Source organism: Manis pentadactyla, chromosome 3 (genome assembly GCF_030020395.1).
Source record: "Manis pentadactyla isolate mManPen7 chromosome 3, mManPen7.hap1, whole genome shotgun sequence".
NCBI lineage: Eukaryota > Metazoa > Chordata > Mammalia > Pholidota > Manidae > Manis > Manis pentadactyla.
This window is the reverse complement of record NC_080021.1, coordinates 109,048,238-109,624,953: the sequence shown is the minus strand read 5'-3', so window position 1 is coordinate 109,624,953 and position 576,716 is coordinate 109,048,238. Positions and strand designations below refer to the sequence as shown.

Genomic DNA, 576,716 nt, shown 5'->3' with positions numbered 1-576,716 from the left:
AATTTCTATTTTGGTAGGTCAAATGGTATTTCTATTTTTGGTTTTTTGAGGAACCTCCATACTGCTTTCCACAATGGTTGGACTAATTTACATTCCCACCAGCAGTGTAGGAGGGTTCCCTTTTCTCTGCATCCTTGCCACCACTTGTTGTTCCTTGTCTTTTGGGTGATGGTCATCCTAACTGGTGTGAGATGATATCTCACTGTGGTTTTAATTTGCAGTTCCCTGATGATTAGCGATGTGGAGCATCTTTTCATGTGCTTATTGGCCATCTGAATTTTCTTTGGTGAAGTGTCTGTTCAGATCATCTCTAGTGTGGCAGATTATTGTATTTGTTACTTTAATGCGCCCTGCCCTGCATGTCCACACTCCTTTTGCAATGTAGCTTTTCAACTCCCTTCATCAATAGCAGAGCCTGTGTGGGGTGAATGGAAGTTTTCACTCAGAATTTTCAGAATTTCCCACCTGGCCTTAGTCCATTTACATGCCAATGGATGTTTACCACAGCAGATCCTTTGGTCCATCCAGGGCAAGGGGTGGAAATAAAATGGCTATTCTCTCCTCCCCTCCATTCCTGGTACCTAACTGGTCTGTTGTTTGCCAGTCACCAGGGACCTGCCCATGGAGTTCCTCCCAGAAGGGGTGGGCAGGGGAGGAGAGCACCCTCCAGGGCTGCAAGGGATGGTGGCAGCTGATTTTGCCAGCAGGGACCAGAGAGGAAGGCCTTGGGAGCGTGCCAGGGGAAGCTGAGTGAGAGACTGAGCTATGAGAAATAAAACTCTTTAACCCAACGTGCCCTTTCCCTTTCCCTCTTTCGGTTTCAGCAGATTCATAGGGAACTTGCCCCAGACCAGGAAACCCCTTTACTCCCAGACCTACAGCCCGCTATCCCATTCTTGTGTCCAGGCTGCTCTATGACTTGCTTTGACTAACAGACTGTGGTGGAAGTGACATTGTATGGCCTTGAGGCTAGGCCTTAAGGGGTCTAAACACCTGTTGATATGGAGATGCACTAAGGCCGGGTGAGAGATTCTGGAAATATTGCAATTTTACCCACAAGGCATTTTTGGATTTTCAGAATACTTGGCTATATTCTGATTAGCTAAGGTTGCTTGATAACTGATGCCTTCAGACAAATAGTTTTCCATGTAAAAAGCATCTTTTTAAAGTTAGCATTCTTGTGTTCTTGCCACTCCATGCTGGAGAGTTAAGTTGAACGAGATTTCATCACTTGCATAACTACAGAAAATGGCTTCCTCCGATAGACCTTGTATGCTCTTGTTTGAGAGTGGGAATAAAGGCATACATCTAATAAAAATCATGTGAATTTTAACCTCTTGTTTACTGTCATACTTGTAAATCTGCTACCAAAATAGAGGGAATGACATAACTGCAACTAATAACAAAACAAAAAGTTTCTTTTTTTTTATTATTGGGATGGTAATAAAAGAGTGTGAAGGTCATTTTAAAATACAAATAGGAAACTACTTTAGAAAGGAAATGAAAATCACTCAATCTTACTTGCAGAGATAGCTATTGTTAATTTTTTACCACTTTTTCAAAAACACATTTTAATATTTTTTAAGGTATAAGAACAGTTTTCTAAGTAAAAAAAAAATAATGTTCTTAAATATATTCTTGCAGACTTTTTTGGATGCCCACACTTACTTATGAAGGGTGCCCTCAAAAGATGGATGCAAACCTTTTTGCTCCCTCCACCCTGAATTTTACTCCAAATATTAGATTTAAAGGTCACTGGGGCAGGAACTATTTAATTTTAGACAATTCAGTAACTTTTATGGTGATTCAGTCATCATGCTTTGGGGACAAGGATAAAATATGATCTGTAAGACTAGTGAATTTCACTGTCTGGGCTTTCTCATTCTGTGATGATGTTTGCACACCAAGGAAACACTTGTAAACTCATTTAAGCCGGGGGGACATAATAAGACAGACCTGTTGGTAGCCATCAAATCAACAAAACAGCCTGTCAGTTGGTTGTACTTCCATCCCTCCAATTCTAGGCCATGTGGGTATTGGTTAAGGTTCTCAAGGAGGTGACTATGGCTTCCAATGAATTATGTTTCTCAGCTGGGCTCAAATATGCTTGAAGGCATTCACAATTTATTGGAATCCAAAATGAAATGAAGCAAACAAGCAAGCTGCTTTCACAAACAGATGGCTTTCATTAAATATAACCGTTAATCTTGTCCTGATTATTTACTGGAATGTGTTAGATTGCAATATTTCCTTATCTACTGATGAACTATCACCACAAAATATGTCACTGAAGTAAAATAATCGTGGATGTGTTAATGGAAGTAAAATAATTGTTGATGTGCTAATGAAAACCATTGGAAAGACCAAAATCCTCCCCTCCACAGAATTAAGGCAATGAAGAATCCATTTAAGAAGAAAGAAGAGGGGTGGCGGGGGTTGTAATAGCAGATTGAACTACCTGTTTGAACCATTTTTCAGGTTGTGGAATAAAAGAACAGGCTGTGTAGATGACCTGTTGAATTATAGGAACACTTCTAATTAAGCCCATCATAGTGGAAATCTGAGTTTTACAATAGCAGTTCTAAATGGATAATTCCCCATTTCACAAATGATTCACAATATTGTTAACAATACTGTATTGAATATTTATAAATTTGCTATGAGGGTAAATCCTATGTGAAGTGTTCTTGTCGCTAATAATAATAATAATAATAATAATAATAATAAAGAATGGAGGGAGCTTTTAGAAATGATGGTAGGTTTATGACAGATTGTGTGATGATGGTTTCATGAGTGTATACTTATCTCCAAACTCATCAAGTTGTGCACGTTAAATATATACAGACTTTTTATGTCAATCACACTTCAATAAAGTGGTTTAAAAATAATAAAACTTAAGAACAACACACAAAAGAGATTCACAATAGAATCTTTTTAAAGAATTAATCATTGGTAAATTTTATATAGCATTTAGATTTTAAAATTTTCTCTGACATACTGGGAACATATCTAAAGTATAAAGTAAAATAAACTGATACACAAAGTTTAAAATGGAGGAAACAGTGGGATTATGAAGCCATCTCAGTTTCATCTGTTGTGTTCAGAGCACCTTTTACATACTGATCAGTAATGAGAGGTTGCATTTCAAGTGTATTTATTCTCTTATTCCTGTATTTCATATAGGAATATTTTATATACATTTCCATGTATATATAAAATATCCCTTAAAAAATACAGGTGGAATTGGAAGGGGCTTAGTGAAACCCCTTTTACCAAATAATCAAGGAAATGGTACCCAGAGAGACAAAGAGATTGCCTGAATCAGTCAAACAGTGAGCGGCAGGTTATCACAAAAGTCAGGAAGACAAGTTCTGGTGTTTGACCACAAAGTTCAAGTCCTGGCATCTCACCTTATCAGCTACATATCCTTAGGCAACTTCATTTTTCTGGGTCTGGGTTTTCCTATCAGTAAAGTAGAAGCTAAGATCTACTGCCCAGGGTGGTTGTAAGAATTAAAAGAGATTCTCCACTTGGCACACTTAGCAAAATGCCTTATTCATAACACACTGTGAGTGTTAGCAATGGCTGCAATATTCTTAATAATAAAAACAAACTCAACTTTCCTGACCCCTATCCAGTGTATTTTTCTCTACCCAAGTCATGACACATGATAGTCAAATATTTATCATGGATGAGCACCACCTGGTCAGAATGAACCTGCACAGTGGGATGGCAGTACTGGTGTTCCCCTCCCAAGCAGGAAATTCCCACATAAAATCTCCCTGTGATACAATACAATCAGTATCTCCAAAGTTCTTGGCATGCATGGGCAGAACTTTGTGTTATTTTAATTAATTAATTGATTGATTGATTCATTAATTTATTAGGTATCATTCGTATACAATCTTTTTTTTTATTAAGGTATTATTGATACACACTTTATGAAGGTTTCACATGAAAAAACGATGTGGTTACTACATTCACCTGTATTATCAAGTCCTCCACCCCACACCCTACCAGTCACTGTCCATCAGTGTAGTAAGATGCCACAGAGTTACAACTTGTCTTCTTTCTGCTGCACTGTCTTCCCAATGAGCACCCCACCACACCATGTGTGCCAATCATAATACCCCTCAGTCCCCTTTTCCCTCACTCCCCACCTGCCCTCTCCACCCCTTTTCCTTTGGTAACTGCTAGTCCCTTCTTGGAGTCTGTGAGTTGGCTGCTGCTTTGTTCCTTCAGTTTTGTTTTGTTGTTATACTCCACAAAAGAGGGAAATCATTTGGTACTTGTCTTTCTCCGCCTGGCTTATATCACTGAGCATAATACCCTCTAGCTCCATCCATGTTGTTGCAAATGGTAGGATTTGTTTTCTTCTTATGGCTGAATAATAGTCCACTGTATTGTACACTGTATATGTACCACATATAGACGCTGTATATGTACCACATCTTCTTTATCCATTCATGTACTGATGGACACTTAGGTTGCTTCCATATCTTGGCTATTGTAAACAAGTCTGTGATAAAAATAGGGGTGCATATGTCTTTTCAAATCTGGGATCTTGATTTTTTTGGGTAAACTCCTGGGAGTGGAATTCCTACTTTGGTAGGTCAAATGGTATTTCTATTTTTAGTTTTTTGAGGAAACCCCATATTGCTTTCCACAATGGTTAAACCATTTACATTCCCACCAGCAGTGTAGGAGGGTTCCCCTTTCTACACATCCATGCCAGCATTTGTTGTTTTTAGTCTTTTCGATGTTGGCCATCCTAACTGGTGTGAGGTGATATCTCATTGTGGTTTTAATTTGCATTTCTCTGATGATAAGTGATGTGGAGCATCTTGTCATGTGTCTGTTGGCCATCTGAATTTCTTTTTTGTAGAAGTGCCTGTTCATATCCTACACCCATTTTTAAATAGGGTTATTTGCTTTTTGGGTGTTGAGGTGTGTGAGTTCTTTATACATTTTGGATGTTAACCCCTTATTGTATAAGTTGTTTACAAATATATTCTCCCATATTGTAGGATGCCTTTTTGTTCTGTTGATAGTGTCCTTTGCTGTACAGAAGCTTTTCAGTTTGATGTAGTCCCATTTGTTCATTTTTGCTTTCATTTTCCTTGCCCAAGGAGATGTGTTCAGGAAAAAGTTACTCATGTTTATATTTAAGAGATTTTTATCTATGTTTTCTTCTATGAGTTTTATGGTCTCATGACTTACATTCAGGCCTTTCCCATTTTGAGTTTACTTTTATGTATGGAGTTGGAAAATAATCCAATTTCATTCTCTTACATGTAGCTGTCCAGTTTTGTCAGCACCAGTTGTTGAGGAGGCTGTCATTTCCCCATTGTATATCCATGGCTCTGTTATCGTATATTCATTGACCATATATGCTTGGGATTACATCTGGGCTCTCTATTCTATTCCATTCATCTATGGATCTGCTCTTGTGGGTAGTTGTGGCTTTGTAGTAGAGCTTGAATCAAAGAGTGTGATGCTCCCAGCTTTATTCTTCCTTCTCAGGATTGCTTTGGCTATTCATGGTCTTTTGTGGTTCCATATGAATTTTAGAAGTATTTGGTCCAGTTCATTGAAGAATGCTGTTGATATTTTGATAGGGATTGCATTGAATCTGTAGACTGCTTTAGGCAGGATGACCATTTTGACATTAGTTCTTCCTACCCAAGAGCATTGGATGTATTCCCATTTATTGGTGTCTTTTTCAATTTGTCTTAAGAGTGTGTCTTGTACTTTTCAGGGAATAGGTCTTTCACCTCCTTGGTTAGGTTTATTCCTAGGTATTTTATTCTTTTGGATGCAATTGTAAATGGAGTTGTTTTCCTGATTGCTCTTTCTGCCAGTTCATCATTAGAATATAGAAATGCAACAGAGTTCTGTCTATTAATTTTGCATGCTGCAACTTTGCTGAATTCAGTTATTAGGTCTAATAGTTTTGGGGTGGATAAAAACCTAAAGGGATTTTTATGTACAATATCACTTCATCTGCAAATAGTGACTGTTTAACTTCTTCCTTACCAATCTGGATGCCTTTTATTTCTTTGTGTTGTCTGATTGCCCTGGCTAGAACCTCTAGTATTATATTGAATAAGAGTGGGGAGAGTGGGTGTCCTTATTCCTGATCTTAGAGGAAAAATCTTTCAGCTTTTCACTATTAAGTATAATGTTGGCTGTGGGTTTGTCATATATGGCCTTTATTATGTTAAGGTACTTGCTCTCTATACCCATCTTATTGAGAGTTTTTATCATGATTGGATGTTGAATTTTGTTGAAAGCTTTTAGAGCATCTATGAATATGATCATGTGATTTTTGTCTTTTTTTGTTGATGTGGTATATGATGTTGATGGATTTTTGAATATTGTATCATCTTGCATCCCTGTAATAAATTCTACTTCATCATGATGTATGATCTTTTTGATGTATTTTTGAATTCGGTTTGCTAATATTTTGTTGAGTATTTTTGCATCTATGTTCATCAGGGATATTGGTTTATAATATCCTTTTTTTTTCTGGTGTCAGCCTGGTTTTGATATTAGAGTCATGCTGGCCTCATAGAATGAGTTTGGAAGTATTCCCTCTTCTTATGCTTTTTGGAAAACTTTAAGGAGAATGGGTATTAGGTCTTCACTAAATGTTTGATAAAATTCAGCAGTGCAGCCATCTGATCCAGGTGTTTTGTTCTTGGGTAGTTTTTTGATTACTAATTCAATTTCATTGTTGGTAATTGGTCGGTTCAGATTTTCTGTTTCTTTCTGGGTCAGTCTTGGAAGGTTGTAATTTTCTAGAAAGCGGTCCATTTCTACTAGGTTATCCAATTTATTAGCTTATAATTTTTCATAATGTTCTCCCATAATTCTTTGTATTTTTGTGGTGTCTGTAGTGATTTTTTCCTTTCTCATTTCTGATTTGGTGTTTGTGTGTAGACTCTTTTTTTCTTGATAAGTCTGGCTAGGGGTTTATCCATTTTGTTTATTTTCTTGAATGATTCTTTATATTGTTTTATTCTTCTCAATTTTATTTATTTCTGCTTTAATCTTTATTATGTCCCTCCTTCTACTGACTTTGGGCCTCATTTGTTCTTCCTTTTCTAGTTTTGTTAACTGTGAGTTTAGACTGTTCATATGGGATTGTTCTTCTTTCCTGAGGTAGGCCTGTATTGCAATATATTTCCCTCTTCGCACAGCCTTTGCTGCATCCCACAGATTTTGTGTTGTTGAATTATTGTTGTTATTTGTTTCCATACATTGCTTGTCTCTGTTTTTATTTGATCATTGTTCCATTGATTATTTAGGAGCATGTTATTAAGCCTCCATGTGTTTGTGGGCTTTTTTATTTCCTTTGAGTAATTTATTTCTAGTTTCATACCTTTGTGATCTGTGAAGCTGGTTGGTACAATTTCAATCTTTTTTAATTTACCAAGGCTCTTTTTGTGGCCTAGTATATGATCTATTCTTGAAAATGTTCCATGTACAGTTGAGAAGAATGTGTATTCTGTTGCTTTTTGGGGTAGAATTCTGTAGATGTCTGTTAGGTCCATCTGTTCTAATACATTGTTCAGTGCCTCTGTCTCTTTACTTATTTTCTGTCTGGTTGATCTGTCCTTTGGAGTGAGAGGTGTGTTGAAGTCTCCTAGAATGAATGCATTGCCTTCTATTTCCCCTTTTAATTCTGTTAGTATTTGTTTCACATATGTAGGTGCTCCTGTTTTGGAAGCATAGATATTTATAATAGTTATATCCTCTTGTTGGACTGACCCCTTTATCATTATGTGATGTCCTTTTTGTCTTGTGACGTTCTTTGTTTTGAAGTCTACTTTATCTGATACAAGTACTGCAACTCCTGCTTTTTTCTCCTTGTTAGTTGCATGAAATATCTTTTTTCCATCCCTTTACTTTCAGTCTGTGTATGTCTTTGGGTTTGAAGTGAGTCTCCTGTAGGCAGCATATAGATCTGGGTCTTGTTTTTTAATCCATTCAGTGACTCTATGTCTTTGGATTGGTGCATTCAGAGCATTTACATTTAGGGTGATTATTGATTGGTATGTACTTATTGCCATTGCAGGCTTTAGATTCATGGTTACCAAAGGTTCAAGGATAATTCCCTTAGTATCTAACAGTCTAATTTAACTCACTTTATGTACTATTACAAACATACCCTAAAGGTTCTTTTTTATCCCCTCCTTTTTCTTCCTCCTCCATTCTTTGTATGTTATGAATTATATTCTGTAGTCTTTGTCTATCCCTTGGGTGACATCTATTTAGCCTTAGGAATTCTTTCATCTATAGGAGTCCTTCCAAAATGCACTGTAGAGGTGGTTTGTGGGAAGTAAATTCTCTCAACTTTTTCTTATCTGAAAATTGTTTAATCCCTCCTTCAAATTTAAATGATAACCTTGCTGGGTATAGTATTCTTGGTTCAAGGCTCTTCTGCTTCATTGCATTAAATACATCATGCCACTCCCTTCTGGCCTGTAAGGTTTCTGTTGAGAAGTCTGATGATAGCCTGATAGGTTTTCCTTTGTATGTGATCTTTCTTCTCTCTCTGGTTGCTTTTAAAAGTCTTTCTTTATCCTTGATCTTTGCCATTTTAATTATTATATGTCTTGATGTTGTCTTCCTTGGGTCCCTTGTGTTGGGGGATCTGTGTGCCTCCATGGCTTCAGAGACTACCTCCTTCCCAAGACTGGGGAAGTTTTCAGCAATTACTTCCTCAATGACACTTTCTAACCCTTTTTCTCTTTCTTCTTCTTCTGGTACCCCTATAATACAAATATTGTTCTGTTTGGATTGGTCACACAATTCTCTCAATATTCTTTCATTCTTAGAGATTCTTTTTTCTCTCTGTTCCTCAGCTTCTTTTATTCCTCTTCTGTAATTTCTATTCCATTTACCATCTCTTCTACTACATCTAATCTGCTTTTAAATCCCTCCATTGTATGTTTCATTTCAGAAATGGAATTTCTTAATGATTAAATCTCCAACTTAAATTTGTTTCTGAGTTCTTGAATATTTTCCTGTACCTCCATAAGCATGTTTATATTTTTATTTTGAACTCTCTTTCAGGAAGATTGGTGAGTTCAGTTTCATTTGACCCTTTTTCTGGGGTTTGTGAGATTTTGGTCTGAACCATGTTCTTTTGATGTTTCATATTTCTGTGTGGTGCCCACTAGTGCCCAGAAGCTCCAGTCTCTGGAGCTGCTCAGCCCTTAGAGTGAAGTTGGGGGTCATAGGGGATCGGTGTTTTTGCCTGGGGGGAGGAAAGATCTGTTTCCTGATTCCTGTCTGCGGTCCCTGTCTCCAGTGTCAGAGCCAGTGGACCAAGCACACCAGTGTAAGCCTCTGTGCTTTGTGTCTCTAACTGTTGAAGGTGGGTCCTCCCTCTTCCTGGCCTGATGTCAACACAGTGACTGCAGGTTTGAAAACCGGCACTGGCAGGCTAGGAGGAAGTTGCAGCAGGCTGTGTATCACAGTGGGGGGGCCTAGGAGCTGAGTAGGCAGCCAGGGGAATGGAGTGCCTTAAGCTCCTCAAAGGTCCTAACCAGCTGGGCAGAGTGCACCCCAACAGCCTTGTCCAGCTCTCCCCTCCCCCGTGCAGCAAACTCCATGCAAACACTGCCCCTTCAGCAGCCCTCTTTCTGCCAGGAAGCCTCTCAGACCGCCTGCCTTTCCATTGTCCCAGAGCGGCCAGGTGTGGATCCCTATCCTCCACAAACGGCCGGAGTCTGTCTCTCAAGCACTCCGCCTGTCCCAGCTCCCCAGCATTCAGAGCACCACACAGTGTAGGTTTCTGTTCCCAAAGCAGACCTCCAGGGCTGGGTGTTCAGCAGTTCTAGGCTTCCACTCCCTTCCCCGCTCCGTGTCTCTTCCTCCCGCTGGTGAGCTGGGGTGGGGGAAGAGCTTGGGTCTCACCAGATTAAGGCTTTCATACATTAGCCTGTTTAGTGAAGTCCGCTCTTTTCATGAGGTCTGTATGCAGTCTGGTTCAGCCTTCTTTCTTGTTGCTGTTTTAGGGTTAGTTGTATCAATTAACTATATTTTTATAATATTTGTGATTTTGGGAGGAATTCTCCATCTCACCTCTCATGCCACCATCTTGATCTTTGCCATTTTAATTATTATATGTCTTGGTGTTGTTTTCCTTGGGTCCCTTGTGTTGGGAAAATTGTGGACTTTTGTGTCCTGAGAGACTCTTTCCTTCCCCAGATTGGTGAAGTTTTCAGCAATTATTTCCTCAAAGACAGTTTATGTCCCTTTTTCTCTGCCTTCTTTTTCTGGTACCCCTATAATGTGAATATTGTTCTGCTTGGATTGGTCACACAATTCTCTTAATATTCTTTCATTCCTAGAGATCCCTTTTTCTCTCTGTGCTTCAACTTCTTGTATTCCTGTTCTCTAATTTCTATTTCATTTACCATCTCCTGTACCTCATCAAATCTGTTTTTAAATACCTCCATTGTATGTTTCATTTCACATACTGTATTTTTCAGTTTCTGTCTCTTTCTTGAAGTCCTCCCTAAGGTCTTGAATATTTTTCAGTAGCTCCATGAGCATGTTTATGATTTTTACTTTGGAATCTTTATCAGGAAGGTTGGTGATTTCAGTTTCACTTGGCCCTCTTTCTGGTGTTTGTGGGATTTTGCTTTCTATCAAGTTCTTTTGCCATTTAATATTTGCAACAATTACTATGGAATAATAACTTTGTGTAGGCAGAACCCTCTAATGCCCAGAATCTCTACTTTCTGTAGCTTCCCAGCTCCTGGAGCTACAGTGGTCGTCACAGGCGAGCAGTACCAGTGCCTGCTGGGAGGAAAAGCTCTTTCCTGCTTCTCACCCACAGTGCCTGTCTCAATGTGTAGGGAGGAACCTCTGCATTATGCCCCTGTAGCTGCTGTAGGTGGGGCCATCCTCTGGCTGGCCAGGCACAATGGCTGGCATAGCAGGTTTGCAAATGGATCCTGGCTAGGAGGAAGGAGTGGCAGGCTGTGTATAGCGGTGGGGTGCCCAGCATGTGTGGTCAGCCATGAGGATGGTGCACCTGAAGCTTCTGAAAGTTCCCAATGCCCTGGGCTGAGTGTGCCAGAAAGATTTTTTCCACCTGTCCTTTCTCCTGAGCAGTAAGCGCTGTATAATCCTTGTCCCTTTAGCAGCCCTCTCACTGTTGGGACATATTTCAAATTGCCTGCCTTTCTTTTTTCCCAGAGTGGCCGGTTGTGGGTACCTGTTCTTCACAAGTGGCTGGAATCTCAGTCTCTCTGAGTATTCTGCCTTTCTTTGGTTTCCAGTCCCACTGATCTTCATGTAATGTGGGTTCGTGCTCCAGAGCATATCAGAACACCAGGGCTTGGTGTTCAGCAGTCCTAGGCTTCTACTCCCTTCCTGCTCTGTTTCTCTTCCTCCCAAAAGGAGCTGGGGTTGGGGGAGGGCTTGGGTCATCAGATTGTTTCTTTGCTACTTTACCCTTTTCTGTGAAGTCTTCTGTTTTTCCCAGATGTAGACAGTCTGTCACAGTCTTCTTTCTGGTCACTCTTTCAGGATTAGTAGTATTTGCCGTATTTTTGTATTATATGTGGTTCTGGGAGGAGGTTTCTATCTCACTTCTCACACTGCCATCTTTAAGCCTCAGCCTGCTGACTTTGTGTTATTTTAGGGAGGCATTGTGACTGGTGGGAGGAGAATAAGACTTATTATAGGGGGGCTGTCACTGTGACATCTAGAATAAACCAGGTAGCCTCTTTGGAGCTCACTTCACTTACACTATAACTCAAACTCAGCTCAAAGTTCTTATGGGTATCAATAAGGATCAGAAATGTAAAAGCCCTTGGCAAAAGGGACAACCATTCCACAAATGCAGGAGATTTGCAAAACACCTAAACCTTCAAAAAAAAATAAGGTTCCTGGGGAAGAAATCAGCTAAGAACTGCCCAACTCTTCTACTTTACAGTAATATTTTATACTAAAGCTGTCTATGAGATTTAAAACATCACATTATATTTCTTAGTTTTTACATTGGCAAAGTCAATCATAATGAAAGGTTTTCTGTACTTCTCTTCAGAAGATAGAATTAACTTCTTCCCATTAACAAGAAATGATAAACTGGTAATTATTTCTCTGGGTTTTTGCTCCTTTCTTTAATGTAATGCACTATTTTATCATAGCAGAGTTAATGAATATATAAAAAGTTATGTCTATAAAGTAGTTCCTCAGGAAGTGTTTTCTTATGCCTCCCCTAAATGTGAATGTGAATGAGTGTTTAACTCCATTCAGAGCTGGTAAACATGGGTTTAAACCAAGCTGTGGAGTTGGAAAGTTTTAAATGTCACAGCAGCTGCAAATGTTTGTGACTAGTGGTATACCTCTATTTTCTTTTCTTTAAAAAATTAATTAAGTAATTAATTAATTTTTATTAAGCTATCATTTATATACACTCTTATAAAAGTTTCACATGAAAAATATTGTGGTTACTATAGTCACGCTTATTATCAAATTCCCCCCACACCCCATTGTAGTCACTGTCAGCATAGTAAGATTCCACAGTCACTACCTGTCTTCTCTGTGCTACACTGTCTTCCCCGTGACCCCTCCATACCATGTGTGCCAATCATAATGCCCTTCAATCCCCTTCTCACTCCCTCTCCACCCACCCTTCCCCAACCCTTCCCTTTGTTAACTATTTCTTTCTTGGGGTCTGTGAGTCTGCTGCTGTTTTGTTTCTTCGGTTTTGCTTCGTTGTTATACCCCACAAATGAGGGAAATAATTTGGTACTTGTCTTTCTCCACCTGGCTTATTTCACCGAGCATAATACACTCCAGCTCCATCCATGTTGTTGTAAATGGTAGGATTTGTTTTCTTTTTATGGCTGAATAGTATTCCATTGTGTATATGTACCACCTCTTCTTTATCCATTCATCTACCGATGGGCACTTAGGTTGCTTCCATATCTTGGCTGTTGTAAATAGTGCTGTGATAAACATAGGAGTGTATCTGTCTTTTAGAATCTGGGATCTTGTTTTCTTCAGGTAAATTCCTAGGAGTGGAATTCCTGGGTCAAACGGTATTTCTATTTTTAATTTTTTGAGGAACCTCCATATTGCTTTCCACAATGGTTGAACTAATTTACATTTCCACCAGCAGTGTAGGAGGGTTCCCCTTTCTCTGCATCCTCTCCAGCATTTGTTGTTCCTCATCTTTTGGATGGCAGCTATCCTAACTGGTGTGAGGTGATATTTCATTGGTGTTTTAATTTGCATTTCCCTGATAATTAGTGATGTGGAACAACTTTTCATGTGCCTGTTGGCCATCTGAATTTCTTCTTTGGAGAATTGTCTGTTCATATCTTCCACCCATTTTTTAAATAGGGTTATTTGCTTTTTGGGTGTTGAGGCATGTGAGTTATTTATATGTTTTGGATGGTAAACCTCTATTTTCAATTTAAGGCATTTATGTCTCTTCAATAGGATGTGGGCCTTTTTCCTCTTCTGACTCAATTTCCTTTCTGTTTCTTATTCTTTTTTTGTTGTTGTTATTATTAATCTACAATTACATGAAGAAGATTATGTTTACTAGGCTCCCCCCCTCACCAAGTTCTTCACACATACCCCACCACAGTCACTTCGTATTCTTTTTATAGATTGCTTCAATCTGTCTCACTTCTGAGCCAACATTTTTGAGATTGGGACAACATTTGAGAGCCTTACTTACCCACTTCTTGTGCACACATGCTTCTAGAGATGTTTACATGGACACACATACACTCACAACTAATTACACAAGGTCTCAGCACAAGCTTTTCATCTCACATGTACTCACAAACAGCAAGAGTGCCATGAGGAAATAACAAGTCAGATGTCATAAGCTGCTCACCATGGTCTGTTTCTTTACTTTATTGTGACATCTCATGTGCTCTGTTATTTTGATTCCTGCAGGTGCAAAAGTTGTTTCTGATAATATATGTAATTGTAGAGTAGATCAAGACTTTTAGAGGCCTTGACCCTGAAGAGATGGTGGCATTCCATGTACTGTGTAAAAACAACATAAAACAGTAAAATAATAATTTTGTAATTTTCCCAAGGAATCCTCAGTTTTGAGACTCTCTCTCTCTCTTTAGTGCTACTGCTTTGGTGATGCCAAGGCGAGTACTTAGTCCTCCTTTGGTGTCACCAAAGCCCACCCATGCATCCATGAACCATGCAGTGCCATCAGCCGACTCCAGCCTCTCTCCAGGCACCAGGCCTCATATTTTCTGCCAGCTTTTGCTAGCCTTGGGAAGTGTTTATCCTCTGCACTTTCCCCTGTCTCCATTTTTCCTTCTTCTCACTGCTTGAGCTCTTAGCTCAGATACTTTTTCATACTGTGAGTTCTATCTCTTTGCTAGTGGGAGGTAAGGCTGACAGGATTCAGGAAAGGTTACTCTCAAGTATGGTACTTTGGCATATTGAGTGTTTTGGGTTGGAAGAATTGCAGACATGGCAGGTGCAGGAAGGACTCTCTGACCTTCCCCTGGAGGGGTAGCTGGTCATGAGACCCTCATTTGAAAGGTGGCTTTCTTGTACCTGGAGGGCAGGGGCTTCCTCATCTCCACACACAGAAGGACGACCAGAGGAATCTGAAAAGTTGCTGAATTTCCCCCAGTTACTCCCATTACTCATACCCTTTTATCCTACCACATTTTTTCACGACTTCCCACTCTTCATTAAACCTAGCATAAAAATGCTCAGGTTTAACTACTTCTTGTCATTTCCTTATGAAGCTTCCCATGTCACATAAAACTCATATCAAATACATTTCTATGTTTTTCTCTTGTTGATCTGTCTTTTGTTTCTTGGACCCCAGTCAGGGAAACTAAGGTAGGTAGAGGAAGAGATTTTTTTCCTCCCCTCCAAGGCTGCCTGATTTGCACAGAACGGGTACTTATTCTGCACTGGTGCACAGCAGAGAGAGACACCTAGGCTATCATTTCTTCTGTGCTGCTCACCCTGCCCTTGGATTGTGGGGTGGGCAGACAGTTTATTCATGCTTTTATTCATTAACACATACACTTATTTGTCTTGTCCATCATTCAGTAAACACAGTTTTTGAGTGAGGACTATTTCCCAGGTACTGTGCTATTATCAAAGGAGACCAGGGCCAGACTATAGTCAAAGCTATAAAAACAGATTTTATTCAGGATATATTGCAATAGGGAAAAGGAAACATCAGAACAGAATAGGCTTCAACTTTGAATACAACAAGGAAAAGTGGGGACTTATAACCAAGGAGCAGAATGGGGGGCAGTGGATCGAAATTACTAAGAGGAGACATCAAGGGTAGGAGAGATCCTTGTTAAACAAACTGAACAGGGCTATTGCTGAGGGGGGACCATTGTGGGCAGATACTGAAAGGAAAGGAGCGACACACAGCAGCAATTCACTGGAGAATTCCACTTTATTAGGGAAAGGTGCTGGGTTATATAGGAAGGGGCATGGGGTGATTGTGGTGTTACTTCTACGGGGCTGGTGGCTATTGGCTAGGTGCTGCGATTGGGAGGGGGTAGAGAGGTGATTGGGCTTCAGGTGGCGCCGGTGGGAACCGAGGACCCTGAAGAGAAGCAGGAGGTTCGCCATCTTATGGGTGGGGGCCCTTCATTCCCCCCTTTCTCCTCTGTGGGGTTGTGGACATTGCTTTCTCTCTGACTGCTTCCTGCTGAATGGGGGCGGAGAAGGGAGTGAGGGCTTGAGGACCGGGAGGAAAGGGTTGATAGGACTCCCCACAGTAAGGACGAGTAGATGTGGACTTCTTCAGGTTGGAAATCAATGAAGGCTCCCTGTAACCATAGGTTGAGGACTTGTTGATTATAATGGTGCCAAGAGGATACGGGTGCCAGAAGCCAGGCGTCTGCGGCCATTGTTTCCAGGAACAGTTTCCAGCGGAGAGAGGGGTCCATCTCAGCGTGTGGTGAGGAGGTTACATGAGGGTGAGGGATCTTCTGTGGCTAAAAGCTGGTAGTTCCTGAGTAAAAGCTGGTTGAAAGTTTGATTAGAGATTTTACCGATTTAGGATTTGATAAACTTTACTATACAAGGTAAGAAGAGACAAGCGAGAAGAATGATTATTATAGGGCCTGCAATGGGCCAAAGCCAGGTCAGGAAGGGGTTTGTTAGTATTGAAGAGAATGGGTTAGAGGAGTAATACTGTGGGTACCGGGAGTTACCCATGTAGTGAATGATGCAAGACTTGTAGGGACATCTCTGTAGGTGTCTGTCCATCGCCTGCAACAGGCTTGTTTTTGGTCATAGAGGAAGCAGAGGTAGGGAGAATAAAGGTAGCTGCTAGTGAACACTTGGGTGGAGGGAGGAAAGTGGAGGTATAAAGGCTCGGAGCAGCCTTTCAGAGGGCAGTCTGATGTGGCAATGAGGGCAGTAATTTTTGTTTGATGCTGTGTGTAAGTCTGTCTGACTTTGAATCGCCATACAAAGGAGGCTGGGGTGGTGGGGAAGACAATAGGAATGAGGAAAAAAAGCGAGAGAGAGTGAGGGAGCAGAAGAGGAGGAAAAAGTCATGATTTGGGTATGGATGGCAAAGGGGGTGAACGGGATTTTGGAAGAAAGAGGACAGTAAGGTCAGGAGTCTGGAGGGAGGGAGAGTCTGTAAACTTTTGTAGGTTAAGAGTTCTTTTAGGTGATGTGGGGACAGAATGGTAAGGGGAGCCCTGAATGTCAGTTTATGAGCTTCCTTCTGCAAGAGCTGTCCAGCGGCTAATGCCCGTAGGCAGGGGGCCCATCCCCGAACTGTGGGGTCTAATTGCTTGGAAAGATAAGCTACTGGGGCAAAGGATGGGCCATAATATTGGCCTAGGACTCCTAGAGCTTGACTGGACCTCTCATGAATGTATAATGAGAAGGGCTTCGACAAATCAGGAAGATGGAGAGCTGGGGCTTCCACAAGGGCTCGACGGAGCTTAATGAAGGAGTGTCAGGGTGAGGAGGATAATGATTCTTCAGGGGGGCCCTTGCTGAGGTCGTATAGGGGTCTTGCCAACAGGGAGAAGTTAGGGATCCACGCTCTAAAATACCCAGCCAGGCCTAGAAAGGAAAGGATTTCTGTCTTGGTTTTGGGAACGGGCATGTCAGAGAGGAGCCGTTTTCTGTCTAAGGTAATGGACTTTCTTTGTTGAGATAGAAGAAATCTGAGGTAAGTGACAGAAGGGGAAGAGATTTGAGCTTTGACAGGGGATACTTGGTAACCTCTGGAAGCTAGAAGGTTAAGTAGGGAGGCAGTGTCAAGTTGAGACTGTTCCCACGAGGGACTGCAGAGTAGAAGATCATCCACGTATTGTAATAAGGTGGACTTGGAAGCCTTGTGGCAAAACTGTCCAAGTGAGTTGTTCAGAATGTCTTGTGTATGGGTCTGTCCAGGTGAAGGCGAAAAAATCTTGGGAGGAGGGGTCCAGAGGGATAGAAAAAAATGCGTCCATGAGATCTAGGACTGAGAAGTGGGAGGCCGAGGCAGGGATCTGTGATAAAAGGGTGTATGGATTTGGGACTAAGGGATGGATAGGGACGATGGCCATGTTAATGAGGCAAAGCTCTTGGACGAGGCAGAAAGATCCGTTGGTTTTTTTTTAACAGCTAATATGGGGGTATTAAACGGGGAGTGAGTGGGTCTGAGGTAATTTTTGTTTAAAAGATCTTGAATGATGGGTTGGAGGCCTATGAGGGCTGAAGTGGTTAGGGGGTATTGGGCCTGACAGATATACTGAGAGGGGTCACGTAATTTGATAGAGGCAGGAGGACATAGAGCCACGGATGGGCTTGTAATGTCCCAAACTTTGGGATTTACAGGATGTATGAGGGCGGAACTGGAGCTTTCATTGGGTAGAGGGGGGTCGTCGGCTATGAGGGCCATTAGAAAGGGAGTACTAGGGGCTGTGGGAGTGGATATAGTCATGGAAACATGGAGGAGAGAAAGGATGTCCCGTCCTAGTAAGGGGATGGGACACTGGGGCATAACCAGGAAGGAGTGGGAGAAAGGTATGGGATTGTTCTGGATTGTGCATAAAAGGGGGGGGGCGGTTAATGGGAAAATCTGTTTACCTCCTACCCCGACTATAGGAGTAATGGCAGGCGTGATAGGGCCCTGGTATTCCCGCAAGACTGAGAAGGTGGCTTTTGTATCTAGGAGGAAGGAGATGGGGTGACTGTCTACTATTAAAGTAACCCTGGGCTCCTGTTTGGTGATGGAAATGGTCGGGCAAGAAGCCCCCGGGCCCTGTCAATCTTCTTCTGCCAGCCCCACTGTGGCAGGCTTAGGATGGGGGTTGTTCGTCCAGCCTCCCCTTCGGGTGGCTGGGCAATCAGACCCCCAGTGGCCCTTTTTGTGTCATCTGGGGCATGGGGTGGTAGCCCTTGACTAATGTCCTTCTTGTCCGCACTTGAAACAAGCTCCTGGGGGGCCTTGTTTGTAGAAGAGTGCCCAGGTTGTGGTTTTATCAGCTGGGCCAACATTTGGAAATTGGCCTGATCAGCCTTTTGTTTATGGTGTTCCTTCTCCTCCTTCCGGTTATGGAAGACTTTAAAGGCCACTGTTAGGATCTCAGTCTGTGGGGTAGCGGGGCCCTGTTCTAACTTTTTGAGTTTAGCTTTAATGTCGGGGTAGCTTTGAGCTAGGAAGTATGTCATAAGGACATGTCTCCCTCAGGCGTTTCTGGGTCCAGGCTGGTATACTGTAATAGGGCTTGAGTGAGTCTGTCTAAGAACTCGGAGGGAGCTTTTGAAAATTGACTACTTTACGAGTTGCCTTTTTCAGACCTGCTATTGAGCAGGAGGCAAAAATATCTCGAGAGCAGAGACCCATGGCGGTGTTATAATCCCAGTGTGGGTCTTGTTAAGGGACAGCAGTGGGGCCAGGGGGATAGGTGGGGTCAGTCCTGTGGGTTTCGGTGGCGTGCGTTTAGGTGAAGTCCCAAACTCATCTGCTCTTTTCAGGAAGGAGGTATTGGCCAGGAGCATGAAAATGTCATGATGTGTGAGGCTGTATGACTGGAGGGTCCATTGAAACTCCTTGATATATGTTGTGGGATCAGTGGAAAAGGAACCTAGGCGTTTCTCCAGTTGGGCTAAATCTCCTAAGGAGAAAGGGACGTGAACGCGCACGATGCCTTCGGATCCTGCTACTTCTCGAAGGGGGGCAATAATTTTGGGAGGCCCTCGGGACTGAGTCTGAGGAGGACTGAAGGGTTCTGGCTCAGTCTGTGGGGGAGAAACAGGTGATGGGGGCAAAGACGTGATAATTTTGGGAGGCTTTCGGGACCGAGTCTGAGGGGGACTGAAGGGTTCAGGCTCAGTCTGTGGGGGAGAAACAGGTGATGGGGGCAAAGACAGAGGAGGCTCCTGGAAATTAGCTGGAGGGGGGCTGAAAGGCTCAGGCTTGAACTGCAAGGGGGGTGAGGTGGGGGAGGAGATGGTGGTGGAGGAAGGAGGAAGGGCTGTTGTGGGAGAGGAGGGGGAGGCGGCAGCCTCGGCGGAAGAGGGCAGAGGGGTTGTAGGAGGGGGAAGGGAGTGAAAGGGAGGCTTTTGTGGGGGAGACAGCTTGCAGGCTAGGAGAACTTGGGGGGAGGCGGGGGGAGGAGGCGGAAAGCTTTGATATAGGGAATCTCCTTCCATTTTTTCAGGCGCTAGCAGTAGTTAAAGAGATCGCGAGTGATGTTAGGATCAAGAGTTCCCCCTGTGGGCCATTGGTTGTCATTGTCTAGGGTGTATGTCGGCCAATCTTGGGGGCAGTATTTACGGAGAAGTTTTGGTTTTATATCAGGCGTCAGGGAGAGGGTGGCTAGATACTTGAGCAGGCATTCAAGAGGTGAACTTTCAGGGAGGGATGAGGAGGCTCCCATGGCTAAAGGACAGAGAAGGAGACAAACAGGGGAAGATGAACGGAGACCCTCGGACTGGGAGCAGACCGCAAGGAGACAAAGGGCGTCCCCGATGATCCTTGGGGGTCTGCGGAAACTCGTATACGAGTCGGTTTCTTAGGAAGTGTGGGTTGTCACCCAGACTTCTCTAAGAAGGCAGAGTGCCAGAGTCCGAGGTACCTAGTACTAGGAGTTTTCGGCAGAAGGAATTTTCTGCAGAAGAAACAGAAGGAGGAGGGGGGAGAAAGGGAGCGTTCTCATCCGCAAAGGAGTCACCTCGTTTATGGCTGTTGGAGGAGGGGCCTGAGGGTCCGCCGCAGCTGTGAAGGCCTAAGGCGGGGAGAATTCCCTCCTCGTCCCCAAGCGTCAGGGCCTTGCCCGACGATCACGGTCAATGGCGCTTCGATAGCTCGGGGATGAGTGGCCCGCTCCGGGGGAAAACTTACCCAAAGGCCAAAGAGGAGTGGTGAGTGTGAGGAGCCAGCACCGGAAAAAGAGGACGAGGGCAAGCTGCTGCTGGTGTTGGGGGAAGACAGGGCCCAGTTGGGGTGTCCCGTCTCCTGGGTTTTGGCACCAATGAAAGGAAAGGAGCGACACACAGCAGCAATTCACCGGAGAATTCCGCTTTATTAGGGAAAGGTGCTGGGTTATATAGGAAGGGGCATGGGGTGATTGCGGTGTTACTTCTACGGGGCTGGTGGCTATTGGCTAGGTGCTGGGATTGGGAGGGGGCGAGGGGTGATTGGGCTTCAGGTGGCGCCGGTGGGAACCGAGGACCCTGAAGAGAAGCAGGAGGTTCGCCATCTTATGGGTGGGGGCCCTTCAGATAGCATGTGGGGAAGGCAGGGGATGAGAAAATTGCTCAGATATTGGGGGTGAGGGATTTCCTCTAACTCAACCTTGCAAGATTTTTGCTATAACCGGATATTGCTTGGGTAACATCTGGCATGCATGGGCACTGAAGCCCACTGTCAGGGCCTTGTTGAGAAAGGCCTTAGAGGAAGCTGCCTTGAGTTTGGTCAAGGATCTTTATCATGGGTGCTGGGGGATGAGTGAGGGGAGAAGTCCAGGACATTGTCCTTCCCCTCAAGGAACAAACAGATGTACACAAAGAACCACATCCTAAGCTGGAGCCAGGGTGAATGAGAGGTGCTAATGAAAGAGGTAGGTATCCTTGCTTAGAAGACTAGCACCATCTTGTCCTTCATCCAAGAACAGCAGCTGGAAAGACTGGTCCATGGAGCCCTGAGGGGTTCTTCCTGTGACAGAGTCCTGCATAAGGGGTGTGGGGACTGCTCAGGGAAATGCCAGGCTTAGTGGAGTGTCTTTGAAGTAAGGATAAATTCACATCTTTCTAGCCAGTTGAGTTTCTGACCTTTTCAAGTTTTTAAAACAGGAAGATTTCTAAATGTGAAAAACAGCTTGCTCATTGTTATCTTCTCTCCGTGAATGGGCATTTTTCATTTAAATGTTATACAAATGACTGGAACATTCCCCTGTGAGGGTCAGTGAGAGGGTGCACGTCATAGTTCTAGATGCGCCTGATGTGGAGACTCGTTTTTGGATACTTGGCCTCATGGGCTTATATGTATGTATATCCAGGGCCTCCTAAATGAGAAACCCATCATTAACAAGGAAAAGGGAAAATCCCCAGGCTGAGAGGAAGTGTAGGCACTGTACTTAGTCTCCTTTATTGTTCTATGGATGGCATGAAAAGATTTTCTTTACAAACTACATTTATTGTGGTGAGCATTTTGTGCTGTATATAATTGTTGAATCACTAGGCTGTATACCTGAAACCAATATAATATCTGTCAATTATACTTCTATTAAGGAGAAAGAAATCAGGAAATTAGAATAAGAATCTGATTCTGCTACCTCTGGTCAGGAAAATAGCTTTTTAAAAAGTCTTTTTCAACACAGATCAGATTTGCGTGGTGTGTCTTCAGTGTCTCCTGTGAGCCAGATGAGTGGTCTGTGAGGCACTCGCTGGAAACCGTTTCAACTGTCATTTGCTTTGTTGCATCTCTAGGATGGAGAGTTAGAAAAATGAAGCTGGATCAAAAAATAAAAGCAGACTTTAGGGCTTATAGTTGTTTGGTTGGGTGTTCTTTTGCATATGTACAGGCCCCTCAGTGGGAGGCAGGGTGCTCAATCCTCACGGTTAAGTAGTAAAGAACGTTTCTTTCTGATTATAACGAACCATTTGGCAGAGTATTTGGAAATGCTAATAGCCTTTGACTTACTCCTTCCAGATAAATCCTTTTGTCCAGTTGCAGTTCCTCCTTTCTCGCCAGGTGCTGGGGGCCCAGTGGACCATCTCTGTGTGCTGGGAGGTTCTTACTGGGAAAGAATCTCTCTCTTTGCTACACCCAGTGCCAATAACGCAGTGTGTTGTTTTTACAGTGAAGACATAGTCTCAGTTGGGGAAAAAAATACGTAAAGGAATACTCTAAAAACAGTGCACAACTGGAAGGTCTTTTTTGAAAATACACGTAGAATCATGTCATCTTTATAGTAAGAGAACAGCCTTAAGTGTAACTTAGCTTTTATCGTTATACTGCTGAGAAATGCACCTAAAAAAGGCATTTGTCTCTTTCTTTCTGCATCGTCTAGCCCTCCGAGAAAATAAACCCTGAAAACAGGTGCGTTTATTGTTAGTTATTCTGATTTTGTTGGGTTAAATCTTGAGGAAAATGTTTTATGATTTAGAGCTAAGCGAACATACGAATTATTTTCCTGCAGATAATGGAGGCCTACAAAATCAAACAAAGACCGTTTAGTAAAGATGACCTATTCCATGAAATTTCTTTGAGGTTTACCACTTTTTTCTTTTCCCTTTTTTTTTTTTTTTTTTTTGGTTTGTTTTAGGGCTAAATGACAGATCTTTATCATACCTTACCATCAAGTGCTTATTTTCTTGGTTGCAATTCCATCACCTAAAATGGCCTTTGTATACATGCACACTACTCTTCTTTAATAGAAACCTGATGAACTTCCGAATGTATTTGAAATATGTATTCAATATAGACCACTGTTCATTTTTTACAAAAGTAGTGTAGCACTGCAGACTCCATTTGTTTTCAAAATTTTTTTCTGTTCTCTCATCTCATTCCTCAGAGCAGCTCTGCTCACAGGCTGAATGGAAATATTGATAAACATGAAGCCATGCTCCACCTCCCTGATAATCAAAGAAATGCATATGAAAATGAGATAGTATCATTTCCCCTACCATTATGACAGAAATGAAGGATATTAATCATATCCATTGTTGGTGCGGGGGTGGGGCCGGGAGAGCTCAGAACACTGCCTCCCTCCTTGGTGGGCCAGCCCAGCTCTTGCTGAGGTCCCTGCTCAGTTCCTGCCCCTGCAGTCTGTAAATCACCCATATTCTTGCAATAAATCCCTTATTATTATTATTATTTTTTAACCTTTCATTTTCACCTTTTTTTTTTGGTCTTTTGGGGTTTTTGCCAGCAATGCATATTAACTAACACAATGAATGCCTTTGCCCTCATTTCAACCTGTTTTTTCTGTATGGTATTTATTACTTTAACAAATTATCATGTGCATCTTCTTGCCTTTCTAGGTCCTACATAGGGTTCAGTTTTCAGTTGGAGGCTTTTTCTGTGAGCTTTCCGGGCATTTTTCCTTTTTAAGTTGTTTAAGTGTGATTTCATAGACCTCAAGATCCCCCCCAATCCCTTTGCTGAACTTCAAACAAGAACTATGCACGCTTGCTGACTGCTACTAATTGCATTTGGCTGTACTCACTCTGCATTTCCCCTTCTCAGATCCAGAGCTGTAGGACAGGTTGGCGTGCTCAGCTCTTCACCGGCGTCCCCAAAGAGTCATCTCCTGGGGCTTCTGAGGTACTCAGGTATGAGGCCTTCCTAACCCCCCTTGACATGTCCTTTGACTCTTTGAACCACTGGAACATGGGAATACCAATCATATGCCCAGGGTGAGCATGCCCTCTGGCAGGGACTGCAATCCCCAAGGACTGCAGTCCAGATTCTTCTCCGACTCAACCTACAGAATTTTACTCATGGGGTTATGCCTCCCAGGATGCAATGCACCACTTATCAGCTCTCCTTTCTTGCCTGGCACTTTCTGGCGGAGAGACAGTGTGCCTTTGGAGTCCTCCTCTGGCTTGCCTTGCAGCTCATTATTCAGTCTCTGGTAGCCACAGACCCTCAGTCTCTGAGACAGGAAGTTGATGCTGAGGGAGACACAGTATGTCATACTGCTTTTCTCAGTCTGGCTCTGGTTAGATCTTTCTCAACGCAGCTCCACTGGCAATAACAGTGGGTGGAAATTTCTAATGGGTTTTGGCAGTAGATAGTCTCTCAGTGTGAGTGTTCACTAGAGGGGAAGAAAGCTGATGAGGAATCCAGTTATCCTTTGTACAGGACCTCGCAGTGTCTTCCTGCTGCCCAGCAGATGAAGTCTGCCCTGCTTGCTGTGGGCTCCGTAGTCTGCACACCCTGGCCTAATCCTGGAATTCATACCCTCTGCTGCAAACAGCTGGGCTCCTTCTCCTGTTTATTGATGTCTCTCTTCCTCCTGGCAGGGTCCCTTTCTCTGTTCAGATAAATTGTTTCCTGTAATGCTGAGACCAGGTTCTGTCTCCTTCATGAAGCTTTTAATGATCCCAGCCTACATCGAAGTCCTCCATATTCACTCAGTCATTCATTCACTCATTCACTGGACAAGTATTTGTTAGATGTTCATGCTCTGCCAGTCACTATGCTTAAATGGAGATCCCATGGTAAAGAAGGCAGACATATCCCTTTCATGGGGCTGAAAGTTTAGGCATCACATATGCAAAAATCACACAATAGTAGATTCTTTGTCTTCCTTATAATTCCTATTCATTAATCTGAGTAATTTTTTTTTTTGCTAATGAAATGCAGTTCTGGAATGCAGGCTGAACATTGATTCTTGGGAACGGTCTTGAGGACCTCACAGAACTGAAGGGAAGGCTGAAACCCTGGCTTCCAGGTGGCAGGAAGAGGGACTCCCTAGGGATTTCAGCCCCAGAAATGTACAGACTCTGTAGGGCACTTCAGTACCTGCTTCTTCCTGCATGTAAGCCAGGTTTCAAGTCCCAGGAGGAAACAGGGAAGTTCAAGCTTGAGTCAGGTGATTTTGATCATTCAGCCAGGTGGTGCTGGGTAAAGAAGCCAGGGCCACTATGACGCTCCCTTGTGAGTGGGGACCTTTTCCAGAGCAGAGGCAACTGTGACCTGGAGCCATCCTCCTGTGGATGCTGAACTGCACACATTCCCTTACAAGGTGGCAGAGCTCACTTTCCAGCTGCAGAAGAGCAGCTGGCCAGGCAGGACCACCCACTGTCAGCACATCCTGGGGATTGCTTCTGCTTCGGGAGCCACTTGCTCTAGGGCACGCTTCCACCTGGGCACCCCATACCCAATGACTGGTAGGAATGCGTGGGGGCATCTAAGGGCTCAGTGTGACAATTTTGAAGGGATATCTCAGCTTTGGTGCTTCCCACACAGGACCTGTGCCACAGACTTGCGTCTCCATCTACCCAGTCTGAGTCCTTCCCTTCCTCATGGGGTGGCCCCCAGAGCACTCCCCAAGATCTTCCTGCACCCCAATCTCTACTTGAGTCTGCCTCCTGAGGAACCCAATCTGCATAACACCTGACGGTCACACACTGCTTCACCTCATAAACATTATCTGGCATAGTTTGTTGATATTTCATGTGTTACCCATGCCTTCTAAACTAGGCTACAGACTTCCTCTGAGTGAAACTTTAACTTTGCTGATATCCAGCCCTCAACCCCATTGCAGCACAAGGCATAGCTATCACCCCAAATTATGTGTTCACTGATGGTTTGTCTGCAGCTGAGGACAAAGCCAAGCTGAGTCTAACTTGTCAAAATGTTGCTGTTTTAGACGGAAGAGATTCAACACTTCAGAGGGACTTCTTTTAAAAAGATTTCAAGCTGTGGTCAAGAGGTTTTGTTTTTGTCTGTTTTCATTTGTATAACCAATCCATTGATTTTAGAGAGTGGAAAACTCTGATTAGGGAGAAAAAACTTTCTGCAAAACATCTTTTTTCTTTCTGTGGTCTAGATTTTACTTTCCTTTCTTTTCTGGGGGATGCCATAGCCTTACAAAACATGCCAATGTACAAGATTTTAAGAGCTGTTCCCATTCTTTATCAGTGTGTGTGTGTGTGTGTGTGTTGGGGGAAGAGCAGAGAGGAATGTGCATCCTAGACCATGACATCAAATGTTGCCATGACCTTATTTGGGAGCTGGCTGCGTCCACAATAGCCATGTGCCAAGAAGACTGGAAAGCTGGGGTGGGGCTCCCAGGCTTTGAGCTTGAAAATACTTATCTTTTCAAGAAGAGGGGACTCAAGAACAAGCCATCTCCACAAACACTTTTGTAATCATTCCAATTCTGTGACAAATAAAGTGAGATTCCTTTTACCTAGAGAGTATTCACTTTTAAGAATGGAATAAAGACATGATTTTCTAGCCCTTTTCCCATCTCTTAAACACTCTCAACCCATTTGGAGCTGACACCTGGCAAAGGGAAGTTATTACTTCTGCCCGTCCATTTCTGCCTGATTCTGGTAATGGAATGATATTTCACAGAGCTGTCCCATGATGAAGGCGCATTTTCTACACTCAGTACACACGTGAGCTTCCATTTTAGAAAAATTGTGCTGTGTGAATAGCAAGGAGAGTAGTGCCTATGTTTTTGCTCTTTTAAGGAATGTGCTTTTATGATGTATTTTTTAATTGATTAAAAGGTGAGGGTAATAAATGAATATCTGATCCAAGTTTCAGCAAAGGACTCTTTATTGACATACGGACTCTAAAAAGTTATTTTAGGCAAGTTCCCAGGAGCAGTTTTTAAAACCATAGGACTGGATGAGGAGACTGTGATTCTAATGAACTCTGCCACTCTTTAGAAATAAATTAGGAGTTTCCTTCCAAGTGGAGTGGCTAGTGGGTTGAGAGGTCATATTTTAAAATAGCTGAATCCAAACATAAGCTGGATTTGCATTTTTAAAAGTCTATAGTTTGCTTTTCACATTTTCTCTCTTCACCCATGAATCTGGCATCATATGGTCCAAGCTGCTTTCTTGCAAAGGTAACTTGTGCTCATTTTATGAGGTGTGGAACAGAGAGCCAGCCTGGTGCTTTGACTGGCTGAACTTTCCATCCTGCCTTAAACAACCTGGGAAAAGTCGGTGTGATTTATGACAATAGTTACTGATACTCTTTTACATAGCCAGGAACACTCTCATGCTATCAAAAAAAAAAAAACAGACCCAGAAAAAAATACCCATGAAACTGGTACATTTTGAACTATTGTCATTGCTGTATGTCGACTAGTCATCTAAATGACTCATTAATTAACTTACCTTATGCAGCTAAGGAGCTGTCCTTGTAAGTGAGGGTAAGGTGAAAATAGAAGAGATCACTTTTTCTTCTAACTGTATTCGATACAATCTTAAAGACAGGGAGGGTCTACTGAACAGATCTGTGGTATGAGACTTTCTGGTTATTTTCATGAAATATTCCTATGTGTCAGGCTGAAAAGCCCAAAAGCACGCAGTAGGGGCTGGTGTCTGTAACACCCATTGGGGTCTTTTCATATTAGTGTTTTAGGTTGTGTGAATCCATGCAGTAGAAATGAAAACAGATACCCCCCTACATCCCTCTACCACTCGAAAGAAACCCCCCACCAGTGATTCTGAATGATCAGGATATCAGTCATGGGTTTGCAAAAAGTCACTTAGAGATGTTTATTACTACTAATACCTTTTCAGTTGTGTGGTGTCCTAAACTTATAGTAGCTTACAGAACTTCCTTTATGACTACTTCGTGTTTGGGAATAAAAAAACTCCCATTTTGCATAGTGGTTAAGGCCACATGCATATGGGGCTTCCCAAAAGCTTTCTATGGCAGTGACACATATGAGAATGACACTCACCATCAGCTGTGCTTACTGCTACACACAGAAGATCAGCTGCCCATTATGTGTAATTCCTTGCTGTAGCTGTAATTTCCTGCATTTTTCAGACTCCAAAGAAAGCTTGTGGTGGTGCAAGTAAATGAGATAAGAGCAAAGTTAGTTGGGTTCTTCTCTCTTTTTTTTTCACTTTTTAAAGTGGTTCATTTTTACTTTTCCAAATTTTTTTTTGTGTTAAAGCTCATATAACATAAAATTTGATATCTTAACCACTTTTAAGTGTATAATTCAGTGTTATTAAATACACTCATAACCTTGTACATCCATCACCACTATCCATCTTGGTAACTTTTCCTCTTGTAAAACTGAAACTGTACCCATCAAACAATAATGTTCAGTTCTCTCTTCTTCTCAGCCCCTGGCAAATACCATTCAACTTTCTGCCTCTATGATCTTAATTACTCTAAGTACCTCATATAATTGAGATCATAATGTATTTGTCTTTTTGTGAGTGATTTATTGAACTTTGCAAATATCCTCAGGGATTGTCCGTGTTGTAGTATATGTCAGAATATTTTCTTTTTAAGATCGAATAGTATTCCACTGTACGTATAGAACACATTTTGCTTATCCATTCATCCACTGATGGGCACTTGGGTTGTTTCTGTATTGTAGTTAATGTGAATAATCAAAACAGTGTTGTACTGTACTGGCATAAAGACATATAGACCAATGAAATAGAACACAGAGCCCAGAAATAAACTCTCACATTCATAGTCAAATGATTTTTCACAGGGTGCCATGACCATTCAATAGGTAAGGGTCCAGCTTCTTTCATTTGCATGTGGATATCCAGTTGGTTTCTTTTTAGGTTTTCTAACTCTTTATTGATAATTTCATTTTGTTCATTCTCATATTCTTGAACTTCTCTGCCTTATGCAGCCAATAAAAAAAGCAACTACCAAAAAATTAAAATTTTTTTCCCTCCTCTGAACTTCTGTGGCCCTTAGGCACTTGTATTTTAAACACTTTTTTGTTTTATCTCCTCTACTAGATCCTAGTTTTTTTGAGCGTAAGGACTGTCATCTGTGTGTATTTCTGTTGGTTCACAACCTCCTAGGGAGTTTCCTAGTGTAATTTGAAACCAGCCCACTTATGTGGAGGCCAAGGAGAGACCAAAGAACAAGGCAGGCCACTCCAGATAGGCAGGTGGCAGGTTTAATAAGCAAGGCAACTTACTTACAAGGCTTGTCTTGAGTGGCCACATGATGAATAAGTTTCTGCACCTGTCTGCTGGAACCTTAACTGGGTTCAGTCAGGTACCCAGTCCAGACAGCTTCCATGGATTTGTGTCTCAGGCTGTATCTTTGGAACAGCTTTTGGGAGTGGGGAAGGCAACACACACTCCAAGGACAGAGGAGGTGGTAGGGCGCTTCTGACTGTTCAGGTCCAGCTCTCAGACCACGTGGTCATGCCTTTTTGATGACCTCCTCCAACAATTCCCTATGGGGTAGAATGTAGGTAACCAATAAATAGTTGCTTAATGAATGAATGATTCTCTTGCTGTATTTTGCCCTGGATTTACTAAGCCACCAGATAATGTATTTTATGTAGGAGAAATCTGGCCCGGTTTCTTACTGACTGTTCCTACTATCAGAAAGGCCTCCCTATCTTTCCTGAGATAAAAATCTGCCCTTAAAAAGAAGCCATTAGTGGAGACAGAAATGGAATTTAGGAGTCCAGGCCAATAGTTATAAACATTTAACCACACTCTTTATGAGTGTGGATTGCTGAGGGCATTGCATAAGACATAGACAACCTCAAACTGTGGTAGTAGGGAGTGTGTGGGATCAGATCTGAAATTAGTGATGGAAAAGGTATGGAAAGTTAGCTAGCCTCTATCCCTTCTGGTTCAACTACAGGGCCTGAGGGTTAGGGTGCTTGTTCTTTTTGTGTTGCAAAATGAGAATGGAATGAGAAAGCAGAGGACTTATAGGGTAGATTTACATGACAATAGGGGATTGGAGAGCTGAGTAGTGTCAGGGAAATTTGTATGACTCTAAAGGCCACTCAGGCCTGTGAGAAGTTCCTTAAGCAGAAACAGGGGCACAAAGAGAAGACCAAAGTAACTGTAAGCCTGTGATATCCCCTCCTCTTCCCCCCATTTTTTTCTGATCTAGAAAATGACAGATTCTTCTTAAATAGTTGGCAGCACTGGAAACCTTTGGTTTAATCTATCTTCTTTTTCTTCAAGAGTTCTAGTTAGGAAGTATTTCTAAGAAATTTTAACAGGCTGCACACTCAAGTAGCTTATTAAGGGAATGTTCTGTAGGGTAAAGGACATTGCTTACCTGGCCCATCCTTTGGGACCAGGAACATCACTGTCACTTAGGGTTTTCTCTGAAAATGACTGTAACAATACCTGGAGGGTACACTGGCTAGGCATCTTACAGAGCTTATAATAAAGGCCTTACTTAAGAATGCCAAACGCACACATGGAAGGAGACCTAGATCTGATTTACTGGGCCTTGAATGCAGGCCCCATTTTATATATAATAACTACAAATACCTTACAGTGTGGTTCTGCTATTAATTTATAATCCTGTCCTGCTGGGGACTTGGTGAAACCTTTAACTGAGTGTGCCTAAGGGAAGGGTCTCTGCTGTGTGCCTATTTTCCTCTTTGTCAGCCAGCTTCTGTGTTTTGTCTGCTGACCTTTCAGAATGTCCCATGCCACTCTTATCCTGCACCAGTTTGCACCGGCATGGTTGCTTCATCTTTTCAGAGGCCTTTTCTTTTTCTACTACTAATTGAACATCTCATACTGCAAAAACACTCAGTTTAGAGCCCAAATAACAGAGTCCTTGTTAACTGAGTAACAGCTGTCAGGCAGGCTCCAGTGTGCATGGTTAAGTGCCTGCTGTCTACTAACATAGGCAGTGCAGCTCAGGAAAAGAGCCAGGGCCTGGGCAAGTCAAGAAAAGCTTGAGGCCAGTTCGTGAGGGCAGCTGGCAGAACAGGTTAAACAAGAACAAACCAGCTAGGTTCTAGGAAAAATAATTGATGGCGAAATAGAATGAGGTTTCTATTTGTTTCACACCAACTAGAGAGGGATGGGGGAACAAAAATAACCTACATTACCCCAAAGCTCATTATACACTCATTAACATACTAAAAATCACACCCCTTGGCTCCATGACAGTTCCAAGGCTGACCATATCAGGGCAAAAAGAGGGTGTAGCCTCCTCTCCCCTGAAACTCTCTCCCTATTTTAAGAAAACCCCACCTATTCCAATGAATATTCCATCCCCCTCTTAATTCCAGCTATTACTACCCAACCTGAACTTCACCTCGCTGCTCACCTCTGGAGCATGACTGCACTCCTTTCTTGAGTGTGTACTTTCATTTTATTAAACTATTCTTTGCTTGTACCTGCTTGACCTGCTCATTAATTCTTTCTTCACCAGAGTCAAGAACCCTCCCCTGGGTTGAGGTCTCACCTGGAGCACAGGGAGATCTCCCTAGATGGGAACTGGCTGACAACAGTACTTTCTGCCAGCAAAGGCTTTTCTTTGTGTCTTTTAAATTTTGAAAACGACATGAGAGTTCTATATTCTAGGCAGATGCAATCTCCCACCTTCTGGCACTGGTTTCTGGTTTTCCCGTGTGTAACTCTGGGGAGGGAAAATCCTGGGACAAAATATCGTTGAAGCCAAAATCAGTCAAAGGGAGAAATAAAGTTTAAGAAACCCATTTATTGCTTACAAGCAGTCATACCACATCTCTCTTGACTTGGCTGCAGCAGCAGAGCCAAAAACTCTACCCAACCTCTCCGGTCCCTTGCTGGCCCTTGTAATTACCTATTGCTGTGGAGATGGACTAATGCCAGGTGAGAGATTCTGGAAATACTGCAATTTTACTCACAGGCCACCCCTCCAGAAATCTTGCCTCACAATCTGTTCATGCCCCATCTTCTACAATGGCCCTTGTGGGAGAAAACTGAAACATTGTAACCAGGCTAACAACATAAAATCATGATAATCCTCAAGCCAGAGGATTCAGCTGGGTTCAAAGTCCTTAAGTCCATAGCTCACCCATTCCACAGGCAGTCAATAGCTGAACAGGTAGGGAGTTCAGAGCAATCATCATGTGGCTGGCAGCTGCAGCCATGGGGTGCATTCAGGCCACAGGGAATGTAGAAGAAAATAACCATAAGGGTGATAAGATACATATTTTAATGACACCAGCATAGGCAAATCTTGTCCATCAGGTAGGATACATGCAAGAGAGTGGTTCTGGGATAGGACAGTGGCAGGAATGGGATCTTTTCCTGGTCTAGTACACCAGACTTTCACCCCGCATCCCTGTAGGAGTTCCAGATGGGTCAATATATAGGGCTACAGGAGGTACATTCACTGGCCATAAAGATAAAACAAAACTTCCCTGCAAGATGCTCTTACCTCCTGGATGTTTTGGGTACACTACTGTGATCTTTGGGGGCCACTCTGCTGTTACTCCAGAAATACACAGGAGGCCAGCTTCCAGGTCTTTTCTCCAAGGTTCCAGAAGGGCCAGCCATTGCTAGTCCATGTGTGGAAATGTCCAGGGCCATGTCCACTCAACAGAGTCTCCAGGGTTTAAAGTAGTAGGGGCTGGCAGCAGGATGTTGCTCTGCTGGCCATATCCTGGCTTCAATAACTCCTCTTTGGTTTGCACATATGGTTGTATAGGAGAGGCAACAATGTGAGTTAGCATATCCACAGGGCTCAAGGCTCCTTTTAGGGGCTTCTCATTCAAATGCTGTAGCACTGTCCATAAGCGAACTGACCAGCCATGAAGACTGTTGGTGTCTAACTTCAGGCCAGATTTCAACAAACCATTGTACCTCATGCCTGCCCAGGTAGGGTTATATGGTACATGAAACTTCCACTTTATTTCTGATTATTTGTAATGCATGTCCAATAAAGTGGGTGCCTTGATCGCTCTCAATCACCTGCAGCCGGCCATAGGCTGCAAAGAGATGCTCTAGGCCTTTCTTTGTGGTTTGATGATCTGCATGACATGCAGGAAAAGCAACCAATAGTCCAGTAGCTGTGTCCATACAAGTCATGGCATACTGATATCCTTCTGATATGGGCAGAGGCCCAATATAATCTATCTGCCACCTGACAAGGGGTATTGGCCCCCTTACTATTGTCCCATGTTGCTGTGGGACTTGGTGTAAGTCCCTCTTACAGCACACAAGGCATTCCTTCCAGGCTCTGCTGACTTCTTCAAAGGTCAACAGCAATCCCCACTGACAGGCTACAGCCCACATTATCTTTTGCCCCTCATGCAACAAACACTGGTGCAGCCATTGGGTCACATCAGAGGCAGGCTTTCCTTCTAGCCAAGGCACCTGGGCCAATATATCTGCTTCATCATTCCCTGGGGATGCCAAAGGCAAATGGTAGTCACATGATATACGGTAACAGTCTTAGTCTGACCAGAGGCCCGTAAGTCTTGTCACAACTTTTGTCTTTGGGGCCAGTGACCAACCACCCAGTTGGCATGATACCATATTGGCAGCCACAGGGTTAAGCCCTAATAGATGGCCCAGCTGTCAGTGCAGACAACTATGGGGGAAGGCTCCTGGGTGATCATGAGCCATACTGCCTGCAACTCAGTTCACTGACTGCTCTTCCCCTCTCCATCCTCCATCCATATTGTCTCAGTCTTAGGATGGAAAGCTGCAGCCCTCCACTTCTGGGGCTGCCCATGACTGGAGCCGTCTGTGTACCAAGCATCTTCAGATATAGGGGCTTTTCCCTCCTGATAAGGAGTCTGGGCTATCATGGCTCAAAATCAAGTTCTTCCTGCTTTGCCCTGGTATAGGTCACTGGCCCCAATAAGCATTAGAGTTCTCCACTTAAGGGGCTGGTAGAGAGGGCACTACACTGTTGTAAATATGTGCCCCATTTGGCCAGTGTAGACATCTGTGCCATGCCACTCCATGACCTTTGGGTCCAGTCTCGCACCCACCCTGTGATGGGATAGGTAGTTATTACCTTGGTCAGAGGTATTCCGGTGATGGGCTCCTTAGCCAGCAAGGCATGGTACACAGCAACCAGTTTCTTCTCTATCAGGGTGTACTGGACCTCTGCTCCTTTCCATAGTTGTGACCAGAATCTGATAGGTTGGCATGTCTGTTCAAGCCACTGCCAAAGACCCCATCCATAACCGTCTTTGGTTACATGAACATCTAGCTCACAGGGTCTTGAGTCCATTACACTCAAGACCTGCACAGATTTGACTCCTTGCTCATCAGCTGTAAAAGCAGATGCACATGTCTCATCCCAGTCCTACCTGATGCCCTTTCATACTAACCAGTATAAGGGCTTCAGAATATGTGCCATGTGCAGGATAAACACTCTCCAGTAGCCCAGAAGACCCAAAAACTCTTGTAAGACTGCCACAGTCATAGGGGTAGGGAAAGCCTGGACCTCGTCTATGACTGCTTCAGGAATAACTTTAGTTTTACCCGACCAGACAACCCCCAGGAATTTCATAGACAAATCAGGTCCCTGAACCTTGGTGCTGTTCACAGCCCATCCTTTCTCCTGTAGATGTTACAGCAGTCTAGGAACTGCCTCTTCCAAATCTGCAAGAGAACCAGATGTGAGCATGATATCATCAAGGTAGTGATATAGCCACACCGTTTGCAGTTTCTCCCATGTGGCCAAGTCTTGGGCTACAAGTCCATGACAGATGGTGGGAATGTGGAGGTATCCCCGTGAAAGCACAGTGAATGTCCACTGCTGGCCTTCCCATGTGAAGGTAAACTGTTCCTGACTTTCCTGTGCTGTGTCAATAGAGGAGAAAGCATTAGCAAGGTGTACTACATAATGATATGGTCCCAGCTCATGGCTGAGGGTGCCCAGAATGTGTGCTATAGAAGGGACAGCAGCAAGCAAAGGGGGTGTGACTTTATCCAGTTCCCTGGAGTGCATGGTCATACATTAGATGCCGTCTGGCTTTCTCACTGGCTGCACTGGGGAATTAAAAGGACTATGAGTGGGCTTTATGATTCCCACCTTTTCCAACTCCTGTAGTTTCTCCAATTTCCTTGTGTCCCTCAGGTAATTTATACTGCTTAGTGTTTGTCACCCACCGAGGTACAGGCAGAGCTACAGGTGGGTGCTTATCATGTCCCTTCAGAACTGCCTTTACCACACATACCCTCAGTCTGGACTCACCCATAGTGGTCTGTAACCACAGGCCCTGCAGGATATCTACACCTAAAATATATTCAGGCATGGGTGAAATGTACACAGTATATTCCTTTGGGGGCAAACGCCCTATCTCCAATGGGATTGGGCTTTCTTCACTCTAATTGCCTTACCTCCATAGCCATCTATCACAGCAGGGGTCCTGGGAATAAGCTCAGGGTTGCCATGAATCAGAGAATATTCAGCTCCTGTGTCCACCAGTGCCAGGACACATTGTACATTCACAGGGGACCAATGAATTGCTAATTCTACATGTGGCCTTCAGTCCCCACCATGTCCCCCAAGGTGGGGACCTTGACCCCCCCTCAGTCAAACCACAATGCCCAATTGTCTTTATGTGAGGGTGAGTTCCAGGTGAATCTTGAGTACTGTCCCCCAGGAAGTTTTGCAGGGACACAGGCTGGACATGAGGCTTTGACTCCAGCCTGGACCTCTGCAGCTGGAACTGCTGCTCTGGCTTGAATTGGTACCACAGTTCTAACAAGATTCTTTTGGGCTGCCCATCAAGTTTTTCTTTTACTACCCTGGCCTTTATCAAATCAACCCACATCTGGGTCCTCGAGACCTTCAAGGGGTTCTTCGCATCTCTCCTTTCATTTGTAGCCCATACTTCTTTCGGTGCTCTTACTGTTTCAGCCTCCCCCAGATTGGCTAAAGTCCGAGCAGCCTCACTTATGGGTTGCCTTTGTGGGGGGCAAGAATAGTCACTAAGAACCCAAAGAGAGATGGGGGAGCTGTATGGAGCACCAGATTTCTCATTCCTGTGGTGATGAACTCCTCATTGGAGCCCTGGGGGTCCATATTATAGATGATGTTATTCATGCCCAGCTCCTGTAACACTTGCTGGAGCTCTGCATACATTTTCTAGCTTGTGGCTAAGTATGGTAAATCACCCTGATTAGGCCAAACTGCCCTGATGGCAGCTGTCAGCCAATGAGAAGTGCCTGATTCCCTGAGGTGAGATGTGCACTTTGCAGCTGGAGGGAAGGGTGAGTCATCAGGGAAGCCAGTCCTCATCTCAGGACCCTACACGACAATCTTTTCCACCCCATATCCCAGAGACATAAAAGCCATGTAGGCAGAGATACCACGGCCTCTGCCTCTACCGGAGGCTCGTGTCCACCAGCTCCTCCTGGGTATAGGGGTGGAGCGTGGAGTGCTCCACAGGCTGGGGAGGGGGCTGCTCCTCCCCCTGAGGAGCCTGTGGTTGTTTCGTTTGTATTTTTTTAAATTACACCTGGGCGGGCCTTTAATACAGGAAAGGCTGGAGCATCTGGTGGTGGCCTTGGCAACAGATCGGGCCTCGGCCCCACCCCCTCGGCCCCTCCCAACACCTCCTCCACCATCTCGGGCTGAAGGCGCTGCCCTTTCCTCCTCCCCTCCCACGACCTTCTGCAGTGGGGTTTCTCCTGCTGTCTCCCCTCTTGCCACTACTAAGGAATCTTCCAGGAGCGTGGCACGTCTTCTAAATAACTGTCTGTCTTCTTTAAGGGCATCCCACAGGTCATTGCCCAGATCCTCCAAGCGATGCTGGAGTCTTTCATTCTCCTCAGTAAGCCTTTCCACTATCTTGATGACAAAAGGTCCTACAATGCCAGCTGCTACACGGCCACTCAGGGCCTCTAAGCAGCATTTTATCTCATGGAGGCCTAATTCAGCAGCTTCTGGTGTCTCCACTTTTCCCCAGTTATGGGGAAGGCCCCACCCCTCTAGGAGGTGCTTTACCCTAGACCAATTTCCCAATAGGGTCTCCCCAAATCAAATACCCACAAGTAGGGTCTTCCCAGGTGAAGCTGTACCCTCTCTGGCTGCAGCCACTGGGGCCTCCCCACCATCTCTATGGGCAGTCTGCCCAAGGGTTGCACCCATGTAGACAGACTTCAGGTTCTGAGGTCCAGATGTAACTCTGGGGAGGGGAAATCCCTGGGCATACACCTTTGAAACTGAAATCAGTCAAAGGGAGAAATAAAGTTTAAGAAACCCGTTTATTGCTTACAAGCAGTCGTCCCGCATCTCTCTTGACCTGGCTACAGCAGTAGAGCCAAAAACTCTGCCCAACCTCTCCAGTCCCTCACTGGCCCTTGTAATTGCCTATTGCTATGGAGATGGACTAATGCCAGGTGAGAGATTCTGGAAATATTACAATTTTACCCACACTGTGCTCTTGAACTCCGAGCTATCCTACAAAAATGCTCTCCTAGCTCAACCTAGATTATAATTAAATAATTTATCGTATGGCTAGTTGTCAACTCATTGTCATTCGTGATAAAGTGCCAGGAGGGTAGGGACTAGTCTTTCCTGTTCACTATTGAATTGCAATATCTAGGCTAACATCTTGCCCCCAGAGGGCATTCGGTCAGTGGTCACTGAAGGAGTGTTTCCTCCACACTTCAGCATGAGGGAGAAGGCTGTTGACTTGCTTATTTTGGCGGACAGAAACTTCTAGGCTGAGTTGGACTTGAAAAGATTGCCCATTAGGTAGATTCTATGCTATGATATGTTGATGTAGCTTTAACTGCAATCACTTAAGAGTTTTTCTGTTTAATTGTTTCATGCTCATTATCTTCATAGTAAATGTTAGGGTTCGGGACTCCGGGGCTTCTCCAGAGAACAAGCCATGCAGGCACGGAGATGTAAATCCAAGCAAAGTCTTTATTCAGCCAGCTAGCTGGGGCCGACAGCACCTCCCCTGACACGCAGGTCGAGTCCGAGCTGTCGACCCCCAAGCAACTTTAGGTATAGATTATATAGGATTTCCACAGCCATTACACCAACGCCCATACATTACCACAACCAATGAAGTTAAAACACACCCCATGCTTTAACCAATAAAGTTGAAACAGGGACCTGCCGCTTGTCTGACCTTCGCACAAGCATCCCTTACCGTCTTGTCACGAGTTTCGTCCCCACGAGTTTCATCCCCCTTAGGGTATGGAAACTGGGTGGCTCTCGCTCTAGGGTGTTTCCTGCATTCCTTTACAGTATTTATTATAATTTTTGAAGGAGAAGGGGCATTTAACAAGACCAAGTAGAAGCAAAGAATTTGGGAAATTATCCAGCTAATGTTTTAAGACACAGAGTGCTAATGTAAAGGGTAGTTGACAATTGCTTACCTCTTACTTTTCACTAGAAATTTAGTGTTTCTAGGATTAAAATGTTTAATATATGTAATTAAAACTACTAGAAAATAAGGGAAACATCTCCTTTATGCAAGAAAAGTAGGATGTGTGTTTTCAGTAAAAGAATGTATGAGAAATGGAGATGCATTTTTGTTGAGGGAAAGTAATTTTGTCTTAAAGTGAGGCTGTTTATTTCAGAATGGGAAAGAGAAAATGCATAAGACAAAATCTGAATGTAAAAAAGAAATTTGTAAAGGTCAGAGAAACAATCTTTGGAATGAAATTTTGATGTGTGGTCAAGCTGGCTAACATTAGAATGGATTTAATTTAGTTAAATGTATTTTAATATTAAAAGTAAGTGAATACAAAATTAGAATTTGGTTTAGGATAGGACAAAGTTTTCTTGGGTTATTGCTCTGCTTTTGATAAGAGATTGTAAAGATTTTTCTTTATCTTTTGAATAATCTTCCTAGAAATCAAAGATTTTTGTGTCTTGTCAGAATAATTTCCTGTTTCTTTATCAGGTCTTTGACTACTTCAAAAAGCTCAGTCTTCTCAACTAAAAGAGCTAAGTATTTTTATTTTTTTAACAATGATTTAACTTCCTATATTCGCCTTCAAAATCTTTAATTGTCCCTGATTAAGTGGATAACTAAACATTTCACAGTGACCTATGATCCTACTTGAACAAGTGTTTTAAATACTTTTGATATTTTTTGACAAATTTACCCAAATCAAATTCTAAAAGAAGTGTTTTTGACCTCATACTAACTTTGGGAACAACCAGGTTGTCTCTAGAACATCTCCAAAGATTTGTTCTTTTTCCTTATAAAAGAGGAGATGATAAACTAATTCAGCTTATTTGATATGTTAAATCACATGGGAAGCATTATACAATAATAAGCAATACTAAACTTTATTTATATTGTATTTATATAGCTATATGTTACAAGTAGTCAAATTGTGTGAAATTCCCAGAAATCTAATATGTCCTTGTATAATGTTTTCAGTCATAATTACAGTTATTATCTTAAAATGTTGTATACCACAGAAATAATTACATTTCGTTATCACATGAACTCTCATCAGATTTTTAACAATGGACATTTTTAAGTCTTTGTCATTTACAGAATTACTCTCTTACTCAGATGCTTTGAAAAGGTATTCATATAAAAATGTTCATCTTCATGGAGATGGATGGAAAAGACTGAGAGGTAGAGATTTCTTTTTTTTAAAAAATGTTTTCCCACAAATTTTATTAACTTTGGAGCAATCTTATAGGAAGGGATACATTTTTTTAAAAATTAAGGTTTCACATGAAAAACAATGTGTTTACTACATTCACCCACATTATTGAGTCCCCTCCCATACTCCATTGCAGTCACTGTCCATCAGCATAATAAGATGCCACATAGTCACTACTTGTCTTCTCTGTGCTACACTGTCTTCCTCCTGACCCCTCCTACACCATGTGTGTCAATCATAATATCCTTCAATCCCCTTCTCCCTCCCTCCCCATCCACCCTCCCCAACCTCTTTCCTTTGTGCCTTCTTGGAGTCTGAGTCTGCTGCTGTTTTTTTCCTTCAGTTTTGCTTCGTTGTTATACTCCACAAATGAGGGAAATCATTTGGTGACAAGTACAGATTTCTGATAACTTCAAGATCATAAAATTGAACTGGGTAAGAATTTCTAGAACTAATGGGGGAAAAAACCAATGACTGTATTCAAGCAGAACAAGAATCAACAACATGGGACTGATTGAACTAAGGATGATTATAATTTTTACGATTTCCTATTTGAAACATTGATGATTCGCTAATGATTTGTTTTTCCAGATTTAAGAAAATGTTTCCTCTTATCTATAATTTGCTGCAATTTGGTAAACTATACCTTTGTAAACAAAGATGAAATAGTTATTTCTCCTTATCTGATCTCTCCAGAATTTAGAAACTCTTAACTATTCCTTTTATGCAATATAGTTAGTTATTTACTTAAGTTCAGTGAGAATCTGTTCTCCTAGTTAACTGGACACAATTAGAAATACTGGCTATGTTATTAAGGCTTTGACTGGATCATTATATTTGAGATATGTGCATAGACTCTGATATAACCAGACAGTATAAGGAACTAGGTTCACTTTATGGAGCCAATAAAATCCCCCTTGGAAAAGCTACCCTGATACCTTGTGTAAGTCTGGGGAAAGGAAATCCCAGGGCAAAATACCTCTAAAAACTGAAATCAGTCAAAGGGAGAAATAAAGTTTAAAACCTGTTTATTGCTCACAAACTACAGTCCAGGGCCATCTTTCTCCTCTGCTCTGGAAGAAGCCAGAAAGGAACCCAGCCCCCTCTCCTTAACCTCTCAGATTCAGACATTCCCTCAGTTGCCCAGGTAAATACCCATTGATATGGAGATGGACTTCTCTCCACCCCTGAGGAATAATGCAAATGTGGTAAAGCCAGGTGAGATATCCTGGAAATGTTACAATTTTATCCACAGGCCACCCCTCCAGAAATCTCACCTTACAATTTACTCATTCCCCCTCTTCTGACCAAACTAATGACATACAGTAGCAACAGCAATAAAATCATGATAATCCTCAAGCCAGAGGATTCAGCCTATGCAGATTAAGTAAATGTACTTTACAGCACAATCTCTCACCAAGCACAAAATTTGTTTCTACACTTGTTTACTCATTCCTAACAACCATGCTAGATTACTCACAAAACTTTTACCGAACATTAGACAAAGTCAAGCCTCTCTTTAAGTATATTTTTCTTGACAACAGCAACACAATCATGATAATTCTAAAGCCAGAGGATTCAGCTAGGTTCAAAGTCCTATGCAGATTAAGTCCAAAGCTCGTCCATTCCAGCCGTAATGTGGCAGCTGCAGCCAGGGGGCTCATCCAGGACACAAGGACTGTAGAAGCAAATAACTGTGATTGTGGGGGGGCCACTTTGCTGTTATTCCAGAAATGCATAGGAGGCCAGCTTCCAGGCCTTTTCCCTAAGGTGTCAGAAGAGCCAGCCATTGCTGGTCCATGTGTTGAAATGTCCAGGGCCATGTCCATTTTATTCCTAATTGCTGCACCCATCCTTGCAAAGCACGTCCAATAAAGTGGGTGCCTTGATCGCTCTCAATCACTGGCCACTGGCCATAGGCTGCAAAGAGATGCTCTAGGCCCCTCTTCATGGTTTGCTGATCTGCACAAATGCAGGGCACTCCTTCCAGACTCGGCTTACTTCTTCAGAGGTCAATGGCAAGCCCCACGATGGGTTACAGCCCACATGGTCTTTTGCCCTGCATGCAACAAATATTGATGTAGCCACTGGGACCCATCAAAGGCATGCTCCTAGCCAGTGCACCTGGGCCAATGCGTTTGCTTCACCATTCCCTGGGGATGCCAAAAGCAAATGGCCAGTCACATGATATATAGTAGGTGTCTGTGCCACACCACTCCAGGGCCTTTGGGTCAAATCTCTCACCCACCTGACAATGGGGTAGGTGGTTATTTGGTTGGAGCTTTTCCAGCAATGGGCTCTGTAGCCAGCAAGGCATGGTACACAGCAACCAGTTGCTTTTCTATCAAGATGTACCAGACCTCTGCTCCTTTCCATAGTTGTGACCAGGCTCTGGATGGCAGCAGCAGTAGCCTTAGGCTCAGGCCATGGGCTGGGTTTGGAGCAGCCAGCAGCGGTGGTGGTGCCTCCACGACCACACAAGTGTAGACACACGTCCCTCAGCACGAGCACCACTTCTCCCCAACATTTCCAGGGGGGCCCTCCCAAAGGTCACACCTATTATGACAGATTTTGGGTTCAGAGGAATCCTACCAACTGTGCCTGATGTAAGTCCGGGAAAGGAAATCCTGGGGCAAAATACCTCTAAAAACTGAAATCAGTCAAAGGGAGAAATAAAGTTTAAAACCCGTTTATTGCTCAGAAACTGCAGTCCAGGGCCATCTTTCTCCTCTGCTCTGGAAGAAGCCAGAAAGCAAGCCAGCTCCTTCCCCTTAACCTCTCAGGTTCAGACATGCCCTCGATTGCTCAGGTAAATTACCCATTGATATGGAGATGAAATTCTCTCCACCCCTGAGGATATGATGCAAATGCACTAAAGCCAGGCGAGATATTCTGGAAATGTTACAATTTTACCCACACCTTGTTCACAAGGTTCTAGCAAAGCAGTCTTTGAAAGAGGTTATATGGTTGATCACTATTCTGTGTTTCTGTCTAAATTGAGATATATCACTTTTTGAATCCAAGAATGATGGGGGTAACTGGAAACTCTACTCTAAGTCAGAAGGAGCCACTTGTGTAATGTTTTGGCCAATGCTTTTTAAATTCTTCTGTTAGTTTCCTTACTCATCTATGCTGGCCACAGCCTAACTACTTTCTATACTGATTTAGGTGATTTTTGAAAGGCTTGATTACTATGACATCTAATACTTACAATTTTGCTTACCGCTGGGCATAATTAATGTATAAAAATATTCCCTCTAAAAAGTTAATTTCATCAGGTTATATCTATATGCACCCAAGGTTGTATTAATTAGAGTTAGGCTGTTATGTCTTCCTCAAATAATACTTTGTAGTTTAAAATGAAATGATTCATAATACAAAAAAAGACTTCATAAGACTCAAATATAAAATTTTTAAATTTTTCTGAGAGTTCATTTTGGAAACACCTGGGCTTGTATTTGACTATCTGAAGTATCTCCTGCTGGATATTTTGGGGCATTCCTTGTGATGTAGATTTGTCTCTCCATTGATTCATTTGTTGGCTCCCTCAGTTCTCAACCTCACCTTCAACAATTAACCAGCACATATTTAGTGTGTAATATTTAGTGAGTGATTTAAAAAAAACTTGTAACCTGACTTGCGAAAGATGAATCTGAAACAAGAAAGTGCTTGCATTTTCTAATTGTTGTCTTCCTACCCCTTCCTCTTTGTCTTCCCTTGCCCCTTCCTAACATGGATTTACAAAGGATTCAGTCAATGAAATATTAGACTTAGCCCTTGAACTTTGCTTCTGGGCTAAGTCTCATATTTCATTGATCTCAACACTTGCTAAATACCCCCTCTAATTTTAACATTGAGACTTACAATCACTGACATCTTACAATTATTGTTGCTCAAGTCTCTGTTGTGACGCCATTGTAAGAATCTGGTTATAACTGTTCATATTCTTGTCACTTTAATTGAGGTATATGTATTTAATTGCCATATATAATGTCTTCAAAATAATCTCAGTATGAATTGGCATTGGAACAAAAAGTTATTTTAATTGCTGAAATGCATGAAAAAGAAAAGTGTGATATATAATGTGACTAAATATATAATATAAATTATATATATATTATATACTATATACAGCATAAATCTATAAGTCAGATAATATGACTAAATAAGCCTAAATAAGTCTGCCCATGCATAAAAAATTAATGCTAAGTGATAAGAAAACATTGTTTCAAAATTTAACTTGTACTGATTTCTTTTTTTTAGTAGCATATAATGGGAAATCTAAAGCTCAATGGTATCTTGGGTTTAATGAAATGTGGTAGTATTTGCTTTGGATTGAAAATTTGAATCTCATGTCCTTATCTTGGTAAATTTCTTATTTCAATATGTTTAATGTATTCCTAGCTTTTAAGATCAAATTTAAAGGAAATTATCTGCAATCTTTTTTCTACAATCTTTGTTCATGTTCAAACTGCAGTTTTTCAGACTCCACTTCAAAGCATTGCAAAAGGCAACTGAGAAATCTGGTGAGCATGTTGTAATGACAGGAAGTACTAAAATCCACAAAGGTACAAGAGAATTTTAGATTATAGGAGCATCGTAGCTAAATAAAGCACACATTGCTGTGTGTTCTTTAAAAAGAAATTTCTATGTCTGCATAAGGAGTTGTTCAAAGCCTTATAAATAATATTGGGGCTATTCTGTTAATCATCAAGCATGCATTTGTTGTGAAACCACCATGTGTAGAACTCAGTGTTCATTCATACCTAATATTTACTGAGTCTACTATGTGCTGGGCATTGTGCTGGACTCTAAGAATAGATAGAAAAAGAGAGAGTCACAGTTCCCTTGGTGCTTATTTTCTATTGGGGAGGACAGGTCAATATCAGCAGGAGACTCATAAAATGAGCTGGGAATGTGCCCTCCCTCTCTATTTTCTGAAGGAGTTTGTATAAAACTGATACTTTCCTGTTAGTTTGATATAGTCCACTTGTTCATTTTTGCTTTTGTTTTCCTTGCCCAAGGAGATATGTTCATGAAAAAGTTGCTCATGTTTATATTGAAGAGGTTTTTGCCTATGTTTTCTTCTAAGAGTTTTATGGTTTCATGACTTACATTCAGGTCTTTGATCCAATTGGAGTTTACTTTTATGCATGGAGTTAGACAGTAATCCACATTCATTCTCTTACATGTAGCTGTCCAGTTTTGCCAACACCAGCTGTTGAAGAGGCTGTCATTTCCCCATTGTACATCCATGGCTCCTTTATCATATATTAGTTGGTTATATATGTGTGGGTTTATATCTGGGCTCTCTGTTTTGTTACATTGATCTATGGGTCTGTTCTTGTGCCAGTACCAAATTGTCTTGATTACTGTGGCTTTGTAGTAGAGCATAATCCCCTCTTCTTTGCTCTTCCTTCTCAGGATTGCTTTGGCTATTCGGGGTCTTTTGTGGTTCCATATGAATTTTAGAACTATTCGCTCTAGTTCATTGAAGAATGTTGGTCTTTTGATAGGGCTTGCATTGAATCTATAGATTGCTTTAGGCAGGATGGACATTTTGACAATATTAATTCTTTCTATCCATGAGTACGGGATATATTTCCATTTATTAGTGTCCTCTTTAATTTCTCTCAAGAGTGTCTTGTAGTTTTCAAGTATAGGTATTTCACATCCTTGGTGAGGTTTATTCCTAGGTATTTTATTCTTTTTGATGCAATTATGAGTGGAATTGTTTTCCTGATTTTTCTTTCTGCTAGTTCATCATTAGTGTACAGGAATGAAACAGATTTCTCTGTGTTAATTTTGTATCCTGCAATTTTGCTGAATTCATATATTAGGTCTAGTAGTTTTGGAGTGGATTCTTTATGATTTTTTATGTACAACATCATGTCATCTGCAAACAGTGATAGCTTGACTTCTTCCTTACCAGTCTGGATGTCTTTTATTTCTTTGTGTTATCTGATTGCTGTGGCAAGGACCTCCAGTACTATGTTGAATAAGAGTGGGGAGAGTGGGCATCCTTGTCTCATTCCCGATCTTAGAAGAAAAACTTCCAGCTTTTCACTGTTAAGTATGATGTTGGCTGGGGTTTGTCATATATGGCCTTTATATAATATCCTTCTTTGTCTCTTGTTACTTTCTTTGTTTTGAAGTCTATTTTATCTGATACAAGTATTGCAACTCTTACTTTTTTCTCCCTATTGTTTGCATTAAATGTCTTTTTCCATCCCTTCACTTTTAGTCTGTGTATGTCTTTGGGTTTGAAGTGAGTCTCTTGTAGGCAGCATATAGATGGGCCTTGCTTTTTTATCCATGTTATAACTTTATGTCTTTTAATTGGTGCATTCAGTCCATTTACATTTAGGGTGATTATCAATAGATATGTACTTATTGCTATTGCAGACTTTGGATTTGTGGTTACCAAAGGTTCAAGGGCAGCTTCTTTATTATCTAGCCATCTACCTTAACTCACTTATTCAGTTATTGTAAACACAATGTGAAGATTCTTTGTCTTTTTTCCCCTTCTTTTTCTTTCTCCTCCTCTGTCTATATCTTCAGTGTCATATTCTGTACTCTTTGTGTATCCCTCGACTGACTTTGGGGGTAGCTGATTTAATCTAGCATTTGGTTAGTATTTAATTAGTCTTCTTCCTTTGCTGTGGCTTTATTTTCTCTGGTGACAGCTATTTAGCCTTAGGAGTGCTTGCATCTAGAGCAATCCCTTTAAAATACCCTGTAGAGAAGCTTTGTGGGAGGTTAATTCCCTCAACTTTTTCTTATCTGGGAATTGTTTAATCCCTCCTTCAAATTTAAATGCTAATCCTGCTGGATAGAGTATTCTTGTTTTGAGGTCCTTCTGTTTCATTGTATTGAAAATATCATGCCACTCCCTTTTGGCCTGTAAGGTTTCTGCTGAGAAGTCTGATGATAGCCTGATGGGTTTGCCTTTGTAGGTGATCTCTTTCCTCTCTCTGGCTGCTTTTAATACTCTGTCCTTGTCCTTGATGTTTGCCATTTTAATTATTATATGTCTTGGTGTTGTACTCCTTGGGTACCTTTTGTGGTTACATCTGTGGACTTCCATGGTTTGAGAGACTATTTTCTTCCTAAGATTGGAAAGTTTTCAGCAATTATCTCTTCAAAGACACTTTCTATCCCTTTTTCTCTCTTCTTCTTCTGGTATCCCTACAATGTGAATATTGTTCCCTTTGGATTGGTCACACAGTTCTATTAATATTCTTTCATTCCTAGAGATCCTTTTTTCTCTCTGTGCCTCAGATTCTCTGCACTCCTGTTTTCTAATTTCTATTCCATTTACTGTATCCTCTATCTCATCTAATCTGCTTCTACAGTCCTCCATTGCTTGCTTCATTTCAATTATCTCCCTTGTGAATTCATCCCTTACCTCTTGAATATATTTCTGTAGCTCCATTAGCATACTTATGACTTTTATTTTGAGTTGTTTTTCAGGAAGATTGGTGATTTCAGTCTCACTGAGCCCTCTTTCTGGTGTTTGAGGGATTTTGGATTGAACAAGGTTCTTCTACCTTTTCACGGTCCTGGAGCAATGGTTGTGGTTGCAAGTGAGTGGTGTGGTGTCTACTGGGAGGCCAACGTCCCTTCCTGCTTCCCAGTTGCATTACCTGTCTCTGCTGTCTGTGCTGGTTAACCACACACAGGGAGCAGCCTCTGGGTTGATTCCCTAAGCTGCCATGTATGGGGCAGCCCTCGGGATGGCCTAGTGCAATGGCGGGGGTCACTGGTAAGTGGCATGGTTGTTTGTAGGGAGGGCAAAGCCCTTTCATGCTTCCTGGTCGCCGTGCCTGTCTCCCCTGTGTGGGCGGGTTAGCTGTGCACAGACAGAAGCCTCTTTGTTAAGCTGTGTAGTTGCTGTAGGTGGGGCTTCCTTCCGGCTGTTCTGCAGCAATGGCGCGGATAGCAGGTTTGTGCGCAGGTACCAGTGAGGAGGTAGGAGCAGCAGGCTGCTTATCATGGTGGGGGACCTCAGGGCTGCATTGCCAACCAGGGGGTTGGAGCACCTGAAGCTCCTGAAATTTCCCAGCCTGTGCCATGCCAATTATTGTCCACCTGTTCCTTCTCCTAAACCCTTGCCCCTTTAGCAGTCTTCTGACTGTTGAGAAGTCTTTCAAAGCACCTGCTTTTCTTTTGTCCCAGGGCAGCAGGTTGTGGGAACCTGTTCATAGTCTTAGTCTCAGACTTTGGTTTTCAGCCTCCCTAGTATCCAGAGCACCATGCAATGTGGATCTGTGCTCCCGGGGTAGATTTCTAGGGCTGGGTATTTAGCAGTCCTGGGCTTCTAATCCCTCCCTGCTCTGGTTCTCTTCCTCCTGCCGGTGAGCTGGGGTAGGGGCAGTGCTCAGGTCTCCCTGGGTTGTGCCTTTTTTACATTTCCCTTTTCTGTGAGATGTTCACTTCTCCCAGATGTAGACTGGCTGGTGCACTCTTACTTCTGGTCACTCTTTTAGGAATGGTTGTATTTGCTGTATTTTCAAAATATATGTAGTTTTGAGAGGAGATTTCTGCCACACTTCTCACACTGCTGTCTTTTTTCCCTTCTTTATCCTTTTTCTACTTCTTAAGGTGGAAGCATAGAGCACTGATTTAAAATTTTTCTTCTTTTCTAATAACATTTAAACCTATCAGTCTCCAAAGTATTGCTTTAGTTTGTATCCCACAACTTTTGATATGTTTTCACTATCACCCAGTTCAAAATGTTTTTGAATTTCTCTTTTAGCTTCTTTTTGAGCCATACATAATTTTTTTTTTGTAGATAATTATTTTTTATTGAAGGGTAGTTGACACACAGTATTACATTAGTTTCAGGTGTACAACACAGTGATTCAACATTTATATACATGATAATTCTAGCTACCAGCTATCACCATACAAAGTTGTTACAATATTTTGACTATATTCCTTATGCTATACATTACATCCCGGTTACTTATTTATTTTACAATTGGAAGTGTGTACTTTTTTTTTTTTTTGAGAGGGCATCTCTCATATTTATTGATCAAATGGTTGTTAACAATAATAAATTCTGTATAGGGGACTCAATGCACAATCATTAATCAACCCCAAGCCTAATTCTCAACAGTCTTCAATCTTCTGAAGCATAACGAACAATTTCTTACATGGAGAACTAATTCTTACATAGTGAATCAGTTACATGGTGAACAGTACAAGGGCAGTCATCACAGAAACTTTCGGTTTTGCTCATGCATTATGAACTATAAACAGTCAGTTCAAATATGAATATTCATTTGATTTTTATACTTGATTTATATGTGGATACCACATTTCTCTCTTTATTATTATTATTTTTAATAAAATGCTGAAGTGGTAGGTAGATACAAGATAAAGGTAGAAAACATAGTTTAGTGTTGTAAGAGAGCAAATGTAGATGATCAGGTGTGTGCCTGTAGACTATGTGTTAATCCAAGCTAGACAAGGGCAATAAAACATCCACGGATGCAGAAGATTTCTGTCAGAACAGGGGGTGTGAGGTTCTAAGCCTCACCTCTGTTGATCCCCAATTTCTCACCTGATGGCCCCCCTGCGACTGTGCCTGTCTTAGGTTGTTTCTCCCTTGAGGAATCTTACCTGTCTCTGAGCCATACATAATTTTAGAGTATGCTTCTTATAATTAAAATAACTGGATATTTCACATATTTCTTTTTGTTATCAATTTCTAATTATGATACAGGTAGAAAATATACTCTGCATGACGTTATCTTTTTAAACTTACTGAGTCTGGGAGGAATGAATAAGTCTCAAAAATTTTGACATGCTTCTTTTCCATTCATGTTTAAAACATCGCTGTAAGGTTGAGAGCTATTAGGAGCCCCCCATAGAGAGAGCAGCTGAAGTACAAAAACACAGCTGTGGTAAAGAACATAGGTAGCTTTGAACAGGTTATTATGGGCTGAATGTGTCCCCTTCAAAATCATGTTTTGAAACCCTCCCCCCTCCCCAATCTGAATGTGATGGTATTAGGAGGTGGGGCCTTTGGGAAGTGACTAGGATTGGATGAGGCCATGACGGTGGAGCCTTCACGAGTCATGAGAGAGCTTGCCTGCTTTCTCCCTTTGTGCCATGTGCAGATACAATGAGAAGTCACCAGTCTGAAACCCAGAGAGAGCTCTCATCAGAGCTCACTGAGGGTGCTGAGCAAGCATCCTGCCACCCTGATCTTAGACTTCCAGTCTCTGGAACTGTGAGTAATAAATTTCTATCGTATGAAGTCACCCAGTCTATGGTACTTTGTTACAGCAGCTGAAACTAAGACACAGGTCTGTTGGACTGGTTAAGTCTCAGTTTTTTCATCTGTAAAATGGGCCTAATAACATTTATCTTATTAGATTTTTCAGAGAGCTAGAGATAATGTACATGTAATAGTAATTACTTTGCAAAGTACTGGTACATTATTGGATACACAGTAATAGTGCAACAAAGTGTGACAATTATTGTTAGTAAACTGCTGGCTCAGGACCATTTTTCAGGGCAGCTGTAAGACTGCCTGGTGGAGGTCTTTTCTGGGGTGTCGAATGGGTGGGTTCTTCCCAGCATTCCTTTCCCCATTCCTTTGGTAGCTATACTGCCCCTCCCTTTGGCAAGCTGTCACTCCCCTACTCCATGCAGGTCTCATGGGAGCAACATCAGGCCACTAGCCACAGGGAATGGCTGAGGAGTCACACTGAATTGCACGTGAACCAATCAGAATCTTTCACTGAGGTTTGTATATATACAAGCTAGGAGAAAAAATTTGTTTTCTCTTTCCTTGTTTTTAAGCTAAGCTGATAGGAACTCTTCTGTCACAAAGAGCAAAGCTTAAAGATGGAGGAAAGGTGAGGAGGAGAAGGAACTGAAAGAACATTAGGTCTCTAAATCTGCACTTCAACTTTCCAGTTATCTGTCACTTGTAACCCTGACTAACGCAAGGACTAACAACATTCCAGACTCTCCTCTCACCGTGTTATTCTTTAGGTCAGGGCTTTTCAAAAGATACCTCCATGATTTGCTAACTAGTCAAGGTTGTTTTGGACAGATTCTGGGGTGATGTTATTTAGCCAAGAGAATAACAAATGTGGGTCCTGCCCTGTGTGAGTCTCAAACCAATCAAATGTAAAGCACTAAAAAGTTAATCGAGAAAACAGAGAAAACTGTGACAAATACCAACTGACTTGAAGCGCTGTGAGAGTCCGGAGAAGGGAGAGGAGGCCCATGATGTTTGGGGACACCAGGGGAGCCTTTGAGGAGGAGGTGGGGATTTGAGCTGGGTACTGAGGGACAGGTCAGAAAAGTGCTTTTAGAGAGACTTTCAAGAGAGTCGCAGTGGGTAAGAGTCTGTAAGGACATCTAGGCAAGGATAAGATAGCTAGGGTGGAGAATTTTTTCACAGGGTAGTGGGAGGTATGAGTGGAAAGCTAAACTGGTGTTCTATGTATTTCTGGAAAATTCTGTTATGGAGAGTAAACATGTTCAAACATGAAATAGTATCATAAATCACCTGTAGACATTCACCAGCTGCAGCAATAATTAATATCTATCATTCTTGTTTTATCTGCCCACCTTACTCTTCATCCTTCATCTCCCCTGACACCCCTCCCCACAACCTGAAATATTTGAAAGCAAACGCCAGACATTGTATCAGCTTACCCTTAAGTATTTCATTATTATCTTTAAAAAGTAAGGGATTCTTTCCTCAATATTAGCACAATAACACCGTATCTTAAAAGGAAAGAATAATTTCTTAATATCTTATCTAATTCTCAGTTATGTTCAAGTTTTCCAATTGTCCCCTTTGTACAGATGATTTGTTTGAATCAGGATCTAAAGAAGGTCCACACATGTATTTGGTTGTGTCTAAGTCTCATTACCTATGGTAATTCCCACTACTCCTTTTAAAAAGTATGTATTAAAGGAAACTGGTCATTTGTCCCATAGAATTGTCCACATTCTGGATTTGGCTGATTATGTCATGTGATGTAGCTCAAAATGCAAGGCTGTTCCTTGTGTTTACTGGAAATTGGTAATAACAAGGTCTGGAGGCTTGATTAGATTCTGACCTTGAGGCTTGATTAGATTATACTTCAGTCATTATTTTTATGGTTGTGGGGGCAGGAGTACTTTATAGGTGGTACAGAGTACTTTCTAACACATCTCATTAAGAATACCTAATGTCGGTGGGGAGGAGCCAAGATGGTGGTGTGAGTAGGGCAGTGGAAATCTCCTCCCAAAACCATATATATTTTTGAAAATACCACAAATACAACTATTCCTAAAAGAGAGACCAGAGGATACAGTACAACAGCCAGGCTACATCTATATCTGCAAGAACTCAGCGCCTCACGAAGGGGGTAAGATACAAGTTGTGGACTGGTGGGACCCGAGCGCACCCTCCACCCCAGCTCCCTGGCAGGAGGAGAGGAGTCAGAGCAGGGAGGGAGTGGGAGGCCAGGACTGCTGAATACCCAGCCCTAGTCATCCGCACCTGGAGCACAGACACACATTGTGTGGTGTGCTGGATATTAGGGAAACAGAATAGAAAAACCTGTGAGTGGGTCCCCACAGCCGGCGCCCCCAGGCCAAAAGAAAAGCGAGTGCTTTTTGAAAGTCTTAAAGGGACAGGGGCCTCACAGCTGGATGGAAGCATCCCAGCACACTCAGCCAAGCAGCTGGGAATCCTGGGGAATTTCAGGCACTCCAGCCCTCTGGGAGGCAGTGCAGCTCTGAAGCCCCTCATGGCAATAAAAAGCCTCCTGTCCATTCCCCCTCTGGTGCAGCCCTGCCAAAGCACGGGAGCAGCCTGTGAGCGGCCACACCCACAGCAACCCCCAGAGCCTTCTCTGCAGCTGCCCGGGCCAGACTCAGAGGCCCCTCCAGTGTGCACAGATAGAGGAAGCTGGGACAGGGCTCCAAGGGTCACTGTTCTCACAGGAGAGCACACCCGGTGTGCCTGCCCCTCCTCACGGGGCTCTAGGCTGCCCCGACGGCTGCCCTGCCCGCAGTGGCTCAGGAAATAAAACTGGAAGCTGCTCCAAGGACCTGCAAGGTGACCAGCAAGCAGGAAGGGACTTTGTTCTCCCAGATAACACACACGCCAACTGTCCATGACTACCACTATTGCCATGAAAAGGCAGAAGAATTTGATCCAGTCCAAAATAACACAGACAACCCCTGAGAAGGAGCCTGGGGAGATAGACTTAACCAATCTTCCTGAAAAAGTATTCAAAATAAAGGTCATAACCATGCTGATGGACCTGTAGAGAAATATGCAAGAGCTAAAGGATCAAGTTAGGAGGGAGAATACAGAAATAAAACAATCTCTGGAAGGACTTAAGAGCAGACTGGATGAGGTGCAAGAGGCCATTAATGGAATAGAAATCACAGAACAGAAACACAGAGAAGCTGAGGCAGAGAGAATTAAAAGGATCTCCAGGAATGAAAGAATACTAAGAGAACTGTGTGACCAAGCCAAATGGAACAACATTTGCATTATAAGGGTACCAGAAGAAGAAGAGAGAGAAAAAGGTATAGAAAGTGTCTTTGAAGAAATTATTGCTGAAAACTTCCCCAAACTGGGGGAGGAAATAGTCTCTCAGACGATGGAAGCCCACAGAGCTCCCAACACAAGGCACCCAAGGAGGACAACACCAAGACACATAATAATTAAAATGGCAAAGATTAAGGACAAGGACAGAGTATTAAAGGCAGCCAGAGAAAGAAAAAAGGTTGCCTACAAAGGAAAACCCATCAGGCTATCATCAGACTTCTCAACAGAAACCTTACAGGCCAGAAGAGAATGGCATGACATATATAATGCAATGAAACAGAAGGGCCTTGAACCAAGAATACTGTATCCAGCACGATTATCATTTAAATATGAAGGAGGGATTAAACAATTCCCAGACAAGCAAAAGTTGAGGGAATTTGCCTCCCAGAAACCACATCTACAGGATATTTCAAAAGGACTGCTCGAGATGGAAGCACTCCTAAGGCAAAATAGATGTTACCAGAGAAAATAAAATCACAACAAAGGAAGCAGACCAACCAAATACTGACTAAAGGTAAAAAATAAAATCAACTACTCACAAAAGCAGTCAAAGGAAACACAAAAGAGTACAGAATAAAACCCCTAGCATATAAAGAATGGAGGAGGAAGAATAAGAAGGGAGAGAAATAAAGAATCATAAGACCATGTTTATAATAGCTTAATAAGTGAGTTAAGTTAGATGGTTAGTAAAGAAGCTACCCTTGAACCTTTGGAAACCACAAATCTAAAGCCTGCAATGGCAATGAGTACATATCTTCCAATAATCACCCTAAATGTAAATGGACTGAATGCACCAATCAAAACACACAGAGTAATAGAATGAATAAAAAAACAAGACCCATCTATATGCTGCTTACAAGAGACTCACCTCAAACCCAAAGACATACATAGACTAAAAGTGAAGGGATGGAAAACAATATTTCATGCAAACAATAGGGAGAAAAAAGCAGGTGTTGCAGTACTTGTATCAGACAAAATAGACTTCAAAACAAAGAAAGTAACAAGAGATATAGAAGGACATTACATAATGATAAATGGGTCAGTTCAACAAGAGGATATAACCATTATAAATATATATGCACCCAATACAGGAGCACCAACATATGTGAAACAAATACTAACAGAATTAAAGGAGGAAATAGAATGCAATGCATTCATTTTAGGAGACTTCAACACACCACTCACTCTAAAGGACAGATCCACCAGACAGAAAATAAGTAAGGACACAGAGGTACTGAACAACACACTAGAACAGATGGACCTAATAGATATCTACGGAACTCTACACCCAAAAGCAGCAGGATACACATTCTTCTCAAGTGCACATGGAACATTTTCCAGAATAGACCACATACTAGGCCACAAAAAGAGCCTCAGTAAATTTAAAAAGATTGAAATTCTACCAACCAACTTCTCAGACCACAAAGGTATAAAACTACAAATAAATTGTACAAAGAAAGCAAAAAGGCTCACAAACACATGGAGGCTTCACAACATGCTCCTAAATAATCAAAGGATCAATGACCAAATTAAAACAGAGATCAAGCAATATATGGAGACAAATGACAACAACAGTACAAAGCCCCAACTTCTGTGGGATGCAGCAAAAGCAGTTCTAAGAGGAAAGTATATAGCAATCCAGACATATTTAAAGAAGGAAGAACAATCCCAAATGAATAGTTTAAAGTCACAATTATTGAAATTGGAAAAAGATGAACAAATGAGGTCCAAAGTCAGCAGAAGGAGGGACATAATAAAGATCAGAGAAGAAATAAATAAAAATGAGAAGAATAAAACAATAGAAAAAATCAATGAAATCAAGAGCTGGTTCTTTGAGAAAATAAAATAGATAAACCACTAGCCAGACTTATCAAGAGAAAAAGAGAATCTACACACACCAACAGAATCAGAAACGAGAAAGGAAAAATCATGGCGGACCCCACAGAAATACAAAGAATCGTTAGAGAATACTATGAGAATCTATATGCTAACAAGCTGGAAAACCTAGAAGAAATGGACAACTTCCTAGAAAAATGCAATCTTCCAAGACTGACCAAGGAAGAAACCGAAAATCTAAACAGACCAATCTCCAGCAATGAAATTGAAGTGGTAATAAAAAAAATATCCAAGAGCAAAACCCCCAGGCCAGATGGATTTACCACAGTATTTTATCAGACAAACAGAGAAGACATAATACCCATTCTCCTTAAAGTTTTCCAAAAAATAGAAGAAGAGGGAATACTTCCAGACTCATTCTATGAAGCCAGCATCACTCTAATACCAAAACCAAGCAAAGACACCACAAAAAAAGAAAATTACAGACCAATATCCCTGATGAACATAGATGCAAAAATACTCAACAAAATATTAGAAAACCGAATTCAAAAATACATCAAGAGGATCATACACCATGACCAAGTGGGATTCATCTCAGGGTTGCAAGGATGGTACAACATTCAAAAATCCATCAATATCATCCACCAAATTAACAAAAAGAAAGACAAAAACTACATGATCATCTCCATAGATGCTGAAAAAGCATTTGACAAAATTCAACATTGATTCATGATAAAAACTCTCAACAAAACGGGTATAGAGGGTAAGTACCTCAACACAATAAAGACCATATATGATAAACCCACAGCCAACATCATACTGAACACTGAGAAGCTGAAAGCTTTTCCTCTAAGATTGGGAACAAGACAGGGATGTTATTCAACATAGTACTGGAGGTCCTAGCCACGGCAATTAGACAAAACAAAGAAATACAAGGAATCCAGATTGGTAAAGAAGAAGTCAAACTGTCAATATTTGCAGATGACATGATATTGTACATAAAAAACCCTAAAGACTCCACTCCAAAACTACTAGATCTAATATCTGAATTCAGCAAAGTTGCAGGGTACAAAATTAATACACAGAAATATGTTGCTTTCCTATACACTAATGATGAACTAGCAGCAAGAGAAATCAGGAAAACAATTCCATTACAACTGCATCAAAAAAAAAATACCTAGGAATAAACCTAACCAAGGAAGTGAAAGACTTATACCCTGAAAACTACAAGACACTCTTAAGATAAATTAAAGAGGACACTAACAAATGGAAACTCATCCCATGCTCTTGGCTAGTAACAATTAATATTGTCAAAATGGCCATCCTGCCTAAAGCAATCTACAGATTCAATGCAATCCCTATCAAAATAATGACAGCATTCTTCAATGAACTGGAACAAATAGTTCATATGGAACAAAAAATTCATATGGAACAACAAAAGACCCCAAATAGCCAAAGCAATCCTGAGAAGGAAGAATAAAGTGAGGGGATCTTGCTCCCCAACTTCAAGCTCTACTACAAAGCCAAAGTAATCAGGACAATTTGGTACTGGCACAGGAACAGAGCCACAGACCAGTGGAACAGAATAGAGTCTCCAGACATTAACCCAAACATATATGGTCAATTAATATACGGTAATGGAGCCATGGACATACAATGGGGAAATGACAGCCTCTTCAACAGCTGGTTTTGGCAAAACTGGACAGCCACATGTAAGAGAATGAAACTGGATCACTGTCTAACCCCATACACAAAAGTAAAGTCGAAAAGGATCAATGACCTGAATGTAAGTCATGAAACCATAAAACTCTTAGAAAAAAACATAGGTAAAAATCTCTTGGACATAAACATGAGCGACTTCTTCATGAACATATTTCCCCGGGCAAGTGAAACAAAAGCCAAAATGAACAAGTGGGACCATATCAAGCTGAAAAGCTTCTGTACAGCAAAGGACACCACCAACAGAAAAAAAGGCAGCCTACAATATGGGAGAATATATTCATAAATGACAGATCCAATAAAGGGTTGACATCCAAAATATATAAAGAGCTCATGCACCTCAACAAACAAAAAAGCAAATAATCCAATTAAAAAAATGGGCAAAGGGGCTGAACAGACAGTTCTCCAAAGAAGAAATTCAGATGGCCAACAGGCACATGAAAAGTTGCTCCATATTGCTAATCATCAGAGAAATGCAAATTAAAACCACAAAGAGGTATCACCTCACACCAGTAAGGATGGCCACCATCCAAAAGACAAACAACAACAAATGTTGGTGAAGATGTTGTGAAAGGGGAACCCTCCTACACTGCTGGTGGGAATGTAAATTAGTTCAACCATTGTGGAAAGCACTATGGAGGTTCCTCAAAAGCTCAAAATAGAAATGCCATTTATCCCAGGCATTCCACTCCTAGGAATTTACCCTAAGAATGCAGCAGCCCAGTTTGAAAAAGACAGATGCACTCCTATGTTTACTGCAGCATTATTTACAATAGCCAAGAAATGCAACCAACCTAAGTGTCCATCAGTAGATGAATGGATAAAGAAGATGTGGTACATATACACAATGGAATATTATTCAGCCATAAGAAGAAAACAGATCCTACCATTTGCAACAACATGAATGGAGCTGGAGGGTATTATGCTCAGTGAAATAAGCCAGGCAGAGAAAGACAAGTAACAAATGATTTCACTCATATGTGGAGTACAAGAACAAAGAAAAAACTGAAGGAACAAAACAGCAGTGGGAACACAGAACCCAAGAATGGACTAACAGTTACCAAAGGAAAAGGACTGGGGAGGATGGGTGGGAAGGGAGGGATAAGGGCGGGGAAAAAGAAAGAGGGCATTACGATTAGCATGTATAATGTGTGTGGGGGCATGGGGAGGGATGTGCAACACAGAGAAGACAAGTAGTGACTCTACAGCATCTTAGTACGCTGATGGACAGTGACTGTAATGGGGTTTGTGGGGGAGACTTGGTGATGGGAGGAGTCTAGTAAACATAGTGTTCCTCATATAATTGTAGATTAATGATACTAAAAAAAAAAAAAAGAAAAAGAACTTCCTGATATCTGGCTGTCACTGTTTAATGATCAGCAAATTTTAGTAAAAAATGCTGTTGTAGTTTTTTATGTCCCTCTCTAAGAGTTTGACCTGAGTCCATGGGGGATGGGCTGGTGGACAAATAAATTCACCAGGCTGCATGCAGTCACCCTTCCTCTGGGACCAAGGAGGACCATTGTTCCTGGGCCAAGCTTATGCCTGACCTTTCAGAGCTTCCCTTGGGTGGTAGAATTTCCCAGGAAGCTATTCAGGCAAATAAGGTTCCTGCTGGCCTGCCCACCAATCTGTCAGACACTTCTGAATCTTTGAATGAAGTGAGGAGAGTCCAAAGAGATTTGTCAGGATGTGTGATATTAGATTTCTTTAGCAAGAATGATTGTCACTTTGCCACTTCCCAATGAAAAAATTCCCACTGATTGTGTCTAAAAATGCAAAGTGAAATGAGAATCAAGGCGATTTTACATGGAAATAGTAAGCTGCAGAAACTTACTGAGCAATACAGGAGGGCTTTTCTTTTCCTTTATGGTCTTGAATTATACAACTTGCCCTTCGAACTGGATAATTTGATTATGTAGTTAGCGCCCGTGGGCAATTCAGGTTTGCCCCCCAGATCACTGTGACCCCTGCCCCCAACCTCCCTACATGAAGATAATTGTGTCAGCTTCAGAATTTTTAAACCTATAGTAGAATTTAGATTATAGTAGAATTTAAATACAGCACAATTGTTTTCTGTAGATTGATGAATGTGGCAATTTAGTCGATAGTTCATTTTCGTTGGCCACTAAGGAGGGAGTTCATCTTTAGAAATTAAGAAACTCTGTACATGTTTTTGTCTTTTACATGATTTGAGATCCTTTGCATTACAGGAGGTAATAGAAAGCAAATGCCCCTGCTCTGCCTCCATTTTCCCTCATAAAATCTTGTGTTGGGGATGTTTCCTTTCTGTGTCTGCCCTGGGGCTTGTTTTTCTCGGGTGATATCCCTGCTGACCTTCTCCAGGCCTGATTTCCACCCTCAGGAACCTTCCTTTTCTCATAAAATATTTGCTCTGTTCATGGGCAGTATTAAAATGTTTGTGAGAGGTGTTATGAAGCATTTCACATCTTTTTTATAAAGCAGGCTTCTCAAATTTATTTATTCTATTTGAGGCCTTCCGTTTCTCTTTTTCACTGAAAGCTGACAACGAAGTCCCTTGGGGAACTTTATCTTCTATATCATTGTTTCCCCAATTCCGAGCACAGTGCCTGGCCCATGGCAGGTGTCCAGTGACTATTTACTGAATGAGTTAATGAGTGAAAATGAACTTTAGGAATTTTCTTCCCTCTTTCCAACCCGAAATTCCTCAAATTGGTTGTCCTGTTTATATTGGTTTTCATGAAACTCTGCATATCGATTACATCCCTCTCCATTTGCCTAGAGAGATTTAGGAGTTTATTTTTCTTAGGTAAATGCTCAGCTAAATTCAAATCGTGAACTCCAGTTTACAAGGACGGTAACTGTAGAATCAGAACATTTTTGTCAAAGGCTATGGGCCGTGCAAAAAGCTTCCAAGACTAAAGTCAGAGACAATGGCCTTGTGTTCATTTCCTGTGGCTGCTGGAAAAATGACCACAACAGGACGGCTTAAAACAACAGAAATTTGTTCCTTCACCGTTCTGGAGACCAGGAGTCTGAAATCCGTAGCCCTGCGAGGAACCCAAGGTGTTGGCAAGGTTCTGCTCCCTCCCGAGGCTTTGGGGAGAATCCGTTCCTTGCCTCTTCTTGCTTCCGGTGGCCTCCGGCACTGCTTGGCTGAAGCTACTGAAATATTTATCAATCACATTGAAGGTGGGTGGACAGAGAGAATGCAAAATTTCAAGATAGAAGTATGCCGTTAAAAATTACTCTTTGTAACAGCAACTGTAACTAATTTCTAGTGGTGACGTGCCCCTATTCTTTTGGCTGTGTGCCCCCCTCTCCTTAGCACACACAGACCCCAGGGCCCTGCCTGTTATAGCACGTGGGGCTGTCTGACTGAGTTCTCACCACTGCGGTGTGAGTGGAAGTGGTATGGGCAACGTTCTCATCACTTTCTTAGGAAGAAATTGCTTGCCATCTACTCCCCTTTCTTTTTGCTTCCTTTGGAAGGGTGCGGATGTGACAGTGAGCCAGTCTGAGCGCACAGGTGAGGACACCATCCTCCGGGCAACAAAGCACTAGGTAGATGGCCCCTTCGTGCAGGCGCCACCCATTTACCTCCTGGAAGCAAATGAGGGGAATTACCTGTATTGTTTCTTATTATTGTGGAGTCCCTTTGTTACAGCCTTTTTAGCTTATATTTGAAGTAATACGCAGACAAGATCAGGAAAGAAACCCATTTCTTGGCTTCAAAGACTGCTGTTGGTCTATTTGATAAGACCTGTTGGCTGACAGATTAATATTGCTTTGCATAGCTTGGTAATTTTTAAATAACAATTCTTCTCCTACAGACTCCAAGGGAAAATAGTTACCCCAAGCTGTGTCCAAGTAAGCTGATTATTTTCTCTCTTCTCCACTGGTTTCACTTAGGCTTTCTTAGAAAGTTCTGTTTTTCTCTGAAATTGCTCAAGTGAACTTTTCACTAATTTGTATGAACGTAAACAACACTATGTGTCTATCCTGCAGTAGCCTGTGCTTAATAGCTTTCATAGGAAATAATGTATTAATGTCTCCTGTGTTTAAATTTATAAAAATAACCTCTGGGACATTGACTAAAAAGAATCTCTCCTAAAACTTGTTGAGAACAAGTTACTTCTCTTTTATAAAATAGAAAGATTAAAACAATTTTTTTTACAAAAGCAATTCATTTCAATTATTAATGAATTAAAAAAATAGAGTGAAAGGAGAAAATAAAAAAGTTTCATATCCTGCTATCCAGTTAGCAACTTGATATATATCTTGAGTTCTTTTTCTAAGAACTGTTTACTAAATCTGAGTATATTGTACACAATTTTATAACTTCCTTAAAAGAAAAACCAAATATTTCAGTAAATATCTCAATTCGACTGACTAAGCTGACATTAGTACCTGCAGGAGCCAGACTGGGCCCCACCAAGGGAAAGTGGGTCTCATATTAGGTGAATTGGGGGTTAATATGTACCGTGTGTGTGCTCTGTGTGTTTTACAGTGGTGTGAGGCAAGGAAGCAGGCGAGGCACTGACCTATCTATTATCTGTGAAAACTTTGCTCATCATTTACAAGCATGAGAATTATGGCTCTTTCCAACTCTGGATTGCAGGCTATTTATTTTTTCTTTGTGTTGTAGTGATGAGAGAGTTGTTTGCCTCATTCATTAAGAGTAAGAATCCAACAGTGAGCATTTTGTAATGTATATAATTGTCAAATCACTATGTTGTACACCTGAAATTAATATAATATTGTATGTCAACCATACTTGAAAAACAACAATCCAATATTGGCCCTATGCTTTTTGTAGCTTTTCCTTTTGAAAAAGTAAGAGGACTGGAATGTAGTTCATACTCTCAGCATTTACCAGGTGTCAGGCATTGCTTAAGCACATCACACAATACCCTTTAAACCTCACAAAATCCTGTGGGTAGATAGTGTCAGTCCCTTTGTCCAATTTTTCACATTAGAAAATGGAGACTCAGAGAGAGTAAGCAACTTTTCCAAGTTGTTAAGAGCTACTAAGTGCCAGAGATGAAATTTAAACCCAGGCTGATTTTTAAGTCCACCTTTTCATTGCTGTGTTCCTTGTTTCCCAAAGCAAATTGAATTTACTTTTGCATTGGAGAGCTAAATTCCATCAAATCTATGATACCATGGACTATGAGACATCATTATTTCATATTCCAATGACAAATAAAAGTGTAGCTGACTCTAATTGTAAGCTGCCTTTCAGTTTCTGAGACGTTATAATGGGAAAACTATGTAAGCCTGAGAATCAGTGAAATAGATACAATTGTAGAACTGATTTTTATAGAAATAGGAGGCTAACAGTACATAGCCCACTTGCATGTACCCTCTGATGACGTGTACAGTGCAGTGTATTCTTGATGTGAGCTACAGCGGGCAGGGCCCTGCATGATTTTCAACTTGCTTGCAGAACGATCAGCTGTGTGGTTGGGTTTGTCGCTGCAGATGGCTAAGTCATTGTTATTCCTGCCGATGGTCTCAGAGCTCAGCAGCACCCCACTGCCTAGAGCTACTTGAAAATAATAATAGAAAAAGAGACAAGGGGGAATAATGGATGAGGGATGTGCAGCACTTTGTATCTGTGATTCCGAATGTGGGGACATGTACATCTAGCAGTTCTTTCCCTGCAATGACATACTGAACATCTCCAATAGCAACATTTTGTGATTTCTATCAGCCAAAAAATTAGAACAGAAGAAGGAAATTAAATCACTCCAGCAGAATTATTCTAGGTGTGTAGAACAAGACTAACAGAGGATGAATCCTGAGTGTTGAGACATGCCTGCAGTGAGGGGTGGGAGAAAGAAGGAAAGGAGAGAGGGGGCAGAGAGAGAAGGAGGAGGGAAAAACCACAGAAGGGCTGGACTGCAGAAGCCCACGAGGGACAGTTCCGAAGGCCAGAGGTGGGCATGGGGGTCAGATACTAGAGAAGGGCTCATTGACAAATGACTATTGGTTAAGGTATCTCAGGTCTATAAGGAGAATAGCAGAAGGCAATTCCTTCGCACAGAAAACCCCTTGCTCCTTTGTTGTTTTATCAGAAATGCTACAAAGGTAAGGGTGGGGTGATCATCACACACCATATCTGTACCATCCTAAGTTTATGTCTAATGGGTCTTGTCTCTGACTCCTGAGATCCTTTCTTCCATCTTCTTAAAGCCTGCCCTCACTTGACACCATGCACCTCTTCACTCTCTGCATCACCTCCTACCTCTTGGGCTGAACTTTCTTAATCACCTTGACCTGATTTTTTCTGCTCTCTGCACCATCAATATTGGCTTTTCTCTGTATCCTGAACCCGATTCTCTGCTTGTCTTCTGCACACTGTCTTTGGAAAGTCTCATTTATACCCACAGCTTCAATTACCATCTGTTTATCTTGATGCCAAAATAGACTTGCAGCCCAAGCCTCTCACTTCAGTTTTTGACTAAGCTTCCCTCTCTTCCACACTTCTTTCCCCTCTTCTTTCCTTGCTTCCTGCGTTCTTCCACTTGATAACTTTTGCAGCCTTCCACTAGCGAAGTGTACACATGTAAAGGAATGCAGGAAACACCCTAGAGCGAGAGCCACCCAGTTTCCATACCCTAAGGGGGACGAAACTCGTGACAAGACGTTAAGGAATGCTCGTGCAAAGGTCAGGCAAGCAGCGGGTCCCCGTTTCAACTTTATTGGTTAAAGTATGGGATGTGTTTTAAATTCATTGTTTGTGATAATGTGTGGGCTTTGGTGCAACGGCTGTGGAAATCCTATATAATCTATACCTAAAGTTGCTTGGGGGTCGACAGCTCGGACTCGACCTGCGTGTCAGGGGAGGTGCTGTCGGCCCCAGCTAGCTGACTGAATAAAGACTTTGCTTGGATTTACATCTCTGTGCCTGTGTGGTTTGTTCTCTGGAGAAGCCCCGGAGTCCCGAACCCTAACACACAGTCCAGGAGACTATACTTTAGGAACTGTTTTTGCCCTTAGCTTGGTCTTATTTTTTTCTGCCCTCATTTTCCCTCTCACACTCCCGAATCTCCTACTTGGACTTCAGTCGTTCTTCGCCTTTCATCTCGATTCACGTTAATTTCCCAGTGTGAGCTCTGTAACAAGCAAGTCAGAACAAACCTGATGTAAATTCTTCCGTGTAACACCATTGTCTGCAGGTTAAAACACAAACAGCTTTTCCCCGGCACACAAGTCCCTTTACAATCTGGCCTCTGACTACTTATCTGTCCTCTTCTGCACCTGTTTTCCACTCAATTTTTGATACAGGAATGCTGAGTTAATTTGCAATCGTTATTGTCACATTCCTTGACGTCTGCTTGAAATGTGCCCCTCCCTCATTGATCTGGGGACACACCCAGGCTCATTTCCCGTCTCCACGAAGCGCTTTCTCCGATTCCCAGTGCAGATGGTCCTTTCCTCTTTTCCAACTGTACTTTGACATCTTTCGGTACAGCCGCTATTGTGTTGTAACTGTCTGCTTTTCCCTTCTAGACTGTAGCAGGTTCAACATCAGGGACTCCCTTCTCATCTTTGTGCCTTTTTGCCCAGTACAGAGCCTAGAAATAAGAGATTTTTGGTGTCTCTGAGGGTCCACAGAAAAACCCATTGGGGGTTTACTTTGATTTTAAACACTATCATTAATTTAGGTTACATATCAAAAAAATCAAATTCTTTTAGGGGCAATTTATAAATATTCTATTTATATATCAGGCAAATCTGAGCACTGTACATGGAGGCTTTGATTAATATTTGGTCCCATTTACAAATCTAAACTTTTACATATTTGAAACTGAAATTATGACCAATAAGATATGTTGATTTCCTTTTAAAGTACTTCAGAGGACTGGCTGTTAAGCTTTCCTAAATATTTAATTCCTATAAACCTGATAATTAAACATATAAATATAGTCAGCCTTAATTCTAAGTGCCAATATTATATACAAACTTTATAAAATTTCAACTTAAAATCATAAGTCTAAACTAATTCTTCAAATATATATGTTAAATGGGAATTACAAGGTCAACAAAAACTCTAAAAGCCCAAAATCTCTTAAGTATTTTGAGTATTTGCACTATTATGTACAGATTCCTTAATATCAAGATATTAGTAATACAAGTTCCATTCTCTCAAGCATTTCTATACTTAATTCTAAGTCCTTCTGAAGTTAATACATACGCATCAAGGAATAATCATGGTTAGGGATTGCCTTCTCAGAACAACTTTTTTTGGGAGAATACAACAGAATTTGTATCTGCAGCATGGTAGGACACTGACTTTTGTCTGGTTGCTATGTCAGTGACCCCAAAACTTAAAGAAGGTGACACATAATTCCATATTCTTTAGACAAGTTATTACCAAATCTTCTATCTCCTTACAGTGTATATAAGCCTACATCCTCTGATTGGATTTTGCATGCTAATCTTTTCTCCTAGCTCTAAAGACCCTTGGACTTAACAGAATTCTCATTCTCCCCACATAGATCTCCTGTCTGGGAGAAGCATACAATTCTTACAGATATTAAAATGATTCCTAATTTAATTCTGAAACTGTCTCATGGGAGAGTCACAAACTTCCAGGTCATTCATTCCCCTGTTGCTTGGGACACATAGTATGTGCATAATAAATGTTGGGTCAATAAATGCCATGACTGAGTGTGTAAATAGATACTAAGTAACACAGAAGAGTTTTCATAAATGCTACTTTTTTTTCTCTCTCTTCAAAAGCATGGGCTTTGCCGGAAGACAGTCCTGGGTTCACAGTCCCTGACACTATGTGATGTTGGGCAAATTGTTAAACCTTTCTGAGCTTCAGGTGGTCAACTGTAAAATGGAACAGCAGCATTGTCCTAGGGTTGTTGAGGATTAAATTATATATTTAAATACATGCATCCTTACATATGTGTAATAACCTGAATTGTGTGCCTCCAAAATTCATATATTGAAGCCCTATCCCCCAGTTCCTCAGAATGTGACTGTGTTTGGAGACAGCCTTTAAAGACGTAATTAAATTGAAGTAAGGCTGTTAGAGTGGGCCCTAATTAAATCTGACTGGTGTCCTTATAAGAGGAGGTTAGGACACACAGAGAGACCCCAGGTGAATGCCTGTACAGGACAGCCACATGCAGAGGCAGCAAGAGGGTGGACATCCTCAAGCCAAGGAGAGAGGCCTCAGAGGGACCCAGCACTGCTGGCACTGCAATCTTGGACTTCTAGCGTCCAGAACTGTGAAAAATGCATTTCTGTTATTTAAGCCACCCAGTCTGTGGTATTTTGTTATGGCAACCCTAGCAGACTGATATTTTATATAGCTATATAGATATAGGTATGATATAGATACAGATACATGATACAGATATGGATAGAGATAGAGATATAGATAGCTTAGCAGTGCCTAGCTCAATAAATCATAGCCATTATAATAATTATTCAAGTTTTCCAATGAAGCTGCAAAAATGGAAGGTTCTCCCACAAGTCACACATGCATTGTTCATTGTTTTCTGGGTTTGACACAAGATGAGGAATTCCCTTGCTCTCTGTCAGCCTCAGCACCGGCCTCCGTGGTTAAGCCTTTCCGGTATCTTGGACCCTCCTCTGTAATTGGTCTGGAGGGTACCCATGTGCTGCCATCATCCCTCTATGTAACTCCCTCACCGGGCAGGGCCTGGTTCAGCTTTGTAGCCCAGACACCTAGCATGGTTTGTCAAGGAATTCAATTCAATAAACTGAAGTAAGTTCACAGAGACTTTAGGTGTTGAGTATTTACTTCATCTTGTTAACAACTGCGAGGATGACATTCTGGGTTAGGGAGCATCTTTCCCATCTGTTCTCAAACCTTTTCCCAAGAGTCAGCTCAGGAGGTTCCCAGTGCTGCCGCAAGCTCAGGACATTCTTAGCTGCTTCAAAGGGCAAGACGCAGCCTGTTTGATTCGCCCAAGCACGTGTAACAGAGGCCTGGTCACATCTGGGCATACAATGCAGGCTTCATTGATCTCTCAATTGCAAATACCTCTTCTCATAACGAGGACTCTGAAACAGTCCTTGTTTTTCAGAAACTCAAGCAATAAGCAGAAGTGAAAGGACCAGATATTTTATGTGCAATTGTTGCGGTTTATGACGGGGTGGGACAAATTGCAGGGGAAGAAAGATTTTAGCTGTCATGATACATTTTATTCCTTGTGTGTGACTTGGCAGGACGCTGACATCATGTTCTCCTTGGAGAGCACCTCGAACCTTGTATGTTCCCCATACTTTCCTTCTGACTGAGCAGCAAGGGCACAGTTTCTCGGTGAAATCCGACTTGTTTTTAACAACGGCAAGTGTGACCCTCCCAGAGCAGGAATAAGTGAGATGCTCGTTGCTTCTTTGGCAACTATTACATCACTCTTTGCTTTCTTTATTTGATGAGAAGGTAGTAGAGAAAAAAGATAATGATTATCTCACACAGTATGTAGGTATTTTTATGAAGCATTTTCTACTTGAAAATAATTTTAGAGTACATTACAAAAATATAAAAGAAAAATACCAGGAAAAGGGAAGAATACAATTACTGTCATAAAATGTAAAATGTTACAATTGCTGTAAGAAAAATCTTCAGTGTAACTAAATGACTCAATATTAAAGTGTTAAACTTTGTGACCACGTGACTCAGCTCTCAGCAATGGAATATGCGCAGAAATGTTGGGAACAACTCCCAATCCACTTGCCTAAGAGGAGATGTTCAGCCCTAACCTCAGCTCCTTCTCCCTTTCTGGTGGTCTGGCTTGGCCACAGCTCAGGCAACCGCAGAAGCTGTGTGCGGGAGAACCGCCACCAGCCAGCCTGCACTGCAGGCAAACCCACCTGCAGTTCCCGAACTGGACCGTTAGATGAGCCAGACATGAAAACATTAAATGCCATTGAGCCCCTTCTTTTTTACTCTTCCAAGTATGTTGCCTTCCAGTCTCTTTTTCTGTACAGTTTCCTCTAACACCATTGCCCGAGGTTAGGCCCTTCTCATTTTTTCACCCAGATTTTCGTTATGGGCTCCTATCTGGCTCTACCTCTTTGGTGCCTTTCTCTTCAAATCTACCCTCTGCTCGGCAGCTGGGTGAGCTCCCTGAAATGACAATCTGATGTGGTCACTTCCAAGCTAAGGGCCATGGCATTTGCTCAGCTTGTAGGCATGCTCTCCTCCCCCACCAGCCTGGCCAACTTTCCTTTGTTGAAGCTTTTCTAGGCAAGGAATGAATTTTAAAGCAAAGTCTTATCACCATACCATCATAGTCCAAAAAACTAAATATGTTTTCCTAATGAGCCACAATACCATTGTCACATCCAACAAAATTGGTAAGAATTTCTTAAAATTACCTGTTACCAGTCCATATTCAGATTTTTCCTGATCATTCCTAAAACATACAGTTGGTTTTTGATATCCAGATGAAGTCCCCACGTGGCACTGGATTTTTGACTTTTGTTTTCCTTTCTCCTGTATCAGTGTGATCTCACGTTTTGTACTTTTATTGATTAAAGTCAAGTCATTTGTCTTATCTAGTAAATACACCCTGGATTTGCAGGATTCCTTTGCTGTGGTGTCATTTAACTTACTCCTCTGTGTCAGACCTTGTTGTAGGCATTTTAGTTTGGTAAGAAGAAGTTGTGAGTTCTGGTTCTGAAACTGATTGTATTGCTTTGGCCAAGTCATTTATGCTCTCTGTTAATCCCCTGCCTTGCATGCTGAAAACTAAGGATGACAATTTGTCCTAATCTTTGGGATGCCATGGGAATGAAATGAAGTGCTCTATGAGGTAAGTATTAAAGTTCTTAGGAAGAAAGCTCTATGTTAGAATGGTTAGAAAAACTTCCTTAGGCTGGTGGGAATATGATGAATTTAGAAGCACAGAAGCTTTCCTGACACTGGGAAAAGGAATGAATTCATTGGATATAGAGATTGATATTGTTATTTTCCTCTCTGCATACACATCAAGGTGTCCAGATGTAAGTGGTAAAGGAGGGTGCAAAAAAGCATTACAGTTCAAGTGGAAGTGTCACATCACATTAAGCTTATTCTGTTTGTCTTCATTACTACTTCTGACAATAAGTAGTACTGGGGTAGGGATCTACTGTTTCTTTACCCTTGATGGTGTGATTACAGCAAAATAGGATGAAAAGAGCATTCTGGTGTGGAAAACTACATTGCATGGGCTGATGATATGATGTTTGAATGGGTGACAAGATACCTCTCAGCTTGCACTTGACAGACCCCAAAATCTTCCGTCATGGATTGCCACCCAATCTACTGATGTGGCTCTGTTGTCCTCCTTGCCACCTGCCTGCCCATCACCATGTTCTCTTTACAAGGCAAATTCCCGAGCTCTGTCTGATGCAAGGTTCCCTCTCTCATTCCTTTGCAGGCTTTTACTGTCAGCATCTCCTGCCCTAAGAGAACAAGTAAGCTCTTATTAACAAAATGGTTGGTTGCCTTGTGCTCAGTTGGGATTGACACCATATATAAAAGTGCAGGGCAGTCTTTTAAGTTCAAAAGGCTGAAAAATATTTAGAACATGAAAGCATTTCTGAGTTGAAGTTTTCCCTGTGTTCTGGCAGGATGGCTTGCAAACCTTAGCTGCTACATGTAGCATTGGTCACCACTCAGCACCACTTAAGCAAGAAACCTTGGATTACTCAGTCAGCATTTGCTAAGGGCCTGTCTGAATGGAACATGATATTATGTAAGTAAGCTTTTTATTTAGTAATAGTGGATTGCACGGTGTGTCCCCCAAAGACATGTTTACCTGAAATGTTAGAATGTGACTTTATTTGGAATAAGGGCTTTTGAAAATGTAATTAAGGGAAGAACTTAGAGATGAGATCACCCTGGATTAGGGTGGTCTCTAAAGCTAACGATGAGTCTCCTTAACTGAGGCAATAGAAGAGAATACAGAAAGATCTGGGAAGAAGGCCATTTGAAGACAGGGCAGAGATTGGCGTGATGTGGCCACAAGCCAAGGAATGCCTTGCACCATCAGAAGCTGGAAGAGGCAAAGAAACATTCTCCCTTAGAGCCTTCAGAGGGAAGGTGGCCTTGCTGACACTTTGATTCCAAGCTTCTGCCTTCCATAACTGTGAGAGGATAATTTCTGTTGTTTTAAGCCACCAATTGTGGTAATTTGCTCCAGCTGCCTTAGAAGACCAACACATTTGGCCTATGTGAAGACTTCACCCTTTGCCTGCCCCTTAATCACTTACAAGAGATTTAATTTTGAAATATTTCCCTGTTCAAGTAAACCCCCAAATCATACTTTTCCATGGTCAGAAGCTGATAGTTCTTTGAATGGCTGAAGTTTTAGAGAGAAATGATAGAAAGTTTATAGTGGTTGGTCATCTGGCCAGTTAGAAGGCACTTGACAGGTTTGCAGTGTCCCGGTGAGACCACTGTGGTCCAAAGTTGTGTCCTCAGGTTTACAAATTCAGAAATCTTTTTCTTATTAGTGTACCTGGAGTTGAGTAAGTTCCTAAGGGATAGGTTGCAGTAAAAGTAAAGTCATGACAGAGAGAATTATAAACTACAAAGATGATGTGTTAATTTAAGATAGGAGACATAGCTCCCTAGTGATGGAAATGCTCATATACATGCTTCCCCTTTCGAGATTTAAAGTCCAGACAACCCAGCTTCCTCACTGGGAAATGGCTTGTTGATGCTCATCTTATCCATGTCCTCCACCTTTTTTGGCATTGGGCCATTGAGCAAAAGTGAGGTCTTACCTGTGGGTCAACAGTCTTAAGAGTGTGTGTGCTTTCTCTACCCACTCCCTTCCCACAACGGACAGTTTCCAAGGACTCAGGGGAAATGGCCCCACAACATGACGTGGTCCTGAGACCCTGAATGACTGTGTGGAGCAAAGCCTACTGTGCCTCAACTATCGCTGGAATGTGAGATGACAGAGACATAAAACATTTATTGCTTTAAACCAATGTGATTTCAGGGCTATCTATTATAGCAGCAATCATAACTTACCCTAAGTCATACATTTGGTGAGCATGAAACCAGAGTGAAGGGAATGGGTGGTCATGAAGAATATTTCATCCTGATGGTAGTAATCTGGTGAACTGCTCCTTCCCCATACTGGAGACCAGCTCTATAGAAACATGCATATTTATGTTTTTATAGCTAATGGCTCTCTACCCAGACAATACTGGATAAACATTGACAATTCTTGCTCTCTGGGGTCCTGGTTTTTCTGGTCTCCATGCTGTGTATCCTTCTTCTGCTAAAACATCCTCATCACAGGGGTGTTAGATGCTGCCTCCTTGGTTAGAGTCACATCCAGCCATTCTCCCTATGTCCTGGTCAGTTGGGTTAGGTTTCAAGATTCTCAAATTTCTTCTTCTGAGCTATATTTTCAGGTAGGTGATCTTAACATTTATGTATTATCATGTATATAACTTTCTTTTTAGTTATAAAATTAATGCATGACATGGTAAAAAATAAAAGATAAAACAGAAAACCAGAAGTCTCTTCTTCTCCCCACCCATGTCCAGAAGTAAATCCTGGTAATAGTCTCTTGTTTAAACCTTCCAAAAATTTTGAATGCATATACATGCATAGATATAGATATGTATGTTATTTAAAAATACAAATAAATGCTATTTTTCTTTCTATGTTTTTTGCTTTGTTTTTTGTACTTTTAATTCAACAATACATCTTGTTCAGAGGAGGCATAATCAAGTGTACAGCCTTTCTTTGAATTCTGTCTTAATGGGGCTACTTCTTGTCTGGTACCCACCCTGAGTCAATATAACTTATTAATTAATTCTCTTAATAAAGGCATAGGCTCTTAAAGAAAGGATTAGCATTTCAGATGGTACTACACACAAGACTTATTTATTTTGTTTTGCTACTGCTCAATATTAGTAATGTTAAATTAAACAAGGAGGCCATTCCACTGAGGTGGCTCCTGACGCCTTGCCAGCCTGCAGAAGCATGCCAATATCTAAGCCTGTAAATGCCTCAGCTTAGGAAATCGAATTCTAAGGACAACCAATCACGAACACCCACCTAGCCTTTGCGATAGCCAATCGAATGCTTTCCTTTCTTTGCTTCCGCTTTTGCTCTCTCAAAGTCTCTCTCTGGCTCTTGTCAGAAGAGCACTCCTAACGCTTTCGGCTTGCTGCCCCATTTTAAACGATTTATGCTCAAACTCTTAAAATTTTTAATTTTCCTCAGTTTATCTTTTAACAGTGACCATTGGAGGCAGGTAGGAGGAAAGTGCTATTCAAAGATTGCTGACAAAACAACTAATCATTGGCTACAGGAAGTTTATCCCAGCAGAAATCTTGTTTATAGGAGGGAACAACAGTTCTGAGCTCAGAAAATATTATGCTGGTTTTGATGATGGGAAATGAATTCTAATGCTTGTCCAGGAAAAAGGGACCATTTGTTTCCCTTCAGTTGGTTGGTTCTCTGGTTCTCCCTGAATTTTCACATTCGACCAGATCTCACTGGCCACTGGGAAGGTCCTACCTTTCATTATCACGTCTCCACATAATTATGGGCAGGTCCAGGCACTGAAGGGGTTACACCTATTTTACTGACAAAGATTGCAGTTAAAACAGCCACCTGAGGATATAATGGTAAGTCCAGCCCTCAGCCAGATAATCACAGGCATGTGATCTCAGTCCCCCAGCCCACAGCCTGTTTGGACAGTTGAACTTAGAGTTAACATCAGATTGAAACCAAGTTGCATCACTAATGATGATTCTCATGGAACTTCTGTTATTTGCAAGGAAATGCAAACCCTAGAACATTGTTAAAGCTTGACTTTCGACCTCTTAAGACATGAGATTCGAGAAGGGAGAGTGAAGCATGAGCCTTAAATCTCAGGCGGAAGAATGTGATATATTGCAAGATGACTGATTTAGAAGTAAAAGAAACAGCGAATGGAGTACTATTTTTATGTTGTATTTTGTTCAGAATTAGGAGAATCAATTCCCATTAAAGTGAGTTTTCAAATGCTGATTCTAACTGTTTTTTACCTATTAGGTTTAACAGGTCCAGATTCTTCAAAGTTTATGGCCACGTTATGGATGTACACTCTTTCTGTGTATGTGGGGAAGAAGTTAGACATTGACATTTTTCCAGAACATTCCTTGGCCTGATGCCAAATTTCCTATTGCTAATCCCTTATCCTGATTCCTCTCCTAGGGAGTCTTGCTTAAAATCAAACCTATAGATCTGGGCAAAGAATGTTGGCTGACAAAACATGCAGTTTAGATTTTTAAAGTGACACAAGGAATTTTTATTTCTATCTTCTAGTGAGCTGCAAGAAGATTTTTATCAATTTGATTAATCACTGTGAAAGTGCTCTCATGGTAGATTGAGTTTCCTCTGAATTTTTAAAGTGGTAAATGGATAAATGGATCCTCTTTTTTTTTTAATAGCAGAGAAATGTTGCTGTAGTTATTTCTTGATTTTCTGCATGTAGCTTATGTATATTGTAAGCCTACTCATGGCAATTCAATTTCTTTCTTTACATTGGGGGCAGTGATACCTTCCTGATTTTGTTTGTTTAGGATAACAATACATTTATTTTTAAAGACTGTCTTAGCAATTACCATTTGTAGAGCTGCACAATGACATCATTCTCTCACTTCTGTTTTGATTTTACACGTTAGTTTCCATCTCCTGGGACCATCTTCCAACCTAAATCTTTGGAGCTACATTTTTCCTTTACCCTTTCCTTTTTTTTTTTCCTAACAGAAAGAATCTTCACTAATCATTAGGTAAATGCATATCAAAACCACAATAAGATGCCACTTTACACACATTTGGATGGCTATTATTTTTAAAAAGCCCAAATCCCAAACCAAGAAAACAACAAAGGTTGATGAAGATGTGGAGAAATTGGGACCCTTGTGCATTGTCAGAAGGAGTGCAAAACAGTGTATCTGTTCTGGAAAACACTATGATCATTCCTCAAAAAATTAAAGAATTGCCATATGATCTGACAGTTTCACTTCTGAGTATATATCCCCAAAACATTGAAAGCAGGGACTTGGACAGATATTTGCACACTCATGGTCATAGCAGTGTTATTCACAGTTATTAAAAGGTAGAAGCAACACAAGCATCTATTGATGGATGGGTGGATAAACAAAGTGTGGTATATCTGTCAACAGAACATTATTCAGCTCTAAAGAGGAAGGAAATTCCAACATATGCCATAAATGGATGAACCTTGAAAGACATTATGCTAAATAAAATAAGCCAATCACAAAAGGACAAATATTGTATACTTTCGTTTATACATGGTATCTAGAGTAGTCATATTCATAGAGCCAGAGAGCAGAATTTAGAATGGGGGGGTGCCCGGGCCTGGAGAGGGAGGACTGGAGAGCTAGTATTTAATGGGTACAGAGCTCCAGTTGGGGAAGATGAAAAAGTTCTGGAAATGGATGGTGGTGATGGTTGTGAAATAATGGGAATATACTTAATTCATAGAGTTATGTGCTTAAGAATGATAAATTTTATGTTATGAGAAAGAAAGACACTTACATTATGATTTTACAAAACAAAGGCTTTCCAGTGACTCTCCTGTACTAGTGGGCTATGGACATCACTAAGGCCACTCAGTAACACAAAGCCCATGACCATCACCTCTTCCTTTGGGCCCATTTTAGCTCATCTCCTCCAGCCCATCCAGAAAACTTAAGAGATTGGGTGATTGTGGGTAAAATTGTAACATTTCCAGGAAGAGGAAATCCCTGGGCAAAATGCTTCTAAAAACCAAAATCAGTCAAAGGAAGAAATAAAGTTTAAAACCCGTTTATTGCTTACAAACTGCAGTCCAGGGCCGTCCCCTTTGCTCTGGAAGAAGCAAGCCAGCAAGCAAGCCAGCCTCTCCCCTTAAACTCACAGGTTCAGACGTGCCCTCCGTTGCCCAGGTAATTACCCATTGACATGGAGATGAACTTCTCTCCACACCTGAGGATATGCAAATGCACTAAAGCCAGGTGATATATTCTGGAAATGTTACAATTTTACTTTTTACCCATACCATATTATTAAATCCTTACCCCCACTAGTGTGGTTACTATCTGTCAACATAGGAAGATATTAGAGAATCATTGACTATATTCTCCATCCTATACTACTATTCCAATGATCAGCTTATATTATGATTGAGAGGTTTTATGCCACTTTGTTCCCCTCCCCCCTGGTAACCACTAGTCACTTCTCAGTGTCTATGAGTCTACTGCTGTTTTGTTTATTCTCTATTGTTTTGTTTTTATATCCCACAAATAAGTGAAATCATATGATATTTATCTTTCTCTGCCTGGCTTATTTCCCTGAGCACAATACCCTCTAGATCCATCCATGTTGTTGTAAATGGGAGGATTTGTTTTCTTCTTATGGCTGAATAGTATTCCATTGTGTATATGTACCACATCTTCTTTATCCATTCATCTACTGATGGACACTTAGGTTGCTTCCATACCTTGGCTATTGTGAATAATGTGGCGATAAACTTAGGGGTGCATACATCTTTCTGAATCAGAGATTTTGTTTTCTTCTGGTAAATTCCCAGAAGTTGAATTACTGGGTTGAATGGTATTTCTATTTTTAGTTTTTTGAGGAACCCTCTTAGTGCTTTTCACAGTGACTGCACCAATTGACATTCCCACCAACAGTGGAGGAGGGCTCCCTTTTGTCCACATCCTCACCAGTAGAGCTTGATTACCTTACAAAAGAGCACAAACCCAGAAAACTCAAGGCTTATTCTTTTCAGATGTGGGTTCTGTTGCTACTTCACAGAGTCCCTGTTGGAAAGCAGTAACCATGAGGGGCTGCTTGCTCCAGTGGCTTTGAAGCAAAGCTCTATGAAATGCAGGTGCTGGTGACTGACTGCAAGTACCCTCATTTATGAGGAAGGATGGGGTTCCTTTCCAAGCTGTTGTGCTTCTGGTGACTTCTGGAAGGTGATTCTTTGAAGGGGCTGCTTATGCTTAGGATGTCCCCTGCTTCACCAGCGCTAAGGCACATCAGTTAGGTGAAGCACAGTGGTTTTGTTAATATCTGTAATATAAAAAGTATTTTGATAGGTATGGGAAGGTCCTGAGATAGAAAACCACATGAACTTCGAGAAACTTAAAAATAACAACTCTCATCTTAGTTTTAAATTTGCAGAATTAAAATGTCTTATGTTTGTAGGATATATTTTGTACTTATCAAGGTAATTACGTGCAATTAAAAGCTCCTAAATTTCTAGGAACTGGCAGCCATTTTGTTTCTGAAAATTGAGAGAATGGAGAAATATTAAGCTTTTATTTTTCCATTTTGGCTAAGCCTTAAAATTTTATTATCTTTGCAAAGAGGCTCAGATACTGATTTTCTAAGGCTTTTTGGGTTGTCTTATATGCAGATCTTGCTGGTCCTGTTGGATCTGGATATTTGAGTCTATACTAGTTATTTTTTTAGGCTCATTTTTTCTACTATTTCTTAATATTCAGAAGTTGCCATTGTGGAAGAACTGTTTTCTATCGAAGACTTAGAAAAGTCATTCAGGCTAAGCCAAATTTATCTTCAGAAAATTTCCTATTCAAAGTGATTTTTTTTCTCACTTGGTATGCATACCTTCTTGGGTATTAAATGCATGATTTTTTGCAAGATCAGGTGAGTAAATGAATACATTCTTTAGAATAAAAAATGTTTGCTTCCAGGGCTTTTGTAACCAGGCAGTTCAGATTTGTACCTGAATATGCATTATTATTATTAAAAAAATAATAAAACATTTTTCCTATCTCCAAATGCAGTCCTTCAAAATGCACATCCTTCAAAAATTAGGAATTTTATAGTCTGGTCCTTGACCAGGAATGTTCTTAGAGGTGATACAGATTAAAAAAATATATGTGCTTTTGGGGGATTCTTTTGGAAAATGAGGCAAAATTTCATAAATTTTCATTCTTAAGTTCACCTTGTAGAGCTACTTACCATTAACTTACTGAATAATTAAGAGTAGTTTTATGTAACATTAAATGTATTTCATTTCCAGCATTTACTGGTGATACTACATCAGTATCTAAGATGTTGGCTGCTGTGCTGATAATGTTGGAAACATTATTAGGTAAATATTGCACAACATTCAAGGAATTCTTGCAAATTGGAGAAGGATGTCTCACATCACTTGTGTACCTGTGGGGGTGATTTCAAATGGTGAAATTTGAAATATTCATGCTTTTAAATAATGAACTCCTGTTATTGAGTGATGTTTGGTGATGGTGACAGTGTTTATGGTGCATATTTTCATAAACACTATTTTTGGCCTATTATTTTCCAGTAACTTGTCTTTATTCCACATATGAATGTGCTGTATATCAGTGCTATTCATTCATATGCCTATTGCTGAGGCCAATGAATATATAATCCCCTTAATATTTTCTTGCACAGCGATAGTGATATGTACCATTATGATATGTATCATTAGTGATATGTACCAAGGAGTTTGTGTTCTTTGAACAATTTGTGTTCTTTAAATAACTTAAAAAAAAACTAGCAAGTTATAACACTTCTGGGTTACCTTCAAGGGACACATGGCGTCGTTTCAGAATGTGAAATCATGGGTTTGCTGCCTTTTAATTCTTTATCACGGGATTCTTTCCTGCTGGTATTTGGGAATGCGTGGGTGTAGTGTGGGCTTTAAGATCTTTTTGCCTTGCCTCAAAAGGATGTGGCTAGGAGAGCCACTGCTTTAAACCAACACTTCCAGGAAACTACTATTTGAATATGCATTTATCATGAGTGATTTTCCTATAAATCAGTGCACCTCAAGTCTGGTTGAGTATTAGTGTCTCTTGGGAAGTATGCTTAAAATACTGATGCAGAGCCCAACTTCAGACCAATTGAACTGAAATATCGGAAGGTGGAGGCCAGGAATTGTTTTTTTTAAAAAGCATCCCAAATAATTATGAAGCATAGTGAAGGTTGCGAATTCCTATTAATAAATATTCTCTGACTCTTTAGATCTATAAAAGAAGTAGCAACTGCCATTATTGTCAAGTAACAGAAATCTTAGAGAGATGAAAACATTAAAAGGGAATTGTTTAAGAAAAAAGAGCATTGTTTTAGGAGAAATCATTGGTTAAAAGGACAACAAATTGTATGGCAGTAATAATAAATAAAGAAGACATGGAGTCATTTGTACATAAAATCCTCTAAGTGTGTGCTTTCATTTTAGGATTGCATTATCAAGGCTCCCTTTAGAGAGAGAATAAGGTGGTGGGGTGGAGGAATGGTAGATGGATAGATCGATAGTAGGAAATAAAGTAAACGGAGTCTGCTGTCAGGAGATGGGCAGCAGGGGGAGTGACATTTCTAAGGGTAGGTGGCCAGGTTATGGAGAGCCAGGAAGAGGCAACAGATGGGGTGGTGGCGAGTGGGGAGAACAGCCTCACTAGCTGTGGATTAAGGGCTCTGAGGGACAGGGACTAGGATGCAGGGCAGGAGAGGGGCAGGAGAAGCCAAACAGGGAACTGGAGTTGGGACAGAGGTCAAAGCAATACCTTCACAGAGAGATGCAGTCTCAGGCCCATGAGGTCCTTAGACGGGAGTTTACGCACAAGGGCTGCAGCTCCGGGTGAACAGGCACTGGAGAGGCAACACTGAGAGCAAACCCCAGAATTCTTAAATGCCCCTCACCTGGAGCTTGGGACCAAAGCCCGTGGGCGCAGTTTGAAGAGCCTGACTTTTCAGGCTCTGATTGAGCCTTGTCCTCCAGGAACACAGTCCCAAGGAGCTGTGGCTTTCCCAGCATCATCTCTCCTGCAACCTCAGCCATTTACATGCCAGCTTCCCACCACAATGCTCAACCTCTGAGACTAAGCAGTGTGGTTCACTCACCTTTGCTACCTGCCTCCAAGATAGACAGGGTGCTAGGATTTCTTTCGTTGAATAAGTAGATACGTGCACTTAACTTTCATCACCTAATTCAGAGGAAAAGTCAAGGTCACATCAGTTACTCAGTGGAGATTCTTCTTTGGGATGTCCACTCACATGTGACTCAGGAGCACAGATTCGGACTCCTTCTAGAAACTATAGAAAAGGCTCGATGATGCTCACAGTCAATTGATGTTGCTCAATGAGCCAAATTCCTTCCCAATGGGGGAAAAAGAGTTGTGGAAAAAGGGAGAAAATGTAGGTACACCAGCTTGAAGGGCAGTTTTCTCCCTCTGGGCTGCACATCGGAATTACTTGCAGTGTTTTAAAAACCACAGGTTCTGGGGTACCCTCTGGGATTCTGACACACTTAGTTGATCTGGGCCAGGGCACAGCAGATTTGCTTTTCAGAAGTTCTCAGCAGGCTCTGGGGCACACGTGGTCAGGTTTAGAAGCTGGAAGTGCCCCCAGCTGATTGCTCTTGCTCTGTGTTTCACCTCAGTGCAGACTCGGGGGCACAGCCTGGTTCCTTGGGTGGTGGCTTGCTGGCCGCTGGGGGTGGAGGTGATGGTAGGCCTCCCTGTGTATCACTCTTCTTGCTTCCTACCTCTTGTGAGAGCTAGCCTGTGCTCCCTCTACTTGGGAAAGGCTATTAAGCACAGGTTCCCCAGGCAGCCAGCAGAATCCATCCTTGGCAGATTTGCGAAAGTCTAATCTCAAATGGTTCTGCTCCAACTGGCTGTTGGTTGGCCTCAACTCAGAAATTCCAGCACTAGGGAGGAGGCGGCTTTCTCCTCTGAATCTGGGGATGGGTGCCCACTGCCCGGCAGGGGAGGGGCTGGTGAATGAGGGTCCAGGGCAGGTCAGCCTCAGGCCTAGAGTCCGAGAGAGAGAAAGAGAGAGAGAAAACACATACATTAACCCATTGGTACCCATTAATATTTTAGCATGGACTAATTCATCAGAAAGGTATTTATTTCTGGTGGTGAGGAAATGAGGCAGTGCAAATAGGTCTTCAAGGGTTATGTCAAGTCTGGCAAAGGCCTTGGGCAGAACTCCCTCTGTCTGGAATGAGGGGTGGGGATGGATGGTCTCCAAGGCCAGTTCCTGCTCAGGCATCTGCTTGTTCAGTCAGTGAATATTAATATTGATTGCTCTCCTGCCATGTGCCAGGTGCTATTCTGGGCACCAGGGAGGCACATGGCGAATGGGACAGAGAAGGCCTGGCTCTAGTGGGGTTCATAGCCGGGCACATGCACGTGCAGCTGCCTGAGGAAGGTGGTCTGGAGGGAGGTGAAGTGGGCTGCTGGACGGTGGATGAAACTCAGGGACAGGTGTCCCTTCCTTCCTGTCATCCTGTGGGCCCACTCTGAGTGGGAGCAGTTGGCAGAGTCAGACACAGTCACTCCCACACCGTGAGTGCAGCTGCTGCTGCCAGTGCCTAGTGGCCCTGCTGTCCATGGCGAGGAGGCATTTCAGCCCCGCAGGCATCCCTGGATGCCTCTCTGATTCAAAGACACAGGCTCTGGGGACATAGGAGTCAGCCTTTAGTGTTGGGCTTAATGAGGAAGCCTGAAGTCTGGAGAGACACCCCAAGGTCTAAAGAATTAAAACAACAACAAAAATCTAAGAACTAGGTGCTATGTAGCATCATACGAAAGATTCTGGCTTCAGATTTGTAATGTGTTGGATTCCATAGTAGGCATCTTTGTCTTTGGCTTTTATTGTGCACGAAATTGCAACAGGCCAATACTGAAGGTGTAAAGGGAACACACAAAGGGATGCCAGGAAACCTGGGAAGAAGGGAAAAGAATGAACAGTTTATATGGAAGCTGATTTTCATATGAAAAAGTGAGATTCTTACTTTAGAAATTGACAGTTCCTAAGGGCCTAGTTTAGTGATTTGCAGTTTCTCCTTCCCTCTTCAATGGAAAATGAATCAATTTCTCTTCCCCTTTCTCATTCCTTGCATGCCTTCTCTTTTACCACTCCCTGACTCAATTCTGCAAATGCCCAGAGTCTGAAGAACTATTATGTTGCTGTGGGGACAAAAGCTCTTTGTCAAATGAAGCCATAGACTCATATGGCTGGGAAGACGCCGGACACTGTTTGGTCCTCTCTCTCTCTCTCTGCCTGCTGACAGGATGGCACCTGCTCTGCCCTGGAAAACGGGCCCCTTTGCTTTTTGAAGAACTCCAGAGGAGAGGCCTGATCTCCCTTGATAACTTAGCCCAAGTGCGATATCCTCGCCGGCAGGGATTATTTTCCAGCTTAAATCGCTCATGTGGAAGCTGAGGCGCATTTCCTTTTGTTCTGGCCTCGCTGGAGACAGTGAACAGCTGTCTCCAGCCTCTGAGGAATATCTCTTTAAACCTTGCAGGCCATTGTTAAATGGCCTCTAGGCGTTCTCTTCCTCAGACTGAGAATCAAAACTTCTTTCCTCATTCCTCATGGGTCCTATTTTCCAGCCCTTTTCTCATCTTTGTTCTTTGAATGCTCTCAGATTTTTCTAAGATATTCCCCTTTGGAAGTTATTTGAAGGAAAACAACAGAAGGGTTTTAGATGTACTCAGTACTGGCAGCCTTCTCCCCTTACCACAAACCTGGCTGCTCCCACTGGCTGGGTGGCTTCTGCGGCCTAGACTCTTGGGTCCCGAGGGCTGAGCAGCTTGTCAAGAGCCCAGCAAGCTTGTAGGCTGGACCACAGGCCATGAGCATGAGGCTCCATCCCAGCATGGGGGAGGTTTATAGCAGAGAAGCAGGGTGGGATTCTGTGGATGGAAAATGACTAAAGAAAGGCATTGGGATCATAGGGGATTCTGGCTAAACCAACTTCATAGGATTCTTGTTGAAGGCAGGCCAAGGAGATCAGATACCAAGGGTTGGGAATGAGGAATTTGATCAGGTTATTAAGGGTGGTGATTTTTGGAGATTTAGGAGGAGTTTTGCTAAAACTGGACGATGCAAAGATAGGTATGACATCCAAAGGTTGAGTTCAGCCCACAAGAAGGTTCAGAGGAGCCTGATTAAAATTTGGTCAAGGAGGGTGCCTTGTCAGTTTTCTTTTTTGAAATAAAAAGTACTTAACAGAGGAAGTTTGGGTTAGAACCTTGAGCTAGATAGAAAAAATCTATCAAATGCTTTGGAATTTTTACGTAAGTTTTAATGGACTGTTTTGACCTTGGAAAATGAATTTTGCATGAACAATGCCCCTGATGTCAAAGAAACCACTCAACACTGTCATTGGTTGTGATTTTGATACATTAGCTTTATGGATGCTTCCAGGCTTTGGAGAATCCACTGCTGACACTGACACTTGCTTTCCAGCTCATATTGGAAAATGCGTGGTTTACTGCCACTTACTCTGTTCCAAGAACATACCATTGTTCTGTTTCCCTATAAGATAAGGACAAAAGATGTGTACATCTTTTCTATTTCTAAGACTCAAAAATATGTGGTACAATCTTTATGTTCAAGCTTTCTGTAAGGAAGGTCTGTGTCTTTATCTAAATTTAACTCTTGAATCTTCCTTCTCCCAGTCTATCACCCAAGTGAAGTAGCCAAATCGTCGACCACATAGACATCTTTATCGATCCTATGGTCTGCTGCTTATCCATCTGAGACGCCTTTCTTGCCATTTGAGACTTTTGTTTTTGTTTAAGATGATTGTTCTGGAATGAGCTCCATCTTTTTTCCAAGTGTATCATTTGCAGATTAATTTCATTTATGATGTAGTATGCTTTGGACTCAGGGATTCCTATATATAGTTTATGCAGAAATAAAATGTGTTTCTTGCTCATAATTTCTTAATGCTTACTGACTGAGCTTGAGAGGAGAATGGGTTGGAAGTGTGTCAGAGCCATAATTATCTCATTTAAACTTTACAAAAACCTATGTGATAGATATTATTATTCTCATTTGGCAGAAAAGAAAACTGAGACTTTTGAAAGATTAATTACTTGCCCAGAGTCACACATTACTTGCCTAGTTAGTGGTAGAGCCAAAATTCTAACTCAGGGCTTCTAAATCTTAGGAGTTTTACATACCAAGAATCCAGTTGTCAGTGTACTATAGTGTTATAAAAGTAATCTGTTATGTTGCATAGGGAAGCTGTCTCCTTCTGTCTTCTGCACACACTGTTTATCTAAAATGGCATCTACTTGTAATTCTAAAGGGAGGCATTTGGTTATGTGCTGGTCTTGTCTTCCAATCATTACAACTTTCCTTCATAGGATTGATTTTTCATACTTTTAATAATTTATAGTATACTTTTGGGGAATCTCCCTAATACATGTACAATTTTTTTGAAAAACAAATAAAAAAAACCCAGAAAAACAAAATATCAGTGACCACAATGGGATGAAATACAGACAAAAATCATCTGGTTACTTCCTGCATGAGGGTCTCATGTCGCTATTGGAATACACTGATTTCGTATAGACACTGCCTCTAGTTCCTATATCTACATATGTCTGTTGGGCATATGCATACAAAAACATACTTACATACTCTGTGGTGCATTTTGTGTGTGTGTGTGTGTGTGTGTGTAGTCAGCTTTGGCTCCTGTATCTTTTTCTGCTATTCCTGCCCTGACAACATGTGAAGAATGAATAAGCAGCCAGAGACAGAGTGTTTTGTGAGAGAAAATGCATGTGGAAAGCTTTAGGGGAAGGAAAAGAAGGGCATACCTGGCTAGGGATTAGAGGGGGGAGGGTGGCCCAAGATGGCTGATGCCGCAGCTGCCAGAGCTGGTCTCAGTATTTTACATGCAATAACTCACTTTGTCCTCACAATAATTTTATAAAACAGCTATTATTATTATTTACTTTTTTACTAATGTGGAAACTATTTTACTATTAAGTAACTTTCTCAAGGTAGTTCACTTAATAAATGTTTGTTGGATGAAGTAATAGGCATTAACGTCATGGTGTTGGTTTGAACTTGGGAGAGTTTTTATCCCTCAGCATACAATTGGGTTGATTTCTGCATTTGGCTTTAAATACCTCAAAGTGCCTTCAAATACCTTGAAAAAAAAAAAAATTTCTGATGAAGTGTTAATATACCTCATCTTTTTCCTTCAACGGTGATTCACTGGCATACCAGTGAATTTTCATTTGAATGCTGTTTTGCTTCCCTGTAAACTGATATATGATATTAACTTTTATATTCTGGAAGTAGCAATGCCCTCATTTCCTCAGTCACAATATCTCAATTCCTACGTAGTTGTGTCTTTAGTAGTTAATCACGGCTCCATCACCACTTTGAGCCAGTTATGTAAACACTCAGAGCATTAAAGAACCAATCAGGTCTGATACAAGTTATGCTTCAGGATGAGCAAGATACTGGAGGGTAACAGACATTTCAAAAACTGTCAAAACCTGTTGGAGCGCTTCACAGATGCCGACTCTCAGAACTCCCGCTAAGGTGCCCAGAAGTAGCCTCAGACAACTTGCATTTGGGAGCATTAGTCATGAAAGGAAACACCTATTTTATATATATATGACTATCATCAAAGTACAAAACTTAGAAATTAAAATTCTTTTAAAAACTTAAAAATTCACTATCTTACATGAATATCATTAAAGTACAAAATATTCTTCTAAAAATGACGCGTTGACATCCCCCTCTTCCTCCTTCCCTATATTTGATCCATCTTTAATGCCTACTGGTTTCACCTACTGTTTCTGGAATCCTCCCACTTCTCTCCTTCCTTCATCCTACCTCTTGGGCCTTGGCTCTCATGATCTCTCAGGTGAATTGCTTCAGTAGCATTTGAACTGGTTTACCTTTCCCTGCTCTTGATTCCTTCCTTCTCAAAATCCCGTAGCAAAATATTTTAAAATACCTATCTACGACACTCCTCTTCAGTGGCTTCCTGTTACCTTAAGGTTAAGGACTATTAACCTTAAAAATAGAACAGTCAGTTATTTTATAAACAAAAATGGGGTTTATTTGGGAATAGCAGAAAATTGCAGTCTAGGACATATACGTTACGGCAAAACCGTAGGCAAGCCAGAACAGGGAAAATGGAAAGACAGAGTTGGGAGGGCTGTTCCAAGCAGCAAGTCCATTGGAGGAAACCGGGAGTCTCATATGTCGTGGCTCTTCATTGGCTGAGTTGTGAGTCTTTCATTGGCTGGGCTGCTGCCAGAGGTGGGAGGGGGAAACCTTTCTTCCTCCTATTGGGGAGTAGAGTAGCTAAATTGGTATGGTGCCCCCTCTTCCTCTGTGTCTGAGATTTACGAGGAGTGGTGGGTGTGAGAGTATCCCCTGCAGGCCTCCTGAGGCCATGGCCGTGAGGTTTCCCTTTACTAATTTTCAGGGGACTTAGCTCGGAAACCATCCTACAAATCCCTACCTGCAGGTGGCCCCTTCCCGCTCCCGCTTGCCCCGGGTTTCCCGCGCCCTTTGTCACCCCATGCTGGCCTTCTGGGGGCACGTTTACCATCCACGCTCTGCCTATCACAGCGCTTTTGCAGACGGCCCCTCTTTTTATAGTATTGTTCCCCATCTTTCCTCTTCCAAAGCTTCCAGTCCTCCATGCCTCAGCTCAGCGGTCTCTTACTTCTGCTCTCCTTGACTAAGTCAGCATCCTGTGTCTTTAGAAGTTACAACTGTACATTTACTTTGTGACTGCAGATTAGTGTGTATCTTTTCCAGTAGAATTTAAGGGGAAGATGCCTTTTATTAAATGTTTCTTCTCGACAGTCTCCTCAGTGCCTAGCCAGAGGCTGACATATGGTAGCAGCTTGATAAATATTTGTTGAATAAAGTGTGCAAACTCAAAAGTAGCTATGCATTTTGTTCAGTTTTGTTAGAATGAGACTTAGCTAATTCTGAGTACTCTTGAAATTCTCCTGTTATAGCCACATGCCATTGTGTAAAGGCTACTACTGTACAAGCAGCTAGAAGCCCTGCTAAAACCAGGGTCGCTTAAGGCTGTTTCTGCAAAGAGAGCAGCTGCCCTGACTTTGGAGAAGCCAGAGATCAATCCTTGTATCGGGTAGGGGCGTCAACTGGGGTGGGTGGAAGAGGAACAGAAAGACAGGATAGAATGCCACCAGATGCCTTTGCCTCAGGTAAGGGTTTCATTCTTTGATTGTTGCATTTAATAACATTGACAGTTTTAATGGCAGGGAAAAGGAGGGTGGGGGCTTGGCTGGGTGACTGAGTTTTCTCTTTACTTCTGCCATAGTGGGGTACTGGGCTATTTTCTGCAAGGCTGCATGAATACAAAGCCTTCTTCAGGGATGATGTCAGAAACTTAATTAAAGTAAGTAAGAAATAAGACACTTATAGCAAGAGGGTGGAGGTGGGGCAGGGGTGGAGAAATCCTATTTCTTGGTGACCACAATGCCCTGAGGAATTACCCATTTATGAGTTGGTTAGGGAAGCCCTTTTCTTGGGATGCCTGGCTTTCCTCTTATTTGTGTTGTTCTCCAGGTTCTTTGGAATTCAGGGAGAACTGGCTCTGGATTCCGGCCACTGAACTTTAAATCTAGGTAAGTCAGATATAATTAAGACATCAAAGGACCCAGTAGATAAATAAATATTGTAAAGATTATGACCAAGAGAGTGTGCAGCTTTACTTGACAAAGTTACACAGATGCTAAGAACGTAACAGACCAAGATGAAGTGTCTGTGGTTGACAGAAACCAGGCTCCCTGAATTGTCTTCTATGATCCATTTCCGTGTCAGCGGCTGACCTTCTGGGTATCTCAGTTAAGTATTTAACCTCTCTGAGTTTCCACCCACGTACCTTCCCAAATGAGACTACAATGCAGTGTGTTTCTGGAAAAGTGTTTCAGTATTCTCTTAAGAGAGTATAAGCATTATTACAGGGATTTTTTCTGGTATGGAATGTGACAGTGATTATGTGTTGATGCAGGAATAAAGAACATTCTAGCCAGAGGCAATTCATTATGAGGAGAAAAAAAACCCTGAACCACTCCATTGGCCCCCTGGCCTTTTCTCATTTATCACTGTGCTATCCCTTCACTGCCCCCCATAGCTGTAACCAGCAAGGGCCTGGGTTCCCCTATCTTTGAGGAAAGAGGAATAGTCTGAGAGAGTGAAATTCAGCAGTTCTGTGGATAGAACCCAGGTTGGCCCCTGGAAAAAGTGTCTCCATACGTAAGATAAGTTGGGAAGGAGGTAGAGATTCTGGGTACCAAAGCTTCCGAATAAACTTACAAAATAAAAAAAAAAAAGACATTTGTAAGATACTTTTTGAGGAATTAAACTATTATTACATATTCATTATTTTTAGGTGGGAATTTATATACTTTAACATGCCATCTCACAAATTCTGAGAACAACCTGTGTTTTCATATATTCAGCCTAAGTAGAATGGGCCAGTGTTGGAACAGAATGCATCTAAAGAGGAGAAGGCAGTGTCAGGGAGAAAAAAACTTTTCCTCAATTCTTTAAAGTCCTGATTGGGGCCTGCAAATTAATTTGACAAAAAACAAATTAGCAAGAAAAAAAAGATTTAATTGCCTACTTAGGCCTGGGAATTCACAAAGAAATATGATACAAGGAGGTGGTTAGATTTTGAGACTTCTATACCATCATAATAGGAAATTGAGAGGGGCAGAGGGGCACTTCTGGAAGAGCAAGTCACTTTTTTGAAAGATAAATGGGACCTTAGTGGAACAGAAGGGAGATATGATAGTTTTGTGATGATGTCTGTTTGGGTGTGGGGCTTCTGTCTCCCAGAAGAGATTAGAATTGCTCTCTGCTCTCTGGAAAGGGATTTAAGACAGTTGAGTTCTTGTGGGAGGAGGTGCTTTTAGGCAGATAAGGGATTTCAGGAACTCAAATGACTACAGCACAAAATAATTCTTATGCCAAATCGGTATACTTGGGGGTGGCATATCCTGTTCCTCCTCATTAATGTCCTGAACCCAAAACTCAAAACTGTCCAAAATTCTCCAAAGGCTTCTCATTGTACTTAACATAAAACCCAAGTCTTTACCTTGGCCTCTCCCCTCTAACCTCACCCCCACCCAGTGCTGCTCCTTAAACAGTCCGTGGGGCTCCTGCCTTGGACATCAGCATCTTCTTCACTGGGCCCACTCCTCCCCACAGCATCCCAGAGCTCCTCTAGGGAAGGCAAGACAAGGCTTCCCCAGTGTCCAACTGAAGGATCCTCTTCCAGTGTTTTCACTTTCTTCTTGGCACCTCTCACGACTGCTTATATATTGACCTGTTTGTAGGCGCTGGAATGCAAGCCGCCTGAGAAAGAGGACCTTGTCGTTTTCATGTCTCTGGCCTTACTTGGCACATAAACTGTTAGCAGGGCAGACTCCTTTGTGTCCCTCCCAGAGCTTCCCCTTTGGAGGGAGAGCTAGCCAGGGAGAAGACACCTGATCTATGGCACAGCGAGTGTCAGGCGGGGCAGCTGTTGTCTGGAAGCAGGGGCCTGGAGGAGAAAGAACCTGGCCCAGTGTTGGCAAAATTGGAGGTGGAAGGAGAGTCTTCATTCTTCCACTTCTCTGTCCATTCACACGTACTAGGTTTTCTAGAATTAGGCTGAATGGATGCATTGTTCCCTATGGAAATCTTTGGTGTGAATGTTTGTACGTTTTGATTTAATTCCCTGAAGAGTCAAGGGTCACCATTTTATCAACTTAAAAAAGAGTTTCTTGTTTGTGTGCTATTTTCATTGAACTCCTGGCATGGTTTATATGCACAAGATGATGATGGCGTTCTTTGCTGGGAGGCATGGGGGACTGTAATCCCTGCACTGACACTTGGCTTCTTTGCTTTCTAGATGGCTTCCTTTCTCCTTCAGCGAACCTCTCTGTCACTCCATGGGGTACACAGCTAATAAATTATTCTCAAGTCAGTCTCAGTTGGGATTCTGTCACTTGCAAATGACAGACTGGTACAGGGACTGTATTATGGTGACAGTGGGTTTGTAAGTAAATTCAATTAAGGTAGCTTTTCCTAACATTTTTCTGTGTCCTTCTCACATTTAGTATGGCATTTTACACAGAGTAGGAGCTCAAAAAATTAGATGACTTCATGTCCTTAGTACACAAACACACACACAAAGAGAATAGAAGATTTTTTTTTGACAAAAGCTACCATCTTGGATGAGTATTAATTAGGGGTGTTCTACTTTCCAGTGTGGTATTGTTATTAAAATCCAATAAGGCACGGTATGTATTCCTAGAAGAATCTTTTCTCATTTTATATCAGCTAACACTCTCCTTTAGTTGCTGGCAAATAAGTTCCTTACAAAAATGACAAGGAGATATGACCTCAAAAAGATTTCCCAGAGTGAAGGGGATGAGGCAGTTTGATGGAGTAATAATAACAGTAACAGTAATTACAGCACAAACCGACAGCAAAGCCCTACTCTAAATGCTGCACATGATCTTCTCACTGTGTCTTCACCAGAACTGCCATGCAGGAATTACCATTCCCATTTTATGAAGAGGAAACAGAGGCTTAGAGAAATTGTGTGATTCAAATGAAAATTGGAGCCGGAGCTGGCCGACTAGCTTGGAGTTCCTACAGGGCTCCCCTGGGAGATATCCCTATGGCTGAGGGCAGATCATTAACCGCTCAGGGCCTTCTCTGCCGATTTGGGATAGTTTTGCCATCCAGAGGGAGGCTGCCTGGCTGAAGGAGAATTATCATTTTTAATTGTTTTCTAACTTTCTAGGCTCAAGGAGCCCATGCAGAAAGTCGGGGGGCCTTGATTTGTTCCAACTCCATGTGGCCCAGAAACAGCTTTACAAACCCAAATCCAAAATGCTTTACGTATAAGGTGCAGCTGGAATCTCCTGGCTGTGGAAACGCAGTGAATGGCACTAAAGTGATTGCTTAGCCAGTAAAGAGCCTTTTATCTGAAGGTGTAAACTTTTCTGCAAGAAGGTGGAGGGACATGAGAGCCAGACATACCCTGTCCTGGACATCGTGGAGAAGCAGCTCCAGCCTGAAACCATGGCAAACTGACCAGGCGCCTGTAGGGATCTTTTTTTAAAAACCAGTTGCTTTTGGATGCACTGGAGCTGCATCCAAAGCCTGTGGTGATGTGACCACTAGGCTGGTGTGGCTGTGCAAAGGCACTGGGGCAGGACCTATGCATGGCATCTACATTAAGGTTGAGCCCACTGCTGAGATTCACTCTGTCTGGTTGCTTGCCACAGCTGCCATTTGAGTGAAAACCTGCCCTACTAGTTCCTTGGAAGAGGAGGAAAGGAGAGAGGGAGGAAAGGGTAGAGAACAGGAAAGGGGGAGATACAGGGAGGAAAGGGCCCTATCTCCTGTTACTGTTAGCATCCTGGTACCCTGATACAGCTTGTCTTTCCTTCTTTCTGCCACTCTCATTTTTACTCTCTCTCCTCTTTGCTGCATAGAAATATTTGATCTTGGAAATACAGGATTATAGAACTGCCACTGTAGGGGAGGAAATATGATTTTCCCTCCACCCTCTGAGTTCTTGGCTGAGATCTCTGTAATAAAAGAATTATAAGAGAGAAGCAAACAGGAGTTTATTATAAACATGTAGACCTCATGTGTACATGGGAGACACTCAGAGAAAGATGAGTAACTCCCTAGGTGGTTAGAATTCAGGCTTAAATACCATCTTAATAGGGAAAGGGGAGAGGATACATAGGTCTCTCAACCAGGAAGGGGATGGCCCTTAGAAGAATAGACAGAAGGTACGACAGTCTGTGGCAAAGTCTGTCTGGGTGTGGTGTCCACTTCTAATCTCTTCCCCTGTGATAAGAGTCAGCTTTCCCTGGTTGATGAAACTGCCTGGCAGGGGATCTAAGACAAGAGTTCCTTCTGGCAGATCTGTCTGTAGGCAGATAAGGAGAGTTTGGAGAAAGCCTCTCCCTGCATTCACTGTTTTTCTGGTGCCTACAGCTCAAAATAATCCCTATTCCAAAGTGGCATCTTTGGAGGTGGCAGGTCCTGAACTTCTACAGTCATATTTTGGGGTGACATATTCTGCTGCCCTTCACCATTGAAAACTTAATCAGTGAAGGTGTTTGTGTCAATGGATCTGATGGGGAAAAGCTCACTTACATTTTTGCCTCTAAGTTCTGTGCCATTTGATCTGAGCAGAACATGAATGTATATCTTGGAAAGGATGGATTTGTGAAAATAAATGTAACATGTTGGCATCAATTTTAGGAAATGATCTTTTTTTCCAAAAATGCAAGCCATGATTAAAATTAAAAAAAGCCAACATTAAACAATATTCCACATGCAGAGAGAACATTCTAAGAGCATGGCTGCTGATGGGGTATGTTTATTACTGGAGGGATCACTGCTTCCCGGAAGCTGAATTGCTCTGGAGAAGAGGCCCCACCTCTAGCCTCCCTTTAAGTCCTGGCCTCACCCAGTCACAGTTGGGAGAGCAAAGCTCTGAGTCTTGTAACAGTGGCTCATTTCTGCTCTGGAAAGAGGGAAGCAGGCATTCAGCCCCATGTCTGCCAGGTAACAGATCTCAGAACAGGCACAGCTAAACTAGTGTTACAGATGCCCTGATAAATTGTCATTCATCAGAAAATTCACCAAGTTTTCTTTTCTCCATCTTATGTCTTCGAAGATCCTTAAAGCAGTGAATCCATAAACTCCACGTGGACTTTTAATAATGTTCTGCCACTGGAACCTGCCCAGGTTGATGTGGCAGTCCTTGGACACTTCCTGACACTCTTTGATTTCTTTTCTTTTTCTCATTTAATTTTTTATTAAGCCATTATTGATATACACTCTTATGAAGGTTTCACATGAAAAAACAATGTGGTACTTCATTCACCCATATTATCGAGTCCCCCCTCATATCCCATGCAGTCACTGCCCATCAGTGTAGCAAGATGCCACAGAGTCACTACTTGCCTTCTCTGTGCTACACTGTCTTCCCTGTGACCCCCCCACACCATGTGTGCCAATCATAATACCCCTCAATCCCCTTCTCCCTCCCTTCCCACCCCTCCCCTTTGGTAACTGCTAGTCCCTTCTTGGAGTCTGTGAGTCTGTTGCTGTTTTGTTCCTTCAGTTTTGCTTCCTTGTTATACTCCACAAATGAGGGAAATCATTTGGCACTTTTCTTTCTCCACCTGGCTTATTTCACTGAGCATAATATCCTCCAGATCCATCCATGTTGTTGCAAATGGAAGGATTTGTTTCTTTCTTATGGCTGAATAGTATTCCATTGTGTATATATACCACCTCTTCTTTATCCATTCATCTACTGATGGACACTTAGGTTGCTTTCATATCTTGGCTATTGTAAATAGTGCTGCAATAAACATAGGGGTGCATATGTCTTTTTGAATTTGATAAATTACATTCTTTGGGTAAATTCCTAGGAGTGGAATTCCTGGGTCAAGTGGTATTTCTATCTTTAGTTTTTGAGAAACCTCCATATTGCTTTCCACAATGGTTGAACTAGCTTACATTCCCACCAGCAGTGTAGGAGGGTGCCCCCTTTTCCACAACCTCACCAGCATTTGTTGTTCTTAGTCTTTTCGATGTTGGCCATCCTAACTGGTGTGAGGTGATATCTCATTGTGGTTTTTATTTGCATTTCCCTGATAATTAGTGATGTGGAGCATCTTTTCACGTACCTGTTGGCCATCTGAATTTCTTCTTTGGAGAAGTGTCTGTTCATATCCTCCACCCATTTTTTAATTGGGTTATTTGCTTTTTGGTTGTTGAGGTGTGTGTTCTTTATGTATTTTGTATGTTAACCCCTTTTCAGATATGTTATTTACAAATATATTCTCCCATACTGTTGGATGCCTTTTGTTCTGCTGATGGTGTCTTTTGCTGTACAGAAGCTTTTTAGCTTGATGTAAACCCATGTGTTCATTTCTGCTTTTGTTTCCCTTGCCCAAGGAGATGAGTTCAGGAAAAAGTTGCCTATGTTTTCTTCTAAGAGTTTTATGGTTTCATGATTTACATTCAGGTCTTTGATCCATTTTGTGTTTACTTTTGTGTATGAGGTTAGACAATAATCCAGTTTCATTGTCTTGAATGTAGCTGTCCAGTTTTGCCAACACCAGTTGTTAAAGAGGCTGTCATTTCCCCATTGTATGTCCATGGCTCATTTATTGTATATTAATTGACCATATATGCTTCAGTTTATACCTGGGCTCTGTACTCTGTTCAATTGGTCTGTGGTTCTGTTCTTGTGCCACTACCAAATTGTCTTGATTACTGTGGCTTTGTAGTAGAGCTTGAAGTCGGGAAGCATAATCCCCCCTGCTTTATTCTTCCTTCTCAGGATTGCTTTGGCTATTCGGGGTCTCTTGTGGTTCCATATGAATTTGAGAACTATTTGCTCTTGTTCATTGAAGAATGCTGTTTGTATTTTGTTAGGGATTGCATTGAATCTGTAGATTGCTTTAGTCAGGATGGTCATTTTGACAATATTAATTCTTTTTATTAATGAGCGCGGGATGTGTTTCAATTTATTTGCATCTTCTTTAATTTCCCTCATGAGTGTCTTGTAGTTTTCAGAATATAAGTCTTTCACTTCCTTTGTTAGGTTTATTCCTAGGTATTTAATTCTTTTTGATGCAATTGTGAATGGAATTGTTTTCCTGATTTCTCTTTCTGCTAATTCACCATTAGTGTATAGGAATACAACAGATTTCTGTGTATTAATTTTGTACCCTACAACTTTGCTAAATTGAGATATTAGATCTAGTAGTTTTAGAGTGGATTCTTTAGGGTTCTTTATGTACAATATCATGTCATCTGAAAACAGGGACAGTTTAACTTCTTCCTTGCCAATCTGTAGTTTTGGTACAGTCTGTAGTTTTCTTTTTTTATGGTATCTTTGCCTGGTTTTGGTATTAGAGTGAGACTGGCCTCGTAGAATGAGTTTGGGAGTACTCCCTCCTCTTCCATTTTTTGGAAAACTTTAAGGAGGATAGCTATTAGGTCTTCAACAAATGTTTGATAAAGTTCAGTGGTGAAGCTATCTGGTCCGGGGTTTTGTTCTTAGGTAGTTTTTTGATTACCAATTTAATTTCATTGCTGGTAATTGGTCTGTTCAGATTTTCTGTTTCTTCCTTGGTCAGTCTTGGAAGGTTGTATTTTTCTAGAAAGTTGTTCATTTCTTCTAGGTTATTCAGTTAGTTAGCATATAATTTTTTATAGTATTCTCTCATAATTCTTTGTATTTCTGTGGTGTCTATAGTGATTTTTCCTTTCTCGTTTCTGATTCTGTGTATGTATGTAAACTCTCTTTTTTTCTTGGTAAGTCTGGCTAGGGGTTTATCTGTTTTGTTTATTTATCTCCAAGAATCAGCTCCTGCTTTCATTGATTCTTTCTATTGTTTTATTTTTCTCAATTTTATTTATTGCTGCTCTAATCTTTATTATGTCCCTCCTTCTACTGACTTTGGGCCTTATTTGTTCTTCTTTTTCTAGTTTCATTAATTGTGAGTTTAGACTGCTCATATGAGATTGTTCTTCTTTCCTGAGGTAGGCCTGTATTGCAATATACTTTCCTCTTAGTACAGCCTTTGCTGTGTCCCACCGATTTTGCGGTGTTGAATTATTGTTGTCATTTGTCTCCATATATTGCTTGATCTCTGTTTTTATTTGATCATTGATCCATTGGTTATTTAGGAGCATGTTGTGAAGCCTCCATGTGTTTGTGGGATTTTTCATTTTCTTTGCATGATTATTTCTAGTTTCATACCTTTGTGATCTGCGAAGCTGATTGAATCATTGGTACAATTTTAATCTTTTTGAATTTACTGAGGCTCTTTTTGTGGCCTAGTATATGATCTATTCTTGAAAATGTTCCATGTGCTTTAGAGAAGAATGTGTATTCTGCTGCTTTTGGGTGTAGAGTTCTGTAGGTGTCGGTAGGTCCATCTGTTCTAGTGTGTTGTTCAATGCCTCTGTCTCCTTATTTATTTTCTGTTTGGTTGATCTGTCCTTTGGAGTGAATGGTGTGTTGAAGTCTCCTAGAATGAATGCATTGCATTCTATTTCCCCTTTAAGTTCTGTTAAAGCTCTACTTACTGAAGCTGCTCAGCCCCTGGAGTGATGTCAGGGTTGCAGGAGAGGGGTGCTGGTTCCTGAGGGGATGAAAGAGCTGTTTCCTGCTTCCCGCCTGCTATGCCTGTCTCCATTGCCAGAACCACTGGGCTGAACACACAGGTGTAAGCCTCTATGCTTTGCATTTGTATCTGCTATAGGTGGGGCTTTCCTTTAGCTGGCCTGATGCCAGGGCAGGGGTTGCTGGTTTGTGAGCCAGGTGAGGGTTGGCTGGGCTGGCCGGAAGGAAGGTGCAGCAGGCTGTGTATCATGGTGGGGGCCTTGGAGCTGCATAGCCAGCCAGGGGGATGGAATGCCTAAAGATCCTGAAAGTTCCCAACCTGCTGGGTAGAGTGCACCCAGACAATTTTGTCTACCTGTCCTTTTTCCTGAGCAGTAAGCTCTGTGCAATCCTTGCTCCTTTAGCAGCCTTCTTGCTGATAGGAAGTCTATCAGACTGCCCACCCAGATCAGCCAGATATGAATCCCTGTTTTCCACAAACAGCTGGAATCTCAGTCTCTCCAGGTATTCCACCTGTCCTAGCTTTCCAACCCCACTGATCACCAGAGCACCATGCAGTGTAGGTTTGTGCTCCCTGAGAAAATCTCCAGGGCTAGTTGTTCAGCAGTCCCAGGCCTCCACTCCCTCCCTGCTCCATTTCTCTTCCTTTCACAGATGAGCTGGGGTGGGGGAAGGGCTTGGGTCCTGCTGGGTCAAAGCCTTGGTACATTACCCTGTTCAATGAGGTCTGTTCTTTTTTCCAGGTGTATGCAGTCTGGTGCAACCTTCTTTCCTGTTGCTCTTTCAGGATTAGTTGTGTTAATTATATTTTCGTATTATATGTAGTTTTAAGAGGAGGTCTCTGTCTAAGCTTTACGCTGCCATCTTTAATCCCTCTGTCTCTTTGATTTCTGCAAGTACTTTTCTAAAATCAGCTAGGCTGTTTTCCTATATTACCTGATACCCTGAATAAAACACCATGATCAGCAAATTTCACATTTCTCACCCTCAACTTGGAAATAATCTAATGTTGCATCAGTGTGTCAGTCTGTGGAAAGCTACCCTGATTTGGTGCTTGGTTGATACTGAGATGAACCAGGTTAACCTTCTTTCCTCTAGTAACTGAGAGTTTTTGGAAAATGGACATGTGAATCTTCAGATAGTGTTATTGGAAAGAGACTTTCTCTGTCCTGCTAGGAAATGCATAGTCCTTTTCTTCTGAGGTGGACTCAGAGTCATGAAGATTACAGGGACATACACACGTGGTTATTATTGAGTTCTTGAACATACTGGCCTGTGCAGCACCAAAGAAATCCCAATTCTAAACACAACTGGAGACGCTGTGGGAGTACCGAGTGTGTGGCAGACTGGGTGTCCATCAGCATTAATGGGCGGTGTCTGAAGGGAACTTTCTGCCTCTTTCATCTTCACCCTGAAGGGTGTTTTTTTTTTTTTTCCTAATGAAAATGTGTTAGGAGGGAAAGGGGCTGGGATAATAATTTCTTTTCTTTCCCTCCTTTTGGCTTCAGCAGGCAAGTTCTCCTTGAACAAAAAGCATGGGCAAGGATGAGAGCGTCCAGCTTGAAGTTTGAGGCAGAACCTATCCTGTCTGAGAAAACCAGGTGTCCACAGAAGAGACTGCAAACAGATTTCCTCCCCACCCAAGCAGGCAGCACCGCTCTGCTGTACCCCTGGTCCCAGCCCAGGCCCTCAAAGCTAAGGATACTCTGAGAAGCAGGGTGGGACACCACAGCTGCTGCTTCAAACAAAAGCAAACAGATTAAATTAATTTAGGCTTAAAAATCAGTCCCATTCTCTAATTCATAAAATACTTCAAATGGGGAGAAATGTCATCTCCCAGATGATTGAGGCTAATCCACTTTATCTCTTTTTCCTCTTGCATCTGAATGCAAACTATCAAGACATACCTCTCCAGTCAAAATAAACTCCTCATTCCAAATGCTTCAGTCAGCTTTTAATAAGTCTTCTCTGCTCTGTACACACAACAAACTCAGTTTCTAAGGCCTGGTGGAGCTGTGTGCAAAAAGGAGGGACAATGTAGTCATTACAGTCTGTTAAGTTGCCAGCACTCAGCAATTAGAAGGTATGGCCTGTGGAAACAAGGCAAAACAGCAGTTAGTTTCATTGTATTCTCATTAACAAGATGGTTTTGTTAGCTCTCCAGGTACCATGCCGGAGAAACAAAACAATTCTTGGCTCCCAAGGCACTGTAGGAAAATCAGTTGACAGAAAGGCCTTGTGGAAAAGACTGTTTATACTACAAATAAATTTGCACATCCTTGTGGTTGCAATAAATACACTTCCACACCCATTGTATTGGACTAGATGCAGAAACTATTTAAAGGGACATCAAAGTCCTGTCTGTACAAATGGCCCTTTCCTACTTAGGATGTCAAAACGGGTACTACTGAGTAATGATTGCCTCCCTTCTTATAACTGCCTCCCCTTGGGACACAGAAATTGGGATTTTTTTTCCTGCAACATTTCCTGCAACCACTTCTGCATGTGGGCTTAATTATGAAAAAAATCAAGGTTTTTATTTTTCATTGTTAACAGCACAGAAAATTGCTGGAGGACCACGGAGGCTTGTGCATGCCTGGCCCAGCATCTCACTGCTTGGCAATCACTTAAAAATGATGACCCAAATCTTTGCCATTTGCCAAGTGTGTGTACTTTGTGGCAGAGAGGAATGCGGCCCTTTGATTCCCACATTCCTCCTGGTTTCTCTGTGTGGGTGGAAAAACCGCCAAGAATGTGATTCAAACTCTCTCATGTTCTAAAGAAACAAATGAAGCAATGTATCTGTCTGAATCTGTCAATATACAATTTTACATTTGCTGCCAGTGGGCTTTTTCACAAGATAGATACCTTCATAGTTTTTCTTATAACTGCGCGAGGTAATGTAAAACACTGATTTCCTTTTTAGGTAAATGGGGGGACTCTTTTTAAAAGAGAAGGCACAAGGGATGTTTTCCTTAATTATAAAGACAGAATTTACTGTAAAACTAGAAGTATGAAGGCAGTTGCTTAAGTCTTGAACAATTTTCAGAAAAAGTCCCTAAAGTTACTTTCTCAGTAAATTTCCCAGGGCCCTACTGCTTATTCTAACCTGAGCCATAAATTTCTTCCTAAATGCAGTCTTCTGCATTGACATGAGGCCAAGTGAGAGACTAAGAGAATCACTGCCCAACTTGAATAATATGCTCTACTTAAATGGCCAACCTGCATTTTTGGGGTTTTGCTAGCTAAGATTATACAATGCTTTGTTAATTAAAACTTGATCCAGGAGAACATGTAAATCTTGTACAAAACAAACACATGCCCTTAAACTGGTTGTTTTTAATGAAAGAATTCCTAGAAATATCCTATGTGGAGAGAAAAATAAAACCACGTTCAGCTAGAGAGAACCAAACACCAAACACCCTGGAAATCAGATGTTTTTCTCCCGCTCCTTATTAAATCAGCGTCAAGAACATTATTAAGTTATAGCCTGACTGAATTTTCACTTTTTTGGAAGAGAGAAACAAGTCTGGGCATCAAACTCATAACAGCAATTATCATCTGCATGTGGGCTTAATTATGAAAAAAAATTAAGGTTTTTGTTTTTCATAATTGTCATCATGATGATCCAATTTCCATGTCAAACCTGGTGCTGAGCAGGAAGGGTTATAAGCCAGTCTGGCTCTCCAGACCTCTTACTCTCCTGTGGCATGTCTTTCTTCTCTTCACCCCGGTATTTCTTCTTTTAGCTTCTGGGAGGACCTGCTGAAAACTGATTATTGGGAGGGACTTTGTAAAGCTCTTAAGGAGAAAAAGTGTAATGCAGTCTAGGAGAGAGAAATCCTCAAGATCCAGGGCTGAAATGTGGTATGGAGAAGTGTGGTGATTCCTTTCTTATTTTTTATTTTTATTTATTTTGGTATCATTAATATAAAATCACATGGGCAACATTGTAGTTGCTAGGTTCCCCCCCATTATCAAATCCCCACTACATACCCCATTACAGTCACTGTCCATCAGCGTAGTAAGATGCTATAGAGTCACTACTTGTCTTTTCTGTGCTGTACTGCCTTCCCAGTGCCCACCCCCTACATTATGTGTGCTAATCATAATGCCCCTTATTACCCTTCTCCCTCCCTTCCCAACCCCCCCTACAAGGCCCCACCCCACTCCCTTTCTCTTTGGCAACTGTTAGTCCATTCTTGGGTTCGGTGAGTTTGCTGCTGTTTTGTTCCTTCAGTTTTTGCTTTGTTCTTATGCTCCACAGATGAGTGAAATCATTTCGTACTTGTCTTTCTCCACCTGGCTTATTTCACTGAGTATAATACCCTCTAGCTCCATCCATCTTGTTGCAAATGGTAGGATTTCTTTCTTTCTTATGGCTGAATAGTATTCCATTGTGTGTATGTATCACATCTTCTTTATCCATTCATCTACTGATGGACACTTAGGTTGCTTCCATATCTTGGCTATTGTAAATAGTGCTGCAATAAACATAGGGGTGCCTATGTCTTTTTGAAACTGGGATCCTACATTCTTAGAGTAAATTCCTAGAAGCGGAATTCCTGGGTCAAATGGAATTTCTATTTTTAGTTTATTGAGGAATCTCCATAATGCTTTCCACAATGGTTGAATTAGTTTACATTCCCCCCAGCAGTCTAGGAAATTCCCCTTTCTCTGCATCTTCGCTAGCATTTGTTGTTTCTAAGTCTTTTCTATGTCGGCCATCCTAACTGGTGTGGAGCATCTTTTCATGTGCCTGTTGGCCATCTGAATTTCTTCTTTGGTGAAGTGTCTGTTCATATCCTCCACCCATTTTTTAATAGGGCTATTTGCTTTTTGGGTGTTGAGGTGTGTGAGTTCTTTACATATTTTGGATGTTAACCCCTTGTTGGAGATGTCATTTACAAATATATTCTCCCATACTGTAGGAGGCCTTTTTGTTCTACTGATGGTGTCCTTTGCTGTACAGAAGCTTTTTAGCACAATGTAGTCCCATTTGTTCATTTTTTATTTTGTTTCCCTTGCCCAAGGAGATGCATTCAGGAAAAAGTTGCTTATGTTTATATTCAAGAGATTTCTGCTTATGTTTTCTTCTAAGAGTTTTATGGTTTCATGATTTACATTCAGGTCTTTGATCCATTTTGTGTTTACTTTTGTGTATGGGGTTAGACAATAATCCAGTTTTATTCTCTTGCATGTAGCTGTCCAGTTTTGCCAACACCAGCTGTTGAAGAGGCTGTCATTTCCTTATTGTATGTCCATGACTCCTTTATCGTATATTAATTGACAACATATGCTTGGGTTTGTATCTGGTCTTTCTAGTCTGTTCCATTGGTCTATGAGTCTGTGTTCCTGTGCCAGTACCAAATTGTCTTGATTACTGTGGCTTTGTAGTAGAGCTTGAAGTTGGGGAGTGTAATTCCCCTTGCTTTATTCTTCCTTCTCAGGATTGCTTTGACTATTTGGGGTCTTTTGTGGTTCCATATGAATTTTAGAACTATTTGCTCTAGTTTATTGAAGAATGCTGTTTGTATTTTGATAGGGATTGTATTGAATCTGTAAATTGCTTTAGTCAGGATGGCCATTTTGACAATATTAATTCTTTCTATTAATGAGCACAGGATGTGTTTCAATTTATTTGTATCTTCTTTAATTTTTCTCATGAGTGTCTTGTAGTTTTCAGAATATAAGTCTTTCACTTCCTTTGTTAGGTTTATTCCTAGGTATTTAATTCTTTTTGATGCAATTGTGAATGGAATTGTTTTCCTGATTTCTCTTTCTGCTAGTTCACCATTAGTGTATAGGAATACAACAGAGTTCTGTGTATTAATTTTGTATCTTGCAACTTTGCTAAATTCAGATATTAGGTCTAATAGTTTTGGAGCAGATTCTTTAGGGTTTTTTTGTTTTTAACAGCAGAAAAACATACAAATTTATTTGATATAGCTTACATGACATGGGAACATTCATAAGGAAATGAAGACCCAAAGTGGTGGCAAACCTAAATGCTTATATACTGGGTTGGATGAAGAGAGTCTATTGTGGAAAAGTAACTAAAATAAATGAGAAGACTAAGGGAAGTTAAGAGTTATTTTAACAAGGTCTGTACAGAATTCTTTTTGCCTTGATTCCTATTTCTGTTGATAAGAATGTGTCTTTCCTCCTAGCAAAGGGAGGGCAGATCTAATATGGGAGTTTTAACCCATGCTTTCAGGGGGAAAAGGGGAATCAAGTACCATTTTTGCACCTGCTGTATTTTAAGTGCCTTTAGCTCAAAAAAATCAACATGCCAAGTTGATATATTTTGGGGTGGCATGTCCTAAATACTTTCACTTTTCTTCCTTTTATGGTCACACTATCTTGGATTTTTAAAAATTAATTTTGGTATCATTAATCTACAATTACATGAGGAACATTATGTTTACTAGGTTCCCTCCTTCACCAAGTCCCCCCCCAAAAACCCATTACAGTCACTGTCCATCAGCACAGTAAAATGCTGTAAAGTCACTAATTGTCTTCTCTGTGTTGCACAGCCCTCCCTGTGCCCCCCCATTATACATACTAATAGTAGAGTTCCCTTTCCTTTTCCACCCCCCTTATTCCTCCCTTCCCACCCATCCTCCCCAGTCCCTTTCCCTTTGGTAACTGTTAGTCCATTCTTGGGTTCTGTGACTCTGCTGCTATTTTGTTCCTTCAGTGTTTTCTTTGTTCTTCCACATATGAGTGAAATTATTTGATACTTGTCTTTCTCCGCCTGGCTTATTTCCCCTAGCATAATACCCTCTAGCTTCATCCATGTTGTTGCAAATGGTAGAATTTGTTTTCTTCTTATGGCTGAATATTACTCCATTGTGTATATGTACCACATATTCTTTATCTATTCATCTACTGATGGACACTTGGGTTGCTTCCCTTCCTTGCCTATTGTAAATAGTGCTGCGATAAACATAGGGGTGCATCTGTCTTTTTCAAACTGGGCTGCTGCATTCTTAGGGTAAATTCCTAGAAGTGGAATTCCTGGGTCAAATGGTATTTCTATTTTGAGTTTTTTGAGGAACCTCCATATTGCTTTCCACAATGGTTGAACTAATTTACATTCTCACCACCAGTGTAGGAGGATTCCGCTTTCTCCACAACCTTGCCAACATTTGTTGTTGTTTGTCCTTTGGATGGTGGCGATCCTTACTGGTGTGAGGTAATATCTCATTGTGGTTTTAATTTGCATTTCTCTGATAACTAGCAACGTGGAGCATCTTTTCATGTGTCTGTTGGCCATCTGAATTTCTTCTTTGGAGAACTGCTGTTCAGGTCCTCTGCCCATTTTTTAATTGGATTATTTGCTTTTTGTTTGTTGAGGCACATGAGCTCTTTATATATTTTGGATGTCAACCCTTTATCGGATCTGTCATTTATGAATATATTCTCCCATACTGTAGGGTAGTTTTGTTCTATTGATGGTGTCCTTTGCTGTACAGAAGCTTTTCAGCTTGATATAGTCCCACTTGTTCATTTTTGCTTTTGTTTCCCTTGCTTGGGGAGATATGATCATGAAAAAGTTGCTCATGTTTATGTCCAAGAGATTTTTGCCTATGTTTTTTTCTAAGAGTTTTATGGTTTCATGACTTACATTCAGGTCTTTGATCCATTTCAAATTTACTTTTGTGTGTGGGTTAGACAATGATCCAGTTTCATTCTCTTACATGTGGCTGTCCAGTTTTGCCAACACCAACTGTTGAAGACACTGTCATTTCCCCCATTGTACATCCATACCTCCTTTATCATGTATTAATTGACCATATATGTTTGGGTTAATGTTTGGAGTCTCTATTCTGTTCCACTGGTCTGTGGGTCTGTTCTTTTGCTAGTACCAAATTGTCTTGATTACTATGGCTTTGTAGTAGAGCTTGAAGTTGGGGAGTGAGATCCCCCCCACTTTATTCTTCCTTCTCAGGATTGCTTTGGCTATTTGGGGTCATAAGTGGTTCCATATGAATTTTTTAACTATTTGTTCCAGTTAGTTGAAGAATGGTGTTGGTAATTTGATAGGGATTTCATTGAATCTGTAAACTGCTTTGGGCAGGATGGCCATTTTGACAATATTAATTCTTCCTAGCCAAGAGCATGGGATGAGTTTCCATTTGTTAGTGTCCTCTTTAATTTCTCTTAAGAGTGTCTCGTAGTTTTCAGGGTATAGGTCTTTCACTTCTTTGGTTAGGTTTATTCCTAGGTATTTTATTCTTTTTGATGCAATTGTGAATGGAATTGTTTTCCTGATTTCTCTTTCTATTAGTTCATTGTTAGTGTATAGGAAAGCCACTGATTTCTATGTATTAATTTTGTATCCTGCAACTTTGCTGAATTCAGATATTAGATCTAGCAGTTTTGGAGTGGAGTCTTTAGGGTTTTTTATGTACAATATCATGTCATCTGCAGATAGTGACAGTTTGAATTCTTCTTTACCCATCTGGATGACTTCTATTTCTTGGTTTTGTCTGCTTGCCATGGCTAGGACCTCCAATACTATGTTGAATAACAGTGGGGAGAGTGGGCATCCCTGTCTTGTTCCCGATCTTAGAGGAAAAGCTTTCAGCTTCTCGGTGTTCAATATGATGTTGGCTGTGGGTTTATCATAGATGGCCTTTATTATGTTGAGGTACTTGCCCTCTATACCCATTTTATTGAATTGAGAGTTTTTATCATGAGTGGATGTTGAATTTTGTCGAGTGCTTTTTCAGCGTCAATGGAAATGATCATGCTTTTTTTGTCCTCCTTTTTGTTGATGTGGTGGAGGATGTTGATGGATTTTTGAATGTTGTACCATCCTTGCATCCCTGAGATGAATCCCACTTGGTTATGGTGATGATCCTCTTGATGTATTTTTGAATTCAGTTTGCTAATATTTTGTTAAGTATTTTTGCATCTATGTTCATCAGGGATATTGGTCTGTAATTTTCTTTTTTGGTAGGGTCTTTGCCTGGTTTTGCATTAGGGTGATGAGTTTCATTCACAGAATGAGTTTGGCAGTATTCCCTCCTCTTTTATTTTTTGGAAAACTTTAAGAAGAATGGGTGTTATGTCTTCTCTGCATGTCTGATAAAATACCACGGTAAATCCATCTGGCCCAGGGGTTTTGCTCTTGGGTGGTTTTTAAATTACTGCTTCAGGTTCATTGCTGGTAATTGGTCTGTTTAGATTTTTGGTTTCTTCTTTGGTCAGTCTTGGAAGGTTGTATTTTTCTAGCAAGTTGTCCATTCCTTCTAGGTTTTCCAGCTTGTTAGCATATAGGTTTTCATAGTAGTCTTTAATAATTCTTTGTATTTCTGTGGGGTCCGTTGTGATTTCTCCTTTCTCGTTTCTCATTCTGTTGATGTGTGTTGATTCTCTTTTTCTCTTTATAAGTCTGGCTAGGGGCTTATCTATTTAGTTTATTTTCTCAAAGAACCAGCTCTTGGTTTCATTGATTTTTTCTATTGTTTTATTCTTCTCATTTTTATTTATTTCTTCTCTGATCTTTATTATGTCCCTCCTTCTGCTAACTTTAGGCCTCATTTGTCCTTCTTTTTCCAGTTTTGATAATTGTGACTTTAGACTATTTATTTGGGATTTTTCTTCATTCTTTAAAAATGCCTGAATTGCTATATACTTTCCTCTTAAAACTGCTTTTGCTGCGTCCCACAGAAGTTGGGGCTTTGTGTTGTTGTTGTCATTTGTTTCCATATATTGTTTAATCTCTATTTTGATTTGGTCGTTGATCCATTGATTATTTAGAGCATGTTGTTAAGCCTCCATGTGTTTGTGAGCCTGTTTGGTTTCTTTGTACAATTTATTTATAGTTTTATGCCTTTGTTGTCTGAGAAGTTGGTTTGTAGGATTTCAATATTTTTAAATTTACTGAGGCTCTTTTTGTGACCTAGTATGTGGTCTGTTCTGGAGAATTTTGCATGTGCACTTGAGAAGAATGTGTATCCTGCAGCTTTTGGGTGTAGAGTTCTATAGATGTCTATTAGGTCCATCTGTTCTTGTGTGTTGTTCAGTGCCTCTGTGTCCTTACTTATTTTCTGTCTGCTGGATCTGTCCTTTGGAGTGAATGGTGTGTTGAAGTCTCCTAAAATGAATGCATTGCATTCTATTTCCTCTTTTAATTCTGTTAGTATTTGTTTCACATATGTTGGTGCTCCTGTATTGGGTGCATATATATTTATAATGGTTATATCCTCTTGTTGGACTGAGCCCTTTATCATTATGTAATGTTTTTCTTTATCTCTTGTTACTTTCTTTGTTTTGAAGTCTATTTTGTCTGTTACTAGTACTGCAACACCTGCTTTTTTCATGAAATATCTTTTCCATCCCTTCACTTTTAGTCTGCGTGAAATATCTTTCCATCTCTTCACTTTTAGTCTGTGCATGCCTTACTTACTCCATTTGTGAGGTGCTGGGTTCTCGCAGGTGTAGATGTAGCATGGCTGTTGTACTGTATCTTCTGGTCTCTTTTAGGAATAGTTGTATTTGTTGTATTTTCAAAAATATATATGGTTTTGGGAGGAATTTGTGCTGCCCTATTCACGCCTTCATCTTGGCTCCTCCTCTTTTTGTACTTTTTTTGTTTTACTTTGGGTTCAGTTTGGTTTGTAATTTTTAAATTGGGAAATTTTAGATAATATATTGTGGCAACTTTGGATTCTGATGCCTTCCAGGGGTAATTGTTGCCATTTTTTTTTTAATGACTTGCCTGGATTAACAATGTAGAGTCTGTCTTCCCACTAGTGTGCAGCAATGGATGTCTCTGCTCAGGTTTTTATTTTTGCTATTATTAATGTACAATTACATGAGCAATATTATGGTTACTAGACTCCCCCTATTATCAAGTCCCCACCACATAACCCATGCAGTCATTGTCCAGCACCATAGTAAGATGCTATAGAATCACTACTTGTCTTCTCTGTGTTATACTGCCTTTCCCATGACTGCCCCTTACATTATACATGCTAATCATAATATCTCCTTTTCCCCGTTATCCCTCCCTTCCCATGCATCTTCCCCAGTTCCTTTCCCTTTGGTAACTGTTAGTCCATTCTTGGATTCTGTGAGTCTGCTGCTGTATTGTTCCTTCAGTTTTTTTCTTTGTTCTTATACTCCACAGATGAGTGAAATCATCTGATACTTGTCTTTCTCCACCTGGCTTATTTCACTGAGCATAATACCCTCTAGCTCCATCCATGTTGTTGCAAATAGTAGGATTTGTTTTCTTATTATGGCTGAATAATACTCAATTGTGTATATGTACCAAATCTTCCTTATCCATCTTCCTGATGGGCACTTAGGTTGCTTCCATTTCTTGGCTATTGTAAATAGTGCTGTGATAAACATAGGGATGCATATGTCTTTTTCAAACTGGGCTGCTGCATTCTTAGGGTAAATTCCTAGGAGTGGAATTCCTGGGTCAAATGGTATTTCTATTTTGAGTTTTTTGAGCAACCTCCATATTGCTTTCCACAATGGTTGAACTAATTTACATTCCCACCAGCAGTATAGGAGGGTTCCCCTTTCTCCACATCCTCGCCAACATTTGTTGTTGTTTGTCTTTTGGCTGTTGGCCATCCTAACTGGTGTAAGGTGATATCTCATTGTGGTTTTAATTTGCATTTCACTGATGATTAGTGACATGGAGCATCTTTTCAAGTGTCTGTTGGCCATCTGAATTTCTTCTTTGGAGAAGTGTCGGTACAGCTCCTCTGCACATTTTTTAATTGGTTTATTTTCTTTTTGTTTGTGAGGTCTGTGAGCTCTTTATATAATTTGGATGTCAATCCTTTATTGGATATGTCATTTATGAATATATTCTCCCATAATGTGGGTTGTCTTTTTGTTGTATTGCTGTTGTCCTTTGCTCTATAGAAGCTTTTAAGTTTGATTTAGTCCCAGTTGTTCATTTTTGCCTTTGTTTCCCTTATACAGGGAGATATGTTCATGAAGGAGTTGCTTATGTTTATGTCCAAGAGATTTTTGCCTGTTTTTTTCTAGGAGATTTATGGTTTCATGACTTACATTCAGGTTTTTGATCTATTTTGAGTTTACTTTTGTGTATGGGGTTAGACAGTGATCCAGTTTTGTTCTCTTACATGTAGCTGTCCAGTTTTGCCAACACCAGCTGTTGAAGAGGTTGCCATTTCCCCAATGTATATCCTTGGCTCCTTTATTGTATATTAATTGATGATATGTGCTTGGGTTTAAATCTGGGCTCTCTAGTCTGTTCCATTGGTTTATGGGTCTATTATTGTGCCAGTACCAAATTGTCTTGATTACTTTAGCATTGTAGTAGAGCTTGAAGTCAGGGAGTGTAGTTACCCCCACTTTAATCTTCCTTCTCAGGATTGTTTTGGCTATTTGGGGTCTTTTGTGGTTCCATATGAATTTTAGGACTATTTGCTCTAGTTCATTGAAGAATGTTGTTTGTATTTTGATAGGGATTGCATTGAATCTGTAGATTGCTTTAGGCAGGATGGCCATTTTCACAATATTAATTCTTCCTTTCCATGAGCATGGGATCTGTTTCCATTTATTGGTGTGTTCTTTAATTTCTCTCATGAGTGTGTTGTAGTTTTCAGGGTATAGGTCTTTCATTTCCTTTGTTAGGTTTATTCCTAGATATTTAATTCTTTTTGATGCAATCTTGAATGAAATTGTTTTCCTGATTTCTCTTTCTGCTAGTTCACTGTTAGTGTATGGAAATGCAACAGATTTCTGTGTATTAATTTTGTATCCTGCAACTTTGCTGAATTCAGATATTAGATCTAGTAGTTTTGAAGTGGATTCTTTAGGGTTTTTTATGTATAATATCATGTCATCTGCAAACAGGGACAGTTTAACTTCTTCCTTACCAATGTGGATGCCTTTTATTTCTTTGTGTTGTCTGATTGCCATGGCTAGGATCTCCAGTACCATGTTGAAAAGAAGTGGGGAGAGTGGGCATCCTGGTCTTGTTCCCGTTCTTCAAGGAAAAGCTTTCAGCTTCTCACTGTTAAGTATATTGTTGGCTATGGGTTTATTATATATGGCCTTTATTATGTTGAGGTACTTGCCCTCTATACCCATATCTTAAGAGTTTTATCATGAATGTATGTTGAATTTTGTCGAATGCTTTTTTGACAACTATGAAGATTATCATGTAGTTTTTGTCTTTCTTTTTGTTGATGTGGTGGATGGTGGATGATGTTGATGGATTTTTGAATGTTGCTCCATTCTTGCATCCCTGGGATGAATTCCACTTGATCTTTAAGGATGATCCTTTTGATGTATTTTTGAATTTGGTTTGCTAATATTTTGTTCAGTATTTTTGCATCTATGTTCATCAGAGATATTGGTCTGTAATTTTCTTTTTTTTTTTTTTTTTTTCTTTTGTGGTGTCTTTGCCTGGTTTTGGTATTTGAGTGATGCTCGCCTTATAGAATGAGATTAGGAGTTTTCCTCCCTGTTCTACTTTTCGGAAAACTTTAAGGAGAATGGATATTAGGTCTTCACATAATACTTGATATAATTCAATTTTGAAGCCATCTGGTCCAGGATTTTGTTCTTAGATAGTTTTTTGATTACCAGTTCAATTTTCTTGCTGGTAATTGGTCTGTTCAGGTTTTCTGTTTCTTTCTGGGTCAGCCTTGGAAGGTTGTATTTTTCTAGAAACTTGTTCATTTCTTCTAGGTTATTCAGTTAGTTAGCATATAATTTTTTATAGTATGCTCTCATAATTTGTATTTCTGTGTCCATAGCGGCTTTTCCTTTGTCAATTATGATTCTGTTAATGTGTGTAGACTCTCCTTTTTTCTTGATAAATCTGGCTAGGGGTTTATCTATTTTGTTTATTTTCTTGAAGAAGCAGCTGCTGCTTTCTTTGATTCTTTCTATTGTTTTATTTTTCTCGATTTTATTTATTGCTGCTGTAATCTTTATTATGTCCCTCCTTCTGCTGACTGTGGGCCTCATTTGGTCTTCTTTTTCTAGTTTCATTAATTGTGAGTTTAGACTGTCCTTTCCTGAGGCAGGCCGTTATTCCAATATACTTCCCTCTTAGCACAGCCTTTGCTGTGTCCCATCGATTTTGTGGTGCTGAATTATTGTTGTCATTTATCTCCATATATTGCTTGATCTCTTTTTTTGTTTGCTCATTGATCCATTGATTGTTTGGGAGCATGTTATTAAGCCTCTATGTGTTTGCGGGCTTTGTCGTTTTCTTTGTGTAAGTTATTTCTAGTTTCATACCTTTGTGATCTGCGAAGCTGGTTGGTACAGTTTCAATCTTTTTGAATTTACTGAGGCTCTTTTTGTGGCCTTGTGTATGATCTATTCTTGAAAATGTGCCATGTGCCCTTGAGAAGAATATGTGTCTTGTTGGTTTTGGATGGAGTGTTCTGTAGATGTTTTTCAGTGCCTCTGTCTCCTTACTTATTTTCTGTTTGGTTGATCTGTCCTTTCAAGTAAGTGGTGTGTTGTAGTCTCCTAAAATGAATTGATTGCATTCTCTTTTCCCCTTTAATTCTGTTCGTATTTGTTTCACATATGTAGGTGATCCTGTGTTGGGTGCGTAGATATATATAATGTTTATAATCTCTTGTTGGACTCACCCCTTTATCATTATGTAATGTCCTTCTTTGTCTCTTGTTACTTTCTTTGTTTTGAAGTCTATTTGGTCTCAAGTACTGCAACTTTTGCTTTTTTCTCTCTATTGCACGAAATATCTTTTTCCATCCCTTTACTTTCAGTCTGTGTATGTCTTTGGGTTTAAAGTAAGTCTCTTGTAGGCAGCATATAGATGGGTCTTGAATTTTTATCCATTTAGTTACTCTATGTCTTTTGATTGGTGCATTCATACCATTTACATTTAGGGTGATCATTGATAGGTATGTACTGATTGCCATTGTAGGCTTTATATTCATGGTTACCAAAGGTTCAACGGTAATTCCCTTACTATCTAACACTCTAATTTAACTCACTTAGTATGCTATTACAAACAACCTAAAGGTTTTGTTTTTCCTCCTTTTTCTTCCTCCTCCATTCTTTATATGTTAGGTATCATATTCTGTACTTTTTGTTCTTTGACTGACTTTGGGGGTAGTTGATTTGATTTTGCAATATGCTTAGCAATTGATTGTTTTACTTTGCTGATGTTTTGTTTCCCCTACTGACAGCTATCTCGCCTTAAGAATACTTTCATCTATAGCAGTCCCTCTAAAATTCACCGTAGAGGTGGTTTGTGGGAGGTAAATTTTCTCAGCTTTTGCTTATCTGAAAAATGTTTAATCCCTCCTTCAAATTTAAATGATAACCTAGGTAGAGTATTCTTGGTTTGAGGCCCTTCTGTTTATTGCATTAAATATATCATGCCTCTCCCTTCTGGCCTGTAAGGTTTCTGTTGAGAAATATGATGATAGCCTGATGGGTTGCATGTGATCTTTTATATCTCTCTACCTGCTTTTAAAAGTTTGTCCTTATCCTTGATCTTTGCCATTTTAATTATTGTATTTCTTGGTGTTGTTTTCCTTGGGTCCCTTGTGTTGGGAGATCTGTGCACCTCCACAGCTTGCAAGACTATCTCCTTCCCCAGGTTGGGGATGTTTTCAGCAATTACCTCCTTAATGACACTTTCTAACCCTTTTTCTCTCTCTTCTTCTTCTTCTGGTACCCCTATAATGCAAATATTGTTCCGTTTGGATTGGTCACACAGTTCTCTCAATATTCTTTCATTCTTAGAGATCCCTTTTTCTCTCTGTGCCTCAGCTTCTTTGTATTCCTCTTCTGTAATTTCTGTTCCATTTACTGTCTCTTCTACTATATCTAATATGCTTTCAAATCCCTCCATTGTATGTTTCATTTCAGATATGGAATTTCTTAAAGATTGAATCTCCATCCTAAATTTGTCCCTCAGTTCTTGAATATTTTTCTGTACTTCCATGAGCATGTTTATGATTTTTGTTTTGAACTCTTTCAGGAATATTGGTGAATTCAGTTTCATTTGGGCCTTTTTCTGGTGTTGGTGATTTTTGGTCTGTACCAGATTTCTTTGACGTTTCATATTTCTATGTGTCGCCCTCTAGTGCCCAGAAGCTCTAGTATCTGGAACTGCTCACCCTCTGGAGTGAGGTCGGGGGTCACAGGGGAGCGGAGCTTGTGCCTGGGGGGAGGAAAGAGCTGATTCCTTTTTCCTGGCTGCAGTGCCGTTCTCCATTGTCAGAGCCTGTGAGCTGAGAGCACAGGTTTAAGTCTCTGTGTTTTGCATCTGTAGCCAGGGTAGGCAGGGCCTCCTGCTGACTGGCTTGATGCCAAGGCAGTGATTGCTGGTTTGCAAGCCAGTGCCAGCAGGCCAGGAGGAAGGTGCAGCAGGCTGTGAGTCATTGTGGGGGCCCTTGGAGCTGAGTAGCCAGCTGATGAAGCCCCTGAAGCTCCTGAAAGTTCCTAACCTTCTGGGAAGAGCACTCCCAGACAACCTTGTCCACCTATCCCTTCTCCTGCACAGCAAGCTCCATGCAAACCTCTGCCCTTCAGCTGCCTTCATGCTGCTAGGTAGCCTCTCAGATTGCCCACCTTTCCTTTGTCCCAGAGTGGCCAATGTGGATTCCTGTCCTCCACAAACAGCTGGAATCTCAGTCTCTCAAGTATTCCGCCTGTCTTAGTTTTCCAACCCCACTAATCTCTAGAGCACCATGCAGTGTAGGTTTGTGCTTGCAAAACAGACCTCCACGGCTGGGTGTTCAGCAGTCCTAGGCTTCCACCCCCAATCCACTCCATTTCTCTTCCTCCTGCTGGTGAGCTAGGGTGGGGGAAGGGCTTGGGTCCCGCCCATCAAGGCTTTGGTACGTTACCCTGTTTCGTGAGGTCTGCTCTGTTCTCCAAGTGTACGCAGTCTGGTGCAGCCTTCTTTCCTGTTGCCCTTTTAGGATTAGTTGTATTAACTATATTTTTGTATTATATGTGGTTTGGGGAGGAGCGCTCTGTCTCACCTCTCCCTCCACCATCTTGAATTCCAGGTACTCCCTACTCTGTGGTGATTCCTTTTCTCTGACTGTAACTCCATGCACTGGGGTATAATATCTACGCAAACACCAGGGAACTTGCTCCAGTTTCCCATGGATAGTCTTGTGCATGTATGTGTGTGTATGTTACTGTTAACTACACTAAATTGGGTGGCTCCCTTAGCATCTCTTTATGTTAGATTGTTTATAGCCTGCTGTCTTCCAAAATGGATTTGAGGCAGCTTACAAAACACACAAGGTGTTTAAAATCAAGAACACCAGTTTGGGAGATAAGTTGAGAGCGAACTCTTTTTGTAAAGGGTCAGATAGTACCTACTTTTGGTTTCTCTGGCTACACAGTTTCTTTTGCAAATATCAATTCTACTGTGGTTTTTTAAAAGCAGCCATAGAAAACAGTCAAATGGGCCAGCATGCTCACTGGAACAGTAAACAGGCAGCAAGTTGGATTTGCCCATGGGCTGTAGTTTTCCAACCCCTGATCTAGACTCAGACTATTAAAATTAAGCTAATGAAAACACAGTGTATGGAAACATATTAATGAAAGCATTACAATGAACTGTATAGCTGAAGGGACAGTGTAATTGCAGACAGGTCTAAATTTAGTCATGAGTTTCCTGAGGGTTTAAGCAAAGAGGAAATCTAGGCTCACATTTAAAAATCATGCTTTTCATGAGATTAACACACCCCAGTTGCCTTGGAAAAGTTCTGGCAGAGTGGCTTTGATGATCTCCTTAAGGTCCTGAGAAAGGGGCAGTATGTGGTATAAGGGAGAAAGTCTACAGCATCCTATTTTCAACAGCCAGTTTCATAGAGCTTTTGTTAAGCATCCCTCTCTGTGAGCCAAGGGCATGATTCCAAAGTACAGTTCAGAAAAACAAATTGGAGGACATACAGAACTTCAGTCGTGTTACTGGTGGTCTGGGCTTGAGTGAACGGGAAATGGAGAGCATTTAACTGAAGGAATGAGGAGCATGCCTGTCTTCCAGACAATCCTTGAATACTGAGTTTTTCTCCCACCCAGCTTCAGGCAGGTGTCAAGATTCTCCTGTAGCTACAAGGCCCTCATTCAACAAGGGGCAATTACGTTCCTGCTCATTCTTCCAGATTCAGAATCTATTTGGCTTAGCTCTAGTTTCCTGCTCTATTGTAAAACATAAAAAGAAGTCATGTGACAATTAGTTTCATGTCTTGGTATGACTTCACCCCCTTGATGACTAGTGTCATACTGATTACCGTGTATCTAGTGACTCCTAGGTACCAAGCACTTTGCTAAGCACTCTATACATTATTTCATTTCATTCTCACCACTCTGGGGAAACATGCTACTATTAGGATTCCTTGTTTTCAGATGAGAAAATTGATGCTCAGAGAGATTAGTACCTTGTCCAACATCCCTCATATAGTATAAAGACGTCAACATAGGCTTTACTGGGCTCTTAACCCTTTACTTCTCTCAACCACTATCTCTCTCCATGGAGTTCTTGTGACTTCCTGGACTCTCGGCCTTGACCTGCCTTTGCTGACTTCCTGGTCATTTCCACAGTTTCCTGGATCCAGGGCTTGCTTATTTATTGCTGGTTGTAGCTCTTCAGCTTCTAGAACCCCTAGGCCTTGGTGTCTCATCATAGAATCCTCCTCAGCTTTTCATCTTAATCACTCAGATCTTGTCCCTTTACCTGATTTCTGCTCCCAGGATTCATTTGGCTTCCCCACTTCCCTTTCTTGGTCATATTTGTCATTTCTGCTACCTCTGCTCCATTGTGAAAAAAGATGGATCTTTTAGTTCTCATACAATCTTTATAGCTGTGCTCTCTAGGTGATTTTCTAAAGGCCAGCAATAGTAAAGGCATATTCAACCTCAAGGTGACACCTACAAGGTAACATATAGAAAACAGACTCTTTTTTACTATGGCAATTGTCTTCTGATATAATACCAATGGAGACTTCCTAATAATATTGGTAGCATTTCATTGACCTGGTCATGCCCCACAAATGGAAAAATGTTAGTAATTTTCTATGACCAGCTCTGGGCTACAAAGAATGTTAGTAAATAAACTACTAAAAAATATAAGGATTCCTGAAATGGCAGCTATTTTCTGATCCCAGTGATGAAAAACCAAATATGCTTTTCACATTGCAGATACATATAACCCATTGGACTGTTTCAAGAATACAGTGAGATGGAATTCGTGGCCAAAGGACAATAGAAAATAAAATCCATTTGTTCATTCCGTTGTAGACAGGCTGAGGGAAAGCCAAGTTCATAATGGGGGAGACAATCTGAGGGCCAAATATAAAATGGGGGAAACCAGAAATGGAAGAATGAGCAATTATGTAAAAATCCATGAGTGTAGATGGAATGTGGCCTGAGGAATGGGTCAAGGCGAGAAGTTCAAGATTAAGTCACTGGACAGTGGAAGCACTAAACTCTTATGTGACATGGGGGCAGCTTGGCTGCCAAGAGCACAGAAACAAAGTGTGGTGACTCAGTGACCCTGGAATGGGATGACTCACAAGGCACAAGAGTTACTCTTTGCTATGTTGATTGATGCCCTACGGGATCTGAAATCGTATTAAAATAACTTCAGATACTTCCTGAAAGTGGAATAGCTTATCTGAAAACATTTCAGTGGAGCCTTATAATTGTACCAATTATCTACTGGTTACTGGGACATTTTTGTAATGATGTATCTATTCTTCAAAAGGCAGAAAATTAAAATATTCCTTTTCACTTTGCAAACTTAAACTAAATAAGGTCCTACTGACCCAATTAGGAGGGTGCTCCTTACCGCAAAATGCTTAATCCATTCACAAAAGTGGAATAAAACATGTCATAACCTCGTGTGAGATTTGTTTATTTTATGCAAAACTCAGTAGGATTTCCAAGCCCTTAGTGTTGGTGGACCAGTTGGTGAGATGTTGGTTTGTATGTGATGGATATTCAGTCTCTTTATTTGCCCAGTTTTGAGGAGGAGGCTGTGTTAGGGAGAGGAAACCTCCCTGGGCCCTTGAGGGGAAAACTTGAGAGCAGAACCAAGTTTGGGAAGTCTCTGAGGTCTGGAGTGAAATACAATAAAATTTGCATTTATATAGCTCTCCTTATGCTCTTGGTTTTTATGTGCTATCCATATTAAATAAAAACACAATTAAGAGTTAGTTCTAAAATGCCAGGTCAAACATATCAAACAAAATCAGGAATGGCAATTAGTGAGAGAATACCAGAACAAACAGATGGCTATTGAGTTTGGATTTAAGGAGAGAAATAGGATGTGCCAGTTGCATATCAATACAGGAGTCCTTCTGGAGCGAGTGTGACGGGCTGGAGTTAGGCTACCGGAAAGGCCAAATCGGACAGTCATCAGGCCTGCGCAGAGGAATTATTACAAGTGGTGAAAATTCAGTGCAGCTAAAATCATTGGGCATGTACCCTGTGCCAGGTTCTATCCCCTACACTGAAGACCCAAAGATAATTGGACTTGAATTCTGTCTCCAAGTCACTTATAGTCAGTTTAGAGGAAGAACACATGTGTGAAACCCCTTGGGGGACCTTCACTATTTATGGCAACATAAGATTTTATTCCAGCTATAAAAATAAGCCAGTGCTGTTCCACCTAAATGCTGAGAAGAAACTCAGCTCAGGTCCCTTTCTATGTTTTATTGCTCTGAACCCCAAAAAGCTCTGGACACTGAAAAGATTTTCTTAAGATGGAGCTGAAACTTTATGATTTTGATTTCTCTCTCTTGGTGGGCATATTCATATGATTCACTGCAAAAATATTATTTGATTCTGGGGTCTTATCCCAGACTCTGCTGGGTGTGTGACATCTAGTCTCATATAGGAAGTGCACGTGTTACCTTTCTGGAACCCAGAGACACGGATTCTGAAATACTTCAGATGCCAAAGTTTTCCGATACAATGTCACCACCTGTTGTACAATGTTTCTTCCTAGCCTCCCTTCCTTCACTAGCATTCCCTGTGAATTTGATGTCTGCCTTAGTTTCCCTGGGCTCCAGCAGGAATTGCTCTTGCCCCTGCCTCTTTGGGCCAGATTCCCCAGCTTATTGCTTGTCTTCTAGATGTGGAGGCAAAGGAATGACATCCCCTTTTGATCTGGCTCTTTCCTTGACTTCGTCACATGATGTCCTTATATTTACGCTTCCTTGCAGCCTCTTGACCAAACCCCTGTTTTGTTGCACCTTTCCTTAGGCCTCACGCATTGCGTGTTCTGAGAAGTAACTGGAATGAAGGAATTCCCCAAGGCCTGGCTGTGTTATCTTCCTTCTCACTGCTCTTCCCGGGAGAGCTCATCCAGAGCTGTCACTTGGGCCCAGGCTCCTGACTATGTACTCAGGTCTGGCCTGTCACCAGAATTCCTTTTCCATTGCTGCAGGTATCTATTGATCTCTTCACCTGAATGTTTTGCTAGCACCTCATTTTCACTGCGTCCCCTCAAAAGTCATTCACACCTTTGCATATAAGTGAACTGGTAGAAACTTGGTTCTATGCAGCTGTTGGACAGAAAACTGGAGACTGTCTTCATTTATTTATTTTTTGTTATTTCTACTGTATCTTTTGATTGTTGTATCTCTGTGTGTATTAAAAATAAAATAATTTCTTTTTCAAGAAAGAGAAGGGTTATATGACATTCTAGAAAGGCGAAACTGTAAAGACAGTAAGATCAGTAGTTAGTAGGGGGCTGGGGACAGGGAGGGATGAGCAGGTGGAGTGCAGAGGATTTTTAGCGCAGTAAAATGATACTGTCTAATAGTGTAAATGGGGGATCCATGTCATTATACATTTGTCAGAGCCCATAGAATGCACAACACCTATGGTGAACCCTAATGTCAGCTCTGAACTTTGAACGCTAATGGCATTTCAGTGTAGGGTCACTGATTGTAACGACTGTCCCATTCTGGTGAAGGATGCTGGGGGTGGAGGAGAGGGTATATGTGTGTGTGGAGATGGGGGTATACAGTAACTTTCTGTACTTTCTCCTCAATTTTGCTGTGAACATAAAACTAAAAAATAAAGTTTATTAATTGAAATAAGGAAAAAGAAAAGGGCTTGTACTGAACTTCAGTGCTCAGGGTTTTGTATGGGAGACTTACTACATTTGTACTAATTATAGTCAGTGTGGATGTAATGATTATTCATAGGAGGAAGAGACAGTCCACTTCTTCCCATATCCCTTCTCTGTCCACCCACCCAGGCTGGATCTGTGGGTGCCCATGTGGACTCCGCTTTGTTCTACAGGCCTAGGGAATCCCAGGCTTCCTCATCTTTCCTTTGGAAGAACATTTGTTTTGACCTTCTGGTTGACTTTGGCCATGTCTGCGGGTCAGGCTCCCTGACTAGCTTATCCCTGGAACGGTCTAACAGCCTCCCGAATTAGACATTGCTCCTGGGCATTTCTGCCTCTTTTCCTGGCATCCTATCCAATATGCCTCATTAAAATGCATTTCCCTGCTTTATTCACATAATGTCTTTCCTCAAAAAAACCCATGATGCTTCTTACATTAAGCCTGGGTCTTTTCTGGACCCTGGGAGATCCCAATTCATCACTCATACTTCCCACCAACTGTCTTTCTCACCTGCTCCACCCCTGTGTGTCTCATGCATCGCTCCAGGCAGGAAACCCTAGAATCTTCCTCCCCAGCCATTGCTCCCCATCCCAAATCCAACTCCTGTGTGGACTTAGATTGAATGTGTTCTTCTAGTGCCTAGGGCTATGCTGTAAACTGCATGTTGAACTCTGGTCTTTCTGATTTGGTGTCTATGGGAGTGTGTGGATGATCAGTTTTATACATGGAAAATGAGAACTGCACACCTGGAAGAGGCAGTGTGACTACCTCCCATGCCTTCTAGAGCTCAGGCTGCTTTCAGTTGGGTGGCAGGCACTGTGGGGATTCATGTTAGCTGGAACAAGCCCCAGAAGGGACTCTGGTGACCATAGCTTGCCAGTTTGGCTTCAGTTTCAGGAAGCCTCAAGCAGAAGGTCATTTCAACACCAGCTCCTAGGGCCCTTAGGGGACTTTGTGGCTTCTCCAGAGAGGCAGAGGCATTTTAGAGGTTGGGTGATATGGTATAAAATTAACTTCTCTGAGTTTTGGTCCATATATGTAGGATGTGGGTTTTATACTTACCCTCCTACAAAGCTCAAGAGAGACAAGAATATGGATGAATCATATGAACCAGGGGTCAACAAATTATGGCTCATGGGTCAATCTGGCCTGCCGCTGGTTTTTGTATAGCCCGCAAACAAAGAATGGTTTTTACATTTTTAAACTGTTGAAAAAAAATTTTTTTGTGACATATAACATTTGATAAGATTCACATTTCAGTGTCCATAAATAAAGTTTTATTGAAACACAGCCATGCCAGTTCCTTTACTCAGCATCTGTGGCTGCTGTGCACTCCCCTGGATGACTTCAGAAGGTGCAACAGACACTGTATGGCCTGTACAGGGGAATAGTAGCTTTCTGGCTTTCACAGAAAAAATTTACTGACTTCTGATATGAGCACTCTACAGAATACACGCAGAAGACATTCTTATCAGTGCCGTGGGCTTTCTGAATGTTGCTGGGACTTTGAGCTTTCTGATTGCAGGGCTCCAGGGAGGTGCCCTTCACATCAACTACAATGGGAATAGTGCCCCCTGGAGGAGGCCCCACCTGAAGCAGCCCAGCGTGGCGGAAAGGCCCCAGTGAGAAAGCCTGATCCTAATCATGGCACCACTAAGAACTCCCCGCTGTGGGACTTGGGGCAGATCACCTAACTGCTCTAGGCCTCAGATCCTCAAATCTGTAAAAGGGTGAGGGGGGGTGGTTGTAGTTTCAGTGGTTCTTAAACCTCCTGCCTTCCTACCTGACTCCCTCGATGCCTTCATAGCAGAATCCTTTATTCCAGTGAATTCTTACATAGACAGATCCCTAACACAGAAAGCAGCTAAAAGCAGAGCATCTCAGCTACAAGTGGGGTCCCAGCCTGAGTCCCTCAGTTGAGGGACAGCACAGAAGAAGTTCACAAACTCCCCAGAACTCTGCCAGTTAAGCATTCTTTGGGTCCAGGTCCCCTCACCAAGAGCCACCCAGAATTCACAACTGGATTAGACTAGTTCTTTTCAGAGAGCTTGTTGTGCCTCCTCCCCATTCCCCAGACCTTCCACACCCTCTGAGGCTGCATATTCTGGCCTGATAAACCAGAATATTCTGTGGTGCTGGCTCTTCCCCGCAGGGAATCAGTCATCATCCAGATGCCCTTAATCATAATAACAGCTAAAATTTACTGAGCACTTACCACCTGCCAGACCCTGGGCTAAGCCCTCAATGATGTGCCTTTTGTCATTTAATAGAGACAGCAACCCACTGAAGCAGGTGCTATAATTGCTCCCATTTTACAAGCAGGAAAAGAGTGCTGGAGAGCATCTTGCACTGGGACATGCAGAGGTGGGTGCAAACCCCAGCGGTCTGGTGTTGAAGTCCATCCCCTCAGAAGGAGTGTGCCTGCCTCTTTACACTGGGCTGCTTTTTAATCAACAGGTGTGAGGATTTATTTACAACTCACTGCTGTGGGCTTTGGGCACACACTTAACCTTCCTGAGCTTCAGTTTCCTCACTGGTTAAATGTGAATAATAATAATAATAATAATGTTAGTGTCTGGCATTACTCAGTGCCCAAGTTATGCCTAGAGAGATGCAGAATGCCAGTATATTCATTGAAAGCTTAAAATGGCTTAAAACAACCCACAATTACCATCTCATAGTTTCATAGATTCATTGGTTTCATAGATCACACAATGCCACATAGCTGTCAGATGGGAGATCTGGCCCCAGAACCCTGGTATTTGACCTCTAAATTCTGTACACTTTCCTCTACACAGTTCTTCTATCCACGTAGATACTTTCATCTTGTGAAATTATTCAGTCCTTAGCAAGTCCTCACTGAGAACGTACTAAGGTAGTAGGAAGCATAAGGTATGTAAAATAGTTCAAAGACTTGCCCTCAAGGAGTTCATGACCTTTTGGGTTGAGCTAAGATCTATACATCAAACTATTCAAAAAAGCATGGAAAACAGGTTCAGACTATCTGGTCGTAGGCTTGTGTAACAGTTTGTCAGTGCTATACTAACTTGGAGCTATGCCGCTTATTTGAAGATGCTTAATAGAGGGAATTTGAATAGCTTACGATAATTCCTGACAATTAGCATCATTGAGAAATTAATATTTACAAGAGGGATGACAAAACTTGTAGGGGAGTTGCAGTATCACTTATGTCCACCAGATGATGCCACCATTCAGTGGAATTCTAGGGAGTTTTGCTTTGGGGATACACGGACAGTTGTGGCAAGTTTGAGATAATGGCTAGAAAGGTATTTTAACCTGTTTCAGACCCAAGTAATTTTCCTATTATAATTTTACATGGTGACCATGAACATTAGCACTTGGAGTCTGAAAACAAGCAAAGAACTACTCAAATTTTTCTTCAGTAAGTTCTGTACTTTGCCTCAGCTGGGTCGCACCACTTTCAGCATTTGCTGTGAGTCAAGTGACCATGAGGTTAATAAGAAGACAAGCATTCCTGGAGACCAAGGCTAGGTGGGAGGGCCACCACAGAGGTGAACTTTTTACTTTATTAGGCATTTGCTCCACTCTATATGCAAATATATTCCCTACAGCAGATCTGGATAAACAAAAGCAGCCCAGAGGCAAAGCCAGTAGGACAGCCTGATACAATTGCACTCAGCATCCATGAGCTGTGGGCTCCATCCTAATGTGTTGATATTTTGTAATATTTGATAATGAAAAAGAATAGAGCCTTTGAAGTCAAAATGTTCTGGTGTTGTCTGAATATTTTTAACCAAGAACATTTATTATTTTGTTTGACAAATTGGCTTGCTGTGGAATATTAAGCACCCAGTTTTGAAGGGGTGCCGGAGATGAAAGCAAAGATATCTATTGAGCTCACTGAGAGTATTTCCCAAGAAGCCCAAAGCCCTTGCAGGTTTTATCTGGGAGGTCCCATCTCCGTGAACCCAGCGCTCTCTCTGGAGGTGGCTGTGACAAGCCTGTTTGTTTACATTCTCATGTGGCAGGAGGGGGGCGGGATTGCTGGGGTCCAGCCTACGTGAGCCAGCTCCTGGGGCTTTGTGTCTGTCACTGTTCCACCCCCCCAGCCCCACCCATAGGGGGGGTGCTGGGAGCCAGAGGCTAAGCTGCTCTTGGGAATGCCCTACTGGAAAGCCTCTGGGGGGAAGAGACAGCATCCCAAAGGGGTCTCGTATCAGGGAGCACAGGTCAGGTCAAACCTTCCCTCACATCTTGTAAGAACTCACAGGACTAATGCTCTGAGTGAGTCTGAGGGAGAGCTGAGGACAGTGCTTGCAGGAGGGGTCAGCTTGCTCCCTGCAGACTTTTGCTCCCACAGGTGAAAGGAAAAGAGGGGACACAAACTCCACAGTCCAAGCAGGTTTATGGCTAAACCTGAGAGGGACCCCTCTGTCCTGGCCAGCAGAACAAAGAAGGCATCTCTTACACGGTAAGAGGCTTTTTATCGCAAGGGTTTTTGGTGGACTCTTTGAGGGGAAGGGTCAGGGGAAAGGTGGGCTTGTGGCTTGCTGCTGCTGTGTCCTCTGGAGAATGCTTGTAGCCTAAGTAAGATGAAACCTAGGTCTCTCTGAGGTGGCGGGTGGGCTTATTCAGAAGGTGGTCCTCCTGTCCGGATTCTACCAGCGGGGGTGCCATGGACAGGCCGCTTCTGGGACTGACATCCAGCAAGTGTCTCTTCTCCAGCTCCTCCCCCGGTGGCCACATGCTGCCTTGGTGAGTAGCCTGTCACTGTCCCAGAACTGTCTTGGGGGCTGATGAGAGATGCCCTTTGCTCTTCCAGCCACCCGCACCTCTGCTCCCAGACTGTGTCCCTGAGGGCCCCCCTCAGCTGAGACACAGGGTAAAGTAGATGTGCCTCCAACCCCAGAGTGTAAACTTCTTATGTAATACAAGTGACAGCTTCTTCAACAGTGGTATCTAGAAAATGGGAAGATCTCAAAGAGTAAGTATCAGGATTAAATGGGTGAATACACGTAAAAGCACTTAAAATGATGCCTGGAACAGAGGATATGTTCAGTCACTGTTGCTGTTATTATTAAGAGAGCACCAGGTACAGAACTAAATCTGCATCCATTAAAGGTGCAAAGCAGATAACACATTTGTGCCTCTTAAAAAAACCCTGAGGCATGGTGGGAACAGTTTTCAGATGGCCTTTCCTGTCCCTGATTGTGGGAAGGGGCCTCTGCTCACATGTTAGATACTGCGTTTGTGTAATCTCCTGTCTGGGTGCTTGTCTCTGAACGTGCTATTTAGAATGTCTACACAGTGCATTTAAAGAGCGTCTTATAATCATGGTGGCCTGGAAATCACTACACTTGCCAGCAATTATCACAGAATCACAGGCTGGAAGGAATGACAGATGTCATTAGGTCCAGCCTCCAGCCCCCAGCTCAGGCACAAGATTGGCCTTATCTCACCAATAAAGGTTTTCTGAGGAAATTTCTTTAACAAAATATGACCTTGAATCTGATCACCTCCTGAGAACACCCAGCCCTATACTTAACTGCTCACAGCTCTGCATTAGCTAAAGCCCTTGTTTAGTTTCCTAGTCTGGATGAATTTTGCTTTTCCACGTTTTACCCCAGGTTTCCAGCTCTGGCACTATGGGCCTCTCAAGGTCAACACTCTTCAGAGCCCCTCATGAGCCACAGGCCTGGAGCCAGCTGCGCCCTGGAGTCAGCCTGGGTCCCTTGCTGGAGAGAGAGCACTATTATTTCTAAATCCCGGGGCCTGAGGGCAAATTCTTGTGTTCACTTCAGGAGGCCAAAGCACTTGTTCAATCAGGTTAACCATCCTCCCCAGCAGGTTAGATGATAGCAGATTCCTAGCCACATCCATCCATCTCCTCCAACATTTTCCCCAGGCCATGGGCCTTCATTCTTGGGGTTCATTTGAGCTGTTTCCATAGTGACAGCCACTTGTTGAGTTTTGAATCTCCCATTGAGGTCTTTGCAGTTTGCCAGCTAAGCCACCAATCACCAGGCGTGTGTGCCAGGTCAATAAGACAAAGTCTGTATTTTGTCCTTGCTTCTTTTGTCTGCTTGCTTTCAGTTGGGAGCAGCCTCACAAAGAGAGGGCCTTTTGGCTTTCAAAACTCTTTGGCTTCTGCTCATATCCCAGGTGCTATTTGGGGCTGAACCCATGTGCAGTGTGTTCTGTGGCTGGGAGCAGGCCATACTGGGTTTCTTTTTGTTGGCTGGTGGGTATGCGTTGGAGCTGAGCGCCCTGCTTGGTGTGTTAAAGTAGAGGTAGGGAGCTAAGATGAACACAGTTTTATTATGTGGCTCAGTGTCCATTACTGGAGGTTGGAATAAAATAAATTTCCTTTCATTTTAGAGAATCTTGTGACTCTATGTCAGTGACATTAAGCAGAGAGGCCTGGAGCCTTGTGAGCTGCCAGTGCCCTGATGTTTCCTGTGTGTACAGACAAGTCGCTGACCATGGCCCCAGAGTGCATTTAGAACGATAGGTGTGAGCCAGCACCCAAGAGAGCTTTGGTGATTCAAACAAATGCCTATTCCCATAAGTAGAACAATAAGTGAAAGAACGCCTAGAAGAGGGTCCCCAGATCAAAGCTCTTGTGGCTGTCAGCTGTCCCTTCTGGGTGCCTTACATGGAGCGAGTGCTCTCTGCCCTCTGGTTAATGGCTGTGCTGCTGCCCACTCCTGGGACTTCAAAGCACCAGGGCACTTCTCTCTCCTGTGGTTTGCAGTAAGGTTCCTTCTGCAAGATTTTACTGTTTGTTGCTGTTGAGATTTTGGAGAGATCTCTAAAGAAAAATTCTCTGATCAGAATGATATGCTACTTTGGTGTGGCTGGACCTGCACAGAGTACACAGCAGGGCAACGGTCTTCCTTTTTAGGAGCCACTGGGTACACGTGTGGGCTGACCGGGCTGCAGAAGGGAGGCCCTGACCTCAGAAAGATGCCTGGAAGCGCTGCCTGCCTGGCTTTGTCATGGGTTTTTGCTGAACTTGAAGAAGGAAAACAGGAACATGATAATTTGGAGCCTAAGTCTTCTTGGCTATAAACGTACCAAATACTTGAACAAATGAACACAAAAATCAAGGGCAGTTTGTAAAGCAGCATTACAGTACAGATCTATATTAAAGGCAGGCAAAAGAAACAGAGGGAAATTATCTATTTTCAAAGGAAATGTTTCAGACAAAATAGATTTCAAAACAAAGTAATGAGAGACAAAGAAGGATGTAACATAATGATAAAGGGCTCAGTCCAACAAGAGGATATAACCATTATAAATATCTATGCACCCAACACAGGAGCACCTACATATGTGAAACAAATACTAACAGAATTAAATGGGGAAATAGAATACAATGAATTCATTTTAGGAGACTTCAACACACCACTCACTCCAAAGGACAGATCAACCAGACAGAAAATAAGTAAGGAGACAGGGGCATCGAACAACACATTAGAACAGAGGGCCCTAACAGACATCTACAGAACACTCCACTTAAGAGCAGCAGGATACACATTCTTCTCAAGTGTACATGGAATGTTTTCCAGAATAGATCATATAATACGCCACAAAAAGAGCACCAATAAATTAAAAAGATTGAAAATGTATCAAGCACCTTCTCAGACCACAATAGTATGAAACTAGAAATAAATTGTACAAAGAGAATAAAAAAGTCTACAAACACATGGAGGCTAAACATCATGCTTCTAAATAATCAATGGATCAATGAACAAATTTAAACAGAAATCAAGAAATACATGGAAACAAATGAAAACAACTCAACAGCCCCAAATCTGTGGGATGCTGCAAAGGCAGTTCTAAGAGGAAAGTATATAGCAATACGGCTTACCTCAAGAAACAAGAATAATCCCAGGTAAACAGCCTAGACTCACAATTAAAGAAACTAGAAAAAGAAGAACAAAGGAAGCCCAAAGTTAGTAGAAGGAGGAACATAATAAAGATCAGAGCAGAAATAAATAAAATAAGAGAAGAATGAAGCAATACAGAAAAGAAATCAGTGAAACCAGGAGCTAGTTGTTTGAGAAAATAAACAAAATACCCAGACTTATCAAGAAAAAAAGAGAGAGTACACACATAAACAAAACCAGAAATGAAGAAGAAATAATCACAATGGATAATACAAAAATAGAATTATTCAAGAATACTATGAAAAACTATATGCCAATAAATTGGACAACCTAGAAGAAATGGACAACTTCCTAGAAAAATACAACCTTCCAAGATTGACTCAGGAAGAAACAGAAAATCTGAACAGACCAATTACCATCAATGAAATTGAACTGGTAATCAAAAAACAACCAAAAACAAAATTCCAGGACCTAATGGCTTTACAGCTGAATTCTGCAAAACATATAAAGAAGAGCTAATACCCATCCTTCTTAAAATATTCCAAAAAAGTAGAGAGGATGTGTAACTCCAGGGGGAAAAATCCCGGGGCAAAATACCTTTGAAACTGAGATCAGTCAAAGGGAGAAATAAAGTGGGAGAAACCCATTTATTTCTTACAAGTAGTTGTCCACTCCTGCTCTCCTCTGTCTATTGCGACCCAGCTGCAGAAGAAGTGGCCCCACTCAACCTCTCCAGTCCAGATAAGCCCTCCTTTGCCCTTGTAATTACCTATTGATACAGAGATGGACTACTTCTCTCCACCCCTTGGAAACACCTATTGATATGGAGATGCACTGAGGCCAGGCAAAGGATTCTGGAAATATTGCAATTTTACCCACAGGAGGGAATACTTCCAAGCTCATTCTATGAGGCCAGCATCACTCTAATACAAAACCAGACAAAGCCACCACAAAAAAAGAAAATTACAGACCAATATCCCTTATGAACATAGAGGCAAAAATACTCAACAAAATATTAGCGAATTGAATTCAGATGTACACCAAAAAGATCATCCATCATGACCAAATGAGATTTATTCCAGGGGTGCAAGGATGGTAGAACCTTTGTAAATTGATCAATATCATACACCATTAACAAAAAGAAGGATAAAAACTACATGATGGTCTCAATAGATGCTGAAAAAGCATTTGGCAAAATTCAACATCCATTCATGATAAAAACTCTCAATTAAATGGGTTTGGGGGTATGTATCTCAACATTATAAAGGCCATATGTGACAGACCCATAACCAACATCATACTTAAAGTAGTGAGAAGCTGAAAGCTTTTCCTCTAAGATCAGGAACAAGACAAGGATGCCCACTTTCACCACTTTCATTCAACATAGTACTGGAGGTCCTAACCACAGCAATCAGACAACACAAAGAGTTAAAAGGCATCCAAAGTGGTAAGGAAGAAGTTAAACTGTCACTTTTTGCAGATGACATATTATACATAGAAAACCCTAAAGACTCCAGCAAAAAACTATTAGCACTAATAACTGGATTCAGAAAAGTTGCAGGATACAAAATTAATACACAGAAATCTGTCACAATTCTATATACTAACAAGTAATATACTAGCAGAAAGAGAAATCAGGAAAACAACTCCATTTACAATTGCATCAAAAAGAAAAAAATACCTAGCAATAAACCTAACCAAGGAAGTGCAAGACCTATACTCTGAAAATTATAAGATATTCATGAGAGAAATTGAAGAAGACACCAATATATGGAAATCTATCCTGTGTTCATGGATAAGAAGAATTGATATTTTCAAAATGGCCATTCTGCCCAAAGCAATTTACAGATTCAAAGCAATCCCTATAAAAACACCAAGAACATTTTTCAATGAACTAGAACAAACAGTTCTAAAATTCATGTGGAACCACAAAAGACCCCGAATAGCCAAAGCAATCCTGAGAAGGAAGAACAAAGCTGGGGGGATTTGCTCCCTGACTTCAAGTTCTACTACAAAGCCACAGTAATCAAAACAGTTTGGTACTGGCACAAGAACAGACCCACAGGTCAATGGAACAGAATAGAGGGCCCTGATATAAACCAATGGATATATGGTCAATTACTATGTGGAAAAGGAGACATGAATATACAATGAGGAAAAGACAACCTCTTTAAGAACTGGTGTTGGCAAAGCTGGACAGCTACATGTAAGAGACTGAAACTGTGTTATTGTCTAACTCCATACATAAAGGTAAACTCGAAATGGGTCAAAGACCTGAATGTAAGTCATGAAACTATAAAACTCTCATACTTATGTTCAAGAGATTTTTGCCTGTTTTCTTGTAAGAGCATGGGAGGGGAATGGATGTTGGCAAAGAAATGACCATGTATCCTCTCCTGGTCATGATCTTTTAAGTAAAGAAAGGCTGGAGGAGAGGGTAGAGTTGCATCCTGACACTAAAAAGCTTCTCTACAGCAAAGGACATCATCAGTAGAACAAAAAGGCATCCTGCAGTATGGGAGAATATAATTGTAAATGACTAATGTGATAAGAGGTTAACACCCAAAATACATAAAGAATTCATATGCCTCAACACTCAAAAAACAAGTAACCTGATTAAAAAATGGGTGGAGGACCTGTATTTCTCCAAAGAAGAAATACAAATGTCCAAAAGGCATATGAAAAGATCGCTAATCACCAGGGAAATGCAAATTTAAACCACAATGAGATATCATCTCGTACCAGTTAGGATGACCACTATTCAAAAGACAAGAAATAACAAATGTTGGTGAAGATGCAGAGAAAGGGGAACCCTCCTACACTGTTGGTGGGAATGTAAATTGGTACAACCACTGTGGAAAGCTGTATGGAGGTTCTGCAAAAAACTAAAAATAGAAATACATTTAACCCAGTAATTTCACTTCCAGGAATTCACCTGGAGAAAACAAAATCCCTGATATGAAAAGATATATGCACCCCTATGTTTATCGCTGAAGTATTTACAGTAGTCAAGATATGGGAGAAACCTAAGTGTCCATCAGTAGATGAATGGATAAAGATGTGGTACATATTCACAATGGAATATTATTCATCCATAAAAAGAAAAGAAATCCTGTCATTTGTAACAACATGGATGGAGTTAGAGGGTATTATGCCCAGTGAAACAGGCCATGTGGAAAGATAAACACCATATGATTTCAATTGTGGACTATAAATACAAAGCAAAAGGGAAGGAACAAAACAGCAGTAGACTTATAGACACTGAGAAGTGACTAGTGGTTACAAAGGGGCAGGAGTTGGGGTGGGTGGGGAGTGAAGGGGATAAAAGGGGCACAATAATTTGCAATCATAATATAAGTTGGTCATAGGGATGGTAGTATAGTATGGAGAATATAATCAATGATTCTGTAAGATTTTCCTATATTGACAGAAAGTAACTGCACTAGAGGGGTGAGAATGTGATAATGTGGGTAACTGTTGAACCACTGTGTTGTACATTTAACCAATATAAGATTGTATATCAATTATACTTCAATAAAAATATTATTTAAAAAAAAGGAAACATTTCTGATTGCAAACGAGAAAATGGGAATTGTAATGATAGAATCCAGAAGCCATCAGACTGTGTCTGGGTCCAGCAGGCCCTGTTGTCTGGTTTGGCACAGGACAGGCCTTGGGTTCTCTCCAGAACCTCTGGGTCTTTGGGAAAGCGGTTCTTAAGCAGACTGGGTTGGATGATCCACCCACCCACTCCTGGCTGGAGTTGTCCTTCAGTGGCCAGTGGCTGCAGAATTCCGGACTGCATTTTCAGATGGAATACATAGTTCTAGGGCTTCCTGCAGATCTTGATCATGAAGGAATCCTTCTGTTTCAACATAACCCAGTTCAAAGTGGTTCAAGCAATCAGGAAATACCGATTTGCCTAATAGGAAGCCCAGACATGAGACAGGACTAGGCTGGTTGGGTCCAGTGGTTCAGTGATATTGCCAAGGATGGGGTTTCTTTCTCCCTTCCTGTTTTGCCTCCAGGAGTATCAGATGTATTCCAGGACTGGCTTCTGTCCAGGTTGCAAGGTGGTTGCTGGCTGCCTTCAGGACAATGTGCTTGCTCACTGGTGGTCAGAGAGAGTGAGAGCCTGTTTCTCCTTCAGACATCATCTTCCCAGTCCACTGTAGGTCACCCCCTACTCCCTAGGTGTACATTTGCAGTCACTGAGGCCCTGGAAATGCCAGGGCTGGTTGGTTGAGGCCTGGATGACTACCCATCCCTGTGGCCATCAGTACAGAAAGGGGGTGGAATGCCGCTGACTGGTTTTGGCCTCTCAGGGCCTCCCCTGAAGCTGGGGTTGGGCATCACACCCCAAACCCAGGGCTTTGCCCCCAGGAAGATGGTGTTCCCTACAGGGAAAATCTGGCTGCTGTTAGAGAAAGGGAGGTGTGGGAGGGGGATGGGTGCCAGCGAAGCAGTGACCATGTGTCCTCTCCACGTCCTGATCTTTTAGGTAGAGAGAGGCTGGAGCAGAGGGTAGAGTTGCATCCTGAGCACTGGGCAGTGAGGGCAAGCTAGGAGCCTGCTTCACAGATAGCGCTCCGTCCATGTGCTCTCTTCCCCACCTTCCCCAGAGAGGCACCAGCACAGCTTGTTGAATAAGGCCCTGATACAGTCATCACTGCCTGCCCATCAGCTGTATGGCTTGGGCAAGTTACTTTACATCTCTGGCCTTCAATTGCCTTATCTGTAAAATGGGGCTTTGGTGGTACCACTCATAGGATCCTTTGGAGGTTTAGAAGAGTTTAAACATGTAAAGCCCTTAGAATAGCACCTGGCACAAAGTAGGTCCTCAATAAGTGTCAGCTATTATTATTCCATTAAAAATTAAGTTTCTAGTCATCTCCAGCAGTAGACAAAGGCAGCTATCTGACTTTGCACACTCTGCTCTCAGCCGGGCACCTGCCACACTGAAGGCTCCATGGGTCTAGGCTGAATGAATGAATGACAGCTAGCCAGTGCTTTAGGAGATCCTAAAATTGAGCTAGTGAGGTTGGGCTGTGAGGCTGGCTCTGTGGAAGTGCTCTCTGGTGTGGAAGGGGACTTGTGGTTTCTCCAGTCCAGCTGGACTGTCAGAAGGCAGTTTGGCCCCTGGCCCCTCATACCCATTCTTATTTCCCACCCGTCCCTTTGACAAGGCCCTCCTCCCTGCTCACTGTCCTCTGCCATGCTCATGCCCACTTTCCAGCCTTTGATCACACTATTTCTCTGCTCACAATGTCCTCTGGCTTCTTGCCACCCCAATTCCACCATCTTATAAGACCCAGATCATGCCCAGCTTCCACTACTCAAGTTGATTTTTGGGGGGGCCTTTGGTGGGTACCTAGGGAGTAGCAGAGGCTGACAACTACCCCAGGGGCCCTTAGGCAGAGGGCTCTGGTGACATCAGCTTTCCACAGATCCAATACCTCACCCTGTGTGGCTAATGAGGTACTTCACCACCAGGCCTCTGACCTCAGAGCGGGTCACTGCCTTCTGGGGACAGGTGGGCGTCATGTGTCCAGTTCACGTTCTAGGCCCCCAGGATGTATGACAAGCCCAAGGGGTGGGCCATCAAGGGTATGGCGTGAGGAGTCCAGAGGCTCCTCGTAGGTTCAGCTGTGGGATTGGGGGGCTCCTAAATCTTCCTCCTCACATAGTTCAGCTACTTCTGCTCATTCATGGCTGGTAGGACCTTGTGGTGATGTCCAAGCTAGCTGCTGGTTAATTGCCTCAAAACACATGCACATTCTGCAAATTAAGAATTCCATTCTTTTTTGAAATTTTCTATACAAAAAGGTCCTACTGAGTTAGAAATGCACCCATATTATCATATGACATTTAAGTGTTATATTTATCAGTAAATAATATGAACCCCTAACAGTCTTTAAATTTAAGTTCAACTGCTATACTCTTTTGATAGTTGTAAAAATAGTTTTAAGTTCTTCAGCACATATTTGTGCAAAGTTCCTCACTGGTGGTGATTTTCAAGAATTTGAAGGTCTCATCTTTTTAAAGCTGGCATTTTTGCCATCACTGGCATAACTTGGTATATAAAGGTTATATTCCTGCAAGTAAGCTCAATTTTCTCATTTAAAAATTTCAAAAATATATATTTGGAACTCATTCAACTTTACATTTAATATTTTCCCTAATAATTGGCATATTTCTTCTTATAATTATATAAGGTTAAAAAGTAATGATTTTTCTCCACTAAGGGCTAAGTAAATGGCCCGCTCTCAGTGTCTTCTAGTTTATCCCAGCATGCCCAGCCAATTTTTCTTGAAAAAGGTTGGGCAGTGGTGCCTGGATTATCTTCTCCCTGTCCACTCTGTCTCTCTAAAGCTGCTTCTGTTTGTGACTCATACCCTTCCTGCTCCTGGATACCCCACAGCCATCAGTCTCTGGTCTCTGTCTTGCTTTGGTAGGTGGGACACACTATTTGTATGTGTTTAATGCAGCCTTAGTGTAGCTCTTTTATTGTTTTGTACATTAATATCTTTTCTTCCCATTGAGCTTGTATATTCTTTAAGTATAGTGTCTATGGACTTACTACTCTTGGATAACTCAGTTCCTTAAAAGTTCTCGGGTAGAATTATAAGATCCAGAACTAAATCCTCTAAAATTAAGGAGTACAATTTATTTTTTATCTCCCTGTAAGAAGGCTAATATAAAATCTCTATCATCTATCTATCTATATGTCTATGTACCTGTCTATCTATCTGTCTTATAATCATCTACCAACATAGTTTGGCTTTTCGCATCTGCTTTTCGTGTTTGTGTGAATTTCCACCTATCCTGCCAGGGGCATTTACTTGCCTTGGGGAGGACTAGGATTACTACACAGAAATGCAAAAAGAAAGAACAAATCAATGTTAAGTGTTTGATATCCAAAAGAGGATGTCTGAGGCCACAGCAAGACCAATGAAAACCAGACTTTAAATAGAGGATGTGTTTTCTATGTTTCTTAAGCTCCTTTTAATGCATCAAAAGCTGGGAAACTTGAACGGCAGGCTTTTCTATAAGCCACGGCTATGATGTATGTGGGAAATAGAAGAAGCTGGTGCCTTTCAGTCCCGAGGTCACAGAATGAAGAGGGAGAGGCAGCCAGCACCAGATCTGAGTCTGACTTCTCTGCTTGGATCACTGTTGTGGGACGTGAGGCTAGTTATAGTTGGGGATAGAGGGAAAGCTGAAAGCTGAGAAGCCTTAGTATATCCTGTTCCCTATTCTGAATTTTCTTGGAAAAGAAGAAGAAATAAGATTACATTCACAGCTTCCAAATGGACATGATTTTGGGAGGGAGGCACCCCACCAACTACTGTTCAATCTACTACCTGGGCAGAAGGAAAGAGAAGCTGCACATTCACCCACAAGAGATGGAGTAACAAAGTGGACTATTTTAACCTGATGAGGTGCCACGTGAGGAGCTGGTATTTTCAAATAGCCCTCCTTCCTACTGGCCACTACCTAGAGGGATGGGGCCTCACCAGGAAGTTACATGGTTTTAGCAAATGAATAAATTACATTTTCTATTTGTGTCTGAGTAGTGTTAAGGTTAAAGTTGCCACATCACTGTATATCTGGCTAGCTACTATCCCAAAAGGAAATAAAAGAAACATGCTACCAAATCACTACAATAAGGTAGAAGATCACAAACAAAAAGTGCAGTGTTTGAAGGCATAGGATGGGGAGAGAGAGAAGAAAATGGTTATACTAGAAAACTAAGCTTAAGAGGAACAGTTACAGTTCATCAAAAGGTACTTCTTAATCCTGAGCTTCTGGCAACCAAGAAAAGAAGGGGAAGATGAAAGATTACAAGGACCTTATTATTTGGTACAAGGAAGCATAGCATAATGCCAAAAGATGTTTTTTAACATTTAAAAAAATACTGGATACAAGAGGACTCTGTCATAAAGAGTATTTATGGAGGGAACAGACACTATCATGAAAAGTGACTTCTTTAAAAGGAATTCTATTGGCATTTCTTGTATCTGATATTAACATATCTAATCTTAAACTAAAGGTATGATATCAGTTTGAGATTCTGAAGGCTTTTGTGTGACAAGCTAGAATGATACAATCCAAGTATATAACTTTCTGGGAAAAAACTTAGGAAATCTAGACATTGCACTTGTCCAGTATAGTAGCCACTAGACACACAAGGCTATTGAAATTTAAATTTGAATTAAAATGAATGAAAATTAAGCCCCAATTCCCATGTTATACTAGTTATATTTTAATCACTCAATGGCCACATGTGGCTACTGAATATTGTATTGGACTGTGCAGAGAAATTTCCGTCATTACAGAAAGTTCTGTTGGACAGATCCTAGAGGTATGAATGCATGTACCTTTTGAGTAAGAACTGTTTTGCAAACAATTCAGTATTGAGATTTTTGTGAAAAGTGTGTTAAATTACAAAGTTTTTGATAGACTCAAGAAGTAAAGGGTTTTTAAAAATAAATTTAGTATTTGAATATTATAAATATGATACTAAGTAAAAGTTAAATAAAATGCTTAAATAAGATCTTCCCCTTTCCTAATACCATATGCAAAAATTAACTAAAAAATGGACCAAAAACCTAAATGTAAGGCCTAAAAGTATAAAATTCTTAGATAAAAACACAAAGCAAAATTTTCATGACCTTGGATTTGTCAGTGATTCCTTAGATATGACACCCAGAGTACAGACAGCCTAAGAAAAGAATAGGCAAATTGGGATTTATCAAAATTGAAGACTTTTGTGCATCAAAGGACACAGTAAAAAGCCAACCCACAGAATGAGAGGAAATATTTGCAAGTCACTTATATGATAAGGGAATTCTATCCAGAATACATAAAGATGGGAGAGGGATGGTGGTGACGGCTCCACAGTGTGAATGTACTTAATGCTACTGACCTGTACACTTAAAATTTTAAATGGTACATTTTATGTTACGTGTATTTTACCATAATAAGAAGAATCTTGAAAAAAAGAAAAAAGAGATTCATGGAGAAGAAACCATCTCTCTTCTGCACAAGCTTAGGCAGTCTTCTGGAGAATAGGAACCATCCTAGCCTGCAGACAAGCCAACTGGTTGAGGAGGATGAAGTGGAAAAATGGAAAAAGCCTCTGGTTGTCTCTGGTTGTGCTAGTGAGTCCCTAAACCAACCTGGAACTACCCTACCGCCACAGTCCTGTGCAGAAAACTCTCACATGCCATTCTCTTTCCAGGCCTCCAGCAAATGACATCTTAGGAACGTGACGATGAAGCGTCAGCCACTGAGCGTTTGGCAAGAGTATACAGTACGAACATTTTTCTAGCACAAAGGCAGAAATGTCAGCCATGCTCGTGTGAGTGCTGTGTTAACTCCTTTTAAAAACATCAACCACTTGTGGGGCTTGATGTAGGAGAAATGTTTCCACAGGCCGGATGAAGTGGAATGGTGTCCAGGGTGCTGTCCGAGGATGCGACCAGGAGTGGAACCCACTCCGTGCACAGGCAACTTGGTGGCCTAGCCAGGCCTCTTGCTCTTCCTCCTTTGCTGGTGTCAGACTTCTAGCTTCACTCTGTAGAGGGGGAGCTCATTCCATGTTTGAGTGATACTAACATAAAATGGGGACATCGGCTTGAACGGATGCCCAGGAATAAACACGTGAAAGGGTAGAGAAATATGTTTCAAACTGGGAAGAAATCATCTCTTCACAAATCTGTGAAGTTGATAAAAATAAAGCAACAGAAGAGGCAGGAAATGTGAGAGTGAAAACCCACAAAATGGGGCCCAATAGAAAACGCTCCACATGCCAAAAGTTTTAGACAGTTTGGGAAATGTTCTGATACTGTTTTTCTTACCCTGTTCTATTTCTGAAAATGAATGCCTTCCCCTTTTCTGGGGGACATCACAGAAGACACTAAATCCAGGAAATAAAACTTTCTTATATATGTTTTTTTTTAATTTTAAGATTTTTCTTACTTAAACTAGCTTAAACTAAGAGATGATATTTTAAATTCTGAGCTTGTAACTTCATTTATTATAAATTAAAACACACATGCACACAAAATCCAATAATAACTTGTAATGATATTAAATGTTTCTTTTATACTTAATACATCAAACATAATGATATTTTTTAAACAAAACAAGTGACTGATGTTCTTCAGACTGTATTTATATGCAATGAATCTGTACGCTCTTAAACTAACAGATTTCCAACATGTAAGGGCATTGAAAAGCTATAAAAATGGTCAAATCCAACTTAAGAGTTTGTAACTTAGCTGGTTTTCTCCCACCTTGTCTTGAGGTTGAACTTGGAAAATGTTCCTGATAGGAATGATACCAGGCATAGAGGGGTGGGTAGACCAGTCTATAAAATTCTATTTAGCTCATATTTATGGTCCAACAGGAGTACAGATATTAACTACCACTTACAACACTTTTTAACAGTGAAGTCTGCCCTGAGTTTTGACCAGGCTGGACAAGATCATGGCTCTTCTAGCAGTTCATGGGTGGGGAGTCAAGGCCCTAGCGGTTCTGGCAGGTGGGGATGGAGAGTGAGGGCTCCAGAAGGCAGAGCCCTGGAGCTTCAGGGGAGCAGCCCTACGGAGACTCTGGGCCCTGAAGTCTTACAAACAGGTCATCCCCATGAGCCTAAAGCCAGGAGTCTGAAGTGCAGGTGGGCTGGGGGGTGATGAGTGGCTGAGTCTGGGCTGCAGGCCTGGGTGGGGGTTCCCGGTGTCTGTTTCCCTTGGTACCAGCAGCAACTGGCTAGATCCTTGAGGAAGTAATTTGATCTCTTCAAATGACTGTTTCTGGGAATTTGTTTTTTCCTAATGAAGAGTCAGATACTCAGCATTTGAATATTTAGCCAAAGCTAACTGCTCTGTGCTTGTTGAAAAAATGTACAATGTACTGTGCCATTGCAGTGGGGCAAATTAGAACAGAACTGGGGCTGTCATGCCGGTCTTCGGGCAGCAGAGATAAGCAACCCCAGCAACTCAAGATAGGAGATTAGGCGTATCAGAATTATTAAAGCTCTGTAACTTTATCCATGAAGCAACACATATATTTACCTGAAAAACCATTTCTGGTTCCGTTTTAATCTCTCACAGAAACAAGAGTTTTAGGCATGTAGTTCTGATAAAATACTACTGAATCTACAAGGGCTTTGAAAGGGAATTTAGAGTCAAACATGCTGTCACCCTGGGTTTCCTGTGTTGTCAAGGTAACCAGAGCCTTCCTTTTCTTGGTAACTCGAACCTGCCAAACCAACATCAGAGGCACCTCGCACTTGAGCTAGTCAGCCACCTGCCACTGAGTTATACAGTTTTTTGTGGGTTGAGTGTGCTAAAGGGAAAGCCCAGTTTCTCTTCTTCCCTGCTCTCCAACCTTCTTTATTTCAGAGGAAAAAACACTCCATGCTCATGTGCATGAAGTTGCCAAGCTGGATTATGTCCTTAAGCTCTTAGAAAAAAGTATAGCCATTTAAGACAGGCCAGGCAATGGGGCAAGTGCCAATCCATACCATTACCCTTTGCCCTGTATGACTTAACAGAAAATGTGGAAATATTCATCTAGATTTGTCCCACCTTGTGTTGAGGTTGACACAAGTCAAGGGTATGCCATGTGATATTAGACCTGAAAGTGGAGACTCTTATTTTTGTTTTATGTCCCAGGAAAATTCAGACTGAAACAAAGAATATCCATTAACTGAACACATTTGTCCACAGTCCTCAGTGTTTCAGGGCCTCTTCTAGCTGCTGCCTGGGATACAGGGCTGTCTTGCCTGAGGGTTTTAGCCCTGGGCAAGTTCACTATAGATTTGGTGAGACTGAGAAATGACAACAGAACATTCTTGGGGTAAAAGGGTTCATACCCGGCTTTATTCTGACTGTGGTAGGTTGAGCACTAGAATCATGCCTGCATTCAGCAGTCTGTAGGCCCGTAATCCACCTCCGTCTCTGCCTCTGCCCAGAGCACCGGGCGGAACTCTTTACACAGTGACTCAGTCAATAACAGATCATTGCCTAGGGTGTGGAAGCAGTCCCCTAGCATTAGGCCAATTACATCATCAAAGTAGTTTAGGGTCAAGTGAGGATCCTGACCAGAGGACTTCCATTTTCCCCACAGGGGCTGAGGACAATTTAGTCCTTGGACTCAGCATTTACCGATGACTGGAGGGTCTGAGACAAAAAAACCCCAACAATAAATAAAGGTAGAATATAATTAAGGTCATCAGAGTGATACGAAGTTACAAAGAAACTGATTCCAAGCTCAGAGGAAAACTAGACATTAATTCAATGGGAGTAGCCAAGAAGGCTTCCTGGAAGATGTGGTATTTGAAGTGGGCCTTGACAGAATTTTTGCAGTGGCTTTTTTCAAGGAAGGCATTCAAAAAGCATGGTAGAGTAGGACCCACAAAACAGGCAAGTTCAAGGATGTAAGTGGTTGAAGTGCTTAGGCTCAGACCCCACTCTGTCTGGGTCTAAATGCAGCTCCAGTGCATTCTGCTGTGTGACCTTTGGCAAGTCACTAACCTCCCTGGGCCTCAGGCCTCATCTATAAAGGGGTAGGACAATAATCACTGGATAGTTATGAGGATTAATTTAAGATGTGTGACTCTGGGTGCTATTCCTGATTTATAGTAAGTGCATTAAAGTGGTAGCTGTTGTCATCGGACTTCAATAGGACATGCAGAGCGTATGAGACCAGAGAGTTCGGGGTTCATTTTGTGGCCTGAAATACATCAGACTTAAGTTTATATTTAATTTGATAGGCAGTGGGGGAATCTTTAAAAATTTTTTTTAAATTAAAGTAGGTCAGTAACAGCGCCACAGCAACAAAACACCAGGAAGAAGCCACATGGTAAGATTCAGTTGTCAGATGTTTGGTGTAGTGTTTTTTTGGTTATATTTCATACCATAGCCCCAAACTGCTAAGCATGCTCACTTTTCCCTTTGGTGATTGAGCCTGGGATACACTGTGAATTAATCTGATACAGAACACCTGTAGTAAGAATCACTGGATGCTAATCTGGTACAGGCGAAGAGCAAATCGATTCCGAGAGGAGTGACTTCTGTTTTCTCACATAAATAAACACTGTGGGCGTTATGAATGTCAACGCTGGTGGCCTTGACCCCTTCTCTGCTATAAAGGGCTACAAGACTGTGCAATATATCATTAAAGAAAAAAGTCATTTCTTTTTCATTTTGTAATATGTTCTGGGAGATTTGACGGATGACCTATATTTCAGGAAGCATGAATGATCTCCACATCTCAGATGAGATAGGTGAGTCATAAATCAATATGTGATGTAATAAAACACTTTTTTGCCTTGACACAGCCTTGATCCCTAATTATAGGTGAGAACAAGGTAAATATTTTTTTAACAGCTAGCAATCTGTAAGGATTTTATTGGCCCACAATGTTTTTGTTTGACTTTCTCAGTTCATAGATACCACTTAATCTATTGCCTCGAATTACTGAAGCCACCTAACATTCACTTTTTGGAGAACATTTGCTGAGTTCTTGAAACATTCCTGCTTCTGGTCTTCTGACCTCTGGCTGTATTTTTGCGACCTCTCCAGGGCCCTTCTTTGACCTCTGTAGGTCCTCGGGTGCTGGCCATAGGTTACAGCTAAGCCTGTGTCAGCCTGTTTCAGAGGAAGCCAGCTGACTGTTCCAGTCGTTTCCTTGCAGGCAAATCAACGACTTTCACGTGTTCTGAAACTTTAAGGGACTGTGTTGTTGCTGAGGGGCAGGTCTTGAGGGGACTCCTGTGGTTCAGTTGGCCTCTCTGGATTCATGAAAGCTGATTTGGTCTCTGGGAAGCTAGATCTATGATGCACGTCCCTGAGGTTATCTTGGAGATGGATGACAAGGTGGGTCAAGGAGAGAGAAGGGGATTATGAGCACATCAATACTTAATGATATAGGGGAGGAAAAAAATATTTTTCCTTCTACTCTTCTAGATTCTCAGCTGGGGCTCTGTAACAAAAGACAGATTAACAAGAGAAAAGCACACAAATTTATTTAATGCAAGTTTTATGTGACACAGGAACCTTCATAAGGAAATGAAGAAATGGTTAAGCCTGCATGTTTTTATAGTAGGTTAGATGAAGAGTGGAAAGTTGTGGAAAATATGATAGGACAAAGGATATGAGCTAAGTGTAGCAAATTGGGGGAACCTAGCAAGGCCTGTGTATTCAGATTCTTCCCAGCATCCCTCCATTCTGGATGCTCCTTCCTTCTGGTAGAGGGAGGGCACTTCTCACACGAGGCTCTTATGACCTGCTTCAGAGAAGGTCAGAAGGTCCCACTGAGCAATATGCATTAAATACCAACTCCCAGTCCTCAATCCCCCACTAGCCCAGGGCATCCACCAATCTCCTTTCTGTCTCTATGAACTTGACTGCTCTAGGTACATGATATCAATGGAATCATACGGTATTTGTCTTCTTGTGACAGGATTATCGCACTTAGCATAATGTCCTTAAGGTTCACACATGTTGTAGCAGGTACCAGAATTGCCTTCCTTTTCAAGGCCACATATTATTCCATCATATGTATGTGTCACATTTGTTTATCTCCTCGTGAACGCTTGGGTTGCTTCCTTTTAGCTATTGTGAAAAAAGCTACTAGAAACATGTGTGTACAAATGCCTTCGGTAGACATTGCTTTCAGTTGTTTTGGGTACATACTGAGAAGTGGGATTGCTGGAAGTAGGTGACTTAAAGTTTGCCCTTTGCTTGTTGCTTCTGTATCTGGAAGCTCCAAGTCGTTATAAGCTCTCTGAGGCAGCCACTCCTGAATTATTCACCATCCCCCTGCCTGCACCATGTCCCCACTTTGCTGTCTGTCATGCTTGGGTTTCTCCTCAGGGAAACCACTCTCTTGAAAGATTCTTTCAGCTCCTCTGCAGGACACCAATGCTGTTTTTACCCCACATCAGCTTCCAGCCTCTGTGCCAAATGCTCTTCTCTCCTTTGCAGACCAAACTCCTCACATGCTCTTCTTGGGGGATTCAGAGACCCCACGCTGTCCCGGGTCCTCCCACCACCCTGACTCTCTTATCTGACTTCAGGGGCTCTTTCTCTCCTTTGCCCTTTAAGGTTAAGTCCTGACTCTTCAGACTTTTCTCAGTCTACATCTTCTCTCTGGAAGGTCTTTCCTAGTGACTCCCCAATTCTGGTGAATCTACAGTTTATCTATGACTTAGACTTCTTCCTTGAACTCCAGATTATATATCCCACTGCCTGTTGGCCATCTCTTGGACATCAAATAAGCCTCTCAAACTTAATAAAATTATTGACTTTCTCACCTAAACCTGCTTTCCCTCCAGTTTCATCTTTCTCAGCAAATGGCACCCATTTTTTCACGTTGTTATTTAGGCCTAGAATATAGGAGTTGCGCTTCATTCCTGTTTTTCCTTCATATGCTGTGTTCAGTTGCTCTTTCTTCAAAATATACTCCTAGTATGACCACTTTTTACTTCCTCTACTGCTACCATTCCAGCCTGAGCTATAAGTGTGCCCCCCTTAACTACTGCAACTTCCTAATAGGTTTCCTGCTTCCACACTTGAACTCTTTTGTATCCATATTCATGTAGAAATTTAAGTGATTGCTTAAAACTGTAGGTCAAGAGTAGATCTTGACTCTCCTGATCAAAACCCTCTAAAGGCTTCCTAGAACACTGAACATCAAACCCACGTTTGTTGTATGGGTCAGAGACCTACATGGTCTGGTTGATACTTTGCTCTCTTAACCTTATTTCCTACCATTCTTTTCCCTCCCTAGTCCTGCTAGCCACACTGGCTGGTTTTCTGCTCCTTGATCTTGGCAAGTTTGTTTTGCCTCAGGTCTTTATATATTTGCTTGTCTCCTCCACTAGAATGTGAGTTCCATGAAGAAAGATATTTGTCTTTCTTACTCATCAATGCATTCATAGTGCCTGCCATAGAGTGAGTTCTTAATAAAGACAAGTGAATGAATAAATGAACCTATGTCTTTATGCCATTGGTGGTGCATTATTGTGAACCAGCTGATTTTCCTTTGTTCAATGTATCCTGCTTCATTTGGAAAGAACACATAACATAAAGTAGAATTTTAATAGTTTTCATTTTAACTGAGCGATTAACAGGAAATCAACTTGCATGGAGTTTGCTTTAGTTTCTTTTTTTTAGTAAGGTATCATTGATATACACTCTTATGAAGGTTTCACACAGAAAAATGTGGTTATTACATTCACCCTTATTATTGAGTCCCCCCGAATACCGCATTACAGTCACTGTCCATCAGTATAGTAAGATGCCACAGAGTCACTATTTGTCTACTCTGAGCTACACTGTTTTCCCCGTGACCCCGCACACACCTTGTGCACCAATCATGATGCTTTAGTTTCTTAACACTAGTGAGCATTGATTTCCAGTTTGCAGATGATCATATGCTTAAAATTCAAGTGGAGTATATCACTAATTATCAGGGAAATGCAAATAAAAACCACAATGAGATATCACCTCACACCAGTTAGGATGGCCAGCATCGAAAAGACCAAGAACAACAAATGCTGGCGAGGAAGTGGAGAAAAGGGAACCCTCCTACCCTGCTGGAGGGAATGTAATTTAGTTCAAACATTGTGGAAAGCAGTATGGAGGTTCCTCAAAAAACTCAAAATAGAAATACCATTTGACCCACAAATTCTACTCCTAGGAATTTACCCAAAGAATACAAGTTCTCAGATTCAAAAATACATATGCACCCCTATGTTTATTGCAGCACTATTTACAATAGCCAAGATATGGAAGCAACCTAAGTGTCCATCAGTAGATGAATGGATAAAGAAGAGGTGGTATATACACACAATGGAATACTATTCAGCCATAAGAAAGAAACAAATCTTACCATTTGCAACAACATGGATGGATGGAGCTAGAGGGCATTATGCTCAGTGAAATAAGCCAGGCAGAGAAAGACAAGTGCCAAATGATTTCTCTCATATGTGGAGTATAACAATGAAGCAAAACAGAAGGAACAAAACAGCAGCAGACTCAGACTCCAAGAAGGCACTAATGGTTACCAAAGGGGAGGGGCGTGGGAGGGTGGGTGGGGAGGGAGAGAGAAGGGGATTAAGGGGTATCATGATTGGTGCACATGGTGTGTGTAGGGTCATGGGGAAGACAGTGTAGTACAGAGAAAACAAGTAGGGACTCTGTGGCATCTTACTACACTGATGGACAGTGACTGCAATGGGGTATGGTGGGGACTCCATAATATGGGTGAATGTAGTAACTACATTGTTTTTCATGTGAAACCTTCTTAAAAGTGTATATCAATAACTTAATAAAAAAATTTCAAGTGGAGTAGACTGTATATCAACAATACTTTAGTACAAGAACATTTAGGTGGAGTGGAAGTGACATCTCTCCACACAAAAGGGAGCAAAAACAGAAAGCAAGATTGTTGACACCTTCAGTTTTGAAACCTCTCCTCACAGTAATTTAAATTTGCATGAACCATGGCAAAAACTCAGAAGCACAACATGGGAAAGAAAGAAACATTTTTCTTTCTTTTTTTAACTGAGCAGTTACTGTGGCCCAGCTAATGTGCTTTAACATACATACCCAGCTCGTTTTTATGACCATGTTCTATTACCCCTTACAGAGGCAAGGAAATTGATTGTATGTCGCTTTGCTGTATATCATAGTAAAAGACAGAAGTGGGACTCAGCACCTGGCCTGACTTATTCCCAAGCCCATGTTCTTTGTATCTCCCTACACTGCCTCCCATGGGGAAAACTACAGTGAGATCTCAGAGGTAATCTTTGAATTATTTTTATGGGCTAACAAAATTTCAATCTAAAAATGAAATTGAATGTTTGCATCTAAAAATGCCACAGCAGGGATCTCTAACCCAAGAGATGGAATTAGCTGGTGAACCATGAACTGGAGAAAGAAGAGTTGATTTGAATCACATTGTCTGCTAAAGGCATTTGCAGAGAATCCATCCCAGGCAGACACTGTGCTGTGCAGAGTGGGTTCAATGGAAAAGGGAAGGCTCCTGCTCTGAACAATTTCAGGTAATGCCAGGCCACCACACAAGGTTCACTAGTACTGGTTAGGTTTGCCACCCACCAGGCTCTGCGCTGGCATGGATTATCCCCATCTTACATACAAAGGTATGTGGCATGCTCAAGTTTACTAGCTGGTGTGTTATCTGGTTGTGAATGAAGTCCAGGTCTGTCTGCTCCAGTCTACACCCATATCCACCTGAATTTATCCCCTCCTACTTCCTTGGGAGACACAGAATAGAGATGAAACAACTGGGAATAAAACCATTTAAAATCACACCACTCACTCTCCAGTAATATGAGAGCTGAGAGAGTTTCTGTAGATGGTGAAATCAGGTGGGTTAACTCGATAGCAGACAGTTGTCAGAAGTAACATCTTTTTCTTAAAGACTAATTCAGAGAAATTACTAATTCATTCTACTTTTTTACATTATTCCAAATTGGTAAAATTTTATTATATAATTATTTTATAATATGGAACATCTAGAAGTCAGGATATATTGATTATATTGTGGTAACAAACAGTCCCAAATCTTAGTGCTCTAAAAGCAGTAAAAGTAGGAAGTTCAGAGAGCTAGACATATTCTATGGGCAAAATGAGCTACCTCAGGCCTGGAGTTAAAGATTTCAAGACGTGAAATTACTATATCTTGAATATAAAAATATCTAGTATGATTATATTTGAGATATTATACTTGTGGAAAATAAGAGAAGATTCGGATTAAATGTGTGGTAACTATTTAATCAGAAAAATTGTTTTTCATTGATCATTTAAAAGCGATTTAAAAAATTCAATTCTAATTTAAAAAATGTACCAGCTCTCTATTTGTAGAGAGTAACCCATGTGGAAGATAGGTCTGCAGATCAGCAAAATGGCCTGATTGTCTTTGGCTAATTCAAAGCAACAGCCATTAAAAACTTTCGATTTCTAGCTCTAACTGAAGTAAGCAGAGTAAATGCTTTTGAATGATCATTAGTGATACTCCAGTACAGTACAATGTTTCTTGGCAAAGTAAAGTGTACTTTGGAAAAACTTACAGCTTTTCTCTGACCTGGGGGAGATGGTTTATAGCCAGAGAGGATGGAAAGTCACATGCCTCCAGGAGAAATGTTTCTCTGTGCCTGGAGACAACTTACAAAGAGCCCAAGGAAAATCAATATTTTTGATAAAAAGTTGATGTTCATCTACTTTAAATTAGAAATGTGCCATATGGCTTTTTTTTTTTTTTAAAGGAGAAGGTAAATAAATAAGTAATGAACAAATGCTTAAACTCCTAAAAGTTTGGGAGTTCTTGCAGTAGATAAACAATAGCCCTAAATTGTGGAATTAGCTGAGTGGAGATAGGGAGAAGGTCCTGGAAAGGTCCCCAGGTAAGGGAGAATGCAAGGAAATGAAGGAACTGTCCCCAAAGTGGGATTTAAGAGCACAGGTCAGAACACTTCCAATTGGAAAATAAAACAAAACACTTAAATATAGCTACCTAGTGAACAGCAAAAAATTATTACTGATTTGAGATATCAGCTATTTTGTAGGAAAATGTATTAAGAATTAAATTAGCTGAAATATGATCTGTGAGATCCTGGGTTAGGGGATGTATATTTAAATAACACAGTAGCTATTTGTGAGGGTTAGAAATTTTAGGTTTAGTAGATTTCATAGGAGAAAAGGAGACTTAAAGAGTAAAAATAAAACAAACAAAATAAAGCAAAATCTGTAGCTGGAAAGAATTATTCTCCAGAATTAAAAATGGTGGGAGTGAAACTTAAACCTGGTTTTAAATCATTAAACTTTTCAAAAGCCCCTCTAAATGTTGGATAATCCACAACTTGACATTATATAAACTTCTAAATAAGATAATAGTCTAAAGCCTGTTGCAGGGAGCATGACAGGGTTTGCAGCCCAAATGGAGCTCCCCATACAACTCTCAGGGTTAGCACAGGAAAAAGCCTTCCCACCTTAGAGCCTCATCCTTCACCAGCAAAGGGCATGCAACCGTCATGAGTTTCTAGGTCTTCATGTTTACATGAAGATGTGAACAGCACAAAGATCAGTAACAGGGCACAGAACCTGGGAAATTCATAGTGGTTTGAAATAGAAATAATCAATTCTCTGATAAAACTTGCTGGAAAGTTTTTTAAGAAGTAAATAGTAATCGTACCTCTGTTCTCCCTGTAAAATAGGACCTGGAAAAAGTACTGGAAGGTTAAAAATGAGGGATGGTTGAGGCAGACATCACTGAACGATGGTTTGGCAGGCTGTGGCTGCATGGGGCTGAGTCCCAGGAGTGTAGACAAGCACATTTCTATCAGCTATTTTTTTAAATCAACTTATCATTGATATACAATCTCATGAAGGTTTCACATAAACAACACTGTGGTTTCAACATTCACCCATATTATCAAATTCTCACCCCCTGTATTGCAGTCACTATCTATCATCAGCTATTTTTTTAAATGCCAAACTGAGGGTATTTGAAGGAAAAATAAAATGATAATAGTCTTGGAGTATGTAAGTTTACATATGTTAATGATGAATCTCAATGGGTGTTTACTCCCAACAGACACATTTAGATGCAGAAATTCTAGTTTTTAAAAATGTCCTGACTGCTTTGTAGTTTACTTGGCCCTTAGTTATAAAAAATACTACTTTTATTTATTACTTGTAACTTATACCTTTTCTTTCCACTCTACTTTCACCCTCACCAAATACACCACCCCAACTCACATCCTAAGAGAATTTTTATTTTTAACAAACCACAGAGGCTGAGGCAAATATCAATGTGTAGCCTGACCACACACTTCCAGTTTTTTTACTGAAGTATAGTTGTATTGGTTTCAAGTACACAACACAGTTCAACAGTTACCCGTACTGTCAATCCTCACCCCTCTCTAGTGCAGTTACTATCTGTCAACGCAGAAAGATGTTACAGGATCACTGGCTATATTCTCCATGCTGTGCTACATCTCTATGACCGACTTATGATTGAGAGTTTTTGTGCCCCTTTATCCCTCTCACTCTTCCCACCCAGTCACCCCAATCCCTCCCCCATGGTAACCACTAGTCACTTCTCAATGTCTATATAAGTCTGCTGCTATTTTGTTCATTTTGTTTTGTTTTTATATTCCACAAATAAGTGAAATCATATGGTGTTTGTCTTTTGCCACCTGGCTTGTTTCTCCACTTAGCATAGTATCCTCTAGGTCCATCCATGTTGTTGCAAATGGCGGGATTTCTTTCTTTTTTATGGCCGAATAATATTCCATCACACTTCCAATTTTCAATTGGAATTTTAATCTCTGCTTCACACGTGAGCATTTATTTACTTGCATAGCAGGCAGGGTCACCAAACATCCAGACACCTTCTTTGTGCAGTGGCAAAATAAATGGGAAAGACACCTTTACAATAATAGCTGCTATTTGCTGAAAGTTTCATTTGTGGCAGAATTGTCACAAATATCACAAATCCTCAGCACTCCTCTAGAAAGGTATAGTAAGCCCATTGTACAGATGAGGAAACTGGGGTTATAAGCAGCCAAGTGTCTTATCTGGGACCCTGTAGCCAGTACCTAGCAGAGTCTGGGTTTGAACCCACAGTTGTGTGGTCCACCAAGCCTGCAGGTTTCCAACAGTGGGATTCTGTGGTCAGAGCACTCCTCCACAATAGCAACTATACCATGGAGCCAGAAGCGATTTACCAGGAAGCAAACGAGGCTTCATCCAGCCCCTCGGTGCACTTGCCTTCCCAGGGGCATTGTATTTGGATTGCAGTCATTTTAGTAAAATTGGCAAAAGTAAGATATTTCAAATACAGTCTGTTAGGGCCATTGTGTCTTTCTCTTCTGACTTCTTCTCAAGCTTTCCCTCACATTGGGTGGCACTGGAGCAGACACAGGCATTTTTGGGATCTGGTTAAAGAAGCTGAGCTGGGGATAGGTTTAGGTGGGCTTTCCTGGGAGATATTCATGTGGTTCAGAGTCACTGTATGGAACAAAATATTGCTGGCTGTCCTCTGTGTGAGGAATTCCCTCCTGCCCAGGGTGGCATCTTGTCTGGTATTGAGGAATGAAGGTATAGGGCCAGAGGTGAGTGTGACAGGAACCTGTCTTCTGGTACTGGCACTTCAAGGAGGGGGGGAGTGGGCGAGAAGCCAGTAGAGCCAGGAGCTAGTCTGCAGGAAAATATAGTGGTGAGCCAGTATATACATATACTTTTTAAAACTTTTTTTATATACATATTTTTTTTATTAAGGTATCTTTGATATACAATCTTATGAAGGTTTCACATGAGCATTTGAATTCCTTTTCTTGAAGAAATCTTCTCTCCAAATTGTATAAGCTTCAGGTCCCATGTAAATGAAGTCCTGTTGCTTACATTTGGCGGAAACTCTTTTCCAGAGGCAGCTGCTCCAGAGAGTCTCCTGAAGCGAATTCCACGAACACCACGAAATGCCTCTATAAGGACAATTCAATGCCAATATACATCCTTAATTTGTGAAGAGCTAACCAAATCTCATGTGAGGTAAGAACAGGGGCACTGAGACTCTATTTTAAATGTCTAGATCTGATCTTCAGTTATGGGGACTAGGACTCTGGCTGAGTGGCAAGTGACAGCTCTGTGTGGGGTTAGAGGTATCAGGGAAGGGTGGAGAGAGGGCCCGCGAGTGGCCGTGGGTGTGGGGATCACACTTTGGTGCCACTCACAGGCAGGGGAGGGAGCAGCATCTGAGGAGCCGGCCAGGGGGGCAGCAGGGTCCCCCTATATGTCCACCCCCTCCTGCTTTTTATTTAAAGAACACAGGATGTTCTCTTCAAAGAATCTAATACTAAGGGTCAACCTGAAAATGTCAACATTGGTCAGTTCTGGGAGAATGAATTTGAATGAATGAATGAAGTGATTTTCATTCCCCCCTCCCCCTTTTACGCGGATAGTTTCTGATCTTCCGGTAAGTAGAATGTATTAGCAATAAGAAAAATGAAGCATGGAAAGACCCCTTCCCGAGTGTGTGTGCCCGTGTGTGTGTGCCCATGTGTGTGTGTATGTGTGGGCACATGTGCACACATGCTGATCTTACTGGGAGGTCATTCTCCTTCCTGCCCTCCTTTCTTCCCTCCCTCCCTCCCTCCTTCCCTTTTTTCCTTAGAATAATGCATAAGACTTACTAGCATCTTAATAACTCTTTGGGAACTTTCAAGAATACTTTATTTTATACCTTTTAAAACTGTGCACAAGATACAAAATTTTAATTGAAAAAAAAACAAGATAGGAAGCAATTTTCTTTGACTTTTATGTTTAGGGTATGAATGTGAGATATATGCAAAGGGGAAATTCATGAGCAAATTGCCAATTAGTTGTTGAGAACTGAAGAACATTGAAGCAGAAATTAGGATCTAATTATCTGTCTATATTATTGTCATTCAAGACATGAAAGTGCCGAGTTTTATAATTGTGCGGAAAATCTATTCTGTCTGTGACAATTCCCTTACCAGGTTGATATTTTTATGAAAGTCCAGGAGAGGTGGCTGGCAGGCTTTTAAGGACATCTTAGCCTGTTGCCAGCCCAGGACCCGTCTTCCTCTGGGTACAGAACATCCATGACAAGCAGGCATGTAATGTGTAGATATTTCACTAGTTCTTGTAAGGACAGAAATATTTAAGTAAAAACAGCATAATTCTTTTCAAATATAAACTCCATTTATATTACAGTTAACTACAGCTCTAGAACTGTTTCTAAGGTTTTCTTTATTTACTTTCTGCTCTCCTGCCCCAGGCCTTCTTCTGTCCTGGCTCTGCGCCTCAGGACATTCTCATTGTAAGGTTCTTAGAGCCCTTGCTAAATAGATCATTAATACTGCCTGGATCCTCTTTAGTGTCTCCTCTGGTTCTCTAGGTTAGCCCTAACAACACTCAGTAGGCACTCAGAGGTGGTGTTTCAAATATGCATTTCATAGATACTGTCCTTGAGGTCGAGCAGGAGGCTGTCCCCTGTCTCCCCACCCTCCCATTCCCCCAGCCAGCCCCACCTCTCCATCTGTGTCTAGTCCTCCACAAAGCCCACTTTCTCTGGGTGCACTATGTATTGGGACCCTCCATTCTGCATCCCTATTTCTTAAAGGAGCCATATCAGTTTGCAACAAAACCAAATACAGGTTAAAGGAAATAAACCATTAAGTGAAACTTGACTGTGAAGCCTATTTTTTCTGCATCCTTTGATTTTTAGCATGTGAAAGTTATTATTCCATAATAAACTCTCACTTTCAATCCGATGCCAGGTGATGGTCATCAGGAAGAGCTCGGATTATTGTGATACATTCTAACATAGTGCCTGGCACGTAGGTGGCACCCCAGTGGTAATTCATTCCCTTCCTTTTGTCAAGGTGGTCCGGTTACATTTGTAGCTCGGTTACAGTGTGTAGCTCTGCTCCGTAAAGAATCACTAAGAACTTAATGAGCTGTATTTCCTGCAGTGCCATGGGCTGTGTCAATACAGTGCTAAACATTGTGACAATTTTTGACTGAACTGAGTTAACTGACTGAATGTTTTGAAGTATTGACACAGCAGCTAAAAGAGTGAGAAATGTAGTCAAGCCAGCTATTTGGTATGATGATTACCAGCAACTATTTCAAAAGTAAGACTGGAATAGTCACGTGAGAAGCCAGTGGTTAAGTAACCACAGGGCCATTGGAAAGCCCCCGCAGAAGGTCCCAGCTTAGGAGGCAGACAGGGCTGGAAATGTGAAGATGTCCCTGGATCACCCACCAAGCAAGGCAAAGGTGAAGCACATTGCAATTCATGCCTTTTACCAAAGTGTCCCTAACCAATGCCGAAGGAACAGAAGCAGAAAATAGAACATTTCATGTGTTCTTGAGAAATGATTTAGTGATTGTTTATTCATTCTATCCTTTCAGCCATTGGGTGCCTGAAAATGTGCTGGGGGTTCAAAATCTTTGCAAGGGAAGTTGGGGCAAGATTGTGCTACTTGGAAAAGATTTGTTCTTCAGTTTGATTTTCTTAAGGATTAAAAAAATTTTGTTTCACAGGTATATGTAAATCTATAAGTTGTTACATATGCATATTACATACAACATATAATAAATAATGTATTCAGTATTACCTCTCTCATAGAGTATACATATAATATATACAGTATTATATATATGGTACATAAACAGTATTACCTCTCAGGTGTACAGTGAGATAATACTATATGTGTACAGTATATATAATACTGTATGTGTTATGTTTTTTTAATAACAATATATGTATAATACATAATAATAGTAATGTATGTATAACAAACAATATATGGGGGTAGAGGGAGAGAGAATTGAGTAATTTTAACCCTGAATGTGTTCACTAGCATGGATAACCTTATATAGGAGCAATTGTACTTGGTGGTAATAGCATTTTTGAAGGGTTTCTGACCTAAGCATCAGTAAGAAACTCTATGATCAGGGAATGAATGAAGCCACAGCTGCATGTCAGTTTCCATCCACACAATAAACGTTAGTTTGCAGAAACATCTCCCTTGGCAATGGCCAACTTAGTTGCCACAAAGACAATGAATGCTTGACACAACAGAATTTTACCTGAACAGAAGGACTCAGACAAGTCTTGGGAGCTGCTGAACCTGGGTTTGGCATCTGTGTGAGGGGAGGCATATGTAACAACTCGTAGATTTACATATACCCCCATATTTTGTTTGTTATACATCCAGCTGGCTTTCCTTGCTAAAGAAGCAAGATGTTTAAAGGGGCTAGTCCAGGTCAGCCTGGACTAGTCAGTCAAATAACTATTTTGACCATTTTTTCATTCCAGGGCCTTCCCTTCTCACATGGCTTTGATAAGAATGATCAAATCACTTGTGCAGTCATAGGCCTGAGACGTAGTCTGTCACCTGCTTCCCCTGTGGCCTGTATTCCTAATCAATCTGGGACACATAGGTCTTGTCAAGAAAACCTCACAGAGGATATGGATCAAGGTTTTGTTTTGTTGTGGCCACAATATTTTACAGTGTTTCCAAAGAATCTAGAGGGCACACTTGAAACCGTAAGTGTGACCCAGCTAAGATGAACTCCTGCTGGCTAGGATGGCCATGAATATCTCAAGCTACAGGAGTTTACAGACTTATAGGAGCTCAGACATAGCTTGTACATTTATAAGCATTATTGAGTTGGAAGATAATGACAGTCACATGTTGAGAATAGAATATGACATCTTGACGTATGTTCTTCTTCTCTGTAAGTCCCCCGAGTCCAATTATTGAAACTTAAAAATGCAGTACTTCAGTACATGACTACGGAACCAGTGGGAATAATTAATACTAAAAGTTTTAATCTATTTACAGTCCTTACAAAACACATAGAGTAATAGGGAAAAAACATGCTTGACAAAGACATTTCATGGCACGATTTTTCACTTTGAATTTTTGTTTTTAAAAGTATATGTATTCCTACTTAAAATGCTTGCCGTATTATAGCACCTAATGTTAATTTCACATCTGTGTCTTGGTATAATGAGATAAGTGTTGTCACATCCATTAGAAGAAGTATATATATTGTGCTGAAGGATCTGGTTTTATTAGTTAGGATGTTTTTCCTACAGGAAAAAGAAAGTCCAATGCAAATGATCTTAAACAACAAGGATGTTTGTTGGCTCATGTAACTACAGGGATCTGCTGGGTTGGTGGGTCTGGTTTTGCTTGGGGAAATTCCATCAGTTGTGCCTTCTTTTGGGTGTTGGTTTAATTCTCAGGCTGCTTCCCTCATCCTGACAAAAAGGCACAGCAGCGTTCCTGGTTCCACATCTATAATCATGGAATTGAAGGAAAAAGAGATGTACCAGTTGGGAATGCATGTTTTGGAAATAAAGGAAAGAAAAAATAGGGGAAGGGGGAACAAAAGGAAAGAGAGAAAGAAACAAAGAATGAACTACATAGTAAATAGCTACAGAGATGGCCATTTGTCATGCACCTTAAGAAGTCGAGGCTGGGGCAGCCCATCAAGTTGACATAGCAGTGCAACAATCCCTTCTGGACCCAAGTTCTTTCCATCTTTCTGTTCCCCCATCCTCAGCCTGTAGGCCTCTGTCCTTGTGTTTGCTACCTCATGGTCTCAACATGGCTGCTGGTGCTCTAAGATTCACATGGATTGTTCAGAAAAAATTCAAGTCTGCCATTTGTATCTGGAGAAGGACAAGTCTTTCCTGAAAGCCACACCCAACAGACCTCCCCTGATGTGCTCCTGACAAGTGTTGGCTCACACCTAATGCCCATTCTCCCTTCTTCCTTATCATCAGAACCTTGACTTCCTTCAGAGAGGCTGTTAGAAAATACACATCTCCCTAGGCTAGATTTTCCAGATTTAGCAAAAACAAACAAAAACTGGATACCCAGCATGGGACATACAGCCTTATACCCAAGACTATTGATCTGAAATTCAAGTTTAGCAGAACATCCTGTATTTTATCTGCAGCCCTACCTTGAAGGGAGTGTGGCCATGAGAGACAGTCTGTTTGATGAGGTGTCCAAAAAAGCTTTTTAAAAAAGGGACCAAACTTGTCAGACATGTTCCTTATATTTGCACTTTGCCCTCCCTGCTTCCTCCTACTGGGACTTTGGATAGAACACAGAGAGGCATCTTGCAACCAGGAGAACATGTCATTTAAGGATTGTAGAGAAATGAGAAGCCTGGTTCCTTGAGCAGCTCTGACTTGCCTACCCCTTGATTCTTTGTTGTGTGAGAGCAAAGAAAGCCCCATTTGGTTAAAAATGTAGTTCCACTTTGGTTACTTGCTGCCAAATGCAATCCTGATACATTTACCCTTTGCTGGAGGAGTGAATAGAGGCTGGCTAGTGGCCCATCAGACAAATTTGTTTTCTTCCTTCCTAGACTACCCTTCCCACAACCCTGCAGCCGGCTGGGTGTATTACCGAGTTCTGGCCAGTGGAAAGAGAGTGGAGGTCATGGATATGGCTTCTGGCCTGACCCGATGCTCCTGTCCTTCTCATACCTGCAGCAGGAACAAGGTGCCCTAGGGGACTCTGGGGACACTGGTTAAAAGCAACCTGGCTTTGTGATGGCTTGTGGGGCAGACCCCTCCTACCTTGTGCTGACCGTCGTTGTACTGTAACGTGAGCAAAGAAACTTTTCTTGAGTTAATCCACTGAGATGTTGGGCTCCTTGGGCTCTGCCAAGTCAACATTACTAGGCATAAAAGAAACTGCTTCAGGCCTACGATTCCCAGCAAGAATCCTGAGATTCACTCTCATTGGATCACACATCTTCTGTCCACCCTTAATTGGTGGAATACAATGTGCTGATTGGCTTACAGAAACCGTGGTGCATCTTGGAGCTGGGGCTGGGGCCAACTTTTCCTGAGACGTGCAGTCAGGATGCCAGCAGAAAACAGTAATTTGAGGCAAGTTAAATCAAGCAACTGCTTAGAAACATGGGAGGGGGTATAGGGAACCCACAAAAGAGTGCAGTACCCTTTGGCTCATAATAACAGAGCCTTAGCACGTAAGCCTGAGGGTGGGCTAGGGAATGGTTTCCAGAGCAGAGAGACAGATGTACCCACAGGCACAGGTAGGCTGTGGGGGCAGGCTGCTCATCCAGTCCTATGACTTTAGCCTGAGGGAAGCAGCCAGCCTGCAGGGAGAGAGCCAGAGGGAACAATTACCCTCCCTGTACCCTTCTCCAGCTCTCTGATCTCCTTCAGGGGCTCCTGTTGGCCAGACCCAACTGGGAACGCAAGGTCATGAACACCCATGCTGTGCTTCATGTATGTCAGGCTCCCAGCACAAAGCAGGGTGGAGGAGGGGAGAACAGCAGCTTTGGAGGAGACATCCCGTGGAGGCTGTGTGGACAAGGAGTCCATACCCAGACCCAACCTGGGTTTGTTAAGGACAGCAGAAAGGGGTCAGGAATAGAGGGGAACAGTTCATAGTTTCTACCTTGCTGGTTATATCTCAGGTCCTGGGGGCTACATACATGACTATAACTTAATTTTGAGATAGAAATCTTTTGGCCATATGACAAATACATAGAAGGAATGACTTCTGAATTTTCACTAACACATGATAAAATCCAAGTTCTGTAAGAAGTTGAATAACTTATTTATCAAAGCATTAGAGTTGCTAGGACAACAGAATTTAATTTAGTAGGGTTCAATTTTAATTTATCTGCCAGACTTCCTTGTTTAATTCTGTTACTTTTGGTTTTGAAAGTGTTCCTGCTAAGAGCAATTATGATATCAGTAATATCCATGGCTTTATTAATATTTTTATATAATCCAATGTCTATTTTATTGCCAGGACTTTTTCATCTCTTTTAATTGTTTTATTCCAGGACATCCTGTTGCAACCAATGCTGGAGACAATCTTAGGTTTGTACTTTAGTACTGAATGAATTCCCACATAGATTCACACTTGATGGCTAAATGTTCATGCATAATATTAACGTTATTTTTGTGCCTGCTGATGTTCATCATAGCGCCCTAGTAATGCATTGTTAAATTATATGTTAAATTGTTTTGAAGAGTCTCATATATCTCCTACAAAAGCTTTCCTTAACTGCATGCTTATGAAATTTTTAGTAACAATATTTTTCACACAATAATATCCCTGTAAGTTAGGTTAGAGTGGGTATTATTATTTAAAATTTTGGTAAGTACTTAATGCTTATTATAGAACAGTCATAAATATATCTAAATAAAAGGTGAAAATAAAAGTAATCTTATTTCTACCACCCAAATATAATTTTGATTAATATATTGGTGTTTAGCTTTTCAGAATTTTATTGAATATTTTAATATTTTTATTCTTGTGCAAATCGAGCCCTCTGAATATACTGTTCCTTAATTTATTTTTTTACTTACATAATGAACACCTCTTCAGATTAAAAATTGTACTTCCTCGATGTCACTCATAATAGCTGTGAAGTCAATTACAGATGTAATCTATTTAAAATGCCCTTGATGTTGTTTTTTGATTTGTTTCTAATTTTTTGCTGTTATATATAGTGCCTTAAAAAATTATTAAGTATTCATCTTTGAGCTCTTGTCCAATTATTTCCTTTGGACAATTAGCTAGATATAGAACTGTTGGGCCACATAGTAACAAAATGTTAAAGCTTTTGATACATATTTTGGGCAGGTAATGTAATTTTATTTTGCAAAAAAATATCCCTGCAGAGTCATCCACTAATTTGCCTTCTTTCAGTCAGGAATTAGGTAGTTTTGTTTCTGTAATTTTGGATTGTAAGATGCAAATGACACTGATGGATTCTTGTTTTCATGTCTAGGTTTAACCTGAAGTGTGCAGTGAACAACCAAACAGAACTGACTGATTTAAGCAGAAAACTAATTTATGAAAAGGTAGCTCTGAATCCTTAGAAAGCCAGGAGACTCTGTTGCAGGCTGGGAAATCAGGAAAAGTGTTGAAAATGATGGAGCTGGCCTGGTGAAAAGTGGTGAAAAATCCACTTCTGCTGCCACAAAATGCTGAATGCCACAGTTGAGCAGCTGCCAGAGCAGCTGACCCTGTTATTGCCCCACCATAGCCCCCAGAGCTCACGGCTCTTCGTGGCAGTGCTCTGTGCACCTTACGTGGGGCGGGCTGGATGGCAGGGGGCGTTAATGACCTCAGGACAAATGAAAATGAAGGCATATTAGCCTGCTCAGGCCACCATAACCAAATATCATAGAAAGAGTGGCTTAACAGAAATTGATTTTCTTACAGTTCTGAAGGCTGGGATGTCCAAGATCAAGGTTTAGGCCGATTGATTCAGTTTTTGTTCTTGTCTTGAAAGAACAGCCTTCTTGCTGTGTCATCACTTGGCCTTTTCTCTGAGTGTGAGTGGAAATGGTCAGGAAAGGGTGCTTCTGGGGTCTCTTCTTATAAGGACACTAGTCCTACCTGATAAGGACCCCTTCTCATGACCTCATTTAACCTTAATTACTTCCTTACTACAAATATAGCCACATTGGGGGGGGTAGGGCTTCAACATACAAATTTGGGAGGAGGACACAGGCATTCAGTCCATAACAGAGGATAACCACTCCAGATTTCTCACTGCTTAAGGCACCAACTCTGAAGCTTGTTCTGTACTGTCTTCCCAGAGGACTGAACCTCTGAGTTCTCAGGGGTACCCCTGTTTGGCTTTCTTCTGTTCTTCAGCTTCCTAACCAGGGCTTTCTGATATCATGGTCCAAATAAGCTCCATGTCTTCAAACCCTTATCTCAGGGTGTGCTTCTGGGGGCATCTGACTTGACAGACAGTTTGGGCCAGTGGGCTCTTTCCTGCAGCAAGGCCACTGACAATGGGTGCGGAGCATACGGCACCTGCTCCTTGTGCCCCAGATTATGTCTGGGAGGGGGCGCGGTATCACCTGCCACACACTGGCTCCCAGGGGCCTGGAAAAGCAAATGCCTGGCATTCAGTGGCTTTCAGGCCATCAAACTCAGGAAGGAGGTTCCAACACAGGACAGTCAAGGAAATAATAGATGTTCTTTAGGAGGGGTCATCTCTATATTTTTGCTGGGTTACTGTGTTTTCCTGATACAGAAACAGATTGTGTTAGACCTGTTGTAAAAGCAATTGTTAGCATGGAAAATAATGATCTTACACTTTCTCCTTTTTTCTTCTTTACCATTCAGCTCACCCTTCTGTTTTTCAATTACAAAGGGACTAATAAGGCATTTGCTGCAGTTCTATGAAAACAGAAAATTATCTACTGACCACTCTTAGGCTAAAAAAAGAAATGAAGTGAGAAATTCTCCTACCCAGCTAAATACCCCTGGGGTTTCAGTCCACAAGTTGGAGAACTTTTTTTAGAAAAGCAATTCCCCAGTCCTTTTTACACTAACTTATATGAATGATTGTGGATCCTCCAGGGAAAAACTTAGCTCAGGGTTTTTGAAGCTCTGATGTGGGAGCTCTTGGCCAGCTGGGCCTGGCTAATGACTGCACAGAGACTGTCTTGGGAGAGATGGTTCATTGGAGATGAGGGAACAGCACAGTGGCATTCTTCTTTCTCATCGAGAATTCTTGTTGCAAGAGAACAAGCAGCATGTTAATCATGCAGATTTTTTAAAGTACCTACAATAACAAGCTAATTCAGGAATCTCCATGAGCATTGGAATTTTATTCCCAAGAACCTTATTCCCATTCTTGCAGTGCTGATTTTAAAAATGAATATGCAAATATGCTGCCAAAAAATGCATTGCCAAACCTACTAGCTCGACTGTGCCATTTCTCCTCTGTAGGGAGTTTTCTGTGGTCTGAGCAGAAATTCTTAGGAAGCTAGATAAATTGCCATAGGTATATACTCACCAAAGATACCACAACTTATTGAAGAAAACATTGTCAGTACTTTAATATGTCCTTCACAGACTAAAAAAGTTCAGTCAGTTCTATTCTGTCAAAGCGTATGCCCGTTGTTTTGTCACATGTGTATCAGTGAGTTGAGAAGAGATCATAGATAATGCAACAGAAACTCCCAGGCTATCCTTTTTACCTCACAAAAATAATAATGATAAAAATAGTTTACATTTATATGATACTTTTATAAACATAATAAAATTAACTACCATTTATAAAGTGCTGGTCACATCTGTTCTTAGAGAGGTGTGTCAGACAACTGATAAGACCACAGCTGACCCCTGAGCAATGCTGTGATTAGGGGTGCTGTCAGAAATCTGCATATACCTTCTGACTCCCCCAAACTTAACCACTCATAGCCTGCTCACAGGGACGAGGTCGTGAGGGTGGATCCTGCATACATGGGATCAGTGCCCTCGTAAAGGACACCCAGAGAGCCTTCGTCCCCTCACGCCAGGTGAGGAAGAAGCCTGTCTATGAACCAGGGAGCAGGCTCTCCCCAAATAACGAATTTGCCAAAACCTTGATCTTGGACTTCCCAGCCTCCAGAACTGTGAGAATAATCATTGTTTAAGGCACTCAGTCTGTGGTATTTTTATTGTAGGTAGGCCAAACAAACTTACACCCCAGGAACCTAGGAAAAATGAAAGATTCTACCACTTCTATTCCCCATCCCAACAAGACCTAAAGGTATGGGAAAGGTTAAAGAATGGGGTTTAAGTCAGTTTTATGAAGATCTCAGAGAACAAGGGGACCCCAGCAGGCTGAAGGACTTGGGGACATCTGGGCAGCAGACAGCTGTGTCCAGAGGAGGAAGCTGGTGTTCAGAGGAAGTTGGTGAAGGATGCAATAACTGTGACTTCAGACTCTACAGTGGAACAAGGTTCTACTCCTTGTTCTCCAAACCCTGCTTACGCAGCCCCTCTCCATTTGAGTTGTGATATAAAATGTGGGTCATTAATGAGCTGCTGCTTTCAAACTTAGGAATTATTTCATCTTTGTACTTTATTCCCTAAGAAGAAAAGCTTTTAGACATATTGTAGAACAGCAGTTCTCAATGCTGGCTGCCCATCCAAATTACCTGTAGAGCTTTTAAATATACACCTGCTAGCTTTAGATTCAGAATTTCTGGCAGCTGGTCCTTGGGCATCCGTATGTTTAAACAACCTCACAGGGATTCTGATGATCAGCCAGGGCTGGGTGCCACGGCTGTAGGAAACGGTTTGATAAAATTCACCAGAAAAGAAATAACCATTTTTCACATGTTGAAGATCAAAATTAAATATGTCATTATTTTTAGAGGAATCTATGCCAATGTGTCCTCACCATGCTTTTAGTTTGTAAGTATGAGATCCATCACAACTGCTAACTGGAAATGTGAGAAAATGAAATAACATTCTAGAAAATTGTACTTCATGGAAAATGCTGCTGTGCATTTCCTTAGCAGCAAAGCCTGGCTGTGTATTAAAGAAAAGAGGATTATAAAGAAAACTTTGAACAAAATCCTGAGCTTTTTATGCTTAATTATGTCACTCATAGAATCGGTTTCAGTTATAAGATCAGCTCAAAGTGACACCAATGAGTGGTTTAAAGAAAATAATTTTCAAATCAGTTGTTAAAAAAGAGGCCTGGTTATATAGGAGAGAAGTCAAGCAGTGTCCTTGAAGCCAGTGGAGTAGAGAGATTGGAAATATAGAGCTAGTGCCAGCATCAATAGTGTCAACATAAAGTCAGTGAAACAAATGAACAAAAAAATTCTATGGAGGATTTTGTATACGTGTATCTTCAGCTGATTGCTTTAATTTTGGTTGTGTGTAGCTATAGCCCTTGTGAAATAAAGTTTTAAAAGATCTTTGCAGAATCTTTGTGATTATCTAATATGACCAATATTTCTATTTGATGATAGCAATTTCGGTTAACAATTTACTTGGAGCTAATAGAATAATTACATGTGTATTTTAAACTCTAGGGATAGTGGGAGGGAGACAGGTATGTGGCTACATGATAAAGATGAGTTTGCTTTTCAACTCTTGGAACTGTGGCTACACAATCACATGGCTGCCACCCAATACTAAGTGAACCACTGAGAGTACGAGTCTTATGTATGTGGTGCCCTGGCAGGGTTGGGGGTCGAATATATTCAGAAGGAATAAAACTCCTTTCAGGTGACAGAATGTCAATTTAATTACTAGAATGTGTGGTATATTTGGATATGTTGTGGTTTTTGTGCTGAACATCACCCTGACAACTTGGAGATTTATGTTTTTAGAAAACCTCGTAAGTAGGGTTAATTTTATGGCTGTCACTCAAATTAAGCTGAGTGTATTTCATCGTTTATTATTATCTGCTTTTCTTCTTTGTGGTTTAATCTTGCTGAGTGATGTGTCTGCAAACTCTTCCTTTTGTAAGGATGGTGGTACCTACATGACACTTGTAGTGTGACTGTTGGGAGTGATTGGACAATAATCCTGATAGGAGAAAGAGGCAGGCGTAGGAAATTTCTAATTTTATCAGTTAATAATTTATGAAATTCTAGAAAGTTGCTTTGAAATGGGAGTCAGTGTAGATTATTCCCTTTCCCTCCTCGATATGTCCCGTCTATCAGGTCTAGCCATTGACCACCTGTTAATCTGTCCCCACCATGTTACCTCACACAGACTATGTCATTAGCTTTCTGATTTCCCTGAAGTGAACCTTGCAGATCTGATCATGTGGCTTTATAACAGCTACAGTTCTTTTGGTAGCCAGTGATTGAAAACTCGAGTCAAGTTAGCTCATGTAAAAAAGGGATTGATTGGCTTATATAACTGAATTATGCAGGGGTAGATCTCCAGAAGAATTGATGTGATCTGAAAGGATAGGACAGGATTTCTATTTCTCTCCTTTCTTGGCTCCTCTCCTAGGGCTGCTGCTGGCCCATATAATGCTTTGTGACTTAGAAAAAGGTCCCCTTCCCTTAAGCAAACATTTAAGTTAGAACATTTGATTTCTCTAATGAGCAATGATTACAAAATTATTCTGTAAAGTTATGCAAATTAAATTATTGAACACAAAATAAAAATTAACAATTGGTTGCAAATTAGTAATGAGAAAATTGATGTCTGTATGATTTGATAGTTTGTGGTAAAATAGTTACATGGCTTGCTTTGGTATCAGTGCTAACTTGCTCCAATAACTTGTTTTCTATAAAAAAAATCATTGCTGAATTTGACAGCATTTCTTGTAACTCTGTAGAATTTAAATATTTAAAAGTACATTTCAGTTTTGAGAAGCTACATTCTTCAATGGAGAGATATAATAGCTTATCATTTTATCTTTGAATCTGTAACATTTGAAAGTCATATGCATGTAAAAGTTGTTAAATTTTAACAGAAGTTAGTTTTTGTACTGAAGAAATATCTGCAACAAATGAACTGTGTTACAGTGTAAGTGACAGCTGGTAGGTAGTTCATTAGGGGTTTTATAAAGGTTTAAGGGCATAATGCAGGGAAAATGTATGATACTGTGTTTGAGTAAGCCCTCAATCAATATTGGTTATAATTACTACAAATTATAACTCAGACTTAGGTCATGGAATCTACATCTTTTTCTCTTTTTGTCTTTCTGGTTCTCAGGGGTTGCTCTAGAATTTCTATAGAGAAGGGCTTTGGACAAGCAGTCTGGTTGAAAAGAGCTTTGTAGGGCTTGGCTTAAACAGTGTTTGCACAGCAAGCTCATCCTTTCTTCAAACTTGGATTGTAGGTTGGGACGACCAGGGGGAGAGCTGAGGGAGATCGTGGTGGGGATGGGTACCGAGGCTTTCCCAGTGCCTTTCGGATGTGCCCCTGCTGGTCAGCGGTCATCTCAGCGTTTTGGCTCTGGTTCTCTGAATTCACTGCAGTCATAAAAAATCAGCTTTCTATTCACTTCCAGCTCCTGGCTGCATGTGCTCAGATCTCTGACTTCTTTGAGTCCTTAGGCTGCTGCAGCTTCTAGGCCTCCAGGTGCTGACCCACCTTGTATCTCCAGATTTCTAGCCTGTCTCCTCTTTCCCAGTTCATCCTTCCATTTGTGTCTTGGTGACTGGCTTGCTGTCTCCTGAGAGCCTGGGTGCTTCCTCTGCACATTTGGACACGTTCTTCCCTCTGTTTGGAATGCCCTGTTTTCTGTTGACTGCTAGCAAACATATCCTTAAATGGTCAACTCACCCCTGGAGTAAGCTGCACACGCTCGGGGGCTCTCATAGCATGTCAACGGTGTATTTCATGTCTCATTGTTTTTAGTCTGTGAGCACCTTGAGATCAGGAATTTTGTCCTATAACTTTTTATTCCTGGTGCTTATCACAGTGACTGGCATTTAAAAAGATACATGGTTCTTGAATCGGAAGACCAATGAAGTACCTAGAAACTGCACTGCCTGAAGAATCCACCTATTCAGAAGTAGATTTCTTGAGAACATGGGAATGATGAGTTACCCATAAGACGCTCTCTGTTGCATAAGTCATTAAAGAAACAAAAACCTCGGGACCCCTTTGAGAAGAGCAATCAATAACTCTTCTCCCCATAATGCTCCTGCTAAGTCCATGAAAGAGAAATTCTAAAGACTTGGCTTTATAGACCTTTAACTGTTGTTCTTTCAGTGCCTCCCACAGCCCCCAGATCTCCTGTGCAATTTCCAGTTTTACAGTTGGGGAAGCTTTCTATCATCAATGTTTTGTGGGAAAGTGTGTTGGGTCTACAAAGGGAGGAGCTGGGAAAATGATCTTGAAGTTGATGGGATTTATTTTTGGATAAGGATGACTCACTGTATAGAATGCCTTTGGCTAAAAACAACAATATTTTTAGAATGTACCTATTGTAAAAGGCTTTGGGCGTATGATCAACCAATTACATAATGGGATTACAAAAGCCAGTAGCAGATGCTGGGTTCATACTTTTCTTGCTTAACAGGCCACTCTGACAAATGCCAAGACAACAACAATGAAGGTTCTGATTAGTAAGCTCAGGCAATAGGATAGGATGTACTACAGATAAGAACTTTCACTGATGGGAAAAATCTTGTGTCTGACTTCCTAAATATAAGTTAGGAAATATAGTAAATATAAGCCATTCCAATATTGAACAGTGGGTAAGAATTCAAACTCCAAAATCAGACAATGCAGGTTTAAGTCCAGGTTCTTACACAAGTTACTTACTCATTTTTCCTTATTTAAAGAACGGCCTTACTTGTAATACTATGAGTATTCTTGTGAGGAGTAAATTAGCCACTGAGTGTTGAGATTAGTACCTAACATTGGGTAGTCATCCTAGAAGTGTTAGCTAATGTTATGCCGGATTTAGGAATGTTTACGGTGGGGCTTCAGGTGGGAATTGGAAATTTGTATTCCCACACAATTTATAAACATCATCTATTTCTTCTCAAAGTTTAACAAATATTATAATAGTAATATATAAAATGTAATAGTTGCAATGTTTATGAAATTAAAAAGAGAATGGAACAGAGTGAAATTTAAAGCAATAATTACTGAGAATTTCTCCCAATTAATGTTAGATACCAAACTGCAGATCCAGGAAGGTTAATGAGCACCAACTAGGATAAATACCAAATGATTACACCTAGATATATCATATTCAAACTGCAGAAAATCAAGAATGAAGAGAAACCTTGGGAAAAAAAAAACTGATGGGAAAAACTCCTTACAGAAGAGTAAAGAGAATTACATTGAACTTCTGTCCAGAAACCATGCCAGGAAGGAGAGAGTGAAGTGAAATATTTAAACTGTTGAAAGGACAACCCACCAATCAAAGATTCTGTATCTAGTTAAATAATCCTTCCAAAGTGAAGAAGAAATAAAGACTTTCCCAGACAATCAGAGATTAAGGGAATTGTTGCCAGTGGACCTGTAAAAAGAAGTTCTTTAGAGAGGAAGGAAATGATATATATGTTAGAAACTCAGACCTTCATAAGAAAAAAACAGAATAGTGTTAGAGATGGAAAAAAAGGTCAAATAAAATATTTAATTTTCTTTCTCTTAATTGATACAACAGATAACAATAATAATAGGCACAATGTATTCAGTAAGGATAGTTTATGGGTAAGTAAAATGAATGACAGTTATGTTGCAATGGATCTGAGGCAAGAATTGGTATACTGTCTTTTAAGTTTGCACTACCTGTGAAGTGGTGTAATATTATTTGAAAGAGGGCTTGGATTAGTTGTAGATGCATGTTGTAAACTCAGCACAACCATTAAAAAAGTTCAGAAAGAAGTGTAGCTGATATACTAAGAGAGGAGAAAAGAATGGAATCGTATAAAATGCTCAAAAGAGAAAGCAGGAAAAAGTGGAAGGCAAAAAAAAAAAAAAAAAGGAACTAAGAGCAAAGGCAATGAATAGGAAGCAGTTACAAATATGGAAGACAGGAGTCCAACCATATCAGAAGCCTTACTTGAATTTATATTACAAACCTCTCCCTAGTGGGAAGATTAAGAGGAAGGGTTACAGTCAGACTGCTTGGTGTCCTGGGACTTTCTCCTATTTCTTAAACTCTCTATATCTTTAATCATCATTTAAACTGGGTAGAATCGTTATACCAAACTATTAATGCTGTTGTAGGGTTTAAATGAGATAATATATAAAAAACTTCTACTACAGTGCCTGGTAGTGAATAAGCACTCAATATATGTTATCTACCAATATTTTCTGACAAAAATAAATGTTTATTAAACTTATCAAATATTTATTAAAAATGTTAATTAAATATCTACTCTGTGGTAGGCAGAGTATAGTAGTGCCCTGATACAATTTGAATTGTGTTTATGTTATTAAATAAAAATACACAATGTGTACATATAGAAAAATTAGAAAATACATCAAGGATATATGTATGTGAAAGATAGGTACAGGGAAGGATGATGTCCCACTGTTCAGCAACACCATTTTCAACACCTTGATGACAGATCTTTTAATATGTATCTATATGTGTATAGATATATATCAATTTTTACAAAGGGAATCATTATGCATGTTCCATTTAATCTGCTTTTACATTTTAACATTTGAAATATCTCTAACATCTTCCTAGGCATAAAGACATATTTTTAAGTTTTAAAAGTTTGCATGGATTTTACCTGAAGTTTTGAAATTTGAAAGTCACCTTTTGCTTTGCTGTTTTATTAAATGATAGGAATGGAGAGATATGCAAATGGAATTAACCAAACAACAGTTCTCTCATCAGAAATCGAAGCCATGGTAGACAAAATCTCTGATGCCGTTAGTGAGCTGCTTTGGGAATTCAGGCAGCAGCAAGAATATAATAGAATTTTCCATTTTCAGCTAAAATGTTGAGAAGTAAAAGAAAGACAAAATGGAAGGTCTAAAAAGGTCAGACATGAGAATTTTCCAAATGGCAAAATCGATTGCTTATACTACTGGAATTTTATGAAGGCCACGTGTGTGCCAGAAAGTGGAAAGAAAATGGAGCAGAGAGAGAAGTTGAAATTCTGTGTTATTAGCTGTGAGCTTTGAAGAGCACCACCCTCCTCCCTTCCCTGGCCAACAGGAGTGCCAGGAGAGGGCGGCGCCTGTATTTCTTTCCCATCAGCATTTGCCTGGCGGGCGGCGGTCTCTGAACCAGTGCCCTCTCCTCACCCTTGGGCTGTTGTTAGAAGCTGGAACAAAGTCTGTGGGGTGAAAAACTTGGGTGTTACCTGGCACATTCTTTAAAATGTGCATGAACCAAAACAAAAGTCCACACCCTAAAATTTGTCCTGAACACTGGTCATCACTTCCTCTTGGTTCCACCTTTCTAATGGACAAAACGAGGGACCATTTGGATGACTAGAACAGCTGCCACTCAATGGCAGTTGTTTAACCAGGGGGAGCCCGGGTCTCTGGAGAAGGTGGGGTGGGGATGATTTTAGCAAGCGGGAGAAGAAAGCACCCTTATGCTTTATAGGAGGGTTTTCTTGTTAAAATAATGATTGCTGTAGGAAATTTGGAAGGCACAGATGGAAAAATATAAGGCTACTGTGATCCCATCTCTGTTGCCAGTGTGCACCAGCCCAACATTTTCTGTGCATATTTACTTACGTAAATTTAACAAAAATGAGATCATAGCGAACATATTTTTATAACCGGTTTTTTTCACTTACCGAAATATCAGAAACATCTTTTCATGTTGTTGTTAAATGCTCTTTAACATTATGTTTTACCTTTCACTTTACTTTTTAAGGGCACTCTGTTACAACATCACATCTCTGTTTTGTTTTATTTGAACTTTAATACCCATTTTTATTGGTAAAGCTGCTGCCAGGGCAGCAGCAAGGTGCTGATTTCTTTTTTATATAATGAAGGCTGTCTTCTCCATTCCTCTCCATTTCATTTATGTTGCTCATGATGAACGCTTACTTGCTCCCTCTAGTAACTACTGCTAATGGGCACAATTTGTGCCTTGCCTGTTTGTAAAATGGTAGAGCAGATGCCATGCTTCCTTCTTTGGTGAGTCATCGCAAAGGAGGGTAAAGCCACCTTCTCATCTGTCAGTGAGATCCCAGCCCCTTTGCTGAGCAACAAGCCTTTGAAACAGGAAAACATCTGACAAGCTTGAACCCATAGCCCACTGAAAAATGATAACTAGCCAAGGAAAAATGAAAAAAATGTTGGTCACTTGAATGACTAGCTCAGTTTTCATTAGGATGAGTCTTCCCTCCTTCCCTCATAGGACACCTGTCCAGCAATTATTTTCTTGTTATGGGCGGCCTTCACATGGAACTCATTACAAGAAACCCAAGCAGATTAATCAACTGAATTAATTTGTTGATGTAAAGCAAAATATACTCCACTTTTGTCAACTATATAAATGGTATTGACTTTGATGCCATTCTGTTGATTTTTCCAGGCACTCCATTTTTATGAACTACATTTCTGGGCCTAACTGTTCTCATTGCTCAAGGAGGCTTCCCAAGTTCCGAGGGCCCCTTCCTTCTGCTCTCCTGCAGGCCCTTTCGGGTGTGCTCAGAGGCCCACTCACCAGCCCCCTTCCACCCATCACAGTGTCCTTTCTGGTGCTGTTGTTCAAACCGCCTTTGGCACGGTGGGGGCTATCCTCGCTGCGTCCCTCCCTCTCTGCACCCACACCTTTCCTTCCTTCCCTTCTTCATTTTATTTCTTCTCTCCCGTCTTTGGCCCTCTTCTTCCCTCCCTCTGATGGTGACTCATTTGGCTGCACCACCATCGTCTCTATTCCAGACCACACAGCCCCAGGTTCTGACTGCTGAGCTGAAGGTGAGCATGTCAGCAGACTGGATGTCAGCAGGAGATGACTGGTCACCTTGGTGTAATCGCTCCTACCTAGAACCCTTCAGAGCAAGCAAACACTAACACTTGCCCAGTTCTTTGACCTTACCTGTTCATGCTACGTGCTTTTCTGCCTTAGGCTGAACAGTATTCTGCTGTCCAGTGGCTGCCCGTGACTATTAAGCACGTGAAATATGCTAGTCCTCCTTGAGGGGTGCTGTAAGTGTAAAACACTCACTGGATTTTGAGGTCTTACTATGAAAAAAAAGGGAATATATGAAAAAAAGGGGATATATAAAAAAAAGGAATATAAACTCTAATAAAAAAACATTGATTGCATGTTGAAATAATATTTTGGTTCAATTAGGCCAAATAAAATATATTATTAGAGTATCTTCCACTTGTTTCTTCCTACTTTTTAAAATGTAGCTACTAGGAAATTTGAAATTGCACGTATGGCTCACATTTGCTGCTCTCACTGTATTTCTGTTGGACAGCGCATGTACAGATCTTTGAATGGTTGCTCAAAACTTGCCATTTTCCAATTGCTAAGAGCTCAGAGCTTTCATTTGAAACCATTATGAGTACTTTGTTCTTTACTTTCGCTTCTTAGATGGGAATAGTATATTTTAAAGACAAGAGCATATCGACTTTTTGCTGACTTATTTTAAATTTAATTTAAAAGGAAAAAAAGAAAACCAACCCTGCAGCCACATCTTATTTGTGGTCAGATTTTGGTCTAGAATGATACCCATCTTTAAAAGATGAGCCTAGCATTTTTCTCATCTTTGTTCTTGAGCTTCCTTTGGTATTCTTGGTGCATCAGCCGTCAGATGCCTCCCCGACTACAGCCTCTGCTGAAGGGCAGGTCACGGTGCCCGTGAAGTTGTCTAGGCTCTCTCCTCATTTCCTCTAGAGATGCTTAGACTCAGGACAATCAAGAATTGGACCAGTGACCCAGAGATGTGAAAAAAAAAAGTGAACTGGGCTGATCAGCCTGTTTTCCTGAACTGGAAAAAGGGAAAAAACAAAGCTGTTACTTGTGGGAGGTGGAGACGGAAAGATGCTGTGAGGAGCACCAGGGGCCAGGCCAGCCAAATGTATAAGAAAGGAATGGTGAGTAAGTAGGACCTGCAAACAGGGAAACCCACCTATGGAGAAGCATGTAAGATTGACAGAGGAGGCGGGGAATTAGCAAGCTGGTGGTGACAGAGCAGATATGTGGAGATCAGCTGAATTAAATGACAGGTGTCTTAGTAACAGAAATAGGTGTCTGCTGTAATGGTGTCTTCTTGCTGTGCCCTCGCATGGTGGAAGGGGTGAGGGAGCCCCTCAGGGAGCTCAGCTCCAGTAGGACCAAAACAAGGGGTTGCTTCTCCTCCTGCCTTTCTTTTCCTTCTTTACAAGTCCTGAAAGGTTTTGGGTTAAACTTACAGTCATGAGTTGACATCTACAAATATATATATATATATTTTATTAAGATATCATTGATATACAATCTTATGAAGGTTTCACATGAACATTGTGGTTACTACATTCACCCATATTATCAAGTCCTCACCACCCCCTCCATTGCAGTCACTGTCCATCAGTGTAGTAAGATGCTATAGAGTCACTGCTTGTCTTCTCTGTGCTATACTGCCTTCCCTGTGACACCCTCTACATTATGTGTGCTAATCATAATGCCCCTTAATCCCCTTCTCCCTACCTTTCCACCCCCCTCCCCCCTCCCAACCTCCTTCCCTTTGGTAATCGCTAATCCCTTCTTGGGGTCTGTGAGTCTGCTGCTGTTTTGCTCCTTCCATTTTGCTTTGTTGTTATACTTCACAGATGATGAAATCATTTGGTACTTGTCTTTCTCTGCCTGGCTTATTTCACTGAATATAATACCCTCTAGCTCCATCCATGTTGTTGTAAATGGTAGGATTTGTTTTCTTATTATGGCTGAATAATATTCCATTGTGTGTATATACCACATCTTCTTTATCCATTCACCTACTGATGGACACTTAGGTTGCTTCTGTATCTTGGTCATTGTAAATAGTGCTGCGATAAACATAGGGGTGCATATGTCTTTTTGAATCAGGGATCTTGTTTTCTTTGGGTAAATTTCTAGGAGTGGAATTCCTGGGTCAAATGGTATTTCTATTTTGAGTTTCTTGAGGAACCTCCATACTGCTTTCCACAATGGTTGAACTAATTTACATTCCCACCAGCAGTGTAGGAGGGTTCCCCTTTCTTCACATCCTCACCAACATTTGTTGTTGTTTGTCATTTGGCTGTTGTCCATCGTAACTGGTGTGAGGTGATATCTCAGTGTGGTTTTAATTTTCATTTCCCTGATGATTACTGATGTGGAGCATCTTTTCATGTGCCTCTTGGCCATCTGAATTTCTCCTTTGGAGAAGTGTCTGTTCGGATCCTCTACCCGTTTTTTAATTACAAATATTTTTGGTAAATCAGGTTTGGTGGGGCTTTCTTGATGAGATTTGTCTTCTATTAAAAAATATTTCATTATTATTTGAAGTTTGTTACTATGCTTTAAAGGGATATAAATACGTTTTCAGCATGTGTGATAGCAATATAATACCTAAAATAGGGAAAAATAGGGTAATCCCTCTACCCTTCACATCAGGGTGCCCTTTCTTTTTGTGGGTGGAGCACCAGCTAGTTCCTCCTCCTGGTAGGAAGTGTAGTGGCCACCTCCTCCAGTGGCTTTTCCATACTTCCCAGCTGAATTAGAAGTTCTTCCTTTGTTCTTCCATAGTGTCTGGGGCACAGTTTTATTTTAGGGCATTTATTACATTATATTGCAATTCACGGCTTACTTACCTGTCCTGCTAGATTTTATTATAAGCAGAGATCATGCCTTATTCCCCATATCCCCTTGTGCCTACTAACATCCTTCCCACCAATAATTTTATATTGAATGGATGAATGCAAGTAATTGTTACTATAACAGCTTCTGAATCTTGAATTTCCCTTAATGTTTTTATTTTATATTTCTCATTGGCTTGCAGGGTTACCATAATGGTAAATGAGATAATTTCTCTAAATATATAAGATCTTTGGAGAAATGCTTCATTAAGCTAAAGCATATATGCAGCTATCAAATGAAAGTGTGAGCTAACAATTCTGCTAAAATCGTTGGCTGGGAAAACTGGCCTCCATGGTGAATTAGAGACAACTGGCAAGAATGTACACAGTTTCACATAATGTCTGACACAAATAGAAGGCACCTAATAAAACTGTGTAACAAGAGAATGCATACTTAATTAATTAATAATAAAAGCTATGCTTTACTGACCACTACACTTGTAACAGCATGCCTTTCAGGAAAGTAAAAACAAAAAGCACGTACTGAATCTTGTATGTAAATCCATTAGCTCCTGTTATTGATGGAGTAGAAAGCATTTGTCTTCAGTTCTCACCACTGGTGTATCAATCAGCTTTTGATGCAGTAATGACCAACCCCCCAAATTTCAGTGGATTCAGTGCTAATTATTTCTTACTCCCATTATATGAGGGTTGTGGGCTTGCTGTGGCTGGCTCTGCTGGGCATGGCTGGGCTTACTGAACTTAGTTGGGCTCTATTAGCTAGACAGGTCTTCACATTCTTGGGCAAAAGTCAGTGAAGCAGCCACTCCCTGGGATATAGTTTTCTCATGGTTGGGCACCAGAGCTCAAGGGATAGGGGAACAGAGGCAAATTATGCAAGTAGTTTAAATCTCCTGCTCCAAAATGACATATGTCCTGTCCACTCAAATTTCACTGGCCAAAGAAGTCACATGGTCAAGCATAAAGTCACTGGGTAAATACACTCTGTCTATAGTAAATGTTGACAGGGTGGAAGGGAACAAAAAATTGTGAACAATAATACAATCCATCTCAATATGTGTTTGAGATAATGTTTGTCAAAGCCACTATTTGGCCTTATGTAATATTAGCTACTCTTCAAAGCTTGTAATTTGGAGTTCAATTTATATAGCTTAAATAATAAAGGTAATTATAAAGTCTTCACTAGGTTCTGTGTAAATAGGACCCAGAGGTAAAAGCAAACAGATCTGGGAATTTTAGCCAAAGAAAAAATGTCATAAGTTTAAACATCTTATAAAATGAAAAAATTTAAATGTCTTCATGAGGGTCATGATGGTCAATATTCTTTATATCTGTGGATGTTCAAGCCAGCAGAAAAGGATCCAATTAAAGGACAGATTTTGGGGTATAGTTACTGTAAGGAATGATTTCTTGACCAGTCAAGCAAAAAAGCCATGAAAGGGGCAAAGGTCTCCCTTGTGGAGAATTAAATCATTCATCTACTTGGGAGAGGAAGGGCTGGACCAGATGACAGGTTTCTGCTGGTTCTCTGTTTATAGTACTTTGAATTTTGAAATAAAGAAGTTCCTTTAAGACGGATGGTATTAAAATTCTTCTTACATTGGTAAAATGGCACCAAGAAACTTAGAAGCTGGCTTAATGCAGAAAATGAAGATAATAAGAGAAAGAAATATAAGAGGAAAATATAACTCTGAGGATTTATTATGTTTGAAAGAATAAAACATCATGATTCCACTTTTAATACATTCATTTGTTTTATTCATATGTTCTTTCAACAAATAGTCCCTACTATGTGTCAGACAATTGTGATAGGTGCTGGTTGGCTAAGAAATTATACAATTCATAGTTAAATGATCTAAATAATCAGCTATAAATGTCACATATCACTTCACTGTTCCTCAGAATTTTTTGCTTACCACTTAGTGAAGGGAATAGGATTTTTAAGCCATGTTTAGGGATTTAAGCTAAATTATGATCTAGAATTATGAAAATCTAAATGCTAACAAAAATCACTGCCTTTCAGGTGATCATATAAATTTTTTTTTCTCAGGCATTTCATCTTTCTCTTAAAAGGAAATACAGTGTAGGTCCTTTCTACCTCCTCAGTTTGATTGAGGTATAATTGGCCAACTTGTATTTAGAGTGTACACGGTGATGATTTGCTGTACGCATACATTGTGCAAGGCTTCCCCCCATTGAATTAATATAGCCATCACCTCACATATGTACCTTTCTCTTGATGAAAACATTTAAAAGTTCTATTCTGGCAAATTTCAATTATAAAATGCAGTGTTGGCAACTATAGTCACCATGTTGTACATTAGATTCTCAGACCTTATTCATCTAATAGCTGGCAGTTTGTACCCTTTTGCCAACCTCTCCCTATTCCCCCAGTCTCCAGGCCCTGACAACCACTTTCTTTTTATACTGTTTCTATGAGTTTGACTTTTTTTTTTTAAGGTTCCACGTATAAGTATGTAGTATTTGTCTTTCTCTGGCTTATTTCACTTAGCATAAAATCCTTCAGACTCATCCACGGTTTCAGGTATTTCTAAATAGCTCTGAGGTGTTTTAAAATGACAGTTGATCCTCTCTGTGACAGCAGATTATCGGTTTATTTGCTTTTGAGTGGACTTGTGAGCAGGGCAATGAGTGGTTCAAAGGCTGTTGCATCGGTGAATCCCTCTCAAGAAATTATCTCTTTTGAAGTCAAACAGCCCAGAACCATTATGAATGATATTTCATTAGTGCAACCTGACTAAGAAGCTCAGAAATCAATAGTTTTCTTTTTTCAGGAACGACTATAGCTATGATTAAAAAAATGACAGAAATACTTGTCACAGTAGTTGCTGTGTGGCATTACTGTGTCTTAATATGTAGGCTAGCAATGGAATGTGTTTGCTTATTTATTATAACCAGCCTATGGAATTCTGGCTGACACGAAGTGCAAACCTCGAGCCAGGCAGATTGAAGCCCTTAAAAAATGCTGACTCATTTAATCCTCACCCTTTGAGGGTAGGAGTTGTTTCGTAGCATTTTGTCATCCCCATTTTCTAGATTGGAGCCTTGAGGTGCAGAGAGGCTATTTGCACAGTCACATGACTAGTAAATGGTAGGGTTGGGCTTTGAACTCAGTCAGTGTAGCTCCATTTAGCTGCTTTTTATATAGTGATATCTTATTAAAACGAAAACCAGATTCCTGTTATGTTTGGTTCCATCCTACCCTTAGCTTTCAGCTTGATTTTCGGGCCCTTCTATCATGAGTTTGTCTTTGCTTCCCTTAATGCAGGTGAAGAACTTTTTTGTAGATCCTGTGGTGTTTAATTACCAAAATACAGTGTAAACACACACACACACACAGCAGAATGAATGGTGACAGTTTATTAATCCAGAAAGGCTTGATTCAGGCCTAAAATGACCAGCAGTTCTGCAAGAACAGAGATATAAAATATACAGGGGTTGGGAGCCCGGCAGAGACCCTCCCCCATCTAGGATCCAGGGACATCCCACCTGGCTCGCAGGGGACGCCTTTCCAGGGAAGGGGTTGGGTGGGAGCGGCCGCCGCACACCCGGCGCCGCGGGAACATGGGTCTCAGGGGTCCGTTTCTCCTCGACCGGGCCTGGGCTCTGCGCAGGGCGGCGTGCGCCGCGGCCCCCGGGACCAGGCTGGAAGAGGGCGCCCTCTGGGGCCGTGGAACTTCAGCCTGGGAGCCGGCGCCCGGGCCGGGGCGGGCGGAAGACCGCAGGGGACTGCAGGGAGGCGCCGTGGGGCCGCCGCGGTCCCGGCGCCCGCCCGGTTCTCAGCCCCGCTCCCCAGCGCCCACCCGGCCGCCCCGGCGCGGCTGCGGCACCGGGCTCGCTCCCGGCCTCACAGGCGCAGCGCGCGGCCGCCTGCCTAGCGCTCCGGGAGTCCGCCCGCCCTTTCCCCCTCTCGGCCCTCCCTCCGGTGCCCGACGTGCTCGTCCCCTGTCACTCCGGTCGGGGCGCGCCGGTGGGTTTGGCCTGCGTGGCGGCGGCGAGGCGGGGGAGCGAGTGAGCGCGAGGGGCGGGCGCGAGTGTGTGTGAGTCACCGGTACCTGGAGGGCGAGCGCCGCAGAGCGAGCGCAGCCGAGCCCGAGCCGGGAGCGCGGCCGCCCCCGGCGCCAGGCCCCGCCGCCTCCCCGCGCCCCGGCTCGCCCCGGCCCGGCGCTGAGCCCCGAGCCCCTGCGCGGCCGCCCGCCGCCCTCCCGCCTGCCCGGAGGCGGTGCGGGGCTCGCCGGGGGATGCCACAGCGGCTCCTTGGAGCCCCCAGCCGCCGCCGCCCAGCCGCCGCCCTCGGGAGCCGCGACCATGAACCCCCAGTGCGCCCGCTGCGGAAAAGTCGTGTATCCCACGGAGAAAGTCAACTGCTTGGATAAGGTGAGCGAGGCGGCGCCGGGCTGCACCTGCTTCGGGAAGTTTGGCATCGGGGCTGGAAAGAGATGAGCGGGTCTGTGCGCTCGCGTCCGTCTTAGCGCAGGGTGAGGGGACGCGAAGGAAGACACCCGCAGGAGTGTCGGGGAGCAGGATTGGCGAGGGTGACGCTGGAAGCAGGAGAGGCTTTTGCCGGGGTACAGGCGGCAGGGGCTGAGCCGGCCTGGGCAAAGCCGCTGCGGGGAGAGCCCGGCTGGTCCCAGGAGTGCGCGGGAACCGTGTCCCCCTGCCCCCGCACGTCGCCCGGGACCCGAGCATCCCCACGGCGCCCCCGCGCCAGAGCCGCCGGTGACGGGGTGAGGCGGAGAGCAAATAGTAATTAATGTGTCACAGGGCGGCCGCTGCCGCAGTACTAAGAATAATCCCGCCCGGGAGCCCGCGCTCAGTGCGGTGAGCGAGGTCCGCGGGGGCTAAGCCACCGGTGGAGGTTCCGAAGGAAACCGCGGCCCGCTCCCTGCCCTTCCTGCGGGGATGGGTTGAACAGCCTGGGTGAGAGACCCTGGCACTGTCCTGAGTGAGTGACAATTGAAACCAGCCGGAGGCGGTCCCTGTGCCATTTGCGTGTGGTGATCCAGATGCCTCCTAAGAGCATACCGTCATCTCAGACAGAGTCCATCTTCCCTGCAGTTTAGCAGAAGCTGGCCAGACACAGGGGACCAAGGACACTTCCGTGGTTCGCCACCTGCCCCCGCGGGCGGCCTGACATCCAGTGGGCGCAGTTATGGGACCTTACAAACACGGCGGTTGGGCACTTTGAACTGGTTCCTTTTCCCTTTGAAGCCCCTTCACAAGCACCATTTCTCCATTAACCAAGCTCAGAATTCCAGTCTGGCTGCCCACAGTGGTGCAGTATGGACAGAGCCTTGGCAGATCTTCAGTGAGTCTGTACACTGTGTCGGGGATTCATTTAAAACTAAGTTTAATAGCTGCCTGCTTTATTTACATAAATGAAAGTAACATATTTTCATAAATGAAAATCAACATCCACTGTTACCTACAATCATTTTGTTGTAGTATTTTCAAATACTGGGTGGGACTGTGATGCACTAAAAATGTCTCCTTTTGTACCCGTTCTGCAAAGAACTGGCATTGTACTAACATTTTCAATGTTTATATATTTCAGTACTGGCATAAAGGATGTTTCCATTGTGAAGTCTGCAAGATGGCTCTCAACATGAACAACTACAAAGGCTATGAAAAGAAGCCCTATTGTAATGCGTAAGTATTGTCAACATGGCATGCTAGGTGTGGCATGGCATCAGAGTGTAAAAGTGAGGGGATCACCCTGTCTGGAAGAATTGACTCACTGTGTCACCCAGGTGTGACAGTGGCCAATTACCTGTTTATGCCACATACTCTGGGGCCATGGACTTTGTGGAAGGTCATTGCGTTTATGCTTTTCTAACGAGTGGGGTAATTTGTGTGTGTCTTCAACCAGAAGGTTAGTTGTTGAGGTTCACAGTGTTGCAGAGTTAGGGGCGTGTGTCCGAAACTGCAGAATTTCCACGAGGAGGAAGTGCAGTCTCTGAAGTGCAGGTCAGATAGATTTCCATTCTAAATACTTGATGTTGCTGTACCCCAAGGCAGCTGAACCTAGTAGCTAGGGAAAGGAGTCTCCCTGGCTTGCTTTGAAGTCAAACCATGCCAAAGATCCTGGAGCTTAAATAGAGATCCAAAGAATTCAGACAGCGGTACTTCTGGCTGGTTAGTAAGTAGGTCCGTTCATGGGAATTAAAAAAGGTAAGCTTTCTTTGGCGGGCTCTTCTGTAGGCATGCTTTTAGCCCGTAATAACAGCAATTAGGTAGCATTTATACAGTGCTCACAATGTACCAGACCCTGTTCTAAGCACTTGACGCATACTGACTCATTTAATTTTTGCAGACTCTGTGACTTGGCAGGGGTACTACTATTATCCCCATTTGACAGATGAAGAAATTGAGGCATTGAGAGGGTAAGCCTCAGGAAGGGACTTGTATCACTCCTCAAGTCTGCAAATGGACTAAACATTGACCAGTACTTCCAAATGGTTCCCTCTCTGCCCTGGGAACATGCATTTCTCCACTCCTTGAGCATCCTCCCACCCTAGATTGTTCTTAACTGTGGGCTTTTGGCCCCAGTTTTTGAGTTCCCCTGTGAGGGCCTGTCCAGCCTGGAGGTGGCCAAGGATCCCAAGTCTTTTGGCTGGAATATTGCCAGAAATTCACGCTCCCTGGAGTTTTTGAAGCAGGTCTCCTGGAGGAGGAGGGCCCTTGGTTAATTTGTGCTTCACTCATGGGGGTGGGTTTTCATAGCACATTTTTAGTAAACAAATGTAATGTGCTCATACCATTCTGGTGAAAAACTTTTTTTTAAAAAAAACCTCTTTGTATTTCCTTTGATCCTAGCTTAGTGCTTACAGGTAGACCAGAAACGTTTCGAGGAATCAGAAAATGAGGGCATAGAATTGAATTCAGGACTTTTTTGATAAGCAAAGTCTACAGATACTGTCTAAACTCATTGGTGTTTTCAATCCTTTTATACCATACCTTTTATTGGGATAACATGAAGCAAAAATGAGATTTCAGTGTCATGGTCTCCTGCTTCTCTTAAAGAGAGGTATAAGTGACTGGTTAAAGATCAAAAGCAGACAGCAGTAACTAGAAAGGCAAGCTCCCCCCTCACCCCCACCCAACCACAAGCCATAAATAGGATAATTGTTCTTTAATTAAAGGAAAGTGAACCATGCTTCCTGTAACTATTCCATCCTGATTCGATCAGGCTTTATGGGGGCACATCAGGATTCTTTAAAGCTCATAGCCTGAAGTTTAACCTGGTGATAACAATACCTCTGGGTGACCATGGTAGGCCTAGCGGAATTGGGGAGGGAAGAGGAAAGACTGGAGAGAAAGAAAAGGAGGAGAGATGCCCGCTGAATCACTGAGCACTACAACAAAGAAATCTTCCACTTGAAGTATAAAAAGAGACCTGAGTAATGTTTTAACATTTTTAAGCTTATGATCAAAACACAATAAAGATTAATTTTAAAAAAAGAGAACAATTAATATACCATATAATGTAATACAATAGTTACATGAATATACATAATCATGTGTGTGTGTATATATGCACACACACTTATATATATATGTATATACACATATAGATAAAGAATTGAATTAAGGAGAAAAGGAAATAATTAAAATAAAAAGAGTAAAAAGGCATAACCAAAGTAGAGTCTTTGATTGCATAAGGCCATTGAAAATTCAGCACTTACTGCTTAATTTCGGTTTAGTTCAATTAAAGAATATCAGATTTTGCAGCAAGTCATGGATGGTTGGTTTGCATTCTGACTTTGTAGTGAGTCAGTGCTCAGAATTATTGAGATTTGGACCCTCAAACCTCTATTTGTAGATAGGAAACATCATGCAGGGTTATTTCATAGGTCTGAGTCTTATTTTTAATTCTTTGCATATGTCTAAATTGAATGCAGATAGATTTTCGCCTTAAAATTTCTTATATAATTCTAGTACTTTGTTATTAGGTTTAAGTCAAATTTTTGGGGTAGCATCTCAGATGGTTTGTTTAATATTGAACCTAGTAGTCCACTTTATTGAGCAGAGACAGGGGAAGACAGGAGTCCATCTTTAGTGGGTGAATGAGTAGAGTAGATGGTTTAAATTTGTTTAATTTAGCTTCAAGTTCATGTCACAGCTTAATCTGCTTTCTCCAGAAAATGGAGCCTGGAAAAGTTTCAGGTTCTGTCTACTGTGGAGGTTCCAGGGTGGAAAGCCTCTGTTCTCCACCCTTAGTTTTCCAAGGGCACAGGTTGCTGGTCAGCATGGATTACCCTCTGGGAATCCTGACGCCTCTGCTCTAATTCAGATGGTGTGTGTCAATCAGCTGTTCCCTGTGGTCTTGGCCAGAAGGGCTGCCATAATTTCTCTGGGTCAATGGTAGAAAATTGATTCTCTGAAGCACACTGTGACTGGAAAATGAAACATTCTATGTTCATGTGAAGCTGAGTTTTATCAGTACCTCATTTGGCTCAGGGGTCAACATACACCCACGCTTAAATGAAAATGACTCTTTTTCCCCACTATAACTGTTTATTGTGAAAATTTTCATACACACAAAATGGTTGTAAGAATAGCACAGTGAACATCTGCATATTCTCCTCTGAGATTCAACTCTTACTAACATTTTGCTGTATTTCCATCATATTTTTATTTAGTTATAGATACAAATTTATTTATTGTTGGGCCATTTGTCAGTCTCATTCATCAAGTTGGTTTCAACATCAAGATATTTAATCTCTAAAAAAAGCATAATGCATGTACTAAGAATAAGGATATTTTCTTAAAGAATCCATTACAGAGCCATAATCATACTCAAGAAAATAAAAAATTTTATAACATTTGAATACTGTTTATGATCACATTTCCCCCATTGTCCTAAGAATGCCTTTTTATAGCTGTGTTTTTTAAAACCAGGATCCAATCAAGGTTCATACTTTATATTTAGTTGTAAAAATGGCAACTTCTGCTGTCATTTCTGTTGATTTATATAACCTCTCAAATTTTCAGGAAGAGGACTTAAGTAGCATTTCTTGTGAAAAATAATAGACATAATTACATTAAAAATCTTTAAGTATTGAGAATATGCTTAAAAATTTGTAAGCATAACCAGAAACATTTAGGATTATTTTAAGAAAACATAAAGCTTTTTTGTTTTAATCAATCCTGGAGGGCACTTTTTTAATTGAATGAAGTAATGAGTATTTTTTGTTTGGTGTAAATATGTTGCTTATTTATATTCTGATGTATTTATAGAGAAGAAACAAGTTTTCCACTTGATTTCACCCAAGGAAGAACATAAAAATATAATTTACAGAATATTTACATTTTGATCTTTTGATAGAATGATCAAAGTATATTACACACTAGATGTAAGATGGGGCATCATACACATTTCACTCCAGATGCAGCATTGCACCCTGTTAAAATATTTAAAAACAAACTGATCTACTTGAGTACGTGCTATGTTTTCATAAGCCTTTATGTTTCATAAGCAGGCAAAGGACTCTTTGGCACATTCAGGATCATAGAGCTTGTAAAGAAAAGAGGACAAGACAATATTTTTATTGCCTAAGAGATATTGAGGAGATAACACTAGGTGATTAGGCAAAAAATACAGCTCATATTTGTATGTGAATTTATATACCAAGTTATACTACAAACATTTTGCTACCCAACAAGCAACATAATACAAACTCAAGGCCATTTGTCATATAAATTATTTAACTTATCACATGTTAAAGTCAAAATTACATTTACTATGTGTTTGTTAAAAATACATCAGTTCTTTAGATTTTTTGAGACATACTATCAGTCACAAACAGCAATGTCAGTGATTGGCCAGTTAATGTCTTGCACCAAAGATCAAGTTATTTCGGGTCAGAGGAGGGGCCAGTTAATGATGCAGTAGTTTAGTAGGACCTTGCCAATAATTCCCCCAAATCAACACTTTTGCAGAAATGCTTTGGGGGCTGAAAAATGTGTCCTGACCTGCCCATACTTACTATACCTTGATTTGTGTCAAATGTATCTTTAATTATGGGGCTGAAAGAACACAAATATATTGGTGCTGTATGGGTTTAGCTATCCTTCCAAATAAGAGTCCCTTTCACCAAATAGTTTCACTGGACAACATTTTGGAACACTTCAAAAATAAAACAGTAGGAGTGGTCCCTCCTGTCTACTTGCACTCCACCTGTCTTAGCGTCCAGTTGTGCACATTTACTGACTGACTGCAGCCTGGGAGGTGCACAGATAGGTGCTGCTCATTGTGAGCCACCCAGAACGGCCAGCGCTGTGCAGCCAACCTGCGCCTAGCGTGAGTAGGCCATCGCTGCCCAGCTCTCATTTAGGAAGGGGTGCTCAGAGGACATGCAAGGAAATTAAATTTAAACCTGAGAGTTTTTCCAGAGTGTATTTCTCTGATCTTTGCTTAAACATCCCAAACCTGGTTCTATAACACTCTGAGGACTTGAGTTATCTCAAGAGGACTTAGGAAATTCTTGCTATGAAGTTAGCCTTAATTACTTAAGAACTTTTCTTGAAAGGCACTGTGATGCAATTGGGGTTTTGAAGCAAGATGGAACTGGATTTGAATCCTGGCTCCATCGTGTCCTACTGAGCAGGTCTCTTGGTCACTAAGCCTCAGTTTCATCTATAAAACGGAGTGGCAGCACTTGGGTTCTGGCCGCGTGAAGAGGAAGGCGCAGGCTCCGTGAGGTTTCTGGCACACAGCAGACCTCAGCGATCAGAAGTGCTCTTATTTCCTCAGGGGTGAAGGAGGATAAAAGAGGGTAGAAGGGAGAAGAGAAAGTGTATCAGAGAAATGATAGATAGTCCCAGGTATTAAAAGGTTCCTACGGATGTCTTTCACATTGTGGGTTTTGCTACTACTCATAGGGGGTTGTGTCCAGAACTTAAAAAGAGAGAGAGAAGAGAGAAAATATGAGAGTGCATCTGAGTGAAAACAGTATTGTTTTGGCAAACATGTTTTTTTTTCCAGTTGTATGTGTAAAGTGTGTGCTGGACCATGATGTAAGAAATACTTTTACTGGAAGTGATGATCCAAAAAGAAAAGCCAGTTTAGTTCCAGATTCCTAATGCCCCTCACATCAGAGAGGATGGACTGTTGCCAATAAATACAGTGCTGTGCAAAGCCAGCCAGCTATTGCTTACATACTCTGCCAACAGACCCTTCAGGACTCAGCTCACCGCCAGAGCCGTCGCCAGCCTAGGAAGGGACATGTGCTGCCCTGCCTGTATCCCTTCTAGCTAGGGGTGGTGCTGAGGGCATCTGTCCTTCTCACCCACCCTGCTGCCCGAACTTGGCACTTAGCGCCAGATAAAGGTGAGTGGCGGGTCAGTGAGAGTGAAGGTCAGACTGCAGGAGAGTGTAGTCTCTGCCTTGTCCCCCAGGCCAGGAAACCGCCCAGCCTCATTTCTTCTGGGGGTCAGATGCAGAGGTCGGGTGGTCTGGAGGAGCTGCTTGAGAGTATGCTTTGAGGAGCCTGAGTGGTGGCCTGGTGGCCAGGTTTCACATGGTCTGAATGCCAAGGGCAACAGTCTCCCCACTGCTGGGACAGGCTCACCTTTGCCCATCCATAAGGAGCATGGTGGTTTCGCTCATAACTTACAGATTTGGTTTCAAAACATCTTTCCAAAAGATTCCTTGCTGGAGCTCATTTTTTTCTTCTGGGTTTAATTATAATCTGTAAAATGGGATAATAATTTCTAGCAAACAGGAACGATTCAGAAATTGAATGGGGGAAGTATTTGTAAGCCAGATGCCACTCATTAGGTACCCAAATATGAGTCCCCTCCATTATTTATAGTAAATTGAAAGTTGTCTCATATTCTCCCTGAAAGAGAGGAGAAAATGCCATATTGTTAAAAGTAACAATTCATATGGGAGGATGCTGTGATAGGTAGGAGTTCTGGTCAGCATTGATTATACTATGCCTTGCCTGACTTCTTAGTTCCATACTACATAGAAAAAAATCAGACCTCTTGCTCCTTGACATAGACTTCATATGGGAGGATGACAGGGTTTTTTGTTTTGTTTTGTTAAAACCAGATGATTGAAAGTGAGGGAAGGAGACACTTCATTTAAACCAATGAAAAGATTCCGGTGTGTATGCAAAATGATCTGATTCTCAGTTACTTTATTGAACCATGATATCTAATGAATTTTAGCATCCTTTGGAGTTAGTGTAGAAGAATATATTTACAAATCACATACTCAGGTCTGTCACATTAGAAAATGTTTCTGGAAGGTGCCTTCAATGTGTAGTTTCCGTCTCTTTATGGTGATATATTTATTATGGAACCATGTCAGATTAGAAAAGATCTGGAGATGAAGCACAGCAAATATCTTCTAAATCACAGTGAAATGCAAGGTTAATGTGAGATATAGATGTGTGAGCTTAAAGGGATATTGATTATATGTCAAGGGCCTGTGTAAGCATGCATTTTGGGATGTCTGCTTTAAACGTTTTCAGATGAGTGCTTTACAAAGGATGAGCAGTTCCTGGGAACGTCAGGAGTGAGAGAGAAGCAGATGTACCCACACACAACACCCCCATCCTCCAGAGCTTCAGGCTCCCACAGAGCTCTGTCTCCAGAGGCATGGGAAGTAGATTTCTTTTCTTTTCCTTTCTGTTTCTGTTCTATCGGTAGGGTTCCTGGGAAGATCTAGGTTTTTAGCAGTGTGAGAAGTGGGATCTAGAGTAATATTGATGAGCTGAGTACCCAAAACATTTCAAAGACTTAGCAACAGGATTATTATTGATTCTTAAGTTCTGCTAATGAATAAAACAGTTCTGTAGCCTCCTCTCTCATTGAACCTGGATATAGGGCACAGACATAAACCAGAAAACAGGAAGTTGTGTTGTGAGAAGGAGTAGGTTTGAATGGCAAGGATTGCTTATACCAGTGCTGGAAACTCTGTGTTAATTTTGTCTTTAGTCAGCCATACAGGTTTCTTAGTGGAATCCTTGAGGGGGTTGCTTTGTGTTCAGCATCTGTTAACTTTTCCATACTTGGTGTTGACTCATTCCCATTGAATCTGAGGAGCTAGAAGAAAACGAGTTCGATGTGTGTATTTTTGAGTAGCATGAGATCGATAAGTAGACTGGTGGTCTGTTATACTTCTGCTGCAGCTCAGCAGTCTAAACAGCTATTTAGACAAAAATCCTTGATTAGCTCCCCTGATGCTCATTATCCATCAAAGGCAGGTGCAAGTCAACCGCGGAGAGTGTGGAGAACTGGGATGGCTCTGTCAGCGGAGGGCCAGAGATCTGGGAGGTGGAGTTAGATGGTTGCCTGCCAGTATTCAATTTGGTCTTTAAATGTGACTTTATTATCTGTTAATTGATCAAGTGTGTGAACTCCATCAAATTCAGGCAACATCAAGAACAGCACAATAAATGCACACATCAGTACAGAAAGACATGTGGGATAAACACACATATTTCTCATCGTCTGTTTGGGTGTCCGTACCATCCCTCTCTTGGCTTCTCTTGCCACCGTGCTCACCCAGGCTCCGAATCACAAGCTTCTCGGTCATTCCACACCTCCCTTCCCCTCCTCCCATCCCCACATTCAGACTCTCTGTCCTTGCCCTTGGGCTGTCTTATATTTGGCCAGTGAACTTCCCTTTGTCCCCAGCTGGTCTCCCTGTCTGTTCTTTCTCTTTGAATGCCTTTTGTGCCTCCACAGTTATCTTTTGAAATGGTTCCAGTCATATTACCCCTTGTACACATACCTCTGATGGTTCTGCATTGCCTACAGAAAAAAAATTGAATTTTGACAGACACCGAGGGCCTTTCACAGTCTACTGATCTCTGCCCACTTCCATTTTCCTCCTCCACTCCAGCCACTCTGGACTGCTAGCTGTGATGCCTTCACCACATTTCCTAACCTGGGTCTCAGTATTCTCACCTGCAAAATGTGTGTAATAATAGTCTCTGCCTTGTAGAAGTAAAGAATATCAAAATCATAAGTTTAGTGTAATTCAGGCACATAGGCAGGAGTAAATAAAGGTTAGATATAATTTTTATTGTTATGAAATTTGACACAGCAATTTGACCCTTTACTCGTGCTGTTCCTATGCCTTCCAGTTCTCCCCTTTTTTAAAGTTACTTTCCTCTTAAAGGCACACAGTTGTGATAAGCCACTGAAGCTCTCAGTCATTAGGACTCTCTCTTTGTCTGCTCACTGTAGTTTCTGTATCTCAGGTATCTCACTTATCAAAAGCCTGCCTTGTACTGCAGTTGTCCTGTAGTGTATAGTTGTATTATACTGTAATTGTGTGTACTGTAGTTGTAGTGGAATTGTATTTTCTGCCGAGAGTGGACCATGGAGGTTCTAAGTCTGGGGGTGGAGGTGGTGGGGGTGGAGGAGGTCAAGTTAGCTGCAAAAGCTTTGCTTCTTAAAGGGATTCTTTCTGGCCAGCGTTTAGGGAATTGAGAATGGGTGTTGCAATGCTGCAATGCAATTCTGATATGAGCTACCCAGAATTAGCATCAACTCCCCAATTTAAGAGTGTAGTACCCAACAAGACAGTCCTTACTTCAGGTGCCAGCCACAAGCTCAGGAGTCCTCTGGCCAACCACACTTCTTGCCAACTGGCTATACATTCAGGGGTTCCCTCAATCCCCTCAGATGTGATAATTAGCTGAAACTGCTCATAGAACTCAGGAAAGTGCTAGACTTAAGATTATTGGGAAGATTAGCCCTCTCCCTGTGGAATCAGAGTGTGTCTCCTTTCTGGCATATATGTTCGTTCACCAACCAGGAATCTCCACAGAGTACTGGTGTCCAGAGTTTTTATTGAGGTTTCATTAGGCAGGCATGACGACTCATTGGCCATGTGATTAGTTGATCTCCAGTCCTCCTCCTCTCCCTGGCAGAGGTCCACTGAGAGCCCCAACCCTCTAAGTCCATGATTTCTGGAGTGGCCAGCCCCATCCTGAGCCATATTGTTAGCATAACTCAGGTATGGACTGAGGGACTCATTAATAAAGGTATTTCCAATTACTTGGGGAAATTACAACTGTTCAGAGTATGTCCCAGGCACCAGGGACAAATGCTAGTCAAATTCTTTATTTGCAACAGGTGTGCATCTGAGGCTCCTCATCCTTTTTTCAGTTTGAACTGTCAACACAGTGTTTATCTTTCATATCATGAACCTTCCTATCCTATTATGATAAGAATGAGCATCTAAAACCCACCATATCTATTTAGGCAATCAATAGAAGTAGAGTAAGATATATGAACTGTCCGCTGCCTGCACACATGAGGTAGGTGGGAGGACCTGTTTGTGGCAGGACCCCTGATATAAATCAGGATTTGGTTTCAATAATAAACAAGTCTTTTCTACTCACTAATTACATTCTTGAGGGCAGGAATGGTCTCAGTTGCTTTTGTGTCCCCTTGTTGGAGCACACTGCCCTCTAGTTTTGCTGGGGATGCAGCAAGCTGTCAGAATACATCTCAGCGTCACGCATCCCTAGCTTAGAGAGCAGCTCAACACAAAGCAATAGACTTTTCTTTCCATAAGGATCCGTGTAGTGATCCCGGCTGGAGTCAGCTATGCTTGGACTGATAATACACAGAAACAATAGCTACCACTTCTGTTTAGGTGAAATCTTGAAATTTACAGCTAGATTATTGGTCACTGACATGGCATTAAACCAAGGATGGCAAGAATGATGTTGTCTCCAAAGGTAGTTTGTAAAAATCACTTTGTTACAACTAGATTTTTCAAAGTCTTAGGAGTGAATCCTGTGTGTTAGACATCAGACTGTGGGCCCATTCATTTGCATATCTGTACATTTTTTTTCCTGGAAATGAGTATGATTTTTTCATTTCTTGAAACAAAATGTTGTCAGGGATTAATGTATTAAATCCCTGGTAAATGAAAAGTCTTTACATTCCCTATTGAAGAATTTAATTTCTTTGGTGACTTTCTTCAGTGTTCTGTCTTTTCTCCCAGATTTCCAGAACTTCAAAAACAACTCAGCAAGATCTGTGCTTCTTCCCTGCACCGCCCTCCCCCTTGCCAGCTCCCTCGCTCTCTGTTTAAAGTCTCTTCTGTTGCTGCTGACGTAGTTTTCTTTTTCTTAACATTAAATGAAATTCTATTTAAAAAATTCAAGATGCTTAAGGCACATAATAATTAAGGGTTATTCCTGTCAGAATAGAAGCACCATATTAGAACAGTTCTCTTCAGAGGCTGCTAAAAGAGGGAAAATCCTGTTTAGAGGGTTTGTCTCTGTGGTTTTTTTTTTTTTTTTAATGGTAGTTATGTAATGTCAGGTTTAATTGGCTGGGAGTCAAGAAACTGGTTTGTTTGTCTCTTGTGTCATATGTACCTGAGGGGCTGTGTGGTCCCTAAAAAGACCTATAATTTGTACACCAGGCTGCTGCCCAGGAGGTGTCCTGTGTAATGGCAGTTTGACATATGTTGACAGAAAAGGTATTTTTTAAAAAAATACAGTGATGGGTATGTAACAGGCACTGAATGAACACATATAGATTGACTTTAAAAGTACATTTATTGCAAATGGGATACAACAATCCTTTATTTGAGAGCAAGCCTCCTAACTTGGCATCTTTTTCTGGTGTTTATGGTGAGTCAGAAGAGACCATGGCTCAGGATTTAAAAATTAATTCCGTAGCAGAAGAAAACAGGTGGTCACATAAAAGAAGTGCCTGAATGGAGGAAGGATCAAGTGATCCTCAGAAGAGATCAACAGGGGAAGGTTTGTGCTCTCATCTGTCTGTACCAATGCATAGGCTCTAAAAAAAAGGTTCATAAGATCCAGAAATACTGCCAAGGTGTGGTGGGGACCGGCTGATAACTGAATTCTAGTAGCAGAGGTGTTGTTATGCTAAAAAACAAACCTCTCTAATAGGTGGACCCAGATATAGAAAGAAAGGAACTTGAAGGTAATAAATAATGGGGAACATTTATGTGAGAATGAGCTGAAGGAGCAGCAGCAAGGAGAAAAGGCAGCGGTGTGGCTCACCCAGATGGGAACTCTGACTGAAGCTTTCTCAGCATATTTACACTTGGGCACAGAGGCAAGATGCAGGGGTGGAGGGAGCCTTTAACGAGACAGCTGCTGGAAGTTGAATAGAGGGTGTCAATTGATTTTTTGTGCTTTCATTTACAGTTTTCACTGTTTTCAAGCTGCTTCAGACTTAATATGGAAAATAAGGAAGAATTGGTGGGTGAGATAGTGGTTGTGAGGACTTTGGGACAAGTGGTCCCTGTTATCTTGAAGTGCATCAGAGTGAAGGGAGGAGTGGCTGGTCCCACCCCATCCCAGACTGTAGGGAAGCCTGTAGTCAACAGCATGTGACCTGTGACGGTCGCGTGTGTTCAGGGAACCTGAGGTCATGAGACACACTGTGATGCAGGAGGCAGTAGAGTTTGAGTCCCCTGGTATACCTGGTGCCTGAAATGCTCCTTGGCCCACAGTCGGCCTTTCATAAAGATTTACTAAATGAACGAAAGAAGGAATAGAAAGGTGGCTCAGTGAGATAGGAGACTGAAAAATAAAGTTCTGACTGAAAATGTGTTGATTATTTCAGTGATCCAGGAGAGGGGGAAGGCCTCTTAAAACCACACCAAACCAAAACCCCCAAAAGCAGCATAATGTATTCCTTGTGAGCTTTCCAAGCCCTGATTAGTATAACACTGTCTAAAAGATGGAAAACTGAGATTTCCAAAGTGAACAAACAGAAAGGAGAGCTAACAGCCAGCATGAGCAATGGCTTGTGAAAGCCTGTAAGGAAGAAACAAGTTTTAAAAGGCACTTCTATTCCAAGAAAAAGATGAACCATGGTTTGGGCAAGGTTCTGTGATAATAAAAAATGACAAAGAAAAAAGTAGTTATTCAATTCCTAGTTAGTTTTCATCCTTTCAACTGAGAGGATATTTATAATGAGAAAAGATGTGCAAACGTCATTAAGAAATGTGGTTAGGAGAGCCGGGAATCAGAGGACATCAAGCCATTCTTCATGGAAATAAAAGAAGTTCGAATCCAGGGCCAGATGAATGGCATCTTTGGGGAAGAACCCTGGTGGCCCTGGAATTGCACCTGTGGAGCCACGGCCCTTAGCAACCAGCGACAGTGGTGCTTGGAGAGTTAAAAGAATGGCCTCTGGTGCTCAGCTGGGTTAGGTGCTTCACCTTGCTGTGCCTCAGTTTCCTCATCTGTACAGTGGTGGTGTAGTGTCAGTTATCCCATCTGCAAAATGAGGAGGCCTTATCTCAGCTGATGATAATAATGGTACTTACCACCTCTTCTGGTTCCTGTAAGGAATCAATAAGATAATCTAAGTCGATGGACAGCTCAAAGTTGATACCATGTTAAGTGTTATGCTCATTATTGCCTTTTCTCTTTGAGAAATTGTCTGCAAAAGAGATCTTTGAGAGTTTTGGAGGCAGGAAAATATTCCAGGTTTTAGAAAGGGGGAGAAGAGACAGATTGTAGAAATCACAGCCTAATAAATTTGACATTAATTCCTGGCAAGGTTTGCCAATTGGTTAAGTACAGAGATGGTTCGTGAGAATCAAAATAAAAAGTCCTCAGAGCTTCTGTATTAGTTTGCTAGACCTGCTGTACAAAGTACTACAAACTAGGTGGCTTAAATAAGAGAAATTTATTGTCTCACAGTTCTGGAGGCTGGAAGTTCCAGTTTAAGGTGTCTACAGGGTCGGTTCCTTCTGAGGGCTGTGAGGGAGGCATCCATTCCAGGCTGCTCACTGTGGCTTGCAGTTGTTGACCACCTTGTCCTCATTTCTCTCTGTCCAAATTTCCCCTTTTTATAAGGACAGAAGTTATATGCTTAGGGCCCACCCTGAAAACCTCATTTCAAACTGATTCCCTCTGTAAAAACTCTTCATCCACATAAGGTCACATTCTGAGGTGCTGGGGGTTAGGACTTCACCGTATCTTTTTTGGGGGGACACAATTCAATCTGTAACAGGTTCACTTGTAACAAAAGTCAAGCAAAGCAAACTTAGTCTTATTTTTCTGATGGTATAGAAGAAGGGAAATATATACACAGTGAACTCTGAATTTTTAAAAAGGTATTCAGTGCTACTAATTTTCATAAATGAGATTTACGGTGAGTTAATTCCCCCCATCCCAGGCACTTAGTTTAGTCTGCATTTGAAAGACATGTTAGCAGCATATATTAATGTATATTATGATTTCTCCATCGGACACATGTATTCTCAAAACCTCACTATTACTTTCAAGGTGTAATAACTTTCTGTTTCACCCAGGACCTTTACTTTGTGACACATGCATTGTAAGCTTGTGAAACGATTATGAAATTATTGTCTGATGGATTGTTCCCACTCATAGAAGTATGGTATTAAAATATTTATAGGGAAATGAATTTCAGTTTCAAATGGAAAAGGCCAGAAGAAATGTAGTTTAAAATTTTATAGAAAATGACACAGTCTTATGACTTTATTTTAAAAAAGGGGGGAAGCATCTAATGACAGTAACCTAGGTTCTAGTTCAATTGAGAGATTCTGGTATGGAGATTTGTAATCTTAATATTCCTCTAATTTAGAATTTATCTTTCAATTTTAGAGTATAGTTATTAATTTTTGTGTGTGTTCCAATAAAACTCTATTTGTTTTATTTTATTATCATTAATATACAATTATATGAGCAACATTGTGGTTACTAGATTCCCCCATTATCAAGTCCCCACCACATACCCCATTACAGTCACTGTCCATCAGCATAGTAAGATGCTATAGAGTTACTACTTGTCTTCTCTGTGCTATACTGCCTTCCCCATGCCCCACCCCTATATTATGTGTCCTAATCATAATGCCCCTTATTCCCCTTCTCCCTCCCTCCCTTCCCACCCACCCTCCCCAGTCCTTTTTCCTTTGATAACTGTTAGTCCATTCTTGGGTTCTGTGAATCTGCTGCTATTTTGTTCCTTCAGTTTTTCCCTTTGTTATTATACTCCACAGATGAGTGAAATCTTTTGGTGCTTGTCTTTCTCTGCCTGGCTTATCTCACTGAGAATAATACCCTCTAGCTACATCCATGTTGTTACAAATGGTAGGATTTGTTTTCTTCTTATGGCTGAATAATATTCCATTGTGTATATGTACCACATCTTCTTTATCCATTCATCTACTGATGGACACTTAGGTTGCTTCCATTTTTTTGGCTATTGTAAATAGTGCTGTGATAAACATAGGGGTGCACATGTCTTTTTCAAACTGGGCTGCTGCATTCTTAGTGTAAATTCCTAGGAGTGGAATTCCTGGGTGAAATGGAATTTCTATTTTGAGTTTTTTGAGGAACCTCCCTACTGCTTTCCACAGTGGTTGAACTAATTTACATTCCCACCAGCAGTGTAGGAGAGTTCCCCTTTCTCCACATCCTCACCAACATTTGTTGTTTTTGTCTTTTGGCTATTGGTCATCCTAACTGGTGTGAGGTGATATCTCATTGTGGTTTTAATTTGCATTTCTCTGATGATTAGCGATGTGGAGCATCTTATCATGTGTCTGTTGGCCATTTGAATTTCTTCTTTGGAGAAGTGTCTGTTCAGATCCTCTGCCCATTTTTTAATTGGATTATTTGCTTTTTTTTGTTGTGGCATGTGAGCTCTTTATATATTTTGGAAGTCAACCCCTTATCAGATATGTCATTTATGAATATATTCTCCCATACTATAGGGTGCCTTTTTGTTCTATTGATGGTGTCCTTTGCTGTACAAAAGCTTTTTAGTTTGATATAGTCATACTTGTTCATTTTTGCTTTTGTTTCCCTTGCCTGGGGAGATATGTTCATGAAGAAGTTGCTCATGTTTATATTCAAGAGAGTTTTGCGTATGTTTTCTTCTAAGAGTTTTATGGTTTCATTATTTACACTCAAGTCCTTGATCCACTTTGAGTTTGCTTTTGTGTATGGGGATAGATAATAATCCAGTTTCATTCTCTTGCATGTAGCTGTCCAGTTTTGCCAACACCAGCTATTGAAGAGGCTGTCATTTCCCCATTGTATATCCATGTCTATATAGTTATTAGTTTTATCATGCAACTTTCTCAGATGGCTGTAAGATAAATTCTAGCCGAAATAAGCAGGCAAAGAGAGGCAACAAAGGGCCAGGTAATTTATTTAAATACCCCCGGGTGAGGTTCTGTGGCTTTCTTGTCACAGGCCAGAGAAGTCACACCAGGTTAGGGAGGTGGGGGGCTTATAAGGGATTAGGAGGGGGAGGAGTGGGCAAGCTATCCTAGGGGGTGTGGAGAGGTATGATTGGCTAAAGGTGACATAATAGACAACTAGAAACTTTTTTCCTTCCAAGAGGGAGGAGGCTGACATCCGGGTCTTAGTTGGCACATCAGGATGGAATTCAGGGAGAGCTGTCCCCTTTCCATATACGGCACGTACTTTGGGGTCTGGTCTGTTCTCCCCCTATGGCATCTCTCTGTTCTGTTTGCATGTCCTTGTTTTTCCTTCCTCCAGCCTAACATTCCAGCCTTTTGGTCATAATGGGCGACGACTCAATCTGGCTACCTCCGGCTGACAAGGGGTGTCATGGGAATTTGAGGCTGGTATTAGGCTGAAGGTGGGGGTTCAGTGGAAAGAGGTGCGTAACGGTGAAGTAACATCTGGTTGGTGGCGACTCGGGTCATCTGGGTTAGCTGCTGTTGGAGGAACTTGAGGACACAAGGGGCAACTAAGAGTAAACTACAAACTGTTATTAAGGGGCCCTGTAAGGGCATTAGCCAGGCTATTATGGGGGACTGGAATTCTGGATCGAGTTTACATCTCAATGACTAGTATTAGGATTTAGTATAGATAAGACTGCATTATTGAAACAATACTTTTCTCTAAAATCACCCTTATTTTTATTAGAAGTAGCTAGATTAAGAAAATAAATAACAGTTGGCTTGATTATTTGCATAAGTGCAGCAAGAAGAGCAACTGATTACATAGGCTCTTTTAAATATGCTTTGCTGGAACTTTTTGTAAGGAATTTCAGATTGAACTTTTAAGAGCTTTTTGAGGCCAGAAAGCTAAGCCAGACTTGCCATCAGGTTGTGCCTGCAGTACCTGTACATTTGGGTGAATTCTTCTCTTCTCTGAGGTTCCCAAAACACTCTTGAGGTTCTTGCATCTGCCAGGCAGTGATTTTCTTCACTTACTTGGTAAGGCTGCTGGGAACTTTGTAGGCAAGGTACCAGGCCAGTTCTTTTAAGGGGCTTTGTTGGCTTTATAAAGTTAATCTTAGTTCCTTTAAGCTGTCTGTTCATATCTGAGTTTACACACGTGTCTCTCAGGTATGACATTTCAGTCAAAGCCTTGGTAGTATAACCAGTGATTTTAGTTGGTTCTCTTACAAGGAAAGCAGATTCTTATTGAACTTGTGCAAATAAATATACTGCCATGAAATATAAAAATAATTACTGAGAGTTTTTAAATTCTGGAGGGATCAGGCAGAGAGAAAGATAAAGTTTCAATTCTGCTTATAAAGGCAGTCATTTACTAAACTGTTGTCAGCTTAAGAGAAAAAGCTTAAAACACTTTATCAACAACATTTGAAACAAAAAGCCACAAAATCATCTTCTTTAGTTTACTTAATCCTATGTAACTAATATTTGTTCTGCTGTAATTTAGTTTTTTACTAGCTTAAGAGTAATAAAACAGTGACTATAAATAATAAAAGACTTACAAATGACAATGGTTAAAGATCTGATGAGAGCTTACTGTAAGACAGTTGACACAAGGAAATTCTGATATTTCTGTAACACAAAACATTCAGTAACAAAGTTTAGCATTATTCTTTGTGATAGTGCCTTCCAGGTAATTAAGCAGGTAAATAAGCCAAATTAGCCAAATATTTTCTCCAATGAGAAAAAATTCCTCTGACATGTTCCAGGGGCCCTCTGGAAAATATCAGAGTGAACTAGAGGTAAAAAAACACTTTTGAATTTGATTTTGGGAAGCTGTTAAAAGTTTTAAGGCACTTGCTTAAATACTCACATTAGACAAAGCTACACTTCACTTTAAGCATTTTTCTTTGAAAGATTTAACAGATACCATCAACTTAAATGACTTTAGGTAAACTTAGGCAGCTGATAACCATAAGGACATGTCTATTTCAGCTAAACTCAAATTAGCATTAATGCTTAATATTTTTTACTAGATTCTCTAGAAGTTCCAGAATGCTCAATCTTCACAAGCGCTTGTTTTTAAATAAAATATTTTTCACTTATACACTTAGACACACAAATGTACAAATTGAGATACAACGACTACAGTCAGCAACACTTTTTTCATAAAAACATATACACAGATAGACAAACTGATACAAAGTCTTGAGTCAGATATCCAATTGCCCTCTCTCTTCTCAGCTTCTTGTCTGTGGCTTCTGGAACTAGAGGGCGGGAGGGGCATGTTCTGGTGGGGGAAGAGGGCGGTGAAGGTGGAAGGAGAGGGGGAGGGGGTGGTGCAGCCACTGGAAGAGGAGAGCAGGACAACGGCGTGGTTGAGCATGCAGGACTTTAAGATGGAGGCGACAGGTGTGAAGACAAGGACTTAAAGATGGTGGTGGAGAGAGGGGGAGGGGATTGCGAGCTGAGGGAGGTGGGCGACTGAGGTTTTCTGGCGGATCTGAAAAGGAAGGACGGAGCAGAGTAAGAGGCTGACAATCTTTAACTGGAGATCGGGCCAGGAGAACCTGAGTCATAGAACACTTAACATAAAGGTCTTGACAGGAGTGCAAAGTCTAAAAAGCCTGCACATATGGGATTTCATTCTACTTTCTGCTCCAGTGGCAATAATTAGTTAAGTCAGTGAGGAGGCTAAAATCAAAAGTTCCCTCAGGGAGACAGCGAGATTGGTTGTCCAAGGGATACTGAGGCCCGGCCTGAGAGCAAAGGAAGACTAACTTCCATTTGCGAACTTCCCGGGACAAATATAGAGCAGCCAGATTAGAAATGAGACACCGCAGTGGGGTCTGAGCCTCTGCTTTCATGGGCTGGTTCCCCATGTCTGCGCCCACTTCCTATAAAAATCCTGCTGAGAGGAGCGCCCAGCGTCCCAAGTGCACCAAGTCAGGGGAGACGGCCTGGGAGCCTGGGTGAGGGACGTCTTCCCCACCGCAGGGCCAGGGGCGAGTATCCCGGATACTCACAATGGATGGGCTGAATGCCCAAGACCTGGACGTAGCTACGATTTCAGACGGACCAGGTGAAACGGAGTTAGGAAGGGAAGCAGACCGGGGGAAACTGAGGGACTCACCAGAAAATAGTCCATGCAGCGGAGAGCAGGCTGAGGTCCTGGGTCGGGGAAGGAAGGGGTGGGGCTGCCGGTGGCTCGTTGGGGCCCCACACTCACATTCCTTCCTGCGTTTCGGCACCATATGTAAGATAAATTCTAGCTGAAATAAGCAGGCAAAGAGAGGCAACAAAGGGCCAGGTAATTTATTTAAATACCCCCGGGTGAGGTTCTGTGGCCTTCTTGTCACAGGCCAGAGAAGTCACACCCGGTCAGGGAGGTGGGGGCTTATAAGGGATTAGGAGGGGGAGGAGTGGGCAAGCTATCCTAGGGGGCGTGGAGAGGTATGATTGGCTAAAGGTGACATAATAGACAACCAGAAACTTTTTCTCCTTCCAAGAGGGAGGAGGCTGACATCCGGGTCTTAGTTGGCACATCAGGATGGAGTTCAGGGAGAGCTGTCCCCTTTCCATATACGGCATGGACTTTGGGGTCTGGTCTGTTCTCCCCCTATGGCATCTCTCTGTTCTGTTTGCATGTCCTTGTTTTTCCTTTCTCCAGCCTAACAATGGCTTTCCTTTCTTAAAACTTCCCTTATTATTTTGTTAAGTAATGAAGAATTTTATCTGTGTTTCAAGTGTTAGTTGAGTAGACACTTTCTAGTAACATTGGCATTTAGATGTAGAAGGGCTAGGCTCCTAAAAGCAATGTGTACAATGTGGGTCCTGTGATAAGGCTCATGATGGTCTTGGTTTGGTTTCATGAGACATATTCCCAGGTGAACTTCATGAGTAGTTGGAAATCTTCTCCACCCGTTGAGTTCTTGTGGATTTTGAAACATTTCTCATTTCCCCCACTGTCTGAATTTGAAAACAAACCCGAAACACATTCCTCCTTTGTCCTCCTCATAATCAGATCTTAACTTCCAAGTGCTGCTGAAGTTTCTATCTTGAATTAATTTTTTGGGACCTGTTTATGCTGTTTATACAGGGCTGGTTTTTATTCGGTGCTTTAAACCCCACTGACAAGATTTATGATTGTAGTATGCCCAATGGAAAGATCTTTGGGCCTTGAAAAACAGGGCAAAGCTACTTCTCCCCAGTTACACTGGCATAAATCATATAATCCTACATTATAATCAAAATAAATGAACACCTCTAGATTTTTCTTTTTTCCTTATAGTTTCTACTGACCCTCTCTGTTTTTACCGCTTGAGTGGCCAGAAATTCAGCCTTGTGGTATGGTGGAAATTTTCAACTTTTCTAAAAACCTTTGTTCCCAAATAGGACTTCTGGGCCCTGCTTGAGACTCCAGAGCAGTTACCCATCTGTTTTTGTTTTCTTTTTTTTTCAGTTGAAGTATAGTTGATAGACAATCTGATATTGGAATAGTACGGTTGTTCACCAGTTACTCACATTATTAAACCCTCACCCCCTCTAGTGCAGTTACTATCTGTTAACATAGGAAGATGTTACAGAATTACCCAAAGACAGGTGGCCGTGCCTCCTCCACCTCTGCCCTCATTGTGCAGTGTGGTTAGTCTCTGCAGAGGGATCAATTGTGAGAAGAAGAGAGAAAATGAGTGTTAAAGAGCAGTGCAGAGCTCTCTGTAAACAGGGGTCGGAAGGACCAGCTGACAGCTTTTCCCAGGGATCTGTTGCCCAGTCTGTTTTCTTCTTTCTAGAACTGGGCAGTGCTGTACCTGTTCTGCTCTCCTGGTCTTCTCAAATGTAGCCCTTGTTTGAACTTTAGCAAATCGGTAATTGCCTGGCTTTTAAGTGTGAATTTTAAAGCTGAAGTGGTGCATCTTTAGAGGCACAGTACTCAAGATTTCAAAAGTGCTTGTGTGTATTTTTCCAGTTGGAATGCATTTTAAAATTATTTTAGGTTTTCTTTGAGATTTAGATTTTGATTGAGAGTTTGAGAGGGAAATTCTTTTTTTTGTCAGTTAGCTTAAAACGTCAATGAAATTTTCTGCTGGTGAACATATTAAAGAGACTCATAGCCACGCAGATTTATTTTATGATGTTGAGGAAAATGCACACACATCGTCTCTTTAACATTTTGAGTAACGTTGAGAGTTGTGCTTTCTTTTTTTTCATACTCTATTTCATATTGTGAGTTTCTAAATGTACAGATGTTGGGGAGACCCATGAGTGCAGAGGACAGAGAGGAAAATTTAATGTTAGAGCTCATTCCTGTTGTGGCTCACTTTCTAAATTTGACTTTAGTATTTGCCTTAAGGAATGTTTCTTTTGTATATAGTCTTAACAATATAAGCCATTCTCCTCTGAACTGGGGAATTGTTCTCTTCATCATTAAGTCAATTTTCAGTAAACATTTCTCAAAAACTCAGAAGGTGAAACATTTCTGAAGAACACATACCATGTATATACTCATTATGAATTTCCTCTTTTACCTATATGTGGCTTTATTACATTATGCACCATCTAACAAATACAATCTTACCTCTGAATCTTATGTTTATGCTGTACAGACTTACATTTTATTTCTTAAATACTTTTACTTCAAGAAGTTAATTGCTGTTAAAATGGCCACAATCCAAAAAACAAGAAATAACAAGGGTTGGCGAGGATGTGGAGAAAAGGGAACCCTCTTACACTGTTGGTGGGAATGTAAAAAGTCACTGTGGAAAGCAGTATTGAGGTTCCTCAAAAAACTGAAAATAAAAATACCTTATGACCCAGTAACTTCACTCCTAGGAATTTACTTGAAAAAAACAACAACAAAATCTCTGATTCAAAAGATAAATGCACCCCTGTGTTTATTGCCACGTTCTTTAAAATAGCCAAGACGTGTAAGCAACCAGAGTTTTCATCAATAAAAGAATGGATAAAGAAGATGTGGTACATATACATAATAGAATATTATTCAGCCATAAAAAAAGAAATCTTGCCATTTGTGACAACATGGATGGACCTAGAAGGTGTTATGCTAAGTGAAATAAAACAGGTAGGAAAAGACAAATACCTATGATTTCACTTATTTGTGGAATCTAAAAACATAACAGAACAAAATGAACAAAATAGCAGTAGACTTAGAGACACTAAGAAGTGAGTGGTTACCAATGTGGATGGGTTGGGGTGGGTGGGTGAGAAAGGTGAGGGGGATAAAAGGGCATAAAAATTCTCGATCATAATATAAGTTGGTCATGGGGATAGTAGTACAGCGTGGAGAGTATAGTCAGTGGTTCTGTAACATCTTCCTATGTTGACAGATAGTAACTGCACTAGTTGGGGTGAGGATTTCATAATGTGGGTAACTGTTAAACCTCTGTGTTATATGCTTGAAACCAATATAATATTGTGTATCACCTATACTTCAATAAAAAAAAAATAGTGCCATTAAGTGCCCAAGCTTTGAAGTCGGACATTTCATCTTCAGCTCTGGACTCAATTGGAAAGTCACTTCATTTCTCCAAGATGAGTTTCCTTATGTGTAAAATGAGGATGATAGTAGCATCTGCCATCTGGAGTTGTTGAGAGGTTTACATGAGGTAATGCATGCAAGTGCCTGGCCCATCATCATTGCACATTTACCAGCCAGATGATACACGATGTGGGATAAGCAATTTTGGGCTTGCAGACTGGAGATCTGGGATTTTAGAGGAAATCCACAAAGGCTGGAAGAAGAGGATGAGGCTAAGGAGACCAAGAGTAAATGTTGCATTTCTGTTGGATTTTTCTATTATTCATATTGCTACAGAATTTTTTTTTTTCCTAAAGTCACTTTTCACTTTAACAGATTAAATAGGAAAAGATTTGTGGTCGTTGGATTCCTGGACTAGAAGTTGATGTGTCTGTCTCTTTCTTTCCAAACAGGAAGTTAAATTATTGTTGTGAGCTTTGTGAGTTCAGAGTGGAGTTTGTCCTTTAAACTATGTGTCCTGATCTGTGCTCAGCCAGGCTGGTTAAATGTTTGGATGTGGTGATGTGCTTTGCTTTTTCTTTTGGGTCTTTTCTGTCTTGGATTAATGTTGGGTGTTTGTCTGGTGGATTCCTCTGTCCTTGTAGCCTCTGTCTTGAAGAATGGCCCTGGGGGCATTGTGTGGCTTTGGGAAATGGAGGTGGGCAGATGATACCAAGGTAGTTCTTGGGACAAATAGATTCAAAATGTTATACTCGAATTATAACCAGAAGCTTGTCATTGGGCTAGAGAGATGGCCAGTTGGAGAGCATGAGAGGCTCCATCCTGGACTGTGCTGTCTTGCAATCCCAGGCTCCTTAGAAGCTGACTGTGGTGGGAGTAAAATTGGGCTTGAATCTGCATGCTTTCCAATCGAGCCCAATAGGGCTCATCTGTACCCCATTTCTTGAGGGAGGGAATTCAGACACTTATTCATCAATGGTGGAATTCATTCATTTAGCTCGTGTTGACTGAGCATCTACTGTGAACCAGGCCCTGTCCTATGCACTTGAGAATGCAGAGCGAACAAAGCGGATGGATCCCTGTCTTTGTGGAGCTTTCACTTTAAAGGGATGAAGTGGACAATACACGAAGCAAAACATTAAGTGATGTATTAGAAAGTGATATATACTGTAGAGGAAAATCAAGCAGAGAAGGGAGAGAGAGCAAAACTTGGGGAAGGCAAGGGCGTGAGCCCCATGGAGGCTCAGACCAAGCAACAGCAGAGGTTTATAAACGAACCAGGGGTGGGGAGGGCAGGAGAGGCAAGCCAGCTATGGAGTCTGCAGGGAGCGCAGAAGAGGAGGGTGGCGGGTGAGATAGAAGGCAGCCATCTATTCCGGGGAGGGGGAGCAGGGCTGGGGCAGGGACCACCAAGGGCCCAGAGACGGTTATGTAGAGTTGGAGTGACTGAGCTGGCGGGGGCTGCTGGTGGTGCTGAGTTGAGGAGTGACATGTAGTGTGACTTAAGGTTTTAACAGGGCACTCTGGCTGCTGTGAAAACAATGTACTTATGGCCAAAAAAAAAGGGCTTTTTTTTTGTGTGTGTATGCCAAAGGGACAGACCCATGGTGGATGTATTTACTGTCAACGAGAGTATATTTTATTATAAAAAATTTATAATATTTTATCATGACAATGAACCCAGAGTCACTACGAGGCCCCCTTCCTCGATGGAGCTTTCTCCCCTGGAAGTTGCTGGGACATGAGGGTCCGAGGGAAGAGGCAACTCCAGGGTTTCCGTCTTCCTCAGTGACTAAATGCTACTTTTAATGGAAGGAGGGTGGACATGTGTGTGGTGTTTCATGTGCAAAAGTAGATGTTTTATTTCCTGAATACAATTTAGGCCTAGATTGCTTTAGAGGGAATTTGGAAAAATCCTGTAGAATGATTGAGTCCTGTGGATTTCCTGATAGTCCTCGTTCCTTTCCTTGCCTCCCCCAATTCCATCCTCTCTGTTCTGTCCTTCTGTGATAGAGCTGAGGCCATTGCCCTAACAAACCGTATGTATCGGAGTCGTGGCTGTTAATTCTCCTGGCCTGGCTGAAGAAATGTTCCCCTCACCTCTTTTAAGTACTGCTTTGATGTGAATGAGTTTTGACAACGGAACCTTGTTCTACAGTTAGATGTTGGCGTGGTTCCACTTCCTATTAATTTTCTTGTACAATTAAGGCACCTAGGAAAACATTTGAAGAACATTCCCATTTTATGGGTTCGTGATAAATGCCGTGAGTTGGTTTGCTGGACCGTTGGCTTCGGCTGTGATTTTCGTGCAGAAGCTGTATACCAGCAGTGGTTACCATACAGGTTAATTAGGAGCACACGAGGATTCTTGTCTTGTGAACCTTTGAAATATGGAAATTGATTTACATAGATAATTGTTCTGAAGTTTTCATATCTCCTGAACATCTCTACCGGTTTTGTTTCTTGGCAGTGCAGGTATTTGGAGACGTGTGTGTCCCCCAGCACTTGTGACCTAGGGTTTTCTCCCACAGGCTGTAATTGTGCAGGTCTCTGGGTGGAGCCAGCCTGGGAGGACTCGTAGCCCATTGTTTCAGTTTTAATTAGTTGTAGAATATTAGTAGGAAGGCAGTTATTTTACCTCAGAGTGACTTTTTTTGGGAAGCAGCAAATTAAATTTTATGGTTGCAGCTGTTCTGAGTGGAATTTGTCAGAAAGTTGATGAGAAGTGAATGCTTACAATACTCTGATGTAAATCCTCAGTTTAAAAAAGATGCACACTGCCAGTACACTGGGGTACTGAAATGTAGAAAAATACTTCTGTAAATATATGTTTTAAAACCTAGGCTCTGTTGTTTCGCATTTCAGCTTAAGTCTTTCAAAAACAACGATTGCTCTGATTTTGCAAAAGGCATCTTTGTTTGGTTTAGAAGTCAGTAATGACTTGCTACAAAAGAAATATAACATAGTAGGGAGACTCCCTCATGGTGAGCATACTAGGTAAAGAATCTGAGAAGCCACAGGACCTTTGCACATGTTGTTCCCCTTCCTGGAGTTCCCCCTTCCTCCCCACCCCCACAGCTTTGCCTCATGGGTGCATTTTCTTCTTTAGCTCTCAAATCTCAACAGCCTTTCCTGACTGGGCCAGTTCTTTCTGTTGTAAACTCTTATAGCCTCATATAGTTTTTCTTAGCACTTATTTTATATTACTTTGTGTGGGTAAGATTGTAATATTTCCAGAATATGTCACCTGGCTTTTGTACATTTGCATATCCTCAAGGGTGGAGAGAAGTTCATCTCCATATTAATGGGTAATTACCTGGGCAACCGAGCGCTTATCTGTACCAGAGAAGTTAGGGGGAGGTTCTTACTTGCTTGCTTCTGCCGGAGCAGGAGGGAGAGAGACGGTACTGGACTGAAGTTTGTAAGCAATAAACGGGTTTTAAACTTTATTTCTCCCTTTGACTGATTACAGTTTTTAGAGGTATTTTGTCCTGGGATTTCCTTTCCCCAGGTTTACACCTGGTGTTAGTGGGCAGGATTCCTCTGAACCCTAAATCTGTCATAATGAGTGAAACCTTTGGGAGGGCTGCTCCTACAGATGATGGGGAAATGCCTGGAAGCCTCCCTGTGGATGGTGGGAGGTCACAGTGGATGCAGCAGCAGACGGTGCTGCTTCAGCTGTTATTATCCCCCCAGCTGTGGAACTTCCAAGTTGGGAACCCCTAGTGGGGAATTGGTCTAGGGTAAAGTACCTCTTAAAGGGGTGGGGCCTTCCCCGGAACTGGGGAAGGGTGGAAACACTAGAAGCTGCAGAATTAGCCCTCCGAGAGTTGGAAGACTGCTTGGAGACCTTAGGGGACCATGTAGCTGCTGGCATTGTAGGGTCTCCTTTCATTGAGATAGTGGAAAATGTTATCCAGGAGAAAGAGAGGATTAACAAGAGGGTTAATGAGGAGAGAGAGGGATTAGGTGGGAGAGAGACACACTTCAGCATTGCTTGGAGGAGCTGGGCGATAACCTATGGGATGCTGTTAAAGAAGAGAGATAGTTACTGAAAAGGCAGGTCACGCTCCTAGAAGATTCCTTGCCAGTGGCAAGGGGGGAGATGGCAGGAAAAGCCGTGTTGCAGGAGGCCGTGGGGGAGGGGGAGGAAAGAGTGGTGACTTCAGCCCCAGAGATGGAGGAGCCTGGGGGAGAAGAGGAGGAGGTGGGGCCATGGGCGGGTTGCTACCCAGGCCACCGCCAGAGGTACCATCCTCTCCTGTTTTTAAGGCCCACCCAGCTGTAATTAAGAAAATAAAAATGAAACAACCGTGGGCTTCTCAGGGGGAGGAGCTGCCCCCTCCCAGGTTGTGGAGTGCTCCATGCCCCGCCCCCATACCCAGGATGAGCTGGTGGACATGAGTATCAGATATAGGCAGAGGCCATCTGCCTAGGAATATCTGCTTATGTGGCTTTTACGTCTCTGGGATATGGAGGTGGAAAACATTGTTGTGTCGGGTCCTGAGATGAGTAGAATGGCTTCCCTGAGGGCTCACCCTTCCCTCTGGCAGTGGTTGCAAAATGCCCCTCACACCTCAGGGAATCAGACACTCCTGGAATGGCTGACAGCTGCCATCAGGGTAGTCTGGCCTAATCAGGGTGATTTACCGTATTTTCCCAGTAGTTGGAAAATGTATGCAGAGCTCCAACAGGTACTGGGGGATTTGGGTATGAAAAATATCACCTATAATATGGACCCCCAGGGCCCTGATGACAAGGTGTTCATTATAGGAATGAGAAATCTGGTGCTGCATACAGCTCCCACATCTCTCTTTGGGTCCCTAGTGAATACTCTTCCCCCCCTTCAACCTAGGGCAACCCATAAGTGAGGCTGCTAGTACTTTAGCAGGTCTGGGGAGGTTGAAACAATAAGGGCACGGAGGAAAGTATGGGCCATGACTGAAAGGAGAGGTGCAAAAGGCCCCATGAAGGTCTCGAGGACCCAGATGTGGGTTGATGTGATAAAGGCCGGGGTAGTGAAAGAAAAGCTCAGTGGGGAGGCCAATATAATATTGCTAGAACTGTGGCACCAATTAAAGCCAGAGCAGCAGTTCTAGCCGCTGAGGCCCAGGACACAGAAACCAGAGTCAAGGCTTCATGCCTGACCTGTGTCCCTAAAAAACTTCATGGGAGACAGTACTCAAGATTCACCTGGGCCCTCACCCCTGCAGGAGGACGATTGGGCATAACGGTTCGACTGAGGGTGGGGTCAAAGTACCCACCTTGGGGGACATGGTGGGGACCAGATGCCACATGTAGAATTAGCAATTAATTGGTCCCCTGTGAATTACAACACGTCCTGCTGCTGGTGGACACAGGAGCTGAGTGTTCTTTGATTCATGGCAATGCTGATCACTTTCCCGGGGCCCCTGCTGTGATAGATGGGTATGGGGGTAAGGCAGTTAGAGTGAAGAAAGCCTAAATCTCATTGGGGACAGGGCATTTACCCCCAAAGGAGTATACCATGTACTTTTCTCCCATCCCTGAATATATTTTGGGGGTAGTATCCTGTAGGGTCTGTGGTTACAGACCACTGCAGATGAGTTCAGACTGAGGGTATGTGTGGTAAAGGCAGTTCTGAGAGGACATGCTAAGCACCCACCTGTAGCTCTGCCTGTACCTCGGTGAGTGTACAGCCCATCCTTTTTCCTGTAGATGTTGCGATAGTCTAGGAACTGCCCCTTCTAAATCTGAAAGAGAATCAGATGTGAGCATAATATCATAATGTCACAGACAAGGTCCAGTACAATTACAAAGCAGTATAAATTGCCTGGGAGGCACAAGGAAATTGGAGAAACTCTACAGGAGTTGGAGAGGGTGGGCATCGTAAAGCCCACTCATAGTTCTTTTAATTCCCCAGTGTGGCCAGTAGAAAGCCAGATGGCTCCTGGCGTATGACTGTAGACTACAGGGAATTGAATAAAGTCACACCCCCTTTGCATGCTGCTGTCCCCTCTATAGCACACATTCTGGGCACCCTCAGCCATGAGCTGGGAATGTATCATTATGTAGTAGACCTTGCTAATGCTTTCTTCTCAACTGGCATAGCACAGGAAAGCCAGGAACAGTTTGCCTTCACGTGGGAAGGCCAGCTATGGACATTCACTGTCCTTCCACAGGGATACCTCCACAGTCCCACCATCTGTCATGGACTTGTAGCCCAGGACTTGGCCACATGGAATAAACCACAAACGGTGTGGCTATATCACTACATTGATGATATTATGCTCACATCTGATTATCTTCAGATTTAGAAGGGGCAGTTCCTAGACTGTTGCAACATCTAGAGGAAAAAGAGTGGGCTGTGAATAGCACAAAGATTCAGGGACCTGGATTGTTTGTGAAATCTTGCAGGTTGTCTGATTGGTTAAAATTAAAGTTATCTCAGAAGCAGTCATAGACAAGGTCCAGGCTTTTCCCATCTACCACTGTGGCAGCATTACAAGAGTTCTTGGGTCTTTTGGGCTACTGAAGAGTGTTTATCCTGCACTTGGCACAAATTCTGAAGCCCTTATAATGGTTGGTATGAAAGGGCATAAGGTGGGACTGGGATGAGACATGTACAGCTGCTTTTACTTCTGCCAAGTGGGCAGTCAAGGCCTTACGGGCCTTGAATGTAATAGACTCATCAAGGTCCTGTGAGCTAGATGTTCATGTAACCGAAGATGGTTATGGATGGGGCCTTTGGCAGTGGCTTGAATGGACATGCCAACCTATTGGATTCTGGTCACAACTATGAAAAGAGCAGAGGTCCGGTACACCTTGATAGAGAAGCAACTGACTGCTGTGTACCATGCCTTGCTGGCTATGGATCCCATTGCAAGAACAGCTCCAACCAAGGTAATAACCACCTATCCTGTCATGAGGTGGGTGCGAGACTGGACCTGAAAGTTGTGAAGTGACATGACACAGACACCTACACTGGCCAAATGGGGTGCATATTTACAGCAGCGCAGCATCCTCTCTACTAGCCCCTTAAGTGGAGAACTCTAGTGCTTATTGGGGCCAGTGATCTATACCAATGGGAAGCAGGAAGAACTTGCTTTTGAGCCATTGGTAGCCGAGACTCCTTATCAGGAGGGAAAAGCCCCTATACCTGAAGATGCTTGGTACACAGATGACTTTAGTCATGAGCAGCCCCTGAAGTGGAGGGCTATGGCTTCCTATCCTAAGTCTGAGACAATGTGGAGGGATGATGGAGAGGGGAAGAGCAGTCTAGGGCTGAGTTGTGGGCAGTATGGCTCGTGATCACCCAGGAGCCTTTCCACATAGTTGTCTGCACTGACAGCTGGGCCGTCTATCGGGTCTTGACCCTGTGGCTACTGACATGGTACCATGCCAACTGGATGGCTGGTCACTGGCTCCTTTGGTGTGCAAGAGTTGTGGCAAGACCTATGGGCCTCTGGTCATACTAAGACTGTTACTGTTACATATCATGTGACTGGCCATTTGCCTTTGGCATCCCCAGGGAATGATGAAGCAGACACGTTGGCCCAGGTGCGCTGGCTAGAAGGAAAGCCTGCCTCTGATGTGGCCCAATGGCTGTACCAGTGTTTGTTGCATGAGGGGCAAAAGACAATGTGGGCTGTAGCCTGTTGGTGGGACTTGCCATTGACCTTTGAAGAAGTCAGCAGAGCCTGGAAGAAGTGCCTTGTGTGCTCTAAGAGGGACTTACACTGAGTCCCACAGCAACATGGGACAAGTAGTAAGGGGGCCAATACCCCTTGTCAGGTAGGCAGATAAACTATATTGGGCCTCTGCCCACATCAGAAGGATATCAATATGCCGTGACTTGTGTGGACATGGCTACTGGACTATTGGTTGCTTTTCCTGCATGGCAGGTGGATCAACAAACCACCAAGAGGGGCCTGGAGTGTCTCTTTGCAGCCTATGGCCGGCTGCAGGTGACTGAGAGCGATCAAGGCACCCACATTACTGGACATGCATTACAAGAATGGGTGCAGCAATTAGGAATAAAGTGGAAATTTTATGTACCATATAATCCTACTGGGGCAGGAATGACAGAGAGAGATAACGGTTTATTGAAATCTGACCTGAAGTTGGACACCAATAGTCTACGCGGCTGGTCAGTTCACCTTTGGAAAGTGCTACAGTGTTTAAATGAGAAGCCACGTGAAGGAGCTTTGAACCTTGTGGATATGCTCACACACCTTGCAGCCTCTCTTATACAACTGTATGTCCAAACCAAAGAAGAGTTATTGAAGCCAAGATGTGGCCAGTAGAGCAACATCCTGCTGCCAGCCCCTACTGCATTAAGCCCTGGAGACACTGTTGAATGGACGTGGTCCTGGACATTTCAACACATGGACCAGCAATGGCTGGTCTTTCTGGCAACTTGGGGGAAAAGCCTGGAAGCTGACCTCATGTGTATTCCTGGAATAACAGCAGAGTGACCCCCAAAGATCATGGTAGTGTATCCAGTAGGTAAGAGCATCTTGTGGGGAAGTTTTGTTTTATCTTTATGGCCAGTGCATGTACCTCCCATAGCCCTATATACTAACCCATCTGTAACTCCCACAGGGAGGGGGGTGAAAGTCTGGTATACTAGACCAGGACGAGATCCCATTCCTGCCAATATTTTATCACTGGACCACTCTCTTGCATGTATCCTACCTGGTGGACAAGATTTGCCTATGCTGGTGTCATTAAAACATGTATCTTATCACCCTTAAGGTTATTTTCTCCTACAGTCCTTGTGGCCTGAATGCACCCCCTGGCTTCAGCTTCCATATGATGACTACTCTGTACTCCCTACTTGTTCAGCTTCTGCCTGCCTGTGGAATGCGCCAGCTATGGACTTTGAACCTAGATGAATCCTCTGGCTTGAGGATTTTCATGTTTTTATTGTTGTTGCTATTATGTCATCATCTGGTCAGAATGCTCCAGTTTTCTCACCCAGGGACCATTGCGGAAGAAGGGGAATTAGTAGATTGTAAGGGGATATTTTTGGAGGGTTGGCCTGTGGGTAAAATTGTAACATTTCTAGAATATCTCGCTTGGCTTTAGTGCATTTGCATATCCTCAGGGGTGGAGAGAAGTTCATCTCCATATCAATGGGTAATTACCTGGGCAATTGAGGGCTTATCTGAACCTGATAGTTTAAGGGGAGGGGCTGGCTGGCTTGCTTCTCCCAGAGCAGGAGAGCCGGCCCCAGACTGCAGTTTGTAAGCAATAAACGGGTTTTAAACATTATTTCTCCCTTTGACTGATTTCATTTTTTAGAGACATTTTGCCCTGGAATTTCCTTTCCCCTGACTTAAACTTTGACTCATTCCTTATTCTGTGATCTCTGTGAGATAAGGGGGGGTTTCCTTCCTATTTTTTGATATTATTGTGTCATTAGTGCCTATAAACAGTGCCTGGCACATTGATGAATATTTATAATGGAGAAATATTTGTTCAGTGAAGAAATCCATGAATGAATTGAGTTTGGGTGGTTCTAGGAAGGCTGGTACAAGATCTAGGTCTCAAATTCAAATGCTGATGCAGCCAGGCGGCCAAAGTCAATGAGTCAAAGAGATTTTGGGAACAACCTGAGCTGCGCTAGGCGACCAGACAGCAGGTCCTGGCAGGATGTTCTTGTCCTTCCTTCAGTGGAGGCTAATTCTTCTCACTATAGGGATATAGGCTGGGACTGTGGTGAATTTGAAGGACTCTCTGGGTAGAGCAGGGTAGAGAAACTTAAGTAGCAGGGAAAACTGGGAGGAAACTGCTGGAAGGCATGGAGAGCCAGATGATTGCTGAGCAGAGGGGAGGGATGATCAGGTGAGGATGTGTTTAGGAAGAAGGCTTTGGCAGCATGGGGTATCCTAACGTAGACCAGGGGACCAGTAGGTTCTGAGGCTGACCTGATAGTCCACACCAGAGCTTCATGGAACAGGGCATGAGGAGAAGTGGGGTGGCAGCGCCTAGTGTTTTCATATCTGGCAGTACTTTTGAAATACAAACACAAACATGTGTCAGAAAAACAGATTTCTGGAAATTTACAACTCTTTAATCAAAAAGTCTTTCTAGAATCCACAGAAATGGTGACTGAAAAAGGAAATCAGGAGATAAAGCAGATTGCTGTGAGGTGGGGATGGAGGCGGAAGTGAGATGGGAAAGCCCATGAATGGAGACTTCTCTTTTGAGCAGTTTTTCAAAAGGAGGAAAGAGACTAGAGCAGAGGCAGTGGCAGAGGAAAGTACCAGATATGTCCAGGAGGATCCTTTCTTCTGCTATAGCGTGTGGCCAAGAAGAGCAGGTGGGGACTCCCAGCTCCTGAGGCGGAGATGGCGAGTGCCAAGGTCTTGGCAGGAGGCAGGAGGAGGTCAGCGCACACTGAGGGGCATGTGCGGGGTTTTGCCTTGGGGAAGTTATGTGTAGGACCTCTTCCTAAACTCTATTTCCATTTCCACCATCATCACAGACTGTATTAACAGGTGCTAAAGAAACACTCCTGGGAAGTTCCAGGGGAAGCTTCCCTTGCTTTTTCCTTCTGACTTGAAAGCGCAGCAGAAGCTGCCTCCATTTTCTGAAATGGTCACAAGAAGCAGGGTTCCAAACCTTTCCATCGGGGACATTCCAGACCTGTGGCCAGAAGCTGCTGCCTTTCCGTGTAGGATGCGCTTTGGCTAATAGTCGGAGGCCTGTCTCCCAGAGCTCACTGGTCCTTTAGTTAGAGAACTGCATTTGGAATGGTTCTGAAAGAATAGATGGGCAGTAAAGTAGCCTCAGCTACTCTGAAACTGCTGTAGACATTTCAGTAATCCCTTTGGAATCTGATAACACCTTAAGTTTGCAAGTACTTTGTCAGTTAAAAATTGTCTTAGAATTTTTACCAGGCTATCGGGATGTTTTTTCCATCAGTGAATTTCACTCTAAGGTCTTTTCAGAGTATCTCATACTGTCAACAAATCTATTTCAAATGCTTTTGTTACTAAGCAACGGTTTCTAAGAGCGTCTCTAATTAAGATGAAAGTTCCAAGGTAACAATGCCCAACACAGCAGCTTTCCCACCGTTTTCTAATAATGCCTGAGTAGAGTGAATGAAAGTGAGAGAAGGCTCCATTTTAGTGAGAGCGCAGCACCTGAAATTTCTGAGTATGTTGGCTGTCCTGTGGCCTCTCCGGGACAGAGGGCCTGTGTGCTGCAAATCGCCTTGTCGTTTTGTCTCCTGTCCCTGACCCGCGTCTCCCTGAGGAGACCGGGTGAGAGCAGGTGAGTGCCTGGTGGAAACGGCCGGTGGGACCGACTCCTGCCGTCTGACAGGTGCGCGGGTGGATGGGCCCACGCAGCGGGCCCGCGTGAACTCACCTTCCTCTGCAGCCCTGACTGACCTAGATTAAGCCACGATGTGGGCATATTCTGTACTTTAACAACGTGCAGAGTCTTTTTCTTTGTGGGATTTGTAAGGGAAGGCTCAGATGAATTTTTTCCTATTCATTGTGCTTGGCTCATAGCAGGCACTTCACAAATGCTCTTCTTTCCCTTCCCACTCCTTCTGTTCCAGGGGCAAGGGGAGGCGAGTGGGGTTTCCATGACAACCTGTTGTTGAATGATCTCCTTTCAGACCTGTTGTTAGATGTCCCTGGACCTGAGTAGAAGTTCATAGAGCCAAGCCTCACCTAACAGAAGACTTTGCTGGTAAAAGAGGAACCAGTCCACCCCAGTCAACCAGTAATCACGGAGTGACCCTCCAGCTGTCTGCCAACTTGGTGCTGCCCATGGGGTTTGCTTGCAGGTTGGCCCCGCTGAAGGCAGAGCAGGGTTCAGACACCAGAATGCTGACCCATACCTTAGGTTTATGATCTTGGGCAAGTCATAATGCCCTTGAACTTTAATTTCCTTGTCCTTCCTCTGGGGACTGTCATATCTACTTAGCTCACGTAGTAGGGTTGCCATAAGAATTAGATGAGGTAGAATATGAAATAGTGCTATGAGAGGTGCATATGTATTCATTCATTCAACAAGTATTTATTGAGTGGCTCTTATGTGCCAGGCATGGTTCCAGTTTCATAATATATTTCATGCCAGAACAAGTAAATAGAGCTACTTAACTATTTTTGACGGCAGTTTAATATTCCATAGTATAGGTATTTCATTATTTAACCATCTTCTAATTAATGGACACTTAAGTTAGCAGTGCCATATTGAACATCTTTGTACTAGGAGTTAGACCTTTACCTACTGGGAGATATATATTAATTTGAATGGATATTTTATTCATTTAAAATGTATTTGATTTTACATACTTTTCCATTGAGATGACTGGTCCAAGGTTTATCGCTATTATACAGAGGAAGTAAGAGGCATGTGAAGTTACATAGCTAGTTACAGGTCATATGGCCAATGAATGGTGGGACTTGGCTCCTCCTGGTTCAGTCTGCTCTTATTTGACCAGAGAGGGTTACTTGGGAGGCTCAGCAGGCCAGGGAGGGTGGGTTACCTCAGTGGGGCAATTGGATGGCTAGAAGTGGCATGAAGGAGGCATTGGGTCATAGAAAGGAAATGGGGCTTGAACACAGGCTTCTTTGTGGGCCAATGCCCCTTTCAGGCCCACTTGCAGGAGCTACCTTATCTGGGAAAAAGTGAAGGTAACTGAGGGATTGTAGACTGTTGGCTGAGTCTTTGTTCCTTAGGGGGTGGATGCCAAGGTGAAGCAGATGAAGAGTGATGCCTGGTGGCGTGGGGGGCCACCTTGCCTCCCTCCCACGGCAGTTGTCTGCAGCACCTTATTTGAGTAATCATAACCTTTTTTCTGATTGAATAATTACTATTTCCTTTTCTGTGTAAAAGAGCAAACTAGGTGGAAAATTTTCCTGAAATGCCCTTACTTTAGGCCTTTTTTCCCCTTCTTTTCCCTATCTGGCTTGTGATGTGTGTTTAGTGGGGTGTGTCCTAGGACAGAAATTCTAATCTTTTTAAGGCTGGAAGCAGCCTTAGGGGCCATCTGGTTCAATTCACTTATTGAACAGATAGGGAATCCAAGATCTCCGGAAGTGGGGTGTTTTGATTAGAAGATTATCCAACTATTTCAGATTAAGGACCAGGACTGGGGACTCTTCAATTCTATTAAGACTTTTGATATTTAATATCTTTCTGACATTTGTCTAATTTTTTCTCCTTTTCCCTCCAGATTTCTTACCTTGAAAATGAAGCTGGTATTTACTTCATTGAAATGTTGTGCTAAGTAGTTAATAAAGCACTTTTCATGCTTGAATTTTAACCTCCATGTCTGCATGGTTTTGAAAACCCTTTCTTTCCCTGCTTCCATCATGCATATGACATGTGCTTAGTCAGCACTTGTTGAATTAATGAAAGGTTACAGTAATTGTTATGTATTTTTATGCTTCAGTCACACACACGTACACACACACACACACACACACACGTTCTTAGTCTCAAATTCACCAATGTATAACCACTTCAAGGTTATGTAGTTGGTCTCTTGGTTTCAGACACAGGGATATTTGAAATATTCCGAGTAAAAAAATTATCCCATGACTTTAAGGAATTTAGACAAAGGGATCCACAACTTCCTTTAGATGTTCATTTTGATTTTTAATCATTGTTTCTGTTAGAAAATTTGTCTGCTTTAGTCTGTTTCACAGGCTTCTGTGACTTCTGTTCTTTCCTGCTCTGTCCTGAGCACTCCATTATGCCCCCTGGCTGGGTAGTTTACTCTCAGGTGAGAGGAAAGACGGGCTTGTATTGCAGACTGACTTGCCCTCGGAGTAAGGAAGCTTGGTTACAGAGTACATGAGCCTGGCACAACCCACAGTGAAACCAGATCTGGTTGGTCTTTCTGGTTATGGTCTCAGAGAGGGGCCAGAACATTTGAAATTAGACATCTGTGTGATGGGAACCCCACCAATAAAGAATGCTCAGGAATGATGGGTCATATTACCAAGGAGCATGTTAAGAGAATTGCCGTTCCTATGAGTTTCTCCACTGAATAAGGTCTTTTGTCCTGTTACAAAGAATGATTCACAGTGCTTTAGTCCCGGCCTGGCTGGAGTTGAAATGTGGATGCCAGGGGTGGGACCTGCCTTCTAATTAGAAGCATTGGTATTAGATCAAGAGGGAGATTTTCCAGAAGAGGATTTCTGTGGAAGGGATGGCAAGAGGGTAATAACCCTGAACATCAGTTCCACAGGTTTGGTTCTTGGTATTAGAACCCCCATCTGAAGGGGTATAGTAGAGGAAAGTAGAGGAAAGCCTAGCACACATTAAATAATCCTTTCTCTAATTTTCAGACTTTTCTTAAGAATTAAGAATGTGAAGTTTCTTTTTCATTTTATTCAGTCTTTTTCTACTCTCTTAGATTTACTTTCTCAGCTTTTAATTATCTTTCTGTGCTTATCTCTCAGTGGGTGATTTTTAATGTCAAAGGTAGCATTAAAAAAAAACAGTTACTATTAGTTTTTCTTTATTTAACTTTTATTTTGACATAATACTAGACATACAGGAAAGTTGCATGAATAATACAAAGAATTCTGTGTACCTTTCACCCAGATTCTCCAAGTGATGGCATTTTAATACATTTGCTTTATTCTTTTCTCTTTGTTATTTCCCCCTGAACCACTGAGATAAATACAGACAGGATATATCCCTAAATACTTCACTCTGTATTTCCTAAAATTCCTTAAAAAATTCCTAAGAGGAATTCTCTTACATAAATACCATATAGTTTTTACAATTGGGAAATTAACATTATTAATACCATAGTACTATCTCATCTACAGACTTCATTCAGATTTTACTAACTGAAACAATAGTGTCATTTTTAGTGAAAGCAAATCCCATATCATATATTTTATTGAATTGTCATGTCACTTTGGTTTCTTTAACTTGGAACAGTTCTTTATTTTCTTTGGTGATAGTGACATTTTTGAGGCACATAGACCAGTTTTCTTCCTTCCTTCCTTCCTTCCTCCCACTCTCCCCCCTGCCCTTTCTTTCTTTCTTTTTCTTTTTTGTAGACTGCTCCTTATTTTACATTTGATATCTCCTCATGGTTAGATCCTCAGGTTATGTATTTTTGGCAGGAATGAAATTAATATTAGTTTAAATTAATATTAATGTTTAGTTAATACTGATTTATTAAAGTAAAAAATGATTTATTTTTATTTACCTTTATTTTACCTGAAATACCAGTTATTCTATATACAAATCAAGTAAGTGATAAATAAAAAGAAACTGGTTTTGCGAGTTTGCTTTAAGTAATGGTCAATAAATTCAAGTTGGACAGTCTAAATTCCCATTAATCCATTTAGTTTGTATGTTAGTCACATTTTCTCAAACATTTAAATTTGCCTTTGTAAATTAATATATCTGATCTTCTTTTTAATCACTTCAAATGCCTTCTAACAATCTCAGCAAACAACACCTTAAGTCCATAAATAATCCTTAAATTTAAAAATTAAACTTCTATGTACAGTGGATTTCTCATTCTTCTAAACATTCTTAATACTGTTTGAAAAGACTCATATATTTTCACCTTTTTACTCCACCACAAGTCTAAAATCAGTTGCAATCTGGCACATTCTCAAAGATGTCAGATTTTTAAGCCCTCCATACAGTTAAATACCTAAGGTACAAAGTTATTCTGAACTTAACACAAAACTATCACTACTATGGTTTTTATTTATTTTAGTGTCTCTATGTGAAATTCCAAATCTTCCTATGTGCTCACTGTGGGGAAAGGGTCAGTCCTGGGAGGTAGGCTGAGGTTGCCATGCTGACTGTTGCCATGCCATACGGTTGTTTATCTGGCAGAAATTTGGGGTCGAGGAGGCCTAAGTCCAGGTTCTTTTGGAATTGCTGATAAGTCCATTTTATAATTGCTATGACTGCAGAAGGCTAAGCCCTGTATAGTTGCTATGACAACAGAGAGCAGTCCATACCCTTCAGATGTGATGGGTTTTCAACATTGGTCTCCTTGGTTGATATCTCTATGTCCTTCCTTCATCTCATTTGGGGAGACATACATCTGCATCCTCATCCAAGCTGCAACTAGTTTCCTGCACTGCTTGATTACATTCTGCATTTCTTTAGCTCTTGGCAGCATTATATAGTCATTTTATTCCATTTGACTGGATTTTGCATTACCTTTCAGATTTTTGGCCACAACTCTAAAGCTTCATGTTAATGAAAATGTCTTTCTCTAATTTCATTCTCCATGTTATTTGAATTATAGCCTTTGGAGCTTGGCTTAGATTTCCAGAAAGGGTTCCACTTGTGCTATGTATGTAACTTGATTATGAAAATTCCTAGGCCAGCCACTGCGCTTAACATCTGAGAGTTCTGTATATATTGTAACTAGAGATGACAAAATGTGTTTTTTGAATTTTGTCACTGAATTGCTTTTCAGCAGATTTGAAGGCATAATCACAGTTGAATATGTAGAATCAAGTAGGAATAGATCCTGTATGAGAATATCATGAAGTCATGATAGGGCCTACTATTTATTATGATGAGCTATTTACTTTTGGTAATTTAATCTCATCTTGCTTACTTATGGTGTCTGGGATAAAATTGTTTCTGGCTTCCTCTCTTGTTCTGGCCTGGTTTGGAGTAAGGGGAAAGAGGAAGAGGCCAGCAGAGAGTAACTGGTGGCCACTGAGGACTTTCACTGTTGAGAAGGGGACAGTTCCAGGCAAATGGGATGGCTGGCCCAGCTAGCAGCACAGAAGGCCCCACTGTGTAGACCCTTCAGTAACTGGGCTTAGCATGCAGAAGGGCTACGCCTTGGTGTCTCAGGCTAAGTGACTAGCCCAGCAGGCATGTTCCATAGGTCAGTCACAGCTGTCCCTTTTCCATAATGGAGAAGCCCTTTGTGGTTTAGTTTCTTTTGCTCTTCAGTCTCATTTCCTGCAGTTGCAGGAGGCTGAATGCAGGTAACCTCACCTGGCCCAAGCAGTAACTTCTCAATTCTTCATTTTGTCAAATATTATTATGCCAAGAATCATTGCCAGCTTCCCCCACCCAGTCTCCACTGTGGCTATAACGCAGGATGTGGGTTTACTGAGACTGGAGAAATTAGATCTTTAAACAGCCCCTTGGGAGGATCGGGGGTAGGGAAATGCCAGAGAAAGGGGTGTAGAGAGGATGAGCTGTCCTGTTGGCAGACATCCTGTGGCCTCACCTCACCCAGTGGTTTTGCTTTTATTAGCTTAGAGAGACCCTAGTATACTCTTTCTGAACTCAGTTTGCAAGAGGGAAATGTGTTTTCGTGAGTGAGGAATATCTTGAGGGTGGAGTTCAGGCTGCTTTCTCTCAGCTTGGGCTCTGTGGTGAGATAGGGCCTATAGACACAGCTCTTTTGAACTACAATGACTCACAAGGGTTGTCCAAGAGGAAAATGAATGATTGTGCTGGCACCTGAGCACGGCCTGTCCTCAGTTGGGGGTGGACTGGACAAATGAGCAGAACAAGCTGAATGAACCCATTTTTGATTTTTAAAAAAGAAATAAAATATGTAAGTGTATGTACGTAGATAACAGAGTCTGAAAATAATTCTCAAGAGGAATTTCGAAAACTGTTTGAAGCCAAAGTATATGGTAGAATCAGAGTAGCACACTTGCCAGGTGAAAGGGAATAACTTTCTTCCTGAATGTTATCCTGATGTTTGTTATGAACATATCCTGATGTTCGTTAAAACAGTGTCAGAACTCAGTACATGATTTGATCCCAGAAGGCTTCCCATCTAATTATATTTGCATATGCTAATAATAAAAAAAGTAATTTGCAATTGCTAAATACATACTAATTGATGGGATAGTTGTGAGTATGGAAGGAAATGTTCCAGAAGCTTTTTAATGGATGGGAAATCACCTTTTAATGGAAACTTGTTCTAACCTGGATAATTAGGGATTAAAACAGTTAAAAAGATAGCCCTTGGAAGGGAGACACTCAGCTGTTTATGATATGGATTTACATGTATTGAATGGTGTCTCCTAAAACTTATGAAATGTGTAGCGGATTCCTGGAAAAAATCCAAGACTGAAAGAATTAATCCTCTCCTCTGACTCTAGCATTAGAAAATATTTCTAACACCATTGCTAAAATGACCTGGGAACAAAAATACTATAAAGAAAGAAAATTTTGCTCTTAAAAAACCGGCTTTGCATCTAAGAGAGTAGAGCATTACTTGAGTAAATTCAAGTGTAATAGTTTTTTTGATGGCATGAAAAATTTGGCATCTGTTTAGGATTGGCTTTAGGTAAACTTGCATGTCTGTGGAAAACAAAACAGACTGGCTTGTGCACAGGACAAAGATTACCGTCAACATCAAGTGGTCCCCAGCTGGGAGCTCTGGGATGTGAGGATATCACCTGGGAAATCAGAGATGCTGTCATAGAAGTTATATCACCCATCCAGGCTCTACTCTGCCATTATTTTGAGACCTATATTTCTTCGGAAACTATAGCCCTAGGATTAATATAATTGGATCTTTACTGATAATAATAGCTAACATGTACATGATGTTCCCAGTGGACTAATATGCACTGTTTGGCATGCTTTGCCTGTATGAACTGATATAATCCTGACAACTCTTTGAAGTTGCTCTGTTTTTTTCCTCTCCTCATTTAAGATGAGGAGAATCTGAGTACAGAGAGGACCCTAACTCCACTCAAAGTCACACAGCTTTTAAGTTGTAGAATCAAGATTGAGTCTGGCTTCAGAACTTGTGCTCTTCACCACTGCCCTGTGTACTGCCTCCCCAGTAATTTCATTTTGTTAAAAATAATACTGCTTCCCTTAACTTGAAGCTGTGACTTGTACTGAGGTAAATGATATGAGGGCTGAAGCCTTATAAACAGACTGAAAGATTCACAAAAAGAAAGCTGGCAAAAGAATGAAGTAGAATTTCTACCTCATATCATATAAAATTATTAACTCAAAATGGATCAAAGACTTAGACATAAGAGCTGAAAGTTATAAAACTCTTAAAAGAAAACAGGCATAAATCTTTGTGACCTTGGATTAGGTGGTGTCTTTGTATATAACACCAAGAAGACAAGAAGCAAAAGAAAAAAATTAATTAGACTTCATCAAATTTTTAAAACTCTTGTGCTTCAAAGGACATTATCCAGAAAATGAAAGGACCACAACAGGTGAGAAAATATTTGCAAATCATGAATCTGATAAAGGCCTAGTGTCTAGAATATATAAAGACATTTTACCACTTAATATTAAAAGCCCAATTAAAAATGGGCAAAAGATTTTAGACATTTCTCCAAAGAAGATATACAAAGGGCCAATAAGCATATGAAAAGAGGCTTAGTTGTTAGGGAAATGCAAATCAAAACCATGATGATGTACCACTTCACACCCACTGGAATATGCATAGTCAAAAAGATGGACAATAACAAGTGTTGGTGAGGATATGGAGAGATTAGAGCCCTCATCCGTTGCTGGTGGGAATGTAAAATGGTGCAGCTACTTTGAAACACTGACAGTTCCTCAAAAAGTTAGATTTACCGTATGAATCAATAGTTCTGTTTCTTGGCATATACATAAGAGAATTGAAAGCATACATCCACACAAAACTTGCACATGCATGTTCATGGTAGCATTATTCATAAGAGCCAAAAAGTGGGAATAGTCCATTAAAGCAGTGGAATCCATTAAAGAAAAGTGAATCCATCAAAAAGTGGAAATGTCCATCAGCTGATGAATGGATAAACAAAAGATGGTATATCTATATAATGGAACATTATTCAGCCCTAAGAAGGAATGATACATGATGTAACATGATGAACATAAAACCATCAAGCTAAATGAAAGAAACCAGACACCAAAGGCCAATATTGTATGATTCTTTTATGTGAAATGTTCAGGACAGGTAAATCTACAGAGACAGATTAATATTTGCCAAAGGTTCTCAGGACAAGGAGAGAATGGAGTGACTGCCACTGGGCACCGGGTTTCTTTTTGGGGTGATGAAATGTTCTGGAGTTATATACTGATGATTGTTTTACTACTTTGAGAATGTACTAAAACCCGCTAAATTATACACTTAAAAAGGTGAGTATAAACATACTAAAAAACAAAATTGAGAGCTGTATCTGCCCTTCTAGAAAAAGGGAAACAAAGTTACTATTGACCATTCAAAAAACATAACAGCAGGAAATTTCACCAACCTCATCTTGAGGACAGGAACCAAGGGAAACTGGGGTCCCACTCACCAAATGAGCCACCGTTTCTTCTTCCCTGTTTCTCATTCCCTCTCTCATACCCAGCAACCGAAAGAAATGACTAGTAGTTCAGTGGGGAGAAAAAAAGATGGCATGTCCGTTTCAGTCTTGAGGTCAGCATTGTGTGTCATGACCCTTCAAACACTCCAGAGGTTCCACACATATTACAAAACAACAACATTTCACAGTGTTGACCCTCTCCACACTGTCTTTATTAATTTTGTTTTGTGCTGTGCTTTCCTCTAGTTGGATTTTTTTTTTTTTGGTTTTGTTACTTCTGCTCATTTATTTGTTTTGACAGAGAGAATCCTCATAGTGAGCAAAGCACAGCCCACTGAGACCTAATTGTGGTGGATACATGCTGTCATTGTTTTGCAAATTTTGTTGTTTCTACTTAATAGGCATGGGGCTTATCTGACATGGGGCTTTTAGTCTACTGTCAACCTTAATCCCAGTGTGTCCTTCTTTCATGCAGTTCATTAAGGATGGGGGTGTCAAGTGAGACTTTGAGGACCAGCTTATAAAAAAAATTGAGATACAATTTACATATAACACTGTATTTGTTTTAGGGATGCAATATAATGATTTGATATATATAGTAAAATGATTACCACAGCGAATTTAGTTAACATCCATCACCATACATAGTTTCACATTTTTTTTCTTGTGGTAACAACTTTTGAGATTTACTCTCTTAGCAACTTCTAATATACAATACAGTATTATTAACTATAGTCACCATGCTGTATATTACATGCCCAGAACTTACCTTATAACTGGAAGTTTGTACCTTTTGACCGCTTTCACCCATTTTGTCTACCTTTTTTATCCCTGTCTCTGGCAACCACCAATCTGTTTTCTGTATCTGTGAGTTCATTGTTTTTTTTCCTTAGGATTCCACTTACAAGTGAGATAATACAGTATTTGCCTTTATTTGTCTGACTTATTTTACTTAGCATAATGCCCTCAAGGTCTGTGCATGTTGTTGCAAATGACATGATTTCTTCCTTTTTTGAATAATATTCCATTATATATATAATATATATATATATAATTTTTTTGTTCTCTATCCATTTTCTTTATCCATTCATCCACTGATGGATACTTAAGTTGTTCCCATGTCTTGGCTATTGTAAATAATGCTGCAATGAAGTGATCATCTTTTATTTTTCTTCCCCCCTGGCCAAGTCAATGTTATGTTTCCATGCTTTGTGTACGTTCTCACTTTTGTCATACTTTTTTTTCTTTTTAGACATTACTGAGCTAAACTGAGATTAGGAAAAGGTGTTGCTGGTGCTTTTTTTTAACTTCCTTGGACCCCATTTTTGCTGCCCTGCTTCCATTCTGAGCATTCTTTTCCAGATACTTGTTCCTTTTATATTTTACTAATTAATTACTTTTACTGTAGGATTTTATCCTCCCCTCTCCTTTCAATGAGTCTTAGCTGTCCTGTGTTCATTTCTTAGGCCCTGGTTTAAAGGCTGAATTTAAGATGATAAAGTAATCCAGTTAAATGTGGTTCAATGTGCTGTTTTTGCCAAATGGGAAGTGTGTGTAGGAATTTGAAGCACTCTTGGGGTCTTGTGGGATCTTTGGTAAAGGGAACCTCTTCCTTCTCATTTCACACCTTTAAAGTGTGAAATGCACAAAACCCCACAGTAACCACCATAATCTACAAGATTTTATGTAATCTTATGTACATATTTGGTTTTTTGTTTCCACAGGGAGAAAATATGGCTTATCTGTGGTGTTCAAACATACATTGTCTTTTATTAATGGAGGGAAAAAAGAGCACAAATGATGGTTGGTGTTGCTCTTGTTTCAAGAACTTATAAAAAAGCTTATTATTTATGCTTCCTCTGAATTTGGTTATAATGAAAAGAGCATGTGCTGGGTATCATAAGAGCAAGTTCCAGTCCTGATTGAGTTATTAACTTCCTTTTAAAAAAAGATTATCATCCCAAAATATTTTAGTATGCATCTCTAATAATTAAGAACTTTTATTTTATGTGTAGTTACAACATAAATATGGCCAAAACATAACATAAACATAAAAATTGAAAAATTTTTAATAATTCCTTAATATCCTCTAACACACAGTCTGTTATCACATTTTGTTGCTTATCTCTAACAAGGTTGTTTTTTAAACAGTTGGTCAAATTAGGAGCCAAAGAGGGTACATTCACTGACTTGGCTCTTTTGTCTAGTAAGTATTTTTACATCTCTAATTGTCTCCTTTTACTCCTGTCCTACTTTATTATCCTCTTTATTAGAGAAACAAGGTCATTCACCCTATAGAATGTCTCACATTTGGATTTGGTGGATTGCTTTCTTGTAGTGTCATTTAACTTGTTCCTCTATCCTCGTATTTACTATAAACTCATAGTTAGATCAAGAGGCCTGATTATATTCTGGCTCAATTTTTATTTATTTTTATGTGAAGAACAGTTTATAGGTGGTGCTGTGTACTTCCTATTGCATCACATTAAGGGAACATAATATCTGATTGTCCCAGTTTTAGTGATGTTAAGATTGATCAGAAGATTTAGCTGTATGTCTGGTCCACCCTTTCTAAAGTTTTCCATCTACCTTTCACTTAATGGGTTTTGCAACTAATATGTTGTACCTAGGAGTTGTAAAATGGAAAATTTCTATTATTTCTTCATTTATTACTTGGGGTTCTTTTATATGCATGAATTTTCCATCATCAGTTATTTGGTTATCCTAAAATAGAGTTTGAAAAGGAAAAGCAGGATACATTCTTCAGTCTTGCCTTTTATTTTGAGAGTGGAAGTAGAAGGACATCTTATCAACTCATTATAAACCCATGGACTCTAGATTTGATGTGTGAATCAGTTGCAATCATTCTTTTTGATATTTACTTTGTCTCATCTTTAGCTGGTGGAGATACTTTCTAATTGGCTTATACTGACACTGGCCTTATATTTATCTGACCCATAAATTTCTAGGCAACAGTTTCCACTTTATGTAATTAGATTAGTTGAGCTTTAAGATTTCCTTTTAAGTTCTCGGTTCCCTTCCAGAGAAAAAAGCCTGTATTGCAATATTCTACAGTAAAATCTCTTATGCAAAAACATACTATTTTTTTTTCCTCTTCACAGTTCACACAGTGGGTGAGTTAGTGCACTGGAATATATGGAATGTTTTCATTTCTCTGACTCTGATCTTTCAGCCCCCACTTATACACTAGCTCAGGACACTTCCACACTCTAAGCTCCATATCTAGGTAGAAAACAAAACAAAACAAATGATATAAACATTTATATTCTTAAGGCTGTAATGAAGCTTAGCAAGGAGGTCCCTGATTTTGAAGATGGATTGGTTTTGAAATATACCAGTATAGTAATTGTTATTCCTAATGTGATATTTTTCTCACCTTTTAATGTGAGGCACCAGGCAGGAAGACCTGATAGATACAGTTCATCCCAAAGCCCTGGTAAGGCAGAATGGGGAGCTGTGAAGGGCCTGGGGCTCCCCAGTGAGCTGTTCAGGGAAGTCCAGAAGGCTGCAAAGCCGGCCAAGGCTTGCCAGGTGGTTGTAGAGAGTCAGCCCCAGTTCCTACAAGCCGGGAGCTGGAGCCCATCCATTTGGGCAGTGCCTGAACCAGATCCAGGCAACTGGGCCAAGTCCCCAAGGCTGTCCCAGGGACCAGAAGGCATAACCAGAGGGAAGCATGGATTTAAATTCCAGGGCATAAGACAAAAGCTCATATCTAAGAAGAAGGAGCCGACAATGACTTTTTATAAATGCTTGAAGGACACTGTCTCATACTGAACTGAATATAATAACATTTAAGAGTGGCCTGAGTCTTGTTTCTGTCTGTGCTCTGTGGAGCACATGTGATGCCAAAGGCAGCTCAGTAGGGTGCAGGGAGAGAAGAGCATGCTTTTATGTTTCATTCTGGCACAAATCCTCCAAATTATTTTTGATGGTCAGGGAACAAAACTTCCACTCCCTCTAAATTCATTTGCATTGAGCCAGTCCACCTTTATTTTTCTATGGTGACAGTTTCCACTGCTTCAACCTGTGTGTTCTCCCAGCTTTGAGGTGCTATTTCGCAGGAAAAAGCTGAGGGTGATGTTAGATGATTTCAGGTGAAGCCTCGATCAGCCCCACTCACTAATTGTCCTCTCTTGACTCTTGTTTCCTTGCCACCACAGTAAGTGTCTTCGGAATTTAAAATAGTTGGTTATAAGGCTGTTGAAAACCATGAGACACCCTTTTAACAGGAGTCTTATGCTGAAAAAAGGAGCTCCTGGCTTCATTTTAATCTGTGGGACCCCTTGGTGATAAGCAAATATAGCTTCAATCTAATGCATGTGTGCAGTGGCTCTGTGTGAGAGTGTGTGTGTGTGTGTGTGTGTGTGTGTGTGTGTGTGTGTGTGGTGTGTGTGTGTATAAGCTTCTAGAGACCCTGAGATTCCATTAATCATAGAAATTAGAAATGCCAAGGTTGTTTTCAGTGACTGCTTCTCTCCCTTAGCAAAGGCAGGACGGTTCCTTCCAGCTTGCTTTTGGGGCAAGTTTCCTTTGTGGCCCTGTGCCTGGCCTTCCCGCAGCTCCTTCACACCCGGACTTCATAGACTGATCAGACTATGCTGTTTTTATTTCTTTTGGCCTGTTTATTCCTGATCACTTTTATTATGCTTTTCCAAGCCCTATATTCCCTATCTTGTTTGAAACTTTGAATGCTGATATGGTTGGGCAGTGGTTCTGCTTGACTTAGGGGGTGATCCTAATGAGCCGAAAGTGGTTGCTTTTGTTGCCAGAAGGGTCTTGTGACTTCTCAGGACAAAACGTCCACTCTGTGAACTCATCACCACTACCAGGGGAAGGAGCGCTCTTCTGATTATTACAGGTCAGCAAATGAAGTGCAAGCTAGTGGTAGCTTTGGTAGCTTTGTATTAACTTCTTTTTATCCCTATATTCATAACCATAACTCATTGGTCTTTGCTTTAATCTTTGTTAGTGATGTCGTCAAATATAAAGGACAATGATACAGTAATGATAATAGTTATGTCAATATGCTGCAAGATTTCCCCCATCCCCCTCATCCTCCATCAGAATACAGCCTTCAGTTGGGTTATGAGTAGAAGGAATTTACGCTGGCCTAGTAAGCAATATTACAATCGAACAGTGTTTCCCAAAGGGCCAAGTATGCAAGATATTATATGAAACTGTAAGTACCCAGAAGTATTTCAGTTATTTTCATATATTGTCTACTTTCTGTATGTGCAAACTTGAATAAAATGGTGCTGGTGAACACACACACACACACACACACACATGCACACATGGATTTTCCTCAAAGGGCTTTCTAGTATATTCTAGTAGAGAGAAAAAAGAATTTACATGAGACATTTATTGAATAACAAATAAACTTAAACCTAAAGGTTAAATTGGTTGAGGCTGGCTAATCTATATCTATATCTATATCTATATCTATATCTATATCTATATCTATATCTATATCTATATCTATATCTATATCTATATCTATATCTATATCTATATCTATATCTATATCTATATCTATATATCTATATCTATATCATCGATATCTATATCTATATCTATCTATATCTGTATATCTATGTATCTATTTTAATCACTAGAATTCAGAGAATGGAGACCATAGAGTAGATGAGTTGGAGATGCCACATGAAATGGAAAACTTGAGTAGGAGGTGAGGTACGGAGGAGGAGAACTTAAGGTATGGGAAATGCCATTTCTAAGTCCAGAAAGAAGGACGAAGGGGTGAGAATTTAAGGGCTGCTGGGATGGCCAGGGTGACTTGAATTGAGGGCTTATGTGTTTGAAAGAGTGAGCTTTTTACTGATACTTTTAGTGTATGAATGAAGTTGGTAGAAAATGTCAAGAATATTAAGTTTTATTTACAGATATGAAGTAAGTAGCAATTATACTCAAATCATATTATTGCTCATTCAAGTAGTTTAGACTATTTGCCAAAGTTGAAAAAATCTATAAAATATAAGCAGTTGTTTTAACAAATACAGTGGAGTACCCTGGGATGATTCAAGGCACAAATTTATCTTTGACCTTGCACAAGATATACGAACTATATATAAGAGTGGGGATCTTATTTAGTTCTGTGTTTCCCAAGAGGTGCATCTTATCATACCTTGCACATGGCAGATTTTTAATAGTTTTCATCGAATGAATGCATGGATTTAATATAAAGACATCTTTTGGTGTTGGCCTCAAAGAGGCATTATAAATGACACTCCAGAGTACCCAGAAGGTGGGTGTCATTTTCCAGGGAATGTGTTATGCATTGGTAAGTTACACTGCTACTAAGTTTTTTGGTAAGTATTTTGGGGTGGTTATTAGAATCAGCCAAAATGATTTTGTCAAGTATCTTCTATGATTCCAGTAACACAGAAGGTATGGGAGGCTTGATTCTTTGTTCTTTTTTCTTGATGTATCATTGACATGCAATCTTAGATTGGTTTCAAGTATATAACACAGTGGTTTAACAGTTACTCATATTATTAAATCCTCACCCCCACTAGTGTAGTTACTATCCGTCAACACAAGAAGATGTTACAGAATCATTGGCTATATTCTCTATGCTGTACTACCATCCCTGTGACCAAACCTACATTATGACTGAGAATTTTTGTGCCACTTTATCCCCCTTACCCTTCCCATGCATCCCAACCCCTCCCCCATGGTAACCACCTTTCACTTCTCAGTGTCTGTGTGAGACTTGATTCTTGATATTATAGAAATCATGTTATATTGGGAAGATAAGAGTATTCAATGGGGAAAAATTAGAAAGTCAAAAGACAATATACTAGGCAGAAATACTTGAGTTGGTATCTCCACTCTTGCTCTTTTCTTCATTTCTCTTTCCCTTAGGAAATTGATCTGGTCATATTTTCAACTGCTGTCTCTACTGATGACCCAAATTGACATGTCCTAGATTTTGTACCTGGACACTGAGCACTTTTTCATAATCTCAAACTTTATATCTCTAAACCCAACCAGCTTAAGTCCCTTTTTCTTTTTCCATCCATTATAGCATTATTGTTCTAATCACTCAGGTTCAAAATTACTAGCTATTTCTGTACACCCATATTTTCTTATGTTTATCAGTTGCCATTGCTATTGTATTCTGGACTGCGAGTTGATCAAGAGAACAGAAGAGGCTTTTAACCAAGTGAGCCTAAATATGCAGAGCAAATGTGGTGGATAGAAGGAAATCAAGTGATGTATTTGGGACTCTGGTTGAAGACATAGCAGCCAAGTTTTGACTTAATGGTAGTGAGAAAGCTCTGTGTCAGGGCAAGAGTGGGAGAAATCCTCACATTCCTTGCCCTGAAACATATGTTACCTGTGAACTTGCTTAATACTAGCATATCAAATTTTGATCAATAGAATTTTGCTTTAAATGTTTTGGAAAAATTTTTGGAAGGAAGCCATTACTAAATTTGCATTTTTCTATTACTATCTTTTCCTGGTATACTGATAGGCTTACATGTAATACACACTGGTTCTTAGCTGCATGATCTCCAGTCTGTCTCATGTGTAGCTGTTGATTAGTGGAATGAACTCTCATGTGTTGTGAGCTGTCTCTCACTTGTGGTATTTAAACAGAGATGGTATTACTATTTCAGATACTGAAGATATGACCCGGGCATTGGGTAGGAGATGTATTAGCTCTCTACAACCCCTTCTAATATTAAGATTTTATCATTTTATGGTGATTCATAAGATAATTAATAATATCTTTCTACTTTTATGTAATATACTGGCAATTGGTGTGCATTGATTTTGGCTTTCTTTTTGGCACCTTGGAAGGCACAAAGTTAAACACTAACAAGTAACATCCAAGGGTGGCACCACTGTTGGTGGCAGAATGTTTGTGGATTACACTGTGGTTGTTGAAATAAAATACTCTTTTGATGTTGTCGGCATGGAACTCAGTGGTAGGATCTGAGTCTTGGAAGCACTGCATTTTGCATTATGATGGCATTAAGGAGGCCTGCAGACAGCCTGACCAAGTTTATAAAGACTAGATAGTTAAAAAGGCTCAAGGCATCTCTCTATGAGAGAGATAGAAAGGGATAGAAGGAAATACCCTTACCTTCTTTGAACTGAAGCCATGCAAGACAAGAGATAAAAGAGTGTAATTTTGGAGTGCTTGATCTGTACTGTAAAAAAATGTTTCAGAGCCAAGCATACTTTAGAAATGATCTCCTGGCTTTTTCAGCCGTGTCCAATTTTCTCGGTCTGATGCTTTCACAAGTTCTCCCTCTACTCCAGGGAGGAAGTGAGAGGTTATTGTACAAAGCTTGAAAAGTGTAGCTCCTTTAGATCCTTTGCCAGGATTCTATCATCATCTTGCAAGAAAGAACATGGTAAACATCCAGGCTTACACAATGCAAGAATTCCTTTGAACCAGATCGACCATAAAGAAAACATCTTCAGAGCAGCGAGCACAGGGCTGTGTGTATCTCACCCTGGCTCCAGAGCTCATGTGGATGTGTGCCCTTCCTCTAGAGCGCGGAGTTCTCCCCAGCCAGCTGCTTCACTCTTGTTCTAATCCACTCATATAGGTGGTCCTGGGTGGTTTTGTGCTGTCATGAAGTACTCTTAAAAAATGCTGTTTAATAGATGTAGAAGAAACGACAGAAGAGAAAACCCCTATTTTATGAAGACTGTCATAATTAATAAGAGATTCAGGCAAGAATGATCTAAAATGATGCTAAAATAATTTAGTGGAAGATTTTGGGGAACAGAATATTCTCAAAGTGTCACCTTTTGGTCTACTTAATTACAAAGGTGAGAAGGCACCTTTACAAATCGATAATTCCTTAAACATATGATCAAATTTAAGCAATTTAACATCATCAAAAGAGGAACAAATTAATGTCATGTGCCCATTGGCTTGATCCCTGCCTGTGACTTAGGCAGCCTTTCTGCCCCAAATGTTTAACCTGAATTTAATATGAGGAAATACTCAGACAAATCTGAAAATGAGGGCTTGTTTTCTTAAGCAATGCCAGTCATTATAAACCAAAAAAGCTGGAGGTGCTGTTTTTGAATGTGACATCTAAATGCAGTGTGCCATCTCAGATTGCGCTTTAGATCAGGGAAACAGCAATAAAGGACGTTTATTGGGTCATTTGGGGAAATTTGAAAATGAACTATGTCTTAGATAATACCATTGTGTCAATGTGAAATTTCCTGAGTGCAATAATTTTGTGTATGTAAGAGAATGTCTTTGTTCTTAGGAGATCTATATTGAAGTATTTATGACTTAATTGTCATGGTGCTTGCTACTAACTTTCATATGAATCTTATAAAATATGTTATATATATGATAGTATACATAAAATTTATGTAATAAATTTACATACTATATCGAATTCAAATATACATCATATTAAATATACATATTTGCTTGAATACACACATTCATGCATACATACATTTGTGTGCACGTATAAAGCAAATACGGCAAAATACTGGCAATTGGCAAAACTGGGGACCATATTCTTTGCACTACTTTTGAAAACTTTCTGAGGTTTGAAAATATTCCTAATAAAAAGTGGGGGACAAAGAACTTTTGTTTTAGGGACAAGTAATGAAGAAAAGCTGAGCTGTTAAATGGATGTTCGTGAGAAAATGGCCTTTTGCTACTGTTGAACAGAGCAAAGTGAGATGATACAGCTTATTGAAAATAAGTATTCACAAACATCAACTGTTAAGTGAGCGTGACTCTGTCTGGAATGAAGCATTTTTAGAGAAGAGAAGGGATTGGTGTTGGACATCTTAATCTTTCTCTTTTGTTGCCACAATATTGACTTTCTTCTGTTGTGAGTTCTTAGCTCATGGGATTGTTCTAGAATTAATGAAATGATGTATGGGAGAGTGGTTTGTAAACTGTGGAACAAATGTCTCTAAATTTCTTTGTGTTTAGGGTGTAACTTGTACTGGATTATAATACTCACTGCTGTATTTTATTGGTATACAGAATATGCATTCATAGGAAGACAAACTAGATCAGAGACTTTATTAAGACCCATTCCATAACATATGTAATTTAGAAAAATAAAGCTGCCTCCATTTAGGTGAGCTTAACACAGTTCTGCCTTATGGCATATCTAGACAGTGTCTAAGTACATATAGCAATTATTAGCATTTTCAGTAATGAAACAAAACTTCCCTTACTTTTTATGCTCACTTAACTAGTTGCACTTATGCAAAAATCTTTCCCCAGAGAGTATGAAAAAAGCAAACAAGAGCTTTAACTTAAGTCAGTACAACATTAAGTAGAGAAGCTCAGAATTGCTTGCCGTGCTATTATCTTGTGATAATTTCAATTTAGGTTTTTAAGTATGCTTTCAGAGTTTTATTGTTACACTAAATATAAAATTGAGTCAATGTATGTGGAGTACTTGGAATGAATATGAAAAATGAGCATTTTAGTCCTTCAGAGGGAGGCAGGCCAGAACACCTATAAAATGGTGATACTTTGGCCCTGACTGAAAGTAAGCTGTAGAGAAAGAATGATGATAAGGAGAGAATTAGGGAGATACACACATAACCCATTATTAGCTCAAAGGGGTGTTCTTGCCAGTTACTGAACTTGACAAGATTGTTCAGCAAGTGCAGACAGTTGAGGTGTACCTGTGGTGGGCACAGGTTTCACTGGTAATAGCTGTGGGGTTTTGCTAGATTAGCCAGAGAGACACTAGGTAACTGTCTTTGTCACTTGGCATAGAGGAGATATTGATGATGAATATTTTTAATGACAAGAGTCATTGAGTAATTACTACATAGCTGGAGTAGTGTTAAATGCTTTATGTGTATTTTCTCTGTTAAATTTCATGACATCCCTCTGAGATAGGTGTTAATACTCTTATTTTACAGATAAGCGAGGTCTTATCTGAACCAGGTGGTCTGAGTTCAGAGCCCGTTTATAGCCACACTGCTATAGCCAGCTGACTCTCTGGAGAGCACAGTTTAAGAAGCTGTGGAGGCTTTTTTAGAGATAAGACATGTCTTTAGCGATGATAAAGTAAGAGGGACTGGAATTATTCTCTCAATTTAAACAACTAAAACTAACTAGGGAAAATATATGGATCAACAATTTTCAGACATTAGACAAATAGCACAAAAAGTAATCTTTCAGGGAAGGGAAATAAGTGAGATTGCTCCAACTTACTGCTGCAGTATATATTACTTTTCCAGGGACAGAGTACAGGGTGTCCCCAGATGGAGAAACTAAAAAGATGGACTGTAGGAAGAATTGAAAAGGATGTGGAGAAACTAGAACTCTCACATAGTGCTGGTATGTAAAATGGTACAAACATCTTATAAAACAATTCGGTTGTTTCCTAAAAAGCTGGATCTGATATCCCCAGTGATTCCTCTCCAATATAGTTATCCAAGAGAAATAAAACATATGTGCACATCATATGACTATAAAGACTTGTACATGAATGTTCATAGCCTGTAGCTTTATTTCTAATAGCCCCAAACTGGAAACAAACCAAATGAAAGTCCATCAACATGTGAATGAACAAACTTTTATATACCCATACAATGTAGCACTACTCAGCAATGAAAAGGGCCACAGTATCTATACACTCAATAACATGGATGAATCTCAAAATAATTATACTGGGTGAGATGAATCAGGAAGTAACATACACACATTGTGTGATTCCATTTCAATATAATTCTAGAAAATACAAACTGATCTATGGCAACAGAAAGCATATTGGTGGTTCCTGGGGTTTGGGTGAGTGGGGAAGGTGGGGGGATGGAATGCAAAGGGATTTGAGGAACTGTCGGTGATAGAAATGTTCATGATCTTGACTGTTGGGATGGTTTCATGGGCATACATATGTCAAAACCCATGACATGGTACACTTTAAATATGTGCATTATATTGTGGCCAATAATACCTTATTATAGCTGGAAAAAGAATCCTAATGTGCCACTGGCAAGACGCAAGTAGCATATTAATAGCTGTGGTAGAAGCCTATTGCCCAGAGCAGATGAGACCTTAGAGATGATCTTCATTGTCACCAAGAAGTAAAATGATTTGTCTGTGATGTTCACACACCATTCCTTCAAGCCCAAACAGAATGCTGTGTCTCATGGTACCCCCATGGGAATGTTTCAGGAAGACTGGCATGTCCTGTCTCTGTGTCTTTCATTCTATGTCAGGCAGTGTTTTGTACACAGTGGTGCTTAGTAAATATATGCTGGTTAGATGAAGGCATGATGTTTCCTAAACTGAATTATAGATGAGAACTGCTTCACTTTCTTGGTTTAGTGGAAAGATGTGCTCAGTAAGTGGTAGATCTTATTACAATTTCCACTTACAAAACTTTTTGGAGTTTCCTTTGGGGACAAAGTTGTTTTACTGGCATGCTTGAGAATTCTTGAGTCTGGGAAAGCCTCTGAGGTGCAACATAAGTCATTGTGGCACACATTATTTAGGGTCTGCAAGTTGACAGAGATGCCAAATAGCAGCAGCTCCAATGAGATGGCAGTGAGTTAGTTTCTTTGTCAGTAAGTCTGAGCTGATGCAGTGGCTCTGTTCTGTGGGGCCATCAGAGACCCAGGCTCATTGCTGCTTTTCCACCATCCCAGGTCTTGCCCTTGTCCAGATGTTTCCTGGTAGCTCCCACCATGTCCATTTTCCCTCCAACAAGAAGGGGAGTGGGGGAGGAGAAAAGCAAGCTAGGTCCAGGAAGTTTCACCCACCACTTCTGTGCTGACTGTGTTGGCCAGAGCTGTTACTTGGCCGTACACAGCTACAGAAGAGCTGGGCATGAGGGCTCAACTTGGAAGAATGGAGAAGCGATACTATGGGGAGACCAGCAGTCTTAGCCACGGGGAAGGTTCTGTATATCCCAGGAGTTTTTGCCTTATAGGGGACTAGAGTTCAAAAAGTTCATGACATTGTAATGTCATCCAAACCTTCACTTCTTGCCTCAGTTCAGGAGGAAACTTGGGGGGAAGGCCTGAGAGACGGGACAGGGAGGGCAAGCTCGGGCTTGTGCCCCATCACTGGCCCACCCACCTCTGTTTCAGGCTGTGAGTGAAGGCCCCCTCTCTTCTCTAAAGTTACATTCTGGCAGTGAAGAGGTCCTCCAAAAAACTGTGAAATGTTCCCATGGAAGGTGGGTATGTGGGAGTGGAACCCCTGTAAGAAATATCACCATAAGGGACACTGATGAAGACTGGCAGGAAATGTTACTGTGTTACTGTCATTTAATAACTTGGATGGTGGGTTAGGCATTGCTGAGGACTTTATAGTACTGTTTAAAAAACCAATTTCTTACAATTTTGTGAAGCAGATGGTTTTCATTTTCATGTTTTCAAGGGGAAGAAACTGAGTCATGGCAGGGGATATAACGAGGTCATGGCAGGGGATATTGTTCAGCAAGGCAATCTGTGGCCCACGTCAACCCTGGAAACCCATCCATTTCTTTGCCCATTAGGTCTTCATTCTTTTGGAGAAAATGAGAAAAGATCTGAAGGAAAAGAATATTTAAGAACTTTCCTCCCCAAGCCCTGTATTAATAGCATCGACATTTCTCTGCTGATTGTCCTGAGGTCGGCCTCCCGGCGTTCACTGGGACCTGCACCGGCTGGTCCTCAGAGCCAGGCACGGTGCTCTTTATCTTTTACACAGGGCGCAAAAGTGTTGCTTAGCAACAGCGATCTGCCAGCTCTCACACCTGCTGCAGCCGCCCAACTGACAATAGACGGAGTTTGGAGTTAAATCCCCAGTTTTCAGCGTCTTCACTGTGGTGAAGCGGGTAAAGAAAAAAAAGGCAAATAGGATGAAAGCCTCACGGTCAACAGCACGGTGCAGAAAGCCTGGGCCTACGGTGGAGAGTGGTGGAGGGCTCCGCACCCTACACGAGATGAATAAGTGCTGGAAGGGAGAAATAAAGGGGGTAATCACGGTGGCAAAGGTTGATTAGGGAAAGTAAAGGGGCAAGAGGATGAGGTGGCCTGGCAACTGGAAATGGACATTTCTGACCACCTGGGTGTCTAGAGCATGTTCATCCTGTCTCTGTTTTTGGTGTTTTTGCTTCCTTTATTTTCTTTTGGTCCAAGTTATCATGCAAGTTTTTGAAGGGAAAGAGGGATGAGGCTTTTTGATTTTTTTCTTCCAACTCTCTTGTTGGCAATGCTAAAAATGGGTGAAACAGCTTCTAATGAGTTCCAAGTGCTTAAAGATGTTCAGGGCAGAAACTTTCCATGGTGATCTGGGATTGGCTCCTTTGTGGCCTGTGCAACAGGGCAGCACAGCCCTGGACATTCCAAAACGATGCGCAGCATTTGAGGTGATTCTAATGTTAGAAACACCCTCACTTCCCAGTTCCTATTCCTTCTCGCTCTTTCCATCATATCATGGAGAGAAAATGGAGGAGCATGTGCGTACCACTCACATGAGACATTTCAAACCTGAGAGATTACAGTCTTTCATATCAGATGCAGCTACAGCCCTTTGTAGAAAGGTTTTCTGAAGTGAATCAGATGGGTTTTTCAGAGCTGAAGGAAGTCAGAGTATGAAATAAATAAAAACGAGAGGAAATTGAAAGGGGTGTGTGAGGGGGAAACATATGTTTTCAGATGATATTTTAAAATAGACGGAGAGTTGATGAGACAGAGATACTGCAGCCCGACTCCAGATGGCAGGAATAGCAGTGGCAGGCTGGTGTGAAGGGACAGAGCGCAGGCTGGCACCAGACGGGGGAGGAAGCGAGTGCAGAGGGGAGGCCCAGCCAGGGAGGCTGCCATATGGGTGGGCGCCTACCAACAGTGTTCGGGGTTCTAGAGAAATTGAATCATACCCTTCACTTTGAGTTTAATAATTTACTTAGTATGTTCCTGTTTGTAACAGACGTTGTTTTATGATATGCTTATGAAAAGCCAAATTTGTTTCACTTTGACAGTTTACTCAGGTGATGTAGGCAAAACGGCTATTCAAATCAGCATCCATGAGGGGCCCTGGATGTAGTGGGCCAGAGGGGGACTCTATCAGATTTTGTTTTATTCTATATACATTCGAATTCTGGTGATACATATTGAAGGATATTTAGGCTTTCCTGGAACAATCTATAGAAGCCTATATGACCTGAATTCATGAATTTATCTCATGCATTGATTGGAGGGGAAGGAAACTGAGAAACAAGAAATTACTCTGCTACTAGTTTTAAGATGGCCAGAATAGCTTTTCATTGCTGAGAGGGATAGAAGAGTCCATGCACATTCCCTTTCTGTGAAACAATGCAGTTTTTTATTTGCATATTATTTACTTGACATCAGTGGGTTTCCTGAGCTCTGAATTTGGTGCTATATTTTCATTCAGTGAGCATTTGTTGACTGCCTACTATGTGCCAGGATGAATTCTAGGACTACAGAGAAGAAAAGTCATGCTTCTGCCTTTGTCTTTTGCATGAATGAAGGGAAGTGTCTCCTTTCATATCCTCACTCTGTGTGTGTTCTGCTATGTTATTACCTGAGAGGGGCCTACAGCTGGGGTCCAGTCTCTGTGGTGAATCCACACCCACCCTACACACTCTTGCATCTTTTCAGTTGACCCATCATTACTAATTTCTGCCTTTCCCGACAGCTATTTATGCTTAGATAATTGTTGGTATCAACACTTAGCTACCAGGGTTACAGAAAACATAAAGATTCAAAAAGAGATTATTATAATGTTCATTTTATGTAGGGCCATGAATTAAAACGGCAACGCTTGTCTAGTCCATTAAACAAGGCAAGGAATTTGTTTGCAGAAGGTGACTGCCCTGTGTTATTCAAGTCTTTTGCAGGGAGCTATGTGTGACTCTTGCATCAAGGAAGAAGTCCAGCGTCTTCCGTTCTTCAGTGGTTCCTGTCATGTTTCAGAGACATGATGATAATTTCAGCTGTCTAGATTAAAGCAGTTGCTTTTGGGAGGGTTGCATTCCAATTTCATCAGAGATTGACTCGGCCTTATCTTTTCTGTTTACATTTCCTTGGACTTTTCCATTTGTTCTTGTTCTTTGCCATGGAAACCTGTCTGTAAATGTTTTATTGGCGGTGATGTAACCAGAATAGTACAGGTGGAACTCCAAAAGCCTGGCTACACATAAAATGACTAGTTTAAGCAGTGCCGAAATAAAGGCAAGCCTGTTGCCATAGGGAATGGAAGAGACACACCCTAATACTGAGTGCATTTTGCTAAGAGGCAACATATATTTATTGTGAATTTTATTTCGAATTAATTAAGAATTGGCAGCGTGTGGGCCAAAGTTTTCCAACTCAGTGGAATCTGAGAAGCTAAAAGTCCTACAAGTGTATTTAACTGAAAGATAAGCTGAGAGATGCTACTTTTTTGTTTTTAAGGCCAGCTTGCTGTTTGTTGATAACCATGATTAAGAAAGGTAGAGGATCTTGTGGGGAAGCCAGGATTGACTAGATGGGCTCAGAGGAAGTTGGAAAGTAGTGGCAAGTTAAGGAAAAATTAGACGGATGTGATGAAACTACTCTTAAATCTCTGTGAAAAATGCACACTCAAAACCAACTAGCTCTAAATGCTCATGTAAATTCTCTGTTCTTTTTGGATCCTTTAAGAATGTCTAAATGTGTTCTTCAGGCTAATTGAAGATACTGTGCTCATCCAAGTTTTTTTGAGGGTAAGTTCTATGTGTGAATCACATTATGCCCCCAGCTCAAGCTGAAGGAACGAGCTAGCTGCGGGGAGGACGGGGAGGAGACAGCTGGGGGAGGCGGCGGAGGGAGGGTAAGGGAGAGAGTTTCCTGATGCTTAGAATTTCACTGGTATCTGAGGCCCAAGGTAGCTTTTCTTTTAGTCACAGTTTGTTTTGTTTTCCCAATCAAAGTCATAATACTAACAGGGCCATTTTGACACAGTACATTTCTCTTTGCGGGAAAACAAATTAAGATGCTGACGCGTTCTGTCCTCTCTAAAGCAAAAGCCCAGCACTGCTGCAAAGTCACATTTAGAGTGTTAGAGTCGGAGGGTGATGTGGTCCATCCTCTTCATTGTGCTGATGGAGAAGCTGCCACTTGCAAGGTTAAAGGACTTCCCCGATCTTGTCAGTGGATTAGTAGAGACAGCCCAGGTTTTCCCACATTCCTATGGCCCCTTCTGTATACTACAAGGAGGACCAATTAAGGAAGGAGGCATGAGAAAGCCACACTCAAGTCCTCCCCATCACTTTCGCAGAAAGCTGTCGCAGCAGACCACCTCTGAGACACGGTGAAGCTAACAGGTAGCCAGGAGGCAGACCCCAGGGAGGGGTCCTCCTGTCCTTGAGCAGAGTGCTCGCAATTCAATTCAAGGTGAGTTAATATAGAAAAAGTTCAGGACTTAAGAGAAAATTGTGATTCTGATTTGAGCCAAACTTCCGTGTACATATGTTACATAGCCTCTAGATAATCTGATTTGCTTAAAGATCCTTAAATTCAACAATTCAAATGGCAGTTTACTGGTTTGATTTCAAAAGGTAGAATTATGCTAATATCATCGTTTAACACCCTTCACTTTGTTTTCCAAAAGTTTATTGACTGAGAGTTTAAAAAGATTTCTACACCTCAGGGAACTTATAGTTGGTTTTGGCCATTTCTCTTCATCAGTTCCCTTCACTCAGACCTCGGTCCCTACAGCTCCTTCTTCCTGATTTTCTTAGGCTAGATTTTCCCCAATTCAGTCCACACCTTGGCCAAATGTCTGCACATTTTACCACCCGCTGGGTAGTTCTCTACTGGGTAAACATTTGTGAGACTCATCTTTCAGGGCTGAGGTTCTGAAACTTTAGAGGATCTGAGAACAATCTAGGGAGCTGATTCTTGGTATCGTCTCTTAGATTCCAATTCAGCTGGGCTGAGATGAGGCCCAGGAACCTGTACCTTAAACAAGTACTCCCACTGACTTTGATGCAGGTGGTCTATGAACCACAGTGCTGAATGGTGTCAGATTTTGGATGCATTAAATAAATCATAGGGACACCTATACTTTGGATCCCTTTACCTAATTATAGGGAGCGTTTTCTGTGCCACTGCAGACACTGGCTCTGTGGGCCCTCGTTTTTTCCTCATGAGCACTTAGGAGTAGTCGATGGGGAAGAATTCTAGTTTCTCATACCAGACTGTCACCTTCCAGTTGATGAAGATGGTTCAGTGAAATGCACTTTCAATGATGTGACCTTACTTTATCATCTCATGTTAACAGGAAACGGTGAAACACATGCTACCATCATAGAGGGACATTTGGGAAGAAACAGGTTTTAAACAGTAGCTGAATGGAGGCCTTCTTTAGATTCTTAAGAATGCATAAGAACAAATTGAGTTGAGTAATGATGCTTAAAGTGTCAAACCACAGATAAATGGAATTTTCTATGGAAAGCTTGGAATGGAAAACAGACTTACACAAAAATGACAAAATGTTTCCTGGTTCTAAAAAAAGAAAATGGTCTCTGTACAAAAGAAGGTCAGTGAGAACTTTGGTTTGATTCATGGAGTATGAATAACACATGCAGTGGAGGCTTAGGAAATCAGTCTGGGGCATTTAAAAAAACCCTCACAGTTTCACAACAAGTGTAGGGATTTGTGTATGAAGCAGTAGGTTTTCCAGGAAGAAATGTTTTTCTCCTCTTCTAGTGGGTGAATGTAGATATATTTGATCAAGACAGAGATTTATGGATACAGGAGCTGAAGAAACTCCACATAGTTTTTCCTTTTCTTGATTCTGCCTCTTTAACCTTGAAGAAAGCACTTAAAACATTGTGACCACATATATTTGCACATTCTTTCTCCTCTTCGCAAGAGTGGCAATTTGGAAATGCTGTTCAGTGTTCGTGGGCTTCACAGACTGGAGAAACCACACTGCTGGTGGAGGGCCGATGAGCTTGGCTCTGGGTGCCTGGTTGGTTCGAAGCACTTGTGATGGGAGGAGGAGACAAGCAAACTGCGAGAGACCAGAAGCCTGCCTTTCCTTCCAGTTTCTCCTTTCCACCTACAAAACTTTGTCTAACTCGTGGTCCTCCAGTAAAATGCCCCACATATTTTATGCTTGGCATAAGTGGTACGGCACTGCCATGCTTGGCACTGCCATACATTTCTATGTCAAATATACTCCTCTGAGTCACCAAGGTGGACACTGCCAGCTGAAAAGTCATCAAATCTTGAAGAATCTTCATTTGCCTGTGTTTAAATAAAAAAATGGATTGACATGATTTTAAATAAAAATCCTCTTAAAAAATTCTTTCCTCTCCAAAGGTGCATAAGAGGCCAGGATAAAAAAAAATATATATAATAAATTGAAAAGGCAATCTATATTCTCTTGTCATAAACTTTGCCCACATCAGAGGACGTACTGTGAGTCCACTTAGGACCTTGTCCACATGGGCTGGTTACTGCGTGTTTCAGAAGGACTTTATTGTAATATCATTTCACCAGTCACTTGGCAAGGGTCCCTGATGGAAGGGCCGGGAAAAGTGATAACAGAAGCTGTTGAAAAGGCAGAGGCTTTTAATGTCTTATTCAATTCTCTCTTCATAAGAGATATCAGATGTGAAGAGGCCTGGAACAGTTCCTAGTTTTGAAGAAAGTAGAGAGAGTCAAAATAGAAAAGGAGTTAAAAAAGTGCTTTGAAGAACTGGAACTATTTGTACTAGTCAGGCATGTTGGGTACTGAAAGAACCGGCAGGTGCCACTATGGTGGTGAGTCATTATTGTCATTATTTTTTAATTATGTTAATAAAGATAAATCCCTGAAAATTAAAATATGTTAAGTATTGTGACTAGCTTAAAAAATACACGCCAAAATAGTTTGACCATGGAGATTATAGACAAGTCAGACTACCGTCAAGTATATGAAGTGATATAAGAACAAATCATCAAATAATTTACTATCATTTCTAGAGGAACCTAGTAATCCAACTGGCAAACTAAATGGCATCAAACTAATCTATAGAGAAAAAGGACAGGTAAACAATGTGTTCATTTTAACTTGTGTAAGCTGGTAGTTGCTCTTGACTGTAGTAATGGTATATGAAAGAGTAGATGGATGTTACATCCGCAGAACATTTATCATTGTTCCCACTGTCAATGAAGTGACATGAGCAGTGACAGCACATAGGGACCAGTTCTGCCTAATATATCTGTGGGTAACTTAATGAAGAATTGGAGAACATACCAACTTTGCAGATTTCGTGGAGTTGCAAATACTCTGTAAAATATCAAAGAATTCAAATGATCCCAACAAATTGGAAAAATGACATGCTGTAGGATTAAGTTAATTATGGATAAAATATCAGTAGCAAATACAAGAAGAGGTTAAACTATGCTATGGTAGCAATCTAAGCATGTCATAGGAAGAGTCTCACTTGGAGGGACCCAGAGCATGATTGGATTTGAAAGAATTTTAGAGGAAAATTTGAAGGTATATATAGCTAACTGTGTAAAGAGGGGAAAGTGTTTATGTTTTGTATTGACACTGTTTTGTAGGCTATTAGTTTTGTACTCTATTTCTTTATAGTAGGAAGAATATAAAACCTAGCTAGGATCTTTTTTCCTTTATTTCTTTCATTTATTAACATGTCACAGCCACATTAAATACTATCAAGATTTTTTTGAGGAAAATCAAGGATCTAAGTTCAAATGTTCTGAGAGAAAAATGTCATAACTGAGACATTGTACGGGCCATCTCCCATGCCGTTCAAACACAACAGATGTCACTTATAGGCATTTCAAGTTTTCTTAGCTCATTGTGAAGTACTACCTTGTTTCTTTGCTTCCAGCTGGGGGCTGTTTTTGTAAGCCCAGGAAGAGCAGGTGGAGTCGTGTACCCAGGCAGTAGTGGTAGGAAGGGAAATATGTTGACAAATAGGAGTGAGATTTAGGAAGCGGAGTTGACCTTGAGGTATGGAGGAGAGGGAAGTTCATGCCTAGGTTCTAGTTGGGATGATTAGTTGGATGGTGGTGATAGGGTTGCAGGGGAGGAAGTAGAATTTTTTTTTTAATGTGGGGATGGGTGAAGAACTTAGTTTTGGTCATGTTGAGTCTGAAGTGTCCATAGGATATCTGTGTGATCTGTCTGCTAGCCTGCTGGGTCTCTCTATCCAAAGTTCAGTAGAGGCATGTATTCACACTGAGCTGCAGGAAGGGAACACACAGCAGGGACCAGCAGCCCTCATCTGTGTGTAAGTCTGAATCAAGTGGGAAATGGATAATGACAAACCTGGGTGGGGACAGGAAGGCTGCTCAACTTTCTAGTTCCTGAAAGCTGGCATTTGGCCCTAGGTGTCTAGGTGTGACACACGTCAGTGAGATAGATAAAGACTAAAATTAAAATGTCAAGTGGGACTAATCTGTTCATTATAAAAATACTTTTTGTAATTAAGACAAAGAGCAAAAGTGTGAATGCATACATATTGTGATTTAGAAGGTAGACATTGTCCTTGTTTACAGCAAGAATTGTGTTTGCAGTTTTACTAGGCAGAGGCTCTTGTGGTGATAAACACTGTTTTGTAAGCAGTTCACTGCAGAGACTGTGGCTCTTGAGCAACTTAAGTATCATATTTGTCTGACCAGACAGAATTCCATTTTCCCGGGGCTCACAGCGCACTTGGGGGAAGAGGCAGAGGTGAGCTGCAGCCTGGTTAGGTCTGAGTGGCCAGCGGGACATTCCAAGGGACAGCAGGGACTGGGGGTGGAGATCTGGGCTGGAAGTACGACTTTGGAAGTCCTCAACATAGAGGCAGTGTGTACGCTTTGAATCTTTGCCACACTGTAAGACATGATGTGTAATCAGTTTTTAAGTTTAAAAGAAGGCACAGTGCTGCAAGCAGTTTTTAATATTAGAACCAGAACAGTAGTTTTTAGAAAAACACATCTGTTTTCATCTTCTTACTTGAACTTGAATGGGACTTCTATCCCGAGGAGCACTTGGTTTGTGTGGGGAGGAGGGTGTGGAGGGAAGAACATGTGTTGTTGGAGCTGCTTGGTGAGTGAAGGCAGTCTTTGCCTTCCCACCTCCCATTCCCTCTTCTAGTCGCTGCAAGCAGCCACATACCTGTACCCACACCCCAGACTCTCCGCTGCTCTTCCCGGGTCACTGGAACCCCACCTTTTGGGTATATTCTGTGGCTTCTCTTCAGCCCTGTCTTTCTTGGTCTCCTGCCCTCAGCTTCCTGACCCCACACTCTGTCCTGTCTTGGTGGGGGCTCTGAGCTCTGTCCTGGCTTCTGTGTGTCTCCCTCTAATTGCCCCCTGAGCAGTCTCATCAGTCCCAGACTTCAGGTATTGTCTCTAAGCTGATGTTGCTCATCTCATTTTTTTTTTTTTGCCAGGAATTTCTTTATTTTGAAAATTACCTTAATTTATTTGGCTTACTTTTTTAGATAAGTACTCTTTAGCCATAATACAAATTCAAAAGGTTAAAAAAAATGAAATGAAAATTTTCCTCTCCTGTTATCACCATCTAGTTCCTTTTCTCAGAATCAACCAAATAGATTATTATAGATTCTTTTAGAGCTATTTTTTTTATATATATATAAACATTAATATCATTTTTAAATGTAAAACAGTACCATGCAAATTTACATTGCTCTGTTCTTTGCTGTCTCCACTTAATATATCTTGGCAACTATTCTACACTAATACACATACAATTGCTTCAGTTTTTTACTGGCACCTCTCACCTTGAGTTCTCTGGCCAGGCCCTGGGCAAGCCCCACTCACAGGTCTAAATGCATGTCGCCTAGTAACTCCCACGTCACGTGCCGAGGACTGGCCTCACGGTCCCCAAAGATGTGTCCCTCCTTCCTCTTTAGTTCCTGGGTGTCAGCCTCACCAACACTCTGCTCAAGCCAGAAACCCAAAATGTCAGCTCTGATTTCTTCTCTTACCCTACATGATCCAGTCAGTCTGAGCTCCCGGGCACCTGTCGGGTCTTAGGCCTCATGCCCGCCTGTCACTGCCCCAGGGAGTGTGGTGTAGACCTCATTTTGTGCCGCACCCCCTGGCTGTGGGAGCTGGTGGGTGCTGCTCTTTTTGCCTCATTGTCACTCCTCATCCCCAGGTTAGGGTGGGACCTTCTGCACCACAGATACTACCTACAGGAAGTGTTCCCTTATCCTGCATGGTGGGTTATTTGACTCTTTACATAAGGGTTGGCATACACTTTTTATCTTGCACCCAACCTCAGTGACTTAGCAGGGGCTGTTGGGAGCACTGAGATGAGAGAGGTTCTGAGGAAAGTTCACCCTCTATGGAAGGAGCACAGTCATTATTCTTGTCGACAAGCCCTATGCTTGATGTCTGCACTTCTTCCTTTGCAGTAACTATAGTAGATTGTATTTCTGTTTACCAACTTTCCCAGTTTCCTTCCCCACAGCTCCGTGCCCTGCAGGAGGACTGTGCCTTCTTGCTGGGCTGAGCTCAGGAAAGCCACATGACTCACCTTGGCCAGTGAAGTCAGGGCAGAGGTGGTGTGTGTCATTGCCGGGCAGAAGTTTTATGGGCCAGTTTGTGGTGCTGTACATCTCTGTCCTTCTGCCAGGAGGTAGATAATACTGTGACAGATGCTTGGGTGAGAATGTAGACCCTCAGGTGATTCGTGAGGGACACCATCATGAATGAAAATAAAGCACTGTCAGCAGGAGGCACTGAGAGGTGCAGGTGCTTTGTTTCACAGCATAATCAAATGTATCCTGACTGATACATAATATCTACATACAGTAGTTTAGTGGTGCTTTCTGATTTTTCAAATAATCTGATTCAGTACAAAAATTGATTAGTCTATTTCAGAATGTACCAAGAGCCATTTAATTCATTTCAAACTTCTAGTTTCTGAGTAATTTCCATGTGAATCTTTTCCTTCTAAGGATGGATTGTAGCAAATCCTATCTAAGATATTATATCTTATCTAATATCCTATCTAATTATTATAAAACCTCAATTTTGTGGAGGTCAGGGCTGCAAACTAAGGCAGAGAACCTGTGAGGTATTTCAAAGACCTCAAAAAAACTGAAGTAGTTGTCACACATTCCAAATAGCAGACCCCAAGATAATATTACTTGATAGGCACCAATTCAAAGCCTAGTCAGTCTTTGTTGCACAGGTTTAAGAAGCTTAGTTACCAAATTCCTCTGCCTGTAGTGGATTAAAGACTACCAATTAAGAGAAGTGGATTATGCATACTATTAGACACAGTTTTGCTAAAAACTGGAAGAAGAAAAAGTCAGCCAAAAGAGGAAGAACAGAGAAACTTAAGAAATAGCTTAGGAATTCATAAATCCCTGCCTGTGGAAGCTTTTGGGACCAGGCAGTCCTGTACATATCAGAAGCCAGAGGGCTGTAGTGGTGTTTTTATACAATGAGGATGAACTTGCCTTATCAAGAAAGAAAGTTTAATTCTGTGCTCAGTGCCCTAAAGAGGCAGAGTCTCTTTGAACGATTAACCAATAAAAAGGAAAAATGAGATTAAAAAATGGTAAGCTCTAGTTGTCAGAAAACTTATTCATTCATTCAACAAACATTGATTATTGCTACAGTAGACACTGCTAATTGTTGGGGACATTAAGAAATGTGAATTGTCTCTGTCCTCCAGGAGTTCACAGAGATAGAAAAATAAATGAATGTGACCGCTTAAGAAAACCCTAAATGAAAAAGTACAAATTTTCATTAAAAAATCCCCAATATATCCAAAATATTTAATGTTTATTCATGATGTCTGAGTGACTTGACTACTCTGCAGAGTGATATCAATCAGGAAGAAATATTTTTGCCCACTTTCATCCTGTTACCTAGTTGCCTTGAGGTTTCAATATATTCATGTTATATATATGATATAATATTACATCTATTCAAATATATTTTCATGGTTTCACATTCATATTAGAATACAAATTTTACTTTAACAAATGTAAAGTTTTTCATGTTTATGGAGAAAATAGTTTAAATGTATTAATTAAATGAGCATTTACGTGTTGTAAACTGTAGTAGCTGAAGATACACTATTGTAAAATTCAGTGTTTCTGAAACAATGAGAAGAAAGCTGATGTGACTTCATAAAATCTCTGAATTATATTGTACTCTTGGAGGAAATATAAAGGTTTCAAGAATAAATAGCACATGATGTAGCATAAGAAATAAAATGGGTCCTAACATGAAAGTCAAGTGGTTTTAGAAGGTGGTTCTTTCCAAATCTGCAGTCACTTGTCTCTCAGGTGTTCATGGTCTTGGCTCATGGTTAGGGAGAAGCTGTTTAGGCACAGTGAGTGTGACAGGCACAGCAATACCACCTTAGGACAGCAGAGACTGGGTTGGCATAACCCGTTCACATTTTTCTGCACATTTTTCTTCCACTGGTCTCTTTTCTAAAAAGTATTCATGTGCAGCAGGGCTAGTCATGCATAAACTCCCTGCCAGGCTTCCTAATGAGCTGACCAAGATCTATGACCAGAGCAGGTGGTAAAGTCGCATCCAGGCTTGGCAGCAAGCAGGCTTGCTCTGTGCTGGTGTGCAAGACCCCTGAGTTTTGGCTCAAATGTTGCTGGTGATTTAACAGGAGGGGGAAGGTGAGGTTGCTTCATTCATTCAGTGTTTTTTGGAAGTCTACCTTGAATACAGTGCTGTAATTTGTAGTGAAACTCTTCAGCTATCTTTAGTCTCATTTTTCACTCAGAGCCTTGGACTTTAACATGATCTTTTTATATTTGCTATAAATATGCAGTCATGTTTATTGAGTGTCTATTCAAGTATTTGCAGTGAGAGAGAAATGAAGTCTCAGTTCTTGCCCAGAAAGCAGTTAAAGTGTAACTGACGAGATGAGTACAAACACAGGCAACTGGGGAACAGGGTAGCTGTTACAACTGCACTCAGTACTCAGACCATAAACGGATATGTTGTGCAGAACTGGCCATTCGTCCTTAAATGAAAGGGGCAGAGAAATTTGAGGGCACCTGAAGGCCACTCCCATTCTTCAGGACTCCAGGACTTAATGTCCCAGCTGCACCATTCTGGGACCTCAGTGTCTGGTCTATCTCCCCAGCAGTCGGCTAGGGCCTGGAAACCAGAGTATGGCACTCAAGCGCATGGGATCTCGTGCCAGAAGCTCAGGTCACTGATTTACACCAGAGACTACCTTTTTCCAAGATGGCAGCTGTATTAGGACCCTCTGGGGACAAGGGAGAGAAACCCAGTCCATAGCAGCCTCGGTAAGAAAGGGACCACTGGCTCTGGAGGGATACCAGATCTGTTGGAGTCGCAGGAAGAACTAGGTGACCACAGAGCAGAGCGAGTGTTTCTCCTGTAGCGTTATGGAAATATTTCAGAAAGAACTCAGCTTGGCCTTTTATTGGGCTACATGTATGCCTTAAACAGATGACTTCTGTGAAGGGGTTGGGTGCTGTGGTGGTAGTGGAGGAGGGACGGGGTCTATGCCCAGAGAAGGGACAGGGAAACTTCCTGGACCAACACAAGGGCCACATAGTTGTTTTTGGCAGACCGTTGGTGAAACCAATTTAAATAGACTATTGCTTGTCCTGAGGTTCCTGCTACACTGCCCTGATAGGCCCTCCTAACTTTGTATTCTTATACACTAAAGAATCTTTAAAGCTTTTTTTATACCAAAGGGGCTCTAATGGCCTTTGCAAAGTATTAATGTTTCTGCTCATTACTGTGGTCATGGTCTTTCAAGTCATTAACAAAAAAAGGCATATCTCTCCTGTATTTCCCATAATTTTCCCTTTTTAGACAAATGTATTTTCAAGTCCTGAGGATAAGGACAGTATTTTTCCCACCGGTGCTCATTTGCTGGCGGGTACAGGATCAAGCAGAACAGTGGAGTAGCAGGAGGAAATGGCCTGTTTGGAGTCAAACTGTTTTTTCTACTCTCTTTACACATTCTTTTCATTAACCTTTTTTTTTTTCTTGGTGGTGGTGGGGTGGTACTTCAGGCTTACAGAATTGAAGTATAGTACAAGGAACATTTCTTTTGCCCCTCAGCCATTTGAAAGTAAGTTGCCAGCACGATGCCCTTTACCATCAAATGTTTTCCTGTGGATTTCTTACAAACAAGAGCATTCTACATAGTCATAGCGCAGCCCTCAAAATCTGGATACTCAGACTGAGTGACCACTTCATCTGATCCTCAGACCCTGTTTAAGTCTTTCCCGTTGTCCCCGTGATGCCCTTCATAGCAGAAGCATCAAGACCAGAATCATGCGCTGCATTTGCTTTTCATGTTTGTAGCTTCCTTCAACCGGGAGCAATTCCTTAGTCATCTGGGGGCTTCCGTGACACCTTTGAAGGTCAGTTACTATTTCTCAGCTTGAGTCTGGCTGATGTTTCTTCATGGTTAGATTCAGGTTAGGCATCACTGGCCAGGATTTCATGGACATGGTGCTGTATGCTTTTCATGCATCCTACCAGGTGACACCCATTTTGATTTGTTCCATTCCCAATGATGTTCACTTTGATCATCTGATTAAGGTGTCTGCCAGGCTTCTCCACTGTAAAATTACTTTTTTCCCCTTTGTTATTAATATGAATTCTGTTGAGAGTCTTGTAAGACTAGATATGTATCCTAGTCATCATCAAATTTTTAATATGTTCATTTATTTATTTATCAGAGCTATGATTTCCCATGTCATTTGTGGGTTAAAATCCATCACTGTCACTGTTTACTTTGATCCTTCAGTTGTCTCACACCTGGCTGGTGTGAAAAACCCTGTAAGTAATTTTCTGTGTCCTTTTGATACCATTCTGTTGTTCTATATATTTATTTGTTTGACTACCATTCTGTTGTTCTTCAGGCATCTCCTTACTTTCTGGCACAGTAAGATGTTCCAGCCTCATCTGATATTTTCCTTGTCCATCCCTGGAATCAACCATTTTCCCAAGGATCCCTGGTTCCTTTTAGTGAAGAATAGTATTTAGAAGCCAAACCTTAGGGCATTAGGTATACTTACTGCTATTGAGGTGTCACTGTTTTCAGGCCTTTCAGTTGTCTGAGCTGGGAAATATTTGTGTTTATATGTGTGTGCTAGGTATCATTAATTTCTGTATTTTTGAGTTCACACCATTATCTCCAGTTGCAGTTTTCTCCTTTTCCATTTTTGTAACTCCCTTTTCTGATAGTGAGAAGCCTGGCACCTGTCATCTTCTATATATTTATTTGTTTGACTACCCTCCACCCACATCCCAGGAGACCTGCCACCCTGTGCCAAGCCACGATAGCTCTCCCCTAACTTTGATGGTGGCCACATTGATTATGGGCCAGCTTAGGAAACAAAGTGGAGAGATTCCTTATCATTTGGTATCATGTCCGTGACTGCAGTTTTGTTGGGATTGGTAGATGTGACTATGAAGTAATATCGGATGGAAGGAGGAGCACACACCAGAATGTAACTGCTGGATGGGCATCCTTGGCTGGAGTAGCCCTGTTGGGAGGTGGCTCACATGTGCCCCTGAAGCTGTTATTTGTCCGTGAGCAGGTTTGGTGCACTTCCTTCTAGACTTGCTTTTCTCACTGTGTTATGGGCCAATCCAGAAACCCAGCCTTGTTACTTTCCAGTCATAGTCTTACTTAAAAGTCACCAGAGCTGCTTAAATGTCTTTAGGAAACCTGTCTCATTTTTATTATAATAATTTATTTACATGTTCATCTTGCCCTATAGAATTGGAGCCCTTACGAGTTGAGCTAATTTCATATTGTTCAGGGTCCAATGCAATATTTGTTGAATAATTCAATGAATGAAACTTTTTTTTTTTGTAGGTAATTATTTTTTATTGAAGGGTAGTTGACACACAGTATTACATTACATTAGTTTCAGGTGTACAACATAGTGATTCAACATTTATGTACATGACAATTCTAGGTACCAGCTATCACCATACCAAACTGTTACAATATCTTTTTTTTTTTTTTTTTTTTAGATAATTATTTTTTATTGAAGGGTAGTTGACACACAGTATTACATTACATTAGTTTCAGGTGTACAACACAGTGATTCAACATTTATATACATGATAATTCTAAGTACCAGCTATCACCATACCAAGTTGTTACAATATTTTGACTATATTCCTTATGCTATACATTACATCCCGGTTGCTTATTTATTTTACAATTGGAAGTGTGTACTTTTTCTTGGTTGTTGTTGTTAGGGCATCTCTCATATTTATTGATCAAATGGTTGTTAACAACAATAAAATTCTGTATAGGGGAGTCAATGCTCAATGCACAATCATTAATCCACCCCAAGCCTAATTTTCGTCAGTCTCCAATCTTCTGAAGCATAACGAACAAGTTCTTACATGGAGAACAAATTCTTACATAGTGAATAAGTTACATGGTGAACAGTACAAGGGCAGTCATCACAGAAACTTTTGGTTTTGCTCATGCATTATGAACTATAAACAGACAGTTCAAATATGAATACACATTTGATTTTTATACTTGATTTATATGTGGATACCACATTTCTCTCTTTATTATTTTTAATAAGATGCTGAAGTGGTAGGTAGATACAACATAAAGGTAGAAAACATAGTTTAGTGTTGTAAGAGAGCAAATGTAGATGTTCAGGTGTGTGCCTGTAGACTATGTGTTAATCCAAGCTAGACAAGGGCAATAAAACATCCACATATGCAGAAGATTTCTCTCAGAACAGGGGGGGTGAGGTTCTAAGCCTCACCTCTGTTGATCCCCAATTTCTCACCTGATGACCCCCCTGTGACTGTGCCTGTCTTAGGTTGTTCCTCCCTTGAGGAATCTTACCCGTCTCTGGCTAACCAGTCATCTTCCGGGGCCATACAGGGAAATGTGAAGTTGGTAAGTGAGAGAGAAGCCTTATTGTTTGAAATGGTTAGCTTTTTATTTCTTTGCATATTTATGCCCTGTGGCTTCTATGCCCAGCATTTGTCTTGAGGTATCTTTACCACTTGGAGGGGTTATGATACTCGGTAAATTTGATATGAGGCACGAATTCTATTTAAGAATTCGTTGTAATTAGGAAGGAAGAAGAAAAGCTATAGAAGTAGCAGGCGGGAGAAAACATGGGAAGATTGATTATTTCTTTGACATATCTTCTTGTAGAGTAACTTCAGCATGTATATATTTTAAGCTACTACTTAAATTGCGCACACACATTAACATAATAGGAGTATAGTTACATAACCAAAGCATACCTGTAATTACCAGCCATCTCCAGTGAAACCAAGAAAACCAGTTAGGCACCCTAGGCATTTGTGAAAACTTATCAATGATATGATGGTTATTATCTAACTGAATTTGAATAGTTTGAGAAAAATCAGACAAATTAAAACAACCCATTCCTGGGCACTGTTCACATCCCATATGTTCTTTTAACAGTAAATAGTCTGTAGTTGTAAGATTTTGGAGCGCTACAATTTGCACTTCTCCTAATTCTTGGTTGAGTTCCAACAGTATAGATCCAGTCAAATTTGTTGTTTTACTGTATGCACAGGCCAGCTTAGATATCTCCTTCATTCCCATGGCAAGTCCAGGAGCTGGTGGGATGAGTGCATCTACAGCTGTAGCAGTGCATGGATCTTTGTTGGGGTTTTTTGACGATCATCTTCTGGCATGAGTCTTCCCGAGAGTGCTGATGTTGGAAGTTCTCTTTCATATCGTTTCTTAGTTCATTTTTGGGGTAGCCAAATTAGGCTTTGATCCTCTGTATAAACACAAACAGACCCTTTGCCTACACTTTTATATGTCCTTTATATCATTGTGTAGAACTCATTAGAGGTCACCACATAGGAACTGCATTTTTTTTTTTAAATCATTAATCTACACTTACATGACGAATACTTTGTTTACTAGGCTCTCCCCTATACCAGGTCCCCCCTATATACTCCTTTACAGTCACTGTCCATCAGCGTAGCAACCTGTTGTAGAATCACTACTTGTCTTCTCTGTGTTGTACAGCCCTCCCCTTTCTCCCACCCCGCTATGGATGCTAATCTTAATACCCCCCTACTTCTCCCCCCCTTATCCCTCCCTACCCACCCATCCTCCCCAGTCCCTTTCCCTTTGGTACCTGTTAGTCCATTCTTGAGTTCTGTGATTCTGCTGCTGTTTTGTTCCTTCAGTTTTTCCTTTGTTCTTATATTCCACAGATGAGTGAAATCATTTGGTATTTCTCTTTCTCTGCTTGGCTTGTTTCACTGAGCAAAATACCCTCCAGCTCCATCCATGTTGCTGCAAATGGTTGGATTTGCCATTTTCTTATGGCTGAGTAGTATTCCATTGTGTATATGTACCACATCTTCTTTATCCATTCATCTATCGATGGACATTTAGGTTGCTTCCAATTCTTGGCTATTGTAAATAGTGCTGCGATAAACATAGGGGTGCACTGATCTTTCTCATACTTGATTGCTGCATTCTTAGGGTAAATTCCTAGGAGTGCAATTCCTGGGTCAAATGGTAAGTCTGTTTTGAGCATTTTGATGTACCTCCATACTGCTTTCCACAATGGTTGAACAAGTTTACATTCCCACCAGCAGTGTAGGAGGGTTCCCCTTTCTCCACAGCCTCGCCAACATTTGTTGTTGTTTGTCTTTTGGATGGCAGCCATCCTTACTGGTGTGAGGTGATACCTCATTGTAGTTTTAATTTGCATTTCTCTGATAATTAGTGATGTGGAGCATCTTTTCATGTGTCTGTTGGCCATCTGTATTTCTTTTTTGGAGAACCGTCTGTTCAGTTCCTTTGCCCATTTTTTAATTGGGTTATTTGTTTTTTGTTTGTTGAGGCGTGTGAGCTCTTTATATATTCTGGACGTCAAGCCTTTATCGGATGTGTCATTTTCAAAGATATTCTCCCATACTGTAGGGTTTCTTTTTGTTCTATTGATGGTGTCTTTTGCTGTACAGAAGCTTTTCAGCTTAATATAGTCCCACTTGTTCATTTTTGCTGTTGTTTTCCTTGCCCGGGGAGATATGTTCAAGAAGAGGTCACTCATGTTTATGTCTAAGAGGTTTGTGCCTATGTTTTCTTCCAAGAGTTTAATGGTTTCATGACTTACATTCAGGTCTTTGATCCATTTTGAGTTTACTTTTGTATATGGGGTTAGACGATGGTCCAGTTTCATTCTCCTACATGTAGCTGTCCAGTTTTGCCAGCACCATCTGTTGAAGAGACTGTCATTTCGCCATTGTATGTCCATGGCTCCTTTATCAAATATTAATTGACCATATATGTCTGAGTTAATGTCTGGATTCTCTAGTCTGTTCCATTGGTCTGTGGCTCTGTTCTTGTGCCAGTACCAAATTGTCTTGATTACTATGGCTTTATAATAGAGCTTGAAGTTGGGGAGTGAGATCCCCCCTACTTTATTCTTCTTTCTCAGGATTGCTTTGGCTATTCGGGGTCTTTGGTGGTTCCATATGAATTTTTGAATTATTTGATCCAGTTCATTGAAGAATGTTGCTGGTAGTTTCATAGGGATTGCATCAAATCTGTATATTGCTTTGGGCAGGATGGCCATTTTGACGATATTAATTCTTCCTAGCCATGAGCATGGGATGCGTTTCCATCTGTTAGTGTCCCCTTTAATTTCTTTTAAGAGTGACTTGTAGTTTTCAGAATATAAGTCTTTCACTTCTTTGGTTAGGTTTATTCCTAGGTATTTTATTTTTTTTGATGCAATTGTGAATGGAGTTGTTTTCCTGATTTCTCTTTCTGTTGGTTCATTGTTGGTATATAGGAAAGCCACAGATTTCTGTGTGTTGATTTTGTATCCTGCAACTTTGCTGTATTCTGATATCAGTTCTAGTAGTTCTGGGGTGGAGTCTTTAGGGTTTTTTATGTACAGTATCATGTCATCTGCAAATAGTGACAGTTTGACTTCTTCTTTGCCAATCTGGATTCCTTGTATTTTTTTGTTTTGTCTGATTGCCGTGGCTAGGACCTCTAGTACAATGTTAAATAACAGTGGGGAGAGTGGGCATCCCTGTCTAGTTCCCGATCTCAGCGGAAATGCTTTCAGCTTCTCGCTATTCAATATAATGTTGGCTGTGGGTTTTTCATAGATGGCCTTTATTATGTTGAGGTACTTGCCCTCTATTCCCATTTTGCTGAGAGTTTTTATCATGAATGGATGTTGAACTTTGTCAAATGCTTTTTCAGCATCTATGGAGATGATCATGTGGTTTTTGTCTTTCTTTTTGTTGATGTGGTGGATGATATTGATGGACTTTCGAATGTTGTGCCATCCTTGCATCCCTGGGATGAATCCCACTTGGTCATGGTGTACGATGGTTTTGATGTGTTTTTGAATTCGGTTTGCTAAAATTTTGTTGAGTATTTTTGCGTCTACGTTCATCAGGGATATTGGTCTATAGTTTTCTTTTTTGGTGGGGTCTTTGCCTGGTTTTGGTATTAGGGTGATGTTAGCTTCATAGAATGAGTTTGGGAGTATCCCCTCCTCTTCTATTTCTTGGAAAACTTTAAGGAGAATGGGTATTATGTCTTCCCTGTATGTCTGATAAAATTCCGAGGTAAATCCATCTGGCCCGGGGGTTTTGTTCTTTGGTAGTTTTTTGATTACCGCTTCAATTTCGTTGCTGGTAATTGGTCTGTTTAGATTTTCTGTTTCTTTTTGGGTCAGTCTTGGAAGGTTGTATTTTTCTAGGAAGTTGTCCATTTCTCCTAGGTTTCCCAGCTTGTTAGCATATAGGTTTTCATAGTAGTCTCTAATAATTCTTTGTATTTCTGCGGGATCTGTTGTGATTTTTCCTTTCTCATTTCTGATACTGTTGATTTGTGTTGACTCTCTTTTCCTCTTAATAAGTCTGGCTAGAGGCTTATCTATTTTGTTTATTTTCTCGAAGAACCAGCTCTTGGTTTCATTGATTTTTGCTATTGTTTTATTCTTCTCAATTTTATTTATTTCTTCTCTGATCTTTATTACGTCCCTCCTTCTGCTGACCTTAGGCCTCATTTGTTCTTCTTTTTCCAATTTTGATAGTTGTGACATTAGACCGTTCATTTGGGATTGCTCTTCCTTTTTTAAATATGCTTGGAGTGCTATATACTTTCCTCTTAAGACTGCTTTTGCTGCGTCCCACAGAAGTTGGGGCTTAGTGTTGTTGTTGTCATTTGTTTCCGTATATTGCTGGATCTCCATTTTGATTTGGTCATTGATCCATTGATTATTTAGGAGCGTGTTGTTTAGCCTCCATGTGTTTGTGAGCCTTTTTGCTTTCTTTGAACAGTTTATTTCTAGTTTAATGCCTTTGTGGTCTGAAAAGTTGGTTGGTAGGATTTCAATCTTTTGGAATTTACTGAGGCTCTTTTTGTGTCCTAGTATGTGGTCTATTCTGGAGAATGTTCCATGTGCACTTGAGAAGAACGTGTATCCTGTTGCTTTTGGATGTAGAGTTCTGTAGATGTCTATTAGGTCCATCTGTTCTAGTGTGTTGTTCAGTGCCTCTGTGTCCTTACTTATTTTCTGTCTGGTGGATCTGTCCTTTGGAGTGAGTGGTGTGTTGAAGTCTCCTAGAATGAATGCATTGCATTCTATTTCCTCCTTTAGTTCTGTTAATATTTGTTTCAGGTATGTTGGTGCTCCTGTATTGGGTGCATATATATTTATAATGGTTATATCCTCTTGATGGACTGAGCCCTTTATCATTATGTAATGTCCTTCTTTGTCTTTTGTTACTTTCTTTATTTTGAAGTCTGTTTTGTCTGATACCAGAATTGCAACACCTGCTTTCTTCTCTCTGTTGTTTGCTTGAAATATCTTTTTCCATCCCTTGACTTTAAGTCTGTGCGCGTCTTTGGGTTTGAGGTGAGTCTCTTGTAAGCAGCATATGGATGGATTTTGCTTTTTTATCGATTCTATTACTCTGTGTCTTTTGATTGGTGCATTCAGTCCATTTACATTTAGGGTGATTATTGAAAGGTATTAATTTATTGCCATTGCAGGCTTTAAGTTTGTGGTTACCAAAGGTTTAGGGTTAGCTTCTTTACTGTCTTACTGTCTAACTTAACTCACTTGTTGAGCTATTATAAACACAATCTGATGATTCTTTATTTCTCTCCCTTCTTATTCCTCCTCCTCCCTTCTTCATATGTTGGGTGTTTTGTTGTGTGCTCTTTTTAGGAGTGCTCCCATCTAGAGCAGTCCCTGTAGGATGCCCTGTAGAGGTGGTTTGTGGGAGGCAAATTCCCTCAACTTTTGCTTGTCTGGGAATTGTTTAATCCCTCCTTCATATTTAAATGATATTCGTGCTGGATACAGTAGTCTTGGTTCGAGGCCCTTCTGTTTCATTGCATTAAGTATATCATGCCATTCTCTTCTGGCCTGTAGGGTTTCTGTTGAGAAGTCTGATGATAGCCTGATGGGTTTTCCTTTGTAGGTAACCTTTTTTTTCTCTCTGGCTGCTTGTAATACTTTGTCCTTGTCTTTGATCTTTGCCATTTTAATTATTATGTGTCTTGGTGTTGCCCTCCTTGGATCCCTTGTCATGGGAGTTCTGTGTACCTCTGTGGTCTGAGAGGCCATTTCTTCCCCTAGTTTGGGGAAATTTTCAGCAATTATTTCTTCAAAGACATTTTCTATCCCCTTTTCTCTCTCTACTTCTTCTGGAATGCCTATGATTCTTATATTATTTCTTTTATATTGATCACTCAGCTCTCTTAAAATTCTTTCATTCCTGGAGATCCTTTTATCTCTCTCTGCATCAGCTTCTCTGCGTTCCTGTTCTCTGTTTTCTAGTCCATTAATGGTCTCTTGCATCTCGTCCATTCTGTTTTGAAGTCCTTCCAGAGCTTGTTTTATTTCTGAATTCTCCTTCCTTAGTTCTTGCATATTTCTCTGCAAGTCCATCAGCATGGTTATGACTTTTGTTTTGAATTCTTTTTCAGGTAGACTGGCTAAATCTATCTCCCCAGATTCCTTCTCAGGGGAAGATGTAGCAGATGCCGAAGCTGTCTGGGTTAGTCTTGTCTGAATCATATTTTTTTGCCTTTTCATGTTGACAGGTGCTATTGACTGTCAGCTGGGAGGGCCAAAATTTTCACTTACTGCTGGCCTTTCTTTACTGGGGCAACTGCGACCCCTAGTGGCTTGTGTTGGGTAATTGCGTGTAGAGTGGGTCTTTGTGTCTTGCCTGGCCGGGAGGGAGAAATTTCCCTTTCTGTGGGCGGAATTTGTCTCAGGCTGCTTCTCTGCTTTCGCAGTGCCCGGTGGGGTGATGGATGGGGGGGCTGCTTGACTGTTTGCCTCCGTGAGGGGTCTCAGAGCTGTTGCCCAGGGGGTTAGTGCACCCGGTTTTCCCTGTAATTTCCAGCTGCTGTACTGTGACCTGGGTTGTTTCCGTCAAGCTGTTAAGTCCCTGTCCCTTTAAGACTTTCAAAAAGCCCCCGCTTTTCTTTGTCACAGGGGCATCAGCTTCAGCACCCGCTCTGAGTTCTTACCCCCTGTTCTCCCAGTATCCAGGGCCCCCTGGGCATATACTGTGTCTGCGCTCTGGCCCGGATGGCTGGGGCTGGGTGTTCGGCAGTCCTGGGCTCCGTCTCCCTCCTGCTCTGCCTATTGTTCTCCCGCCGGGAGCTGGGGGGAGGGGCGCTCGGGTCCCGCAGGGCCGGGGCTTGTATCTTACCCCTTTCACCAGTCGCTGGGTTCTCGCTGGTGTAGCTGCAGTCTGGCCACTGTCCTGCGTCTTCTGGTCTCTCTTTTACGGCTAGTTGTGTTTGTTGTATTTTCAAAAGTATATATGTTTTTGGGAGGAGATTCCCACTGTCCTACTCACGCCGCCATGTTGGCTCCACCCCCTACAATATCTTGACTATATTCCTTATGCTATACATTACATCCCAGTTACTTATTTATTTTACCATTGGAAGTGTGTACTTTTTTTTTTTTGTGAGGGCATCTCTCATATTTATTGATCAAATGGTTGTTAACAACAATAAAATTCTGTATAGGGGAGTCAATGCTCAATGCACAATCATTAATCCACCCCAAGCCTGATTTTCGTCAGTCTCCAATCTTCTGAGGCATAACAAACAAGTTCTTACATGGAGAACAAATTCTTACATAGTGAATAAGTTACATGGTGAATAGTACAAGGGCAGTCATCACAGAAACTTTCGGTTTTGCTCATGCATTATGAACTATAAACAGTCAGTTCAAATATGAATACTCATTTGATTTTTATACTTGATTTATATGTGGATACCACATTTCTCTCTTTATTATTATTATTTTTAATAAAATGCTGAAGTGGTAGATAGATACAAGATAAAGGTAGAAAACATAGTTTAGTGTTGTAAGGGAGCAAATGTAGATGATCAGGTATGTGCCTGTAGACTATGTGTTAATCCAAGCTAGACAAGGGCAATAAAACATCCACGTATGCAGAAGATTTCTCTCAGAACAGGGGGGGTGAGGTTCTAAGCCTCACCTCTGTTGATCCCCAATTTCTCACCTGATGACCCCCCTGCGACTGTACCTGTCTTAGGTTGTTCCTCCCTTGAGGAACCTTACCCGTCTCTGGCTAACCAGTCATCTTCCAGGGCCGTACAGGGAAATGTAAAGTTGGTAAGTGAGAGGGAAGCCTTATTGTTTGAAATGGTTAGCTTTTTATTTCTTTGCATATTTATGCCCTGTGGCTTCTATGCCCAGCATTTGTCTTGAGGTATCTTTACCACTTGGAAGAATTATGATACTCGGTAAATTTGATATGAGGCACGAATTCTATTTAAGGGTTGTAATTAGGAAGGAAGAAGAAAAGCTATAGAAGTAGCAGGCGGAAGAAAACATGGGAAGATTGATTATTTCTTTGACATATCTTCTTGTAGAGTAACTTCAGCATGTATAGGTTTTAAGCTACTACTTAAATTGCGCACACACATTAACATAATAGGAGTATAGTTACATAACCAAAGCATATCTGTAATTACCAGCCATCTCCAGTGAAACCAAGAAAACCAGTTAGGCACCTTAGGCATTTGTGAAAACTTATCTATGATATGGTGGATATTGTCCAACTGAACTTGAACAGTCTGAGAGAAATCAGACAAATTAAAATAACCCATTCCTGGGGACTGTTCACATCCCTTATGTTCTTTTAACAGTAAATAGTCTGTAGTTGTAAGATTTTGAAGTGCTACAATTTGCACTTCTCCTAATTCTTGGTTGAGTTCCAACAGTATAGATCCAGTCAAATTTGTTGTTTTACTGTATGCACAGGCCAGCTTAGATATCTCCTTCATTCCCAGGGCAAGTCCATTAGTTGGTGGGATGAGTGCATCTACAGCTGTAGCAGTGTGTGGATCTTTGTTGGGGTTTTTTGATGATCATCTTCTGGCATGAGTCTTCCAGAGAGTGCTGATGTTGGAAGTTCTTTTTCATATCATATCTTAGTTCATTTTTGGGGCAGCCCAATTAGGCTTTGATCCTCTGTATAAACACAAACAGACCCTTTGCCTACACTTTTATATGCCCTTTATACCCTTGTGTAGAACTCATTGGAGGTTACCACACAGGAACTGCCCCTTTTTCTTTGTTTTTTTTTGTTTTGTTTTTGGTATCACTGATCTACACTTACATGACGAATATTATGTTTACTAGGCTCTCCCCTATACCAGGTCTCCCCTATAAACCCCTTTACAGTCACTGTCCATCAGCACAGCAAAATGTTGTAGAATCACTACTTGCCTTCTCTGTGTTGTACAGCCCTCCCTTTTCTCCTACCCCCCCATGCATGCTAATCTTAATACCCACCTACTTCTCCCCCCCCCGCTTATCCCTCCCTACCCACCCATCCTCCCCAGTTCAACGAATGAATCTTAACTTTTGATTCAGTTTTCTTCAGTTTATATGCCAGATTTAGTTGCAAATGACTCAGTGGTTTCCAAAAATGAAATCTACCCTCAAAATATGAATACTTACCACAATTGAGAAGAATAAAAAATGTATGTCTCAGGCATTGAAAGCAGCACCAAAAGGGGAATTTATACAGAGTTTTGAGTAGTCTCAAGAATATGTAATATTCTGAAGTGTCTATTTAGAGGTGACAGCTTTCTTTTACTGTATATATGAATTGTGGTATTTGTTAAAAGATCAGCATCATTACTTTACAGTCAGTTATATTTTATGTGCCTTGTAAACTAAATGCTGATAATAAGATTGCAGCCACTGGAAAGATCTCCCTGTGTTTCATACTTCGCTGATGATGATCTATGCTCTCAGCTAGCTGAGATATCATAACACTATTCTTGCTACTAAAGGATGTAATACATGTTGTTCAAAGCAATAACATAATAATTATTGATATAAAATATCCATATTCTGCCTCTTCGTTGAGGATTTTATATTGTCATTGTTCAAGGCTTCTGTCATCTCACTTATTATACAAAAAAGGAAAGGTCAGTGTAGAACAGAGGCAGAGCTATCCCAAGGGGTGCAGAGACGAAGACAATGATCATGTATGGCACGGTGTGTTGCTTTCTCCAAATATTTGTATATGTGGCATCTCTTAAAAATTTACCATTTTGGCAATTTTCAAGGAAGAAAAAAATGAAGGCATATGCAGCCTAGTATGTGTGTATGGGTGTGTGTCTGTGGGGTGGACAGGGAGCGGGTAAGTGAAGACAAGAGCCATCGACTTCCGTGCGAGGTGGCCTGCCCCACGTCAGCCTTTAGACTCGCATCAGAGGTGGTTGGGTCTCCGTATATATTTACTTTGGAGGCCCTTATTTATAGCCCCTGTTATGTCAAGGTAGTGTGGTGTTGGGACTTGGAGAGGATGAATTTCCAGTCCTTGACCCATAATTTCTGTGTGTCTGCCCTTGAGCAGGTGACTTAACCCCTTCAAACCTTACTCCCTGGTGCCACAGCAGGATGCTCTTGCAGGTGTGGTGGGAGCCCCTGCCACATAATGAAGTTAAAGGAAAGTACCCATCAAATACATAAATGAAAGTCTTAACAAAATGTTTTCCCTGCATTTTTTATTGTATTTTTTAAAATCTCAAGATGGTGGTACTGCTTCCTTTTCACCACTCATTTTCTTTCTCAGCCCCTGCCTCGTCATCTCTTTAGCAGGATGGCACCCCGATACTTCCCCGGATTGTCATGTCCTGTGGGGAGACTCCAGCTGGAGTTAATAGGGAGAGTTTCACAGAGGCAGGCTGAGATTGACGCCTTGAAGGGAAGGTTGGATTTCTGTATTTGGAGAAAAGCATGGGAAGGTTTTGAGAAGAGGGCATTTATTATAGAATTTGCCATTTAGATTTGGCAGTGACAAGAATATAGACAGTCCAATGTTTCTATTAAGGCTGTCAGGGCTTAATGAAGTTCCTTATGGCACCAGAGCCACGCGCGTTTATTATAGTTGGATCAATGGAGATACCCATCTTGGGATCAGGGAGCAAACTGGAATCAACAGCGCCACCAAGTGGCACCAGGCTAATCCGCAGGTGGAAACTCAAGACGGCAACTTCTCCCAGTGCTTCGCCCGGGTCTGTCTGTGTGTCTCTCTGAAAATAACGTCAAGCATGTTTTCCTTGGATGGATATTGAGAGAATAATCTGGGAAATGAACCTTCCTCTGGCATGTTGCAACGTTTGGATAGAAGATTCTTCCTTATTGAGCAATCAAAAGCACTGAAGACCTGCCCACTGAGTATGTCATGGAAGTAGATACCTCAGCGTATGTGTGTACTGATCATTTATAAGAACAGAATGATGGGGCCGTGTGTGTTGGGACCTGAGAAGTATTTCAAGGTGTACTGACTAGGAATGAAGATCCAGGTTAACAAAAACTACTGATAATTGTAAATAGTATAGAAAACATAAATGACTATGTTTAGGAAAATATTTATATTATTACAGTCTGTGATCTTTTCATTTTTTATTTAGATGCTTTGTTTTTCTGATCATAAAAGTGTTCATTGTAATAATCTGGAAGATTTATAATTTGAAAAACAATACATTTCACTTGCTGCTAAATGCTTTGTAAGTAACATGAAATGTTAAGATTTTAAAGATATGCAGACACTTACTTTATCCTTGTCCATTCTATCATGAAGACGAGAGCATATTTGTGCTTAGGTTGTTGTGTTCATTTTTAGGTCTAATTTTAGATGCAAAAAGTGAGAGAAGCTGCCAGCTTTGAATGTTGCTTCCCATTACTTTCCTTTTGTCTCTCCTGTAAAATGCATTCCCTGCGCCCACCCCCTGCTCCACTCACTACAAAACCTGGTTTTCAGAATCATACCAGTGTTGAGAGCAAATGTCCTGGAGCCAGTCTGTCACTGTCCCTTTTTTGACCCTGAGTCTGCAGGATCTATTTGTTCGACATTTTGGATGCTTGTACCATTGCTTTTCTAAAAGCTAAAGCACTGTCTTATGGTCATTAATGGTGGGGTGGTGCCAGTATCTTGGGCTGGTGAGAGGTCTGTCCATCCCATTGTGCATCAGCCCCAGAGGAGTGAGATTTCCTCCTCGTCCCTAGGTGTATGGGTGGGAGGGACTGGTGCTAGGGGTTTATGAATGGGGTGGGAGTGAGGTCTAGACAGGAAGACCAGGTAAAAAGGGGAGAAGGCCCCAACAGATCATCAGTGGGATTCTAACTCTGAAAATGGTGGTTGTTATCCATCAAAAGCAATAGAAAACTTACCTTACTGTGCAGCAAACATGAGGGGGATGGATGGGAGAAAAACTTGTATTTCTTTTTATTCCCCCCTCTTTTTTTTTTAAGAAAAGAAAAGGTAGAAGTTGATTTTTCAGTACTGTTCGGTACAAAAAGCAAGACTCTAACAGCTTGCCTTAATTTAAAAAGTAGCATTACAATGTAGATCATTTTTGGACTTGGATTTTAACATATTTTTTATTGTGGTAAAATATACGTAACATGAAAGTTACCATTTCAACAATTTAAAAAAGTACAGTTCTGTGGCATGAAGTATGTTCACGAGGCTGTGCAATCATTGCCACCATCCATCTCTAGAACGTTTTTGTCTTCCCAAAGGAAACTCTGTACTGTTAAACACCAACTCCCTGGTTGCCACTTTCTGTCTCTATGAATTTGACTATCTAGGTGCCTTATGTATGCAGAATTATACAATATTTGTCCTTTTGTGACTGGTTTAATTCACTTAGCATGGCTTCAAGGTTCATCTGTGTTTTAGCATGTGTCAGAATTTCCTTTTTAAAGGCTGAATAATATTCCATTGTATCTTTGAAACATGGTGTGTTTATTTGTTCACCTATCAATGGACATGGGTTGTTTCCACCTAGGGTTATTGTGAATAATGCTGCTATGACTATAGATATACAAATATCTGTTAGAGTTCCCATCTTCAATTCTTTTAGGGACAAATCCAGAGGCTGAATTGCTAAGTCATATGATAATTCTGTTTAACTTTTTGAGGAACTGCCATACTGTTTTCCAAAGTGGCTATACCAATTTACAGTCCTGCCAGCAATGTGTAAAGGTTCCAGTTTCTTCACATCCTTGTCAACACTTGTTGTTATTATGTTTTTGTAATAGCCATCCTCATGTGTGTCAAGTGGTATCTCATTGTGGTTTTGATATGCATTTCCCTAGTGATTAGTGATGTTGTGCATCTTTTCATGTGCTTCTTGGCCATTTGTAGATTTTCTGTGGAGAAATGTCCATTCAAGTGTTTTGCTCATTTTTAAATTAGGTTGTTTGCTTTTATGTTGTTGAGTTGCAGGAGCTCTTTGTGTGTTCTGGATATCAATCCCTCATCAGTTGCATGATTTGCAAGTATTTTTTGAAGGTAGGTTTATTTAAATGGGTGATACCTTAGGTTGAGAAAACCTACCATCCTACAATTTGAGTTAATAGAGAGCCACTGATGTTCAGGTTTGAAGGAAATGAAGGATATGCTCTGGATAGGCAGTCCACACTGCAGAGCATGGGCTGAATCTTTCACTTTTGGGCAACTTAAGACCCCAGAGGGACTGGGTCTGCCAGGGTACAGCTCCTATTATGTCTTCTCCCCAGGGTGATAGTTTGGTTGTGTGAAATCATTGCCATTGGGGGTAACATCACGGACTGCAAATGTGACTATGTGAGACCAGGCAGTTCAGTGATGGCAGAGCACGTTTTGGTCTTGTTACTTCAGGAGATGAAGAAGAAAAGCTAGCTGTCCATTTGTTATCAGCCAGTGACACAGCCCAGGCAGCCTCAAGCCATTTTAAAGAAATGAGGAAATGGGAGGGTGTTTGAGCGGTGTTTTTTGCCTTCGCGGTTATGTAAGTATCTGTCACTAGTCCCTTCGTGGATGTGTTGTTCAGATGTTATCGTTGTATTTTGACAGTGGTGTGCCACTGTCCTTTCAGAATAGAGAAACATTTCTTTCATCCTATTTTCCTCTGTCTTCTTCTTTTTTGGGTTGTAATCCTAAAAGAACTTAAATAAATAACTGAGAAACAGTGTTTTACTAGAGATGCACTAATATAATAGTCTTTCAGTTGATCACATCCTCTGTGAGGACAGTGTCAGTTTTGGGAGGAACCCATAGACGCCAATGGCAAGACCTCTGCTGGTGTTGTGCTTCCCTGGGCCTAGGTCTAAGAAGACAGGGATGCCACAAGTAAACATATTTATAAGTACAAGCAGATGCAGTTAAAATCATAAATGTTTATGCTAAAGGATGTGGACTGCAATGATCCTTAGGCCCATGTGGGGGGAGAAACCATGAGAGGGCAAGGATTTTGAGTACAGTTTTGGAAGAAAGGAACACCATAGATAGGCATAAAAACACAATTACAGTTGTAGTAAGCCCTTTATAGCATTCGTGTCTCTTTTCCTCGTTCTGTGTAACAGGAGTTCTGGAAATCCATCAGGTAGGAGAGTTTGTTTTACTCTGGGGTTGGCGGAGAGAGTAGGGAAAAGAAAGTAGTAAGATTATTGAATGTTATGGACAAAGCCCTTTTTCCAGGGCTGGGGAATGCATCATTTCCTAAGGGGTCTCAGTAGGCCTCTCCAAACTCCATGGCCCCTCTCTGTGGAGTCATACGCACACCTCCCTGTCCAGCCCATCCTGTGCAGAGGTGGCGCTGGCGAGCCCTGCCTCCAGCACTTGCTTCTCTCTTGACTCATTTCATCTGTAGCCGGAGCAGAGTGGCCTTGACAGCCGAGCCCTGAGCTGCCTGTGGAGCCGGCCTGGAGCCCCCTTGGCCTGCCCTTCGCTTGCTCCTCCTCCTGCCCCATGTCTTCTCTCTGATGGCAGCCCAGAACCTGGGGCCCGTTTGCTTCTGTGCAGTGTGCCTTTGTGCTGGCACCTATTTCAGAGGATTTTGTTATTGGCTTCTGATAAAGGTGGTGCCTCTAGTGTAGAGGTTTGAATGGTGACCCCCAAAAGCTATGTCTACACAGAACCTCAGAGTGTGACTGTGGAATAAGGGTCTTTGCTGATGTGATTAAGGTCATCTTTCTACATGACAGCATCCTGGATTAGGGTGGGCACAGAGTCCTGTGATGAGTGTCCTTACAAGAGAGAGAAAAGGAGAAGACACGCAGAGACCAAGAGGGGAATGCATGTGAAGGCAGATACCGGATGGCACAGCCCTCAGCTGAGGGGTGCCGAGGGACGCCCGGCAGGGAGAGGGGGTGAGGCAGCTTCTCCCTCAGAAAGAACCACCCCTGCTGCAGTCTTACAATGGGAAAAACCCGGCCTCCAGAACTGTGAGAGGATGAATTCCTATTGTTTTAAGCCACCAGGTTTGGGGTAACCTGTTACAGCTGCCCTGGGAAAGCAGTACCTCCGGGGTGCTGGACAGTGTTTCCTAGATGGCCTTTAAATGAGTGGATGGACCCTGGAGCTTGGCCTGCAAGAATCCTGCAGACACCAAGTTCAGTCATTTTTAGCCCTGGTTCTATACTGGAATCATCTGCAGAACTTTAGAAAATGAGAGGATCTTTTTAAAAAGGCTCTTTTGGGAGCTGGGGTAAAAGGTATTAATGTTTTAAAAAAGCATCCTAGGTGATTTTAATGCACAGCCTGGGGTCAGAGCCATGGCTATTCCAACTGTCCCATTTTACAGATGAGAAAACCAAGACTCAGCAAAGCTGCCTTGTGGGTCAAAGAAAACTTTAAAACGTCCTGTGATGCATGGGAAGGATAAAAACAACTCAAGAAGGACACAAGAGTGTGTCAAATAAAAATGTAGAGAGGAAAGGAAAATAAATTAATGAATGCATTTCATTTTGGGGTTGAGGTGCTAATGATGATGATGAGGAGGAAGGACTCATCTGCTAATAATTCCCAGTGACCGACCCCGGCCCTGGTATTTAAAGGGCATTTGCTCACAGACTTCAATTACAAGACATGGTTTCCTTCTTGGACATGTCTGCCAGTTTAAAATAGTTATGAATTTTATTACCACCTGAAATGAAGATTCTTGGTTCCGTTATTTCCCTTAGAAATGTGAATAGAGTCTATATTTCCTTATGGCAAAGGAGATGAATAATTTTGTTTGAAGTCTAATTATGGGTGAGTGTTTTTAGTAAATAACATAGAAAATTAAATGTTCAGGGTAATTGTTTAAAAAAAAAAAGAAACAGGACCTGGGTTTCAGGGATGTGGTATTAAATCTAATCATGCCACTTAGGTTATCCCTCCTTTGGAGACTCATAAAGATAAGGGCAACAGGATAATTGGGATATTATGTACTCTTTAAAACAGCATGATTTAGTCCAAGTAGGAATTGCTGGGGCTCTAAATTAATCCCCTGGGGAACAAATGAAAAAATATATATGTGATATATTATTGAGGTATACATTTTGGTGCTTTGATATCTTGGAGTGTCTCACATTAATCTGTCATTAATTTTAACAGGGCTATCTGATGGTGATTAAAGCATATCCAGATAATCAGAAGCTAAAGAAGCCCACCGAGAGATTTACTCAAATGATCTAATCAGCTTTTCTTTTCATGGAAGACACAAAACTGAGGTCCTGACAACTCGAGGGCATTAACAATCCCAGGGCACTTTTCATAAGGGTCTGGGTATTTAGCCCCAGTGTCCTGGCCAAATTCCAACTCAAGTAATGCCATTTTGCTTTCCGAAAAGTCCCCCTGCAGCTACCAGTGGATACAGTATTATTCTTCCCTTCCTGTCCCAAAGCGAGAGGCTTTGTGTGGAGGTGGCACTGTGTGTGGCAAATCCGATACTTCATTTCTATTATGAGTGCCTGCATTTTGGCTAAGCTGCCCTAAGTACATGGTGGGGGATATTTACGTGACTTGTGCTATCAGGGGACAATTGCAGAGGACTTATTCTTTGGAAAGCTCGTTTTCTTCTTTTGTAAGAATGATGTTGGGATTAGTATCATTAGGTACAATTAGGTAATGATCTGATATGAATACAAGTGTGTGTATTTTTATCTTTTTGTACCTTATTGTGTTCTGTAGCAGATTAGAAACAATTATAGCCACCAGTGAGATTTCTACCATTGCAGTGGTCCATGCCAGGTTATGTTAAAATTCATAAAATGAACCGTTTCTCAGTTTGTTAAGAAAATGTAAGTAAAGATTTAAAAATGCTCAAAGATGCAGAAAGCTTAAGTGTGGAGTGATGAGATTCAGGATACCCTGGTTAATGGGCTGTAGGATCTCTGAGAAGACCCTGGTTCAGGGAGCAGAGAGATTGGTTCTTCTGGCCTCGTCAGTGGTTTCATAATAGCAAACCTAGACAGCTTGATAAACTGTTGCTGAAATCCTGTTTTTTTGTGACAGTCTGTTCACTTAGGGAGGGGATATTTCCAGATGATGCACATGAGTGCAATGGCTCATGGAAGAGTTGGCTGCCTTTCATGAGCAAGACTGCTCATGAGACTTGGAAGTGCCCCATGTCATTTATTTCTTGGGGGATTAAGAGAAATCAAGAGTAACTCTCTTGAGGGATTAAGGGAGACCAAGACAAAAAGCTGGGAGAAAAGTGGGTTCGTTCATTCGAATTGGAAAGTAGTCATCATGAAGAGGATGAGAAAGTTCAAAGGGCACCAGAGGGGTACTTAAATATTTCAGGTTTTAAAGGTTGAAACTTATAGTGAATTAGATCATCAGCCAGTATTTAGAAATTCAAGCTTCCTTTCTCTTATTTCTTCCTTTGACATCAGTTAAGATTTTTTTGGTTGAGAGTGACAGAAACTCAACACAAACCAGTGTGAAGCAGAAAAAGAGGATGTACTGGCTTGTGTAGCTGATGTAGGTGTTGATGGGTCCTGGGGTTATCATCAGGTTTCAGCTCTTCCCCCACTTTTAACTCTTCCAGGTAGCCTGTGTCTTGTTGGTGGCAGGATGCTCTTCAGCAGCTTCAGGCTTACATTCTAGCTAGCTCAGCAGAAGCAGTGTTCTTTCCCCAAGAGTTTGAATAAAAGTTCTAGGATTACTTGGCTGGGTCTGATTTTAGTCACATGTCTTTTTCTGTGGGCAGAAGGGTGAGACAAAGAACAAGTGTGGAGGTTAGTCCAGTTGCACTCAAACCAAAGAACAGGGTGGCTTCTGAAGGGGATGGCAGGGTGATATCACCAGGAGGAAGACTGTGAATGCTGAGCTCCAACATGCAGATGTCCATGACATGTAAATTTAAAAGTGCTGACCTACACTTTTTTGACTTTTAAAAGGGTTCAACACATTTGATGCTACAAATATAAGATGTAGAATCTTGGAGCTGGCCCCCTAGTCCTGTTTTCTGCCTTGTAGAGAAATTCGCAGTTTCAGTGTCAGGCTAAGTAGTCTTTTAGTTTCTGCTTGAATTTGTCCAGGGAATTTGCACTTAATTAGGCAGGTACTCCATTTTAATAGGAAGTTCTTCTTTCTCTTATTAAGCTGAAAGTTTACCCCCTCTTCTCTTGACTTAGTGCTAATGGTCCCTTTCCTGCCCTTTGGAGTATAGAGAGAGTAAATCTACTCTTTCCAAGCCACGATCTCTCAGCTCTTTCAAATTCCATTTTCTCTCTCGGCCATATATACCTATTTCTCTTCATTGTTCCCTTCTGCCCCCACCCCTCCTCCTTCTCTTTTATCATATAAAGAAAGTATATAAGATGTTCATTATCAGAGAGAACTCTATCCAATTTTATGATAGTTGTTGGACATGTAATTCATTTTTAAAAGTTTCTCAAGTTCCCTTATGAATTACAGTTTGGGACTCAATATAAAGACTTTATCATGAAAGTGAACTTTTAAAATAGCACTCTCAAACATTTATGTATTCAATTTTATCAGTAAAGTCAAATTACTTAAGAAATATATTTCAGAAACACAGGCCTTTAAACTTTTCTTGTGTGTATTTAAAGGATTGTATAAGATGGGGTAAATGGAGCATGATGAAAATAATTCTGAAGAGTTCTTAAGTAGTCCATGAATATAAATATCCAGTTAAATGGTAAGAGGACAATGATTTTGTAGATCTGAATTAAGATTCTAATGCATACTTGACCTAATAAATGAACTCTTTAAGAAGGATGTCTCATTGTTCTCTTTTGCCTTGCTGTGTTTTTAAGCATGGAAAATCCAAGCAAAGAATGTTAAAAGGTTGGCTTTTTAAAGGAAGTTCAGAGGCTTAAAATAAAATTCCTTTATTAATAATTCTCTGCGTGTATTTGCCATTTACATTCTGAATCAGTGTCATTCCCCTTTAGCTAAAATATCTTAGACATTATTTGTCTTACAGAAGGTGTGTATCATTCCATTTTCTGGGTTTTCTATTTTAAATCAGATACCTAATCACTTAACTTTTTGGTAACTCTTACCTTTTATTTTAGCTTATAAGCATCAGCATTCATAAAACTTATTGACAATGAATTGCTATTCTTTGTAAGAAATAGAAAATCTATTCATTTATTTAGGGTGATTTTTACTGTTTTTACGGTATGTTCGCTAATAATCAGCATTTTTTTTGACAGCTTCAACATATCATATGTCTGGTCTGTAAAAGTGTGTGGAAAAGGAAATTTGGCATTTTTAGAGAGTGTGTACTTCTTGCAAGATAGGAAGGAGACACTGAGTGGTTTTGAAGTGAGTTATCCACTGCTATGGGAATGCAGGAGGTGATCCAAGCCTTAGGGGAATCGTACTTCACTTTGTCTTCCATTTCCCATACAGCTTAATGCAGATGTGGAAAGATTGATGGATCCTGAGTTGGCAGAACTGTTAGTCTAAGAGGAGGAGGAATTGAGGATGAAGGTGTGGAATGATAGAGAGGAGAGCTAATGAGTAACCAGGTAGAATAGAGGTGGGATGTTGCCTATGGAAAGGCCAGAAGGGCTGCTTGTCATATGCAATTCCTACTGAAACCCATCAGCCTGCCTTTGTTAATGTTGTTACGGAGTGCAATTTCTTTTCCAGGGACTGTTGCAGGAATAGTGCGCCAGATGGAGTGGAAGTGTTACTGGTCAGGAGGTACACTATTACTAGTCCCATCTGCTCACTGCCCCTGGGGCTTTTCAGCTGCAGGATTAAAGACGAATACGGAGAGACAGACGCAAAAGGGGCAGTCCGTATAATAGTAGGTGCTCAGTGAATGCCATGGGGTTTGAGGGAAGACACTAGTTGTATGCGGCAGCTTTTGCAGTAAGAAACATGAGTTAAGATGTTAACATGCTTTAGAACAGTTTCTACCTGCAATTCAGAAGTAAACAACTTCCGTCCTTCCCACCTTTCTTTCTTCTTCAACAAGTACTTTCTGAGAACCTGCTAAGTACTTAATTCATTTTGGGCACTGTGTGTGGAAAAGCAATTATATAATCCCTGTTTTTTATGAAGTTGAGACTGTGTACCTATTTTTTTTGCCCCTGACAGTGCTTTTTAAAAAAATCATCTCAAATCCTCCCAAAATTATTGTGAAGGCTAAAGAAAACAAAACACTTTTATTCATTTGTTTGTTAAACAGAAAATTGTGGCCAATTTCACGACTTAAATACAAAACAAACTTGCAAGAGTTCAGTGTTCCTCCAGAGCTAAAGCACAAGCTGCACGTCAGATTATTCTCTTCACTCAAAAGGGGGTTTTCTTCCTGTTCTTTAAATCCACTTTGTGTTTATGAAGGATCTTTTTCCAGTGTCTTCAAGAAGAAAACCTTTCAATTCAGCCAAAAGTCACACTGACTCACTATTGGGTGGGCTCAGACAGGTAGGGAGTACTACATACTAAATATTTATTCCAACACACATTCCTAATACCAGTTACAAGGCCTCTCTGTCCCCTGATTTCTTCCTTCCTTTTGTGTATTTCATTCTCAAAGATATTATTTTATTTTATTTTTTCTGCTTGCACAAACCACTTAATTTCCTTTTTCAGTCTACTTTTTTCATTTTAAAATTTATCTTTGTATCTCTATGGCACCTATCACCATAGCATCCAGTTAAACAATATCTGTGCTCATTATCCTATCTTGAAGACACAATGGGTTGGTTTGTTAGAACAGAATTTATATTGCATTTCTAATTACGGGCATTTACAGGTAATTGCTTAACAATGATATGGTAAAAACATGGTTTGCAGTATTTTTAGAAATAGTAATTAGAAATACATCTCCTGAAATCATTTCTTTTAAAACAGCAATAACACTTAATAAAGAAGCAGAACACATTTAATTAGGAAAAGTTAATAAAAACTTTCAGTTGCCTTAAGTGGTTAATAAAACTAGACTTGTAAAGGGAATTGTATGTATTGTTAATCTTTTCTTCCGGTTAAGTTAGAGATCTATGCACTGAAAGTGGAATCGTGAATTTGGCCATTGTGTTTACTATAATTGTGGCAATTGACCTGAATTGTTTTTCTAAGAAGGAAATGTCCTTACCAGATAAAGATCAGTGCTTATCTTGGCTTTGCAGTAAAAAAAAAACCCAAAATAGCATAAAAGTTTTTGAGGAGTGAACAAATTTGTAGAAATCAGAAAGGAAATGTGTACATACTTTTAGAAAATTCATTTGAATTCAAATTGTTTTTTGACCTCTACTATATATTTAAATACGTGCTAGTTTTCTATTTTAAGCCTCTGCCCTTGTGTGTGATTTTTAAACAATAAACAAAGCAAAACAAAATAAAACAAAATCCCCAAGAGAAAAAAAACCCTCAACTTTAACTCCAAAGATCTTTAAAAGCACTTTTGTTTTTAAAGAAACAAGTTTCTGGTCATAAGAAGAAAAAAATAACCAATATTGATAGTCTAGGTTTCAAGAGAAAACTTTGATGATCTCAGTCATGTTTCCATGGATTTCATTAAAGAGACATTTCAGCTTCATGTTTCTCATTATTACTAACTTATCACACTTAATTAAATGTTATTTTAATATTAGTCTAAACTATTAGTATCTAAGTACTATTACTGATATAATATTAATTGCAAATTGAGAGCATTCGGCACCTTGCAGGAGACACAGTCTGCGTGCTCAAGGGCACTGCCACGCATGCACCATGTGTGTGGGTGGGCATCTGAGGAGGTCAGAAAGAAGGCGGAAAGGTAGCCAGGAGCCGGATTGCAGTTGTGGCTGTGTGGTTAATGCCAGGGATTTTGCTGTGTCCTTCCTCAGTCCTCAGAGCAACTGGGCATTTATAGTAATGTCCCAGGTGCCCCCAGGTCACATCATGATGGCCCTTACAGATGTGGCCTCTTGTGCAGCTTTTAATTCTATTCCTTTATCTTCTATATAGTCAACTTCTACTTTTGGGTCTCCTCTGCTTCAAAATCTCTCTTCTAGATTCATCTCCTAGACCACAGCTTAGTCTCTCTTTCCCTTCTCTGTTTCCTTTATGTGTACACTCTTCTCAAATGCTGAAACTATTAAAAAAATGAACATCAGAACACCTCCAGAGACCCCATTTCACATCCTACTTCTTCTGTGTTGTAGTAGTAACAGGCTGTTGGGGGACTTAAGGGTTGGCCATGTAAGACACATGTCTAAACCCTTCAGCTATGGAAATAAAGGAACAGAATTTCTCACAGCACTCCTTTAAAAAATCTCATCTCTTTCTCTTTATTTCTTCCCCTCCTTGCAACTTCTGTCTCTCACCCTGACGCGTTGTGATAGTGGGTTTTCTTAGCTCAGTGGCTAAGAATTTAGCTGTATTGATTTGTCACATTGCACCTGATGAAATCCTAACAGAAAAAAACTTGGCACATGGAAGTCAGTCTGATAAAATTAAACCTTGCAAACTATGCAGCTGCCATGTACATATAGAACACTACTAGAATCTTCAGCACTGACTGCCTCAATATTCTCTTTTTACTTCTTTGTTCTTTTTCATCAGGTTTGCATTTTGCATATGGGGAAGTAGGAAAATAAATTTCAAGACGGTCCTTTTGTTCTGCCAGAGCGGACGCTTGACTCACACGGACATTTGATTGCATCTATAGCTTATGTTAATGTAAAGCGGACAGTTTACTGATTGTTGTCTCTTGAGCAGTGCTGGCAGTGCGTGCAGAGCTGACCCAGGTTCATCCCCTGCAGGTGAGAAATGGGTGCTGGAGAGTCAATTTAGGGTAACCCACCTAGTGACTGTGAGGCTGAGAAGGACCTGGCCATCTTTAGGGGCAAAAGCATCACTTAAAGGAAGAATGATGTTGGCATATGCCGCCCCCACTTTTTAGAACATCTGAAGAGTTTTTCTGCCTCCTAGACTCCTTGAGTCTCTTTCATGGCTACAGTGTTTGCAATACTGAGTTAAGGCTGTGCTTGTCCCAGCTTTGGAGAAGGTGAGGTCGATGAACTTGTGAAAATGGTGTTTATATTAAAAAAAATCAAATTTCATTTTCTCTTAGGAATTTCTATCTGTTTGTTAATTTATTCATCCACTCAAGAAATGTGTATCAGATGCCTGTAAAGTTCAAGGCCCTGTTTAGGAAATGGGGATATAGGAGTTTCCTCTTTGCTTTCAGGGACCCTCATTCCAGTGATGGGAGACAGATTAAAACAAAAAGGCAAATAGCTCATATATCACATGGTGCTGGATGCTACAGAAACAGTAAGGCAGGGGAAGAGAATTCTGGGTAGAGGGGTGGGTTACTGTTTTATGCCGGGTCCAGGAGTGGTTTCTAATGAACTGATACTTGAGCAGAGATCTGATGGAGGTGAGGGGGTAGGCTGTGAAGGTGTTTGGGGAAGATAAAACATAAAGGAGGCAAAAGTGTATAAGGTGTTGGAAAAAACAGTAAGAATAACAATGAATGGAGAGAGGACAGGGCAGATATGGTCACAGAGAGATGGGTTGGGGGAAACAGGAATCATAAAGGGTCTTTAGGCAATTTGAAGAATTTTGGATTTTACTCTGAGTGATAATATCTGATGTACGTTTTAAACGTTGTGCCTGGTTGCTATGTTGAGAATAGGATATAGGAGGCAAGGGTAGACATGGGAGACCCTTTGGGAGTCTATTACAGTAATCCAGGTAAGAAATGATGGCAGAGGCACAGGTTTTCTGGAGAGAAGGAGACAATCAAGAGTTTGGTGTAGAACTTGTTAGGTTTGAGATGTCTCCTAGACATTGAAGATGAGGTGTCAAGAAGGCTGGTGGATACCTGAGCCTGGAGATCAGGACACATTTATGGGCTGGAGTCATGAACACGGAGTAGATGTTTAAAGTCATGAGACTAGGTTAAGACCAACTAGGTGTGGCTATATATTCATAAAAGTAAAGAGGTACAGGGACTGAGCCCTGAGCTATTCCAATGTTAGGGAGATGAGACTCCATGCACAGATGCCAAGAAGGATTGGCCGGTGTATTAGTTTCCTACAGCTGCTATAACAAAGTAGCAAAACAAGGTGACTTAAGCAATAGAAATTTATTGTCTCACAGTTCTGGAGGCTTGAAGTCCAAAACCAAGGTGTCAGCAAGGCCATACTCCCTCTGATGGCTCTAGGGGAGAGTCCTTCCTTGCCTCTTCCAGCTTCTGGTGTTTGCTGTGTATCCTTGGCTTGTAGATGCTTCACTCTAGTCCCCATGGCCCTCTTCTCCCCATGTGTCTGCACATCATTTTTCCTCCGTGCTTTTCTGTGTCCACATTTCCCCTTTTCGCAAGTATACCAGTCATACCAGATTAAGGCCCACCCAAATGACCTCATCTGAACCTGGTTAAATCTGCAAAGACCCCATTTCCAAGTAAGGTCACATTCTCAGGCACTGGGGGTTAGGAATTCAACATGCCTTTTTTGTGGGACACAATTCAACCCCTAAAAGCCAGTAAGGTAGTAAGAGAACTGAGAGAGCATTGTGTTCTGGAAGCCAGGTGAATATGCTTCAGGCAGGAAGGATGGATAAACTGAGTCAGATGCTGCTGACAGAGCAAACCAGATGAGGACCAAGGACTGACCTTAGGGTGGGGCAGTGTGGGGCTCATTGGTGTCCTCGCCATGACTGACTTCATTCAGTGCTGAGGATGAGAATTGGACTGAAGTTTGAGAGAGAATGGACATAGGAGTTAGAGAAAGCCAGTGTACACAGTTTTTTGTGGTTTTTCATTTAGGCCAAAAGAAGAAAGGGGCAGTGGCAATGGAGAAATCAGAGTTCAGAGGAATTTTTTAAAACGCTGGGAGAAAAAGCAGCATGTTTATATATCAATGTGAGCAAACCTATAGAGGGGTAGATGGTTCAGGAAAGGGGACAATTTCTAGAGCAATGCCTTGGAGTGGGCAGGACGGCATGGGATCTAACAGCTGCCCTGAAGCTCTCCACAGCTGCAGGTGGTTCTTATGCATGCCCAGGTTCGAGAACCACTGTTGCACATGTCCCTAGAGCCTTCTGAAATTCTGTCCTGTGATGTATTTTATCCCATTAGATGAGTCTGAAATCTCCCTTTTGTTTAGAATGATGACTGTGGCCTAATGCGCACAAAGAATGAGTCAAGATGGAACGTGCCTGCATTTTGTAGAGGGCGTTGCGTCGTAGGGACTGGCAGCTCTCTGGCTGTGCTTTATTCTGAGGGGCTTAATAAGCTGTGCTGTCTCTTTAAACTATAGCTCCTGCCATTCAGAGACGCCCCTTCGGCATTGCCTGGGAGATCTGGCTCCATCTCCAGCTGCTATTTTTAGATGACCCTGCATCAGTCCCCAGAGGGGTGAAGAGCATGTCTTGGCAACTTGAAATATTTGTATGTGGCAGGAATCAAACACTGCATAACGAACTAATGTCCTAATACCCAAATGCTACTGTATCAAATTTTTGTATATTGAGTTTCTTAAGACATGATCTAGTGTTTTCATTAAAACCCTTCCAAAGGAAAGCCCCTGGTTTGGATGGTCTGACCACTGTACAATTTCATTTTGTTTATTATCAATGGTAGCTGTAGGTTAGTGTTGTCACCTTATGACTCTTTTGACTCAGTTTTATTCTAAAATGTAGTTTCCAATAAGATAGCCATACATTCTTTTTCAAGGCCATTGAAGTTGACTTTAATTTCCCTAATGCAAGAGAGCACAGAAAAAAGTTGAGACAATGGAAAGAGTTTTAATCAGAGCAGCAACTGACTTCAGTTTTACTAAAATAACTTGGTGTGAGTGGATGTTTGGCTAGCATCAAGAACTGTGCTTTACAACCTGTGGAACTTTGAGATATTGCCTGCATGTTATTTGATAGGAGGTACGAGATTACTGAGCTCTGTCAGTCACTCTCCTAGGTTTATATTTCTTAGGAGGATATTTCCTCCTCCCCTTTGAAGGAGTCAGGGTTTGAATCGCCTTTTGGTACTAGAAAGTTATTTTCCTAGTTTCTCTGAATGTCTCTAAGGAAATTTGGAATGAAACTTGCCTTTTAGTATTCTGGGATTCTGCTAATTTTGCTTGTGCTAATGTCAGCTGGTAGCATTTTTACTCTGGGGCATTCATTCAGCATCCCCCAGGTGAGTGTCTCTGTGCATAGGACAGGTGACAAGGGATGCGGGTCTTGCGGGGCTGACAGTCCTGCAGACAGCATTTGTAACATCTGCTGTGGTCAGAGCTGTAGGCACTCGGGTTCTGGCTGCCCAGACACAGGGGTTACTTGTCACGGCGGGGTGTGGTGGTCAGCAGTAAGCATGGCAAATGGACAGAAATGGAGCTTCTCCAATATATGGTTTTTAAAATACTTTATAATAACATTATTAACATTTCACATCTTTATATTCAATTATTTTTCTAGCTTCCATTATATCCTCATCAACACACTATATATAGACAGACCAGGAACAAAAATCAAGGCTTAGAACCTTAGACTTGCCCAGGTTCACATAATTGGCATGTGTAGGAGGCAGGCCTAAAAGTCAGAGTATCTGAGTACTGCTCCAAATGTTTTACACCCAGAGTTAAGGAAATCTTTGGTTCTGAAACAAACCAACTCATGTTCTAGAACAACTGACAGTCGGCCATCATTTAAAGGATGTTTGAACTGTCTTTAAGTTTCCTTGAAATTGTAAATCTTTAGATGCAACTCTGATGCTATAATAACTTTGCAAAATTTTAAGGAAGTTTAGTTTGAGGTAGATGACTGAGGTAATTTTGTATCTAACGTTGCCTTTGATCAGCATGCCATAAAATCTTAGTTCTTTTACAAGTTATTTTAAAAACGCATTATAAAACTTTGTGCCTGCTGTCATTGTTTCTGAAGGAAAAGTTATTGGCTCATTGTTTTCAAATATGAAATTTTATGATTGATAGCCCCGTCTCCCCATGTTTTTAAGCCTCATCTTTATAGGTGATTGAAGCTGTATTGTATGTGTTTGAAATTATTTTTGTGTGTGATTGCTTTCAAACCTGCAGTGATACTTTATCTACAGAACGATGTAATGCCAAGTTTAGCTCCAAACACCTTCCAAAAGGCGAGGTGAGCAAGAACAGATCATATGTGTTCTGCAGTGATAGAGAGGATGTGCTGTTCCCAGGATAACAGGAAAATGAAAGGAAACAGTGCTAACATATTCTAACTAACCCTGGCTCTTGGCCAGAATGGAAAGATCTTATGAATGGTGGCCCTGGTATCCAGGTGAATGTTACTCATTTTGATAGTAGCCATTCTTGGTAATTTTTTGAGAAAACACAAAACACAGTTGACTATAAACATGACTTGAAGATTGCCCCATTTTCAGTTAATTGCTGGATCTTCCAGTAAAAGTAGGTTTACAGTTAGATCTTTCACTTTTGGTGGATGAGTAAGCTGATGTTCAAGACTATCTGATTTACCAAGGAAATTTGGGGCAGCAAGATAAATCCAGTTTTAAACATTCTTTTCATATCATATTAGGTTATGAATAAATTAATAGTACAGGCATTTCAAACAGAGTTTTACTGGGAGCTCGGGCTTGGGATTTCACAGACTATTAGGAGTCATTCAAACTCTTAACAAATCTCAGATTTGGAAACTGATGCATGGTAACTTTTCTCTTTGGCTACATCTTGTTTAGACCAGCATCCAAGTAGATTATTTGACGTTTCTTGGCCATGCCCAGTGACCCTCTGCTGCCCTCTTTCAAAATGTTGAATTTCTCTCTGTCTCTACAAGATGCCTGGTTTCCCTGTAACTACTTACCCAGATGTGTTACCCCATCTTAGTGCAGGAGTCAGGTAGCAGCCCTTCAGGAAATCCTGCTCCCAACCAGGTGTCATCTCTCTTGCCTCTGAAATGCCATATAACCTTCCTGCTTCTTTTTGTGAAATTACTTATGTGAAAGCCTGGCACATAGACCCTCAGGGAACGTCAACTTTCCATCTTTTTTTGTCTTATTTTGTGGCTGTTTGTACCTATTTTGCTCTTAGCAACTAATAGAGTAAATTTAATCCTTTTTACTTGTTTTAGAAATACTTCATTTTATAAAATACATTATACGTGCAAAAGGTTATACATTAAAAACACAGTTTAAAGAATCATAAAATTAACATCTGTGTACCTGCCAGTAGAGCATGGAGACCTCTGCCTTAGTCCATCCAGGCAGCTGTCACAATAATTCTATATCCTGGGAGGCTTAAACAACAGACCTTTATTTCTTACAGTTATGAAGGCTGAAAAGTCCAAGATCAAGGTACTGGGCAGATCTGGTATCTGGTGAGGGCCCTTTCCTAGTTCATAGATGGCTGTCTTCTCACAGTGTCCTCACCTGGTGGAAGGGGTGGAGTAGCTCTCAGGGGTCTGTTTTATAAAGGCACTAAACCCATTCATGAGGGCTCCACCCTCAAGACCTAATCCCCTCCCAAAGGCCCCACCTCCTAATGCTGTCACCTTGAGGGTTAGGGTTCAACATGTGAATTTTGGGGGCACATAAACATTCAGACCATAACACTTTTCTTGACCACATTCCTCTCTCTCCTGGAGTAACTGCCGCCCTGAATTTTGTGTTTATAATTTCCTTGCTTTCTTTTATAGTCAATCCATATGTGGATGATTCCATAAACAAGGTGTTTCTTGATTTTGTATCTTCTTGGACTTAATATTAGGGGATTAAAACCATGTTTACTCTCCTACAGCTTGCTTTACTTCACTCCCTGTCATGCTTTTGGGACCTCTGTGCTGCTGCGGGTAGCTGTGCCTCGCTCATGTGATTGTCACTGCTGTGTGGAGGTCCCATGTAGACTAGGTCCAAGTTTTGGTGTAAATGTGCAAGGGTTCCAAGTCTAGAAGATGGACCTGGAAGTGGAACTGCTGAGTCTATATGCATTTTAGCATTTTGGGTGCAATGCTATTTTATTTTCTGAAGTAGTTGTGCAAATTTATTCCCTCACTAGTAACATGCATTTACTTCTGTTGCTCACAGCCTTTCCTGACTGCTTTGAAAACACCTGGACAGTCACCATCTCTGTGCAGTTCTAATTTTTAACACCAAACCTTTCACAAATCTGGGAATTACTGAATTCAGGAATCAAGCAAATTTTCCCCTCCTTTCTGAAGTATTCAATATTAGTTTTTATGAACTAAAAGAGCACTGTGTAGGAAAAAGTCCAAACTGGAATCAGGGATCCAGGTATGAGATGCAGCCTCACCCCTTAATAGCTTGATGATGACAAAATGTTCTCTACTCTGCAGAACGTGATCATCTCTCTCATAATCTGGAGGCACCTACCTTCATGGCCAGCCCATTTCAGAGTTCTGTTTGTATGCCTGTTGCTTTGTGCTTCCCATCTAACTCAGTCTGGTGTTAATGCAGGACGTTTTGAACATGGCTTGTTGGTCTGCATTGTGCTGAATTCCCCAGAGACAGCTAAGCTTCAGGACAAAGCATGCATTTGCCTGTGCAGGCGCAGGGTGGCCTGTAGCCAAGCGACTTCCGGCTGCTGTCAGTGTGTGTCAAAGAGTGCATCTGCTCTGGGTCATTGTGGGTGATTTCTTTTCATTCTCACATGGGAGCCCTCTGGACTCTCTTGCAGCCATCAAGGCTCCTTTGGGAGCTGACCAGTTTGGTTCCTCTGGACTACAGGCTGGCCACAGGGTGGGGTGGCGGAAGAGGTTGTGTGTTTATCTAACACACACTGCTTGTCACAAAGCACTTTGTAAATGTTTATTCTTATCATCCTCAGCAACTCTACGAGGTACATACTGTTGTTATTGCCATTTTAGAGATAAGGAAACAGAACTGAGAAGTAAAATCACATGTGCAAGTGGCAGAGCTGGTGGGTGGTAGAGCCAGGATACAGTGATATGCATAGGGGGCACTTTATCCTAGGGAAGCAGGTGAGCGGAGTTTCATGTATTTCACGTGTCCACTCTGTGCTGCAATGTTTGTGTGTCAATACAGTGTTTATACCAAAGTTAAAAGAGCTGTACCTTTCACACAGCATGCCCCGCCCCAGTCCTGCTTCTTTCTGGTGTGTGAATGAACAGATCTAAAGAATTACTGCCAACTGAACATCGCCCTCTTTATAATGTCTCTTACTAGCAAATATTTTTTCCTAAAATTATGGATTTAAAAAGATTTGCTTGGGCTGTCTTCCAATTTCCTAGTCTTAAAACTATAACTTGTTATAATACTTCTGATAAAATTAAGAAAGCGTATGGTTGTAAACTTTTTAATAGCAGAAGGTTAAAAAAATGCTCAGTACCTACCAGTGACTCCTCCAGATAAGAAAGAACTGTGTTGATTTAAAAATTAACTGGATACATTTTCTGCTTCAGGGCTGACATTACTCTCCTCAAAAGAAATGAAACTTCATTACTTTCTATTTTCAGTCCAGAAGTAAGAACTCTTTAAAAACAACTTTGTTTTATAAGGTTAACATTAAGACATTTAAATCTGTCTTGGTGTTTGTATAGCACTTATCTTGCTGTACCTGGGTAATGAGCTCTCAAGTTGCTTGACATTGAAATATTTGGGCATTTTTGGATACTGTAATTGTGCTCTGTGCCTTAGAGTAAATGCCAAGTCATACATTTCTCCTGATCTCGAGCTTCAATAAAATGCAATTAATTTGAATGACATTAATAGGGATGTCAGGCAGAGCCTGGCATTTTCCTAACTTTTCAAAATTCTTAGAACATTTTGGGAAAAACCCGTTTGTGCTCTGTTCCTGTCCCTTATCTATGTTAAAGAGAATTTAAACGGGAAGTGTGAATTGGAAAAGACTTACAAAAAAAGAGTTTTACAGAGATTCTTTTAATCTATCCCATTTCCAAGAAAACAGAAAAAGCTTATTCTTGGGCCAGGGAAAAAAACGACACTCTGACCAATGACCACTGTCAGGGAAGAGGTGCAGCTGCCCCGCAGAGCCATGCGTGTGACGCACTAGCGCTTGAGGCAGATGGTTGATTTGGCATTTTCGGGACAAGGCCAGAAAGTCACCTGTACAGTGTAAAACTGACTGGAAAATAGTTATTATTTGTTTTTTTGTTTTTCTTGGTAAGACTAATGACAATAAAAAGAAAACAGCATAAAAAAGAGAAACTATTGATGGATCCAAAGCCACCTTTGTACTATTTCTAGTCCATTTGTCACACATCAGAAGCCCTTTTCAAAAAATATTTTAGTAAACCTTACCATTTTTTTCTGCTTTGCCTCTTGCCCTGGCATTCTGAGTGTTTAGACGTGTTTGTTAAGTGCCACTTTGTCCTGCTCACACATGACTCTTCATACTGGTTTAGCTGAAGTCTCAGGGACACCCTTAAAGAATTGCTAAATATTCAGTTTGCATATCTCCTTGGAAATTAGTATAATGAGGAACCTCTGTATGAGGTTTATAAAGAATTTAATGGATTAGTTTATTTTTATATTTGAAAAATGAAAATAACTCTACTGTCTGTCATTTCCTTTGTTAATGCTCATTATACGTGTTTTAAACAATATAAGGATAAAAAAGAGAAAAAAACTACCCGAAATGCCCATCATCCAGAAACAATCACAGTTAAGCACAACCTCACTCGTATGTATGAGTGCTCATTACATACAGAAAACACCTAGAAAGAGCCACAATTAAGAAAAAAACAGGAAATGAGAAATAAGTCAGGTTAACACCCCATAATTTTCTTTTTTGCCTCAAAAATCTCCAAATTACAAATCTTATATTCTACGTGGTCAAGATGGTTGGGGCATCTGTAATGTGGGGCTGTCACAGTGACTGATGGGATGCCTACTCTTTCAGAACAGTGTACGAGGGAAAAACAACAGACTGAAAGTGCCCAGGTAAATGACCAGGGATGCTGTAAGAATGCAGGGCAGGGTGTTCCTCTTGGCAAAACTGCTGCAGTGGAAATTTTTGTCTTGGAAAGTTGCTCACTTTGCAGTGTGGTCACTGATTTCTTTATGTTGACCTCAGGTCCTCTAGTGGGGTCATTAGGAGGACTAGGCCAGAACAGAGGAGTCCTGAGCATTTCCTCTCTACAGTCAATGCCTAGCTCCAGCTCTCACAGTATTTGGGAAGGTGGCATTTCCATAACAGTGGACTGGAGAGGACCCATTCTGTACTCAGCTTTTGGTAACACCAGTCTAGATGTTGCTATGAAGGTATTTCTTAGATGAGATTAACATTTATATCAGTAGACTTTGAGTAAAGCAGATTGCTCTGTATCATGTGGGTGGGCTTCATCTAATCAGCTGAAGGCTTTGAGAAAGACTGGGATCTGTCATTGGAGGAGAAATTCTGCCTCCAGACTGCCTTCAGACTCCAGATGCAATACTCAATTCTTCCCGAGGTTTCCAGCCTGCTGGCCTGACCTGTAGATGTAGGACTCGGCCAGCTTCCACAATTGCATTAGCAAATTCCTTAAAATAAATCTTTCTCTTATTGTTTTATTTTTTTGGAGAACCCTGACTAATAGAGCATCTGTTTACATCTTTACCAAAGATGTGTTTTCAAAACTCATGTGGTATAAAATCTATTGTTTGCCTTCTGTTATCTGATTTTTTTTTTTGAAGAAATTTATCATGCCCAAGAGTAGGCTGGCCCTTGAAGGAAGGAGTGCACTCTAGGAGATCTTCTGAGTGGCAGCCATCAAGAGCTGTCAGGGTACATCTGTATTTACATGTTTTCCAGCCCTGTTTTCCCAGCATGTTGTGGATCCGTGACTCTCCTTGGAGGAATTTGGTATTCAGAAGTCCATAAACAAATTACACTGATCTGTAATGTGGGGCTGTCACAGTGACTGATGGGGTGCCTACTCTTTCAGAACAGTGTATGAGGGAAAAACAGACTGAAAGTGCCCAGGCAAATGACCAGGGATGCTGTAAGAATGCAGGGCAGGGTGTTCCTCTTGGCAAAGCTGCCGCAGCAGAAATTTTTGTCTTGGAAAGTTGCTCACTTTGCATTGAAATATGTTGATAGTGTGATGTACAGAAGTCTTTTGTTGAGTAGACTCCAGCTTTATCAGTTGTATAAATATTCTATGGTTCTTCTGTGCCCCACAAAGGAGGGAAACACATAAGCTATATGGCGATGTCATTGTGGGAAAGAAGTAGCCCTCTTGACAAAGTGAATAATGCTTGAAATTTATATATTCTTTCGTGATTTATTTCAGTGGAAGGCCTTTGACAACATCACTCAAGCATGCAGGAGAGTATTACGATCCTCTTTACAATATGAGGAAAAGGAGGCTCTTGAGATGAGCTGACTTGGTCAAGGTCACAGAGAATTAAGACTCGTCTCTTCTGATTCACACAATTTTTGTTTAGGGTGTTTTGGGTACTAGATTTCCATAAAACCCCTGTACATTGTTTGGTCCCTACTAGGTACTTAGCTATATTTACTTTATCTCTACCTTTATGTATTTGTGGGACAAAGTAGAGTATATTTTTAAAAAAATCTCTTTATATCTTCATTTGGGAAGGTACTAATACAAAGAGATCTGTTATTGAGTGAGCTTAGGAGAAATGTGAGTTGTATTATTGATACATCCTTCTTTCAAAATAATGAAAACATTGCTGAGTCCCATAGATACTTTTATTGCCTTCTGTCCCACTGCCTTTATCAAGGGCCTGCCTGGAGACTTTCCTAGGAAATAGAGTTCCCCCGAGCTCTTCATGTCCAGGTGTTGACAGACATTTTGACAAGGGGTGTCTCCATCATCACTTTGTTCCTGACTGTAATCAGTGTGCATAACTTGAAACAATCTTTTACTTCTGTTTCTGAGTAAATCAGCAAGACATTTAAAAAAAAGAAAATAGTGAGTGAGATGACTAAATATATGATCTGCTTTTTTCTGTGGTTTAAATTTGTGGCTTTTTCATTCCTGGGATGTCATTAGCGATCAACCTCCAGTGTGTCTGAAAAGGCTGCTTGGCAGACACATTCATAAAATTGTTATGCTGTAAATCATGCTTCCTTAAAAACATAAACTATAGGAGCTAGACTAAAACTGTATGTATACTTTGTTTTCCCATCCAAAATGGACATTTCTCCCTTTAATTTTTGAAAGACAGTGGCAAATGATAAAAGTAGTTTAATTAGGTTATAACTAGGCACTAAAGAACCTCAATTTTTTAAAAAGCTGGAAGCAAATGAGAAGTCATGTGTCTGCCTTTATTTCTTATCCAAAGAGGATTTCCTTTTTTAAGAAATTGCACATTTTTGGTGTTTTTGGTGCCTTCTGAGTTTCTGGGTGCTGAGGGCAATAGCATTTTTGCATGGGCTTTCTGTTTTCAGCACTTAATGCTTAAAGACTGGGATTAGGACACCTAAAAGAAAAGGCACATGTTTCTTTCAATGCGTTACTTGAATTTTCCAACAGATTATGATTTGCTCAATGCTTGAGTGGCCAGATTTAATCTGTGAGCATAAATTCATGGATTCTATTAATTTACTGTAATATTTCCTATGATTTAGAAACCATAAAAAGGCTACTGATTTAAAAAAATGGTTCATAATCAAAGGAATAATTTTAAAGAATTTTTAAGTATGGTTTTAATTTTAACAATTTATGGAAACCTAGATATATTGGAAGAGAACAGCTTACTTTCCATTTTAACAAAATAGTCTATAATTAGCCTTCTAATGAGAATGTCCACATTTCGAGCCAGTTACATTTTTTTATCTTCCAGTTGAGCTGTTCACTGTGTCATTCTTCCAGTTTTCAGTTACTCAGATATTCATTCACTGTTTTTTGCAAGTTCTCCTCCCCACTGCAGGAAGCATACAGAGGTCAGGGACAACTGGTGGGTGTGCACGTGTGGACGCAATGGGTTGTCACAGTGAGTCACACAAGGGCTGCTTTGAGTGTGAGGCTTGTGGATCCGGAAAGGGTTTATAGAACAGGAGAATTTGAACACAGCCCCCAAGTGGATAGGTGTTAGCTATTCAACAAGCAGACAGAGCACATTCAAGGAGAGGCAAAAGCAAATGAGGCAGGCTGGAGATCTCAGTGCTGAGCAAAGACTCTGCAGACAGTCATGTGAACTTATTTTTGATTTTTCTAAACTTTTCTTTCCAGTCTACATATTTAGGCTAACGTGCTGATAAAGGAGCATTTCTTAGGATGTGTTCTGAGGAACACCAGTTGTATAAGCTGTTATGGCTGAAAAAGGCCAAATCTGAGAAGTCTTGCTGTAAAGATCCTGTTTAAATTTGTTGCCATCATTGCCAAAACATATCTGATGGCAAAGCACCCTCCACCATTTTTTTGAACAACATTCCATGGAATTTGTGTTCCATGGAGCATTGTTTAGGGAATATTGGCCTGCAATCATATATTCCAACCTCAGCTTCCTGTTTAAAGAAATACCCCACCTTGTTTCAAAACAATTCTGTAGAAAGCAGCTTCAGGTAGTGGTACACACACTGTGATAAAGACTAGTGGGTCAGGGAGGGAATAACTCACTTTAGGATTCCCTTCCTCCCCCTGAATTTGGGCAACTATTTTTATTTTATGATATTTGATTGGTGATAATAGAAAACAAACACATAATCATATATATGATTACATAGTCTGATGCATCTATGTTGAATAATTGTAACTACATGGTTATTAGATACTTAATTACTCACTGATAGGATAAAGGTTTGAGAGAGCTCAGAGTTCTGGCTTGGCAGATATTTTACTGAGGAGTGACAGTTACAACATATGCAGCCCTCTCAGTAGGAAAGGTGATGATACTAAAATATTTCCATCTATGATATTCCCATCTACATTTCCTTTTGAGTAAAAAGAAAACCCAGTTTATAAATAAATTAATAAGATAATTCCTTTAATCATATATGTGTGTCTCTATGCACAGATATGAGTCACATGCATGTTATTTTGTTAAAGGGAAAATTAAATTTTGAAGAATGATATCTAGCAGCTGTCCCTCTTATATGGGAAAGTTAAGTATTCCAGGAAAGGAGCTAATTATCTTGTTCATTGTGCATAGAAAGCACACTTGAAGATCCTGGAGTTTTATGATTGCAGGCTTTCAAAATTCTGACAAGGCTGCTTCTAAATTAGTCAATGTTGAGTGCTGTCTTCTTGCAGACTGACAACTGGTTGGTGTTGCTCCATTTTACTGAAAGAAGAAAAGCACAAAAAATGGCCCACCATCTGTTGGATGTGAAACATGGGATGGAAGAGTGACGGATAGCACATAGTGAGGAGAGGGTATTGCTGAGCTATAATCCCAGACCCTTTTTAAGAAAGGAAATTACTTCTGTCAGATTTAAGTCTTCAGTAGAAGCAGTATAAATAAGTAGGTTAAAGGAAGATATTGGTGGGAATATATTCCTTTCTTGTTTACAGAGCAGTCCCCCCACAACTCCCCCACACCTCTCCCACATCCTTAATTTCTTCAGAAATGTTATTTTTGAACCAGAAAGGCAAAGTCTTCCTCTGAGAACTTAATTAAATGGTTCAATGGTGTGAACTGCTTTTACTTTTCATGTGGCTTAATTTTATAAGTAAAAATGAAATCTCTCTGTGAAAGCCATTTGTTTTTGTTAATCAAAATTAATGTATAATACCTCGTGGGGGAAAGAGAAAACTGCAGAAGATCTTGTGGTTTGCTGGAAGCACTGAGGGGTGTGCTGGTAAATGTTAAGCAACTGGCTTTCTGGGGAACTAGAGGTCTGATTTGCAGTGTTTGCCATTTTCTGTGGTGAAAATACTCCCCACATGTTAATTTCAGCCCACTAATGTGACATCACACAACACGGAGTGGGAGAGATACACAACAGTGTGTGTTACAGAGTGGTTTCCTTTACATATATAGTGGGTGTAAATAATGCCAAGGGCATAGACAATAATACTGTGTAATGTATTAAAGAATGTAGTAAGATACTTAGAAAGTGATGAGATTGGAGTATTTATTACTTTTGCTTGTATTATTATTATAATTAATTTAACTCTAAGTTTATATAATTTAATTTTAAACAATGGCTTATTTAGCAACTTGCCCACAAAATCCCCCAATTTAAATTGGCTCTCATAAGCCACATGAGCTGGCTCCAGTGTACACACCACTCTTGGGGTAGAGAGCTGAGTTATTAGCTTTGGGGATTTAACACTTACTAGCTGTGTGATAAGAATACCTAGCTCATAGGTTGTTGAGAGGATTAAATGAGGTATTGAATACAAGTCCTTAAGAGTAGTGCCTGGTGCTATGCTGTGTGCTCAGCAAATGTTGAGTTACGATTACTGTTTGTCCTTTCCTAGTGAAGGGAATGTGGTACAGCTCTATATGTAAGTATCCTCCTAGTTATTTTAAATTAAATGAGTTTAAGAATGGGCTGAAGGTTGGCAATAAGGAGCCATAAACTAAATTAGTATAACCCTTTTTTTCCCAAGTATCTTTCTGACCCCTTTTATTTTCTTCCTTTTTTATTGTATAGTTGATATACAATATTATATTGATTTCAAGTATGTAATAGTGATTTGACAGTTATCTACATTATTAAATGCTCACCCCCAAAGAGTACAGTTACACTCTGTCAAGGTAGAAAGATATTACAGTATTATTAACTTTATTCTGTATGTTGTACTTTCACCCCTGTGACTAATTTATGTTTTGATTGAGACTTTGTGCCTCTTTCTCCCCTTCGCCAATTTCACCCGCCTCTGCCCCTCCTCCTTGGTAGCCCTTCCACCAGTTACTTCTCAGCGTCTGTGAGTCTGTTTCTGTTTTGTTCATTTGCTTTGTTTTGTTTTTCAGAGAAAGATAAATACCATATGATTTCACTTTCATGTGGAATCTAAAATTAGTATAAACCTTTTAATTTTATCTTTTGGTTTCAGTAAAAGTAAATAGAAAATTCTCCTGTTTCTCCATGGCTTTTTCCATGCAGTCTGAATCATCTCAGTTTCACTGGCAAGGAAGGTATCACCTTTATTCAGCTTCCTCAGTGCTGCTGTGGTGTTGATGCCAGAGTGTCTCTGTAAGCTTTGGACACAGGGAGCATATGTGGCTCTAGAACGAAGCTGGCAGGTTATTCAGAGTCCCTGAAAGAAAGGCTGCAGTGAGGATATGGGGTAAGAGGGAAAAATCAGTTATTTGAAAATTGAATAATCAGTAAGATGATTTCAATCTAAATTGTTTAATAGTAACCATTAAAATAATTAAAAAATATTTAGTAAGTATCATCTCACTAAATTGAACCTTTCACTAACTTAAAATCTGAAAATTCAGACAAAAAGTCACTACAACTTTTTTTTGCATTGAGCAAAACATTCTAATTATTTTCATTATCTGAACTTTCTGGATATCACAAATAAGCAAATCTCATCTAAAGTCAGAATTCTTTAATGTGTAACTTTTATTTCAGCTCAGTAAATAATTTTGTTGATTAGGAATGTTTATGATTTCAAGTAATGAAGAGTTTCACCAACAGTGGTTTGAACCAGTTGTTCTCAATATTTTTGGTCTCAGGATCTCTTTAAGCTCTTAAAAATGATTGAGAAAAAGGTTTTGCTTTTATCTACTGATATTTACCATTTAAGCAATTGAAAGGTTTGTATTTATAATATTTACATTTATGTAGTAATTTATAGTTCTTTTGTGCTTTGATTATAGATTGATCCTACAAAATCAAATCTTATAAAAACAGCACAGAAAGTTTAGATTATGTGAATAATCTTCATTGGAAAATCATATATGTGGTTTGGCCCACTAAGAAGGAGACGTAATTGTTGTGTATCAGTCCTGAAGTGAAGTGTACCAGAAATATAATTTTATTTTCCTGTAACAACTAATTTCTGCTCAAGCCATCATTTTGGCAGGTCGATGAAAACTTAATACAGTTGACCCTTGAGCAATACAGGTTCAAACTGTGTGGTCCTCTTATACATGGATTTTTTTCAATCAATATATTGGAAACTTTTTTAGAGATTTGCAACAATTTGAAAAAAATGTTTTCTCTTCTCTAGTTTACTTTATTGTAAGGATACAGCATCTACTAGCTATAACATACACAGTATGTGTTAATCCACTGTTTATGTTATCAGTAAGGCTTCTAGTCAACAGTAGCTTATTAATAGTTAGGTTTTCAGGCAGTCAAAAGTTACATGTGGATTTTTGACTGCGTGGGTGGGTCAGTGTTCCTAAGCGTGTTGTTCAAAGGTATCAGTATCAGTTGTTCAAAGCAGTATCAGTAAATGTGGGGTTCCTTTTCCCTGGGACTGTGGCTGAATTACTGGGGTATGTGTATTGCCAGGACCTTGGTGAAGACCCCATTCTGACCTTTTGTCTGTTCTCAATCCCAGGCCCACACAGTCCCCTCCCTCTGAGATGTCCCTTGTTTCTGTGTCCGTGGCCTTTGTGGTTGTACTGGTTGTGTGTCCTGCCTAGGGGGGCACACTAGTGCCCCCCGTAGGCTGCAGTCTCCAGACCCTGCAGCTCCTGCCTTCCCGGGCTGCCTGTGGTGCTTTCTGCCTGGACATGGGTTCTGAGCTAGCCTTGGGGTGCAATTCCCCTCTTTCTCTTCTCCACCTGAGAGATGTTCTCTTAAGGGCACTTCCTCTGTGATGTGCTCCCTGCAAGGCCATCCAGGACCACTCTCGGTGGTCTCAGGCATCAGGACGCACAAAGCAGAGACTAACCGGCCATTCCTGTGGTCTTCCTGCTGTCCCCACTGAGATGGTGAACTCCCACGTCTGTGAGTGAGCGAGAGACGGGGAGATGGAAAGAGAAAATGGGAAGGGAAAAAAAAAAAAACCAGTTGGTATTTCAAAAATATTCTCCAGCCACATAATCCTAAATTTGTAAGATTAGGATGCCAGTCAATAGAGCCCCCACATGTCAAGGTTCAGGGATGCTCACGTTTTGTATGGTTATCTGTTTAGTTTTTCTTGCTTTGCTTCTGTCAGGTCTGTGCTCTTCAAGATGAGTGTTGCACCCATTACTGTGTCAGGACATTGATGCAGTGGAAATGGTTTCCCCTGAAAATTTCAAAGGCATTTCTAAAGAGAAAATTATCGATACCATAACTTCATAGGCAAATTTCTTTTTCTCTCTCAGGAACCCTTCTTCAGATTCACTTTATTTTTAGACTCTGAAATCTCACCACAGTACGTTTGATAAGGATTGTTTCACTGGATATACAGTTTGTCCTTTCCAGCTGATGGTGCAGTGGTTGTTCATTTACCCTTTCTTGTTTCTGAACCTCCTGTTAAATGGATTTGTTTACAGATTATGTTGCCTCTTTAATTTTTTGCTCTTCATTATGGGAGTTTTTCCCAGTTTATCTTGAAGATAACTAGTTTGCTCATTTATCTTGTTATTCCATCTCTCCATTGGCTACTTTATTTCAATGACCATCTATTTTAAAATTCACTTATAAAATTTTGCATAGAGTAAAACTTACTGTTTTTGGAGTATGGTCCATTATGTTGTGACAGACGTATGTAGTTGGGTGACAACCATCGTGGTCAAAATATGCAGACCTTCCATCATCCCCAAATTCTCTCCTGTTGCCTCTTTTTCAGTCGACTCACTTCCACCCTCAGCTCATGTGAACCTCTAATTTCACATATATTTATATTTTTGAATTTTCTTGTAACCCTAGTGTTTTTGATTTTCCTTTTATCCTTAGCAAATTGTTCTTTGTTGATGTAACTTGACTATGTACTATTCGGTGTAATGGGACTTAATATCCTCTCAAATGACTTTCAGGGTTTTTGTGCATGAATTGTCTCCCCTAGAGTTAGCTGTGTTTTCTCGTGTGCACACACACTCTCCCACACTCACATTTTTGTCCTTTGATATCCGCTGCCATGGGAGGGTTGGATAGTCCAGCAGGGCCTGCCTTAGCCGGGGAGTGCCGACTGTGGCATTCTGCAGGTGCTGTGCATGGCCAGGGGGGTCAGCAGGCCAGCTTCCTGAAGGTGCACTCATGGGACCAGCAAAAGTGGAGAACCCCTCAAGTTCCTGGAATAAGCAAACAAAAAAGTGAGGAGGGCTGTACTCTGTGGGTTGAGTGCTTTAGAATATTTTATTTGTCCCCTGCCATCCCTGAGTCTGATGGGTAGGTCCACACGTCCCCTCAAGGCCTACCCTCCTCATCTCCGGCCTCAAGAAGGGATTTGTCTACAGGCTGATCACTCACTTTGTTTAGAGACAGGCCAAGGTATCTACCTGAGGTAAACACCTCTCCTGCCAGTGGAATATGCTGTGTACAGGGAGTAAATGGAGAAGATTATATGGAGTTGTTTATGGAAGTGCTACAAGGAAGGTTAATGGTGCAATTATAACCACCAGGAAGAGTGGTGTGACTAGTGATTCTGCCCTGAGGTGGGAAGCAGTGCCCGGGCTAAGTATAGACCTTTCCACCAGTGGTGGTGCTTCTTTTTCTTTATTATTAGTTTCCCACAATTTATTACTTGTTTTTTGGCCATATGTTTATCTGTGAGACTATAGCATTTTTACAGAAATACCCAGCTGGGTGTAATATTATATTTTTAAGTTTGTGTAGATATTTTCTTAAACAAAGAATTATTTTATGCTTTTCCCCCCTTTTTTAGGCTTTAATTATTTTATTGATACTGAGCATTAACTCGAAGTACTATATTTTTTAGCAAAGGAACGTAATGTGATCATTCTTATGTTTCTAACATTTTGTTTTCCTGTAAACGTTTTTAGCATTTTTCAGACTGTAATAATGTCTAAGACACTAATGTCCCCAGTCTCCATGTATTCCTCTTGGCTATAATTACCAGGGCCATTTCATGTTCCTGGGCACAAATCAGAGAGCTGCTCAGCCACATGCACTTCCCTGTTTGTACATTCCCAGCCAGGCCCAGGTCAGTATCAGTAGAAGCATATGGAATTGACTCTGCTCCACTATCTCATGTTTTACTTAAATAATATCTAAGTGTATGTGTGTGGGTATTAATTTCTCACTCTTACACTGTAACTCAAAATCTAGGCGACATGTTCCGACAGCTGATAAGCACCTCACAGTGTGTAGGTCAGGTTTACCGTGTAATCCCTTTGATAATGCCTGCTTTTGTAAACACACCATAGAAGTTACAATGGAGTCCTGCTGAGGAAGTAAGTCAGAAGGTGGCAAGTTGTTTGACCCTTACCACCAGAAAGAGAATTTGGTAAATTGTCAGACAGTTTATTGACTGCCCTTTAGAGGGCCGGGGGTTTACAGTCTGTACCTCCTTTCAACTGGGGCTTGTATTTCATGTACGAGAGGCCTACATTATCATAATCCATTTTTCGCTTTTATGTGATCTACCAGGAGCTCTCATAAGCCTTCTTTCTGAAGAGCATTCCCCATTTACTTGCTCTAATTCACTACCTTTTTTATTTTTTATCATAAAAGTGATGTTTGCAACCAGTGACATTATGTGTGAGTTGTTTATAGAGGTGCTACAGGGAAGAAGATTAGTAGTAGAATTAAGAACAAGATAATGGCTGGGAAGGAAACTCATGAATAGACATCACATCAATGACACAGCAAGATGCATTTAAGCCTGAAGATCCTGAAGAATGTCAGGAGTAGAACTGGATATGTTTGGCTGATGTGCACAGTGAATAGTTGAATGGTGCTAATGGTACACCAACACATTTTGCTTAAGGGGTTCTAATAGGTGGAAAATACCAGTTTGACCCCAGCATGTAAAAAACATATTTAAAAATGCCTTTACCCATTAAATAGTGATTCCTCCAGCAGTACTCAGTCTGGAATTTCAGAAGAAATAATGTAGAATTGATCACTTACTGATATTATCATCTGAGTCTTAAAACATTTAATATAAGAATCTCTTAATTTATACAATTTTATACACCTGAAAAGAAAACCAAATTTTTGGATTATTTTTGCACATTATTAATAATTACAAAATTTCCTAGGAAGTTGTATCCAAGGGAAAAAACTCCTGGGTTTTCTCCTTCTCTCATATATGTCTTTTTCCTTTATGGCTCTTAAACTAACAAAATCTTTCCAATACAGTGAATGTGAGTTTTAAGATATTCTTTCTGAGAATGAAATAAGAAATGAGGACTGGGAACATGAGTGCATGTTGGAGAATCTAGTGAAGAAAACCCAGTGCTTGGCTTTTGGGCATTCAGACCTGCTGGAACTTGGGCTCCGGGTGGGAGTGAAAGTTGTAGGAAAAACTCCCTGACGTGTCTGGCAAAGTGTGCTCAGGCAGCAGAAGCATTTGCAGAGGACACTGTGAGGCTGTTCCCCATTCCTGCCATGCAGCCTGAGCTGGCCTTAGTTCAGATTTTCTAGGCACTGGAGGAGGTCTTCCTTAAACAAATCTGTTAACATTTTAGTTTTTTGGGGAACACAGCGCAACTTAGCTGTAAATGTACCAGCTCATCCGTCTGCCTGAGGCTGCTCTGTCTTCCCCATTCTCAGGGGCCCCCAGCTCTTCATGAGAGAGTGTGGTTTGGTTCAGCCATCACAGGTAGGCCTGGTGCCCATGCCCTCTGATTGCTCCTTTACCATCAGAAACTGTTCTGTGTGGAGCATGAGGCTCTGTGGGCCCTTCCTGCTCAACGCTTTTCTTCCTGAATGTGGGTAGCTGATAGGGCGTGTGTGATAGTTGATGAATTACTGTCTTTCTTTCTCTTTATGCTGTCACTCCACCCCCACTTTTATGCTGTTACCTTTTCTAGCCACATCTGGATTGCATACAGACATCTCAGGGAAGCTCCATCAGGCCGAGTAGGAATCCGTGTATCAAGAGTCAGTGTCACAGCAGAGAGAGCCTTTCTTTCCTTTTACTCTTTGGTTCATCCAACAGGGCACACTCTGGGAACCTGCTTTTTCCTGTTTCCCATTCCTCTGACACCAGATGAGATGGTGTCATCTTTTCCTACAAACAAACAAACAAACAAACAAACAAATAAATAAAACAATAACAATATCATACACAGCAGTAATAGTAGTATAACTCCATTTGGGTTCCCGTTGCAAGCCCCAGGCTGTTACCTGTGCTTCTGACCTAGTGGCTACAGATTGGAGGTTCCCACAACCTCCCCCTTAAGTTTGATTAATTTGCTAGAGCAGCTCACTGAACTCAGGAAAACACTTGCATTTACCAGTTTAATAAAGGATACAAGCTAACAACCAGATGAAGAGAGACACAGGGCAAGGTCCCCAATAAAGGAGCTTCTCTCCTCGTGGACCCTGGGGCCTGGCTCGGTGACACATGGAGGTGTTCTGGTACCCTAAGCATAGAAGCTCTCCCCTACTGAGAAGCAGGATCCTGCAGAGCATAAGCTCTTCTCAGAGGTCTGTGAGGGCTTCATTGCATAGTCATGATTGACTAAATTGTTTTCAGGAACTGTGGATGAAGACCGAATGTACCTGAGAAATACATATTTTGGTCATTCATATGCCTCGTTATATAACTCCCATCCCAGGAGACATTTTAGTAGTATTATCACAAATTCCATATTTCACATATATCATATATTTACTGATTTGTGTCTGCATGCTTGACCTAACAATAATTGGGAGAGGGTTGTTGAAATCTCTCACCATGTTGGTGGATATGCCAGTTGCTCCATATCAATTTTGCATAACTGTGTACACACAGGTGCTTGTTCTTCCCCTCCCTGCCCACCTCTTTCTCTCTAAATATACATATGGACACATATATTTATAATTTTTTGAGATGAATATTAGGTACATTTACATTTGAGATGATACTTTCTTTTTGGGCCCATCGAACCTTTATCACACTGTGTAATATCTCTATGCTTAATGGCACTTTCATTTTTAAGTGTCTTTTGTTTCATATTAATATAAATATTTTATTGTAGTGGAGTTACAAATATGACTATATTGGTCCCTTAGCAGGCAAATTTAACCCATTTACATTTTGTGATTATTGAATTTTCTCCCCACTGTTAAATTTCTGTTTGGTTATTTTAGGCTTCTCTTTCTATTCCTTTCCTTTCTCGTTTTGAGTTAAGAGTTTTGGAAAGTACCAAAAATTTGATTTTTTCCTTCTGTAGGATTTAAATTTACATGCTGTATTTCCATTTTTTGTTGTTGCCCTTAAAGTTTTTTCACAGTTATTTAAGCACCATCTAAAAGTCGATAATATCTTAACTTTTCTTATGAAGAATAGAGAGACCCTAGGTTTTTTAAAATTCTGATACTACTTTGTCATATTCTTGTCCAATATTGTAACCTTGTCTTTAAAAAAGACTCCAGATGATAGACATTGTTATCATTCCACACAGTGTGTGTATGTCTATTTGAGTGTGTGTACATGTGTGCACATGAGTAATTACCATTTCATCTGCTTACCATTCCTTTTTGCATTTTAGCTTGTCCTGGAATTGTTTTCTTTCTTGCTGAAGTGCATCCTTTATAAGTAGCTTCACAAAAGATTTGGTGGTTGTATTCTCTCTCAGGGTCTATTTCTTTAAAAATATTTTATTTTCATTCTTTATTAAAGACAATTTGGAATGATATGAAACAATCATTATTGCGACAAAATGGAGTTGTTCAGATGTGGGAGAAATACTCAAAATTATGTTTAAACCTTCTATCATCTCCCCACCATCCTATACAGTTATGATCTTGGCCCTTGGATAAAATTGGTTCCTTGGTTAAAATCAGAGCATGGAAAGATGATCTGAAGCAAAGCCACTGGGTCCTCAACCTCACTCAGAATGGCAGAGCTAAAAAGCCAGTTTAACAATGTGAGGTCAGGACTTTTGCCTTTTAAATGTTCTTAAGAGATGATGAAGTTGCATTTTCTTAAAGCAGGTAGTAAATGTATATATATATATTTTTATTAAGTTTTCATTGATACACACTTTTATGAAGGTTTCACATGAAAAACATTGTGGTTACTACATTTACCCATATTATCAGTCTCCCCCGTACCCCAATGCAGTCACTGTCCATCAGTGTAGTAAGATGCCACAGAGTCACTACTTGTCTTCTCTGTGCTACACTGTCTTCCCCGTGAGCCCCCCCACACCATGTGACCAATCATAACACCCCTTAATCCCTTTCTCCCTCCCTCCTTACCCACCCTCCCACACCCCTCCCCTTTGGTAACTGCTAGTCCCTTCTTGGAGTCTGTGAGTCAAAGCAGGTAGTATATTAAAAATGTTAATACACTTCTTTCATGAATGATACATTGTTAGTGCACAGGAGCCTGTGTTGGTGGTCCCCAGGACCACCCCCAGGTTTGATGATTCTCTTGAAGGTCTCCCAGCACTCAACACAGATTTGTACTCACAGCTATGATTTATTATAGCAAAAGGATAAAAAGCAAAATCAGCAAAGGGAAAGGGTGCATGGTGCAGGCTCTACAGGGCGCCAAGAACAAACTTACACAATCTTCTACTGGAAGGGTTAAGTAGGATGAATCCCCCAGCAACGAATTGTGACAACATGTGTCTGTCAACTGTTACTAACCAATAAAGCTCATTAGAGACTCAGGGTTTTTACTGGGGGTTGTCTACAGAGGCACATGGTACCTGGCAGGTACCCAAATTCCAGCCTCCCAGAAGGAGAGCAAACGCTCAGCATAAACCATATTGTTTGTACAGACAGCTTAGGCACAGTCTGCCCAGTTAATTGTGGTGTTCTTAGGCAAAGTTCAAGTTCTTAGACACTAGCCTTGTAAGCTTTCAAATGCAGCATTCAGGCCTGCTACATTGACTCTTTTCTGGACAGGGCCCGTAAGGAAATAATGTTATAATAGATTCTTCTGACATCTGAGTCCTGCTCTCCCATTTTCTAGTTTGGGTCGAACTGTAACAGTGGCCAGGTAAACAAAACGTGGGATAGGGAAGAATTAAGAGCTCATGAGTGAGAAGACTCAGACCAGAGTAATTGACCTGCAGTGGGGCGAAGGATTAGGGGGAGACAGTGGACTATTGAGGTTTGCCTGGTAGATGACAATGGAAACAAAGATTAGAGATGGTTAGAAAGAGCTAGCAGTTTCAAAATTAGCAGGCTCCTGTGATGCCAGAGATTTATATCTATTATTCAGTGTTTTTTAACCTCGGCAGTACTGACATTTTGGACAAGATGACCTTTGTTGGGCTGGGTGTGGGGGGCTGTTCTGGGCATCCTAGTGTGTTGAGCAGTATTGCTGGCCTCTGCCCACTAAAGGCCAGTAGCACCCACCTCCCCACCACCTGCCCCTGTTCGGCAACCAACTATGTTTCCAGACATTGCCTTTTGCCAAATATGCCCTGGGAACAGTGGTTGAGAACCATGGTATTAACACAGGATTTATAGCAGATAAATTCATAAAGAGCTTTATATGTCTAAGTGCTTTACTAATATCTGATATTTACAGGATTTTTCCATTTATAAAGGTCTTTCATGTGGTTTTAGCCACAGCCTCATGAGAGAGCCAGGAGTATTTCAACCTCATTATGTAGATGAAAGCAGTGAAGCACAAAGGTTGTCACTTTACAGTAGAGTGAAGAGAAAGTAGCAGTTGTGGTACTCATAGGACTAGGAATGATAATATTGTTGTTATTAATAGTATATATTTTATAGAGTGCTTACTCTGAGCCAGACATTAGTTGAAATGCTCTACAGGTGTTCATTTTACAACAAGCTTAAGAAGTGCTACCATCCTGTTGATTTTTCAAATGAGGAAATTGACACCAGAGAGGTTAAGAAACCTGGCCAAAGGCACACAGCTAGTAGGTGGAAAGGCCAGGTCCAAACTCAGGGAGTTTGGCTCCAGACCACTGGGCTCTGGATAGAAAGTGAGGTCCTGGATTCTCACATTTCCTGTTAGTGGTCTTCCCTCTAATTGTGTCTGTGGAGATCGGCATTGGCTCATATTCTTTCCTCCCTGTGACTAGCTCTAGTCTGCCGGTTTGCATATGACTTTTTCTGTATTCTTATCAACTGAATCTCATAGTGCTAAAAAACTGGAAGTCTTCTTTCTGAGCCTTACCGTTGTTGTTTCAGATGTAGTCTTCTGTTGTTATTGTGATTCTTTCTCTTTTTCTTTGGAATATAGCATATCCTTGAAATCTGGATTTGTTTCAACTGTCATCCTACTCTTGATACATACACCTAATCCAATCCCTATGTGTTCCAGCTGAGAGACTTGTATTTATGATGCTTGAACATCCCATGATATTCTTCAGATCTTCCCACCGGCTCCCAATGTGTTGCATGTCATATTTCCATAGTTGTGTTTTATTTCCTAGGAAATGTATTAATGTACCAACTCATTCACCTTTTCTTTCATATTTTTTTAAAATGCTTTTTCCTAGTTCTCTTGGAACATCCATATCCTCGTGCCACCAGGCCTTCTGTCCTCCATTCTGGCCCCAGATATGGACAAATAAAAAATATCATTCCTCCTCTAGGCCTGGTGAAGCAATCTACTTTCCTTAAGCTATTCAAGACATTTATTTTAGAAAGACCTTCTCAAACCACTTAAATGCAGTATTTAGGTAGAGCTAGAAAGAACTGTACAGCCCCATCAGTTCATTTTAAAGTGCTTTGCTTCTCTGTTCTTACCCTGGCCTCTCAGTTTGTTTCTGTGTCTGAGTATCCTCTTTTTTCTCTGGTAGGTGGGTGGTGGGCTGGTGAGAGTTGTGGCTGTGCCTGCAGAGTGGGACATTGTTGGATTAGCTTGGCTGTCACTACATGGACACGATGGTGAGAGATCTAGGATTTTCCGGTGCATCAAGTTTGGCAGAATGATCCTGCTTCTTCAGATATTGTAAATGATCATTTTTATCGTAACGCATGTGTGCTGCCCTGGCCATAATGAACACACTTCTTCTGAGTCTTACGGTTCCAGCTCATGACCTGGCCCCACTCTTGGCTGTCAGGCAGTTTTTTTCAAGGATTTCTCTTGAATTTTGCTAGCTCTGAAGAGAATTTGGATCTCCAAAGCCCCAGGTTTTAAACCTGTTGTAGTACTCATGATCCCTACTCGGTTCCCATGGGATTCCTTCTTTCCCTCAGCATTTATTACTTGATTAGTAATACTAAATTGAAGTTTTTCTCCTAGATCTAGATTTTGGATAATTTTCTTCCTGTTATGTGTCTTTAGACAAAGTTATGTTATATATTTAGATAAATCCACTATTACAAAATCTTGAACTTGTTGGAAAGGATTTTGGAAAAAGTGCAAAATGAATCATTGCTGTCTGTTATGGTATCATCAAGTTGCACAGCATGTTAGTAAGTCCGCTGATTTGGTCATGAGGTTAGCAGAGTACATCTTCTAAAAAAATTAAAAACAGAAACTTTTCAGTTTGTTCTTTTTGATGTAACCCTTGTACCACATAGAACTTGTATGGGATGCCAATATCAGACATATAAAAGAGGTGTTTTATGTATATGCATGTACTTTAAAAGTTCAAATCTATCATCTTTTCTTGTTGTAAAGTCAGATGGTGAGAATAATGGGATTATTTTCAGGAAATGATGCTTCAAATCAAGAAGTATCAGTGTCAAGTGAAGTTTTGTGAGCATCCAAATAGAAATTATTTTTGCCCGCTGTGGGGGACATTCATGTGCAGAGAGAGAAGCAGCTGCAAACTGTACGCTCTCCACCAAAGTTCACTTTTCCATCTCAGGATGTTGTCTAACTAGAAAGTTATGTTAACTTTGAAATTATGTCTACTTAAAAATTCTGTCTAATTTTTAATTGAGTGTAAATGGTAGAAGAAGGCTGTGCCCCAGCAGAAGGCTGACCATGGGGGCCTTAGGAGACAGGAGGCTGGGCTTTGTTCTCAGATGAATGGGAAGCTGTTGAGCGGTGTTACTCAGAGGAGTTATGTGATCAGATTGGCATTTTAGAGCATTGTTCTGGCAATTCAGATTGGAAGAGCAAGACTGGCTAGTGTTGTGGTTACCTGAAAGATAAATGAGGCCTATAATGAAAAATGTAGTGGAGATGGAGAGATGTAAATATAACTGAGGCATATTTAGGAGAAAGAATCAATAGACATGGTGATTGATCACTTGGGTGTGTGAGGAGTCCAGATTACTCCCCAGTTTCTGGCTTGGGAAACTGGGCACTAATAAATGAAAGAGAGAATACAGGAGGAGGAACTTGCTTTGGGGATGGTGTGGAATGCTGGACAGTTGCGTTTCAGGCGGGTTGAGTTTATGGTGGGTGTGGGATATACACAAGTGGAAATGCCAATGGATCTGAAATCCAGGAGAGAACTCTGGGCTAGAGAGATTTGAAAGTAATCAACATATATGTATAGAAGGTACCCAGAACTGTGAGGATTAGTGAGATCACCCAGGTGATCTTCCAGATACGGGCTGAGAAGAAAGCCAATGTTGGAATTCTGAAGGGGGATGGGCAGATGGAAGGGGGCCCATCGGAGATGGAAGTGGGGTAAAGGATTCTTTGGAGCACCAAGAGGGAGAGAAGCCAGGTGGGGGTATGTGGCAATGCAGAATCCAAGAAAGAGGACATTTCAAGATGGAGAGATGATAAACAAGAGGAAGACAGAAAGCTGTCTTTTGGATGTGTCCACAGGAAGTCATTATAACTTTGACCAGAGAAATTTATGGAAACAGGAGGGAAGCCAGAATGCATAGTGTTGAGGAAAGAGTTGGTGAGGAAATGAGCAGGGACAGTGAGTTAAGCCCTCTTTGTAAGGAAGTGTGGCTGTGGGAGAGAACAGATTCCAGCCCCACATGCTTGAAGAGTGGGTGGGGGGAAGGAGGGATAGAATAGTTGGGAGAGGCTTGAGTGTGCTTGGATGCTGACGGCATGCAGCTAATGGAGGAGGGAGGCTGAGGTTGGAATTTCAGAAGATAGTGGGGCCCCCTAGATGATGGAATGTCATGAGGAGGAGGGGGTGGAGTCCAGAGTAACAGCAGACAGATGGCCTTAACCAAGAGGGAGACCCCTGTTGCATTGTGATAGAAGAGAAAGATAAAACGATTGGCGTTAAAGCATTGCTTTGTAGCACAGTATTTTGACTATGTTCTTTCAAAAAATTTCTCCACAGACACTACCCAAAGCAGTCCTTCACTACTGTGGCAGATACACCTGAAAATCTTCGCTTGAAGCAGCAAAGTGAATTGCAGAGTCAGGTAATTTCTGCAAGGCCTATTTTTGTTATCTTGGTACTAAATATTACGTGTAAGGCCGCCCTTCTGAGGTGTTGTTATTGTACTACTATTTGTGCCGGGTTGCTGGCCAGTGTGGAGACTAAAGGCAGGCCTAGGTGGGCATCCGGGCGATGTGCTGAACATCTGTTCTCTTCCTTGTCTTGGATGGTCCTGGCATTCTCGGTTCTTTATTTACATGGGACTGGGGCAAGTAAATGAGTTCTGGTCCGAGTAAGTGTTTCCCAACAATATTGATTTATTTGGTCCTAAATATTTAAAAACATTTTATAAATAGCTTTTCCACACTTCATATGTAGGGGAAGAAAGAGGTGTTAACTTGACCCGATGGCAGTGCATGTGGGGCTAACACCCCGTCTGTGTATCTCACACCAGCCACTAGCTTTGTTTTCATCCTGTCACTTAATTCATATTTCTTTCATATGTCACACTGACAGCATGAACAAAGATTAGAACACCACAGTTGGCTCCCAGTCAACCATTTTGGATGGAAACTTGCCTTCAATATGGTGAGGCACACTGGTTAAGGCTAGGGATTTGAATGGCACTGTTTTTCTGCAGGGACGCCCAGGGCGCTCTCTTTCATAGAGGATGTGTTTCCTGCCATGGTGTAGGAAGATGCTGGACAACCACATTGCAGCCCCTGGGTTGCTGGTGTAATAAAACAACACTGAAGAGTGGGAGGGGAGGCTGGGTCATGGTCTCTTCTCTGCTGTTCACTGGGTGGGACCTCGAGCTAGCCACTCTGATTCTTTGTGCTTATGTGAAGCGAGACCATCTGTCCCATCTTGTCTTACCTGTCTTGAGGGTGGCTGCAAGTATCAGATAGGTAGTTAGGTGTGAAAGCATTTTGAAAAGCTAAAAAAAGATTATGTGACTGTGGAAGTTATTATTATTATGGTCCCTGGAAATCCATGATATGAAAAAAGGAGAAAAGCAGAATTTGTGAAGGAATGCAGCTTCCAGCTAATTCTCTTTGAAAATGTCAGTCGTGGCTGTTCTTAATGAAAGTAGTCAGCTCTCAGTTGAACTGGGTCTAATTATTTCTCTGCAGGTTTATCTGATCACAGGGGATGTTGTGGTCCCTCTCTTTCTGGCAGACATGGGACTATCTCTCAGCCCATTTAATTAGAGGAAATACAACTCAAGGTAGAGTCTGCTGTAGGTTAAAAATGCCATAAAGACTCAGTTGGCAGTTAGTTTTTGGTTTACGTAAAATGTTAATTTTTTGTGTGCTAAGCCATTAGTTCAAAAAATTGAGTCCTGGCCAAAGAGAGGCAGTTGTGGAGCCGGCGAGAACACCCCTCGCTCGTTCACACCATGGAGGGTGCCAGGACTTGGCTCCAGTTTGTGCAGATCCAATATGCCTTTCTTCTCAGTGACTGGGGATTAATTAGATAATTCTGGAGGAGTACTTGGAGCACACTGGAAAACAGAATGAGACCAAGCAATCAAATGTTTGTTTCTGCCTATTACATGTCCTTGTTCTATGCAAAAGAGTTCATGATTACTTAATCCTCTGTTGCACAGCTCCTAGGGTGCCTGAGGAAACAGGACTAATGCACCCCCAGAATGACTCTGATTTTTTGATAAGGACTCAGAAAGGGAGAGATGAGTGTAGGTTGATGCTGGAGGTGGGATTTGGGTGCAGCCGTGGAGGCTGAGAAGCAATCTGAGGAAAACATGGGTCTCCTTCCTTTGGAAGGCGTACTGCTCTCTTTGGGTTCAGTCGATGGTTATAGGTGCCTTCAGCTTGGTCCAGGAACAAGCATTTATAGTTTACCTACCACATCCTGACTCTGGAAATGCAAAGAAAGAAAGGAGTTCCCTGCTTACAAAAGGCTGATTTTATTCTCCCTCATGTAGCAACCTGCAATCTCAGAAGGCAGCGTACACAGTGATAGAAGAGCTTATGGAGGAATCGCACAGCTCTGCACGGTCCCCAAGCAGGGGTTAGGTGAAGGCATCAGATTTTCTTTAAGGTTTTGCTCAAATGTCCTCTCTGGAAAGAAAATGTAGGACTTCATCAGACAGACAGGGTGGGGAAATTCAATTCAATTCAAGAAATATATTAACTGGGTCCTACGCACAACGCATTGTGCTTGGCATTGGATATATAAAGATATTGTCATCATTGTCAATCTTGTTATTTTTTGGACATATGATTTTACATGTGTTATTTCACTTTATCTCAAATAGTCTTATGAGACAGGGTTCATAATATTTATTATTATCCCTGTGTAGATGAAGCACTCAATCTTTAGAGACTTCAGATACCATGTGCTTGCAAACTTAGTAAAGAGCTGAAATTGGGACAGAACCTAGATCTGTGAGCCCCCAGTGTCCACACTGTTACCTGGTATGTATTCATTGTGTGGGACCTCAAGTCAGCCACTCTGATTCTTTGTGCTTATGTTAAGCAAGACAGTCTATCCCATCTTGTCTACCTGTCTTGAGGGTGGCTGCAAGTATCAAATAGGTACTCATTTATTCAGCACCTACAAGGGAGACCTATAGGCAAATAATTGCAATATGAGGTGATGGGGCAGTAAATGCAAAGGTAGAATTTTGCATGAAGTGCAAAAGCCACACATAGGAAGATCCTTTTCCTCCTCCTCACTATTATTATTATTATTTTTCTGGGTAAGAGATAAAAATCCTTCTACAAAAGCATTTCTGTTTTTGCAAAAGCATGCAAAGATATCTGTCCTAATGATAATACTCATTAATGACAATTGATTTAATCTTAGCATATTAAATGATTTGATTCTATGGCAGAGCATTTCCTTAGCATTTTAATATCAAGAATTCTGAACAATTCAATGGTTTTGGTGGAAAATTGACTATTAATATTTTATTTACTTGTTTTGATAATTTATGATGCTAAATGAGTCCAATCTATTCATGACTGAAAGTTTTGAAATTCTGAAATCCTCTTTTAGAATTGTTTGGTGGATAAAGCTTGTCCTTTTCTTCCAGTTCATTAGCTTACCAAATGAGCCAAAATGAAGGAAAAACAAAAATTAATCTTCAGTTCAACCTAGAAGTTATTTATAGATATGCATTGTTATCTATTCTTTTCCCCCTTTCTTTTTTCTTTTTGAAAGGGTTATAAACACTACCAGCATTTTCTTTTTTTTTTGCCTTCATGTTAAATCCTCTCAAGTTTTTTTGGGATCTATATTAGGTGCCAGATTGTCATCATAAATGATATAAAATACTAGAGAATAAACAAGCAAACCATGAGCTGGTTTTCCAGAGCTGGTGGTAGGCAGTGGCTTACAGGCATTCTCCAGCTTGCACTGGCACGTGGCCACCTGGCCAACCCCTGAGCGGCAGATGCGGGGCGCCCTGGAACTTGGCAGGAGCGGGAGAGAAAGGCGTGGGAGAGGGAGGAAGCACTGCCCTGGTCACTAGTCTCCTTCTCAGCACCTATTACAAGATGAACAGCTTCAAAGAAAGGGCAGAAATGGTGGTTCGGCACCCCCGCTGGCCCACAATAGCTCACTCAACATGGAGCAGAAGTAAAACTTCCCTTCTAGTGGGACTGGTCACATCATACTTCACCTGTGGGGCATCAAGCTCTCGTTGCTTGCCTTGGGACCCCTATGAAATCATTTCTGTAGGAAAGAGAGCCCTGAGTTACAAAGCCCTGCCTTTATAAATGGCACTTTTGGAACACAAACTCTTTTTAAGTTGGGGACCCCTTAAACTAAAAATGTGAGATGAAAAGCCTCTTATGAGAGAAATTTTTGTATCATTTTATTATCACGTTGTAGCAAGTGTTTGCTTCCTCAAGCTGGGTAGCATACTCTTACTGGAAGGAAAGGTGCAGATGTTTTGAGTGCTCTGGACTGGGGGGTCTGCAGACTTCTTGCAGCTGTGGAAATGGTTCTTCAAATGGGATGTTGAGTGGTAGTCCCCAAAGAAAAGAGAGCAAAGCAAAGCTGTTGTTGTGGCAGATGCAGGGGATGGTGAAACCACTGTGCTCTCACTTTCCCCCCATCTTCCCACCCCCAGGGTCTCCGCGGCTCCCTCAGGACGCCCTGGGCTTCTACAGGGCAGAATACTGAAAAGTACTGCTGGAGAAGGTGAAATGTTAGCTACTTCCCCACATAGTTGTTTATGTGATTGGCTTAACTGTTTGCAATCATGCTGAAAATAATAGAGATCTTAGGCTCACTGTGTTCTTAAATGGAGTGTGTGTAGTTTATGAGCACTGATCAGCTGAAAGATTGAAGATGATTATGGATAGAATACAAATCATTCTGGAACCCTCAAGTCTTTGTTTGGTAATCTCTGTTGATTCTTTTTTAATCTTCCATGTTTCTATGGAGACATAAAAATATGGCTCACAGGAAATGTGGTATACACTAGTGCTAAAGTGTGAGAAGGTGACGTGAATTTGTATAGGGAACAAGATAGTTAAACATCTTTGTGCAGAAAAGGAAAACATGAGTTTAGTATAAGCCTGCAGAAGCTCAAGGAGTTTGTGTGTGTGGTGAACTTCCTCTTCTTCCAGGTTGCCCTTGGGCCCTTTCTAGGGCCACCTCATTCTAGGCTCCTTTCTGGAGGGTTTTCCCCATCACTATCCAATAAGGTGTTAAATAATTACCTAAAGCAAGTCCCCTTTCAGGTGGCAGTTGCATTTTCATAGTGTGTCACTGAAGATAACTTCCTTCAAAGCAACCATTCCCTGACTAGGGAACTTTAGTTACTGTGAAAGGCGATTGGAGAGAGTTTGGATAGCATCCTCTGTATGTTCCCAATCCCACCCATGGGCCCCCACCCAGTCATCAGTTTGACTAAATTTCTTTTGCCACTGAGCACCAGTCATAGGCCAAATTCTGGGCTAGATATTGAGGATACTATAGTGAGCAAAAATCAGATGAAGCCCTCACTCTCAGGGGATTTATAGTCTTGTGGGGGAGGGGATGGCAAAACAAAATTAACACAAGTTGGTAAAATTGCACCTGCAACAAGAACTGCAGAGAGAGCATTGTGTGTGTTTTAATTGTTGAAAATATTTTCAGGAAGTTGGAAGCCTGAGCATTTTTCCACAGGCAGATGTATACTGGGGTCTCAGAGCGTCTGCAGCAGCCTGCCAGCTATGGCTCCCATTTCTAAATGCATAGCTATTATTTTTTTCCCATTTCCTGATCTTTGCTCTTTGCTGGGTCCTCTTCTCATCCCTTATCTCATCTGACAACCTCGGACTTGTAAACGCTAATGCTGTCTCTCTAGCTAGTTTTTGTGGGTAGTTCTTCTGTTCCACTGATCTTGGACAAGAAGCCTTATCCTACTTGCCTTTTAATTCTCCATTTTCTTTGAACCTAATTTTGGCAGCTTATGGTTCCTATCTTTTGATTTTTCACCATTGGATGCTGTTTTCTGATCCTATGGTGATACTTCATATTTCCCCACAATAAGCAGTTTCTCATGTATCTCAAGGTAAAAGTTCACAGAGAGAAGCTTCAGCATGTTTCTTTTCAAGGTCTTGGGAAGTGAAAAGGCTGAGATATTATGTTTCACTTATAGGATGGGGTCAATGTGAATAAGGACTTCAAAGGAGAAATATTAATTCACTTGATGTGGCACGTTTCTTTCAGGGAATATAGCATGCTGTGCAGATGTTAATGCTAACCCCCACCGTTTCCCATGAGTCAGATTGTTTTTCGATTTTACCTCTCAATAAAATGATGTAAGAGACAAAAATGTCAGTAGTGACAGACAGCAAAATAACCAAGGTGTTTTGTTTTGCTGTGTCATGCAGGGCTTTAGAGCCTTTCAGCAGAGCACAGTGGCCCAGTCTCCTCCTCCTCAGCCCCCTGAAACAACCCGTGTTCTTCCCATGTGTTCATGGGGGCCCAGCATCAGGTCTTTCGCTGCCTGCCCGCGCATCCCATCCCCACCTTCCTGTGGCTCACGGAGGGGTGTGCATGCTGCTGGCTGTAGGCTGTTTGTTATTGTTCTCTGAGCCAGAATCTGATACTGGTCCTTTAATTAGGCATTTGAATAAATAGACTACCAATTTTGTGACTCTGGGGTCATGCATATAATAGCCCTGATGAGGAGAATGTTTTAAGAATATTAAATCAATGGGTTTTTTATCTTTCTCTTTTATAAGTCATATTCTTATGAACCCTCTTTGAGAAGGAGGGACTAGGGCCCACACGAAGGGGATTTCTTGTCCCCACTGCTGGCCATGGTAGATTGTAGGAAGAAGGAAGAACATTCAGAGACTGAAGCCTGACCTCCCCTCTCTCTCTAGCTGAGGCTCTGAGAGGGAAGGTGGGGAAGACATGCATGGGGGGTAGGTGGAAGGGAGACATGAAGCAGGCAAGACCACCCCCCGGCCCCTACCACAAGATGTACTCCCAAGCTCCCTGCCGTTCAGCAGCGAGCCTGGCACCTCCGTGGCGTAATGGGCAGGGGAGAACCTGAGTTCTGCTCCCTGCACTTAGTGTTGCATGGGGCATGGAAGGTGATGGAAATTGTGGTGTGCCTTGCTGAGGAATGCCAGGTGCGTGCTAGGGAGCAAGCGGGCACTGCCACTGTAGGGGCATCCTGACCCTGTAGTAGGGGTAGATTCCACAGACGGGAAGCAGTGGCAAGACCTCAGCGAGGAGGGTGGCAATGCCAGCAGGCCCTTTCTGAGCCAAGGGGAGAATACACCCAGAAGTCACCAGCCACAGCCCTCAGCAAGGGACACTCGCAGGGATCCCGGGGGCCAAGAGGACAAGGAGATGCCACTGAGGCCAAAGGAACTAGAGACAATGAGGAAGTGTGGTCATGAGTCCAAGATGTCCCCCTTCCTTCACTCTGAGGTCACCTTCCTGCTCACACGAACCAAGACACCATCATGGAGAGGAGCCCCCAGGGAGCAAGAGGGAATCGTAAGTTACCCAAGTTGACTTTTTAAATCATTGAATGGATTTGGTTTAATGAATGGGACTAAATTTAGTTCCTCTCACTTCTGTGTGAGGAATAGCAGAGCAGCTATAGGAAACAGAGTATTTTATTTATTTTTTGTATCTGAATACATTGTAAATGAATTGTTTTATTTAGTAAAATAGAGAACTAGACCAGCCATCAGGATGTCTCATTCAAGTCCTGCCTGTGCCCCTGAATGTGACTTTGGGTCCCATTGACCTTTTCAGGGCATGAGATAGTGGGTGCTACTAAATGATCCCTAAAGTTCCTTCCCATTGTGATGATCTTGATCGTGATAGAGAAACATTCTGCAATAACACACTTCAACTCAGCAGTAAAGAACTTGAAAGAAAGAACGATTGTTCTTTCTTTTCTGCTAAAATAACAGACCTGCCATTTCATTTGGCTATTCCTTTAAAATCTCATTCCCTAGTTTCAGGTTTTGGCTGAGGGCTGTAGATCAGAGAAGGGGACAGGCATATCAGCTTGCCACTGGGAGATGTGTCTAATTTTGCACTAAACATGTTTAAAAACAACAGAGAACAAAAGAAGACAAAAAATCTCTACATTCATACTACCTGTCTACTGATAGCACTAGTCTTGTCCATAGTCCTATTTTTCAGAGTTTCTATGTAGAAGTAACTAGAATGACTCTGCATAACAGTATACTTTTAGGAAATGCATTCAGTTATTTTAGTTCACTTTCTTTATGATTTATGATTTTTAAACTTTTTCTTGAATGACTTTGATTATGTGGTAGCTTTTGGATATTAAAAGTGGGTCTCTTCTCTCTAAAGTTCTACTATTTGCTTTTATACCACCCTGTTTTCCATTCTAGAAGTGATTCATTTTGCTGCTGCCCACACCCTTGAGTTGATTCTGTGACCCAACCAGTCTCCCGTGATAAAATGTGGCATTGCTCAGTCCAGCCATTCTCTGCTCTTTCTCACAGAAAATCGCTCACTTAAAGCAATCCAATTTCACTAAATGGCTAGATTCATGAGGGGATTGAGTCTTTCTTGGTACTCTGAATTAATTAATACTCCTAATTTTCTACTAATGTATTTTTGAGTGGAAGATGCTCTGAAATCATGGGCTCATTATGGAACCGGGTAACAAAACCAAATTTGTAGCACAAGATCGGATTCAGAGAAGGCCCCTTGGTAGCAGCCAGTGGCACACAGTAAGCCTTATTAGTGTATTGAATGTTTCAGCTCCCAGAAAGTACCTGTGTTTTCTTTTATCAGAAATTATTTGGCCTAATTAGCACTTCACCTTAACTCAGAACTTTGCTGATAGCTTCCACTGACTTCAGAAGGACATCCACTGGAATTCTGCAGGGGCCTGGTAAATGTAGAAATTCTGTGCAGAAAGATGGCTATGTTGGTTTCCTTACTTAAAAAGGCTTCCATTTGGAACAATCATTGTGTTGTGTTCTGAAACAAGATCTCTACTTGGCCTTCCAAAAATATTGGTTGCACTTTTTCAATGGAGAGTTTCCCATTACAAAGTGTTTGAGGAGAACAATTAGAACTTCCTTTCCCTCCTTCATCTCTCCCTGCATCTCTTTTGATTTTTGGTGAAATGAAGGGTCAGGATGGTGGTAAATGAAAAATTACAGTAACACAAATTAGATCCTAGCTAGTAGGGAGTTCTGGGCTCCTTTTAGCTGACACTCTGAATTCCTATTTATGCAGAATTGTTTTTATTTCAAAGGAGTCCATAATCTGCAAGTATCTTCTAAGGGAAAGCATGTTTAGCCACAGCGTTAGCTTCCTGAGACACAGTAGTCTTAGATGCCAAACAACTAAATATACCACATTTCACATTTTTAAACTGAGGAAGTGAAGAATAGTGAAACTGAGGATCCTACCTTATTTTTAATTAAACAACCTACCTTATTTTTAATTAAACAAACAATCCTCAGAGCCATTATGCAGATTTTTCTTTAACTCTAGAATGTGTATAATGCTTATAAATCATTAAAATTGAAACCAAAGTAAATCTTAGCTGCATTTCTGCTATTGGACAGAGAACATATGCTTTACAAAGTTTCTTTAGAACTGGGAGATCTCCAAGGCTCTGAGGTGTCTCATTCTGGAATATCTTATTCTCTATAGGAACACCACTTAAAGTCTTATGTATATATACTCTTATATTAGCATATGTAATACATATAAAATGCTTATATGTATGTAATATACACACATATAATACGCATATATTTGTACACATGTGTATACATATGTATGTGATATGCATACACACACATATATACACACATACATATAATAATATAATAAAGTTAACTTGGGAAGACAGTGTTCAAAAAATAATCTTGAAAACCTGAGATACTGAGAAAATCTGAATGAAGTGCTCTCTTATTATCAATGGTTAAGTATGATTTAATTCACTGCTGGGCCCTGAAACAGCTGCCCCACTGAAATCCAAGTTCCCATCATGCAAATTAGCCTTGAAGTTCCTGTGTCCTTTAGCCATTCCATATGTTTGAAGAAAGAGCTAAAGTGAAAAAGTGTAACAGAGTTTGTTTTATTTCTGAAAGTGAGGTAAATGAGATCTTCTTCAAAATATCACCTATTCCAGAGGACACAGCAGTCATTCTATAACATAATGAGCAGAGACAATTAAAGCTTTACCTGTTTTGATGGGCCTTACTCTAGCTGTAGTTTGTTAATTAAGTTAATGTTTTTTTTATAGCTCTTTTCATCATTGTCTTGTGTTTCAGATTTTAAACTGGCAGCCAGAGATATTATTAATTTAACACTTATTATTTAATAACCGTGCTAAGCAATTGTCAGGATTGCATTACACCATTTGATGATAAGGGTAATAATGTATGAAATGCAGTAGGAACAATAGAAGGTAATTCCATGAAAATCAGGATTCTTAAGAGAATGAAGAATTAGATGCTTTCTTGAGAGGTAGACAGATGCCTTTCTAATTCTTTCTTGGCATTAAATATAAATCAAGAAAAATCATGGCATTCTTGATTTTAAACCTTTACCAGTCAAGAAATCTCATTTAAGGATCCACCCATATTTCCTGCAGTTTAATTCTGTATAAAGCTGCTTCAATTATTTATTGAGTTAATTTACATTTACTGAAGACCTCCTGTGGTCAGCCACTGCCTGCCCTTGGGGTGAGGGTGTGTGGGTGAAGCCACAGCAGTGGGGAGAAAAGGAGAGTCTGGGGAGACACGTCTCCTGATGGACAGGTATTTATTGGGGACTCAAAAGATCTTTTGCCCCATTCTGTAAACAGTTGTTTTTCCTGTACCCCATATAGGTATCTCCACTCATTCTTCCCTAAAATGTTTACTCCTTCTTTGAATGGAAGCCCCAAATGACTCTTTTTCCCTTTACCTAGATCACATACCAATGGCTTGGAAACTATGCATTGGAGAAGAAATGGTCTTTTAGCTGGGTTTGGAAATAGCACTTTTTCCTCCCATCACTGATGCCCTTTTGTAAACTGTTTATAGAGCTTGCTTCTTCTTTAGTGAATCAAAAATGTTTTTGATTGCTTCATGGACATCGGAAGGCTTCTCCAACAAAACCCCCCATTTTTGGTTATCATTGGGAGAATTAAATCATGTTATCAGCAATATCCCAACCCTCTTTATCCTCCAGATTCCAGAGTGGTGACTCCTGGCCCTTTTTAGTTCATGGACCCCTTTGGAAGTTTGATGAAAGCCATTGAACTTCTCCTTTGAAAAAAGTATGAAAGCAAAAATATGCCAACTTTAGAATATAATTGCAGGGAGTTCATGGAACAGCAAAGGCCACCAGAGTCTCCATCTTTAGGGGGAAGGGCCCGGTTGGCCAACAGGAGGAACAGAGAGGGAGAACTGGCTGAGCTTGGAGGTTTAGCAGAGACGAGGATTGTCACAGAAAGACTATGCATTCCCTGCCATCTAAGCAAAATTTTATTTTATCTTGGTTAAATTATTAACTGTTTTGGAAATGTTAAATGTTACTGCCTTTAAAAAAAAGCAACCTAGCAACAGTATTAAAACCTAAAAATAACATGGACTCTTTGATCTAGCAGTTCCACTTCTGGGAATCTACTGTAGAAACAAGCAAGCCATCAGCACACAAGGATGTTTAGGACAGCACTGAATGTAGTGACAAAACACTGGAAACACAGTGAAAGCCCCTCAGTAAGGTAATAGTAGAATAAATTATGATAATCCATGCAGAATTAAAACAACCATTAAAAAGAATGGAGTAGGGGTATACCAGATGCCTTGTAGGGATGTCTATGTGGTATGTCCAGTGAGAAATACACATACAGAAAGGTGTATATAAATTACAAAATTCGCCCTGTGTGCATATCTGTATTTATATTTACATGTCTGATTAAGATTACTGTGATGGGAGAAAAATATGGACTAATATGTACTAGGTTCTTAACATTGGTTTTGGGGCTTATCCATGGTTAGCCAAACAAATGAAGGGGGAAGAAGTTGCAATAATTTAAAAAAGTGCATTTATACCCAATTATACACACACACACACATATATGTATAAATTTGTATATATGTAATGGTGGGTATATGTAAAAAGAAATAAAACAATGATGTAGAAACCTCTTTGCTTATGTGTATTTAACATTCCATTCTTTTACTTCTTTCTAGTCAGTGATACTAGCTTTTCAGGTCAGTTTGCTGGGGTTTACTTGGCCAGCCTGGGATCTCCCTGATAACCTTATTAGATGGATTTCTTGTGACTACTGCTTGAAAGTTACTTGTTTTTTAAAAAAATGTTTAGTGAATGTCTACTTTAGGTCATGCGCTAGGCTTTGTGCTGGGGAGTCAATGAGCTAAGTGTGCATGTTTGTGTGTGTGTGTATGTGTACAAGTCAGGGACTGTGCAGCCACACTGGAGCCTCCTCCCCTCCATCTGTTATGTGTCTGTGTATTGGTTGTAGGTGTGTAAAATGGACAGCATAGCTGCCACTCTCATATTAGTAAGAGCTTGTTAGGAGTGAGGTCTTGATTTTCTGTCTTTCCGTCTTTAGCTCCATAAAATAACCTGTTGCCCACTTGTCCAGCTCTTTTCCTCAGAAATGCCCAAAGGCCTTGAGAGAGGATAGTATCACAGGATTTTAGAGGAGAGAGGAACATGAGGTTCTTCCTGTAGACAACACGGTTCCTCAAAATTGTGGTTTCTTGCATTGCTGTTACCTGGTAAGCATGTTAAAAAGGCTGCTTTGTGGATCTGGCCCCAGTCCCACTGAGAGGGAGGCCCAGAAATCTGTATTATTCTTAAAGGCCCCATGAAACTCTTATACATGTTAGTATTTGAGCCAGTTCCATTAAACTGTGTTTCAAAAGCCTACTGGTATTTTTTCCCCAGAATTTTACCAAGATTTTTCCATTTCCTTGAACTCCTTTTCTACATGCTGTGTCCATCTTCACTGGTTTATCACAGGACTGACCTATGTCTGTAAGGTGGGATTTTTGGAGCTCTGTGTTACTGTGACAGGCTTATGAAAATGTATGCCATTGCTCAGATTCCCAGTCAAGGGAATACAGATAAGAGAAGGAACAATTCAATTCGATTTTAAGACATTTAAGTATTTGACTCAGCAGATCTCTTACATAAATTTATCTAATATTGAAATGGCTTTTCATTGTCATCTTTTGTTCATTAGTGATGCCTGCATTTTAGAGGAGATTTTACGAAAACTTTTTCAGACAACATTGCCCCTACTAAGCACACACCATTTCATTCTGAATGGAAATAAAACAATGTGGGTCAGAAAAACACTAAAATGGTTTGAAAAGTCAGCAATCTGATGGTCCAATTCAAGTGTCTTTAACATAGAAAAGTCAGTATATACATAAATATAAGGGAAAATTTCAGGTTGCAATACATTTTTTTGCTTATAACTACAGGAGTAAAGCTGGCATTTGCACACATGATGCAAAATATTTTTGCAATTCTTGATTCTTTGGAGTACTTTTGGTCTATTTCTCAGTAACCATAATAGACACAAGAACTAAAGTGTTTTTCAGATATCTCATATTTATCCCTTTCACATGTTTCTTCCCCAATCCTTTTATCTAAAATGTCAAAATAATCGAAGCATGGGCTAGTTCATGATAGGCAGAAATATGTGACTATTTCTCTGCATTCCTCCTGTGATTGTACCTGTGTAGACAACAACCTGAGTGCTGTTTTGATTCAAAAGGCCCTGTCTGAGAATGTTTTATCTCCACAGTGGGATATATGCAACCTAAGTTGATGCATGAAACCCATGACATCATCCCTGAATCAATAATCATTGACTGAGTAGAGTTGGCTGCAGAGATCTGTATTAGATACCCCAAGGGACACAGAAGGGAGAGTCATAGTTTCTGTCTTTGAAGTATAATCTAGCTTAGAAAGTAGTTCAAATGTGCATGTAATGACATGGCTCTGTAACAAATGTCCTTTCAACCAATACTAGGGAAACCGACATGAAGGGGTAATGGTGGGGACAGGTGGGTACTGGAGAGTAGGGACATGAGTTGGCAGAGAGGCAGTCAAACAAGAGCAAGACCTGAGGCAGGTCTGAGCATAATCCATAAAGCGTTTTCCATCCACAAGATGTCAAATGGATGGTGTGGATGGCCAGTCGGGAGAACATGCTAGGAGGGTAGTTGGAAACAAATGATGAGGGCCTCAACCAGGGTGTGAAAAAGCCATCGAGGAATCATGCTTTAGGAGTTTTGTGAAATGCAAAACTTGCAGAAATTAAAGAAGTCCAGTGTGAGGAAGTTAGGAGGGGTAGGGTGGTGGCCATGGACACTGAGAAGCAAAATTTAAAGATACTTTTGGAGAAAATTGGATACCAGGGATAAGTTGGAAAAAAAATAAAGCCATGTAGTGAAAATATTTGTGATGCTATCAAGTGCACCATGGTGGGCTCAATCTGAGACATTTTAAATTTGAGGAGAAACAGTGGCTGGTGGTATGGAACAGATCTGCTTAATTGACTTTGAGATCTTTAATTTTCTGTCCATTTGTGATTTTAGAAATTCATTTGATAATGTTATGCAAATATCATTGGACAGGTCTTTGACATGGTAAATAGCCTACAGTTTAGGATGGTTTTGTAGGCTCTCACATAGCAGGTGGTAAATAAGTGCTAGCTGACTAAATTCTGGTGTTTATCTTGCAAAGTAATTGGCAATTCTATACGACATGTTTTCCTGCATGGGACACAAAGCTCTACCACAATTATTTATGAATAATTTTTTATGACTCATGTTAGTAAGATGCTTGTAAATTAACATTTAAAAGAACAGTTTCATCAACATAAAAATGCCCCCCTCCTTCCCACATCAGAGATATTTTCTTGTCTAAAAAGCGCCCACTTCTGTTTAGATGGTGGCATTTGCTTTGAGTTTGTACTTATTTTCCTTTGGAAAGGAAAAAAAAGAAGCACACAGAAAAACCCAACTCACCAAACAAATCACCTTGATTACTACCTACAGAGAAAAAGAACTGGCTTATTTTTTTTTCTTGTGCGTGTTTTTAAATCAATCCGTGTGTGAGAAATAGTGTATTAGATAATGGAGAGAGCCTGTTTGGATATTTGGGGCAGTGGGCATATAGAACGGGTACATCAAATTAGGACCTACCAGAACAAGGAAAACTAGCTCATGTTTTCTACTGGGAAACAAAACATAAGCCTATTAAAATAAAGAAAAAAAAAAGACTTAGTTTTGAAAGAATGTGCTGATTTGCCAAGGAACCTTGAGCTGCTACAATCTGCTCACATGTGGGGTGCTAAGTTAGTCACCTCCTAATTACTAGCGCTTGAGCTTTACCAATAGTGGTACTATTTCCTGGGTTTTTATTTCCCTGGAGTATCTGTGATAACGCCCTGTATTACCCTCCCAATCATTTATTTTGGTAGACCATTGAATTCTGTGTATCTTATAATTTGGAAAAAACTTTGGGTAGGGAGAATCTTTCTGGCTGCGTTTCTTTTGTGGCTGCACCAACTCCCAGCTGCTACACAGGTTCTGAGCATGTTCGTGGAAGGTCTGTTTGCTACAGGTGCCCACTCCATACGTGGCAGCCTTCCTCTTGTCCCAAGTCCCCACTCTTCCCATGGACTGTGGCAGCCAGGCAATGTCAGCTTTTTGTCAGTTGGCTTGTTCTGGTGGGGCAGAACCTGATGTCCAGGACTGACTCTAGACTAGCTTTTTCCTGACATCCTGCGTCTGTCTCTTACATCTTGCCTGCTACTTTCTGGAGAGAAGGGAGTATCTATGGAAGCTCTTAAGGGAATCCTTTGCTGGCTCTCCACCTTTCCCCTGCACTTTCTATTCTTGTCCTCTGCCCTTGGCTCCCAATGTGGACGTTCATGACCATCTGGCCACTGCCTGCCTTTTCTTCCCTCATTGCACTTGATTTCCCATCAGTGCGTCAGCGCTCTTTCCAGTCTCCACCAGTCTCCCAAATGGCCAAGCATCCAGAGACTAGAGATGCACCCCGTGTGTCCTCTGCTCCATGCAAAGCTTTTGCTTACTTAGATCCATCTTGGGATAACTTTCTTGTTTCGAGGGCCTTACTTCAGGTTGCAATAAGTATTTAACTGGTCCATGTCCAAATGTGCAGAGTGGAGATACAAACATTCTAAACTCATGTGATTTTTTTTCTACAGATATTTCACTCCCATCTTTGCAAATGCTGGTCTCCTGTTCTCTCAGTTACCTAGGAGTGGCTTCTTTCTCTTCAAAGATCTCTGTTGTCTAGAAGGTCAGCATCCTGTAGGGGTGGAGATGGGGGAGATGAGAGGCTTTGTCTGGCCAGGAAAGTCTTTAATACTTCTGTTTAAATTGCACAGTAACTTTTGACTGAGGACATAGGAAAAGCTGAATCCCCCCATCGCCGCTGCACCTCTGGGCCCCTGTGTGGCTGCTCATGTGGGTCACTCCAGGGCTAATACTTCACAGCAGAAGGATGATAAATCTCTTGTGGTGGCCACAGGCCTCTTTGGCCCCCTGTACCTGACTTTCCTTTCCCCTCTGCCTGGTGGCCCGAGTCCCTTCTGGATTAGAGATTCACCTATGACGAGAATGGTGGGTGACACAGCCACAGGCCAGCATCCAAAATGTAACAATTCATGGCTTCAGTTAGAGCTGAATTTTTTTAAACCTTTCATCAGGGAAGGAGCACTTTGTAGAAAATGACTGTACTGCTCGAACTCATCTGCCGTGTAGTCCTCATTACGTGCCTGAGTCATTACGGTTTGCATCACGTGATCTTTTCTCAAACATCAGCCTGGTGAACCAACGATGAAATTGCATTTCTGTGAATTAGAGTACAGATTATTATGGGAAAAAAGAGACATTAAAGGGGAAATGCTCACGTTTATGTATGAATAAATGTGAAAAGCTTAATGGCTTCAGAGGCAGTTAAAGGAGAGGTTGTAAGGGAACATGAAGCCGTGGCCCCTCGCTCAGACATGTCTCCGAGCGAATGGAGGCAAACCACCTCGGCTATTCAAGCCCTGGGTGTATAAATCCTGGGCGTGTCATCAGTTTGGTGTGCTTTTCTTGTGAGGCTAGGAAAATACAGCATCGCTGAGAGTTCTTACTTTTATCTCAAGGCCCTAATACACAGCAGGCAGTCAACAAAGGATTGTTGAAATAAACTGGAAAAGTCTTTACGCACCCACGTGAAGACTTTACCCCCCGCCCCTTATATGGTAAAAGCCAAGCCTATGGCTGGGAAAATTCAGGCGTTGCAGATGGGAATAAACAGTTAAGACAAGCTCGGGAAGGAGAATTAGATCCTGCTTGGGTTCATTTACTTGGCTCTGACCTGAACGTGCAGCGTGTTCGCTGGTTCCAGACAGCTGACCTTGCCTTCCTGTCAGCTTCCAGACATTGTTGTGAGACCTGCTCCCGGGCCCGTCCTCATCCTGCAGTCTCACCTCTCCTACCATCCTTCTGATCTGTGTACTGGACAGACAGTAGCCACTCAGTGAAAAATGAAGGGATGGGATTAAGTGACTTAATTAGGGCTGATTGTGAATTCAGATTGTGGCTTTTATGGAGTGTTCGAGGCGACATGGTGCAGGGGGCTAAGAACACTTGGCTATGCAGATAGGGTAGTAGGATTGCTGTGTGCTTTCATGTAATTTCAATTTTCCTTCCCAGCCACCTTCCGGGTTATATATTTGGTTATTCAGATGTCAAGCTTGAGACGTATGTGCCACATTTTTGCTGTCTTACTGTTTCTCATACCCTCTCTCATCTGCACAGTTCTTGTAGCAGTCAGAGCCCTTGGTGTCCAAATCCTTGTGTTGTGAGGGCTCCAGCAAGGATGGAGACCTTTTGTTTTCCTCATAGACTGTAGATGAACAAATGAGCGAATGGTTGGAAACAATAACAGACATTATGTACTGGGCATTGATGATGGCCGGTCATGTGCTTTTTGTACAGTTTCTCCTTAAATTTTCACAGTAACTTTCTTAGGTAAGCATGCCTGTTCTCATTTTGTAGATGAAGAAGCTGCAGCTCAGAGAGATTCTGTAAACTACCTGGGGTCACACAGCTGTTCAGAGCTCTGGCTAGCATTTGGATACAGGGCTTTCTGACTCGGAAGATAGGACATTTCTCAACAGGCCAGGCTACCTCAGTGACAGCCATTATTACAGTGACATCTTTGTGATTTTGATACCATATTGTAGCAGTGCTATGACATTTCAGGTTTAAAGTCCTCCAGGTTCTCTTCATAAGGTAAAATTTCAAATATTTGCATTTTTGAAAGTTGTAATTGCTAGTAGACATCTTATTTTTTTATCTTATTTGTTCTTTGGGTTATTTTACCTTCAGTTGGGTTTTTATCATTCCTGGAGGTTTTTAATACTTTTGTTTAAATTGCACAGTAACATTTTGTTTGCATGTCAATGATTTTGGCCAATTTAACTATTATTTTAACAGTGCTGCTTTTCATTTGCCTTATCCATTTAAATTTATGTTGAATAAATGTTCCCAGGTTCTCTGACCTCACTAATTTTTAAATTCTCATTCTACATAGCCTCATATCTCATGTAGCTAATTTTTAAACTTTATATTTCTATACTTACTACTGCCAATCAGAGTTGCCATTTACCTTACAATAAAGCCAATGGAAGAAGGGTAAATCATTCACATTTCAAAAACATTTTTTAAAAGTAGGTCTGATCATAGAGAATACCTAGTTATATTAGAAATTTAATTTTCAGTGCAGATGTATTTTATTTGCTGAGGAATTGGTCAAACACTTTAATACATTGTGTCGGAGAATTGATTGTTAATCATAAAGTCTTCAGGTGCTAACTTTTTTTTCTGAAGATGTTTTCCATCCCATCACATCCATTGCCCTTCTCTTCTAAGACAGCTCAGCAACCCAGAGCATTCCGTTACTCCATGACTATCACACTGCTCTTTCTGGGTGCTCTGAAGCATCAGGGCAGTGTGTGCAGTGGCTTCTGGCTTTGCTCAGCACAGCTCCACAGGAGAGACGTGAATCTAGCGAGTGGCGTTGCAGTGAGCACTTGCCGTGCTCTGAGAAGATCAAGCTCACTGTCCTGGGTTGGGCAGGCTCTCTGGGGGTTTCTATGTGCGCATGCACGCACACCTATGTGATCTTTATCCTGTGCTCTGCTGGTGCCAAACAGGATTTAAGATCGCTCAGTGGAAAATGCTTAGAGGATATTTATGAATAGAATGAGAAGGAAAGCAAGGTCTTTTGAAGGAAGAAGTGCCTTAATGGAGGAGCAGGGCTTTGACAGATGGCCAGAGAGATGGCAGGGCCCCAGATACTGTGGGTGGAGCTGGAAATGTGATAGATGTGTTGATTGACCATCAGTGGACCAGGGACCCTACAGAAAATCCAGAAGGGGTCAGGCTGATTGTGGAAGACCTGAATGGCAAAGGAGGTGGGCCTTTATCTTTAGGCTGGGGGATCAGTACTTTTTCGGGCTGGGGAATGATTTGCTGAAAATGATATCAGAGCAAGAATAATCAGGCAACAAAATGGGTTGGATGGGCAGATGTGAAGTAGGGAGCCAAGTCAGGAAATGTGCGCTGAATGAAAGCTCATGATAATCAGGCAGGTACGGAGGCAGTGGAAGAGAGGGGAAGGAACTACAAAGAAGGCACATTAGGAAGAGCTGGTTGTATGTTATGGGAAAAGGTGTAGGGCCCTGGCCCTTGTGTCACAGGAGGATTCAGCTGGCAAACCTGTTGAAGTGGGGAGGGGCCGTTAGGCAATATGTCTGGGTGCTATAGTTCATGGCACATGCATGTGTTTGTCCTGAGATTGGGTGTTGATTTGGTGTGGTCTGTGGCTGTGGGGGATTGTCTGATGAAGGTTGTGGCCATGCCCCTCCCCACCCAGACCGCCTTGGCACTGCCACCAGGAGAGCTGCAGTCTGAGGTGCCTGGGGCCTTGGAGGCTCCAGGCCTGCAGCTGGGACTGTCGGCAGGCCTGTGATCAGAACTACCTCGGTCTGGGGCCCATTGTCTCTGTGGTCTCACAGGTATAATGTTTGAATGAATAAAGGGCTGAGAACAAGGGAGTGAATTTAGTATTAGTGTTGATTTGAAGAGTCTGGTGTTTACATAAGGGGAAATAACATCCATGCAGATGGACAAACAGTGGCATTTGGGAGAAAGTCAAATATTTGTGGCTTTCTAAGACTGTGTCCACTTGCAATATAGAAAGTTGAATCTTGGGAAAAAAGCCCTTATGGTGCATGGATAAATTACACAAATGTTATAGATTATACATAATGAATTGTTATCCAGTTTGAACATTTGTTTTTCAGAATGGCCAAGGTGGTGAATGATTGCCCATGATTTCAAAATTTGTTCTGGGGTTTCCAGAGAAAGGAAGAGAGCAGAGCAAAACTCTCAGCACAGAAGTAGTTAGTATTGGTGGTCAGGCTGCTCTTTAGATTTGTTTAGCTTTGTCATTAGTCTTGATGTTGAGAGAAGTAAAAAAAACCCTGTATAACTCTAAAAATGAATTGTTTTTAGGCAAAGAATACAACACTTCTGAGGGGGAACCTGGTGCAGTTTGGTGGCGTGGCTAGTAAAGCTGCCCTTCATGCATCTAACCCCTGGAGAGCCAGCAGAATGTGAAGGGGAGTGAAAGCTTTGGGGTTCATTTCAATTTGTCACCATCACTTAATATTATATGGTCTTGGACAAGTTTCTTAAACTCTCACTTTCTTCATTTTAAAATGTTGATTTTTCTCTCTCTTTGATGGTTACTGTGAGGTTCGTGATCGTGTATTGAGCAAGCAGGCCTATGACAGCTCTTGGCACATAGCAGGCACATGTTTATTACACCCACTTTTTCCAGGATACTGTATATTTTCACTTGGTTGTCCATAGAATGATACTGATTAGCTGTGAAAATGATGGCTATTATTCTTATTTAGAAGGTGGTTGAGGATTGTGAGCAAGAAAGCATTCTGGAAATGACATCCCCAAACTTTGTTAGCTGCCCTCCTGTCTAGGGAAAAGCACTATCCTGAAACATGGTAAGGAAAACTTTGAAGATCGGGTCAAAGAGCACAGATGCAGATCTGGGTGAAAATACTGGCTGTCCCTTACTAGTTGTGTGACTTTGGGAAATCTTTTAATTTTTGAATCTATTTCTGAAAAATGTGGTTACAGTACCTACAACCCATCCTGTAGGGATCACCAGGGATAAGTTGAGTAGAGCCAGGGATTGGGCTGGTGACAAAAGTGGGTGAACCAGGCAAGGGCCAGCTTATGAGGACACTGGTGAATGTGTTTACATATTCTTGGCACTATTACTTCCAAAGTTAAAAGAGAAAAAAAAGGGGGAAAACATACTACTTGTTGATCTATTTAAAGCTTAGTGAAATTCTGATTTATAAAAATAGTGAAATTACTTATTAGGTAACAGCAAGGATGCTTAAGTAATCTATTAACTTGTTATGGAAAATACCCAAGGAACAGTGGTAATCTGAGAGTTTAGAGAGTGACAGTGGAGTCTCAGGAGAGATTATGAAAGGTAAATTTATCTCTTCCCCTAATCTGGATTGTCGCTTTCAGTAAGGTGTCTCTACCCATGTGTCTTTCCTGAGGGTATCAGCTCTGGGCAAGTTCACTATGGATTCAGTGAGACTGAGAAATGACAATGGAACATTCTTGGGGTAAAAAGGTTTATACCCAGCTTTAGTCTCATGGTGGTAGGTGGAGCACTAGAATCACGTCTGCATCCAGCAGTCGGCAGGTCCATAATCCACCTCTGTCTCTGCCTCCTCCCAGAGCACTGGGTGGAGCTCTTTATATAGTGACTTAGCCAGTAATAGCTTATTGCCTATGGGTGTGGAAGCACTAGCTTAGCAGCAGGCCAGCTACATCATCAAGTAGTTTAGGGTCAGGGGAGGATCCTGGCCATAGGAACTTCCATTTTCCCCACACCATGTTTTGGTGAGTTGTTGAATTAATGGAATTTTAAGAAAGTAGTAAGACAAATAAAAACAGGTCAAATTATTTTTTAAATCCCTAGAAACCTTTGACAAATCATAAGGCATTATGGATATGATCGTTACGGCTCATGAGCTTTTCCTGGTGTATTCCATTGCCTTATACCAAAAGCAAGGTGTAAAATTATACTACTTCGATGAACAAATCAAGCAAAAAGTCCACTTGTGCCCAAAGGCATTTTGAACAGCAAATCTCAGTTTGGTTGAGATGACATAGCATTTTTGGTGTATTTTATGTCAAAAAGGCTACATTGGGAAGGAAATAACTTTAGTAGCCTTGCCATTGCCTAGTAATCCTAAAGCTCTTGGCCATGAGGATGCACCGCATGACAGTGGTGCATCAACGGAATTTGTATTGCTTCATGTAAGAGGCATTTAGAAGTCTTAAAACCTCCCAAGGTTTATGATGAGTGTGAATGGCCCCAAGATGCCCTGTTAGTATTGCCACTCTGAGTATATATTGCTTTGAGTTATGAGCCAGAGCAAGCTGTTGTTCAAACCTGCTGTCAGGGATTAGTGGTGTAAAAGAAGCTGGCCATGGAAGGGGGTGTACTCCCCTTTTAAGATTAAAAGTGGAATGCAGATTTTTTTTTTAATACACTGTAAAGGAAAAAGAATTAGTACCACAAAGAGTAAGTGGTTTGAGACAGCAGTAACGAATTGCTGTTCACAGCATCTAGCTCATAGCTAGCCTTATCCACTCAGAAATAATTATTTTCAAACTGAGCAGCATTTGCAGAGATGGCTCCCAAACAGCTGTGTCAGCTTCAGAATGTGTGAAAACTGCTCAAGAATAAACCATAAAAGTAGGTTTTGGAAATTAAAAAAAAAAATTCAAGGATGTTTTGATATGTAGGGATTATTAGCAACAGTTTACAAAAATGCAGCACAGTAAAGTTGGGGTTTCATTTCGTTTCTGCCACATCTTTCTATATATCTTCCTGATATATTTGTCTCCTCGGTTACCATAGCACTGCTCATTGGTATTCCTCAGCGTGCGGTGGTGCTGCGAATCCCTTCATAATTGTGCTGAACGAGAGAGTCTGTACTTTTTAGGCCTTGCTCAAGCTCAGGGCTCCTTTTTCTTTTGTGTGGCAGCTTTAGTTTTGTACAAAAACAGCAGCTACTGTCCCGCATCTTCGGTGTCACTAGCAGGATGGTCAAACAGCTGCCTTCACATCTGATGCAATTACTAATATGTCTCCTTCCCTAAGAGGCAGCCCTTGCTGTCCCCACCCTTGGGGACTATAAACGTCATTTGTTCTGATGTCTGTGCTGCAGGGTCTGTCAGCCCTGCACTCCTCTTCTCAGTTACTGGGGGATGCTCTGCATTTTTCAGAGGGGAAAATCCTTTGTATTACCCTCTCCTGGCTTTCAGCCTTTGCTTCGGAGATGAGGGGTTCTCAGGGCCCTCAACAGTTTCTCCAGCGCAAGTTTGTAAGTGCACTAGCTCATCACTTTTATGGGATAACTTGGTGTAACACTATCACTGTTGGCTTCTCAGATTATGGCCACTGAAACCAATTACCTTTTAGTCTGAATTTTGAAAGCAAAAAGTCATCGAATCAATTATATTTGAATCATCTTTATATCTATCAATTACTGCAGTGACTTTTGGGGCTTAGAATAATACATGTTGTAGATACAGTTACTTATTTTGGATCCCATAGATTAAATTCATTGACCATCCCTCTGGAGATGCATTAACTGTACTTTGCCTTTAGCTTCTTTTATATGGAGTCAGTTTTAAGTTCAAATACATTTTGTCTGATAAATTGGCTACACATGGAAGAACTAAAGAGAGCAATTATGTATGACATCAAATAAATGACTCAATGACAAGGTATATTCTATTTAGGTCAGTGCAATTCAAAATGCGAAAAAACATAATTTAGCTGGCTGGACTGAAAGCCAGTTTAAATTATTGGATGGGAGGAATCCCTGTGCATTCTGAGGTTTGGTAATTGGAGATAGGTAATATTTATTGTGTTTGCTGTGAGATGATCCTTTTGTGAGATGGTTGCATTTGTTTATGTGAGTATTGTTTAGTATGACAGTGCACTGGTACAATCTTTCTGTATAAATTGTGGTGCTTTTGGCTAAAGTGAGGGTGGGTGATGTGTGACTAAGGCTGTTAAACCACGATAAGCCAATGTATTTTGCTCTTTACAGAGTTATTTGGAGTGACAATGCCCTAGAGAAGGAGTAGAGAGTGGGCACCTTCTATGTTTTTGTTGCAGTGTTTTTCCCCATTTTTCATCTCCCCCTTTTAGAGTTGTGTGATCACACCTTTGCTATGTGACTTTGTAGGACCTTCCAATAGGGGAGGTAGTATTGTCCCATTGATGTGGTCATGTGACTCATGCCAGTCAATGGATTTTTAGTAGACTTGATGCTGCAGAGATCTTAGACATGCTTCTGTGGTTTGGCTCGGCCCCTGGTGCCATTATGGGAAGAACATGTTCTGGTGGCTGCTGGTCTAAGGAGAACATGGAGACACATGGGGCAGAAGTGAACCCGACCTGAAACCTGGAATTAAGCAGACTTGACAATTGACTTGCAGACCTGTGAGCAAGAAAAATAAGTGCTTATGATTGTGAGCCACTGACTTTGGGGATTTTGTTATGCAGCACAAATGTGGAAAAAGCTAATAGGTACATATATTAAAAAAAAAATCCCTGCCTTTGTAAGAATTTTATGTGGGTCAACAGGCTCCCTTGAACCAGCAGGAAATCAATGCTCTGTCCTTCATAGCTTGGTGGCACCCTCTGGCTGCCATGCACAGTTGTCCCTTGCTGGCAAGGTAGCTTAACCAGAGGTTCTATCAATATAACCTCTTAAGTATTAGTACAATTAGACATGCCTACTTAATCAAGTATTTAGAAGATTTTACATATTTTAAAACTTTATATAGGTTTAAAAAGAAAATGTAAATGACTTAAAACAGTCCTGTGGAAGAGCTCGTAGTTGCACATAACCAATTTCTTTGCAATTTCGGGAGAAAACAAGTCTAGTAGAGGATGTTAGGTAGTTGAAGGAAGGTAGTTCAAAGTGAGGGCAGGAGGCTCTGCTCCCAGAGATGGTGCTCCCAGGTGGCACCATGATGGCGTCAGCAAGGACCCTCTGTGCTGGGGGGAGTTCAAGGCTTCTGCTGCCCTAAGGTGTCATTGGGCCCCAGCCCTCTGCCACCGATGTCCTGTGCTCCATGCCCAGCAACCTTTGCCATCATGCTTATCAGAAAGAAGGTTCTGCAGCTTCAGGTTCTCTTCTGAATTAAAGGCTATGGTGGGTACACTGAGTTGGTGGTGGCGGTGCCTACGTCCCATGTGGATATCCTAGCTGCCGGGGTGAGAAAGTGAGTTTATAACTTCTTCCTTGGGGAAGCAAGACTTCAAATGTGGAAAATCACTGAAACTTAGAAAGGTTGTTCAAAAGATATGAGATAGTCATAAAACATGAAAACTGTCCATGTAAATTCATAATACCTATTTTAAAACCAACCTTTAGTTGCTATTAATTAGTATGGTAACTTATTTTCCACTATGGACAATTTATTTTTATTTTATTTAAAAACTTTTATATTGATGTACCTACAGTAAAATGTACAAATCATAGAGTACAACTTGATGAAGTTTGACATGTGTCTACATTTATGTAACCATCACCCAGATAAAGATAATCAAACATTCACAACATGGCTGTGTTTATAACAGTAAGTTAAAAAAATTCTCAAAGTTTAGAACCACCTATTTATGGTTAATTCTACTTAATTCAGCATTCTTTTTCATCAAGCTGGTAGCATTGCTTGATTTCCTTTAGGGCTTGACAGTCATAAATCTACTTTTATAAGTCTACTGTATAAACTCTTCATTAAGACAGAGACCCAATTTCTCATTTAGTAATAGGAATGAAGTCTAGAACATTTCATTTGCTGCAGAGAAAATTGTTAAATGAACCTGTGAGGAAATATCCTACACTTCTCTATATGTCTCAGATGTTAAATTATAGCCCCTGAGTCCTGTAGAGAAAAGCTGTCAAATGTAAGAGTTTGTGTTAGGGATGCTAATTTGTTGTATGGAGCAGAGTGTAATTGATGGATGGCATGGCTGGGGCGAGTCTTCAGTGTCCAGACGTGTGGCAGGGAGCAGGGCTGCTGAGGGAGAGGAGAGAGCTGTTTGGAGGAGGCCAGCAGAATCTGGGAAGGATGGAGCAGTCAGGTCGGTAATCAGAAAACAAGAGGAGATGAAAAATCTGAGACGACCATGTAGTGATGTGCACGCAGTGATGTGATGAGCAGTGGCACGTAGAGTCAGGGCAGAGGTCAGTGAGCCCATCCCAGTGGGGATGGGACAGAGAGAACACTCATTTTGTGAGGCTGGCTAGCTGGATTCGGTTCATTATTTAACATGCATAAATTCTTTACATAGTGTCTGTACTCTGAGATTTCTTTGGCCTGAAGATCACTATCTTAGTTTAGCGATACCATAGATGGGGTGGTTTGTCAACAAACATATTTTTCACAGTTCTGGGGGCAGAGCTGGTGTCTGGTGAGTGCCCCCTTCCTGGCTCATAGACGGCTGTCTTCTCGGTGGTGGAGAAAGTGAGCTAGCTCCCTGGTACCTTCTTATGAGCACACTGATCCCATCCAAGAGGGCTCCACTCTCATGCCCGCCAAAGAGGCCCCACCTCCAAATGCTGTCCCCCCGGGGATGAGGCTCCAGCCCAGGGATCTGGGGCACGCAGACACTGAGTCTGTAGCGGTAGGTGCTGCTGCGTCCTAGAGCAAGAGCCTTCAGCTTTTTGTGTGCCAGTGGACGCCTTTGACAGTTGGGTGAAGCTAATTGTCTCCTTATCAGAAAGTTTTTAATTGCATAAAACACAATGGAATTACAAGGGAAGAAAGTATTAAAATAGAATTGTTGAAATACTGAAAAACGAATTTGTAATAGAATAAAATAGGGCACTAAGTAACATCATCTCAAAGTAATGCTGAGTGTAAGTGGTACTTCAGGGGTATCTGCAGCAACTCCAGTGTGATATGAAAAACGTCCCTGATTTTTATCAAGGTTAAAGTCACAGGTTCTGGTAGCACTTCCTTAATAATTGCTGTAAATGCTACATTTCAGTTGGAAACAAGTGAAAATAAGGATGTCTCTTCCCCATCCACGTTTGCTGACTCCCTGAGCTCTATCCACAGGCGTCACCCAAGCCCTTGCTAACCTCAGGGTAAAAAGCCCATGCTCCAAAGGGTTGCCTGAATGTTCACTGAGCAGGTGTGCCTTCATAGAAGGGAATCCCTCACATGTAAAGGTCGTAAATCAACTGTCTCTGTAAAGTGTGGTTCTGTTGCCTGGCCTGTTTTGTTCCATGGATCAATTTATCTGTCCCCGGGCCAGCCCAGCACTGTGACTGTGATATTCGCACTGTCCAGGCAGATGTGCGGTCCCCTTTCCGCTGCAGTCCCCTTTCCGCCGCAGTCTCACCCTTAAGCAGTATTTGCCTTCTTTTGGTTCTTTGTTCTTCCATATAACTGGTCATATTCTGAAAAATAATCTGCTGGGATTTTGATTGCAGTTACATTGGATCCATTTATCAGTTTGAAGAAGAATTGACATATTTATTGAATTTTCCAGTCCTTGAATATGGTACATCATTTCATTTATATGGGTTTTCACATATTGCCAGTTCACATGAAGACTTGTTTTGAATGATTGTTTTGGAAATTGTCTCCTACAAAAAAAAGGGTAAAGTAATTAAATGTACATTTTTTAACTAGATAAATTGGGGAAAATAGTTGCTTTGAGAAGATTTTGACTGTCTCAATAGACAAATACTTATTATGTGCATACCTCTCAAGATCACAAACTTTTCTTTGTTTTAAAGGCGCCACTTTACAAAATAGACCATGTATTTAAATAAATAATGAACTAAATGTGGCAGCTAAAGTTCTTAAAGCAATCATGCCCTTGACATTTACTATAACCTCATACTGAGAATATTGGTATCAAATACCTAAGCAGCCTAAATTTAAGTGGACTAGTTCATTCATTCACACAATGTGTATTAATTGAGTACCTAATGTGTACCAGGCAACTTTTCTAGCTGCTGGGGATGTAGCCAAGTGAAGAAGGGGCTCAAAGAGATAGACGATATCTCTGTCAAAATGTTTCTGAGAGATTGATGACTGAGTATTGCCCACTGGATTTAGCAACATGGACCTTACTGGTGGCTTTGCCAAGAGTAGTTTCTTTGGTGTAGTGGGACAAAAGTCTGCTTGGAATGGAATTGTGACCAAATAATAGGAGACAAGTAAGAACTCTGAGTTTATATAGCTATCTGAAGACTTGCTGCTATAAAAACAAGCAGAAAAATGAAGTTCTAGGTGATACACTATATTTGTACACTAATGGCAATGGTTTACTAGAGAGGAAGATTTGATGGTGTTGAAGAAGGGAGCTCATTTTTGGAGTGAAGTCCTTGACTGGACAAGAGGTGATCAGAACCACTGCACAAGTGGAGGTTTTGGGCTTATCTTGGAGCCAGTCTGGTTAGTCCTGCTGTATCCCCCAAGGCAAGGCACATGGGCACAGATACAGAAAGGTTTTTTGATGGGAAAATGGTGAAGCTTTATTCTGAGTAGTTCCATTTCCACAATGAAATAAAAACTAAACCTATGAACTGCAAATAACTGGCACAGGGACAGGTTGATTGATCAATGGGACAAAACAGAAGGTTCCCAGTGAGGGAACAAGCACAGAATGTTGGGGAGATGGAAGAGTGTGGAAATGGTTTTTCTGACTAGTGAGAAAGTGATGGACTTGGGGCAAGACATGAGGTTGCCAGACAGAGCTGCAGGCCTGCTGAAATGATCATTAATTAAATGGAGATCAGATAACAGTTGTGTGTTACCCTCCACCACACTGGGCCTTTTGGGAGCAGTGCAGAGCAGGCAGAGAGTTGGGTTTCCACCAGGGCTGGGTTATGCTAGGAGAGTACAACAGACGGAGAGAGGGGTGAAGCATTTGAGGGTGGTTTCTGGAACGTGATCGTGATAGACTGTAGCTTCTCAGTTATATGTGGAGGGAATGAAGACATGCGGAGTGATGGACAATAAGCAGTAGGATTGGAAGTCCAGGTTGGAGCTGTAAAAGTGTGTGAGCTGAGAAATAACTGTGCTGGTCATTGATCGGGAGGCTTGAAACAGCCGTTGGAGGTAGCACAGCTGCTGGCCACAGGCTCTGGGCTCTGGCTTTGGCAGTGAGGGGCTGAGATGAGTGGACAGAGGAGCGGTGGTGAAGGACTGAGGGGCCAGGATGTTGAATGAATTGCATGAGTCATGGCTACTAAGACATTTAAAAAAAATAAATTTGATGTGTACAACATTGTGATTCAACATCTGCTTTCATTACAAAGTGATCATCTCTAAAAGTCTAGTTACCATCCATCACCATCCATTTTGCTGACCCTCCAAACCCCTTCCCTTCTGGTTACCACCAATCTGTTCTTTTTGTGTATGAGCTTGTTTTTGTTTTGTTTTGTTTGTAGAGTCCACAAATGAGTAAAGTCATACTCTTTTTGTCTTTCTTGTTCTGATTTATTTCACTTAATGCCCTCAAATTCCATCCATGTTGCTGTAAGTGGCACTCTTTCCTTCTTTCTAGTGGCCAAGTAATATTCCATGGGTGTGTGTACCATGTCTTTTTTATCCACTCATCCATCGATGCAAAAATAAAGTGGATCCTTGGATTTATTCTCTTGCTTCTTCATTTTAGTATTTGAAAAACATAGGTTTTCATTTCTTTATTCTCATTTGTTTCATTTAAAATTCTCACGTAATTTTGGCTAAGATATATCATAGAAATTAATACTCTAGAGAGAACAAGGTTCTAGGTCATTCATCTAAACATACGCAGTGAAGTTACGAAACTTTGAGTTGTTCATTATAATTTGATGCTTTAGTTTATTTAAGAACCTATAAGTCCTGTTTGTGTGTCTGTGTTTTAATTTAGTAACTAGAGAGCTGCAGAATTTATTTTTGAAAGAGATTTTAGATGTCATTTGGGTTGATCTTCCTTAAGCCATCATTTAGGCTACTTAACACCATTCCAATGCTGGCACGCTTTGGAAGATGACTGGCTGGGCTAACTGTGACATTAATGCCTGTGTGAGGATCTAACCCCAATGTAGAAATTTTGCATTTTGAAAGGAAGCGAATAGTTACTGAATTACTTTCAGCTTAATTATTTTGGTTAGGTTGATGAGATATGTGACATTTCCATTACTGTTAGCCTTATTTTAAAATTTATATTTATTTTATTTAGCTAATCTGGTTATTACAATAGCTGAACCAGCATTTGAGCTGTTGGGTTGATTGCATTAATTCTATATACTGTATTATTCATATTATCATATGGATTATATATACAAACCATAATTATACACATGGATTGCTTTGCATGCACTATATATATGGTAGATATTATATGATCATATTTTGTTTATTTGGAAAAGCAAATATACACAGCTACATACATATGTATTAGAACTTTGCATACATTTGTATTAGACGATGCACTGTGATATGTGACTGCCTCTGCTGGGGAGTCCTCATTTAACACTGGCCCACTGTGTTGCTGCCCATTTCCGCCTTGTACAGCAGGGTGCATTTCCCATGCTTGTAAAGCCACTGGGTCCAGAATATCCCAGTGCTCTTAATCTGCAGAGATGTGTATTTACACTCTTAATTTACTGCACAAATAATTTTATAACAGCAATAATAGAAATACAGCTCTGAAATCATTTAGAAGTCCATTTGCTAAGAAGCTAATGCATCAGCACTTTTATTTTCCTTTCAGCCCTTTTATGCATGGATGCATGCTTTTTTTAAAACATAATTTTAGTCATAGCTTCTATATACCTTTTATTCAGTGCTGCTCCCATTGTGAATATTGTACGTTTGACATGAACGTGGAGTGTAAGTAATTGTGGAAGGTGTTTGGGAGGGGTTTTGTTTTGCTTTGGTTTTTGGTTAGTAGAAGAGGTTTGTTTGTTTGTTTATTTATACTACTATGGGCATTTCTGGCTAACTGATGTGAGTAGGTGGTTTCAAACAGAACTTTTGCTGAAGTTAGCCTGATATTTAATTGGCAATTTAGATTGAGATTTCATGGTTATAAAGCTGATCCCTGTTCTGGTGTTTTATGTGGCGATAATCTTCCTAGAATGTTACAGAGCCTGATTAAAGAATAATATTTTTGAATACAATTTTCCATGGGTGAAGGCACCGTCTTGATTACCTTGCCCATGGGGATGGTACTTCCAGGATCCAGGGGAAATTGAGGGCACTGTAGAAATGTATTTTCTTCAGAGCATAAAATCAAGACCAACTTCTGCAGGGGTAAGGAGGAAGGACTGCAGTGGGCAGGAGCTCAGGAATGCCTGGGAGGAGGTTTGCCAGGGATCCTTGTAAAGCATCGACTAAAAGGACTGACCTCGGTTTATTAGAATGCCCCCAATTCCTCTCTCTTCTAGCTTAAAAAAAGTTGAATTCAAAGTTTTGTGGGGTAAAAATCTCTCATTGCCCAAACCGGATGAAACAAAGATGTTCTGTGTCAGGTTGAAAATTTTTAGCAGTTTGCCATCTCTGTAGAAGTAATAGTTTTAGTTCAATATTTTATTATGTTCTATATGAAAAGCACAAATAACATTCCATTCCACTAGATTATTAGTTTTGTCCCTTAGACCCTGTCAAATAAACTGACAACTACATTGTTCAGATAGCTTGGAAACAAATAATTTTGTTATTAAGTTGAAATAACATCATGATAACATTGTGATAGTTTGATTTAAAATGATGGTGGAAATCAATGTAGCTTACATAACTTTGATATTAGATTTTTACTCTGTGTTCTCTGTGTACTTGTTTTTAATACAATCTTTACTTTTGTAGAAGTTTGGAGGATTTTTTTTTAACTAAACTTTGTTTTTGGATATTTGAATGTCTGCCTGGAATGGAAAGCGCTTTTTTCTCTCTTTATAGGTTTTAATTAAAAATTAATTGTTGGGTGAGCTGTTTAATATTTTTGCCTTTTGATAAATGACATAGATTTACAAGTAGATATATTAGAGCAATTTACTTTCTCCTTAAGAAAGTAATTACTGTAGCAGAATTTTAAATACCAACTTGCTGAGGTATTTAAAATAGGACTTTATTAACTAAAGTATAACTTACAGTCAACCATAAGAAACCAGTATTTCTTAGCAGTTGATATGTTTAGGCATCTTTTCCTAGTACATATCATTTATAATGTTTTTCTGGAGCCTCTTACAGCAGAGGTAAGTGCGTATGTCTCATTAGTTTGTGGTTGAGCTGCTCAGTTGTCATAGCCAATTAATTAATGAGGCCAAGTTTGGGTTCTGTTCCTGGACAAGCCAATTAGTGCAGTTCCTCCTGCTCTGTACACGTTAGATTGTGCTAGTTATCACTGGCCGTCTGTGAATACAGAGAAACAGATATTTTGGGTATAACTTCTTGCAGTTTGAGAACAACTGGTATGTTTATTGCTATAGAAAACTGGAATGATTAAGCAAAGAGGTTTTTTCCAAGTTCAATGTTGTGATTAGCTAAAGGTTAAAGTTTAAGTCAGAAATGTATCTGAATTAAACCATGGTTGAAGTTTAGTACACAGTTTTGCATTAGAATAGAAGCATACTCATTTTATTTTTATTTGGCGCTTATTATAAGCTATCAGGATAACTGTTCTCACCATCTTTCATGTTTAATCCTCTAGATAATTTTATAGAATCATAAATGTTTAGTATTTTATGAACTCTGTAGGGATCATCTGGTTTCATTTTCTCACCTGCCAAGTGAAGAAACATGATTCTCAGGGAAACTGAGGTCACACAGTATGTTGGGCTCAGTGCCAAGTTTAGAATCAAGGTTCCTTCTCCAGCTTGACCCATTCCTCCATCCCTGTTCCCAGGGAGTGGGGTCTCTACCCACCCAAGATACTGGCTTCCAGCCTTAACATTTTCTTTATCCTTTATTGAGATTAGGTTATGGGTAAAACATTCTAGAGACTATTCTGAGGTATTAATTACCATGATCTATTTTAAGTTTATTGTATATCTGCTTGAGTCCATGTAAAACTTGGCATTCTTACTAAAGACAAGATTATCCTGATATGATAGTTTATGTATTATTTATATGAGCATTTTTTTTTAAATAATTATTTTTTATTGAAGGGTAGTTGACGCACAGTATTACATTACATTAGTTTCAAGTGTACAACACAGTGGTAGAACATTTATATACATAATTCTAGGTTCCAGCTATCACCCTACCAAGCTGTTACAATATCTTGACTATATTCCTTATGCTATACATTACATCCCGGTTACTTATTTATTTTACCATTGGAAGTCTGTCCTTTTTTTTTTTTTTTGTGAGGGCATCTCTCATATTTATTGATCAAATGGTTGTTAACGACAATAAAATTCTGTATAGGGGAGTCAATGCTCAATGCACAATCATTAATCCACCCCAAGCCTAATTTTTGTCAGTCTCCAATCTTCTGAGGCATAACAAACAAGTTCTTACATGGAGAACAAATTCTTACATAATGAATAAGTTACATAGTGAACAGTACAAGGGCAGTCATCACAGAAACTTTCGATTTTGCTCATGCATTATGAACTCTAAACAGTCAGTTCAAATATGAATACTCATTTGGTTTTTATACTTGATTTATATGTGGATACCACATTTCTCTCTTTATTATTATTATTTTTAATAAAATGCTGAAGTGGTAGGTAGATACAAGATAAAGGTAGAAAACATAGTTTAGTGTTGTAAGAGAGCAAATGTAGATGAGCAGGTGTGTGCCTGTAGACTATGTGTTAATCCAAGCTAGACAAGGGCAATAAAACATCCACATATGCAGAAGATTTCTCTCAGAACAGGGGGGGTGAGGTTCTAAGCCTCACCTCGGTTGATCCCCAATTTCTCACCTGATGGCCCCCCTGCAATGTGCCTGTCTTAGGTTGTTCCTCCCTTGAGGAATCTTACCCGTCTCTGGCTAACCAGTCATCTTCCGGGGCCATACAGGGAAATGTGAAGTTGGTAAGTGAGAGGGAAGCCTTATTGTTTGAAAAGGTTAGCTTTTTACTTCTTTGCATATTTATGCCCTGTGGCTTCTATGCCCAGCATTTGTCTTGAGGTATCTTTACCACTTGGAGGAGTTATGATACTCGGTAAATTTGATATGAGGCACGAATTCTATTTAAGGGTTGTAATTAGGAAGGAAGAAGAAAAGCTATAGAAGTAGCAGGCGGAAGAAAACATGGGAAGATTGATTATTTCTTTGACAAATCTTCTTGTAGAGTAACTTCAGCATATATAGGTTTTAAGCTACTACTTAAATTGCGCACACACATTAACATAATAGGAGTATAGTTACATAACCAAAGCATATCTGTAATTACCAGCCATCTCCAGTGAAACCAAGAAAACCAGTTAGGCACCTTAGGCATTGGTGAAAACTTATCTATGATATGGTGGATATTGTCCAACTGAACTTGAACAGTCTGAGAGAAATCAGACAAATTAAAACAACCCATTCCTGGGGACTGTTCACATCCCATATGTTCTTTTAACAGTAAATAGTCTATAGTTGTAAGATTTTGGAGCACTACAATTTGCACTTCTCTTAATTCTTGGTTGAGTTCCAACAGTATAGATCCAGTCAAATTTGTTGTTTTACTGTATGCACAGGCCAGCTTAGATATCTCCTTCCTCATTCCCATGGCAAGTCCAGGAACTGGTGGGATGAGTGCATCTACAGCTGTAGCAGCATGTGGATCTTTGTTGGGGTTTTTTGATGATCATCTTCTGGCATGAGTCTTCCAGAGAGTGCTGATGTTGGAAGTTCTTTTTCATATCGTATCTTAGTTCATTTTCGGGGTAGCCCAATTAGGCTTTGATCTTCTGTATAAACACAAACAGACCCTTTGCCTACACTTTTATATGCCCTTTATACCCTTGTGTAGAACTCGTTGGAGGTTACCATACAGGAACTGCCCTTTTTTTTTTTTTTTTTTTTGCTTTGTTTTTGGTATCACTAATCTACACTTACATGATGAATATTATGTTTACTAGGCTCTCCCCTATACCAGGTCTCCCCTATAAACCCCTTTACAGTCACTGTCCATCAGCATAGCAAAATGTTGTAGAATCACTACTTGCCTTCTCTGTGTTGTACAGCCCTCCCTTTTCTCCTACCCCCCCATGCATGTTAATCTTAATACCTCCCTACTTCTCCCCCCCTTATCCCTCCCTACCCACCCATCCTCCCCAGTCCCTTTCCCTTTGGTACCTGTTAGTCCATTGTTGAGTTCTGTGATTCTGGTGCTGTTTTGTTCCTTCAGTTTTTCCTTTGTTCTTATATTCCACAGATAAGTGAAATCATTTGGTATTTCTCTTTCTCCACTTGGCTTGTTTCACTGAGCATAATACCCTCCAGCTCCATCCATGTTGCTGCAAATGATTGGATTTGCCCTTTTCTTATGGCTGAGTAGTATTCCATTGTGTATATGTACCACATCTTCTTTATCCATTCATCTATTGATTGACATTTAGGTTGCTTCCAATTCTTGGCTATTGTAAATAGTGCTGCTATAAACATAGGGGTGCATCTGTCTTTCTCAAACTTGATTGCTGCGTTCTTAGGGTAAATTCCTAGGAGTGGAATTCCTGGGTCAAATGGTAAGTCTGTTTTGAGCATTTTGATATACCTCCATACTGCTTTCCACAATGGTTGAACTAACTTACATTCCCACCAGCAGTGTAGGAGGGTTCCCCTTTCTCCACAGCCTCGCCAACATTTGTTGTTGTTTGTCTTTTGGATAGCAGCCATCCTTACTGGTGTGAGGTGATACCTCATTGTAGTTTTAATTTGCATTTCTCTGATAATTAGCAATGTGGAGCATCTTTTCATGTGTCTGTTGGCCATCTGTATTTCTGTTTTGGAGAACTGTCTGTTCAGTTACTCTGCCCATTTTTTAATTGGGTTATTTGTTTTTTGTTTGTTGAGGCGTGAGAGCTCCTTATATATTCTGGACGTCAAGCCTTTATCGGATGTGTCATTTTCAAATATATTCTCCCATACTGTAGGGATCCTTCTTGTTCTATTGATGGTGTCTTTTGCTGTACAGAAGCTTTTCAGCTTAATATAGTCCCACTTACTCATTTTTGCTGTTGTTTTCCTTGCCCGGGGAGATATGTTCAAGAAGAGGTCACTCATGTTTATGTCTAAGAGGTTTTCGCCTATGTTTTCTTCCAAGAGTTTAATGGTTTCATGGCTTACATTCAGGTCTTTGATCCATTTTGAGTTTACTTTTGTATATGCGGTTAGACATTGGTCCAGTTTCATTCTCCTACATGTAGCTGTCCAGTTTTGCCAGCACCACCTGTTGAAGAGACTGTCATTTCGCCATTGTATGTCCATGGCTCCTTTATCAAATATTAATTGACCATATATGTCTGGGTTAATGTCTGGATTCTCTAGTGTGTTCCATTGGTCTGTGGCTCTGCTCTTGTGCCAGTACCAAATTGTCTTGATTACTATGGCTTTATAGTAGAGCTTGAAGTTGGGGAGTGAGATCCCCCCTACTTTATTCTTCTTTCTCAGGATTGCTTTGGCTATTCGTGGTCTTTGGTGTTTCCATATGAATTTTTGAATTATTTGTTCCAGTTCATTGAAGAATGTTGCTGGTAGTTTCATAGGGATTGCATCAAATCTGTATATTGCTTTGGGCAGGATGGCCATTTTAATGATATTAATTCTTCCTAGCCACGAGCATGGGATGAGTTTCCATCTGTTAGTGTCCCCTTTAATTTCTCTTAAGAGTGACTTGTAGTTTTCAGAGTATAAGTCTTTCACTTCTTTGGTTAGGTTTATTCCTAGGTATTTTATTTTTTTTGATGTAATTGTGAATGGAGTTGTTTTCCTGATTTCTCTTTCTGTTGGTTCATTGTTAGTATATAGGAAAGCCACAGATTTCTGTGTGTTGATTTTGTATCCTGCAACTTTGCTGTATTCCGATATCAGTTCTAGTAGTTTTGGGGTGGAGTCTTTAGGGTTTTTTATGTACAGTATCATGTCATCTGCAAATAGTGACAGTTTAACTTCTTCTTTACCAATCTGGATTCCTTGTATTTCTTTATTTTGTCTGATTGCCGTGGCTAGTACCTCCAGTACTATGTTAAATAACAGTGGAGAGAGTGGGCATCCCTGTCTAGTTCCCGATCTCAGCGGAAATGCTTTCAGCTTCTCGCTGTTGAATATAATGTTGGCTGTGGGTTTATCATAGATGGCCTTTATTATGTTGAGGTACTTGCCCTCTATTCCCATTTTGCTGAGAGTTTTTAACATGAATGGATGTTGAACTTTGTCAAATGCTTTTTCAGCATCTATGGAGATGATCATGTGGTTTTTGTCTTTCTTTTTGTTGATGTGGTGGATGATGTTGATGGACTTTCGAATGTTGTACCATCCTTGCATCCCTAGGATGAATCCCACTTGGTCATGGTGTATGATCCTTTTGATGTATTTTTGAATTCGGTTTGCTAGTATTTTGTTGAGTATTTTTGCATCTACGTTCATCAGGGATATTGGTCTGTAGTTTTCTTTTTTGGTGGGGTCTTTGCCTGGTTTTGGTATTAGGGTGATGTTAGCTTCATAGAATGAGTTTGGGAGTATCCCCTCCTCCTCTATTTTTTGGAAAACTTTAAGGAGAATGGGTATTATGTCTTCCCTGTATGTCTGATAAAATTCTGAGGTAAATCCATCTGGCCCGGGGGTTTTGTTCTTTGGTAGTTTTTGGATTACCGCTTCAATTTCGTTGCTGGTAATTGGTCTGTTTAGATTTTCTGTTTCTTCCTGGGTCAATCTTGGAAGGTTATATTTTTCTAGGAAGTTGTCCATTTCTCCTAGGTTTCCCAGCTTGTTAGCATATAGGTTTTCATAGTATTCTCCAATAATTCTTTGCATTTCTGTGGGGTCCGTCGTGATTTTTCCTTTCTCGTTTCTGATACTGTTGATTTGTGTTGACTCTCTTTTCTTCTTAATAAGTCTGGCTAGAGGCTTATCTATTTTGTTTATTTTCTCGAAGAACCAGCTCTTGGTTTCATTGATTTTTGCTATTGTTTTATTCTTCTCAATTTTATTTATTTCTTCTCTGATCTTTATTATGTCCCTCCTTCTGCTGACTTTAGGCCTCATCTGTTCTTCTTTTTCCAGTTTCAATAATTGTGACATTAGACCATTCATTTGGGATTGCTCTTCCTTTTTTAAATATGCTTGGATTGCTATATACTTTCCTCTTAAGACTGCTTTTGCTGTGTCCCACAGAAGTTGGGGCTTAGTGTTGTTGTTGTCATTTGTTTCCATATATTGCTGGATCTCCATTTTGATTTGGTCATTGATCCATTGATTATTTAGGAGCGTGTTGTTAAGCCTCCATGTGTTTGTGAGCCTCTTTGCTTTCTTTGTACAGTTTATTTCTAGTTTTATGCCTTTGTGGTCTGAAAAGTTGGTTGGTAGGATTTCAATCTTTTGGAATTTTCTGAGGCTCTTTTTGTGGCCTAGTATGTGGTCTATTCTGGAGAATGTTCCATGTGCACTTGAGAAGAATGTATATCCCGCTGCTTTTGGATGTAGAGTTCTATAGATGTCTGTTAGGTCTATCTGCTCTAGTGTGTTGTTCAGTGCTTCCGTGTCCTTACTTATTTTCTGCCCAGTGGATCTATCCTTTGGGGTGAGTGGTGTGTTGAAGTCTCCTAGAATGAATGCATTGCAGTCTATATCCCCCTTTAGTTCTGTTAGTATTTGTTTCACATATGCTGGTGCTCCTGTGTTGGGTGCATATATATTTAGAATGGTTATATCCTCTTGTTGGACTGAGCCCTTTATCATTATGTAGTGTCCTTCTTTATCTCTTGTTACTTTCTTTGTTTTGAAGTCTATTTTGTCTGATATTAGTACTGCAACCCCTGCTTTCTTCTCACTGTTGTTTGCTTGAAATATGTTTTTCCAGCCCTTGACTGTTAGTCTGTACATGTCTTTGGGTTTGTGGTGAGTTTCTTGTAAGCAGCATATAGATGGGTCTTGCTTTTTTATCCATTCTGTTACTCTGTGTCTTTTGATTGGTGCATTCAACCCATTAACATTTAGGGTGACTATTGAAAGATATGTACTTATTGCCATTGCAGGCTTTAAATTCGTGGTTACCAAAGGTTCAAGGTTAGCCTCTTTAGTATCTTACTGCCTAACTTAGCTCGCTTATTGAGCTGTTATATACACTATCTGGAGATTCTTTTCTTCTCTCCCTTCTTGTTCCTCCTCCTCGATTCTTCATATGTTGGGTGTTTTGTGCTGTGCTCTTTCTAGGAGTGCTCCCATCTAGAGCAGTCCCTGTAAGATGTTCTGTAGAGGTGGTTTGTGGAAAGCAAATTCCCTCAGCTTTTGTTTGTCTGGGAATTGTTTAATCCCACCATCATATTTGAATGATAGTCGTGCTGGATACAGTATCCTTGGTTCAAGGCCCTTCTGTTTCATTGTATTAAATACATTATGCCATTCTCTTCTGGCCTGTAGGGTTTCTGTTGAGAAATCTGACGTTAGCCTGATGGGTTTCCCTTTATAGGTGACCTTTTTCTCTCTAGCTGCCTTTAACACTCTTTCCTTGTCCTTGATCTTTGCCATTTTAATTATTATGTGTCTTGGTGTTGCCCTTCTTGGATCCTTTCTGTTGGGGGTTCTGTGTATTTCCGTGGTCTGTTCGATTACTTCCTCCCCCAGTGTGGGGAAGTTTTCAGCAATTATTTCTTCTAAGATACTTTCCATCTCTTTTCCTCTCTCTTCTTCTTCTGGGACCCCTATAATACGGATATTATTCCTTTTGGATTGGTCACACAGTTCTCTTAATATTGTTTCATTCCTGGAGTTCCTTTTGTCTCTCTCTATGTCAGCTTCTATGCGTTCCTGTTCTCTGATTTCAATTCCATCAATGGCCTCTTGCATCCTATCTATTCTCCTTATAAACCCTTCCAGAGTTTGTTTCATTTCTGCGATCTCCTTTCTGGCATCTGTGATCTCCTTCTGGACTTCATCCCATTTCTCTTACGTATTTCTCTGCATCTCTGTCAGCATGTTTATGATTCTTATTTTGAATTCTTTTTCAGGGAGACTGGTTAGGTCTGTCTCCTTCTCTGGTGTTGTCTCTGTGATCCTTGTCTGCCTGTAGCTTTGCCTTTTCTTGGTGATAGGAATAGTTTCCTGAGCTGGGAGGAGTGACGGCTGGAAGGACTTCCTTTCTTGTTGGTTTGTGGCCCTCCTCTCCTGGGATAACAGCGGCCTCTAGTGGCTTGTGCTGCGCAGCTGCGCGCAGACAGGGTTTCTGCTTCCTGCCCGGCTGCTATGGAGTTAATCTCCGCTGTTGCTGTGGGCGTGGCCTGGCTCGGGCAGCTACTCCAAAATGGTGGAGTCGCGTTGGAGCAGGAGCTGCTGGGAGGCTATTTATCTCCGTAAGGGGCCTCCCTGCTCCCTGCAGCCCAGGGGTTAGGGTGCCCAGAGATCCCGGATTCCCTACCTCTGAATTAAGTGACCCGCCCTGCCCCTTTAAGACTTCCAAAAAGCACCCGCCAAAACAAAACAACGACCACAAAAAAAAAAGAAAAAAAATTTTTTTAATTAAAAAAAAAAAAAAGTTTTTAATTAAAAAAAAAGGTGGTCGTTCGTTTTTCTTTATTCTCCGGTGCCAGCCTCAGGCCTCTGCTCACCGGTCGGTCTTTCTGCCCTGTTTCCCTAGTATTGGGGTCCCTATCCCTTTAAGACTTCCAAAAAGCGCTCGCCAAAACAAAACAGCAAAAAAGCAAAAAAAAATGGTCGCGCGCTTTTCTTATGTCCTCTGTCGCCCAGCCTCCAGTGCCTGCTCACTGTTCTTGCTGCCCTGTTTTCCTAGTATCGAGCGCCCTGCACTCTGGCCCGGATGGCTGGGGCTGGGTGTTCGGCATTCCTGGGCTCCGTCTCCCTCCCGCTCTGCCTGCTCTTCTCCCGCTGGGAGCTGAGGGGAGGGGCGCTCGGCTCCCGCGGGGCCGGGGCTTGTATCTTACCCCCTTCGCGAGGCTCTGAGTTCTCTCAGGTGCGGATGTGGTCTGGATATTGTCCTGTGTCCTCTGGTCTTTATTCTAGGAAGGGTTGTCTTTGTTATATTTTCATAGATATATGTTGTTTTGGGAGGAGATTTCCGCTGCTCTACTCACGCCGCCATCTTCCGCCCCTCTATATGAGCATTTCTTAACAAGACAGTGATTGAAAAATAAGATGTTAAGATGGCTAGAAAAAAACCCAAAAGACAGTGAGGTAAGTTTTTTGGGGGTAAGAACTTTTGAATACCTACTAGGTGCAAAGTGATTCAAAGGGCATAAATGGGATGCTTTGCCAGAACCTGCTCTTAGGTTCTTAGGAATTTTGCATAATGGGAGCAAACACCTTTCAGCTGAAACATGGAAGTGTGCAGCTAAGCCACAGTTATCTTGTTTTAAATCATTTTTGTGGAATTACGCTTTCTTCTGTAAATTGTTTTAAATAGCATCTTAGTTATATTGTTGTTTACTCTGCTTAATTAAGTATAGTATCATCAGCAGCTCAAGTAGTGACATCCCAGAAAATTCTGGAAGACAGAAATCTTGCTCAATTTTAACTATTTTATACTTATCTGTGGTCATTTGGGGGAGGAGATTCCCATCTGAGGAGTTGTAAAAATATTTAAACAATGCTTTATGATTTCTTGTTTGTTTGTTTCTTTAACTGCATGACAGATCCCCAAACCATATGCAAATGATTTTCAAATATCCACTGTTTAGGATTATCTAAAATGCTTTTCTGTTTGTGTGAGTAATTGAGCTTTGATCACAAACATCTGTGTTAAGTCTTAGCCCAACAGATGAAAGATATGATACTGAAAGGAGAGTAATCTGGAAGGCTCTAAAACCCATTTAGATATTTTATATGCTAACGAAATGCATGCGCACATATCAGTTAGGACCTTTTTTGTTGCAAGTGCCAGAAAATGGAACCCTGTGTGGCATTAGGATGGGTGGCTCAGGTACCTGAGGAGGCCAGGGGTAAAACTGTCTGTAGGGTAGGGCTGCCTGGAGGTTCTCAGAGAAAGTCATCCACACCCAGTTTCTCTCTATCTCTCAACTCTATGTTGTCTGTGATGACTCTGTGTTCAGGCTGGCTTACCTGGTGGTCACAAGATAGCTGCCACCCCTTCTACTCACATCCTGTTGGGCCAGTTCAGGGAAGGAGGGGCTCCCACCAGTGATGTCACCATTTCACCCTGGCCCTGATTGGATACTGTGTCCATGGCTGAACCAATCACTGAGATCCGGGAAGGCAGTCCTCTGGCCATTTCTACGTTGCATTATCCACTTTCGGAAGAACTGGGTTTTCAGAACAAAGTAATGGTTTTGTCCCAAAAGATGGTGATGCATGCTGGCTGCTCAGAAATAACAAATGCTGACTACAATATGCATGATAGTTTGTGTCTTCCCCCATATAATCATTTTGCAATTTGCATTTATTGTGAAATGCTAAAAAATCCTTTGTTTCATAATACTAGGAAGGGAGGGAGACAAACAATTTTTCTGTGTTTGTGAAGCCAACAATTAAAATGATCTCCACCCCCACCCCCTTTGGGCCTATATTAGTATTTGAAGCTGCTTTGGGGAAACTGCCCATCCAGCAGGGCTTATCTGTGAATTAACATGTCTATTTTTGAACTCCATGTGTTCTTAATCTAGTCTATGCTCCTTTGATACATGAGGTTTGCTCTGTACCCATGTAGTAATACAGTGAATGAAATCAGTGGTGTGTTAAAGTGGGGCACCCACTGGATTTCAGTGACAGAGCTGGGAATACATGTATGATGAGGGTTCAATGGACTGTTTTGAGCACAGTGCTGATCAGACTTGCGAAAATATTAAATTCTTTCCTGTTGGAGAAATTTAAATTTAAAATATGATCAATTTATACAATGACTCAAACAGTATTGATACCTATGTAGAAAATAACTTGATACCTATATAGAAAACATATTTTCTGTATAGAAAATAACTAGCAAAAGCCGCAAGAAGGGCCAGGTGCTGGGGCAGTAATCGCCCTGCTGGGGTCCTCACTGATGCCTCTTCTGGGGCTCAGGGTGGTGTCAGCAGTGCCGGCATGCTGGCCTTGAGGTGCGAGAGGCTCACTATGCTTCAGTGGCCCCTGAGGACAATCTGCCGAGTTTACCAGTAAGGGCCATGCTTAGTGACGGTCACCTCTACTCCACCAAGTGTTCTTGAGCAGAGGGCAGGTAAGGCTTCCTGGGGGCATGAATGCAGGATGGAGATGTTTCTTGCCAGTGGGTTTCAGCCCCGGGCAAGTTCGCTATGGATTCAGTGTGACCAAAGAAATTGACAGCAAAATGTTCTTGGGGTGAAAGGGTTATACCCAAGTGTATTTCCAGGTGGCAGGTCAGTCACTAGACTCCCATTCACTCAGAGCGAGTCTGCAGGCAGCAAGTCAGTCTCTGCCTCTGGGCCCCTCTGTCTGCACAGCCGTCCTCTGGGCCTCTCTGCACAGTTGTCCTGCACAACCATCCTCTGGGCCTCTGTCCTCAGCACTGCCACCATTCCAGCCTCTGCTCTGCTCTCCTGCAGCCTTGCAGCCCTGCCACCATGTTGTGCCCAGAGCACTGGGCGGAGCTCTTTATATAGAGTCAACACCCATGTATTGCCCACAGGTGTGCAGTGAGCCAGTCAACCAGGGCCAGGAGAGAATCCTGGCCACAGGAACTCTCATTTTATCCACAAGATGGCACAGGATGTGACCAGAGAATGCAAGGGTCTGATCACCAGAGATGAGGTTCCAGGACACGTTGACGAGTCTCACCTGAACAATGAAGTTCCCAGGTTTGCAGTTTTGAATGTTCACTTTGGATGCAGACTGCAGAGACAGGATGACAACAGGAAGATTGGTGGGAGGTATTTTGTTCGTCTGAGTGAGCAATAATGGTGGCTGGAATATGGTAGTGGCGAAGGGGATGGAGACAGTCGGATTGGATTTGAGATAATGATGAAAGAAAATTATCAGCATTTTTGGCTGGGATGAGGTGGAGGAAAAGGAGTGAGAAGAAATTGGGAACCTGGAAATTAACTTGCCATGAATAAGGTAGGCTCACAGATCAAAGCATCTTCTCCTAATGAGCTGCATATTCTTCATTTAGAAACGTGAAAGGATTTGGTGCTCTGAGTAGAGTATTTAATCAGGGATGAGCCTTTCTTGGGACAGGGATTAAAAGGTCTCAAACCAGGGGAGTGTTCAGGAAGCTGGGAAATTTATGATTGGGTGAATTTAAATAGAATTTTGTGTTTGTCCTTTAAATAGGAAATTTCTTAGCTGACTATATATGTTTTTCATATTTAGTTCCTTAATTTCTTCTGCAGTATTTCTGGAAGTGTTGGGAACCTGGATATGTTTAAAAGGATTTATGTTTCTTACAGTGAGTCTACTGAGACATACATAAGACTCATTTGTTTATGTGATGTATTATTTTATTCTTTTTGGGTGAATACTATTTTCGCTATTTGTTCCTGAGCAATGCTAGTGATGAGCAGGGATGTTTATCTTGAGTTCCAGACAAAACCAGGATGGAATGACTTTTCCTTGCATCGCCCTGCTGAGTTAAGAAGTGGTCCTTCACAGCCTGACAGTGCGCATGCTGTTTGGCAGGGAACCTTCAAAGGGAGCATTCCGGTGCTTTGGCTCCATTTGCCTTTTTGGTTTAAGTGCTAGGTGGAGTGGACGGCCACCACTGATTTCACAATTCTCTTCACCGCCAGTGAGGGGCCTTCGGTTGCCTGTGTGCGGCCCTGGCCCCTCCTCCTCGCCCTCCTCCGGGCTCCCTCCCCAGGGATCCTGCAGGGGCTTGGTCCTCTCCTGCCACCATCACTGCCTTGTGGCTCTTAACCTGAGCTGCTATCAGTTGCAGTGGCTATGGTTTGTTACCTCTATTTGTACTATAACTAGAAATTTGATAAGGTTATGTGCCTGTCAAATGATTTAGATGTCAGGTGTAGATGCAGCAAAGCAATTTTGACAAGTCAAACACTGGTGCAAAAAGCAGCGACAGGGATGACCCGCCGACAGGAGAAAGTAAAATCTCTCCCAGCCTCACTTTCTTTTCTCTTTTAACTCTAGGTCAGTACTTGAACCTCTTTAATTTGTTCCTTCTTAAGTGAATGTGACAAAGTGACTTCCAGCTTCTATCTAAAGGGCAATGAAACGGAAGCCTGCCTTTTGAGGGTAGATGCTGGCATTTGGGGAGATTTGACTTTGGTGTTCTGATAAAAACATTTGGGTCTGGGAACCTTATCTTTGACTGAAGCTGAGATTAAGGCCTTAGAAGACAAGGTCTATTAATGCCAGTGTCTGTTCACACGTATGTATTACAGAGGGCCTAGAATTTTTGCTAAGCTACGCTCCTTTCCTTTAGGTGGAGGTAAGGACCCAGTGCTCTGCAGTCCATGTTTGCTGTGTGGGGTTCTGCAGTGGAGGCAAGGACTCCAGGAGTATTGCTCACTGGCTTGTCATATTGTCTGTGGGATGAGGAGGTGGTCAAGACTCTGATGAGTAGGTTTAAGTTTCTTAAGAGCCCTTCATCCTTTTTTCTTGATTGATCAAATAACACATACTTTGGAGCTTTACCAATCTAAATCTCTTTAAAGCCCACATTGAATATATAGCTTTGCTTTGGCATCTACCTCACTGGAAAATTCCCCATTTGCTAGTGGTGGGTTTGGGCATTTGTCACCCTGTTAAAGGTTAACATGACCAAGAGCTGCTTCTGGAGTTGTATGCAGACTTCGAGTATTTTGACACTTTGTTTCATGAGGTTATGGAATGAATGGCGATATTCAAGTGTAACTCATCTTGACAGGGGTTTCATTATATTCGGCAAGCACAATTCAAAGAAATAATGAATTTATATTCAGGATAGTTTTGTTTGAGTTTATTTAAAGAAACGGAACACACACGATCCCCATAATAGCTCTTGCTACTGTAGTATTGATGGTGCTGACAAAGAGAAAACTCAGGCCAGATGGTTTCCAAACAGTGGAACCACCTGGCTCCTTGGCAATGCCAACTTATCTCCGTTTCTGAAATAGCTATACTCTCATGGACTGTGAAATGTGTAAGGGAGACGTTCAAGAGCGCAGGCAGAGCAACATCCAAAATTAGGATTATTAAGAGACAATAAAACATTGCTCCATGTCACCTCCAACTGGCCCCTCTCCTCCGCTTCCATTACTTTTAGAGTCTCTTTCCCTTTGCACCTATAAACCCAGTTCTTTATTTCCACCTGCAAAGTAAAAAATAGTTTTGCTTCCTGAGATGTTTGTTCTGGAGGGAAAAGAAAGACCCTTTGTCCTTTTGGGAAATGAATTCACCCAGACTCTGTGTTTTCAGACCCAAGGGAGACTTTTAGGTCAGCAAGGAAAGAATATAATTGCACCTGTAGCACCGTGAGATTATACTGAATTTGAAACTTCATAGAAATACAACCACAATGCTGTATTAATTGGTGTGCAGAGTTCAGTTTCTCTAATTATAACATTAAAGTTAAATTTGGGATTTCCTAGTATCTAATTTTTCCTGTGGGAAATCAGAATTAATTTAAAAGTAAAAATAACCTACACTCTTTTCTAAGTTGGTGCTTTCAGATGGCAATTACTGAAGTTTCATTTTGAAGTAGTTACTTTAGTCATTTACCCACTCATTTGATGAACATCCACTGAGCATCTAATTGGTAGTGTGCTTAACCATTCAGAGATCCAACACTAACTAATGTATTCATGTAAAACAATTAAAAAATCATTTAAGATCTTGTTTGCACAGTGTTTAAAATCTGGTCTTTTAAAGAAATGGTGTATTTTCATTAAAATTACATTTCAGTCCAAGTGAAGGCCTTGGCACTTTACAAAGCATTCGGATCACATCTCAAGGAGTGCTAGGGTAGAAGGGGCAAAGGGTTTTGGGAGAGTGGTCTGATTTTGACTCCTCATTCTGCTTCTCAACAGGCGGTGATGTTAGGCTTGTCTTACCACTAAGCTGAGGTTTCCTGTATTCGTTAAAATTCTTGGCTGCAAGTGATGGAAAACCCAACCCTCATTAACTTGAACGAAATAATATATTTTGAGGATATTATGGCACTAAAATCCACAGACTGTGTCTGTCCAGGCTTCAAAACAGCAGGAATCAGGACCGAAACACCACCAGCCGGGACTCTCTTTTTGGCAGCCGAGCTGCAACTGCCCCTTGGGTTCTGGTGGTGGCTGACGTGACTGCTGTTAATTCCTAAGTTTTAAATATTAGCGTTTAAGGTATCAAAAGGAGAGACTCACTGTGCACTTTGGGTCCCAGGTCCCAAATCCCCCAAATAGCTTGACTTGAACTAGCTTAGGCTACATAACTGGCTACTTTTGCCCATCTATGGGGTTAAAGAAGTGGGTCATATAGGAAAATGGCACTTACTGAGAAAACTAAAATGGATGGAGTGAGGCATGGGACTTACTAGAAGGAAGGAGGTTTTGGGTGGCCCAAACAGTAGGTTTCTACTACATTTTTCATATGTAAAAAATGGTAAAGCAGATCTCTCTTTTACAGAGTGATTTTTAAGGTTAAGCAAGATAGTCTGTCAAATGTGTAGTATAAGGCCTGATACCCTGTAGCTCTTTAATAGATCATAGCTGCTATTGCATAGCAGGGAGGTAACAAACAAGCATTTCTCAAAACTGATGTCTGTAATCAATGTGAAGCTCTCCTTGTTGACTGAGAAGCTGAAGGAGTCATAATTCCTCACTTCGTTCTTCAACACTGCTCATATTTTTATTTCTAATAGTTTCTTCTCTGTGGAGGACCTGAATTAGTACTAGGTTTCTAGTAGTAGCACAGATATGTTAATAACCTGTAAAAATTTCTGGGAAATTTATGTTTTAAATGAAATTCTGCATTAAGGATTTAATCTTTAAAATTTTTTGATTAAAATGCCTTGCTGAGATCTACGGGTTTTTCTTGGTGGTGAAAGCTATCTGTCATGGAAGCTGTTCAGGGTGTCACTGGTGTGCACATTAAGTAGAATGCATTTAGATTTCATTTTTCTTTTGCATTATTTTTTGTTTGTTTCTGCTGTTACTGTTTTTATTTTCCTTTTTTTCTGTTTTGTAGAAGTGGAAGAGATGAAAGTGTTTTCTTACAGAAAACAGTCGCTCTTACCTGATGGATAATGCCATTGCAGGTGTAGGAGTTGTTAAGACCAATTTTAATGACATTATCAATCTGCTGGGGGAGCAGCCATATGTAAGGAAAGGGAGGAATCATCTGTCACTTTCATCAGCAGTGACTCTTTGGGATTAAGGACAGGTTATTTTCACTTTCATGACTGTTTTGTGTTCTGCTCATGACCGGGTGCATTTGCTTGATTCTTGATTTTATCTTCTTTTCTTCACTGTCATTTGGATGTAGCTTGCTTTTCTGAATTACTGATTTCTAATTTACTCATTATTTGTTCCTAACTGGAAATTACCCATTAATGCTTTATAATTTGGAATATGCACACAGGAATGTTCTCTGTTGTAACTTCCTATCTTCTCTTTAATTGAACTATGCATGATATCTTCTGCTTCAAAATCATTTCAGTCTTATTCTACTCTTTATGTGAATTAAGCTGTTTATATTTAAAAATACAATAATCATAATCATGCAATGGGATGAAGCTAGCTCTCTCTAAAGGATTAATAATTAAGAGAACACATAGAGATCAAAATTCATAAATTGTCTGAATTATTAAATGTTATTTGAAAAGTACCATGGCAACATAAGTCAGCAATAGTCAGGCTCTATGGGTCAATTACTCTTCAGGACTATATCAGATATTAGAATAATTCTTTTTTGCTTTTTTAGTACCTGAATAGTTAACTGGATGATACTTTTCTCTTCTGAAAAAGTTAATCTTCGTCACCAGATACTTAATTTACCCCCCAGAGTAATTTATAACTCCTAAGCAGAATTTAGTAGATTAGTTACATTTTTCTATCTTGAAATTCTTGGTAAAAGTATGCATTATGGGTATATATTTTAGGCCCCAGTTTTCCTCATTAATATAGATAATGATGTTTTGGTTTGCATCAATATTTCCACCAACACTAAAATTTTGACAATGGAATTCTACCCCCCAGGTCTGACTTTACTAATAAAAAATGTAAACAGTAATTTCCTTCAAAGAAATAACTGAGAACACATTTTGAATGTGATGTACAGACTGTGTTGAACTCTACTTTGGATGATACATTTTCTTCCTTCAGTGGCTCATGAGGTTCCATCACAGAGAATGAATTAGCTTAAATTTTAAGTTATGCAGATCTTCTGGCTTCCTCTTAGAAGAAATATTCAGTTGGTTCCATTTTACTCTTCTTATTTACAGGACATTGTTTAGATCTCATGTGTATTCACTTTGATGTTTTTCATTTTGGCATTTTTTTCATTGTCAGGTGAATTAAAAGATAATGTCTGGGGAGATGCCAGAGAGAGAATTCTGCCTCCTGTTAGCTCTGTCACCTTCTAGAACTCCCTTCTTCATGGATAAAAATGGTCATTAAAATGTGGACCTGCTAGGGTTTATCTGAGAATAATATAGGGAAAGCATATATAAATTTTATTTATTTATTTGCTTGTTTGTTTGTTTATATACTCATTCATTCATTCATTCATTCATTCTGTTGTGATCCCCAAAAGACTGAAGGCATTCCCAAAGGCAGGTGGTACCGAGCTTGGCCCATGTGACAGGTAGAATGCATCCTCTAGATGTTTAGTTACTGGGAGTCAGTGCTTGCCTATGGACATTGAGTGCTGAGCATTCCTTCCATAGCACCTGCTGGCCTTCCCATCCTGGCTCTGCTTGCATGATCTGCAAGTGCTCAGTGCAGTGTCTTGGACATTATAGAGAGTTAATAGGTGACATTATGATTATCATCGCATTTAATTCTCATAAAAGTGCTATCAGTATTGTACTACATTATGCTTATTTTGTACACTTGTAATAAATAAATATAAATAAGGATTATATAATAAATAAATAAATGAATAAATATTCAAAAGAATATTATCCTGAGGCTCAGAGAGATGAAGTAACTTGCCCAAGGTCACACAATTATTAAGAGGTGGAGTTAGGGCCCAAGACGAGTTTGTCAAAATCTTGAGCCTGAGCTGTTAACTTCTAAGTTACATTTTAGTGTTTTAGTGGGTGATCTTTAATTTTCTTAGCTTATTGAGAAATTAATTAAGATGTGCTTTATTATGTATCCAGAATATTTGTTTAGAATAAAATTTAGATTTTAATGTTCTCTAAGTAAGAGAACTCTGGTGAAGTTGGAGTGTGAATATACATAGACTACTGACAAATCTATAAATATCAGTATGTATCTCTGAATGCAGTGGAAAGCTAATTGAAAGCTTATGATCTATGAAAATTATTTCAATGCTTTTTAATTATGCTTAAAAAGCAATTAAAAATTTAATTCTATTTAATTAACCATAAATTTACAAATCATGAGATTAATTTATAAAAAAGATTTGCTTTTGAGCTCATTTGCCTTAACATTTGTTAAAATTAACTTCGCCTTAAAAAAAAAGCCCTTAATCAGATTTTCCTTTGTAGTTGTTTACTTTCTATCTAGCATTATGAGATCAGTTAATTTTCTGCATTTTAGACATTAAAAATACAAAACCAGTAATAAACAATCATGAAATAGTTATTAAGCTTTTCATATATGCTTAGCACCAAGCAAAATGCAATGAGATAGAAAGAAGCATATGGTCCACATTCCCCAGGAGTTTAAAATCTACGAAACTATAAAAGATGGTACATAATTGAGTACTAAATTTTGCGGTTCAAACTAAGAATTTTGCATGTAGTTTAGAACTTAAGTGACCCTCACAATCTTTCCTTGAAGAAATGTAAAGAAATGTAAAAATCAATCATGTCATGAAAGATAATAAAATTGGTCATTGATTTCATTGTATCAGTTGGAGACTTTTAGATGTGTGAGATAAAGAGGAAAATAACCTGAATCATAATCAATATGCCTGTAGATTTTTGACTTCCATTAAACATATTCTGACAAGGTAGTAATGCTAAATCATGTCCCCCTCTCACTTCCTCCTTCCTGGATTCTCCTTAGACATCTGGTCTATTGTGAGAGGCCAGGGTCCTCTTCTGTGCCTGCTCTTCCTCATTAATGAATGTTTGGAGTACCTTTTACAATGCCCTTTCCCTTCTTTCTATTTTTCTTTTCCTTTTGGTGCAGTTCAGTGTTTGCCAATATATTGAGACAGCTTCATTAAGATGAAACTTGGAGTGACTGATTTAACTTTCTGGATATGGCTGTCCACTGGCTCCGTTGCTTGCCATGTATGGAAAACCCAAGTCTTGTGGTTAAGCTGACTGAAAATACCAACTCAATTCCTGGTTCCCATATTCTTTCCTATTCTCCTACTCAGGATTTTTGTTTAACCTCTGGGCACCTCAGCTTCCCCTCTGGAGTTTTAAAACTCTGTCCCTACTTTCTTTGAAAATGTCTTATTGTAAAATATTTGAACAATACAAAAGAGTACGTGAAGTGTACATGTAAGCATTACAGCATGAAAAGGATTACGTGTGAATCTACCTTGCAGTTTAAGAACTTGAACATCATCAGGAACAGGGAAGCTTCCTGCCCATCCTTCCGTGAGCAGATTTCCTCACACTCCCCTGGAATTGCCGTCTATGTATGTGTTCCTTGATTTTTTCCCCTTCAACAAAATGTTTCCCAGATTCATCTGTATGGATCCACGTAGCTGTAGGTCATTCATTTTCACTCCTGGATAATATTATACAGTATGAATATACAACAGTTTATTCATTCTCTTGTGAATGGATATTTAGGTTGTTTCCAATGTTTTTGATAATACAGTTGACCCTTGAACAATGTGGGAGTTAAGGGTGCTAACTCCCCATACAGCTGAAAATCCACATTTAACTTTTGACTGCCCCAAAACTTAACTACTAATAATCTACTGTTGATTTTAGGGTGGGAAATGATAAAATAGACTAGTAAAATAGACTGCATATGTTTTATGCATTCATGACATACCTAACTTTTTCTTAATTAAAAAAATATTCCTGGGCTATATGGGTCATCTGCAAGTTTTTTTCAAATTGTCATAGATCTCCAAGAAATTTTCCAGTGTATTTATTGAAAAAATCCACATGTAAGTGGACCTGCACAATTCAAACACGTTACTATGAACATGTTGGTCTGTGTCCCGAGAGGCTCACAGGCAGGGGTTTCTTTGGTGATGAGACTCCTCGGGGGCAGAGCTGCTGGACTGTATGATGTGCCCATTTTTTATTTTGCTACTGATTCTTACTCTGCTTTCACTTCATCGTTCAACAAATTATCAGTCTATGGGTCCATTTGACTTTTTTCATCAGAAGTGGCTTTCTGCCTAAGAATGGCCTTTCTCTGTAAGGGTTTTTATTTTCTTCATTTATCCATCTTGTATAATATTAATTATATGGTACTTGCAGCATTTGGGGGAGAAAACTTTGATCTCAGAATTAGCAAAGATTTCAACTTGCAGCTCACTTTACCATTTTGCTTTTTCACTGTCTTCCTTTTCAGTTATTGTGAGCCTTTTTCTTGAGCTGGGCTGTTCCTCTGTGTGAATTTGTGAGTGCTGCTTGCTGATGACCCCAAACACAGAATATCACTGAGCATGCCCACGTTGGCAGAAATGATCACATGAAAGTGACAAGTGCCATTTTTGAAATTTAGTGAGAAGGAGGAAACTAATACCTACTAATGACCTGCTGAAGGCATGCCCTAACTTGGTGCTTCCACATTTATTTTAACCCTCCAAACATTGTGTGGATATTGTTCTTTTTCCTTTTCTTTTCTTTTTCCTTCTTGTAGCTGAGGATCAGGAGTTTTGGAGAAATTGAACAAATTAAGATTACAGGACAGAATTAGGGTTTAAAGTCAGGTCTTTTAATATTTGATTTAGGGTTCTAATCTATAGTAGAGGAAGATAAATGTGTGTGTACATGTGCATATACACACACACATGGCATGTCCATATTCTGTATCATTCAGTATATGGAATACATTTTTTACATTACATCTAAAGAAAAATACATCAAGTCAAATTGCCTCTTATGTATGTTTCTTGCATTTGACTTTCAGAATGCATTTTCAGAGTGCCTCCATCCAGTCTTGAAGGGATAAGCCTGTAAGAAACTGAGACAGACCACATTGCTTTCCAGCACTTTCTTTTCTGAACTCACCATGGCATCTTCATTCTGTTCTCTCCCCTTCTGTGTCCTTCCTGCCCCCTCCTCACACAGCATGCAGCCCACCTGGGTGGCTGTCTGAGGGAGGCCAGGTCTGAGGCTGGGCCCAATAACTCTGCATTCTGTGGTCCTGAGGCAGTTCTGTAATAGCCGACGACTGGGGAGGAAGGACTAAAATCACTGCCGCCTAGCCAGTCTCCTGTCCTGCTTATCTCTAGTAGGTTAGTACCATGACCAGAAAGTGTCTGTTAAATTGCTCTGCTTACAGCCCTTACCTCCTATAGGTCTTATTGAAATGTCACCTTCTCACTGGGGCCCTCTCTGACCACTGGATCTAAAAGGGCAGCATTCTTACCTCTGAACCTGGGCCAGAGTCCTGCCCTCTCTGCTTCAACCCCTTTTCTTTCTCTTTCCATTCTCCCTCCCTTCTTCCCTTTCTTTATCATTTATTAATCAATTCCCATCAGCCAGGTGCTATGCTGGGTTCTGGGATTGCAAAGATCAATGTGACTTTGCTCTGGTTCCTGAGTTCCATGTATTTAGAGTGGGGACTGTGACCCCATTGTAACTGCAGTTCAGGGTGATAACTGCTCCAATGGGCAGGTGTAAAGCTACGGGGCCCCAGGGCTGAGAGGAGCCAGTCCTGCTAACAGAGGAGGACTGCTGGCACTGAGTGTGGTTGAATAAACAGATCACGCTTCCCATCTGCCAAAGGTAGGGAGCAAAAGGGAACATCCTGTCAGCGACAGAGAATCCTGAGTAGTCTTAGGAGAATACTTTTCAAATCCTGTGGTGTGACTCTTGGCAGACAAATTGTCACCCAGCACCTGCACAGATGGGGTTCAGGATTCATTCCCACCTGTGTGGTCACCTGATGACACATCCAAAGTGTTTTGTAGGGGTCTGACCATCGGCAAAATCCAACCAAAAATACGTTTCTATTCTAGAATAATAGTAAAATTTGTAAATGTGAACTAATGGCTGATTCTTAATCCAGTATATTTTGCTTTGTTAACCAGGATCTTTCTGATTGTTGTAGAACTGTTTCTTCTGATGGCTCATGACAAACTTAATAATCCTTTCAAATCAAACAAAAACTAAAATGATGATAATATTGCTTGGTATTTGCACATCTTAAACTTCCTAAAGTTCTTTTCTGTGCTTTATGTCATTCAGTCTCTACATCTTTGTTAGTTAGGGACTTAACAGGTCTGTAATTAGTGATGAAGAAACTTTGGCACAGGGAAGCTGATATCTGTGAGCTGGCTGGCAAGTGACAGGGATGTAATAGGAATTCCAGGCTCTTGTCCACTAAAGAATGCTTTTTCCATGATATTATCCAGTCTTTTAAACTATTAAATCTTGTGTCACAATTAGGAAGAACCAGACCATGAAAGTAAAAGAGGAGAAATTCACACATTAATATTTATTGGGAACCTTCCTGTACATGTGTATACGTCTAGGCACAATGGGGTGGGTTGTATTAATAAGAAGTCTTTTGGTTATAAAAGGGAGAGCTTTTTACATTAGCTCACATAACTGATAAGCCTAGCGGGTCTGGCTTTTGGAAGAGTTAGATCCCGGTGCTCACATGGTGCTGCGAGGATTCTCAATCTCTTGCTTGCCTCTGTGCTGGCTTCATCATTTTTGGGTAGTGGCCAGATGGTGACCAACAGCTTCAGTTTTACAGCCTACTAAACTAGCCAGGCCATGGAGAAAGAACAACCCTTTCCCAAGAGTTCCTACCCAAGTCCTGGATCTGTGGCTCATGGACATACTGGATTGTGTGTATGGGTCAGTTCTTGGGTCTGAGGGTGCAGTATTCTCATTGGCTGGATAGGGTCATATTGTGGGGGCAAAGTGGACACATAAGATTGAAGAGGGGAATTCTCTCTGCCATTTGATCTCTTTTTATATACACTTTTCTCTCAGAATCAAACTATGCATGACTGGGAAACAATCAGATACAACATTTAAAATTAGAGATACAGGATGTAGGTGGGCATAAAGAGGTGGGCTGGTGAAAGGCTTAAAGTCTCCCTGTGTGCAGGTAGGATTGATCCAGTGGGCTAGGGTTTGAGTTGGTGCTGAGAGTATATGAGGCTTGATATATATACCCTTGAAGGGGTCACACCATCTTCTCACACTCTGCAAACCAATCACGGAGATGATTTAATACTCTTCAAAACTAGTAACAAGGCAAATCCAACTCAGTTGATTCTTACATGTCTTGTGAATGTAGAATGGACCATTAAATAGTAATCAGCTCAAAACCTGGAATTTAATGTTTTTTTCCTTTCAGTTCTTTCTCTGTAAATTGCCATTAAAAAAACCCCCAAACTAATCACACAAGGAATATGTGATTATGCCTTCTCTGAAACTGCAGTAAGGATGTTAAAACTTCGCCTATATATTTTCCATCTTTCTTCTTCATACCTGTCGCTGTTATAATCACATCATTTTTCTTACTTGCTGCAAGCAAAGCTAAGTGGCTTCCCTGCTTAGTTAGGCATGAAACACTGAGAAGGTACTGGAGTGTTGTGTCTTCACACATGCTGGGAGATGGAGGGTCAGAAGGCTAATCTCATTCAGCATTTTCTGAGGGAGAAAAATAATGTGGTTTATTTGATCATTTATTTATGAAAATAGTTAAAGTAAGGGTTTTCATACTTTTATAAATTTAAACAAAAATATGGAGAGAAAATGAGATATTGTTAAGCTAAAAGTGTTCAGAATGTCTAACTGTTTCTATTTGTTGTCATCTGGGATTTTTTTTTTCTTTCAAGCTTTTCTGGTAAAAAAGGAAATCTTCCAGTAGGCTCAAGCACAACGATGCCTGAGAGAATCAAGTATTTAAACACAGACACGACTCAACAAAAACAGTCATTCCATGCTCAACCAAGTCAACTTCAAATTTATGCAGAAAGTTCCATGTACAGAATCATATTTTTATGAACCTGAACGTTAATTATTCATTTAGGTGTTAATTTGAGACTGATAATTATGAATATAAAATGGTGATTATATGGGTTCTCAAGAATGTGTTTCCATATTTCTTGGTATTTAGGCTTTTAAAGAAATAAGAACAAAGTGATGTCACTGCTTCAGTCATTAACAAGCAGAGTATTTAAGTGGCGTGACTGTTATTGTCATTATGCTAATAGTAGAAGATGGGTCTCTCTAAGATAAAGCATTAACTATTCCAGTCCCTCAAGGAAACTAAATTTCAGCTTCCCTGGGTTGTAATTAGAAAAGAAGTTTATTTAAATACCAAAAAAAAATCTTAGATACCTCAGCACACAGAATACCAAGGGCATGTGCTTCAAGTTTTTTCATCTCTAGGTGTGGCCTGTTTCATAAATGGTTCAGTAAGCATTTCTGTACTTGACATTTGGCTGTACAGCCTGCTGTAACCAGAGCAGTTTGCTTTGCCTTACCAACTAGAACGAAAACTCCCTCAGGGCAGGGCTAGCTGTTGGTGATTTTTGTACGTCTTCCTTCCCAAGCCCAGGCTCCACATGATGCTTTGTCCCGGACAAGATGAGCATGGGAACAGATTTAGGTTTCTTTTTCCACATTTTTTTTTCCTTGAGTAGTAGTACAATTATTAATCATGATAATAATAACTATTATGGATCTCTTGCTTATTTGCTGTCAGCCAGGTATGTACATGAGGACATTTGAGCCTCTCCTTATGACTTATTAAATAGCGTTGTTTAGATATTGTTGTTTGCCATTTTGTGGAGGAGCCCACCAAGGCACAGTATGGTTAAGTAACTTGCCTAAGATCATGCAGTCAGTGGAGCTGCTGGGATACAAACCAGGCGGTCTGGCTGTGCCCCACTGCCTCCCGCTGTGCAGAGCTGTCAGGAGGCAGTGCTTCCAAGTTCAGCAGTTTCTGTGCTCCTGGCCTAGCCTAAGTGGGATTTGGGATTCCTCTGCTTACTTTTCTTTTTTTTTCGTTCTTTCATTCCTCCCCATCCCACCTTCTCTCAGGTCAAGTACAAAAGAGATTTTGAAGAAAGCAAAGGAAGGGGCTTCAGCATTGTTACAGACACTCCAGAACTACAGAGGCTGAAGAGGACTCAGGAACAAATCAGTAACGTAGGTGACCATTTGTTCATTCACGTGATAGCCCTAACTTGTGTTTCTCGATGAAAAAATGAGACTGGGTGACTTGGAAGTGTGTCCTTGTTGCTGTGGTACACAAGCAGTCCTCAGTGTACCCATAAGAGATGCCAAGTTTATCTGTTAAACTCCTTCCCTTTGATTTCATCACCGTTGCCTAGAGCCTAACACTTTAAGAACAATGACTGTATTTCTGAATACACATTTAATTAAGTAGATTTACTAAATACACTTACTAAATAAGTCAATTTAGTTAAATGAGTATTCTGAAATATAGTCATCGCTATTAAAAGAAGCTATTGTAATTTAGCATCTTATTTCATTTTCAATGGTTCTCAGCTTTTGAATTTTTCCCAAAGAGGACTTTTATAGTTAATTTTAAGAACCTGGCACTTACTTTTGCTGTGGTGAACACAAAAAAAGTACATACAAGCTTACTTATCATGAGAAATCTCATATTTGCTAATGTGTATATAAGATTCATACTTTGAATTAGTTATTTGTTGAAATGAAGTTATTACATGTAATTTTTGAAATATACATCTACATGTGGAGTTGCTTTGGATTTGAAAGCTGTGACTTGTGAAGTAACATATTTTTCTTGAAAATGAAAACTAAGAGTAGCAGAAGTTTAAAACATATTAGCGACCAAAAAGTGTCAATTCAGTACTAAAGGTGGATAAACAGTTTGTCTTAATTTTTGTAATTCATGCCTGTGATTATGTTTCTTTCAAAATATTATATGCAGTTTGTCAGAATATATTTTTTTAAAGAAGTAAATGAGTTCAGTGTTAGAAATCCAAGGGGAAATATGGTGCGAATCAACAACCGTGTACATGCTATAAAAGTATGTAAGAAAATATGCAACATTCATATCATTTTTCATGAGAAGTATAGATGGTATGTCATTGTACAGTCACTGGACTTTGAATATCTGGATGTTATAAATGATGTAGTCTTATTTTCTAGGAAGTGTTTAATTAGTAGATGGGTTTAAACTCAACTGGTATTTGGCCATCATCATTATATATGTAGTGACAATTTGCAAGTAGAATTATAGTATATCATTTGAGAAAGTATTTGTCAAAAGTTCAGAAACAATGATTTGATGTTTAAAAAACTTAGGGAGTGAGTGAAGGTTGAGAAAACACTTTGTTTTACCACAGTCTCTAAGTTTTATCCTTTGTTTCCTTTTTCACTGGGCTTTGTTTTGGTAAAAACTTTTCCTTTGAAGAGATATGGTTGAATTTTAAGGATTTGTAGCTTTCGCCTCTTAGTTTTTCTACCGCTTCCAAACAACCCACCAATCATGTAGACTGAAGATTACTTCCCCTCATCTTTATTCCTTTTCATTCTTTCCTTAAAACAAAAACCTATTTTTGCTTTAAAAAATGCAAATTAGAGATATATCCCACCTGCAGTTACATCTGGTAATATGTAACTTTCTTTGGATTGTTTTTGGGAAATTAAAAAAAAAAATGGTGTTGCACAAAACAAAATTATATTGTAAATCTTCAACCATCACAGAAATTTGGTTCAGAAAGAACTAGATATTCCTACTTAAGACATCCACATGACAGCTAACATAAGGATTGCAATCCATTCAAAGGTAAGCCTTTTAATTTATATTCAAATTAAGTCAATATTCATATTTAATAAGAAAAGAACTGATCATTTCACCAAACTTTATCATTAGCAGGAATGTACATTTTATTCAATACCAGAGGCTGTTTGCAGATCCACTCTTAATTATGCAAAAAACCTTTATAACACAGGTATGTATAAATCTATATCATATACATAGTTGTATATACAAAATACCATTTAGATAAAGCCTATAATTTATATAACACTTATTTTTAAAAGCATATAGTTACCTAACATCTTAAAAAAAAGTTTTTTTTTTCACAACTGTCCTGATGTTAGCAAGTCTTGCAGTCTTACAAGTAGTTCTTTCAGCCATGATGAGGCATGTTAATGTTTGGAAAGCAGTAAAAAATATAGTCATAATATTCCTGTTAGGGATTTACTCTTGAAGAAAGGGAGCTGTTAAATATTCCGAGGTCTAGTGAATTCATTATTCATTTATAAGTCTGCAACTTCATGTATTTTTTCCGTGACCTCACAGAGTTTTCCATATTACCCGATGGCGCTTTTTTCTTTAAGAAACTTGGGTTAATCTGAAAGGTGGTCCAGTTTTCCATATTACTTGCAGATAAATCCAAACACTTAAATATATTGGCCAAATTCAGACAAATATTTTTGACTGTGGTCTGGATTGTGTCATGTTTGAAAGGAAGATGGTAAGAAAATGTCCAGCCTGGAGAGACACTGGAATCTTCCTATGGGAGATACTGGGATGAGAGGACTCATTCTGAAAAATTACAAAGGATATGAGATTTGAGCTCCAAGGTTAATATGGGTTGATGTAGGTGCGTTAACGAAGTCAGGGTCGTTGCAATCTTTATTTTCCTGTTAGCTTCATTTTTGTATTTGTTTTCACTTTTACCTATTATACCTTTGCATATTGTGTGCGTCTTTCTAAGCTACCTTTAATCCCTTTTGGGCTGAAGAAAGTATAAAGACCTAAAACAGTGGATTTAATGAAAACTTCTAGATGTTTGGGGTAATATACTATAGATGAATGGGCAGTTTTGATTGCTTGAGTCTGTGTCTGTGCTATGAAGTTTTTTTCAGCCACTCTCATACTCATTTGTCCAGGGTTCGAAATCACTTGGAAATACACCCACTCAGTCACTTGGTGTGTGGGCTAGAACACAACTGTAACTTTGAAATTGTGTGTAGTGAAAGTGGTGATTGTGTTTAGCCTGGACTTCTCTTCTGCAGGGTGGGGTCTGTAATGACAATTGAACCTGGGAGATTTATTACATGCTGCGATTTCAAATTCTTCTGCTATATTAGTATAGCTGCAGGAAGAATAAGAAAAGGGCAGGATTTGAGAATTAACTGAATGGTTGGAAAGAAACAACATTTTCTAAAATAATTATTTTCCCATGAACTTTCAGAAGTTGTCTAATTGCCTTCCTCGTCCACCAGTTCTTAGGGCATAAATTCAGAAATGGTAGAAATGTCCTAGGGCATCTCTGCATTTTCTTTTCTTAGTCAGGTTTCAGGAAAATGTTCTTGAAGGACAATGTACAAATGCGAATGGAAGAATACTGTGCCTTTTTCAAAACCTTTTTTCTGTTGTCCTTACAGCTCTAGCTTGTGTGGGTAATTGTAAAGACTGCTTCTCATTCAGGTGGTTACCACCCTCAAGTTTGTAAGTAGTGCATTCAGAGAACCGGCAGCAGGGCAGGAAGGCAGAATCACTGCCAGACATGTAAGGGCCTCAGTCCAGCCTTGAGAAGACTTGTGTGTTTTGTTCTCCCAGTTTCCACATTTTTCCAGCTGCACTTTCAATTGGCTGAGACACTCTGTGGATAAATTGTGAAATAAAAGTGTAAAGTCCAACACCAGGAGACTTTTACAATCTTTGTGCTGTAGATAAAAATCTAGATGTTCATTTTCTAATTTATTTCAGGTGGAGAAGGAAAAAAAAAAACCCAGACAAAATCCTGTATTTTACAGACTGACTGAAATAGTAAGTGTACCATTATGTGGTTTGTCAAGAGTTGTGCCTGTCCTTGACTTTGAGACGAAAGAATTGTGCATGTGTGTGTGCCCATGTGCCTGTGTGTTGGCTTCACTGAGAATCCTTAGAACCTGGTGTCTGGCCCACAGACAATGCAGACAATAGTATTTTCACCTGCTCTATGTTCTTTCCCTTATTCTGTCAGTATCTGTAATTTTGGTTTTCTATCCTGTTTCCCAAATATTCTTTTTGACTACCATTTTCAGTTTAGCATACCCATTTCCATTTTCCTTAGAATTGCTTGCTTACTTTATAAGAAAAGCTAAGGTTGAAAGCTATTTTTTAACATTACTGAAAAAATGTGTCTCTCTGTAATTTGATATTGAAATGTAATTATTTTTAGATACAGCTACTTATTTTTTCACTAACTTCTTAGAATGCAAAATAAATTATATGCTTATTAATAAGCTGCCATAGATACTGCTGATTTAGTTTCCTGAGATTTTGTGAGTTAGCTTAAAAAAGGATTAGATTACATTAGAGGTAAACATGGCCTAATAATTGAATAGCAGTGTCTATGGACTATCAAAAGATTTGATTCAAAGTTAGGTTGAGTGTCAGGGTGAGCATGAGGGTAGGGATGATTATCTAGGGATCTGGTCTCTGTTTGTAATTTAAATAAATCATTTTGATAGAGACTGACTGTGGCCATGTTCAGGCTGCTGACGGTGTGAAATTGAGTTGTATGGTGGACAGAAGACAAGCAGTCAAGAAAAATCCCCAAAGGCAAAATTTGTTATGTAATTGGGTCAACTCATGCATGAGAAATGCATGCTAATTGTAAACTGGTGGCAAAATTATAGTGTATGGGGCAATTAGGTCTTACATGAACCCGAACAACTGACATAGAAGGATTTTTCGCTTTATATTCAGGAAACATAATAAAAATTTTTTTTTTTGAAAGGTGAGAAGGTAAAAATTAGAAAGTCACTTGGCCTTGACATAAAATATTTGTTAATTTTGTTCCCTGTACAATAAGCAAAACTGTTTTACAACTAATGAAACATTTATATGAATGCTTCTGATTCTGAGAAGTAACATTTAATATACTAAGTAGTTTGGAAAGAGAATGGTATTTTATTCTTGTTATAACTTGTAACTGGCTTGATTAACATAGATGATTAGTTATGAGATCAATGGTTTCGATTTAAGCCCCAAAGGCAAGTATTTTCACAGAATGAATTTGTGTGTTACTTTAATGGACTGTAACTTACCTCCAGCTTATCTGAACCAGTAACTCTGATGCATTCCTGAGTGATAGGGGGTCAGTAGCATTATCTTTAAAGCAAAGATGAACTATGTCAAAGAAAGTGATGGGATAATGACGTTTATTTTCCTTATAATACCTAACACATGTAGGAATGCTTTATTCATTTTGAAGCACTCAGTGACATACCCAGTCTAATGAGATCCTCCGAACAACCTCTCCTCGGGGAAAGTATTTCTGTAAGACATACCACAGTGTACTTTCATGAGAAAAATATATGGAAAATTACCTGTTGGTCCTTTCTTGTTTCCAAATCTGTGGTTTCCCTTACACTTGGTTTTGCTTTATTTTTCCACCTAAGGGAGAACTTCAAAGGTTGATCTCTTCTTTTTATCCTCAACTTTTTAGCCACAGTCACTTAAAGAGACAAATTCATCCCAGACCAGTAATTACTCGTGCACGTCCAGGACAAGCGTTGTGGTTATAAAATGGAATCGTCTAAAGGGGAGGTTTGAAAAGGGCCCCCATAATGAAAGAATTAACACATAGGATTTCATTTTGGAAACAGAGAGTGAGGATCCAGCAAGCCATTTCTGAAGATCCTTCTTTTGGGAACTCCCCTTTCTCCATTCTTTTAATCTCCCCTGTGTCCTGGCCCTTATCCTGCCTGAGTCATTGCAGGAGCCTCCTGATTGGTCTGCTCTCCTTCCCGGCTCTTGCTGCGGCTTCCGTTGAGTCTTAAACACTGCCACCAGAGGAGTCTTTCCAAAATATCTTTTCATCAAGACCCTAACTATGACCCACTAAAAAGCTTTCCTTAGGCCTCCACTCTGAGTAGGATCAACTGTGATCTCCTAAGCCCTCCATTGTGACTCTCAGGACCCACCACGATCTGCTCCTAAATCATTTCCCACCTTATCGTTTACTGCCCTTTGGTGCTGTTCTTCCATTTCCTGTATAGGCTGGGCTAACGTGCTTCGTTCTGGCTTTTGCATGAGTCATTCCTCCTGTTTGGAACCATTTTGCACTATCTGTGAATGACATGCCCAGCACCTGATTCAGACCCCAGTGTGATCTTTCTCCTCTCTGAATCATAATAGAGCTCTGCACGATGGTCCTATGATGTGTAGCACTCATTTCACACATCATGTCCCATGTCTTGGTTTTAATTAGCATTCCATGTGTATGCATTTTACCTTCCTAATAACTTCATGAGGGTGAAGATCATCCACACCTCTTTCATTTTACTGTTTGCATTCCCAAGAATGCCGGTCATGGCCCTTTGTACTTTCTCTTCCTCGTCACACCCTGGATTCAGGCCCTTGCACCTCCTGCTGGCATTGATGGAATAAGCCTCCTGCCTGTTCTCGCCTGTCACATGGCTACCTCTTCTCCCTCCCAAGCTCTTCTCAAAGTTTCTTGCAAGGTTATTGAATGCATGTCTGATCATGTCACTCTCTTTCTTCAAATCTGTCAATGGCTCCCTATTGCCTTTGGGATACGATGTAAAACCGTTATCACAGAATGTGAGGCTGCCCCTGGTTGAGTGGCAGCTGGGATCTCCAGCCTGGGTGACCCTGAGCCCCTCTGCTTCAAACTTCCATCCAGAAGTCCAGCTGCACCCTCTCCATAGCTGTCCTCAGCATTCAGGCTGTCTTCTCTTTCCTCTTTGCTCTTTTCTCTTCCCTGAACTTGTTCTTCCTCTTGCTGCCATGGCAGTCTGGTTCTGTAGCTGCAATGTGTCTTCCTCCTAGACTGAGTTCTATGAAGATTCAGGCTGTGTCTTTTCCTCTGGAGCCCCAGGGCCTAGCATAAATGAATTGACTTCTTGTGCCAACAAACTTTCTTGCTGTGGCCTCTGGCTCTGCTCAAGGCAGCTGGCTCTGTGATGGCTTACCCAGGACTGCCCCTGAGAAACACACTCATTCTGATAACTTTGCGAATTGAATTTCATCTTATAATGGAGATTATTACAAAGAGTTCTAATTTTTCCAGATTTATTTTAATCAAACATCTCTTTTAAGGTCTGTGTAGATAGCACATCTGTTCTCTTCCTTAAAACTCCAAATCTTTCTTCCATCCCATCATTCTCTAATACAAGTAGCTGCCTAATAAATATTTGTTCAGTCCATGACTAAATTATTTTTAAGGGTGTTATTTCTTCCATTCCCTCTAGTTTTTTTTTTTTTTCCTTTTCAGAAGGGTTTTCCTTTCCAATTACTTCTCTGTCTAGGCAAATAGAATCTTTCCTAGGTTGTGTGCTACAGGTAGGGTAAGGAGCTAATTTATCAACACAATTGCTAATGCCTAGAATAGTGCTTGACATATAGCAGGTGCTCAGAAAGTGAAGAGGCAATATATTTAAAATATTGACTAATTTTGCATATTCTTTCTCTTGAGGCGCCTCTTTGCGAGAGAGATTTTAGCTTTTAAAATTGCTTTGAAATTGTCATTTGTTTTTGTGCTGCTTGATTAAACACCTATTTTTTACTTTTTCCCATTTTTACTGAAATATTCAGTGATTTCTATTGTTCTATCCAAAGTCTGTAGCAGTATCCTCTCTGTAAAGCAGGACTATTTGCCTTCAAAAGACCACTTAGCTTTTAAAATTGCTTTGACTTTGTCATTTCTTTTATTTCTGTGCTGTTTGATAAACACCCGGTAATTAATTCTTTTTGGTGTCTAAGTACCTGAAAAAATCGGGCTTACATTAAACTGCTTGGGCTTTCCTAACAAAACACCACAGGCTTTATGACTTAAACAACAGAAATGTATTTTTTCACAGTTCTAGTGGCTGGCAGTGCCAAGTGAAGGGTTCCAGTGAGAGCCCTCTTCCTGGCTTGCTGCTGGCCACCTTCTCACTGTGTCCTCAAGGGGTCTTCCCTTGGTGCATGTGTGAGGGGGAGGGGAGGAGAGAGAGGGAGAGAGGGAGGGAGTGAACGAGCTCTTTGGTGTCTCTCCCTCCTTCTGTAAGGACACCAGTTGAATTGGATCATGGGCCCAGCCTTATGACCCCATTTAATCTTAATTACTTTCTTAAGGGCCCATCTCCAAATGCAGTCACACTGGGGGTTAGGGTTTCCAGATAGATATGCATTTGGTGGGCTAAATTTAGTCCAAAATGGGGCTAATGAGAAATGATCTACTGTGATCACAGGGTAGTTCTAAGATAATTAAGTGATGTGCATTTTGCAACTGTGAGCTACAACAAGAGCCAGTTTCTTCAGTGGAGGGAGGTGACAACCACCTGTTGCCATTCCATGAAAACATCTACATTCCGTTTTTTATTTTTTCCTGCTTTCTGACTAAACAATCTTTACTAAAAAAAAATTTCCTTCTAGGTCCTATTTCCAGGCTCTAATTGGCCCTTTCAAGTCTCTTTTTATTGGTAGTTTTGAGCCACAGTCATTTATAGAAACAAAGATAACTTACAGTAGTCATTATGTTTTTAAGTGTTCCGGGCCTCAGCTGAATTACATAGCTCAGAATATAGATTTCCCATGTCCTGGGCTGGCAGTTTGGCCTGGGAAGATGTGAAGAAAAAGGAAGACAGAGGTGTGACAACAGGAAAGAAGTATGCCTGTGCCACAGGGAGAGTCTAATACTGACCAGCTTTTAAAAAAAGTCTCCATTTCCAGTACATTATACAGATTGGAAACTTAGAAAGTACCTGAACTTTCTTCTAGATTTTATTATATCTTTTGGGACATACCTACAGTGAGCACATACTGAAATGTTAAAGAAAAACCAGAAATCTCACATGTATTTGTGAGGTGCCCAGACGTGACGTATCAATGATCATGCCACATAATTATAATTTCAATGGGTTTTTAGAGGTAGGTTTAAAACCCATTGTTTTTTCAGTTAATAGGTATAATAGTCAAATGTCTTCTATCTTTTCAGGAGTTTTAACTTATTAGGAGGTCGTGAATCAATAACGTCATTTTTAAAAAGTATATACAGATATGTTCTTTAATTTGCATTTCATTTTCCTAGAAGAATAATGTCACAAGAATAGCTTTTCTTTATTTTTTGCTCATACTTTCTACTCTAGTTTTCTTGTCCACCATTGTCAGGTCTGATTTTTAGCTTCTTCTCTTTTGTATAGAGAAGATCACATGCAGTGTGGCTTGCAAAAGGATATCTCTAAATACCCATTAGGAGGGTCTCTTGCTTTTTGTGAAGTACCCCCAAACTTGGTTCCAAGGACAAGAAGCAAGAAGTTATGATCATGTTTTTGTGTGCTTATAGTAATGACTGAGTTTTCTTCTTGTGGTTACATTGACTGTAATGAAGTCAAGCTTTAACTTGTTTGCATTAAGCTTTTACAGCGTTTCATTCCTAGAATTGTGAGAGAATTTGCCTGTGTTTACAAACTGTAGAAGTATACAGATTTAGAGAAAGGAATGAAAGAAAGGAATCTTAAAAATCATTCTGTTCTTCTTAACATTTGTTATTTTTGATAGAATTGATCTCCTCCAAACAAGATGCTTTAAATATATACTTTCGTTGTACATTTATTATGAGGCCTTTAAGGGCAAGCCATCACTATTTTAAAATAGTTTTTGAAAAATTTTACTGAATCATTTTCTTGATTAGTGATTCATACCATTTACTTGTAGAATAAGTGCAGCCAATTTTCCTGTTAAGTTTGCCTGTCCCCTTATGTCCATTTTCCCTATTCCCTGTTTGCCTGTCAGGATGGGTTTCCAGAAAATATCATTCAAAATTAATCAAACCATAGAGTATAATGTATAAAATTCTAAAAATACTCATTTATAGAAGAGCATTGATTAGCTTATGAACTTTAGGCTGGTTAAAAAGACCATTTTATAAATATTTGCCTACATTTAGAAACTCAGTTATGTGCTCTGTTTTGGTTTTCAGTGCTTAAGAAGTTGAAAGAAGTTGGAAGTAAAATTATGCCTATTTTTATTCATCTCTTTCCTACTCCCAACCTCTGTAGAGATAGTTTGAGTTTCAGAATTGGGTCCAAAAGATATTGAGAAAACTTTTTGTCTTTTAAAAACATACATGGATTGGAAAAAGCTGTATATGCACATGCACCATGTGTGTTTTGCATACATCTATAGAGTGTGCATACCTGTTTGAGCAGAGAGCTACTGAAAGGGTATGATAAACATTGGTTCATTCTGTTTGCTTTCCGCCTTTGGTGTTCTTGGCCCAGGCTGTGCTGACAGCAAACCTCTGGGACGTCCCCTCAGTGCTGTGGGGTCTTTTCCTGCCAAATATTGTTCTCTTGCAAGATTGAATAGCTGAATCAGTGTGGCCCGATTCTTGATCCTGCTGAGAATATTAAGACTCCTGCAGGTTGTAATACAGATTAGCTGGTGAGAGCTCTGTTGGAAAAATAAAGTGAGTTTCTCTAAATGAATTTAATGACTGCTGTGAACCTTTTTGTGTCCTCCAGCGTGAGTGTGTGTGCTAGCAGTTAACCATTTATTTCCTTTGTTTTCTCACAAAGTCACTCCTGTCTACCCTGGGCATTTATTTTAAACATTTTCATATTTCAAATGTATGTTTTGCCAGATGAGACATTTGAATATACTAAGTACTGTGAAGGCTAAGTCATTTTTATTTAAGGAGGAAAACCATTTTTTTTTACTTATAAAATTAATTTAATGTCACAATATAATTGAATGAACCACACCCGTGGGTTATTTAGAGTAAACTGATTGTCATATTGCATTCTGATCATATGCTTTACATTGGTTGAAAATTGTGAAATATTCACCAAGAGGCAGGATGGATGGCTAAAATTATTTACATGGCTTTCAACCTGTATTCAAGACTATTTTTTTCTTCTAGGGTTAGATTACAGCCTTTGAAAATTCTAAATTCTACAAAGATTATCATACTCCCCATAAGTGAAGTAAAAAAAAAAAATCAACAAGATGCTCAACTCTAAAGCATAGACATATAGTACCCTGAAAATAATTAGTTTGTTAAAGTTTCTGATTGCAGGCTTTTGGATAAGTTCATCAAGCTCTTTTCTATTCTGGGGACCCCTTACTTTGCTTATGTATGAAGCATGTGCTCAGTCTGCTTCTGAGACAATCCTCCCATCTGCCTTCTACATTATTACCCACTTGTCTCCTGACACCTCATGTGTGTGTGTGTGTGATTTCTCAGTACAAACGTCTGTGACTGATCTGTAAATGGCAAAGTGTGACACATTCTCATGCCATGCGTCTCCCCAGTGCTGGTCATTTCTGCAGATTTGCTCCAGAGTATTGCTGCAATGACTACAATAACAGTTTAAAAGTTGAGTAACCAAGTATTTTTTTAAACTTGATGTATTAAATACACCAAAAATGGGGTAAAAAATGTCCTGAGAAGAAGACCTGAAAAGAGAGGAGCGGTTGTTAGCCTGTCTTCATAAAGTAGCCTGTATTTTACAGTTATCCTCCATAAGAATATTAGATGAAGTCCTACCAGACCTGAGGTCTGTGTTATTTGAGTGCTTTGGAAGTTAGCTTGCAGTCCTGCCGCACTGTCAGGGAGAGAACTGGGGCTAGAACCGAGGTCTCTGTCCTCTATTCTGGATTGCCTTTCTTTTTGTGTGCATGACTCTCCAATGGTGGGCACTGTTGAAATTTACAGTCATTCAGAAATGGATTTTCAAGGTGACTTTTTAAAGAATCTCTATGTATTAAACTGCAAATCCTCCAAAATATCATGATTGGCTCATAAAGATCCCTTAATTTTTGTCTGGGCAAAATATTAATGTGTTCTCCTTAGCAAATGCCAGCGAGATTCCCAGGCCTGGGATTCCTGATTCCAGTCTTCTAATATTAAGACTATTCCTCCTATTTAAATTGTGAAATGTATCACACATATGGAACAGTCTATAGAAGCTTATGTACAGTTTGAAGAGTAGTTATAAAATGGGCATCTGTGTACCTACTACCCAGCTTAAGAAATAATGTGTTTGGAAACTTCTGAGGCCTCTGTGTCCCTTAGGTTTATACTTCGGTTCCCTGATTAGCTACCAACAACACCAGGGACACAGTGTCTTGAAAACACAGATTTTCATGTGAAATAATGAAAAGATGATATGAAAAAATTCAATTCACATATTTGGAAACAATGTACAAATTTTGGGGGAACTTGATTGGCTTCTTGCACACCTTTATTTGACTGGTCAGGACTCAAGCATGAGCCTGTCCATCACTGTGCACCCCTGTTTGTGGGTAGGTTACACCTACTTCCTGGGCTGAGGATCTAGGGGATGCAGACAAGTGGCCCTGAAGGGCTTACTGTTTGTTATTTCATCTCTTCTCTCAAAAATTCCTAGGAATAGTTGTTATTACTCTTATGTCACAGACGAAAGAAGCTCAGAGAGGATAGATTGCCTAAATGCATACGGCCAGTAAAAAAAAGAACAGGGTTTTGAGGCCAGGTGTTTTCGGACTTTAAAATGCAGTCTTTCCCTTTTACACCAGAATTTTGGGACCATTGCTTATGTTATAACTAGCGCCCTTATGCCATAAGGCAAATGTGAATGATAGGAGTTTCTTTTTGTAAGTGCAGAAGGTAATTTAATGTTCAGTGGCATTTCGGATGTCACATGGTCATATTGGGACCAAATTTAGAAGCTTCAAACTTCTTAACACTGGGGACAGAGTTTTATTGCCTGTGAGTAGAATTTCCCCTTCAAATGTTTCTGTGTCTGCTAGGGTACAGGAAGGTGCTACATTGCCCAAGCGGTGTGAGCATGGGATTTATCCCTGTGATACGTGGTGTTAAGATCTAATGCATATTCTCCTTCAGGATAGACTGACCTTCCTTGTTCTACCCTTGTCTGAAGGTTCCTCCTCTGGACTTGGTACTGTGTTAGGAGCTGAGACCACAAGATCAAAGCACAGTTCTCTCTCAGTCCAGAACACACGGCCCAGCTTGGTAAGTGTGTTAGGAGAGAGAGGAGGTTTTTGGGGTTTGGATAGTACAGAGTCAGGCCCCTAGCCCTAGCTGGGGTATGGCGATAGTCACAGATGGTCACAGAGGAAGGTGGCATGAGAAGTTTCTAGGGATGAGTAAGGTTAGAGGCAAACAAGGAGAGGTGGTGGTGGATGGTGGGTAGTAAAAAAATCTTCCTCTGTGGCGGAAGTGCTTATGCAAGTAGTTGAGAACAAAACCACATGGTGTGTTTGAAGAACTGCAAATACTAATTTTATCCTGAAGATTTTAGGGAGTAACTAACTAAAAGATCATATCTAGTAAGGGAATAACATTAGATTTCAGGGTCACTGTTTGTCTAAATGTTGGGAGTGGTTTATCTAGCCCTGTTGTCACCTTGGCCTTCTGTGGGTGGGGTTTCAGTGTGATTGTCACCATGGGGTCTTAATGTGCTTCATGTTTGGCTCTGGGACCTGGGATGAATACAGCATTAGTGTTTGTAGAGGTCTGTGTTTGAAAACAAAAGGAGAAAAGTCATGATTCTTGTGTCTGTGATTTTTTAGCTATGCTAATAAAAAGAAAACCAGCAGTTTTATTGCAAGGATGTAGAGCTGAGTGACACACGTTGAGCACAGGTGTCTGCATGGTATGTAAATAGGGCAGTGGCGTGTTCACGCCCCAACTGTGATACAGGCCTGGGATGGCTTGTCTCAGACACAGTGTCAGGTTGGCAGGTCGGAGAGTGTAAACCTGTATAAATATGTATGCCTTTAGCATTGCATGCAAATGCTATATTAGTTCCATACAAATATGGAGAGAAAACCCTCAGTTAATGAAGATGTCTCTGATGGGAGGTTGTTCTGGTAAACTTACTCTGTTTTAATAAAGATTAAGCCTATATCTCTGTTGCTTCTTTGACAGTGTTTCCAAAAAGTTAGGTGACACACCAAAGTGCAGCTAACTTTAACTAAAAAATTAATTGCCTCTTGCTCTCTGACCAGGACAGAGATCATAGACCTCAATCAGCCCAGATCACCATTGAGTGTGTATAGATGGTCCAAGAGATGACTTGGGTCCCTCTCATCCTCAGGACACTCCCTGGAAATAATATTTTTTTGGCATTTTATGAGGTTGCCCATTTGAGATGATTTACTTTTGACTCCTAAAGTCAGAATGCAAAGGAACAAAATCCTAGTGGTTGAATAGTTTTGAATTAGTTAGTTTTATGTGTGTAAGGAATTGGGGACTTGATCCTAATTAAAAGCAAAGGAAGTTGGTTTTGAATTGTAGCAAGATATGAGGGTAAGAAGCAAGAAATAACTTCCTTCCATATGTGGATTAGATGATAAAGTCTTAAGGCTCACCTTTTAAAATGCCCTGTTTTAGTAAAGTGTTTTATCTCAATCATTAGGCTTCTCCTCTCTACCACCATCTAGAATGGGAATGATAATATTTGATGCTTATTTTAAGTTGAGAGGATCAATAAAAGCCTGATGGAAAAGCCCTTTGCATGATGCAGAAGAAAGGCACTGTTAAAAATATGAAATTTGAGCTCTCGCTATGGAGACAGGTACATGGAGGGATAACTGGCTTTCCTTTTTGGCCTGTTACAGTTTTACTAAATTGTTATTGAGAAACATGGGCAAAGCAGTGTAGTCTGGCCTGGGCGAGTCAGGGAAATGCATGCGCCCTGATGTAGAGAGGGTAACATCACTGGGCTGCTCTGCACCTGGCAGATGATCCCTAAATCCCTCTGGATCACACATGGAAAACCAAGTGGTGGTAATTATTCCTGAGGATCCCAAAATCTTATATTCTGAAGTGGGGATTAATAGCAAGCAAAAAGTGCTATGTTTTATGAAAGATCCTGTTTTCTTCTCCCTTATGTTTTTATTCTTTTAAGAAGTGTATTTGAGATGAACTCGTGTTTATGGCCCTGTTTAAAAGTTGACCTAACCTTATTCATAAGGTGGGAGAATGTTCAAGTGTGAACAACGTTGGATTGCAAGGTCATTTTGAAGGACAGAATGGGCAATAATTAGAACAGGGAGAAATAAGCCATAATGAACAGTAATCCTAAAGAAAATTAAAACACAGAAAACACTGCATTATTTATTTGGATTCAGTGGGAACTTGCCAAGGGAGAGGCAGCTGGCTGTCTGCTCTTTGGGATGTTTGTAGACTAGAAAAGAAGCTGTCAGTCAGATTTAAGCTCTCGCTCCATTCTTGCTCTTAGGCCAGATCTAACTGTAAAGTGAAGTGGGGGAACAGAGTCGGTTGACTACGTGACTCAGGGCAGAAAGGTCATGGACTGTAGTGAAAGACAGACCTGGGCTTGGATTCTGCTTGTACCAATTCCATCGTCATGACTTAGCATTTCCTACATTCTTTTCTTGGTGGACCTTTGGACCCTAAAAGCTGGTTGTAGAGGCAGACAAGATGGATTTGAATGATAGCATCTCCTTTTATGACCTCTGTTACTCCAGGAAATAAAGTAATAAAGGGTTTCTGCTTCATTCATTTCACTGCATCTAAGTTACCACATCTGTAAAATGGAAATGAAGAAACACTTACCTTGCAGGATTATAATGAGAATTAAATATTAGCTCTTATAATGAAATAAAAACCCTTGGCATAGTGCTCTGTAATTGATAATCTTGTTATTATTGTGAAATAAGCTGAAAATTGAGAAAAGATCTTGGCATGAAAATGTTTAGAGGTACTTCATTTTGTATTTGTAGAAGTAGCAATAGTATTTCCAACCTTCAAATTTATTCCCATTTATAACAATTTATTTTATTTTATTTGGGCTTCCTCAAAGTAACATTATTTTGGTTACTGTCACTCCTAGTTTTGTATAAAGCAAGTTGTAAAATGTTCCTGGGAGCTGATGTCCATTATAAAGTTTCCATTTATGAGCATAGAAGTTGGTCCTTTCCATGAGAATGAGCATATTGATTTAATGATTCTCATGTATTCCAGGTGGAAAAAAATTTTCATTAATGCAGCTTGGCACAGCACATACAATTCTAAGTTTGCAAATGAATTGTTTCCCAATTTGGTCTCAGGACCCTAAGATTTTTAGACAAATCCCTAGTAATTTTTTGCTTCTTCACAAGCATTACGATAAACATCAGAGTTGTTTAAATGCCAGAACTTAAATAGGGTGGAGGATAACCTATATTTCTGCTGGAATTCTGTATTTTAACTTAAAAGGGTAGAAACTACCATTTAAATTTTGCTTCTGCTTCATTAAAAGATGCCAGATTCGGTATTTGACCTCAAGGAGATCTACCAGGTCCATGGCAATTTCCAGGTTATAGAGATATTTTCAAGCCTATTTCTGTGGGGGGACCAGCTCCCTGGGGGAATCCCAGTTGTTACCTTGTGTCCAGGTAGTGCTCAGTGACTTCAATAAAGAGATGACAATAGTCATCTACAGTGTTAGTAAATAGTAGCATTGTTCATATGCCTATAGTAGCCATTTGTCATGTTTAGCATAGTCTTGGCAGATTCAAAATTTCTGTTATTTTTCATCCAGAAATGAATTTATTTTGTGACCTTTGTTATGGATCCCCACATTGTGTGTTATACAAAATCTCCATCTGAGAGGGATTTGTTGATGCTTCCTGAGGGTGACTTTGACTGTACTTACTGTGTCCAAGGACTGATTTATTTTTCTTTTTCCCTAGCCAGCTAGACTGTGGTTCCTTGAGCTCTGGGAATGTGGGCAGTCATATTTTAACCTCTGTGCCAGATATAATGGTAGGCATATATTAGCATCTAATAAATGTTTTAATAAGTAAATAAAATTGAGTGGCACTTTGCCTAACTGTTGCCCTGCATGTAAGATTACTTCCAGTTTCATTTTCACTCAAAAGTCTAAGGAGGCCCTGACCTATCTTGCACAGTCCTAGAAATCTTCTCCTCCCATTTGTCTCCTAGCAGAGATATGTTGCAATGCATCAGAGATTTGTCTGTTAAGGAAATATTGGTTACATTCTATGTACTATGGTTGCACATTATATAACCTAGAATAGGCTAACTGCTGACCTAAGCAATCCTTGGATCTGAGCACAAAGGGGTTTCTTTTTTCCCTGCCACATAGCCCAGTACAGGTTGGTAACAGAGAGGGAGCTTTAGGGACTCTGCTCCATGTAGTCATTCAGTGATCCAGGCCTCTTCTTCCTAGTGTCTCTGTTGTCCTCTGAGCCTTGGACTTCCCCACTGGATGAGTTACATATAGCATGCAGTCTAATTGAGAGAGTCACCACAGTGAATCAGAATAGGTTTTAGGGGCTAGGTCTGGAAGTTCTGTACATCCCTCCACGATCCATGGGCCAGAAGTCAGTCCTGTGAGCTCCCTTGGCTGCAGAGTGCTTGGACTGTGGAGTATTGGTGTGCCAAGAAGGAAGACAAAAAAGTGGGTCTGGGGGGCCATGGTCAGTTCGTGAAAAAGTTCAAGGGTAACATGAAGACTTGTTTTTTTTTTCAAAATTAATGAAAAAATACTTTTAACTTTATCTGTACTGTCACAAAAAGTACAAAAGTAAAGAAAGTGGAACTTATAATGTACCCAATGGGCCATTCACTGAATGGAGAAGCTCCAAATGGTTATAGGAAAATTATTCCCTAAATGTATATCTCCCCCAGATAAGAACCTTAGCCTGTCCCCAGTTGAAAACTGAAGCTGGGTGGAGGACAGGAGCCAGCTGCCACGTCACGATCGTGTTGTGTCCAAATTACCAAACCATGGGGCTTAACCGTGTCTTTTTTTTTTAATTGAGATGTAATTGACATATAACATATTAATTTCAAAATCCTAAGGATTGAATGTATGTGCATATTGTGAAATGATCATCACAAAAACCCTAATTAACATCTATCATATATGTAGTTATAAAATTTTTTCTTGTGATGAAACCTTTTAAAATCAACTCTTAGCAATTTTCAAATGTACAGTGCAGTACTATTTATAGTCACAATGCTGTACCTTACATCCCCAGGACTTATTTATTTTATAACTGGAAGTTTGTACCTTTTGCCCCCTTCATTTCCCTTCACTCCCTGCCTCTGGCCACCGCCAATCTGTTCTCTGTGTATTTTCTTCTGTAATTTTAAAATGTTTACATTTCCTTGCCACACCTGTGAATGAATCAGGCATGCACACCTGTGAATGAACAGTATGCAGTAAGTTTTGAGGATGACGTTTTGTGAAAATTACTTTTGAGTCATATTCTTTCTGAAAAAGCTAGTTTCTGAGGCCATTTGGTGAGTTAGAAAATTGACATTTCCTTTTGGGGTCATAGGTAACAATTTATAAATTTACTCTAAGAAAGAATTTAATTAGATTTCAGACCAGGATACATGTATGTAAATGTAAATAGTGAATTAGGAGTAATCTGAAGGTTTGTGAAAATTCCCAGTTTATGGCTACAGAATGGCAAACACATAGAATCTGGCCTCTTCAAATGGACTATGTCTTTTTTTGGTCATGCAAACTTGTGCCTCTATTTTATGAAGTGTTAATGAAGTTAGTATCTAATGTTCCTAATTTATGCAATTGGATATTTCATAAATGGGTTTTCTGCATGCAAGCATTTGCACACATTAATATTTATGCAAGTATTCAAATCAATGCCAGGGCATCTGTCTGAGTTTGTGATAAAAATATGCATATGCATGAACATTTGTACCAGGGGATAAGTCCCCAAAGTTAGTGATTGCTGAGGTTATAGTTTTCAACTTTTGTCCTTTTGACAAAATTTCCTTGATTAGAAAAGGCATGCAGAGAAATAGCACAAGCATTAATATTGACAAATAAAATATTATTTAACTGCATTTAATAGATGCGAATGACAAAGCTATTCAAGCTTCTTTAACCTGCAACGTATTTTTAGAAAACTGTTTTAGAATATGTAGTGATTTTCATAAAAGAGCACTTATTCCAATACATTGCCAATACAAAGAACATGTTATTAGTAATGAAATAATTTTTTCCAGAAATATTGGCTTTCTTTATCATTTCTTCCTTCATTTGAGCTTGGATTTGGCCCCCAGAAATAATTGGCTCAGTCACTATGGGGTTTCCATGGCTGATTTTAGATGCACATGAGGATGACCAATGGCAGGGGCTTGGGTGGGGAGGAAGGGGTCTAATTTCACATCCCTCATGGTCACTGTTGATTTGCTTGTCCATGTCATCTCAGGTAATCTGGCTTCTGGGATCTTTCCCAAGCTGGAAACCTTGATCTCTCTGGGGTTCAGCCTCCCTAGGCAACCTAAGGAGCCTGCCTAAGGAAATGGGACATTTCTGGAATGCTGCCATTGAGCACAGGGTTGACAGTCCTCATTGCTCAGTGATCTACTCACCTCCCACACCATATCTTTGCCAGTCTAGAGGAAAATTTCACTCTGATCTCTTTGTATTTCTGATTCTGTTTTATCTGTTTATTAGGTTCAACTGGGAAGGTATTTATCTCCATTTATAAACTTACTGATTGGTAAATTTCCAGTCCTTCATGTTAAGAGTTCATGGTAGGCCAAGAATAAACAGAGTTGATTTCGAAATACCAGTGTTGTGATTTAAAGACGTGTTAAAGATTTCTTTTCTTTTTCATTTTTTTTTTTTGCATCCCATTGCTGAAGAATTTTAAATCTACCAGCTGTTTGGAAGGGATTGAGACTTTTGGTATGTCCTTGTCAGGCTTAAGCAATGTCTTCTAAGTGAAATCTTGGTTAGCTGATTTTAAGCTGAAATGTCAGGGAATTAATTTTTTTCTTATGGGAAAGGGAAGGTTGAGAAAATTATGAATGACTTAGTTGTGGATTTGAAAGGAACCGATTGCTTGGATTTATATTGTCCTTTCTCAAAAGACTTATTTTCCGCAATTAACTGGGATGAGGACGTAGGGTTTTATTTCTGTGTCTCATATGTGGAAGTCTGTCACAACCACGTGGCAGAGGTGGCTGGTTTAAATGTTCCAGATTTCTAATGGGCATATAGTTCTGCCTGCTTTGAACATTTGCCAGTTATTGTTCTAGACCCTATGTTTAGAGAGATTGGGGCCTGGATCACATATGCTTCTGTGTGTTGGAGAAGGCTCAGAATCATTTGCCAGGGGGATTTTGTCTTTCTTGTTGACATTTACCTGGTCTACCTCTAAGCAGACCCGGAAGACCAGGAAGGAGCAAGTGGAAGGTAGAATTCTGTTTGGTTGGATATGAACATCCAAGTGGAAGCAGCTGTTAAGTTCTTGTCTCTTCAGAATGAAACTCAGAGGTGAGAGCAGGGAACGAGGTATACATTTCAGAGGGCTGTTCATATCTCAGTGGCATTTAAAACCCTGTAATTAGCTGAGGTCACCTGGGGGAATGTGCAGTGGCGGGAAGAGGGGCCAGGACCAAGCCCTGAGCTCTGACTTTCAGAGGTCTGGCAGGAGGGGAGGAGCGAGACCAAGTGGGTCCAGTGAGGACAGAGCATGAAGGTAAATTAGGAAACAGAAACCAAGGGAAGAAAGCGTTTTTTAAAAAAAGGACAGTAGTTAACTGGCAAATGCTGCTGAGGGGTCAAAGAAAGGGAGGATGTTGAAATGATCGTTAAATTTGGCACAATCAAGGGGTTTCTGACCTTGCCTGGCAAGAGTAGTTTCAGTGGAGCGGTGGGGAGGAAGTTCAGGTTGGAGTTAGGACTGAGGGGTTGGAAAGAATGAGTAGAGGCAAGTTGTTCAAGGCCTTTTGCTGTGAAGGACAGCAAAGGAGGGACTGAAGGTGGAGATAAATGCAGACCACAAGATTTCTGTTTTCTTTCTTTGGTTGGTTTTCACATGGGGACTCCTAAAGCCTAATTGAACATTGATGGAATTGATCCAGTGGTACAGCAGACAATGAAGAGGCAGGAGACAGAGGGGCAGCAGGAGGCACTGGGTGCTGGGGAAGGCATTCACAGCCCAGGGGTAGGGGCTGGCCTTTGATAGGATCCAGAAAGGGAAGTGGCAAGTACGGATTCTGAAGGTTTTTCGTCGTCGGTGGGATGGCGCGTGAGTCCCAATGAGTCTGCATCTCTGGACTCTGCTGGCTCTGCCTTCCTACTGCTGTGCTGTAATCTCCTTTTTCTCAGTGTGGAAGAATTGGTTCCTTTTAACTCCAGGCTTGGCTTTCTGGTGTATATCCAAGACCTGTTGCAGGGGCTTTCAAGCAATGGCGTAGCCACACTCAGAGTGAGTCTCAGAGTTTTTATTTTTTCTCAGTGCTGAGTTGTCCCGTAGGGTAGCCACTGGGCACAGGTGGCTATTGAGTCCCTGAAATGTGGCCAGTGCCACAGAAAAATTCAACATTTAATTTTATTTGTTTAACTTAACTGATACTTGATTCAGTTTTTGAAAAGCTTTTACTGTGTTGGTGACAGTATAGATATGTGTCTTCTTTTTCATCTATACCAAGCATCTCCAATAAAATTTAGTGCCTGGGCTGAGATGTGCTGTGAGTGTAAATTGTGCCCTGATTTTGAAGATGTAGCTAAAAAAATAGGTAAAGTGTTTCACAAATTTTATATTGGTTACATGTTGAAATGATCATAATTTGGATATATGGAGTTAAATTATGCTGTTAAATTGATTTCACTTGATGTAAATTTTTTTTCTTTTTCAAAGTAGCTACTAGAAAAGTTAAAATTAATATGTAAAATTAGTATGTAACAACAACATGCTGCTTCACTTAATAGCACTTAGATGCTGTGCCTTTAAGAAAGGCTCAGATTTTAGGTGTCTACTTGGTCATGCCTATGTAGGAGTGAACTAATATCTCACCAGAAAGAGCAGTGACAGTTTAGGAAATGAGACCTCACAGGATTGATGCTACTTGCTAAGGTATCAGGGCAGTAAAACTGGGATTTGAGCCCTGGCTGTCTGCTGTCTGCAGACAATGCCCTGGACCCTACACCACATGGAAGTCATTTTGTACATTCTTTCTCTTGAGTTAGTCCATGTTTACATTAGCAAAGGATATTTACATGGACACTTATTTGGTTTTTAACTCAAGCAGTTGAAATTAGGACTCTCGGGGTATGGTTTTAATGTACTGTTAGTGACTTTGCTTTGATTTAACTGATAATACACAGTTTATAGTTAGGCCTCTCTCCATTCTTGAATTGAAAGACTAACTGTCTTTTCATGTTTCTTATTTACTACTCACGATGACCACCATTTGCTCCATGCACTGGGTCTATGATCATCACCAAATGCTGGAATGCATGTGCTCCATTTTTTCTATATTTGATGATACGTTCTGTTTGTCTTGCCCTTGTTAAACTTTCATTAAGAATCCGTGGGAAGAAAAGATTTATTGTCTTATTTTATTTTTATTTATTATTTATTTTTATAAGAATAATTTAAAGTTAATGTAAATTTTCAAGGGTTAAAGTTTGTGATCTACCACAGAGTTTTGTGGGCATCTAAAAGGCAGCACATCCCTAGCTGAACTCACTACCATCCTGCTGCTTCTTCATTCCGTATCTCATTTAGCTCCTTTGCCACACATCCAGTCACCGAAGTCACACACCTCTGCCCTCTTCAACTCCTGCTCTTAATCATCCCTAGCATGCACCATCTATCTCTGTGCCCTTCTTCCTACCCGCTGCCGCTGCCTAGCTCAGACCTTCAGCATCTCTACCTGGTCTTGTTTGCAGTCACTTGTGATTGCCCACTCATTTATCTTCCCCCCTCTTCTGCAATCTCTTTCAGGAGACATCTCTTTCAGGACTTTGTCTTCTTTCATCATTGAGGTTTTAGATCTTAGCTGAGAGCTGGTGCTGTTGACAGGAATATTCATAGGCTGTGTTTCCCTCCTTGTGAACTCTTTTCTCCCCGACTTCTGAATACTGTTGGTGAAGCTTACTCAGCATAGCTCCTCTGCTGGGCTCACCAGCAGCAGCCAGGCTTCAGGCCTGTGCTGATCCGAGTTAGCATGCCATATCTGGGTACCCGCTCGGCTCTCATGGACCCAGTGAAAATCCCTCCTTGGCTGTCCCAGCTCATGAGAGATAGCTTGCTTTCCTGGAGTCTAAGTCCTATAGAACATGCCCCTGGGGAGTCTAATACCCAATAACCATGGGACAAACCTTGGGATAATTTCCATGTGTAGGCAGAGCATTTGACTCACTGTTATGAGCCAAACTTGCAATAGGAAACTGGAAAGAGAGAAAGCGTTAAAAGGGAATGTAAAAGAAGCAGAATTTCATATAATAAAATTGCTAGTTTATTTAAATCCTCTTTGAAAAATAAGTTGAATTTCATAAGGGCAGTAAAAGAATCCCAATAATGTAAATCATGCTTAGAGCTCCACGTTGCCATATTACTTTAGTTTTTACTTGGGTCTCTCTCCAAACAGGATTTGATTTCAGAAGTGAGTCTGTATCCATCCTGTCCCTGGTGAAAAAGAACAGTTCTTTCTGCCTGTAATGTAGCAACAAGATGCCAGTAGCCACTCAGGCAATTTTTTTGTGCATCTGATGAAGAGATATTGGTATTTTTATATGGCTTATAGGATTTCATAGGCAGTATAATGGAGAGTGTAGTTAAACAAAATGTTCTTTTCTACTCTTTCTCAATTTACTGGTGGCAAGCCTCAGAGTGGTGGGTCCCCTATGTTACAAATACCCATTTATGAATGACCCATACCTATAGGCAGCCGGCTCCCCTGACCAGTACCCCTACTGAATAAGAGTATTGTGAAAAATCTCAGAACTTTTGAAAAATAGGTGGATTTTCAGCTGTAGGGAAAGAAGAAACTGCCAAACATATCGTCAGTTAGTAGAAGCACTCTCTCCCTGGATTCTCTGACATGAGCCAATAGTCGGAAGGGTACCCCCCACCTCAAACCTGTGTGCCCTCGACAGCTTCTGTTTTGCATTATGTTGATTTTAAATTTTGTTCTCCCTGAAATTCCAGTGACTGGGTTCCAGTTGGTTAACAGACATCTCCTTTTTCAAATGTGATGGTTAAGGACTAGTCAGTAATTTATGGAATAATCAGTGGGAATCAGTTTGCTTTCTTCAAAATAAGGTCAGTGCAGTCAGCCCCTCTGAAGGTAGGGAAGTGTGTTTGGTGGAGAGAAACAGGCAGGAATTTTGGAGGGTGAACACTTTGGGGCAGAGGATGGAGCAGAAGCAGTCCCTAGAGAGAAGGAAAAGGGTTTAGGGCAGTTGTGCACTGAGGACAGGGAAACCTTTGGGTGTGGGGTACCAGGTTCTCAGATAGGAAAGATAAACTTTTGCTTTTTCAAACTGTCCTAGGAGACACCCTAATGTTGATACAAATGGTACATCCATATGATGCCATGTTCTGCAGCCATTCAAGAAACAATGTAGATTTATGGTTAAAAAAAAAGTTTGCTAAGTCACAGGTGAAATGTGCAGCATGGGGAATATAGTCAAGAATAGTGTAATAATTTGGTGCAGTGACAGATGGTAACTGTGCTTCTTGTGGTGAGCATTTCATAATGTATATAGATGTCAGATCACTATGTTGTACATCTGAAAACAATATAATATTATGTCAACTATACTTAATTTAAAAAATGAAAAAATAAAACAAGACAGTGTAAAACAGACTGTATAGTGTGCTCTCTCTTCTGTATATGAATTTGTAAATGTGTATTTACACTTATGTATGTGTGCATTTGTTTGTATGGGTATATTCAGGGAGTATTTCTGGAGCAAATGTAATAGTAACTTTGGCTGCCACTGGGAAAGGAGCCTGAGGACCTGGCATTTTTTTGTTGTTCCAATTTTTTTAATACAGTTTGAATTTTTATGTACGTTGTTTTTAAATTAAAAAAGAACTGGTTAGAAGTTTTTTAGGATTACTCTTAACCTTAGGGAAGTTGGTGGGTGGAGGCAGAGAGGAGGGGGACCGGAGGAGGGGGTGGGGGCAGATTATCTTTTTGTCCTTTCTTCTGAGCCACAAAACTCAGGCCTTTTGTACTCTCAGACTCTTCTGGTTTTATTATCTCAGCTGGATTATGGTTAAGTAAGTGTTTCTGGGCTGACCTGGAACTGAACTACTATTTCTAATCTCCCTCTGTGGGGAAAACTCTACCGCATTCCAGAGAACATATTAAGCCACTCTGTCTCCACCCATTCTCTCCCAATTTTCTGTCTATACTCTGTTATATTCCTTTAAAAAAAAGGACTTAAGACTTATTCCAGGAGGCCCTGTCTGTCTACATTCTCACTCATCAGAAATGACAGCAAACAGTGTGTGGTGATGTGCTTGAATCCTTTTGGGTTTTAGTTTGTTTTTTCCAACAAGAGATTGTCTGTGTTTCACTTTCTTAAAAAGTGAACTAGCCTAAAATTTTCTGAGGAAAGTAGCGCCTTTTATTTGTCTGCATGTTGAGTAGAGAGCTGTAGGCAATCAGTACATATTTGTTGGCTCAGTGAGTTAAGGTGTGGGTGCCTAAGCAGATTATTCACTGTAAACTGTCATCGATAAAACTTTCCTGGCCTTAGAGAAGTTGTTGAAAGGACTTTAATCTGGCACAGAGCTTCTCAACATTGGCGTTGGTGACCTCTTGGGCAGATCCTTCTCTGTCGTGGGCCACTGTCCTGTGCATTACAGGAGAAATAGCACATCCCTGGCCCTTACCCTCTAAATGAACCCCCAGTCAGAACAACCAGGAATGTCTGTAGACATTGCCAAATGTCTCCTGGGGACAGAATTGCCTGAGCTGACAATCACTGATCTGAAGTGATTTTGGATTTGCTATTCAGTCTCCAAGAACTGTTCTTTATTGAAAGAGAAGTGTTCAAATCTTGGAGACAGAGAGGAGGGGACAATCAAGGCTTTCTGAGAGCTTACATAGTGCTTGGACAAATGATTAGAAAAGGGCCGAGGAAGACAAGGGTAGGCTGGATTTCATCCTCAACTTGTCCCACCTCCTATCATTTCTGCTGGGTTTTGGATATGAGGATTTCCTATAGCCTGGAACTAAGTCTGGGAGTCTACCTGAGTTGGTAAATAACAAGATCTTAGAGCCAGTATCCACGTAAAAGGATGGAATGACAGATTGGACTGGCTTCCACATTCACTCAGCTGTGCTTTGCTCGCTTCCATACAGTGTATCAAGAAAACGCTTCCTTGTTAATGTAGACAAGAGGTAGATTATACTTCTCAGATACATTCACCTAACAAATGTTTATTGAGTGTCTACCAAGTGCTAGGATGAAAAATGCTCCCCTCCCTTCACCCTTATTTCTGCAGGACAAGTTCTATTTCTGTGCCTTTGATATGATCATTTTATATTATGTAGACCCTTTCTTGTTAACATGAGTCTTCCCCCCACATAACTTACTTGCTTTCTGAAAGATCAATTATAATGAAGACGACCAGGAAGAGCAATCAAAGAGATGCTGGAATCTTGAGGATAATCCTTAGCTGTGTGCCAGTGCTCCACGAGTGCACACACGTGCTGGCTGCATTCTGGAGGCCTCCTCAGCTGCTTTTATATTTATAAGCTATCCTACAATGCATTGGCACATCAGCTGCCAAGGCAGTTTGTAGAATCTCCTCCCTGGAGGTCTTTAAAAATAGAACTAAATACCCATCTGTCCAGGATGGTTTTGATGCAGTCCCACTGATTAGAAGGAATAGGCTAGATTTTTCTGTCAAGGTTCATTTTGGTCTTAAGTGCTCTTAAATGGCTAAGTCTGTGTTTTGGTTGGGGGAGGGAAGGATGTAAAGTGACATTATGAATTTACTGATGTATCACTGTACACAGCCTGATTAAACAGAATAAATTATATCTTTCTCATGCTTTTAATGTTTCCAAAGCACTTGGTGCATTTGGAGCCTGCCTTGCAACCACCCTAAGAGGTGGGTGGACCCTTCTGTTGGTTCCTAGGGCACAGAGGACTCAGCAAGGCACCCAGATGTTCAGTACTGGCCCAGAGTCAGGCTGGAGATGCCATTACTCACTGTCCGCTCCCCAGGCTCACACTCTTCTCTCTTGACCCTCCTGCTTCTTTGTGTGTGTGGGTTTTGCTCTGTCATACTGTGTCCAGATATTTGATTTGGGGCCAAAAATTAAAAAAAATTTTTTTGGGAACCTGCTAGGACCATTATTTACTCTATTTTCCCTTCCAAAAACGTGTATTTTCACATAAAATTGTAGTTAGGATTATTGCTGACTTCATGCTCCCACACACATATGTTCATATATACATATTCATATGTGCATATATATGTGTTTGTGTGTGTATATATGAATATGGGAGAGCTTGTGTATGTATGTATGTGGGTAGATAGGTATAGCAGTGTGTGTGTGCTCCTGTATTGATTAGAGTGCATAGGAAACAGAGTAAACCCACTTGATAGAAAATAAAGAGACAGTTTTCCGAGGTATGGGATAGTCAGGAGAAAAAGCAAGAGGTCGTGAGGCGCCCAGAGATTAACGAGGCATGACCGCACTTTGGGCTGGCGAGCTGGCACCGTGGTGCCACAGCTGTGAGGACAAAGGTCCTGTCAGACACCGGGTACCTCAGGAAAGAGGGTGCTGGGAAGAAATACCCCTACCTTTCTCTTCTACCTTCTGATCTCCTCTCCCTGCCTTCCAGTGGCTAAACTCCATTAGGAGAGAGCCTGCAAGGATGCCCCGAGGTGCTGTGCCCAGCGGCCTCCTCCTGGGCCACAGCCAGCGCAGGGAGAGGAGAGCTGAGCTGGGGCAAATGGAGAATAAGCAGGCTTGTGTGTGTGTGTGAACTAGTCCTTATTCTTCTAATTTCATCTTAGACCTGAAAAATTTGCCACAGAGCAGCACTACTCTGTATTCTCTTAACAGTTGAGATCAAAGTTTAACATGTTTCCTGAGTTAGAAAAACACATAAATTCACTTTCTCAGTGATTATCCTGGACTGCTCAAGAAGACAGATTGCAAATTGTCTTCTTAATATTTAGATTGCCCATTTTTCTGGGTTGCATCTTCTAAACACTTCCAGTGGACAGGGCTAGTAAACACATTTTTTTAGGAAGAAAAAAATATAATGTTTATATAATAACCATCTTATTAGTTCCAAATATACTGAATGCAGCATGTCAAAATACTAGAATGAATCCTTTTTCTGTGTGGTTTTACTTAATTAGGTATACAGTTAGGTCTATTTATTTCAGTTTGATTTTGAATTTTAGATGTTGGTTTTATTTATTTATTTATTTATTTTTAATTTTGTTGTCATTAATCTACAATTACATGAAGAACATTATGTTTACTAGGCTCCCCCTTCACCAAGTCTCCCCCACAAACCCCATTACAGTCACTGTTCATCAGCATAGTAAGATGCTGTAGAATCACTACTCGTCTTCTCTGTGTTACACAGCCCTCCCTGTGCCCCCCCCCCACATTATACATGCTAATCATAATGCCCCCTTTCTTTTTCCCCACCCTTATCCCTTCCCTCCCACCCATCCTCCACAGTCCCTTTCCCTTTGGTAACTGTTAGTCCATTCTTGGGTTCTGTGATTCTGCTGCTGTTTTGTTCCTTCGGTTTTTCTTTGTTCTTACACTCCACATATGAGTGAAATCATTTGGTACTTGTCTTTCTCTGCCTGGCTTATTTCACTGAGCATAATACCCTCTAGCTCCATCCATGTTGTTGCAAATGGTAGGATTTGTTTTCTTCTTATGGCTGAATAATATTCCATTGTGTATATGTACCACATCTTCTTTATCCATTCATCTACTGATGGACACTTAGGTTGCTTCCATTTCTTGGCTATTGTAAATAGTACTGTGATAAACATAGGGGTGCATCTGTCTTTTTCAAACTGGGCTGCTGCATTCTTAGGGTAAATTCCTAGAAGTGGAATTCCTGGGTCAAATGGTATTTCTATTTTGAGATTTGTGTGGAACCTCCATACTGCTTTCCACAATAGTTGAACTAATTTACATTCCCACCAGCAGTGTAGGAGGGTTCCCCTTTCTCCACAACCTCGCCAACATTTGTTGTTGTTTGTCTTTTGGATGGTGGCATTCATTACTGGTGTGAGGTGATATCTCATTGTGGTTTTAATTTGCATTCTCTGATGACTACCAATGTGGAGCATCTTTTCATGTGTATATGTTTTAATTATGTAAAATTGTACATGATTTTCCAAAATCGAAACTATGAAATAAAGTATATTGGGAGACATCTCCCTATTAGCCCATTTCTTCCTATTCTGTCCCTTTCTTGCTTTTTTCTTTCATTATTTGGAGAACATGCTGTAGCAGGATGTGGAGATCTGCTTTGTTTATATCTGACAGCTCCTGTGTGTGGCTGTACCATATAGTTTATTTAACCAGTCCCTACTGGTAGACGTTTGGGTTATTTTCAGTCCTTTGCTATTATTAGTCTTGTAATGCATAGTCTTGTACAAATATCATCTTGTATTTTTTACCCATACTTTTTAGGATTGATATTTATAAGAGGAACTGAGAGGTCACAGGGTAAGTGCATATGTAATTTTGCTAGATATTGCCAAATTCACCTCCTTTGGGGTAAAACAATTTTGTGTCCTAACAGTAATATACCAGAAGGCTAGTTATTTCACAGTCTCACTAACAGAGTATGTTATAAGCTTTTGTAGCTTTTGCTGATTTGAAAGGTAAAAATAAATGGGACCTTGTGTTATTTTTCTTGGTATTTCTGTTATTATTAATGAAGCTGAGCATCTTTTCTTATGTTGAGGACCATTACATTTCTTTTCCTGTGAACTGTATGTTTGTCTTTTGTCCACATTGGGTTGTTGATCCCTTCTTCTGGATTTTTAGAAATTTCTTTTATATTGGGGCTGTTTTTCCTTCATGATCTGTTGCTACCCACCCATCTTTATTTTGCTTGTGGTATTTTATTTTCATGTATAAATTTTAGATTATTATTCATTTTTATTTTTATATGGTTAAGCTTATTTTTATGTATTCATTCTTTTACCCATTGGCTTTGGATTTTGAGATAGAAATATTTTCCCACTCCCAGGTTATAAAGCAATCCCCCCTGTTTTCTTCCATGGTTTTGTATTTTACATTTAGATCTCATTTGGAATTTATCTTGGTGTGAGATATGAGGAGTGGACTGGATTATATTTGCTTCCCATGTTGTTCTAACATTATTTATTAGGGTGCTTCCTTTTCCCCATTAACTGGAATGTCCTTTATCATATGCACTTGAGTTTATCTCTGGACTGTTTGTCCCATTCTGTGTATTAAGGCTCCAGCAGAATGCATACAGTTCTAATAATCGAGGCTTTGAATATGTGTTAAAAAATATTTTTAGACAAAGTCATGGTGACATGATTCCTGTGTTTACATAAACAAAGTTTGAGATAGAAGCATTTTTAGAGATATGCAATGAATTGGCTACTTTTATTATTCCATTTTGCAAAGAAGGGAGATAGGGCTTATAGAGTATGGACTCATCCAAGATCACCCAGGTTGTCACCATTGGGACTGGAATCCCTGTTCTCAACCAATATATTTCATAATATTCTCATAAGGATAAGTATTTTCTCATGAAATATGAATGACTAGTGTCCTAGCAAGGACCTAGGCCCAGGTTGGATGCCTTCTCTTTCCATGAAATAGTTTTAGTTTTGAATATTTAAAAGAATACATGATCCGGTTTACTTGCTTTTAATTTAACATAATAAAATCGGCATTTTAGAACATTTGGAAAGGAACCCTATTACTAATTCCCAGATATGTTAATATTTTGGCCAATTCTTTCCAGAACTTTTAAATCTTTTATAATAAAGCATAATCTTGCTTTATTATAATCAGGTTAATTGGAAACAATCTTGAGAGAATGACAATAATATTAAGCATTTATTAAGCACTTAAGTGCACTGATCAAAGTACTCTAAGAACATTATCTTATTTAATTACCACAAAACCCATGTAGGGATGCAATCTTTATTATTTCAGTATGACCGATGAGGAATGCTTGGCTCTGAGAAGTCAAACAACTTGTCCAACTTCACAGAGCTGGAAAATAATAGAGCTTGGATTCTAACTCCTGTGTTTACTCCAGTACTTATATTTTAACCACTGTGCTCACTGTGTCCTGTGTATATATTTCAGATCCTATTATTTTATTAATACTTTAACAGAAATGTTCATCCTTGTTTCCTCAATCATATTAAATTTCACTCACAGTATCACCTTTCTTTTAACAAATTAAATATGCCAGACTATAAGAAGAGGGAGTTAAAAATATTTTTGCTAGTGTTTTTTTTCCTTCAGATATTGTTGATATGATCTTGGCATCTACACAAAGAGGTATTTTGAAAGTAAAATAGCATAATTATAATGAAGGCCAGAGTGAGAGAGAAGAACACATTGATTTTATAGGCATGGTTGCTGCTCAAGAGTTTTGCATGATGTTTAGAGAGGTTTTTTTCCCTATGGTGACTGAACAACCTCCCTAAAAATTAATTTATACCAGAATTTGCACCTTCATTTTTTCCAGCTTTTCCCAGATCTAAATTGTCTCAAATTCTGAGTTAGAGATGAGATATGTGATGCCTAGTGAAGTACGGCTGAAGTGTGAGTAGTTCAGAGGTTTATCTACCATCAGAAGTAAATAATATAGACATTTCCTGAAATGCCTCAAATTGCAACCCATCTCAGCAATGCACAGTCTACCGTTTATTCAGTTGTGACATCAATAGGTATACTGGTAAGAAAGATGAAACTTCAGTGCAGTTATAGACTTGTTCCCTCAGAGAAATGGTGGAGAGGACATTTTGAGGAGAGAAATGAGTTAAATGTATCAGGCCAGTGTGAAATTACAATATTAGTAATTCTAATTGACTATTATAGAAGACAGTGTTTTGCTAGCAGCATTTTGAGTGCAATTTTGTGTCTGTGTTCTGGGAGAGAATGAAATGGTGGGCTTTGGATATACAAGCTGATTTTTAGCTTTGTAAAAAGTTAATACTCTTACGAGCTGTGTTCTAGGTACACCCTGGTTATAGACTAAACCAGGGCAATTCCTGGCATTCAGAGGTTTGTAATTGAATGTACAGAACTCACCTTTTTTTTAATATATTTTTTTATATTTTAAATAGATAGTTTGTTTTTGTTTCCATCCTCTCCCCTTCTGTATTGTTCCAGTATAGTCATACTTCAGGATTGTATAGAATAAGATACTGGGAACTCCATAAACAACAGTTCCAGCCTATAGTTCTAGAATCCTGACATTTGGCAATCTGTACTCATCATGCAATCCCTATCAGTAAATAAAAGTCTGAGCTTATTCTCCCATATATTTTATATTTACTTTTAAGTTACATACATGTGCTACTGTAGATCGATAAATTAGTAAAAGTTTTCTTTCTTAAATTTTAAGAGTATAAAAAATTGTTGATATAGCCTAATGATTTTTCCTGCATGTCAATGCAGTGCAAGATGAATATTTCCTGTTCCAAATATTCCTGATCTGTCACTGCAGTGGTGAAGTACCCAACGGTTTATTACTTTGAGGAGTTTCAGTTGGAAAGTAACATTTTATCCCTAAACAAGGTTTGGAGCTTTTAATCAAGGGAGTATTTGAAAGCTAAATTGTTTCTTTGAGAGCTGCCTAAGAAGATTTAATAATAGGACTCCAGATATTCCTATGTTTTAAGTTTTTTATATTTTAAATAGATAGTTTGTTTTTGTTTCCATCCTCTCCCCTTCTGTATTGTTCCAGTATAGTCATACTTCAGGATTGTATAGAATAAGATACTGGGAACTCCATAAACAACAGTTCCAGCCTATAGTTCTAGAATCCTGACATTTGGCAATCTGTACTCATCAGATATGTTGTCAAGCTAGATGACTTGTTGATCACCCCATGATTCACTAAGTTTTACTTCTCACCTATGAAATGAAAGGCTTGCTATTTCTGAAGTAAGGGATGACTTAGTTAGTAAGGATTAATCATAGAAAAACAATCTTTTATGTCTTACAATACTATATAACCAAGTGATAAGGTTATGATAACATTTGGAAATGAGTTTTAACAATTATAGTTTTAATAGAATGTTCATTTAATAACTGGATGTAAATATACTCTCTTGGCTTGCATGGGATTTAACACATCAACATTAAAATTTTCAAAGCCTAGCACCTTTTATATCTAAGTGCTTACAAAGTATTTGTTAGTGAAATATTATTGTAGTGATAGGTTCATTTATTTCAATTCATTATTAGATCCCTGCTGTGTATTATAAAAAATTTTAAGAAAATATGTAAAAATATCTTGAGTGTATCAATTATACTTCAATAAAAAATACCTTGAGAGGTAGTATTGTCAAATATTAAATTTGTTAGTAAAGTTGTCTTGATCATTCGAAATCTTCATTTCTGTTATTTTTACTCTCTCATACATTTAAGTTTTGAACATGCGTCTGCATTATTACCTCTAGCTCAGAGTCTGATTAGGTTATCTTAAATTGGAAACCTATATGAGGGCATTATGTCACTAAACCTAGAAAATATAAATGAAATGGATTTTTGAAAGAAATTTGTGGACTACCAAAATTGACACTAGAGGAATTAGAAAAGCTGAGCAAAGCAATAACAAAGGAAAACAGAAAAATATTACAAAATAATTAGCCTTCTAAAAGGCTTCTGCCCCTTGTATTGTCTTAGGGATGTTTGATTCTAAGGAATGACTAAAGGAAAAAGGGATTTCTAGGAAGGATATTGGGTGATCTAATGGAAAACAGTTCAACAAGTAAGGCTGGACTTCATGGGAACTGTCTAGTTGTTAGAAAGCAAATCTCTTTCACTGTGACTTTTAGGGTTTTGGTTGTTCTTTGTCTCTGCTTTTCTCTGAATATAGGATTTCTTAGTGTGCTTGTCAGTTTGTGATTGAAAAATAGCCACTTGCCAGGGTCTACAGGGCCTTATAGCTCCAGCACTTACCACCATCTAATTATCTACAGCTAAATGTCTCTTGATTCAAACTTACAAAACACATTGTAATTAGTCATTGAATGGCCAGTGCACTTTCTCTTCCCAAGTGCAATGCCTGCTCCAGGTCTAATGAGCTGTAGCTGGATCGTCAGGCCATGTGATTCATACTGCTTATGAGAGCCTGGGGCCCGACTGTGGTAAATTTATTGACATGTCTGCTATAGCTTTATTCATGAGTCTGTCCTATTTTCAATGAACAGCCATTTCAAGGGTACATAAATTGGCATAGAACACAAAAAGGGTAACAGCCTCAAAAGAAAACTCCCATTCATGAAACTGTGTATTATCACACATAGTATTTTGTAAACAAATACTATAAAATCATATTCATTCAAAGAATCATCTACCAAAAGCAAGTTGTGTTTAACCCTAGAAAGCAAGGATGGTTTGATGTTAGAAAGTCTAATGTAATAAAATTAATATGCTGTTGCTACTGATTAAAAAGTCAAATAAGAAAAACCATCTGCTGCTGAAAAAGCATTTGATAAAATTCTACAATTCATGACACAGTATTTCAAACACTTGGTTTTTGTGCTTTTTGCTCTTTCCAGTAAACCATGAACACTTATCAATTTTACAACGAGACAAGAATATATAAAAGTTTATAAGCCCTTGAGGGAAGATAATACATTTCTTTGTATTCCATGTTCCTTATTCATATAATGGTGTCTCAAAAAGCATTTTAAATGGAACATTCCATTAAAATACTGTTTTCTAGTTTCTGAGAATTATTAAGAAAACAGAATAGAGAGATTTTTTCCTTTCCTTACAGGAGACCTTGTTTCAGGAGTTTATCTTTTCCTGTATAACATCAGCAATCAGCAGTGTCATTTGGAGAGTAATTGCTTTTCTTTAGGAGTCTAGATTTTATTCAGTTTTATATTTCTTACAATACCTAGTGTAGTGATTCATACATAGTAGTTCAAATACTGCTATTTTCAATCAAATACTGAATTATTTGCTAATATATATGCAAGCAATATACATTTGTATTTCAAATTTATCAATGCTGTTGATTTGCTCTTCTAAGTCAGTCCCAAAGCATTCCTTTGGGAGATGGAAATACAACTGAAAATATAAAATGGAACAAATATGGAATAAAGTTGTGTTGGTCACCTAGTTAATTTTTTTAAAGTGCTTTTTATTTTTTCATGTTTACATTCATATTTTCAGAGCAACTAAATTATTATTAGTGTGAAGAATAAGAGAAGTTATTATAACCTTGAGAGAGAATGTTAGTTAAATTGAGAGGTAAGGAAAAGTAGTGCTTAAGAGATTTTTTTTCCCCATTTGTGAAGACACAAAAACTTAATTTTTTTATATTGCATCAGACTCAAGAAATTCTTGCAACAATTGAATGCTATGCTAAATATCTGTTTTTTAGAGTTTTGGACAGTGTTGTTGCTTGAAAAATGAGCTTGAATTCCTGGTTAGATCATTGTGAGATAAGTGCTTAAAAGCTTTTCAAAGCCATATTCTTAGCTCTATCAGAATTTAATTTCCCACTGATTATGTTTATATTGATTTTGGAACATAGAGCCATGAATATATTCAGCATAGTTCTAACTGATGATTTTCCCATGTCTTGGGGATACATCCCTATTTTATGTGCATATGGAACCCACTTATACTGTCATATATATATATATATGGCATACTAGATTTTAGACTAGACTATGAAAATGTCCGTGTAGTTGTTTAAAGGTTGTGTCTTTATAATAGTTAAAAACATATTGATGTATATGGGAATGGTTTTGTAAATATCCTAAACTTTGTTAGCCATTCAATCATACCTATTTAGGTTCTGACATGTGTCAAAACACAAAGGGAGTTTTAAAAAGTAGATTCCAGCTGTATAACACTACAATGTTGAATGCACACAGTGGGTATATATGGTGAGGCATACATGAACATATATAGAAGGTCTTGATTCCAGTCCTGTCAATGTTACTTTTAAGAAAATTACTATACATTTTTGAGCTTCAGTTTTGGGATCTTGATAGTATTTGCTTCCCAGAAAGTTTATGAGTAGGCCATAAGATATGTAAAGATACCACAATGCCTTTATAGGATGACTAGGCAATTTAATAGAGCCTTCAATTTAATAGAGTCTTCAAAGACTTCAATTTAAGAGAGTCTTCAAAGACAACCCTATTCAATATAGGCTACTTCTATTCCTCTTTGACTGCCCCCCATGCGCCACCAAAAAAAGTGATTTGATAAAAGAATTTGTTGCTGGATGACATTTTTACCTTTATACTCTTTGTACTATGGTAGATAAGCTGACAAAGTTGGTAATCATACAGTCTTAGAACTTGAAAGACTTCCAAGGCTTTACAGAGTTAGACTCCTACAGCTGTATGGGCTTTTAAAAATTTATAATAGCTATAAGTTTTCTTTACAAACCTACCAAGATTTTTTTAAGAGAACACCTGATTGGCCAATTAAGTATGACCAATTTGAAATACAAAAAATCCTATGAAGGGGTAAATTGTATAATAAAATCTCTTTTTTCCTTTTCCTCATTTGTAACTTTTTACAGATGAGAACTAATGGACCAAAGACATCACATGACCCCCTGCCACCACATGGCAGGTCAGTAGTGTGGGGTTTTGGACCCACATCTTGGGACGCCTCGGGTCGTAGGTGTTCTTCCCACTCTGCCCACCAGACATGGCACTTCCAGAGCTTACGCTTCTTCACATGATGGCTCTGACTATGGTTCATTTGGTGAGAATCTAGAGGGTTTGAAAACTCTTCTGTGCTCAGTCATTCTTGCTAGTCGGTCATAGTGTTTTTGCTAAGCTAGAAAATAAAGTTTTGCTATCAGTTCAGTGTGGAATGTAATATCATGCATGTGTTCTGTTTTTTGAGTATAACATAACTTGAACAGAAGCCCCGTTTTAGCATAGTACATGAATTGGTTACAATCTTTGTCAAATCATGGCCAGATATAATCACTGGTCCTGTCTTTATAATACAAACATCATAAAAGCCTGTAATATCTTTAAAAGATGCATTTTGGATGATGTTTTAAAAAATATTTAGACCTTATATCATAAACATTTAAGCCTTCGAATATTGAATATTTAAACAAAGATTGTTTAGATAGGATGTTCACCATTGTTGTGTTTTGGGAAAGTAAAAAAAAAGTTAATAAAATACTTAACTTAAAGTAAAATAAAAAAATAAACTAAAGAAAGAACTAGTTAAAGCATAAAACTGTGTGTAATTTTCTTTGTAAACTCTTCTGCAATTCTACTCTGGAAGATTAGATTTTATCAAATGGATAATTTACCCCTTTACAGGAATGTTTGTATTTTGAGTTGGCCACACTTAATTGGCAATCAGGTGTTCCCTTTAAAATATCTTGTTAAGGTTTGTTAAGAAAATCTAAAGCTGTTAGAGTACATTTTTAAAAACCATACATATGAATGCTTTGTTCAAGATGGGATAATACAATTTAGCTATTTATCCTGATTAAATTAAAATCTGAGGTTTCCCTAAGTCATGACTATTAGTATAAGAGAAAGTAAATGCCATAAAGAATTGTCAAAGGAAATACATGTAATGATTTTAAGTCTTAATATAAGGAACCAAGTACAGCTTTGATCAAATGCACATGCAGTGATATTTCTGTAGGAAACATTTCATAGGATTATGATAATGTGTCTAGTATCAAAGCTTAAATAAAATCTTGAAAAAAGATGTCCTTGCTACTTCATTTACATATGTTAGCAAGAATACGTCCTTTTCAGCAAACTTTGTATTTAAGTAAAGTTTTTGACATGAAAAAAGACAGAGTGGGATTGCTCTTTAAAAAGATCACTTTTTAAAAATAGTGTCATAGAAGACTTTAAAAATAGTTACTCTGTGCTTTAAAAATGGCTGGGTTTATAGGGAATGGCTAAGCAAATACATTTAAAAAATTAACCATATTATTAAATGAAAGTCTGATTTTCAGCTCAGAGTGTTTACAAGGCCAGTATTTCTTATACAGTTATTATTGCTATTATATTTTGGGATGAATTTTTCCTAATATTCTTCAGTTATTTTGACAATTATTTTAATCAGTCTTGTGTAAATTACAGAATACATACTTAAAGTCACTATTATCCTATTTACAATGAATTCTTACTACATTCTAAATTGTTTAGTTTTTAAAAATTAAAAAATTTATTAAGGTATATTAGTTTCAAGTGTACAACATAAGTATTTTTATATTTGTATATATTGCAAAATGATCACCACAGTAAGTATAATTAACAATTGTCACCATATGTAGTTACAAGTTTTTTTTTCTTGTGATGAGACCTTTTAAGATTTAGTTCTTTAATAATTTTCAAATATGCAATAAAGTATTATCAACTCTAGTCATTGTGCTATACATTATCCCCAAGACTTATTTATTTTATAATAGAAGTTTGTACCTTTTGACCACCGTAACCCATTTCATCTACCGCTACCCCCACCTTTGGTAACCACTAATCTGTTCTCTGCATCTATGAGCTTGTTTTATTTTAAATTTTAAGTTTTTTAAGATTCCATATATAAGTGAGATCATATAGTACTTGTTGTTCTCTCTTATTTCACTGAGCATAATGCCCTCAAAGTGAGTAATATTCCACTGTGTATATATAATGTGTATAATACACACATAAATATATAATTCCATTGTGTGTGTGTGTGTGTGTGTGTGTGTATATATACATATATAAATGTATATATACAAACACCACATTTTCTTTATCCACTCCTCCATCAATAGACAGACAGTCTTGCCCATTATATATGATGCTGCAATGAACATGGGGTGTATATATTTTCTGGAGTTAGTGTTTTTTTCTTCAGATAAATACTCAGAAGTGGAATAGCTGGATCGTGTGGTAGATCTATTTTTAATTCTATGAGAAAATTCCCTTCTGTGTAAATTGTTACGTATTAAATCCCATTAAAAGAAAACTCACCAAATCTTTTTGGATATGAAGGCAGCTTTGTACAAAGGGCAGGCTCTATTTTGGATACAATAAAATCTGCCTCTTAAATTATTTTCCATTCTATTTCCTTTGTTGGCGTGGACAATGTCTTATATGCATCTGAATTGTCTTTAAGTGTATTACAAAATTTATGCTGTCAGTATATGGTGATCAGTAGAAAAAAAAATGCTGCTCAAATATATCTGAACTCTTATTCTTTAGAGCGATTTCATCAACATACAGAAAAGGAACAGACTAGCACCACGGCATAAGTGTATACCTTGAAATGTCTATTTTAAAATTTAGTTAGTCTCTTAGATTGACTGGCAACTGTTGGTCCATTCACTATGAGATGTAGGCTTTTATTGTTGTTACAACATTTCACGGTACCAGCTCAGATCAGCTCATCTGAGCCAATTGTTCTCATCTGTCCGTCCTTCCCTTCCTCCCTCCCTTTCTTCCTTCCTTTCCTCCTCCCTCTTTTCCTTTCCCTGGGATAGACTGTTAAATATTTGCTAGCTTACCACTACTTATAAATGTACATTAATGGAAATCAGGAAAGCTTCTCCAGTTAGGTACCTATCAGGTCAAAGATGGTCATATTGTTTTCATTATCACTTGCTTTTACCATTGCTTCAAACTCCTGGGGAGTCTTGCTTTTGCTGATCATAGGAACTAAATTGTCTCCCTACCACAAGTACTGTTCTTTTAAAGAACCATTAGTGATGACAATTCTGTATAAAGATGGAAATTGAAAAAGCTGATAGAAAGTATCCCTACCAGAAAGAAATAGGAATTGTTCTCTGTTGTACTGCTGTATGCGCCAGTAGGTTGTACACAAACTGAAGCAGTACAGACCTGGGCTTGAATCTCTGTGAGAACTCGGGTAAGTTATTTCATATCTCAGGGTTCATCTTTCTACAGAATTTTCAGCAGAGCCTTGGATGAGGAATTACACAAATAGAATTTAAGTCCATAGATATTGCTTTATGTAACAGTATTTTTGACTCAAAGCACTTCATTACATTTGTGTATTATTGAAGATCCCAGCAGCTAAAAATATATCCGTTTTGCTGTCTCCATCAAGGAAAGAAGCCGAGTCCTCTGGGGAAGGGAAGTAGGGATATGTGTTCCGCTTGTTGCTAAAGATCTTTTCTGTTGAGAATTTGAAATTTAAAGGTTTTAATAGAAAAATATCATTTCAGTTAAAACACTTAGATTCCTTAAATGATCCATCAGCCTCTTTATTAAGATTTTATACTTCAAACTGACACTGCTTTACAACATGGTTTAGAAAGGATTTACCTAACCAAATTGATGAGCAAATTGCTGGTGTGTTTTAAATTGGGTTATGTGAGTTAAAAATGGGAGGATCAATGGAGGATATTTCACTATTTGGACTTTTTGCTGTTTAGATAGAGAAAGAAAGAGTTAATATTTTTCTTCATTAGACTGATAAACCTGGGAATAATTTTTTTCACTATGAATTTTCATAAAGTCCAGATACACAATAGATAAATGAAAATAAATGATAAAATGAAGGGGTAAAAATTAAATTCAAGGCTTATACAGGGAATAGAGTAGGTGTAAAGGCTCTGTTTCTGCAGTTAACTGACCAGCAACTGAGTTATTTATAAAGGGTTCAAGGTTCAAACAGGCTTAAGCTTTTTGTGCTAGGATAAGTGATTTCCATATATTTATTTCATCAATATCTCCCCTGAGGTCACCAGTGGCTGGAGGCTCCTCCCATGCTCTGCTGTCTTCTTCTCTCTCCATTGTATACTCCAGTGACACTGAACGTTTGGTGTCTCCAATTCTCGTCTCTAGATTTTTGCAAATGCACTTTGGATGCCTTCCCTGTACACCATCTCTTCACCTAATAATTCGGCTTAAATAACCTCTCTAGGGGGAGATGTGAACGTTTCTTGGTCTCTGTTAAATATTCTTGCTATGAAGTCATATAGCTCCCTTACTTCCCTCTTAGAAACATTATTACACTTTTGCCAAAAAAGGGCCAAATTGCCTATTTTTGCATGTATTTACAGGAGTTATTGTCCTAGTGGTTGTTTTCAATATGCTCTACAGTCCCCAAGCCTTTCCTTTTCTTTCTTGACTATAAGGATTTTCTCCTTATTATATGATTTCCACATCTTAATATATTATTTTTTTCACCCTGGAAACATGACAAAAACAGCTTTTCTCTGCAAATAACTAGGAAATTATTTACTGTGTTTTCATAAAATTCATAAATCATGTAAGCAGGACATGTTTTGAATTAATTGGTAGAACATCTATCCTGAAGAGTTCAAGAACTGCCAACACTGATCAAGCCTGCTTTCTTTCTGGTTCTTGATATGGTGTTGACAGCCAAAGAAAGAGCTTCTTCAATAAATCCACTCTCATATTCAAGTTTTTCCAGATGTGAGAAGTAATTAAATCTTTGCATTTATTGAAGACTTGAATGCTTTTCAAGAGGGAACTGGCAGCTGTGATGAATTAACTCTGCCTGGGTGCATGTGTGTGTTATGTGTGTGTGTGTATTGTGTGTGAATATACATATATACAAGCATACATGTGCCCTTTGCCAATAATCAAGCGATATCAGACCAGAAAACAAAACAAAACAAAAAACTAATTGCAATCAACACCAAAAATTATTGCAGCTATATTTCACAATTGAGAGAATAGGGCTTAATCCAATAAGTCTTCTCTCTTTCTGTTTTTGCAGAATGTTAAGAAAGCAATAAGGATAATTAAATCATTTACATCTGTTAAAGAGTATTTTTTTCAAAAAATGGTGAACTTACAACCCATAAAATGTAAAATGAACCCATCTCAAAGATTTTAACTCATTAACTAATGAGGGCACCAGTAAGATGTTACAATTGGTTTAAAGGTGAATTGGAAGAACCATGCATAAATGAGGAATAAAGGATGCTGAAAGGAATTTACAAATATATGCAAAAAGGGGCTCTCAACAAGGCAATAATCAATTGCTTTCCCCAGGATACAATTAATTTGCATTTGTATGAATAAAGCATCATTAGTGTTGTTATCAATTTTCAATAATTTATGGTATTGTAAAGTAGTTCCAAGACACTGAAAGGCCAAATTAGCCAGAAGGTAACACTAGATAAGACACAATGTAATTTTTTTTTAAGTCTCTCACAGTTTTTCCTGCCATATTCTAGGAAAGGGATACTTTGATAGTGCCTGATCCTTTGGTTCTGATTACAGGCCACACAGAGGCCATTCAAACCTTGGGCTTCTCTGATTGGGAAGGATTATGGATGTGATTGTGGTATTAGCTTTGTTGTTATTAAAACTGAACTAATATCACAGTAAGTAGCATATTAAGCCAAAAGTCTTTCAGTTCATGGAGTTTGGTTATTTTAGATGTTGAATAGGAATACTTTTATCCTTGTGAACATGTTTAGAATAATAGATATTTTTAACTGTGGCATCCCAACCACACCCAACCTGGAAACTGTGCCAAAAATTATTTGCAATTTGTTCTCCAATACCAGTCTAGATATGTAGCTCTCATTTTTGAAGAAGATCTGTATTTGTGAAAACAGGAATATGAATACAGAGAACACTCTTAAAGCTTATTTTAATGGGATAATTGGTAATGGTGACAATTATTCAGATTGCTTTGTATTCTTTTGATTTCTAATTAAGAACCAGTAATGAAATCGCTATTACAAAGGAAAAAAATAGGCTTAATGAATGTAAATTGTAAAAATAGATTGGGCTAATATTAAGCATAACTCTTCTCTTTTATAAAGAAGACAGATTGTCCTAGAGAGCTTACATTTCTTGTTTTAAGAAATGATTTCTCCCTTTTGTCATGTTTTGGTACAAGTTCTCTTTTGGACAGATGCCAAACAGTGAAGAAAAATGTGAGGCAAAAGTAAAATAACCAGTGATTCAACTGAGAAGCAGGAACCTTCTGGGAGATAGTCATTAACAAAATCCAGGCAACTGTAAATGAACATATGAAAGACTGCCATGGCAGGCAAACATATCAGATGAACTAATTCCTCTGCCACCTAACCATTTAGGGGATATATTTTATAATAATGTTGAAATAACTTTTAAAGTGCAAAAATTCGGTTTATCTCTTTAAGTTTTCCTCAAGTTAGAACTGAATCTCCAGCAATTTCAGTTATCATGGATTCTCATTTGCTCATTTTTTTCATTCATCACCATGTTGGGGGAAAGCACATGTTCTATCACTAGAAAGAAGAGAAGGGAGGAAAAAGTGAAATAGGTACAAAACAGTTGTAAAATCCAGGAGATTCTTAGGACATGCGACCTTCAGAACACTGAATACAGCCAAGCACTGCATGACTCATTATGGTGGTATATACTCATTTCCTTGGCCAGGGGCTGTGTCCACAGAGACCTGCATGACCATGAGACTAGACAGTTGCTATGGAAACACATCTGCTGACATACAAACATCAAAACCTAAAAAGACAGAAGACTTCTGTATTATAATACACAAGTTAGCTCTTGTCTTTAGACTGTTATGCTACATGAGGCCCTTGTGGCCTTTGAAAACATACTGATGGTATAAGAGTATTGCCCTTTCAAATGAGAAGACCCTTAGGATCAAGCACTTTTCCTGGAACTGTGTACCTTTACTGAATAGCTGAAAAGTCTTGTGTTTGTTAAGGGGCTTTGCTATTTTTAACATGCTTTCCTTTTCTTAACTTTTGGTGATTCAATTTTTCTCTTTATGGAGAATGAAGGCAGAGGGATTAAATAATTTGCCCTGGAGGGTGTGGGAGAGCCAGACCTGAAAGTAGGGATTCTAGTCTAAGTAATATGATCCCACTTTGTCTCTGCATCAGGGCATGGGTCTAGGACTAAAGTAAAAAGTTAACAAAATAAATGAAATGCTCAATAAGTAATAGGGATTAGTAATTATCCACATATTCCCTTTTGGGGTACCTTGAGGTGAAAGCAGGTAATAAAGCACAACACTGAACTTGGATTATAAGAAGGAAAAAGAGGATGATAGGGAATTTTGAAACCTCATAGCTCCATGAAGAACACATTCTTTTTATTCCCTAAGTCACATTTTTGAACTTTGCTTTGAGACAGTACAGGGCTTAACATGTTTTAGAGAAAACTGTACATGAATTTTGTATTTAGGTAAAATGAAAAAAAAATGCATTCAAAAAAAGGAATAATATATCTAGCTTGCCAACATTAAGGAGTTCATCCAGCAAGTATTGAAGGATGGGTTTTATTTCCTTTCTTACCTGATCTTAGCACAAAGTGTGTTTTACTTAGTACTTGATCTCTAACACCAAGCACAGTGCCTGGAATAACAACATCTAAATGAATGAACATAGGCTATGGTTAAGTTCTGCTCCCAGTGCTCCATTGAATAACTTTGTGAATAAGAAAAATAATTAATTTCTCTGGAGCTTAATCTTGTCCTCTGTAAAAGAGAGGGCTTTAGTAGGATTGATTTCTAGAATCCCTGTAGCTTTAAACTTCTGATTCTAAAATCTCAAATGGAAAATTTGCGTTTACATTGCATATGGTACTTGGTTTTGCTCCCCAAACTTCTGTGCATAATCTCAACAGATTTTCTTCTTCCAGTGTGGTGAAGTGTCAATAAGAATGTATTACATGATGGGAAGTGAGAAAATAGCAGCCATGGAAGCCCAATGAAGGTAATTCACCAGGGGGAATAGATGTCACCATGAGCAAACAGGTATTGTCACTTCAAACACTAGCCAGAAGGGGTGTCTTAGGGAGCTTTGGCAAGATTTTCTCCCTGTACTTCTAAAGGTTTACAGGAAAGTCTGATAGAAATTGCTCTTCTCTATTTTCAACTAAAGATAATGTTATGGATCTTCTGTAGAATGTTAGAATGGTCTTTTGGCAGAGGACTTGATGAAACAGACTGAGTCCACACATTACGCACCTTTAAGGAGCAAATATAATGTACAGAGAATTTCCTTGTAGAATCCTCTAAACTGGAATGGTATGTTATTATTATTTTATTTTAAAGCGAAAGTTTTCAAATTCATCACGCTGAGTTTCTTTTTGGTGTTTTGCTGGTAATCAGGAAATGTAATGCCCTTAATTTAACCTGGATCAAAAACCATTTCATGAAAAGACCAGCAAATTTTCTAGATTATTTATTTTTTCAGAGTAGAACGATGTTTCCCTAAGTAACATTTCATAGAAGGATGTTTGTTTTCTGGAGTATTGGGTATCATTCAAAAAAAAAAGGTAAGTAGGTAGGTAGATTAGATTAAATGAATAAAGTTTCATGTTTGGGAAATTCTGGGTTAAATAGACTTAGTTTTCTTGGCTGCAAATCTCAGAGATTCTCATGTGTCATTATACCATGTAGATCTCTAAGAGACAGAGGTAAAGATTAGTATATGCGTTTCCCCAAATACGTTTGTTTATGAGATCCTGTTTTCTCCTCCAGAGTATTTTGTGGAACTTTAGCCATATGGAAAACAATTTGAGAAATAATATTACATGATGACTGAAGAATATTTTTCCTGATCAGAATTTTTAGTTTAGGTGAGGCCAAGGCAATTAAAAATTTTTTAAAAAATTTAGTATGATATCAGGAGAAAATAGCATTATACTTGGCTACTTAGAGTGATGTATTTTGAATAAAATTTGTATTTTATAATGTTTCATTATTGACCATAGTGTATTTTTTGCATCCAACACAGATATGCTCTGTCTTTGTAAAAATTAATTTACTCTAGGATTTAAATAGCCAAATGGATAAATTATAAAGTTGTATACAGTCTTAGGCTAAATTGACATTAAAGGATTTGTTTTGTGAAATATATTTTTAATCATGTAACTGATGACACATACCACATTATAAATATTATTATAATTTATTTTTACAAACTTTCTAAGCATGTAGTATAACTTAAGAATATACAAATAACTAGTGAATTTGTAAAAATTGACACAATGGGCAGAATTGAAAGAGGATGATTATTTTTTTTGAAACAGTGGTGTTTCTAGAATTCTTAAATGATATATCCACCTATGTCAACAGCAACTTCTCATGTGTAATGATGTTTACAATTAAAATAATGCAATAGCAGTATAAGATTAACAGTTATAATTAACTCAGAATAGATTATTTGAAGTGGTTCAAAGGGCTTTTCATTATAAATTACTAACCTTTAATCAGCTAATATAAAGTGATCATTTTTTAGAATGTGAGAAGTGTGTGTTTGTCTCATAAAAAATTTAATTTAGGTTAATGAAATGAGTTTGCATGATCCAGATTCACCATACCCAAGCAGAGATATGCCTGACATTCCAGTGAAAGCTTTATTTAGATGGAATTGAGGACTCTTTGCGATAACAGGCTCTGGACTGTGCTATCTTGAGTGTTACAGCTGGGTAATTTTCCCAGATTCTTTAAGTCTCTTTCAAACTACTTTATGAGTGAATTGAATTAGTGAGGTATAAATTAATGGTCTCTTTTGGATTTCTTCAGCAGTTTGAAGAATGTTGACTTTAAACATTTATAGAATTTAATTTTGCCTGTTAAAATGTCTTTTCCACTTGCGAGGCTAGCCCTGTTCCCTCCACTTACATGCAGTTATGATAAGGAGGGGGACATGTGAACTAAATAAGGAGGAAGCTGGGCAAGGTCATTCTGCCAGGACACCAGAGACTCCAAGCTGTCAAGGGTAGTGTAGTACACAGAAAGGCGCTACATTAGTGAATTAAAAAAAAATATGTACATATGGAAAGACTAAAAATGAGGGTCCCTGTAATTGAGGATATAAAAAATGAAACTGAAGAGGAAAAACCAGGGGAAGAAGAAAATGAGGAAGACTGGGTAAGTGGGAAAACCCCTGCTGAAGAAGTGTTTGTTCCTCTAAGGCAGCAGTTAGAAAAATGTGTCCTTTCCTTTTTCTCTGCACAGATATTCTTTAAGCCTGTGATAGAAGACCTAAGGATGGAATTGGCCAAAAAATGCACCAAACTCATTAGTGATGTAAGTGGCTTAAGTCATTTTTGTCTTACTTTGCATGGCAAGTGTGGCACTGTTATGTCATAGAGTCATGGAGCAGGGGAGAAAACCATGGAATCATCCATAAAGACACAGTTATTTTCCAGATCATGGAACTAAGCCCAGAAATTTTAGGTGATCTCCCCAAGGTCACCTTTACAGATAATTCCTGTGGGAGCTGGTCTCTGTGTTCTTAATCCAGAATCCTGTGCCTTATGAATTTCATAGTACTCTGGCATGAAATCATAAAATGTCAAATTTCAGAGCATGTTCCATTTGAGAATCCCAAAGCCTTTAAAAATTTGTATAATGATGTAACTTGTTTAGGGAGGATCTCTATCTAAATGAGGGGCTTTTAAACAAAATGTTTGGGGACCTTTCGAGGACTCTGAAGAATGCAATAGTTTTGCAAACCAGGAAAATGCCTATACCTAAATGTATATAACATTAATTTACAATTTAGGATTCATGGATTACTGAACTGCAAACTTAATGATGCTGATGTTAGTGCAAAGGAGTATTTTTGTTGTGACTTTTCATGAACTGGGATCAGTTTATATTATGTTTCCAGGGAATCCTAGAATTACAGAATTATTTGACATACATATGCACTTGAAATTATGTATTGATAAGCCAGTAAATATCTAAACCAAGATTCTAGAAGCACCAAGAAAAGCATTGTTCAGCAGGGACAAGCATGTACATGATCCTCATTAAAACAGTTGTAAGAGAATTGCTGGCACAGAGGGAAGGTGACTCAGGAAAAAATGAGTGGATGCCTATGTCTGTAGAGAGGTGAACTCAGTACTGGTGGTTTCTGTTGTTAATGAACAAACTGCTCAGAATATTTTGCAAATGTTTGTTTTCAAAGGAAATCAGTCCTGGGTGGTTGGGGTAGTGTGCTGCCATGTTCTCTGAAGTCAACCTGCCCGAGTCAACTTAACAGTAATTGTGGGCAGGTTAGCCTGACTGGGCTCAGCTCCTCAAGGGCATCATCCATAATGGTAAGATTAAATAATGAAATGTATAGTAAACTGTCTGGAATCATGTGAGTACTTAGGCGATGGTGGTGGCTATTCACTACTCTGTAAATCACTTTTGTAGCCATCCAATCACACTTCTGTATGACTCTCTGTTGCCTTGTGGTTTGTCCAGAAGAGTCAGAGGATGGTGGGAATCATACCTCTTTCCATATATTTGACATGTGATGTAACTGAATTTTAAATGGAGTATTTCTTTCTGCTATTACTTAATAGTCATAAACTACTACATGTGAAAGTTTTTTGTAAAGTGTAATAAAAATGAAAGGTCAGTGACAACAATAATGTCAGCCACAGCAAAGATTTATGAAGGACTCTGTGCTAGGCACTGCACCTCGTGAAGTTGGTTCTACGGCTTTTTCCCATTTTAGAGGTGAGAGACAAAGGCTCAGAGAGGTTAAATAACTTGCCTGGGTCACACAGTTAAACAGTGGGGAGCAGGCCTTGAACACACAGCCCTGTGTCAGCCACCCTGCTGTGTTCTCTCTCACTAGATTTCCATGCAAAATTTACCTTAGCTTTATTATTTATCACACTAATATTGGGAATAGCAATGCTGTCATTTAAAACCTTAAGTTCTATAACTCCGGAGATAGTACTTCTGCCAATGTTGTTATGTTTTTAGGAAAGTGTAATTGTGGCTGAGCTACATTATCATATAAACCATTAGAACTGATGTGGCAGCTTCAGGTAGTAATTTTGTTGGAGTTGTTTTAGAAAGAAAATTTTTTCAGTGATGTTAAAGCCAACTTTCTGGTCAGGGGTGATGGCCTTTATCATTTTGCAAAGGCAAAAGCTATGTTATTTCACTCCCGTGTATGTGAAATCAAACAAGTGGGAGTAATTTCTGTTTATTATAGATTTATGTTGCATGGCAGAAAGTCTTAATATTTAAATCATATTACCGTGGCCTAATTTATATCTGTGTACATGTTCACATGTTGTTTCCAAGTAGAATTCTATACTTGTTAAGATACTGGTTTAATTTTTGGAATTTTTATATTTACCAGTGAATAATCTGAGCAATTTTCTTTTTCTTTTTTTTTTTTAATTAAGAAAAAGGAAAACAGGAGTTTGTACAGTCAGTTTGAAACAAGTTTTAATTTACCCTTCGTGTAGTGGACTAAATCAAATATCTAGTTTTTAGACGTTCCGTTAAGAAGTATTACTGAGTACTAACTTGCTTGTTCACTCTCACTGTCATCAGTGTTTTCAGATGAAGCAGATGAACTTACATTTCAGGTTTTCTTATCTCTGCTATCTTGTCTGCATGGCTAGATGGTTGTCTAAAATGTATATTTGAGTTCCATCAATCAGGGAGCTGAAACAGATTTAAAAAATGGGCAAGTTAGAACAGAGATCAGCAATGTCTCTGTTATGACTCTGATCGTGCCCATCTGTTAGCGCCCCGTGTTTAATTTAGTGCAGTGGTCTTTTCCTTGGTCTCAAACTTAAATCTGAAGACAAGCCGTCAAGCCCCTTGGCTTTGTTTTATAATCCACTATATCCCAAAGGGCCATCTGTGTGTTTACTGGAGGCTTTTTGTTTGTTTGAAGGCAATCTCTTTGCAGCCTCTATCACCAGGCACACTTGGTGTGTGTGCCTCCTCTGCAGGCTCCTCCAGCCTGAAGCTTTAAGAAGCAGCCTCACGATTGTTGTTCAAATCTCACAGCCAGTGGCCCACTGGCCTTAAACATGGTCTCTCTGACTCCCAAGCTCTGGCCATCATTAGGTTCCTCCTCTCCTGCTATGTGTCAGACACCCCATATATTATTATATTCCACGTCACAGCAAGCCAAGGCCATAGGTTCTGTGAGTCTCAGTTCAGAGCATGAAACACAAGGTTGAGTAGCTTGCCCAAGGCCACCTGGCTAGTCAGGGGTAGGGGCAGGATTCTGGCTTCTGTCTTCTAAGTCCAGAGCCCAGCTCATTGACACTCATCACTGCTCCATATTTTAGATGAGAAGGATGGTTTCACAAGTTTTTATTCATGGAGCGATCTTTCAACTTCCCCATCACCATCCTATTTAGCAGTCTTTGGACCTCTTCTAGCTCCCGGTGTCTTTACTGGGGTATAAGCAGGTGTGTGCACTGCAGCCCATGGCACATGGCCTGTAGCTGTGAGCAGGGCAGGTCATGCTCTCTTGGCTGCCTGTACCTTTTTGATGATAGTTACTTTCCTGGGCTTAGGGGCTGCACAAAACTATTATGTCACTTCTGTAAGGCTTCATCCTTGGCCATTTTTGGTCCTAATTTATGACTTGGCCCTGATTGCATGGGACCTATCATCTTTTCTTTCTTTTTTTGGTATCATTAATCTACAGTTACATGAGCAACATTATGGTTACCAGACTCCCCCTATTATCAAGTCCCCACCACATACCCCATTACAGTCACTGTCCATCAGCATAGTAAGATGCTACAGAATCACTACTTGTCTTCTCTGTGTTGTACAGCCTTCCCCATGCCTCCCCGCTCACATTATGTATGCTAATCATAATGCCCCTTTTCCCCTCTTATCCCTCCCTTCTCACCCACCCTCCCCAGTCCCTTTCCCTTTGGTAACTGTTAGTTCATTCTTGGGTTCTGTGAGTCTGCTGCTGTTTTGTTCCTTCAGTTTTTTCTTTGTTCTTATACTCCACAGATGAATGAAATTATTTGATACTTGTCTTTCTCCACCAGTCTTATTTCACTGAGCATAATACCCTCTAGCTCCATCCGTGTTGTTGCAAATGGTAGGACTTGTTTCTTCTTATGGCTGAATAATATTCCATTGTGTATATGTACCACATCCTCTTTATCCATTCATCTACTGATGGACACTTAGGTTGCTTCCATTTCTTGGCTATTGTAAATAGTGCTGTGATAAACATAGGGGTGCATATGTCTTTTTCAAATGGGGCTACTGCATTCTTAGGGTAAATTCCTAGGAGTGGAATTCCTGAGTCAAATGGTATTTCTATTTTTAGTTTTTTGAGGAACCTCATACTGCTTTCCACAGTGGTTGAACTAATTTACATTCCCACCAGCAGTGTAGGAGGGATCCCCCTTCTTCACATCCTCGCCAACATTTGTTGTTGTTTGTCTTTTGGATATTGGCCATCTTAACTGGTGTGAGGTGATATCTCAGTGTGGTTTTAATTTGCATTTCTCTGATGATTAGCAATGTGGAGCATCTTTTCCTGTGCCTGTTTGGCCATCTGAATTTCTTCTTTGGAGAAGTGTCTGTTCAGCTCCTCTGCCCATTTTTAAATTGGATTATTTGCTTTTTGTTTGTTGAGGTGCATGAGCTCTTTATATATTTTGAATGTCAACCCTTTATTGGATATGTCATTTATGAATATATTCTCCCATACTGTAGGATGCTTTTTTGTTCTATCGATGGTATCCTTTGCTGTAAGGAAGCTTTTCAGCTTGATATAGTCTCACTTGTTCATTTTTGCTTTTGTTTCCCTTGCCCGGGGAGATATGTTCATGAAGAAGTTGCTCATGTTTATGTCCAAGAGATTTTTGCCTATGTTTTTTTCTAAGAGTTTTGTGGTTTCATGACTTACATTCAGGATTTTGATCCATTTCGAATTTACTTTTGTGTATGGGGTTAGACAATGATCCAGTTTCATTCTCTTACATGTAACTGTCCAGTTTTGCCAAGCTGTTGAAGGGGCTTTCATTTCCCCATTGTATATTCATGGCTTCTTTATCGTATATTAATTGACCATATATGCTTGGGTTAATATCTGGACTCTTTATTCTGTTCCACTGGTCTATGGCTCTGTTCTTGTGCCAGTACCAAATTGTCTTGATTACTGTGGTATTGTAGTAGAGCTTGAAGTTGGGGAGCGAGATACACCCTGCTTTATTCTTCCTTCTCAGGATTGCTTTGGCTATTCAGGGTCTTTTGTGGTTCCATATGAATTCTTGAACAATTTGTTCCAGTTCGATGAAGGATGCTGTTGGTATTTTGATAGGGATTGCATTGAATCTGTAGATTGCTTTAGGCAGGATGGCCATTTTGACAATATTAATTCTTCCTAGCTAAGATCATGGGAATAGTTTCCATTTGTTAGTGTCCTCTTTAATTTCTCTTAAGAGTGTCTTGTAGTTTTCAGCGTATAGGTCTTTCACTTCCTTGGTTAGGTTTATTCCTAGGTATTTTATTCTTTTTGATGCAATTTGAATGGAATTATTTTCCTGATTTCTCTTTCTGCTAGTTCATCATTAGTGTATAGGATAGCAACAGATTTCTGTGTATTAATTTTGCATCCTGCAACTTTGCTGAATTCAGATATTAGTTCTAGTAGTCTTGGAGTGGAGTCTTTAGGGTTTTTTGTGTACAATATCATGTCATCTGCAAATAGTGACAGTTTGACTTCTTCTTTACCCATCTGGATGCCTTGTATTTCTTTGTCTTGTCTGATTGCCATGGCTAGGACCTCCAATACTATGTTGAATAACAGTGGGGAGAGTGGGCATCCTTGTCTTGTTCCTGATCTTAGGGGAAAAGCTTTCAGCTTCTCGCTGTTCAGTATGATGTTGGCTGTGGGTTTATCATAAATGGCCTTTATTATGTTGAGGTACTTGCCCTCTATACCCATTTTGTTGAGAGTTTTTGTCATGAATGGATGTTGAATTTTGTGAAATGCTTTTTCAGCATCTATGGAGATGATCATGTGGTTTTTGTCCTTCTTTTTGTTGATGTGGTGGATGCTGTTGATAGATTTTCAAATGTCCATCACCTTTTAATTGTAGTCTGGATGATTGTCATCTTGCTAGTGATGAATCTATCCTGCTTTTCTGCCCTCTTGCACAGCCCTTTGCCTGTTGGCCATTTCAGTCCATGGAAGAGCTTGGGGTCCTCAGTAGCTCAGCTGTATCACAGACTTGCCAGATAACTTACTAAACTGTTAATTAAGATTGGTCTAGAGATAAGTCCAGGGGAAGCCTGCACTGTTCAGGATCCTCCAGAGAAAGAAATGTCTGTTTTTCAGGTCAGGTGGCTTCAGTTAGGTGATAGGTATTTTCCAGGTTTTTTCTGCCCCACCTAGTTCTGCTTTGCCCTCACCCTGCCATATGAGGGGTTTCTCTCTGTATAACCCAATCTTGAAAGACCCCCGATCCTCTGAGGCAGCCTCTTGTATTTTTCTGTTATCCATGTAACACTTTTTATTTCCCTACATATCCTCAGTCTGTGTGTTACTTAGTCTTGTCTAACCAATTCCTTGAATAAATCAAGCCTATCAACTCTATTGAGCCATCAGAATTATGGACCTAGTAGTCTTTTTTTTAGGTGGTCAAAATATATTAGGTTAAAGGGGATCTTTTGTATGTATGTTGTAAATTAGGCATAAAGAGTCTGTGCAGAGCAAGGTTGGCTGCATGTGCATGAAGCCTCTGACTCACCATTTTGGTTCAGACCTTTTGGGGTGTTCATTTGCCTGGCAGCAGAGAGAACATTTTCCAGACAAATAAACATTGTTTGTTGTGGGTAAATCCTTCCAATGCTGAAAACATTAGATGTGTGGTTACCCCTCCAGAGACAGCTCTGATGATGCTAGAAAATCTGGGAGAGCAGCCTTGGTTTGGCCATGAACGCCCAGTGAACACAGTGATGGGGATGCAGCTCTTTCTGCCGGGCTTCATCCCATTGAGCCAGCAGGGCTCCATTTGTGAAAAGAGTTTTAGATTCTTTTGGTTAAGAATGCTTGTAAAAGGAAATATCCTCAATCATTTCTCATCTGTTATCCAATTTCAGCCATTAGCTAATCTCACACATTAGCTAATCTCATATTAAAAGAAAGTAGGCTCAGAGGAGGAAGCACCACTGAATGAATTTCACTAACTGTAGTTGAGATGTGCTGGGATTAAGTGGTGAGGTCAAAGCAAAACTTAAAAATTTGAGACATCTTAATGCTCGTTAAGTCATCAACTTTGTCCCCCACCCTTATTTTTCCCAATTAGAAAATAACATGGACTGTTACATATAGGCTGGCGTATTGGTTGTGAGTGCAGATGACCCCAAGTAGCAGGAAACTGGCGCATGCAAGGCCTGGACACAGCGGCTGCAGTCCCAGCCCATGGGTGTCATCGGTTGCTCACATTCCTTTCCCTCTGCTGTCATCATTAGTGTGGTGGCTTATTGGGGACCTCGTTCCTGCTGCGTCCCTGGGACTGGGTAAGGAAAGAGGTGGAAGGGCAGATGTGCCAGCAAGCATCTCCCTTACCAGAAACAACCCAGAAGCACTGCTGCAGGGGGCTTACACGGATGTCTCGTGGTCAGAGCTGGGCACTGGCCTCTCCAGGCTGATCACTGGCCATGGAGAATGAGAAAACCATGCTTGGCTTACAGCAGTTTGTTGTCTGGGGCTAGGTAGGGGCCTGGCTATGCTCATAAATACATTTGGGTTCTGTTATTAAGGAAGAAGTGGGGGCTGCATAGGCAATCTATCCCATGACAGGCCATGGTTCTAGGAGGAATGCATACATGGTTGTACCAGGACATGACTGTCCACTCATGTCCACGATTTTTATTTTACCTAAGGTTTTGTACCAGTCATAGGTGCTATTCCCTCTCATCTATCTTTTCCTGTTACCTTGGTATAGAAAGGCTATGAATATGTGGCATTCTTTACATAAAAATCTAAGATAATCTGCTCGTTGTCAGTCATATTGTGAAATACATTAGAAATACAGTATGAGTGACAATAAGCAAATAATGTGTGTATGTATGGATGTGTGTGTCTTTTAAATGAAAACAAAAGGAAGGAATGGAGACTGCACTTAGGGTGGAGCCATTGGCCTGCCTAGTGAAGGAAGCAAATACTTCACCCTTATCCTGTGCCCCTGTTCTGAACATTCTGCTCGGGTCAGAGCTTATCAGGAGGCTGGCGGCCAGAGCACAGACCACTGCCGTGACGATGTGAATGTGAGAGAGCAGAGATGGAGGCACCAGATAAAAATAATGAGCTGAACGTGAGCCTAATGATAGGGTATTTTCTCTTACACTTAATTGCATAACGGAGATACTTTTTTTTCCCTCCTTCTGATCAAAATAGCTTACTATTTATCACACTGCCATTAACGGTTTAATTACTAGTGACTGAGGAGGGTGATTTGCAGAGACCTAAAATTATGGCTAATCTCTGAGAAGAAAAAAAGTAATTTAGTGCTCAGATAAGATAAATATGTTCTAATGTTGATTTCATGAATAAAGCAAATGTTTAATGTGGTTGGCATGTAATATCTTAGAGTCACAGCAGTGAAATATGGTGTTTTGTAATGACTTTACTTAGTATGTTGGTATCTGGTTATACATCAGGTCAAACAATGCCCCACAAATCAGGTTTACATATGGGAACATCTCTATGTCATGTTCATGTATAACATCAATACTACATGTTTTTTCAGAACCAGGTAGTATATACAATTAAGCTTCACTTTTAGGTTGTAATTAAGGAGACCATGTAATTTATTATCTGAACTTGGACTTAGTTTCCAGCCTAAGTATTTACAGTCTTGGGTAGTAATCACCTTCATCCCCTCAAGCAGTTATAAATATTGTCTCCCCAGGTTCTAGCTTGGGTAGCAATTAGCATGACAGTGGGATTGCACTTTAGGTCCTTTTCCTTAGTTTTTGACTTCTTTTTAGCTCATGTATTCATGTGGTCTTCCCCCAGAGTAATAATTCTGGCTTCTCCTCAAGGGGAAATGACTCACTTCATTAATTCCAGAGAAGAAATGAGCGTGTTCAGCTAAACCCCTCTGGACTTTGTCTTGCTTATCTGCCTACCTGTAGCTTTCAGGAATGATCTCCACCATGTGGCAAGTTTTCTGGGCAGATTCTGCTCTTGTTGGGGGAGGGGAGGAGGATGAGGCGGCCCATGGGTGCTCAGAAATTGGGTAAATATTGTTTGAGTGGAATTAATCAGTAACAGGAGCTCATTGTGGCCACATTTAAGCCCCTTCCTCTAGTCCAGCATTTGTAGATAATGATGCTAATAGTAACCCTGTTTGTTTAATTTCTGCCTCTACTTCATAATTGGTTACATCTGTCCTGATGACTACTTGTTTTAAACCTAGAGGTGGGCAGCTATGTTTCCGTTCGACCATAGGTTCAACTGTTAAGGTCAGTGGCTAAAAGTAACAGTAAACTAGGACACTTGTACAAGAGGAATGGAGAATGTTTAATAATTACACTGAGCAAATGGAGCAGACAGGACTCATAGTCACTGTGGACCCATAGCTCAAGACATGTGACCCTTGGTGATAGTTGGGGCCCTTTCTTATCTAAAGGACGGTCTTTCCTTATTATGCCTCATCACCTATGCAATTCTGTGCTGTGTGTCTGTTTATTTGATTTGGTTTGTTTTGATCATCATTCCACATTTGAACATTTGTTTCAGAAAGCAGACTTTCTCAAGTTCATTCTTCTGCTCAAAAGGAGCATTAAAATTGCTTTTCTTCTTTCTCTTATGTAAATTATTCTCTTTTAGATCCATTATAAAGAAGAGTATAAGAAGTCCAAGGACAAGTGTACATTTGTGACTGACACTCCTATGCAAAACCATGTAAAAAATATTGGTGCTTTTATTTCTGAGGTAAAGTATCAAATCTTGTAAAATGGCTTGCATTTTCTTTTTTCTGTTTGTGTAGTTAAAAGTCTGTGCATTCAAGTTGAAGAATAATGTTTTCAGGAGTAACTACTGAATGTTGGTAATATCTATCTACATAATTATCTAATTCTATGCACAATGTCAATTAACTCATGCAATGATATATTTCCCTTTCTGTGGTCGACACACTTTATTATATATATCCATACTTTGATTCCAACCCTCTCTTATTTATGTAAGATTACTCTTGAAAGTGGATATTGTTATTCAGTAAGTAGAAAGTACTGGCAAAATAATTTTAGAAGTTCCATTATTTTATTTCCTAACAGACATATTAGATGTAAATTATTGAACATCAATTTGAAAATAAGTAAAATTTACTAGCTGATTCCATAACATGTGGTATCTTTCATAAGTCATTTTAAATGGATTCAAACTATTTTTGAGTAGGACCAGTTCCACAGAAACACCTGTTATGAAACCACAGAGCAAGAAAGGTACGGCAATGATTTCCCAGCTGGGAAATAACTTAGTCTCTTTCTGAGAGCATTTAGAACCCCTCTGCAGCATTTTAAAGCACAATGTCCGGTAGACAGTGATTTCTCCAACGAGGCATTTCTGCAGTCTGTGAATAGATCACTTAGAAGAGAGAAACTTGAGAGAATGAATACCATAGTATTGTGAATGACTGACCTCTAGTGTTGTGTAAGTTATCTTGGGAAAACATAAACATTAGTCTTAGGATTATTTCTGCTAACATCAAAATATTTTGAGGAAAATTGGAAAATTTTCTTTTATTCAGTACCCAAGTCCAGAGTTGTGGAAACATAAGGCTTATAGGGGCTATATGCTCAAAAAAACCAATGCTCAACTGTAGCTCCGAATGGGAGTAATATCAGGGACTTGGAAACATACGGCTGTATCTGTTTGTGTTATCTGTTACTTCTCCTGTGGAGAGGAATTCTTGGTGTTCTTAATTATTAATTGATTCTCTTCCCTGAAGGAGTTAACTTTAGAGAAAAAAAGAAATGGAAGTGGGCAGCCTGTTGTGTTACTTGAACCCAGTCTTTCCAAGAGGAAATGGTGACTGAGTGTTTCTGTTTATGGGTAATGATTGGGAACTCTTAGACACAGTGCAGATTGGAGGTAGGAAGGTGCAGGAACAGCAAAAAAGCACCCTTCCCCCACTTGTTGGTAGAAGGAGTTTAAGATTTGAATAAAAAAGCACCGTCCTTTACATTCAGGTTTTAGGCAGTGGCATATTCTAATGGCTTGTATTTTCCAGACAACCAAATGTCTCACTGTTCTCAGATTTTCTTCACTGGTTAAACTGGTTAAACTATATGACACTGTGAATACACACGAATAGACCTACTTTAAGAAATGTGCATTGGTTTAAATGGAAAAATGGTCGTTATTTCCTTGTGTCTTCTCTCTTAAAGCTTTCTCCATGATAAATTGACTTTATCTCTTAAAATATGTTCTTCAGGTCCGGTATCTAAGGTTACAGTAATGGTCTTCAGATTTTTTAATTAATTCTATTTCTGAAGAAAGTTTCTTTATATTCTCTTTCAGTATTCACACACACACAAAAAGAAAATACCCTCATGCTTATTTATTTTTTTCCTTTTCTTTCTTATTTCCATTAGGCAAAATACAAAGGCACCATTAAGGCGGACCTCTCCAATTCTCTTTATAAACAGATGCCAGCCACAATTGACAGCGTCTTTGCGAGAGAAGTTACACAGCTTCAGAGTGAGGTGTGCTTTCCTAAATTGTTATATAATTATGTGTATAAAAATGTAACTTAATAGAAATCATTTAAAGAATGTTGTTTATCTTGGGTATTGTATACTGAATGAAAGTTGGAAGCAACTGATTCATGTGCTCTCAGGAGTGTCTGGTGGAATCTCAAAATGAAAGGGATATGTAAGCTCATGTTAGTCACTTGGTGTTTTTCCTAGTTCCATTCACAACTGTTAATAGAACAAATTTTAATCTTATTTAGGCAGTTTACTTAGATTAAAATCTTACAGCAAATAGTAAAGTTGTCTCTGATTTCACATGTGCAAAGTGGAGAACCTTCCAGTAGCTTATTAAAAGTCACATGAAGAGTTAATGGTCAAATTCAGGAGTCTGTGCTCCCTCACTTAGAAAGTGGCTCCTGAATTTCCTTTTCTGTGGATTATGTTTGTCATTTAGAGCATCTCAGGCCACCAAAAAGGGCCTCTATCAAAAGGAAGTGGTCATTTTTGTGATTGCAAGTCACAGATGAATTTAAGAACTGTCATTATATAAACTCATTTTGAATCTAGAAGACTAATTTTTCCTTTATTGCTCATCAAGACAGAAGGGATCCTTAATGCATTTATTTTGTTGTATTTCTTAAAACAGGCTTTCAAAATAGAGTATTTCACCTCTCTGTCAGTCATATTATTTTGTTTTCTTCACAGCACTGATTTTATTTTTTTAATGTTTTTGTTTGTCATTTTGCTCCATAAGTGGCATGTCTGTCTTGCTCCCTGCTCTATGCCTGTGCTAAGAACAATCTTTGACACACAGGGGGTATTCAGTAAATATCTGTAAAATGGATTTTTACTGGATTTGTTGATATAAGGAATTCAAAAGGAAATATTTCCTTTTACATAGTTTATATTCTTTCTGCTAAATCTCAGGTTAATAATAAGTAAACATGTAGAAATGCTTACTATGTGTCAGGTGTTGTTTTATGCATGTCACATATATTTATATCATTTAATCAGCACAATCACTCCATGAGCTATCCCCATTCTGGAGATGTGGAAACCAGAGCACAGAGAGGCTAAATAACTTGCTCAAGGTCACACAGCTAAAAGTTGGCAAAGTCAGCACAGGCACATGGATAGTCTGGCTTCAAAGTCTGGGTTCTTAACCACACACTGTACTACCTCTTTCATACCATTTCTACCTCTCTTTTTTTAAGTAACAAGTTTACTTCTTTCTCTAGAATCTTTTTACTTTTAAGTAGAGTAATTTTTAAAGAGTCTGAAAATAGATTACTCTTGAAAAAAAACTGAGCATGGTTATTCTTTGCAGAACATCTTTAAGTACTTTATTTTTACAAATTTAAATGTCCACTGTGTTCCCAAACTGGTAGTAAGCTAATCTCAGCTGTGCAACAGGAGGCTAAAAATAAATGATATCAGGGTTCTGCATGGCTGACCATGACTAATAACCCCCCTCACTACGCCTTTTTCATTGCCACATCTGGTCATCTAGCCAGTTGCTGATAATATGGACTAAATAAAGCAAGTAATTACAACACAACACTTAATGTATGACAAACAACAATTATGCAATAAAAAAAGAAAAGAAGCAATCTCTTATTTTTATACTTAGTCAGGGAGGTAACATTTGCAGACATTTACATCCTCATTGCTTTGGAAGGGCACTTTTCTCACCTGTTTATGGTATATGAGTTGAATACAAATATGTGCAACACTGAACTTAAAATGAAAATAACTCACAGGGATCTACCCTTTGTTTTTACAGAATGGGTTGTCACTCACATTGTTAACATGTGTTATCTTAGAGCAGAGTGTGCACTTTGGGAAAGATACATATGTGCTCTCAAGCTACACTGCTTCCCAGTGTTATAACTAGCTACTGTCTTGTTAGTAAGGAAAAGCTTGGATTCTGAATAAGGTATCTAGTCTGAAGATTTACATAGTTGTAATAACATTTCTTTAGATTTATATAAATCAATTTTATTATTGTAAAATTGCAGTTCTCAGAGCTTATCATAATAAGACAGGCAAGAAAGGAGAACTATTTGGTGGTGTCTGTGATAATTAAGCAACTAACCTTTTACTACATCCCAATAGTATCATATTTGTGGCAACCTGTTTAGAGTATTAGACAAATTCTAAAATTTAATGGTGTTCCAGGTTCTAATGAAAAATCTTCTAAATGTTTGACTTTGGAACAAAGTATTATCTTAAAATCAATTTACAGACTTAGGTGTTTATATTCAAACTGGAGTGGTAAAGTGAAGCTTGCTAGGTAATACTCTTTACAGAAAATGACTGCTAGGAAACATTGCCTTTTTAAAAAAGAGAGATGTGGAGATGTTAAGAGGCCTTTTTTTTTTTTTTAGATATCCTCCATTAAAAGTTTTATAAACAAAGATCACAAAGAAAGCTTCTGGAAATGGATGGAATGTGCCCTGAAGTAGTGAGAGCTTCTCTCACCCAGACTGTTCTGAGGCAGAGGCTAAACTGTCCCTTGTCACAGAAGTAATACAGGCTACTCAGTCAGGCATCTGAACTCAGGAGATTTATAAGAACCTATGTCTTTGTCTATAGTGGCCACAGGTTCCTGCATTAGAAGTGTCTATGCTGTGGGATTAGAAGCACACTTACCTATATAGTGATATCAATATTGTAGATTAGAAATGTATATGTATCTTATATATATGAGATATAAAAATACTATTCAAACAAATATATAAGATAAATGTATATATTACTTAAACATATTTATATATCAAGTATATAAGACTACTGCCGGTGTCTTTCACTAAGTTAGATGTCCAGTACCATAGCAATCTTAATTCTCAAGGTTTGAAGAAAACAGTAATGATCCAGGGAAATTCCACGTAATAATGCCAAATCCTAAGAAATCAAATTGATCAGAAAATTTATTAGCTTGACTTAATTTTCCATTAGCTATTTTCAGGATGAAAATTAATATGATAAATTAAAGTTCAGCTGCCTCCAATTTGATGTAATCTTAATTCTAAAGTGGTGCTTAGTAGCAGCTATAAATGAAATGACTATTTTAATGCTGCAAGTAGAAAATTACATAGCCTTTTTAAAGAAGAGTGTTTTTTAAAATTGTGCATGGTGACTCACCATTTCTATGATAACTCACAAAATGATCAGCTGCATTGGTTACATTTATAAAGTCAGACTAAGCTAGAAAATAAACCAGGCATCCAGCAGAAAGGAAATAGGCATATGTTCTTTCTGATTAAGAAGAAGGAACAAATCTCATGAAAGTTTGTTCTTGGCTTAATAGACTGGGCTACTCATTAAACTCCTCCTCCCTCCTCCCAAGTTATAATATAGTATGTAATGGAACTGACATAATGGCCTTTGTCAACCTAAGTGGAAGTTCTTAATGGTTTTCCTGTTTAACATAACTAATTGGTGAAAATGTAAAGACATGTTCATGAGGATTAGGTATCCTGATGGTTTAAATAAGTGGACAGACTCTAATGAGATGAATATCCCTGGAATGATGTGAGGTACTGCATGTGAGTCCGGATGGTCAACTAGATACACAGAATTGGATGTGCTACATGGCTGGGCAGTACTGAACAAGATGTAAAGGCATGAGTTGACAGAAATCTCAACATTGCATCAAAAGGAAGGCATGATCTAAGGATACATTAATAGCATGTAGCATGAGAGATGATAGAGTGGGTTAAACCAAACAGTTCCAGTTAGGAGAGGTCAGACCATATCTGCAACATTGTGGGCATTTTAAGAAAGAGATGGATTAACTGGAATTAGCACTGAGGAGAGCATTTAGGCATACAGGGGTTCATTCAGTATCTTAATACAGAAGGTTTGGAGTAATGGATGTCATGGACAGCTGTGTTCTCCTGGCTGAAGTTCATTCCAGTGAACTAGACTCTTTCCGTATGCTGAAAGAGATACAGCTATGGGGAGATAGATTTGGGTTTCATTGAAGGAGGAGCTTTGTATCAGAGCTTCCAAAATTTAGAGACTGTGATGCCCCCATGTGACTTTTGTTTCAGTAGAAGTTTTTAAGAAAAACTTGATGTGGGAGCCAGAGAGGAGATTGGAACCTTGATAGCTATAAGAGATGGCTTTCTTTTTCATGGCAAGATTTAAGGATTTTATGTTTAAACATGAGTTTTGTAATTACCACCTTAATCCTTTAGGCAAGTATATTATCTGTTACATGGGTGGTTAATTCTCTTTATTAAAACCTATGAGGAGTTTAAGTTCATGAGAATGTTTAATAAACTCATTTATTCATTCACTATACATTTATTGCATTTCTACTCTATGCTTTTCACTGTGATAGGCACAGGATATTAAAAGATGTGTAAGATATAGGTATAGCTCTCAAAGAGCTCATATTGGTAAAAACATTTTCCTTAAGTTTAACTGCATTCTTGTTCATTAAAAATTAGATCTTGTTTTGTTCTTGGAGAATACTGTTCCAGTTTTTCTTTTTAAGTTGCCTTTATTCTCCTGTGCTAAGTAATTCTAACTCCATTTAATATATTTTAAAACTTTAAATATATATTTAAAATTAACTTAAAATAATCCATTCATGTATTCCTGTTGTATTTTCATTAATTCAGTTGTACATTTATTATTTATTCATTCATGGAGCAAGTATTTATTGATACTTTGTGCCACGCACACTATAGAATATTCTGGGTTCTGAATATTCAGTGAACTAGACAGTTATGTTCTAGTAAGGGAAGATAGAGGATAAGTAATTCAACAAAAATTAAAGTACTTAAAAAGTATGCAGGAAATCAATAGGATAATGAATTAGACAAAGTAAGGGGATACTTTGCTGTCTTCTGGATCTTCTGTTGTTATTTGGTTACTTTCACTTTTGAAGTCATCATTCTCATGCCTTCTCTCCATCCTAGAAGGGAATGGATTTTATGAGATGGTAATATTTGGTGTTGGTATTATGCTCATTTCCCTAATAGAGGACAGGGCTTGGCATATCTGAGAATTTTGCCTGCATGTTATATTTCCTCCAAAGGTTAGAGTGTTTAATGAGGTTTATATGATATTTAAGCTGTGCCTAAATAAAGTTGTAATGATTAGTTTAAAAATGAACAATTCACTTTAAATATCTGGTCATTTCCCCCACTTTTCAGTTGCTTTCCTGAGATTAAATCTTAAACATTTATAACCGTGGTAGATCTTTGATGCGCAAGTTTATTCAAGACCATAGCTGAGATTTGTTAGGTGAATACAGTTGAAGATTTCACATATGGCCAAGGGCTTTTGAAACAAATGATAGGGAGTTAGAATTAGGAATCTAAACTGAAGCATAACATTTAAGCATTGTGTATATTATCTTGTTATTGAGGCTTAGGCAAATTTGATCATCAGTGGTGGTATTCGAATGTATAAAATCCTAGCAAAACACTGAAATTGAACAGGTAGGAATTTAATACACCTTTAAATGAAACTAATAAACATTTGTGTTTTTTAAAGGTTGCCTACAAGCAGAAACACAATGGTGCCAAAGGATTCTCAGATTATGCCCATATGAAGGAGCCACCTGAGATCAAACATGCCATGGAAGTTAATAAACACCAGAGCAATGTAAGGAAGCTATTCCTCTTGATTTTCTGGAAAATTGTAGTCAATCCTCCTCAAGGCTAATGAATATGTTGTTGAAATTTAAATATTGCAACTCTCCTGTTCAAAAAGGACTTTAAAATTTCTTTTTTTTATCTCTCAGGGTTCAGTCAGAAGTACATCTGAATTACTCCATCAAAAGTCATTAAAACCTTGTAGATGCCCTTAAAATGTCAGGTGCTGGCAGACATGGGAAATTCTGCTTCAAATAAGACATGTCTGGGTCCTTTGGAGCCGTTGGGTTATTAGCATTTCCATAGAGCTTCCTTGACTGAATGGTGAACCTCCCATAGTTTCCAGTCTAGAACTGCAGAGTAACTGGGAGAGAGTGTGGAAAATCAGTGGCTCAGGAAAGAATCATTCACAAATGCTAGTGAGATTGTACTCCACTACTGTTTTCTTTTGGAATGCTTGTGGGGAGTGAACTGTCAGACTTAAGACCCATGGGGAATATGAAAGCGATAGATGCCTGATGGCTGGCTGAAGCCAAGTAGGGAAATGTGCCTGTAGAAAACACGTTTCTTTGGTTTTAAGGTTAGCAGTTACCTCAAAACTTCCATGTGTTTGCTCATTACCACTGCTATCCTGGTGACCTAGAAGCATAATTTCTGCCTGAAATTTCAATGGAAGCTTATTGTCTCCCCATCATGAATTCTCAACCATCTACAAGGAGTTTGAGAATATTTGTTAGGTTCTTCAGAGGTTAGAATCAGTTAAGATAAAGATCCTGCCTTAGTTGGGTCAAGGAACTCTCTTTCTTTGGAAAGTACCTGAAACATCTTTGTCATCTCACACAGGCTCTGTCCCACCATTAGTTCTCTAACTGAGTGGTGCTTGGCTGACTCTGCCCCTGAGCCCCGACTGCGGAGTCTCTGCAGGATGAGAGCAGTTACCTGATGTTAAGTTGCAATAGGACCATTGCTTAAGTAAAAACTGAGTGAGGTTTTGCATTCCAATCGAAATGTATAAACATATGCCAGTACCAAATCACTTTTCTAAGATGGTTTAAGATTGAGATGAGATGAAGGTACACGTCTAATTTCCAGCAAGGCCATTTGAAGGGGCCGCTTTCTAAGAATGGTTTGCTTATAGAAGACTATCATCACCGTCATCCTCATCCCCACCACTCAGTAAGCGCTGCAGTGCACCCGGAACTGTGCCAACACTTTGAACACTTCTCACAGGACCCTGTCCTGATTCCCACTTTGTGGATGAAGAAAATGGGACTAATGAATACTCCCAAGCACACTCTTTGTTCTGCTCTGCTGCCTTCCTCTTAAAGGTCACTGGTTATTGGTCCGGTTTTTAAATGAAATTTTTAAATTGTGCAGCAGAATAGGTTATTATCAGAATTCAGATCAACAGATTCATCACACTGGAGGGAAGAAGAAGGTGGAACTGGTGGTCTGGGCAGGGGGCTGACGCTACACAGACCCTCACGAGGCCCTTTCTAACTCTGTAATTCAATGAAATTCAAATACGGAAGTTCCCTATCGTAGAACTGGGGTTATTATTTTAAAGCTGCCTTTTCTTTTAAAAGGTCTTTGATTGAGGGACTGAGGGAATAGAGTATAAAGCCCTTTTCTCCCTCCATTCAATACTGTGTACTTACGGGAGAAGAATGTATTTACTTACACTCCTCTGCCTACTTGGCTCAACCTTTACATGCAAAGTTTGTACATATAATAGGATTTAGAAAGTGTTTAAGACTATTTACTCAGATTTAAAGTGAGAATGATATTTGTATTCTACCTGTGAAGTAGCTGATATTCCCCTAGAGTCAAGACATGTAGAATAATACATTTGTTGTCCCTATGATATGAAATTTAAATGTAGGCTTTGAACACCACAGGAAACCAAGTACATCTCGCAGTTCAGCAGATGAGGCTACAGCATCTCTGTGAAAGACACAACCCTGTTTCTCATAAGACCACAGTCCAGTAAAACTCATTTGCAGAGAATTTATGAATAGAATTACCCTTTTATAATGTGGAATGTGACTTGACACTATGACTATAAATAATTTAATTTAAAATAAAATGTGTCACACGTGCATATGACTTACTAGAAGCAGTGCAAGTCAGCATCTTTGCTTATCTTTTCATGGTCCCACCAAAATCAAGTCTGCTTTCCAGGATCTTTTAGGGAACCAAGAACCTGGGACAATTACAGTTCAAACCTTCTCATTTCTACCTTCTTTCTGCTCCAGCCTTTTCTTAGAACATTCATCAGAGGGAATGGGCCAGAGGGAATGATTTTTTCTTTCAGAACCATTCTCCCTTAAGTCTTTAGGGATGTGAGTGAGCACAGGAGGAGTGGCTGCCTTATGACGGGCCAGCTGCCTTTTCCCCTCTGAATAACTATGAGTTCCAAGGGGAAGAGTATTCTAGTGGCAGTGCTTTCTTCTGTCACCCCTAGATTCCAAGATTCCATGATCACAAAACAAGGGAAAAAAATCATTTTGCAGAATGTCCTCCACTGTGGCATATATTAGAAAAGGAAATCAGAGTCAGACCAGGTTAAAATGTTTGCTTTGACACATGTTGCCTGGATGACTTTGGACAAGTTACTTAACATCTCCAAATCTCTGTTTCTCATCTATAAAACTGGGGCAATGATGTCTACTTCACTGGGCTCTCACAAGTATTAAAGGAGATGAATATGTAAAGGACACTGCAGAAAACAACCACCATGAAATATTAGCCCTATTTGGTCCTCCTCCAATTGTAAAGGGTGATTTGAGAATTTAGGGTGATTTCATAGCTAATTCGAAATAATTAAAAGAGGTTGAATTTAGAAAAGAGCCAAATCAATATGAAATTTATATTAAAAGCATTTAGGTCAGAAGGGCATATTCAAAAGGTTCTTGATACTTTATATCCTGCTACTTATCCTGAAGCTACTATAATAAAAAATGATTAGAAACAGTCAATATAAGTCCTTTTGTATCTTAAGGTATGTACCCCTGCCAAATTTTTCTAATGTAATTAGAGAAGCAGGGATATTCTATCCTGTTACTTTCCCTTAAAGATGGGCTTGACATGAAAACCCTAATAACACTATTACTTCTCATCAATCTTAACAGAGACATGAAATTCAAGAGTTCTGAAGTAAATCAAACAGATTTTAAACTGTCATTTTAAGTTTTATAAGTAATGTGGTCTGTATAGTCTTGTGATGAAATTGGAGTGGTAAACTTCTAAAACACCATATTGGTAATCAATTCAACGTATATTAGAAAGAAGTCTTCAGCAGGGGAGACACAAGACTTAATGTTCTTTTCAAGAATGATACATATACTTTCTTAATGTTAATAAAAACTTATAAATAGATAAAATGTCTATTCATCAGAAAGTGAAAAAGCTTAAAGGTAAATCAGTAAAATGATATTGGAAAAACATTATGGCTCTACATGGTCTCATGATGTGACTTACAATAACAGCACTTTAGGATTTAGTATTAAAATAGATGTATTAGTATTTTGTTCATCTCTATGGCAGAATAGAAATACCTACTCTACCTTCTTCTCAAGACTGTGGTGGTGATAAAATCAAACGAGAGGTGCTTTTATAATGAGTGCCAATAATAATATCTTTAAGCTGTTCTAGACCCAGCTCTGTATTTCACTCCAGCTTTTAGAAGATTGAAAACTTTTCTGCGTTCTGACGAATATCAGATCCTGCATTTACTTACATTTAAAGGATTGCCATTCTCTTGTAAAAATAAGTTCTAATTTAATAACTTAGTTTTTTACATACAGCATGCCCAGACAGAAATAAACCTAAGATAGAATTTCCAGTCCATGTGTCTATGAGATGATAGGACTGTTCTACTGTGAGAGTTCATGATGAGGATAAACATATTTCTTGAGAATGACTGAACTGCTGTTTCTAGATTAAAACTGAATCTAGTTACAATACTCATTTCTGTTCCATAACCAGAAATATATCCTCTCTAGTTTCTTTTCACCAAGAGTCATGTTAACCTTCAGCAGAGTAGCAGAGGGAATGGATTGTCTCAGGCCAGTTGGATTTTATTTCTTTATGTCTGTGCCCTGGCACTGCCTTAACCCCTCAGGTGTCTCTCCGTGGCTTCTGTCCTGGCTGGGCATTCCTCAGCTCCCAAGCTTCACACCTCCAAATGCTTGACTCACTATAAGGATGGTCTGGTGGAGGTTTTGCTTTTCTCTAGTTTATTAACTCACTTATTGAGGAGCCTCAAGTCACTGTCATTTAAATATGAAAAGTTTGCTGCAAAGTTGCTGAGAATCCTTCATCTGCCCGAGTCTGGTGTACATGGGTAATAAAGGTGACCGTTTCACTTCTATTTTCAAAATCTAATCTGAGTCTCTTGTTGGCTCAGTCTAAGCCGACTAACACCAGGCAGGGGCTTCTAGATTACTAGGTCCAGCCTGGGATGGAATGTTGGTGGGACCTAGTTCAGTACAGAAAATTCAGCACGAAAAAGGGTGGAATGATAATATAATGAATTAATGCATGTAAAGTGTTTAGAACAATGCCTGGCACATTGGACATGCTGCATGAATGTAAAAAACAGAAATAGAAGGATTTTAAGGGGAGAATAAGTGGAGATTAAAGGACAGTAAAATGAGATGAAAATACAAGCAGAAAGGAAATGAACATGGTAAGAGCAGGAAGAATTTCTTCAGAATCAAAGGCAGATTTTGATGGAATTGAGATCTTTATTGGAGGCAATAAAGAACAGATTTGACACTGCAGAAAACCACATGAAATGGAGGCTGTGTTAGTCAGGAGTTTCTAGATTAGGTAACAGAACTGTATCTCAAGTTAGCTCAAGTAAAAAATGAGAATTGGTTGGTTTACATAGTTGGAAATGGAAGCTACCTCCAGACATAACTGGACCCAGAGCCCACTGTGTCACCCAGATCATCCTCTCTCCCAGACTCTTGGCTGTGTTTGCTTCTGTGACTTCACTCGCAGACACACTCTGTCTAGGTGGTCTCAAGACGTTAGCTGGTACTTGTAAAATTAAATCACACTCACTGCTGCTGATCCCAGAGGAAAGTATGGCAGCTTTTTCTACCCCAGCCTCAGATCCATCAGTGACTCAGGCCTTGCCTGGGTTATGTGTCTGCCCTCTTACTAATCATGGTTTCCAAAAGGATAGAGTGTCTGATTGGACAGCCTGTCACGTGGCCTCTCCTGTCACTGGAGGGAGGTGGCTGCATTTGAGAGCACCGCCAAATCAGTTGGAGTGGGGGAGGGGCAGTTTCCAAATAGGGAATGGTAGGCAGATTAAAATAAAATGTAACACATGTCCACTGCAAAGAAATAATTTAGGAAAATGACCCAGATATGTGGAAAAGGGCAAGGAGATAAATTTAGTTTAAAAAATAAAAAAAAGGAGGAATAGATGAAGCATGGGAAATAATAATTCTGGGTGTTCTTGGAGATGGCATCTCAGTCGTTCTTTGCAGATAAGATTATAGACTGTTGTATACTACTAAAAAGATAAAGTAGTTTATCTTGGGTACAAGAAAGTATATAAAAATGATAAACATATGCTCATTATTTTATTGCTCTGTGCAGAATCTATAGAAGAATATGATGCAATATCACTGAAAGATAAAATAAGGGATATAAAGAAATGGAGAGCTACACCTTCTCCTGGAAACAGACTGAAATTTTGTTGAGATATCCTGTCCCTAAATCACTTTGAAGGTTTAGTGCAATGCCCACTGAAATTTCATTTGTTTCCTTTGTGGAACATACTAGAATGATTCTAATGTTCATTAATGAGAATAGTTAAAAATTAAGAAAAAAATTGAAATAGAAGAGTAGTAAAGGGTATAAATCTTTATAGTTATACATTTAAGAAATGTGTAAGGCCATGAACATTAAGACCTTAATGTGGTACCTGGTACATAATAAGTGGCCTAAAATAGACACTATTATTACTGTTACTAGTATTTCTTCTTTTCTTCCTCCTCTTTTTCATTCCTCCCTCCTTCCTCCTCTTTCTTTTTCACTCTCTCCCCTATGCTCTGAGGACACAGGGGAGAACAAAACCTCATTCAATCATGAGGTAAAATCAATCATTGATCCTTGAGCCTGTTGAAGTCTATACATTATCATTTCTTAAACCTGATATTATTTTTAAAAGAACAAAGTATAAATATTTTTTAACTCTTCAAGATGGAAAGGAAAATAACAAGGTACACTGATCTTACCTGGAATAGCAATTCATGGTGATCAACAGGGGATTCATTAAAAGGCTGATTCTTGAGCCCCATTTACTGACATCCTGTTGTGGAAGTTGGAATGGTTGTCAGGACTCTCTTTCTCTCTTCTTACTCCAAGCAATATTATAAAATCATGAAGACTGCCTGTGAGTGGAGGCCTGTCTGTTGTTCCCATACAGTTAGCATTTGGAGTTTGAATTATCAAAAACACCCATACAGTGTCTCTGACTCTCCACTGACAAACCTCTCTTTGGCTGTGTAATATTTTTCTTCTTCCCTGGTCCCGATGGACTGCATCACGTAGTCATTTGAGCAATGCCAGACCAAAGTAACAGGTGGGGGAGGATGAGAAGTGTGCCCAGGCAGCCACGTTGCTGTACCACTTATGTTGGGACAGCCTTGCACAGAGTGAAAGCCAGGAGCATGCTGCTCTCAGTGTCCTTCAGCACAGCCCTGTTCCCACAGAATATCCCCCAGCAGTGAGATTATGGGAGATCTGACTAGTGACTAGGCGCCGGTGCTTTTCTCCCATGTGGCTCTGTGGTGTCTGCTGGTTTGAATTTGCAGCTCATGTCAATCTTAATATTTGTTTTGAGTCACATATGCCGGCCCCTAATTTGCAATTTACATGGATGATGGGGCCCATTCAGAGTCCTGCTCCCGTTGCCTTTGTGCTCTTCACCTCTCTTCACGCAGTATTAGGCTGAACAGCATATAATTAGGTAACCCACGTCAAGCTTAGATTTCTGAAAGGTTACAGCCCTTTTCAAAAAGTGAAGGTTTCCATTTTTACCCTCATTCTTTTCTAAACAAAAAGATATTTCCCCCCTATGGTTTTCATATGAATGTCGTAACTTAGAAACAGTTAGTCTGTAGGTGGGTAATAATTTTGGATTGTTTTTACCTGAGAGTTGGTTTCTATTTACACGATGTGTTTAACTCAGTGCAGGCTGAGGTTGATTGGCCATCATTTGTGGATGAGTGTGTTGCTTTTCGAAGCCAATGAAATTGGCTTATTATAAATCTCTAGATTTAAATCTCTAGAGATATAAAATCTACCCAACAGAACAACTCTGTTTTCATCTTATTTCTGTTTCTTTTGCTACCTGTATGCACAAAACCAACCTGAAATTACTTGTTAAGGGAAAGCCTATGAAAATAGAAATACTGGAGAAAACATGTTCTTGCTGAAATGATGTTAATCCTATTTAAGCTGTGTTCATGTATGAGAGAGATTCATGATTATAAACATAGTTTAAAGACTAATCTTGGTGGGGAGGCCACTGCGAGATCTTAAAAGAGTAAATAGATATGTATATAAATGTTTCATTGAAATAAAATAACATAATGCATTGGGAGCCTATTGAAATATTAATACATTACCATTTCTTACACCTGATACTATTTACGAAAGAAGTTAGAAAGTACAAAGATTTTCAACTCTGCAAGATGGGAAAAAATACAAGGTATCACTGAAAAAGTCAGATTCTTGAACCCCATTTGCCAAAAATTCAATAGAGGGTCAAGGATGGTCCTCAGGAATCTAAATTTTTAGTAAGGACCCCAGATGATGCTGTTGCAGAAAGTTGGCAGGGAACATTAGAGATGTTTGTTTTGTACAAATATAATTAATTGTGCATTTTTGTATCACTATGTAGTTGCACATTTCTGTGTTTTACTTTTCTATGCCTTGAGAAATGAAGATGAGTTAAAAAAATGACCACTACTTCACCTTTATAACTTTAATAGACTCTAATATAATGGACAAGTCTACCAGCCCCAGGTGACATGGCCAAATAGAATTATGTCTGGCAAATAGATAAATATTTCTTCTGCTCCTAACTGAGCTTAAGGAACAGAGAAGTGGACAGACAGGTGTGATGTTGGCCATCAGACATGATGCCAGTTCACTTCTTGTCTCTTCTCCCATTTATCAGTAAAGTTGATCTAAATGACCACTAGCATACAAAGTATGTCTGGCAAAATTTATGCATATTTTTCTCTTTAAGTTTCTCTTTTCCACACCTTGGTTTGATTATATCTAATGAGCATTCAGGGGGAAGAATGTCCCTTAATGTGCTTACTTTTGGAGGATAATGCTGCAATGATATTTACTAGATTAAAAAAACCTCTTAGTACCAGAGACATGGGCATTTTAAGAGTCTGTACAGAAAAGAAAGAGAAGGGTGTGGTTGGGAGGTTGACAGCTGGTGGGTTACAGAGCTTCACACACCCTTAGCCAGGAAATTATTTTCTATATTCATGTGCTGGGGCTTCTGTATCCACTGGGGGTTAAGACTGTGTGATGGGCAAGTTAAAGCCCTTGATGAGGATATTCTGTATGTGACTAGGCACATACATACCTATACACAATGACATGCTTATGAGGGTGGTATACGTAAAATCCTATAAGGTTGGTTTTATGCTGAACCAGGAAGAGTTGAACTCACATTCAACTCTTGAACATAAATTCAGTTAATCTTTAATAATGTTAGTGAGGCATGGGTAGAGTAAAGAGAATATATCTATCCAAATGAATGTTGTGCATAAAACATTCAGAGAGAGAATTTATGGTCAGTGGGCTCTCTAAGATGATTATGGTGAGGATAAATGATGTTATGGATATTAAGGCCAGTAGCTATATGAAGTTGTTAATTTCTCTTTTTCAATGAAAACTGTGTCTTTGATCAGATTTCTTATAGGAAAGATATGCAGGACACCCATATGTACAGTGCGGAGCTCAGCAGACCAGACATCAAGATGGCAACACAGATCTCCAAAGTCATAAGCAATGTAATCTCTTTTTCTTCTCTTGAGCAGAAATGATTTCTTACTTTTAAGGAGGATAAAGTCCAAAACTTTATAGTTGGATAGTTCATTTAATTAGTGAAATTAATCAATCTGAATTAAAGATATCTCAATTTTTAAAATCTGAATTATTTGACTATGTAAATTATTCAGATATATGCAGAAGCTGCCCTAACTCAGTTTGACTGTGGCTAGCATTATCATTCTTTTAGAGAAAAGAAGTACTGTTGGGGAATAAGATAACATTCAAATGTCTCAGCCTGGAAGTCAAGTTTATCAGTTATCTTGTCCCCTATAATCCTCACTTTTCCCTGTCCCAAAGAACTTCACTTGACTGTTCCCAGCTTGTTGCTGTTAATTGTGTAGATTCCTTTCTGCCATTTTACCCTTGAACATTTTCCACAAATTATGGCTACTAGTTATCTTCTCTACTATATCCTTCTCATTTAATATCTTCTTATTTTAACATAACTTACACCCTGGTTAAAAATGATGACTTCCGTTGAACCAAATATTTGAATAACATAGGCTATACTCACCTTAAAAATCAATAGCTATTGACTACATTCAACTGTATGTTAACCAAACAGGGTTCGATCAGTTCCCAAAGCCATAAAAGCTATCTCCATGCAGGATGCAGGGTCTTAATTATCCAGCACTTTCTCCTAATTTCTTATTTAGTGTGTAGACATGAACCCAATGATGATAGTGACTAGATACATAAACTCAAACTTAGTAATTATTTTACTTCAAAAAAGTTGCGTTTATTTAAATAACCACACTATAAAATCAGTTTCTATTTTAGCAGTCAATATTTTAATATTTGGTGAATTGTAAGGAATATTTTTTATGGGCTGAAGGTCTATTATATTTTGTTTTGGGTAATATCAAGGTAATTCTTCATTGAAGAGTAGAAATATTTAACATTTTCTTATTTATTTGTTTTAGACAGAGTACAAGAAAGGGCAAGGAGTAATGAATAAAGAGCCTGCTGTAATTGGAAGACCAGATTTTGAACATGCTGTGGAAGCTTCTAAACTTTCTAGTCAAGTAAGACTCTAGTGATGATTTTACAATGACTTTATTCAGAGATTTTGTTACTAGCAGCATAGGAAAATATTTCATTTTAGATAATAATCTTTAATTGCAAAAATATGCAGAGATAATATTTCTGAAACCATTTCAGATAGGGTTTCAATAATTATAAATTTCAGTAAGGGATAGAGTAAGTCCAGTTTTAAGCATAAAACCAAGTTTTCTCATCTCCTGATTCAAATCCTAACCTTCTTCTGTGAGTTTTGCCATGTTTTTGCATTTTCTAGAATTTCTACAATTCAGCAATAGCCAATTGAATTAGAGTAGATTAGATCAATTATTAGATTTCTATACACACAACTTTTAACTTAGTAATAAAATATCAATTTTTGCAAATTTTAAGTGCTTTAGTTCAATCATCAAATAAAAAAGAGGTGATGAAAAGAGGTGATGTAAATGAAGAAAACTGAAGTCTTATTAAAGAACATAACAAGATGTGAGAAAGTGTGAAGACATGACATATTTTTGGCTGAAAGTCTCAATAGATAAAAAATTTCAGTTATCCCAGAATTAATATATAAGTGTCATGCAATTTCAATTATAATTCAACAGACTTTTTTAAAAGTATGGATAAATGATCTTAGAGTTTGAATGGAAAGGAAATGCCTGAGAATATAGTCTTTTAAAAGTATGAAAATGAAGACCAGTAATGAAGAACTTAAGTGAGTTACCAGAACATAATACAAAACCACTGAAATTTAATCAATATGGGATTAGTATAGCAAGAGATAAAATACTCAGTAGGCTAGAATAGGGAATCCTGAAATGGATCCCAACAGGCATAAGAATTTAATATGTGATAAATATGTTGGTCCAAGTCAATGGGAAAAAGTTGGTTGAATTAAAAAATGGTGCTGACATAACTGACCATCCATCAGGGGGAAAATGACATTGGACCTGAATCTTAAACTATTTACAGGATGAATTCCAGATGGATTAAAGATATGAATGTCAACAATAAAATAATTTAAAAATCTTAGAAGAAAATCCAGGAGATTATATATATCACATAGGGGTAACTGAGTTGTTCTTGAATAAGACTGCAGATCCAGAAGATATAAAAAAATAGTTAGGTGTACTTGACCATATAAAAATTTAAAACTCTTTCAATGGAAAAAGACAATATTTGCAAAGTCCATAATAATGACATCAAAGAGTAATTTTTATTCTTTTGTGGTATTTTCAACTTTGAAGATGTCCATCCTGCAAGTTGCAAAAGTGTTAATTGAATTACATTTCAAAATGGTGCAATGTGAGGAAAACTATTAAATCTAACTTAACATAAAATAATGAACAAATAAAAAGATTTATTATGCTCTTGGCTCTGGAGTCTCAACACTCAATATCGTAAAAGTGTTAATTCTTCCAAAATTAATTTCAAAAATTCCATGCAATTCCAATTAGAATCCAAACAGGATTTTAAAAACTTTGAATAAAAGTAAATACTTGAATAAATTAGGCAAATTTTATTTTTATGTGGAGAAGAAAGTGCCTGAGAGAGGGTTTTTTAAATATAAAAAGAAGATAAGAGGTGTTGAAATATTTGGAAAAGTATTGTAATGTAAACAATGAGAACATTTTAATGTCTAGAATATACACAGGTTCTTTAATATGGAAAGAAACATACTAACAGCCCCATAGAAAGATGAGCAAGGAGGTGAAGAGACAATTCACAGAAAACAAACAGCCAATAAACACTGTAGAAGTTGCTCAGATTTATAATATATAATGCCAATAAAGCATTTATACACATCACATCCTGTGAGTGTGGAGAAGGATGTCGGCAAGGATTGAGTAGTTAGAAAGGTTTTGGGTAGGAGGTAGCTTTGTGGCAAGTTGGATTTAAAGGGAGAAAAATCTCTGTTCAGGGGAGGACCCCAAATGAAGGCCGGGAACATGCAACACAGCGGCGATGAGGTCTGACAGCAGAGGCTTCAGCACGGCGATCCAAGTCGTGAACACGCACGGGAATTTGGGGGAGTTTAGATGCTGCTTGATGATAAAAGGGCCAGTGTTGTGTTCATTTGGACTACAGGCATATTTACAGAGCACGGTAGGAATAATGTGTTCCATAAAAGAAGAGGTAAAAAAGAAAAAAGTTATTTTGGAATGTAATTATTCCAGGGAACATTTTTAGAGCTGAATTCAGAAAAAGACTCCCCAGTAGTGTTTCTCACTTTTTTAACTTACATCTCTCAAGGGGCTCAGAAATGAGTTTTCAGGTAAGAAGTGAATCACTGTGGGACATTATGAGCAGAGAACCATTGTGAAGAAGACACTATTCAAGGAAGGCTAATGTGGCAACAGTGCAGTAGACGCTGGCTTCGCAAGGAACGGAAGTCCCGGAGGCCCTCTAAGATGTTCTTGCCACACTCCACACACGGAGTGTCCGGAATTTGAAAAACATCTGTAAAGGCTTGCCGACTGCGAGGTGAAAATGAGCAGAGAAGGGCTAAGTGAGAGATGCCTCCATGGAAGTGTGTCTCCTGTTGTTCGGTTCAGAAGGCGCTTCTACTATAAAATGACTTTGTGACTTGGGAGGCTGCTGATAGTCGAAGAGGCCAGGATTCTCTTCCAGGGGCAGAGACGGGCTGTGACTCCAAGCTCTTTACATTCCAAGTAATGCCTGCTGCAGAGCAAAGGATAATATTGAAACATGCTTGGCAACCCTTGTGGTGCCGCTTTAGATTTCAAACACAGCTAGCTGACTTCTTGCAGTTTCAGCCTTTCCTGGGGCAAAGATAGGAGAACAGCAGATTCTAGAGGAGCAGTCCATAGTACGGATGAGAGAAAAAGAAAATGGGCTGTCAGGCAGGACTGCCCGGGGTAAACTCCTGGTTCTGCCACTTGCTAGCTGAGGGACCTCCGACAAATTGCTTCATTTCTCCCTCTGCGGTTTCCTCGTCTCTGAGATGGCAATGACAGCCGTCCCGCTCCTGTGCTTGGTGTCAGGACTAAAGGAGCCACCGAAAGGCAAGCACTTAAAGTGCCATCTGGCCCACAGGGACACTTTCACAGGAATAATCTGACTGTAGATATTCAGAATAGTTTTCAACTGTACATTTTTACAGGAATTCATGCACAGAATGAAGCCAGGATAGTAACATTAGTCCTTAGAGTTGGCTCTTAAATTCATTCTTTCATGATATTATTTGATAATCTTCAGAAGAAAGTTTTGATTTTTTTGAGCTTTTTGTTTTCATATTTCAAATTCTATCACCAAAAATCCTACCATTTGATTCTACCTGCATTTTTAGAAAGATTTTAAAAAAGCAAAAAACTCAAGTATTTATCAACTGAATGATCAGATACTTAAGCAGATTGTAACTTACAAGTTACATTGTATCTATCATCTTTATTTTTCCTGCCATTCTTGCTCATCTCCTGGTCTATAAACTCCCTGGAGAAGGGGAAAACTGGGCAGATGAATATATAGGACTTCTGGAATGAAATTCATTTGTACGTTCCATTTGTATTTTCAAATGTATTTCAATTGAAAGGGCAGGAAGTGTAGTTTCTGATTTTTATTGACCACTTTGGAGGTCATGTATTCGCTTGCTCCTGAACTAATGACACATTGTGAATACAGGAGCAGGTAAATGCATAGAAGGGAAATGTTTCAGGAACGCCCCAAGCCAGGGGTGGATGCAGGAAGGAAAGAGCTAGATGGCCCCAGAAACACTGTGAGAGGGAGGGCGGAACAAGGCAGTGCTGATGGTGTGTAGAGTAAAGCCTGCCTGGTGACAAGTTGAGAATGAGAATGTAGATGGCAGAATCCTCCATTTTACCTGTAAAGTAAGTTCTGTGGTATTGAACCCCAAAAAGGTAATGGAGACATAAAACCCTTCCTATGTTCACGTGTACAAAAGCTTCGCCATTGTTGATCATATCAGCATTCCCAGCCTCAGGTAGGAACTCGACCCAGGCTCCATTTTTAAAAAGTAGAGGAAAGAAGGAATCAGTACAATGTGGATGGACTGTTGCTTTGCAGAACTATAGCATTTGGTGGGAAGAGCAAATGCCAGGTTTGACAGCAGGTGAGAACCTGTCAAGTTAATTTCCAAGGAACACTCTCTCCCTGTTGCCTCTGTTCCTGGTGTAACTGTTCTGAGAACTACAGGATTTGTAAAGGTGCTATGGGCATTCTTTGCTCAAAGATGATATAACCTGTTTTTGCCACTTAGCTGATATGTAACAAAGACACTCATGGTGCCTGAGGTTGGCAAATGTGAATAATCAAAAGAACACTTGATGCAAACCCATAGTGCCTAGCGGAGGATAGAGAAGGTGCAAAAGTGGTAGAATTGTGTGTTTAGAGGAGGACCAGGTAGGGAAACCTTTGCTTTGGTGCCAGCTACTGTGGGCAGTGGTGAATGAGATCTGTCGTTGGTGATGTTGTCCCTCATATCAGGGCATAAAATAATTTTTTAAAAATCAGTTTTTCATGTTTTAGAGTGGCCCTACTAATTAATTAGAATAAATGAGGTTTTTCTTGAATTTATAAGGGAAGGTGAATATCGGAAAATTATTTGCAAATGGAACATCAACAGAAAATATTTCTTATAAACCATATTGAAATATTTTCCAAATGTTGTATTCCTGTCAAGATGTTCACTAGCTAACCTCCATAGGTTCCAGTCATGTGTTCCCAAGAAAGACCCTTGCCCAATACGCACTTGATTAAAACATTATGTGAGCCATCCCCAGATTGCTTTTTATTAAAAAAACTTTTTTATTATGGTATCATTAATATACAATCATATGAGCAACATTGTGGTTACTAGATTCTCCCCATTATCAAGTCCCCACCACCTAGATTGCTTTTTAATACAGTTTTGTTCAAGACAAAGCCTAAAGATATATGAATACAGGTGCCTTACAAGAATGTTGTAAGAAAATAAAATATTGTAAGAACTGAAATACTGTAAAAGTGTTATAAGAGAACAAAACAGCTTACTTTTGCTTTTGAGGTTTTTGCATTCTTTCCTAGCTATAGGAATCAAAGGGGATGTAAGATTTGAGTAGCTGTTCTTTTATTAAAAAAATTTTTTTTTGGTAAACAACTTATATCTATATTCCAGTTAGTTATCATGGCATACATTCACATATTTCTCTTTCCATGGAGGAAAATAGAGTTCTATTGGATAAGTTTGTAAATCTTTCTTTGGTTGCTGTAAGACTGCTTAAAACAGAGAGAGAAAAAATAATTCAATGTCAATATTAGAGATAATTTTGCTGCTGAATACAATGTGAAGTTAAAGCAGAAGAATAAAAAATGATATTAAATAGACCCAGGACATTTCAGAAAATATAATTACATTTTTGAATGAATGAGAATCAAGAAAAACCATAGTACAAACCATGTCCTATAAGTGGAATAATTCCCTCAGGAAAATTCTTATTTACCTTCTGGGGCTTAGGATCCATGTTCTAAATGTGGTAGACTTAGTTCGGTTGTGTTCTCAATATCTAATTGATCATAGATTATAGGAATGCAGAAGTGGAAACCAATATTTAAAAATCCTGAGATCTTAGTGCGTAATTCTTGTTAATAGGATTTGAATTCATGCCTAATTGTATTTAAGATCAATGGTCAAGTAGAGGGTCTTTTTAATAAAAATTTTTTTATGCCTAATTAAGTTTTATAAAGGAGAAAATATCAGAAATTTAAACTTTGCTACCATTTTTTGAAAGTAGCTTTTATGTGATAGAATTAAAAAGCAAATGTGTTATTTTGAAAGCGTAAAGATAAATGTACCATTTAATTCATCCTGTTTTTTCTTTTATGACAGATTAAATACAAAGAAAAATTTGATAATGAAATGAAGGACAAAAAACATAAGTACAATCCCCTGGAAAGTGCTTCTTTTAGGCAAAGTCAGCTTGCTACTGCACTGGCGAGCAATGTAAGTCACTTTGTGCCTCACAACTTGGAATTCATAGAAAATTATTTTCAAATCTTTTGATTCTTGCTTTTTCAGAATCAGCTGTGTTGTAATTACTGATACTTAATCAAGATCATGTCATTTCCAAGTCATTTTAGTATAAAATACTGAAGCATAGTGTCCTGAAGCTTTTTAAGAAAAATGTACTATTGTAATTTACCATTAATGGTTACTGATGACTAGTTAATAAATAGGAATAATATCACTAATAAAACTATTATATCTTTCACAAGTAGAAGTAGATTACAGAGTTTTACAGAAAAGTAGTGGGTAGTATCATAAATTGGCGGTTATGACGATAGTTAATTCATGTAATTATGCCCATGAAATGCGGCTTATTGTAAAGTACCTCCTGGTACATGGTAGTTTATCAAAATGAAATTTCAGAAATTGTACTTGTAGTGGCTGGCAATTTCTTTCTTATCTCTTATGAAAATGCTGTGAAATACTGCTTCATAAGATTTATTTTCAATTAATGTCTTCAAAAATAGTCAAGTTTCAACTTACAGGAAAAGATGCCTTAAATTTTTGTTTGAATTAGGCCTAGTATAAAAAGGGAAACATGGAAAAAAATGGATTACTTTGCTATAGTGGAAGGATGTGTAAAGAACCTTTTCAAGTATCAAGATGAACTATTGTTGTCCTGTTAGTTCAGCAGTTCTGCTTTGTTAGATCATGTGGGCCTTTCAGCTCCTGTCATATCCTGATGTCTCAATACATCTTATTTTCATTAATGTTTAGAAGTTACTGTTATTTGTGTTTGCTAGTCAACAATTGAAATGGACGTTTCTGTCTTTTAGGACCACTGGGAATATCAGAATGATTTCTTTTTATTTGGTTTATGTGTAAAAATGTAAAGCAAATACAGTTGGATATACTTAAAGGAACCTAGAGCGTAGTGCTGAAAGTGCAGGGCTTAGAATCAGATCGCCTCGCTTTGAATCCTGCTGCACCTCTTAATATGACACCTTCCTCTTTGTTCCTCAGTTTCCTTGTCTGTGAAATGGGGATATTTAACCTACCTCCTAAGGTTGTCATGCCAATTAAACACTTAATACATACGACATGTTTAGGGAAGTGTTTGGCACACAGTAGTGCTCAATATATTTTCTATTGAAATTTTATTATGATTACTAATATTATTCTATTTGCAAAGCATTTTGTAAAAAAAATAAAAAGGTCTATATGACTAGGATAAAAAATGCCAAAAGCCCTAAAAACACCACAAAGCATAATTAAAATACAGTAATATTTCTTTATTCTAAAGAATAAATTTTACTCCCTGTATGTTTTGGAAACAGAATTTCTGTTAAAATTACTTGATTCTGTTAACATCACTCTGAATATGTAAACAATGAAAGCAATTAGCAAAATACTTCTAACTCCCAAAGAAATAACTTTTTTAACTCAGTAGTAGTAAATGAGCACCATCTAGTGGCTACTTGTAAATTTGTCCATCAGTTCACCACGAAATAGTTCTTGATGTGTTAGAAGTAGTAATGGTGATGATGCAAAAGCATTATGTTTTCTTCTCAAAAGTATTTTGCTCCGTGTTATTTTCATAGGTGAAGTACAAGAAAGACACTGACGGTATGCATGATCCGGTTTCGGGTCTCCCAAACTTATTTCTAGACCATGCTTTGAGAACCAGCAAAATGGTCAGCGGAGTAAGTGTGTTGTTGGAGCAGCTGTGGGTGCCGGGCCGGTGGGCCTGTCAGAATGCCTGCAGCGCTCATGAGCACACGTGCTTCTGTAGACGTGCCTTATGTCACTCCTCCTGTAACAACTAATGCATTGAAAAGTAGTGGTCTGCTCGCTTCAACCCCCACCAAAGCTGTGGCTTTGCAAGGGGGTTCTTGCTAGCTCTTTAATATCTCTTGAATGCAAGCTCTCTTCCTGAACAACACACTTCCTAGTGCTGGTGGCAGTGTTCTTTCTGCCTTTCTTCTTCCCTTCCTCTCTGTTAAGTTGAAGCCACTTGAAGGTCAGGCTTAAGTCAGAGACCTTTCGTTTTATGCAGACCAGAGCAGAGGGTCTGGTATTTAATTGTGCTCCATAACATAAAACCCTGCCTTAGGTTATTTTGTATTTTCTCTGAAAATAAATCTTAAAACCATTTGCATTGACACTACACTTTGAGTCCCATGGAGGTTTCCATGTTTCCTTCAGTGCAGCTAGGAGGGGAGGGTGATTTCTTCATGTCCTGCTGAAAATATCTGTGTACACTGCTAAGTGGTCATTCCATCAAAACTCACCTTCTGGACAATGTTCCATGCACTTGGTGCGTCTGGGCCCTGATCTCACCGACTCTCCTAAGTGGTAACCCCGGCTCACCTGAGCCTCCATTCCACCTCAGAATGTCCCATGCTGATGATGAACTCAAATTTGACCACAAGTTATTTCTATGCTTATTTTAATAATTACCCACTCACTCAAAATTGTCCAGATTTATTGAATTTCTCCTTTGGGCCAGGTACCGATCAGGTGGAAAAGCATGCGGCAAGGAATATGAAAAAAATGAACATAGTCTTCAGGAGGTGTGCCCACTGTCATGAGTTTAAAAAGCTGTAGTGAAAATCTGCTTCCCAGATTATTAAATGATAAGACCCAGCGTTAGTTCAGGTTTGAGAAGTCTACATTTGGCCTTGAAATATGGAAACTTCTGTTCATTGTGCTGTAATCCCTTTCTCCACCCCCACTGGTGCCATTCTTCTTAAAATGTATTCTGTGTGTAAATAATTGCAGAGTTCTAAATTAATGAATTCATTAGTTGATGAATTTTTATCACTGGTCTTCAGAGGAAGAGCAGTCCATGGTTCTTTCCCATCTATTGAGCAGGCAGGGGAGCTTTGAGGCTGTCAGGCACAGAACCAGACCCAGCTCAGGACACTTCTTTGACGCTGTCCTGCCATTCCAGGGCTCAGCCCTGCTCCTCTCACACATTCCTCTGTTCCTCAAGCAGCTCTTTTTCAGTTTCACATTTTTCTCCATGACTCATAGGGTTGTGTCTAAAAATCTATGTTTCTATTCTCTGAGCCTGCTGCTTTCTCCACTGTCCAGTCTTTGACACCCAAGTTTGATCACTGTGGTGACATTTTCCTCTTGCCTATTCCTCATCCATACTTGGGTTAAATTTCCTAACGACATGAGTATTCATGTGCAAATAAGCCAGTGAAAATATCATGGTGATAATTTAAAGAATTTGGTGGCTAGAGAATGCATGCCACTCATAGGCAATGTTTCTTTTCAAGAATATTGACCTTTATCGTATAATGGTGAAAAATAATCTTTTAATATAAATTGTTTCTATCATCTCTTCAAGAGAAAAAAAGCGGTAAAGTCATATATTACATTTTATATAATTATATACATTTTGTTCATTATTCTATATACTATTTATAAACTTTAAGTCTCTGTTCAGGTGGTGCTTTGGCCTAGACTATAGATTTTTTTTCCCCCATCAAAAACTTGCAACTGAGTGATTACTTTGTGGGAGAGAAAGCTTAAGACTCAATAAATGTATTACTCTGAAGTGCCAACCTATTTAAGTTGTATGACAATACATTGGCTCAAATTTATTGTATGTAGAATTGCCTTTTAAAAAATTTTAATGTAAAGATAATTGGAATTTTGTTGATTTATGAAGGCAACCTAATTTTAATAGAAGATTAAACAGAAGAATGCTTAATAAACAGACATTCTACCAAAACTAGTTGTCAGTTTGTTATGAATGGCTGTTTTTTAAAGACCTCTAAATGTCTTCGGTGTAAATCATAATTAAAAAAAAATTTAATGTGTAGTGTGGTAGCATGAAATTAATGTTTATGTGTTTGGACAGCCATGGTAATTGACTTTTTGAGGCAATAGTTTCCCCTGGAAAATAGAACCCTAATAGAGAGCCCTAATGGCATTCAGTTTCTTTTATAACTTTGCATAAGTTTAAAATACTTATTGTATATTACTCTAACTACCACTAGGAGGCAACAGAGATTATTATATAAAGAATAGCAAGTATTGAAAACTGCAATTGTAGTTCAAATTGGTTTTGTTTGTTTCTTGTTTTTTTTATAGGCTTTTCTGAAATTCTCTATAACTGAAATAGATCACTGATTGGAGAGGGAATTTATTGAATTTCTCTTAGTACATATGTCCATTATTCAGACATCATGCCCTAGGCTTTATTAGTTCTGAATTTTAACAAACTGGAATATGTCCTAGCATGTTACATTTGGTTTGTGATTATTTTATCAATACATGTTATAAAATAACTTCGAATTAACTTATAAAGTCTCTAAGTATATTGTTACCTTTGAGATTAGTTTTTTTCTTCTTTTAATTTGCAGAGAGGCCAAAGTTTAGAACTTGCTCTCTTTATTCAAGATGTACTTTGTGAGTATTTTCATCAAACCTACTTGATTCTGGTTAGAGTTTTGGGGGATACATGTCTGTAACAACTGAGAGCACCCAGTGGCCGTTCCCTTGTCCCCAGGGACCAGCAGTCCTGGGCTTCCTCCCAGGCTTCCCACCTCTGGCACTGGGCCTTCTTCCATTTCCCCTGCAGAGGGCTAGGCAGCTGCTGAGACCCCAGTGTCCATTCTGTTATGGCTGGCTCTTTTCTGCTCACCTCTTTCTCCACTCTGCACAGTGTTGCCATTTATCAGCCATCCTCACTGCCTGTGGACCAACTGAGCTTAAGGCTCTGTGGCCATGAATCTTTGTGAGTTGCCATTTATCTCTAAAAATCTTTTCCAAATATGGCAAAATATCTTGGTGTCCCACCTCCAGTGATAGAATCCTGAGCAGTTCCACTGCCTATTCTACCTGGAATCCTACAGTTGTCAGATTTGACCTCCTTACCCATTCTGGGAGCCTCCAAATTCACTTTTTTTGTCTTTATGTCTGCATAGTAATCTTTGGCCAATTGCTTCACCTTAAAAATTCAACTGACTATGCCAGATTCCTCAGTTTCTCTCCCAGGCACCTCCTACTCTCTCCTTAAGGAAAATCAGTGGAATTATTTCTCACTCTCTCATGTCCCTGGTAGCCCCCCTCAACCTCCCTCCTGCCTGAGCCCTTGGATACAACCTTTTTCTTTCCTGCCTCCAGCTTTGCTGTCCTCTGTTCCTTCTTTGGTTCTCTTGTAGACACTATGAAACTCATTTCTGTTCAAGGGTAGGGCCAGACAGATCGCCTTTATTTTACCCCTCTTGCTCGTTCACATGAGTCCGGTCTTTCTGTTGCCACTCCCCAGTGGCGTGAGTGTCTTGTGTGTCGTATTTACTACTTCTCTTGGGTGTTTCCTATGCTGTTCACACGGCCGCCTGGAGCTGGTCTGTCTTGCCTTGCTGGTTTTCCTCCCTGACTGCAGGTGGGAACCTGAGAGCAGCTTTTGCAACTTTGCAGCTTTTATTGGCTTGTGTCTTTCACTTTGCATTCCTAAGCCTTAGTTGCTCTAATCAGTTTCTTTTATTCTGAATTTATTTTCATGTCTTCTACTTTAGCGAGAGTACAGAAAGCTTTTTGAGGAAAACAAAGGAACATATCATTTTGACGCAGATGCTGCAGAACACCTGTACCATAAGGGCAACGCCACACTCCAGAGTCAGGTAACACACCCTCCCCTCCGGGCCCGGGCACCACACCTGCCACGCACCTTGACCAATAATGTGCACCACTCAAAAGAACGTACGTCCTGAGAAAGTGAACATCGCTCTGGAAAATCTCAAACTCTATTCTCTTTGGATTTATAGGGTTGGGGAAGCTTGAAGCATGTTTAGATACAAAGGTGTTTCATAAAATAACAGTTACTTCCTACAATTCAAAACTTACAATATATCAATTAAATGACGATCAAATCTCATGATGATTTCAATTTTTATAGTGTGCTGATTTGTCTTTTTGAGCTGCAAAATTAATTTTCCAGCTTCAAAGTTTATTATAATTCTCAATTATAAGTGTTATTAAAAAGGGAAAACTATCTTACCAGTGTATTCTATATTAATGTTCCTTTCAACTATGAGATTCTATGTACTCACTAAAAGAAATTTTAAAAAAATCTTCACACTTTAAAGTTATCTAATTTTTTAACTTGTGAGTTGCAGTAGTTGAAAAAGATGTCAGTCTAGCACCTATTAGGATAAAATTTTACATCACTCTTTTAAATGTGTTCTATGGAACATAAATTCCACAATGATTAGATACACACCTTCATCTATTTAAAAAATATACAAACCGGCTCTCCTTTAAAGTTTGGAAATACACTTTTTTTCCTCTCTGCATTATTTTCATATCATTTTCCCACAAAATTTTATCCTAATGTAGCATATCATACTTTAAACACTTTCATTGAACCCTCTATCATACTATCTGAAACAAAAAAAGTCTACAAACAGGAATTTTTAAATCTGTTATATTTCCTGCAGCCATGAAGTTCTAAGTATTGAAAAATTGCTTTCGTATTTAATTCTCATTAAAACTGTTATTATTACACAATTTCAGAAACAATTTTTAAAAATAGTTATAAAACAAGAATTTTAATGACAATACATTTCTGGATGAAATGAATCCATGATCAAAACTTTTCTATGAATTTAATTAAAAAAGGTATATTGCTAAAAAAAAAAAAGCCAACCACACCTGTAAGTCTACTTTTTGTTATTAGGAAATAGAAAATATTGATCATTGTATAAGATGAAATAAGAGGGAGATTGGGTGTAACTGAAATAAATAATTCATGATATGACATTTTTAAATATGCAGAAGGAAACTGAAAGAGTGTAATAGAAGCTCTGTGTGTTGTGTCCATGGGAAAAGTCAGTGGTTCCTGAGGACATTCCCTTTGACAGAAAGATAATCACACCTATGTTTTCATTCTTGTTCATGATTTACTGATAGACATCCAAAGCGATCACAGGGATCTCTCTCTCTCTTTTTCTCTCTACTTGTCTCTCTGTCTCTGTCTATGTGTCTGTTTGTACACCATGTGTGTATTCATATATAATCCCATATATATGCTATGAATCTATTTATCCCAGCTATCTAAATACTTCATTACAAATCTTAGAACTATATTATATAGTAGTTCTAAGTTATTTTTATACCTTGAAAGATTTTTGTATCTTACCTGTTTACTTTTTTTATAATTAATGTCATTAACCACAGGGAACCCCATGATGAACCTAAATGGCCAGAATAATGTGACTTTAGAAAATAGGATGACTAGTTTTGGACATATTTATTTTACTTGGCTCTCTGTATAAGGGCTTGTGAGCTTTATATGCTTTTTATATTTTTTTCAATGAAGGTTAAGTACAAAGAAGAATATGAGAAAAATAAGGGGAAATCGATGCTTGAATTTGTTGAGACACCATTATATCAAGCTTCAAAGGAGGCTCAGAAGATGCAGAGTGAGGTGGGTCCCTTTGATTTATCATCAACTGTTTAATACATATTTGATGTGTTATTATGTGAAAGGAACCAGGAAACTGGTTCAGAAGGTTGAGTGGGTCTAGAAGAAAGCATGCTAGATCCCATTCTAGATTGCCTGAGTCTTTGGGAGTCTCTGGTTCTGTTTTTCCCATTTGGCAAATATGGGTATCAGGCCAGGTGAGCTCTTAACATCCCTTTTAGCCCTCACATTCTATGATTATAAAAATTGACAGTTTCAGGTTGTGTTCATGCAAAACTCTGATGAGTAGGGAAAAGACTGAAGAGGAAATGAAGAGCTGGTTGCTTTATTTACCTTTTTCCCCCCCAGTGGTGATAGAACTAACATTTATTTAATACTTTCTCTGTGCTAAGTAATATGCTAAGTGCTTTATATACGTCAACTCATTAAATCCTCTCAAAATAATGATGGTTTCATCCCTAGATCGACAATGCATCCAGTGAAATGAGTTGTCTTGCTTAAAATCATGTTTCCAATGAATGCCAATGTTTTAGGACCTGGTCAAAGTATGAATGATTCTCTTTTCTCTGGTAGCTCATTTAATTGGTTCCTCCCCAGTCCCCAATAAACAATGACATGTAAGTTTTCAAATATCAAGAGAAGAGATGAGTTAAGAATTTTTTTCTGCTTATCCATCTTTCCCTGAGATCCTGCTAGGTCACATCCAGGTATTCCCCACACCAGTTTTGCCATGTGCCAGCAAGATTTCTTTGGCTGATGCTGGATTTTCTCCCCTATGTTTCTGGGGACCAGACACAGACATGGAAGATTTTTGTCCTCAGCTAACATCCTAGCTCTGTGGATACAATCAAGTTATTACAACCTGAAGTATCAGGCAGTGGTATCAGCTGATTACAGTCCCATCCAGGGATATTTAGTGGATAAGATCTATTCTCTTCTCCAGTAACACCATCAAAACAGGGGGAAATGATAACTTCTAGACAATAAAACTCTCACGGAATTTTATAAACATTATATGTACTATTTGTGGAAATGCAATAATTCATCTTTTCAGGGAAAGGGTCCTCAGACATTCCTGTGGCTTGTTGAATCATTAAAGTTGTTTAATGTCTTCTTCAAATGAAAGAGGAGAAAATAATCATTTGTAATTTTCATATCCCAAGTCTTCTTAAGCCAGTAAAAGGGAATTTGATCAAGAATAGTCAAGTGAATATTTTGACTAAATAAGCTATTTGTTTGAACTGAACTGACAGAGCTGGTAAATTTGGTCCAAGTTCGGAAGCCCTACAAAAATGTACATTTAATGGGATAATTCTTACTGGAATAGCTTAGTCTTAGTTTGGGCTGCTAGAACACAGTACTGAAGACATGCTTCAACAACAGAACAGTTCTGGGGGCTGGTATTTGATGACACGGAATTTTAGATCCTTATCTGTTGTCATAGTCTCTCCTTTCTTCACCCAACTGTATCTTTGACTCCTGTCAAGTATGCTGTTTGCATGAAGATGCCGGTCAAGTTCCAGGACTCTCTGGCTTTCCAGTCCCTTCTCTTCCTGCCTGAGCTGTGCCTTCCTGTTCACTTGAGCTTTAGATCCACCCTGTGAAATGGGGTCTGATGGTCCCATTCTTAGGGTGAAGGATGGTAGGCGGTCTCCCGCCTTGTGCTGGTGCCAAGTGGGGAATTGGAACACGTCCTGCGGGTGGGGCCTCTGGGGTCTACGTGGAGGGTGGTCCTCCCTGCACGGCCCTGGCTCCTGGCCCCTGAGCTCTCACAGAGAGCTGTGCCCCCTCCTTTGCTGAGAAGACCAGGATCTGCAGGCTGTGCTGTCTCAGGGGCCTTCCTCCCTGCCCCAGCTGTTGGTATTTTGGAGTTTGTGTTATATTCTCCTTGTCTTACAGAAGGGACCATTCCCTTTTCCATTTTCTTTCTCTTTGGTCCTCTCTGCATGTTCTCGCCAACTCGCCAACCATCTCATTTTCCCTCTCTTTCCTCCTTGTGGCCATGGTATGCCAGCTCCCCTGTGGGTGAGCCCTGGGGAAGTACATTGGTAATGCACGTCCCCAGGCTGCTTCCTTGGGGGTGAGGTGGGGGGAAGGTGTGCTTCCATGGGGCTTGCAGGGAGCCTGGGAATCATATGTTAACAGCGTCCCAAGGATTCTGATGTAAGTGGTCCAACAACCACATTTAGAGAAACATGGACTCATTGAAGGAAATGAATATTCCCCTAACTTAAAATTGTACAAACCAATGGGTTAAAAACAAATCTCAAAACATATAGATAACTGCCTCTCAAAGATTCAATGGGAAAAGTAGCTCAAATTGTTTTTATTTACATGAAATGCTTAGTTTTTTTTTTTTCTATTGGAGATGGACCCTCAAAAGAAAAAAGATTCTCCAAGAACAAATTTCACTTTTAGACTTTAAAGGTACTTCAGCACTGGAAAAGTGCTGTTGTTTCTACATAGGCATGTTTCCTTGTTCAGATCTTGGAAGTCTGATAAGTACCACTTTACTTGCACCATTGCTGTGGCTATACAGTACAAAGGGAAAATAAAATGTTGACAACTTAAAAATAAATCAGTCAAATGAACTAGTTAATTGCTTTTGATCAGCTGCTTTGACATCAGGTACAACCAGCTTTAACGTTTAACTGGAGTAATACATTTATTCTATGTTGTAGAATTAACTTTCATTGGGGGCCAAGTGCATCTTTTTAAATATTGGCTTTCAATTTTTGCTATGCTGATTTCTGGTGTCATCACCAGGGGGGATTATCCTTTGCAGAGGCTAAGACATGTTTTTTCCTTTAATTATAGCTGGTGGCTATTAGATTTTTAGGCTCAGCAATTGTGTTTCTGCTCAGCAGGGCTTGAGGAGAGAGAAATCTTCCAACAGAAAATATCTTTGGGCCAAATTTATACTCCAAACGCTAAAAAGATAAAATATCTAAAAATCTTAGACCAAGTTTGATGCAAAAGATGTCTTTAAATATAGGACCAGTAAATTAGACCCAAAGAGGACCGTCTGGCTTACAGGTGGTGTTTATTCCTAAGAGGTAAGCTTGACTATGAGCTTCCTGAAGCTGCAGACAGGTGTTTATGATCTCTGGAAAGGCCTCTAGTGTTTTGTTACAGCCTATAGTTATTACTTTCTCCTAATGCCAGATATAGGTTTCATCAGTGTGTTTTCTAGAAGAAATCTCTAAATCTGCCTTAGAAAAGGTCTTACAAATACAACTCTCCTAATAAAAAAGCATATTAAAGTTTTTTTTCCTAGTGTGTTGGCCAGTTCTAGTCATAATCAACCTTCCTTAATGACTGACTTCAGTAAAATAACTTTTTCATAGGAGAATGGCTTTTTGAAATGAAATATCTGAAATAAACACATATATTTATATTTCACCTTTTAAAGAATCATTTTTGGTCTGGAAATGCCCTAGGTTCAGCCTTATGACTGTTATCTCAGTTCTGTGTAGAAAGAGGACAGTTTCTCATTGCTCTTTGGTGTATTTATAGTTCCTTTAATTCAGAATGTTCTCAATGCAACTTCTTAATTAGCTTTGTTAGGTTTTAGTATTTATAAAACATCTGTTGTGGACTTTTTTGGTGGCTCTACATGGATTATTTGTTAAACAGACGAATAAAACACAAATGTGTGTGAGGCAATGACATGCTTCTCTGTAATAAGTATATTATGAACCTGGAAATAGCTTTTAGTTTTGCATTAATAATAATCTCATGCAGAATTTGTTCATTTTTGTCATCTTTGTCATGCAATCTGAATAAAATATTTAGTTGGTAAAATGTGGGCTCTTATTTATTCAGTATTTCACATGGATGGATATTTTTGTTATTGTGAGAGACTGTTCTCATAGTCATAAAACCTAAGTTCCCATTGGTTCTCAGTGTGTAGTTCAAACACTAGAATTTGGAGAATCATAGCCAAAAGGTTGCAGAGGATGTAAAAGGGCCAGGTAGGGGTGTGGAGTTAGGCCTCCACAACCATGTCAGATTCCCCTTGTCATTTCTTGTGGTGAACTCTTGCCTAAAAGACAATTTATCAAATTCGAGGTAAGATTCTCCTCACAGTGTAATTGATTCATATCAAGCTCCATAGATGAGAGAGAAATATTCCCAATGCCAAAATCATTCAAGGAAAACCTTCCCCTGCAGCCTTCATTTCTACAATTTAGAAATGGTCTTTCCTAAATTCACAAAAGGTCAAACAGAGGAATGATGAGAACCCTAACACTGACGCTATTTTGTGTTGAATGGCCTTCCATGCAGCCCGATTTCCTTCCAGCAGATGGCCGTTAGGGTGAACCAGGCAGGTAGTTTAATCAAACAGCCAACTTGATTGGTACCCCCTCTCCAAACAGGCTGTTGTCAACAGTAATAGACTAGTAAGACATGAAGCTGCCTCCCTTAGAATGCTTTCCCAGAGGGAGTGGGTGCTTGATGATTCTGTTTTTGTTTGCCTGAATTCTAAACTTAATGATACAATGGAGTTATCTTCCTGTTAATAAGAAGACTGAGGTGGCAGGGTTATAGAAGAAAAACATTGATTTTGTCTAGAAACTCTTGTTCTAGTATCTTTTCAGCTGTCACTGATGTTTTCTAAATTCGAAATTATGTGGTCTTAATTTAACAGAAAGTCTACAGAGAAGATTTTGAGAAGGAGATTAAAGGAAGGTCATCACTGGATTTAGACCAGACTCCAGAATTTTTACATGTAAAGTACATCACCAACCTTCTGAAGGAGGTATGATTCTGCTCTTCACTCTTAAACACTGCAAAAGAAAACAAAACGAATAATCTAGGAAACATTTACTTATTTGTCTTTCAGTTCAGTGTTTGAGATATTAATTCATTACTTTCCTTTTCTTTGACTTTTGTCTTAGTAGAGTTTTTCATTTTCATTAAAAATTGGAAAGTGTGTTAACCTTTTTATTTAAAGTTTGTGGAAGAAATCACCCAGATTTCCTGGAAAAAACTTGAAGAACATTCAGATTTTGTGTTTTAGTTGAAAGAAGCTCTCTAAGTAATAACTTTTATAGCCTTTTTAAAAAAATGCCTATTTTGAATATGAGTGAGGCAAGCTTGATTCTTTCTAATTTAGTTATTGAAAATGCATATTAGAAACAGCTTTCTCTGTTACACCCCTGCAGTATTCTCATGACATTTGACATTGGAAATGAGGTGCTTGCCTGTGAAGATCTGGATAATGGCACATTACGTATAAGTGGATTGTGTTCAAAGTAGGGAAAAAATAAATATTTGCATATAGAACATAGGAACTCATGCTGATGTTTCATTGTATTCTCAGCAGGATTTCCCCACAAACTTAGTGGTGCATGTTGGTTCACAATTACTGTATTAAATGTGTTGGACATCAAGGTATTCAAATCTAAGAATTAAAAATATTATGCTCATAATCCATCCCTTCAAGAGTTTTTGTTTTTGTTTTTTTTAAGATGGCTAGAAAGTAACATAGAGTTTCTTCCAAATCTCTGTTTAAATAGATTCTCTTGACATTAAGAGGGCGCACTGGAGAACTCCATTTCACCCTGAATTCTGAACTGAAGAATCTATTCCTGAAAGAAAGGTCTTAAACCAGTGATATAAATTACAGTACAATTACCTACATGGACACACAACATTATAACTTCTATAATAACCAAATGTCAACTGGCATTTACCATTGAACTGTTTTTAAAAATTCAGTGTGAGCCACTGTGTAGTGTATGTTGGGCTGAAATCAGCATGTAATGTATAGAAGAGTGCTTTAATACCTTACCCTTCCTTACTTCTAGTTCCTACAAAATTTTTTGAAGTTGAAAGCTGATCAAATGGCAACTTTACTAGTATTGTCTTCCATTTAAAGAATATGCACTATTTATGTGATATTTTTAAAGGGGAATCTTTTCATCATCTACATACAAATGACAATGAGAGATCTATTTTAAAGTGTATAAATGACTTATGTATACAGGCCATTGCTTTTTCTTTTATTCCTCTTTTTGAATGAATCTTATTTTAGATATATTGAGACAGAATGTATGCGTCAGGATAGGAAAAGTTCTAGAAGACTACGGTTAAACATCTTTTTAAGTTATAGAGGTGTCTGATTCTAGAAGGGGGACTCTCAGTGATTTAATGAAATTGTAACTTCCCTTTCTAGTGTAAGTATTTAGCTTTAAATTACCCTTACATTCTTTATTTTATTAAGGTTTTTGCATTTATATTGTCATTTAGAGTGTTCAGAGTATCATTTTATACTTCACTTCATTTGATTCTCTCAATTGCCCTTTGACATTGGTAGAACAAGTGTTTTTATTCTCATTTTGCCCATGCGGAAACCAAGGCTCAGTTACTTAAAGTCCTTTGAAGGTCACATGGACAACTAAGTGAAAGAACTCTGACTTTCATCCAGCTCGTTTGACTCCAGGCCTGTTTCCAAAATTACATTCAGGTCATTACAATATCTTGTGGGCTATTAGTTAAGCAGAAGACAGGCTAATTTAATTATACTGGACAAAGAGAAAATAACATCAGATGATCCCTAGAATTACTTGGAACGTGATTCTTTATCTTTAAAGCAAGTCTCATCTTTCATCTGGCAAATTAGTCCTAAGTGTAGCTTAGTTGAATTGGATTAAGATATATATTATTTTCATAATGCAATTTGTAAGGAAACAAGACCTTGATTAGCACAAAGAATCCCCCCAAGTTACATATAAGTATTAGTAAAGATATTTGAATGTACTTAAAATATGATACCAAAGTAGATGAAATTCAAACTATGTATCATCAATCTATAGGAAATTATTTGGTTTTATGAATCTTTGAATAAAATGGAAACTCTACTTTGGTTCCTTAATTCTATAATTTCCCATTCTTTTTTTTTTTTTAGCTATGATCTTTTGGCAATTCATAGTTTATAGACAGGTTTCAAAGAAATACTTCAAATAATAAGAAGCATCCATCTTAAGGACTCCCTTGCCACTTAAAAGAAAGACATTTTAAAAAAATATGGTACCAATATGGTACCAAAATACATTGGTAAAAGGATGAAAGAGAAAAGATTGATAATATTGAAAGCTACTCTAAACATGATTAAATGAGAAAATGAAGTCTTTGTAGGAAATCTGGAGAATAAATATTCAGGAGTCTGAATCATTTCTTTCTAGAAGTATTTTCTCCTTTTTTTGTGGTTTTTAGAAAATGTGAAATGTGTATCAGCTAAAGAGCTTCTCAGTAAAATTTGAACTATGATATTCTTGTCTCATAGAAAGAATATAAAAAAGATTGGGAAAATGAAATAAAAGGGAGAGGAATGGAACTTAATTCAGAAGTTCTTGATATTCAAAGAGCGAAACGTGCTTCTGAAATGGCTAGTGAAGTGAGTATATTTATTTAACATCTGGGAATTATGAATTTTCACCTGATTTCCTTGTATATCTTTCTCAAAGATTTATAGGCTACACAACTTTTATATGTAAGACGATTATAAGCAGCTATGTCTTAGTAGTCTTTTCCCAGGAAATCAATGATTTAAAAAAAAAAAAGCTCCAATCTTCTTTCTGTGTGGTATGGGAAAATAAGACCATTTCCCTGTTGTAGAGAAAAATCTATACAATAAACAAAAATAATTTTATGAGATTTAACTTGATTTTTTTAGGCAAATGGTAAGCAGAAGATTAGAAGGTACGTCACTATGGGCTGTCAGGAACTGCAGTCTGAAAGTTTGCATGCTCTCCTGCTCACAGCCCCGCTGACTCCCCAGGCTTGCCTAGGATGCTGCACGAGTCTGCAGGAACCTCTTTATAAGATGAAAGTGGCCGTTACTCACTTCACATGGAATTCATAAGAAGGAATGAAATGCCTCTGAAGTGCTTTCAGTCTTTTAATTCTTGTTTTATGTCATTACTTTGGTATCAGATAATGGCACGGAGCTTTGAGGAGAACCTAGCTTATTTAGCAGAGAAAAAATGTAAAGTTTTATCCCCATATGTTAATAAACTGTGGTGATGGTGATAATGATGACTCTACTAGTCAGATTGCAAAGGATAGAAATCCATCTCAAACTGGGCTAGGCCACCAGGGAGATGTTTTGGCTTATGAATTGAGAAGTCCAAAGTCAATTTTCCTTCAGGTTGGAATTCAAATGTCTCTCTTCCTTCTTTTCTCAATTCTGTTTCCTTTTCTATTGCTTCACTCTCCAGAGGTTATTTCCATGTGATGATCCCTCTTTACAGTGGGACATCTAGTATCTGTGGCCAGTAACCCCAGAGGGAAGTGAGCATCTCTTCTTAGAGTTAAGGTCCTAGGATTGAGTCCCAGTGGGTCAGCTTTTGTCCTCTGCACACAGCTGTCCCAGTCACTGTGTCTGTGGCCAGGGCAGTGTAAGGTGCTGATGACCTGCTATGGTCATCCATGTATTTAGTTTAAAAATGTTTTAAGTATAAAACATTCTACATTGTTAGGTATTTTTAAAAGATTTGCATTCATCTTTGTCCATATTCATGTTCTTTAAATAAATTAAAGGCAATGTTAGTGGAATTAAAAATATATGTGAGGTAGTAGGGAGATCAACTTGCCTAAAATCTATGGATTGAGATGGATTAGAGGTAATTCCTCAAAAGAAAATGGTGGAACTTTTTGCCAGAAGAGGGAGGAATGGACGTTGGTCAGGCAAAAACAGCAGATGTACACTATGATGTCTTTGGCTAATATTGTCCTTACATATCCCTACGTTTGTCATTTTCTACAAATTCTTCTGTTACGATGACATGTTCAGTTCACTTTCAGAGGTAGATTTTATAATTTCTTGTCAGTAACACTTGGAACGATTGTTTTAAACTCTCAATGCCTGAATCCCACCCGGTGCAACTGAATTGGCAAGGTGGGGGGGGGGAGCAGTGGTAAGTCAGCCTTAGCGCCTTTTATTGGAGTAAAAGACCAGAAATTGCTGTCAATTACTGACACCTATTCTGTACCAGGCTCTATGCTATATGCTGCCTCACCTATCCTCACAAGTGATCCTGCATGGATGAATTGTTGTCCCCATCTTGCAGATTAGTAAACCAGAAATATTAGTAAACCAGAAACATTCCCAGTGCCACACAGCTACTGAGCTCTCTGCCTTTAAAGCCAGCCTTCTTTCTACAATATTAACTCATTTCAACCCACCTTCCTTTCCCTCAGTCCCCAGGACAAGTGTCAGGGAAGCTTCTTATCTTTTATAATGAAAATCTTCCAAGCTTTATAGGCCGTTCTTCAGTGACAATAGTGATATAGTTCTGAGCAGTTCAGAAAATTTAGTTCTAGGTGACCATTCGTAATACAAAGTAAGCTGTATTTTCTTCCTTAAAAAAAGGGGGGTTAACCATTTTTTGGTGTCATTGAATACAGATATGTTTGTCCCTTGAATGTCTGAATGTTGTAAAATGTTGCTTTGTTACAGAAAGAATACAAGAAAGACCTGGAGTCAGAAATTAAAGGGAAGGGTATGCAAACTGGCACCGACACCCTTGAAATGCAGCATGCAAAGAAAGCCTCAGACATTGCCAGTGAGGTCAGTGCAATGGGCTGCGCAGACCCCGAAACCCAAATTTTGGGACGTCACAGATCATATTGACAGCTTGAGTAGTACATGAAGTTCACAGATGTTTGACTAGTTCAACAGTTTAGAATGGAAACCATTCTAAATCATCATGCTTATTTGAAGATATACAGTTTCTGCTTTGTGCATTCCCTTTAAATATATCAATGAAAACTTGGGGAAAGGCATTTTAATAGAACACACACACACATTTGTGTATAATCATAGCCACATCCCATTTTGCCCAAATGAAAGACTCCAAAATCCATTTTCACCAAAGCTGGGGAGTTTGCATTAGTTCAAACTTTAATTTTTCAAGTAAAATCAGTGTGGTATATGTACCTTCTAATACCTGTGGGCTGGACGGTATGACTTTCTTTAGCCAGTAGGACATTAGCAAGCCTGTCTCAGGCATAGGCTTTAAGAGCACTAGTCATGGGGCTTGCCTTGTGGACCATAGGTGCCATCATGTTGTTTTAAGCCTTCTCGGTTTTAGGGTGTTTTCTTTTGCACCAGTAAATAACTGATACTGTTAGTGTCCTGTGTAGTCTGTTTATGTGTTTTTGAGCTCTTTTAGATTTGGAAGTTCATATTGGAAAATTAAATGGTAGACTTCTTTCATGGGACTTGGTGGCTCAGTGCCCCAGTTCCCATATGTATTGTTCCTCAAATGAAAGGTTTTGTTTTGGTGCCTTAAAGAGACTTACGAAGCTGGCAGCTTTCCACAGACATAATAATAATTGAGTATTTTGATTCTGAAAGTTAAATATTATTACTTGAGTTTTTATTCAGAAAAGTAAGACTAAGAATTTAAGTCTGTGAAAATTGGCAGAGTTATGAGTAGAAGATGGGGAAAACTGTTTCTCTGAGATTGAGAATTCCATTTACACAACTTCTCTAAATTTGGATTTTCACAAGTAAGCAAGCCAACATTTATTTTGTAGCAGGGAATCTACAAATTTAGAGTATGCTGACATAATAGGAAATAACTGTTTGGAAGAAATATAATAAGATGTAATCAACAGCTTTTTTCCTTTTACTTAAACTTTTCATTGAAGAATACATACAGAGAAATGTCTAATTGTAAATGTACAGCTTGTTGCATTTTACAATCAGTTTAAGAAGTGCCTGGAGTCTCTCTTGAAATGTGTGCCTGTATTTGTGACTATTTTATAAGTAACAGGAAATTCAATTCAAGCTGGCTCAAAGCAAACAGATAATTTATTGTTCTTATAAGCAAACAGCAGAAGAATTCTTAGGCATGGCTTGATCTAGGACTCAAGCAATGTGATTTAGTTAGTTTCTATCTCTCAATTCCCAGGCAGGCTTTCTTCTCTTTGCAAAGAGGTTCCTAGAATCTTCTCCTGTCATGTCTGGCAAGAAAAGGGAGGCAATGCACCTATCTCTAAAGCAATCATGAAGTGCTGGAGATGGGGTATAGTGATTTACTTAAACCCAGCAGGGCCTGTGGACAGGGGCCAGTCTCACCCAAGCCGAATGGCTTAGGATGGGGAAGCAGTGAGTTGCCTGAGCTAATGAAGGGAAAAGAGTGATCAGATGCCAAGCAAGCCACTAGCAATTATTCACTGTAGAGCGAAAAGTGACAATTTTACCATCACATTTTATTCCTATTCATCAAATGAGTTCTGCATTAACCTATAATTTATCCATTTTATTATATGAATATTAAAAAAAATTCCCCTTGGATAACTGTTTTCTTTCTTAATTTAGGTTATTAGAAAAAAGCCTCCCAATTACTTGGGAATAAGTCAGTCCAAGTCATGTTCCTACCACAAGTTAAAATTCTTTCTGGTTCTATGGAAATAAAAGAGATACACATTGAAAGCCATGATCCTGATGTCACAGTTTTTCAACCATTTTTCAAACTGTTGTTGAGCCCTAATTGCATGCTTTATTTTCTACAGAAAGACTATAAAAGGGATCTGGAGACTGAAATTAAGGGGAGAGGCATGCAGGTGAGCGCAGACACTCTTGATATCCAGAGAGCCATGAAAGCATCAGAAATGGCCAGCCAGGTAAGAAACGAATGGGATTCAAAGTTTAAAACAAGCACACTAAATTGTGTATAGACAGTACACATGAGTTTCCACCTGTGTGGCTTGGAGATTCAAAAGCATGAATATCTGCTATAGGACATTAAGCAAAGCTCTGAAGATTATTGTCCGTTTTTTTTTTAGAAAGAATATAAGAAAGACTTAGAAAATGAAATTAAAGGCAAAGGAATGCAAGTGAGCATAGATATTCCGGATATGCTTCGAGCCAAGAGGGCGTCTGAGATCTACAGCCAGGTTGGTAGAGAATGAAATGCTCAGAAGAATGCATTCTGATATTCAATTCCCACATGCTTTGTGCATCTCTATGATTGATGTCTTTTTTAGGGCATTGTATTCAAAGTCAGTGCAACCTAGGATAAAGGAACTATTGGCCAAACTTGATTAATCTCACTAATGAAAGGGACAACTGCTGTAGATTCAATTCAACAGACGTTATTAAATGTCAAAGCTCCCCTGTGGGGGTCCTCTGTTTTGAGTCCAAGGACATTTTGACCTTTTTATTATTTTTTGACTCTATTGCACACTTGTCTCCAGTGCTTAAACTACAGAAAAAAAGATTACAAATGAGTTGTCTTTTATCCATTTCATAAGGAATATTATCATTAAAATAGTCAGCTCCAACTAAAACTAGCAGTGAGTAAAACTGCACAATGTGTAAAGTGAAATTGAATATTAACTAAAAATTAACAGAAGAACATTTTCTTGGTAAAATTTAATTTGCCAAGTATACCTGCCACATGTCTTCTAGAAAAATTGGATGTGAGAGAAATAATGACCACAAAAGAAAATACTTGGAAGAAGAAATTATTGATAAAATCTGATTTGGGCAAAAAATTCTTTAGTGAATATTATCTTTGCAATAAAATTTGCAAGGAAAACAATGAATCTCAATGGAAAAAAAGAGTAAAGGGAATGAAAAAATTAAAATGGCTATAGAAAACTGACCAAGGATTTAAGTTTGATTAATGGAGTTTATGCTGAAAATAATTTTTAATAAAATTTGACCAAATTTGTTAAAATTCTGGTGAATGTGTAAGCAAAGAATATAAATATCCACTCATTCAAAATGGCAGTATCAAGATGGCAGAATCAATGTTGGGGGCGTTGTATGCTTCTCAGCCTTTTCGGATGACACAGCATTTGGGATGATCCTAAAGTGCATGTCCATCAGTCCTTAGCATCTCATGGTGGCCTGTGAACTTGGAGAAATTGGCTGGGACTGTATCAGCTGAACTGAAAATATAAACACATAAAACAGGCTAATAGCTATTTGAGTCAGTGGATAAAAGCTGCTATTTCAAGATATCAACTCAGCAAATTTTTCCTAAGCATCCATTTACAGGCAAAATTAGATATGGTTTTGTCTTTGGGGAGCTGCAGGCTAATCTAATCAAATAATCATGCAAATATAGTATTACAAACTATGACATTGTAGCTTCATGGGGAAGGGTGTTCCCTGTGAAATCAGTGAAACTGAAATAAATCAAAGGAAAGGATAGGTTGAGGGAAACCATTTTTATTGCTCACAGCTTGCTTGAGTTCACCAGCTAGACCTGGCCCCAACTGTCTCCTCTGGCCACTGCTAACCCTCTGCCCCCTCAGCGTTCTCTCTACTTCCCACCTGCCCCTTCCAGAAGGAACTCCATTGGGTCCTTGGTGACTGGCAGACACCAGACCAATTACATATCAGGAATGGAGGATGGGAAAGAATGGCTAATATCTCTCTACCCCTTGCCCCAGAGTCTGTGTGAGGCTGCAGTGGTAAACACCTATTGATATGTAAATGCACTAAGGCTAGGTGGGGGAGTCTGGAAATTCTGCAATTTACCCCACAATCTATCCCTCCAGAAATCTCACCTCACAATCTACTTGCCCCCAGTCTTCTGCAGTGTCACCTGTATGAGAAAACTGGAGCACTATAACCAGACTAATAACATACAATAACCACAGAAATACCGGTAGCAATAAAATCATGACAGCCCTCAAGCCTGAGGATCCAGCTGGGCTCAAAGTCCCACTCAGATTAAGTCCATAACTCTCCCATTCCACAGGAGGCCAGCAGCTGAACCAGTAGGGAGCTCCATGTACTCTCTCAGCAGGCAGCAGCTGTGGCTAGGAGGTGGGCCCAATCCACAAGGAATGTAGAAGAAAATAAACTTAAGGGCAATAAGATAAATGTTTTAATGACACCAGCATAGGCAAATCCTATCTATAAGGTAGTATGCATGCAAGAGAGTGGTCCTGTGATAGGACAGTGGCAGGAATGGGGTCTCGTCCTGGTCTAGTATACCAGACTTTCACCTCCACCCCTGTGGGAGTTACAGATGGGTCAGTATATAGGGCTACAGGAGGTACATGCACTGGCCATAAAGATAAAACAAAACTTCCCTGTGAGATGCTCTTACCTCCCGGACATTTTAGGTACACTACTGTGAACTTTGGGGGCCACTCTGCTGTTACTCCAGGAACACACAGGAGGCCAGCTTCTAGGCCTTGTCCCCAAGGTGCCAAAGGGCCAGCCATCTCTAGTCCATGTGTCAAAATGTTCAGGGCCATGTCCATTCAACAGTCTCCAGGATTTAACATGGTTGATGCTGGCTGCAGGATATTGCTCTGCTGGTCATATCCTGGCTTCAATAATTCTTCTTTGGTTTGCACATGCAGTTGTATAGGAGAGGCAGAAATGTGTGTTAGCATGTTCACAGGATTCAAGGATCCTTTCCAGGGCTTCTCATTCAAATGCCATAGCACTGTCCATAAGCAAACTGACCAGCCCTGTAGACTATTGGTGTCTGACTTCAGGCCAGATATCAACAAACCATTGTACCTCTCTATCATGCCTGCCCTGGCAGGGTTATATGACACATGCAACTTCCACCTTATCCTTAATTGTTGCACCTATTCTTTTAACTCATCTCTGGTAAAGTGGTTGGCTTGATTGCTCTCAATCACCTCCAGCCTGCCAAAGACTGCAAAATGACACTCTAGGCCCTTTTTGGTCATATGCAGATCTGCACAATGTGCAGGAAGAGCAATCAATAGTCCAGTAGCTGTGTCCACACAAGTCATGGCATACTGATATCCTTCTGATAAAGACAGAGGCCCAATCTAGTCTATCTGCCACCTAACAAGGTGTATAGGCCCGTTTACTATTGTCCCATGTTGCTTCAGGACTCAGTGTAAGTCCCCCTTAGAGCACACAAGGCACTCCTGCCGGGCTCTGCTGACTTCTTCAAAGGTCAACGACAGGCCCCACCATCGGCCTGCAGCCCATGTTGTCTTTGGCCTCACGTGCAACAAATGCTGATATAACCATTGAGCTACATCAGAGGCAGGCTTTCCTTCTAGCCAACATGCCTGGGCTAATGTGTCTGCTTCATCATTTCCTGGGGATGCCAAAGGCAAATGGCCAGTCATATGATATACAGTAACTGTCTTAGTCTGACCAGAGGCCCATGGGTCTTGCCACAACTCTTGCCCCGAGAGGGGCATGTGACCAACCATCCAGTTGGCATGGTACCATGTTGGTTGCCACAGGGTCAAGCCCTGATAGATGGCCCAGCTGTCAGTGCAGACAACTATTGGGGAAGGCTCCTGGGTGATCACGAGCCATACTGCCTGCAATTATGCCCATTGACTGCTCTTCCCCTCTCCATCCTCCATCCATATTGTCTCAGTCTTAGGATGAAAAGCCATAGCCCTCCACCTTGGGGGGCTTTCCATGGCTGGAGCCATCTGTATACCAAGTGTTTTTAGGTAGAGGGGCTCTTCCCTCCCAATAAGGACTCTCTGTTACTAATTGCTCCAAAGCGAGTTTCTTCTGTTTTCCAGTGGTGTATATCACTGGCCCCAAATAAGCATTGGAGTTCTCCAATTAAGGGGCTAGTGGAGAGGGCACTATGCTGCTGTAAATATGTGCCCCATTTGGCCAGTGTAGGAGTCTATGCCATGCCACTCTGCGGCCTTTTGGTCCAGTCTTGCACCCACCCTGTGATGGAATAGATGGTTATTACCTTGGAAGGACAGTGAATGTCCACTGCTGGTATTCTCATGTGAAGGCAAACTGTTCCTGACTTCCTTGTACTATGTCAATAGAGAAGAAAGCATTAGCAAGGTCCACAACATAATGATACATCCATAGTTCACAACTGAGGGTGTCCATAAGGGCTACTATAGAGGGGTGCAAGTATGCAAAGGGGATGTGACTTCATTCAGTTCCCAGTAGTCCATGGTCATATGCCAAGAGCCATGTAGCATTTTCACTAGCCACACCAGGGAATTAAAAGGACTATGAGTGGGCTTTATGATGCCCACCTTCCCCAACTCTTGTAGAGTTTCTCCAATTCCTTTGTGTCCCTTAGGCAATTTATATTGCTTAGTATTTGTCACCCACTTGAGATATAGTCAGAGCTATAGGTGGGTGCTGAGCATGTCCCCTCAAAACTGCCTTTACCACACATATCCTCAATCTGAACTCACCTGCAGTGGTCTGTAACCAGACCTTGCAAGATATCCACCCCTAAAATACATTCAGTGTTGGGAGAAATATACACAGTATACTCCTTTGGGGTAAATGCCCTACTCCCCATAGGATTTGGGCTTTCTTCACTCTAATTGCCTTACCCCCATGCCATCTATTATAGCAGCAGTCCCAGGAAACTGCTCAAGGTTGCCGTAAGTCAGAGAACATTCAGCTCCTGTATCCGTTAGTGCCAGGACACATTGTACATTCACAGTGGACCAATGAATTGCTAATTCCACATGTGGCCTCAGGTGCCCACCATGTCCTCCAAGGTGGGGACCTTAAGCCCTTCCTCAGTCAAACTGCAATGCCCAATCGCCCTCCTCTGGGGGAGGGAGTCCAGGCAGGGTCTGAGTACTCTCTGCCAGGAAGGCCTACAGACAAACGGGCCAGACGTGGGGCTTTGCTTCTGACTTCTGTGTCTTGGACCTCAGTAGCTGAAACTGATGCTCCAGCTTTAATTGATGCCACAGCTCTAGCAAGATTCTGCTGGGCTGTCCATCAGGTTTTTCTTTCACTGCCCCCGCCTTTATCAAATCAACCCATATCTGGGTCCTCATACCTTTATGGGGCTCTTTGAATGTCTTCTTTCAGTTGCAGACCGTATTTCCTTCCATGCTCTTATTATTTCAACCTGTCCCAGATCTGCTATAGTACAAGTAACCTCACTTATGGGTTGCCCTATGAGACATGAATAGTCGCTAGGGGGACCCAAAGTGGGATCAGGGAGCTCTATGGAGCACCAGATTTTTCATCTCCATGGTAAACAAGGGGCTCTGAGGGTCCATACTATAGATGATTTTTTTCATGCCCAACTCACGTAAAACCTGCAGGTGCTCTGCATACGTTTTCCAACTAGTGGGAAAGTATGGTAACTCACCCTGATTAGGCTGAATTGCCCTGAGATCTGCTGTCAACCAATCCAAAGTGCATGATTCCCTGGGGTCTGATGGGCATTTTGCAACCTCTGCTGGAGAGGGGTGAGTTGTCAGGGAAGCTAGTTTAACTATTTCTGACCCAGACTGAATAATACCCTCTACTACTAAATCTCAAAGATGCAAAAGCCAAGTAGGCAGAGGCTCTGAGGTCTTCTGTCGAAACTGGGTGCTCAAATCCACCAGCTCAGCCTGGGTATAGGGGTGAGGCATGGAGTGCTCCGTAAACTGGGGAGGAGGTTGCTCCTTTCCCTGAGAAACCTGCAGTTGTTGCCACCTTTATTTTCTTAACTACAACTGGGTGGGCCTTTAATACTGGAGGGGCTGGTGCCTCAGGCAGTGGCCTCAGCATCATTTCCACCTTCGGCCCCACCCCTCATCTTCCCCCAGATCCTCCTCCCCTGACATCTCCTCTACCATCTCCTGGCATGAAGGCACCACTCCTTCCTTCATTTCCCCCATGGCATCTTGCATCTTGCATTTTTGTGCTGTGTCCTCTCTTGCTGCTAGTATGTCTTTCAGCAGCACAATCTCAGTTCTCGATAGCTTTCATTCCTTTTTCAGAGCATTGCACAACTTGTCTCCCTGTTCTTCCAGTTGATACTGAAGTGCGTCTTTCTTCTTGGTAGCTCCTCACAATGCCATGATATACAGCTACCCCACAATTCATGCAGCCCTGTAGCCACTCAGTCCCTACAAGCAGTCCCCTGTTTCATGGAGGACCAGCTCCACTGCCTCTGGTGTCCCCACCCTTCCCCAATTCTGGGGAGGGGCCCACTCTTCTAGGAGGCACTTAACCCCAGACCAGATCCTCACTGGAGAATCTCCTGGTGAATTCCCACCACCCACAGAGGGAACCCTGAGTGAAGTCCCACCAACCACAGGGGGGTTCCTGGGTGTCTCACCACCACCCACAGAAGGGTTCCCAGGTGTGTCCCCACCACCTGCAAGGGGGTCCAAGTGTATTTCCCCACCATCTATAGGAGCAGCCCACCCAGACATCACACCCATGAGGACAGTTTCAGGTTCACTAGTCCTGCCAACTCATGCCAGATGTAGCTCTGGGGAGAAGGATATTCCTGGCCTAGGGCAAATCATCTATGAAACTGGTGAAACTGAACTAAGTCAAGGAAAAGGATAGGTTGGGAGAAACCATTTTTATTGCTCACCGCTTGCTCAAATTCGCTAGCTACGCCTGGCCCCATCCGTCTCCTACAGCGGCTGCTCTCTGCTCCCTCAGCGCTCTCACTACTTCTTGCCTGCCCCTTCTGGGAAGAACTCATTGGCGGGTCCTTGGTGACTGGAAGATGCCAGACCAGTTATGTACCAGGAACAGAGGGGAGGAGAGAATGGCTGTTATCTCTCCACCCCTTGCCCTGGAGGCTGCAGGAAGCTATTGATTTCTAAATGGACAAAGGTCAGGCGGGAGGTTCTGGAAGTTCTGGAATTTACCCCACAGATATATACCATCAGAAAGTAAAGGTATCAAGAATAAAGACTTCCTGTAGGAAATGAGGCCTGGACCATCAGAATTCCTGATTTAACTTCACAGTGTTGATTTTTTCAGTGCGATATGAGGATACATCTGATTTTGAGGAATTTTAATTACTTTGGATACAGTGGAATACTGAAGAGGATGTAATGAGGCAGCACTGCATTTCAATGGGAACAATAATTACCTTTCCTAACAGGCATCAGTGTGCATAATGGTTAACTTCACTCACTTTGGAGCCAGAATGCCCAGGTTTAAATCCTAGCTCTGACACTCTTAGCTAATGCTTCAGTTTTCACATCTGTTGGAGGAGCTAATAATAGTATCTGCTTGTGAGGTTGATTTAATGAGATAATACTTCCTACTATGTATAAATGCTAGTATGAGCAGAAGGTATTGCCCAGGTTGTTTCTGAGCTCATAGTAGTAAATTTAGAAGACAGAAAACTGAGATTTTTATCTCAACTACAAAGGTACTAGTACCTTTCCCTTATTCAAATGTATCTTTATCTGAAGTAGGATACAAAGCATAAATACAGAAGCATAAAAAACATGGGTACTTGCAGGAGCTCGAGGCTACTTTGAACACGGACGGGGAAGAGTAGGTTTCTTCTGGGTTTTGGTCATCAATTCCAGTGAACATATGGAGGCTTCTCCACACCAGTAAGCAATTCTTGCACACCAGCAGTATGTCCAAGAATTCAACTCAATTCTGACACTGTTCCCCCTGGCATCAGGTTAAGGGCTCAGTCCCACAGGACTGCTTCCCTCCCCCCTTCAGACGCTGTTGCAAGTCCAGACATAAAGCAGAGGTTCCCATGACCTGTTCTCAGGTTCAGTTCATTTGCTAGAGTGGCTCATAGAACTCAGAGACATTTTACTTACTAGACACTGGCTTATTATAACAGATATAACTCAGGGACAGCCAGATGGAAGAGATGCACAAGGTAAGACAGGGGGAAGGGGTATGAAGGGTCCACTGTCCCCCAGATCTCCCTGCACCCACCAGCCTGGAAGCTCTGCAAACCCTGGCCTTTTGGGTTTTTACGGAGGCCTCATAGCATAGGCATGATGGATTATGCCTTGGCCATTGGTGATTGATTTAACCATTAGCCCCTTTCAGTACCCCAGAGGCTGGGGGTCTGGAGTACGATGAACATTCTAACCCTATAACCACTTGGCTGGTTCCCTGACACAAAGTACCACCCTTAGGTTTTTCCCATAGTCACCTCATAGCATACCAAAAGACAACATTTTGGCTCTCATCATTTAGGAAATTCCAAGGGTTTTAGGAGCTCTGTGTCAGAAATGGGATGAAGACCAAGCATATATTTCTTACTGTAAGTCACAGTATCACAAGGATTAAATTTAGGAGTGGCATAGAGGTCAAGCCCTCCAGAGGTGTTTGAATGGACTGGAGTAGGAAAGCTTACCTGAGTAAGTGAGGCTGCTTCCCTGGACTGTTTACTTACTCTGTGTGCAAATTTCGTTTATTTTTGCTGTCACACCAACTGCTTTGAAAATCATAAGATAAAATAAATGTATGATTATATGAGTCATGTGTTATGGCAGAGTTGGAAGAAGTATTATCATTTTCTCATGTGCACATATACTCAGTTTGAGATTCATAATAGCTTTATATTTTTAGAAAAAGTATAAAGATGAAGCAGAGAAGATGCTTTCAAACTATTGTACTGTCCCAGATACTCCTGAAATTCAGAGAATTAAGACAGCTCAACAAAATATTAGTGAGGTGAGTAGCCATTATTTCTTTTCAGTCACCACCTTGAAATTTTTTGTTTTTGTAAGAAAGGTCTTCTTCCCTCATTGTCTAATTTCTTGCTGCGTTGCTTGAATTTTTTGTGTCAAATATATTGTCTTTACTTCTTTAGAAAATAAGAGCACTGTTAAAGAACAAAAATTCCACCCAGCAAATTTAAAGATCTAATTGGCTTTCTTCAGTGACTCATGAATCGGGCAGTAGCCCATCCAACAAACAGAAGGAAGGATGTTCCCGGGAGCCATACAAACTAGATGGCTTTTATAGGCAGAAACCAAGCAGGGCAAGGAAGTTATTAGCAAAAAAAAAGGAAAGAAAAGGATTATTTTAGTCAAGATCACCTTCCCGTAGGGGGAAGAGGAGAGGTCTTATCATGCAGATTACCTCACTAATGCTGATCAGGAAACTCCAGACTGATTGGTTTAAAATTCTACTCCTTGGAGAGGCTGAAACTGCTACTTGGTTCAGTTTAAGTCTTGATGTGGGTTACTATGAGAGACTCCTTTTTGAGCCTGTTGTTTCTTTTTAACAGTACCAAATGTTCTTACAAGGTATAATTTTTCATGATTATTTTGGAATTGCAAATTCAAATTTTCTTCTTTGGTACAAGCAACAGCTATTTTTAATTGAGTTTAAAATTCCACTTAGGAATGAGGTCTTCATCTTCCACGCCGATTTTATTTTAAAGATGAAAGTAGTCACATGAAATGATTTCCTTCCTGATCACTGATTATTTGCAATGGTAATGTACCTAGTGATTTATTAATTTGCAACCAATTCCTAAACTTTCAGATTTTTATTTTGAGGAATAGGAATTGTATCAGCGCCTTTAATTAAGAGATTGGGTTATGTTTAATATATATAAGCTTGAATTCTAAAACGACAAGAATTGACCATACAGCTAATAATTTAATGTAGAATTAACTCATCAGTCATTTAGTAGTTAGCAAATGCCTCATCAAAATATAAATTCTATTCAGTCTGAGAACTTCTGCAATATTTTCTACTTCCTAATAAATCAGCAAGCTCTAAACCTCAAGGTATGAGGTCAGGTATCTCTAGGGTTTTCATAGGCAGGCTGTGCTAAGAAATGGACAAATCTTGCTGGAAGAGAAGATCCAGGGTTATCTCCTGTGATTCCATGGTATTCCTGATTTCTATCTTTTAGAGTAAAACATCTGTCCTGTCATATTCTTCTAAGCCCCTCTGGCCCACAGGATTACCAAGTATCAAGAGGGTACAGTTCTGTCCTCATAAGCCTTGCTTATAATTTTTCTATAGAGCACTTTGTTTTTTGTTTTACTTTATATTTGAAAGGGGTGGGTGTTGGTAGGAGACATGTAGGAAGGTAAACAAGTGAAAAATAAGAAAAATAGACTGAATTGACTTTGATGTTGACCATAGGGCCAATATTTTCTTTGTAGGAAATGAGGGCATCTTTGTCTTTGGAGAATGGCACTTAATTAAAATTTCAAGATGGTTTTGAATTAAATGATGACTGCTTAGTGAGTTTTTATAATATGGACTTTGATTTTTCTCAGATACATACGTGACATATATTTATATATGAAGAAGGAAACTCTAGTTTGGCAATTTACATTTTTAGAGCCAATAGTCTTGTAGCCACCTCAGGTGCCAGGTATGCCCTGGAGTGGGATTTAGAGGATTACTTGTAGAGTTATTGAATATGAAACCAAAACTGGACATTTATTTTCATAATGCCTTATTTAATTAATTAACATAACCTTAGTACTCATAAACAAAAGCATTATTCACATTACTTTAAAACCAGAGAAACGATGTCTTTTTAAGAATACGATATAGGACTTGAATTTTAATTTAAGGAATATTATTAGTTACTCTTTCCTTTCCCTTATAATAAAGATATTTTATAAGAAAGCAATAGGAGCTGGCACCACAGTAAAAGATACTCTGGAGATGGATCGAGTGAAGAAAACTCAGCAGAATATTAGTTTGGTAAGTACTCTACAGCATTAGTTGTCCTTTTCAAAAGCAAACATAAGCTAGATAAATGTTTTTAGCTCTGTACCAAACCTGACTGCCTTTTTCTTCTTCACATTGTTGAAATGCTATTTCATCAACTATCAAAGGTCTGACTTCTAGAAGGAAGGCTGTAGCCTTGTTCCCCTTGAACCTAAACCTGTGTGTCATCTTGATATGTCACAGTGCACAAGAGACAGAGCACTTTAGTAGTACAGTAATGAAATCTAGGATTAGATTTCATCTTTTTGAACAGAATTTTAACTGTATTAATTTTTTCAGAGAAAGGATACATTTCAGTGCCTGTCCACAACTTGGAGGAAAGAAATTTTACCCTGTTTAAAGGCCCCAGAACATTTATTTGGTGACTAAAATGGTTTCAAAGGCACCATTTGCTGTCTACCTCTTCCAGCTTCCAGCAAAGAAAAACATACACCTTCACTACAATTTGTAAGATAACTTACCCTCCAGTTCTCCCTGAGCTTGGGAACCGGTAGAGGATGTGCTTCTGTCATGAGTAAAAGACTCCTCCATTCAATGCTCAACATTTACAATGGATAATTGCTCTCTTACCACCTGATATTCTCCATGTATATTTAGTGTATATTTCTTTTTATTATTTATATTTTTATATTTATTTATTTTGTGAAGAGGTAAAAAGTTCTGATTATAAAATTCATTAGTCCCGGGGATGGAAGTGCAGTGTAGGGAATATAGTCAGTAATATTGTGATATCTCTGCATGGAGACAGGTGACACAGTAAGTCAACTACACTTACTGTGGTGAGCATTTTGTACTGTATATAATTGTTGAATCACTGTGTTGCACACCTGAAACCAATATATATATAGTATTTATATATAATGTGATATTGGATATCAACTATGTTTCAATAAAAAAATTAATGCATTTAGTTTCTTGTTGAGGAAGATTTTCCTTAAATCCCCTTTTGACCTTCCTCTGCACCTTATCCCTCAGAGACAGAGCCTTTCTTTAAATAATCCCAGTAGAGCTGCCTTGACTAGACTCTTCTCTTAGGAACTCTGGTGGTCACGTGGCAGCCTAGGATGTTAGCGAGCGCTGCCATCCGTGCGAGGAGCAGGAAACGCACGGTAATGTTCCGTACAGCATGCTTCAAAGGGATTTCTAACTCTGCTGCAGACCGGGGAGGGCAGTGAAGCTCTGCACTGTGAAGGAAGCCGTCTCCTGAAGGAAGCCTAGGAGGAGGCCTTACGACAAGCGCGTATAAATGTGCTCTGAGCACTAGGCTGAGAGTCCATGGTGGGCAACACACGGGTCTGGTAGAGAAGTTAGTGTGGCAGGGAAATGTGAAGTGTTTATTTCTTTCACTTGCAAGTGATGGCATTTGAAATGTACCCATTAATGCACAGGGATGGAATGTTATAAATGTTCTGTAGTGTGTGATTCTATTGCCCACAGTGGAAGGACTGTGCTGGATTGATTAGTTTAGAGCTATATTAAAAAACAACGTCTTTAATCGTGTTTAGCATCTCACCTGAGGGAAGTCACACAAAATATTACAGTGTATCCTTTCTTCTCCCAGCAGCCGATGTCCTCTTCTGGCAAAGAATAAATGCATGGTTCTGTATTTCTATGAGATTGGGCCATATACTCCTGCTTAGTATTCAGATGGAAACTTGCCCTTTCAAGATTAGCTAGATCTGTCAAACCCAGGTATGATTCTCTGACACTTAGAGATCCTGACATTTTCCACTTCCAGAGTACAAGCCTTTCAGCTATTAGCTTTCTCTGTTAAGAACTGTTTTGGAATCTTACTTAGGGGTTGCCATCTATCTCAGTGTGCTCTTCATTTAACTGTTTTGGATCTGGACTAATATTGGCCTTGTTACTCATATTGAATATGCAGACACCAAGATATAGATTATGTTTAAGATATTTAGGGACCATTTCTTTATGACTGCGAGCATGGATTTCAGCCTTAATAATTTAAATGTAACCAAGTGATTTCTAAAATATGTTTTCTGTAGATTTAAGTCTTTGCTGAATTTTAACATATGCCTCTTAAATCTAGCCTGTTTCCATACATATAAAGATACATATGTGTATTCTTTTGAATCCCATCTTCCACGGATTTCAGACATAATAAATATCATCTGATAGGATGGCACCGCAGTCATTTCATAAGTTTAAAGAACTGGTTTCTTGTCCCATGTGCTGGCATTACCATTTGTCCGGTTGACTCTCAGTAGATTTGGAGGAACTCTTGAATGAAGTGGATGCTGAGATGCAGGCTGTCTCTGCGTATCATGACTATGTGGGTAGAAGATGTTCCTCTCTGCAGCCGCCTTTCTACAGTGATCAGGGCTCAGGGTCTCGGCCTTTAGGACATTTCTCTCCACCTTCTCCTTTTTCTTTTATTGTGCCCATTTTAGCTTTTTCCTTATTCTGGATTATTTGTGTGTTCTCAGATAAGCTGTGTTCCTAAAACTGGAGCTAACTCAATTTTACTTCAACAGTAATAAATAGAAACTGTTTTTCAGTTAGAAAATAATAAGTTATTACATTCTTAAGATAATTTCCAAGTTGTTTTTGTGCATCTGCCCAATGATAAAATTTATTTTCCATAAGCAACAGTTGCTTATTTTAATTAGAAAAAAACCCTTCAATGATGGATAGGTGAGTAGATATGGGTTTATTTGCACTTTAGGATAAAGGAGTCCTGAAAGGACCAGAGAAAATAAAAATCTGTGTCCCCAGCTGAAGGGAAATTAATGGTAGGATTTAAAAATTCAACTATGCAATAGTTACAAGTGAAGACTTCTTAACTGTTTTTTAAACCTTATGTTAAATAAAACTTATATCCTTTTTTAGTAAATTATGCAGGTAAAATACAAAGAAGAGATGGAACAAGCAACAGCCATTTCTGATTTTCTGATCCTCCAGAGCTAAAGAGAGTTAAAGAAAACCAGAAGAACACTAGCAATGTGCACTTGTATTTTTTCAAGTATCCCATTGTCTTTTGTTGGATGGCAAATACATAACAAAGACATGACACTTACAGAGGTGAAACCCCATTACACCTGGCCCCGTTTCAGGGACCAGTCCTTGAAAGGTGGAGATAAGATGTCACACATCTTTATGTTCGGCTGCCATTACACTTAGTGTGCGCACTTGTTTATCAGAAAGCATCGAATGTCTGCTCTTTTCTTGTTCTTGGGGAATTCAGAGGTGAATGGGATAACCCCTGAGGTTAGGGGCTGTAAGTATTCTCAAGGTCTCTAGGAGAAATAGATGTGCAAATAAATAACAATTAAGCATTAAGTACAGTAACAATAATGAACATTTATGGAGTGGTCACGATGCTTTTTCAAATAGTGTACATTACATGCAGTATCTCATTTAATGACAAGTATCGATTACTTTTGCAAAATGCTGTGGGAGTGCAGAGAAGGAAGGTTTGTCAGTGCAAGAGTGAAAAACCCTGGGAGAAAGAAACATTTGGGATAGATCTTGAAGAATTAGTAACAATTTGGGGTGGATTTTGTGAGGAAGGCTTTCCCGGCAGGGCTGGCCCAAGGAGAGGGGGTTCAGTGTGATGGGTACTCCAGGTGAAGGACGGCAGAAGGTGATTGCAGAGAGAGAAGTTGAAATTCAGGTCATCAGGAGGCACTTGGGAGTGCAGTGTCCCTCAGGTGTGGATCATGTACAGATGAGTGGCCCACCAATAATCTGGCCTCGACACTTAGGGATTAAGTTGTTTTAATGTGTCCCTATTTCTAAAAGAAGTGTTACATTTCTCAACTTATCATAGAAATATAACATTTCCTTAAAATACTTTATTTGAAAATAATAGTTAATTTAATGAAAACATAAGACTGTATATCACAGCACAGGTGGTATCTAGCGTGATATATGGTGAATGGTATCCACATGGTGGAAATTTGGGTAACCCTGGAGTGGTGGGGAAGAATGTAGACTCTGGACTGTTGGTTGGATCCCAGCTCCACACCTTCCTTGCTGTATAATCTTCATAAGTCACCAACCTCCCCAAGACTTAGATTCCTTGTCTATAAACAGGTTCTAGGGTATTAAGAGAGATATGGCCTGTAAAGCATTAGCAATGAATATAAGATGCGAAGAGTCTCCATATCAAATTTATGTCCCCAAACTTACATCCACTAGAAATCAGCTATAGCACTCTCTCTACAGCAATAATGCAGTTCAACAGATTCCCCCTCTGAGCTCTACCTAGGGGGCTCTTTCCTGAATCCTCCATTCATTGGGCCTTTCCACATTTTAACTCAGACAGTTATCACAGACATAGAGTCTGCTTAAACTCTCAGACTATACACCACAGCACAAAGAAAGTCACCCATTGAGAAAAGAAGCCACACTGCAAGAGACATGACCTTTTGCCATTTATTTTCCAGGCTTATCAAGTTCTCCTCACTCTCACACGCACTGCTGAGGGTGGGCATCTCAAGTCCATTTTGTCTGGAGGCCCTTGAGGCCTTATGATGGCTTGCAAAAAATTTGCCTTACACTAAATTTAAACTCCAAAAACTCATTAGACTGTCCCTGTGGAGTTCCTTACAATGGGACTTTAATCCCTAGGTTACTTTTGCCTGCCAAGAGCTCATCTGATGGACGTGCCGGTCTGTTTCTCTGTGTAGGATGCTTATTTATTTCCCCGGGTGTTGTGGAATTGCTGGGAAAGCTTTCCACAAATGCTGGGGCCTGATCCCTCTGCTAAGAAAGAGCACCTCTGTGCAGTAGGTCAGGACAATTTTCACGTACTAGTTGAAGCACAGGCCTTCCAATGTCAGAACTTTGTAGAGAGGGAAACTTTGAGGTTCAGGGTTTCCTTGTATAGTGTTGGTCTATCACTCAGGTGCAGGCCTCCTTCCTAATGGTAAGAGTGCAGGATTTTTATTTTTAAATATAAATATTAATAAAATTAAAATAGAAATTTTAAATTTAAATTAAAAATGGCAATTTAATCATGTTGCTTTAGTGCTCTGAAGAAATGAAGTCACAGAAGGGATAATTTATTATCACAGATAAGATCAAACTCCAAGAGGCCAACCAAGAAAGAATACAATTAGAAGAATAACAACCGAAGTGGAATTCAAGACATTTACACAGGAAAAGTGCAGTCTGGGATCACTGCGTTGAGGAGTCTGTTAGTGATACAGACTTCTTCACTCCAAAACCCTAATGAAGACCGTACCTACTGGCTGCTCTGCGTGTAGCCATGTGACATTTCCTTTAAGCTGCTCTGGTGTATTGGTACACATTTCCACCCCATAACCCAGCGCTGTCTCATGCCTTGTCTTCCAGCTGCAGTACAGGGAGCAGTGCCGCAGAGCCACGCCTGTGTGCAGCACCCCGGAGCTAGAGAGAGTGAGGAGAAGCCAGGATCAACAGAGCACGGCGAGTGGCTTTTCTTTCCTCTGACATTTCACCAAATGTTATCTATTTTTATTCCTCACAACACGAAAACTTTAAATCCTCTCTCTATTGGATGCTTCTTATCACAGCCACATAGTGAAGGGTATGAACAGCAGGGCCCTCTCGTGTGGCTCCAGGAAATGTGGGACTGTCGTGCTTTATTTAGCCATGTTTGTGCACTCAGGAGGTCTTCGTTAGGCATCCCGGTGTGCCGGGCATTATCCTGGTCACTGGAACACAGAGATGGAGAAGACCCAGTTCCCATCAGCATGGACCTCACAGTTTAGTTGGTAAAGCTATAGAACTATATCCAGGGTAGGACCTGGAGGGTGGTGGTCTTTTGTTAATTTGAGAAAAAGAATTGCCTATTGGAATAGGGTCAAAGAAGCCCTGGCATGACTGGGGGTCTAAGACATGATGTCAGGACAGGGAACCTTGTGACTAGATGGAGAACTTTATTCCGTCAGTCATTCAACAACCCACTACGGCGAGGCAGTGACAGTTAACAACCAGGAGGCTCCTCCCATGTGGGCCCTGTGCTGAGTGGCTTCTGCGAACCCACTAGGTGGGCACCATTCGTTTCTCTGGTTTGTAGGTGGGCGACTGGGCATTGGGGAGGTTAGAGGACATGCCAGGGGCCCAAGGTTTGTACCTGGGCTGCGGTTGAACCCAGGCCTCCCTGAATTCAGAAATCCCTTCCAGATGTGCCCTCCCCATTACTATTTTTCCCACTTTTTGACCGTTTGATGGAACTTTTACCAGTAAAAACAATAGCCTTTTTCTTCCAGAACAGGCAATTTTGAAAGACTTAAAACTTAAGAGTGCATTCTCCAGGTGGAGGGGAAAATCAGGCTAAACACTGCTTCATCCTCCTCACATTCCTGCAGGGTGGCAGGAGGGAGGGATCTTTAGCTTCTTGTGAAGGTGGAAGTCCTGGGCTGTGACTTCATTCTGATGTTTCTCCCTTAAATTTCCATTACTTTTAGTCATGGAATTTACAGTTAGTCTTGGTATTGAACAGCAAAGTTATTTTTATAAATAAGAAGCACAGCCAGCACTTTGTTAAGTCAGAAGAGTTAGAATCCAGGGGTAGGTAGAAACTGGCAGCTTGATGCTTGCCCACTGTGGGAAAAGGTGTCTAGAAAGATAGGGCTGTTTTTGAGGTTCATGGTCTGTGGTGTTTGGTTGGAGACCCTACTGCTCTCTGTTCAAGTTCTTATTTATCCTCCGCAGGTAAAATACAAAGGAGAGGTGAAACAGGCAACAGCCATTTCTGATCCCCCAGAGCTGAAGCGAGTTAAAGAAAACCAGAAGAACATCAGCGATGTGAGATCTTAGTAACTTTTTTTTTATTTTTGATATAAAAAACTTATTTTTTATTATTGATTTAGCAAAAAATCATCAGTATGTCCACAAAGAGATTGTGCTTATGAAATTTTCATAGCCTTGAATTGATACTCTGACCTCAATTGGCTACTAATTTATTTGAAAGGTTTCAGCATCTGAGGTACTAGGAGGACAGCCATGCATTCTCAGGTCCAGAGTGATTTTTATTGACAGGTTATTGAGTAATCTCTTATTTTGTCTCCATTCTTAGAGTTGCTGTGGTTCCCAAAGGGTTGCAGCGGTAGCTTCTGGCTCCTTGGCTCTACAAATAAGCTTGTCTGCTGCCTTTCCAACCTGTGTCCATTCTCGCTGTAGCCTATCCAGCTAGCCCCACCTCCTGCTCCCGCTTTATTTTTGGATAATGTCTGGGGAGAAATTATGGTTGACCCTTGAACAACGCTTCCCTACCTCCCCGCTCCCCCCCACCCCCCATGCAGTCCAAAACCTACATACAACTTTTGACTTCCCAAAAATTTAGCTAATAGCCTGCTTCTAATTGTATGGCAGTAAATGATAACATAGACTAGTATCTGCATATATTTTATACATTCACCATATACCTAACTTTCTCTTTATTTTTTTCAATATTTCTAGGCTGTATAATTTATGAGTTTTTTCAAATTGTAGCCAATTTCCAAAAAATTTTTATTATATTTATTGAATATAAGAAATATAAATATATGCATACAAGTGGATCCATGCAGTTCAAACCCATGTTGTTCAAGGGTCACCTGTATAAAGTGTGCACAGCTGAATAGGTCACATAGGACAGGTGCTGGCTAAGGGGCTATTCGTTTTTACTCAGACACCAACTCCTGGCCTGTTTTAACTCCCTTCTGTTTATGTAATCCCTGGATGCAATTCACTGAGAGAATCCTTTTTAAAGTCATTAACATATAGATTGGGTTCTTTGCAAGAGGAAATTTGGAAATCTGTTAGGTGCAAAGAAATCTTTTATTCTTCAAGCCTTTAAAGTCATGTGTGACTAGATTATAAAGCACAGGCAGGTTATTGTTTGGCACTTTTCCTAATGACCATATTTTGGAGAAGTAGATACTCATCCTTTCCTGATATATTTAGAGTCACAGTTGGTGCAACTCTGTCTCTCTCAAAAAGGAGCATCATTATTTCTCAGTAAGCTGTGAAGTAGTGGTAAGTGTGCCGCTGTCTTATGGATGAACACCGTCACCTGGTCAGGGTCCTTCCAGAAGTTCTGCTGCAGTTAATTACTAAGAAATTCTAACAGTATAGTACCATTCTGTATGGGTAGGATTACCTTTAAGTAATATCCATAAGATTTCTTATCGTATTCCTTTGTGATGAATCCTTATGACACCTTTGCTGATGGTATGCCCATATATTTGAGTACGTTTCCAGAATTTCACTGCTAGGGGGTGAATTAAGATAGACTGATTTAAGATGCAAGCATTTTAAATATGACTAGACTGCTAATAACATCCTCTTTTTTTTTTAATAGCTTCTTTCCTTTGGCTAGGTCTTTAAATAAATACTATGAGACTCTTACTCAGTTGAATTGATTCACAGTGCTCTGTTTTTTGCTGTCTGTAATGATAGGTCTGTTATAAAGGTCAGCTGGGAAGAGCTACTGCTCTAAGTATAACTCCAGAAATGGAAAGAGTAAAGAAGAATCAAGAAAATATCAGTTCGGCAAGTTGTTCTATTCTTTTCTTGCTATCATGAGATGTATCCTTTATTATTTACTTGTCGTCCTGTTTTTTTCTGTGAAAATAAAGTCTGTTTTCAAGAACATTTGTGATACATGCAATAAGTACATGTGATATTTCAGATGACTTCCAAAAGCTGCCACTGAATCACTTTACCTTATCTTGCAATCTTTCATTGATATTTCCAGGTGTGACTTAACAGTTTCATTTGAAGTTTAGTTTCAAACTATATTTTATTCATTCAAACAATGATTCATGTTATTGCAGCCAGTGTCTTTGAAAGTGGTAAAGTATTTGGTGCGTAAGTTAAGTAATTGTCATTTTTCAGATGTATGCCATTGAATGTGGATTGTTAAATGCTCTCTGCAAAACAAACCAAGAAATGAATCATTAAGCCAAAGTAACTACTTAGAGGGAAAAAAAATCTTCAAATACATTTAATATAGAATTTATTTACTCATTAAAATCCCATGGTGTGTTTCACTATCTTCTTTAGATAATATACTTTCTCTTAGTAAATATCAGGGCTTCAGTTCTGCATTGCAATATACCTTCAGGTCTGCAATAATTGGTATCCTTATCTTACATATATAATAAACTTCACAAATTCTGGTGGTCAGCTGTCAAGAAGAGCTTTATACCTATGAATCAGCATTTAGGTTTTACAATTTACAACTTTCAAATGGCATTTCTATCCAGAGATGCTGACTGTATTCGACATAAATTACTCTTAAGATGAGGCTGCTTGGAAATAAACCAAATTTGTTACTCATTGTTTCTTATTCTCTAAGAGGGAAGAAATTAGAAGCTATTAGAGGGAGGTTTGGTATGCATTCTTCAACAGCATTATGGCAGAAAATGGGGAAATACAGAAATGGAAAAATACACTTAGGTTTCATTTAGTTTTGGATTTTCCCTGTTTAAATATAATCACCCTTACTGACTACTTTGTTAGTGGATATTGGTCACTCACATGAGTTCAGTTGCTAGAGAGTTTAGGTGAATTTTGCTATTGCTTTTCAAAGTGACTTCTGAGAGTAAAATTTTGGATTGATATTCTAGAATGAAATGTAATTCACTGAACAAATTACCTGGGAAGTTATTCAGAATAAGTTGTAGATGCTTCACTCATTTGGGAAGCTTGAAAACATTATGCAATTTTTAAAAATAATTGTCTTATTGTTAAGTATATTCTGCTATTTATTTTGCAGGTAAAATACACCCAGGACCAAAAGCAGATGAAGGGTAGACCAAGTCTGATTTTAGATACACCAGGTCTGAGATATGTCAAAGAAGCACAAAATCATATATCAATGGTAGGGTCCAGCCAGATCCTCTTCTATGACTAAACACACTAAGGAATGGCACTACCCAGTGTCCTGACTACGTTGTTCATCATTAACTTGGATAACTAACAAAGCTTGGAAACATGAATGTGTCTGTCTTTTGGGGGAGACTTTCTAATCATACTGAAATGTAATGGAAATATTTAATCTAATAAAATAATTTTTCTCTGATTTTTGAGCATGTTTTTATTTTTAATGTGACTACTATAAATGCATTTTATGAAAGACATTTGCTTGGACTTCTTTTCAATTAATTTTAACATGGAGTTTGCTGTGTTTGCATATTGCAAAGAGTGTAAAGAATATAAAGTATATATGATTTTGGGACCAGTTTCATGAGATATCATTTATATACCATGAAGTCCACCCATTTATAGTGTATAGTTCAATGGTTTCTAGTATCATTTACAGAGCTGAACATCCATCACCCTAATCCAATTTTGGAACATGAAAAGTGTATGTTCAAATTTTCATAATTATTTACATATATAGTTATTTGTAACTTGTAATCTAATTGTACATGGTACTGTTTTCTTGAATATTGTGTGCCAGTAACTTACCATGTACTGCATATTAAAGGTTAAGAGATAGGAAATTAATTTATACCCAAATTAGGACGTTTTAGGAAGTAACCAGGATTAAAAAAGTATTTATCTTTTAAAACTTCTTACTGACATGCAGATTTATAAATGACTTAACAGAGCTGCTAACCATAATGATGGAAAACACTGCAAAAGTATCAGCACTTGATTCCTGATGCTAGGAAGCTGAAGTTTCAGACATTACTTTTGGGATAATTGGAAAAGATATGTATATGTAGAAAATAATCTAGATGCTGCTGGTGCAAAGGGAGCTGCCATTCTGTCAGCATTTTATAAGCTATGTCACAATCCAGAAATTTTAGTTTGAGTTTATACTGGTTTCCCTTTTTTCAGGTAAAATATCATGAAGATTTTGAAAAGACAAAGGGAAGGGGCTTTACTCCTGTCGTGGATGACCCTGTGACAGAGCGAGTGAGGAAGAACACCCAGGTTGTCAGCGATGCTGCCTATAAGGGCGTCCATCCTCACATTGTAGAGATGGACAGGAGACCTGGCATCATTGTTGGTAAGCTCACAGTGCTTCTCAGTGCGTCTGCATGGCCAAAAAGATGGTGCTTGTCCCCTTGCTTTAGAATTAGTCTCCTTATTCACGGACTCCTCCTCAAATGTTTGATGTACCCCATTGAAAATGGACCACAGGCAGTGTTATTGTTAGCACCATGTCTAATGGAATTCACTTGGTACATTTGCAGATCTTTTCTGTTTTTGGATGTTCTGTGTCTTGAATAACTTTCTGGTTTTAACAGTGTTCCTACTTATTAAGCAGAGGAGCAACCCAGATATCATATATGGGTGATAACAACGGTTGAGCAATTATTTTATTTTCCTTTAGTTGATGTACTCAGTCAACACGTTGTCCTGCAGACATTGTCTGCATGGGTGACAGAAAACAGAAGTAATCCCATTTAGGTCCTTTTACCATAAATAGACATGCCAGAGAGAGTCTGATGGTATTCCATAATGTGAAAAGTTTGTATTTTTTTGAATATTATCTTTGAACTGGGACAGTTGAGAGCTATCTGAAAGTCCCAGAAATCAGAGAAGAAGGAATCTGCTCTTCCCGCTCTTACTTTCAGGCAGCCAGGGGAAATCTTAGGAGCAGAGTATTGAATGTGGCTGAGACAGCAACAATCACACCGATGTCTAAGGCAGGGCTAGAAAGGAAAATTACTGATTTTTCAATATATGACAACACACCCATTCTTCCTGACCACTATTGTCTTCTTCAGAACAGTTAGCAATTAGCCAAATTATGTAGCTCCAATGATATTTTTGGCAACCCTGCAGCACATCTTTTGGTAACCTCAGTGTTAGGTTAACTTCAGCTTCAAAGGTAAAAGCTTGGTTTGGGAACCAGTGAAGGACCATTTGGAGGTGAGTTGGGCAAGGCAGGTGTATATTTCACAGGGCATTGTGTGAGTAAAACATGGGTACTGCAGTCTGGGCACTAAGTTACTTGGATGATTATTAGGCATCTCTGAAAGTATTTTCTGAAGAGGTATTCCAAACATATCTGTAGGCAATTGATAGCTTTGTTATCTTCCCAAGTTGATTGTTTAAAAGGCTCACATTCAGTTGGATGAAGAGTTGTGATGTTTCACTGAAAGTAACATACAGAGAGCTTCACTGCTTTGCATTAACGTCTTATAAGGGATAGTGCAGAGGGTCTGATTCATCCTGCGAGGGTGAAAATGCTGCATAGCTTACATCAGGGCCCTATCCACGGTCAGGGGCCAGGGATGACAGTGAGAACCTTGCTAGAAACCATGAGATGGTTTAGACTTTGAGCTGTCAGACTTCAGTGCTCCCTACCTTTGAAAGAGAAATTATTATTTTTTAAAATATAAGATGTATAACTCTAAATTATTCACTTACTGGACTATCCAGAAGTCAGTTTTATTTCTTCTTAGTGGGGAAACTTTTTTCATTGAGGACTTGCCTATGAAATCACGAAATGAAGTCCATTCAACAAACATTAAATTTATGAGCGAGGTGTAGAAATGCAGGCTTAGGGATTTTCTGAGTGATTCAGAGTAAGCCAGTTTGTGCTGTTTCTACTTTTTGTTGGAGGCTCTGCTGCTTCCTAGCTGTATAACCTTGGTCAAGCTAAACTCACTTTCTATGCCTCCGTTTCCTCACCTGTAAAATAGGGATAGTAATGGTACCTGCTTTAATCTGTTGTGAAGCTAAAATGAGTTATGTTATAACTGAGCAAGGTGCCTGGTGTATGGTAAGTACTGCACAATATTAATTAAACACAGACAAGCAGGTCTCTAGTTTATTAATGGATTGTTTTCACTCAAGCTCCATTTCTGCCATGTGTCTATAACCAGGTTTTTATTTTCCTATTGCTGGAACAGCACTGTACAGGTCATTTTAGGACCTGAGAACCATGAGTTGGAGAGACTGATAAACTGTAAGTTATTACATTTGGATTTTGCCTCCAACTAAAATAGGAGGGTAAATAGGCTGCACAGTCTGATTACTATCACAGGGAACTGATCTTGGTCCACGGAGGGCAGGAAGCGGCTCTTACTCATCTTTGATCCCTTATCATTTCTCGCACAGTGTCTTGCCTCATTGCACTTTTCTAATAAATGTATTTCATGTGGATTAGCTTGTGTGCACTGGCTCAGGATGAAAACTGGGCTTGCCACTTGCCTACATTCCAGATACTTGTTTCTGTTACAGGGAGAGAGAGATTTTTGTTTGTTTTATTTTCTCAGTCAGAAACCTCGGTCTCTCCCTATGAGTCACTCGTGAATCAGGAGTGTTAATCAAACATCTCACCTGTTTCAGCATGTGGCGTTGTCCGGGGTGCACGTGTGCTGGGTGATGAGTCACAGGCTCCAGGGAAGGTCCGTGAAGAATAAACCTGGCAGCTTAAAGTTGGTCACAGAGTTTGCCTAACAATTCCTTGTGACTCTCAGTGTCCCTTCGTCTCCCTCGGAAGTCTGCAGCGCTGGGCGTGGGTTTGCTCATTACCTGTTTGCGTTTTACATATATCCCTTTCCGGACTTGTAATTGACTGCCTTTGGTGCTTTTTTAAATTCATTCTTGATTTGTTAATTTCTTCCTTCTGGTAAAAGACCTCAAAGTCTGGCGCACAGATCCTGGCTCCATCTTCGACATCGATCCCCTGGAGGACAATATTCAGTCTAGAAGCCTCCATATGCTCTCTGGTACTGCCTACATTTTGAGCTCCTCCTCATTTACGTGGTTTTGTCCTGAAAGTGCACCTGCTGTGAGCTGGAGAGGTTCACTATGCAGACGGTGCGACATAAATGTTAAAGTTGAGGATTTGAAAAACCAGAAAAAGTGCTATGCTGTTTTAAAGTACCATTAATCATTTATGAAAACAGAACTTGCAAAAAGGCTTTTTAAATTTATTCCAGTTTGTTCTAGACTCATTTAAAAGACTTCATAAGTATATAGAGTGTACTTATATCTGCTGTTTATTAGAGAATATGATTCAATAGGTTTTGTGGGCTTTTAAATGAAGTTATTTAGATTGTGCTGAACTTCTGAGACATAAAGGAGATTCGTCTTACGGAAACACTGTTACAAATTTTAGGGTATATCCAAAGAATTACATATAAAAAAGTGGGGAGGTTTTCTATATATCATCATATATGTCTTAAAATGAAATAGACTTTTAAGTATCCTTTTATCTCTGAGCTTTTATATAATACAAAATGTATAGTTTACATAGGAAGTTTATTTGATTTTTAACTTAGACTGCATGTTTGTAATTAAAAACAAAAACCCAAATGCTTTGGATTTTTGGGTATAGTGATAGTGGGCTTTGACATTTCAGCCTTTCAGACTGCCTTTCACAAACTTAAGCTTTGATAGTTATGCAGTTATTTTTAAACAATATAAATAGATATATCATACCTTACTCTGTCCCTCACTTTCTACTCTAGATTTAATTGTTGATGTTAATAAAATTGAAAGCCCTAGGCCAAGTTAGATTCTAATACTTCAGTGGTCAGTTTGGTCCACATGTCAGCCAAATTATCATTTTATTTTCTCTAGAAGACTAAGCCACCAGTACTGTACACTTGGTGGGACCTGAAAACAAGGATTTATAACCAGACATCATGCTGGATAGGAAGTGTTTAGTTTGCCAATGTTTTCTTAGCTGTCAGTTTCCTATTCCCAACTCTCCTTTAACATCTAGATGAAAAAAATGAGTACAGATGATGGTTAAGTCATTTGCATAGTTGATGCAGTGTGTACTGAAGTCTGGGAGTGGGTGACTAGAACTTAGCTGAGCTTTTGGATTGTTATTTAATAAGGAGTTGTTTTTCTTCCTTGTTAAACTTTAGAGTGATTTTTTTGTTTCCTTTGTTCACCAAGTCACTTATCACAAGCACAAATATCTTCCCTCCAATATAGAGAAGGCGAGTCACTATAGGAGACACCGGTCTCGGTCTTACTCGAGCAGTACTTTCGGTACAGCTCCGGGCGATGACAAGTCAGAGCTGTCCGAGATTTACCCTAGCTTCTCCTGCTGCAGTGAGGGAACAAGACCGTCGGATGAAGGAGGTATCAAACATCAACCACTCTCAAAGAAAATGTGTGCATCTTTTTCAGTGTGTGACAAGCGTGTCTTTAACACCTCCTTCACCTTTGCATGAACATTTAGCCTGGGTGTATTTGAACATTTTTAATTATGTGTAGAAAATTGAGTCCTTAAAAAAAACCTACTAATTTCATTTTTGTATATTTGTTTTTCCTGTCTTCACTATTTTTACTGCAAATGGATCTTTAATGGCAAAAGGGTCTTGGGATCTGCTCCATGAGTTGTATGGGATGGATGTGCTGTGGACCTTGAGTTCTGTGGAGTCTATCTGATTTCCAATAAGGAAAATAAACATCACTGTTATATTTGAGTGCCTAAGAGGTTTTTATGATTTTTTGTGTGTTTAAGTATTGATACACATTTGCAGACAGATCTTGCCCAAAAGAAATTGAGTGTGATACTGGGAATATGAGATAAAAAAAAATTTTGGTTAATAATTTTCTCTATATTTTATATAACCCTCTTTTCCCTCTGTCCTTTGTTTTCTACCTCCAAGCTGGTGGATTAGGTTGAGACCTTTTTGAAATTGTTTTGTATGTTCAACTAATCCTGCTGATAAAGTGGTTCCTAAGGGCTAAAACTCAGGCATAGCTCCCTCCTGTATCACAGGCACATGGGAGGGCAGAGGCTGGTAGCATATAAGAGCAGAAGAAATCCTGAATTTTCTTTGCAATCAACAGGTTATATTGCTGAAATCCCTAAGGCAGGATATTTTGTTGTTGAGCCACTAAACATCTTTGGGGGACAAAGTCATGTAACTGAGGACCTGATGAAATTATGAAAGCTCTTGTAATTGTGTGATTGTTCTTGGCGTTCATGAGAACCAAATACTTACGTGAATAAAATCAGTTACATAGTATACATCTTAAATTATACATCCAGACTGGCCTTCACTTAGTAAAAGGTTCCATTTTTAATTTCAGCTTTATTGAGGTATAACCACCATGTAAAATTGTAGGATTTGTAAAATGTACCTGGTGGTGATTTGATAAATACAGATATACATTGTGACAGGCTTCCCCCATCTAGCTAATTAACACATCCATCATCTCATATATTTTACCTTTTCCTTGGTGAGAACACTTTAGTTCTACTCTCTTAGCAAATTTCAATTATGTAATATGGTCTTAGCAACTGTAGTCACCATGTTATACATCGGATCCTCAGACCTCATTCATCTTACAGCTGAAAGGTTGTACCCTTTGTCTATCCTCTCTCTATTTCTCCTACCCCCCAGCCCCTAGCAACTGCTTTTCTACCATTTCTATGAGTTTAACTATTTTTTTTTAGACCCCACTTGGAGAAAGTTTTTAAAGATCTCCTTTGATTCTACTGAAACATTTGTCCCTTAGTTCTGCTGTCTTGTGGGTAAGCTAGACACGAGAGGCCTCCCCCTTCTGCATCTGGTTCTCTGACAGAGGGCTCTGTATCTTGCCGAGGGTTTTATTTTGGACTTGGGATTATTGACTTCTCCTTTCAGTGTCCTGCATGGCTCTGGAGGCACAGAGTGATGTTGGTGCTTGAGGAGATGAATGAAACCCAAAGCAAATGCAAGAATAAATTTTGATCAACCATGTGTAACTACACTAAGCCTAGCATGTTGGCGTTGCTGTTTCTCCCCACCACAATGTACCTTAGAGTCTTTGCTTCAATGGTGACCCTTTCTCTTCAAGTCTGTACATCCTCACCCCCCAGCCCCAACAGCATCCATTCGTTATTTACCCACTGTTTGCTGAGTGCATTTTGCACAGCAGCCAAGAGCTTGGCTCTGCTCATGCATACAGCAGTGAGAAAAAGAAACCTGCCTCTGCTCTATGGGGCTTAGAGTCTAGATGGGGATCTGACACTAAGCAGATACTAACCCACATAATTTGTAAAAACGAATGGAATAAGTGCTATGAGGGAAGGCATGGTGGCCACAGGATGTATTCCATCTGGTCTTGTTGCCAGGAAAGCCTTCCCTGGGGGAGGCAGAATTGAGTTAAGATGTGAATGCTAGATGGAAGTTAGCAAAGCCAAGGGGCTTTTGGAGGGGACTTTCTGGTAGACGGAACAGTACTCTGAAATGGTGTGTCAGCGAGACATTCAGAAGATGGTGCTGAGTGACATTCAGAACCCGGGAGAAGCCTGCTCTGGAGATAAATGGGAGCCTTGCTCCATGTCACTGATAAGGTCCTGGGTGAATCTGAGCAGAGGAGTCTGGACACCCCTGCTGTGAGTGTCTCAGCTACCTCTGCTCCAGCAAAGCCCGGGTTTGCTCACGTTGATTTTATTCTCTCCTCCAAGACTGTGTTACAGAAACCCGTGGCTGCTGGCTTAGTATCTTCCTCATTTTCTCAAGCCACAGCTCTTTTTTCTAATTACTTCTAGCAGGAAGACCCTATACTGAGCAAACTGAATGAAAAAAATATCTCCATTGAGATAAGGGATACACAAATATTCCTGGATTTACATTAGAATTTGAGTTAGAGTAGCACACAGCTAAGAGGGAATAATTACATTTTTTAGAAAGGAGGAATTTCAGACTTCATAGAAGGTTGCAAGAGGGAGATAATTGGCAAGAGGGGCATCCCTGTGACTCAAATAATGCCTTGTAAGAAAAGCTGACTTTCTGGAGGCATTTATACCTTTGGTCATAGTGACATTTCCTAGTTTGCAAAATAGATACTAAGTTCTGAAGCAAAAGTAAAGAGTACCAATAAGTTCTAAACACCAGGGATGGTATACCCACAAGACAGCTGTGTCACTCCAAAAAGACTATAGGATTCATAGGAATATACTCCTCGTTCATTTAAGTGAAGTGAGGCAAATTCTATCACCTGACAGCTTGTGTCTGTATTCAGATGATTAGGGATGTACCAAACCCGCACTCCCCTCCTACCTCCCTGAATTCTGCTTCTTTTTCAGGTTCCCAGTTTGCTAAGTGGCAGCTGCAACTTGCCAGGTACTGAGGTCAAACCCTTTGGAGTCATCCTGACTCTTACCTTACACTACCTCGAACCATTAGCAGATCTTGTCAGCTTGGCCAGGGGAAACACCAGTTGGGCCAGAATCTGACGTCTGGCACCCACCTCCGGCCCCACTCCTGTTCCAGGTGCCACCACCTTCCTGGGATCATCACCGTAACTCCCCGCCAGTTCTGCCTCTGCTCTTGCCATCCCGGGCCACCAACCCTATGCCTTATTCTGCTCTCCACCTGGCAGCCAGACAGATCTGTTTGAAACATTAGTTGGGGCATGTCTCTCTTCTGCTACCACTTCACTCTGAATGCAACCTGAATGCTTACCATTGCCTCCACGGCTGTCATGTGCTCTCGGCCGTGGCTGCCACCCTGAGCTCACACTTCCTCCTGTTCTTGGACATGCATCCACTGCCACAATCCTGCTCTCCCCGCTTGCCTCAAACCTTCCTAGAAAGGGCGCACCTGGGCCTCTTTCCTCTGCCTGGAGTACTCCCCCTGCCCCGTATTTGCTTGCCTAGTCTCATTTTTCTGCATGTTTCTTCTGGGGCATCACTTTGTCAGAGACCCTTTCACTTCTGTCTTTTTACTCTGCTTTTTTTTCCTCATTAGCCCTGGGACACCACCTGAGATATTATTTGTTCCTTTGCTTCTCTGTCTTTGCCTCACTCCAATACAAGCCCTGTGAAAGCAGACACGTTGGCTGCTTTATATGCTATTTGTTCTTCCTCTCTCACAATAGCATTCAGCAAATATTTGGCAAATGAATAAATGGATAAATTAATATCCCCTCCATTCTTTTTTTTGCTCTTAGATTGAGATATAATTAACATATGTATTTCAGGTGTACAACAAATTAATATCTTTAAAACTAGAACTACATGTATAAATATATCTAAGTATAATCATTTTCTTGAAGAAAACTGTGTTGTGAAGGCTTTCAAGGAAATTCTTCCATCTTTGTTTTGATGTATTTCAGTAACATTAAAGCATAGCTGGAAAGAAAAACCTAAAGTGGAAACACTCCCAGGGCTTTTGTTTTTGTTTTTGTTTTTGTTTTTTTCTGATGGAGAAGGGAAGAAATAGTATCCATGACTCCCGGTTGCTTTGAAATGCAGGGTCCCCTTTGAAATGTGTATATGCTGGGCCTGTGAAAGGAGGTGCTGACTGACTCTGGAGAAGGGGGAGCTTTTATGGTGATGACAGCTATTTGATGAAAACCTTGAGTGTTTTTAGCAGTAACAGATAGTCATATTCACTTGCTTAAATACCATTCTAGAAATCGAAAAGAATTTCAAAACAATCCTTGTTAAGGGTAAGATGAAGATAAAGGAAAATATTTGTAGCTAGAAATGCTATTTTTTCCTTCTAGATTGTTGACTTCTTTAAATTTACAGTAGGACTTTCTATGCTAGAATGCGCCATGTCCCAGAGAGAGGTCCTTTGATACCGGTTGTCTCGCCTCTGTGGGAGGTGCGCGTGGCAGTTGCCATCCTGTGGGAGACACAGCTCTGCAGTGAGACCTCGGACTTCATCCACCCCTGCTCCCTCCTCCTTGGGCTGGGCTCCTGGGAGGCCATCGGACCTTATAGGGCTCGGACTCCACACCTGTAACAAGGGTGTAGAACATGCAGGTTTCTAAGACATTTTAAATTTCCCAAGCTGTGTGCCATGAATTGAAATAAACCTTGATATTTCTTTCTACATATGAGAGTGTGTTTGTGTCCTGAAGGTGATCCGTTTTACTTTGTGAAGTGAGTGGCTGCTCAGTTATGAGAGTCGTATTTTAGGGCCTTCCTTATGAGTCAGAGGAAATCTTGGTGATTGGGACAAAGGCTTAGACTGTCGGCCCAGTTCCTTGAGGCAAAAGTACAATGTTTTCATCATCTGCATTTGGTTTCCATGAGCTTTAACACAGAAGTCTTCCTTCTCCTTTAAGCCTTTATCATTGTTTTAGTTACGTGTTTCTCATGATATTTCCCCATCTTGCTTTGATTGCTGAATATTTTCATTTTCTTATGTGATTATTTTGGGCTTTCTTTACTCTTCAATCTACTTCTAAGGTATTAAGTTATCACAGGGTTTTCATTTTGCATCTCCATTGTGTTACTTTGATTCAGTGAAGTATGCTTTTATTTAAACTTCATCTGATTTTGTTTTGATTCTTGAATTGTATTATTTGAAATTATTTTTACTGCTTTTTGGTATTTGATCAGGCTAACTTATTTTCATTTGACACATAGTTCTTCCTTGAGTGGAAATAATCCTGATGGTTTATGCTTATTTCACTGTGAGGTTTCCTTTGATGTTTGTGTTTGCCTTTAGTCATTTGCCTGCAACATGTATTTGCCCTCTGGTACCACTTTGTATTTCTTTGGTTTTCTGTCACTCACAGTGCTCAGTATTGCTAATGTTTCTGTGTTTGCAGTCTCACCCAGTGTGCACCCTTCCCAGGGTGAACTTGTGTTCAGTTTTGCTTCGGGTATTTTATGTTTCTCTTTTCCTCTGGAGCACACCAGGGTATGTGAATGTGGTGGAGAAGCAAAGGCAGATGCACTTTTCAAATTGACATTTTCAGTGTTCGAACCTTGCGAACTTTTCCATTCTGTGGAAGAGTCTCATTGGTATGACCTAGTCCTGCCTTAACTGATGGAAAACAAGTTTCTGAGTTCTGTGACAGCCCCCGCTGGGCTGTGCTTAAAGCACTCCACGCCCTGTAATGTGTCCTTAAATGAGGCTGGATTGCAAGGGATGCATCCGTACATTCTGAAACTCTCAGTGTATTATCTGTAGTGTACCAAGACAGCAGGGCACATGTTAGCTGCCGACTGGCTGTGTTCTATAGGCACCCATAGCTCCATCTGTTCATTCACAAAACGTATCTTCCATATGTGTGAGATGATGACCCAGAAATAAAGATACAGTTACTGTCTTCAAAGAACTCATGTTCTGGTCGGTGAACCGGTTGCATGAACTCACAGTGCTCAGGAAGGCATTGTGATGGAGCAATATATGGGGTTAGAATTAGCCAGGTAGAGAAGTGGGAAAGTGGCATTTTAGGCAGAGAAGTGGTGTACATAGCACAGTGGACACTTGGTGTGTTTTGGCACATCTTGAACCCAGAGGCTTGTGTCTAGTTGCTGGGCTGAAGGAGGCTAGAACCAGAGTGTGGCCATACTGAGCCACATTTGGCAGAGACAGGCTTCAGCTGAATGTAATTTCTGGGCACTTTCCATGGGATTTATCCTGCAGCAGATTTAGAGACTAGTTAGAGGACCAGTTACCTGGACTGGTATGTGATTGAGCCTCTACTGTGGACATTTAATCCACTTGGAGAGCTAGTCTACGAATCCAATCTGCATTGGATGACTAAGATTCTACCAAGAGAATCAACAATTCAGGCATCAAATGACCAGAAGGCCTTCTTAGCAGTTCCCTAGGGGCTAATGTAGGGACAGCATTATGGATTTTTATTCAAATATCATGAGCTCTCTTATTGTTGACATTTGTCATTTATGTAGAAAAGCAGAAACACAGGAACCAAAGTCCCTTCCTACTCCTGATGACTCCCAGACTTTAGACAAAATAGCCAACTACTGGATATTTAATAGGCTTCTTAAATCTGATGTCTGGAACCTAAGTGTTATGTCCTGTCTCTCAAACAACCACCTGTTCTTGCCACTGTGTACCATCTCTGCTGATGACACAGTCATTCACTATGATTCTCAGGCATCATCCTTATCTGTGCTCTTTCTCTTACATTTCACATCTAATCCATCTGAAGGCCTGTTGGCTCTATCTTCAAAATATCTCTGTCCCGAATCCAGCCACTTCTCACCACTTCCATAGCACCCTGAGCGAATTTCCAATCCATATCGTTGAGATTGCAGGAATAGGCTCCTGGCCCTTGTTAATGCCACTCTTACCTGCTTTGGTCTGGCTTCCACCAAGCTGCCGCTGATCCGTCAGAAACCTGGGCCTCATCTCATTACATCCTTGCTCAGAATACTTGAATGGCTCCGATCACACTTAGACTAAAAGCCAGATCCACGGTCTACAAGGTGTCACATGGTCCAGGCCTTGCTCATGTCTCCAGTTTCATCTACCAGCCTGCTTGCTCCAGCCACATGGACCTCCAACTCTTTCAGCACATCAGGCATCTTCTCCCCTCGGTCCGTTTGCCTGGACTGCTGTTCCGGTGGCTTGTTCACGTCTTCCTGGCCTCTGATTAAACACCAACTAATCAGGCTCTCTTGACTACTCTGCCTAGAAAACTTGACACACATACGCTCATAACTCTCTATCCCCTTATCTTGCTTTATTTTTCTCTATAACTTTCTTAAGCTTTATTGAGGCATAATTGATATACAAAATTTGCATGTAATTTATAAATTATGATGTGTTTGGGTATAGGTGTATACCTGTGATACTGTCACCATAATCAAGGTATTAAATATACCACCTCTAAAAATTTCTGTGTTCTTGTGTGTGTATATTTGGTTTGGGATGTATGTGTGTGATCTTAACATATTTTAAAGTTCACAATACAGTATTATTAACTATAGACAATATGTTGTACCGCAGATCTCTCAAACTCATTCATCTTGCATAACTGAACCTTTATACCCATTGAGCAACTGTTTTCCATTTCCCTTCCCCAACCCCTGGTAACTTCCATTCTATTTTCTGCTATATGAGTTTGACTATTTTAGGTGCCTCATATATATAGAATCATGCGGTCTTTGTCCTCTATGACTGGCTTATTTCACTTAACAAAATGTCAAGTTTATCAAAATGGTTTTAAAGGCTAAATAATATTCCATTAAATTTATATATCATATTTTCTTTGTCCATTAATCTGTCAGTGGTCATTTGGGTTGTATTCATATCTTCGCTATTATGAATAGCCAGTGACCCAAAGGGCTACATACACGTGCTCTTAGAGATCAGAGAAATGCATATCAAAACCACAATGAGGTATCACCTCACATTTGTTAGAATGGCTATTATTTAAAAAAAAAAAAAAACATACAAAAAAGATAAATGTTGGTGAAAATGTGGAAAAATTGGAACACTTATATACCATTGGCAGGAATGTAGAATGGTACAGACACTTAGGAAAACAATATAGAGGTTCCTCAAAAAATTAAAAACAGAATCATGATATGATCCATAAGTTCCACTTCTGGGTACATCCATAGCTCTTTTTACTACCTGATTTCTCATTATGTACTAATTAGTAGTCTGTTTTTATAGTGTTTATGACACCCCCAGAATACAAACTCTATTAGAATGGAATCTTTCTGCCTGCTTTGTTCTCTATTCTATAACAAGCATTTAGAACAGTACCAGTATTACTATAGACACTCAATAAATATTGTTGAATATATAAATATATTCTAAGTTTGATCTGAAATACAGAGAGAGAAACATCTTTGCTACATGTGTTAAATCACCAAAACTTGGCATTAGTCTTTAATTTATGAGGGTCTAATTAGAGCTCATTTTATTTGAAGGTAACAGTGCAATAATAATCCTTATTGTGATTTTTTTAAAAAGCAGTAATATAAGATGTATCTTTGGTGCCTAATATTTTAACCTATTACAAATGTTGAGTCAGCTAATGACTATTCCTAACCAAGAAATCAGTAAATTATTGCTACATCAACATTTCTGTTCTCATATAAATGCTTCTCCTCTCAGTGTATTTTTTTTTAACTTGAGACAACTGTCCTCAGTAAAACAGAAGTGCCCCTGTCTTGCCAGTGGGTTTTAGCCCCAGGCAAGTTCACTATGGATTCAGTGTGACCAAAGGAATGACAGTAGAATGTTCTTGGATGAAAGGGTTATACCCAACTTTATTCCCATGGTGGCAGGTCAATCACTAAAATCTTGTCCACTTAAAGAGAGTCTGCATGCAGCAAGCTGGTCTCTGCCTCTGGGCCCTTCTACCCACACAGCCGTCCTCTGGGCCCCTATCCTCAGCACTGCCACTACTCCAGCCTCTGCTCTGCTTTCCTGCAGCCTTGCAGCTGTGCCACTGTGTTGCCCAGAGCACTGGGCAGAGCTCTTTATATAGAGTCAGTAAGAACACATTGCCCACACGTGTGTAGTGAGCTAGCCGACCAGGGCCAGGTGAGAATCCTGGCCACAGGAACCTTCACTTTATCCACAGCCCATCAGAATTCTGAATTAATAACTTTTATGGCTTCTATGTCTGTATTCTAGTTTATTGTTAGATCATGAACATCATGGTGAGAAAGTGACTGTCTTACTGGCTTCCCTTCTAGTATCCACACAGGACTGGCAGCGCCCACTGAGCAAATGGTGAATGAAAGCAGAGAATGAAAGGAGACAAAAATGCAGGAACAAGGCTTCACTGTCTTGGACTCAGTGAAGACCACTAGAACGGGCCTTAAGCTCCTAAAGACAGTGGCCATCCTTAGAAGTTAAAATCGCCATTAATTTGTGAACAGAAATATTAAGTGCAGGTACAATGATAAGCTATTAATATATTTTTATAGTAATGGAGATATACCCAACCAGCAGTGTTTCAAAATCTCTTTTAATACATTCTACTGTCATTTCTTTGGTCAGTCACTGTCTTGCCAATGGGTTTCAGCCTATGGCAAGTTCGCAATGGATTCAGTGTGACTAAAGAAAATGACAGAAAATGTTCTTGGGGTGAAGATGTGGTTAGGCTCCTAGATGGCAGGCAGTCACTAAAATTCTCATTCACTCAGAGCGAGTCTGCATGCAGCAAGCCAGTCTGCCTCTGGGCCCCTCTGTCTGCACAGCTGTCCTCTGGGCTTCTCTGCACAGCCATCCCGCACAGCCATCCTCTGGGCCTCTCTCCCTGCACAGCCATCTGCACAGTTGTCCCGCACAGCCATCCTCTGGGCCTCTGTCCTCGGCACTGCCACCACTCCAGCCTCTGCTCTGCTCTCCTGCAGCCTTGCAGCCCTGCCACGATGTGGTGCCCAGAGCACTGAGCAGAGCTCTTTTGAACAGCCATGTATTGCCCACAGGTGTGCAGTGAGCTAGTCAGCCATGGCCAGGTGAGAATCCTGGCCACAGAAACTCTCATTTTATCCACAGTCACTGAATCCACAGTGAACTTGCCTGGGGCTGAAACCCACTGACATGACAAGTTTCATAAAGTCATAATCATTTGCCCAGTATTCACATTAATTTTTCTGTTGATTCTCTTTTCCCATTTGTGTTTTGTGATTTACAGATGCCATTCTGCCCCAAATTCAGTGTTTTAAATGATGAACATAGTTTAAAATTAGATAATCAGAACAACCTGCTAGAAAATACAGTCCTGATTTTGAACTCTTTGTTTTCATTTAAAACAAACTTGCCAGTAATCCTATGTTAGCCACTACTTCAGTTTTTGGATTACTGATTGGCAATCCCCAATTCCCTGACAAGAGAATCTCAGTTGTATTATTTTCCTACTGTATTTGAGTCTCATTTCTGATTTGAATCTGAGAAGTGTGCTAGTATGTGTCAGAAAAGCATGTATTAGTATCTTCATTTAAGTTTAGGCAGGTTTAAAGAGTTGATCAAAAATATTAAATCTCTGTGATGAAATTATAGGAAAATGAATTAGTCCTTTATAATATAGAATCCAGTTAGTAGAATATTACATGATTATATTTAGCCATCAAGCCTATAAAAAAGCACACACTGTAAATTGTTAGAAATTTTTGTTCATTTTATTGCTCCCCCAAGACAAAGGCTCAGAATTCTGACTGAATTTGAAGTCCTTAGAGAAACTCATATTCCTAGTATGAATAAACTTGGAATGAAAGAAACATGTTTCCTTTTCTGAGTATGAAGTTAGGGGAAGGATCAAATACCAATGAATAGCCTGTGTTCCAAGAGGCACATGTGTCTTTCATTGATTTGCCAAAATTAAATCAAAGGGTTCCATATGTGTATGAAGGAGAAACATCTGACACTTTAAGTAGCAAACAATAAAAAATTAAAAATATATTTCCTGTGAAGCTGAGTTGATTGGGAAAAAGAGAAGGTTTGCTCATCAGGAAGGATATAAATATGGCTATAGCATGTGTACCAAATGAGAAAACTTTGGAAGAACTTCGTACATTTTTAAAGGTTGTATTCATGTAAAGGAGACAATAGGTGTTCATGGTTTTTGTATTTTGAACATTAGTAATGAAAATCGATACAGTACGTTTAGGTTTTTATGGATCAAACCTGATGTCCAAGTAGAATAATAGACTGAGTGTGCATACATATTTACATTCCTTTCTTAAATATAAAACAATAAAGTCACAGTGTTATCTTTGTAGTCACAGATTTCCCTGCTTTCCCCCAACTTCCTATTTCATCCAGGTGCCCATATACTCCTGTTTCAAGCCCCAGGCTTGGATCCTGTCTTCACAGGAACCACTTAACCATCTCCGTGGGCTGATGCAGCTGGGTGGCGTGCTGTGTTTCTGCATGCTGGTTGGTCATTATCTCCAGGCTGTGGTCATGTGCTTCTTCTCTTGCTGCCAGATTTCCTACTCCTTACTGCCTAATCTGAATATATTCCTGATCTGCCCATCCCCCCCTTTCAGACATTCCTGTTCTTGATCTTTATACCCTATATACCTGCCCCATGTGTACTGAACTTGTTTACTCATCTGTCTCTCAAGTTTTTACCTAGATTCTGTCTAAATGTCTTTATAATTGTGTGCCTTCGACCCCAACAACCTGTTGCTCACCTCCCTGCCTGACTGTGACTCTTTATACCTGCCTATGTCTCTAGTCCCAGCCACTGACCTTGAACTTATAGCTTGGGCTCTGGGAGATGCAGTGCATCCTCTACATTCATTTTCCCTTATTTCCCTATCCTCAAATCATGTCAGGGATGCATTGAATCCATTTCATATGTGTTTATTGATTGAAAAAGAAAAAAAGAAATGTTATCCATTTCTGTTCCTCCAGATATGTTATCGATATATTTATACAGTAAGTTTTATGGAATACCCTCTGAGTGGCATAATAAGAGTTTCTTTCATTGTACTTGAATAATAAATCTTACATAAGACAGATTTACACAATATTGGCAGTAGTATTCACTGAGGAAAATTGGGATTTGCTACAAGCTGACTTTTCAGGCACAGTGTTGAAATTTGTGTTCAGAAGCCAGTTCAGTGATTTGGTTTACCCAAGTGGGAACAGTATCCCTGTCTACTTGCTACCCTTACATTCTTTATTGATTTTACCTTCTCAAAGAACTGCCCCAAAGTATGTAGTTCTTCTCAGGAAACAACACATATATGTCCATTCTGTACATTCCTGTTGTCTTGCCAATGGGTTTCAGCCCTGGGCAAGTTCACTATGGATTCAATGTGACCAAAAAAATGACAGTAGAATGTTCTTGGAGTGAAAGGGTTATACCCAACTTTATTTCCACAGTGGCAGGTCAATCACTAAAATCCCATCCACTCAGAGCGAGTCTGCATACAGCAAGCTGGTCTCCACCTCTAGGCCTCTCTACCTGCACAGCCATTCTCTGGGTCTCTCTGTCCTTGGCGCTACCACCACTCCAGCCTCTGCTCTGCTCTCCTGCAGTCTTGCAGCCCTGCCACCGTGTCGCCAGAGCACTGGGTAGGGCTCTTTATATAGAGTCAATAATGACATATTGCCCACACGTGTGTAGTGAGCTAGCCAACCAGGGCCAGGTGAGAATCGTGGCCACAGGAGCCTTCATTTTATCTACACCTGCATTTTGTTTTGTTTTGTCTGGGGCAGTAGCATGCACATGTACTGTAGACATAGTATGCATTTTGTGCATGAGAATATTTGAGGCAGAAATTATTTCCTTTTCCCTCAGTGACAATCCTGTGTATATTTGTGGTTTGGGTTAGAGGTTCAAATTGGGGAGTTTATCCTGAATTATATACCTAAATGTTAGGAACGAATCAGAGAGAAAATAAGCAAGTTGAAGCTCAAATCTAAATGTAGGAGGAAATTGGCTAAATTAGTCTAAAGTAAAATAGCAGATCTTCTTAAATCTCAAGCTCTCTAGCTTCATTCAAACCACATCATGTCTTAGCTCAGTTCTGTAGGAGAACATCCACAGAATTTTCTGGAGAAAAAAACCAGTTAGCTTTGAAATCAAAATGCACAGCTTTTCTGGGCATGTGAGACTAGTTAAGTTTAACTGATGGATAATTTAAGAAGTAACTAACTTTGTGCTTTTGTTCACTATTTAGGAACTGCGGAGTGCCAGAAAAATAATTTAGAAATTCTTACTTGAGTCGACTAAGTCAAATATATAAATGGTTCCCCCAAAATTCACATGTTGAAATCCTACCCCGCAAGGTGATGGTATGAGGAGATGGGGTCTGTGGGAGGTGCTTAGATTGTGAGGGTGGAATCCTCAGGAAAAGGATTTAGTGTCCTTATAAAAGAGACTCCAGAGAGCAACCTCACTCCCTACTGCCATGTCAGGACTCAGCAAAAAGACAGCCGTCTATGAATCAGGAAGCTGGTCCTCATTAGACACTGAACCTGCCAAAGCCTTGACCTTGGACTTCCCAGTCTGCAGAACCGTGATAAATAAATGTTTGTTGTTTAAGCCACTAGTCAATATTTTTTTATGCCAGTGCAATCCTCTTCCTCTGCTTTCCCTCTCTAGGTCTGTCTCCCAAAGTGGGCTTCTTTTTGGGTACTTTTCTCCTTTCACTGTGGGTGTATTTCTTTGGTTTATTTACTCTGATCTTTGTGTGTTTGCATCTATTTCCTTATTTTCCAGTTTCATTTGTGAAGCCTCTTAAAAGTTGTTCTTCCCTCATTTTCACCTTCTGTTTTATGATCTTCGTGTCTATTCATGCTTCTTTTTAACTTCCACTGTTGGAGTAAACATTAAATACAAAATGTTAGTACTGGCTGTTCATAGAAAACTCTCCTGTGCACTAGAGGAAAAATTTTCATTTTATAAATGCTGCAGGACATGCAAATGGAGCCTGGAGTCCTTAGAGCTTCAGTCAGCTTCCAGATCGCTTGTCAACCCATCTCACCAGTGTGAAATGAAAGTTGAGGCACACTTTTGTGTTTTGTCATTGCCCTAGGATAATAAGAGCTGTTGTTTTGGGGCTTTGATGTTACTGAAATGAAAATCCCTCCGTAGCAAGACTGTTGGGTTGGAAGTCTGTCCTGCCTTCGCCATCATCCCTCTGTGCCGGCGCCCATGGGATGTGACCACTGGTTTAATAGAGAGGGCAGTGTGAGTTTTCTTCTTTGACACGAAGGCCTTGTTTGTTGCAAAATTATCCTAACATCTGGATTTTGCAAAGCCCTTGGAATTCCATATTTTCACAGAAGAAATCTCATATACAGAATAGCTGTTTTCACCCAAATTTGAAAGAATGAATGAAGTTTCAAAGGGTGGCTTTCAATTTCCTTTTGCTTCTTTTATCTGTGGTTCATAAAAAGCATTTGTGGAGCAAAACAATTACAAGGCTGTGTCTGTGCCTCTTGTTAAGTTGACATTTGCTTTTAGTAAGTTGATGCTACTGGACTCTCAATTATGTTTTTCTGAAACCCTAATAGGAACAACCTAAAAACTCTTTTATTCTATCAGGAATAATGTAGATAACAAGGCTTGATAACCCTAAAGGGACTGGCATTAGGTAATGCAGCCAGAGGAGAAGATGGAAATAACCAATAAAGGCATGAAGAGGAACTATATGGACTGGATAGATTGTATTTCCTCCCAGTTTCTCATTCTAAACTCTCCTGCTCTCTCCAACCCACACATATTGAGGGCAAAAAGATTATTCTTTTCCTGCTGTATTTGAAAATAGCTACAGTTTCCCTTTGAGGGTCAGATTTGAGCAATTGAGTAGGCATGAATATACTTGATTTTTAAAAGCCAAAATGATAGAACACAGTTAAATAACATTGTTGAACTTTCAGGACAGATGAGCACGGAACTGGGATTATGGTGTTCAAACTATGTAAATCTAAGCATATTACCTGCCTACTGAATCTGAGATAGCATATTTAAATTTTTTTCTCATTGTCTTTTCCTGATAGATTTTTTCCCCCAAATATTTTAAGACAGTTGTGCTTTACTATGTATATCAAAATTGACAGGTCACAGTTAAATAGTGTAACAAAGGATTAAAGGCTTATTTTTTTAATTTTAAGTAAGTTGATGGGGTTATTTACTTAATATTTAGAATTTATAAATAGATTAATATAATAATTAATGAAGAAATGGCTTGTTTAAATGGCCCAAGTTCAGGCCTGCCAGTCTGGGGAATGCAATTGGAGTTGTTGACTTCTGCAGTTACCTGGAAATGCCCTCCATGTGCAAAGCCATTTCTTTAAATGGGCAAAGGGCAGATGTCCAAGGCTATCACTGCTCTGGGAGGGCGATTGTTTCTATCACTTCCCTCCTCTTACACTTGGCATGCCTTGAATGTAGTGGACAGCAATAATCAGTTAAATTCATGGAGGCTTATTAAGTGACAGGCAATACGGTGAGTCCTCTGAGCACATAACTTATGTAATCAATGTTTGCAGAGAACTGAGGGAATGAATAAATGATTGATCAATGCTTCCAGCTTCCAACACCCAGAAAAGGCTCTTTTCATTAGCTAATTAAGTGGGCCTAGATACGGGAATTCTATTATTTTTTCTTTGTGAGTGAATTTTGACAATATCCTTCACGTTTCAGCATGAAATATTTAAATTGAGTTGATAATGTTAAAAAGTGCTATTTTCTGAAGTATTGGATATTCAGTGCTTTCATAACTTTTTAATATACTACAATCCAAGTAAAGAGCTTGGCAGTTTCTCTTTGATGTCACATCTAGACATTAAGTAAATACAATTTGTAACAACATTGTAATATGAATTAATTGAAGAACTGTGTAAAAAAATCCCCATTCAGGCTCATATCATCATCATCTGGAGAGCACATTAATGATTTGTAATTTTCTGATGATTGACCTTTAAAGTTTGATGTTCTCACATATAATTAGAATGAACACACTTATAAAATATTAATAAATCATAATACCCAATAATTATATCTGCTTAATTCTTTTATTATAAAATCTATCCTGAATAAATCTTTGAATTACTTTATATATTCAATCTGATTGAACAAAAAAAGGCAACCTATTATCGATTTTTATAGCACATATATCATACAAGTTTTACTAATGTATCATGTAATTATTTAGGTGAATAAATACCCTCCTTTACCTAGCATGCTGCTAAAATACCCTCCTTTAAAGCCCATGCTTTTTGGTTGCAAACACTTCTACATCCTAACAGAGAGACACAGACTTAAGCAAATATCTACTGGTTTTGTGGGGTTTTTAAACTAGCTTCTGTGATGATTTCTCTAGAATTCAGTGTGTTTTTCAAAACAGGAACTATGTCTTTTGAATGTCATAATTAGTGGTGAGAACAGCACAGAGTGAGTGAATATTATTTTGATACCTTCTTTTTTGATAGAAGAAAAATGTTTATAAAATTATTTACCTGGTTTGGTTTCTCAGGCTTTTGTAATCTATTTGGCCAACTTACTTAGTCTTAACTTACAGCCAAAATAAAATGGAGAACTTACATATTTTAAATAAAGTTTCCTCTTAAGGGTATAAACTTATTATTAACTACTAAACAAATACATGCTGTATTTACCACCATTGTAAAGGTAACATTCAACTCTGTTTCTCAAAAATTGAGAGCATCCTGTTATATAAATATCCTATAAAAGCATTTATACTCTGTCATTGATTTGACAATCCTTCTAAATACCTTTAAATTTTTAATTTTCATTTTGGAAAATGAGAGGATCACATGGCCAAGTGAAAACATAATTTTGTTTAAGAGATTACTGGAAATTTTTGTTTGGTATTTGTGTTGTTTTAACATAGTATCTGCAATAGAGTAATACAAATTGTTCTAATATGTTTTAAGTGCATGTTAAGTTGATTTCCTATACATGTCCTTAATTGCTGAAATTTATACTAATCTGGAGATCACTTATAACATAATTACCTAAATGTTGTATGACACTGAAAAGAACACTTTGTTTCAGAAGATTTGAGCAGAGCATGAAGTCACCTGAGGGCCTGGGAGGAGAACTTTGGGTCTTGCTGTAAGAAATCTTTGAGTGTGTCTATGTTTAATGCGCAGCACCTGTCCTTCCTGGAGCCTACCAGCAGAGCCATTCCCAGGGCTATGGGTACGCGCACCAGACCAGCCTGTCATCTGTACGGTCAATGCAGCATTCACCAAATCTTGTAAGTATCAACTTGAAGGGTTCTTTCTTCCCTGCCCTTTCCATTTCATCTCCAAAATATAGATACATGTGGAAGAGAGTTGAATTGAATATTGTACATTTTCACATAAGGATACACGTTGCCATTTGTGTGACCCATTCATGTTAGAAGGAAGCAAAAGACTAATGAAAACTGTAAGCAGTACAAAGAATCAACCAGTACAATATCTAATTGTTACCTCATGATTGGCATTAACCAACTGTGATCTTCATTCAGGTCTAAAAAGCATAAATATTTGGTTATATTAACTGATTAATCTTGATGTTAATAAAAATGGTCACCAAAATCTAAATGACATAACCAGTGGATGTCTTCGAAACCTCGTATTGGAAATCCTGAAGTACTGATTCATTCTTTAACGTTTGGAGGCAGTACTCAAGGTCATTTAGCAAATGTGGGGTCTCATGCTAAAACTGTGTCTCCAAGCTGCTGACAGTCACTTGGCTTTTGCCTGAGCACTTAGACACAGTCAGCCCTTCTCATCTTCAATTGCTCTTAAGTTCTTTGTGTCTCAGTTCTATTGAAGTATCTGTGAAGTTCTATTTCCTCAGTCTATAAATTCACTTGATTTTGATATTGTTTGATGTAAAAATTAACTAAATTCTTGGCTGTAAATGAAAACAAATATAGTAAAACTCAATTATATCTTGTATATTAGCCCCTTATCAGATATGTGATTTGCAAATATTTTATCCCATTTGGTAGGTTGTCTTTTCATTTTGTTGGTGGTTTCCTTTCCTGTGCAGAAGCTCTTTAGTTAGATGTAGTACCACTTGTTCAGAAAAAGCTTTTGGTGTCAAATCCAGAAAGTTATTGCCAAGACATGTCAAGAAGCCTATGTTTTTTTTCTAGGAGTTTTATGGTTTCAGGTCTATGTTCAAGCCTTCAATCCATTCTGAGTTAATTTTTGTGTAGATGTAAGATAATGATCCAGTTTCATTCTTTCACACATAGCTGTCTAATTACTGAAGAGACTCTCCTTTCCTGGTTGTACATATTTGCCTCCTTTGTCATTAATATTATAAGGACCATGTATACATGGGCTTATTTCTGGGCTCTCTATTCTGTTCCATTGATCTGTATGTCTGTTTTTATGCCAATACCACACTGTTTTGACTACTATAGTTTTACAATGTAGCTTGAAGTCAGGAAGTGAAAATTTTTCTCATTATAGCAAGATTTAGGTATATATACCTCAATATTCAGAACATTTATATGTTAAATTTCTATCACTGTAATACAAAACCCTATAAAATGAGTAAATTATGGATATTTTTTCTTTTACTTGCATTATATATTTTTAAGAGGGAACAAACAGGCTTAGTATCTAGTTTAAGCAAAGTCTGTTGCCTCTGCCAGGGTACTTGTGGCGGTGACATGGATCTGTCTGCCATTATGTCTGGTTTTCTCTGAAGATTGTGGAATAGGAGAGAACTTACATAATCTTGGGGTTATCTGAAGCTGGAGGTAGTTGGGTTTTGATGGGCTAGGTAATCTATTTATGGCATTCTCTGGCCCCCAAATATCATTCTTTTTGCTAGACTAGTGTATGTGAATACAGGATAGACACTAGGCTCTGGTTTGCAGATCATCAGAAATAAATGTGCTTGAAAATCTTCCTAGTACTTACTTTATGTGCAGGTTGGCTTGTTGTGATTGGCATCTGTGAGGGTGACATTTTCTCTGTCTGTGGCATGTTACCTGTTCTTTCTTTTCTCAGAGGACCTACCGAGCCATGTACGATTACAGTGCCCAGGATGAAGATGAAGTCTCCTTCCGGGATGGCGACTACATTGTCAATGTGCAGCCCATCGATGACGGCTGGATGTATGGCACGGTGCAGAGAACTGGGAAGACGGGGATGCTCCCAGCGAATTACATTGAATTTGTTAATTAATTATTTCTCCTTGTCCTCTGAGCTTGATTCTAATGTATACTAAATCTAACCTTTTTAAAAGATAGAAGATACTTTTAAGACAACTTGGCAGTTATTTTACAATAATCGCTCCTTATGTTGACAATTAGATACACAGGCACCAGGAAGAAGGAATGACTTCTGGGCTGAAAACAGCAGCATTTTCAGTAAATCCTACAAACAAAATAATTAGGTCTGGAGACCTGGTGCTGCTAATTGTGTTAATGGTTTCCTTTGATTGGCTATTGAACCCTTCTGGGAAATGTATTTTTGTAGACTTTAATAGTGATGTTGATTGTCCCTTAAATGTAACAAGTATATGAAACTTCTTAGCTGTCATTTTGGAATCAGCAGAAGCCAATTCTTTTAATTCAGTAACACAGCCAATGATACAAAAACTGTTTAACTTTTGAATCATTAGAGAATTTTCAATTCAAGTGAAATTTGCCTGTTACAATAAATGTAAGCAGTGGCAGATTGACAGTTGGGTTAAATTTATATTGACTGGTGGCTTTAGGGACCTAGAAGCTTCTACCAAACAAAGAAATGTCTTTGTTCCCTGGGCCAACTTGAGTCTATTTCTTTCTCATTTGTACCAAGGCATATCCTACTGTCCATTTACATTCTGTGCACCCAAGTATATGCTTGGCTTCACAGACTGTTAGGACCAACTAAGTTCACAGCTACTCTGCAAAGGGCAAATTTTAAGGTCACCTATATTATTTCCCTAATAGCCTTTACCCTGTTGCATGTCATGTAGGTTTGAGCTTCTGTAACATAGGCAGCTGCACTGCCATTCCTGTTATGAAAGCAAAAAATGTGGCTGACATCTAAAAGCCCTTTCCTCTAGTTGCCAACTCATCAGAAAAATGTATTTTGAAAAGTTGCTTGAGATTCTCCTGCTGCATTGCACCCTAGTTGTGAAGGATTTACACCTTAGGAAATAGGCATATACTCTAGTACATAAGTGATTTAAGTGTTTATTGAACAGCTTTCAGTAACTTAGTGCTGCTACTGATTTAAAAATAGAGAAAACAAGAGCCAGAGACAAAGGGGGACATGAAGTGTCCTGGGGAAGGCCAGAACCCACAGTTACCAACTCCACATGGAGAGAGAGCCAATCTGGTTTCCTATTTTAGAAGATGGCAGTCAGATTCTGGAAAGGAAATCTAGCCGCTGAAACCAGTTAATGAAAAGACTTCCTTTCCATGATTTGGGCAAGACAGGAATGTCATCAGAGACTTCAGGTCCAGGTCCAAGAGGCTGTTCATGAAAAAAATTGTCATCACATTTTGATTTTCAAGTGCATGACCTTGCAGACTGACCTTGCAGACTGTTAGTGGATTCACAGTTCTGACTGCTGCCCTTGCTGGTGGGTCATGGTTTTCTCTGCAGTCTGCAGCCAAGACCACCATCGAGATTAACGTCCAGCAGCAACTCTGTGTTTTTCTGATTGTGCCATTTATTGGGACCTGCAACAGGGTAGCATTCAGGTAGGGTCTGATGCTGTAGTTGTGATGAAACTGAAAAGGCAAAGTTACAAAAATGTCATGAAATGTATGGGTCTTGGAGACATCTCCTTATATAAAACATTCAAAGAAATTAACAAAATGTCCTGTAAAATATTTTCTATTGAAATGTTTTTGAGTCCAAAGACAAATGTTACTCATTTACATTTTTGAAAAGTTAGCACATACTTTTGAAAATCTGGTGTTATTTTATCTGTCTAAAAGAGTAAATACAATTTATTACCCTTAAACTGTACCTACGTGACACAGACATAAAATTGAAAAGAGAAAAATTCAGGCAAATAACTAGAGATTTTTTTTTTTGAGGCGTTTTTACAGTTGGCCACATAACCTGCTTGACTGATTTTCTATCTTTGAAATGACCAGTCACAATTAAATTGATTACACCCACATCTGTTTTGATGTCTTGTTTAACAAACCTACAAAGGCAAGCTGAACTAGGAATAGTCTCACAAAAATGTCTCTGTATTAAAACTGATGGTGACCCCAACTGACCACTTTCTGTCATTATAAAAAAAGAGTAGCGGTTCACTGAATTTGCAGATTAAATGTAGGACAGGTACAATTTTTGATAAATCGCACATTTATAGGAAACTCAAAGGAAACTGACTTGAAATGCTGATTATAGTCAGGAAAGTTACCATAAAGTAGCAGCTTGACATTTCATTGTTTTTCTCATCTGCTGATTTCAAAATCAGATTCATTAAATGTAGAGTCAATATTTACTTGGGAAATAAGTCTCTGAAAATTTTAAGCTCCACATGGTGTTTGCATAGCAAGACGTTTCTGTTGCCAGCCTTTTGGAATTAAAGTCCAATCAGAGTTTAACTAGACGGCAGTTACTTTACAATAAAGACTGAGGGAGATCAAGATGTCACATGCTCCCGAAACTGTAACTTGATGGTGTTGTCATGTTACTAAAGCTGGTCAGGATTTTAAGCATCTCAGCAGAAATATAGGAAACAGATAAGTTTAATACCAAAGTGCAATTTTTATAGCATCATTTTTCAAACTACATTCTTGAGCAATTTTCCCACTTTCCACATGCTCCCTTACCTTCAATTTGGCAACAGGTATTTCCCATGTAACACTGGAAGCTAAAGAGGGGTTTAAAAATTAAGTCTTTTTAAAACTCAAGTTAAAAAGACTGAAAATGCCCATGCACAAAGCGCGTGCATGTGATTTTCTAAACCTGATGTGTTCTCAAGCCTGATGAAAGCACAAGGGCAATTTGATAGCTTTTAAAAGGTTCCCAAACCGTTTGTGGATCATGTATCTCTTGAGAAATGGATAGCAACAGAATATATTGCTTTTGTTCTAGTTTTTGTAGTCAAACTTTTTACTAATTCTTGTTCTCTAGGAAATCTTTCTATTTCTAATCTGTGGCAAAACAAATTCTTCATGTCCTCTTGTTATTGTTTACACACTCCCGTGTTTGAAATTCTTACCTGGTCGTCAGATCGCCACGCGGCCCCCGCGTCTCCTCAGGCTTCTCCTTGCTCTGCAGACCGCACGGGGTTTCCAAGCACAATTCCACAAGCAGCTGGTATGAATACAGATGAGATTAGACCTCTAGGTTCATGGCTTGAAGATGATGAAGATACAGTTTTGCCAGTTTTACTGCAGTCTGACTCTCCTCATCCTCTCCTTTTTCTGTTGGGCTCTGGGAGTTGGGAAGCCGACTTGTCTAAAACAAATAGTGCAGTTCAAGGCGATGCATCTCGTCCTGTTCATCCATCTCCAGAGGAATGTTTTTAATGAAAAAATAAAGAAAACATGTTGATCCTTTAATAACACTTCCCTCTATAAAGTAGATAGAGTTTTATACCAAAATTATAACACAGACATATAAAAATATAGGTGCCTTTCTGATTAACCTTGTTTATCCATTACAGTTTTGGAAAGAAAACCAAGCAAACATGTTTCTGCCTATTCTATAGTAATATTTTATGATACATGTTTGGTATTTTTGGAGCAGGGAACTGAGATGCCCCTGACAGATAGGAAAAGTGATAACTGATTTATTTTACCTCTAAAGGTTTAGAACTTTAGAAAATACTTCTTGCATCTATTTCTGAAAGGTTCTTTGTGGATTTTTTATGTAGTGAAGGTGCATAAACATTAACTTTAGGTTTGAGATTTAAAATACCTGTTGTAACATAGAAGGCTTATAGTATGAGGCTGAATTCATTACAGAAGATGAAATTCACTTCATAAATTCATTCTACCTTGGCTGTTTGCTTTGGTAATCTCAAAGTGGCTAAGGTATGGTTTTTGGTGTAATGTGATGCAGAGTTGAGAAACTAAAGTTAAATAAGAAGCTGTGTATCTGTTAAGAATGCTAACAGGAAAGCCTATTTTGAAACATGAAGTATTCCATGCCCACTAGGGTCCTTTCCAGGCAACTATTTGTCAACTACTGATGATAAAAAACATCAAGATATTGTGTGGTACTTCTGTGGCCATCATTCCTTGATGCTTAGACTGCTGGAATCCACAAGCCTAAAATGATCCCCAGGGCAAATTTCCTCCCCAATTATCCATATTACTTCAGTATATTCAGGGGAATTCCATATGCTTTTCGTGTTTGATATATGGTATCCAGTTTGCATAGTATACTCTTCTTTGTAATCCTGTTGCTGTTAAGAATTATTTACTTTAAAGGAAAAGAGAAAACTGCATCACAGTCGCATCCTTCGGTGTCCATACAATGAATGGCTGAGCGTTTAGAAGTGCCCAGAGTATGTTACAGGCATGGTGTGGGACAGTTTGACCTGTGATAAAAATGCAACATTGAATCATTGTGCAGTTTGGCTTCTGTCTGCTTCAAAATAGGTAGAATTGTGGTTGATTACTTTGCAAAATTGTACTAACTTTGAGAGTACACAGTTCTGAAGGAAACAATGTTTTTAAAACAAAGGGGCTTACAGAATGATAAACTGTTATTGGTATAATTTGGCTTTTGTTATGCAAATTGTTAACACCAGCTATTAAAATATATTTTAGTAGAAATGCTTTAATTCATGTTTTTTTCCTCTACACTGTGAATCTTTAAGCCTTGGTGGACTAGAGCAACATCATGCTGCCCAGAGGGCTAAACCTATGCAAACTAGTTCACATTTTAGTGGATGTCACAGTACTTGTGTAGTAAGGCATTATTTTCCCCTGCATATTGTACAGCAGCACTGAACTAACACCTTAAGCCTAGCAACATGTATGTATGGTACAGTCACTCACAAATTCTTTAAGGCTACCCTAATTGTTAGTATTATTATTGTTTAAAAGCAAATCACTGACTTATCTATTAAAACTACTGAATGATGTCAGAACAAGAATGATGGATGGATACATTGGCCATGGCTTCGGTGTGGTCACCACCAGTGTTCTCCTATGATAGACTGCGTTCTCAGATGCACTCTCTCCAGGGTATTGTTAGTCTGTGTCTTCTTTCTGTATTTGTAAAACATAACGCTTTAATTTCCTATCTCTACACACTTGGTTTGCTTAAATAAATGCAGGATGTAACAAAATGGTTCTACTTCTTGGTTCTCACCTTGGGTTCTCAGAGCACGGGTTATTGCTGACTCCCCGGGTGTTTGGTTTATTGTGACAATTCACATCAAATCCCCCTTCTTTTTCTTAAATAGCCCACATGAAAGCAAACCCTCAGTGTGCTTCCATTAGTGAGTCATTCAAAATGTGCCTTCGTCCCCAAATAAACTTAGTTTTAAATGATAACAGTATTAATGCTGCTTCAGGCTCAGTTTCTTTCTGATTTCATATCACAGTACTTCAATAATACGTCCTTGTAGTTCACTTCTTTCAAGATTAAATTCCTCATATGTCCTCAATAATGCAATTTTAACTTTATTGTATTTGTAAGATGAAAGAAATGGCTTGGAGCAAAGAAAAGAAGATGTAAAAACTGACTACATGAAATGGGAAGTTGCTCTTATTTCTCAGCTAAGAATGGCTTATTTATCATAGAACAGAATTGCTTTTTTCCCTAATTTTCCCATAGTTGGAAAAAATGAGGCAGTCCCTGTTTTTATCCTCATATAAATCTTTTGAGACTAGGATCTTAGCCTTATTGTGTCATTTTGTAAAAGTTCCTCTATAACAAAAAAAAGGTACACCAGTCCTCCTAATTATAAATTGATAAACTTTGCAGATACACTTACACATAAACACTTCTTCCTAATCTTGAATTTTCTGTTATTCATCTTCCAAAAGTACGAAATAAATATTTATATGATATTAATCATCAAACATATCGATGATATTTCAAATTGCAATACAGCTCATTTATTTATTTGAAGAATTTACTGTCTTTCCTCCCTCCACAAAGTTTTCCCCTGCATGATAATAAACTTACTCTTTGGAACCCAAGCCACAGAGACATAAATAACTTCGTGAGTTTTTTTTTTCCTGAGCTAAAATAATTTAGGTTTAGAATATTCTATGCTTATACTTTTATTAACTTAAAAATTTGTGAAGTTAGTTTTACAGGTGATTGAGACATGACCACCAGAAGTCTATCAAATAACTTTACAAAAATACTCAGACATAATAGATTAAAAAGTAGGTGAAAGGAAAGGTTTATTCCTTTCTTTATGTAATCTGCATCTCCTACACAGAGAGACTGAACAAGAGTTTTGTGGTGGCAGAAAACTGGATATGGTCCAAATGTGAACTCAACAACTTTCTGCAGTTCTAAGAATTCTCAGGCCTTTCTCTACTGTATTTGTATTTGGGAGCCACAGAGTTATGAAAAATAGAATGAGAAAATGGATTTAAAGGGTGAAAAGTCAATATTAGAAGAAAGGACCCAGTTGCTGATTTTGTGTTTATACCATGACATTTTGATCTTGGCCACTCTTGACTTCTTTTTCTTAAATAGCCCACATGAAAGGGAGTAGTAGGCTGACACAGAGAAATGAGCACCTCCGAACTCCTGTGATCTCACCTGAGAAAATGAGGAACTTTCCTGCACCCCAAATTACTTGGTAGATTTCTCTTTAAATGAACTTGTTTCTTGTTCTTGACCTGGGATAGCCACACTTACTACCTTTCTCCTGAGGTTTGCTGCCCCAGGCCCTGTGCCTACATTAGCTTTTGTTATCTCCTGTGACCTCACCTCTCTGGCACAGCCAACTGGATTGAGGTGGCCTTCTCTAGGCGGCCTGGGAGCCCTTGATGGGTAGTGGGTGGCAGGGGCAGGGAGTGCGCACAAGAACTTGGCCTGGCGGGGGTAATGGTGACTGAATCAGTGCAAATCTCCCTGAAGAGCCTGAATTCACAATATAAAGTGAGTTGGTTAACTGAATACAGAAAGCTGAATATAGAAAAAGAAGGAAGAAGTCAGGAGTAAGCATAAACTGTGAGTTACCAGGAAGCCTGAGCAAGAAAAAGCCAGGAGGCAGAGAAAAGGTATTTAGGGTAGAGGGAGTAAAAAGTAAAGTAGATGGTTGGTATTTCCATAAGCCCATAGAGACGGGGAGAAGAGGCGCCTTGGTGATGCACTGAGAGACCCATCCCCTGCTGCCCAGGCAGGCCGCATTCATGTCAGATGTGCGAGGCACTGTCCTGCTGCCACATGGAGGCCACCTCCTCTTATCTTGACAAGGAACAGGTCTAGTGAATGCTGGAAAGGCTTGTATGATATCCTGCAAATGAAATGTAAGTGGCAGATGTGACTGAAATGCCAGTTGCATTGTCACAGTTCAAATATTCCAAGGTTGTCTTAAATAATTTCATGGTATTTGCCTTATACATTGTATATATAATTGAAAGTCGTTTTAGCTGGAAGTTGTTTCCCTGGGCCCTATGAAGGATATCATACTAATAGCAAATGAATTCAACTTCAACCAGTGGGTATGCACGAAGACAAGGTTGGGGGTTTAGATGAATGTTCTCACTGATTTCTAAACGTTTGGCAAAGAACCAGAGAATCACTGGGGCCGCCTTGCAGAGTGGCATAGGGACTGGTGTTTCAGGGTTGAAAGAGGAATTGTTTTTGTAGAGGTTCCAGAAACACCTAATTCTTACAGATTTACTTGGTGGTAGTTCTTGATTAAGGTGGATGAAGCAGTAATTGTGACTTTTTCATTCAGCGTATATTTATTTTGGGTTTCTGTGGCTCAAGCAGAAGACAGATGCTTTCCTCAGTAAACTTATACATACTGCTTAGCAGACACTGATATTAGATAACTAAGGATACACATTTATAATGCTCACATGTACTTGTATATAAACTTACACAGCTAACTTCTTACTTGCAGATTAAGAGATGGTGTGAAAGGGGAGGCCAGGGAATCCCTTGTTCCTAGAACTGGGGAGGGGTGAATGGTGAGCTTGGGAGGATGGGCAAAGCTTCTTTGCAGAACTGTTTTGAGCTGAGTGCTAATGGCTGTGCTCAGAGCATCTCTGTCCATCTAAGCATCAGAGCATATTTGTCCATCTAAGACACCTGGGAACATTTAGTCATCAGCAGTTAGTAATAGAAATACCCCAGTGTTCTGCCAAATTTTAATTTAAGTAACCATGGCAGGTTTTCATAATTTTAATAATATTACATTCCTTGTGGACAAAAGTCAGGTATGCACATGCATGCATTCATGTGTATGTGCAGCCCTTTTATTATTCTAGTTAATGAATATTACTCTAATTGTGAACTTAAAAAAATTCCAGCAGGCTGCAAAGAGTTAATTATCTGCTGAAAGTTTTACAGATGTGAACTACTTCACTTCCTTTTTTGGATAATTGGTTATTAGGCGGGCTTTCCTGTGTCCTTCCTTCCTCCCTGAGTATTTTTGGAAAGTGTGTGTCCTGGAGTTTATTGTTATGCAGCCTGCAGCAGAGCCATTGATTAAAATGCTCTTCTCTCCCACTTTAGATTTGACAGATTTGGGAGTTGTCATTCCCATCTAATATGTGATATGAGTTAGATTTGCTATGTTATCTGGACAACGTGGAAAAATTACACACACTGCAAGAAAATTGTTGGTAATTATTTACAATAAGTCCTTGCTCTGAGGTAAATCATTGCTGTGTTTATAGAATTCTAACATGAGGAGGAGGAGCCAAGATGGCTGCATGAGTAGGGCAGCGGAAATCTCCTCCCAAAACCGTATATATTTTTGAAATTACAACAAATACAATTATTACTAAAAGAAAGACCAGTGGATACAGTACAACAGCTAGGCTACATCTACATCTGCAAGAACTCAGCACTTCACGAAGGGGGTAAGATAGAAGCCGTGGCCTGGCGGGACCCAAGCCCTCCCCTAACCCCAGCTCCCAGGTAGGAGGAAAGGAGTTGGAGCAGAGAGGGAGTGGAAGCACAGGACTGCTAAATAATCAGCCCTAGTCATCCGCACTGGTAGCGTAGACACACAGTGTGTGGTGTGCTGGATATTAGGGAAATGGAAGAGTAAAACCTGTGAGCAGGTCCTCACAGCCAGTCCCCCTGAGACAAAAAGAAAAGCGAGTGCTTTTTGAAAGTCTTAAAGAGACAGGCACCTCACAGCTGGACGGAAGCATCCCAGCGCACTCAACCCAGCAGGCTGGGAATCCTGAGGAACTTCGGGTGCCCCAGCCTCCTGGGTGGCAATGCTCCCCTGAAGCCCCTCGTGGTGATAGGCAGCCTGCCAGTCAGTCCCCTGCTGGTGTGGTCCTGACACAGCAGCCAAGCAGCCTGAGAGGCCACTCATGCCCATGGCAGCGGAGTAGCTGGAGAGCAGCCATGCCCACAGCAACTACCCAGAATCTCCTCCTGGCATGCAGCCACCCAGGCCAGACCCAGAGACCGCCACCGGTGCGCAGCTGCCTGGTGCAGGCAGAGGAAACGAGGGCAAGGTGTGAAGGGGTGCTGTTCCTGCAGGAGAGCACACCCAGCATGCCTGCCACTCCCCACAGGGCTCTGGGCAACCCTGACAGTGACCCCGCATATGGCAGCTTAGGGGATTAACCCAGAGACTGCTCCATGTGTGCGGGTAATGAACACAGGCAGTGGAGAAGGGCAAGGTGATCAACAAGCAGGAAAGGACTTTGTTCTCCCAGCTGACACACACGCTACCTGCCTACAGCTACTGCTATTGCCATGAATGGACAGAAGAATTTGCTCCAGCCCAGAATTACCCAGACAACCCCCAAGAGAGGGCCTGGGGAGATAGATTTAACTAATCTTCCTGAAAAAGAATTCAAAATAAAGGTCTTAACCATGCTGATGGACCTGCAGAGAAATATGCAAGAGATAAAGGATCAAGTTGGGAGGGAGAATACAGAAATAAAACAATCTCTGGAAGGACTTAGAGCAGACTGGATGAGATGCAAGAGGCCATTAATGGAATATAAGTCAGAGAACAGGAACACAGAGAAGCTGAGGCAGAGAGAGATAAAAGGATCTCCAGGAATGAAAGAATATTAAGAGAACTTTGTGACCAATTCAAATGGAACAATATTCACATTATTGGAGTACCAGAGGAAGAAGAGAGAGAAAAAGGGATAGAAAGTGTCTTTGAAGAAATTATTGCTGAAAACTTCCCCAAACTGGGGGAGGAATAATCTCCCAGACCATGGAAGCCCACAGAACTCCCAACACAAGGGACCCAAGGAGGACGACACCAAGACATATAATAATTAAAATGGCAAAGATCAAAGATGAGGACAGAGTATTAAAGGCAGCCAGAGAGAGAAAAAAGGTCACCTACAAAGGAAAACCCATCAGGCTATCATCAGACTTCTCAACAGAAACCTTATAGGCCAGAAGAGAATGGAATGATATATTTAATGCAATGAAACAGAAGGGCCTTGAACCAAGAATACTGTATCCAGCATGATTATCATTCAAATATGAAGGAGGGATTAAACAATTCCCAGACAAGCAAAAGTTGGGAGAATTTGCCTCCCACAAACCACCTCTACAGGATATTTTTAAGGGACTGCTCTAAATGGAAGCACTTCTCAGGCTAAATAGATGTCAACAGAGAAAATAAAATCACAACAAAGAAAGCAGACCAAAGAAACCAAATACTAACTAAAGGCAAAAAATGAAATCAACTACTCACAAAAGCAGTCAAAGGAAACACAAAAGAGTACAGAATAAAACACCTAACATATAAAGAATGGAGGAGGAGGAATAAGAAGGGAGAGAAATAAAGAATCATCAGACTGTGTTTATAATAGCTTAATAAAGAGTTAAGTTAGATAGTAAGATAGTAAAGAAGCTACCCTTGAACCTTTGGTAACCACGAATCTAAAGCTTGCAATGGCAATAAGTACATATCTTTCAATAATCACCCTAAATGTAAATGGACTGAATGCACCAATCAAAAGACACAGATTAATAGAATGGATAAAAAAGCAAGACCCATCTATATTCTGCTTACAAGGGAGACACCTCAAACCCAAAGACATACACAGACTAAAAGTCAAGGGATGGAAAAAGATATTTCATGCAAACAATAGGGAGAAAAAACCAGGTGTTGAAGTACTTGTATCAGACAAAATAGACTTCAAAACCAAGAAAGTAACAAGAGATATAGAAGGACATTACATAATGATAAAGGGGTCAGAACAACAAGAGGATATAACCATTATAAATATATATGCACCCAATACAGGAGCACCAGCATATGTGAAACAAATACTAACAGAATTAAAGGAGGAAATAGAATGCAATGCATTCATTCTAGGAGACTTCAACACACCACTCACTCCAAAGGACAGATCCACCAGACAGAAAATAAGTAAGGACACAGAGGCACTGAACAACACACTAGAACAGAAGGATTTAACAGACATTTACAGAACTCTACACCCAAAAGCAGCAGGATACACATTCTTCTCAAGTGCACATGGAACATTTTCCAGAATAGACTACATACTAGGCCACAAAAAAGAGCCTCAGTAAACTCAAAAAGATTGAAATTCTACCAACCAACTTCTCAGACCACAAGGCATAAAACTATAAATAAATTGTACAAAGAAAACAAAAAGGCTCACAAACACATGGAGGCTTAACAACATGCCCCTAAATAATCAATGAATCAATGACCAAATTAAAACAGACATCAAGCAATATATGGAGACTAATGGCAACAACAGCACAAAGCCCCAACTTCTGTAGGATGCAGTGAAGGCAGTTTTAAGAGGAAAGTATATAGCAATCCAGGCCTATTTAAAGAAGGAAGAACAAACCCAAATGAATAGTCTAAAGTCACAATTATTGAAACTGGAAAAAGAAGAACAAATGAGGCCTGAAGACAGCAGAAGGAGGGATATAATAAAGATCAGAGAAGAAATAAATAAAATTGAGAAGAATTCTAACATGAATGTTGAACTTCTGCCTACTTGCACAGTCTGACACTGTTTGCACACTTTATGTGGGTATCCTCTCTCCATTTAAATTAATGATTGATAATACCTTGGATATATTTGGTTCCTTTAATAAAATGCTTGCTGTGGGAACACTCCTTGATGTTACTAAACATTTCCTGGATACATGTGCAGCTTTTGTTTAGAAAGAAATGTTTTGACTTTCAAGGTGGTGCCACAAAAAGTGACCTCTGAACCTTCACATCTTTTTGTTATGTTGGTTTTTTTTTTCAAAGTGGTTCACATTGATGATCCATCTATAGTGTCCTATTTGTATTATAACAATACTTACTTTCTTGGGTTTGCAAATCATGTTCCCACTAGTTTGCATTAATTTTAGTGAGGTCCGGAGAAGAAGGGCCTGCAAATCCAGCAGGACCAACTTTTGTTATGTGATCCACATAACCATCCTTCTAGGCATGTCTGAGAATTGGCTTCTACAGCAATGTGGTTCCTGTCTGCCTGCAGCCATCCTCCCGCTGGAAAAGCATGGGACAGGCACAGGGAGATTTTTCCTGTTTTCTGTGACCTATGTTCTAGGAAACCAGGGAAGTGGGGGAGAGGAAGTTTTCAATGATGACTCATTTTCAAAGCAGGCAAATAAAAAATGCTAATAGTACGAGAACAATAATTATATTATGTCAGCCTTAGTATCACTAAAAAGGTTTGTGTTTGAAGGATATCAAAACATTTTCAGAACTTCGAATGGGGCTTCTGGTCTGAAGCTGTTGCTTGATCATACTGAGACCCTAAAATGGTAGTTTCATAATCTATAACCTTAAGACTGACAGATTCAATCTAATTATATTTATGCACAGATCGAAGATCTAGCTTATGACAGGAGTACGCAGCAGAATGAAGGCCTAGTGCCAAGATGACCATGTCAGGTGAGTGAATACCTGCAGGGCTGCCGCCCCACTGGGAGGGGAAGGGAGGAAGACAGGCATCGTGGCAGGGCCAGCCCGGAAGCTCCCAGTGTTTCACTTGGGTGAAAAACTACAAAAGTTTTTAGAAAAGTTTTAGCTGCAAGTGGAATTGCATCCTTCAAAGTTATTTCAGTATCAGGAAGTAGAATTTCTCTGGGTTTATTCTTCTCATAACTCTGCAATTTAGTGATATCCACAGAGTAATGCTGCACCCAATGTGTAGCTCAGCCTTGGGGAAAGCTAGATTCTGAATGCATCTGGAAAATGTTACAAATTTCAAGTGAGTGCAAGCTGAGATATGTTCTTTGAATTGAGGATTGTGGAACGCCCCAGTGTGTATATGGATTTTTTTAAAGCCCGAGAAAGTCATGTGAATCGAGGCGAGCTGCGTAGGTTCTATGTTCTGTTGACTTCGGCGAACCTCATGTTTCTGAGGTGGATGAGTTTAGGCCAGCAACCCGGCTGACCTTCCCTGATCTTCTCCCTGAACTCATAGATTTTCAGGGGGAACAGAGACCTGCAGTCTGACTGCCCCCCACCTTTAGGAAGACATGGCCTGATTGTCTCATTTTATAGATCAGAGGAGACCAGGACCTGAGAGAACTGGTGACTTTGTGACAATTGAGCAGCAGATAAAGCCCAGGCTGTGTCTGCTGCCACTTGGCCCCTCGCATAGCACCCTGCCTGCCTTGACGTGCTCTTGGTCCACTGGAGACTGGACCGGGGGCGTGAGCCCGAGCTGCAGGTGCCCATCGTGTTCCTTTAATGCCCCAACAGCCGCTTTGCTGCGCAGCTGGGCTTACCAAGGAAAGTGATTCCAGGCAGCCAGCTTTGATTACCCAAACCACAGCAAGGATGCTTGGGAGCAGAAGTAGTGATGGTGTGCAGACTCTCACATCGCCGGTCGGGAAGTCTGCCTCTCATTTCCTTTAAGACTCTGCAACTGTAAATGAAGATAAAAGGGGAACAGTCTTCCAAGTCCTGCCAGGCAGTCTGACTACGCCCTCCTGTCCGTGTCCGCCTGTGCTCCTCCCAGCGAGACTGCAGTAGGCCAGTTAGGCGGCCCTGTCCAAACTTAAAACCTCTTGCAGTTTGGGTAGTTAGACTGGCTCAGGACTTCTACCCAGTTTGTTTTTAAATGTCATTTCCACGAGCATTTTCTTAAACACCTAATGGATACCCAGTTGTGATGCTGGCCGGGTTCAGACGGACCAGTAAGATGAATCCGTGGCCTGTTGTTTCCCTTCTCACTTGTGTGAAGCTGTCTTTTGCTTTTCCCCAACCTTCTATCACATGCCTCCTGTTTCCTGTTTTTTAAAGAATGTGTTGTTTCTCTACTTGAAAGAGCAGTCCATCCTAATGATAAAGCATTCAGAGTACAAAGGAGAAAAAGTGACAGTATAAACTCACCATCAGAAATTATTGGTGTTGATGTGTATCCTTGCAGAGTATTTATTTATACATCTGCAAATGTTTTTAATAATAACTGTCTTATGGACATTTTTTGTACCTTTTCCCTACTCAATAATGAAGAAAAATTTCTTTGATCATTAAATAATTTTGAAACAATTCCATAACATCAGTAAATTGTGATTTATTTAACCCTCTATTGAACTTTCAGATTGTTTCTGTTTTAAAATGACACAGTGGATGTTTCCATACTGTCATTTCCTTAAGTTAAATCCCTCACAGTGGAATTGCTGGGACAAAGGGAGCATGTAATTTTCAGATTTTTAATAAATCTTGATAACTTGCCACTCAGCAGGATTCACCAATTTAGGCACCTGCCATTCGAGAATTGTTCTCTTTTATGATCTTTTCACTTCTGTGATTGCTAGGAGGTGGAACATTTTCTTCATAAACTTATTGCCACTTTCTGTTCACTGCCCACTCCCACCCCGACTTTCTGGTCTTCCACTTTATTGCCTGGGACATTTGGCATTTGGGTATGATTTTTGTTTTTTTTAAACTTTTGATGTGTATGGTCAAATTACCCTCCAGAAAACATCTATGAATTTATATCCTGATCAGCAGTTTGTGTGTTTCATTAAAACCCTTTCACTGTTTTAATTGTGGTGATACCCCTCTGAGCTACAAAAACATGCTTTATATCTGGTGTATGTTAATGCCATCATTTTTATAGATGTGATTGCTGTGTGTTAAAACCTCACAGACTGTACACAGGACGGAGAGAGAAAAAAGAGGGAGAGAGGGAGCTTTGCAGGAAAGAAGCAGGAAGGATGTAGTGGAGACTGCCCGGGGTTGTGTGAGATTGCTGAGTGAGAGGAAGTGTAAGTAGAAAGGAAGATGCTGACTGGGAATCGATATAAAGGAGGGTGGATGACTAGGGAGAGGGTACAGAGTGTGTGAGTCTGCTCAGCCGGCTGTAACCGAGAAGCACAGGCTGGGAGTTTAAACAGTAGACATTTATTTTCTCACAGCTCTGGAGGTGGACATCCAGCATCCAGGCGTGAGCAGTTCTGCTTCCTTCTGAGGCTTTCCCTCTTGGCTTTTAGATGAGCATCCTCCCTCTGTGACTTCACATGGTCATCCCTCTGTACCTGTCTGTGTCCAGATTTCCTTTCCTTATAAGGATACCAGTCGTACTGCTGGATTAGGGTGGTCCTCATGCCCTGCTTTTACCTTAATTACCTCTTTAAAGACCCTATCTCTGAATAGTTACATTCTGAGGTCCTGGGGGTTAAGACTTTCACATATGAATTTGGGAGGGGGCACAGTTCAGCCCAACACCAATATAAAGATGAGTACCGTGGACAGCCAATCAGGTGTAGCTGGGAAGGGATTCATGTGTACCTGGTTATGGTCACAGGATGTTGCACCTCAGCTTATATTTTCTTACTATATCTTATTCCTATCTTTTTGTGATGAATTCTTCTACAAGCTTTACCTCCCAGGAGGTGCACAGTGGTTGGTCCTCTGGCATCGCCACTGGACGATCTCTACCTGGTTTATGGCGTGTAGCCACCAAATCAGTATTGACCAGTGCAAAAGTACAGTCCCCAAAACAGCATGACTTGCTTTCAATTTCTTATACCACATGGTACTTAATAAGAAAACGCAACAACTTAGTAAAGAAACAGAGCATCCATTTGTGTTGACACTGATGATAACTGATCTTCACTGACTAAACTTCTTTGCACTTTAATGAGATTGTTTCCAGGATGCTGAATGGCTGGCTGACTGTGAACTCATGTAGATGGCTTTTTATGGTGGAGGGGTGTGCCAAAGGAGAGAGCAGCAGCCTTGCTTGGCAGAGTTAGAGTTGGAAGAAAGGGACCACCTATAGCTTCTTGGAAGATGTCACCTAACTCCTGTAACCTGGGTTTATCTGTTCAATGGAGATGTTTTCCCTTTATGTGTATTCTGCTTATTCTGTTTAAAAGAACTTAGCATAGTACTTCGGTCATAGTAGATGCTTAATAAATGGCTACAGAGACCACAGGTGGCCCTCTGTGAGTGATGCTCTCATCAATGTTATAAAAGAGAACTTGTTTCCATTTTGTCTTCTGTGGGGGAATTGAGGGTCCAGCAGCGAAGGGTTAGTGCAAATCCATGCACTCAATAAGAACAAGTTAAATGGTAATTGAGCACTGAGTGTAAGGAGATGCTACAAGAGCACGTTAAGAATTTTGGGTGTTTGGATTAGGAGAGGACCTGGAGAGAGTAAATGATACTACCTTTCAAATATTTAGATGTTTATGCCAATAGGTTCTGATTAAATTGACAGAGAGAGATGGTATATGTTTACATATTGTGCTTTGTAAATTAATATTCAAGACATCAGTTTCATATGTGGAAGGGTAGTGGTACACGGTGACCTTTAAAAACACATAGCTAGTTGAATCACTGGTAGTTAAGCATGAATATATTTCATTATATGAAAGTGACACAAGAGGGCAGCTGTGTACTATTTCTGAATACCTTTCACTACAATGTATTAGGCTCCTATTGAATATGTGAATAATTAGCAGGACAGGAAATTGTCTTTTATAAACTTCTTATTGTATAGATGAAGTAAAATTATTTAGAAACAAGCTAATTCTTTATACCACTCAAATCCTTCATGGCCCTCCTGATTAGCCATAGCCTCTACATTACATACAGCTCCCTGGTGAGGTCTGGAGGACCATTGGACTGATCTGAGGGTGAGTTGGGAGAATGGGTGGAGGTTTGCATAAATCAGGGGACATTCTGGTCCATTTGGGGTGCACATATGTTGGACTGAAACATGTGTTCTCTGCATCAGAATTTAGCAATCCCGTGAGATTGACAGGAATGTGTCAGCTCCCGTGTTTTCATACAGATCCTGGAAAGTAGCTTACTTCAGGCACCTTCGGTTGGCAGCCTTAGAGCTCACAGCAGGTGAATATCCTGCCTGTACCTGGGGTTCTGCCAGAGCAGGGGTGTGGCCTCTATGACGGGTTCCTGCCTGGGGATGAGGTCCTGGGCACGAGGACAATGCACCCTGAGGCCACCTGGACTGTTCCATGTTGGCACTCCATCCAGTTTAAGGGCTTTGCAGTTGTGTGGGAGCAGTAGGAGAGAGGGCTGTGTCTCAGCACAGGTGGGAAATGGAGTTGCACTGGGTCTCCTGTGCTTAGCAAAGATAGCTTTGGTTTTGGAAGGACACATCTGCCTGTGAAAATGGGCAGCTACAAAAAGCACAGAGCCTTTCCCAAAGCAAATGCAGTAGATCACTGTTACCTAAATCATGTCAATAAACCTCTGTTCATTACACATATGCAGCACACTCCAGTTCATGGTGGGTGCAGAGAAGCCATACAGGGTCTTCTGACAAGAGTGGAGTTGATCGGGGGCAGGTGGACGGGGTGGGGTGTGTTGAAGACCCTCAGTCAGGGGACACAGTATGTTCCCAGGGAGCAGTGCTTTGGCCAGGGAGTCAGTTTGTGCCGGCAGGCGTGCTGGTCTGACAAACTTTTCTCTTTTTTCTGCAGCGTGGCCCATGCAAACCTAGGTAAACTCTAGCAAGACAAGCTGGTGTTGAGTGTCTGGGCTGCAACTGCCCACCAGGGTTCACTTACCCACAGGGGCCAGAAGCATGTTCCTCACCCAACCCAGGGGTGACCCATAAACACACCACAACAGCCCTGTGTTTGACCACCCCCCCACCCATGGCCCTGCCTTCTCCCTGGGGGGCACCAATCCAACTTGAGAGGTTATGGGCAGGGAGGGCAGCTGGAGATGGGTGTGGGAAGAGGGCATCAGAGGCGGAGCACCCCAGCCGCAGACCTGCAAGGCGGGTGTTTATGGGTCTCACAGCTCATTCCTCGCCTCAGCCTCCTGAGGAGGCCGGCTGCCTGTCCAGCGAGCCCACCCCAGGACGTGGGCGGGCTCCTTTCAGCATCCTTGGGCGGCAGGAGGGGCGGGGGCTCTGCTGCAGAGCCAGAATCCCCGGACTGCCTGTGACTATGACCTGGGGCCTGTGACGATGGCCCAGGCAGGGGCTTCGGGATAGGCCTGGTGTCTGCTTCCTGGACAGTCTTCTTGGCCCACTATCCGCCCCCCTCCCCCCACAATCTGTCCTCTCCATCCAAATGCCTCCAGAGGTCAGGAGCAAGTAATACCCACCCCACCCCCCGCCACCCCCGTGGAGCCTGGGAGAAGACGCCTGAGACGCTGGTGTGTCTCACAGTCACACAGCACGTGTGACTTCATGATCATAATTCCCGTTCCTATTCAAGCATTAGGGGCAGGACATAAGTCCAGAAGTTCAAGCTGGATATTTAAAATGGGCATGGTGTGTGTGGGGTTCCAGTGAGAGGTGACCAAGCTCTGAAACTGAGAAACCAGGGAAAGCGTCCAGGCCAGAGAGTGAACCACGCCACGTGAGCCTGGATATGGTTGTTGACCCCAAGGCAGGAAGCACTATGCTTCCTGTGTTGGGTTAAAACACGTTTCCTGGTAAGGAAAGAACATTCCTACAGCTCCTGGTTCTCTTGAGAGTCTCAGAATTCTAAGACAGTAGAATAATCTATAGAATAAAGGACTGGAGATGCAGAGCAAGCCTTGATTCGTGTCACGAGTTCATGTCTTCAGGTGCAGCCAAGTTTCCTCCCACGGTGCTGGGGGAATTTAGATACATAATCGGGGAGTCATCTAAAAAATCCTGTACAACAAGAGAGGAACCAGAAATTGATGACAAGTAAATGTCACAAGTTTGAAAAGGGGTGGACTCTAGCGTTTGGTCAAATTTCAGAACGAATTTTAAGCAGATGTTTTGTGAGCACTTTGAAAGGAATGTGTTGACTGCTGGAAGACGTGGAGCCACCAGCGACAAGTGATGCCAAACTAACCTCATGTCCTTTTGTGAAAGCATTTCACTGTGCGGCAAGATGGGGCGAGTAACATAGGCCCTAGTGTTTCTCGAGGAAAACATTTGGCAAGATCTGTCTAGATACCACTATGGATAATATGGCAAAATACACATAGTATGACAGTGCTCTTGGCTGGTTGAGACCCATTTGAAGACTCTGGGCTCAGAATGGAAGAAAAAAAAGGTGGGGTGAACAGTGACATTCGGTGAGTGTCCGTGTTGCCTCTTGCAGATTCTTACGGGAGTACTGAGAAGGCACAGGAAATCAGAAAACTGGATTTAGGACTGCCTCCACATTAGTGCTGGTACCTGGGGGGATTTCCACTGAATTCATGGCTGATGAAAACGACCGTCAGTGATCTGTGAATGAGTGCCCACGTGTAGGTAGGAAGACCTGTTCTTCTCCTCCCCTGTTCAGTCTCTGCCTTAGAAATGTGGGATCTATAAAAGTAGGAAACTGGTCATCTAGCCCCTCTGCACAGGAACAAAGGCCCCAGTTACCAGAACAACAAATCCTGGGAGTAATTCTAGCAAGAAATAAGCCAATCTCTAAGAAGAAAGTTACAGAGCTTTGCAGAGCCATGTGAAAGAATATGAATAAATGGAGAACCCCATCCCTGAGTGGGAAGATTAAACATTGTAGATATGTTAATTCTTCCATAAATAATTACAAGTTTAATAGATCTTAACAAAATCATGAAATTATTTTTTGGATTTGATAAAAAGATTTTGCATGCATCTAGAACAAATAAACAGTTAAGAAAACTGTTCCTAGTGTACTTTGGAAATTTGTGTGTGATAAACCAGTGAAGAATGGATGGATTAGTTAACAAAAAAAATAGTTTAAAAAAATCAAATTAGAGCCTGTTGCATGCCATACCAAAATAAATGCCAGAAGATGTAAACATTTAAACTATTAAAAGGTAATTTGTAAGATTTTTCTTTTTTAGCTTGTTAATATCATGGGTTCCTGCATATTGAGCCAGACTTGCATAAATCCCATCTTCTTATATGTTGATGAGATTTTTCTCATTTTTCTGTTTTGTTGTTGTTTGTTTTTCTACAGTAGAGAGAAATCAACAGAAGGAGGCCTTTTCGCTTACCACTGGTCTAACTTTATCCTACCTGTGACATAAAGCTTAGAAGGTGTAGCATATGTGGCATACCCAAGACATTGTAAGCCTCACTGAATGTTTTGTCTTCCAGGCCTTTCCCACCATATAAATAAAGAAATGAGTAAAAATAGAAATACAAAATAAAGAAATACAGAGAAGAAAATCTTTTCAAGTTCTGCCTGTCAGCAATGGAGAATTACACTGTATTCTTAAATTTTGTTTTTCTTAGATTCCGGCAAACTGGAATATATCCAGAAGAAAATGCTCAAGTTAAAGAGCAGGCCTAGAAACCACATTACACGGGGAACAGTGAGCTACAGGACTGTGCTGCATTTGCTGTTTTTAAAGTAAGTGCGCCTCTGACCAGGGGTTGGAAATCTCTGGTGGAGGGATCCTGTAGTCCTGCCTGTTCTGATGGGATTGGAACAGGGAATCCACAGCAACGCTGGGGGCCTTTCACCAAGGCACTTGCAGGGTTTGGATGGGGCACTCGCCTGCAACCCAGACTGGGTGAGGAGGGGTTGGACCACCAGAGGACCACCATGTGCAGGGGCCCTGTGTGGGTTCCCTGTGTCTGCCAGGGAGTTGTGGGGTCTGAAGAGGGTGCCAGGGGCTGCCGAGGGAGGGCTTGGTGTAGCAGGACAATGCTTGCTTCTTCTGTGGGGTCCTGGGCAAGGCAACTTTTCAAAAAAGGATTTGTGGCTTAAAATTTTTGAAAGGGGGGAAATCATTCTGGGGACTTAAAACCTGTAGTTGGGACTAAGAATGAAGCCCCCGTTTCCACTGCAGTCTGTTCGGTTGCCAGCTCTGGGTGTGCCAAGTCTGTCTGAACTGACTCCCAACCTACCCCCAGCCTGCTGAGGAAGGAGTAGAGGCCCCAGCCCTAGCTGGAGCACAGGTTGAACGCGGCAGGAGAGGGGTCCTTCTGAAGGAGGCACATCAGCTGCCTCCCTGGGTGCCTGTCCAGATCCACAGGCAAGGGACTCTGTGTAGGGCAGCAGGCAAGTCCATGTGTCTGTTGCCGTTAGTGGTAATACTTCCCACAGCGGCTGTAACAGCTGAAATGAGATTCAAAAAAACAGTTTTCAAATGGATGGCCTCTAGGTTTATTCTTATTCAAGTGACAGACACTGGGGGATGCCTGTGATGGCCCCCTCACCTTGAGGGGCCCCTGTGCCTAAATAGCTGCAACCTCAACTGGCACTGTATCCCTGGGAAAGTTCTTTTCCTTCCTTTCTTCTCTCCACACTTACACACCCTGTGGTCCAGCCATCCAAGTGACTTTGGAATTATCAGGAGACATGATCTCCTCCCTCAGCATGCTTTCTGCTCCGAAAGCCTCTCCCTCTCCTTGAGTGCGGCTGAACTGTGCTTGTCACACCAGCACCTTGCCTGTCTTCTTGTCTGTCTCCCCTGCTGGGCTCTGACAGCTTTCTGCTAGTATGGTTTTTGCCACTTTATCCCAGTGACAGCCTGGCACCCAGTAGGTGATTAAAAATGTTTCTTGATGGATTGAGTTGATTCTCCAGCCCACCAGGAAGCTTCATAAAGCTTGAACACCCTTTGCCCTCAGAGATGTTTCCTCACTGCTAGGGGCCCCGATCTAAATGCTGCAGAAACTTCAGGAGCTGGCTTGACAGACCAGGGCATCCATCCACAGCCAGCCAAGTGTAGAGAAAATGCCAGAAAGGGTGTCTGGAGACTTGGGCCCTGGTTTCAGCTTTGTCTCCAGCTCGCTGTGTGACTCTGAACAAGTCCCCTAACCTTTCTGTTCCTAGAGTAACCTTATAGTATGTTAGTGAGGGCACACTCTGGTAGCTGTGTGGAAGGTTCTGGGAGAAAACATGAAAGAAGAAAACAAACATATTGTAGGTGTGAAGGGGGATGTCCTTTTTCTCTGGCCTCTTATGGAGGGAGTTCCATTTGGAGCTCACTGGAGGACCATTTCTGGCCTTTCCTTGCCTCCTCCTGTCACCTGCAAGGATGGAGGAGGGACCTTTTGCTGGGAGGAGGGGCAGAGCTTGCTCAGCTCAGCCCAGCCTGGGCTTGAGGACTCAGTCTGCTGCAGGGGGCACGAACTCTGGTGCTGCAGGGAGCATGAACTCTGGTGCACTCTGCGTCTGCCACCCTCCTCTGCCCAGAGGCTGTCTTGTGGTGTGGCCTGTAGCAGGTTGCTGCTCGTGATTAGGTGGGTGCTAGGACCCAATGTTTGTGTTCCCCAAATTCATACGTTGAAGTCTTAATCCCCATTGTAGTGCGGTTTGGAGGTGGGCCGTTGGGAAGTGATTAGGGATGAGTTAAGTCATGAGGGTGTAGCTCCAACTGATGGGATTATTTCTCTTATTAAAAGAGGAAGAAATACAAAAATTTCTTTCTGTGTATGCTCACCAAGGAAAGCCCACACGGGCATGATCAGGAGAGAGCCCTCCCCAAGACCCTGAACAGGCCAGCTCCCTGATCTCAGACCTCCAGCCTCCAGAATTGTGAGAAATTAAGTTTGTGGTTTGAGCCACCAGCGTGTGGTGGTGTTGCAGCCACTCAAGCTAATGGGACCGTGGGGGCGGTGTGCCTGATGGAAGGGCCTGGCAAGCCCGTTTGGGTACTGCTCTATAGCCACACCACCCAGTCACCTTTATCAGTAGTAAAGCTGGGATCCAATCTCAGTCTTCTCACTGCTCTGTGTAGACACCCTAGAAAATAAGAAGAGTTGTATAGCTCAGCTTTGTAAGGAGTGTGGTGCGGTCAAAGCTGCTCTAGTTTGGATTGACTGGGCCCTGTGTCTAGGCCAGGCTCTAAAGCTCAGTGCCTCTGCTTTCTTGGCCAAGTCCAGGCCCCACTCTTTCTTCTTTGGTCAGAAATTCCAGTTTTAACAGGCTGGGCACTAAAAAATACAATGTGGCTTCTCTTGAAGCTGAAAGCTTTGTATAGAACGTCTAAGAAAACTTCTGAAGGAGGTGACAGATGGCTGTTGGGGCCTCTTTTGCTCCTATCTTTCCTCCTGCTCCCTTGGATTGTGGAATACTGGCTGGAGCCCAGCAGCCAGCAAAGACTAAGAAACCACATTAACAATGGCAACCATATGTAAAGGTTGGGAGAAAGGCAGAAGGACCCTGGGTTGTCAATGACATTGTAGAGCTGCCACACAAACTCTAAACTGCCTGCCTCCAGATCTTTTTTATGTGAAAAAGAAATGAAAGAAGTCACTGTTACTTCTGGCCTTTGTTGCCAGTATTTGAATGAAATTTCAAAATAATACAACCCATTTGGCTTTCTCTTGTAAATGATAAATCCTTCAGCAGGATGGAGTGTGTAAACCTGTCGAGTGGTATAGTCCACAGAGCTCATCTTCAGAACAGAAAGGTTTAATTCATACCCAGAAATCTGTTCAGAGGTGTGAGAGAAAATGAAGTGCTCCTTCATTTTTGGACACTGTTTTGATTGACCTCAGCCATCCATTAAATACTGCAGCCAGCCCAACCTGAATGTTTTTCCAGACATCTTTAATAGTTAACAACTGTGGATCTGAACAAAACCTGTTGGCCAAAAATTCTTTCAGGCTGACAGAATGGACGAGTCCTTGCCAAACACGAAGTAACACTTAGTCCTTTCCAATGTGCAGTATAAAGTGTTAGTAAGGACCTCATGTGTTTTGCACACTTATGGAGTGAGTTGTGACACGAAACTAGATATTCAGCGACACCAAGCAAGTGACATTCCTCCATAAGCATCTCAAGATGCTTTTACAAAGCTCCTGGCTATCATAAAAGCAAGGTTTTCCATGAAGAGTGCTGCAAATATTTCTTCCACATTACTCTCGATGGTAACCGGCATTGTGGACAGTTGTCTGGACTTAGCACTGGGAGTCCTGGATTTGAACTTCAGTTTTTCCAAGTAGCTGTATGACTCTGGACTAGTCATTTAGCTTCTGAGCTTCTGTTTCCTTTAATGTAGAATTGGGATATTAATATTTATCTCACAAAGCTACTGTAAGGACTAAATAATATAATTTAGGTGAAATCCATGGCATAGGGTCCAGGGAGAGAAAGGTGACATTTAATAAGCACTATATTGAATCTGAGTCACCAGATTGGTTTTCTGGAATCTAAACATTCATCCTAGAACATTTGCATATTGAGTAGGTATGTTATGGTGCAGTCAGACCTCACTAAGACAGCTAATGTTCAAATCAATGAAACTCCCTTGCTGTTGGTGAATGAAGGGGTTAACTGGTGGTGTTGGAGTGATGTGAGCATGGCTCTGGGGATGACTTACTGACCACTTCAGCTGGGGCGTGTGTGACTAATAGTGTGAAGGACAGGATTGGAATTAAATCTGAAGTTTGACAAATTTAATAATGAACAAGAGATTGTCATTCACTTAGGGAGGGAAAACCCGACTCCACGGTGCCCCATGAGGGAGGCAGGCTCTTTGCTGGATGGTAGCAGCTCAGAGGGGCTGCATTAGTGTGGTCAGCTGAATGCAGCAGCAGAAAGGGCTTCGGAGCTTTTCAGCCCAGGTAAGAGCACAGCTCTGCTTCCTGCATGGGGATTTTTATGGAGGGCATGGAGAAGTTCCAGGTGAGAAGTACAGGAACGCTGAGGCCTCACGTCTGCATACCTCCTCACCAGGGTCTCTCACTGGGTCCTTGAAGCAATTCCTGTGTGTGGCCAGGGCAGGCACCCTTGCCATCTTTTTAAGAGTGGGTGAGCTGAGGAAAAGCACAGTTAAGCAGAGGATTATTTGAAGCTGTGCTGAACCAGGGAGCTCTTGGGTCCATTATGCAATTAGGAGACAAGAGTACAATGCCTCACACTTAGCTGGTGTTCAGAAAATGGCCATTGTTAGTATTGCTGAAATGGGGGGAGAGGCTGGGGTTCTTCCCCTGGAAATGAGGGCATTCATGTGACTCAGTCATACTCTTTGAGGACATGTGGCAGAAGCTGGCCAGCTGCTCTCCATCTTTTCCAAGGACAGAACAAGAGGAAATGTTTCTGCCCCATGTGGAATCTGTGCATGCACTGTGAAGTGAGCTCTCTCCTTAAAAAAAAAAAAAAAAAAAGTGCCCAGGATGCAAGCTTGGCCAAATCAGTCAATAAAAAAAATTAAATTAATAGCAGCAAGATTATGTTCAGAGAAAAGCTAACACAATATGTACTGTGGAAACAGCATGTTTCCATCAAACTCCACCCAGGTGAGGAACTTTTTAAAAGTGGGGCATTCTCAACTATCTTGCCACCCTTTCCTCCCCTAGCTCCTAATGAGTTAGTACAGAAGGGACTACGGCCTGCCTTAGGGCAAGCAAGCCATCAATAGGGAGGCAGTGTTCCTCTTACTTGATGATTCGATGATTTCCAGCTGGGCCCACCAGTACCGGGTGGCCATAATTAACACCTGTCATCCCCACGTGCTGACCCTCAGCTGGGAACCTCAGAGAGCACACCCAAGGCCCTGCTTCATGACTCAGTCACCTGGTTTGTTGGCATTGCTTTTGCATTGTCTCAGACCTCTGAGCCCTGGATCCTGCAGCCCTTAGTGGTTATTCTCTCCCTTTCCCTCTCCCTTTGCTCCCTTGCCCACATCTCCCCACTTGCTCTCCTAGACCCACTGCATCATCAAGATCAGCGCTTCACAGTCGCTCCTCACCAGCAAGTCTGGGCGGGGTCTGAGACTCAGTATCACTAGTAACGTCCTCGGTGCTGTGCCTGCTGCTGGTCCTTGAACCAGATCTTTAGTTGCAAGGATCTGAGGAGCCCCTTCTTGGAAAAAGAGCCGATTTCCTTGCTTTGCATCCTCTGGCCTGTTCAGAGTCATGACATCAAGGCTCATGAGTGATGAGAATATAGGAACAAAATTAGACAAAGTTAGATTGATGCGATCCTTGCTTCTGAGATTTGTTGAGCGCTGAAGAAGTAGAGTCGCATCCTATCTTGAGAAACTTTCAAAATTCCCTATCTCTCCTGCAGCTGGGGTAAGTGTTGACTTGGGGACTCATCTAAGATGAGGTCAGGGAAAGAAATTAAAGCTTCTCTGAGCCTTTATGCCGTGGAACCCAGGACAGGATGGCGAGTAGGAACTGAACCCCCAGTGATTGAATCATTGTTTGGTCCGCCTCAGTTTTTCTTTCTTTCTTTTGTCTTTTGGCACCAAACGCTAAAAATTCTCAACCACAGTAACATTTCTGAACTGTCTCCATTTTCAAAGCAAAGTTCCAACAGGGGATCCCTTCCACACACACATAGATTTCATCATCATAATGATTTTCCTGTTCTATGTGCAGTGAGCCAAGAGAGCCTTCAAAGGCCTTTTACCAATAAGGCATTTTCACCCTGAAATATTCATTTAAGTAATTCAGCTACCTACCCCAGGCTCATGATAAATTACTTAGATAATTGCTTTAATTCTCTGCTTCATTTTGCTAATGCAGAGCTGGCCTTTGCTTATAGATTTATTGCCAGCTTTATGTTTTTCAGGGAACAAAAATGGCTAAGGGCTGATTGTTTCGTGAAGGTTTACTGCTGAGACATTAGAAATAACTACATGTCCTCATATCCTATTAAAATCTTGTTTGTGGGTCTGATTATTAGACACAGTGGAGATGACTCCCATATGGGAGTGGATGGTAAGGGAAGGAAATCCCAAAAATCCCTCGACAAAATTAATGTATAGAACTCCAAATATTATTGTTACCTAAATATTGCCTTTCAGTTAGGCCATCACATTTAATTTTTCCAAAAAACAATGTAGTATATGTTTTCAAAAAACTTACTAAATAGATGATGCATAAGGAATGTCTCCTTTAGCATGACTCAATGCCTCATAAATGCTCACTAAATACAGCCATGCATCTTCACTGAAGATTCTCTGACGCAGGAGGGAAGCGTCTTTCTTCTGTTTAGCTTCGATGTGCCTGAAGCTGGAGGCAGTTTGGTTGGCAGCTATAAAGAAGAGGAAGCTGGCCGAACCAGCGCGAGAGCGACACCCAAACGTGGCTGATGATAAGGGATGATGATAAAAGGAGCCCACATTTTAAAAATCTTGGTAGCATCTTAGGTTCCTAGGAAAGACAGATAACAAACGTTAACTGAACCTCAAGGACATCAAAAGCCAAAGCACACAAGAGAATTATGGACAAAGGAGAAGAGAGAAACTATACATTTTAGAAATTGTTTAGGGACCCACAGGGCTGCAACATGTACATCCAAGCCTGATTCTATCCCGTGACAAAACCGCCATGCCAAGTAAGTGGGGAAGTGAGCCAGCTCTGTGTTCTTTCTGACTTTCCATGGGGCTCCCCTCCAGAAACATGCAGTCCAGACTGCTGCTCAAGAAGGCAGAAGGCCTTCTAAGTTCTTAACCTCCAAAGTGCTTAAATAACCACGTTGAAAAAAATAAACAGAGGTTTTGAGAGCTCTATTTCTTGTTAAGACCAACACCCTGTAGAAATTGTAGTCACCACCATCCACCACACTCTTCTATTCTGAAGGTCTCAGAGTCCTTCACTGGACTATTTCTTGCTAAGCTGAACAGTCAGTGCCTGAAATTTTTCTTTTACCTTCAGTGACTTCCACCCTGTGGGTATTGCATCACGCTGGCTGGTGAAGTTGAACTTTTTCCAGGCTTATTGAATTTCTTGTGCTAAGAAGGCAAAGCAGATATTTGGCTTCTAAAATAGTCTATAATGCCACAAATATTTGCTAGATGCCTGGCCTGGTGCCTTTTAGAAGGATTCCAATGCAACTCCATTATCTAAATTATTTAATTGAAATGACACTCAATATAGTGCTGTGGTGAGCATTTTTCTTCTTATTTAAGGTTATTGATGAGCTGCTGATGTTTTCATGCAGCTGAGAAAGGCTGGTTTGTTTATTTTAATTCTTTCTGCTACCACTGCCATGAGCAGCTCTCACTTTGGAATCTGATATTGGACTGTGATTACAACTGTGCCTCTTGGCCTCATGTCCACATTCCAACTTCTGCTCATTCACCCAGTTGCCTAATCCAGAAAACAGGACACCCTTCTTGACTTGTCTCTCTCCTTCCTTGCATCTGGTGCCCCACACAGAGAACCTAGTCATCTCTTTCCCCAACCACGTCTTAGTTAGGCACTTCCGTCTGCCGAAACCATTGACCATCGATGCAGTCCCATCCTTTTAGGGCCTGTTGGGACCCAGTTCCTCTCTCCAGCCCATTTGTTCCCACCTTCCTTCCTCAGCTCTATGCTCCCACCCCACTAAGCTACTCTCAGGGTCTCAAACATGCATACCCTCTCTTGCCTTCAGACCTTCAACTATATTGTGCCTTTTGCCTAGAACACCCCCTTTCCTCTGTTGGCTAACAAGTGCAGACCCTTTAAGACTTGCCTGAGTGACACTTTTGGCCTGAGGCCTCTGACAGACAGGCAGAGCGGCAGAGCTCAGCTCCCAGTCTATCTGAACCCAGGGCCTTGGCTTGTTCCATCTGCTGCATCATTCTGCCTGTCCGTACAGGTGTGGTCTTTGTTCTCTGTGGAGCTTGTCCAAGGAGGATGGAAGGGTTTGCTTGTCTAAACCCTAGCTGTGCCTTTTATCTTTTATCATCTCCTGTGTCAGTGGCCAGGCTAGGCCATCCATCATTTGAATGGGATTAAACAAAATCTGTTTAGTCTTTCTTCTGCTTAGTAGCCCCAGATTCCAACATATCTGGAAAGGCTGGCATTCACAGAATCCCCTATATGTTCTACAAACCCAGACGATCAGTAGCCAGGCCCTTGAAGTTGTGATCCTGGAGTCTTTTGTGATCCATCTTTGTTTTGAGAATATTAATATTATGACTTCTATAGGTAACTGATGAGTCACACTCTTTGTTTCTCACATCCACATAGGTTGGTGTTTCCCAAACCAGTATCCTAAGGAACTGTTATCATCTCAAGCAATATTTCATAGAAAACATCTCTGGTCAGATCTATCTGGCTAGAATGGTATATTGTAAATACCTTTATACCTCTCTACAAGGTGTTTACAGTATGAGAATTCCTCTAGAATGGAAACTGGTTTGATAGAGATTTTAAATGTTTGTCCAAGATGATACAGCTGGTTAGTTACGAAACTGATAAGAGAACCAGATGTTCTGTGACTGTCACAGCTGTTAATAGAGATTAGACCACCTTGGCCCTGAATCTTCCTGACTATATATTATAGACACTTGGAAGATGCAGTCACCCCTGTAGACCACAGGAGTCTCGGGCACAGAAGACAAACACTGTGGCATATTAAACCAGTCACTTAAAACATAATAGTCTGGTGAACAGAGAGTGATCACCTAGGAGCCAGTGTCTGGATGCAGCCCCATCCTTTTATCCAGAGTCTGGATAATGACTCTTGATACCAAATCGAGTTCCTTGACTAAGAGTAAATTTTCCAAATAGAATTACTCTGAGTTTTCTTCAGCTGCATACTTCAAGTACTCACATTTGAAAGAAGACAAAATAAACCAGGCACCTATCTCATAGGAAGGTACATTGAGATCTGAACACCTCTTTGCATTCCCCATGAGCTGTGGCTGCTATTTCACACTTAGCAGACAGACGCTGTGCATCAAGCAGCTGTTCCTGGAGCAGGGTTTGTTATCTGCCATCTTGCTTCCTTGCTGAGTTTCAGGACCATGTGGTACCTTGAAACACTGTTAACTCCAGCCAATTCGATTATCTAGTGCATTAAGCTAATAAATAAAAGAGTAAGTGCTTCCAACCATAATAAAATAGGGACTTACATGTAGGTATCATGAGGAAACACTGGGATACATTAAAAATTATGAAAAATGTAGTTTTGCAAATGTATCATTGCTACAATGACTGGCAATTCAGCTAAATGTCTTTGATACAGGCTCTATAGCCTAGTCAAAGGAGATTTAGAAATTTGAGGAAAAGGGATTCATATAGTCTAGTAAGAGCAATTACATCACTGTCAAGGAGGGTTGTCCCATACAGAGACTCTGGGCCTGGAGTGAAATGAAAACTTGGTGCATTGAAATGATGCGGGACTGTGAATCATGCTGCAGGCCAGGAGGCGGGGAATTTCCTTTTACTGAATGTATATTTTACCTCCACTGTTTCCTAGATTCTGACAGACACATACAGACACATTGGACATACAAAAATACAGAGATTTTTTTCCCTTAAGGAATTTATTTCTAGTAACAGTGAGACCACATGTACATTATGAAGTGGTAAGAGGTGTGGGGCAATTACTTCTTCTTGGAGACCATAGGAGAGCCTTCATAAAGAAGGATGCACAGTCCGGAGGATGGGTGAACTTGGACATGAGGAGCTGGGGAGGACACTGCAGGCAAGGAAATGCATGGAACTAGAGTTGTGCAACACGGGGAGAAAGGCTGCCAAATCCTCCATTTGGTGCACTACTGTGTCTGCTCCATTCATTTGGGCCTTGCCTTTGGAGCCTTAGGATTTCTCCTCCGTGTCTTATTTTCTTATTTGTAATCATATAAATATCTTTATCCTCATATTTCTGGAGTCTGTACTGGTTCTCAGTGACATCTTCTACTTCACTCTTTTGATTGGATGTCACCTTGTCTGTAGTGTTCACCATGTTGGGTTGTGAGCACTTTTGGGACAGTGGATTTGTCTTACTTGCTTTTGAATCTCAGATCCTGGCACATAGTAGTGACGAATGTCTGTTTGCCAAGCAGAACATGATACTTCCCTATGTAGTGGTGCAGCTGACTGGGTCACACCACTTTGCATATTAAAGTGCTTTCCTGGTAATTAGCTCAGGCAAAGTGAACATTTCAATTTCATAGCTTTGTTCTTCTCAGGGTCACATTATCATTGAATGTTAGTGTTGAAAGACTCATCACCTAATAAGGATATCAAGAAATTAAAATTATAGACCAATATTCTTCATAAATAAAATGTAAAAATCCTTAACAAAATGTTAGCAAAAAAATTCAGCAATATATAGAAAACTTAATGCGTTATGTTTATGGGCTGAATTGTGTCCCCCACCCCTCCCAGATTCACATATGAAGTCCTAATCCCCAGGAGCTCAAAATGTACCTGTATTTGGGGATAAGGTCTTTAAAGAGGTAATTTAGTTACAAGGAGCCCACTGGGGGACCCTAATCTAGTATGACTGGTGTCCTAATAAGATGAAATTTGGACACAGACACACAGGGAAGAAAGACCTTGTGAAGATACGGGGAGAAGCTGCCCACCTATGAGCCAAGGAGAGAGGTCTGACACAAACCCTTCCCTTGAGGCCCTCGATAAAATCACACTTGCCGACATCTTGATTGGGTCTTTTGGTTTCCAGACATGTTAGGAAATAATCGTGTTGTTTAAGCCTCCTACTCTGTACTTTGTGATGGTGGCCCTAGCAGGCTAATTTGTGTCAAAACCAAGAATTAGCAGAATAAAGACAGAAGTTGTATGATTATTTCAAGTAGATTTAGAGCAGGCATTTGAAAAATTAAAAACTTATTTACAATTTAAAATGTTCTGCAAAAACTAGAAATAGAAGGAAGTGTTCTCAATCTGCAAAAGGGCACCTATAAAAGATTTTAAAAGGAAATTTGAATACTTTCTTCTAGGAATGGAGCAGGACAAGGATGCCTGCCCTTATCACTTCTGTATTGTACTGAAGTTCATAGTGCAACAAAGCAAGAAAAGGAAACAAAAGGCATCAATATTATGAAAGAAATGAAACTGCCTTTATTTATAGATGACATGTTTATGTTATGTCAGAAACCCTAGGAGGATGCAAAATAATAGCCAGAAGGAACAATTCTCAGGATACAAAATCAAAATACACAAATAAAATATATTTCTATGAATAGTAGTAAGTTTACAGAAAACAAAACTTTATCAATCATTTTCAATAGCATAAATCTAAAAGTTGTTAGGGATAAATTAAACAAAAAAATGTGCAAGATTGTTTTACTGAAACAATTGCTGTTCATGGGCTGGGAACATTTACTTATTAATTAAGGCATCAATTCTCCTTAATTTCATCTCTGGATGCAGTGCATCCAAAGTACATCATTTTGGGGGCAAAATTGGCAAGCTGATTCTGAAGTTTATATGGAAATGCAAAAGGCTAAGATTAGTCAAAACAATCTTGCAAAATAGTAAAGTTAGAGGACTTAACACCTCAAAATTCAAGACTTCAAAATGATGGTAACAGATATGATAGTGGTATTATATCAATGATGGAATAGAACAGAGTCTAGAAGTAGTCCTATGAATAGTCCTATGGAATCTAGAAATAGTCCCACACTATTCTGTGGTCGATTGATTCTGACAAAGGTGCCAATGTACTTCAATGGGGAAAGTTCTAGAACAATTGCATAAACTGGATTAATAAATGAGAAAATTAAAAATGGTGGCAACTGTGGCCCAGAGAAATTAAATAAATTATTCAAACTCACACAGGGCCACGACTTCTAATTTGTTGGTTTGGTGTGGTTCCTGTTGTCAATGATGCTTCCTTTAAGAGTAGTTTGGTACACCTGTCTTCAGTTGGTATGGAATGTAGTCTGAATTTATGCAGCTAGGTGATTTTTTCCAGTATGTTTTTGGAATCCATTCCACTACAAAGAAACTGAGATTTAACAATAGGCGTCCAGAATGGTACATACCCAGCTGGCCACATGAATTGTAGTCTGATTTACTCTAAAGTCCTAACAGTGGGAATCTTGTCTCTCAAGGGCTGCCTTTACCTAATGCCATTAATAAACATCTTTTTTTATTTTCTGTTTTTTTATTTCTTTGCTTCTTTCATGATGCCCCTTAAGTTAGCAATTAAAAAGAATATCCTCCAACAAACTGTCCATTTTTCCTATTTTGATAATTAATGAATTACAATCAGAGAAAGGCAAAATTGGGCATTGAGGCAGATGGACAAGGATTGGCCTGATAGTCAGTTTTGGGTCAAAAAACTCTAGTGTCTGAGAATTGCAGAGTTTTATATTTTCTGACAGCCTGAGTCCATGGGAGATATTTATTTTCTGACTCTGGTTTGGATACCTTTTGAAATATTAAAAAAAAAATATCAGGTAGAAACTCATGTAAATATGGCAGAGCATGAGAAAAGAAAATACATATAATAAAGGATGTTTGTGGAGGCAGGACAAGTTAGGGTAGGCAGACAGATTTAAGACAATAGCAAGAGTTACAGATTTTAAGGCTTGATGGGTTCATGTCCCACATCTGCCTGGACATGACTTCTGACCTGTCAGTGAGATGCTTTGTGGAACTCTCCTACTGCATCGATTGGAACATTTCCAATACTTTGGGACTATACAATAGTATTTAAGTAATACTGTAAAAAGTATTTAAATTTTTACTCAATTATTATTTCCTCAGTAATTATTTCATAGGAAAATAGTATACCAGATATGGGAAAGAATTTTGCGATCTTGTTATCCAGTCAAGTACAGAATACGGATGAAGCAATGAAGGCCTAGAAAGGTTAACTGGCCTGACCAGGCAGAGCAGCAGGTGTGGGGCAAGTTCACATGCTGTGATATCAAGGACGGCGCTGCTCTCATTATATGCTGTCACTGTACAGCAGCTTTGATTTGTTATCAAACACAGGTAGTTTTAATGGTATAGAAGAATGTTAAAGTGGAATTTCTGGTCTTGGTCCTTAGCTGAGAATTACACACATTAAGACGAGTGTTGGCACCTCATTGGTGGGGCTTGTTGATAGGGGGCTAAGCAGTGGTCCCAGGCCGGCGGTACCTCCAGCCATGGGGCAGGGGTGCTGCCACCGAGATCTCCCCCACAGAGGACACCGACTGCTGGCCACTGTGGCACCAGTCCACTAAGACCTTTTGTCACCTTCCCTTTTCTGGCTCCTCTGGCCTCAACCCCAGAAGAACCATAAAGAGCTCCTGAGTGGGAGAAGACATTGAGAGAGGAGAAAAGAAATCCCTGCTCCAGGCTTTTGAGGGTGGACAAACTCTGAGCTGTAGGAAAGGGAGAAGGATAGATGGATGACAAATGGAAAGTTTTAATGCCTGATTATGGGCCATTTATTAATATTGATTTATTCGTTAGTACCCAGAGTACCCAGAAAAAATGATGGGTTCTTCCCATGTCAGGGTGGGGAAGGGAGATCCACCAGAGCAGCTGCAAGAGAGCCGAGGAGAGAAAGTTACTTTCTGCTTGGGCACAACCGAGCCCAGCTAGTCCAAGACAGTGGTTAAATTCTCCTGGGTCTTTGTACACTCTTGAAATATTCATACAGAGTTTGTCTGCCTTACACTTGAATAGGGGTGGATTCATATTCAGGTGGGTTTAAGGGTTGGGGAAATGGTTTAATCTGTCTTCTTGGAGATCACATGGGGCTAAACTTATTGGAGTATGACTGAGCAGGCTACTCTGAAAGAAATGAATTTCTGGTTCAATTTCCTGAAATATGTTCAGTCCAGTTTACTAGGCAATTAAACTCCTGTAATAGTGTTGGTCATCGATTGGTAGGGGTGTTTTTCAATGCAGGTGGTCCTAAATGGGAAGGAGCCCAGCTTCTCTGCTCTCAGAACTACATGTCTCCACTTTTGTAAACCTAGAATTCTGGTAGTTTCTTAAACCATTAAAATTTCTACAACTATATTAATGTGGTAAAGAAAAAATAACAAGAAGACTCTTCCTTAAACGAAACATGTAAGAGCTTCAGACTGTGTATAAAACTGTTTGATTCTAGTTAATTCCAGGAAACAATAAAACCTTTAAATCCGACATCATTTGAAACTGTTACAATCCCTAAAGTCTGTGGGGGTTCTGTGCTTTAAATTTTTACTCAATTATTATTTTTAGTTTCTGGGGAAAGTGTATTTTTAGCTTTCAGAAAATGCAATGATTGCACAAATTCTTTTCAGCCCTGGTAATATGGTTGGCAGCCTTTCTATCTGTGTATGTAGCTGGTGGGAACATAGCTTTCTGATGAATTATTCTCTTTTCCATTTGATAAGAGCCTTTAAAACATATTATTGTTCTTTTTCCAAATAGAAGTGGGTCATTACTTCCCCTACATTGTTTCCTCAAAAAGATGAAGTCTTTTCCATGAGCTATGCAGATAGCACTATCAGCTTCAAGCATATAATCAAAAGGGCTGTATGTTGGATCATTGTTTTCTACATCAACACATGACTCTCAACTGTTGTGAAGCCAGGGTTCAGGGCCAAGCTTTGCTACCTAAGGCTCTGTCATATTTCCTCACTATACTGGATCTTTGCAATTGCATCCTCACTTCCCAGTCTGATTTATTTGCCCATCCAGATTTATTTCTACTTTCCTTTCTGTCCTAGAAGGCTAGATTTTTCAAACTATACAAACTGGTTCCTTTGATCTCTAGCTTCTCATTGGGTCTGGCTAGTGGGGAGCACTAGCAGGAAGGAGAGAAGGAGGGGGTGAGTCCGAGGAATTTATTCTCATGCCTCCCTGTCAGCGCAGTCAGGGCTGGTAATGCACTGCTGTAACTTGTTCTGGGTCACTGCATTGTCCCTGTGGGTCCTTACCTCTGCCCCTCCTTTGTAAGTTATCCCTTGGCTATATTCTCCTCAAAATATGCACTTTGAGAACACTGTCTCTCCTTCTACCTGGAACCCTGACTAATATATTTTCTTTTCACCATTTCTTCTCTTTGTGACAAAACTGACAACATCCATTCCAATCCCCATTGACCTCTGTCACCACTTACCTGAAACCTTCTCTGACTCTTTTCTGGATCACTACATCACTTTCTAAATTCTATTACAGGCCTTCGATCGTGAACATTGCAGCACAAAGATTTATATTTCTATCAGCACCCCTTAGACCATGAGTTCTTCCGGTCCAGAAACATCTGTGTGCCCTTGTCCCATGATAAAGAGCCTTTATCAAACCTTTTCTAATGTACGTGTATTTTCCAATGCCTGCTTACAGAAATGTGTGTTGGAAAAGGTTTGATGAAATGCACACTAAGATGAAAGTAAAATGGGAATAATTAGTTAGCTGTTTGCTATGTTCTCCTATAGGAATTTTTATTCTAATGGGGATCAATATGTCATATGAATGAGCTGATATGATTAATCATGTCAATAATATAGAATTCAGGGCTCCAGAAATTGTTGTTGGTGAGATATTTTGAAGAAAGGAAGCCATTTGGGGTCAACATTTGCTCCAGTATTTTGCCAGTGTCTTTTCTGCATTGTGAAGTGGGAAATGAATTTGGTGGCCAGAGAGAGCTAGGTTTAGGTCCCAGTTCTACTTTGTAAAACCTGGATGACCTTGGGAAAATGATCTTGGTCCTACAGAGTTATTTTGAAAACTTGCAATAACTTTTTTTTTCTCTCCAGAAACAGATTAGGTGCATAGCAAATGTTATTCATTTGGTAAATATTAGTTTATTTTCTCTTCTGTTCTTTCAAACCAAATCACAAAGGCCGAGAACTGTAACCCAAAGCAATGAAGAACCACAGCAACTAAAAAGCCTTGGGGATCAGTAGTCATAACAGTAAAGCTAAAACTAGTTCTGGGTTTTTAATTAGCTCTCCAGTGTGGCTTCCTTTGATTTGCCAAATGTAAGCAGCTTCTCTGGGAGCTGAAAAGCCTAAAAGCACATTTGTTTATCCCAGACTATTACTTGGATCAGGAATTAAAATCCTGGGACTCAGATTCCCACAACAAAACATTTAAAATGTAACTTGATATTTATAGTATTTGTTAAAGCCTAGGCCATCGCTCATTTATTTAGCCAAAATAGCATAGTTCAGTATCTTAGAATCACAGATTCACAACAGAAATGAGGACAAGGAGGCCTTCTCTTTGGCCATAGAGCTAGTTGGTGACAATGACATGACAAAATCATATATCAACTCCCTTATCTAGTTCTCTTTCTAGCACACTGTTATTATTTAGTTATTTATTTTTTTGGCCAGGAGAAAATGATACTGAAAAATTCATTTGTGATTATTAGCATTGATAGTTTTAAGAATTGTGATGCCCTTTTTTCTGTGAGCTTGGACAGACTGTATACATTAAAATGAGACCACTTATTTTATGGCATGATTGGGATTGAGAATAATAATGAATTTGTGCAATACCAAAGTAGCCTGGCAGTTCCATCAGTTCAAGGAAACAATTAGGAAACTTAGAGAAGCCATTAGCCCCAAAGCTAATTTAACTGAGTGAGCCAGTTTATTCTAAAAACTGTGTGATTTGTCCTGAGTGGATTGCATCCTGCTAGGAGAATGTGCCTTAGGATTTACCAGTGGGTGAATCATTCCATTCATTTCAATGAACTTCCCTTTCAGATCCCATTCTCATCAGACAATTGCCTGTGTTAAGGTAGCTGCAAGAAATGAACACAGCTGGAGGTGATAAGAGCCATCCTGCTGCTGTCTTCTTGGTAGGTGCTCAATAAATTTGTATCGACCTAGGTTGGAGGTGCATGCCTTCACTTCCTGAATGTGTACTTTTGTACTGAGCTGGCAAACCAAAGTGGCATCTTTGAACTTTCAACCAAGCTGTGTTTGTGCTGTTAAAGCTGGAATTATTTTGAAGTTGGAATGAAATATAAGAGAGAAAACATTTTAGGGCAAATAAAGTTACCTTTATTATCAAAGGTTGTACCTCACTGAAACTAAAGATGTTGATTTTTTTTGGCTTGCTTTCTCCATTTCCAATTCTACAGTAACTAATAAAATAATGACACTGATCTATACCCCCAGCTGGGAGGGACATTTATCCTGGCTTGAGATTCATAGAGATGGATTAGTGAGGGCACTGGGTTACAAACAGGAAAGACCTTTATTGAAGGATATTTATTACCTCTCCTAATCACTGGGGGATGTGGAGAAGCAGGTTAAGGCTGAGCTTTCTGAGCAGTTTGCAAGAATATTGGCTTATTGCGGTCATTACCAACTGTGGTGTGATGTGCGGCATCACCACCAAGACATAAATGCCATTAACTCAAAACTTCTGCAACTACCACCATTGCCAGGAACACATACTTGTCTTTGGAAATGCCACCATACAACCACTCCTACTTCTGCAAACTGGGCAGCTCTACTGACATCTGCAACTTACAGCAAAAGTGGAAGCTCCGCACAGACCCTGTTTCCTCACATGGCTCCCATCTGTACTGCATTCCTGTTCGTGTGCAAATGCTGTATTACATGGAGAAAAGAATAATTCCAGTTAGGGTGATTGCTTAGGCAGAACCTCTCCACCTTGGGCTTAAATTGCAATTGCCTGAAAATGATTATGTCTTCCAAGGTTCTGATTGAAGTTTTCTGGGGAACAGGAGTTTTTTTAAAAGCACTCAGTTGATTCTAGTTGACAGCTGAGATTGTAAACCAAGGTATGATGGTTAAGTTCCTATGTCAACTTGCCTGGGCCATGGGGTGCCCAGATATTTGGTCAGACATTATTCTGGATATGTGTGTGAGTGGTTTTGGATGAGATTAACATTTGAAATGGCAGACTAAGTAAAGCAGATTGCTCTCCCTAATGTGGTGGCCTTCATTCATTCAGATGAAGGCCTAAGAAAACAGAAAGCCCAAATTCCCTCCAGTAAGAGGGAGCTCCTCCTGCCTGAATGCTTTACCTCAGTGTCTTGCCAGACAGTTTCAACTCCAGACAAGTTCACTCTGAGTTCAGTGAGACAATAACAACAATGGAGTGTTGCAGGTAAAAAGGGTTTATTTCAAGCTCTATTCTCATGGTGGTAGATGGAGCGCTAGAATCACTGCCTCTGGCAAAGTCACAACCCATCTCTGTCTCTGCCTCTGGGAAGAGCACTGGTTAGAGCTCTTTACATAGCAACACTGACAATAATGGCTCATTGCCAATGGTTGTGTAAGCATTCGGCTAAGCAGTAGGTCAATTATATTATCAAGTAGATTAGGGTCAAGTGAGGACCCTGGCCATAGGAAACTTCCATTTTCCCTACACTCCACCCCTCCAGGACTCTCACCTCACAATCTACGTGCCCTCAATCTTTCTGTGTGAGAAAGCTGGAGCATTGAAACCAGATTCCACAACAGGAACAGAAGCTACAACAACATACAGATAACAACAAACATTATAATAATCCTCAAGCCCGAGGAGATTGATTGCCACCAAGTGGTCATTACAGCTGTATTCAAACCATTTCTACTCAGATGAGTTCATAGCTTGTACTTTCCATGGGAGAAATCAATCTTCTGCAATGGTTCCTGTGCAAGAAAGCTGGAACCTTGTAACAACAAAAATTATAATAATAGTCATCCTCAAGTCTTTAGAAAGTGATCATCACCAAGTGGTCATTCCAACTGTATTCAAACCAGTCCCAGTTCACAATTCACACTTTCCATAAAGGCTAGTAGCAGACCAGATAAGGAGCTCCATGCACATGGAGTAAGTTTTTGCTAGGGTGTGTGCCCAATCCACAAATATTTGATTAACCTTAAGAACAATAACACACATGTTTTAATGACACCAACACAGGCAAATCTTGTCCATCAGGTGGGATGCCTGCAAGAGAGTGGTCCTGTGATAGGACCATGGCAGGAAGGGGGTCCTGTTTAGGTCTAGTATACCGTAATTTTACCCATCTCTCTGTAGGGGTCACTGAGGGGTCTATGTATAGTGCTACTAGAGGTGCATGCACCAGCCATAAAGATAAAACAAAACTCCCTGGTAAAATGCTCTTACTTGCCACCCAGTTAGGGTACACTACTGTGATCTTTGGGGCTGCTCTGCCTTTACTACAAGAATACACAGGAGGCTAGCCTCTAGGCCTTGTCCCAAAGGTGCCAGGAGGGCCAGCTATTGCTGGTGCATGTGTCAAAATGTCCAAGGCCATGTCCACTGAATGAAATCTCTGGGGTTTATTGCAGTCAGTGTTGGCAGCAAGATATTCTGGTAGCCAAATCCCAGCTTCAACAATTCCTCCTTGATTCATACTTGTAGTTGTATAGGGGAGGTAGGAATTGTGCTAGCATGTCTATGGGGATAAATGCCCCTTCTCATTTTAACAGCATAACATTGTAAGAGGACTGACCATCCCCATAGACTACTGGTGTCTGACTTCAGGCCAGATTTTAACAAACTATTGTACCTCTATATCATGCCTGCCACAGTAGGATTATATAGTGCATGAAACTTCCACTTATACCTAATTGTTACACCAATTACTATAGTGTGTATCCAGTAAACTGGGTGTCTTGATCACTCTCAATTACCAGTGGTGAGCCATAGGGTGCAAAGAGACACTCTGGTCCTCTTTTGGACATTTGCAGGTCTGTGAAACATGCAGAAAAGGCAACCAGAAGTCCAATAGCTGTGTCCACACCAAGCATGACATATTGATACCTTTCTGACACAGGTAGAGGCCCAATATAGTCTATCTGCCACATGACGAAGGATATTAGCCCCTGAGCTGTCATCCCAGGTTGCTGTGGGACCCAGTATAAGTCCCTTTTAGAGCACACAATGCACTCCTGCTGGGTTCTGATGACTTATTCAGAGGTTAAAGGCAGTTCAAACTGATGGGCTACAGCTCACATTGTCTTCTGCCCTGCAAGCAACAACTGTTGATGTAACCATTGGGCCATGTCAGAGGTAGGCTTTCCTTCTAACCAATGTACCTAGGCCAATTTATCTGCTTCATAATTTTGGGGGGATGCCTGCAGCAAGTGACCTGTCACATGGTTTACCACAGGCCCATAAGTCTTGCCACAACCCTTGCCCCCAAAGGGGTTGGTGACTTATCATCCAGCTGGCATGGTACCATGTTGGGAGTCACAGAGTCAAGCCTCATTAGATGGCCCAACTGTCAGTGCAAACAACTAGTAGGGAGGGATCCTGGGTGGTCATGAGCCATGCTGCGTGCAACTCTGCCCATTGACTGCTCTTCCCCTCACCATCTTCCATCTATATTGTCTCAGTCTTGGAGAAAAAGCTGCAGCCCTCCATTTCAGGGGCTGCCCATGGCTAGGGCCATCTGTGTACCATGCATCTTCAGGTAGAGGGGCTCTTCCCTCCTTTTAAGGGTTCTCTGCTACTAATGACTCTAAAGCAAATGCTTCCTGCCTTTCACTGGTATATGTCACTGGCCCCAGTAAGCATTAGAGTTCTTTACTTAAAGGGCTAGTGGGGAGGCACTACACTGCTGTGTGTATGCACACTGCTTGGTCAGTGTAGGCATCTGTGTCACTCTACTCTGTGACTTTTTGTGTCCAGTCTTGTACCTACTCTGCAATGTAACAGATGGTTATTACCATTATTGGGGCCCTTCCAGTGATGTGTCCTGTGCCCAGAAAGGTGTGGTACACAGCAGCCAATTGTTTCTCTGTTAAGGTGTACCATACCTCTGCTCTTTTCCAGGGTAGGGGCCAGAATCCAACAGGTTGGTGGGTTTGTTCAAGCCTTTGCCAGAGACCCCAGCCATAACTGTCTTCAGTCACATGAACATCCAGCTCACAGGGCCTTGAGGGTCTATCACACTCAAGGCCTACATGGCCTTGACTGACTGTTTCACAGCTGTAAAAGAGTTGTACATGTCTCATCCCAGTACCACCTGAAATCCTTTCATACTAAATTGTATATGGGCTAGAATTTGTGTCAAGTTCAGGGCACTCTCCGGTAGCCTGAAATATCCAAGAACTCTTGTAATAGTGCCACAGTTGTAGGGGTAGGGAAGGCCTGTACTTTATCTCTGATTGTTTCTGGGTTGACTTTAGTTTTACCTGACCAGAAAACCCCCAAGAATTTGACTGACAAACCAGGTCCCTGAAACTTTGTGCTGTTCACAGCCCATCCTTTCTCCTGTAGATGGTGCAGCAATCTAGGTGTTGCACCTTCTAGGTCTGTAAGAGAATCCGAAGTAAGCACAACATCATCAATATAATGGTACAGCCACACCGTTGGCAGTTTCTCCCATGCTACCAAGTCCTGGGCTACAAGTCCATGAGAGATGGTGGGGCTGTGGAAGTACCCCTTAGGACAGTGAAAGCCATTGATGTCCTTCTGTTCCTGACTTTCCTGTTCTATGTCAATGGGAAAGAAGACATGAGCAAGATCCACAGCATAATGATATGTACCTAGTTCATGACTGATGGTGTCCACAAGGCCTGCGATTGGGGGCATGGCAGGCCTTATGGACAGTAGAGGAGTCCATATACCATGGGGGATATGACTTTATTCAATTCTCTGTACCCCATGTCATATGCCAGAAGCTGTTGAGCTTTTTTACTGGCCACACCAGGGAATTAAAAGGGCTTTATATGGATGGGCTTTATAATACCTATCTTCTCTAGTTCCTGGAGGGTTTCTCCAGTTCCTTTATGTCCGCCAAGCAATTTGTATTGTATCCAGGCACAGGCAAAGCTATAGGTGGGTTCTTAGCATGTCCCCTCGGAGCAGCCTTTGCCCACATTTCCTCATTCTGAACTCGCCTGCAGTGGTCTGCAACCATAGGCCCTGCAGGATATCCATCCCCAAAATATATTTGGGGATGAGAGAGATATACACAGTATATTCCTTTGCAGGTAGATGCCCTATTCTCAATGGGTTGTGAGCTTGTTTTACTCTGATAGCCTTAACTTCATATCACCTTTAACAGTGGGGGTTCCAGGAAACCATTCAGGGTTACCATAAGTCAGTGAGCATTCAGCTCCTGTGTCTACCAGAGCCAGGATATGTTGTACATTCACTGGGGGCCAATGAATTGATATTTCAACATGTAGCCTCCAGTCCCCACCTCGTTTAAGGTGGGTGTCTTAATGCTCCCCTCATTCAGCCCATATCACCCAACTGTCTTCCTGTGAGGGTCCAGGCAAGGTCAGCTCACTGTCCAGCAGGAAGTCTTGTAGCCACACAGGCTGGACTATGGCTCTGTATCCAGCCTCCACTTCTTGGTTTTCATTGGCCAAAACCTCTGCTCCAGTTTCCGTTGTTGCCACAGTTCTAGTAAGATTCTATTTGACTTTCCATCTGATTTCTCTCTGTATGCTCCTGCCCCTATTAAATCAACCCACATCTGAGTCCTCATGACCTTCATGGGGCACTTTAAGCCTTTCCCCTAAGTAGCAAGCTGTGCTCCATTCCATGTCCACATTGCTTCAGCCTCCCCCAAATCTGCTACAGTACAGGTAACTGCATTTATGGGTTTCCCTATGTGAGGGCAAGGATAGCCACTAGGGCCCAAATAGGGACAAGGGAGCCATTTGCAGCACCCCATGCCTCATCCCCACACTAAACGGCTTCTTGTTTGGGTCATAATTAACTGGGTTATAAATGGCATTTTTCATGCCCAACTCCCATAACACCTGTTGGAGCTCGGCATATGTCTGCCTTCTAATGGAGGAAGATGATAAGTAACCCTGATTGAGCCATGCAGTGCAAAGGGTGGCTATCAGCCATTCAAGGAGGGAATGGGTCTCAGGGGTCTGCTGTGCATTCTGCAGTTGTTGCTGCAAGGCAAATGAGCTGTCAGGGAAGCTTTCCCATCTCTGATCCAGACAGAATGATCCTATCCACCCCTACATCCTGTTGCAGGAGCCAGACTGTTATGAACTCCATAGGCTTCTACCAAAGCCAGGAGCCCAAATCTATCAGCTCTGCCTGTGTATAGGGTGGAACATAGAGTGCTCCACAACCTGGGGAGAGTGCTACACCTTTCCTGGAGGAACCTTCTGTTGCTGTGTCTTTATTTTCTTTCTGCACCATCTACAGGAGAAAGGATGGGCTATGAACAACCAGGTGGGATTTTAATAGTGGAGGGCACTGCCTCTACCTCCTTGTTCTTTCCCAGCATCTCTGCTATTTCCAGGGCTGACAGCAGCTCTCTTGCCACTCCACAAGCACCTCCTCTGCTATATCCATTACCTTCTCTACAGTGCCTTGCAGCAATGCTACTTGTCTTCAATGCAATGTCTTCAACAACTCTCTTACCTTCACCTTAGGACTTTGCATCTGACATTCTTGTGCTGCTTCTTCTTGTGCTTCTTGCAAGACTACATCACTCTGCCCTATAGCCTCCACCTCTTCCACTGTGCCTTGCAGTGTCACTGCATCATTCTGCAAAGAATCTTTTACTTCCTCCATAGCACCCAGCAGGCTGTGTCCTTCGTTGCCTTTTCTCATGCCTCCTGCAGAGGCATGTCCCTCTCCTTCTTGGCCTTCATTTATTCCACAGTGCCTTGCAGTGATGCTATCTCATCAGCAAATTTTTTACCTCCTCTGCAGCATCTCAGATTGCATTCTTGTGCTGCCTTTTCTCACACTACCATCATATCCTGTTCCTTCTCCACAATGCCCCACTCTGATGCCATCGTAATCATCGATAAATTTTTTTCCTCCTTCATGACCTTTATCTCATCTTGTGCTTCTTGCAGGAGCACATTCTTCTCCTTTATGGCCCTTCTAAACACTGTAAGGAACAGCCAACTCACAGTTCCTGCTGCCACATGGGTACTCTGTTTCTCCTGGGCCCTGGCCTATTTTGCAGACGGCCTCCTCTACTGTCTTGGGCATCACCTCCACCTCCCCACAGCCCTGGGAGGGTCCCACTTCTCTAGGAGGCAGGCCACCTTGCACCATATGCCCATTGGGGGTTACCTGAGTTTCTTCCTATCCATAGGGGCAGCCTGCTGAAGTACCCTTTCCATGAAGGCAGCTTATTCCATTTTTGATTGGCAGCGAATCTTGCTGACTATGCCAATGTCTTGCTGGAAGGTTTCAGGCCAAGGCAAGTTCACGCTGGATTCAAATAACAACAGTGGAATGTTGTGGGTAAAAGGGTTCATATAAAGCTTTATTTTCAAGATAGCAGGTCAAGTGCTAGAATCACACCTGCCTCAGACAAGTTTGCAATCCATCTCCCCCTCTGCCTCCAGGCAGAGCACTGGGTGGAGGTCTTTATATAGTAACAACAACAATGACTCATTGTCAATGGGTGTGTAAGCATTAGCCTGCAAAGTAGGCCAGTTACATCATCAAGTAGATTAGGGTCATGTGAGTATCCGGGCTGTAGGAATTTCCATTTTCCCTACAGGATTTTTCCTGAACATGAACTGAAACATCAACTGTTCTTGGGTCTTGGGCCCTCTGAATTTTGGACTAGAATTTATACCATTGGTCCTCCTGGGTGTCCAGCTTGCTGACCTCAGATCTTGAAACATCTCAGCCTCTGTAACTGTGTGACCAAATTCTCTCGATCTCTCTCAAAAAAAAAAAATGTGTATATATATATATATATAGAGTTCCCTTTCAGTGGAGAACCCTGACTAATACTCATGGATTTGGGGTCCAGCTTCTTGTCAGCTCCAACACTGACATTCATTCAGGTAGATTTTAGGCCCTCGAAAATAACACAGTGTTGTTCTGTTAGTCTGCTGCTGTTGATGAGTGGCAGGAGAAGACCTAGCATAAGAGGTACTGGGACAGGCACATAACTGATAATGAAAACACACCTCATATATGCCTGGATGTGTCATATGTTCATTGGCATTAGGATGCAAGATAACTGGCTTTGAAAATGTTGGAAGATTGAACAAGTTAATTCTTCAAGAGCATACCCTTTAGCAGAGGTCCTGTGATATTTGACAGGCTGTAGTGATGGATAAATGTAATGTCGAAAGATCATAAATAATCATCAAGATTAACATGAAAGTGGGAGGAGTCAAGATGGTGGTGTGAGTAGGGCAGAGGAAATCTCTGAAAACCATATATATTTTTGAAAATACAACAAATACAACTATTCCTAAAAAGGAGACCAGTGGATACAGTACAACAGCCAGGCTACATCTACATCTGCAAGAACTCAGCACCTCACAAAGGGGTAAGATACAAGCTGTGGCCCAGCAGAACCTGAGCGCTCCCCCAACACCAGCTCCCTGGCAGGAGGAAAGGAGTCAGAGCAGGGAGGGAGTGGGAGCACAGGACTGCTGAATAACCAGCTCTAGTGATTGGCACTGGGAGCGCAGACACAAATTGCATGATGTGCTGCATATTAGGGAAATGGAACAGTAAAATCTGTGAGTGGGTCCCTGCAGCTGGCTCCCCTGGGATAAAAGAAAAGTGAGTGCTTTTTGAAAGTCTAAAAGGGACAGGGGCCTCACAGCTAGATAGAAGCATCCTGGCACACTCAACCCAGCAGGCTGGGAATTCTGAGGAACTTCGGGTGCCCCAGCCCCCTGGGTGGCAATGCACACCTGAAGCCCCTCATGGTGACAGGCAGCCTGCCAGTTGTTCCCCCAGCTGGAGCAGACCTGACACAGGCAGAGAGTGGCCTTGTGTGCCTGCAGCGGCTGAGTAGCCTGAGAGCAGCCGCATGTGCCAGTGGCAGTGGAGCAGCCAAAGAGCAGCCACACCCACAGCAACCACCTAGAATGTCCTCTCCATGCACAGCCACCCAGGCCAGACCCAAAGGCCGCTGCCAGCACACAGTGGCCTGGCACAGGCAGAGGAAACCAAGGCAAGGCATGAGTGTGCACCGTTCTTGCAGGAGAGCACACCCAGCATGCCTGCCACTCCCTGCAGGGCTCTGGGCTACCCTGATGGTGAACTCGCCCATGGCAGTTTAGGGGATTAATCTGGAGGTTGCTCCAGCAGTGCGGGTAACCAACAGAGGCAGCAGAGAAGGGCAAGGCGACCAACAGACAAGAAAGGACTTTGTTCTCCCAGCTGACACATGTGCTACCTGCCTACAGCTATCTCTATCACCATGAAAAGGCAGAAGAATTTGGTCCAGTCCAAAATTACCCAGACAACTCCAGAGAGAGGGCCTGGGGAGATAGATTTAACCAATCTTCCTGAAAAAGAATTCAAAATAAAGGTCATAACCATGCTGATGGACCTGCAGAGAAATATGCAAGAGATAAATGATCAAGTTGGGAGGGAGAATACAGAAATAAAACAATCTCTGGAAGGACTTAAGAGCAGACTGGATGAGGTGCAAGAGGCCATTAATGGAGTAGAAATCAGAGAACAGGAGCACAGAGAAGCTGAGGCAGAGAGAGATAAAAGGATCTCCAGGAATGAAAGAATATTAAGAAAAATGTGTGACCAATACAAATGGAAAAATATGCACATTATAGGAGTGCCAGAAAAGAAGAGAGAGAAAAAGGGATAGAAAGTGTCTTTGAAGAAAATAATTGCTGAAAACTTCCCCAAACTAGGGGAGGAAATAGTCTCTCAGACCACGGAAGCCCACAGAACTCCAAACACAAGGGACCCAAGGAGAACAACACCAAGACACATAATAATTAAAATGGCAAAGATAAAAGATGAGGACAGAGTATTAAAGGCAGCCAGAGAGAGAAAAAAGGTCACCTACAAAGGAAAACCCATCAGGCTATCATCAGACTTCTCAACAGAAACCTTACAGGCCAGAAGAGAATGGCATAATATATTTAAGGCAATGAAACAGAAGGGCCTTGATCCAAGAATACTGTATCCAGCACGATTATCATTCAAATATGAAGGAGAGATTAAACAATTCCCAGACAAGCAAAAGTTGAGAGAATTTGCCTCCCCAAAACCACCTCTACAGGATATTTTAAAGGGACTGCTCTAGATGGAAGCACTCCTTAGGCAAAATACATGTCAACAGAGAAAATAAAATCACAACAAAGAAAGCAGACCAACCAAATACTAACTAAAGGCAAAAAATGAAATCAACTACTCACAAAAGCAGTCAAAGGAAACAGAAAAGAGTACAGAATAAAACACCTAACATATAAAGAATGTAGAAGGAGGAATAAGAAGAGGGAGAAATAAAGAATAATCAGTCTGTGTTTATAATAGCTTAATAAAGTTAAGTTAGATGGTTAGATAGTAAAGAAGCTACCCTTGAACCTTTGGAAACCACAATTCTAAAGCCTGCAATGGCAATAAGTATATATCTTTCAATAATCACTCTAAATGTAAATGGACTGAATGCACCAATCAAAAGACACAGATTAATAGAATGGATAAAATGCAAGACCCATCTATGTGCTGCTTATAAGAGACACATCTCAAACCCAAAGGCATACACAGTCTAAAAGTCAAGGGATGGAAAAAGGTATTTCATGCAAACAATAGGGAGAAAAAAAGCAGGTGTTGCAGTGTTTGTATCAGAGAAAATAGACTTCAAAACCAAGAAAGTAACAAGAGATAAAGAAGGACATAACATAATGATAAAGGGGTCAGAACAACAAGAGGATATAACCATTATAAATATATATGCACCCAATACAGGAGCATCAAAATATGAGAAACAAATACTAACAGAATTAAAGGATAAAATAAAATGTAATGCATTCATTTTAGGAGACTTTAACACACCACTCACTCCGAAGGATAGATCCACTAGACAGAAAATAAGTAAGGACACAGAGGCACTGAGCAACACACTAGAACAGGTGGACTTAACAGATATCTGTAGAACTCTACACCCAAAAGCAGCAGGATACACATTTTTCTCAAGTGCACATGGAACATTTTCCAGAACAGACCATATACTAGGCCACAAATGGAGCCTCAGTAAATTAAAAAAGATTGAAATTCTACCAACCAACTTCTAAGATCACAAAGGCATAAAACTAGAAATAAATTATACAAAGAAAATAAAAAGGCTCACAAACACATGGAGGTTTAAAACATGCTCCTAGGAGAAATCTTCTGCATCTGTGGATGCTTTGTTGCCCTTACTAGCTTGGATTAATACTTATTCTATAGGCACAGACCTGATCATCTACATTTGCCCTCTTTCAGCACTAAATTATGTTTTCTACCTTTATCTTGCATCTACCTACCACTTCAGCATTTTATTAAAATAATAATAATAATAATAATAATAAAGGAGAAATGTGGGATTCACATATAAATCAAGTATAAAAATCAAACGAATAATCATATCTGACTTGATTGTTTATAGTTCATGATGCGTGATCAAAACTGAAAGTTTCTGTGATGACTGCCCTTGCACTGTTCACCATGTAAGAACTTATTCACTATGTAAGAACTTGTTCACCTGTAAGAACTTGTTCGTTATGCTTCAGAAGATTGGAGACTGTTGAGAATTAGGCTTGGGGTTGATTAATGATTGAGCATTGACTCCCCTATACAGAATTTTATTGTTGTTAACAACCATTTGATCAATAAATATGAGAGATGCACTCTCAAAAAAAAAAAAGAATCAAAATATCAATACTGATCAAACAGAATAAAATAAGACATCAAAATTAAAAAAAAAACATGCTCCTAAATAATCAATGGATCAATGACCAAACTAAAACAGAGATCAAGCAATATATGGAGAAAAATGACAACAACAGCATGAAGCAGCGAAGGCAGTTCTAAGAGGAAAGTATATAGCAATCCAGGCCTCTTTAAACAAGGAAAAACAAACCCAAATGAATAGTCTAAATTCACAATTATTGAAATTGGAAAAAGAAGAACAAATGAGGCCTGAAGACAGTAGAAGGAGGGACATAATAAAAATCAGAGAAGAAATAAATAAAATTGAGAAGAATAAAATAATAGAAAAAATCAATGAAACCAACAGCTGGTTCTTTGAGAAAATAAACAAAATAGATAAGCCCCTAGCCAGACTTATTAAGAGAAAAAGAGAATCTACACACATCAACAGAATCAGAAATGAGAAAGGAAAAATCATGACAGACCCCACAGAAATACAAAGAATTATTAGAGAATACTATGAAAATCTATATGCTAACGAGCTGGAAAACCTAGAAGAAATGGGTGACTTCCTAGAAAAATACAACTTTCTAAGATTGACCAAGGTAGAAACAGAAAATATAAACAGACCAATTACCAGCAAAGAAATTGAATTGGTAATCAAAAAACTACCTAAGAAGAAAACCACCGGGCCAAATGGATTCAATGCTGAATTTTATCAGACATATACAAAGACATAATACCCATTCTCCTTAAAATTTTCCAAAAAATAGAAGAGGAGGGAATACTTCCAAACTCATTCATTGAAGCCAGCATCACTTTAATACCAAAACCAGGCAAAGACCCACAAAAAAAGAAAATTGCAGACTAATATCCCTGATGAACATAGATGCAAAAATACTCAACAAAATATTAGTAAACCAAATTCAAAAATACATCAAGAAGATCATACAGCATGATCAAGCGAGATTCATCTCAGGGATGCAAGGATGGTACAACATTAGAAAATCCATCAACATCATCTACCACATAAACAAAAAGAAAGACAAAAACCACATGATCATCTCCATAGATGCTGAAAAAGCATTTGACAAAATTCAACATCCATTCATGATAAAAACTCTCAACAAAATGGGCATAGAGGGCAAGTACCTCAAAATAATAAAGACCATATACAACAAACCCAGAGTCAACATCATACTTAACAGAGAGAAGGTGAAAGCTTTTCCTCCAAGGTGGGGAAGAAGACAGGAATGCCCACTCTCCCCACTGCTATTCAATATAGTACTGGAGGTCCTAGCCATGGCAAGCAGACAAAACCAAGAAATAGAAGTCATCCAGATTGGTAAAGAAGAAATCAAACTGTCACTATTTGCAGATGATATGATATTGTACATAAAAAACCCTAAAGACTCCACTCCAAGACTACTAGAACTAATATCTGAATTCAGCAAAGTTGCAGGATACAAAATTAATACACAGAAATATGTTGCTTTCCTATACACTAATGATGAACTAGCAGAAAGAGAAATCAGGAAAACGATTCCATTCACAATTGCATCAAAAAGAGTAAAATACCTAGGAACAAATCTAACCAAGGAAGTGAAAGACATATACTCTGAAAACCACAAGACACTCTTAAGAGAAATTAAAAGAGGACACTAACAAATGGAAATTCATCCCATGCTCTTCAGTAGGAAGAATTAATATTGTCAAAATGGCCATCCTGCCTAAAGCAACCTACAGATTCAATACAATGCCTATCAAAATACCAACAACATTCTTCAACGAACTGGGACAAATAATTCTAAAATTCATATAGAACCACAAAAGACCCCAAGTAGCCAAAGCAATCCTGAGAAGGAAGAATGAAGCAGGGGGGATCTCACGTTCCAACTTTAAACTCTACTACAAAGCCGCAGTAATCAAGACAATTTGGTAATGGCACAAGAACAGACCCACAGACCAGTGGAACAGAATAGAGAGTCCAGATATTAACCCAAACATACATGGTCAATTAATATATGAAAAGGAGCCATGGACATACAATGGGGAAATGACAGCCTCTTCATCAGCTGGTGTTGGCAAAACTGGACAGCTACATATAAGAGAATGAAACTGGATCATTGTCTAACACCATACACAAAAGTAAATTCAAAGTGGATCAAAGACCTGAATGTAAGTCATGAAACCATAAAGCTCTTAGAAAAAAACATAGGCAAAAATCTCTTGGACATAAACATGAGCGACTTCTTCATGAACATATCTTCCCGGGCAAGGGAAACAAAATGAACAAGTGGGAATACATCAAACTGAAAAGCTTTTGTATAGCAAAGGACAGCACTAATAGAACAAAAAGGCATCCTACAGTATGGGAGAATATGTTCATAAATGACAGATGCTATAAAGGGTTGACATCCAAAATATATAAAGAGCTCATGCACCTCAACAAACAAAAAGCAAATAATCCAATCAAAAAATGGTCAGAGGAGCTGAACAGACAGTTCTCCAAAGAAGAAATTCAGATGGCCAACAGACACATGAAAAGATGCTCCACATCACTTGTCATCAGAGAAATGCAAATTAAAACCACAATGAGATATCACCTCACACCAGTAAGGATCGCCACCATCCAAAAGACAAACAACAACAAATGTTGGCGAAGTTGTGGAGAAAGGGGAACCCTCCTACACTGCTGGTGGGAATGCAAATTAGTTCAACCATTGTGGAAAGCAGTATGGAGGTTTCTCAAAAACTCAAAATAGAAAATACCATTTGACCCAGGAAATCCACTCCTAGGAATTTACCCTAAGAATGCAGCAGCCCAGTTTGAAAAAGACAGGTGCACCCCTATGTTTATTGCAGCAGTATTCACAATAGACGAGATATGGAAGCAACCTAAGTGTCCATCAGTAAATGAGTGGATAAAGAAGATGTGGTACATATACACAATGGAATATTATTCAGCCACGAGAAGAAAACAAATCCTACCATTTGCAACAACATGGATGGAGCTAGAGGATATTATGCTTAGTGAAATAAGCCAGGCAGAGAAAGACAAGTATCAAATGATTTCACTCATATGTGGAGTATAAGAACAAAGAAAAAAGTGAAGGAGCAAAACAGCAGAAGACTCACAGAACCCAAGAATGGACTAACAGTTACCAAAGGAAAGGGACTGGGGAGGATGGGTGGGAAGGGAGGGATAAGGGGGAGGGAAAGGAAAGGTGGCATTATGATTAGCATGTATAATGTGTGTGTGGGGCACAGGGAGGGCTGTACAACACAGGGAATACAAGTAGTGAGTCTACAGCTTCTAACTACGCTGATAGACAGTGACTGTAATGGGGTATGTGGAGGGAACTTGGTGATGAGGGGAGTCTAGTAAACATAATGTTTCTCATGTAATTTTAGATTAATGATACCAAAAAAGAAAAAAGAAGAGATTAACGTAAAAGTATCTAAGCCAAGAACAAAGGGAAAATCAGGCTGAGCATAAATAATGTGAAATCAAACCTGTCTCTGGCATTGTGATGCTTTGTAACCCAAGGGGGAGAACTGGCAGCAAAATGCACATAATCAGCACAGGGCTGTTACCCAGTTACTTTTGGGAGACACATAACCTGTGTCTAAGCTAATTTAGGTGTGGAAATTAGCTCACTCTTTGCTAATGCTGGAAAGGCTGTTGACCTGCATGCAGCATATATATATATATATATATATATATATATATATATATTCTCAAACAGGAAGTGATTTTGTAGTGTTTGTCAGAGATGGTGTTCATAACCATTTGTCATCTTCTGATGAGAGAGTTTGCATTATTTAAACTGAAATTGTAAATTACTTCCTTTGTATTTTTCTAGAGACTGAGCAGTTGCAGCATTTGAAAGGTTTGGCTCACTCTACCCCGTTGCCTAAAATCCATCCACATGCACACTGGCACATCCTTCCTATGACTGTTTATTTCGTGTGTATGGGAGAAGTAGGTGGTGAGAAGGACATCACTGAAACCAAACATTTCATATTTGGAATAGAAACATACTAAAAACCAAAATATTTTCTCAGTGAGCAATGTGGCTGCTGAGACTGGATGAACTCAGCTTTCTAGTCTAGGCATCAGTCATCCAAATAATGTAAAGAAGCTATCGGAAGATCATTTGGGGCTGAGGAAATTAGGCTTTCTACACTTAGAGAAAAGTCCATGGAGAATTGTTTTCCCCATCCATATTTCACAAAACTCAAAAAACATCTGTAGGTTATTTATCATGCCTAAGTTACTGCCTATGTTCATTTCACTACCTATGACCCTATGATCCTTTTCTTCTGAAATGTTTCTTTTCTACTGGTTACATTTATATGTTAGATTAGAAACTCAAGGGTAAGTAAGTTTCTTTCAAAAGTCCCAATGGATTGCATTTTACTTTATTTGAATAATATCTATGATTTTCACATTTAGAAAGCCTCCATTTGGTATTAGTTTTGCTGCTAAAGTATTCCTTTGACAATAAAAAAAATTTACCTATAAAATTGTGGGTAAAATTGTAACATTTCCAGAGTATCTCGCCTGGCTTTAGTGTATTTGCATATCCTCAGAGGTGGAGAGAAGTTCATCTCCACGTCAGTGGGGAATTACCTGGGCAACTGAGGGCGTGTCTGAACCTGAGAGTTTAAGGGGAGGGGCTGGCTTGCTTGCTGGCTTGCTTCCTACTGGAGCAGGGGAGAGAGACGGCCCTGGTCGGCATTTTGTAAGCAATAAACGGGTTTTGAACTTTATTTCTCCCTTTGACTGATTTTGGTTTTTAGAGGTATTTTGCCCCAGGATTTCCTTTTCCTTGACTTACAAAAATGCACACCAATCATTAGGTCTCCACCTGTGGTATGTTGCAATGATGAGGTACTCTGCTGAGTGGAAATGTGACGACTCAGTCAGTTGTGCCATGGGCCACTTTGCTTCTAAGTAGGATAATTATCTTTGAAATACAAAATAAAAGTAGTGGTGTTTAATGGACTAAGGGCAGGAACTGTCCAGGATTGCTTGCCACATTACCAAAGGAAATTTCTGACTCCTCTTTTCCACATTAGTTTTGGTTTATTGGATCACATCTGCTAGTTATTGCATGCTAAAGCATGAAAACATGTCCATGTCATCTAAGACCTGTAAATGAATCATTCCACTACCTCTGTCTTAATCTGTTTGGGCTGCAGTGACAAAATACCACAGGTTGGGGGACTATTGATTTTTCCCAGTTCTGGAGGGTGGGAAGCCCAAGATCAAGATGCTGGCAGACCTGGTGTCTGGTGAGGATCAGCTTCCTGGTCGGCATGTGGCTGTTCTCTCCTTGTATCATCACATGGTGCCAAGCAGAAAGAGGAAGCAAGCTCTTTTATTTTATGAATGTTCATCTTTCCCTTGCATCATAGTTGTGCATATGGGTATAATTTTCCCTTGCATCATATTTGTGTGGGAGGTAAGGAAGTATTATTTTTGAAAAGAAAAGAATGTAAACAAACAACCTGCTGTTGCTAAGGGAAGAGTCTTCCTTTTAACCTTTTCTACAGAGGCTATTAATGTCACCTCCAAAACACAGAGAAAAGACAGTATGTCCAAACTGCTGAGCCTAGGGGCTTGAGAGATAATTGGACTAAAGGATTATAAAATTTCAAAATAGCTACTGGCATCTGGAGGTCAGCAGAGATTACAGGAGTCCCTGAATGTTAAGATTAAGAATAAGCAAGAGGAAAAATAGCAAATATTTTACTCCCTGCCTCCCATACCACAGGAGGCTGGATTGGTTGTATGTGCACATATGGATAAAACTACAGGTTACTTATATGCTTCTTATGGTGTTCTCAACTAGGCTGTCTCTCTCTCTAGTGTTCCATCTTTTGAATGGAAAATGTCTTATAGTTGCTTTTATAAAGCAGTGTTTCCATGATCTATGTGGACACAAATGGGCGTCTGGATGATGCTGGGGTTCTTGTTTGCAGAGTTGAAGAATGAACTTAGCAAACACAGAAGGTAGGAGAGCCAGGGAGAGGCTTTTATTTAGAGATACAGTGAGAGGACAGAGCTCCTGGCTCACACCAGGAGCGGACAAGAGAGCCTGGGGTGGTGCATTATCTAGGGGATTTATAGGCAGTTGAGGATTTTGGGGAACTGATAAAGTACTTAGGCTGTGGACTTGTTAAAAGTGGCCTTAGGATGTTTGTTCTTGATGAGACATTAAGTCTTTTAGCATGCTAAAGTGATTCTTCCACATGATTATAAACAATTAGCATAATAAAAACATGGGCTACTTTCCTTTATCTGGGGTGTACCAACTGATCTCACTGAAGAATGACTCTAGAGCTTAATGTTTAACACAGAGTTTGGTAGGGGGTTTCTTTGCATGTAGTTACATTGCTCTGAATGTAAGTATCTTGCCTTGCTTTTTTTGGAGGCCCTCACCCTATGCTGTCTAAGCCCACAGTCTCTGTCTCATGCAGATCCCAAGAATTGCTTCCAGACAGGAACATGGAAAATGGCCTGGTGACAGGCATCTTTGCACAGGAGGTGCTCAAACACTAACCATCCTTAAGTCCATTGTCATTGATTTAGTGAGTTAAAAGGGTCCATTCTTGGACTAAAAGTGCAACATGGGGTCAGTACTGTGGCCATTGCTGACCAGGTGACGGAGGCATTTAAACCTCCCAAGTTTTCTACACGTGCATATCCTGGGGCTTGCTAAAGTACTATCTGACAGCCAGTGTGTCTAGAGCAAGGAAGCTAGAAGAATTCTAGAAACATACATTACAGGGATTGCACCTGGTCCTTTTATATAAATGAAATGGAGTCTTTTTAGATCTTCCTTTTCAGTTACTTGCTTGAATATTGTACCCATGTCCCAAAGCTGAGTTTGGGAGCATTACGTACCATTATGAATCTTGGCCTTCAGGTTTCAGTAGTACTGGCATGTAGCTCTTCTAGTATGGGAAATGCATCTTCTAACAAAGTTCTGCCTAACAGCTTTGAATCTTATCATAAATGGCTTTTTACTAAAGATGCCAGAGGTCTCTTTAAAGCCTTTGGTTTTATTTTATTTTTAAACTTCGACTGTAGAAGTCAAGTTCAGTGTTATAGCAAGTTTCCAGTGTGTTCTCTGTGTTCTCCAATTTGCTATTGAAATTGCACCTTTCTTTTGGTTATTGTTATTACAGAGAAACTGGGAGTGGAAGCAAAACAAAGTGATTTCTCCCTTGGTAGAAACTGTTCTGCGAAGGTTCCTTCTGGCTTCTTTTCATTGCTGTGTTCCTCTTGGGTTTTTCATTGTATGAGTTGATTAATGTAGTTGACTGCTAATCAATGCTAGCAGTCAGGGTAGTAGAGATATTACTGAATTATAAATGATCTTTAAGATACATTCCAAGAAGCAATCACTTTTAGAGCTGTATTTGTTATCACAATGTTGACAACCTTGTTATCAGGATTTTAATATCCGGTAGGATAATGAAATTTCTACCAAACACAGGTTTTCTCTGCTTTGTACTATAATAACAGAATATAGCTTCAGGTTGGTGAATGATAATGTTTTCTTGGCTTCTTTTGATATAAAGAATCTTAAGAATGTTTCTTTTCTCAAGCCATAGGCTTTCCTAGACATGAGGATAAAGTGACAAAGGAGAGGTACTTATCCGAGAAGAAATACTGTGTCCTCTTAGCCTTCCCACTGGTCCTCTGCTCCAGGTAGATAGGCTGCAGGTTATGTCTGGGCTGTGATCTCTCATCAGCAGTTGACAGGAGCAATGACAAGAATCTAGTGAAAGAAAGTGCCTTTGTAGAGGTGAACACTAGAGAGAGGCTCAGAGGGAAGCTTGCTGATAAGATGGTTTCATGGGAACACAAGGTCAGAGTATCACAGGATCTCAAATATATGTGAATTACTACAATTGCCAGGCCCCACAGGGGAAATGACCCTCACTCCATTCACCTTATCTAGCCCTCTATGCAACCCTTCTATGATTCAGTGTGTTTTAAAATTTTTGTTTCTTTTAAGTTGTTTTATTTGTTATTTAAAATAAAAACAAGAAGACAATTTTTACAGCCCCTACTGGTATTGGTGCCAAGGACAATCAATTTTAATATTCTGAAAATTATTATCTTGGGATGCTCAGGTATATACTTTCCAATGTTATTGGATACAAATTATAACTGGTATCAGTTAACAAGCATTGGCTGAGTATTGGCTGTGGAAGAGCACCAAACTAGTCTCTTCTAATTTCTAATTATAGTTGACTGTTGAACAACATGGGTTTAAACTGTGTGGGTCTAGTTATATGTGGATTTTTTCAATAAATAAATTGGACCTTTTTTGAAAGTTTGCAGCAATTTGAGAAAACATTTTCTTTTCCCTAGCTTTGTTGTAAGAATATAGTACATAATACATAAAATATAAAACATATGCATTAATCAAGTATTATTGGTAATGCTCCCAGTTAAGAGTATATGTGGATTTTTGACTGTGTTGGTGGGTGAATGCCCCAAATCTTGCATTATTCAAGAGCCAACTGTATATTCCATCCTATACTGACATCACTCATATGCATGAATGGTTTCCTGAATCACCTTGAAACTTCTGTGAATTGAACACCAGGTTATCTTTTCTCTTGATTTTCCAAAGAGTATAGCATGGTGCTGCCCAAATGACTATTGACTGAACTGATGGAAAAGAAGCAAAAAGAAGATTTCCAATCTGGAGAAACATACTGTCTCAGTAACAAGGATCATTTTCTACCTGTTAGGTTTGAATTGTTTTCCTTTCTTCCCCATGGTCCACTTCATGGCAAGTAGCTGAAATATAAAGGACCTTAGAGATTGATCTGTAGGAACACTCAAAGAAGCTACTGTAACAGCAGGGTAAATTATTCTAATCCCAATGTGCTGTAAAACACAAAATCTTTAAATAAACGAATGAGAAGCAATTAACACTGCTGAAATCCTAGTGATAAGGAGGATAAGGGCTACTATATACACAGTCTATTCTTCCTAACTGTAGCCTGGGGGGAACTTGAGGATCTGAAAGGTTAAATAATATGCCTGAGATCCCAAAGTTAGTAAGAGGTAGAGCTGGGATGCAAATCTGCAAGCTCCCAGCCCAGGAAGGTGCCCTCAGCCTATCACATGCATTGCCTGAAAAGCTCTGGAATCAGAGTCATTCATGGGGAGGGTGGAGGTCTGGGTGTGGCTGGTTCTTCCTGAACTGGGATTTAGCCTTCACTTCTCTTTCCCCTGCTGGCATAGAATTTCTGTCCTACGTGGAAAGAAACCACTTCGGGTTGATTAGGTCAGTTGTAGAATGGGGATTTATCATCTCAGGTCAAGAATAGTAGATTCAAGATTTAAAATAAAAATGCCTAGTGAAGACTGAGAAATAGAAAAAAGAAAACCCTAGGAGCCCATAAGCTGCTCCATATTAATTTGTTTATAGGTGGCAGCAGGATGAGGGTATTAGACTTAGTAGAGTCTCTTTTGGAGGTGACTTTAGAAACGGAGTCAGCTTCGTGTACTAGAAAGAAGAGTTAAAATTCATGAGTGCAGGAGAAACTTGGGAGCATCCTTAGAGAGCATAATTAAACACAGCAGACTTCTTTCCTTGAAACAGAAAAGTAAAGTGGAATGGCCTATATTGCTTCAGTATGAATTTCTGAAAATCCTGTTGAAGATGAAGAGATTAGGGAGTACTTGGGCAGAAAAGACTTGTTACTTAAGAAGCAGCTGAGGCAAAAAGTACCCATGAACTGAAAAGCAGCCTGTGGGATTTAGAGGAAATAAAAACGAATTTTTAAGAAATGATACTCTAGTAGTTTAGGGAATATGGGAAAGATGCTGCAGATGAGAGGCACTATCAAAGGAATGATGACTCAGAGAGGCGGGACATCACACTTCTAGATTAGCAGTGATATTAATTGATGAGAAAATAAATGGAACATAGGAAAAGAAAATCCCACTAAATTAACACAATACCTTTCCTACCAATGGCAAAGCCAAGGTCATAGATGAAAGTTTTATAAAAGCGTTGGTGTAATAAGACTGTGACAGAAAGAGCAGTAGTGAGGATGACAGTACTCTTGCCAATGACAACTGTTTGACACCATCTTCCCAGGGCATAAATAGCTAACTAATTACTAGGGCTTTTAAAATCTAGTCATCCTAGAACACTGGCCCCTGTACCAACTCTGTCTCATTTTTCCTATGTAACAGGAGCATACATATCTTCATTACGGAAAAAGCAAAAAGAAATAAAAACTTTCTAGATCTCATATGTATTACTCATTATGCTTCCTGATTTTTCTTAAGCTACAGTCGAAATTTTACTGCTGATGGAAAGCTGGGCTGGGTGAGCAATTTGGGCTTCCATGCCAGGAACAAATATGGTTTCTGTGTTTGTGAAGTAATTTGGTGGATATGCCAGCCCTCATGATTAAACATATAGAGGAATGTCTGTTTTGTGCACTTAATGTAATTGAGTTAATCATTAACAGCTTTCTTATTGCAGCTGAATATTTGAATTGATTTAATGTAAAATTAATTTTGACTTTTTATAGCTTGTGATCATATGAATGTCTTCCTTGGTTTGTCATGTTGGAGTGAGTTACCAGTTTGCTGCAGTATCTCACTTCTTGTTTCCATCTGCTTTACATTCACCCATGGGGAACCCTGAAGGCCAAAGTTGCGTATAGTTTTCTGTGAATTATGAATTATTTGCTTCCTCTTGGCAATTAGGGACCATTTGCTTAAGTAAAATAGAATGGAAGAAAGAATAGAAGATTAGTGTTCCAAGTCTGTGTTCTCCCTGGCCAGCCATGCTACCTTCTGTAACCCTCATCAAATGTGGAACTACATTGTAAAGTTCAAGTAAACTCTACTTGTAAATTTTCTTTACAAAGATGATGTTTTTAAAACCTAGGATGGTGTTTCATCCCATTTACCAGAGAGTTCCTCTATCTGAAATACTTAAACCTTTATAATCAGATCCTAAGGTCCAGACCTATAGCTGAGAACCTATAAATTCAGCATGTTAAATTTTGAGATAAGAAATCAAGACCCACACAAATACTCATTTTATTTTTGTGGCATCTTCATCCAACATAGCATCCTGTCCTATATTTATAGAACTTCCTGACTGAGGAATATAAGTGTATTGATACTGAGCACTTTTTTATAGAGTTTCTCATTTAAAAATATTCTGTAAACATCAGTGGAAAATAAGGCTGTTTTTATAACTACTGATTTCAAAGTGTTCCCACTGCAACTGGTATAATTTTATTTGTTTTGGCCTATTTTGTAATACATGGTACATTTTTTTTAGAGCAGAAAGTAAAGGAAAATAAAATGGAACATAACCTGGACTGCTTTTCAACTAAAGCAATTGAAATACCATTTTGAAATTTCTCAGTCCCCATCCCTAAAAGTGCTCTTTTAAAATAAGGACATTATATATGAATTACAGAAAAAGGGCCAAGTTACAAATTAAAAAAAAAATACACTTAATAGTTTCAAAATTTAGAATTCAATAGCAGAAATCAGCAATTTGGGGGTTTGTAATCATTGTAGAAATTGTAGAAATCATTGTAGAAAGATAAAAACATCCAAAAAAGTATGAGTTACATCACATAATTTAAAAGCCCTAGTAATTAGTTAGCTATTTATGCCCTGGGAAGATGGTGTCAAACACTTGTCATTGGCAAGAGTACTGTCATCCTCACTACTGCTCTTTCTGTCACAGTCTTATTACACCAATGCTTTTATAAAACTTTCATCTATGACCTTGGCTTTGCCATTGGTAGGAAAGGTATTGTGTTAATTTAGTGGGATTTTCTTTTCCTATGTTCATTTATTTTCTTATCAATTAACAGAAATCATCAAGAGCTGCTACTCACTAAATGTAGGAACCACCTGGTCTACAGCTCACGCAGGTGACAATGTAGCTACTTCTTAAATACAAACCCATTTCCTCAGGTCCTGTATGTTTCTTCACTGGAAAGGAATTGTTCTGTAGTTTGCTGAACTAAAATTTGTCATTCCTAGTTTACATTTTCTACCTTCAGTTCTATGACTCCCTCCCTATAGCATTAGTCTTTCTTTTTCCTACTGATGCCTTCAAGTAAGGTTGCTTTCTCTTTGGTAAATATTCTGAGTAACTCAAGGGAGTGGCCTCCCAACTTGTTTTGATTCAGTGAAAAAATTAATATTGTCATCACAGCCCATAACCCACCACACACACACACACATGCACTAAATACATGTTTCAGGAAACAATACTCACACTTAATGCACATATACTGTTCTGATATTTTCAATTCTTTCCTGCTTCATTAAAAAATTTGCTGATTTAGGCCCATTGGACTATTCATGGCCCACTAGTAATTCACAGTGCTCAGTTAGGGAGACTCTGAACTTGTTCTTATTCCCCCAGCTGGGAGGTGATTACAGCCAGAATCTGGAAATGGACACCTAAGACTTTCTGACCTTTAAGGTGAAATCCATGACCCATTTTCAGTGTGCATTCACCTTCAGAAAGGACATCAATTGATCGATATTTTTCTGAGACCATTAGGCCTTTATGAGTATGGGTCCATGGGAAAGTGGGTTATCTACCCAAGGTAGGATGGGTCAAGATGCTGCCCAGGGACAAAATGAGGACTCAAAGTAGCTGCTTATAATTTTGAACTCATAGTCTGGGGTGGTAGTTATAGTCCTAGAAATCCACTGTTTAAGAACCTGCACATCCCTCCTGTCCCTGGAGATGCCCACGTCTGCAACTCCAGGGATGTAAGTGGTGCTGTTGGGTTAGGAGCCAAACCACGGGGCAGAGCTACCCACAAGGTCGAGCTCAGCAGCTGGCCCTCCACGTGGAGCGAGGCTGGTAGCCGTCGTCTGAGGAGTCCGCAGATCAGAAATGGCTGATGCTCCTGGTGGGTTCATTATACTAAAAGTAGATGCAACTGTTCTGTGAACATCTCAGGGCTTAACTGCTGCCTTCAATCAATGCACATTTAATGAAGGCCACACAACTTAATTAGTGTAAGTCGTAAGTGCTGAGTAACCTGAAAGTAAAGTGGAAAGGGTGAAGGAGGCAACCACTGTCTATTTTGAGAAACAGGGGAGTTGCTTTCATTAGCAACAGTATTGGGACTGACAACTATTATGCAAAGAAAAAAAAGATGATGTTACTTCTTTTCAACTATAGAGTAATTATGTTTAAAATTCACAGCTGAATAAGCCTAAGTCACTTATGCAGATTGTTACATAGTATTTGAACTATGCAATATTTCAGTGTATTGTATGTGATAAACTCAGTATAAAAATAGAACGGTGATGAAAACCATTTAATTAGCTTTGAATCTATTGCACAGCATAGTGATATATTTGATATTTTTTATGTTAGGCTAAAAAAGGCTAGAAAGAGACCACAGTATGTGAGAGCTAGAAGAATTTTATGTAATATCTAGTTCATTCCTTTTAGCAATTGAGTAAACGTTGATCATTTTTGGAAAGGGGTGAGAAGAAACAAAGGCACACTGTTAAGGGCCAAACCAGAACCAAACAGCATCTTTTTGTGTCCAATAAGATTCACTTTTCCAAGCTGTCTTTGTTATACCATTTCTTTCTATAGCTGCCTTCCTCCTCCTCCTTCTTCATTTTTCACAATTTCATAAAAGTTTAGCTCATCAGGAAGACACAGTTCTAAATGTGTGTGAACTTTATCTTCAAAGCAAGAGAGGAGTATAGTCACTTAGAAGATAAGAGTTTAAGTGGATACTAGATTTAAAATTCATCAATTGCTCTTTGGGGTATCTTCATTTACAGCAAGACTCTTTGGATGTATCTTCCTTTTTAATTGGTCAAATTTATACTCTTTATAAGGAAGAAATGCAATTGGGAAGTCCTAAGATGATACAGCATCTAAATTTCACCAAGTAGTCAAAAGAAACAGAAACAGAGGCAAATTATTTGATAAATTTCATTTTGAAAAAATGTGCAGAAATGTGCTTAAACAGGGATAAAAGTCAATACTTATGAGAATATTAGGGCTCCCATACTTGCATATTCAGTAGATTTCTTCTCTTTATGAAACACTTCAGCACCTCCAGAGTAGAGTCCATTGAAGTATAAGCAATTCCAAATTTGTTAACCTTAAAACAAAACCTTGAACAAAGTAGAATAAATCTTATGAACAAATAAAAATAAAATGACCATATATGAATCTGTTGTCAGCAAAATAACAGAGTAGGAAGCCCTGGGCTATCTTCCTTCCACAAACACAGAAAAATTCAGCAATAATTCGCAGACATATTTCCTTTGCGAGAAATCCAGAAACTAAGTGAAAGGCTCCTATACTCCAGTTGACAAGAAAACCAGGCTCCCTGCAGCCAGCAGAGAGATTTGGGACACCTTCTCACCGGAGTCCTGTCCCCATATGATCAGAAAGAGCCTCCCCACCTCTTAGCATCTCCTGCAGGAGGAAAGAGGTTTATTCACATGCCAAGAACCCAAATTTTCTGAGAGGGCAACCCATAGGACTGAATTCTGTCCTGACAATCATGAAGCTAGGATGAGTCCACCAGTTGGGCAGCTTGGGAATAGAAATGGCAACATGGATAGCTGACGCCTTAGACTTCCTTCTGGCTCCCCACAAAGTCATCTGACAAAAACCAGAGCTGCCAGCTTCTCTCTGGGGGTGGAAAGAGTTGGTAGACATTCCCAGAGTCTCTGACTGGGCTGTTGGGTGGAGGTCATCTCCTCTGAGGCCAGTCAGTGGAGAGGTGCTTGCTTGGTCTCATGATGGAAACGCAAACACAGTCAACAAAAATGTAGCATCAGGCAAAGATGTTCCAAACAAAGGAAAAAATCTCCAGAAATGGAATCTAATGGAATGTAGTTATAGGATTTACCTGACTAAGAATTCAAAAGAGCTGTCATAAAGATGCTTAAAAAAATCAAGAGAATGACATGTGAACAAAGTGAGAATTTCAAGAGATATAAAATATTTAAGAAAATCAAGCAGTGGGAACCCTACCACAATGAAGAAGACTTATTAATATGGATAATTGTTGAACCACTGTATTATATACTTGAAACCAATATAAGATTGTATCTCAACTATACTTCAATAAAAATATACAGAACATTTCTATACATCCTCAAAAGTTGCTTTGTGACCATTTGTAGCCCACTGCTCCCCAACCCCTGGCCCCAGGCAGCCATTAATCTGCTTTCTGTCACTAAAGGTTAGTTTGCATTTTCAAGAATTTTATATAAATGGAATCATGCCCTATGTGTGCTTTTGTGCTAGTCTTCTTTTATTCAGCGTAATGATTTTAGATTCACTCATGCTATTGTGTTTATTGGTATTCACTCCATTTCATTGCTGACTAGTATGCCATTGAATGTAATACCATCATTTGTTTATTTATTAAAGGAACATTTGGATTGTTTCCAGTTTGGGACCACTGGGAATAGCTGCTAAGGATAATTTCTGACAACTGTTTACATGGATTTAAGAGTTTCATTTTATGAATTCTACAAAAACATCCTACACAGAAGCTAGTTGGTTACTACTGAGTGTAGTTTCTATTGAACAATGTTTTCAGTCTTATGAACCCTGCAAATTTGCAACTAGTCATGCCTTCCCTTCGTTTTTGTCTCTAGGATGCTCAGAGGTAAATTTGAAGGCCAGCTCTAGCAACTGTTCAAGGTGTTGCTGTATATATATTTTGTGTGTGCAAACATTATCCCTGACTTAACTTACTCTCTAGTATATTTGGTACCTAACTTCATCATTTATTAAATTTTTGTGTATTTTTATGTTACCTCAAAAACACTTTTCAAAGGAGGTAGAGTACAGATCAAACAAGTATTAAATTTGGCATAATTTGAAAGGCATCAGAAATTTCCTTCTGCCCTCAAATATCTTTTCATTTCTACTTGTCAGGAGTACTTGAAATTCTTCCATTAGAGATTCTTTCCTTTGGATAAAGAAATATTTCCTAGTGAGATGAAATCCTCAGAGAGAGCAGACACTTTGGTCTCAGGTCATAGAAGTGTGAATTCATTTATCCGAACCTTTTCAAATGGATAGCTGAAGATTGGGATGGTTGGAAGTGAGATGGTACAGGGAAAACAGTAGGCACTATATGATGGACAGTGAAAAGATGTTAGGAAAGAACTGAAAGGAAGAAACTAGAAAGAAAGCCACCATTTTCTGGTTTCACCCATCTCCTTGCTGATAAGTAAGAATGTTAGTTTAATTTTTTTTTTTTTGCCTTTTTTGGGGGAATCATCACAAGATAAGAATTAAATCAAATAACAATGGCAACTGAGGCTTCTTGGCTGAGCTACCTAGAAAGCTTTGATTACTGAAGCATAGAAATAGAATAAAAATGAATGTAGAGTGTCCCAATTTAAAGTCACCCAATTCAGAGTGGAAATCATTTGCTTGTATTTCATTTTCTGCAGGACTGAAGCTGACAAGGCATGAGCTTGAAGTAGGGGTAGGCAAAATATAGACTGCAAATGGGAGAAAATCCTATTTATGTGAAATGAGAAAGTAGATGCCAGACACAATGGGCAATCATGAATACACACCCCAAAGTCAATACACTCAGGGAAGAGTCAATGCAGTGCCTGAAAGCAATTCTAAAAAGAAGTGGAGTGAAAGACAGAAGGAGACTTCCACTCCCAAACAAATCACCTAAACAAAAATGTGTTAATGTGAATAAAAAACTAGATGTCAGTAAAAGTATTGAATGCTGAAAAGGAAGATTCAGACAGCAGAAAAAACAGATTAGCAAGTGGCTGAATTGTATGTAGATGTAAAACACTTGGCAGCAGCACACTCCTTGCTGATGAAAATCTTGTTGATGGAAACAAAATTCCTTATGATACAGAGTTCTTGCCGATATGTTACGCATCATAGATGCATGTCTGACATCATTTCATGTCTTGGTAAACTCAAGTTAAATGACCATATAGACTTGGATTTGGTTAACAGCTCATTTTTGTAGCTACCAGGACAGAGGTCAGTTGGGCAAGTTTCCATGATAGACAACAGGATAAAAAGAGAAAGATGAACAGCAGCAGATTCTCTGGCCTGTTACTGGTCAGTTTTCTTCACGAAGCTCACTTTCCTTTCTCACTCAGTACTGAATCCTGACCTCAAGTGGGAGGTGGCATTTCTTTTTAGAGCCAAGCTACAAACATTCTGGGTAAAGAAATTCAACTACCAAACATACAGGGTATAAACAGATGTACAGTCCAGCACTTTCCACGGCAGAAGACTTGTGGGTAGATTAATTGTAGCACTCCATGGCGTGGGAACCCACAAGGACTGCAGTAGAGTGCTTCATGAATATTTATTGAAGTGGTAAATAAGGATGGCTAGATGGGTCTCCATATCTCAACACAGCCATATCCTGGGAGAAGGAAAATAATGTTAGAAACTGTGAAGTTCTTATTGCCACATGTGTCAGAGAACCATATTCCTCACAAGTGGCCCAGCCATACAGAACTGTAGCTATCCTCCCCCAAATCACAATTATGTTTTACTACCCACTCCATTATCCTTTGGTTACTGCCACTTAGTTCACCACCTGTGGGGTCCCCGGTTTACTGTCCCTGGACTCACAGTTGGGGACACATTATCACATGGAAAGCGAGCCTCAGGACCCCAGGGTGTCTAGGATCCATTTGGCAGCAAATTAGTTATTTGAGGCCTTGAGTACCTTTCCTCAGCCTCTGGCCTCCCTCCAGCACTTACAGGCTCTCCTCTTGCTTTCTCGCTGCCTTGCTGCTTCTGGTCCCCCCACCTGTCTTGTTGGACGCTTCCCTTGGAAAACCTTATTTTGTCACTTGTCAGTCAGATGCTGAGTTGTTAATGGGTGTCATTGAGGCCTGGTTCTCCAGGTGAAGGTCCTACCTTTAAACAGCAACTCTTATTGTTTCAGTATAAAGGAGTCTGTAATATTTATATGCTCCCTGGGAGTGTTCTTGGTAGTGGGAGTTTTATCAGTCCTCCTATACCAACATCGGTGAGTTGCAATAATTTCTTAGATTTTTGTGGATTGTACTCTAAGGGTTTTTTTTTGCTTTTTTTTTATTGCAAGAGTCACAGTATTAAATCTCTTTACCTTAGGCTTCCCATTTTTCCCTATATGCTAGAAGGACATTGAAAATCAGCAAAATTCTCCTGCTGATAAAGCCAGAGGTTTAATCTTGAAGAATGATGATAGATCCTCACTTTTCCAGATCTGAGCTAAGATTAGCAAACTCTTCTAAGTCCAGTTCATAGGTTGACCCTTTCTGACTGAAGTCTTTTTCAATCCATTTTAAATTTACATCGAAAGCCCAAAGACAGAGATATTTTTTTTTTCAAAAGGGAAGAGGTACAAAGGTAAAAAGAGCAAGGGAGGAGTCCCTTTCTTAGTGTTATAGCTCAGTTAAGGATCTGGTTATCGCTGCACTAAGTCCCTCATCAAGGCCTTCCAAATGCGTCTTGGGTTGAATTGGATTGAAAGAAGGTTTGTGTGTGAGGAATTAGAATTTCACTTTCATGCCTACAGTGTTTGTGATTTTTGAAATCATAGTGTTTTCCCAGCTACATCTCTGCCAAACAATGTGACAGTCATTTTTTGGGGTTGTGTTCTTGTCACTAAAACTTTTTAGCTTATCAGCCTCATTAGGGAAGATCATTTGGTCTATGGGCTCTTTTCTGGACTCCAGTCGTTTACTAGAAGTGTGGCTTCTCCAGCACCTCCTGCCACTTCACCAAAGCTCTTTGAATCCAGAAGAAAGTCATTTGTACATCGAATACATTTGCTTTGCAATCTCCAGGCTGCAGTATGGGTCCCTCAGAAGTCACAGCTGCAGCTTGTTTCCACACCATCTTGAGGAGACATGGTTGGTAAACATTGTTTACCCTGCCTGCTCTGTCTCAGTCTCACTGTGTTTATTTGGCTGGAGTGTAAGTCAGGCAGAGCCCCAGAAATCTAAACAATTTCTGTCATTTGGCATTTTGCGTGCTTCAGATTTCCGAACCTTGAGAGGCTGGCTTTGTTGCAGTGAGGTTTTCCTTTGCGTCTCCGACATTTGCTTTATGAAGATGGTGTCGCGTCAATATTTGTGACCATCTTCCTGTGCTGAGGTATTTCAGGGGAGGCTTAAGAACGATGTTTGCTGGTTTTCCCACATGTTGCTTTGTGCTTCCCTTCAGGACCCAGCGAGGACCTAACCAGCCAGGAGATACAGTAGGTTTCTGGGAGGTAAAGGACTTTTTCCTGGACTCTTTCTAGCAGCACACAGCTACTTGGTATATACCACTGGGGACCACAGCTAGCACTTCATTTTGGCAAGATGTTGACATTTCAATGTACTCAAAGCGTATTGTTTATTATTTTTCTCCTTCCAAATTAACACTGACATTTGTTGTGCTGTGTCCTGGTTGAAGGCAAATCACATGCCATTTGCTTTAAGTCTTTGAGTGGAGCCTACAGTAAGGAAAAACTCTTAAGATGTAAAATCCTAATTCAGTTGTAAATTGTGGAAAAGCTGGTGAACACACACCTTCCCGCTCTGGTTTCTGTTTTCCATTAGTTTGGGAAGGAGTCTTACCTGCTGCAGGGATAATAAGGATGGCCAGAGGCTGAAGGGACCATTGATAACATTCAGTTCCTTGGTGGCCCCACCCCAACTTTTTGTTATATGAATTCTAGAGCATCAGAACACATGCATGTTCAAATATAAATATTTCAAATTACCTCTGAGCTCAATATAAATTTAAAAAGTCATACCTTTGTTGTTAATAATGGCACCTCTGCTGCCTTCAACACATTGTAATTTGGGAACTGAATGATTTTCTCCACCCATCAATTTTTCATCTCAAGAGTTGTCAGATTTAGCAAACCAAGAGATAGGGTACCCGGTTAAATTAGAAATTCAGATTTATAATGGATAGTTTTGGGGTATAAGTGTGTTCCATGCAGTACATGGGTAAATACTGCATGGGGCATACCTTATTCAAAAGCATTACTCTTTGTGTATCTGAACTTCAAATGTAAATGTATTTTTCTGACAACTTTGATCTTGATGTAGCTAAGGAATCCAGTCAAGACTATTCTCCAGTCCTCCTTCTCCTTGTTACTCTCTGATTCTGAACTTATGAATGAAGAAAGGACTCCTTGGTGCTACATACTGAGAATCCCACAAATTCAGAATTACTAGCATCTGCAAATAGAGGTAGAGGCCTTTAAAAAAAGGGGCAGAAAAAAAGGAAATCTGATTTCTTAACTGCAGCAATTTACATCCATAATCCTCTCCTGGTTCACCCCAAACTCAAGTCATTAAGACATGATATTTTGCAGCTGGGTGGACCAGCTGTTGTTACCAGGATTCAGATGAGGATAGAAGGACATTTACAATTTTCATATCAGAGTGCTTTTATAAATCCAGATAAATAAATATGTAGTGCAGGTGATGCAAAGAACCAAGGAAAAGAGTTGAAAACAGAATCTCATCACTTTGGCAAATGTAAAATGCAAAATCTAGTCTTCGGTGTACAATTGTGGAATGTAGTGCCTGCCATTTGCTTTTCCCCATGTGGGATATTTTATATCTTTAGAGTGCAGATGTATGAGGCTTCTATTACTCACAGGGTCTTTGAAAATGGGCCATCAGGGCCACTCTGAGGTATAAATTTGTCCACCAAAATGCTCGAATTACTTAATTATCCTCCTGATTCCCATGTTCAGCCTCATTTTCTGAGTCCTAAGTTAGAAGAAGGCAGCTATTACTTGGGAAGTTTCCGCTGTTAACTGTCTAGACTGGAGGCTCTGAGGACTGTACCTCCGACCAAAGTCAGTCATAACTACTTCAGAAACACTGCTTAGGCCCTGTTCTTCTCTCCAAGGCCTGGGATGTTATTGTGTTTTGCACTTGAAGGCTTATGATAATATCTCCTGGCAGAACCCCTGGGGACCGATGGTCAAATTAAACCATGATGATTGTAAGACCTCTGGACTAGGTTCAACTTCTCACATCTGTGGAGTGATGTGATCTTTTTGAAAGGCTGCTTATTGGAAGACTTTTCCAAAAGCAACAGAAATGTCTTGAAACAAGTCTAATCTTTCTGAAAAGCTTGAAGAAGTTCAAGAACTGTTTTGTGGAACTTTAGGTTGTTCACACAGGGCATCTGGGGCAGGGTGAATATCATGGTGCAGATTTCCAAATGAGTTCTTGGACAGGATGCTCTGACCTCCACCTCCACTTGAGAAGGGTATGTGAGGAATTCTGTTTTCACAGCCATTCCTACTTGGGTTACCCCTGGGATGTGACCAGAAGTCCATCAAGAGGTATGAGAGTTGGAAGCCTTATTCTTTAAATAATAGGCCTGCTCTAAAGTCTTCAGTCACCCCTCATTAGCTACCAAAGAATATGCCAGCTCCTTAGCCTGACTTTTGAGGCCTTTGAGGACATTCAGTTGGTCCATAATGACATTTCAACAGGACAGTCCACTGTGAGGGGTTACCTGAGCACTGCAGGATGTTTGCATGCATGGGCCTCCTGTCACTCAGACAACCATATTTCCTAATGATTCCCAGGGGTTAGTAAGGTCCCTACACAGAACAACCCTTTCAGAATATGGCCTCAATTTACCATTCCCACCTATATTCCCATTCTGACAGAGTAGTATGCCCCAGACATAGTAGTGTCTATTTGCTGCTGTGAAGATTCAATGGGATCAATCAATAAAGCAACTTGTACACTCTTTGCACCTAGTAAAGGCCCTGCAAGGGCAGGAGATCCTCTGCACCTGTACCTATTTTGTACCAAATTTTGCTCTTACCTCATTGCATCCATCTGGAAAAAAAACCCTGGTCTGAGTTCTAATTGTCCAAACCCTACCTTCCTTTAGGTACAACTTAAGTGACAGATGAAATCTCTTCCTAAGTTCTTTCACTGCTCTGGGTCTGTATTGGCACTCAAGGACTTAATGGGAAGGACAAATGAAATGGTGTGGTGAGTGAGATGAGAAAGGGAAGCTCAGGCCTCAGGGCTGGCAGAGGGGACAGACTTCATGGAAGGTTTCTACAACAGTGATGCTTGGGTTGGGTTTTGAAGACCAAGGGTTGATTAGATGGAAAGGGAGATGGGAAGCATATTCCAGCCAAAGGGGAAAGTTGGATGCAAAAGCGAGGTGGTAGGAGTTCCTTTTGAGGGAAGTAAACAGAGCAAGTAGAAAAGAGTCAGGAAATCAGAGAGGAAATGTAGGGTTTTGTGTGATGAGCGGTGGAATTTGGACTTCATTCTGTAAGTTATGGGAGCAGTTGACAAACAGATTTTAATTCACTTGTCATCTTTCTCTACCTTACATTATGATGACATATTTATAGATATATTTTCCAAACTAGACTGCATCTTCCGTGTGGACAGAGACTGTATTTATCTCATCTCTGCATTTAGTACAGGGACCACCAGAACGCTGTGTAGATAGCAGATTTTCTAGGATTGTTTGGATTAATGAATGAATGAAATAAGAACATTTTAGAATTTTTTCTCAACTAAAGAATGTTTATTCATTTGTTTCATTTTTATAGACTGACAAAGATTTTGGATTTACCTTTAGGCTTATTTAGCAAGTCACTTACTGTGTTACAGCAGTTTCTTTGGGCACTGATGTGAGTAGAATCATCTATTCTTTGTTCCACTTTTGATTTTCGTATTCAAAACACAGTGTCATCAATCAATGACAAATCAAGATAGAAACAGAGTGATTAAAAATGAGGACCTAAAATCCAGAGAGCTACCCTTTCCTTCTTCTTTAGAAGAAATCTGAACTGCAGATAGTTTTGTCACTCTTTCTTGAAGGCTAGTAGACTCCAGCCAAATGACTTTCAGAGAAAGGGAGGCTCAGAAATGTGGCTCTTTCATGAAAAAAGGCTTTGTCTTTGTTCTCCAAGCTGCCATCATTACCCCCTGGTTTATCATAGTTAACAGAAAGTTGGAGGAGAAATATTTTCAAATTCTCTTGGGCCCTGAGGCTTGAAAACTGACAGGACTGTACCATTCCAAAGGAGCTGAAACTCTGGGCCATGATTATCTTTGTGGAACATAAAGCAGGGCACATTTCTGTCATCTGTTCATTTATACTCACTCATTGTGTGCAATGCTCATTTTCCTTTTCCTTATTAGGAAGGAGGAAATGACCAGGAAGTCACAGCTTTCTGGTTCAGGAAGAGGGTAGTTAAGTGGTTAAATTAGCCTTACATATGCCCCTGGGGCTTATGGGAAATCTTGCTGGGAAGAATTTTTATAGCTCTGATGTCAAGCTTAATTAAGTTGAATTCATGTTTATATTAAACCCACATAATGAGGTGAAAGTTTCAAAGAAGTGCCAAACTCTACACAGGCCATAAACTTGTTTCACAAGCTTCTTCATTCACTAATTTAAATGAGCAGAGAAAACACCAAAATTGACACTCTCTCTGCTCAGGGCAAATTGGTCTGCCCAGGTGAGGATCTCCATCCATCTGTGATGGGGCCGGTGCTCTCCTGTTCATTATTGTGTCCCCGTTGTCTGGCAGTCTGTGATGTGAGTTCAGATAATGTGAGAGCAAGATGGAGAACACACCAAATGATGTAATACATGTGTTATGTAATGCTGTTGGGCCATTTACAATGAATGGCATGGCTTTTTAATGCAGAAGTTTAGGAAAAATGGTAAAAGTTTGCATAAATCCTGCCCCAGTCTGACCTCATTATGCCAAAGCATTATGCCAGATGGACTCATGTATGATCCTGAAATGGCTCTCTCCTGGATGGTCTGCTGTTAAATTATGGCCATTACATGTCAGCGTTACTTTAAGGCAGATTTTCTTAACCTCAGCACTATGGACATACTAGGCTGGATAACTTTTTATTGCAGGGGACTGCCCTGTGCATTATGGGATGTTTGGCACCATCCCTAGTTTCTACCCCACCCCTCTGCCCAAAGTCTTATTAAAATGGATGGTGGGGAAAATCTGCTACTTTTAGGTATGTTGCACTTAATAAGCATTCACTAAATAGAATTATAGCCATAAAGAAGTTACAAAACCTACCCGTACAGTTTACATTTGATTATCCAGCAGCCACCATCTTTCCTAACACAACCAACACTTAGCTGGAAGCTAATTCTAAATGACAACAAACACTCAACAAACACTGTTTTGAGGGGGTAACAGCCCCTAATGGAGATAGTGACCAATTGTTGAATGAAAAAACTATTATATTGAAATTTGAATATAGATTAGGTTCCAATCACAGTTGGACATTTGCTATGAACCTAACAGCACAATCAACAAGTATGGGGGCAGAACTCATGGCCACACAGGGGCTGGGCACTACAAGCCTTGGTGATGTGTGCTGCTGTCAGTCACAGTTTATCCAAGGTTGTAATTAGGAAGGTTCACAGATATATCCAAAGAGTTCAGCTTTGCTAAAAGGTAGAGATAGCCTCATGTTCTTATTTATTTGTGGGTTTCTATCTTAGTCACTTTCAAAAAGAACTTCAGGTTTTTACAATAAAGGCATAATTTATATGTTTTTTTCTTTTCCTACTCTCTCTGGGAAAACATCCAAGCCTGTGACTTCAACAATCACTTATGTGTTATGATTGATTTTTTTTCTGTGTCCAAAATTCTTTTCTTATTGACTTCTAATCCACATACCATAAACTGTATATAAATTCAAAGCATAACACATACTTTTAAGTATATAATTCAGTGGGTTTAGTATGTTTGTAAAGTTGTGTAACCATCACCACTATCTAATTTCAGAATATTTTCATCACCCCAAAGAGAAACTTTGTTCTTACCTACTTTCTGTCTCTGTAGACTTGTCTGTTCTGGACATTTCATGTAACTGGAATCATGTGTGGCTGCTATGGCCTCAATGTTTGTGTCCCCTCAAAATTCATTTGCTGGAGCCCTAATCCCCAGAGTGATGGCATTAGGAGGTGGCGCCTTTGGGAAGTGGTTAGGTCATGAGGGAGGAGGGTGGGGCCCTCGCAAATGAGGTCAGTGCCCTTCTGAAGAGACAGACCCTCAGGAGCTCACCATGTGAGGACACAGCAAAAGACAGTCGTGTAGGAAGTGGGTTCTCACTGGACATTGAATCTGCTGGTACTCTGATTTTGGACTTTCCAGGCTTTAGAACCATGAGAAAGAAATGTTAGTTGTTTATAAGCAAAGTGCTTTATGGTATTTTTGTTATAGTAGCCTGAACTGGGGGTTAGGTCTTCAATATATGAATTTTGGGAAGACATAAATTTAGTTTAACCCATGATACCCTTGTATTTTCACTTTGTCAATGTCTGGCATAAGTAGAGTCGCAATAAATATGAGAATCAATGAAAGAGTATGAAACTAAGGGTCATGGAGAAGAAAGTGATCAGAAAAGAGGAAGGAGGGAAAAGAAAAGGAAGATATGGGTAAAAGATGAAACCAGGAACCTGAGGTGACAAAGTTGCTGAATCTTTGCCCTGAACTTAGTGCTACTCAATTCTGACTTCCTGAAGCCAGAGGAAAAGAGGAAAGCACTTACATTATACTTTATAAAATATTATTTTGAGTGTAGAGAGCTACTACAATTTAAAGAGATAGATATATTTTATAATTTATAATTTTAAAATTTTAAAATTTCATCCTTTTCTTAGAAAGGATATTCATTTCTATCATTTCCTTTTGGATTGTGTTTAACTTTAGAGAATGAGAAAAGCTCTGTGTTCCAAGATTGATAAAGTTAGTTATAAAACTTAATTTTATTTATTTACTTGGCCAGGTGGGGGAATGAAAATAAGTGGTATTTCAATATAATTCCCTTTCCAAAACAACTTTATTATGTTTAGTATAAGCAGGATTATTGCCATGTTTTATGTTTCCACCTTCTGTATGATTAAATCCTCCTACTGAGGATTTAACATTGACATTTGAAGAGAATTGATGGAAAACTAGAGCCATAGGAAGCAGTTCATCAGCCTGTGGTTTGTTTTCAGGAAAGAGGACTTATATAAGGTTGTGCCTAATCAAAGAGTTGAGCAAAGGTCTTTGATTTTGGGTGCCATTAACAAGGAGAACCAAGCCACTTCAAAGTGGTCTCTTGTGACACCTAATCCATCCTGTGCTCAGCTTCTCCCTCCAACAGATGCAGAGATTGGGCCAGTGTCTCCGAAGGCAAGTCTAGTGCCATCATTCTGAATTTTATGGGCCCTGACATCACTATTCATCATCATTAATGCTGACATTAATTGAATAATTAGCATGTACCTGAGGCTGTGCTGAGTGGTCAATTTGTATGCATTACTTCATATCATCTTCATCACATAGAGGTAAGTGTGATTATACCTTCATTTTACAGAGAAGATGACCTGAGTTTCAAAAGAATCAGTAACTTACAGCTAATGAACACTGATTATGTGATATTTATGGTTTGGTTATACTCTCTAGCCATTATATATGCCACCCAGCAAAAGTATTTGGTTAGTACTCAGCTTAGTCTGGGCTTGTTAGCACCGAGTTTAGCAAAGCATGGTGCATAGACCATGGAGGTTTGTGAGACAGTCTAAAATGATATCACAACTTTCTAAGTCCCCTGTGGAAGACCATGAGGAACACATCTAAAGTTAAAGTTAGAAAGATACAATTTGCTGCACGAGGTAGCTCCCAAAGAGCTGTGGAGTCTCCCAGTAAGGGGGAGCAAAGACTACCTGCTAAGTCTGTGCTTGTGCTGGCTGATGCTAAGAAGGGGGTGTTGAGGGTTGAATCGTGTCCTCCCCACAAAGATATGCTGTCATCATGACCCCTAGCACCTCAGAGCATCACCGTGTTTATGGAACTTTGTTACAGCAGCTGTAGGAAGCTGATACAGGGGTTGAGGGAGCTGAGCACAGTTCTGGATTGTTGCTGTCAGTTGGGCAAATGGCCAGCCATCTCAGTGACCTTTGTTTAGAGCCTGGGAGAAATGATAGGGAGCTGGGAATATTAGTTGTAAGAAAACACTGATTATTTGAAAGGAAGAATTTTTGGCCATTTTGTGGCTGCTCTGTGGCTTTGCACAGGTTCTGTGAGAATACTGTTGATAGTCTGTTAGCAACAGTCCAGTCTGCACCAGCAGAGCTAATGTTCACTTCATCAGGCTTTATCCTGAGAGTGACATTTATTTTCATTGATTATTATTCTTTTTTTTGCATTCTTGCAAGGAGCATTCTTAGAAACCTGTTTATTACATATGTCCTTTTTTAAAAATCGAGGTATAACTGATAGATAACATTATATTAGTTTCATGTCTGATTCAATATTTGTATATAGTGTGAAATTATTACCACAGTAAGTCTAGTTAATACTCATCACATCCATTAATTAATAATTAATTAATTATTGAGTTTTGATTTTAAGTAGTAATATAAACTTCCTTTTAATGTAATTCCAGATAAAGAAAAGTACTAAGGACATAATAGCACAGTGGTTACAGTAAAAAATTATAAAGGTAGTGCCCAATCGATTGGAGTTTGGGGAAATTGTGTGATGATTACTACAGGTTTCTACTGATTTGAAATAAAAGCTGAATTTTTGTTGCATGGATTCACTTGCAAGTATTGAGAACTTAAATATATAAACTTTTCCACTTGCTTGTAATGTAGACATTATAGGGATGGAGAACAAGAATAGAAAAATTGCAAGTGATACCACCTGAGAAAACAGGAATTTAATTCCATTCAAACATTAACTTTGTTTCCATACACAGACATAAAAACCTTGCTCCTTTTACTTGCTTTTTAAAAAAAATTTTGTTATATATCTGTGATTTACCTGGGTTAAAAAGATTCTTATCTTGGGCAAGAAACTTTATCTTAGGCTATGGTTTATTTATTTAAATAAGTTGTGTTAAACCAAATTTTTCTTAATTTTTCTTCTATCTCTTGATCTCATTAGTTATGACCTTCAATCTGGTGACCTTGATACCATTAACACCAGGTAAGTTTAGTCTCAGAGTAAATCATATTTCTCTTCAGTTCTTTCAGGTCCTAAACATTACTTTGAATTTCTAATTTCAAATGGAATTCTGTTTTTTTATTAAGGTATCATTGATATATACTCTTATGAAAGTTTCACATGAGCAACATTGTAATAACTAAATTCACCCATATTATCAAGTCCCCCCACACCACAC

At 40.3% G+C, this 576,716-nt stretch overlaps 1 protein-coding gene and 1 long non-coding RNA gene across 4 annotated transcripts; both read left to right on the top strand.

The window, feature by feature from the left end:
* Positions 1-173,244: 173,244 nt before the first annotated feature.
* NEBL (nebulette) lies at positions 173,245-504,087 on the top strand. Of its 3 annotated transcripts, XM_057498268.1 has the most exons (27): positions 401,251-401,674; positions 401,762-401,833; positions 411,378-411,482; positions 413,147-413,257; positions 418,757-418,867; positions 427,818-427,919; positions 428,883-428,984; positions 434,822-434,935; positions 436,540-436,641; positions 440,476-440,580; positions 442,278-442,385; positions 447,034-447,144; positions 449,674-449,784; positions 451,849-451,959; positions 453,912-454,022; positions 454,185-454,295; positions 462,658-462,762; positions 464,674-464,766; positions 470,113-470,205; positions 471,457-471,549; positions 473,185-473,277; positions 474,506-474,610; positions 475,576-475,747; positions 478,332-478,424; positions 479,644-479,793; positions 496,968-497,074; positions 498,834-504,087. In XM_057498268.1, the coding sequence occupies exons 1-27, from the start codon at positions 401,579-401,581 to the stop codon at positions 499,008-499,010; spliced, it is 2,964 nt and encodes a 987-aa protein (XP_057354251.1). In that variant the 5' UTR covers positions 401,251-401,578; the 3' UTR covers positions 499,011-504,087. The 3 variants fall into 3 exon arrangements, with proteins under 3 accessions (XP_036736840.1, XP_036736841.1, XP_057354251.1); XM_036880945.2 differs by lacking the exons at positions 401,251-401,674; positions 401,762-401,833; positions 411,378-411,482; ... (17 more) ...; positions 473,185-473,277; positions 474,506-474,610 and adding exons at positions 173,245-173,537; positions 174,715-174,809; positions 297,854-297,938; positions 354,936-355,043; XM_036880946.2 differs by lacking the exons at positions 401,251-401,674; positions 401,762-401,833; positions 411,378-411,482; ... (19 more) ...; positions 478,332-478,424; positions 479,644-479,793 and adding exons at positions 173,254-173,537; positions 174,715-174,809; positions 297,854-297,938; positions 354,936-355,043.
* Positions 504,088-518,262: 14,175 nt separating this feature from the next.
* LOC130682924 (uncharacterized) lies at positions 518,263-576,508 on the top strand. Its single transcript, XR_008996378.1, has 5 exons — positions 518,263-518,421; positions 519,560-519,677; positions 536,620-536,714; positions 567,727-567,775; positions 576,479-576,508. It is a non-coding gene; the product is annotated as an uncharacterized LOC130682924 (long non-coding RNA).
* The last annotated feature ends 208 nt before the right edge of the window (positions 576,509-576,716 follow it).

Coding starts and splice junctions, on each gene's coding strand:
- NEBL (XM_057498268.1), top strand. CDS start 401,579: ATGGAAAGACTAAAAATGAGGGTCCCTGTAATTGAGGATATAAAAAAT. Junction 447,145..449,673: donor TCACCAACCTTCTGAAGGAG/GTATGATTCTGC, acceptor CTTGTCTCATAG/AAAGAATATAAAAAAGATTG. Junction 497,075..498,833: donor TGCAGCATTCACCAAATCTT/GTAAGTATCAAC, acceptor TTCTTTTCTCAG/AGGACCTACCGAGCCATGTA.